This window comes from Podarcis liolepis (assembly GCF_965112155.1).
Source record: "Podarcis liolepis genome assembly, chromosome: 2".
Lineage (NCBI taxonomy): Eukaryota > Metazoa > Chordata > Lepidosauria > Squamata > Lacertidae > Podarcis > Podarcis liolepis.
Genome location: NC_139555.1, coordinates 105,818,926 through 106,264,871, shown reverse-complemented (window position 1 = coordinate 106,264,871; position 445,946 = coordinate 105,818,926). Strand labels below are relative to the sequence as shown.

The 445,946-nt window shown below is 47.4% G+C and overlaps 8 protein-coding genes and 3 long non-coding RNA genes across 26 annotated transcripts in view; 7 read left to right on the top strand and 4 right to left on the bottom strand.

Annotated features, from left to right (window-relative positions):
- Positions 1–34,906: 34,906 nt before the first annotated feature.
- Positions 34,907–192,654, top strand: PLXNB1 (plexin B1). 4 transcript variants are annotated; one of them, XR_014522902.1, is made up of 40 exons: positions 34,923–35,450; positions 68,640–68,689; positions 69,684–69,808; positions 103,759–104,887; positions 116,250–116,432; positions 119,024–119,152; positions 123,625–123,725; positions 127,301–127,433; positions 128,334–128,490; positions 129,773–129,881; positions 129,966–130,074; positions 132,580–133,443; positions 134,401–134,526; positions 135,885–136,007; positions 137,115–137,208; positions 137,993–138,159; positions 140,233–140,384; positions 143,972–144,077; positions 145,923–146,059; positions 147,550–147,726; positions 149,070–149,238; positions 150,159–150,401; positions 152,725–152,901; positions 156,697–156,845; positions 158,376–158,476; positions 159,873–160,090; positions 161,351–161,529; positions 162,648–162,714; positions 164,347–164,493; positions 165,295–165,472; positions 166,084–166,187; positions 166,596–166,680; positions 168,949–169,115; positions 171,093–171,253; positions 172,223–172,370; positions 173,474–173,538; positions 173,638–173,713; positions 177,018–177,092; positions 178,137–179,191; positions 179,228–184,037. XR_014522902.1 is itself a non-coding variant. In XM_083491023.1 (39 exons), the coding sequence occupies exons 4-39, from the start codon at positions 103,760–103,762 to the stop codon at positions 178,239–178,241; spliced, it is 6,609 nt and encodes a 2,202-aa protein (XP_083347149.1). In that variant the 5' UTR covers positions 34,907–35,450; positions 68,640–68,689; positions 69,684–69,808; position 103,759; the 3' UTR covers positions 178,242–184,037. The 4 variants fall into 4 exon arrangements, 3 of the variants coding, with proteins under 3 accessions (XP_083347149.1, XP_083347150.1, XP_083347148.1); XM_083491023.1 differs by having other exon boundaries at positions 34,907–35,450; positions 178,137–184,037; XM_083491022.1 differs by lacking the exon at positions 34,923–35,450 and adding an exon at positions 64,107–64,320 and having other exon boundaries at positions 178,137–184,037.
- Positions 160,139–161,141, bottom strand: LOC310702028 (guanine nucleotide-binding protein G(I)/G(S)/G(O) subunit gamma-5-like; the record flags this gene model as incomplete). Its single annotated transcript, XM_083493637.1, has 2 exons — positions 160,139–160,482; positions 161,000–161,141. 2 exons carry the CDS (start codon positions 161,139–161,141, stop codon positions 160,406–160,408), a joined length of 219 nt encoding a protein of 72 aa, XP_083349763.1. The 3' UTR covers positions 160,139–160,405.
- Positions 186,741–197,364, top strand: LOC310701978 (ankyrin repeat and SOCS box protein 5-like). The gene is made up of 5 exons (XM_083493572.1): positions 186,741–187,113; positions 189,566–189,789; positions 190,813–191,006; positions 192,492–192,620; positions 195,379–197,364. Exons 2-5 carry the CDS (start codon positions 189,579–189,581, stop codon positions 195,598–195,600), a joined length of 756 nt encoding a protein of 251 aa, XP_083349698.1. The 5' UTR covers positions 186,741–187,113; positions 189,566–189,578; the 3' UTR covers positions 195,601–197,364.
- A 16,535-nt stretch (positions 197,365–213,899) lies between these two features.
- Positions 213,900–233,374, top strand: LOC310701753 (SRSF protein kinase 3-like). Of its 2 annotated transcripts, none has more exons than XM_083493082.1 (12): positions 213,900–214,370; positions 218,285–218,391; positions 219,604–219,712; positions 220,052–220,139; positions 220,743–220,832; positions 222,340–222,444; positions 225,022–225,175; positions 226,032–226,117; positions 228,557–228,664; positions 228,908–228,977; positions 229,069–229,161; positions 231,898–233,374. In XM_083493082.1, the coding sequence occupies exons 2-12, from the start codon at positions 218,346–218,348 to the stop codon at positions 232,080–232,082; spliced, it is 1,134 nt and encodes a 377-aa protein (XP_083349208.1). In that variant the 5' UTR covers positions 213,900–214,370; positions 218,285–218,345; the 3' UTR covers positions 232,083–233,374. The 2 variants fall into 2 exon arrangements, with proteins under 2 accessions (XP_083349208.1, XP_083349207.1); XM_083493081.1 differs by having other exon boundaries at positions 225,013–225,175; positions 231,898–233,373.
- A 2,047-nt stretch (positions 233,375–235,421) lies between these two features.
- LOC310699315 lies at positions 235,422–236,344 on the bottom strand. Its single transcript, XR_014522033.1, has 2 exons — positions 236,129–236,344; positions 235,422–235,583 (listed from the first exon to the last, which is right to left on the bottom strand). It is a non-coding gene; the product is annotated as an uncharacterized lncRNA (long non-coding RNA).
- A 3,887-nt stretch (positions 236,345–240,231) lies between these two features.
- On the top strand, positions 240,232–253,372 carry LOC310701966 (putative peptidyl-tRNA hydrolase 2). Of its 2 annotated transcripts, none has more exons than XM_083493546.1 (6): positions 240,232–240,452; positions 240,589–240,663; positions 243,599–243,679; positions 244,554–244,651; positions 245,683–245,797; positions 248,440–253,372. In XM_083493546.1, the coding sequence occupies exons 1-6, from the start codon at positions 240,357–240,359 to the stop codon at positions 248,527–248,529; spliced, it is 555 nt and encodes a 184-aa protein (XP_083349672.1). In that variant the 5' UTR covers positions 240,232–240,356; the 3' UTR covers positions 248,530–253,372. The 2 variants fall into 2 exon arrangements, with proteins under 2 accessions (XP_083349672.1, XP_083349671.1); XM_083493545.1 differs by having other exon boundaries at positions 240,286–240,452; positions 248,413–253,372.
- A 5,482-nt stretch (positions 253,373–258,854) lies between these two features.
- On the top strand, positions 258,855–321,961 carry SETD5 (SET domain containing 5). Of its 8 annotated transcripts, none has more exons than XM_083491127.1 (24): positions 258,861–259,036; positions 285,967–286,141; positions 288,763–288,868; positions 290,567–290,778; positions 291,577–291,635; positions 291,949–292,136; positions 293,344–293,382; positions 293,881–294,123; positions 294,542–294,690; positions 294,880–294,997; positions 295,462–295,571; positions 295,815–296,055; positions 296,245–296,325; positions 298,762–299,025; positions 299,709–300,029; positions 301,676–301,918; positions 304,582–304,711; positions 308,115–308,368; positions 311,965–312,021; positions 314,411–314,866; positions 315,345–315,622; positions 318,197–318,330; positions 319,468–319,553; positions 319,694–321,961. In XM_083491127.1, the coding sequence occupies exons 2-24, from the start codon at positions 286,071–286,073 to the stop codon at positions 320,321–320,323; spliced, it is 4,470 nt and encodes a 1,489-aa protein (XP_083347253.1). In that variant the 5' UTR covers positions 258,861–259,036; positions 285,967–286,070; the 3' UTR covers positions 320,324–321,961. The 8 variants fall into 8 exon arrangements, with proteins under 8 accessions (XP_083347254.1, XP_083347257.1, XP_083347253.1 ...); XM_083491133.1 differs by lacking the exon at positions 311,965–312,021 and adding an exon at positions 286,482–286,526 and having other exon boundaries at positions 258,863–259,036; XM_083491129.1 differs by lacking the exon at positions 258,861–259,036 and adding an exon at positions 286,482–286,526 and having other exon boundaries at positions 285,982–286,141.
- LOC310702278 lies at positions 321,416–322,897 on the bottom strand. The gene is made up of 2 exons (XR_014523430.1): positions 322,710–322,897; positions 321,416–322,190 (listed from the first exon to the last, which is right to left on the bottom strand). It is a non-coding gene; the product is annotated as an uncharacterized lncRNA (long non-coding RNA).
- Positions 322,898–334,260: 11,363 nt separating this feature from the next.
- Positions 334,261–337,810, top strand: LOC310702258. The gene is made up of 2 exons (XR_014523410.1): positions 334,261–334,446; positions 335,107–337,810. It is a non-coding gene; the product is annotated as an uncharacterized lncRNA (long non-coding RNA).
- Positions 336,251–391,061, bottom strand: LHFPL4 (LHFPL tetraspan subfamily member 4). Of its 2 annotated transcripts, XM_083493515.1 has the most exons (4): positions 390,042–391,061; positions 346,911–347,147; positions 341,285–341,301; positions 336,251–339,600 (listed from the first exon to the last, which is right to left on the bottom strand). In XM_083493515.1, the coding sequence occupies exons 1-4, from the start codon at positions 390,445–390,447 to the stop codon at positions 339,592–339,594; spliced, it is 669 nt and encodes a 222-aa protein (XP_083349641.1). In that variant the 5' UTR covers positions 390,448–391,061; the 3' UTR covers positions 336,251–339,591. The 2 variants fall into 2 exon arrangements, with proteins under 2 accessions (XP_083349641.1, XP_083349642.1); XM_083493516.1 differs by lacking the exon at positions 341,285–341,301.
- Positions 391,062–417,499: 26,438 nt separating this feature from the next.
- MTMR14 (myotubularin related protein 14) overlaps positions 417,500–445,946 on the top strand; it is an 87,452-nt gene continuing 59,005 nt past the window's right edge. For 2 of the 3 annotated variants that reach the window (XM_083491938.1, XM_083491937.1), the window contains exons 1-8: positions 417,500–417,877; positions 419,545–419,693; positions 431,052–431,160; positions 431,786–431,861; positions 434,133–434,193; positions 435,413–435,535; positions 437,364–437,437; positions 441,693–441,763. In XM_083491938.1, the coding sequence (XP_083348064.1) occupies positions 417,560–417,877; positions 419,545–419,693; positions 431,052–431,160; positions 431,786–431,861; positions 434,133–434,193; positions 435,413–435,535; positions 437,364–437,437; positions 441,693–441,763 (981 nt within the window). In that variant the 5' untranslated portion in view covers positions 417,500–417,559. The remainder of the gene's footprint in view (positions 417,878–419,544; positions 419,694–431,051; positions 431,161–431,785; positions 431,862–434,132; positions 434,194–435,412; positions 435,536–437,363; positions 437,438–441,692; positions 441,764–445,946) is intronic. The other variant, XM_083491939.1, reaches the window with a different exon arrangement.

The window sequence follows — 445,946 nt, the reverse complement described above, 5'->3', positions numbered from 1 at the left end:
CTTTTGCTTCTGTGCTCACGTTTAATTTATTTTCTTTTCAGGGTTGATACTGGGTTTTTTTTTCTATCTTAGCAGGGCTCCTGCAGCTTGAACCACAATATGACAGGCAGACATTCACAAAGCGATGCTTTCCACCAACCTTGTATTGACATGCCAGGAAAAGCTGCTCCTGGTGAATTTGCAGCCTGCCATTTACCTTCACCTCTTTCTTTTTTTAAATCCCTTGACCAGCTTGCTGTTCCCTTTTAATTATTCTATTTTTATTTTTTTTTTTTTTGGTCACCCACAAACCTTTCAAACTATCTCTCCAAAGGTTGTTTTCGGGAAACCCCACGGTCATAACCACGGAGAAACTCGGATGACAAAGGACCTATTTAGAAACCCAAGGCCGCTATTACAAAGCAGGCAGGCCCACAAAAGTTTTTTAAGGGTTTGGCTTTACTAGCGCTCTGTATGCCAATTTCCTGAACGCTTCCTAGAAAGAAATTTTGACATTCCCCTCAAGGGCTCTAATTATTAATTTAATGGTGGCTTTCTTTCGACGCTTGCGACACTTTGGTCTCGGAGGAAGCTGGAAACAATCCCCTGTAAAACTCGGCCGGAATTGTGGGGGTTTATTTTGGGGGGTTACTGAGCTGTTTCTTTTAGGCTAGCAAAGGTCATAATTGCCTTGTGACTGAGACCGGCGTTGGCCAAGCCCAAAGAATGCCCTGCTTGTTAGCGCTCGGCTCTGCAATCGGGTCGCACTCTGGCCTCATTCTGGCCTTCCAGCAGAAACCAAAGGCCCGAAAAGAATCCCCCATCGAGCTGTGGGAGAGGGCTGTGGACTCGCCTCTTATTCAGCACAGCAGCGGCTTTGCGGGGGAAAAAGAAACTATAGAAACAATGAAAGCCCTCTCTAGTTCCCAGGTGCCTGTAATGAGGGAACTGACTAATTTCCATGTTTAATTTGGGAGAGGGCAAGCTGGGGGAGGTTTTTGTGGCTGCTGGAAGGCTGCCTGGAAGATATTCAGCCATCCTTCTCTTTACCCCCTGATAGAAACCAATCTTCCCGGGGCTCGCCAAGAGTTCCCGCTACCAGACCACATTCATCTTGCAAACCAGCAGGGGGAAGAATTCTCCAGCACAAAAAACAAGTTCTTAAATGAGGGTACTAATTCCCCTTCCCCCAGCCTCAATATGAGTGGTTCTGCAATTCTAATACAGTGGTACCTCGGGTTACATACGCTTCAGGTTACAGACTCCGCTAACCCAGAAATATTACCTCGGGTTAAGAACTTTGCTTCAGGATGAGAACAGAAATCGTGCTCTGGCGGCGCGGCGGCAGCAGGAGGCCCCATTAGCTACAGTGGTGCTTCAGGTTAAGAATAGTTTCAGGTTAAGAACGGACCTCCGGAATGAATTAAGTACTTAACCCGAGGTACCACTGTATCTATCTCGAGAGCAAGCAGATACTCAAGAGGCAAAGCTTTTTCCAAGACTGGGGGCGGGGGAATCATTTAGCATGGGTGCTAGGTTGTGGGGTGGGGGGCACAGAACCTCAGATTTGTATTGATTTTTCCTGATTTTTTTGTGGGGGTAGTTCCCCCCCCCCCCGGCTACACCTATGTCATCTAGGGTTTTAAAATACAGTGGTACCTCGGGTTACAGATGCTTCAGGTTACAGATGCTTCAGGTTACAGACTCTGCTAACCCAGAAATAGTACCTCGGGTTAAGAACTTTGCTTCAGGATGAGAACAGAAATTGTGTGGCGGCGGGGTGGCAGCAGCGGGAGGCCCCATTAGCTAAAGTGGTATTTCAGGTTAAGAACAATTTCAGGTTAAGAAGGCAGGCACCTCCAGAACAAATTAAGCTCTTAACCCGAGGTACCACTGTATATAATCTGTAACCCAGCTGCTATAGACATAGGAGTCCAGGGGCACATCTGCACCATCCTTTTAAAGCAGTTTTAAGCCCACTTTAAACAGTCAAAGCTTCCCCCAAAGAATTATGGGAGCTGTGGTTTGTTACGGGTGCTGAGAGTTGTTAGGAGACACTGCACTCTCCAATTCACAATATTCAGAGTTGAGCCCTCTTTGTAGCTCAGTGAGTGGCAATAGGTGCATAGCTGTCAACTGTCCCTTATTTGGCGGGAAAGTCCCTTATCCCAGCGCTGTGTCCCGCTGCTGTGCCTTATGGATGATGTCCCTTAAATTTCCCGGGTTTCAAAGGAAGCAGCTCCTCTCCCTCCCTCCCTGCCGGCCAGGGAGGAGGGAGGCTCCAACTGTGTTGCTTGGATGCGTCGCTCACCCGATAAGGAATCTAAGAACGGCTGGGGGTGGAGCTTGCATGCTTTGTGCCGATCAAATTGGCTGCATTGTCTGGGGACTCGCCTTTGCTCAGCGCTTCCCAGCGGAGAGGTGTCAGTGGTTTTCCTTGCCGCATCCCCTTTGCCGGGTTGCTGCGCTGTGGGAACCACCGCTTGAGGCTTTGTTTGGCTGCTGGCTGGGCTTTCTGCCTTTGGCTCGGAGGGCCTCAGAAGTCGAACATACCTGTGCTTTGAAAATCCCTTATTTTGGCTGCTGATCCCTTATTTCCGAGGCTGCTGGTCCCTTATTTTCAAATCTGTAAGTTGACAGCTATGGATAGGTGTCTCCTGACAACTCTTTACCAACCTTTACCAACTACATTTCCCAGGTGCCTTTGAGGGAAACCATGATTGTCAAAAGTGGTGTGTCACGGTCCTTTAAAAATATGGTGCGGATGTGTTCGAAGTGTGTGTGCGTTTGTGTTGTGGCAGCAACGATTGCAATCGCAATCAGTACATCATATCTGGAAGTCATGGCATCTGACGTAGAAGAGAGGGGTGCCCCTTTCGCTCTCTGGCAAAAGCGTCATTTCTTGCATTCCCATGTCATAGGGCTGCCATACGGGCATTAGTAGGATTTCAAAGGCAGAATTGACGCCCAATGCTTGGGCAAGTCAATCAAAAAAATTGTGGGTTTTGGGTGTTTTTGTCTTTAAAAAACTCAACAACTTTTGGTGGTTTTTAAGGTGGTCTTCCTAAAAAAAAAAAAAAAAAGCTCCACAACCTTGGGTGGTTTTAGCAACCCTACCATGTCAAGAAAAGCTGCACCTCGTGAACCATGCTTGTGACGGGACGACCCACCCAGATTGCTCACAGACACATGTGGACAGCTTTTAATTGATATTTCTTATTACATTTGCACTTGTCCCACCACCTCCTGGCAAATGGAAGGGGAAGAAATGGAGGCAGTGAGAGATTTTACTGTCTTGGGCTCCATGATCACTGCAGATGGTGACAGCAGTCACGAAATTAAAAGGCGCCTGCTTCTTGGGAGAAAAGCAATGACAAACCTAGACAGCATCTTAAAAAGCAGAGACATCACCTTGCCAACAAAGGTCCATATAGTTAAAGCTATGGTTTTCCCAGTAGTGATGTATGGAAGTGAGAGCTGGGCCATAAAGAAGGCTGATAGCCGAATAATTGATGCTTTTGAATTATGGTGCTGGAGGAGACTCTTGAGAGTCCCATGGACTGCAAGAAGATCAAACCTATCCATTCTGAAGGAAATCAGCCCTGAGTGCTCACTGGAAGGACAGATCCTGAAGCTGAGGCTCCAATACTTTGGCCACCTCATGAGAAGAGAAGACTCCCTCGAAAAGACCCTGATGTTGGGAAAGATGGAGGGCACAAGGAGAAGGGGATGACAGAGGACGAGATGGTTGGACAGTGTTCTCGAAGCTACCAGCATGAGTTTGACCAAACTGTGGGAGGCAGTGGAAGACAGGAGTGCCTGGCGTGCTTTGGTCCAGGGGGTCACGAAGAGTCGGACACGACTAAACAACAACATTACATTTGCATTCCACCTTTCCTTCAAGAGTGCAAGGAGGCTCCCCACAGAGGCAGTTTTAGGTGGACTGGTCACTGCGCTGAGGGGGGCACCACAACGATTCTGCGGAACAGAGTGTGAGAGGTGGGGCTGCCGGATTTTAGCGACACACCAGGCGCCGCAGAAATGTGAGAGCCCGGTGTCGGCCGCTGCTCCCCCACACCTCCATTTTGCCCTCACAACGTGAGGTGGGCTCAGGCCTAGTGGGAGCGACAGGCACCAGACCACCCAGGGAGCTTGAAGGGCCGAGTGCGGATCTGAAGCCGATCTGAACATGACGCTGCACCGAACCCCTTTTGGCGGTTCTTTCACACATGCAAGCAACACCCCATGGCCCGTCCTCCATTTTCGGCCTCTCTCTTCTCCACTCTCTTCCCCACTTCGGCTCCTTTTCTCAGCCTCTCGTGGTTGCCTCCTGAGTTAAGCTGTATTCTGAGCCCGGGCCTGGCAGGCCGTGAATGGCATGCAGTGTTTGGGAATGAATGCCCGAGAGCTGTGACAGACAGGCACTCGCTCTCAGTGAAAGCCCTGTCTTTACGCTGCTCCAAAGACACAGAACATACAAACACAGTTCTCCACTCCAGACTGAGATCGGGACAGGAAGAAAAGACTACTTTTTTCCAACCTTTCCTTTTTAATGTTCTCTCCCCCCCCCTTTCCCTGCCCCTCCCTTCCCTTCCCCGTCCTTTAAATGAAGCTTGCAAGAAAACTCTGTACCCAGTTGAATGGGCTGCAGGCAAGGATTGGCTCCGGAGGAGAGGTACAAAGGGGATTAGTGTTTAAAAGTCATGAATGGATCGTAGCAAGGCAAAAGTGTGTTTTTGGCTCCCGTCTCCTAGTTACCAGTTTGGGATTTGGGTGGGAGAAGGAAGGGGAAAGGGGGAAAAAATAAATAAAAACCCTGCTTGAGTTTTAGAGTGTCTGGGGAGCAGAGAAAATGTTTGCGTGACCGGCGGGCAGGCCCAAAGGCCTTTGCTGTGAGATCAGTATGTATAACTTGGAACCCTTTGGGCTTATGAGAGGATGGAAAGCAAGCGAAGAAAAAGGGCTTGCCTTTCTCCTGCCTTGTTTCGCTGGCATCCCAGTTTGGACACTTCTGAATTAGTAGCCACTCTGACACACACACTACAAACATGAGATGCGGCTGTATTCAAAATCAAGCCGTGTCTGCTTTGTCTAGGCTGTACACACAAAATACATTTGAAGCAAACCTCTGCCCCAATCCCACCTCCACAAGCATACTAGGAACCGTAGCTACAGTTCCCAGCACCCAAACTACAGTTCCCAGGATTCTTGAGGGGTGGGAATGTGTAGTAAATTCATGGTGTGTATGCGGCAGCCATTCTGCAAATTCCTGTTCCGCCCTCATATTTTCAAGGAGGATAGTCTTAGGTTCCCTCAAACCTTCAGGGAACCCTTTTCACACACATTTACTGCTAGTGGCCCCAGGAATCTTCTCAGCCACAAAAATGGTGCACTGAGGTTACAGGGACCTGCAGGTGTTACTGGACTACAACTCCCATAATCTCTGACCCCGTTGGCTGATGGGAATTGTAGTCCAACAATGTCTAGAGAGCCAACGGGGCCCCACCCCACAAGTCAGGTAATTTTAGACTCTTGACAATGTCTTGCTCCCCTCCGCATTTTATATAACAACATGCATTATTTCTCTTACTTCAAAATGTGGGGTAAGCCTATTTACTGTTCTGAGGTGTGGAAACCTGGACTTCCGTCCCTAATAATAATAATAATAATAATTATTATTATTATTATTATTATTATTATTTGTACCCCGCCCATCTGGCTGAGTTTCCCCAGCCACTCTGGGCGGCTTCCATAGAAACAAAAAAAAACACTAAAATATCATACATTAAAAACTTCCCTGAACAGGGCTGCCTTAAGATGTCTTCTGAATGTCAGGTAGTTGTTTATCGTTTTGACATCTGATGGGAGGGCGTTCCACAGGGCGGGGGCCACTACCGAAATGGCCCTCTGCCTGGTTCCCTGCAGCTTTGCTTCTCGCAATGAGGGAACCGCCAGAAGGCCCTCGGCGCTGGACCTCAGCGTCCGGGGAGAACGATGGGGGTGGAGACGCTCCTTCAGGTATACTGGGCCGAGGCCGTTTAGGGCTTTAAAGGTCAACACCAGCACTTTGAATTGTGCTCGGAAACATAGTGGGAGCCAATGTAGGTCTTTCAAGACCGGTGTTATGTGGTCTCGGCGGCCACCCCCAGTCACCAGTCTAGCTGCCGCATTCTGGATTAGCTGTAGTTTCCGAGTCACCTTCAAAGGTAGCCCCACGTAGAGCGCATTGCAGTAGTCCAAGCGGGAGATAACTAGAGCATGCACCACTCTGGCGAGACAGTCCGCGGGCAGGTAGGGTCTCAGCCTGCGTACCAGTCATGCCTTCACACCACCACTGAGCAGCTGCCAGCTGGCAGACATCACTCAACCCAAATCTCCCTCAAAATCTCCCTGGGAAGAGGGATTGGCTGTTAAACCACTCTGGCAATTATAGTTCCCTTGGCACCCTTAACAAACTACTGTTCCCGAGATTCTTGGGTTGGGGAGCCGTGACTGTTCATAGCGCTTCAAGTGTATAATATGGGTGTGGTCGGGGTCTGCAAACTGCAGCTTTAGGCAATTGTGTCCCAAAGGACTGAGAAGCATATCCTCAGGTTACTGAGCACCCACCAAAGGATACCACTTCTTTCCTGTCCCGATGGAATCGGTTGCTGTGATGGCGGTAGTGATTCGATTGCAAAGAGGGATCATGGCATTTCCTGTGCCCTCATTGCACTGCTTATGAACACAGTGTTAAGCATCCAGTTTCTTTAAGATACGAGCTTTGGCACATAAAGGGGCTGAGAGAAGAATGGAACTCCACAAAATGGGATGTTTTTGCTCTCCAAAATGCCAGCAATGTGTGTGGGAATGAGTTCCTGGCTCGGGACATTTTATTTTATCCTCACAATGCCCTCAGCATGCCACCAGCATTCCTGTGTGTGAGCAGGGCATGGTGAGCCACATCAGACTGTGAGGAAGAAGCCAGGCAGCATTACGTTCCCACATTACTTTTGGCTTGGTCCACAGAAGAAGGAGAGGAAGTAGACTTGCCTAGCCTTACAAGAAAGGAGATGAGAACTAACATCAGGAATAACTTTCTGAGGGTAAGGCTATTGGACAGTGGTAGAAACACCCACTGGAGGTGGTGGACTCTCCTTCCTTGGAGGTTTTTAAGCCATCTGTCATGGATGCTTTAGCTGTGATTCCTACATTGCAGGGGGTTGGACTCGATTGTGGTCCCTTCCAACTCTACAATTCTTTGAAATGTGTATATTTGAGGAAAATATTGCAGTGAAATGCTGGTGAATTTTCGTGAGGACTTTTTTTTAAAAAAAGGTTATAAATCGATGTGAAAATGTGGAGAACTAAATTTTAAAAGAATGAAAAAGGTGGGGGGAAGAGCACACATTTTTGCAAACCATGGTTTCTAAGGTGCCAAGGCTACATTGTACACCAGGCCTTATTAAAATGATTTCTTTATTTACCCCCTTTTTTTTTTACCCGTATGAAGCATATGGCAGTGGCATTGTACGAATGTCTCTCTCACACAACTTGATGCAAGACTTCTGAGTTTTGTTACAAAGCAGTTACGTGTAATGCTTGAACCAGGAAACTGTAGCTTAGTTCTTAACTACAAACTCGGGTCGCAAACCAGCATCAAACTGGTTGCTGCCCCAAGAGCATGATTATGTCACACAGGAATATTTCTGGATTCTTAAAGTCTTTAATATGACAAAAGGTAAAGGTAAAGGGACCCCTGACCGTTCGGCCCAGTCGTGGACGACGCTGGGGTTGCGGCACTCATCTCACTTTAATGGCCGAGGGAGCCGGCGTACAGTTTCTGGGTCATGTGGCCAGCATGACTAAGCTGCTTCTGGCGAACCAGAACAGTGCACGGAAACGCCGTTTACCTTCCCACCGGGATGGTATCTATTTATCTACTTGCACTTTGACTTGCTTTCGAACTGCTAGGTTGGCAGGAGCAGGGACCGAGCAACGGGAGCTCACTTGTGGGGATTCGAGCCGCCGACTTTCTGATTGGCAAGCCCTAGGCTCTGTGGTTTAACCCACAGCGCCACCCGCATCCCTTTAATATGACAAAGGGGCCAGTTAAAACAAGACAAATTCAAACTGGAAATAGGAGCCCATTGTTTATTAAAGAGGATGAACTAGGACAGTCTGCCAGGAGAGTGATGGATCTTCCAAAGCCTTGCGGCCTTGGAATCAAGGTTGGACATTTTAGCCAAACACAATGTAATGGGCTTGATAGAGTAAGGAGGAAATAGCAAATGTCTCACATAAGACAGAAGGTCAGGCTCAAAGCTCTTAATGTTGTTCATTTTCAAAGAGGTATGAAGTAGGGTAAAAATCATGTCTTTTATTGGCTAGATAGCGGTCGAAGCAGGCACGCAGCTGAGTCCTGTAGGGCTGGTTTCTAGGTAACTCCCATCTACTAAGCTATTAACAAAGAAGCAGCTAATTCTGAAAGCACATCGTTTCAAATTAAAAGATCAGGGGGCCAGATCAGATGAGGCGCAATTGACGCAGTTAGCTCCAATGGCGGCTTTTCTCCCCAATGCAAATAGAAGGAGCAAGTGGGTGGGAGACAGTCCAGATTGGGATCACGGGGGATTGGGATCAAGGAAAGGTTTCAAGTCCCCTTACCTGTCATGCCAGTAGGCGTTTGTTATTCCCTCTTGGCTCCAGGGAACGCTGGGAACTGTCAGGGTAGAGCCAGGATTTAGATGGCGGCACTTAAATCCGGACCTGGACACAATCTCCAATGAAGGTGAATGAAGCAGTATGCGCCGTTCTGCAGTGATTTAGAGGAGCAGGAGCAGGCAGCACTTGATCACATGTCACAGAAGGGATGGCAATGTACATCTCCTGGGGTGCTATTGGCCGATCCTCTGCATGCTGTTTTTATCTACCCATCTTTGTTGGTTAGAGCATGGTGCTGATGACACTAGGTTGCAGGTTCGATCCCCATATGGGACAGCTGCATATTCCTTCATTGGGCATTCTCATACCCTGCAACATTTCTCTGATGAAAATAGGGATGTCCTATTCTAACAACAACATTTATACCTTGCCCATCTTACTTGGTTGCTCCAGAAACTCTGGGTGGCTTCCAACATATACAAAAACATAATAAAACATTAAAACATATCCTTCTATAGGGCTGCCTTCAGATGTCTTCTAAGGGTTGTATAGTTACATATCTCCTTGGCTCAGAGGCTCACATAACTCCATACTCTCCAACATTTCTCCGATGCAAATAGGGGCATCCTAAGGAAATAAGGGACGCGGGGGGCGCTGTGGTCTAAACCACAGAGCCTAGGGCTTGCCGATTGGAAGGTGGGCGGTTCGAATCCCCGCGACGGGGTGAGCTCCCGTTGCTTGGTCCCTGCTCCTGCCAGCCTAGCAGTTTGAAAGCACATCAAAGTGCAAGTAGATAAATAGGTACTGCTCCGGCGGGAAGGTAAAAGGCGTTTCCGTGCGCTGCTCTGGTTCGCCAGAAGAGGCTTAGTCATGCTGGCTACATGACCCGGAAGCTGTACACCGGCTCCCTCAGCTAGTAAAGCGAGATGAGCGCCGCAACCCCAGAGTCATCCGCGACTGGACTTAACGTCCAGGGGTCCCTTTACCTTTACCTTTATGGAAATGAGGGACATTCCAGAATCAAATCAGGAACCGGGAAGGCTTTCTCTAAATCTGGAACTGTTCCTGGAAAACAGGGGCACTTGGAGGGTCTGCAATCTTCCCCAATCGAAGTCCCTTTCAGATTTTTCTTGACTACAACGCCTCTCAGCCCCAGTTAGCATGGGATGGGGATGATTTGAGTTGTAGTCCACCAGTGCCTGGAGGTCATCAGATTGGGGAAGGTTAGGTTACAGCTCGAGAACAGATAATTCTTAGCACTCCCCAAATTTGTTCGATGCCACAAAAGGTAAACTCGAGTGCAGATGCTAGAACATACCTTTCCTTGATAGTGTGGTAAACCAGGAAGAAATAAGGAAACCAATTAGTCTATGGCAAAGCAATAACATCAATATCCTAGAGAGGCCAGGAGGGGATCCTGAATGGGGTATGGACTGGTATGGTTTTTATGCTGTGGACTGGCTGATAAGTGAGGACAGTTACCATGGATACTCTCAGCTGGGACCAGGAAGGGACATGCCTTGCTACTGCGTCCCTGTGTGACAGCAGCTTGCAGATATGCTCATATAAGACGTAAGTGCCGGAATCATTTGTCGTAATCCCTATGTCTTTGTATGATTTGTCATCTTAATAACAAAAACGTGTTTGCTTTACGGTTATTGCTAGCTTTATGGATACTGTGCTGTACTTGGATTTTTCTTCTTAAGTTGCTGAGATGGTTTATGTATTTCTGTGTTTTGATGCAAACTGTTTGAGATCTACTGACATAAATGCCTTGGGGTGCATCCGGACTGTAAGTATTTTGTGGGAGGGATACAGGCCTTTTGTGTGCATTTAAGTGCTTTGTCGCCCCCAACACAACAAATAATAGAATCATAGAATTGGAAGGGATCCCAAGGGTCATCTAGTCCAACCCCCTGCGATGCAGGAATCTCAACTTAATAAACTTAAAAAAACCCAAAACCACAACACACTGATTTTTTGAATGGTTTGGAAAGTGTTGGGGAAATGCTTTGAAAAGTGTAGGTTGAACAAATGATTAACAGACGTGTAAGCAAATCAGGATGAATGCTCATTGTCATCAAGCTGTCCTCTAAACCAGGCATGGCCAAACTTGGCCCTCCAGATGTTTTGGGACTACAACTCCCATCATCCCTAGCTAACAGGACCAGTGGTCAGGGATGATGGGAATTGTAGTCCCAAAACTATGCCATGCCTGCTCTAAACAGATCAGAACAAATCCTCAATAAAGGTTGAATAAGCTAGCTGTCCAGAGAAATCCCCCACCATGGCAAATGTGTGACTGAGCTATAACACATCAGATGGCAGATGGGGTGTCAGGTGTGTGTGCAGGAGCCAGGCCCTGTGACCAATAGGACTTTGCAGGACTGGGGCGTTCCTAAGTTTGTTCTGAAGAGGCAAGGCGTAGCCTCACAGGTGAGGCCGATTGGTAACTCACAGCACCTGGTGGCAAGAGCTGGGAAGGCATATAAGGTCAGCATTTCCCTTTGGCTCTTTGCCACAGCAACAGACTTCCTGCCTTGCTGTGTTTGGCTTCTTGCTTCCTGATCCTTGAACCTCGGCTTCTTGACTCCTTGCTTCCTGACCCTCGGACCCTCGGCTTCTTGACTCCCAGCTCTCTGACTCCTGGCTACTGGACCCCCATTCCTGCTCCCACCCCGCCATCTTGCCCCTGGTCCTGACCTTCCCTGCTGGGACTTCGATCGCCCATGAACCGGACCATGACATGGGGGCATGTGTGGCTGAACTTTCTTTTGTATAAATAAATAAACAATCCTTGCCCATGGAAAATTAGCGTGTCTGGGACATGCCTCGCCATGCCTTGTTCCTGGTAGGCTAGCTTTCTGTGTATAGGGAATTCTCTTTTGAGGTGCGCTCAGTCAGCTGTCCTCCTACCCTCCCATCTGAAGTGGAATAGATGGGAAATTGAATCACCACCAGGTGGGCTACCTGCAAGAATTAGGCCTAGAATATATTTGGAACCAATGACAGGTACATCTACATCTAACTCTGCCACTCTGGAAGAAGGACTGCCAGTATTTTATTTCAAAGATATTTCCATTCAGATGGAACCAGGAAGTAGAATTTTTGAGTTAGGGTGGAGTATGGAAGAATCTGGCAAGGAGCAGGAGGTACCACAGCAGAGGCCAAGTCAGGTTGAAAGGTGGAAGAATGTGTTGCATTATGGGTAATTTTTAAAAAAAGTTTACTGGCTTTTCTGGCCCCAATACAATACCAGCTCTGGGATTTTATGGGGCTATGGACAGGGCCTACTTACAGTAGGGTAGCTACTTACACATTGCCAAAAGTAAGAAAATGCATGACTGGAAAAGAAGAAGAAGAAGAAGAGTTTGGATTTGATATCCCGCTTTATCACTACCCGAAGGAGTCTCAAAGCGGCTAACATTCTCCTTTCCCTTCCTCCCCCACAACAAACACTCTGTGAGGTGAGTGGGGCTGAGAGACTTCACAGAAGTGTGACTGGCCCAAGGTCACCCAGCAGCTGCATGTGGAGGAGCGGAGACGCGAACCCGGTTCCCCAGATTACGAGACTACCGCTCTTAACCACTACACCACACTGGCTCTCAAGGTCATACTGAATATTTGCATAATTTTATACGCACATATTTACTGTCACCCTAGTATAGGAAGCTGTGATCAGGTGCTTGTATGCGCTACCTCAGTGCGCTCTGCCCGGATGCTCCCTGTTGATGGACAGCCTCAAGGCCCTCCCTCCTTTGAAACCAAGCTTGTACCAGAGAGGCCTACACAGAGAGAGGACTCCTTCAAACACAGGACCGTCCTTTATGAAAGATGATGTGTGGCTATCCAATCTTCGAGTGCCTCTGATCTTGGGCACTCTCTGCAAAGTGCAGGGCGGTGGTTAGAGTGTCGGACAAGGACCTGGGAAACCAGGGTTCGAATCCCCTACTCAGCCCCGAAGATCGCTGGGTGACCTTGGGCCAGTCACTGCCTCTCAGACTGACAGGGATTGCTGTGTGTGGATAAAATGTGCTTGGGGGGGGGGGGACAGCTACTATGAGCTCCTTGGAAGAGAGATGGTATAGAAATGTAATAAATAAAAACGAATATGGCAGAATTTATTTGGGGGTGGGGCTCTTTGCAAATCTTGAAGCCCTGACCTCTCTCCACCACTGTCAGGAAAAAAGTTGTGTCCTGACCGCTTGGCGGCCCTGACTTGGAACCGTAATCTGATTTCTGTCTCTCCAGCGACGTTTGTCCCCCCCACCCCGCCGCCGCCTTCAGTTCTAGGCCTGCATTTGCCAAGGCTGGGGGAGCTGCCTTTGATCTCCATACTCTGAGAGGAGCCAACATTGCACTTCGACCAGGGGAGGGAAAGGAGCCCCAAGTGCAGGCTTTGAACAGGCGTGGAGGTGGAGGAGCTGAGATTGAGCAGAGGGGGCTGGGTACCAGTGCACCTGAAATATGCTCGGAGTTGAGAGTGGATTTCATGCTCTTTATTCAGCTCATGGTGGTGAGGAGGAATGGAAGTTCCCCCAGAATGTCTGCTTTATATACATTATTTACACAATGGGCCCCACGTGATTGGCTATTTCCGGGATTCACCTGTAGGCCAATCAGGTTGCGGATTCACTTCCACCTGGAGCTGGATCCTATTGTTCTAGGACCAATCAGACTGCTGCATTCTGGATCCTATTGTTCTAGCACCACTCAGACTGCTGCATTCTGAATCCTATTGTTCTAGGGCCAATCAGACTGCTGCATTCTGGATCCTATTGTTTTAGGACCAATCAGACTGCTGCATTTTGGATCCTATTCAGCTCAGTACATAACAGCACCCCCTCTAAGTTGCATGGTAACAGCTGCTGCTCGCATGCAACAGCCTCACAGGGTGGAGGAGAATGTCTGTGGGATAGTCGTGGGGTTATTTCCTGACTGAAAAGATTCTACATAAGAAGTGGCAAAATGCATACGCAAGGACTGCATGGGCTGCTGGCCTTTCCTACCAGAAAGCCGGGGGGGGGGGTCTTCTTGGTATGCAGAGTGTGACCATTCCCCTTTCTGTGTGTAATGCCTTCTGGCCACAGCCCTCAGCAGAAACGTTTGCATTGCACACTGGAAGCTGGTACCACTGCAATTCCATATTGGTGGCTCGGTTTGGAGGGAGTCTGTGTACTGCCGCCGGTGGCTGCCGATTGCCTAAATCCTTGCAGTCTCCTTCAGGTACAAGGAAGGAAGAGCTGGCAAGTTTTGGTGGCTGTTTGGTTCAGACTAGTGTGTGGGCGTGCAAGGCACAGATTCTGGCAGAAGGCAGCCTCTCCAGCTTGTATGTGTTTCTGTCCCCATCTCAGAAAGTCCTTCGTACATTTGTCAGCACGAAACGGGGACGCTTGGATTATACAACTGTAATTATTCACTGCGAGGTTGACAGTAAGCAGTATCACACGCGTGCCAGGGTTCGGCTGATAGTGGCCGTGTTTCTGTAATTAATTCTGGGACTAAAACGGCATTTCCCAGCTATACGGAAAACACATATCTGCTGTGCATGATAGGAAAACCGATTATTTATTTATTTGCTTGGAAAACTTACAAACTCTTCTGATAAAAATAAATACACTTCCAGGTGGTGTGCAGATAAAATTATATGTAAGACATGGCCAAAATCATCAAGCAATTAAAAGCAGAGGCATGGTAAAAGGTAAAGGTAAAGGGACCCCTGGCCATTAAGTTCAGTCGCAGACAACTCTGGGGTTGCGGCGCTCATCTCGCTTTACTGGCCAAGGGAGCCGGCGTTTGTCTGCAGACAGCTTCCGGTTCATGTGGCCAGCATGACTAAGCTCTTCTGGCAAAACCAGAGCAGCGCACGGAAACGCCGTTTACCTTCCCCTCAGAGTGGTACCTATTTATCTACTTGCACTTTGACGTGCTTTCGAACTGCGAGGTGGGCAGGAGCAGGGACTGCGCAAGGGGAGCTCATCCCGTCACAGGGATTCGAACCGCCGACCTTCTGATCGGCAAGCCCTAGGCTCTGTGGTTTAGACCACAGCGCTACCCGCATCCTCTCTAGAGTGGGTTATCAGGCAGATTGCAGTCCTTCTAACACCTAAGTGAAAATGTTTTTGTTCATACAGTCCAGAGACTATTGCAGTCTGAATCGTTTCTCCTCTCCTCTGTAATGCTGTGAAATCTGAATTGAGATATCTAGGAACAATATGAGTGGCTCTGCCCACATTCATTTACATTCATAACACACTGTGCTATGCCCTTTTTTGGTTATTATTATTATTATTATTATTATTATTATTATTATTAATCCAGGACGGCTTTGGTCCAAATCTGGCCCCGCGTCTTAAATCGATGAACAACACAAAAAATCATGTTCTAGGCAGGGCCAGTTTCAATTTCAGGGTTGCTTTTGGACAGTGTTGGGGAGGGAAAATAAAGATAAGCGCAATAAAAACTTAGCAGGGCCTATTCTTAGCAATCAGGCGCAGCCTGTTTTCTGTCTTGGGAGCTGCCAGGCCTCCTCTGGAGATAGCGCATTCATATCTCTGACAGAATCAAGTATGTCATATGCAGGGCAAGCCATTTAGATTCTGGCGCCAACTTCCCATGCCTAAGTAGATTTTGTTTCAACAGTCATTAATGTGTTCTGTTTTGGGGGGTTTTTAACTCGTAAAAATGCAAAATCATCTGTAATCATAAGCCAGGGCTAGTTTAAAAAGCAAATAAAGCTTGCGATAATAGAATACGTATACCTACTTTGGGCCAATCCAGACAGATGGTTTTTTTTCTTTGGGGGCGGGGCGGGGGGTGTATTCTGCAACATGTTCCTGTTGCAATGACAGTGCATTTTGTGGTGGGTTTATAGGGAGATGTCCACGCATCAATCTGCTTTATTAGTTGTTCTGTGAAGAAACCGCCAACGTTACTACATTATCACTGTCTGAAAATGCACTCTTGCACCTTAGTGCAACAAAAGTGGGAGTCACACCGTACCCCGAAACATTTCTCGAATGAAAAGTTAAAGGATTTTGGGAGGAAGCTGTGGGACACGCACTGATTGGAAACGAACCAGTGTTTCTGTCCCGAAACTTTTGCAGGTTCAAACTCCTGAAAACAGGATCACCGGCCCAATATCATCACCAGCAAAATTCACAATCAATGTGCAATAAAAAGGACATCAGGCTTGACTAGAAATGGCCAAATTCTGGAAGCCGGCAGTCAGCTTAAACTTTGGAGCAATGGCTCCACAGACATTGGCGTAATGTACTCACGTAAATATAGGTGTTCAGTCTAAAATTGGCCAAAGGAAAGGCAAAACCTTTGACTTTTTGCTACCTGGAGCACACAAAAGGAACACATTAAGGACATATACTAGGGTCTTCCTTATGTTCCTCCTCCTTCACACCGCATTGGATACAGTCCTTTAACTCTGAGCCTCAAATTCTCTCTCTCTTTTTTTGTATGGCTCCTTCACATGTGGTAGGTGGGGAAGATACTCAAACATAAGCTCCCTCCTGCACTTCTCTACTTTGTTCTCAAGTAACATACAAGTTTCCCTCACACATAATTTAAGTTGCTTCCCCAGAGCACCTGCTTTCCCCATCATTCTTTAACTTTACAGACAACACTGCTCCCAGACCGTTGCATGCCAGTGTTGTCGCTCTATCTCCTTTTAAAAAAAGTATTACAGTGGCACCTCAGGTTACATACGCTTCAGGTTACATACACTTCAGGTTACAGACCCACTAACCCAGAAATATTACCTCAGGTTAAGTATTTTGCTTCAGGATAATAACAAAAATAGTGCTCCAGCGGCACAGCAGCAACAGGAGGCCCCATTAGCTAAAGTGGTGCTTCAGGTTAAGAACAGTTTCAGGTTAAGAACAGACCTCCGGAACGAATTAAGTACCGTATTTTTTGCACCATAACACTCACTTTTTTCCTCCTAGAAAGTAAGGGGAAATGTCTGTACATGTTATGGAGGAAATGCCTACGGGTGGCATGCCTACAGATTTTCCTCCTCTAAAAACTTACGTGCGTGTTATGCACAACTAGGATAAATTGCGCATACAAATGCATACATCAGCAAAAATAACATTAAAAATGTGTCATATCAGAGGGTGTTGCAAACACATGTCTGTTAAGCGGAATGGCATACAAGTACAGTGGTACTTTGGGTTACATACGCTTCAGGTTACATACGCTTCAGGTTACACACTCCTCTAACCCAGAAATAGTGCTTCAGGTTAAGAACTTTGCTTCAGGATGAGAACAGAAATCGGGCTCCAGCGGCGCGGCGGCAGCAGGAGGCCCCATTAGCTAAAGTGGTGCTTCAGGTTAAGAACAGTTTCAGGTTAAGAACGGACCTCCGGAATGAATTAAGTACTTAACCCGAGGTACCAGTGTATGTGCATTTGGCGAAAATTCACTGAATATTTTTTCCTGAGGGCTTAAGCAAAAAATACGCAAGGCAGCTCTCCTCTGCTCTTCACATGGAAACCAAATAGGCTGTTAGAAGAGGGGCGAAACCTCCCCCCTTGGCTCTGGCCATTGAAATGCAGTGAGCTGCTTCTGGAGGGTGGCCGAAGCTCTCCATCCTTCCTCTGTCGGCCCCCAGCAGGATAGTAAAAATATTTTGCAAGCCTAGTAACGTAACTCCAGCCTCCAAATGCCATCCCCCATCAAAGGATGTTTTGGAGAGATGCTTAGATTTGGGCTTTTGGAAGGAGCATGACATGCCCTAAGCTGTTGCCTGCCCCAAAATGTTTGTCACTTGTGCTAAACTTTGGAATCACAAATAAATAGATCGATAGGAATGACCATTGTCGATCTATGTAATGGAGTATCGGTGGAAACATATACAGTGGTACCTTGGGTTACGAACTTAATTCGTTCTGGAGGTCCATTCTTAACCTGAAACTGTTCTTAACCTGAGGTACCACTTTAGCTAATGGGGCCTCCCGCTGCCACCGCCGCACGATCTCTGTTCTCATCCTGAAGCAAAGTTCTTAACCTGAGGTACTATTTCTATGTTAGCGGAGTCTGTAACCTGAAGCGTCTGTAACCTGAGGTACCACTGTATATACTGTGTCTGTGTCATAGCTGTCAACTTACAGATTTGAAAATAAGGGACCAGCAGCCTCGAAAATAAGGGATCAGCAGCCAAAATTAGGGATTTTGCTATTGTAAAGAGTTACATACATTGGTAGGATTGACAGATGCTGTCAATCCGGCATGAGGCGGTTGCGGCGGCGCCCTTCTGCGTCCCTCCCCATCCCCTCCTCTTCCTCCTCCCTCAGGCCGCCTCTTCAGCCGCCGCCACCGCTACTGCCTCCGGGCTCGCAGGCGGCGTGGGCAAGAGTCTCTCTCCCTCCCCCCCCTCAGGCAGGGAAGGGCCGATGGAACTCCTTGCGCCAGGATGACAGCGCCAGCACGCGCTCTCTCTTGTGGCGGAGGACCCCAAGCCGCTGCTTCCCTCCCAAGCCGGGTGAGCATGAAACCCAGGAAATTTAAGGGACATCATCAATAAGGGACAGCAGTGGGACACGGCGCTGGGATAAGGTAGTTTCCCGCCAAATAAGGGACAGTTGACAGCTATGGTCTGTGTGTGTGTGTGTGTGTGTGTGTCTAATAAAGCATGCTCATTCTACTTCTTTCACAGATCATTGCTGCAAAATAATATGCAGCCTGAAATTATTTGCCAGCTCACCTGTCATTTGTGGGGATGAGGGCACAGCAGCGTAGGAAGCTACTTTGTTTTTGGTTTATAATTTGATTTTACAACTCCATTCACATTCATAATCACAAATAATAAAAACAACACAAGATTCTTTCGAACCTCCAGACTTCCTGCCTCCCCTCTATGGGTTCTTTTTTTCAATCTGCATATTATACGTTCATCTAATTTACAGTCCCCCATTATATACAAAGTCTGTTTATTTAAAACCTGCCAAAGAGCTCAAGTGTTTACAGTGGTCTTTCAAATATAATATAAATTTGTCGCAATCTTTATTGAAGTTTCGATCCTCCTGGTTTCTGATCTTCCCGGTTAGTCTTGCCATCTCTGCATAGTCCAGTAGTTTCATCTGCCAGTCCACCCTGCTAAGGGTCTTCTCATTTTTGCAACTCTGGGCAAGAAGCATCCTTGCAGCTGTTGTAGCATATGTAAACAGTATTTTCAGTTCCTTCAGAAACTCTGCACCTACAATTCCTAACAAAAAGACTTCTGGTTTTTTAACAGAAGTTATTTTACACATTTTTTTTCAATTCATTGTATATCATTTCCCAGAATTCCACAGGAAGCTACCTTGGTCCATCCAACTCGGTACCTTGGTTCCCAAACTTACTCCGTTCCGGAAGTCTGTTCCAAAACCAAAGCGTTCCAAAACCAAGGTGCGCTTTCCCGTAGAAAGTAATGTAAAATGGATTAATCCATTCCAGACTTTTAAAAACAACCCCTAAAACAGCAATTTAACATGAATTTTACCATCTAACGAGACCATTGATCCATAAAATGAAAGCAATAATCAATGTACTGCGCTATAAAATAAATAAGACAGTATGGTAGATGATTAAAAAAAAATTTCTTACGTGTACTGATAATAGTCATTGTTTGGGAGGCTTTTATCCATTTCCGCAGTCATGCAATCAATCAATCAGTAGTTGAACTGGGTTCCACACAGTCACAAAAACAAGTGATGAAAATGGTCACAAGCCACAGTCACAGTAAAAAAAATGAAAAAGCCACACGCACACACACACAAAATGCAAATAAATAGCAAAAACAAAAGCTCCAAATATCACCTTTGTGTTGCATAGGTGCTTGGGACTCAACGGCCAACAGACTCAACAGGACGCCTCTGATTTGCAGTGTGGGATTCAATTCACAAACAGAACACACTCAACAGGAAGCGGAACAGGTTCAGCTTCCAAGGCAAAGTTCACAAACCGGAACACCTCCTTCCAGGTTTGCAGCGTTCTGTTTCCAAGCTGTTCATAAATTAAGCTGTTCTCAAACCAAGGGGCCACTGTAATCTGATTGACAGCAGCATTCCAGACAGGGGTCTCTCCCCTCTCTACCTGGAGAGGCTGGGTACTGAACCTGCGACTTTCCATGGGCAAAGCAGATCCTCTACCCCCTTTGCCCTTCCCAGGACATAGTGTTCTCCTCTTCTTTTAATGCACTTTTCCCCCCACCACCCGAACGTTAATAATTGAAATGCCAGGGCGTTCCAAATGCAACTGAATGATTGATGCAACTGGCAGGGTAAATCTTCTATACTTTTCCAGTCTGTTCCCCAACTGGCCCACCATATGGTGGATAGTAAAAGGCAATGCTTTTTGCTTCTTCTTTTTTAAAAAACAAAAAGAGGGAGAAGATTGCCCTGCCTTGGATCTTGCAGTCAAAAGCCACATGTTTTATGCAGGGAGGGAGGCTGCTGTTCAAGGACTATTCTCTGGGCTCTGATGTTCCTGCCCGCATTCGGAATGAGCACATCCTGTCATTTTAAAGGCGTGATTTACCAGTGCGAAGTCATGGCAAGGGCACTCCTCCTGAGGCTGTTTGAACAGGTGCTCCTGCTGTCTACTAGCGCAACCAGAGATTTGCTTGAAATGCGGGAAGCCGAAGGATGCTTAGCTCACAGTGGAGGGGAGCCGAGATATAGCGCTTGGAGCAGCTCTGCTTTGCCAGGAGGACCCGAGTGCCAAAATGCAGAAGCCTTCTGGGCAAAGACTTCCATGGTCTTCAATCCATGCATTATCTAGCACAGGGGTCAGCAAACTTTTTCAGCAGGGGGCCAGTCCACTGTCCCTCAGACCTTGTGGGGGGCCAGACTATATTTTGAGGGGGGGGGATGAATGAATTCCTATGCCCCACAAATAACCCAGAGATGCATTTTAAATAAAAGGACACTCTAACATGTAAAACTCCTGCCAACCTAGCAGTTCGAAAGCATGTCAAAGTGCAAGTAGATAAATAGGTACCGCTCTGGCGGGAAGGTAAACAGCGTTTCCATGCGCTGCTCTGGTTTGCCAGAAGCGGCTTAGTCATGCTGGCCACATGACCCGGAAGCTGTACACCAGCTCCCTCGGCCAATAAAGTGAGATGAGCACCGCAACCCCAGAGTTGGTCACGACTGGACCTAATGGTCAGGGGTCCCTTTACCTTTAACATGTAAAAACACCAGGCAGGCCCCACAAATAACCCAGAGATGCATTTTAAATAAAAGGACACATTCTACTCATGTAAAAACACACTGATTCCTGGACCGTCCAGGCGATTGGGCCGGATTCTGCCCCCGGGCCTTAGTTTGCCTACCCATGATCTAGCAGTTTCTCAACACCAAACAGGACTGAGCTGAAAGTGGGTGGGTATTTCACGAACGCTTTTTGCTGCATCGGGAAGCACGCCTCCTTTCAAAGATAGTTTTGCTCATCCTTTTAACAGGTTGCTTCTGTTAACTGAGCAGTCACAAAGCGAGCAGGGAGTTTAGACCCCGGCTGTTTATTACCGTATTTTTCGCCCTATAAGACGCATTTTTCCCCCTCCAAAAATGAAGGGGAAATGTGTGTGCGTCTTATGGGGCGAATGCAGGCTTTCGCTGAAGCCTGGAGAGTGAGGGGGGTCGGTATGCACCGACCCCTCTCGCTCTCCAGACTTCAGGAAGCTATCCGCTAGCTGTGGGAGACCCAGCTCTCCCAGGGCTAGCGGAGAGCTTGCCTGCACCCAGAAGCTTGGGGCGCGCTGAGCTCCGCACGCCCCAAGCTTCGGGATTAGCGCAGCGGTCCGCTAGCCCTGGGAGAGCCGCACGGCTCTCCCACGGCTAGCGAACTGCTTGCCGGCACCCAGAAGCTTGGGGCGCGGTGAGCTCCACACGCCCCAAGCTTTGGGATTAGCGCAGTGCTCCGCTAGCCCTGGGAGAGCCGCGCGGCTCTCCCACGGCTAGCGGAGACCTTGCCGGCACCCAGAAGCTTGGGGCGTGCTGAGCTCCACACGCCCCAAGCTTCGGGATCAGCGCAGCGCACCTGGGGGGGAAATAATTCCCCCCCTTTATTTCCCCCCAAAAAAACTAGTTTCGTCCTATGGGCCGGTGCGTCTTATGGGGCGAAAAATACAGTATTTGCTTGTGGTGAGGTTACGTGACATTGTTTCAAGCAAGCGTCACCCCATACTTTCCAGTGCATTTCCCAAGTCCAATTAGGGGGGCGGGCAGGTGAGGATGCAGGGAAGTGAATTTGTTGCACACGAGTTCCAAATCGAGTTTGATAATGCAGCCTGAATTTGGTGGCATGTGATTAAATTCTGCCTGAAAATATCAGCAGTCTGAAATGCCCACGGATAGGAATCCTTTTGATGTCATGGGATTACGACTCCCACCATTCCCTCTTGGCATTAGGCAGCTGCCCTCACTACACTTTTCTAGATACCTGCTGAAAACTTTTCAGTTTTCGGCAGCAAGAATATTATTGGCACAAAAATGGAAGCAAGAAGAATTACCGACGAAAGAAGAATGGACGAAAGAAGAATGAAATTGATGGACTATGCAGAACTTGATAAATTAACTGGAAGGATTTGAAACCCGCGGGATAAGAGATTCTTAGAAGACTGGAGTACATATACAAACTATTTGGAAAGTAATTGTACTGAACAGATTACGCTAGTAGGACTGCAAGAAGTTTTGTAAGGAGGGTTATTCGAAAGGAAGACTATGAGGAGAATTATTAGTTAATCATAATGATAACGATAACGATATCTTTATTGTCATTGTCCCATGTGGAACAATGAAATTGAAAAACTACATAAAACTACCACAAAACTACATAAAAACTACATAAAATTACTGCCAAACTACATAAAACATTTAAAAACCCCTAAAAACTCTAAAACCCCATTTTAAAATACACTATACTATAGAGACCCCTTATGCTGCATTTAGAAACAGAATTGCATTTGCATAGAAACTGTTTCTAAGGCGGCTAGTCCTGGCCTTTATAACCCTATACCTTCTTCCAGAAGGCAGAAGCTGAAAGAGATCATTTCCAGGGTGCGTACTATCCTGTGCTATCTCTGCCGCTTAATAGTGAAATTAAGCACTGCAGAATAAGTGATAAAGAACGAAAAATCATCAGAGGTGTTGATGGAAGTCTAAAACATTGTATAAGATGAAAAGTTATGTTATATGCCTGTTGGAAATGATATGTTTAAAAAAACCAATAAAAATGTATAAAAGAAAAAAAGAAAACTTTTCAGTTTTCAGACAGGCCTATCCAGACACAAAATCTGGTTGTTTCTGTTTTTCTGAATTCGTTTTAAATGTTATGTTGTGCTTTAATTGCTTTTTGATGTTTTTAAATGTTTTCAACATGTTTTTATATTGGTTTTATCTGCCTTTTCTAATCACAGAAGTGTTTGCCACCCTGGGCCAGCTTGAGAGGAAGGGTGGGATATAAATTTAAAATAAATCTAATAAATAAATACTTGCCCATTGGCCATGGTGGCTGCAGTTGCTGGAATCCAGCATCTGGAGGGCTACAGGTCCCCAATCTCTGTTTTGAAGTATCCATCTAAGAACAGATGTTGGGGAAGAGGGGATAGTAATTTGTCCCTTTTGCCAAGACAAACGGACTAATGTTATCTTCCCAACGACTCTCAATACCTTGAACAAACTAGTTCCCAGGATCCTTTTTTTGGGGGGGGGGGAGCCACAATTGTTTAAAGTGGTATAATAGTGTTCTAAACGTACGATGAGATGTGGCCATTGACAACAAGTGTGGCTTGAGAAATTCCGCTTTGGATTTAAACCATGCCAATATTTTCTGTTCTGTATGGGCTATGTGAGAAGAAGTGTTTGGATTTGATATCCCGCTTTATCACTACCCTAAGGAGTCTCAAAGCGGCTAACATTCTCCTTTCCCTTCCTCCCCCACAGCAAACACCCTGTGAGGTGAGTGAGGCTGAGAGACTTCAGAGAAGTGTGACTGGCCCAAGGTCACCCAGCAGCTGCATGTGGAGGAGCGGAGACGCGAACCCGGTTCACCAGATTACGAGTCCACCACTCTTAACCACTACACCACACTGGCATAAATGGAGCATGGCAGGAGGGGCATAGGACCCTATCAAACAAAATGCTCATCGAAAATAAAAAATGAGGGGCTGACGTATTTTGAGTCTTTGATATCTGCAGTCAAAAATTCAAATGTGAAAATCTGAGGGCGAATTTCCCTCAGATTTGAAAAAACAACAACAACACCCATTGATTTCAGCATCAACCAGATGTGGAAGAGCTGTTTGTGACGGCAAACCTGTACCCTTCTACTTGGGAGTAAGCCCTCTTGTACTCAATGGGACTTATTCTGAGCCGACCTATTTAAGGTTGCACCGTAAAATGTAATTCTATATAGCAGGGTTTGGGGACACCTGTAGCCTCTTGGTGTTGCTGTATTAAAATCCCCATTATCTCTGACCATTGGCCATGCTGACTGGGGCTGACTCCCCACCATAGCTGTCAACGTTTCCCTTTTTTTAAGGGAAATTACCTTATTCCAAATAGGATTCCTCGCAAGAAAGGGGGAAAGTTGACAGCTATGCTCCCCACCTCCACTGCGCACACTTAGACCTGGGAGTAAGTCCCATTAGACACAGTCTAGAATTGCACTACACGTGCGGTTAGCTCAAAGTGGGAATTTAATTAAAAAGCAGCCCACCTGCTGGGATCATACATGATTCCATTTCCTTTTCCTCAAACATGTGAAGAGAATTAGGTTAATAAAGCGATTGACATAGCAATGACTAATACGATTAAAGGTACTAGAATAATTCTTCTGTGGCGGCTGAAGGCCAGTCAGTAAATTAACTCGTTAGATTCCCTCTTTCCCCCATTTCCAGGATGGGAAACTGTGTTGCAGCAAAGGTGACACAGAGACCTTTAATGACTAACAAGTTATTAGGGGGCATAAGCTTTTGCAGTCTAAAGTCAGACCATCAGATGTAATCCTTAGTTGCATATCCATTTAAAGGGATATAAAAGGGAGCCCACAGTTCTTCCTTCATGACAGACAATTTCCTCCTTGACCCATTTTTATTAGATTCCTGGTTTCGCCTTTCAGGGGGCATATTGATATTTCACAGTGTTTCATTTTTAAACTCAGCAGAGTAGGCATCATCACTCCTATATCTCTCTCTATTGTCCCTGAATCTTGAATTATGACCATAATAACATCGATTTATTTTATTTTTATGGTAGATTTATTTGTGGTCAACCAGTGAAACCCCCCGGGTCTGCCCTGCCTTTAGCTCTTATTCTGGTTTGTAACAGACACTAATTATTAATATTAATATCAATACTGTACAGTGGTACCTCGGGTTAAGAACTTAATTCTTTTTTTAAAAAAAATTATTCAAAATTAAAACAAAACATATTATCCAGAAACATATCACCCTTATTTTTCCCCCATTTTTCCTCCCTTCCCCCACCCTCCTACACAAAAGCCACCCCCTCCACCCCGGCTTCCCTCAGTTCCAGCCTTTGATTTCTCTAAGAATGTTGTTTTCTGCATGTTACACAGTTGTACAGATCCTCAAATTATTTAGCTGATTATCACCAATAGAAAAGTTTGTGAATGTTTATTCAAAGCCAGCCAAGGAGTCCAGTTCACTTTGTTGTGTCTTCAAATACTTTGTAAAGGGTTCCCATTCATCTTTAAAGTCACAGTTATCCTTGTCCCATAGCTTATATGTCAATTTTGCCAGTTCTGCATAGTCCATCAATTTTTCTTGCCATGATTCTTTAGTTGGGGTTTCTTCAGTCTTCCACCCTTGTGCTATTAGAACTCTCGTGGCCGTTGTCGCATACGTAAAGATGTACTTCAGTTTTTTGGGCAGATCTTTCCCTACAATCCCTAACAAAAATGCTTCAGGTTTTTTAACAAATGTTACATGGAACATTTTCTTCAATTCATTGTATATCATTCCCAATTTTTTAAAATTACATTACAATCCCACTTAATTCTTAAACTGAGGTACCACTTTAGCTAATGGGGCCTCCTGCGCCGCCGCCGCACAATTTCTGTTCTCATCCTGAAGCAAAGTTCTTAACCCGAGGTACTATTTCTGGGTTAGCGGAGTCTGTAACCTGAAGCGTCTGTAACCCGAGGTACCACTGTATTTCCTTGGAACAGGACTGCTGAAATGTGACTTACCTCTGAGTAGGCTTTCACAGGCTTGGCAGCAAAAGTCTTTTGCAAAGCCGTTTTAATGCTGTGCGATACGTTCTTTAAAGAAAAGTTCAGTGTGGTGTGTGACCTTGGATGGCACAGATGGTTAATAAATTGTTATGTACCAGAGTCTAGCGCTGAGGTTCTGGACCTGTCAGAATTTGACAGATTGCCTCCCCCTCCTCCCCGCACCCGCCTCCTTTCCCTTCTTCCTTTGGGAAACGCTTGGCCCTGCACTGACATCTATCCTTGATTAATAGGAGAGCATCAAAATGCGAGGAAAAGATACTCTTTCAAAGAGGACAGTTTGAGAGGGTGTGCTTTTTTATGCTAAGAAGGAAATCTGTTAATTACCTTGATCAATGCTTAACATGACAGCAATAATAATAAACTATTAACTGGATTGCTGTAAGGCGCTGTACATGGGGCCAGCTTGAAAAACTCTCCAGAAAACTCACTTGCAACCCAAAAAGGAGGAAAAAGTTGCCACCGGAATTTTGATTGGGGCTGGAAGAATGAAACATTATCACTACTCATAGTAGTACTACTAGTTACACTACCTTGCATTGTGGGGGTTCGACTAGATGTCCCTTGGGGTCCCTTCCAACAAGTAATTTACAATATTAAAAACTGCGTTCTTGGCTTAGGGGTAGAATTAGAATAGGTGATAGTAAATATTAAGGATTAAAATATTAATAAAGGAGAGGAGGTTAGTAATTGAATGGAGTCAATATTATTAGAAATATGAATTTGGAGAACTTTTATATAGGTGATATAGTGAAATTCAGTTAGAGGGGATTCGAGGAAGTCAGTTATCAATGTAATGAGAATTAGGTATTTGAAGAATCAATTTTTCTTTGTGTTTAATTTATTGTAGTGTAATGTGTTTTTCTTTGTGTGTTTTGTTATGTCATTTTTGTGATAAATGTGGAAAATCAATAATTTTTTTGGAAAAGAATAAAAAATAATAACTGTGTTCTTATACATTTGTATTAAAACACTGTATTCTTATCTAATGCTGTATTTATAAACCTCTTAACTCATTAACAGTACCAGCAAAATAATGAAAACATCATAAAACCATAAACCATGTCAGTGGCTGACATATAGGATTTGCCTAGGCTACCGGTTTGCTTGCAGGACCAAAATTTGAGCTAATGAGATGCATTTGTTTGGGTGTCAGGCTAGGAGGAGGGAGCCCTGAGTTCAAATCCCCACCTCCTGCAAGTTCATTTAGGCCAGTCACCGACTCTCAACCTGATCTACCTCTCACAAGGTTGTGAGAATAAGGAGGAGAGAAGTGAGGAGAATAAGTGAGGAGATTCACGTGTGGGGCCTTGTGGTCCTTGGAGGAAGGGTGGAACAAATAAGGAGCAAATACATAAATGAAAATAAGGTGCTGGGCCTGCTCTGAGCCTCTCCACTGGCTGAAATTCTTCAGGTAGCTAGGCGGGGCCTTTTGGATGGTGGCACCTCCAAGGAGGCTCCATCGCTGTTGGGTTGTTGTTGTTTTTATCACTTGGTCAAAACATGGCAGCTTTTGCTAGTGGGTAGCTACTGTCCTTTTACTTTTAGGCTCCTGTCATAATTGGTTAGTTTCAGCTAAGGAGGTTGGGTTCGCAGACACTTATTCCCCATTGTTAACTTTATTTCTTCTAACAAAGAGTTTCCATTTTGTTTCTTTCCAGCTCTGTGATCTGCTGGCATCTCTGGGTTTTGCTGTTGTTATTTGGAAGCAGAGATAGATTTTTTAATTTAAAGCATAAATAAGGAAGCTCTGCTCTGCCCTTTTTGTGGGAAAACACAGAGAAACACGCAGGACTGCCTCAGCTCTCCTCAGGGTCCAGAGGTTGTGTGGCTGCTTTGAATTCCAACTGAGCAGACCGCACTTTGTGCTTAGTGACTGGCTGGCTGATTGACAGTGATAGATTGACTGCTCTTTCTCTCTCCCCATCCCCACCAGATCCTCCTTTGGCCTCTCTCACTGTGGAAGCTGAAGTGGAGCTATTAATGTGTACATAGATCAAGATTTGCCAACCGCAGGGAGACAGCGATGTCCTCCCTGGCATAGCTGTTAACTTTCCAGGTCAGCCTTTTTTCTTCTCTGGCATGCTCCTGAGAATCTTCCCTCCTTGCAAAAATAAAAAATAAAAAATCAGTGTGGTGGCAGCAACGGGGAAGAGATGAAGGAAAGGCTGGATCTCTCCAGGCTTGCATGACTACCAGCCAGCTTAATTGCTTTTGTGTGTCCGCGAAATGAAAACTCCTTCCTCAAATGGCATGTAAAAGGTCGCCTTTGTCTCTGCCTTAAAAATCGATACCTGCCTAAAGTGTGCTTGGCTCCCACAAATGTTTTCTAGCATGGCAGGAATGCTTTGAAACACCTGGAGGAAGGTTTGCCCGCGACCAAGGGGCGTGTGGGAAGGGCAGGTATGTGCTGGTGCTGCTGCAGAGAGAAACTTTCAGAATTCTTATAAGCAAAGCTCTTTTCCCTCCCCCTTTCCTGCGGAGGATCCCTCCGTCACATCCCAGTCTGCCTCCTGCTCCCGCCCTCCCATTGAGAGAATAGATTGCTGCCAACACGGTTGGGGAAAGAGGCAATCATGCAGTTGTCTCGCGCAGCCGTGCATAAAACTGGGCCGTCTATTTCTCAGGCAAGGGAGCAGATGGGCAGCTGGCAATGCAGAACTTTTCCCTCGCCTCGGACAGGACTTGCCCAGTTCACTGTGGAGGAAAAAGGGGATGCAACGAATCTCCATCATTTCTTGGTTTGGGAAGCAAGATGATCAAAGAGCCAGTGTGGTGGTGTGGTTAAGAGCAGTAGACTCGTAATTTGGTGAACCAGGTTCGCGTCTCCGCTCCTCCACATGCAGCTGCTGGGTGACCTTGGCTAGTCACACTTCTTTGAAATCTCTCAGCCCCACTCACCTCACAGAGTGTTTGTTGTGGGGGAGGAAGGGAAAGGCGATTGTTAGCCGCTTTGAGACTCCTTCGGGTAGTGATAAAGTGGGATATCAAATCCAAACTCTTCTTCTTCATATCTGCCGCCCTGAATGAGCGCCCCAAAAACAGTGGCATGTATTTTGAAAAGTTACCATAGAACTGGTTAAAGGAACCCAACAACCTGAAATAGCACTGATCCTTGCACAAGATTGTGCACTCTGCACAACGGCAAGCCAGCCAGTGTTTTGACTCGGGAACAAATAATGTTATGAAGGGGTGGGTGGGTGTGTCATTCTGGGTAAAACTCTGGGTCCTCTTCCAGACCTGCGGCCCTGTATCTGTGAAGGTAGAATGTAATAGGGGAAACTCGCCCAGTCAGTTCCTTTGTCAAGGTGATGGCTTTGGCTGGCTAGTAAGCATCACGATTTAGCATATCCAAAGAAGTTGCTCTTTGCCATAGAAGCAAGCAGGGTTGGCCTTGCCCCGCTCCCATGTATGAAGGAGAACAATAGCCAGAATTGGGTGTATTGGCTGGAAACTGGAGGTGGAAAGCTGGAAACTGCATGTCTTGCTCTGTGCCGCTCTTTGGGGTTTCCCTGGAAACCTAATGGAGAGGCAAGATCTGTTGGGGTGTTAATGCCATGAGCCCCTCCACCCTACGCTCGGGTTGTAAGGTAAAGGTAAAGGGACCCCTGACCATTAGGTCCAGTCGTGGCTGACTCTGGGGTTGCAGCGCTCATCTCGCTTTATTGGCTGAGGGAGCCGGCGTACAGCTTCCGGGTCATGTGGCCAGCATGACTAAGCCGCTTCTGGCAAACCAGAGCAATGCACAGAAATGCCGTTTACCTTCCCGCCAGAGTGGTACCTATTTATCTACTTGCACTTTGACATGCAGGAGCTGGGACCGAGCAACGGGAGCTCACCCCATTGCGGGGATTCGAACCGCCGACCTTCTGATCGGCAAGTCCTAGGCTCTGTGGTTTAACCCACAGTGCCACCTGCGTCCCTATGCTCAGGTTGTAAATATGTACAAATAAAACCATATATAGCCTAAAGACACCACAATCTTTGCTGGCCTTCGTTCCAAGGAAACCAAACCTGGATAAGCGCAGGAATTCTGGGAGCCTTTTGCTGCTCTGAGATTGGGGTGGGGCATTGCAATATCATCCCGCCTTTTAGGCTGGCTAGTGTTTGCAATGGGGAACAAGGATTAGTAACCGCCAACCTCCTGTGCGGAAGCAAACAGATCTGCAGTTTAAAATGGGAAGCCATGTGCATTTAGGGCTCCTCCAGACATTCGTTTCATTGTGCATTTATGATGGAATCGGGGCAATTACACACAATCATGTCTTCAATACAGTTTGCATTTGCAAATTTATGGGGCAGTCAAACTGCTTCATTTCCAAAATAACATAATAGAGGGGTTGCTGAATCAGGCCAGCTGCCCATCTAGTCCAGCAACCTGTTGTCACAGTGGCCAACCAGAAGCCAATCAAATTTTCTATTTCTTTATTTATTCTTGTTCCACTTTTGGCATCCTATAGTGCAAGAGTGTCCCTCCGGATGGCAATAATACAGTGGTACCTCGGATTACATATGCTTCAGGTTACATACGCTTCAGGTTACAGACTCCGCTAACTCAGAAATAGTACTTCAGGTTAAGAACTTTGCTTCAGGATGAGAACGGAAATCGTGCTCTGGCAGCACAACGGCAGCAGGTGGCCCCATTAGCTAAAGTGGTGCTTCAGGTTAAGAACAGTTTCAGGTTAAGTACGAACCTCAGGAATGAATTAAGTACTTAACCTGAGGTACAACTGTATAGCAGCACTGGGGAAGCATCTCAGAACAACTAATACAGTGGCGTGATGTGTGGATAGGTAAAGGTAAAGGTACCCCTGGCCATTAGGTCCAGTCGTGACCGACTCTGGGGTTGCGCGCTCATCTCGCTCTATAGGCCGAGGGAGACGGCGTTTGTCCACAGACAGCTTCTGGGTCATGTGGCCAGCATGACTAAGCCACTTCTGGCGAACCAGAGCAGCGCACGGAAACACCGTTTACCTTCCCGCCAGAGCGGTACCTATTTATCTACTTGCACTTTTATGTGCTTTTGAACTGCTAGGTTGGCAGGAGATGTGTGGATGGTTGAGTATAAATAGACCACCAATGCGCTATTACTGTGCCAACCATGTGGTGAAGAACACAGCTGTTGTTTTTTAAAAAAAAATGTTGGGAAAGGGCCATAAACCTCTCCTCTCACCACCCCCAGAACACAATGGATGTGTAACAGATACCTGTGGTTTCTCCATTTCAGGAGCAAAAAACGAAAACAAAAAACACCTTTGCAGCTGTGAATAAATGTCCTGAACATAGCAAGAGGTTTTCGGAAAAAGTGATGACTCCTGGCCTAGGATGTTGTGCAGTCAGCACAGCACCAACCCAGCTTGTGTTCTGACTAAGGAACAAAGTTCAAGAATATCACATATTAATGCAGTTAAGGCGCTCCTTTTCCCACCCCTTGGACACATAGATAAGATGTTTCTCCTTTTTAAAGGAATGGGGAAGAAATGAGCACTGACAGTAGAATCTGAAATGGTCTGCTGTATGAAATAGCATGCATTGCAGTCAATCGAGGGCAAGCGAGCTGGCATGGCAACTTGAAACCCGGCAGGACGGGAAGTCGCCCAGTCAAATAACAACCCTCGGATCTCTACTTCCACTCCTCCTCCTAACCTCCCTTTTTGAGAAAAGTGGCAGGTTCTCAAGTGGTTTTTAAGCAGTGTGCTTAAGGTAATCAGAGGTTTGGTTCTCGGCAGAGCACAATGTACAATGTGAAAGATTAAAGTTAGTATAAGAAAGATAAAATTGTTCTTTGTTGGGGCTGCGGGGGCCAAACAAGACTCGATGCCGTCCTTGCAATTAGTGATGGTACGAAAGGCCTTTTTAAGAGTACATTGCAGGAGTAGGGGCGAGATGACTTGGATCATGGCCATTTTCCTTACATTGATCCAGAGGCCAGCGGCTATGGTGGCCTCGGATTCGGACTCAGATGCTGAACCTGAGGGATCCCAGCCTGCACAGGAGTCCCCGCCTCCAGAACCAGCTTGAGCCTGAAGGGTCCTCACCTGTGCTGGATCCTCAGGTGCAGACATCAGCTGAGTCTGCTCTGGCTCCTGAGGTTTGACTCCTGAGGTTTGGATATTTTACATGCACAAGGATGGAAATATATACCATTACCTACAACGGACGAATGGTTGCTCAAATTACTATTTAGTTAGAGAAAAATCGTTGATCTTTATTAATGATGGAAAAATCCTTATGAACTTTTTGCGTGAAAAAGGTATCTGGGTTCGAAGACTGTAGAAAATGCTGGTTTATAGAACGTAGAATTGTTGCGTGTTACCTTGGAGCGAATGTTTTGAATATTTTTAAATATATCGCTGACATAAGAAGAATTGGAAGCCCTTCCTTTTTCTCTCTCCTTTACCCTTTTTCTTTTCCTCTTTCCTTAATTTTTGTTTGTATTCTGACTCCTTTTTTATCTTTTTGTATTATAAAATATATTTTGTAGTTGATATTAATCTTTGCATTACAGTGGTACCTCGGGTAAGTACTTAATTTGTTCCGGAGGTCCGTTCTTAACCTGAAACCTGAAGCACCACTTTAGCTAACGGGGCCTCCTGCTGCTGCCACGCCGCTGGAGCACAATTTCTGTTCTCATTCTGAAGCAAAGTTCTTAACCTGAAGCACTATTTCTGGGTTAGCGGAGTCTGTAACCTGAAGCGTATGTAACCTGAGGTACCACTGTATCTTCCTTTAAGCTTTAATAAAATCTATTTTTTAAAAAACTCCATTTCAAACTTAGGGATAAGGGATGGTTGCGCAAGAAAGTGATGTAGGTGCCTGATTAGTACAGTAGTTCTTCAGATTACAGGTGCGGGTGGCTCCACATTTGAACACATGTTGAGGCCATGTGCCAGTTCATACACTCATCCATCTCCCAAGACTTTAGCATGGCAGAGTGGGCCTATGACTCCCCTGCAATACACACACACACAAAGACTTTTTGTGGAAAATGTTAGCTGTGTACTTCCCACAGGAAAGCTCACGGTACATTTTCTTTGAATGCCACCTTGACATATTAAACCACGCATTGCCGATTTGCTAGCCCACTCTTCCCTTTTCGATTCATCTTTCTTTTTATGGAAAATGACAACACCTGTCAACATAATGGTATGGATTTGGGGGGGGGGCAGTAGCAAAAAATATATATATAAAGAGTCCTGCGGCACCTTAAAAGACTAGCCTATTTATTATGGCCTAAACTTCCGTGGACTCAAAGCCCACTTTGTCAGATGCATTAAGTGAAATCTTAAATGGCAAGTGTATGAAGGAGAAAATTGTAAAATGTGGGGTGGATGGCAACGAGATGCAAATAACTGCAGCCAGGGATCATTAGAGCATTATGCTAAATGAGCACACCTTTTACAATAGCAAATTGGTGATAATTTACTCAGCGTTGCTGAGATGAATGTGGTTAATGATATAAGTCTACATATCTTTTTATTCATATGCAACATTATGCATTTTTAGAGGTGCTCAGTTTCTCCATGGCACCTTGCATAGGAGACTGGGCCGGCCACTGATATGTACAGTGGTACCTCGGGTTAAGAACTTAATTCATTCCGGAGATCCATTCTTAACCTGAAACTGTTCTTAACCTGAGGTACCACTTCAGCTAATGGGGCCTCCCGCTGCCGCCGGAACATGATTTCTGTTTTCATCCTGAAGCGAAGTTCTTAACCTGAGGTACTATTTCTGGGTTAGCGGAGTCTGTAACCTGAAGTGTATGTAACCTGAAGCGTCTGTAATGCGAGGTACCACTGTACTTAACCTAGTATGAATTCAAGGGATGAGGGGAGCATGGCACACAGTGGGCACCCCCAGGGCAGTTTTTGGGCGCAGATATCCAGGTCCCCAGAATGCAGTAGGGCTGGCTTACCACATTTCAAAGCCTCTTTAATAATACACAGGCACACATGTAACTTGCAACTTATGCACATTTAACATCTTCACCTTTTATGTGCCTGGCAATATTTTTTTAAAGGGGGCGGAAAGGAGCCGTCCATTGGGGGGGGGAGACTTTGGTAATCCCACCAATGTGTTTTGACTATATGTGATGTTGGTGCTTTCCCCAGAACTTAACCCCATGTAAACTGAGAGTGGCCGGTGCATCCAGTTAAGTCTGCATCATTTGCATCCAGCACTTGACCCGATCCTATCCATTGAACGAGGGCCTCATCTTGGGTGGTGATGGGCCTCCTCTTAAACTTGTTGTTGTTTAGTTGTTTAGTTGTGTCCGACTCTTTGTGACCCCATGGACCAGAGCACACCAGGCATGGTCAAACTCATGCTGGTAGCTTCGAGAACACTGTCCAACCATCTCGTCCTCTGTCATCCCCTTCTCCTTGTGCCCTCCATCTTTCCCAACATCAGGGTCTTTTCCAGGGAGTCTTCTCTTCTCACGAGGTGGCCAAAGTATTGGAGCCTCAGCTTCAGGATCTGTCCTTCCAGTGAGAACTCAGGGCTGATTTCCTTCAGAATGGAGAGGTTTGATCTTCTTGCAGTCCATGGGACTCTCAAGAGTCTCCTCCAGCACCATAATTCAAAAGCATCAATTCTTCAGCGATCAGCCTTCTTTATGGTCCAGCTCTCACTTCCATACATCACTACTGGGAAAACCATAGCTTTAACTATACGGACCTTTGTTGGCAAGGTGATGTCTCTTCGCCACGGCAAGGCAGTGATCCATGAAGGGGCCTCTTAAACTTACCTACGAACAAAACTCCTAAGCCTGGCTTGGCTGGAGAGCGGGGCGAACCCATGCGCTCCTGTCTTACCCTTTCTATGGCCCGGGGATTACTAAAGTCCCAGGCAGCGCGGTGGTCTCCTGGGTCCGCCTTATGTTGCCAAAGGGATCTCCCCACTTGGGTTCAGCGCTGTGTACCATTCCAGGCGGAGTTGTGGGGGTTAGAGAGAAGGAGCAGCTCTGGGGGTTTGGCTTGGCTTTTGTCCGCCCTTCATTCACTCTCTCTCTCTTCTTTTTTTCTTTGCAGTAGCCGCTCGCTCTCAGCAGGGGCTCCCTCGCCTTGCCTCCTTGTTTGCTTAGCGGCGGGCCGGCCGCAGAACTACTTTTGCGCACACAGCAGCAGAAGCAGCAGCAGCCGCGTCGCCCTCCCGGGTTTTTGTGCGCGTGTGAGTGTGCGCGCCGCGCTCTCTTGCAAGGAAACTCGACGGATCGCTTGGGGCGCCCCGCGGTAGCGTGCCTGGAGGAGCCGTGCCTTTTCCGCGCAGCCCGATCGCCCAAGGAAGAGGAGGGATAACCGCGGGGGCTTGTTGACACAGGCACGATCCCGGGAGTTGGAATTCCCCCCACATACACACACCACATACACACACACACACCCAGCGCGAAGGTGACGGGGGACCCTGGCGGCTGCAGCTGGTGCGTAAGAGTGCTGTGCGCGGAAGAGACTCTGCTACTTAACTGCTTTCACGTCCCTTATTATTGTCCTGGAGCAAGAAGGGAGAAGACGACTTGATCCAGCACCCCTGCTCTCTTCCGCCTCCTCCCCGGTGCAGTTTCGCCGGAGATGGCATTTTGGGTGAGTTGCTCGCTTGTTTTTCCCCCACCCACCCGCGGCTAAATTTGCGTTCTCTTTTGTTTGCACGCTCCCTCCAAGACCTGGTGGCTTCTGCCCGGGCTGGGAGAAGCAGCAACACCAGAAAAGAAAAGAAGGGAAAGTGAGCTTTTTGTGGTATGTGTGCTTAATATTCTTTGCATTGAGAATGGTGGCAAGGGGGATCGCGCAGAGCCCTCCCCCCCGTCTCCTCCCCCCCCCGTTTCTCATTTTCTGCACCTCGTCTTTCCAAGTTTTCCCCTCCGGCGCCCATTCATTCCCCCTACCCTCCCTTCCCTTTCCCGGCGCAATCGAGGCGGCGCACGCGGCTTTTGAATGGAACTTTTCCACGCCGCGCAAAAGGGCATCGGGTTTGGGCGGCTTCTTTGGCCGGGTCCCTCGGAACTTATTTGGGAGGCCTCCGATCTGGTTTGGGGGGTGGGGTGGGAGGCCGGCATCGCCTCCCTCGCCGGGCACTGAGGAGCGCTTGTCTACACATCTGTGTGTCTGTGTGTGAGTTGGCCGGCCGCTGCGTCCTCGGGAGAGCGAGGTGTGTTTACAAGGACAGCCTCCGGCCTTCCAGAATGACCCTTTTATTCTTGCCTGCCCGCTCGCCTCCCCCATTTCGCTTGCAGCCCCACCCCGGCAGCCTAGCAAGAGGGATGTGTGTGTGGGAATAAGGGCGCATTTCTGCCACTTTTAAGCCTTGCCAAGGGAAGATGGGTTTGGCTGGACTTTTCCCTCCAAAGAGACCAGCAGTGTTCCTTGGGAATCTCTCGGTTTCAGCCATCCTAGCCCTCTAGAGCGGCCCCCATCTCCCTGTCCCATTTGTCTGGAGGAGGAGGGGGGGGGGAGGAAGGAGAGCCATCCAGCAGTGGCAGCAGCAGCAGCAGAGACCCTTCCCCTCCCAGCACTGGAGGGCTGGACTTGGTCCCACCCCCCTCTGCCTCCTTTGTTCAGATGGAGGTGCTTGTTTGTCCCACTGGGAGCTCAGGAAGAAACATGAAACCTGCTTACCAGAAGGAGGGAGAAGTGGGGTGGATGCGGGGAGAGCTCCATGCTCCTCTCTGAAACCTGCCTATATTATGGGGAGTTGGGGGGCACGCAATAGGGAGGGGGAACAGAATAGCTGATGTACTTTTTTGCCCATGTGCGTACTTAGGGGGAGAGGCTGAAGGACTTTAGAGAGGGAAAGTCCTGTTGAAGGGGAGACGGATGATAGCCCTGCAAAGGTTCCAGCAATTTTTGCTCTGTGTTTGGAACAGGGAGTGTCCCACTCTGTGTACATTATTACACACACGCACACCCTTCTTGTGATCTGCTAGCAACAAGATTCACGGAGATGTTCAGTACAAGTGAATAAGATCTCAGTTTGCACTCTCACCTCCCAACTTTTAGGCTAAGCCTTCCCAGATTTGATGGCGTGCAAGAACTTTGTCTGCAGAGTTGGCGGTTTCTGAGTAAAAAAACCCCCAACAACCACTTGCTTAAAATCACTTAATTGTTGGGTTTAGTTCCCCATTTGACCATCCTTTTGTGCTCACCCCAATCAAAGAGGCGAATGGGATGATTCACCCTCTCTCCCCCTCTGTGCATGTTAATAAGGTAGTAAAAATTTTATGTACAGTTTCCTGGGCAAACGGTAGTTATTACATGGCAATTAATTCAGAATCAAGTCTGTGTGTGCTTTGTGAGCATGTTAGAAGTTGTTCATTTAAGACAGATTCATTTATTAACAGAGTTTATAATTCACACAGAGGATCTCCCCTTCTGGATTTTTTTTTGGGGGGGGTCAGGATTGTGGCTTGGGTTAAACCAGTGGCGTAGCGTGGGGGTGCAGGGGGGGCCGGCCGCACCGGGCGCAACATCTGGGGGTTAGGGTTAGGGGGCGCAAATCCATGGGTTAGGGGGCGCAAATCCACGGGTTAGGGGGCGCAAATCCACGGGTTAGGGGGCGCAAATTACTTGCCTTGCCCAGGGTGCTGACAACCCACACTACGCCACTGGGTTAAACCCCTGACTCCTGCAGGCTGTGGTCCCAGTCCGGATCAGGTCCCCCCAGAGGCAGATGTTTATGGCTAAAAAAAGGGAAGGACACTTGCAGCACCAAGCTGAGTGTTAGCATCATGTGTAGTTTGGTCCATGCAAAGCTCAAGCCTTAAGATCACAAGACGAGCCCTGTTGATTCAGGCCAGTGTGACCCATCTACTCCAGCATTCTGTTCTCACAGTGGCCAGCTAGATGCCTGTGGGAAACCTCCAAGCAGGACATGAGTGCAGCAGCACTGCCTACCTGTGATTCCCAACAACTGGAATTCTGTGTCATGCAGCCTCTGACAGAGCATAGCCTTTGTACTCATTCATCAGATGTCAGAATAACAAAGTGACTTTCTTTTTCTTTTTTAGTTTGTTGTTGTAGTATTTGTTCTCTTTTGTTAATTTGTGATGTTTGTTACACTTGCAGAAAACCCAATAAAAATATTATTTTTTAAAAAATAAGAAAATGGTAAAAGCAGGCAGGGTCCTACTTTCCCCTGGGTAAACTGAGGCTGCAATCCAAGGGCCATTTAACCTGGGAGTAAACCCCTTTGGAACATAGGAAGCTGCCTTCTGCTGAGTCAGTCCAGTGGCCAGTTTAGCTCAGTGTTGTCACTACACAAATGGCAGTAGCTCCCCAGCATTTTGGACGCTGGACAGTCCCACTCTGGGGGTTGAACCAGCGAGTTCCTGGAGGCTGAACCTGGGACTTGCTGCTGACAGGGCAGATGCTCTGCCACTCAGCAACAGCCCTTCCTCCCATCTGAATCCAGCAGAACTTCTGGGCTAGATGTGGTTGGGATTTCCCTGTAAAGGAGTCATTATTACCATTAGTGCACCCAGTGGCTATGTAATCTGTCAATACGACATTTCGTTCGGGAACGCTTTCCTTTCAGTTTGGAATAACTGGGCTTGTTTTCGGGGGGGGGGGGTTAAGAAAACCTAGTATCCGCTTGCTGGGAGAGTTAGTGAGAACAGCTAGTGGTATTTTGCCTTTCCCACCGGCCCTCTAGCTACTGAATACAGTGGCACCTCGGGTTACATACGCTTCAGGTTACAGACTCTGCTAACCCAGAAATAGTACCTTGGGTTAAGAACTTTACTTCAGGATGAGAACAGAAATTGCGTGGCGGCACAGCGGCAGCGTGAGGCCCCATTAGCTAAAGTGGTGCTTCAGGTTAAGAACAGTTTCAGGTTAAGAACGGACCTCCGGAACGAATTAAGTACGTAACCAGAGGTACCACTGTAGTACAGAAAACCTGAGACGTGAGACCACCCCCTTTTTAAAAAAACCACTAATTCTTCCCCAAAAGGACCACGCCTCCTTCTGTAGCAATGTAGACTTGGGAATCTATCCTGACAATAAATATTATGAGTTGTGGACTCATAGTACAAAATAATTGCCTTTCTTTGGAAAAGTTGCCAAACTTTGCTGTGGCTGACCTAGAGAGAGGGAATTCGTGCTTTGGGAAGGACAGTGTTATTAGCCGGAGCCTGCGCTGTGGGTGGGTTGCCAGGAGATTTCCTTTGCAAGTGTGTCAGATGCAAATCAAAAGAGAGGAGGGGGAGCTTCAAGACTCTTTTTGCTAACAGCTGTGGCAGACGGCCACTTTCATCACCTTGCGCTGCCTGCAGAGGAGCAAATGTAGCACATTGTGGTGTGACCGTTTGCCAGCAGATGTCACCCCTTGCGCTGGAGAGAAATGGGAAGAGTCCCTGAAGATTTGGGGAGGAGGGGGGAGGCCTTCGCTCCCTCTCCTCCAGGCAGAGGCTGGGCTTGGGGCTTTGTTAAGCCACCGCCTTTTCTTTTAGGCCAAATCCTATTGTCGCCCCATCGGCTGTTGGGGGCATCTGCGCCCCAAGCCACTTAACTGCATTTCCAATCAAGCTGACAACGCGGCTGGGTCAAAAGTCCAAAAATAATGGACCACTTCCATGGGACGCTGTGCCGGGTTGACTTGGGGGAGAGGAAGGGACATTCCTTTAAATGAAGGACATCTGGCAACTCTGCTGCTGGCTGCCGGCTCTTTGATTTACTGGGGTCAAGTGGGTGGTGCCGAGATCTCGTTTCATTCGTTCAGCAGAGGCTAAGTCACCGGGTGCGTGGGTGTGAGAAGAAAAGAGCCCCAATATAACCATGTGTACAAATGAATGCTTTGGAAGACTATATTTGGTGCTGTGGTCTCCCTGCGTATGTTTGCAGTCGCAGAGGGTTGCCATGTTAGTCTCTTGCAGGAAGCAGCAAGGCGTCTGTAAGACTAAGACCAGGTTTTTCTATGCAAGAGCCTTCATAATCTGATGTGCAACATGGACATTGAAGGTTATGGATGCCCCATGCCTCCAGCTGCCCAGCTTCTCAACCGTCCTTCACTGTGACGCTGTGGTCTAAACCACTGAGCCTCTTGGGCTTGCTGATCGGTGGAAGTCGGCGGTTTGAATCCCTGCGACGGGCTGAGCTCCTGTTGCTCTATCCCAGCTCCTGCCAACCTAGCAGTTCAAAAGCACGCCAGTGCAAGTAGATAAATAGGTACCGCAATGGTGGGACGGTAAACAGCATTTCTGTGCACTGAGGGCCTTTTCGGTAGTGGTGCCCACCCTGTGGAATCCCCTCCCATCAGATGTCAAGGAAATAAACAACTATCTGACTTTTAGAAGACATCTGAAGGCAGCCCTGTTTAGGCAGGTTTTTAATGTTTGGTGTTTTATTGTGCTTTTAATTCTGTTTGGAGCCACCCAGAGTGGCTGGGAAAACCCAGTCGGATGGGCGGGGTATAAATAGTAAAATATTATTATTATTATCTGTCACGGTGTCCCGTTGCGCTGGAAGCGGTTTGTCATGCTGGCCACATGACCAGAAAGCTATCTGTGGACAAACGCCACCTCCCTCGGCCTGAAAAGCGAGATGAGCGCCTTTAACTGGACGTAACCATCCAGGGCTCCTTTTACTCTGTAGTGTGATCAGGGAACACCCAGTTGTTGGCTTATGCGTGCTTGCGATTTATTCATTTCTTTAAACAATTTATACGCCACTTAACTACAGTAGCAGTTTACAAAGACACAATACAAAAACAAAACAAAACAATCAGTTAAAACACCTGCTGGAATAATAATAATAATAATAAAGGCGCTGGAAGTTCAGTAGGGAGGGAACCTGTCTGACCTCAGCTGGAAAGACTTCCGTAAAATTGGGCCCACAATACTGAGAGCACGACTCTGGTGCATCCAAGCAATGGGGGACCATTAACAGTGTTACTCCCTTGAAGACCTCAGTGATCAGGGCAGGGATATAAGGGATCAGGCAGTCCTTGAGGTATCCCGGGCCCAAATTGTTAAGAGCTTTGTAAATTGGCCCAGGAACCTTGAACCTGGCCCAGTAACGTATGGGCAGCCAGTGCAAACTTTTGAGCACATGATGGTTCAGCACCCGTTTGAAGATCTCCAGCAAGGGAGAACGCTTTCCCCTCTATTGGCTCCATTGTCATCCTGTTCTTACTGACAGATTGAGAGGGAGACTGTGCATGTCGCTGGACTACAATTCTCATCATGCCTGACCATTGGCCATGCTGACTGGGGCTGATGGGAGTTGGAGTCCAGCGACAACAGGAGGGTCATGAGGTGTGGGGTATACAATGCATCCATAGTAGAGAGGTAGAGAGAAGAATTGTTTCCAAAGTTGAGGTTAAAAAGGTGAAAGCCGGAAGACACATGCATGATGAGCCCGCACGGGTGGTTTACTAGCGCATGAATCCACAAAGGTTTAAAGGTAAAGGGACCCCTGACCATTAGGTCCAGTCGTGGCCGACTCTGGGGTTGCGGCTTTATTGGCCGAGGGAGCCGGCGTACAGCTTCCAGGTCATGTGGCCAGCATGACTAAGCCGCTTCTGGTGAACCACAGCAGCGCACGGAAACGCCGTTTACCTTCCCGCCAGAGCGGTACCTATTTATCTACTTGCACGTTGACATGCTTTGGAACTGCTAGGTTGGCAGGAGCTGGGACCAAGCAACGGGAGCTCACCCCATCGCGGGGATTCGAACCGCCGACCTTCTGATTGGCAAGTCCTAGGCTTTGTGGTTTAACCCACAGCACCACCCACAAAGATTTATTCCTCCGTAAATTTGTTCCTCTTTAAGGTGCTGCAGGGGTCTTACTTTAAACATTTTGGGATACTTGGAGAAAAAGGGTAGCTGAGAGACTGGAGGTATTGGTGTCTGCATTCAAGGCCGACATCTCTGGTTGTCATCCTAAAAAGAAAATTATATAACATCTTTTTTAAAAAAGTATGGACATTAAAGATTCATGGCACTTCTGGAGCCCTGGCACTGGAAGCAGCAAAGCCTTGTTTGTGCTGGAGAACTTTCACCTTCTGCAGGAAACCCAGTCCAGTTTCCCCTTGCATTGTTGGGTGGCCTTGAATGTATTGGTTGCTCTCAACGTTTGTAAAATAGGCTGCAGGCTACCCAAACACACAGCAGGTACCGTACTTGCAGCAGCTATCTGTATTGTTAAAAGTTCTGCGTTGCTTTCAAGGTGTACAAATGGCCTTGCAGAAAAGTAAAGCACATGGCAAGTTTGTGTGGGAAGGTTTGCAGTGGTTCTCAAAGGGTGTGGCAAGTGTCGCGGAAAGATTCATGGACAATTAAAGAAACATTTAAACATGTCAGTGCATTGTAATAGAGTACAGCATAGCATAGTATCAAAATAATTTTTTTGGGGGGAGGGATATACAACCAGTAACAATATCTAAGCCTCTCTTCAAGAATATTGGCTATTCTGCTATGGTTCTCGACAGCATATTGTTGTGAACAGGGATTTTCAACAAATACAAAAGATCAGAAAAGAGAAAGGCTTCTTTGTGTAAGAAGATGAGAGTTTGTCTCAAATTAGGCCTCACCTAAATGAGATTACCCGGCAAGAGCAAGCGCACACCTCTCATGGAGTTTGTATACATGCTTCATATTTAAGAGGCTCGTTTATAATTATATTTTGGGAATGATTCATGTTCTCATGTAGCTGTGTTGTTTTATACTTTTCTGGGTGTCCCATGATAATAATACAAAGTATTTGTGTTCTGTGTTGTAAATCAAGCACGGCTAGGAGTTGCTTCTGTGTGTTTTCCAATGTATTTCTTATCAGTTACAAATTCAGTGAGCAAAGTTTTGTTCTGAAAGTGTGGCCCAGAGGAAAAAAAAGTTTGAGAACCACTGGTCTAAGTACAGTGGTACCTCAGGTTACATACGCTTCAGGTTACATAGGCTTCAGGTTACAGACTCTGCTAACCCAGAAATATCACCTCGGGTTAAGAACTTTGCTTCAGGATGAGAACACAAATTGTGTTCCAGCGGCGCGGCAGCAGCGGGAGGCCCCATTTGCTAAAGTGGTGCTTCAGGTTAAGAACAGTTTCAGGTTAAGAACGGACCTCCAGAACGAATTAAGTACTTAACCTGAGGTACCACTGTAGAGGGGAAAGCTGAAAGTTTAGAAACACCATTGAGGAAGTTAGACCTCAATGGAGCGTTGAGGCAAATGTGATGGGGCACCCACTTGTGTTTTGCTTACCTGTGTGCCTTGTTCACTCATAATAAAGCAGGCAGTGAGGTGGGGGTGTTTATTTATTTATTGTCTGAAATGGGCGAGGCGAGGAAAAGCCCTCCTCAGCCCATGAATGGGCCATTTTGGCCATGACTAATTCATGGGAGGCGGATGCGGGTGGCGCGGTGGTCTAAACCACAGAGCCTAGGGCTTGCCGATCAGAAGGTTGGCGGTTCGAATCCCCGTGACGGGGTGAGCTCCCGTTGCTCGGTCCCTTCTCCTGCCCACCTAGCAGTTCGAAAGCACGTCAAAGTGCAAGTAGATAAATAGGTACTGCTCTGGACGGAAGGTAAACGGCTTTTCCGTGCGCTGCTCTGGTTTGCCAGAAGTGGCTTAGTGATGCTGGCCACATGACCCGGAACCTGTCTGCAGACAAACGCCAGCTCCCTCGGCCTATAGAGCGAGATGAGCGCACAAACCCAGAGTCGTCTGTGACTGGACCTAAAGTTAGGGGTACCTTTACCTTTAATTCATGGGAGCATTAAAATAGTTAGGGTGTGCTCCCAACTGATGCTCTGAGATAGCTCAGGCAGTGGAGCATGAGACTCTTAATCTCAGGGTTGTGAGTTCAAGCCCCGTGTTGGGGAACAGATTCCTGCATTGCAGGGGGTTGGACTAGATGACACTCGTGGTCTCTTCCAATTCTGTGAAAAGTCCACAATACTGTGATATCTTGGGGAGGAGCTTCACATATTTTGCCTGGGGAAGACGAGTGTCTGAGACCCTGGAGAACCACTGCCAATCAGTGTGGACAAAAACAACCTAGACGGACCAAGCATCCGACACTGACAGGTTCCTATGTTCATTCTGGTGCTTTTTGGGAAAGACTGACAATGGGACTTCTCTTCATCTCCCACCTGAAACTCACAAGATGATCTCATTATGGCCGAAATAGCTCTCTGACAGCCAGCAATGTTTCTGATTGAATGCCATTGGTATGACATTCAAATATGCCAACAATCCTCACACTGAGGGTGGAGGATTTCCAGTGGCAAGCAAGGAAGTACTTGTATTTCAGAAATTAAGGGTTGCTTAAGTTTCTGATAGGGACGCTAAACCAAGGAGCCTAGGGCTTTCCGATCAGAAGGTTGGCGGTTCGAATCCCCGCAAAGGGGTGAGCCCCCATTGCTTGGTCCCTGCTCCTGCCAACCTAGCAGTTCAAAAGCACATCAAAGTGCAAGTAGATAAATAGGTACTGCTCCGGTGGGAAGGTAAACGGTGTTTCCGTGCGCTGCTCTGGTTCGCCAGAAGCGGCTTAGTCATGCTGGCCACATGACCCGGAAGCTGTACGCCGGCTCCCTTGGCCATTAAAGTGAGATGAGTGCCGCAACGCCAGCGTCGCCCGCGACTGGACCAACGGTCAGGGGTCCCTTTACCTTTACCTAAGTTTCTGATGTGCCCCAATCACAGGACAAAGAACAGAATCACAGAAGGCAGCAGATGGAAAGCACCTGCCAGTCTGCAGTAGCCAGAGACGTGATGGGAGGCGTTCTGTTGCACAGTTTGCAATATCCTTTGCTAAATTCATCACTCTTATCCCGTAGCTATCATCCTTTATCTCCTTAAGCCTCTGCTGTGGTTCCCTCTCATTTTTCTACATCAGCCACAAGCTCCTGGCACCAGTGACAAAATGAATCACAGTAAGGTGTTTGTGGGAGCTGCTCGTTCCAGGTGAAGGAAGTGTGTCAAAGAAGCCAAATACTTTATATTTGATCTCCAGTACAGATAATGCATGCAGGAGATCTGGGAATGTTTCCTCTTTCTCAGCTTGCAAGGGTCTCCCTGATGACTTTATGTGTGTTATCTGCATTTGCAGCAATTCCTTGTTGCCAGCGTGGACTTGATCAGTAAAATTAGTTTTGTGTTTTGCGAGAAATCTGTATTAAGTTGTTCTCGCTGTTGCACAAACGAACGCGCGCACTCTCTCTCTCTCCATCTGCAAATTAGCCAAGCAGGTTAATAATTTACCAGTCCCCCTCTTCCTTCCCTCTACATCTGTTGTAGTTTTGTAAAATCTCATTTGGGAAACAGCTTTGTTAAAGATCGCCCTCCCCTTTTCGCCATAGCACACTGTTAATCTCCTGGGAGAATGTGCTGGCATGGAAATCTTTGCAGGCTCTTTTCTGCTGCTCATTTTGGCTCCGGCCAGAGTCCCTCCTTCTTTCTCTCTCTTAGTTCTCTAACAATGCCCGGGGTGCCATATTCTGGAGCCAGACTAGGAGAAAGATGGAGCACAGAAAGTCCAGGTTGGAAAGATGGATGGAAGGTTTAGTTAGCCCCTGTGTGGGGGCAGGTAGGAACTAGACTGAAAAGGCAAATGAAGAAGGCGTAAAGGTTATTTATTATCTTAGGAAGCTACCTTATACCTAGTCACAGATAGGTAGCCGTGTTGGTCTGCCATAGTCAAAATAAAAAAGTTCCAGTAGCACCTTAAAGACCAACTAAGTTAGTTCTTGGTATGAGCTTAAGTGTGCATGCACACTTCTTCAGATACACTGCAACAGAAGTTGCCAGATCCTTCTATATAGTGAGAAGGTGGGGAGGGGTATTACTTAGAAGGCCTTTTCCTGCAAGACCTATTGCAGTCGTTAAGAGTCGTCAACAGGCTCATCTCAGCTATCTGCCAATCACCCATTCCCACCACTCTTCTGAGTAATACCCCTCCCCACCTTCTCACTATATAGAAGGATCTGGCAACTTCTGTTTCAGTGTATCTGAAGAAGTGTGCATGCACACGAAAGCTCATACCAAGAACTAACTTAGTTGGTCTTTAAGGTGCTACTGGAAGGAACTTTTTTATTTTACCTTATACCTAGTCCAACTTGTTGGCATCTGTCTGTCTCAGAAGACAATGGATGAGTGTGCCTTTGATGGGGAAGTCAAACCATTGGAGGGTTACAGCGCATTCTGTGGTTGTAGAGACTGATATGGGAGAGACATACAGTGGTACCTTGGGTTACAAACACCTTGGGTTACAAACTCCGCTAACCTGGAAGTAGTACCTCGGGTTAAGAACTTTGCTTCAGGAGGAGAACAGAAATTGCGCGGCGGCGGCAGCAGAAGGCCCCATTAGCTAAAGTGGTACCTCAGGTTAAGAACGGTTTCAGGTTAAGAATGGACTTCCGGAACAAATTAAGTTCGTTACCAGAGGTATTGTCCCTCACAAATACCACTGTATTGTCCCTCACAAATCCTCACATTTCCCCAACTTCCTTTTGGCAAGGAATAACAATAAGACTTTAATGGCGGTTTAAGTTTGTAATGTTAAGTCTGCATTGAACAACAATGAGCATATGATGTTTCCTTTGGGCCTTCCAGAGTAGTACTGCTATCTGAGAGCCTTGGGGGGGGCTAACCTTTGGTCCAGGGTTGTCTTTACCATAGGCGCCAGGGGTGCTGGGCACCCGGGCACCGGGCTCTCTGGGGCGCATGGCTGAGAGTCCGGGGCCCGAGAGTTGGAGTCTGGGGAAGAGCCTGCCCGTCGTGAGCGAGCCAGCTAGGTGCTGAGGCGGCCGGCTGGCTCTGCCCTTCTGTGTGCCTGGGATTGGCATAGGTCCATGGAGAGGCCCACCCAGCGCACGCTGGTTATGCCATGAGGCGCCCGGCTTCACTCAGTCGCTGATGCCTTGGGCTGGTTTGTTGCGCTAGGCTCCTTATGTTTCCTGTTTTCTTTTCCTGAGCTGAGATAATCATGGTGTCAGCTCCCTAAAAAAAGGTTGACAACTCTGGGGAACCTTTCTACAAAAAAGCTATGTTTTCTTCAACTTGTAATGGAGTTGATGTAGCCTTTAAAAAGGACCTTATTTGACACGTATACTGTATGGTGTTTTGGGGTAGGGTTATTTTATTTGTTTTATTGTGTTGTATTGCATTTTTTTATATATAGATATAATTCACCCTGGTACCTTATGGTCAAGGGTGGGTAACAAATATAATAATGATGATGATGATGATCCTAACCCACAGCGCACACTTGGTAACAAGGCACAGATTTACAGATTCTTCTTTCCTTGATGGGCTTGTGTACTTAGAATTCTATGACTTGAAAAGTTCAAGGTGTCTTTCATGCCAGAGCTGAAAGATGTGCTGCTAATGAGACAATTAAAAGAATAAAACACAAACTCAAGGTCAGATAAAACGTGCATTCATAGTCCAATTTTAAATGTCTTATGGAGGGGAAAGCTCTCATGGATTTTTCAGCTAGCCTAGCTAAAGTCAAGTACTTATACAGCACAACCCTGTGCGTGTTTACTCAAAAGTAATTCCCACCTCTTGTTTGGCATCTGGGTAAGGGCCAGCTGAACCTCATGGGCACCAAAAGTGGTCTACCACAAGACCGCAGCAATTTGGGTATTATGATCCCAGGTCATTTAGAGCTTTACCAGTGAGACCTGCAGCAAAATGCAGCATGGAGTTCCCCTGTTTTAAGCCAGCCATGCCCTTTTGCAGGACACTCCATTCCATTCTCCCGCTTTTGCCCCTATCCTTTTGTGAAGCTTAGGGTTCCTCAGGCGTGCTAATTCATAGAATCATAGAGTTGGAAGAGACCACAAGGGCCATCGAGTCCAACCCCCTGCCAAGCAGGAAACACCATCAGAGCACTCCTGACATATGGTTGTCAAGCCTCTGCTTAAAGACCTCCAAAGTAGGAGACTCCACCACACTCCTTGGCAGCAAATTCCACTGTCAAACAGCTCTTACTGTCAGGAAGTTCTTCCTAATGTTTAGGTGGAATCTTCTTTCTTGTAGTTTGGATCCATTGCTCCGTGTCCGCTTCTCTGGAGCAGCAGAAAACAACCTTTCTCCCTCCTCTATGTGACATCCTTTTAATTTCTTCCTCCTGTGCCATTATACATACAACAGGTCAAAATAAGCTCTTTGAATTGTGACTAGAAAACAAACTGGAAGCCAGTCAAGAACTTTTAACACTGTTGAAAAATGTTCAGAAAGGCAGGACCCAGTTAACAACCTGGCTGCTGTTCTGAAGCAGTTGTAGTTTCCAAGTAGTCTTCAAAGAGGCTCAAGTGATTCACAAGTGTTTTCTTGTAAACCTGCCCATTTCCTCAGGCTCTGGTGGGTGAATACATATTTTGAAAGACGTAAAACCAGCACCTTAAAATGCAATAAAACAGATTTTAAAATGCAGTGCTAAAAGCTGCCCTCCACACCAAAGGGCAGCCGGTCGAAGTGCCTTAAGTTGCTTCTGCAAAAGGCTTGGGCCTTGGAAAGACTCCTGAGGAAGATCCCTCATACTTGTTGCATTGGACCATCAAACCCAGCACTCTGCCTCTGATAGCAGCCAGCCTGAAACCCCCTGTAGTTTCCTCTCAGCCTCTGGTGCTCCAGGGATGGGGAACCTGTGGTCCTCCAAATGTTGTTGGACTACAACTCCCATCCTCCTTGACCATTGGCCATAGTGGCTGGGGTTGATGGGAGCTCTGGTCCAATAAAAGCACAAATAAATACAGTGGTGCCTCGTTTTTTAGTGTCTCGGAAGCGTTTCGGTTTTCGAACGCCGCAAACCCGGAAGTAATTGCTTCCGTTTTCAAACGCGCCTCAGAAGTTGAACGGCTTCTGCTGCGTGTATTTCAATTTTTCCAATTGAACTTGCAGCCAGCCCTTTGCGCCTTGGTTTTTGAACGTTTCGGAAGTCGAACGGTCTTCCTGAATGGATTACGTTTGAGAACCGAGGTACCACTGTAGTTAAAACAGAATCAGCGAAGCAATAACCCCCTCTGCCACAAACACATTTAAAAAGCTGTAGAATATTAATCAGCCAAAGGCCTGGTAGCAGAGGAACGGGGGTTTTTTGCCTGGTGCCTAACGATATGTAAGGAAGGCGTCAGGTGAACCTCCCTGTTCACACTTAAACTAAGAGACCTTGGTAGTACTGTCTTCCCTAAGGCCACATTCACACCGAACATTTAAAGTGCTGTGATACCACTTTAAGCAATCATGGCTTCTTCCAGAGAATTCTGGGAAGTGTAGTTTGTTTAGGGTGCTGATTGTTGATAGGAAGCCTCTTATTCCCCTGGCAGAACTACAATTCCCAGAGTTCCCTGTGAAGAGGAATTGACGGTTCAGTCACTCTGGGAATTGTAGTTCTGCCAGGGGTCTCCTGACAACTCCAGGCACCCTTAACAAACTACAGCTGAACTGAAGCCACGACTTTTTAAAAGCAGCTTCAAATATATGGCATGAGTGTGGCCTGCCTTTGTGGAGCGTGCTTGTGTGTCCGCATTTCATTTTCCTTTAAAGCCAAATAGGAACACTTATCGCTTCTGTGCCCCACTCTCAATAGCAGGCAGAAATTATGCTCTTGAGGAGGGAAAGAGGACACAGAACATAGTTTTCCCACCTGCCAGGAGCACCGGCTCGCCATCTGATTCCGGCAATTGGAGGCATTTACAGCTACGGCCTAGTCGCTTTGGCACATGCACCCATGTTAATGTGAGAGGAGAGGTTGCTGGGGCGGAAAGCAAAACAACGCAGGATGCATCATGCGGGAAATTGGTGCCTTGGGGGCCTGGAGGAGAAAAGCTGAAGCAGAATAATGGTTTGAGGGTACTGGTGCTGCTACCTTGTTAAAGCTCAGCAAGTTTTAGCTTGACCTGGATGGGAGATGGCAGCGGAGAGCCCCAGGTAAGTTTCTTTGAGCTTACTGAAGTGCCGTAAAATGTAAGTGTAACCAAGTAGATTAAAAAACTTATTTCTGAGATTCTGAAATTGGGCAAGCAGTCTCTAATCAGTCGTACTTAACTGCTGCTAGTAGTAGTGCAATTTCGTAACCACTAGTAGATGGTGAATTTGGCCTTTTAAAAAAACATTTATGCCATATATTACCCACCCTTCCTCAAAGGAGTTTGTGGTAGCATGCATAGTTCTTCCCTGCCTTGTTTGGCCTCACGGTAACCCTGCAATATAGGCTATGTCTAGTTAGCTTGATAGCTGAGCAGGGTTTTTGAACCCTAGGCATCTTGTATAGGCCCTGACCAGGGGTAGGCAACCTAAGGCCTGGGGGCCAGATGCAGCCCAATCGCCTTCTCAATCCGGCCCGCAGACGGTCCAGGAATCAGCGTGTTTGTACATGAGTAGAATGTGTCCTTTTATTTAAAATGCATCTCTGGTTTATTTGTGGGGCATAGGAATTCATTCACCCCCCCCTCAAAAAAAAATAGAGGCCGGCCCACCACATGGTCTGAGGGACGGTGGACCGGCCCACAGCTGAAAAAGGTTGCTGACCCCTGATCTAGACTGTAAGCTGCGCTTAGCCTCAGTTGGCAGTGTTTGGTCGTCATCTGCATGTGGGCAGGGTTGTGATGGGAACAAACCTATGTGAGCCTTTGACTGGCGACTCCCCTCTCCACTGCAAAGGGAACACTGGAAGCTTTCCTATCCTTTTCACATAAATCACCGCTCACGGTGCTGTCCGAACCCTACGCTATGGTTAATCTGAAGTGTGCTTTGTTGGACATGAGCCAGCTTCAAACTGTGGGTTACAGTGGTACCTCGGGTTAAGAACTTAATTCGATCCGGAGGTCCGTTCTAAACCTGAAACCGTTCTTAACCTGAGGTACTACTTTAGCTAATGGGGCCTCCCGCCGCCGCTGCACGATTTCTGTTCTCATCCTGAAGCAAAGTTCTTAACCCGAGGTACTATTTCTGGTTTAGCGGAGTCTGTAACCTGAAGCGCCTGTACCCTGAGGTACCACTGTACAGTCATACCTCATGTTACGTCCACTTCATGTTACGTTCTTTCAGGTTACGTCCCGCGGCGACCCGGAAAGGGTTACTTCCGGGTTTTGCTGCTCGCGCATGCGCAGACGTGCAAAATGACGTCATGCGCAGAAGCGGCGAATCGCAACCCGCGTGTGCACAGACATACCACTGTGAGTTGCGTTCCTTTCATATTGCGAACGGGCCTCTGGAACGGATCCCTTTCACAACCAGAGGTACCACTGTATAAAGTTTGCTTGATTCACCCAACTCCAGTGTTAAGATTAACCGTGGTTTGTGGTAAAAAACTGCTGTTGGCATCTGTCTGTCTTGAGAGACAGTGGAGTTCGTCTCTGGAGGTGAAGTTGGACCTCTGTGTTAGCAGCACCGAAGTGACCAACCTGGGGCTAAAGCCTGGGCTGTGGGTCTAGAGGTCCTGGGCTGCCCAGATGACAAGACACCCACTATTGGCCTTGCTAATGTGGTCCAAGCAGAGCAATATGTTTGATGCCAGCTTGGCTGCAGGAGTTGCTGGAAGGAGGTATCTAAGGTGTCTTGGAGACTCCACTCCGGATTCATGTAGGGTTTACTCCTCCCAAAGATCTCCCTCAAGGCAGCATAGGATAAGACTTTTCCTTTTTCTAGATGGGCTACCTTCTCAGGTTGGCAAGCCCCACCTGCCCCTTACTTTCCTCTGCAGCATGTGCAGAAAATGCCGTCTTGACCGTTCAACCCACTTTTGGTCTCGTCCGCTTAATCCCCCAGTGCCTGTCTTTGCATACAGGGGAAGTCCATTCATCAAGGGTTTGAGACTCATTGGCTACCCTCACCGGTCGAAGCCATTCCTGGGGCGTGGCCGCTGTCGCATGCTGACAGCTTCTAGGAGCCACAGGTGAGAGCTGAGGGGCAAGGTGTGGACAAAAGGTGAGAAAACTACCCCAGAAGGAGCACAACGTATCTCCCACCAGAGGTACTAAACGGGCTTAGTGAAGCGCTTGGCAAAAGAAAAGGTTATGTATGAAAAAGAAGCAAAACGGCAAGAAGAGAAGATTTGAGAAAATGAAAGCTGAAGATTCTGAAAATTATGCAATTAAAAAACAGATTGAGATCGTGCAAGACTTTTGAATGATGATTCCTGATTGCCAACGCAGATTAGAAGCTGCACGTGCAGATCTTGCCCAGCTATTAGAAAATGGAAAAGAGTTGGGAGAAGCTGAAGAATATAAAGAAGCACTTTCGGTACTTGAGTCAATAAAATTAGAAGCCTAGATAGAGTAGTGAAAAATCAATGTACGCTTTGGGTCCATTGTTACATTTTACTAATGTTTGACCACTTCTGTATTTTTTAAAGTAGTGTTAGGAATGATGATGTGCTCGATAATGAGCTCTCGGATTTGAGTGCTCTGTAAACTGATGTTGTTGTTGTTTAGTCGTTTAGTCGTGTCCGACTCTTCGTGACCCCATGGACCAGAGCACGCCAGGCACTTCTGTCTTCCACTGCCTCCCGCAGTTTGGTCAAACTCATGCTGGTAGCTTCGAGAACACTGTCCCACCATCTCGTCCTCTGTCGTCCCCTTCTCCTTGTGCCCTCCATCTTTCCCAATATTGCGGTCTTTTCCAGGGAGTCTTCTCTTCTCATGAGGTGGCCAAAGTAGACTGATAGCTGTGGTCTTATATATACAGTGGTACCTCGGGTTACATAGGCTTCAGGTTACATACGCTTCAGGTTACAGACTCCGCTAACCCTGAAATTGTATCTCGGGTTAAGAACTTTGCTTCAGGATGAGAACAGAAATCGTGCTCCAGCGGCGCGGTAGCAGCAGGAGGCCCCATTAGCTAAACTGGTGCTTCAGGTTAAGAACAATTTCAGGTTAAGAATGGACCTCCGGAACGAATTAAGTACATAACCAGAGGTACCACTGTACTAGCCTTTTGCACTCTTTAACTTGTCTGATGTTCCTAACCCTTCTTTTAGACTTTCTTAGCTTCTTTTGGATGCTTATGGACACACACACACACATATATATATATATATATATATATATATATATATATATATATATATTTGCTTTCGTAGATTTTCACGGGTACAGGAATGCAGGTTTTGGTGTCTTCGGGTGTCTTCCCGTGTAAGAGTTGGGGTGTCTAGGCGACGTTTCGACGAGGTCTCACTCGTCATCTTCAGGCTGGTGCTTTCGGCTTCTTGTTACTGGAACAGAGCAGGATCTCAGTGTTTGAGTTCCTATAAATACTGTTGAGGGGGTGTGGTGTATAGCCTCCAAACGTTCTGGGCAGAGAGGAAGTTCCCAGGTTAGTGTGCCTTTTCTTCTTTTGTTCCTTAATTACTTGAGGGATATCTTGAGTGATTTCTTGAGTGATATTCTGAGTACCACTTAGGTGGGTCATTAAGTGTGGATTAGTTGCTAAAGCTTTCGTGTCTTGACCTCTTGAGCTTGTGAAGAGTTTTTCTGAGAAGATGGCTGTACTGCACTTAGTTGTGCTCTGGCTTGGCTTCGTGTATAGGGGCGAGCTGTGGTTTTGTGCCCTGTGCCAGCCAGATCTGTGTAGGGATTGCAGGGGGGTGCAGCATCCGGAGGTGCCACTATGGTTTGGCTACTGGATGGTGTCTGTAATTTATCTGTGGAGAGGGTCTGGGTTTGGGTCTGGTGTGGTTGATTGGTGATGGCGTTCTGTGTGCCTCTGGTTCTGGTGTCGGTTTTTGTGGGGAGGGCTAATTTCCAGATGTCTGGCAGGCGGGACGTGTCGTCACGCTTGTTCATGTTGTGAGGGTGTTTCTCTATCTCGATGGCTTCCATGATTATTCTCTTGTGGTGATGTTCCATGTTAAAGAGCAATTTGGAATCTGCAAAATTAATTTCGTGTCCTGTTTCTTTCATGTGTTGGAAAAGAGAGGAAGTTTTTTCTTCTTTTTTGACGGCATTCTTGTGTTCTGCGATACGTGCATTTATTCGTCTGTTTGTTTGTCCAATGTACGTGGCTGGGCAGGCTTTGCAGGGTATTTCATAGACCCCTTGGTTTTCCAACTGGATTTTATCTTTGGGGTTTCTGAGGATATTGGCTATTTTTTGGTTGGTGCAAAAGGCTGTTTTGATATTGTGTTTATGGAGGATTTTGCTAATTTTATCTGTAGTGCCCTTGATATAAGGAAGGAGGGCCATGCCATTGTTTTCTTCTGTGTCTTGGTTTTTGGGGGGTGTTTAAAATCCAGTTGGAAAACCAAGGGGTCTATGAAATACCCTGCAAAGCCTGCCCAGCCACGTACATTGGACAAACAAACAGACGAATAAATGCACGTATCGCAGAACACAAGAATGCCGTCAAAAAAGAAGAAAAAACTTCCTCTCTTTTCCAACACATGAAAGAAACAGGACACGAAATTAATTTTGCAGATTCCAAATTGCTCTTTAACATGGAACATCACCACAAGAGAATAATCATGGAAGCCATCGAGATAGAGAAACACCCTCACAACATGAACAAGCGTGACGACACGTCCCGCCTGCCAGACATCTGGAAATTAGCCCTCCCCACAAAAACCGACACCAGAACCAGAGGCACACAGAACGCCATCACCAATCAACCACACCAGACCCAAACCCAGACCCTCTCCACAGATAAATTACAGACACCATCCAGTAGCCAAACCATAGTGGCACCTCCGGATGCTACACCCCCCTGCAATCCCTACACAGATCTGGCTGGCACAGGGCACAAAACCACAGCTCGCCCCTATACACGAAGCCAAGCCAGAGCACAACTAAGTGCAGTACAGCCATCTTCTCAGAAAAACTCTTCACAAGCTCAAGAGGTCAAGACACGAAAGCTTTAGCAACTAATCCACACTTAATGACCCACCTAAGTGGTACTCAGAATATCACTCAAGAAATCACTCAAGATATCCCTCAAGTAATTAAGGAACAAAAGAAGAAAAGGCACACTAACCTGGGAACTTCCTCTCTGCCCAGAACGTTTGGAGGCTATACACCACACCCCCTCAACAGTATTTATAGGAACTCAAACACTGAGATCCTGCTCTGTTCCAGTAACAAGAAGCCGAAAGCACCAGCCTGAAGATGACGAGTGAGACCTCGTCGAAACGTCGCCTAGACACCCCAACTCTTACACGGGAAGACACCCGAAGACACCAAAACCTGCATATATATATATATATATATATATATACACACACACACACACACACACACACTCTGTTTTAACTCCTTTTAGTTTTTTAAAAAAACAAAATAAAATGTGTTTTTTGTTTAGATTTTAAATGATTTTAAACAATTGTACCCCTCACCTCCTTATGCTGGTCCACGGCTGTAATAAAGATTTGTTGTTGATGTGCTCAAATGATCTGTACCTTTTTTTTGAAAGTTCTATTTTTATTTTGTATTTTGTGGTTTTATATCTTGATTTTATTCTGTGAACCACCTTGAGACCCCCGGGTATACGGCGGTATATAAATTCAATTAATAATAATACCTCTCCCCTAGCACCCCTAATTACAGTGGTACCTCGGGTTAAGTACTTAATTCGTTCCGGAGGTCCGTACTTAACCTGAAACTGTTCTTAACCTGAAGCACCACTTTAGCTAATGGGGCCTCCTGCTGCTGCTGCGCCGCCGGAGCACGATTTCTGTTCTCATCCTGAAGCAAAGTTCTTAACCTGAAGCACTATTTCTGGGTTAGCACAGTCTGTAACCTGAAGCGTATGTAACCTGAAGCGTATGTAACCCGAGGTAGCACTGTAACTAAACTGTAGTTATCAAAAATGGTAGTGAAAGCTTCTGAACTCACGGCCATGCAGGGCGAGGACAGTGGGGATTGTGTGAGCCTGACGCGGCAGCTAAAAAAGCCAATGCAATTCTGGGCTGCATCAATAGGAGTATAGCATCTAGATCAAGGGAAGTTATAGTGCCACTGTATTCTGCTCTGGTCAGACCTCACCTGGAGTACTGTGTCCAGTTCTGGGCACCACAATTCAAGAAGGACACTGACAAACTGGAACGTGTCCAGAGGAGGGCAACCAAAATGGTCAAAGGCCTGGAAACGATGCCTTATGAGGAACGGCTAAGGGAGCTGGGCATGTTTAGCCTGGAGAAGAGGAGGTTAAGGGGTGATATGATAGCCATGTTCAAATATATAAAAGGATGTCACATAGAGGAGGGAGAAAGGTTGTTTTCTGCTGCTCCAGAGAAGCGGACACGGAGCAATGGATGCAAACTACAAGAAAGAAGATTCCACCTAAACATTAGGAAGAACTTCCTGACAGTAAGAGCTGTTTGACAGTGGAATTTGCTGCCAAGGAGTGTGGTGGAGTCTCCTACTTTGGAAGTCTTTAAGCAGAGGCTTGACAACCATATGTCAGGAGTGCTCTGATGGTGTTTCCTGCTTGGCAGGGGGTTGGACTCGATGGCCCTTGTGGTCTCTTCCAACTCTATGATTCTATGATTCTATTCTATGATTCTATGAAACATGCACAGGCTCATTCCCACTACAATAACCCAAGGGTGGGGAACCTGAGACCTGCATCCCAGTCTAGGCCCCTCTTATCAGACTCTCCGTAGGCCACACCCCTGCATCATGCCCTCCTTTCGTACTTTTTCCTGGGGCGGGACATGTCCTTGAATGTTGCAAACACCCTTTTGCTTGCTAGGATTGATGGAATTGTGTGCATGTAGAAACCTCTGGCTTTGGTGTGGCTGGAATGTAGCCTCCTGCGAGGTAAAAGTCGCACCCATCCCTCTTTCCGCTTTTGCCTATGGCCCTACCCATCACTACATCCAGACCCCAGAAGGTCCCCCAGGAAAAAGGTTCCCCAAACCCTGCAAGAAGAAAAAAACATGTTTTATTGTTCTAGTTACAGGTAGGTAGCCATGTCGGTCTGTTGTAGTCGAAACAAAATGAAAAAAATTCCAGTAGCACCTTAGAGACCAACTAAGTGAGTTATTGGTATGAGCTTTCGTGTGCACGCACACTTCTTCAGATATGTTTTATTGTGATGTCTGGAGGCGGCCCGAAGCTGTAATGTCTCACCTCAGAAATGGCATTTCCTTTGGCTTCCTAAGGGCCCTTCACCATGCAAGGCGTTTACGTCCTCAAAATTGTCCCTGCATTGTTTCAGCTCCTGACACAATGGCGCCTTGTCAGCTCGGGCTGTCAGGTGGGGTTTCGCTTGAGTGCGACTTGAGAGGTATACGCCGGGCACTTCCGAGGCTGGAAGGAAGCCTTAATGCATAAAATGGACCGACACGAATGGAAACACCTGCCTCACCCACTGATTGGGTGCTGCATTTAGTGTAAAATGCTGTTGCTGCATTTAGTGTAAAAAAACTAAGGGCAGGAGGGATACCTGTGACAGCAGATGATCTTCCAAGGGCCACCTGGCCAGTGCAGAGCTGCTGTCACTATCTGTCCAGCATATGGCTTAAGGCAATGTACAGCGTATAATTTAAAAAATAGCTAAAGAACAATCAAAAACATAAAAAGTGGCAGAAAGTGAATTTAAGAACAAAGCAAAATGACCACCCATGTGACCAATCCTCATTTGTGACTGATCGCAAGTGCCAGATCATCTTGGGTATATACATATGCCCTGTGTTTGTGATTCTTAAAGCTCCCGTAGCTATTCTTTTTAATCCCTCCTCCTTTCTTGGCTTTGCCTTTAATGTGTGCCTGTACTTGTCCAATCCTCCCTCTCTCCCTCTTCCTCTCTTGTCTCCTTAATGCAGAATTTTGATGTTAAGGAACTCAGGGCACAGAATTTCAAACAGCCCTGAGCCCTCAAGTTTACAGCTGCAAATCCGACTGGCAAAGTGAGCCTCCTTTGCTGGTCCATCACCTATTTTCAGATTGCTGAGGCTTTTTCATTTTTATAATATCTAAAAATACCTTCATTGTCACTAGCACGGGATTGCTTTATTTTTAAAAAATATGCTCCTTTACGTAGCTGTCTTTTTAAATAGAAAGTTAAGAAAAGAAAAATAAGGTGCTTTGGGTGGTTGTGGGGTTTTTTTGAAAAAATGATGGTGGTGGTGGTTTTAAAGTGTTAAGCCAGGTTTGGTGACGTTGCTGGTTTTAATTTAGTTCTGGGTTGTTGTTTAATTTAATGAACGAAAGCTTCCCAGGGGGTGCAAAGATCCCCTCGCGATATAAGCACGATGTGCTGTTAACCATGTTCTTGCCATAACTGCCTGCTGTGCCGCCATGCCAGTCAGTGGGCCTGGGACAGGTGGGGCCTGGGTAATTAAATGTCACGGCACCCCAAGGAACATCCTTACACAGTCCTGTCTCCCGCCTTTCTCAAAAGTTTTACGTAAACAGGGCACAACCCTGCTATTAGCGGGGCTTGTTCTGAGTTGTTCCCGAGGGATGGGTAAGGTGCTCTCTTTTGCACAGGTTTGGGGACAGGGGGCGGCTTCTGTGGGAAGATGCTGACTTGAGCCAAAACGGAGTGGTGTTATTCCACTTGCCGGAAGAAGGGATCTCATCTCCCTGGTGGGGAAAGATGGGGAGGGTGCCGTTTTAAGCGCAGCTGGCCCTGGGTGGGAGTTTGGCTTGCGTTCCCTGCCGTTCTCTCCCTCTCTGGCCTGGGTGCCAGGGAGTGACAGTTTACAGGCAGGCAGCCAAGCCCTGAATGGAGGAATGTGTGAGGCCTTCAGCTTTCACATGCTTTTATCAAGAGCGCAAAGAATAGCCTGGACTCAAGCTGCAATGCTCAGGTCAGAAGGAGAGAGGAATGTTCGCGTTAACCCACGAGGTGCCGGCCAGGAAGTGGCCAGCCAGGCCCTTGGGGAACTGTGTTTGGGGCACCTTGGGCCTAAGGAGTTTGCCAATGAGGGGCATGCGTCTCTGACGTGGCGTTCTGCATTACAGTGGCAACCAAATACAGTAATGAAATTTGGGGGCCCATGACCACCACAGCGCTATAATACCTATTGAACAGTCATGGATTCTTCCTCCCCCCCCTCCCCCAAAGAATCCTAGGAAATGTAGTTTTTTTTTCTCAAGGGAGCTGAGAGCAGTTAAGAGAACTCTATTCCTCCCTGCTCCTGCCAACCTAGCAGTTCTAAAGCACGTCAAAGTGCAAGTACAGTGGTACCTCGGGTTAAGTACTTAATTCGTTCCGGAGGTCCGTTCTTAACCTGAAGCACCACTTTAGCTAATGGGGCCTCCCGCTGCCGCTGCACAATTTCTGTTCTCATCCTGAAGCAAAGTTCTTAACCTGAGGTACTATTTCTGGGTTAGCAGAGTCTGTAACCTGAAGCGTCTGTAACCTGAGGTACCACTGTAGATAAATAGGTACCACTCCGGCGGGAAGGTAAACAGCGTTTCCATGCTCTGCTCTGGTTCGCCAGAAGCGGCTTAGTCATGCTGGCCACGTGACCCGGGAGCTGTACGCCGGCTCCCTCGGCCAATAAAGTGAGATGAGCGCCGCAACCCCAGAGTCGGTCCCTTTACCTTTACCTTTATTCCCTTCAGAGCTGCTCAGGTGGGTTCTTGCTTCCCTCCTCTCTGTCCCCCCCCCCATTTTGTTGCATGGCGAACCATGTTTTGCAACACTTCCCACAAGAACTTGCATGTGTTTTTATTTTCTGTGTGGCTGTTTGCTCACCTTAAGTGCAAGGCAAAAGTTTTTTATAAGGCAGATCATTGCAAGTACCTGCAGTCCATTAGGGTAGCTTGTGGCCTGTTTTTACAAAGATCCACAAGACCGCCCAATGATGCTTGCCTCCCAGCAAAAGGAAACTGCCCGTCTCACCTGGATTTCCTAGAGAAGGTGAAAGTTCTCCAGCACAAACAAAACCTTGCTGCCTCCAAAGCCAGGGCTTTGACTTGCCACACATCTCCAGCAGTGCTATGAATCTTTAATATCCATGCATATATATTTTTTTGGGGTAAAAGATGTTATATAATTTTCTTTTTAGGCCGGCCTCAAACACACACAGCATTACCTCCGGTCTCTCAGTTATCCTCCTCTTTTTCAAATATCCTAAAATGTTTTAACTAAGACCCATGTGGCACCTTAAAGAGGAAGAAAGTTGTGGTGGAAGGAACTTTTGAGGTTTGAGGCCACAACTCATATATTTTTAATGTATGTGCAGCACTTACCAAGTTTTAGGCGCTTGTGTCAGTGTTAAATAACAACAGCAGCATAGGAACTTTCAGAGCATTCATGTGCCAATTAATTCTGCTCCCCCAGCCATAAATTTACCCCCAACAAGCAAAAATGAGAAAGGCAATTTTGCCCTCTTTTATATCCAAGCCCCTTCCTCAGTTTGACCCGAACCCAAGGATTTTTGAATGTTTACTGCAGCACAAACCAAACAGACGTGGCAACTGCATGCACAATATCCCATGGAGAAAAATGTTACGTTGTATGTGTGGATAAGATGATAGGCATCAGAAAATAACAGGTGCAAGTCAGGCGATGTGGGAAGGGGAAAAAACGACAGAATGGTGGAGAATCGATTGGGAGCATGGGATGACATGAGCTCAATTTATATCCCTTCTTCCAAGGAGCTCATATCCAGTTTTCCCCACCAACAGCAACTCTGTGAAGCAGGTTAGGCTGAGAGACAGTGACTGGCCCAGAACTCTTTCCCCTTTATCGTAGACGCACAGTTCAAACAGTAAGAAGATCACCAAATTCCAGCTGCACATTTGAACCTGATTTGAAGCTCTTGTGAAACAAACCCCTTCTTTCCTGAAAAGATTGGACTTTGGGGGATAAGGAGAGTGTGGGTGGGTTGGGGGAAAATGCATTGAAAAGTGTGGGTTGACAAGGGCGTTAAACCCTCCCACTAACAAAAAAGGATGAATGCTCATTAAATAGGCATTGCCATCTAATCTCTTTGCAAATAAGTTGGGATGAATATTTGCTAAACAGGTCATCTGGGTGTGGCTAACTCGCATTTGCCTGCCATCTCACGTACTGGAGTGCTCATTCCTCAAAGAGTTGTTATTTTTAAAAATGTATATATATCAATCAGGTTATGTATTACCTCAGTGTTATCTCCCTGGCACTTTCCATTCGTACAACTGGGTAAATTGAGAGAGAACAAAGTGCCTGGTGTTCAGTGGCATGAATACATTGGCTCCCAGTACGTTTCCGAGCACTATTCAAAGTGTTGGTGCTGACCTTTAAAGCCCTAAATGGCCTCAGCCCAGTATACCTGAAGGAGTGTCTCCACTTCCATCGTTCTGCCCGGACACTGAGGTTCAGCGCTGAGGGCCTCCCTCATTGCAAGAAGCAAAGCTACAGGGAACCAGGCAGAGGGCCTTCTCCGTAGCGGCGCCCGCCCTGTGGAACGCCCTCCCATCAGATGTCAAAGTGATAAACAGCTACCTGACATTTAGAAGACATCTGAAGGCAGCTCTGTTTAGGGAAGTTTTTAATGTGTGACATTTTAATGTATTTTTGGTATTTGTTGAAAGCCACCCAGAGTGGCTGGGGAAACCCGGCTGGATGGGCGGGGTACAAATAGAAAATAATAATAATAATAATAATAATAATAATAATAATAATAATAATAATTAATACCAGCCTGCTGGATCAGGCCAATGGCCCACCTAGTCCAGCGTCCTGTTCTCACAGTGGCTGACCAGTTTCCTGTGGGAAATGTACAAGCAGGACCTGAGCACAAGAGCTCTCACTCCTCCAGCCACTGTGGAGGCAGAGCATATAAACATTATGCGTGTGTGCATGTGTGTGTGTTTGAATGTTGTGTGGTCTGCCTCAGTCTGCCTCATAGAATCCTAGAGTTGGAAGAGACCCCAAGGGCCATCAAGTCCAACCCCCTGCCAAGCAGGAAACACCATCAGAGCACTCCTGACATATGGTTGTCAAGCCTCTGCTTAAAGACCTCCAAAGTAGGAGACTCCACCACACTCCTTGGCAGCAAATTCCACTGTCGAACAGCTCTTACTGTCAGGAAGTTCTTCCTAATGTTTAGGTGGCATCTTCTTTCTTGCGGGTTGGCCCTGGTGTTGGGCAATGTATGGTTTTGATCTATGGGCTACTTTTAAAATGAGGCTGCATTTTAAATTGCATTTTAACCTGTACAGTGGTACCTCAGGTTAAGAACTTTATTCGTTCTGGAGGTCAGTTCTTCACCTGAAACTGTTCTTAACCTGAGGTACCACTTTAACTAATGGGGCCTCCCGCCGCCGCTGCACAATTTCTGTTCTCATCCTGAAGTAAAGTTCTTAACCTGAGGTACTATTTCTGGGTTAGCGGAGTCTGTAACCTGAAGCGTCTGTAACCCGAGGTAACACTGTACCTGCTTGTGCACGTAGCAACCTGTCTGCTTGCCTGGATGCAGCCCTTCAGCCGGAAATGTTGGCCACCTCCGCCCTGCAGGCACAACTACCACCAACAGGAATCTGGTTGGCTGCTGTGTGAAGAGAATGCTGGACTAGATGGCCTTTGGCCTCATCCTGCAGAGCTCTCTTTATTTTCTTAAAATGTTTGTCATGCTGCTGCCAGGTGAAAACTGCCCTCTTTGCCTGGACATTTTAATGTTATTACAAATCCCATCGGTGCTGCAAGTGGAGAACTCAAGTTGCGGCTCGCTGGATATTTTTTAAGGCGTGCTTTATTTTGACCTCCTTTCTGTTGCTTTGGTTTTTATGGTGGCATGGTATTATTATGAACTGCCTTTGGATCATGTGGCAGAGGGCAGGCTAGAGCATCTCTTACAAATAAATAAAACAAAAATAGCTAGTAGTGGTGGTTGATACACTTAACCTTCCCCAATAATTTATCTCCTTTTAAACCTGTCTGAGGCACAGACTGCCAACACATCTTTGTGGAAGTGTATTCCGTAAATCAATGAAATGGGTATGGCGCTACATTCAGAAGAGGCAACAGGAGGCATTTCCTCACATATTGGCCCTATCTACACTATACTTTTAAAAGCAGGATCATACCACTTTAAACAGGCATGGCTTCCCCCACCCCACCGCGATGGAGGTTTTAAATGTTTGATGCTTTATTGTGTTTTTATATTTTGCTGGAAGCCGCCTAGTGTGACTGGGACAACCCATTATCATCATCATCATCATCACCACTTGTCCCAACAACTCTCTGCACCCTTCACAAACCACAGGAGTCTCTGGGGGAAAGCCTTACGGTCTTCAAATTAAAACATATTGGAGATCCTGGGCCACAGGGAGGTTAGACTGGCCTCAACCAGAGCCAGGTCCTTTTCGGCCATGGCCCCGATCTGGTGGAACGCTCTGTCACAAGAAACTAGGGCCCTGCGGGACTTGAAATTTTTCCGTAGGGCCTGCAAGACAGAGCTGTTCCACCAGGCCTTTGGCCAAGGCACAGTCTGACCCCCTCCTTTGGTAATCCTCACAGAACTCTAGCCCAGTGGTTGCCATTAATTTGATTTTGAATTGGTTTTAGAATGCATTTCAATCAATTGATTGTGATTTTATGTAAATTGTGTTACTTTTATAGTTGTTAGCTGCTCTGAGCCTGGCTTTGGCTGGGGAGGGTGGGATATAAATATAAATTTATTATTATTATTATTAGTAGTAGTAGTAGTACAGTACTGCTTTAAACATATAGTGTAGAGAGATGCAATGTTTGAAGACATGTCTGTTCCTAATCGTATGGCCAAACCCAATGAATGGCTCTGATCTCTTAATATTATGATCAGCTGTTTCTGGTTGTGCTCTATTCTAGCCAATGCTTGGTTAGTGTATACGTGTGTGTGTGTGTGAGTAAGGAGTGGAGTTATTCCCACAAATCCCCAAATTTGCAGGCGGGGTGGGTGGGTGGGTGCAGTGGCGTAGCGTGGGTTGTCAGCACCCGGGGCAAGGCAAGTAATTTGCGCCCCCTAACCCGTGGATTTGCGCCCCCTAATCCGTGGATTTGCGCCCCCTAACCCGTGGATTTGCGCCCCCTAACCCTAACCCCCAGATGTTGCGCCCAGTGTGGCCGGCCCCCCCTGCACCCCCCACGCTACGCCACTGGGTGGGTGGATGGGGGTGGGCAGAAGTGCCCAGTGCTGCAGCCTCTTCAGCTCTGCTCACTGGACTGGGAGAAATTTGAGCTAATGGACACTGGGCAGAGCTTGTTAGCCAAGCTTGGTTTGCATCATTGTTCATTCAGCTGCCTCCTTCATTGAGGTGTTTTGTGAGAAGGCCCTTTGTCTCTCTGGAGGAGGGATGGGGGGGGTATAAGCTGCAGAAGAACTTCCTACCCGGATCCGGGCAGGCAGGCGGAGAGCAGGCTTTAGATGCCAGGGTGTGAAATGCCTGCCTGGGCCTATTGGAACGCAACTCCTTCTCCGCTGGAAATAACTTGCCCATGTTGTCAGTTGGGAAGCTGGCATTTTGCGCTAATTGCTCATATCACAGATGGTTTCGAGGGCTCGCCGGCCACCTGCCAGGGAGTCGGCATTGTAAGAGGAACGGTTTGGGAGCTAGATCTGCAAGTCACATTCTTCTGGGCATAAAAAGAAGAGGGGAAAATTCAGGTAACGGATCCTCTCCTGGCTGTTGTCTGATTTTCTTTTTTGCAAAGGTGCCGAGAAAACCACTTTAATTCAATCCAAAGATACTTGCAGCTTTTCTATGCTACAGAAGAGCACAGGTTTCAATAACATTTGCCAGAAGCTCCTTGGAGAAACATTGGGAGATGCCTAACAGAATTCTCAGCACCCTTAACAAATGCCTTATTTTATTTTATTTTATTTATTTTATTTTAAACACTTTGAAATCAGGCCTTTTGGCTTGGCCCTTCAATCAAGTATGCTGGCAATCCAGGTCAGCTTTCCAAATGCTGAGCTTGCTAGATCAAAGCTCTCTCTGTGTGTGTGTTCCCTGCAGCTCAGTTCCTCAGAAGCTAATTTAAACAAGCTTTTACAAAACTTGGCTTTTGAACCATGAATTTCCTTGGAAACGTATCTGAGGAGGAGGAGGAGGAGGGATTCCACAATTTGAAGGTTATTAATGGTTGATACGTTTTGTTGAAAAGCAAGTTGCTTGGTGATTTATTTAGTTATTTCATAACATTTATACGTAGCTTGATCGGAGAAAAAAACCCTCAAGGCGGTTTACGAAAAAGATTGTGATGATGATAAAATTGCTTGCTGCTGCTGCTGCTACTTTCGCCAGATTTTGTAACTGCAATGCTGCTATCTGGAACAGTTTTGCTTGCAGCTGCTGCTGCTAAACTATTTTATTCCCCTTTCCACCTCCCTAACTTCTCCCGGCTTCCCCTACCCCATGCCAATTCTGAGCCCAACACAGATAGCAATGCAGAAGACTGTTGTGTGTATTCTAGGGTACTCTCTCAGTTCCTGCCAGGTGGTTTAATAGGCCTGGCCACAGTGGCCTGCACAGTGCATCCCAGAACATGCCCCCAGAATCCTTTGCAACGTGCTGGAGTCAGTGTGGCCGATGCTTCATCAGACAGAATGGTGTGAAAAGCTTTCCCTGACCTGGAAAACTGTGAACCTTGATGGTTGATCAGCCTTATCACAAATAAGAGTTGAAGAATTAACATGCTTGCTCCACCGCACCCCTTCAACCAGTTGTGTGTCTCAATACCCCCTTGGGCGCTGTGAGGAAACACCTGTCTGTTGTGGGACCCTAGCACAAAGTGGGGTGGGGCAGTGTGAGCCCCAACCTGGGTGAAACTCCCTCCTCAAGAGTATCTAGAGAGGCTCAGGAGAAAAGTGGCTGAGTGGGTCGGACTGGAAACCCCATCCCAGGCTGCCACAGCTTTCTGGGAGATTAACTCGCAGGCAGAGACATTACTCACCAATCAGGAATGCAGCTCTCTTTTTCCTTAATGAGAACAAAACATTTTTATTCCTGTTAGTTAAAAAGGAAGCGAGGACTACTGTCAGTCACCATGCCAACAGAATCTCCCACCCCCTCTGCCCCCAGGGGGTGATGGGTGTCTTCTGTCTCCATCCTTGTTTGGAAAGGTGAAGCAGACGAGCCAAAACTTGACAAACTGGCAAGGGAAGGCGGTTTCCATGCAGCGATTGTCGAGCTGTTGCACAGGCCAGCTAGGCTCACACAGCTTTACAGTGCGACATCCAAGCGTCCCTGCAAAGGACTTCCTCCTGGCTGGCGCCAGAATTGGTGTAAGATCACCAGCATCCTCTTGGGCTATGAGCTTTTGAGCCTTTGCCTGAATGACACGAATGCAAGAAGAGCTCTGCTGGATCAGGGTCAAAGGTCCATCTGGCCCAGTGTCCTGTTTCCTGCAGTGGCCCAGCAGATGTTTCTGGGAAGCTGATGGGAAGCAAAGCACAGGAACATAGGAAGCTTATTCTCAGTCAGACCAACTGGTCAGTCTAGCTCAGTAGTGGCTCTCTGGGGTTCCAACCAAGGGACATTCATAGTCCTACCTGGGACCTTTCATCTGCAAAGCAGGGGCTGTACCACATGCTGCCCAGCCATCCCGATTTAAGCGGGACATCCCGGAATTATAGAAGTCATCCCAGCTTCTGGTTGGATCCCAGAATGTCCTGTTTTTTGGTCTGGCACTCTGGCGTGTTGTCAGCAGAGCATCACCTGGATTTTGTAGGATATGCTGTCGATGAGCTGCACCCCTATAAATACAAACCCAGCATGTCCCCTGCTGTTGATCCCTAGTATGTGCTGCTCAGAGGCATATTGTCCCTGAACTTGGAGGACCCATTGGCGATGATGACAAATCGTCATACTTTTTGCAGCTGTGTATTTAACACCTGGGAAACCAAGGCAACCAGGAATTCAAGGTAGTTGAGTGGGTGGTAGTGGGGGGACCAGTAAGCCTAGCTTCCTCCTCCTCTGTGTCAGCCACAGAGCCCATCATGACCAGCAGAGCTTGTGGAGGAGGGGTGGATCACTCTTTCTCTCCTGGGTGGAAACATTTTTGTCTCCCCTGCCCCTTTCCTCTTTTACAAGCCTGCTAAGGGGCTAGCAGCCTGTATTCTTACTTTGGCTGCTACTCTAACATGGAAATGCAGGCTAGTAAATGTCTTTGCAGGCTAGTAACTTGGGTGAACTTATTTACAAGCCACCAGCAGGCCTGTTCTGCATTACTTTGTCTGGCACATTTTAAAGCTATCTGAGTCATCGCCATAACCTGCGGCCATAAGTTAGTTATATGTTGTGCTCTTCTTCTGTTTTACGGTTAATATTCATGTTCTGGGATCACAACGTTGCTCTGATGTAAGGTGTATGCATGTGTGTGCATGCATGGGGTCCATGGTTGGCCATTCATTAATTCATTATCGCATCACCCTACTATTTGTTCCTAGCATCCAGCAATTCTTAGTGCGCGTCCATTAATAATTTGCAGTAGAGGACTGTGGAGTGGCGTTGCGGCGTTCACCTGAACTCTAGTTGCCTGTGTCACTGCTGTGTAACAAAACAGAGAGGGAAAGGGGTGAGGTTGGTGGAATGCAAATGCACCAAAGGGAACATTAGATTGGTTCTGCTGGTGTGTTTGCACTGTGCCAACCTTCCATTCTCTGCCCTGGCTGCAGTGATGCAGGCAAAGGGAGGTCAGGTCAGTGCCGCTGCCCCATCCGGCCATCCACTGCTGTTCATTTGGTTGATGATTGAGAGGTCCATATTCTGTGAATATGGTTGATCGCTCCTGAAAGCTTATGTTCCTGTTTTGGAGTCAATATTATGCTGCAGTACTGCATTGACGGAAGGTGTGCGGTCCTTCATTTATTTATTACAGTCCCCCCCCCCCCCACCTTTCCAAGGAACTCAGGTTGTGATGAGTGTTGCCACCGCCCCATCATGCCCTAAGCACACATATGGAAAGAATAAGTTCCTACATTTAGGCCCACCGTTTTTAATTTTTTTTTAATCGAATTCTAAATTATATTACAAGTCAAAACTACAAAAGAAAAAACAATCTCTCAAACGACCTGTTGATGGAATTTGCCATTGTACTGTTGAGAGTGTATTAACTTATGGTCTGTGTGTGTGGTTTGGGAGCTGCACGGTCAGGGAAAAAACAATGCTGTCCAAGGTTGTAAAGACTGCGGAGAGAATAATTGGGTGCACACTTCCCACCTTGGATCAAATCTATGCTTCCAGGTGTCATAAGAAAGCTGCAGAGATAGTGCAGGATAGTGCGCACCCCGGAAATGATCTCTTTCAGCTTCTGCCTTCTGGAAGAAGGTACAGGGTTATAAAGACTAGGACTAGCCGCCTGAGAAACAGTTTCTATCCAAATGCAGTTTTGGTTTTAAACGCAGTGTAAGGTAGTCTCTGTGGGTGTATATTGTATTTAATTATGGGGTATCAGAGTTTTTAGGGGTTAACTAGGCTGGGATAGCAGGCTTGTTTATTGAATGTATGATGTAGAATTTTTCAATTTCGTTGTTCTGTATGGGACAATGGCAATAAAGATTATCGTATTAAAAAAACAAAGCGGAAGAGGGTGCAGAATGAATTCAGGAAGAAGACAATATTGCATCATAAACAAGCATCTTTTGATGAGACATAGAGGACAAAAGAATTATTGTAAAGGGAAGGATCAGTCTGGTATTAGATCTAGCTCCAGCTGACCATTTTTTTCTGTTTTGGCAGGGAGCGAGGCAGCTTTCTATTGACACCAGTTGTTGTCATGTGTTGAATAAAAGGATACCAATCAATAATAAAGCAGTCCGTGCTTTTCCGTCCCTGGGCTTTTTTAACACAACTAGTCAACTGTTCAGAGAGTACAGTGGTCCAAACTCTTAATGTCCCATGCATCTAAAGAAATATATAGGCCCAAGGTTACTTGCATTTGCTTTGCTTGGGATGAGACATTCTCGTTGTGTTTTTCTTACAGCTTGAGGTGCATTGACTGAGAAGAGAAATGAAGCCCAGGCAGTCCAGATGGTAAGTAAAAGGGGTCACAATTCCATGCTGTACTACTGAGGAGCAAGCCGTGGACCAGAGGCCAGGGAGGCCGAGAGTCTGGATGATGCTCTTGGCACAGAATGAGAAGCCCCATTTGTAGGCAATCAAAGTGGGTGTTGGGCAGGAGTGGATTGTTCCGTTTGGACTCCTGAGGTGAAATGAGAAGGTACCACCCTCCACTGAAGCCTCACTTACTGGAAGCCACTGAAGCCGCTTCTCTTCTCCCCTTCTGGGAGGTGGGGCGCAGAGTTGCCCCTTGGATTCTGCTTCCTGAGGCGGTTGCCTCAGTCTGCCTCATGGGCGGGTTGGCCCTGGTGTTGGGCAATGTATGCTTTTGATCTATGGGCTACTTTTAAAACGAGGCTGCATTTTAAATTGCATTTTAACCTGTACAGTGGTACCTCAGGTTAAGTACTTAATTTGTTCCAGAGGTCCGTACTTAACCTGAAACTGTTCTTAACCTGAAGCACCACTTTAGCTAATGGGGCCTTCTGCTGCTGCCATGCTGCCGGAACACGATTTCTGTTCTCATCCTGAAGCAAAGTTCTTAACCTGAGGTATTATTTTTGGGTTAGCGGAGTCTGTAACCTGAAGCGTATGTAACCCGAGGTACCACTGTATTTTAAATTGTTTTTTTTTAAAAAAACAACAACACATTATTATGTTTTTACTGTAATTTTAATGGTGTTAGCTGCCCTGAGCCCGGCTCTGGCTGGGGAGGGCGGGGTATAAATACAATTTATTATTATTATTACTATTATTATTATTATTATTATTGGGGGTGGTAGGAGCAGCCACGACTGCATCATGCAAGCTCAGAATTTTTTACATCACTGGAGTGCAACCTAGCAAACCTAGACACGTGTGGTTTGGGCTTTTTTTGTAGGAGGGAGGTTTATGCACGTTGTATACTGACCAGTAGGAGATTAAGTTTACCAACCAACCCTCCCACCCCCTGTTTTCTTTCCTGAAGGTTGCCTGAACCCCAGGTATCCCGCTCATTTCTGGCTGCAGCTCTAAGCTATTTACCAGCAGACTTTCAACTGCTGCCGTTGCATCGATTGTGGACTCCTGCCAGAACTTGCCTATAGGACTCAGGTAAGTTTGTTCTGCGATGTATAACATGCATGCAGCCCACTGTGCAGAGGAGAGCAAAAATTGCATGGCCGCATGTCGAGTTTTTGCAGGTGAAGAAAGTTCCTGCCATTTTGGAGGACAAATCACCACCCTCTCGTAATTCTTGGTGACTAATCGGGCACCCACACTCCTCGTTGTACCTTGAACTCTACTGTCCCCTTCATGGCGACATCATCCGTATTGGAACTCTGTTTGTGACATGGTTGTGCTGCTGTTGGGTAGCAAAAGAAAAGGAATTCTGGTGGCTGCCTCCTGGTTGTCCTGTAAACCATGGTTTGGATGACTGAGAATGAACTCCATGCCTGTACCCCCTGCTTTCTTGTTTTGATCAAACCATAGTTTGCTGTGGTGTTTGAATGTTGCAAACTTTGCTTTGATCAAACCATGGTAGTTTGAGCTAAACAGGAAGTAACACATTAAGCTGTGCATGTGAGGGAGGGAGAAGGGGGCATGTGGGTCATGATAATTGCTCCTGATTCTTTTAAACTATGGTGTGGAGGATCATTTTAATACCACCATTCTGTACAAGTACTGTTAGTAAGAGAAGCTGCACATAGCCTGACCGCCGTAGTTCATGTGGTGGTAACCTCAAAACTGGATTACTGCATTTCACACTATGTACCGTATTTTTCGCTCTACAATACGCACCCAACCATAAGACACACCTAGTTTTTAGACGAGGAAGACAAGAAACAAGAAGGCAACACAAAGCCTCTTGAGTGAAGAGGCAGGAGCGCTCCCGCTGCGCTCAATAGGCTTTGCGTGGCTATCCCTGAAGCCAGGAGAGCAAGAGGGATCGCTGTGCACCGATCCCTCTTGCTCTTCTGGCTTCAGCAATAGCTGCGCAGCCTGCATTCACTCCATAAGATGCACACATAATTTCCCCCTACTTTTTAGCGTCTTATAGAGTGGAAAATACGGTCGATCTGGCCTTGGGCCTGTTTTGGAAGCTCCAGCTGGTGCACAGTGCTATAGCCAGACTGCTGAAGGGGGCATCTGGTCAACAATATGTGACGCCATTAATAAAAGGTCTGCACTGGCTACCCTTCTAGTACTGTAGTCTGCTAAGGGTTGTTAGTGTTGAATGGTTTCTTTAAATGTAAAGGTTCATCATTGTTCCACTCGATGTGTGTGTCTTTAAGGGGCCGGAGCAAGGGCCAGAGCAAACTAACGAGACCCAGCTTTACAGCTGTGAAACATAGCAGGTGCTGCTGAGTTGTATTTGATTAAGGTGTGTCAGCATCTGCGTGTAGTATATAAGGAGCAGCACCTAGCTCTCCCATTACCCTGGGGGATGGGTTGGTGGTTGGGTCATGTTTGTTTGTTAATATATTTAGTGTTAATGGAGTTTTTGTTTTTCTTATTAAAACCTTTAAGTTATTTTTGAGTCCTTTCCTTTTAATGCATGATCTCCCCAGCAAGCTCTCTGCAGCGTCACTATACTGCAAAAAGCCAACATCTTTGGTTATGGGCCCAGCTGCTGAGTGGATGACTGCATATTTTTGGACTCTGAGAAAGGTTTGAAAAACTCCTTCTCCTGTTAGCGTAGTTTTTGTGGGTCTGGAAGAGTTCCAGAATGGTTGACCGGGTTCCTGAAGCTGAGAAGGCTCTGGTCTTCCCACAGCTGACAGATGAGAACTATAGTTTATGGTCTTTTCGGGTGGAGGCGCTTTTGACCTCTAGAGAAGTATGGACCTATGTAACTGATGACCCTCCTGACCCTGTAACTAATGCTTGGTCGAAAGGAGATGCAAAAGCCAGGGCGATAATTAATTTGGCAGTCAGCGACCAGCAAGTAGTCTATATAAGAAATAAGAAAACTGCCAAAGAAATGTGGGACAGACTTGCAGCAGTGCATGTTAGAAAAGAGTCAGAGTCTGCATTGACCTTTTTCAAGCAGTTGTACCAGACGAAGTTGCAGCCTGGTGGAGATTTGGCAGCACACTTGAGACGTCTGGAGGCAATACGCGGCGAGTTAATTCGAAGGGACATGGAGATACCTGATATTCAGTATGTTTTTATCATTCTATGTTCCCTTAATGAGGACTTTGATGGGGTAGCTAGCCAGATATCTGCCGTTCCACCAGCACAATTAACTGTGGAAGGGGTAACGGCAAGATTAATGGGCGAGTTGGATAGAAGGGAGGCTTGTGCCATAAGCACTCCTGTTTCCAGAAAGAATGAGGAACACCATATGCAAACCTGTGGTGATACAACTGCATTTAAAGCTGCAAAGCGTTGTTGGTTCTGCAATAAGCAAGGACATTTTGCAAGGGACTGCAGATCCAAAAGAAAGCAAAGTACTCCCAAGCCTGTTTCTGTTTGTCAATCACGGTCGTCAGCCCAGCAGCCAGCATCGTATAGTAGAGACAGAAACGAGCCGCGAGCTTTTCACGCTCGGACTACAGATCGTAAAAGGATTAAAGGTGCCAAGTGGAATTCTTTTATTGTCGACTCAGGTGCATCCCAGCACGTCTGCAACAATCGAAGCTTGTTTATTTCTTTTGAAGAGGAAATTGGTAATGTACATTTAGCCAATTCACAAGTCTTGCAGTCGCTTGGCAGGGGTACTGTTAAACTTGACTCTTTAAACATTACAATAGCGAACTGTATTTACTGCCCGTCAATGGACAATTTATTATCAGTAAGGTGTTTTGCTCGTCAAGGCATAACTGTGCGTTTCTTAAAGTCAATGTGTGAGTTTTTCGAGGGGAACAAACGTCTATTGTATGCCCGGGAATCTGATGGTTTATATAGACTGTATTTTCGCAACTACTCACAATCGCATATAAATTGCAGAGCAGCACAGTCAAGCCAGGGGTTGAGGAATGTAAGACCACATTCTGGGTGTATCCACGTGGCGCACAGAATTCTGGGACACCTGAATTTTGCTGATGTAATTAAGACAAAGAATATTGTCAATGGCCTCAACTTAAAACCATGTAAATTCTTTATGCAGTGTCTATCCTGTTGCAAGAATAAGATTAAGGTTGCACGCAAGGGTAGGTGCTCAGATAGGAAAGTAACTGAGCCATTTGAGCGTGTACATTGTGATTTAGTTGGGCCACTCCCACCATCATTAGGAGGTTCGAAGTACTGGCTTACCCTGATAGACCAGTATAGTAGATATTGTTGGACTTATGCAATAGCCGAGAAGTCCCAAGCATTTGAGAAGTACAAGGTTTTTTGCAACTGGGTAAAAACGCACTTTAACAAACCAATTAAGAACCTGTTTTCTGACCGGGGCGGGGAATTTGTTTCTGAGGATTTTGAGAAATTCCTGGAAGCGCAGGGGACTACTCATGAGTTATCTTGCCCCCGAAGTCCCTGGCAAAATGGACTTGTTGAAGTTGTGCAGCGTGACCTGCAGGCAGGGGTTAAAACTTATCTGCACGATGCTAATCTGCCCAAAGACTTTTGGGCTGAAGCGCTCCATGCCTTTTGTTATGTTAGAAATCGCAGTTATCATTCTGGTTTAGATGTCACCCCCTATGAGAAGCTGTTTAAAAAACGCCCTAATCTGAAATACCTACGCATTTGGGGTTCAGATGTAATTATGCATTATCCTGCTAAGCAGAAATTGGGTGAACGTAGTGTTCAGGGAAAATTAATGGGCTACCAGCAGGGGGCGTACAGAATTTACATACCAGCAACTGGCAAATTTCATATTACCAGAAGCATGATACAAACTGTAAATTGGAATGGGGTTGCTGTTTTCCAAGATACTGATGGTATAAATGATACTGAGGAAGAAGAGGAAGCAGCAGCAGCAGCAGGAGAAAATGGTGCTTCTGAATTAATGGAAGAAGACAAAAAGCCTGTTGAATCTGATAATTTGTTTGATTTAAAGTCACAGGCACCTGAGGGGAGGTTAGATTCTCTTGAGTTTTCTGACCGTGAGCTTAGCCTACAGGCACCTCTTCAGTCTGACAATGATAATTTACAACCTGAAACTAGTAGTTCACTCAGTTCCATTAAGTCTGAGGAGTCTGACTCTCCTTCCGGACTGAGACGTTCAGATAGAAAGAGGCAGAAGCCACAACGTTTCGCAGATGAACATTTTAATACTATGTATGCCAATAAGGTGGTTTTTGAGCCAAAAAGCTACAATGATGTTCAGAATTTACCTAAGCACCAAGCTGTAAATTGGTATAAAGCTATGAACTCTGAGATAGCTTCTTTAAAAGAGCATAACGCTTGGTCTCTTGTACCACAAACCCCAGATATGAGACTTATTGATTCAAAATGGGTTTATAGAGTTAAAATGAATGACAAAAATGAAGTTGTAAGGTACAAGGCAAGACTAGTTGCTAGGGGCTTTCAACAAATTCCAGGCGAAGATTATGATTTGTGTTATTCACCAAGTGTAAAATATGAAACAGTTAAGCTTTTGTTAAAAGATGCATCACAATGTGGAAAAGCCCACTACACAATGTTTCTCTGCTCTTAAGAGAGTGGTAATGTACCTTAAACATACCAAACATTATAGGTTGCAGTTTACACCCAGTATTGATAAAGGTTTTGAAATTTTCTGCGATGCATCTCATGCAGTAGAACAAAATAATTGCAGGGGTGTGTCTGGTATGGTGTTTTGTTATAACGGTTGTCCATTTGAATGGAAGTCCCAGACACAAACCATTATTTGTCTCTCCACAACAGAGAGTGAATTATGTGCATGCGTTCAGGCCACTCGTGATGTAGAATGGTATCTGCAAGTATTTGCAGACCTACAGATGCAAGTAACACTACCAGTAAAAGTTTACCTTGATTCCCAGAGTGGACTTGCTATCCTGTGTTCAGAGACCAATACGCAGCGCACTAGAGTCTTAAGATTACGTTTAGAATTTGTAAAGAAACTAATTGCTGATGAAATGGTTATATTTAAATATGTTCCAGGTGACAATCAAATTGCGGACATTTTTACTAAAGCACTTCCAAAGGTTACACATGAAAAACATGTACAAAGTATGCTTTATGTTTTTGTTCCACAATGATGAACCGCAGGGGAAATGTTGAATGGTTTCTTTAAATGTAAAGGTTCATCATTGTTCCACTCGATGTGTGTGTCTTTAAGGGGCCGGAGCAAGGGCCAGAGCAAACTAACGAGACCCAGCTTTACAGCTGTGAAACATAGCAGGTGCTGCTGAGTTGTATTTGATTAAGGTGTGTCAGCATCTGCGTGTAGTATATAAGGAGCAGCACCTAGCTCTCCCATTACCCTGGGGGATGGGTTGGTGGTTGGGTCATGTTTGTTTGTTAATATATTTAGTGTTAATGGAGTTTTTGTTTTTCTTATTAAAACCTTTAAGTTATTTTTGAGTCCTTTCCTTTTAATGCATGATCTCCCCAGCAAGCTCTCTCCAGCGTCACTATACTGCAAAAAGCCAACAGTTAGGAGACATTCTCAGAGTGATTTAACCAGGCACCCCCAAACTCTGCCCTCCAGATGTTTTGGGACTACAATTCCCATCATCCCTGACCACTGGTCCTGTTAGCTAGGGATGATGGGAGTTGTAGTCCCAAACCATCTGGAGGGCCGAGTTTGGGGGTGCCTGCATTTAACTGTCAGCTCTTCCTCCCAGGGAACTCTGGGAACTGCATCACTGCAAGGCAGCCAACCCCAAAGTCGGCTCTCCAGATGTTTTGGGACTACAACTCCCATCATCCCTAGCTAACAGAACCTGTGGTCAGGGTTGATGGGAATTGTAGTCCCAAAACAGCTGGAGGGCGAAGTTTGGGGATGCCTGCTGCAAGGGGAATAGGGCTCTCCTAACAATTCTCAGCACCCTTAGCAAACTACAGCTCCCAGAATTCCTTGGAGGACGCCATGACGCTTTGAAGTGGCATCACCGTGCTTAAAACGTATGATATGAACACGGACCAAGATAAACAAAAGAGCAATTTAAGAAACAGGGGCAAGAGCGGAAGCAACTGCTGACCAGCAGCCTCTTCCTACTTCCTTAAGGAGAGCTGATTGGCAGCTGCGCAGGATGCAGCTGGCTCTTAATAGCCGTGACTCGTACCCCACAGCAGGCTGCCACTTTTGTTGGAAGTGTCATTCTGGAGTCCTCAGCTGGGCAGCCTGAATAAGGGCAGAGCTCAGCCGCCCCAGGGCTATGGTCCAAAGACACCTGAGGCAGGAGCCTGGATGGAAAGCCACCTGGAAGCTTCCTGTGGGCTGCTGAGAGGGCCAGTGTGGGAGACAGGCAGGAAGTAAGTGCTTAGCGTGGCTGAAATCGATTGCCTCTATGTGAACTATTCATTTCTTAACCTGCTGGGTTCCGATGTCGGCTATGCTATGTTTTGTATTTTTATTATCAGCATCCTTGAATGCATTTTATGCAAGAAAGCTGCAAGTGCAATAAATGAAATAAAGACAATTACCAGAGGTTAAAACAGGGGTTCCTAAAGTGGTCCGTGGACCAGATGTGGACCATGAGCTTCATTCAAGTGGTCTGTGGCATGCCTGCTCTTGTTGGTTTTTAATAGTATTTTTATTTCTTCTTTTTTTCTTTACCTTGGGTTTTATTGTATCGCAGATCTGTGGGATGCAAATTGTAAGGCGATAGGAAAAATTAAAAAGCAATGCAAATGCAATTACAAATCATACAGCATCTAGCACAGGGAATTAAGGTTGCTACAACAGGCGAAAAAATTGTTAAGTAGTCTACCAAGACCCTCAGCCATTTGGATTAAAGCTTCTGGACCACACAGCACTTACCTGGGACAAAGACCCGCTGAGCATGCAGGAACTTACTTCTGTGTAAACATGTATAGGCTTACACTCTTTAAGTCCCACTAAAGCCAGGGGAGCTTACTTCTGAGTAGATATGCTTTGAATCGTGCTGGGTGTGAACCCTAATAGGTAAAGGTAAAGGGACCCCTGACCGTTAGGTCCAGTTGCAGATGACTCTAGGGTTGCGGCGCTCATCTTGCTTTACTGGCCGAGGGAGCCGGCGTACAGCTTCCAGGTCATGTGGCCAGAATGACTAAGCTGCTTCTGGCAAACCAGAGCAGCGCACAGAAACGCTGTTTACCTTCCCGCCGGAGCGGTACCTGTTTATCTACTTGCACTGTGTGCTTTCGAACTGCTAGGTTGGCAGGAGCAGGGACCGAGCAATGGGAGCTCACCCTGTTGCAGGGATTCGAACTGCCGATCTTCCGATCGGCAAGCCCTAAGCTCTGTGGTTTAACCCACTTCCCTGTGAACCCTAATAGGTGATAGCAATTGCTTTGAATGCCAATTTAGTCTACTCCTTTTGCCTCGTGTTTCATTCTTTTTGAATATCACAAATTGAACCTCGTCTTCGAAAAAAGGCAGGATGCAAATACATTAAATGATAATAATTGATAGTAATTTGTGCTGTTAGTTTTGGGGCAGCAATGGGAGAGGGACATACCTAAGGCCCACACATGTCAAGTGAAGTGAAGTGCATGACTTTGTCTCCTTAGTCTAGGACAAGATTAGGAGGCCCGGGTTCAAAACAGGAGAGGGCTGCTGCACCTTTTTTTGTTGCATGGAAATGGGAATTTCAGCTTGTCATACATTAAACGCAGGGACCCAGCTATTAAAGGTGCAGGAGCACCTGTTCCCATGTGTCCACCTTAGTCAGGCTGCCTCCAGCTATTACCCTCTGCTATGACTGGGCTCTTGGTCAGACAGCTGAGCTTAGATAAAAGAGAGGCCTGGAAACTTTGGTGAAAAGCTTCTGAGTGGGTGTCTGTATAAAGGGGAAGTAAAATATCAAGACTGTTTAGTCTGCAATACAGAAGAGGATGAGATGAGGTAGCAGTGTTGTTTTAATTTTTTTTTCTGTTGTCTAACTATTCACACTTTTGCAGGATACAGGATGTATCCCTGTATCTTTTAAAGATCAGCTGCAGGTTCAGAGGAAGGTGGTGATAATTTTTGAGCATACTTCTGCTAGGGTTTAAGCCTCACCTTTCCCAGTCTTCTATTCACCTCTAGCTACCTGCTTTAGGGGTGAATAGAAGGTAGATCAGTATCTTAAGTACATTGGCAAGGATTTCTTATGCCCATTTGTTCAACAGTAGCAGCAACAAAAGAGCCCCCCTAAATAAGCTGGTGATTGGGGGTGGGAAAACGGGTGTGCTTTTATTTTTGTGGAAGGACTGTGAGTGCAGCTGGGGTTTGGGTACTTGAAACAATTCCTCGGGCTCAGAATTCCTTAATTGTACCTTGTTGTCTTTGGCACCAGTTGGTGGATCTTGGCATTCTGGTAGAAAACAACAACAAAGTAGATCCCACAAGAAGTCCGCCCTCTCTCGTTTCACATGATGAAAGAGAGCCCACAAACTCATTGCAGAACCGTGCCTTAAGTTCCCCCTTTATTCAGATGATCAGACTGGGTATTCCAGAGCATAGAGGCAAGAAAGGAATTGGACTTTGTGGGCCTTTCTAGGCTATGGTTTCCTATGGTTGTTTGGTTGTTTTGGCATTATCTGTACTACTACTTCTTCTTTGGTGATCACTTGTAGCCGAGTAAGATTGTCTTCCATAAACACGGTTTTAACAATGAGTCCGTAAGTGACTGTGGAGGCCAATTTTGGATCCACGCGTCCTTCCACAGTGGGGACATTGGCTTCCTGGTGGATCACGGTGAGGGTTTGCCAAGCGTGCCTTCCTCTTAGCATGTTTCTCCCTTTCGTCTTGCGTTTGAGCGTCTTCAAAGCCCATGACCCCTTTGGCAAAGGCTGTTCTCCAATTGGTGCGCTTGCAGGCCAGCGTTTCCCAGTTGTCGGTGTTTATACTACAAGCACCTGTACTCCTGCCCTCAACTCCAGCATTCCCCAACTCCAGTATTTAGAACCGTTAATGAACTTAGCTACTGTTCCACCAGAGAATGGCATCCATGGTGATGGTGAACGATTTCTGGAATGTGATTTATACAAGTGTTGTGGAGGTCTGTCTCCACTCTTTGGAGTCTGAATACTAGGTGCTGGGATTCACAGGTGGGCAGAGTGCTGTTGTGCTCAGGTCCAGCTTTGCAGGCTTTCTGGCTGGGTCAGCGTTAGGAACCTAGGAAGCTGCCTTTCTACTGAGCCCGTCCATTACTCCATCCACCTCAATATTGTTTACGCAAAACTGGTAGCGTGTCTCCAGGGTTTTAGGCAGAGGTTTCTCCCAGTCCTATCTGGAATGGAACCCAGGACCTTTGAGTGCAAAACAGATGCTCAAGCACTGAGCTGCATCCTTTCCCCCATGCCATGTTGTCATGTCTGCTGTGGACCACATGGGTGGAAAGGGAAGCACAGGGCAAAAATGTCAGGCCTCTTGCAGCTCCTCTTCAAGGCAAAAATGGTCAGAGCAAAAACAGAAGAAGAAGAAGAAGAAGAAGAAGAAGAAGAAGAAGAAGAAGAAGAAGAAGGGCTGTCCCAGGTTGGGTGGGCTAATTAGTACATCAAAAGCCCAAAGACCAAAAGCAAAACACCCCAGTAAAAAGCAGTTTGATGAGAGGGTTAGAAGAAGAAACTCTCAGCCGTTTGCATTTGTTGCGGGACTATAACCCTGCTAAATTAGGCAGTTCTTCATTTCGGTTTGTTGTTGTTTTTCCTTTTCTTTTGCCCTGCCCTGCCAGAGCTCCGCGCAGCTCTTGTTTTAGCACAGAATTCAGTGCAGAGGTGGCGGTGGCAGAATTGCAGCAAACTGTCATTATATCCCCAAGGCATGTGTGGTTGCAAAGCGTGGGGTGGCAGAGAGTTCAAGTCCAGATGAAGGGACCTTTGTGGTTGGAGGAGTTGGCTGCGCAAAAAATAAACATAAGGAGAGGCCTGCTGGATCCGACCAAAGGCTCATCATCTAGCCCAGTGAACCAACTCGATGCCTATGGGAAGCCAGCCAGCCAGCAGGGCCTAAATTCAGCAGCACCCTCCCTGTTTGCAATTCCTAGCAACTAGCCTGCTGCCTCCGACTCAGGAGGTGTAGCAAAGCCACCGTGGCTTGCAGCCATTGAGACCCTTATCCTCCATGAATTTGTCTAGTTCCCTTGTAGCGGCTGTCCAGCTTTGTAGCTGTCTTTTGGAAGAGAGTTCCATAGTTTAAGGCACTGTGTGCCAAAGTAATGACATCGCCGTTTGTTGTGCATGGGGAGCCACTTTTTTTTAAAGCTACATTGAAACCATGGCTCTGGACCAGGCACCCCCAAACGTGGCCCTCCAGCTGTTTTGGGACTGCAACTCCCATCATCCTTAGCTAACAGGACCCTTGTAGTCCCAAAACAGCTGGAGGGCCAAGTTTGGGGATGCCTGCTCTGGACTTGGGAAGAAGGAGGGTGTGAACACAAGGCTAACCTAAACTATGGCTTAGCGTAATGTCTGAATATGAGGGACGTGGGTGGCACTGTGGGTTAAACCACAGAGCCTAGGATTTGCTGATCAGAAGGTTGGCAGTTCGAATCCCCGCGACAGAATGAGCTCCCGTTGCTCGGTCCCTGCTCCTGCCAACCTAGCCGTTCAAAAGCATGTCAGAGTGCAAGTAGATAAATAGGTACCGCTCTGGCGGGAAGGTAAACGGCGTTTCTGTGTGCTGCTCTGGTTCGCCAGAAGCAGCTTAGTCATGCTGGCCACATGACCCGGAAGCTGTACGCCGGCTCCCTCGACCAATAAAGCGAGATGAGCACCACAACCCCAGACTCAGCCACGACTGGACCTAATGGTCAGGGGTCCCTTTACCTTTACCTTTAATGTCTGAACACAGGCTGTGCTTTGTGGATAAAGGAGGGGGAATAAGTATGTATGCTGCCCCAAGTTCCTTGGAGGGGGGGAGAAAAGTGTGTGGTTATTGTATGCGATTGATATTATATGCCACCTGTTCTCCAATGCAACCTTTTGCTTGACAATTGCTGGGCCTGAGATGTACGCCTTTGATTTTTATACTGTACAGCCGTGGCTCATAATGCCAGCCTTCGTTCCCCTCTCTGATTTCCTTCCTTGTATAAAAGTTTCCACTCCAAGCAGCAGCAGCAGCAGCAGGTGGACTGCCTTCCTTCACTTTCCAGGGTCTTTTTCACTGGCAGTGAAAATTCTGCAGGGAGGGCTGGCTGGTTACAAGATTGGCCAAGAAAAAGGTACATGGCCATGGGTTCAATTAAGTTCCACTTCTCCAATTTCTCCTAACCCACACCGCCCGAAATATTGTTTCCCCCTGCTTGAAGCTGAACTTTGTACGTTGGCAGGGGATTTGTCCCAGAGACAAGCAGATGCTCTGTGCTTTCTAGCCTAAATCCTTTAAGACTGGTAGAATTCAAATCCATTAAAAGTTTTTTTTTTTTTTTAATGCACTAGAAAGGCTTCTCTGAAGCCTGCTGAGTATAAGCTTTTGTGTGGCACCAGGCCAGAAATTCAGCCTGCTTCTCCATGTTATTGAGGTCAGGCCTCCTTTTATTTTTTATTTTATGATCCCTGTCCACAGTCTTTACCATCTCCCTCCTCAGTTTCAAACCATTCATGAATCCAGCTAGTGTATTTACCACACAGCCCTTCAAATATCTAATTAAAATGTTGAATACTACTGGACGGCTGCCAGCTCCAGCCAGAGCCTCCTCCCAGTATGTCACTAGACAATTGATCACTGTCGTTTTCCTGTCAATTTATATCCCTCTCGCATAACAGCACTGTCTGGCCGGGAGCTTTCTGTGGTTTCATTATGGCTGTTATTGTGCGCTTGTTATAGCTGAGGATCCAGAGGTCTTGAGCGGCTGCCACTGAGATGGGCACCGCGAATCCTGCCCTTTCACCATTGGCACCTAGGCCTTCAGACTCTTGATTTACATCCATTTCTCTTCCCCCCCGTGATGGAGGGCTGTGGAGAAAAATATGGAAATGCCTGACAAAAAGTACTGGTTGGTGGTGTGTTTCTACGGACCAGAAAGAGAATACGGGAAAGGTTATTAGCTGCCTTATCCTAAGTCAGGCTGTTGGCTCATCTAGGCCTCTGCTGTCCAAAGTTTCCCAACTGTATCAGTGGCACAGTTTGTCTGTGACACATGCCACTCAAATAGACACTCACATTGTTCTTAATTGGCTCCCAGAACAAAGGGCAGGCATCCTGGTTTGTAAATGAAGGATAGGCCTATTGTTATTGTTAAAATTTGTGTACTACACTTCATCTGTAGATCTCAGAGTGGCTCACAAAATAAAAAAATTAAATAAAATAAACACAAAATACATAATAAAAACAAGAACAGGAACAAACCAACAATCCCCTCCTTCCATCCGTTCCCATTTGTCCAGATTTTGCCCAGACTTTGGGGTTTTATTTATGTTGCCATTATATCCTAAGGCACACAAGATGACATATGTCAGTGATGGCCAAACTTGGCCCTCCCAGCTGTTCTGGGACTACAACTCCCATCATCCCTAGCTAACAGGACCAGTGGTCAGGGATGATGGGGATTGTACTCGAAAACATCTGGAGGGCCGGAGTTTGCCTATGCCTGACCCAAATCTTACAGATAGCTCCTCTTTCTGGGCTCAGAGCCCAGCACCCCAAGCCCACAGATAAGGACAACATCAAAGAAAGCCAATTAGCTTAATATCAAAGCAAGTGAATATAAACATATATGAGCTCACTGCTTCAATAGCTGTCCATTAATTGTGGGGTTATCTTGACTACCAAGATGGCGTTTGCAGATTGCAAATTGTAGTCCCAAAACAGCTGGAGGGCCAAGTTTGACCATCACTGACGTATGTGGTTCTCCCTACCTTTTTCTATCCTCCCAACAACCCTTTGAGGTAGCTAAGGCGCTAAGTGTTGGGTGGGGGCGGTGGGCGAGGTTGACCCAAATTTACCCAGTGAGCTTCATGGCTGAGTGGGGATTTAAACCCTGGTCTCTTAACTGTTACACTAAACTGGCTCATAGGCTACCCTGACTAGATTCTGAGCAATGATGATGCTTGGGGAATTCTCTCACCCTTGTCAACTGTAGAAGAAGAAGAAGAAGAGTTTGGATTTGATATCCCACTTTATCACTACCCTAAGGAGTCTCAAAGTGGCTAACAATCTCCTTTTCCCTTCCTCCCCCACAACAAACACTCTGAGGTGAGTGGGGCTGAGAGACTTCACAGAAGTGTGACTAGCCCAAGGTCACCCAGCAGCTGCATGTGGAGGAGCGGGGAAGCGAACCCAGTTCACCAGATTACGAGTCTACTGCTCTTAACCACTACACCAACTGTAGTGCAGGCTGTATCGGGGAATCTCAGGGTGTTCCTCAGGATGATGCAACTGGTCATATACTGGCAGTGAGTGACTGAATGTGGCAGGGAATGGAGGGATTAGCATTGCATGTGGCCTGCCCACTCTTGAGGGGCAGTGAGTGTGGCCAATATAGTAGCTTAATTTTTCAAGGCATGCTTCAACATCTGTCATGGTGCATAATATGCCCCAGCATTCATACTGGGAATAATTTGGGAATCCCTGGCCAACAGCAGCCGTCCAAGGCCTCAGTTTTTGTACTTCAGTGGACAGTTTTTGTACTTCAGTGTGCCGTCACCCACCTGGCCTCAGTTCCTTCTCGTTTGATAAATCTGTCATGGATGCTTCAGCTGAGATTCCTGCATTGCAGGGGGCTGGACTAGATGACCGTTGGGTCCCTTCCAACTGCATGATTCTAAATGCTGACCCCCATCATCAGCTTCATAGAGTGAATCATGGCCCACTAAACAAAAGCAGCATATTATGCAGCTTTTTGGACATCACTGTTTCAGGTCTTAAGCATGATTTGTTTGTTGTTTACAGTGGTGCCCCGCAAGACGAATGCCTCGCAAGACGAAAAACGCGCAAGACGAAAGAGTTTTCCGTTTTTTGAGTGGTTCCGCAAGACGAATTTCCCTATGGGCTTGCTTCGCAAGACGAAACGTCTTGCGAGTTCCTGCAAGTTTGTTTCCTTTTTCTTAAAGCCGCTAAGCCGTTAATAGCCGCTAAGCCGCTAATAGCCGTGCTTCGCAAGACGAAAAAACCGCAAGACGAAGAGACTCGCGGAACGGATTAATTTCGTCTTGCGAGGCACCACTGTATTTAATTTATATCCAACCTTTCTCCCAAATGTGTCTGGTGTGGCAAACACACAAGCGATAAAATGTCTAAAAGCAATTCCAGCACAGATGGTGACTGTGAAAGATCTCTGCTTTTTAAATGGCTGGTGGAAAGAGGAAATTTTCAGACAACAAAGGTGGTGCTAGTATTTAACTGAGGTGAGGTGAGGATCCCAAATTCCTATATAGTGTGGCATGGACTGCCTGATAAGATGGTATTTTCAGGAGGCCCTCTCCTGCAGAGCACAGTGATAGATTGGGTATACAGTCTTACCTCGGAAGTCGAATGGAATCCGTTCTGGAAGTCTGTCCGACTTCCAAAATGTTCGGAAACCAAGGCATGGCTTCAGATTGGCTGCAGGAAGCTCCTGCAGCCAATTGGAAGCCTCATCAGACATTCGGGTTCCAAAAAACATTTGCAAAATGGAACACTCCATTTGGGAGCCAAAACGTTAGACTCGCAAGGCGTTCAGGATCCAAGGAACTACTGTATATTGATTAAAGAGAAAGGACAGTTTCTTGTGGGGAAGTCTGCGTTAGACTCCTTCACCCGACCATAGTTTTTTCTTTGGCCTGGCTATTTTGCTTCTTAAATATAGGGGCTTCCTCTGTCATGTGATCTTTCCTCCCCCCCCCCCACCGCCATCTGGTAGGTACAGTTCAGCAGCCGCTCTCTACCTTGAGCCCTGCTGTTTGCGTAGTTTGGGCTTTAAGCGTCGCTGGGTCATGAATTGCACTCTTAATGAAAAAATAGACTCTTCTCTATATTTAGCCACTGAACGGGGCTTGGCTGTTTTTCTTTTTGGAAAGCATCTTGTAAAAACTTGGCTGCTTCGGAGTAGCCTGAGGTTGTGTGTGTGTGTGTGGAGGTGGGGAGAAATAATTTAAGGCTTTGTCTGTTATGAAAGCTGTTTAAACAATAGCTAAATTACGCACACATCTCGGGAGCAGCTTACTTGAAGCTGCTTTGCTATGAACTAGTCTCCCACATCATGGAGCCCAATCACGCTGTGTTTTGTCTATTTTCAGCACTTATCCCGAGATTTGGTGGTGCACCGGCTGTTTCAGAGACCACCAAGCAGGTGGTAGCTTGAGTGCCATACCTGGGCAAGTGGAGAAACTGGATGAAGTGGGGAGAAAAAAAGAAGTCCTCTTTTTCGTAGGATGATTCGTTATACCAGACATCTTGTACCTTTGTCCGTCTAGACCAGTATTGACTCCAGGGGTCAGCAAACTTTTTCAGCAGGGGGGCCGGTCCACTGTCCCTCAGACCTTGTGGGGGGCCGGACTATATTTTGGAGGGAAAAGTGAACGAATTCCTATGCCCCACAAATAACCCAGAGATGCATTTTAAATAAAAGCACACATTCTATTGATGTAAAAACACCAGGCAGGCCCCACAAATAACCCAGAGATACATTTGAAATAAAAGGACACATTCTACTCATGTAAAAACACTCTGATTCCCAGACCGTCCGTGGACCAGATTTAGATTGGGCCGGATCTGGCCCCCGGGCCTTGGTTTGCCTACCCATGGTCTACTCTGACTGGCAGTAGATCTGCAGAATGTCAGGCAGATGCCCTTCCCATTACCTTCCTCCAGGCTATTTTAACTGGATTGAACCAGGGATCTTCGGAACAAAGAGCATGTGGCTCTGCCACTGAGCTATGCTTCTTCCCCATGACATGCATGTTTGGGTCACAGTTAAGGACTTGCCTTCCCAGTTCCCAGCTGCCCCTTACCCATCCCGTCGTCAAGCTAGGATGGAGGAGTTTCCAGAGCTCGAACCACAGGGACTTCACCACTTGAGGCCAAGACTTTAAAAGAGTCATGACTTCCTCCAGAGAATGCAGGGGGCTGTAGTTTGTTGAGGAAGCCAAAAGAAGTGACAGTTTCCTGGGAAGAGGGACTGATCGTTAAACCATCCTAGGAACGGTTGCTCTGTGAGGGGCATAGGAGTCTCCTAACAACTCTAATAACAACACCAAAGAATTGATGCTTTTGAATTATGGTGCTGGAGGAGACTCTTGAGAGTCCCATGGACTGCAAGAAGATCAAACCTCTCCATTCTGAAGGAAATCAGCCCTGAGTGCTCACTGGAAGGACAGATCCTGAAGCTGAGGCTTTATACTTTGGCCACCTCATGAGAAGAGAAGACTCCCTGGAAAAGACCCTGATGCTGGGAAAGATGGAGGGCACAAGGGGAAGGGGACGACAGAGGACGAGATGGTTGGATAGTGTTCTCGAAGCTACCAGCATGAGTTTGACCAAACTGCGGGAGGCAGTGGAAGACAGGAGTGCCTGGCGTGCTCTGGTCCATGGGGTCACGAAGAGTCGGACACGACTAAATGACTAAACAAGAACGACAACAACTCTCAGCACCCTTGACAAACTACAGCTCCCATGATTCTTTTGGGGAAGCTATGATAGTGCTTTAAATGTGTGGTGTGTATGTGGCCATAGTCTCATGAGCTTCTGTCCACAGTATCGTCTCAATCCTACTAGAGGAGCAGAAAGGAACAGAAGGGCTGTGCCATGTCAGCAGCTTCTGGATCAGCCAGGCCTGGTGTATCTTCCAGGAACCTGGTCCTTCTGCCTTTGCGTACTCAACAGAGCATTTCCTGCAGTGCCGCACCTCAAGCCGCTGAGCTGGAGAACAGCCCCATAGCCCCAGCCTGCTCCTAATTTAGCATGGTTTCACAAACGCGTTGGTGATGGATGGTGCAGGTAAATCGGGACCTAGGAAACAGGCAGTGGTAGCAGGACTGTTTCTGGATGGAAGATGGATACCAACCATAGGCCCTTTTCTGCTGCACCTTCTCAGGAGGCAAAAAAACTGGAGGAGGCTGTGGAGCAGGACTAGTGAGGGGGGATGGCTTTGTGGGTAGGGTGGGTGGTCAAGAGGGCTAGACAGAGAGGCCCCGAGAGCCCATATTTGGCCTCTTGGTATGAAGTTGCACATCATTGTTGGCCATCTTGACACCGGAAAGCCAGATCATCTCCAAGAGGGGTCTGTCCAGCGTCTGCTTGAGAGACCCTCGAGTAAGGGTGTACCCACCACCCTGCTAGGTGATTCAGTTCCATTGTCAAACTGCTCTTACCAAGAAGCAATGGCACTCACGATAAATGATATATAGCTCATAGTTCGTGATAGAATCAAGGGCCTGGTTGCAGAATTTCGGCTTCCTTCATGTAGGCGAGTGATGGATCGCCTTGGTTTATCATAGCTCCCACACCCCACAGCACACCACTTGGCTTGGAGCAGCCGCCTGTTTCACTCGGCGAAACCAACACAATTGATTCCAAATTCCTGTAAAAACATGCACGTATACATAGCAGAGCAAGTATCAACGCAGTAAAAAAAAACTTTTCTCCCCTCCAGGTAATTTTCGTTGTGTATGATCGGGTTGTTTAACCACACAGAGGTCTTTCTCAGGACTGGTTATTAAGATGGTTAAAAATCCATGCAAATATTTTAAAAGCCCGTATGGGGGATCATGGTATCCAAATGACATACGAATCTAAAAAGTCTCTTTCTTTTTTAAAAAATAAAGCCGCCCCTGCAATATTCCTCTATGTGATTCTTTTATTATCTCCTAGTTAAAACCAAACTGGAGCACCCGCAGTGCCATACCTCTGTTGCTTTCTTCTGCCTTTTCTATAATTAGTGATTATAATAAATATTTGCTCCGCTGAGCATTAAAAAGGTATGCGCCGCTCCGACATCTCTCAGACGTATAATGGGTAGGCACCAAACTGGCAGGAAGCACTTTATTTGCCTGCTATTAATAGCTCTTCAGGATTATAAATGGGAAATAGTTACTCATCTCACGAGTTGTTTTCCAAGTGGGTGAAATCTGCCATTTAAATAGATGGCTGCACATTTCGGCATTAGGAGCAGAGCAAGCAGCAGCTGGGGCCTGTCAGATGGATGGGAGTGTGCGAAGAGAGCGGAGCTTCTTCCATCCCTGACAATGTTTTATTTGCAGTCCCTGTTAGTTATTTAATGTAAACATGCACAGTACGGCAAGATGCAGAAATGCAGAACAATCATAAAACGACAAATAAGAGCAGGTAGTTGAAAAGCCAGCAGCCAAATGAAAATCGGCAGTCGCCCCACCCTGCCTAATGCTAGAGCCGGCCCTGAAGTCGTGCCATGGCTAGGAATGGCTCAGTCTCCTTTGGCTATGCCATGCTCTGTGGTAGCACTGGATAAAACACACCCACAACCTCCCCACCACTTTCAGCCTCAGGAATGGAGACGGTTTTATAAATCCTTTTAAAAAATCTCTGTTTAGGGGTTCTCCTGAAACCGGGTTGTTGGCTGCACACTAGAGAAAGCAGCATTTATTAGTGGCTCGGCAACCCCCGCTTTTGTTTACAAAACTCCATCGGGATTATTATTAACTAATAATGTGAAATCTAGCCTGGAAGCGGAAGGCATTATCCTCTATCACTTGACGCATCCAGGAGGGAGCAGGGAATTGTTATTGAGGTGGATAATAAAAGAGGATTGAAATCAATCTCTTGAGTGCAGATATGAGATTAAAATTTGCCACTGGGTGGGTGGAGAATTCAAAAATGTGCGGTCTTGCTTTTTGCCTTTGGAGGAGCTCAAAGACCCATACCCACAGCAGAGGAGGGCGGTTCAATACCAATCAGCGTTCATTTCATTAAAAAAACAAAAAACTCCTAGAAAGTCACAGGTTTCTTTCGCAGTTCCCACGGAACAGGAGACGGAGGCATCTCTTGCAGAAGCAATTAATCCTGTATTGCCTTCTGCTGCGCTCCAGATTAAATACGCTGGACCTGGGACTGTTATTTCAACAGCGAGGAGTGGGAAATTTCCTTGGGGAGGTATATTAAACAATATATACAGCACTGTGACACCTTCCTGATGGAGAATCGAGAAACTACTGGAAACCCTGATTTGTGTTTTTCTAAAAAGGGGATCTCTGTGAGTAGGTAGGAGAGGAGAGGCTCGGGAGCGACGTGCCATGGCTGTACTAGTATCTTTTAGCCAATTCCAACAAAATCTGCAGATGCATATGCAAATTATCCTTCTCCCTTCTGCTAAGGATTATGAAGCTGGGATTACTCAAAGCAGCACTAGGAAGTTACGCAGAGCATCAGTGCAGAGCAGGCAAGGTTTTTTGTGTTGCTGTTTTTTTGCTGCTACAGAAAGCAGGAAGGAAGGAATGGCGCGCGTATATCCTATTTTTCAGAAGCAGTTGGGGCAGAGGGAAGCAGGGAGGTCCTAGCCAAGGATGTGCAACTCAGTGTGCTTAAAAGGTTTGCCAAGAAAAGCTGGATTTTCTGATGTGTTCAAATGACGCAATTTATTTCTTTGCTTCGTTTACTAGGGTTTATAGCTGCATGAGCGATGTTGCGCTTATGCAGTGGAACTGCCTCTTCTTCTCCCTGTGCAACCCCAAATTCTGCTCCGGGGGGGGGGGATGTCCCTCAACCTCTGTGTGATGCTGCTGGAGCATAGCTGTCAACTTACAGATTTGAAAATAAGGGATCAGCAGCCTCAAAAATAAGGAATCAGCAGCCAAAATAAGGGATTTTCCAAGCACAGGTATGTTCAACTTCTGAGCCAAAAGCAGAAAGCCCAGCCAGAAGCCAAACGAAGCCTCAAGCGGTGGTTCCCACAGTGCAGCAACCCGGCAAAGGGGATGCAGCAAGGAAAACCACTGTCACCTCTCCGCTGGGAAGCGCTGAGCAAAGTCGAGTCCCCAGGCAACGCGGCTGATTTGATCGGCACAAGGCATGCAAGCTCCATCCCCCAGTCATTCTTAGACTCCTTATTGGGTGAGCAGCGCAGTCAAGCAACACAGTTGGAGCCTCCTTCCTCCCTGGCTGGCAGGGAGGGAGGGAGAGGAGCTGCTTCCTTTGAAACCTGGGAAATTTAAGGGACAACATCAATAAGGGGCAGCAGCGGGAAACGGCGCTGGGATAAGGGAGTTTCCTGCCAAATAAATGACGGCTGACAGCTATGTGCTGGCAGCCTTGGAGATGACCCATAGACCACTTTTCACACAGCAGCCCTCACAGCACCTATGGAATGTAGAAAAAGATACACGAAAACAGCAGACTTAAAAGCCACGTTGGGCCCAGCAGGGCCTGGCGTTTTTGCCTGCTTCCTTCTCTTGCAACCCACACGGTGGCGCGTGTGCATTTCCTTATTTTCCAGGTTTGTGCTCCCGTTGGAATTGGGCAGGGAGCCATGCAGGACGATGGGATGCTGCTTCCTGGCCCCATAGAAAAGAGCCTAGTAGACCTAGGGTGGAGTGTGGGTGGAGAAGAAGTTGACTTCCTGGGCTTGAGGCTCATGGGGAGACATTGTAGGGAGAGGGCAAGCTAGGGATCCCAGTAGAAGGCTGGCTGGGACAAGGTAGACTGCATGTTTTGCAAACGGAACCTCCCGATTCAGCAGTTGAAGTCCTAAAAAACATGATAGGGATGCATTTGAATTTGAAATTAGGTATAACAGGGACATGGGACATGGGTGGCGCTGTGGGTTAAACCACAGAGCCTAGGACTTGCCGATCAGAAGGTCAGTGGTTCGAATCCCCGCTCCCGTTGCTCGGTCCCTGCTCCTGCCAACCTAGCAGTTCGAAAGCACATCAAAGTGCAAGTAGATAAATAGGTACCGCTCTGGCGGGAAGGTAACCGGCGTTTCCGTGCGCTGCTCTGGTTCTCCAGAAGCGGCTTAGTCATGCTGGCCACATGACCCGGAAGCTGTACACCAGCTCCCTCAGCCAATAAAGCGAGATGAGCGCTGCAACCTCAGAGTCGGCCACGACTGGACCTAACGGTCAGGGGTCCCTTTACCTTTTATAACAGGCACAATACAGATATAGCAACAGTTAAAAAATATATAAATTAAAACTTAGTCACTAGCATATAACCTAAAATTATCATTTAAAACAGTAATCATTATGATACACAGCTTGTTCCCTGTTTTATGGCAATCGCACAGAATTTGGCTACCCTTAACATGATCTCAGGATTCTTGTCCTCTACCAGGGATTTTAGACATTGAAGTTCGGATTCATTTGGAGATTTTTGCATAGCAGGGGTAATAAATACCGAGCGTATATCCCCGTAAAAACGGCAGTGTAACAAGGCATGAGAGACAGTTTCTTCCTCCATCAAGCCGCAGGGGCAGACTCATTCCAAATATGGTTTACCTTCAAATCTGCCCTACAATAAGGCAGATGGCAGCATGTTGAATCTAGCAAGGGTAAATGACCGAATTCAACAGTTGGCATTTCCAGGTAGAAGAAGAGCGGTGCCAGTAGTCTCTGCAGAGTTAGACGGGCCTATAGGCTGACTCGCCACAAGTCAGCCTCGGATGTTGCCGTATTTTTCGTTCTATAGGACGCACATTTCCCCCTCCAAAAATTAAGGGGAAATGTGTGTGCGTCCTATAGAGCGAATGCAGGCTGCGCCGCTAAGCCCAAAGCCAGAATAGGAAGACGGAGCACTCCGGAGCGCTCCGTCTCGCTGCTCTAGCTTGGGGATTGCTGCGCGCAAACCTCTGTTGGGCAGTGGGGTGCCTTCACCCCGCTGTCCTGCAGAAGCTAGCAAGGCTGTTCCCAAGCCAGAACAGCGAGACGGAGGGCTCCATCTCGCTGCTCTAGGTTGGGGACGGCTGCGCGCAAACCTCTGCAGGGCAGCGGGGTGCCTTCACCCCACTGTCCTGCAGAAGCTAGCAAAGCTGTTCCCAAGCCAGAACAGCGAGACGGAGGGCTCCGTCTCGCTGCTCTAGCTTGGGGACGGCTGCGCACAAACCTCTGCAGGGCAGCGGGGTGCCTTCACCCCGCCCTCCTGCAGAAGCTAGCAAGGCTGTTCCCAAGCCAGAACAGCGAGACGGAGGGCTCCATCTCGCTGCTCTAGCTTGGGGACGGCTGCGCGCAAACCTCTGCAGGGCAGCGGGGTGCCTTCACCCCGCTGTCCTGCAGAAGCTAGCAAGGCTGTTCCCAAGCCAGAACAGCGAGACGGAGGGCTCCTTCTCGCTGCTCTAGCTTGGGGACGGCTGCGCGCAAACCTCTGCAGGGCAGCAGGGCGCTGCGCTCCAAAGGCTTCAGGGATCTTTGAGGCTGGCGGTGGGGGAAAGCAGCGATTCCCCCCACCGCCAGCCCCACAAGCTCTGGTGAATGTAGCTTGAACGCACCTTGTTTTAGAGGGGGAGAACAAGAAAAAAAAAAATTTCCCTGTTCTCCCCCTCCTATGGTCCGGTGCGTCCTATGGTCCGGTGCGTCCAATGGAGCGAAAAATACGGTAATTTCTAGTGCATGAGAGAACCTCATAGACAGTCCACACTTAGGAGCAGTCTCGCTTTTCCTTAGGACATCCTTATTTTCATCGGATAAATGTTGGAGGGTATGGAGTTATGCGGCCCCCGAGCCTAAGAAATAAGTAACTGTACAACCTTTATAAGACATCTGAAGGCAGCCCTGTGTATGGAAGTGTTTTAATGTTTTATTATCTTTTTATATATGATGAAAGCTGCCCAGAGTGGCTGGGGCAGGATATAAATAACACAATTGTTATTATGGAATAGGGCGTCCCTGTTTTCATCAGAGAAATGTTGGAGGGTACGGTGCGAGTGCTGCTGTTGCAACCCATCTTAGACCAGATCGTGACCCAGTCGAGCACCGGCCCGACCTGCCAACTGAAGATCAGTGGTTTTAAGCCGCCCAGATCCCCAAGCTTAGCATTTAAAATGAAAAACCCTTATGCTTGTCATTGTGCTCCTAATAATCTGTGGGACGTGCCTGGAGAATGCAAGCTAAATGCCTCCCCGCTACTTCCCCCCGCATTCTTATGGTACTTCCTGATACCTGATCTTAATCTCCTCGGCTGTAAATTGAACTTGATGCTTCTTGTAAGCAGTGAAGCGTTAACAACATGGCGCTGCATCATCCAAAGGCAGGCATGGGAAGGTGTTGTCTAGGCGTATCAACGTGCCCGGCTTAGTTGTAGGAGCTGCAGTGTTGAGTTCTTGCCCAATGCCAGACCAGTCCAGCTGTGCAGATAATACGCTGCAAGTGGGAGAAGCAACTGTCTATGAATGAAGCAAAAGAGGTCACCGAAATATAGAACAGGCATAGGCAAACTCGACCCTCCAGATGTTTTGAGACTACAACTCCCATCATCCCTAGCTGACAGGACCAGTGGTCAGGGGTGATGGGAGTTGTAGTCCCAAAACATCTGGAGGGGCGAGTTTGCCTGATATAGAAGATCCCATGTACAGAAAGCTGATGACAATGTGCCTTTCATGGGTTTTCCATCCAAATACTAAGGATTGTACCTTGTTTCCGGAACACCAGGAATCCATGAACTTCATTCAGGCGGTCTGCAGCTGGTCTGTGGATTTGTGGCTGAAGACAGGAGATAGCACATAACATTGCATTCAATGTTCATATTAACTTCCAATTGTATTTTATTGATTTTTATTTCTTATGTTGCATTATCATTTGAGCTAGGCAGCTTGTGTTCTGCTCACCTGCCATGCAATTGCACTAAACCCACTAAAGCTGCAGTCCTATACTGTGTGCACTTACTTGGGAGTAAACCCCATTGAACTCAGTGGGCCTTCCTGCATGAAGGACTGCATTGTAAGTGTCACATAATAGGGGAGTTTTATTGGAGGGATTTCCCCTTAAAGATGACCTAAAGGCCTTTTAAATAGCAAAGCACATGGTAACACGTTCCTGGACTATATACCATCTCGGATGACAGAGTTAAATGCTGCAATGCTTTCCTGTAAAGATAAAAAATAATAATACTTGAGCCACACACAAAACTTGTCTATTGTGGTGAAAGCCAGGAACCTCCTCCTAAAATCTAGATTTCTGTACACAGAGAGCACTGAAATCATATCGCCCTCACCTGAAGTATCAAGTGGTCTGGTCTAGAAAAAGTATTTCCACATGATCCGCTGTTTTTTAGACCCATCAGATGGTCTCATTCACTTTAAGCGCAGCTATTGTCTTTTTGTCCAGTGTCTTTTGCTGTGATAGATTCTGCAGAGCTCATGGGAAAAAATCCAGCTTCCTGTGGGAATGAGCGCTGACGTTTCTGACCTTTGGGGCTGTATGACCCACCCACCCCTTCCCAATCCTCCTTTCTCCATTTTCCTTCCTGGTCTTTGTCTGTTTCTCTTCTCATCATGTATTTCCTTCTTGGCAACCCTTTGCACCACTCCTTCGATTTTGTTCTGTTTTGCCCTCTGCCAAAGCAAAACCTTTAAGGATCTTCTTCCATTCTGCCAAATGCTGGTGGTAGATTTTATTTCCCTTTTGTCTTCTGTTGGTTGTGTAAACATTTGCAAAAGTGGTTCTGTTCAGCCTTCACGGGCATCCCTAACTGCTGCGAAATTATAAAAGGCAATTGCTTTTTTTAAAAGGTATGGCACGCTGCTCCCGCTCCCCATGTGCCTGGGCTTGTTTAATGCTACTTTGAAATAATTGCTAATAATTAACCCTATTGTAATATTGTGGTCCACGTTTATGGGTGCTGGTGGAGTCAAGGGTTTTAGAAAAACAGAGTGTAAAAAAAAAGATGGGTTGGGGAAGCTGTGCTTGGCTTTACTGCCTTTAACATTTGTTACCAAGACTTTTGAAGATGAATCTAAACTGAATGTTTAGATTGTAAATTACCTTCGAAACCTCAGGTACAGATGTTAAACATTTGTCCAGAGCTGGTGTGTGTGTGTGTGTGTGTGTGTGTACACAGTGGTACCTCGGGTTATGTACTTAATTTGTTCTGGAAGGTCCGTTCTGAACCTGAAACTGTTCTTAACCTGAAGCACCACTTTGGCTAATGGGGCCTCCCGCTGCTGCCATGCCGCCGGAGCACAATTTCTGTTCTCATCCTGAAGCAAAGTTCTTAACCTGAGGTACTATTTCTGAGTTAGCGGAGTCTGTAACCTGAAGTGTATGTAACCCGAGGTACCGATGTGTATACACGTGCGCACATGCACACACACAGATTTTAATTTTAGTTTCTGCACTTTATGCACAAAACCCAGGCAGGTATTTCTTTCAAATGAAAAGTAGTCTCTCCAGAGGTTGCTATTTTGAGCGAAGGAGTGCTCTGTGTGTTGCTGGGGGGGGCGCTGGGAAGAGCGCCTGGTAGCCATCTTAAAAGTAAAAATCACCCCCAATCTGTTCCTCTACCCAGGTTCCAGATGTGTGTGTTTTAAAAGGGCAATTATGCAGCTGGAATCCTGGCACGGGGATTGACTGCTTTTCATTAAAACAACAGCAGGGTTCCATTTTAAGCATTTCATGTAACGTGCAATGTCCCCCTCCGTTTGTACAGTCAATTTAACATTGGAAGAGGCTGCTGGATCAGGCCAGTTGCCCAGCGCATCCAGAATTCTGTTCTCACTGTGGCCAACTAGGTGCCCAATAGAGGCCCCAAAGCAGGACCCGGGTGCAAGAGCTCCTGTGGTTTCCAGCAACTGGTGTTCAGAAACATTACTGCCTCTGTCTGGAGGCAGAACAGGATTTGTTACCCCAGGATTGTTAATCCTCGGATTATAATCCCAGTCTATATGACATTTGAAGGCAGGGTGGGGAGTCAGGGAAAGGTGGGTGGGTGGCCACTCTTGGCCCTCCAGGGAGTCCCATGTGGCCCACAAGGCTATTCCCCCAAACTATGCCCACCCTGTCAATCAGCTGGTGTGATTGGCAGGTGATGTCAGCTGACAGGTGGGGTTCAGTTCTGCACTCAGTGGCGTAGTGTGGGGGTGCAGGGGGGGCCGGCCGCACCGGGCGCAACATCTGGGGGTTAGGATTAGGGGGCGCAAATCCTCGGGTTAGGGGGCGCAAATTACTTGCCTTGCCCCGGGTGCTGACAACCCACGCTACGCCACTGTCTGCACTGGCTGTGCCTTCCAAAGCAGCAGGATTTATCCACACCTGCTCAACAGGTGATGAGCGGAGCGTTCAATCCAGCTGGGTGATGCTACGCCATTGGGGCAGATTTTGGTAATTTTCCGCAATATTGCGCCAGAATTGAGCGACCCCAAATGGATCTTCTCAATTACCGATTTCCTCCTTTTTTGCCCCCCTTGGCTCAGCATCCTGTGCGGGGGAAATCTCCCGCGTCACCCTAAATTCTTTGCTGACGCCAGCATGTTCCCTGCAAGAAAGGTACCGGCAAAGCAGACCCCTCCATGTAGGTTTCTTTTGACAGGTAGGTGGGGCCCCACCCACCTGTCAGACCCCTTAGGTCAAACTTGACCAGTGAGCAGGAGATAAGAATCTGAGCCACTGTGCCAAAAGGATTCCTGACCCCATCTCAAGGTGTTGAACGGCTGTCTTGCGCTATTCAAAGGCCACTCTAGTCGTCTGCAGGTATGTAAGTTCCCATGTATGAAGCAGAGCTGGGATTGCACTAGCCTGTCTATCACTGGCTCCTCCTAGTGCTTCTGCCCATGCGCCCATCAGACACTCACCGTATGCTATGCTCCAACAGGGGCACACATGTGTAGGTGCAATCTGGATAATTGTTCTCTTGTCTCTGAACAAATGGGGGCCTATAAGTGATAAGATCAATGCACATAGGCTACTCTTCAGACATGATACATGCACTGTACTCCATGCTCTGCTAACATCCAGATTGGATTATTGCAATTATCACACCAGGCTCCCCACACCTGGTTTAGAGCGTAGTTTTTCCTAAGAAGGAAGGAAATTGAGTCAGCGCTGTCTGCTTTTGCTCTAGATGTTGTTGAGTCTCGCCTGGATCACATCCACTTGCGATTAACATCCGTGAATATGTATGGATGTTAAGAGACCGAAATGAGAGGGGGGGGTGTTAACTGATCCCAGTCACATTAAAAGGCCTCAAATGACCAGAACCAGGCTTCAGGTGTTACAGCAAGATTTCTTTGCCAGCCTTGGCTTTCAGGTCGTGTTGTGATACTTCTAAGCCTTCATTGACAGCTATAACCATTGTAGCAGATGGGCAGGAATTCATTATGGCTTCCAGACACACTTCTGAATGAGGGTGGGTCTATCCAACAGCTTTTTAGTCACGGAAGCTGCATGAAACTGCCATATTCAGTATACCTCTGAATTTGGTTGGTGAGGAACAGCAGAAAGAGGGGACTATGGCCACCATGCTGTGCTTCAGGCTTCCCCTAAGGACATAAGAATCAGGCCAGTGGCCCATCTGTGTGAAACCCGCAAGCCAGGACCTGGGTGCATGAAGACTGCCTGGAATTCAGAAGCTCTGACCTTGGAGGCAGAACATAGCCGCTGTGGCCAATAGCCTTTCCGGAGGGCTACCCAGGGGCATCTGATTGGCTGCTGCTGTGGGAAGCAGGATGCTGTCGGACTCCACATGGGCTTGATCCAGCAGGGCTTAACATTCTTAAGTTAACCCTATTAACGCCTCTCACATGCACCCAATTTTAATCACTCTCTTCTGGGTCCGCAGAAATACTTCTGATGGTTTATTTGTGTGTTTCTGTGGACATCATTTATTCCCTGCCCTGTAGTGACTTGGAGGGCAGGTGTGTTAGGGGGTCTGTAACCCTTGCCCCAAGCCCCACAAAAGACCATCTATCTAGTTATACTAAATGCACCTCGATCTCTCTCTCTTTCCCATCCCTTAGAAGCCTGAAAAAGGGAGAGGAGAGTGGGAAAGGATGATCTCCGCAGCCCAATGCAGAGTTGCTTGGGAATGCAAGAGAAGCGAGTGTTTCCAGCGGCTTTGTGGGGGGAGGGAATTCTGAGTGCCCATTATCCCCCAGGAACAAAAGCCCCTCTGTCTGTGCCACCTAAACAGCAGCCAGAGCTGGTGTGATGTGAATCGGCGTATGTGAGCTTCGAGGGCAGCGTGCCAAAGTAGCATCAGTGAGCGCGAGTGTCCCGGCCGTCTTGCTTACTTACCTAAAATAAGCATGGAGAACTGGACTTTGGAGCTTAACAAAATGCTGGCTGTTATAATCACAAGAGCCATTGTGCTCAATTGCCCTGGCACGAAGGTTACGCACACGGGTGCCTGTATGTGTACGGACCCCTGTGTTCCACGTAGGGCAAACCCTGGAGAGGGGAACGTCAACCCACAAGGAATTCTAGGTGATCCTTCCGTTCCAACCACTATATTTTGAGAGACGTGGGCAGAAAGGTACCACGAGGATAACATGCAACAGGCTTTACATCCCAGAGAAAGACGATCTGCTCTCCAGACCCACCTTCCAGAGTTTTGGCCCGTTTTGCATAGAATTCCTAAACACTCTTTTAAGAATCTGTGAATGGCATTATCAGACTGAACTAACGTCATATGGTGTGCAGGATCCTGTCTTCCAACTGGCCAGGATCAAAAGGACGGTGGAACTGCTTCTGAGACAGCAGGGAGACTTTGAGAAAACTTTGTCTGAAGGACAGCCCTTTGGGCTTCTGCTCAAACTGCAGATCAACTCTTCCACCAAATAGAGCCCCAGCAGCTCTTGTTGCTTTCGCCATTGCTGTGGCAGTTTTTAGACGGCAGAAATGGCAGCCTAACAGGTCACTTACTGCTATTTCACAATATAGAATTGGAAGGGTCATTTAATTCAACCCTCTGCAATGCAGGAATCTCAGCTAAAGCGTCCATGACATATTGCATTTTGAACATTTTGCTTCTTCGTCTGATCCGATACAGGGGACATAGAGAAGGGGTAAAACAGCTGCTCCGGAATGATTTTTAGGATGCTTAAGATTCTTGTCCCTTTGCCAGGGAATTAAATCAAAACAAAAGCGACACTGATTTCAAAGTGATATTGGCAGAGATCTCAGAAGACTTGAGTAGTAACATCCCTGTCAATAACTCCCCCCGCCCTGTTTTCAACCACTGTCAAGAAACTGCGTGGAAAGCTTCCGGATTGGAAGCTTTAAATTTTTTTCCCCTCCACAAGGTCAAGCAAAACAGCAGCAGCAGCAGCAGCAACAAAGGGAGACTTTGGCCCAGGGGACAGCCTGTTCCTTCCCTCCAACAGGCCCTGAAAGTCGTGGCCAGTCACACTTCGATAACGCTTGTCCTGTCAGGGAATTGGAGTGTGGTGGTGCAAAGTGCACTCCCAGCGTTGGGATTTCACTGGGGAAAGTATCGCCTGGGGCTCTGCTCTCACCACCAAGGCAACTTTGACCTTTCACGCCTTCATGGGCAGTCTCCATAACAACGGATTAAGAACTGGGAGGATCTGTGGTTTTGTCAATAAGACCCGGCTGGTTTTGCACCCCTCCACCGGCCTAGCGCTGTTGTCTGCTGGGCTCTGATTTTTTTGATTTTGCGGAGTCGGACGACTAGCACCCACAAACATCCCTCCTTTCTGGGAATCATCTTGTGCTCGTTGTTACAACTACTTCCTCCATTGAATTTGCACTTCTTGGCTCTGTTGCTGCACCTTGCTTAGAGATGATCCTTTGACACATAACAGAAGGCCCTGATTATAAGAGATAATTCTTCTCTAGCCCTATGGAATCCTCTTCCAGGTTGTAAACACCCTTTCAGCACCCTTGGGGTATGTACATAGTAGATGCATCTGTAAACAGCTGTTGCCATGAAATTTATTTTTCTGATGAGATGAATCTGGTGCGCTCCCATTTTTTTCAATGGTTCTGCAGATTTATTTATTTATTTTTACTGGAGGGTTGGCGGTTTGCAGTGCTGATTGGCTGATGGCTGGCTGTCTACAGTACTAAGTGGCTGGTGGCTGTGAGCCTTCCTTCCTGGAGCAGTTCACGTTTTTACAGAGGAATTGTGCTTCTGAAAAAGCACCAGCTGCAACACGAACACTCATGCATTTATCCTTTAATCTGGCATAGGCAAACTCTGCCCTCCAGATGTTTTGGGACTACAACTCCCATCATCCCTAGCTGACAGGACCAGTGGTCAGGGATGATGGGAGTTGTAGTCCCAAAACACCTGGAGGGACGAGTTTGCCTATGCCTGCTTTAATTCAACACCTTAAAAAACAACAGCACCCTTTTTTGTGTGAAACTACTCTGGAGAAGGGGGTTGAGCGACTAGATGACCCTTATGGCTCCTTCCAGCTCTCTACAATTCTATGATTCTAGGCCCACAACTATTGGTGAGTTCACACTGTGTACATAGTGCAACCCAGTTGCCAGCAAGGAAGCCCTTCTCTAAGCACCATAGAACCAGCTTCCTTCAAGCTCAGTACAGTGGTACCTCAGGTTACATTTGCTTCAGGTTACATACGCTTCAGGTTACAGACTCCGCTAACCCAGAAATAGTGCTTCAGGTTAAGAACTTTGCTTCAGGATGAGAACAGAAATTGTGCCCCGGTGGCGCGGCGGCAGCAGGAGGCCCCATTAGCTAAAGTGGTCCTTCAGATTAAGAACAGTTTCAGGTTAAGTACAGACCTCTGGAATGAATTAAGTACTTAACCTGAGGTACCACTGTACTGAAGGAGGATAACTATGTCCATCATAAACATTGTGAATGTATTTCCACAGTACGGGGGATAGGGGCGGCCTCATATTACATAGTAGACCACACCACTTGCCTGCTTCAGTCCCCAGTATCTTCATTGTAATAGATATTGGGTAGCAGAGCTGGATGAAACTTTGGAGAACTACAACCAATCAGAGGAGGTAATACAGTGATACCTTGGTTCTCGAACATAATCCGTTCCAGAAGACCGTTCGACTTCTGAAACGTTCGAAAACCAAGACGCGAAGGGCTGGCTGCAAGTTCAGTTGGAAAGATTGAAAGACACACAGCGGAAGCTGTTCAAATTCCCAGGCATGTTTGAAAATGAAAGCAATTACTTCCAGGTTTTTGGCATTCAAAAACTGAAGCTTTCAGCTTCTGAGACGCTCGAAAACTGAGGTACCACTGTACTGGGCTAAGCTGGGGGGGGGGGAGATCTTTTTCAGTCTGCAGGTCACATTTTCTTCTGGACAACCTTCTGACAGCCACTGCACAGAGGTGGACAGGGCCAGGGGCAAAACTAGGCAGAGGAACAAATGTAAATTTTAGCTTTTGTAGAGTAGGCTATTTTCTACACACCTGCTCCTCCACCCACTCTACCCTGTGCTATATTCAGGCAAACAAGGGCCATTCATTAGAATTCAAGGATGCAGTCTTCCAGCCAGACCAGAACACCTGAGGCACAAATCAGCACCAGTGAGGTGAAAGTTCCCAGGGCCAGTCATCTAATCCAGGGGTCAGCAAACTTTTTCAGCAGGGGGCCGGTCCACTGTCCCTCAGACCTTGGGGGGGGGGGTGCGGACTATATTTTGAAAAAAATAATGAATGAATTCCTATGCCCCACAAATAACCCAGAGATGCATTTTAAATAAAAGGACACATTCTACTCATGTAAAAACACACTGATTCCTGGATCGTCCGTGGGCCAGATTTAGAAGGCGATTGGGCCGGATGCAGCCCTCGGGCCTTAGTTTGCCTACCCATGATCTAACCCAGGCATGTCCAAAGTCCATTTCAGGGGCCTAATCTGGCCCGCCGGTTGGTTTAAGCCCCTGTGGCAGTTTATTTTCTGGGGTAAAATCCTAAAAAACCTTCGACAACTTCAACCCGAAAATATCTCAACAACTCTTGGGTAAAATCATAAAAAGCTCAACAACTTTGGTCAGCCCTCACGGCCCTTCATTTCATCAAATCTGCCCCCCTTTGAAAAAAGTTTGGACACCTTCTAATCCAACTTCCTGCAATGCAGGAATCTTTTGCCCAATGTGGGGCTTGAACCCACAACCCTGAGATTAAAAGTCTCATGCTCTACCATCTGAGCTATCCCAACAATCAGAGAAAGTCCTGGATGGCTTCAGTCAGACCTTGCGGGCTCTGTGTTCACAGGGGGGCTTCCTATGAACAGAAGGAGTTTGCTGGATGAAGCCAGTGAGCTAAGTTCCTGGTAGGTGGGTTGCTGTTGTTTTCCAGTAGCGGGCAGGGCAGGGCAAGGAGGTCAGTGCAGTGCAAATGCACCAGCAGGAAGAAGATTGGATTGTTTTTTTTCTTTTTTTTCTTTTTATTATCAGAAATGTTTTATGAACGTTGGAAAAATGTTGAAATGAAATTACTTGGCTCTTGTAAAAATGTTTAAAGAATCAGGTAAAAAGGTTATGGTTATGAGAAGCTGGTAAAAATAAGACTTAAGTCTTAAGTTTTAAGGTTTTTTATAAGATAAGATGAAAATAGAGTAAGGTAATGTAAGGACAGAATACTATGAATCATGGAAAGGATTTGCTGTGACAATTATTAATCAAGATACAAGAGATGGGAGGAGGAGGAGGTCATGGAAAGAAGGTAATGAAATTCGAGAATTTGAAAATGATGGTTTTATTTTTTCTTTTTCTTTTTCTGTTTTTATCTTTTGTCTTTTTTCTTTGTAACTTTGTCTTTTTATTTCTTTGTAATTAAAAAAAAATTCTTTTTTCAATAAATATCATTTTTTTAAAAAGCAAATGCACCAGCAGGGGAGTGTTTGCACCACACCATCCTCCCTGCTATCTTTTTTTTTTTTAGAATATTTATTGAGATTATGCAAAAAATTACACATAGAGAAAAAACAAACAAAAACTAACAAACACATGCTAACGAGAAAGTTAACAATAAAGCAACCTAAAAAAAAAAAGGAAATTGATACAAAATACAAAAAACAGATAACTAAGAAATAGGAAAAAGAAGAAGGAAAAAATATTTTTAAAAAGAATAAATCCATTTTTCAGCATCTTTGAGCTCATCCTCCTTGCTATCTTGCCCCTCCCAGCACATGACTGCAACCCACCTGCCAGTTGGCTGCTATGAGATGCAGGATTCTGAATTAAATGAACTTTTAATTTGGTACAGCAGGGCTTTTTATGTCCTTATGAAAAGGTGTAGGCAACATGTAATACAGTTTTTTAATCTGGAGAGGGAATTATCAGATCATTCCAATGTTTCAGATATGAGGAGCTCCTTTCCCTTCTACATTGTCAGCCGAAGCAAATGGAGAATTATGCAAATACATGCAACTTGCATTATTCAACTTTTTTAAATGAAGAATTTGGATTCCCTTGATGTAGGCTGAGGATTTTCTTTGGCACAAAGCTTTTGCAGGGAAAGTGACATTTGCCCACCAACTCTAATTTCAGCAGAAGATATGCTAACGAGGTTAATAACATACAAATTTGTTTCAGCTCTTGTTTCTAAGACTCAGTGCTGGTTTAATACTGGACATGCATAGATGAAGAGTTGGGAATCACTGGAAGAACTAAGCTGATCTTGGCTTTTGTGGGGGGGGGAAATAGGACTGATTTGGTTTGACAATTATTCTCTCCCACTTAATCTGTTGATTATGTTGCTCAGATATCTGCGGACGTGGTTCGATTACGAACATGATGATATTTTTTTGGAATTTAAATAACTGCAGCAAAAAACAGCAATTGTGTTGGAACCGTATGGTCATAATCCTCCAGCATTGAAGAAAATGGGTTTGGGGGACATGGAGTGTAGTCTTAATGGCGAAACTGACTGAATAAGGCCACATGAGAGCTTTTATTTATTACATCCATATCCTGCCTTTCCTCTAAGGATCTCAAGACAGATTACACGATCACCCATTTCCCGAATCCGCCTACCTTTATTAGGAGATGGCAGATAGTCATATACCGAAATTTCCTGATCTCCTTTGTTTGCTTACAAGAATACAGAATATAATTTAGATATATGTGAGACCTTTCCAGTGCTATAACCTCTTTATGCTATGTGGACTTTCTTTATAATGAAAGAGTAAGGGAAAGAGTTGATAATGGCTAGTCTTTTTGAGATGAATTAACCACACTTTCTCTGTGTCTCCCCCTCAACCTTGTCTCTCTTGTAGAATGAGTATGATGCCTCTGGGGGCACTCCTTCTTCCTGCTCTGTGTTTCCTGGGTGCAGTAATTCCGCCGGGACTCCAGTATGCCACCTTTTCGCACAACGCCACCAAATTCCTCCATCTGATCATGGATCCCAACTCGGGGACTCTCTACCTGGGGGCTACAAACTTCCTCTTCCAGCTGACGTCGGGCCTGGCGCTGGAGGAAGCCGTCTCTACCGGGCCATCTTTGGACAGCAAGGATTGCCTCCCGCCCGTCACCAGGCAGGAATGCCCCCAAGCGCAGGAGACGGACAACTACAACAAGCTCTTGCTGGTCAACTCGCCCAAGGAGGAGCTCATCGTTTGCGGCAGCGTGTGGCAGGGCATCTGTGAGAAGAGGAGACTCGGTTTCATCGACCGCGTCCTCTTCCAGCCCCAGACACCGGGGGACACCCAGTACGTGGCAGCTAACGACCCCAACATCTCCACTGTGGGGCTGATCGGATACGCCAAAGACAACATGCCGCTGCTCTTCGTGGGCCGGGGCTACACCAGCCGGGGGGTCGGGGGCAGCATCCCCCCCATTACCACTCGCAATCTTGGGACCCACCCTGGGCAAGACCCGCACTCCATCTTCTCCTACGAGGAAACGGCCAAGCTGGCTGTGGGCCGCCTCTCGGAATACAACCACCACTTTGTCAAGTCGTTCACGCACGGCTCCAGCGTCTACTTCCTGTTCTACCGGCGGGACCTCAAGTCGCACTCTCGCGAGTACCGCACCTACATTTCCCGCATCTGCCTGGACGACGCGCACTATTACTCCTACGTGGAGCTGCCCTTGCTCTGCCGGAGTAAAGGGAAGACGTACAGCCACCTCCAGGCCGCCTACGTCTCCCAGCCGGGCGGAGAAGGCGGCGTCGGTGGCGCAGGCCGGGGAGACGTCCTTTTTGTTGCCTTTTCCGCCTGGCAGGCTTCTTCCGGGAAGCTGAGCGACGAATCTGCGCTCTGCATTTATACGATGGAAGAGGTGGACCGCCTCGCCACGCGGACCAGGGACCTTTGCTACACCAAGGACGGGAAATCGGAGGAAGGTGTCGAGGTGGCTTATATAGAGTACGACGTCAGCTCCAACTGTGTCCAGCTGTCGGCGGTAAGTGTGTGTGTGTGTCCTGCGATGTGCATGTGGGAACCCACACCTTGAAGGGGGCAAGATGGCGTTCATTGTGCCAGAATGTTTTATAGGCAGGAGGTAAAGCGCTGTGGTCTAAACCACTGGACCTCTTGGGCTTGCCGATCAGAAGGTCAGCGGTTTGAATCCCCGTGACGGGGTGAGCGCCCATCGCTCTGTCCCAGCTCCTGCCAACCTAGCAGTTTGAAAGCATGCCAGTGCGAGTAGATAAATAGGTACCGCTGTGGTGGGAAGGTAAATGTTTAGTCCTGCTGGCCACATGACCCGGAAAGCTGTCTGTGGACAAACACTGGAAAGCGAGATGAGCGGCACAACCCCAGAGTCGCCTTTGACTGGATTTAATCGTCCAGTGCTCCTATAGGCAGAAGGAACTCAACTTTGCGAGTTCCACAGATCAGAGGTAGGTAGAAGATGGGTGGGTGGCTTTTCTGGTTGATTTCTGCACGATTTGAACTATTTCAGCGCAAGTTTCTAAATCCCAATTGGTAAAAAAAACAACTTTCCTTCCCCCTGTGAAATTCCCTCTGTGGGTGGGGGTGGATGGGTATGTAACTAGGAATGGACTTCTTTGTGAAAAGAGTGCAGGAGCCATTCAACATGGGATGGACATTTCTGATGGAATGATCCCCCATCTCCTTCCCCCTGCATTCTGTTCTGGGGGTTCTCAAACACTGGCAGGAAACTCCATTGTGCAGGTGGAAGTTCTTGTTCAGGGCTTCTGCTGATGTGGGGCTCACCCTATGGGTTGTAGCCAAGTGAGTTCTACTCAAGAGTATACCCATTGATGAAACCTAAGTTAGTAATGCCTGTTAACTTCAGTGGGCTGCCTCTATCATTAGCTACAACAACCCTATGAGCCGTGTTCAGTCATGGTTTGTTGTTGTTTAGTCGTTTAGTCGTGTCCGACTCTTTGTGACCCCATGGACCAGAGCACGCCAGGCACTTCTGTCTTCCACTGTCTCCTGCAGTTTGGTCAGACTCATGTTGGTAGCTTCGAGAACACTGTCCAACCATCTCGTCCTCTGTCGTCCCCTTCTCCTTGTGCCCTCCATCTTTCCCAGCATCAGGGTCTTTTCCAGGGAGTCTTCTCTTCTCATGAGGAGGCCAAAGTATTGGAGCCTCAGCTTCACGATCTGTCCTTCCAGTGAGCACTCAGGGCTAATTTCCTTAAGAATGGATGTGTTTGATCTTCTTGCAGTCCATGGGACTCTCAAGAGTCTCCTCCAGCACCAGAATTCAAAAGCATCAATTCTTTGGCGATCAGCCTTCTTTATGGTCCAGCTCTCACTTCCATACATCACTACTGGGAAAACCACGGCTTTAACTATGCGGACCTTTGTTGGCAAGGTGATGTTCAGTCATGGTACTCAGTACAAATTCCTGTGTGTGTCTTTTTTATTTTTGCACCAGCCTCTGTTTGATGGATCTTGGGGTTCTAGTAAAAACAAAAAACAAAACCCTAAGTCGATCTTGCGAGCCTGAAGTCTGCCCACCCCTGCCATCAACCACTTTCCAAGAAAGTAAAAAATTGTTAAATCATCGGCCACGTACGGAGGAAAGGTTGCCGATTAACATTTTCAGTTGACTCAGGTAGATATTAGCCTCACTTCAACACCTCTTTGCATCTCAGAGAAATACGATAAAGTATTAAACTAGTAATACTTGAAATGCATATAACAATTAAGTGCGTTATATAATGAGCACTGCAGGAATCAAAATCTCTGCAGGAGCTGTTGTCTTTTGTACTCCGGCATTGAATTTCAAATTACACCTGGTTGTTTAGAGTTCTATAAATGATGATTTATAATTCAGAAATAATAACTCCAGGGCAAGTCTTTTGAATATATGTTTGTACTGTTTTCCTCTTAGAAAAAAGATGGAGACGTCGGAGAGGGAGTGGTCAGGGAGGCAGATTTAATCGCCCATATCCAATGGAATATTAAAATACAATAACCTATTAAACATTAAAAGCTTCCCTAAACAGGGCTGCCTTCAGATGTCTTCTAAAAGTCTGGTAGTTGTTTTTCTCTTTGACATCTGGTGGGAGGGCGTTCCACAGGGTGGGCGCCACTACCAATAAGGCCCTCTGCCTGATTCCCTGTAACTTGGCTTCTTGCAGTGAGGGAACCGCCAGAAGGCCCTCGGCACTGGACCTCAGCGTCTGGGCAGAACAATGGGGGTGGAGACGCTCCTTCAGGTATACTGGACCGAGGCCGTAAGTGACTGTGGAGGCCAATTCTGGATCCACACGTCCTTCCACAGTGGGGACATAGGTTTCCAGGCGGGAGTTGATCACGGTGAGGGTTTGCCAAGCGTGCCTTCCTCTTAGCACGTTTCTCCCTTTCGTCCCGAGTTTGGACCTCAGTGTCCGGGCAGAACGATGGAGATGGAGACATCAGTTGCCAACCTGGCACCCAGAGATCTCCATCCAGTCGCAATTGGAACTGCGCCAGTCACAAAAAATAGGAAATTTCTAGCACTGCATGTGTTGAGGGAGCTTACACCCGTATTCAGCGAAATGTGTGAACTAGTTTAGTTCCGTGGAGAGTGAGAGAGCACCTTCCCTTTGGGAAAAGGACACATCATCTTCTTCTCGTCTTTGGTGATCACTCGTAGACGAGTAAGATTGTTTTCCATAAACACAGTTTTAAAAGTGAGTCCAGAAGTGACTGTGGAGGCCAATTCTGGATCCACAGGTCCTTCCACAGTGGGGACATTGGTTTCCTGGTGGGAGTTGATCATGATGTGGATTTGCCAAGCGTGCTAAGCCTTCCTCTTAGCACGTTTCTCCCTTGCGTCCTGAGTTTGAGTGTCTTCAAAGCCCATGACACCTTTAGTAAAGGCTGTTCTCCAATTGGAGCGCTCCCAGGCCAATGTTTCCCAATTGTTGGTGTTTACACTACATTTTTAAAAAGATTTGCCTTGAGATAGTCTTTAAACCTCTTTTGTTGACCACCAGCATTACGCTTTCCATTTTTAAGTTTGGAATAGAGTACAGTGGTACCTTGGGTTACAGATGCTTCAGGTTGCAGACGCTTTGGGTTACAGACTCCGCTAACCCAGAAATAGTACCTCGGGTTAAGAACTTTGCTTCAGGATGAGAACAGAAATCGTGGCACGGCAGCAGCGGGAGGCCCCATTAGCTAAAGTGGTGCTTCAGGTTAAGAACAGTTTCAGGTTAAGAACGGACCTCTGGAACGAATTAAGCACTTAACCTGAGGTACCTCTGTACCCTAGTTGCTTTGGAAGGTGATAGGACTGCTTAGAAGTTTGTCTTATAATAGTTGTCCCCTGGGGTTGTCAATTGATGGGGCCTGTGGGGCGGACACAGGAGCCTGGCGCTGTGTCTGTTTCAGCGCAACACCCACACTCATGACTCCTCTGGCCCATAAAAAACTTAACCAATCTATTTGTGGCTGTTACTCTTTAAGGGGACACAAGCCTCTCTTTGTTGTTGTGGACCTGCTCTTGTGACTCAGACAGCAGCTTTGGAATGCAGAGTTACCAGCCAACACCTGGTTGAAAGGGACAGAGATAAGGGCACCCAGATAAGCCCAGTCACCTGCTAATTGCTTCAGATCAAAGAGGCGTTAAAAGCCCGGCTCCAGGGGCCAATTCGGAAAGCTGGCAAGCCTTATATCCCTTGTTTTCAAGAGCCTTGTAATCTCTTTCCGCTGCCCAGAGGCATCGATAGGCACCCTTGTAAAGGGAAGGAAGTAAAAAAATACTTAGAGAGAGAGAGATAGCATGCCTGTTGACCTTGGGCATTGCTGTAAGACTCCCCCCCCCAAAAAAAAACACCTAGAGAAGTTTTAATTTGCATAAAAAGATCAGTAACAAAAACTTCAAAATCTTGGCCCAGCTCTGTCTGGAGGGCAACTGGAGTGAGAAGGCCTCTGTCTGTACTTTGTGGTTTCCATTGCAAAGGGGGCACAGAATGTATTTTTATGGGAGACTTGTAGATCATCTACTGGGGGGAAATACAATGGTGCCCCGCAAGACGAATGCCTCGCAAGACGGAGGTGCTTCGCAAAACGAATTTCCTATGGGCTTGCTTCGCAAGACGACAATGTCTTGCGAGTTCCTGCTGGTTCCCCCCCCCTTTTTCTAAGCCGCTAAGCCGCTTATCAGCTGATCCGATCAGCAGATAAGCCGCTAATCCGCTAATCCTTCAATGGGCTTGCTTCGCAGACGAAAAAACCGCTAGACGAAGAGAATCACAGAATGGATTCTTTTCGTCTTGCGAGGCACCACTGTAAAACGGGAAGCTTGTCCTGAATGGCAGCCCTGTAAAAGTGAGGAGCTTTTCAGCATGGCTTGTTTTCTCAGGGTTTGGGGGGGGGGTGTTAATAAGCTTTTTCAGGAGCTTAGGAAGCTCCTTACTATTTGGTTTGGTATACAGCAGCTTCCTATGAATTGGACCCCAGAAGAGAGAGAATGCAGAAGTGCAATACAGTGGTATCTCAGGTTACATACGCTTCAGATTACAGACTCCGCTAACCCAGAAATAGTGCTTCAGGTTAAGAACTTTGCTTCAGGGTGAGAACAGAAATCGTGCTCCGGTGGCGCGGCAGCAGCAGGAGGCCCCATTAGCTAAAGTGGTACCTCAGGTTAAGAACAGTTTCAGGTTAAGTACAGACCTCCGGAACGAATTACCGTATTTTTTGCTCTATAAGACTCACTTTTCCCCTCCCAAAATATAAGGGGAAATGTGTGTGCGTCTTATGGAGCGAATGCAGGCTGCGCAGCTATCCCAGAAGCCAGAACAGCAAGAGGGATTGCTGCTTCCACTGCACAGCGATCCCTCTTGCTGTTCTGGCTTCTGAAATTCAGAATTTTTTTTTTCTTGTTTTCCTCCTCCAAAAACTAGGTGCGTCTTGTGGTCTGGTGCGTCTTATAGAGCGAAAAATACGGTAAGTACTTAACCTGAGGTACCACTGTATGCTTGTGACAGTCTAGCAGCCATATTCAGAACCAGTGGCAGCTTCCAAACCATCCTCAGAATGAACGTAAGCACAGAAGAGGAGCCTCCTGGTCCATCGGGTGCAGCCTCCCATCCTCAGGGCAGCCAACCAGATGCCTATGGGCAGCCTGTAAAAACGGTGTTGTTTGAGACAGGATTTGTGAGGAAGAGACAATGGGGAGGCGTTTCCATTTTTACCATGCAGAGAAAGGATTTGGTCAGTTTAGGAATCAAAATGGTTCCAGGTTGGCTTTCCTGTGTTGATCTATGTATGTGCAGTTATGAACATCACCATATATCTAAGACCATAAAATTCCTATCACAACGGCCAGGGAACAGCAGCGCTTTCCGGTCCTGAGGTTTCCGGCAACTGGTATTCAGAACCATTATGGCCTCTGACAGTGGAGGCAGAACAGATCCACGAGGCTTAGTAGCCACTGATACAGCCTGATCCTCCAAGGATTTTTGTCTAATCCTCCTTTAATGCCGTCCAAGTTGGTGGCCATCCCTGCTCCTTGTGGGAGTGAATTCCATAATTTAAATATACACCGTGCGAAGAAGTACAGTGGTACCTCGGGTTAAGTACTTAATTCGTTCCGGAGGTCCGTTCTTAACCTGAAACTGTTCTTAACCTGAAGCACCACTTTAGCTAATGGGGCCTCCTGCTGCTGTCGCACCGCTGGAGCACGGTTTCTGTTCTCATCCTGAAGCAAAGTTCTTAACCCGAGGTACTATTTCTGGGTTAGCAGAGTCTGTAACCTGAAGCGTATGTAACCTGAAGTGTATGTAACCCGAGGTACCACTGTAGTAATGTTTCCATGACTTTCAGCATCCTCACAAGAACCACATAAAACAGGCGCCTTACTACGAACATGGAAATGTTCCTGAAAGTCTACCCCGTCCGTTTAGCTCAGGCCAAAGTCCCAATTTGTCCTGTGCAACCTGTTGGCTGGGATCTTCTTCAGATTTTTAATTTTACGTGTTTTCCTGGCCCCGCAGACAAATTCAAAGCAGGTTTGTAGTAGCAACACAGTTGGTCCCATTTAAAGCATATTCAGGCCTCCAAGTTGCCTACGTGAATTGTCATTTCCCAGTTCCGTCCTCTCAAACTGGGAAAAAAAGACAAACCAGCAGATAATTCGAACACCCCTTTTTCGTAGCTTTCCCTTCTGTGTGACCCTTGGACCTTCCTTAGCAGAAGCACAAACTCCTCATTTTTTTTGCAAACAGCTTAAATGTGCAACATGCCGGACTGGGAGGAGGGGTGGGGGGGTGAATGCCATTATAAATGGAATTTAATATCAAAATAAATAGCCAAGCAAGGAGGGGAAGAAGGCCTCTGGGACTGGAGGGCAAACCATGAATCTCCAGAGTTTTCTGGCTCTGCGTTCTGTGGCTCCAGCTGCATAGTTTAGAACACCAAGTTGGCATGTGTGGAACACAGACCTTGTTTAATGGCGTGTTTATCCTGTGGCGTGTGAACGTCAACCTTGGCCATTCAGCCCTGGGAAGGGGCTTGCCATTAAAAAGCTTGTATCGGGCTGAGCATGTTTTGTTGTGCCAGCTCCCAAAATGAAATGCTTGTTGGTTTCCCCATACACATACCTCTCCGGACCGGAGGCAGTTTGAGCTTGGCTGGTTTCTCACAGTGGCCCGTTCTGCTTGCATTCTTCCGAGGCATATAATGCTAATTCTGTGCTCGCTTTGCAAGCGAGCCTCTCCTCCCGCACAGGTTAGCTCTGGAAACCGGCTCCCCAGCGAATTCCGCAAGCTCGCTTTTGAGTCTATTTTCAACGTGCGGGGAGGGCCAGAAAATCCAGACACTAGACAGAAAGTTCAGCTCTGTCCCTTCCACTGGAAATCGTTTGGCTTGGCTCACTGTGGAGGGTTGTGGTGTGAGGTTCTGCAGACAGATGTGTGTGTGTAATTTGGGTGACAGGGATTCCTTAATGATGCCTGTACGATACTTTTAAGCATCCTTTTTTTTAAAAAAGAAAAAGCATGCATAGTGTAATGAATATAGGGGTTGCTCGTGCGTAAGACACATAGCTTTAAAAAATCTTTCTGGAACCTGGAAACGGCTGCCACTGCTTGTCCTTACTTCTCCAGCAGTGGTGGGGGCACCCGGGGCAGCACCCCTTGGATTCCGCTGCCTAAGGCAGCTTCCTCAGTCTGCCTCATGGATGGGTCGGCTGGGCCCTGGATATGTGTTTGGGGAGTGGAGAGAATTTTAACCCTGTCCTCCCTGCTGCTGCTTTCTACCGAAATGTTGTCTCTGCAGCTGTTATTTGCCCCTCCCTCCCCCCCCAATTATCTGTGTTTGCCAGCACCTCCAGGAGGGAGAGCTGAAAAGGAATAATTTGCATGGCAATTTCCCCAAGCACTAAGTGAAGTGAAACACACACATCAAAAGTCACACCTGCCTGAACATTGCAATGCAGTTCTCCCACCGGTGTTTGCATAAAAATGCATACCTTAATGAGGTGTGCACAAAAAACGAAGATACTACGTTGGTTTGCGGTTTTTTAATTATCGTATTAAGGAAAATATTGGCTTGCCAAAATGTGTTATACTGCATATAAAATTGTGTTCATTAGGGTAAATTTGCACCCAAATGCTGATGAAGTTTCATAAGGATTCTGTTGGGTTTTTTGTGGGGGGCGGAAAATTGCTGCAAAATGTGGAGGAGTGAATTTAGGATTGGAAAGAGAAGTTGACTGAGAGAGCCCAAATTGACAGATGTGCCCGTTTTTAATCTGGAGGTCCACAGCTTGAAAACTGGTCTCTCTTTATGTGCAAATGATTGGCAATATGGCAGGCATGTCCTGTTCTAAAGGTGGCCGAATCGGAGAAGAGCAGAGCAAGGGTTGGAAGGAGCTGCAAAACAGTTTCCCAAATAGTATTGTTAGCATTAAAGGGTATATTAGTAGAGTGTAAAGTTGTTGGGGGGAGGGACTGCAGCTCAGTGACTCATAGTTTTGCAAGCAGAAGGTTGCAGGTTCAATTCCTGGCATCTCTCCCCCCCCCCCCTTTTTAAAAAGGTTTTCTTAGCAAGTGATGTGATAGATCTCTGCCTGAGATCCCCAGAGAGCTGCCGCCAGTCGTAATTTACAATGCTCAGCTAGTTGCCAAAGAGCCCCATCTGGTCTTAGGAAGCTTCCTATTAACCTTAGTGCTTGAAGCCCAGAGGTAGAATATCTGTCAGAGCAGGACATAATGTTGGGCACAAACTGTACTTCTGACATCATGTTGTTGGGTTCCTTGTGGTACAAGCTGGCTTCTCGTCGGAAGAATTAGCTTCTGCCAGGTTGCAGGAGGAAACCCAATGCAGCAGCAACAAACTGAGTCCCCTTGTTGCCCGGAGACCGAGGAACAAAAACCTGAACTGGAAATATCACTTTCTCTTTTTCTTTGCAATACAGTCATACCTTGCGTTGAAGTAGCTTCGGGTTGAGCGTTTTCTGGTTGCGCTCCGCGGCAACCCAGAAGTAACGGAGTGCATTACTTCCGGGTTTCGCCGCTCGCACATGCGCAGACGCTCAAAATGACGTCACGTGCGGAAGCAGCGAATCGTGACCCGCAGACGCGGGTTGCATTCGCTTCAGGATGCGAACGGGGCTCCGGAACGGATCCCGTTCGCATCCAGAGGTACCACTGTATCTGCTTCCGTCTATTGATGTCGAAGAAGAAGAAGAAGAAGAAGAAGAAGAAGAAGAAGAGGAGGAGTTTGGATTTGATATCCCGCTTTATCACTACCCTAAGGAGTCTCAAAGCGGCTAACATTCTCCTTTCCCTCCCTCCCCCACAACAAACACTCTGTGAGGTGAGTGGGGCTGAGAGACTTCGGAGAAGTGTAACTGGCCTAAGATCACCCAGCAGCTGCATGTGGAGGAGTGGGGAAGCGAACCTGGTTCCCCAGATTACGAGTCTCCCGCTCTTAACCACTACATCACACTGGCTCCCAGAAGAGGCTCCTTTGCTGGCCAGGCTTGTTCTCTTGTCATTCTTTCCCTTGGCCAGAGCTTGAAGATGGCAAACTGGCTGGTTCCTTCCTGCAGGCTCGCCCTTAAGCCCTGGAACAGCCTTCCCAAACCTAGTGCAATCCAGACGTCTTAGACAGCAGCACTGGGCTGATGGGAAATGTAGTCGCAAACATCTGGAGGGTACCAGTTTGGGAAAGCCAGGTCTAGATTTAGGAACTGGTCTGGGTTTGAATTCTGACACCATCAATATTGGGGTGGATAGAGCATGTGTGTGCATGCAAGGAGGAAATGTGCTCGTGGACACCCGGTGAAGCTGAACGTTAGAAGATTCAGGAGGGACAAAATAAAGTATTTATTTATGCAGCGCTTGGTTAAACTATGGAACTCTCTCCCACTGGAGACAGTGTTGGCCATCAACTTGGATGGATGGCTTTAAAAGAGGATTAGGCAAATTCGTGAAGGATAGCAGGCTATCAGTGGCTATTGCCACAAGGGCTATGCTCTGCCTCCATGGTTGCAGTAATTTTCCCAGAAGCGGCAAGAGAATACAGTGCTCTTCCACTCGGAGCAATGGATCCAAACTACAAGAAAGAAGATTCCACCTAAACATTAGGAAGAACTTCCTGACAGTAAGAGCTGTTTGACAGTGGAATTTGCTGCCAAGGAGTGTGGTGGAGTCTCCTTCTTTGGAGGTCTTTAAGCAGAGGCTTGACAACCATATGTCAGGAGTGCTCTGATGGTGTTTCCTGCTTGGCAGGGGGTTGGACTCGATGGCCCTTGGGGTCTCTTCCAACTCTATGATTCTATGGTTCCTGCATCTGGTTGGCTACGGTGAGAAGAGGATGCTGGACTAGAGGGGTCCTTGACATGATCCGGCTGCCCTCTTCCTATGTTCTTACATTCCACCATGCAAATTGTTTCGCCACCTTTCTGAGTTTCATAAAGTCCTGTTTTCCTAGCACCATATTCAATAATGGCAGATTCTGGGCTCATGGGATCGGTTTTCCTTTTTTTTACTGGAGCTCCACGGTCAAAGAACCAGAGCTAGGGACAAAGCAGTGACCCTCCTGGGTTGGAGCCACTTAACCTTATCAACCCTATACAGTGGATGCTCGGGTTGTGAACATGATCTGTGCGGGAGGCACGTTCACAGCCCGCAGTGTTCGCAACTCGCAGCTGCACCTCTGTGCACGCGCGGGTTGCGATTCGGCACTTCTGCGCATGCACAAAGCACGATTTAGCACGTCTGCGCATGCGCGACTGCCGAAACCCGGAAGTAACCCGTTCCGGTACTTCCGGGTTTCGTTGGTCCATAACCCAAAAAAACGCAACCTGAAGCGTTTGTAACCCAAGGTATGACTGTACTCACCTGGGCTGAATCTGAAAGGACAAATCTACACCTGAGTTACTGCGCACCAGGAATTGTACTAGGCTTTTTGTTATTGCTTTTGTTAAACCATTAGGATTCTACCGTTTGCAAATCTCTCTCTCTCTCTCTCTCTTCAATTTTCTGTTTTACAATTTAAAATGCTCATTTCACATCCTTAAGATATCACTGACTTCCCTTCTTCTCTTTCCATGGTTCATTTTACATATCATAAATCTCTGCATATTTTACAAAAACTATGCCATTCGGTATTCCATTATTGCATCCTTCAAAACTTGTTCACAGTGTTTAATTTATCTTAATGCTGCCAGAGTTTTCAGCAGTACACAATTATTTCCCATACATATTCAATCAACGTTTTCCAATCTTCTCTAAAGTAGGTTCTTCTTATTCTCTTATTCTATATGTTAAGTCTGCAAGTTGTGCATAGGTAAAGGTAAAGGGACCCCTGACCATTAGGTCCAGTCGTGACCGACTCTGGGGTTGCGGCGCTTATCTCGCTTTATTGGCCGAGGGAGCCGGGGTACAGCTTCCGGGTCATGTGGCCAGCATAACTAAGCCGCTTCTGGCGAACCAGAGCAGCACACGGAAACGCCGTTTACCTTCCCGCCGGAGTGGTACCTGTTTATCTACTTGCACTTTGACGTGCTTTCGAACTGCTAGGTTGGCAGGAGCAGGGACTGAGCAACTGGAGCTCACCCCGTCACGGGGATTTGAACCACCGACCTTCTGATCGGCAAGTCCTAGGCTCTGTGGTTTAACCCACAGCCCCACCCACGTCCCTTGCAAGTTGTGCATATTCTAGTGCAAATCTTCAGTCGATCTACCAGTAGATCCCAGCAGACCCTCTGCTGTTCCCAACTTCTGCTGTTCCAACACTTTACGTGTTTGTGGTTTATATCAGATTATTGCAACCAACCTCCCAAATGTTGGCTGGCTTGGAATAGCTTTATTCTCATCTTCTTCTTTCTCCCCCTCTTCCCAAAAAAGGATACTTTGGATGCCTACCCTTGTGGCTCAGACCACACCCCTAGTCCAATGGCCAGCCGTGTGCCGCTTGAAGCAGAGCCCATCTTGGAAAAGCCGGACGCCCGTCTGACCGCCGTCGCCGTCAGCATTGAAGATGGGCACACTGTCATCTTCCTGGGAGACAGCAAAGGCTGCCTGCACAAGGTAGGAGCGAGGTGGGCCTGGCCTGGGAAGGAGGGGTGGCGCCTTATGGGGCCGTCACTAATGCTGGGTGTCCCATTATTATTAAGCGCAGTTGTGTGGTGTGCTTGAAACGAGCAAGGCAAGGTTTACAACGCATATCTTGTCTCAACAAAGATTGATCCGCAGATCAGGAAAAGTGTTTATTGCGTAATGTGTGCATGCAGGGCTATGCATGCTCAGATGCTCTGCAAATTGGATCGGGGCGGAGGGGAGATGAATTTTGCAACCTCTGCAAATTGTGGAAAGCGCACCAGTATGTGGGAATATTATTTGGTTCTTTTATATAGTTGATTGGATGGGTCCTAGCAGGAGGGATGCAGACTCAGGTTTTATATAGGGATGCAAGTGTTGCTGTGGTCTAAACTACTGAGCCTCTTGGGCTTGCCAATCCGCAAGGTCGGCTGTTCGAATCCCCGCGATGGAGTGAGCTTCCATTGCTCTGTCCCAGCTCCTGCCAACCTAGCAGTTCGAAAGCACACCAGTGCAAGTAGATAAATAGGTACCACTGTGGCGGGAAGGTAATCCCCATATTAACAGATTTCAGTCCTTAATTTGAAGGCTTTGGTGTCCTCTTTTTTGTGGGGTGGGACACCTAGCCCTGCCTTTTTCTTTAGCCTTTAGGTGTTTATTGTTGTCTCCCAAAGTTTTTAATTTAAGCTGCTTTGAGTTGTAAGAAAAGCAACTGAGAAATAAAGCAAACCATCACCGTCACTCCTGACCTCTGGCTGTCTGGGGCTGATGCATGTCCTGGCTTGCCCTTCTCTTAAACCAGGGGTCAGCAAACTTTTTCAGCAGGGGGCCGGTCCACTGTCCCTCAGACCTTGTGGGGGACCGGACAATATTTTTTTTGGGAGGGGATGGGAATGACCAAATTCCTATGCCCCACAAATAATCCAGAGATGCATTTTAAATAAAAGGACACTTTCTACTCATGTAAAAACATACTGATTCCCTGACTGTCCGTGGGCCGGATTTAGAAGGCGATTGGGCCGGATCCGGCCCCCGGGCCTTAGTTTGCCTACCCACCATGTCTTAAATCAACACTCTACCAGTCTCTTCCCCTTTTCCCACTTAGCCTGACCTATCAACCCAATGGGCATTGGGGAGCTGCCCTTCAAAAAAGGCAATGTTCGGTGCTCACAACTTTTCCCTGTCAACTCTTGGGCCTCAGTGCCACCTAGTGGCCTTCTTCCAGAGTCAGCGCAGGTGGCAGCTGTCCCCACAATGTGCCCCAGCTCCCGCCAGAAGCAATTGCTGCCTTTTGCACTTTTGCTGGGTGGTGGCTCCTTGTCTTGGTTTTGTGGCAGTTGCCACAACCAGGAGCTGCTAACTTTCCAGGCAATGTTCCTTCCAGTGTGTGACTGAGCGAGATAACCTGAGGGACACTGTCCCCTCTTACTTCCCTGCCAACCAGCAACTTCCCTGGGTTTTTCAATTTGCATTGCCATCATATTTTGGAGACAGTTGCCCAACTCCATTGTGGAACACTCAGCCTTATTCATTTAATGCAGGGCTTCCGAAAATTGGGCATCTAGCTGTTTTTGGACTACACTGGTTCTGTATTCTAGGGGTGATTGAAGTTGTAGCCCAAAGGCAGCTGGAGACCCAAGTTTGGGAAACCCTGATTTAATGGGAACGCCAGCAAGGCAATCCCTTCCCTTTTCCCTTGAGAGATGCAATGGCCTGATACTTTAGAAGCGCCCCTGTTTTCATTCCCTTTCTTTGCAAGCTGTGCACTCCCGTCTTCTGCTTGAATATGCTTTTAGAGCATTGTTGTTGTTTAGTCGTTTAGTCGTGTCCGACTCTTCGTGACCCCATGGACCAGAGCACGCCAGGCACTCCTGTCTTCCACTGCCTCCCGCAGTTTGGTCAAACTCATGCTGGTAGCTCCGAGAACACCATCCAACCATCTCGTCCTCGGTCGTCCCCTTCTCCTTGTGCCCTCCATCTTTCCCAACACCAGGGTATTTTCCAGGGAGTCTTCTCTTCCTAATGCTTTAGAGCATTAGGAGGAGGCAAACAGCAGTCATTTCCCTCCACACAAGATGTCAAGCTTTCTCTCTCCCTCATCCCAATACTTCATGGAGAAAATACTGTGCTTTGGGTCTTTGCTTAGAAGTAAAAATGGCGTTTGGTCCTTGGTTTGGCTTGCAATGCAGAAAGGCCTTAAGAGACAGCAAAGGCACTCAGTTTGCCTTGGTTTATTCTGGACACATTAAATGAGGGTTTCTGCTCACTGAGCGCAATGAGTAGATTTACAGTGGTTCCTCAGGTTACAAACGCTTCAGGTTACAGACTCCGCGAACCCAGAAATATTACCTCGGATTAAGAACTTTGCTTCAGGATGAGAACAGAAATCGTGTGGCGGCAGCGGGAGGCCCCATTAGCTAAAGTGGTTCTTCAGGTTAAGAACAGACCTCCAGAACGAATTAAGTTCTTAACCCGAGGTACCACTGTATTACTGAAAGAGTCTTAGGCTGGCAACAATGGCGTCCTTCTCTCCCTCCCCCTGAATTTGATACCTTTCCCCATTTTCATTTGCCGCCTTGCAGGTGTACTTGGGACCAATGGGAGACGCCAACCTGTACGCTTCTCTAGTGATCCAGCCGAACAGTGCCGTGAGTGGAGACCTCCTCTTCGACCTGCCCAAGAAGCACCTGTATGTCATGACTCAGTCTATGGTGAGAGCAAGTGAAAGTCCCTGCTGTGTATGGCTGCTGTCAGCCATTTTGGACAAGGCACAGAACACCTGGGGGTGGGGGGTGGGATTTTGTTTGGCGATTTTCTCTTCCTGAGCCAAGAGGCAGACACATATACTTTTAAAATCCTCTAATTTTTCTGATGCTGAGAATACCCTGCGGGAAAGGCGCTGCTGTTCTAGTTGGCCGCAGTGATCAAAGATATCTCTCCCCTCTGGGCCTTTCTCATGTGGCCTTGTAATAATAATAATAATAATAATAATAATAATAATAATAATAATAATAATATATTATTTGTATCCTGCCCATCTGGCTGGGTTTCCCCAGCCACTCTGGGCGGCTTCCAACAAAGATTAAAAATACATTAAAATGTCACACATTAAAAAATTCCCTGAACAGGGCTGCCTTCAGATGTCTTCTAAATGTCAGGTAGTTGTTTATCTCTTTGACATCTGATGGGAGGGCATTCCACAGGCTGGTGCCACTACCGAGAAGGCCCTCTGCCTGGTTCTCTGTAGCTTTGCTTCTTGCAATAAGCAAAGGCCTCAGCGCTGGACCTCAGCGTCTGGGCAGAACGATGGGGGTGAAGACTGGTTAGTCTTCTTGCCTCCTCCCACTCTGCCTGCCCTACAGCTGTGGGGGAGGCTGTGTGCAATCTGTTTTTTCTGTGCGGCATCTTTGCACAGCTCCATTTGTGCACGGGCGGCGCAACGTTACACAGGAGGAGCACAAGGCGCGATGTTTCGCTGATGTTAAAGGCATGGGGGGTATTACTTCAATCGCCGCGCTCCTCCTGCATAACATTGCGCCGCCCACGCACAAATGGAGCCGTGTGAAGGCCCGCACAGCAAAAACAGACTGCCTACAGCCTCCCTCCCAGCTGTAGGGCGGGCAGAGTGGGAGGAGGCAAGCAAAATACGGAGGCCCTGCGGGAAAGGCGAAAAGTGCCAAGAGTAATTAAAAAAAATAACTTCACCACTCTTCCCCCCCAACTCTGCACCCCCAAAAGTTCAGCGATTGTCGGTGAGGGAACAGCTGATAGGCGGCCTGTTAGACGCCTGCAGCTGTTAGCCTCTGGGCAATCCTCCCACCCCCCAAAAAAATTCAACAAGTCAGGGCAATTTCCCCCCATTTTCAATGTACAGTCATACCTCGGGTTGAATGTGCTTTGGGTTGAGCGCGTTCGAGTTGCGCTCCACGGCAACCTGGAAGTAATGGAGCTCATTACTTCTGGGTTTTGCCGCATGCGCAGACGCTCAAAATGACGTCATGCGCGGAAGCGGCAAAACGCGACACGCGCATGCGCAGACGTGCCGTCGTGGCTTATGTTGCGTTCAGGATGCGAACTGGGCTCCAGAATGGATCCCGTTTGCATCCCGAGGTACCACTATATTATTCCTCCAACAAGTGTATTCTTTCACCTGGAAACCTGATAATATAAACAAACAAACAAATAAATCAGTCAATCAATCAATCAATCAATCAGTCAATCAATCAATCAATCTCCAAATGGATTCCTTGAGAGGCTGGGTAAAAAATCTGATGGTCAAAAAAAGCATCCTGCCAAAATAATACAGTCATGCAGAACAACTTGGAATTGCTGAGATCCTCACGATACCGCAGCGGTTCTTGTTGGGCTTTCAAGAACGTTGATGGATTTCTCTCCCTGTGTCCCGCCGAGAATAATTGGGGAGAGCCTTCTGACACTCTTAGAATGTTGTGACCTCCTTTGAACTCGCAGCGCAGAGGAGGATGAAAATCCATATCTATTTATAGATAACAAAAGCTCCGGCAGTCATGCTAATATCCCAGAGGGATCATGAACATCTGAAGGCCGTTGAGTAATGGAAGAGGAAGGCCTTCATTCATTCATTAACAGTTGTAAAATGGTTATGAGGCTTGAGAAGGGGACCCGGTTCCTAAGCGTGCTTTCATTTAATTTATTTTACCTTGTTTGAGGCCTACCCTATTGTATCCCGAGGGTGCAAGGTCAGTAGCAATACTTAAGCCCAATCAGGCCCATAAGATGGGTGCGTTTTTATTTATTATTTTATTATTTATAAATTAATTGGATTTATATATACCGTCCTTCATCATACAATCTCAGGGTGACTCACAGAGCCGGGTATAGGCCAGCCTTTCCCAACCTGCTGAGCATAGCTGCCAACTTACAGATTTGAAAATAAGGGACCAGCAGCCTCGAAAATAAGGGATCAGCAGCCAAAATAAGGGATTTTGCTATTGTAAAGAGTTACATACGTTGGTAGGATTGACAGATGCTGTCAATCCAGCATGAGGCGGTTGCGGCGGCGCCCTTCTGCGTCCCTCCCCATCCCCACCTCTTCCTCCTCCCTTAGGCCGCCTCCTCAGCCACCGCTACCGCCTCCGGGCCCGCGGGCAGGGTGGGCAAGAGTCTCTCTCCCTCCCCCCGCTTCTGGCGGGGAAGGACCGATGGAACTCCTTGCGCCAGGACGACGGCGCCAGCGCGCTCGCTCTCTCTCACGGCGGAGGACCCCAAGCCGCTGCTTCCCTCCCGAGCCAGGCAAGCATGAAACCCGGGAAATTTAAGGGATATCATCAGTAAGGGACAGCAGCAGGACACGGCGCTGGGATAAGGGAGTTTCCCGCCAAATAAGGGACGGTTGACAGCTATGCTGCTGAGTGCTCTTCAGATGTTTTGGACTACAACTCCCATCAGCACCAGGTTGGAGGAGGCCGGCGTAAGCAGCAACATTCCAAACGTTGCATCCTGCAGCGCAGGGATAGGCGACGTGGTGCCCTCAGGATGTTGCCCGACTATGACTCCCATCAGCCCCAGCCAGCGTGGGATGATAGGAGTTGTAGTCCGGCAACACTTAGAGGGCACCGTGTTGTACATTTGCGTGCCGCCATATCAAAGCATCTCAGTTCCTTCCCTTCGTGTGTGTTTCACTCAACCGCATCTTTCTAATCGTAAAAGTGCTTTGGACAAATAAGAAGGGCTTCCTGACAAAAGGCAGACAGCGCAGCGGGGAAAAGAAAAACCGAGCAGATGGGAAGTGTCCGTTAAGACAAAGAGGCTGGGCTGGCTGCTCTGCAGCCCAGGCTATCTTATGCATCTCCCCCAGCCGCGTGTCATTTATCACTGTCTTATTCTTTATGCGCCTTCCACCAGGTTCCTGCTCACGTGACCGTGCCCTGTCCAAGTCGATTGGGAATTTCAAACCTTGAGAGGCTCCCTTGGCTGTTGCAAGCCAGAGCTGCCCGCTCCCCTCCATCTCCAACCCCAGAGGCAGCATAATCATCCCTTCCGGGCTTGTCGTCTGTTAACTCTTTTGGTAATTTTGCCATCAGAGGCAGGCAGCCTTGGAGGGGCGTATGTTCCATATAATTAAAACCAGAAATGCAGTAAATGAAATTTCAGGTTATTTATTACTGATGAAACCTGAAATGCTGCTTCTGAGTTATTTTTAAAGCACCCAGTTCCAGAAATAGAAGCGTTGGCTACTTTTCCTTACCGCAGCAAAAAAAAAAAAAATGTTTTGCAAAATGAAAGGGAAACAAAAAGTAAAGTTCCAACATTGCTAAGAATGGTATGGGTTTTTTTCTTTAGTGGGATAAAATGGGGTATCGTAATAATGACAGAATTAGCACACGGCATAAGATGGGAACAACCACCAGGTAAGTTCTTCGAATGTTGGGCTTTATTGGTTAAGTTTCGAAACAATTAAGTACCAAGACGCAATACGGCCCTGTAATGTTTTTGCTTTTCTGTCATTCTAAAACGTGGTGCACAGGAACCTTTCTAATATATTGTGCCGGACAAAGGTTTTAATGTAAGATGGCAACAAGCAGAGCTGCAATGTTTGGGGAGTGAAAAATAATTTTTAAAAACTGCTCCCCTGGAACACATGACGATTTATGGAAGGCTGCTTCTATTTAATGCTTTTAGCGCTGGAGTAATGTTCTGATTTTCTTTCCTTCAAAGAGTGTGGCTCTCTTCCTTGGTTCTTGATGTTACTTTCTTGTATCTCAGTTTTATCTGGGAAAACAATGAGATGGAAACACTGAGCGACTAAAAAGGTGTCGTGTTTCTTAACAAGGTGGTGGTGCTGGTGGTGGTGGTGGGGTTTAGTGGTTGTGTATAAACTTCCAAATCCAAAGCCTTGTTGTATTAACACAAAGAAGGGGGGGCTGCCTCCCCTCCCCTTTGGGAGTTTTTCCCCCTTTTTTAAAAAATAGGGAAATCTGTATGCCAGCTTGAGAGCTCATGTACTTACCCCCTCCACACACAAATCTGGGAGGGTTTGGGAAGTCTCCCTGACTCAGTCCCAACCTGTTGTCTTCTCTGCTATGGGAGTACCAGCAGTGGGGAGGATGGAAGCCCCAGAGATTTACACAGCTGCAACAAAGAGGCAGACTTCCCAATCTGCGGATGCCAGTTGACAGGCCGCTCTGTGGCTCTGCCTTTTCAGGTGACCAAGATCCCCATATTTGAGTGTTCCCAGTACCCCGACTGCGAGTCATGCTTGGCTCTGAGGGACCCTTATTGTGGCTGGTGCGTCCTCCAAGGAAGGTAAGACTCGGTTTTAAAACACAGTGGCTGCTTGCAGGCAAGATGCTTCCTGCGGCAGCAAGAGGGCTGGTGCGGTGGCAGAGGGGGAGGGCAATGGCTGATTTAGCTATTATTATTATTATTATTATTATTATTATTATTATTATTATTATTATTATTATTACTACTACTACTACTACCACCCATTTTCCTTAATAGAACTCAAGCAGTTTACAGATAAAAATAAAAACTGCTGAAAACATGGGGTGGGGGTGATTAAAGAACAGACATGGATAGAATTAAAACTATAGACATATATAATCCCAGGGTTGTGGGTTCAAGCCGCACATCAGGTTAAGATCCCTGCATTGCAGGGGGTTGGGCTAGATGACCCTTGTGGACCCTTCCAGCTCTACAGTTCTATGATAAAATCGATGAAAACCTTGCAAGTAATTGCAATAAAAACAGTATGGCACCAGCCCTTTCATTAGAAGCAGTCTGTTCCTGGAAGACTGTTTCCCCCTGCAAATCATGTGTCCTCCACTGTTTCTACCGCTTTGCCTTTAAATTGTCCCAGTACTGTAATGTATATGAACGCAATCCGTTCTGGAAGTCCATTTGATTTCAGAAAACATTCGAAAACCAAGGCACGGCTTCCGATTGGCTGCAGGAGCTTCTTGCACTCGATTGGAAACCGCGTTGGATGTTCGGCTTCCAAAAAACATTCACAAACCGGAACACTCACTTCCGGGTTTGCGGCCCAAACATTTTGTTCGGGAGCCAAAATATTAGAGTCACAAGGCGTTCCAGAACCAAGGTACGAATGTGTACACACACAAACACACAAACACACGTATGTATGTATGTTAACAGAGCTCTTTCACGTATGCAGTAATTTTGTTAGGAAATGCATTTTATTAAGAGTTTTCAACATACAATACAATACAATACAATACAATACAATACAATACAATACAAGCCAACGTATTTTTTTAAAAAATGTAACATTAGCAAATGTCTGGCCCAAGACAGGAGAGCACACGTGATTCCTATTCTGTTCTAGCCTCTGCCTCATTGAAACACAGTGCTATACTCAGGCCTTGCTGATGGGTTTCACACAGGCCTCTAGTTCAGCCTTTCTCAACCTGTGGTCCCCAGATGTTGTTGAACTACAACTCCCATCACGCCTAGCTAGCAAGGCAGAGCTCAGGGATGATGGGAGTTGTAGTCCAACAACATCTGGAAACCCACAGATTGAGAACCAGTGCTCTAGTTGGTCCTCATGAGAACAGGATACTGGACTAGATGGGTTCATTTGATAGAACTAGATGGGCCTTTGACCTGACTCAACTGGGCTCTCTTACGTTCTCAATTCGAAACTGATCACTCCATCAAGAGTTGCTCGCAGTCACTGAAAGAGGACTGCAACTTGCACAAATTCCAGGGAGAGACATGCTTGTTTGGGGAGTTAAACGTTTCCTTGTTTGCTTCAAACTGGCTAAACCTGCCTCCGAAACCCTCGTTTTTTACGCTTGGGGCGAAGGAGAGAGGAGTTGTTTCGGCTGGCCACAGGGGTTAAAAAGGATGTGGGGAACACAATGACTTCTTCTGCAGGGAAGGAAGGGAATTATTTCCTGTCCCTTGGAGGAGGATCACAGCAGAAGCAGCCACCCTGGGGAGTGCAGGCCGGGGGCTCGGATTTCTGCCAGCTGGTGGCTGAGGCTGGGCCAACTGGCCAGGGGGCAGAGAGGGCACTGGAGGAGCAGAGATTGACACTTGGGATTGAACGAGATTTATTATTTAATTTTTTTAAACACGTGCTAGTTGGGTGGATTATACTTTTCCGAGCCACAGGGTTGCATTTTGCCCACTAACTTGGACAGAAAATTGCAAGAATGTCCACGCAAAGCGTGCAATCACCCCCACAGAGCAGTCATAGGTGTGCAGTTTATGGCGAAGGAACAACAAATGAATTGTGTTGGGAGCTGTCAGTCTGCAAACACCTTAGGCCAGGGATGGGGAACCTGTGGCCCGCAAGATGCTGTTGGCCTACAGTTCCCATCAGCCCTGGCCACTGGACATGCTTGCTGGGGCTGATGGGAGTTGGAGTCCAACACCATCTGGAGAGCCACAGAGACTCCATCCAGGAGTCTCCATCAGAGGAGATTGGGGGGCTACCGGCCAGTTGGGGATGGAGATAACTGTTCTGTGTGACTTGTTTTGGAACAGAAGAGCTTAGTGGGAGTGGTGGCAGTTGTAAGGTTTTACAGTTGTCATGGACCATCCTCGCAACGCACGCACACAGTGTGCCACAGTTGAGGCCACCATCCGTTTTGCAAGCAGTGCTTGTGGAACGACTCAGTGCCACAACATAACAGGGCATTGGCCGAACCACAGTTAAAGCAAGCCAACAGCAAACCATGACATCACACCATGGTTTGTTATCAGGAGCCAAACCATAGCTTTTTTTGTTTTTAAAGAACAGTTTAATCGAACAAAATGAAAAGGCCTGTTGTAGAATTATAAAAGGTAACAATTAAGTTTCCATATGCAGTCGTACCTTGGTTCTCGAACGTAATCCGTTCCAGAAGTCCATTCGACTTCCGAAACGTTCGAAAACCAAAGCGCAGCTTCCGATTGGCTGCAGGAGCTTCCTGCACTCAAGCGGAAGCCGCGTCGGACATTCGGCTTCTGAAAAATGTTCGGAAACTGGAACACTTACTTTCAGCGTTCGGGAGCCAAAATGTACGAGTACGAAGGCGTTCGAAAACCAAGATACGACTGTATACTTATTTAACGTTTAAGTAATCTTATCCAAAAATAATAATAAAGGAACCAAACCATAGCTAGTCTTCTAGACTGGGCTCGGACGTTCAAGCAAGCTGCGCCTAGGCCAGGCAAACCATGGCTTAGCATTATGCGGACGTCATTTGGATCATGTTCAGCAAATTCATAATAGCTGTGTTCTTTCTGGGCGGGGAGAACCTTGCCTCACATTCTGGACGCATCCACTTTTGTGCCAGGTAATCTTCTCTGTCTGTTTGCTTATGGGCGAGCGCTTGACTGGAGAGAAAAAAGGTCCTCTTGTCAGGAAATCTTGCCTCTCAGGAGAAACTGGCCACTCTCCAGGTACCCGGCTTGATCTCCTGTTGACCTCCCTGTCTGCATTCCCAAGCAGGATCCAGGCTAGGTCACGATCGGCGATCCTCCTCAAGCGTGAGAAGAACACACCACTCTTCCCTGCCCCCCCAGGCAGGGGAAAGAGATAGACAGAAATGTATTTACATGCCTTTATTTCTGTCTTTGCAGCATTTCAGAGAAACACGTCTGCTCTCTTCAAACTTCAACAGCAGAGAGACAAACTCCACCTCCTGTACTTCCTGTACAGGTCAAATTACACTCTGAGCTAAATCCGGTGCTCAGCACTGTGAATAGACTGTCCCTTTGTTCCCACGGTACAGTCTCAACATTCCCACCATGTTTTGCTTTCCAGCTAGCTGCAGCTCGCTGCCGCATTGCTCCTTTTCCGTAACACCTCTCCCTTTTAGGGCAGTCCAAGGTCTCCATTCTGTTTTCCTGTATACGTATCTCTGCAGGTGCAGCCGTCGCTCTGAGTGCTCCAGGTTCAAAGTGAGTGAGCAGTGGCTGTGGGGTTTTGAGTCCACCCAGCAATGTCTTTCCGTCCAGTCCCTAAGCCCGGCCAACATCAGCAGAGAAGAACAGAAAAACGTGAGCTATTAGGATGAGTAAAATGTCTCTCTCTGCCCTAGCCCCGCCGTGCCCCCATTTTTGAAGGCTGTGAAGTCATTTGTGAAGGGGTTGGGAAGTTGTTTGTGCTTTTCCCTGCAGTAGCTGTTTAATAAATATTTTGAATAAACATTCACAAACTTTTTATTGATAATAATCAGCTAAATCGTTTGAGGACCTATACAACTGTGTAACATGCAGAAAACATGCATTACAAAACATGTGTAACATGCATTTTTAGAGAAATCAAAGACTGGAACTGAGGGAAGTCGGGGGATGGAGGTGGGTGGGTTCTGTGGGGGGAGGGAGGGAGGGGAGGAAAAATGGGGGGGAGAAATAAGGATGATATGTTTCTGGATAATATGTTTTGTTTTAATTTTGAAATAAAAAGTTATTTAAAAGAATAGTCTGGGAGCCTGTGTGGCTGATGCACCATAGCATCTCGTGTGCAAGAGCATGTTCATCTCGTGCATTTATGAGGTTCCCCAAGCAAGCGCAGAATCTGGCGTCTGGGAGAACAATGTATTCCTTTTATTTTGTATTAAACAAAGTATGTCGTCCTCACAGTTCCAGAAAACACGCCTTGGAAACAAAGCCTTTGGTGTTTGCGTGATACTTTTAAGTTTGAATATTTTGAGGAGGATTTTTTTTTTAAAAAAAAAATAATAATCTGCAGATAAAAAAAGTTAGTCGAAAGATGTTGCGAGCTCTCGAGAACCGGTACTTAATGTGTTCTACTCACCTGTTTTTTCATGCCCTTGTTCTTTCCATCACGGACCCCCCCCATTCTCCTCCAGTTTCAGAAGGTGAGATAATGCCAATTAGAGGAGAATCTTCCTTAGGACGGCAAGGTATTGATCTGTCCGTTCTCTTGATTGGCAGGTGTTCCTCACTCTTTCGGATTTGCCAGCCCTGCGGGACGGAGAGTCCTACACGTGTTTCTTTGAAGAGTATGAGAGCCCCGCAGTGCCAATGGGGTCCGGCATCATGTGTCTTTCACCAGATCCCAGCCATGCGCCAGTTTTGAAAGCAGGGACAGGTGAGTGCCAGGATAGATAGATTAGATAGATAGATAAAGGTAAAGGGACCCCTGACCATTAGGTCCAGTCGTGGATGACTCTGGGGTTGCGGTGCTCATCTCTCTTTCTTGGCCGAGGGAGCCGGCGTACAGCTTCCGGGTCATGTGGCCAGCATGACTAAGCCGCTTCTGGTGAACCAGAGCAGCGCACGGAAACGCCGTTTACCTTCCCGCCGGAGCGGTACCTATTTATCTACTTGCACTTTGACATGCTTTCGAACTGCTAGGTTGGCAGGAGCAGGGACCGAGCAACGGGAGCTCACCCCGTCGCGGGGATTTGAACCGCCAACCTTCTGATCGGCACGTCCTAGGCCCTGGTTAACCCACAGTGCCACCCGCATCCCAGAGATAGATAGATAGATAGATAGATAGATAGATAGATAGATAGATAGATATAAAAGCCACAGTGTGTGCATGGTGTGAGTATTTCATGAAGGGCAAGTGGGCCATTTCTCAGGGCCTGAAGCTGCCTGGAGTTGATTATTGAATTTATATTCCTCCCCAAGGAGTCCAGGGTGACACACAGATGCACCGTTTAAAGCAAAGGCATAGCAGACATTCTAAAACAGATTAGAACATTGACACAACAGATTAAGACATTTGATTAAACACGGCATTTTTATAGGGGGAGTCACTTGTGAAGCGATCCGAACCTTGGTGCTCTTATCAGTTTGTTGCTTTTTCGAATGTCTTTTCCCATCTGGCCACTTGTTGCTTCGTTAGTCTTTTCCCACTTTCTTTTCCCTTCATCCACGCCGGGAGAGAGACTGCTTTTCTCTTCCCAGCCGTCTCTCCCTCTCCGTTGACCCCAGTCGCTGCTCCCTTGCCAAGATCCCATGTGATCCCTGCCAAAAAATCTCATGAGCCTTGACCCCCCCTCCTTCTCCTCCTCTGCCAATGCACTATTTTGCGACCGAGTCATGAATAAACACCCCCTGCGTCAGATGAAGCTGAGAGACATTTGTTCCTGCAATCTGATCAATCACGCGTCCTTATTTTAGGAAGACGTGCAGGTTGTTTTCTTACTTAAAAAGAAGATCTGAAGAAAACGACAACATTTATTCTTCAAGTGGTGGATTTGCAGAATGTGTCTTCCTTGCTTAAAAAAAAAATCTGTTATCAACTAGAATCTTTGACTATGTTCCATTAGAGTAGATACATATTTTTCTCTCTTTTCCCATCATCTGAATAGGATGCTGCCGAACTGTGTTTTGAGGGTTGCCTTTTTTCTTTCCATTTCCAGACCACGTAACCATTCAGCTGATGGTGCGCTTCAACGACGTCTTTATTACCTCAACGCCTTTCTCCTTCTACGACTGCAGGGCGGTGGCTCTTCTGAGGAAATCGGCGCCGTGAGTCCTGCCTGTTTCCACATTATCGCAGCAGGCATCAGATTTGATGGGGCCTCCTCAACCTTGTTCTTGTGTCGTTTTCAGGTGCCAGGGATGCGTGAGCAGCCACTGGGGATGCAATTGGTGTGTCCACCAGCACCTCTGTACACATAAAGATGCCTGTGAAAAAGGAACCGTTATCTACAACGAGAGGGTGTGTGTCTTTCGTAGCTCTCGTCTGCTGATTGGTTCCTGTCAGATATGCGTCCCAGTAGCCAGAGGGCGGCCATTTTGAAGCCCTAGTATTCAGGGTACCAAGAGAGTGGGCCTCTAGAACTTTCCGTGCTCTAGAGAACGTGCTGGGCAACCTGTGGTGCTCTAGATGTTGCTGAACTACGACTTCCATTGTCCCTGGACATTGACCATGGTGACCGGGGCTGATGGGAGTTGATGTTCAGCGGCATCTGGAGGACCAGACGTTCCTCACATGTGCTCTAGAGAGTATGTGGGTGGCTCCAACAGAAGGTGCTCATCTAGGATGAAGGTAGCTGCCCCAGGACCATGAAAATGAGTAACCCAAGTTCCCTTTGCTCAAGTGAACAATTTATTCCCTGTAGAAAAGGGGCGGGGAACCTGCCCTGTATAGGGAAGCTGCTGCTGCTTCTACTTTATTTTTTATTTTGACAAAGTAATAATAAAAATAAATAGAAATAAAAATGTGCACCCCAAACCCTGAGACAATTCCATTGTAACTATCCAACCTCCCAAAATTGCGGTGGTTTGACCCCTTTCCATTTTTAACATTACAAATTCTCCAAACAGCTTCCAGATCTCCTCAAAATCATTTCTCCTACATATTCCCCGTCTTACCTTAATGGCACATGATAGTCTTTAATAACTATATCCCACACCTCTATATACCATTCTTTCATTTTATATTAACCTTGCCCCTTCCACTTCCTAGCTATAATAACTCGTGCAGCTGTCAATAAATTAGTGAGCAATTCCTTCATAGCCTGAGAATACAGTGGTACCTTAGGTTAAGTACTTAATTCGTTCCGGAGGTCCGTTCTTAACCTGAAACTGTTCTTAACCTGAAGCACCACTTTAGCTAATGGGGCCTCCTGCTGCCGCCGCGCTGCCAGAGCACGATTTCTGTTCTTATCCTGAATTAAAGTTCGTAACCTGAAGCACTATTTCTGGGTTAGCGGAGTCTGTAACCTGAAGCGTATGTAACCTGAAGCGTCTGTAACCCGAGGTACCACTGTCTAGGAAAGCTTCTAATGTTTTATGGTGTTTTTTATATTTTGTTGGAAGCCACCCAAGTGGCTGGGGCAATCCAATCAGATGGGTGGCTAATAATAAGAATAATCCCTAACCGTTAGGCATGATGGCTGGGGCTGATGGGAGTTCAGCAACACTTGAGGAGCCACAAGTTCCTTGTGCCAACCACATATCCTTTGCCTTAGCTCCTGTTTTGAATTCCTCTGAAAGCGGGGCAATCTGCCAGAGATTGGGCTTTGGGAGGAAAACGTGAGTGTCTGCAGCATGGGAAGCAGCGCTGTGTGAAAATTCAGCCTGCTGAATTAGCTGTTGGTAGCAGACCTGCTCTGAATTTAATCAGATGTGTTCTGACCCACGGAAGCTTAAGCCACAATATACCGTATTTTTCGCTCCATAAGGCGCACCGGAACATAAGGCGCACCTAGTTTTTAGAGGGGGAAATCAAGAAAAAAAATATGATTTCCCCCCTCCCTCCCAGAGCTTCTCGAGGCTGCCGGGAAAGCCTGGGTCCCCCCCCCCAGCCCCAAAGAGCAAAGAAGCTTCTGCCATAGCCACTCGCAACCTCTCCGGCCGGGAGAGGCTGCACGTGGCTAAAGAAGCCCCACCTCCCGCAAAAACCCACAGGAGCCGTGCACCCTTTAAGGAGCGTGTGGCTCCTGCGGGCTCTTCTACGAGGAGGAAGAAGCGACTGACTGGCCGCGTCAGTCCCTTCTCCCTCCTGGGGAAAAGCCCGCAAGAGCCTCGCAGAGCTTGTGTGCAGCTCTTGGGGGCTTTTCCTGCCTGCCTCCCCCCTGCATTCGCTCCATAAGACGCACACAAATTTCCCCTTCTTAGGAGGGAAAAGGTGCATCTTATGGAGCGAAAAATACGGTATTTGTTAAATCTGCAGTGTGCAGAGTTGAACGGTAGAGTTGGAAGGGACCACGAGGATCATCTGGTTGAAGGCCCCTGCAACGCAGGAATCTTTTGCCCAACAGGGGACTCGAACCCACAACCCTGAGGTTAAGAGTCTCATGCTCTACTGACTGAGCTACAGGAGACTGTCCTTCTGGAAGCTCTTGCGCGATGGAGAAACCAGAGGAGCTTTGCAGCATAGGGATAAGAAATAGGCAGATATGCAGTGGGGGAAGGACTGGGCGGTGGAGCATGTGCTTTTGTGTACAGAAGGCCCTAGGTTCAATATTCAGCAATTATAGAGACACTCTGGGGAGCCTCTGCCAGCCAGTGTAGGTAGAACAATTGTCTGACTCACCACAAGAGGCCTTCACTCAGACCAGGAAACTCGTAAGGCCTGTTGAGGAAAAGTTGGAAGGGATGCCTGCTTGGCGAGGAGCCACTTAGTTCTCTTCCCACCCACAAAAGTCCAAAAACGGTATCCTTCTGTTGTTGTCTTCCTCTGGCCCTGACTGGCTGCCTCTTCTCTCCCCCCCTCCAGGCTCAAATACCAGCCTTCACCCCATGGCCTTCTGCGGCCACCCCAGACGCAGCAGTGTCCCCTTCGTCTCCTCCGACCACGGCCACCGAACCTGCCGTTCTCCCGGCCACGCCTGTGGCCACCTCCACTCCCAGTCCCACCACCATACCTGCCGTCCCTCTCACCACCCCGCTGGCAACTCCTGCCACAACCCCTCTGCCGCCGGAAACCCCCAGCCCCACGCATGCGCCAGCCCCGACCACGGATGGCCTCACTTCGCTGGGGACAGACGCTCCGACGCAGCCTCCGACCGACGTGCCTGCCACGGCCAGCCCTACCTCCGAGGCTGTCTCCAGCGCCCAGCCGGAAACGGAGGGCTCCGTGACGCACTCTACCTCTGAACCTGTCCTTGGCCCCGAAGACTGGTCCACGTCCCCTCCTGCCACTGTGGCTGATGGCACCCTGTGGCCTCATGTGAAGGCCCAGACGCCTTCCCCCGATGCCGAAAACTCGACATCGGCTCCATCAGCTGCCCCTGAGGCCCTCACCTCTCCCGTTCCAACCTCCCTCGCCCCCAACCAGACAGGAAGCGCCCCCAACTCTTCGGTTGACTTGCGTCCGGAAGATCTGGAGACGGAGCTCGCGACTTCTGAGGTGCCGCCTGCTACGGGCTTTCCTGACTGGCCTCCGGGGGACAGCTCTGAACTCGAGGACAGTGTGGAATGGGTAGATTCTCTGCCGCCCGAGAACGACACGTCCTCCTTCTCCGCCTCCATCCTCCTCTCGGGCGACGGGGACTCCTCAGAGAGCGACGTCTCTGATATCCCCAGAATCCTCAACCCGGGCCTGGACTACCAGTACGACGCGCCTGGGTTTCTCGACTTGGTGAGTCTCGAGAACCTCAGGCATGAGGACTAGGAACTTGAGAACGGGAACTTTGCGAGGCAGGGAGCAACCTTTTGTTGTTGTTGAGGGGCATGTTCCCCTGGGGGGTCATCTGCCATGGGCCCCATGTGCAATGGTGGGCAGGCATGGTTGGAGGCAAAACCAAAGGTGCATGAAATTAGGCCAAGGGCTGCGCATGGTCTTAGGGCCACAGGTTGCCCAATCCTGACTTAGAAGTATGCTGCGTTCAGACTATTTTTATTGCGGCCTTCACCAGCCGGTGGCCCTCCCCTGTTGGCTGATGGGAGCACTTGGAGGCCCCCACGTTGGTGAAGGATTATTTAAGGCCTGACAGACCCAACTGCAGTACACATCTGCAGTCTGCCATGGAAACATATTGTATTTTTCGCCCCATAAGACGCACCTGACCATAAGACGCACCTAGTTTTTAGAGGGGGGGTGCAAGAAAAAAAGTATTCCTTAAAGGGAGTGCTAAGCAGAGCCTGTAAGCATCCCAGGCTCTGCTCAGAACTTCCTTTCACGAGCCGCGTGGAGCGTGTGTGCGGCGCTTGCAGGCTTTTCCCCGAGGACGGAGAAGGGCAGCCCGCCACTGCATTCGCTCTGTAAGACGCACACACATTTCCCCTTACTTTTTAGGAGGGAAAAAGTGCGTCTTACAGAGCGAAAAATACGGTGTTATAATGGTTCCCTAATCCACAGCCTTTCCAGCATGGTTGAAAGAGTCGGCCTCCCGTTTCGTAGAGTCATGGAACTGTAAAGTTGGAAGGGACCCAAAGGGTCATCTCATTGAAGCCCCTTCAATTTTCCAACAGCGCCGTAACATTTCTGATCCGCTGTCTTTCTTTTTCGGGCTGGAGGTTTTTTGGAGCAGCAGCAACAAAGCTGTGCGGGCAAATCTCTTCCTGACTTCTTTCTGCCTCGCTTGTGTGTTTTCAGAACGAGGAGCTGAGCCAGGGACCGGAAGCCTGTCCCTGTGTGCGGGGCATTCAGGGGTCCTCGCTGATGCCCGTCAATGTGCAGAGAAAGATCACACTGATAGGGAGCAACTTCCACCTCTACCAGGTAAACCTAGAGACTGAGCTCAGGCACTCGGGGGGTTGGGGAGGCGGTGCAAAACCCTGCTTATGAAGATGCTTAGCAAAAGCTTTCAAAGGGAAGGATTGCTGTTTCGTTGCTTTTCTTATTAACTATTGTGCTTTTTTGTTGTGTTTTTAATCTTGCGAACTGCCCTGAGATCTTTTGATAAAGGGTGGTATATAAATCCTATTATTATTATTATTATTATTATTATTATTATTATTATTAATCCTATTATTATTATTATTATTAATCCTATTATTATTATAAATCCTATTATTATTATTATTATTATACCACTCTCTACCCACAGGTGGTATTATTATTATTATTATTATTATTATTATTATTATTATTATTATATTAATAATAGGAAACAAAAAACAATGTGTAACAGAAAAAGAAGCAGAGAATTGGTTTAAAAGTGTGTGAAAGAAAGTAATAGAAGTGGAAAGAAATTGCAAATGAGTAGATTGGAAGTTCAACACAAGGGTGGGGTGAGGGGTAAGGGATGGTGGTGGGAAAAATAAATATATGTGGGATTAAGTGTGAGTATGTATGAACATTTTAAAGGATTGTATGAATTGTATGTTTGTATATCCGTAACGCCTGGCGTGCTCTGGTCCATGGGGTCACGAAGAGTCGGCTCAGTATTGCCAACACTGACTGGCAGCAGCTCTCTAGGGTTTCCGGCAGCGGACACACACCCAGGCTTACCTGGAGAGGCCAGGAACTGAACTTGGGACCTTCTGTGTGCAAAATATCATTCATTTATTTAATTAATTTATATACCACCCTATACCCGGGGGGTATTTCCTCTGCCACTGATCTGTCCTTAAGAGCTGATCCAATGCTGGCACTGATTTTTAACCCTTGGATCCAAGATAGAGACGCAATGGCGGCAAATCTCTCTTGTTAAATGCAACTGTGAGCTGCTGCCTGGAGGGATATTTGATAGGTTCCGTCATCTAGAGAGACATGGCCCCGCCTGCTTTTGGCTTTGGCCCCACCCACTCCTGGCATGCAGACTCCCTCCCCCAACAAATTATCCTCAGCAATAATAAAAGGAGCCCACCTGTGTCCTGAACACCTGTGTGGATGAACAGGAACAGCCCATCCCATTAAAAGATGCTAGAAGTGGGCCGAGGAGTTCGTGATCTGCGAATGCCTCTCTCCCAGAAGCTGCTTGCCCTGTCACAGGACCGAGCGTAGAGACACTGACATGGGGAATTAGCCGTAGATGATGAAAGTGAACAGGGGACATCCACAGTGTTGTATGGAGCTTAGCACCGCAGCGAGGGTTCGTAGGATTCAGCCCCTGTGCTTCTTCCATCTTTTAAAAGGATAATCTATGGGAATATGAATGCGTGTTGGTCCTGGAAGGGAAGACCTTGAGTGTGGAGGCGTATATCGTACAGGACGAAACCAATCCATCCCTTTGCTACATCACATGCCAGCTGCACCAGGTAAGGCCTTCACGGAAGAGGAGCCTGTGCTCGAGTTTCCGCGAGTGCTGACCTCAGAATCTTCAAAAAGGGGAGTAGTTACCGTATTTTTCGCTCCATTGGACGCACTTTTTCCCCTCCAAAAATTGAGGGGAAATGTGTGCGTGTCCTATAGAGCGAATGCAGGCTTTTGCCATAGCCGCGCGCAACCCCTCTGGCAGGGAGAGGCTGCATGGGGCTATGGCTTCTTTAGCTCTACGCAGCCTCTCCCGGCAGGGAGGGATTGCGCGGGGCTAAAGAGGAAGCCAAAACAGCCAGCGCGATCCATCCCGCTCGCTGCCTTGGCTTGTGCCATAGCCGCGCACAACCCCTCCGGCAGGGAGAGGTTGGTGCGCAGCCTGTATGCTGCTCTTTGGGGCGGGGGGGAGATTTTTTAAATTGATTTCCCCGTCTAAAAACTATGGTCCGGTGCGCCATATGGTGCGAAAAATACGGTATCACCTCACTTACACATAAAAAAACCAAGAATAAACCCCAAATACCTGCACCTCCCCTCCTCAGAAGGAGGATGGGGAATCCCCAACATAGAACTACAGTGGTGCCTCGCAAGACGAAATTAATCCGTTCCGTGAGTCTCTTCGTCTAGCGGTTTTTTCGTCTTGCGAAGCAACCCTATTAGCGGCTTAGCGGATTAGCGCTATTAGCGGTTTAGCGGCTATTAAAGGTTTAGCGGATTAGCGGCTAAAAGGCTATCAGCGGCTTAGAAAAAGGGGGGGAGCGGAAAAAAATCAGAACACTCGCAAGACGTTTTCGTCTTGCAAAGCAAGCCCATAGGGAAAATCGTCTAGCGGGTTTTCCGTCTTGCGAGGCATTCGTCTTGCGGGGCACCACTGTATACTACATCGCCACATAATCCCATACATTCTAGAAAACGAGACGAAGCAATGTATACACACACACACATATATACATATATATTTGTCCAGTAGCACCTTAGAGACCAACTTAAGTTTGTTCTTGTTCTTGGTATGAGCTTTTGTGTGCATGCACACTTCTTCAGATACGGTGACTCTCCAGCTCTATGTAATACCGATTTATTTATTTGTTTGCCTTTGGTCTCTCTTTCAGTACAGCTACTCAGCCCCCCAGCTGGAATTCAGTGCCGTGATTTTCGTGCAGCGGAAGAGGCGCCTGCGTGTGGACAGCGTCGATGATCTCCACGGTACAGGAAAAGGGGCACAGGGAGAATCGTGGGGGTTCTGGAGCTGGTAAAAGGGGGAGACAGGGAATCACTGCAACTTTAGGTCAGTCTTCCCCAACCTGGTGCCCGCCAGATGTTTTGAGCTGCAGCTGCAATCATCTCCACCTAGCACAGCAGCCATGGCCGATGGGAGTTGCAGATCCAGTTGCATACAGCTCCGCGGTTAGGCAAACTGGGGCGGCCGTCTCAGGTGGCAGAAAGCCCCCCCCCAGTGGCACCCCTGTGTAGAAGCAGCGCCGGTATCTCATGCGATCCTGCCCGAAATTGGCACCCGTGCCAATGCTGCTTCTCCACCAGGGGCTGAGGCTGCAAGGAGCGTGGAGAAGCTGTGCTGGCAGTCATAGGTACGGCAGCGGGAGTGGCAGCCAGGACAAGGTGAAACGGGACATGTTTCCCCTGCCCTACAATGCAGGAATCGCAGCTAAAGCATCCCTGGCAGACGGCCACCCATTCTCTGCTTTAAAATCCCCAAGGAAGGAGAGCCCACCACATCCCGAGGGAGCCCATTCCACTTTCAGAAGAGTCTTCCTGGTGTTTAGCCAGAATCTCTTGTCATTTGAATCCATTGAGTCCTACCATCTGGGGTGAGCAAAGAGGGAGGGAAGGAATGTGATACCCCTATACCCGGGCCTCTTATGCCGCTTTGTCTGCATTGCCTAATTTCCGCATCCAGAGGACTGTGCTAGCAGGGACTCACCCATACCTCTCTCCCTCCCTCCCTCCCTCTCTCTCTCATTTTCCGCAGTGACCCTGTACAATTGTTCTGTGGGGCACTTGGACTGCAGCCGCTGCCAGACGGCTGATGCCAAGTACGGCTGCGTGTGGTGCAGTGGGGAGCAGCCCAGCTGCCTGTTCCGCGACTCCTGCAAAGAAGATGTGGCGGACACATGCCCGGCTCCCCTGATTCACGCCGTGAGTAACAGTTTGGTGGGGCGGGAGCCAGGCGTTCGGCGGAGAAACCCAGGAGGGATCCAGGATGGTCCCAAGTGGCCCGATGAGGGTAGCCAAGGTTGCGATTGAAGTGGTGGGCGGCTACTTTCAACGTGGCGAATTTGATGTGCGGGAAAGAAAGCAGCTGGCATTCTCCGCAGAGGGAGAATGGCATGGATCCCCACCCGTTTTGTGCAGCCTGGCATTGAGGAGCGTAGGCAGCTGCCTTGTTTCAGTCAAACTCTGTCCCCCCTAGGTGTTATGGACTGGCTGGATGCAGAGGAGAGGTGGGAGGCAACAGCTGGGGAAACCCTAGGAGAGGAAGGCTCTGAGTCCGGGGAATGGTGGTGCGATGATGATGATGAGTGGTCAGAGGGAGAAGAGGGAGCAGACTAGGAGGAGGAGGTGTCAGAAGCTGAAGGGGCGACAGGGTTTAGTGAGCAGGAAGAGGCTGTGGTAGAGAGCAGTCCAGAAGCAGAGGCAGAAGCAGAGGCTGGGGAGGAAGAGGACCAAGAGGCAGAGATGAGTCAGGCTGGTGAAGAAGCCAGGGTCTCCCCGCCTCCTGCTGTGACCAGCTCCCCTCCACCCGGTCTCCCAGAACCCACAGGGGTATGAAGAGGGTGGAGTAGAAACAGACAAGGCACCAGAGTCTCAGATTGCTTGGGAAGGACCTGGGGGAGGAGGTGATTTAAGAGAGCTGTGGGAAGGCAAGGACCTTCCATCCTCGCAACTGCCTCATCAGGGCATGACATAGTGGGAAGAGCTGCTGGGCTCACTAGGCCTGAGGTGTTTAGTTTCTTTGAATAATCCTCATTGACACCTTGCGAGTTATTGCTGACCTGCTTTATAGCGTCCTGGGAATAGTGACTTTTGTGATTCCAACCAATCAGGGATCATGGAGTGAATGAGACAACATCGCAACAGCACTACATAGGGAATCAGATTGGGAGGCATCGCTCTCACTTAGGGCTAACAAAGTTAATTGTGCGTGACGGCGATGCTTCCTTTCAGAGGGGTGATCCCAGCCAATCAGGGATCACATGCCGAATGGAATTTCATCACAATAGCCAGTCAAATTTGGGTACTACCTGATTATGTCGCAAGGGGCAAAGGATGCCAAGTTAGAATGGGGGCAGTGTTGGCTGAATTAGCAAGCACTTTCAAGTCTTGCCTCATTGGTCACCAAAAGAATTGCTGTTTTAGGAAGCTGCGGAAAACGTTCACAAAAGTTCACCCTCCTTTCAGCTCAGCCCAATGCACTGTTTTATGAAGGGCGGTGCTAATTCTTGGGTTCAGGAAGCTGAGTCCGGTGTACAAAGCGCATGTGCAAAATATAATTTATGAAGAGCAGCCACATAGGTATTTTTATTTCATTTTTTGCCTGCAGAATGAATGTGGGGCAGGATAAGAGACCTGCTCGTGTGGATTTATCATGAGAAGCATCTCTGAGACCCCGTAATCAGGGAATGGTTTCCCCAGCTCCCTTGTGTGTTTGCAAGGGATTATAGGAGAAGTAACCTTGAAGAGAGGAATCAATACCATTTAAATTTTAAAAGAAGGGCAATCTTTGCAGAGGAAGTAGGTCTTGGAAGATGAACTTCGGCAGAGGCTTAATGAATAGAGGGCAGAGTGGAGGTGAAGGCTCCGGAGAGCAGCGCAGAGACAAAACACGGAGAGCGTGGGAGAGGAAGATGAAAGGCAGAGGCGCCTATGTTGGAGATAAGCTCAAGCCGATAGCAAGAGATGAGAAGAGCAATCTAGGGCAGAGAAGTGGAGAATTTTAAGCATTAACGTTTGAGTCCTGAAAAGCTGGCGATAGAAATGTTAACATGCGAGCCTGGTATCATTTCCCAAGGTCTTGTTATGCGCCGCACCACCAAAAGAGGTTTAATTAGTGGGAACACAAGGCACGGCCTTTTGGTCTGAAAGCTCCCTAGTTTTAAGATTCCCTTCCCTATGGAGGTTAATTTTTTTTTTTTAACCTGGCACCAAAAACAGCTGCATCCTCCCTGGCTCTTAATTTGACATGGATGGTTTTCACTCTGTCCTTCTCAGGTTTATCCCTTAACTGGGCTGGTTGAAGGGGGTACCAGAATCACCATCACCGGCTCAAACCTTGGTCAGAAGCACCAGGACATTGCTGGGAGAGTCACCGTGGCCGGAATCCCCTGCGAGGTCGATGCTCTGGTGTACGAGATCTCCAGCAGGTAAGTGGCTTTCCCAGGGGTTCACAGGAGGGAGCTGATACTTGGCTCTCCATCATGACCTAGGCAGCAACAGGTGGAAATTTAATAATATAATAATATTAATTTATTATTTATACCCCGCCCATCTGGCTGGGTTTCCCCAGCCACTCTGGGCGGCTTCCAAAAGAATATTAAAATACTGTGATACATCAAACATTAAAAGCTTCCCTAAACAGGGCTGCCTTCAGATGTCTTCTAAAAGTCTGGTAGTTGTTGTTCTCTTTGACATCTGGTGGGAGGGCGTTCCACAGGGAGGGCGCCACTACCGACAAGGCCCTCTGCCTGGTTCCCTGTAACTTGGCTTCTCGCAGTGAGGGAACCGCCAGAAGGCCCTCGGCGCTGGACCTCAGTGTCCTGGCTGAACGATGGGGGTGGAGACGCTCCTTCAGGTATACTGGACCGAGGCCGTTTAGGGCTTTAAAGGTCAGCACCAACACTTTGAATTGTGCTCGGAAACATACTGGGAGCCAATGTAGGTCTTTCAAGACCGGTGTTATATGGTCTTGGCGGCCGCTCCCAGTCACCAGTCTGGCTGCTGCATTCTGGATTAGTTGTAGTTTCCGGGTCACCTTCAAAGGTAGCCCCACGTAGAGCGCATTGCAGTAGTCCAAGCGGGAGATAACCAGAGCATGCACCACTCTGGCAAGACAGTCCGCGGGCAGATAGGGTCTCAGCCTACGTACCAGATGGAGCTGGTACACAGCTGCCCTCGACACGGATTTAACCTGTGCCTCCATGGACAGCTGTGAGAAATTTCCATTCTCCCCCCTCTTTAAAAAAAGATAGCAGTGCTTTGGGAAAGAAAATGCTCTCTCTTCAAGCCAGATCCTTCTAATTCCACTGCATTGGCATCGAATGGTAGCTTTGGCACAAGCGGCTTCTTCCGAGGATCAGTCCCAGAGAGGAAAGGCAGGCTAAAAGACTGCAGGACAGGTGTTGGGTGGGAAGGAAACAGGAACTGACAGGTTCAAGGAAGTGTAAGATATATACCGTCAAGAAACCCCAAACCCCAACTTAGGGCAAGCTTTCGGGCAGCCTTCTAATGCCTTCTGGCCAATAAGGGACAGAAATGCCAAATTACTCTCAGCGCTCTTGGTTGGGTTGTTTTAAGTTGCTTCGGGTTGCCTTGGGCAAGATAAAACGACTAAGAAATTCAATTTTTATTATGATTATTGTTAGTAATAGTAGTGCTGCCTTGCGCCATGTTAATTGGGCAAGGTTGACACCCAATTATCCTGCGATTCACGCCCCGTTGATTTGCCTGCCTCCTAATCTCCTGTTCCTGAAGTTGCATTTCGGAGAAAGAAAAAAAAACTTAGCGGAGAAACCTTGATAGTTGACGCTGTTAGCTACTAAAGGGACAAAGAGGGAGAGAGGTTTAGCAGGGGTGACCAAACTTTTCTCAAAGAGGGCCAGATTTGATGAAGTGGACATCCGTGAGGGCCGACCAAAGTTGTTCAGCTTTTTTTAGGTCCCCCCCCCATGTTGTTCACCTTTTTTAGGATTGAAGATGTTCAGCTTTTTTTTAGAGTTTAAATTGTTGAGCATTTTACGATTTTACCCCAATGAATAAACTGCCGGGGGGCCGAGTTAGGCCCCCAAAACGGACTTTGGACATGCCTGGTTTATAGGGTTAACAAAACAACAACAAACAAACTTGTGGTCACGTAAAGCATCCTCAATAAACACACAAGACGTAACCAGCTGTGTTCTTAGATAAATAAGGTATACTATTCATTGTATCAAATTTCAACAGAAGTAATTCATGAAGTTCAATAAACGAACAAAGCAGAAGACCCAGTGGATCAGATCATTCTCTAGACAGTTCATGCAGAAGGTCCATCCGTGTAATGGTGTCTATTCCATCTGTCTGTTCATAAAGTCCAAACAATCCACATGAAAGGTTGTTACAGTTCCACAAAATCCTTTCACAGAGTCTTAACGGGACTGTAACAACCTTTCATGTCCTTCACAACCTTTATTTTATTTTTTTTATAAAATATTTATTAATTTTTTTTGAAATATAACAGTAAAAATGAAAAAGAAAAATACAAAATAAAAACAGTTAAAAACATACATTTTTTCTTTTACTTATTTTCTTTTAGCTTATTTCCCGGATCTCCTCATACCTCCCTTTTTTGTATTCCACTTCAATTTATTGGTAAATCCTTACCATTAGATTTTAACCCATTTATAACCCTTTTTTCATATTCTCTTAAATCATTACAGCTGGAAACCCCTTAGTTGCTATCCAACATCATTCTATCATCCATTAATTTTACAATATTTCTGTAGATAGTCTTTAAATTTCTTCCAGTCTTCTTCCAGTCTTCTTCCACCGACTCTTCTCCCAGGTCTCGGATCCTGCCAGTCATTTCTGCCAATTCCATATAGTCCATCGCCTTCATCTGCCATCCTTCACAACCTTTAGCCCCATTAGATAAAGTGGTGCTTCAGGTTAATAACAGTTTCAGGTTAAGTATGGACCTCCAAAACGAATTAAGTGCTTAACCTGAGGTACCACTGTACTTCTGTTGGAATTTGATGCACTGGGTTGGCAGGTGTGTCTTATTGAACATTAACAGTGTGGCGTGGTTCTGGTCCGTTCTGATCTTGACGCAGTGGAGACATCAGCTCTGATCACGCCCATCTGCCATGCAGAGTGCAAGAATTCTGTTCTGTGTTGACTCTGAGCCGTCTCCTAAGCTGGTGTCTGTCTGAGGGGCCCAAGAGGAAAGGGATAATAAAGGAACTTGCCTGAAGTGCTTCCTCTAGACCGAAAATGAGGTTGATGAAAAGCAGTACATAGAATGACGGAACTGGTAGGTGCCAGAGACAAGTCACTGTGCACCAGGAATGCCACCCCCCCCCCAAAATCCCCATAACCAAACAGCAACCTTGTGCGATCTGTACCACCGTCTGTTAGGTAAAGGTAAAGGGACCCCTGACCACTAGGTCCAGTCGTGACCGACTCTGGGGTTGGGGCGCTCATCTCACTTTATTGGCCGAGGGAGCCGGCTTACAGCTTCCGGGTCATGTGGCCAGCATGACTAAGCCGCTTCTGGCGAACCAGAGCAGCACATGGAAACACCATTTACCTTCCCGCCGGAGCGGTACCTATTTATCTACTTGCACTTTGACGTGCTTTCGAACTGCTAGGTTGGCAGGAGCAGGGACTGAGCAACGGGAGCTCACCCCGTTGCAGGGATTTGAACCGCCGTCCTTCTGATCAGCAAGTCCTAGGCTCTGTGGTTTAACCCACAGCGCCACCTGCGTCCCTTACCACCGTCTGTTGGCGCTGCAGAAAAGTGCTTTGCACAGCTCACTCTCTCCCATGCAGCTCATGCGAGCGGGCCAAGCCACGTAGGGCAGAGGAAGCGGGGGAAATCATTTGGCGCCGCGACTGTTCAGGCGGGTGACGTCTCCTCCTTGGCCAGGCCGAGAGCTAAAAGTGCCCCCCCTCTCATTAACTCAGGTTTAGAGCAGCCCATGTGGTGCACCTTGGTGGGGGATTCTTCTCCATCCTCTCTTCTGCCCTTGTCCTGCAGTATCGTGTGCACCACGGGCGGAAGCGGCGTGGAGAGGTCTGGGCACGTGGTCGTGGAGGTTCCCGGAGGAGGACAGGGAGTTTCTGGACATGTGTTTACTTACCAGGTAAGGGGGCCCCTGTCTCTGGACAGCAACTCCCAGGCTAGAGCTGTCTGGGTGCAAGAACGCACGTGGCCTGCCAGATAAAAAGAGGAAGTCTCTCCTCCCCATAATAGCAAAGGAATATATACCGTATTTTTCTGACTGTAAGACGCCCCCATGTATAAGACGCCTCCTATTTTGGGGGGACTCCGATTTAAGAAAATGGGGGGGGGAGATGTATCCGTGTATAAGACGCCCCCAAATTTTTGACATTATTTTTTAGGGGGGAAACCTAGTCTTATACACGGAAAAATCCGGTATGTTGTGATGCCGACATACTGCACGTTTCCCCAGTACTGCTTGCAGGAACCAGGAAACCCACGATGCAGTGAGACATCGTGGTCCTATTCATGCATGCTCCACACATACAGTAAACATGATTAGGGAGAGGGACCCTGCCCTGCTAGCCCTGGTGTCAGCAACACATTGAGTGGGGCATGTAATAATAATGGTGATGGTGATGGTAATTTATTTATACCCTGCCCATCTGGCTGGGTTTTGGTTTTTTTAAAATATTTATTAGAGTTTCCAATTTTTTACAAACAAAAATAAAAAAGCAAACATAAAAAACAAAAACACATAAATTTCACAACTTATTTTCTCATAACATGTTTCCCCACCTCCTCATACCTCCCCTTCTTGTATATCCAGTTCAAATTATTTATACAGCAAATCCTTATCTCAGAGCATTACAGCTTAAAAAAAAAGAAAACACCTTATTTTCTCTCCAACATCTTCGATTATTATAACTTTAAATAAAAGAAAACCATTTTATCAAATTCCTTTTACCATTACAGCTAGAAACCACTTAGTTTCAATCCAACATCATTCAACATTCCTTAATTTTGCAGTATTTTTGTAGATAGTCCTTAATTTTTTTCCAATCTTCTGCTGACTCTTCTCCCTGGTCACGGATTCTGCCAGTCATTTCTGCCAGTCCCATACAGTCAATCAGCTTCATCTGCCACCATCTGGCTGGGTTTCACCAGCCACTCTGGGCAGCTCCCAACAGAATATTAAAAACACAATAAAACATGCCAGCGGTGGGTGGGGCCAGAAGCAAAAGTGAGTGGATCAGTAAATATTGGTTTACTCATGTGCTCTGTCCAGGCAAGCAAGGGACCATCAAGGGTAGATTTTAGGCAGACAAGAGACACTCGAGGAGGGTGCAGAGCAAAGGCTGGCTAGGCAGTTGTCTTGGGGGAGAGTCCTGAGTGCTGAGTCCTGGAGGACCACACGAGGCCCATGGCCTGAGATTCCCCAGGGCTTCTTTTTCCCACCCGTGGCCCTTACAAATGGACAGCTTTGCCACCAGCCCCTGAGAACCTGCTGCTCCGTATTTTCCCAGAAATGGTTGCCAGAAAAGTTTTTGTTTCCTGAGCAGCAAGTTGCATAAGCAGCTAAGGAGCTGCAAGCACAGCATATGCCCGAAGTCATCCTTTTTCGGCAGTGTTAAAAAATGCCGCTGGTCTGAAGCGGACACAGCCTCATCCAGCCGGGCTCCTCTTCACATTTCTATAGGAGAAGGCTCTCCGTGGCTGCTAGAAACAATGGCCATGTTCTGCCTCCGCTGTCAGAGGCCTCTGAAAACCCGTTTCTGGGAATCTCTGGTGGGGAGAACTGCTTTTGTGATCGGGTCTTGCTTGCTGGCTTCCCAGAGGCGCCAACAGGACACTGGACAAGATGGCCCATTGGGCCTCCTCCTTGCACTCTCCTGCGATGTGCAGCCCAAGCCAGGAGTGTTGTTCCCTGTCTCTTGAATTCCTTTGGCTGAATGTTCCTTCTTTCCTTCCTCTCCCTTTTGCTCAGAACCCAGAGCTGAAGTCCATTTACCCAACACGAGGCCCCAAGGCTGGAGGAACCTGCCTCACACTGACGGGATCCAAGCTGCTGACTGGCAACCCCAGCAAAATCAGCATTCTGGTTGGACGCTTTCCCTGCTATATGTAAGAAATGGCGCTGGGCAGCAGGTGGCTGCTCCAACACCCTCCCCCCAGGCTATTGGCTCAGGGTGGTCATTGATTTGGATTATTGGGACATAGCCCCCAACAAGTTTTTCTAGGTTGTAGGGGCATTGTAAGCCATGGCATAGCTGTCAAGCGTCCCTTATTTGGCGGGACAGTCCCTTATCCCAGCACTGTGTCCCGCTGCTGTTCCGGATTGATGATGTCCCTTAAATTTCCCGGGTTTCAAAGGAAGCAGCTCCTCTCCCTCCCTCCCTGCCGGCCAGGGAGGAGGGAGGCTCCAACTGTGTTGCTTGGATGCGTTGATCACCCACTAAGAAGTCTAAGAATGACTGGGGGGTGGAGCTTGCATGCCTTGTGCTGATCAAATCGGCTGTGTTGCCTGGGGACTCGCCTTTGCTCAGCGCTTCCCAGCGGAGAGGTGACGGTGGTTTTCCTTGAGGCTTCAGGCTTCGTTTGGCTGCTGGCTGGGCTTTCTGCCTTTGGCTCGGAGGGGCTCAGAAGTTGAACACACCTGTGCCTGGAAAATCCCTTATTTTGGCTGCTGATCCCTTGTTTTTGAGACTGCTGGTCCCTTATTTTCAAATCTGTAAGTTGACAGCTATGAGCCATGGGGACTCTGTCATAAGCCAGAGTTTGCTTTGGGTCAGCAGTTTCAGAATAGTTCCAAGGTAGAATTGAGGAACCTGCGGCCTCCTTAGATGTTGGTTTCCATTGGCCGTATGGGCTGCTTCTGCTGGGAAATCCAACAGGTTCTGGAAGGGTCACAAGTTCTCCATCCCTGTTTTAAGGTAACATTGCCCTCTTAACAAGGAAAAACAGGTATACAGTGGTACCTCAGGTTACATATGCTTCAGGTTACATACACTTCAGGTTACAGACTCCGCTAACCCAGAAATAGTGCTTTAGGCTAAGAACTTTGCTTCAGGATGAGAACAGAAATCGGGCTCCGGCGGCACGGCAGCAGCAGGAGGCCCCATTAGCTAAAGTGGTGCTTCAGGTTAAGAACAGTTTCAGGTTAAGTATGGACCTCCGGAACGAATTAAGTACTTAACCTGAGGTACCACTGTACTTCTACCTGCTCAGGAATGAGGAAGAAAGCAGCAATTTTCCTGTTGTTACTAGCCAGATAGCAACATATTTCTGGAGAAATAAGGAAGAGGCCTTTCACCAGGTCAGATCATCGGATGCCCTCCTCACCTCCTTTGGGTGGGGCCTGATAGTTTGGAGGCTGAGGCCTAGGCAAAACAGCAACAACAACTAGCAAGGGACTACAACTCCCATCATCCCCAACCATAGCTTAGCCCAATGCGGTCAGGAACAATGGCAACTGTAGTCCAGCAATTCTTGGGAACCCAAGGTTGAAGGGCACTAGTTTAGAACAGATTTTCTAGGCGAGTGGCTGAATATATTTATACGATATTTAAATTGAAACCAGCCCCTTTTCTCTTTCTCTCTCTCGCCCCCACAAGTCATTCTGAAGTACAAGAGAAGGAGCTTCAGTGCCTGACTAGCGCCAGTAACGCATCTGTGGAACTCAACGTCACAATCAAGTACGGGGATCAGGAACGGAGTTTGGAGCACCCCCGCTTCAAATACACCCTGGACCCCAACATCACGTATGCAGAACCAGCCAAGAGTTTCCAGAGGTAAATGACTTGTCTGTCCCCGTCCCCACCAAGACAAGTTTGTAAGGCGATTTTTAAAAAGTTATTTTTTAAAAAAAATTATTGAGTTTTGACCGCTTGGTTTCTCGCTCCACCTACTTGGAATGGTCCTCCATCACTTCGGTATTATCAGACCACCCTTCCTACCCCCACCTTGTGGGAGCGGGGAGGAGGAAGAGGAAAATGAGACAAATAAATGCAAAAACAGTTGAATCAATGCAATCACAGTTTAAAAGACCAGCAAGCTTTGGAATTTGTTTGCCTCTAAGGCAGTGGTTCTCAAAGGGTGTGGTGTGCCATAGGCAGGAGAGGGAGGCAAGATTCAAGGGTGATCAATATTATATTTTGGGAATGATTCGTGCTCTTATGTAGTTGTGTTATTTTATACTTCCTGGATGCCCCGTGATCATATTACAAAGCAGTTGTGTTATACATTATAAATCAAACACGGCTCGGAGTCGTTTCTTTTTGTTTTCCAATGTATTTCTTACCAATGCACATATTCAGAGCAAATTCTTATTCAGAAAGTGTGGCCCAGAGAAAAAAGTTTGAGAACGACTGCTTAAAGAAGTCACCTGACTCTGTTGTTTTGGCTGTAGTGCAGGCTTAACATGGCTGCTGCTCTGGAAATCTGTATTTAGAAAGGATAACTTACAAGGGACGTGGGTGGCGCTGTGGTCCAAACCACTGAGCTTCTTGTGTTTGCTGATCGGAAGGGTGCGGTTCGAATACACGCAATGGGGGTGAGCTCCCGTTGCTCTATCCCAGCTCCTGCCAACCTAGCAGTTTGAAATCACACTGGTGCAAGTAGATAAATAGGTACCGCTGTGGTGGGAAGGTGTTTCCGTGTGCTCTGGTTTCCCGTCACGGTGTCCCATTGCGTCAGAAGTGGTTTAGTCCTGCCGGCCACATGACCCGGAAAGCTGTCTGTGGACAAACACCGGAAAGCGAGATTAGCGCCACAACCCCAGAGTCGCCTTTGACTGGACTTAACCATCCAGGGGTCCTTTACCTTTTACCTTACAAGGCCTGTCAGCTTCCCAAAGTTGCAGGAAGCTGGTGGGTTTGTAGAGAGAGGTAAGACCAATGGGCCATACAGCTCAGTATTTCCTACTCTGGCCAGCAGTGGCTCTCCAGCTTTTCAGGCAGGAATCTTCCTTTGCCCTACCTGGAGATGCCAGATGTTGAAACTGGGACCTTCTGAATGAAAAGCAGGGGCTTTTCCACTGAGCCACAGCATTTGCCTCAAAGGGCAAATCCTGAAGCTGCAGGCCCTCAGATCTGCACTGGTTGTAGTCACTAACGTGTGTGTTTGTGTATTTCAGTGGTGGTAGAGAGATTCGAGTTCGTGGGCACAACCTCGATGTCGTGCAGTGGCCCAAAATCCGCGTCACGGTTTCTCCGCTGGAGCGCCGGCGCCGGGGTTTGGGCAGGTGGCGCAGGATTATTCCGGATACTGAATGCCCTGAGAATGCCCTCTGCAGCGTCCAGCAAGTAGGTTTACCAGTGCAATGCTCGGCAGTGTGTTGTTCTGTTCAAAGCTACCGGTGTGAGGGATCTGCGGCTGCCTCAGGTTGCAAATTAAAGGGTAGTGAAAACGGGTCCATTTAGTATTATTGCAATACATTTCTCATTTCAGGCCCTAGTGGTGTTTTGGATTTCCCCCTTTTTAATACCAAAGCGTTTTGGGGACAGGGCTTATTCATTTCCTTTGGATTCTACCCTTCTTCTAAGGACCTCGGGGTGGTGAACATGTTTTCTTTTTCTTTTTTTCAAATAATATTTATTATTTTCAGTAGATAAACATAGTAAAAAGAGAAAAGATTAACAATAATAAAGACAAACAAAAAATAAGAGAAAAAGATAAAAAAGAAAAAAGATACACACAACGTATTTCCACTTAATTAATTAAAATTAAGTACCATCCATCTTCAAAAACATAGTGGTGAACATGTTTTCTCCCCGCACCCAGGAAAAAAAATATTGTTTATTCTTACAACAGCCCTGTGAAGAGAGAGAACTTGACTGGCCCAAGTTCACCCAGTGAACTTGAAAGCTGAACACAAACACACACACACACACACACATACATACACACACACACAGACACAAAACCTGGATCAAGCCAAAGACCTGTCTAGTCCCACATCCTGTTCTGAAAGTGACCAGTCAGATGATCGAAGGGGGATTTGCAGTTGGGTTTCCCGAAAAGTAGACTGGCTTTCAGCTTTGGTCTTGAGGAACTGGACAAGGGATGCGCCCCAGGTCTTCCGCAGAGAGTGTCCTGCAGATGTTTTTTTAGCAAGCTCCACTCCAGGGATTCCCTGTGCTCTGGGGTGTCCTTGTGAATGGGAGTGGGGTGTCTAGGAGAGAGGGGGGCCCAACCGTTCACTCTTCTTTATTTCCCATCCTAGTTTGAAGAGCCCTGCGAGGTCAACTCCTCCAGCCTCATCCTGTGCAAAACGCCTGCCATTAAGCAGCTTTCTCCCTCCGTGCAAGTGAAGCTGGAGTTTGTCCTCGATAACCTCAGTTTCGACTTCAACACTGTGCATCCGAGGGGCTTCTCCTACGAGGTGGATCCCGTCCTTCACCCCCTCAATATGGATGACCACACCAAGCCCTATCGTCACAAGCCTGGAAGCGTCATCTCTGTGGAGGTAATGGGGCAGCCCCACCATGCCGGGAGCAGATACACCTGTCCCTAGCTTGTAGATTTTGGGTACTCCATAGACCAGAACTTGTCTTCCAAGGTCCCTCCTAAGAAAGGTCTCATTCTGCATCCGTCTCTGCATACAAAAACGTTGTTATACGAAACCTCATGGAATATGCAGAAATGGGCGAAACTTACCGGAAGAATAAGAAATCAAGATAACAAACTTTTTATAAAAGAATGGAAATGGTTTATTGAATAGTTACAGATAAATTGTAAACAGATTAAAAGCATTGGCAGGATTATTGTAATAACCTGCAGTTACACAAGAGTATATATTTGCAGTAGATAATTAAATGAGCGAGTGAAATGAATTTGGATACGCAGAAGGTATTAAAATAAAATGTTTAAGGAACCGCAGAAAAGGGGAGAAGGAAGTCAAATTTTGAAATGCTAAATTGATTGTAAAACTAAGGAAATGTATAAACATGAAAAGCATAAATAAAAACTTTAAAAATAGTAATAATTCTGCATCCATCTAATCCCCCTATGCAATCTATCCATGACAGCAGCCGCCTCCGTGTCTTGTGGCGGTGAGTTCCATAAGATCATTAGGCATTGTGCAAAGGCAGCAGGTAGAAAGCGACAGGTGTGGTGTATGAATTCCTTCCTCTGTAATGCCATACCTAATGTATGCTACCCAAAGGCCCTACCCAGTTATGCCAACAGAAGTCATAATCTCTAGACTGTTTTTGGTGGGGAAGGGTCATAGCTAGTGGTAGAGTAGTTGCTTAGCATGTAGAAGGTTTAATAATAATAATAATAATTTATTTATACCCCGCCCATCTGGCTGGGTTTCCCCAGCCACTCTGGGCAGCTTCCAACAAAAGATTAAAAATACATTAAAATGTCACACATTGAAAACTTCCCTGAACAGGGCTGCCTTCAGATGTCTTGTAAATGCCGGGTAGTTGTTTATCTCTTTGACATCTGATGGGAGGGCGTTCCACAGGGTGGGCACCACTACCGAGAAGGCCCCTCTGCCTGGATCCCTGTAGCTTTGCTTCTTGCAGTGAGGGAACCGCCAGAAGGCCCTCGGCGCTGGACCTCAGCGTCCGGTGGAGACGCTCCTTCAGGTATACTGGGCCGAGACTGTTTAGGGCTTTAAAGGTTAAAACCAACACTTTGAATTGTGCTTGGAAACGTACTGGGAGCCAATGTTCTAGGTTCAATCCCCAGCATATCCAGGTAGGATTGTGGGAGCCCCCCTGCTTGAAACCCTGGAGAACTGCTGCCAGTTAGTGTAGACAATACTGTGTGACCAATGGACCAGTGTCACGAAATATAAAGCTCTGTCCTTTGTAAGTTACAAGACCTTTAAAGTTACATCTGTGCCTGTAACAACCCTTAACAATAGCACTATTTAATTTGGAAAGTGTTATGGGATGCACTGATATAAAATAAATTGGCTCGGTTTGCATGCAGTGCCAAAACATGTTATAATGCAACTGTGGGGGTTCCTGGGGTTGTGAGCTAAACCATGGTTTGGCATAGCGTGTTGTCCAAACCTGGGCTCATAGTTTGTCTCCCCTCGTAGTTAGCTGACTTCAGCTTTTTCGTATAGCTTTTACCGTATGCTTTTGTGTACAATTGTTGTAAACCACTCTGGTATTTTTTTATGAATGGGGTATAGGGACGCGGGTGGCACTGTGGGTTAAACCACAGAGCCTAGGGCTTGCCGATCAGGAGGTCGGTGGTTCGAATCCCTGTGACGGGGTGAGCTCCCGTTGCTCAGTCCCTGCTCTTGCCAACCTAGCAGTTCGAAAGCACGCCAAAGTGCAAGTAGATAAATAGGTACCGCTCGGGCGAGAAGGTAAACGGCGTTTCCATGCGCTGCTCTGGTTCACCAGAAGCGGCTTAGTCCTGCTGGCCACATGACCCGAACGCTGTACGCCGGCTCCCTTGGCCAATAAAGAGAGATGAGCGCTGCAACCCCAGAGTCGGCCACAACTGGACCTAATGGTCAGAGGTCCCTTTACCTTTACCTTTACCTTTATATAAATAATAAACAGCCACAAGCTATAAATGAAGAACAAACCTTAGTTACAGGCTACGGTTTATCTGGAGCGAGACAAACCACAAGTCTGCGTTCAGACAACACCCTAAGCCAAACCATCACTTCACTTCTCCAGTCCTGCCGCTGTTGTCAGCTAAACGGCGATATATATCAACACAAAACCGTGGCTTGGCTTAGCGTTGCGTACAAACTGGGCTGCTGTGCGACAAAAACAGCTTGCCCTCACCTGACTGCCTTGGTTTCTTTCCTCCAGGGGGAAAACCTGGACCTGGCCATCTCCAAAGAGGAGGTGAAAGCCATGATCGGAGTTGGCGTCTGCTCGGTCAAGACCCTGACGAAGAACCACCTCTATTGCGAACCCCCCGCCGAGCAACCGGCCCCTCTGCACCGGGCCAAGCGGGAAGGCACAGACTCTTTGCCAGAGTTCACAGTAAGGGGTGGATATTGGCAACGGGAAGAACTCGAACCGGGATGGGGAGTGGGGTGGACTGTGAGGGAAAGGGAAGAGTTGGATAAGATGGCCGGGGTGGGGGTGGGGCACAGGGAACCTGGTGGGCGAAGGAAGGAATGCCTGATGGAAGAATTGCAGGGCTGGGAATTAGAACACAATAGGCCAGGACTGAGGAAAGGAAGGGAAAATAATTTTCTTCAGAGTTCCATCTGTAAGGAACTCTTGTGGGCCTAAAAAAGGGTGCATTAGAAAAAAGTTGTGTTGTGTTTTTTTTTTTAAATGTAGTTATTAATAGTCTGTTTTGGGGCGTTGTGGGAAATTGTTGGGGGTGGAGAAAGCGGGTATAAATGGTGCTCTTTTGTTCCCTCGTGGAATTAAAAGCAATTGAGGTGGGTGGGTGGGATTTACTTCTGACAGAGGCTGTGGGAAGGAAGGGTGAAACAGGCCGTCTGAGAACAACAGCTCCCTTATCTTCAAAGTGGGCCTTGTGGAGCCGCCAATTAGCACAACTGGAAGGAAAAAAAACCACAGCAGACACCCTTTTCGCCTGCTTCACATCTTGTAGCCAAATTTGTTTAAAACCTTTTGTTCGCTTGGATAGATAAAGTTGACATGCCTCTTAATATATTATTTTATTTTATAAATGTATATCATTTTATTTTAAATGCAGGTTTTATTTATATTTTGCCTTTGAATTATTTTTTTAGGTCAGCTTGTTCTTTTTTCAAGCTTCTAGCGTTTCCATATCATTTTAATGTGTGCATTTTATGTAAACCGCTTCGAGCTGCTGCTGCTGCTGCTGCTGCTGCTGCTTCTTCTTCTTCTTCTTCTTCTTCTTCTTCTTCTTCTTCTTCTCCTTCTCCTCCTCCTCCTCCTCCTCCTCCTCCTCCTCCTCCTCCTCCTCCTCCTCCTCCTCCTGCTTCTTCTATACAATTAGTGGTACGCACATTCCGTAGAATAAAATAAAATAAAATCATGGTGGCAGACCCTAGCAAGAATAGTACTCTATCGCTTTGTGGGCTGCTTCTTCAATTGCAGTTGGAAGCAAAATTTGACAAAGGTTTAATACCAAGAGGTTAAAAAGCAGCACAGCTTCTGAGCAGGAACGGCTATTTTTATCCAGCTCTCCTTTGCCAGTCACTCCCCTAATATACTGTGGTGGACTGAGGATCCCGTCAGTAAAAAGCAGTTTGCAGGGATATCGCGTAAAACAGTGGCTGCCAAACATTTTTGGGTCACTGCCCCCCTTGGTTCCATAAACCCATCCCTTGTTCCCCTGCCCCTATCCTATAAAATGCATTATTCAGGTTCGCACAACCCACTAAGGACGATAACAGCACAATAGAATTCAAAACAGTAACAATCAATTGCACATTGACTCGAAATCCAATTGAAATTATTTAGCTTAATTAATTCAGCAAAAATGGATGGGCTTGATCCAGTGACTTTTCAAAGTCGGAGACCCACTTACAACTCCAGGGGCCCCCTGCCACCCCCTCGCCTCTTGGCAGTACCATCCTTTTTGGAAACAGGTCCTCTTGGGGATGCGGGTGGCGCTGTGGTCCAAACCACTGAGCCTCTTGGGCTTGCCGATCAGAAGGTCAACTGTTCAAATCCCTGCAACGGGGTGAGCTCCCATTGCTCCATCCCAGCTCCTGCCAACCTAGCAGTTAGAAAGCACACCAGTGCAAGTAGATAAATAGGTACCGCTCCGGCGGGAAGGTAAACGCCGTTTCCATACGCTTTGGTTTCCGTCACGGTATCCCGTTGCGCCAGAAGCGGTTTAGTTCTGCTGGCCACATGACCCAGAAACCTGTCTGTGGACAAACGCCGGCTCCCTTGGCCGGAAAGCGAGATGAGCGCCGCAACCCCATAGTCGCCTTTGACTGGACTTAACTGTCCAGGGGTCCTTGACCTTTTACCTTTACCTCTTTGGAAACCACTGGCATAAAGTAACAGAGATAGAGCTGATGGGGACCTTCTTGGGATAGTCACGAGAGAACGTCCTCACTGACGCCGCTAATCATTCTGATTTGTGCAGAGCCCTATCCAGCTGTTTGCAATCGCATGAGAGGGAGCTGGCGGGGAGCATCTTGGCAGTCCCGCCTTCTTCCGGCGCCTTAACTTTATTCTGTTTACGGCCCTCCAGGAGCTTGAGGGTCGAAGGTCTGAAGTGAGGAGCCGCCTCTCCACTTTCCTCTTGCACTGCAGCGGGTTGGACTACATGACCCTTAGGGTCCCTTCTAACTCTATGATTCCTGCTGCGCAGTCAGGTTTCTGTAATTGCACAGGAATCATGGAGGCTCCCCACTTCGGACCTTTGCCCTTAAGTTTGTGTGGAGGGTGGTGAACTGGGTGAAAAACAATAATACCAGAGGGGGCAGGATTCAGCAATGCACCCTCACGTCCCCTTGCATGCTTGCTTACATGCACGGAGACTGTGCCAGAATAGGGTCAAACTAGCAACACCACACCATGGTTTCTCCTTTGCCACCGGCACTAAGTTTTGGAGATATTTGGTCGTCTGAGACACTGGGTCCATCTGGTGGGGAAAAGCAGGAAATACAGTGGTGCCTCGCAAGACGAAAAGAATCCGTTCTGTGATTCTCTTCGTCTAGCGGTTTTTTCGTCTTGCGAAGCAAGCCCATTGATGGATTAGCGGATTAGCGCTATTAGCGCTTTTAGCGGCTTATCTGCTGATCGGATCAGCTGATAAGCGGCTTAGCGGCTTAGAAAAAGGGGGGGAAAGGGGGAAAAACCAGCAGGAACTCGCAAGACATTGTCGTCTTGCGAAGCAAGCCCATAGGAGATTCGTTTTGCGAAGCACCTCCAAAACGGAAAACTCTTTCGTCTAGCGAGTTTTCCGTCTTGCGAGGCATTCGTTTTACGGGGCACCACTGTAGTTAGAAACTGCCACTTTATAATACAGTTGTACCTCGTGTTGCATTAGGTTCATGCTTTGTCTTTTCGGCTTGCAAACGCGACAAACCTGGAAGTGTATACTTCCGGGTTTCATTGTGTGTGTGTGTGTGTGTGTGTGTGCGCGCGCACACGCAGAAGCGTTCTGCATGCTTCATGCATGATCAGAAGCTCTCTATTGCGCCCTGCACTTGTGCAGAAGCGCCGCTCTAGTTGCGGACTTTTCAGGGTGCGAATGGCACCCTGGATGGAACAGATCGTGTCCACAACTAGAGGTACCACTGTATTGGTATAATAGGGTCTGGGGTTGTTTTTTCCGCTCTATCTGAAAAGCTAGCCCACAAGGTACGCTTATCTGAAGGCATAACAACAAGCATTTTATTTGTCATGGGATGATTTTTTTTTTTTAATGCATTAACGAAGGAACTGAGGTTTCAGAAACGGCAGCTAGGTAAAGCACAAAAAAGTAAAAATTATTATAGCAGTAATATACAGCCCATATCTTAAGCATCTCCAACAGCATCGTTTGCTGAACCCCGTGAAAATATAAAATGGTCAGTGATGAGAAATCCTTTTGTTTAGTTTTTTCTTCCATTTGTTTTCCTTGTTCAGACTGAACTATGTGCGATATTGAAAGATTGTGTCAACCCACTATTATAATCCTTCCCAAATTTAGTAAATATATTCGTGTAGATAGATGATAGACGATAGATAGATAATTAGATAGCTAGATAGATAATGATTGGGACATACATCATGGAAATAGTAGTAGTAATAGTAATAATAATAGTATTAATAATGGAGGCTCCTCACCTTCACGTGAAATCAGTTTTCCATCCTCTTGTCCTCCTGCAGGTTCAAATGGGCAACAACCAATTCCGCCTGGGCCGCGTGCAGTATGACACAGAGAGTCAGCTGACCTTCCCCGTGGAGGCCCAGATTGGCTTGGGGGTTGTCGCCTCCTTTGTTGCTCTGATCGTCCTCATCATCGTCTTCATCTACAGGTGAGGAGGAGGGAGGGTGCTTGCCGGCCTGTTTGCAGGACCATATTCCATAGGCCAGGGGTCTGCAACCCGCTGCTCCGGAGCCACATGTGGCTCTTTTACACCTTTGCCGCGGCTCCAGGGCGGATACTAGCGAGGGGAGGAGGCGCATTGTGAGCCCCGACACTCCCCACTGTGGTGGGCGCTGTACTGGCTGTGACGTCGCATGGGGGCGGTGTGTGCATTAGTCACACACCGTCCCGACGTCACCTTCCCGCCCACCCACCCGCTACATTGTAAGGGGCATGTACTCTGGTCACTGCATTGAAAGGGGGCATGTACACTGGTCACTGTTTTGAAGGGGAGTGAAGAACACACACACACAAAAAGGTAACTTGTTAATTTAACGTTTATTTCTATGAGGAGGAGTAATTCTGAGGGGTCAAACAAAGAAATAATAATTAAAAGTGACAAAAATGTTATTTTTATAATGACGAGTTTTGCGGCTCCCAGTTTTTTTTCCCTTCAGAAACAGGTCCAAGTGGCTCTTTTTGTCTTAAAGGTTGCAGACCCCTGCCATAGGCCTAGCCAGGCACTGCAGTCTACATGAGAGAAAAGCCAGTTAGGTTGTGTGACCTGTTCTGTTTGTGGAAAAACAGCAACAGATTTGCTTTTTGGGAACAGAGTACATTGGCACTGAAGCAGGAACTGCTCAGAGTTGCTTAGAGCAGTGGGAACTTTGTAGGTTTCTTTCTTCCTGTTTCCACACCAGAGATCATACTTGGCAGGGGCTGATGGGAGTTGTGGTCCAAAATATCTGAAGGGCACCAGGTTCGGGCAAGCTAGTGATGAAGCTTTCAAAGTGCATCCCATGCATTATCTCGTTGCATCCCTTACAGCAACCCTGTAAGACAGGAGCGAGGAAGCTTTTCTGTCTGCCAGGTCCTTATCTCCCCGACTCCTGGCAGACAAATTTAGACAGGTGATCAGGGTCAGTCACCTGACATCACTATGACAACAGGTGATGCTGCACTTTGAAGCCTCGATTGTTGGGACGTCAAAGTGCAGCATGGGGGGGTAGGGTTGCCATACGCCCAGGAAACCCCGGACGTGTCTTCTTTTGGGGGACCAACATGCCCATCTGAGCGGATTTTTCATTTTAAAGGAAATATCTGGGTTTTTGGGCTTGAGCTGCTCTGCACACTGCAACAGCTGCCAGCCCAAGCCAGGGAAACAGGCCTATGTGCCTTTTCCCCCGGCTCAGGCTGGCAGCGGCTCAGGCTGTCTGCTTTTTTGCTCTTCAAGATATAGCAACCCTAGCACAGGGGATATTTGAAAGCCTTCTTGCTGCTGCGTCTGAGAATGTCCCCAAAAAAAGGCTTGGATGAAAATATCAGCCTAGCTGTACAGCTCGCTGTTTCCTTTTTGCACGGTTCATTTGGTTTTGTGGCTGCAAAACCTGGGGTGATTCTCTTGCACAGAAATAAAGAGCTACGCTGTGAGTAGAAGGGATCGACTTTGGCATATGATGGTGATGGTTTTTCTTTCCAGGAGGAAGAGCAAACAGGCCCTGAGGGATTACAAAAAAGTTCAGATCCAGCTGGAAAACCTGGAGACGAGTGTCCGGGACCGGTGCAAAAAAGAATTCACTGGTAAGAGGAGAGGAAGGAGCTTCCCCCTTGATCTGTCCCTGGGAATTCAAGTTTCCTTCTTCTTCTTTCTATAATTTTTATTAAATTTTCTGTTTTACAATTTAGGACATTCATTTAAACAACCTTAAAATATCGATGACTTCCCTTCTTCTCTTTCCATGGTTCATTTTACAAAATATAAATCCCTGCATATTTTATATAAACTTAGCTATTCAGTATTCCATTATTACGTGCATCAAAAGTTGTTTACACTGTTGAATTTATCTTAATGCTGCCCACATTTTCAAATAAACACAATTTTCCTCCATATCTTCAATAGACATTTTCCAATCTTCTTTAAACGTATGTTCTTCTTGTTCTCTTATTCTATACGTTAGGTCCGCAAGCTGTGCTTATTCCATCAGTTTAAGTTGCCATTCTTCTTTGGTTGGGACTTTGCTCAATTTCCATTTTTGGGCTAACAAAACACAGGCCGCAGTAGTGGCAAGCATTAATAACCTTTTTTGACACCTGGGAATTTCCGGTTTTTGGTGGTTGTTTTTTAAAAAGTACTTTTAAACATTTTTTTCCAATTCATTATGGATTATTTCCCAATGCTCTTTTACCCTTTTACAGGTCCACCACATATGATAGAACGTTCCTTCAGTCTCAAAATGCAGGTTTCTTTCAAGGCCGATGCTGTGAATTGCCTCTTTTGCTGCATCAGGATTGCTGATCTATTCATTATGGTGCTGTTATGTTAGGCAGCCAAACCCATGAAATAGAGAAGAATCCCTTCTGCGTAGGCTGCTCTGCTTTTTGAACTTTTAAGGCTGTGGGGGAATCTCACAGGGCCTTCCCAAAGCGAGAAAAATAGCTGGAGCTCCATTAAAATAAAAACAAAGGGGGCATTTTTAGTAGTAGAGGAAGCTTAGTGGTAGAGCAGGGGTCAGCAAACTTTTTCAGCAGGGGGCCTTTTTTGGGGGAAATGAACGAATTCCTATGCCCCACAAATAACCCAGAGATGCATTTTAAATAAAAGGACACACTCTACTCATGTAAAATGCTGATTCTACTCATGTAAAAAGCTGATTCCCGGACCGTCCGCGGGCCAGATTTAGAAGGCGATTGAGCCTTGGCAGGGGGTTGGACTATGATTCTATGAGCCGCATCCGGCCCCCGGGCCTTAGTTTGCCTACCCATGTGTTAGCATCTATGCAGAATTTCCTGGCATCTCCTGGGAGGGCTTGAAAAGACTCCTGTCTGATACCCTGGAGAGCAGCTGCCAACCAGAATAGATAATACTGGGCTGGACGGACCAATAGTCTGAGATTATATAAGGAAGCTTCCTTTCATTTCCTGTTTCCCACACTCTCGTCCTCTTCCTCATCACCTGGGGTTTTTTCTTTCGTTGCAGACCTCATGACGGAGATGATGGATCTCACCAGCGACTTAGTTGGCACCGGGATCCCCTTCTTGGACTACAAGTCCTACGCAGAGCGTGTCTTCTTCCCAGGCCACCGCGAGTCGCCGCTGCAAAGGGACCTGGACGTGCCAGAATGCCGGAGGCAGACGGTCGAACAAGGCTTGGTGCAACTCTCCAACCTCCTCAACAGTAAGCTCTTTCTCACCAAGGTATGTTTTCAGGAACAGGTGCTTTCGTATTGAAGTAAAGCAAAAATCACGCCTCTTTTGTTTTTTTTAATCAACTCTTTATTGCTTGAATATAAAATTGATTCCATCATGATAACAGAAGTTATTGCAACTAGCATACAAGTTTAGAGAGGTAGATTGTAAGAAGTTTGACAACAGTGGCAGTATTACTAGTTCGAAGTTGGCACATTTAACACAAAGTTTCTGTGCAGGTTCCAGGTTACTCACTTTCGCTTCCATATTCACCAGACTGAAAGGTTTTTAGATCACTAAAAGAGTCCATGTAGGGCACACAAGTTAGAGAAATGAACACACTTTCTGCAGCCTAAAAGGATTTGTACTTGAGGAAACTCCTGTTAGTAGGGGGTCACGGGGTCACAATGTGCATTCTGCAGGCATAGAATCATAGAATCATAGAGTTGGAAGAGACCACAAGGGCCATCGAGTCCAACCCCCTGCCAAGCAGGTAACACCATCAGAGCACTCCTGACATATGGTTGTCAAGCCTCTGCTTAAAGACCTCCAAAGTAGGAGACTCCACCACACTCCTTGGCAGCAAATTCCACTGCCGAACAGCTCTTACTGTCAGGAAGTTCTTCCTAATGTTTAGGTAGAATCTTCTTTCTTGTAGTTTGGATCCATTGCTCCGTGTCCGCTTCTCTGGAGCAGCAGAAAACAACCTTTCTCCCTCCTCTATGTGACATCCTTTTATATATTTGAACATGGCTATCATATCACCCCTTAACCTCCTCTTCTCCAGGCTAAACATGCCCAGCTCCCTTAGCCGTTCCTCATAAGGCATCGTTTCCAGGCCTTTGACCATTTTGGTTGCCCTCCTCTGGACACGTTCCAGTTTGTCAGTGTCCTTCTTGAACTGTGGTGCCACAGTACTCCAGGTGAGGTCTGACCAGAGCAGGCAAAACGGCTTCAAGTCAGCTGCAGCTTGTGGAACCTTCACGTGGCTCACACTGGCCTCGAGGCGCAGCCGCTGCATGACCTTCTTCATGGCTGCCACGTTGGAGGAGCCGGACATGGTTCCAAAAATCACGCCTCTTGTAAATCTTCAAGGCAGGGGCCTTTCTAAATTTAACCCCTTCCAGCTGCTAATCTCCATGGTTGTTTTTTTTATGGGAAAGCAACCTCTAAAGGACGACCCATCAACCAATACCTCGTCCCCAACCAACCAATTGTTTCCTAACGACAGTTCTGTGTTTTTGTCCCCCCCCCCCTCGATGTGCCCAGTTTATACACACTTTGGAGATCCAGCGCACCTTCTCCCCGAGGGACCGGGCCTACGTCGCGTCTCTTCTCACGGTCTCGCTGCACGGGAAGCTTGAGTACTTCACGGACATCCTCAAGACCCTCCTGAACGACCTGGTGGAGCAGTACGTCGCCAAGAACCCCAAACTGATGCTGCGAAGGTGGGCAGGAGAGAGAGAGAGAGAGAGAGAGAGAGAGAGAGAGAGAGAGAGAGCGCCCACCACTCTTTCTGGTGTTGACATCCTCACCTCCCAACTTCATGATGTTTTAGAAAAAACTGAGTGCCCAGTATATCCCTGTGGGGAGCACAGGCATGTCCAAAATCCGTTCCAGGGGCATAATCTGGCCTGTCGGTCGATTTAATTCAGCTCCCGTGGCAGTATATGTCCTGGGGTAAAATCCATTTAAAGAAGCTCAACAACGTCTGGGTTAAATCCTAAAAAAAGGTGAACAACTTTTGGGTAAACTTCAATCCTAAGAGAAGCTCAACAACTTTCATCGGCCCTCACGCATGTTCAATTCATCAGATCTGGCCCTCTTTGAAAAAAAGTTTGGGCACCTCTGTGTTACTGTCTTTTTTGAGCTGTGAGATAGAAGCAGGGTGGATTTGATTTGATTTAAATCAAATCGATTTAAATCACTAGTCAGTAAGACGATTTAAATAATATTTTTTTACAGAAAGACTCATTCTTGCTGGTTTAATCTTAATATTTACAACCAGATGAAGGTTTCGTTTTTGGAAGAATGAATTTTCAGAGTAGTTTTTACAGCTCTATCAGAAGTTACTGATTTGGTTGCACATAGAAGAATAATTTTGAAATTATGGTGGCATTTAATAAGTTAACTCTACATTTGGACAACTTTTCTTCTGTACTTTATTGGAAGGAGAAAAATAATCATTTCCTCAATAAAAATTTAAGCAATTTATTTAACTAAAACAATAACATTGTAGCATATGTTATCCATGTTTGTTAACTGATGTGGTCAAACAATTTTTTTAAAACTAACTTAGACTTGAGTTTTAGCACACATGAAAAACTTAAAACAAATCCTTATTTCCTGATGAATAGCCTTTGGGCTATAATGTAACTGAAATAGAAAACTATGTTTAGAAAGATTTTTCCTCCAAAAGCATTTTATTTTAAAAATCCAATTTAAATTAAAAAGAATCCGATTTAAATTTTAAAAAATCCAATTTAAATGTTAAAAATCCATTTTAAAAATCACTGATTTTTATCCACCCTGGACAGAAGCCTAACAAATTTGGGTTCTCTTTCAGGACAGAGACGGTGGTGGAGAAGCTGCTGACAAACTGGATGTCCATCTGCCTATACGCGTTTGTGAGAGTAAGACATACTCCTAGTTGTCCATTGAGAGAGGAGGTCAAGGTGGAGCTTGCATGTGCTGCTGGAATAGAGCTAGCCAAAATGGCCCCCTCCAGTTGGTGTCAGACTACAATTCCCATCAGCCCTAGCTAGCATGGCCAACGGTCGGGGGATGATGGGAATATGAGGCCAACTGTGTCAGGAGAGCACCATGCTGCCAACTTCCTATGTGGCTGGCCTGCTGTTGTTATCTGAGTAACTCAATCTTGCCCATTCCCATGAAGCTGGGGACAGCTGTCAGGATCTCTTGGCCTGCAGGGAGAAGCAAAAGCTCCAAGAACCCGTTGTCACTTTCTCCCAAGATAAAGGTGGCAAGAGCAGGGGAACAGGAGTCAGAGGTGACCCTGGAACCCAACACATTAAAGCCCAGGCCATGAAAAGGTTGTCCATGTTAACACACCAGGAACATTTGTCCTTCAGAACAGGGAAATGTGGATCGACACAACCCCTCCTTTGAAGGCACTAGCATCTAGTCCAGGGGTCTGCAACCTTTAAGACAAAAAGAGCCACTTGGACCCATTTCCGAAGGGGGAAAAAAGGGGAGCCGCAAAACCATTGCGACATTTAAAACAAATATATCTCCAGAGCCGCGATCTGACAGCGGGTGGGAAGGTGACGTTGGGACGGTGCGTGACTAATGCACGCACCGCCCCCATGCGACGTCACAGCCAGTACAGCGCCCGCCACAGTGGGGAGTGTCGGGGCGCACAATGCGCCTCCTCCCCTTGCTAGTATCCGCCCCGGAGCCGCGGCAAAGGTGTAAAAGAGCCACATGCGGCTCCGGACCCCTGCAGTCTGAAACCAAGATGCTTTCAAGGCAGCTGCTGGCTAAATCGGCTTTTACTCAGACCTGCGAGCCCACCATGATTATTATTTATTACATTTGTATAACGTCCTATACCTGCAGGTCTCAGGGCAGTGATGGCATAAAATCACAATATAGTGGTACCTCAGGTTAAGAACTTAATTCGTTCCGGAGGTCCGTTCTTAACCTGAAACTATTCTTAACCTGAGGTACCACTTTAGCTAATGGGGCCTCCTGCTGCTGCCACGCCACTGCCGCTCGATTTCTGTTCTCGTCCTGAAGCAAAGTTCTTAACCCGAGGTACTATTTCTGGGTTAGTAGAGTCTGTAACCTGAAGCGTCTGTAACCCGAGGCACCACTGTATAAAAAACACAAAATACATAATAAACAAGAACAAAAACCACCTCCCCAACACATTTTGAAAGGACATTGGATGTCAAATCAGCAAAAAGCCTGGTTATTTTTAACGTTTTGAAGAGGAACCGTGGCTCAGTGGTAACACTAATCAACTTTTTCAGACCTATCAGCGCAAACGTGCATTTTGGGATTAATTCCTTATTTTTTTTTCACCCTGTATTTCAGCGGTGTAATGCTGCTGATGTGACCCACTTTAGGTGAAGCTGGGCCCCACTGGTTGGTCTCAGCCCACCAGTTGACCCACTCAGCCTGGCTTGGTTAGATGTTTCCACCTGACCTGCTTCTGCAGTGAGATGGTCCAGAATGGCAGGTAGAAGCTCCCAGAGCTGCTGTGTTGTATCTGATGAGGCCTTTCTCCATTTCTCCGCTAGGACTCTGTTGGAGAGCCTCTCTACATGCTCTTCCGGGGCATAAAGCACCAGGTGGATAAGGGGCCAGTGGACTGGGTGACGGGAAAGGCAAAGTACACCCTGAATGACAACCGCCTTCTCAGAGAAGACCTGGAATACCGCACACTGGTGAGAGCAACCGAAGTCCTGCTGGGGAGAGAGGCCCACCTAAAACCAGTCTCTCGTTCAGCTAAACACTGGCTTCTCTGGCCACCCAAATGCATACCTCATCTTCTGGCCCTCTGTCCTTTTCCTTCACAGAGCTAATAGTTCCAGCAGTTCCCTGGGAAGAGGGATGGACTGTTAAATCAATCAGAAAATTGTAGCTCTGGGAGTAATGTAGGGGGGTCTCCTTGTTAGTTTCTGTTTGCCACTGAGCAGTTGCTTAGAGTCACAAGGCTCTGTTTACATTCCAGAGACCTTCCAGACTGTTGGAAGTCTCGTGGGAGAAGGGAGACGGATGTGACGTCCTGGTTTCTCTGTTCCTTTGTTTCAGTTGCTCTCTGCTTTCATAGAGAATGGATGTATATTTCTTTGCTCTCTGCGTAGCTTAGTAATAAAGCATAGCATGTAGCCATGAATCTCATCACTTCTGCTGCTTTGGAAACTCTGCTGAATGGGGGAACGTGCCTGAGGCCTTATCAAAGGCTCAGGTCCTTAATTATTCATCGGGAGGGTGATTCCGAAGGACTCGGCCGGAAGATGAGCTTTATCAGCTTGGCCGAGTGGAGATTCCAACACTCCGAACAGCTCTCAGCACCCTTAACAAACTACAGCTCCCAGAATTCTTTTCGGTGTGTTCCTTTGCACCACAGCAGCACCGCCACTCATCTTTATAGTGTTTAGTCAGCGTTTGGGAACTCGAGAAACAGGTGGGCGAGTGGAGCGCTGCTGAGTCAGCTCATCTTTGCCCACCTTGTTTTTTTGCAGACCTTGACAGCCGTGGCGCAAACTGGAAGCACGGTGGGAGGACCAGAGGGCTCCCAGGGGGTGTTGGTGAAGGGGCTGGATTGCGACACCATCACCCAAGTGAAGGAGAAGATTCTCGACCAGGTCTACAAAGGGACACCTTACTGCCACAGGCCAGACCCAGACACGCTTGACTTGGGTGAGTAAAATTCCAGGCAGTGGAAGAAAGAGCGATTATGGTGGGACGGTACCCCAAAGTACCAAGGAGATGGACTATCTGGCTGTAGGACCAGGGATGGAGGAAGCCTGTGGCCACCCAACTGATGCTGGACTTCAGTTCCCATCATCCCTGACCATTGGCCGTGCCGACTGAGGCTGATGGGAGTTGGAGTCCACAGGTTTTCCTGCCCCTGCTGTGGGGAACATAATACATAGAGGAAGTGTCTCCCACCCCCTGCCCCGTGCTCATTATGGGTTTGTAGCTGCTGCAGTGAAATCTGGTCCATTAGGGCAAAGGAGGCACTGTCAGATCAACCTTAGTCTCCCTTCTTCCAGCTTCCACCTGCCTGCATTCTTACTAGGGTGGTTCTGCTTGCCAGCTTCCTCCTCTTCAGTCCCAGTGTTGTTCTTGTAAAACTAAGCAGGGAAGAGAAGGTTGGGGACAAAACTGGATCGGGCTGCACCTACTGTCGATCTCCCTGCCTTCCTCTCTCCCCATCTGGGCACGAACCACCTCTAAGCTGCTTGCCTCTGCTCTGTGCTGTTCTCCAACCTGGTTATTGATTTTTGTTCCCCCTTTGTTTCTGCTAGAGTGGAGATCAGGTCTGGCTGGGCACCTCATCCTCTCCGATGAGGACGTGACTTCTGTTGTCCAGGGCAACTGGAAGCGTCTCAACACACTGCAACACTACAAGGTGAGGGAAAATTATTGCTGGCCTTTGGCTTTCCTCTACAGTGGGTGGCTTGGCTCAGTGCATGGGTTGCCTTGAGCTTTTTTTCTCCCCAAGGACCTTTTTTGGAGTGCCCTTGTTCTCCAGATTCAGCCTCTTCTTGACCTCTGGGATCTGGTGAAAAAAAGGTCCTACTCTGCTGCAGGGGTTTGGGCTTCCTGGCCTTTTGGTCCTTTCCCACTTAAGATTCTGTGTTGTGCATTACTTTTGCTTCCCTATCCCACGCTGACTTTATACAAATCCAAGATTGTGATGAGCCACTACAAGATCCTCCAGTAGGGCCTGCATGATGACATGATGACATTTTTATTCTATAGAGAGAAAAGAGGAATGCATGATGCTGCCCAACTCAATTTCCCCCTTCATTCTCAGGTGCCCGATGGAGCCACTGTTGCTCTTGTTCCTCGTATGACCAAGCATCTTCCCAGGGAGAATCAGGACTATATCCCTGGAGAGAGTAAGTCGCTCTAAAACTCTTGTTTAAATGTTGGAGGAAAATCTGGAGAAGTAATCAGTGCCAGCTTGGGTGGGCAGAAGGTAAATCTCTAAATGCTTGTCAGTAGATCAGAAAATATTCTGACTGCCGGTTGTTTTAACAATAGCAACAACAGAAAGCCTCCAGCTTCCCCCTGTAAATTAGGCTGATGAAATGAAGAAAGCTTCTGGAGGAAACTAGGACTGGGTTTTTGTAAGGCAGGACTGTGAGCTCAGCTCTGATATAAGTGGAGCGGCCTCCCTCAGAAGGTGTTTACATATTATTTACAGTGGTACCTCAGGTTACATACGCTTCAGGTTACATACGCTTCAGGTTACAGACTCCGCTAACCCAGAAATAGTGCTTCAGGTTAATAACTTTGCTTCAGGATGAGAACAGAAATCGTGCTCCGGTGGCGCAGCAGCAGCAGGAGGCCTCATTAGCTAAAGTGGTGCTTCAGGTTAAGAACAGTTTCAGGTTAAGAACGGACCTCCAGTACTTAACCCGAGGTACCACTGTATACACAAAGTAGCACACGTCATTTTGGATAGAACTTCCCATCACTTCGCCTGACCAGATGAGGGCATAGGTGGGAAATACCCAAATCAGGCATAGGCAAACATCCCTAGCGAACAGGACCAGTGGTCAGGGATGATGGGAATTGTAGTCCCAAACATCTGGAGGGCCGGAGTTTGCCTATGCCTGCCCCAAATCTTACAGACAGCTCCTCTTTCTGGGCTCAGAGCCCAGCACCCCAAGCCCACAGATAAGGACAACATCAAAGAAAGCCAATTAGCTTAATATCAAAGCACGGGAATATAAACATATATGAGCTCACTGCTGCAATAACTGCCCATTAATTGTGGGGTTATCTTGACTACCAAGATGGTGTTTGCAGAGCTTCCTGAACGGTTCACCTTTGGTTCAACACAATTCTGTAAGCTTGGAAGTCTGCATGCCCCTGGATCAGAGAGGCGAAAGAAGAAAAGGTCTGTCATTCGCTTGCAAGGATCTACAGTATGTGGTGTGGTAGTCAGCGCATTGAGCACACCTGCATTCAAATCCCTGTTTGACCATGAAGCTTTTGGGAGTGACCACTTAACACCGGTCTTGAAAGACCTACATTGGCTCCCAGTACATTTCCGAGCACAATTCAAAGTGTTGGTGCTGATCTTTAAAGCCCTAAACGGCCTCGGCCCACTATACCTGAAGAAGCATCTCCACCCCCAACGTTCACCCCGGACCCTGAGGTCCACCTCCAAGGGCCCTCTGGCGGTTCCCTCACTGCAAGAAGCGAGATTACAGGGAACCAGGCAGAGGGCCTTCTCGGTAGTGGCACCCGCCCTATGGAACGTCCTCCCATCAGATGTCAAAGAAATAAACAACTATCTGACGTTTAGAAGACACCTGAAGGCAGCCCTGTTCAGGGAAGTTTTTAATGTCTGATGTTTTAATGTATTTTTAATCTTTTGTTGGAAGCCGCCCAGAGTGCCTGGGGAAACCCAGCCAGATGGGCGGGGTATAAATAAGTTGTTGTTGTCAGTTTTTGTCTGTCTCTTTCTCACATACAGAGAGGGATCTACCTCACAGGACTGTTGTGAGAATGAATGGCAGGCAGGAGCCATCTATTGCCATCTTGGTCCCTTTGGAGAAAAGGCAGAATGAAAATATTTAAGAAGACAGACAATACCCAGTTCCAAATTCTTTTTTTTTTTTAAATAATGTTTATTAAAGTTTCACGAGCAATGAAAAGTTTCAAAATTTAAACATAAGAAAAACTACAAAAATAGAAAAATACAAAGACAAAACACATAAAAAATACACAATAGAAAACAGTTAACAAAAGAAGGGAAGGAAAAAAGGAAAGAAAAGAAAAACCAAAAAGCAAAACAAAACATAGATTAGTATTTCCATATCTTATACTTCATTCACTAGTTTCTTGACCTCCTCACACCTCCCTTTTTGTATTCCAGTTCAGATATTTAATTCAGCAAGTCCTTACCCTCTAGCATTTATCCTCACTCAAGATATTAACCTATTATAAATATCAATTTTCCAATTGTCAATCCCTATTTACATTTTCCTAGAAATCTTTTTACCAATACCACATCAGACATCGTTTTAACATTCCTTAATTTTGCAGTACTTCTGCAAGTAGTCTTTAAATTTCTTCCAGTCTTCTTCCACCGACTCTTCTCCCAGTTCCAAATTCTAAACATTTGTTGGTGTTTACCGCTTTGTGCATTATAGAGACCCCAATGCTGGAGGATGCTGATGAGGGTGGGATGAAGCTCTGGCACCTGGTGAAGCCGACAGAGGAGCCCGAACTGCCTAAACATCGGCGAGGGAGCGTCCGGGAGAGAGAGAGGGCCAAGGCTATTCCTGAGATCTATCTCACCCGCCTCCTCTCCATGAAGGTAAGAAGGAGCTCTCTGCTCGCCTCCTCCCATTCCTGGTATCCTTTCAGGCTGCAACCCGAGGCACGCTTTCCTGGGCATAAGTCTCAGTGAAAAAGCAGAGAAACTTTACCTCTGAGTAAGTATGCACAGAATTGCAGCGCTAGGCCTGTGCATTGTGACTTGGCGTCACTGGCACTGTTGCATCCTGGGACCTTGTCCCACGATGCCCTTGCTGAACCTTCGTGGGGGAAAGGCAGTACAGTGGTACCTCGGGTTACACACGCTTCAGGTTACAGACGCTTCAGGTTACAGACTCCGCTAACCCAGAAATATTACCTCAGGTTAAGAACTTTGCTTCAGGATGAGAACAGAAATTGTGCTCCGGCGGCGCGGCAGCAGAGGGAGGCCCCATTAGCTAAAGTGGTGCTTCAGGTTAAGAACAGTTTCAGGTTAAGAACGGACCTCCGGAACAAATTAAGTACTTAACCCGAGGTACCACTGTAATCTGGAAATGAAAAGCACTGCTTTTCATACACATCTTACATGGCTGCACCTGTCAATTCTGACGCATTTCACAATTTAGCGTTTGTTTTTCCATGATGCGTTGATAATTTATGTATTATATATATTATTTATCAATAATTGCTATTGTTTATTGATAATTGCTTCTGTCGCTGCTTATGGCATGTACATAAAAGCTCTGTCGCTCATAGGCAAAGACTTGGAGGATGGGTACATTTTCCACAGAGGGTGCAAGAGGGAAAGGTTAAAGGACCCTTACCCCCACTCCAGCTGTCTTCAGTTTCCGATTACAGTGGTACCTTGGTTGTCAAATGCCTTGGTACTCAAACAACTTGGAACCCAAACACTGCAAACCCAGAAGTGAGGGTTCCAGTTTGCAAACTTTTTTCGGAAGCCGAACGTGCTCCGTTTTGAGTGTTACACTTCCGTTTTGAGTGTTACACTGAGGTGTGTCTGTTTTTGCTATTTATTTTGTGTTTTCGTTTTTGCGGCTCTTTTTGTTTTGTTTTTGTGTGGAACCCAGTTCAGCTACTGATGGATTGATCATGTGACTGTAGTACATCATTTATTGCTTTCATTTTATGGAGCCACGGTGTCGTTAGATAGCAAAATTCAAGTTAAATTGCTGTTTTAGGGGTTGTTTTTAAAAGTCTGTAACGGAGTAATCCCTTTTGCATTACTTTCTATGGGAAAGCGTGCCTTGGTTTTGGAACATTTTGGTTTTGGAACGGACTTCCGGAACGGATTAATTTGAAAACCAAGGTTCCACTGTACAGTCTCAGAAGCCTTTTATTTAAAGAAAAGGAGACCAAAGTACCACCCCAAACAACGATGGAAATCCATGTAGCTTGGCAGTTCTTCCTCGCTGGCTCCGTGCTGGAAAAACACCACTGTAGATGTTTCTTGATGGCTTGTCTCTTTCTACCTGGGTTAAAATAAAAAAGTTCCTTCCAGTAGCACCTTAAAGACCAACTAAGTTAGTTCTTGGTATGAGCTTTCGTGTGCATGCACACTTCTTCAGATACACTGAAACAGAAGTTGCCAGATCCTTCTATATAGTGAGAAGGTGGGGAGGGGTATTACTCAGAAGGGTGGTGGGAATGGGAGATTGGCAGATAGCTGAGATGAGCCTGTTGACGACTCTTAACGACTGCAATAGGTCTTGCAGGAAAAGGCAAGGGGTGAGAAGGTGAAAAATGGCTTAGTCATGTATAATGAGATAAGAATCCAATGTCTTTGGTCAGACCAGGTCTCTCCATGTAATAATACCCCTCCCCACCTTCTCACTATATAGAAGGATCTGGCAACTTCTGTTTCAGTGTATCTGAAGAAGTGTGCATGCACACGAAAGCTCATACCAAGAACTAACTTAGTTGGTCTTTAAGGTGCTACTGGAAGGAACTTTTTTATTTTGACTATGGCAGACCAACACGGCTACCTATCTGTAACTCTACCTGGGTTGTTTGCCTGCAGGGGACGATGCAGAAGTTTGTAGACGACCTGTTCCAGGTGATCCTCAGTACCTCCCGCCCCGTCCCGCTGGCTGTGAAGTACTTCTTTGACCTGTTGGATGATCAAGCGCTGAGCCATGGGATCACGGACCCAGAGACCATCCACATCTGGAAGACAAACAGGTGTGCAGCCCAAGCCGCTGCCTATAGCAGAATACCCCACTGGGATATTGCCGTGCTCTCCACTTCCCTGTGACGGAGAATACTCTAGCACATGTTAAAAATTAGAAATTACTTGAAAGTACCAAAATAGGCCTAGGATTAAATTGAGAGTTAATTAAATAAATAAATAAGATTTAGAACTTTTAAGGAAAGTTAAGAAATTTTATTTTAATTGGAATATTGTGTTTTTAAAAAATGATATCAGAAAACTGCTACATTTTAATTACAAGGAAATTCAGATGGGAGGACTCAGAGGAAGCCCAAAATATGTTTATGAGGTTAGAAGTTTAAATAATTAATTAATTTGTGGTGTTTAGGTGTTTACCGGTATTTTGTTTTTACTCTCTTTTTTGTTTATATTTGTGATCTTGTCTTTTTTCATTTGTTTTTTTTCTTCCTGTTTTTCTTTTGTTGTGATATATGTTACATCAGTAAATAACTTAATAAAAATTATTTTTTTAAAAAAGAGAATACTCTAGCACAGGGGTCATCAAACTTTTTCAGCAGGGGGCCGGTCCACTGTCCCTCAGACCTTGTGGGGGGGGCGGACTGTATTTTGGGGGGCAAATTGAACGAATTCCTATGCCCCACAAATAACCCAGAGATGCATTTTGAATAAAAGGACACATTCTACTCATGTAAAAACACACTGATTCCCGGACCATCTGTGGGCCAGATTTAGAAGGCGATTGGGCCGGATCCGGCCCCTGGGCCTTAGTTTGCCTACCCATGCTCTAACAGAACTTTGACAGCACCCATCTCTGCTGCCCCTAATGGGGCGTGGAGTTGTCGCTATGTGCCAGGATTGCAATTGGGTTGTGCATTTTGGCCCCTGGTCCCTGGGCTACCCTAGTTCAGCTCCCGAAGCACTTAGCCCATGGGATTCCCATCGCATGCCAGTGTGTTGACCGTTTCCTCTTCTCTCCGCAGCCTTCCCCTGAGGTTCTGGATCAACATAATCAAGAACCCTCAGTTCGTATTTGATGTGCAGACGTCGGACAATGTGGATGCTGTGCTCCTGGTCATCGCTCAGACCTTCATGGACTCCTGCACTCTTGCTGACCACAAGCTGGGTCGGGTGAGCTTGGAGAAGGCCTGGGCGGGTGCCTTGAGTTTATGCGTTGACATCAGTTGGGGGAAAATATGGTAGCCGTATGCTCTCCACGCCATCTTTTCCTGACGCAAGTCAAGTGGGGCTGTTCCCTTTTGCTGCAGAGGACCCAGGCATATTCCTCTGCTGTGGGCGTGTTGCCTTTCTCCTGAGCGCAACCCACAGTGCTTTCTTGCTCGGAAAATGAGCTTCTCTCCAGCACTGACGCAACCTGTCAGAGAGCCAGTGTGGTGTAGTGGTTAAGAGCGATAGACTCATAATCTGGTGAACCGGGTTCGCGTCTCCACTCCTCCACATGCAGCTGCTGGGTGACCTTGGGCCAGTCACACTTCTTTGAAGTCTCTCAGCCCCACTCACCTCACAGAGTGTTTGTTGTGGGGGAGGAAGGGAAAGGAGATTGTTAGCCGCTTTGAGACTCCCTAGGGTAGTGATAAAGCGGGATATCAAATCCAAACTCTTCTCTTCTTCTTCTGTCAGAGAATTGTGGGGAGAGGGCCCAAAGGGCCCCATCTCCCTTGCAAATGCAGGAATCATTCAGTTGCACGACTCTTAGCTAGTACCTACTATGCGAAGGACGCCTAGGGACATGACTCCAGCCCATTTTTGTTGTTGCTGCAATGTCTCCGTTGTCATTCATTGTAATGTGCATGCAGAGCTCCTGCCCGCAATTACTGTTTTAAAAAAATGGGTGACGATAGAACACGAGGCTTCCTTTCTGCAGCCAGAGTGGCTGCCCAAGCCAATTTTTTGCTTTCCATTCAGCAGGGCAGTTGTCAGTCACTGTGTGCACATTAGGACACTCAGAACAGGCCTTCCGAACCCGGTGCACTCCAGAACTTCTGGGCTATGATTTCTGTCATTCCTGATCATTTGGCTATGCTGGCAGAGACGGAAGGGAGTTGGGAGTGCTAACAACATTCTAAACTTAACCCAGCTCTTTCAATTTTTCCTCTTTCAAACTTTCCTTGTCCTATTCATCGCTGCTGCCATTTAGATAACTGTTATCATGACACCTAAAATTTTTGCTGGGTGTCGTTCCTAATGTCTTGCTCCCTTTGTGGCATTTCCAGGATTCTCCGATTAACAAGCTTCTCTATGCCCGCGACATTCCACGTTACAAGCAGATGGTGGAAAGGTAAGGAGGAGGGCCAGGGAGCCGGCTGGATGTGCTTAGAAAGAAAAGGAAGGAAACAGGGTACATAAATGAAGGGTTATCGTTCTGTATCTCCTGCAGGTACTATGCAGATATCCGCCAAACCATCTCTGCAAGTGACCAGGAAATGAATTCCGCCCTGGCTGAACTCTCACGAGTAAGTCGGCTGCAAGCTACATCACAGTCTTTTTTCCTTTCTCTGTTTTCCTCCTGCTGAGCCAAGACCTCTGTTGTTGTTGTTGTTTAGTCGTTTAGTCGTGTCCGACTCTTCGTGACCCCATGTACCAGAGCACGCCAGGCACTCCAGTCTTCCACTGCCTCCCGCAGTTTGGTCAAACTCATGCTGGTAGCTTCGAGAACACTGTCCAACCATCTTGTCCTCTGTCGTCCCCTTCTCCTTGTGCCCTCCATCTTTCCCAACATCAGGCTCTTTTCCAGGGAGTCTTCTCTTCTCATGAGGTGGCGAAAGTCTTGGAGCCTCAGCTTCACGATCTGTCCTTCCAGTGAGCACTCAGGGCTGATTTCCTTCAGAATGGAGAGGTTTGATCTTCTTGCAGTCCATGGGACTCTCAAGAGTCTCCTCCAGCACCAGAATCCAAAAGCATCAATACTTCGGCGATCAGCCTTCTTTATGGTCCAGCTCTCACTTCCATACATCACTACTGGGGAAACTGTAGGAGCCTTCTTTTGGAACAGAAGAAGAGTTATGCTGGATCAAGGCAATCATACAATTGTGGAGTTGGAAGGGACCACGAGGGCTGTGTCGTCCAGCCCCCCTGCAATGCAGGAAACTTGTGCCCAATGTGGGGCTCAAACCCACGACCCTGAGATTAAGAGTCTCATGCTCTTCCTATCAGCTGAGCTATCCCAGGGGAAAGAATGCTGGCCCATCTGATCCAGCATCCTATTCTCACAGACGTCACCCAGATGCCTGTAGGATCTGAGCACAAGAGGCCTCTCCCTTCCTGCAGTTTCCAGCAACTAGTATTCAGAAGCATTGCTGCCTCTGGGCATAGCCCAGGCTTCCTCAGCCTCGGCCCTCCAGATGTTTTTGGCCTACAACTCCCATGATCCCTAGCTAGCAGGACCAGTGGTCAGGGATGATGGGAATTGTAGTCTTGAAACATCTGGAGGGCCGAGGTTGAGGAAGCCTGGCATACCCTTGTGGCTAGTAGCCCAAAATAGCCTTCTCTTTCATGAATTTGTCCCCTCCTCTAGAGTTACTAGGTCAGGTTTCATAATGGGCACAGAAGCAGCATTGGCATTGGCGTTGCTCTCTGCCACCCTTGTCTTCCATTGCAGAGATGCATACTTGACATAATTGTACTTGTACGCCACCTTTCCGTAGTTGAAACCATGCTCAAGGTGGCTGGCAATGCTAAAAACAACAACGCGTAATTACAACATAACAAAAGCAGTCATAAACAATAAATGAAGCATCAAAAAATACGCGTAAGATCGAAAATAAAGATGCAAAAAAAATTAACATTGATAACAGGAAACTCTCCCCCCCCCAAAAAAAAGAACAACAATACCCCGGACCAAGAGTCTGTTCAGCAGCCTCTGCTTTTGCAGCTGGAGTCAGTCAGGGCCCCACCCTCCCAGGACAGGTGGGAAAGGTCTGCAAAAGTAGGGAGCAGACAAGATGGAGCCGAGGTAACATCATGACCTTCCATCCCAACTTCCTTGCATCTGGGGCTTCCAACTCCCCTGAAGCAACTCTGTTAGAGCAGAGGTTATTGCAAGGAAAATAAGTCTTAGCTTGGGGCTGGGGCTGTGTGCCTTAATGACAGAGCACAAGTATAATAATAATAATAATAATAATAATAATAATAATAATAATAATAATAATAATTAATTTATACCCCGCCCTCCCTGGACAAGAGCGGGCTCAGGGTGGCTAACACTGAATATAAATACAGTAAAAACATTAAAAACAAAACACACAGAGAAACCCCAAACAAACAGTTGATTAGAATATGTTAGAATACAGCTTAAAATGCAGCCTCGTTTTAGTGGTAGCCTATAGATCAAAGCCATAAGGGGAGAATACGTCAAATACTCACCGGGGCCAACTATCCATGCTGGTCCTACATGCGCAAGCAAAAAAAGCCGAGGGAAAATTTATATACAAAATCCCATATAAGGGGTTCCATCAAAAAATAAACAAATGGGGGGGGGTTAGATTGAGTCCAGCCCAAAGGCCAGGCGGAAGTTTGGATGCAGAAGGTTCCCAGGTTCAGACCCTGGCATCTTCCAGTTAAAACTATCAAGATAACAGGTGATGGTGGGAAGGACCTCTGCGCGAGGCCTTGGAGAACCATTTTCCATCAGAGCAGAGAGAACTGGGCTAGGTGGACAAGTCGTCTGTCCTAGTCCTATTTAAGGCATGTTCCATAGATCCATTGAGAGCTTCCCACCATGAAGTCATAGAATCATAGAATCATAGAGTTGGAAGAGACCACAAGGGCCATCGAGTCCAACCCCCTGCCAAGCAGGAAACACCATCAGAGCACTCCTGACATATGGTTGTCAAGCCTCTGCTTAAAGACCTCCAAAGTAGGAGACTCCACCACACTCCTTGGCAGCAAATTCCACTGTCAAACAGCTCTTACTGTCAGGAAGTTCTTCCTAATGTTTAGGTGGAATCTTCTTTCTTGTAGTTTGGATCCATTGCTCCGTGTCCGCTTCTCTGGAGCAGCAGAAAACAACCTTTCTCCCTCCTCTATGTGACATCCTTTTATATATTTGAACATGGCTATCATATCACCCCTTAACCTCCTCTTCTCCAGGCTAAACATGCCCAGCTCCCTTAGCCGTTCCTCATAAGGCATCGTTTCCAGGCCTTTGACCATTTTGGTTGCCCTCCTCTGGACACATTGCAGTTGTCAGTGTCCTTCTTGAACTGTGGTGCCCAGAACTGGACACAGTACTCCAGGTGAGGTCTGACCAGAGCAGAATACAGTGGCACTATTACTTCCCTTGATCTAGATGCTATACTCCTATTGATGAGGCCCAGAATTGCATTGGCTTTTTTAGCTGCCGCGTCACACTGTTGGCTCATGTCAAGTTTGTGGTCAACCAAGACTCCTAGATCCTTTTCACATGTACTGCTCTCAAGCCAGGTGTCCCCCATCTTGTATTTGTGCCTCTCATTTTTTTTGCCCAAGTGCAATACTTTACATTTCTCCCTGTTAAAATTCATCTTGTTTGCTTTTGCCCAGTTCTCTAATCTGTCAAGGTCGTTTTGAAGTGTGATCCTGTCCTCTGGGGTGTTAGCCACCCCTCCCAGTTTGGTGTCATCTGCAAATTTGATCAGGATGCCCTGACTTCACCTTATTATTCCCATCTCTGTTTGCAACTTGGGCCACCAGAAAACTATTGAAAGTGACTCAGTAGGGGGAGGGGGGACAGCATGTTACTCTCTTGGTGACAATTAACCTGTCCTTTCTCGGTTACAGAACTACTCAGGTGACCTCAATTCCTTGGTGGCGCTGCATGAGCTCTACAAGTACATCAACAAGTACTATGACCAGGTAAATATGGCTCATATTTTAATGTGGTCCCAAAAACTTCCTTTTAGGGGAAAGGAACATTTTTTCAGGCTGGGGGGGCGCATGTCCCTGGTGGGTGGGGCCAGAGGCAAAGGTGGGCGGGGCAGTGGGTGCAAATTTCATCTTTGTACCACATTTAGCCCACAGGGGTTAATGGTTCATAAGACTCTGTTTCTCAGTTGGTTTTGCTGGTGCCGTTACTACTAACTCAGTGGCACAAGGAACACGCAATGGGGGAAATTGCAGACTGGGTGTAAATGAGCCCACTGCCTCCACAGAAACTCTGTGGCTCTCCTGGAACTCGAAACTGCTCCCTCCACCAAAGGATTTGTTTTGGTGCTTGTCCCTTGGCCGCTGAGCGAAGGTGGAAGTGGGGAGATAATTCAGAGCAGGAGGGCGAATGAATCAAGCTCACCCCAGACCCCAAAGAGGAAAGCATTCCTTAATCAGGGTGCCTCTACCAAAAAGGCCCTGCTCCTCCTGGATGCCAACAAGGAAGGCGCCAAGAGCAGAGGCCCTCCTAAAGATCATCATCATCATCATCCAGTGGTACCTCGGGTTACATGCGCTTCAGGTTACAGACTCCGCTAACCCAGAAATAGTACCTCGGGTAAAGAACTTTGCTTCAGGATGAGAACAGAAATCCCGCGGCGCAGCAGCAGCAGCTGGAGGCCCCATTAGCTAAAGTGGTGCTTCAGATTAAGAACAGTTTCAGGTTAAGAACGGACCTCCGGAACGAATTAAGTACGTAACCAGAGGTACTACTGTATATTATTTATACCCCGCCCATCTGGCTGGGTTTCCCCAGCCATTCTGGGCAGCTTCCAGCAGAATATTAAACTACAACGTAGGTTCGCATTGTATCTTATTGACGGCGATTCTGGCCTCTAGCAATCCATGCACTGAGCCTCAGAGGCCTCCCTAGGATGCAGAACATCTGCTGCCCCACCACCAAACAAAACCAAAAATCTGGCTCTAGAAGGCGATCACTACCAGATAACAACCCCAGGTCTCCTCTCCCCGCAGATCATCACCGCCTTGGAGGAAGATCCGACCGCGCAGAAGATGCAGCTGGGCTACCGCCTGCAGCAGATCGCCGCCGCCGTAGAGAACAAAGTCACGGACTTGTGATGTGCACAAGGGGACAGTCAGCCAGGCGGGGGGAGGGGGCAGAGGGCACCTGCTGCAGCCGGGACCAGGCACGCCACACCGACGACGTGGAAGGAGGAGGAGCAGCAGCAGACCAGGAAATGCCAAGCGCCCTGGAGGGCCAAGGGTGCCAGAGAACTTTATTCTTCTTTTTTCCTTTGTTTTTTTGCAACAATAATGATGATGATAATGGACTTTAGGGGAATGTCTCCCTCCTCAGAAGCTGTGGGCTCCTCCCGTTCAGCTTGAGCCAGGAGGCCGGGAGTTACGAATGTGCCAAGAGGGTTAGAGACTAGTGTAGCCACGCGGGCGGTGATTTTTTTTTGCCTCGGTGCCAGAAGCCAAGGCTCGGACAGCAGCCTCTGGATTTTGCCGGGCTCCCTTTCGCCCTGAGAAGAGAAAGCATCCCACTGCCTAAGCAATCAGAGAAGGAGGGGAGCATCTCTTCAGCAGTGCCCTTCCCTGGCGCATCAAAACAGACTGGGACCAAGCGAAAGGGAAGAGGCTGAGGATGGAGGACACAGGAGCCACCGCCGGGCTGGGAAAGGCCTGCCACTAGCTGGGACCCCTCCGAGATTCCTGGAACAGCACAGAGGAGCCTGCGCCTTCCTTGCTCACCCACACCTGGTTCGGGGGTCCTTGCCCCCCGCAATCCCAGCATGCCTTTCTGCAGCTGCTGCTCCAAGCACAGAGCCCGTCCCCAGAAAGCACAAAGGAGACCTTGCTCCCCTCCGACTGCCTCACCCCCTCTTGTTTGCTGCTGTTTGGGAAATAACGGACCTCTGTATCGCACTGTAGAGCTGCGGAGAGGGGAAGCCTTTCCTCCCCTCTCCCGCTCCTCTTTTGAGTTAGCACTTCTTCTCAAGCAAACACCCTCTTTCCTCGTGTTCCTGTCTCTCACACTGTGGCTTTGCTTTGTCCAACGCCGCCCCGCTTCCCCACGGGGGTCTTTCCTGGGTCTGCCAGAGGCAACTCAGAATTTTTGCAGAACCAATTGGCCATGCCTCTGGCTTCCTCCAGTGCCCATTGTGGTGGCTTTTGCTGTTTCTCTGCCTGCAGTTCGGTTGCCAATATTTCACCAGCTACTCATTCTGTGTCTTTGAGAGCTGCTTGATCTACAGCAGCAACGGCTACCCCTTCGCCCCTCCAAAAGTTGCTAGACGACAACTCCTGTCATTGTCCCTGACCACTGGCTCGGGCTGATGGGAGTTGGGTCACTTCCAGACGTTCTGTTTATTTACTTCGGATTTCTTTGCACAAAAATTGTGGGGAAGCTAGACAGCCTCAGCTGTTTATTTAGCATTCTGGTTTTTATTCTGATTCGCAATATTATACCACACTTCCCAGTGTGTTTTCCTGTCACTTCCCCTATTATAAAAAAAAATAAGATTTGGGGGTGGGAATGAGGTTCTCCAGCAAGAGCCCCAAATCAGATTTCTTTACCCAACATGAATTTGTCCATATGTCATTGAATCTCACCCAGAGGTGTTAGTGGTCTGGGATGGTGTGTGGAGACAAAGGCCTGTGACGATATCTGCAGCAGGGTCTCTGTCTCCAGGGTCCTGAAGCCACAGGAAAGGGAAGCCTTTTAGCTACTTGGAAGAAGTCTTCTCACCCTTTTTGCTGATTGGAGCAAATCAGAGGGAAAGGAAGTGAGTCAGCCATGGAGGATTGGCTCCCGGGGTCGTTCTACAGAAGGCACACTGGAAGAGCTCTGATGAGTTGCTCCAAAGCTAAGCCTTTTAGCACTGAAAACACAAGCTGCTTCGGTTTCGGGAGAATTGCGTGCGTGTTCTGTAACGTACAAATACAACTTAAGTCGCTCCAGATATTGGAGCACTCCAAATGATTTGCCCGTGTACGAGCACAGTAAAAAGTAGATCTAGCTCACAGGAAACACATGTAGGTCTGCACTTATTGTTGCAATGAATCCCTGATTATTAGTAGTATTGTACAATTATAAGGTTATGCAGCCTTCTTAGAAGGGGGCGTGGCAGTGCCTATGGTGAAGGGGCCCTACACTTCTGAATTTGCCACTGCTCTGCTTATCCCATCCCAAAATAGCAATCTGGAAGCGCCCTTGAACTCCAGCAACATCTGGAAGGTCGCAGGTACCCATCCCTGACCTACCGGCATCCGCAGGAGGCAATATTTATCCCTTGCTGATTTAACCTGTTTTAACAGACACAGGTGCAAGCCCAGGTGGGGAGTTATTTTCCATCAATTGACAACTCTACCTAACTTAGGTTAGCCGAAAAGGAACTATCACTTGAAGCGCTGTTGAATCATTCCATGTCATTCCTCACAGGGGGGGAAGAAACCCTGTATTGTGATGGTTCCCCCCCCCTTGCACCTTATTGCCTCTGCAGTTTTAGTTCTGCTTCTCCTTGTATGTTTGCAGCCCACGTAAAACAGCATTAATGCCACAGTTTCAGGCGAGATCCAGCCACAGCAAACCGTTCCAATCTGCCGCTTTGCATCGTAGGCTCTGGCCCGCTTCCTTGCGAGCCGTGGGGTAAGGATTTCTCTCTCTTTATTTTGGCAGGGCTCCTGCTCCTTCAACAGCTGCACAGTCAGGCAACAAAACAGAAGAGGTGGCATGTTTTCCTTGGATTAGGCTCTGTTGCAGATAGATGCCCGGCTTTTTTTAGTCCGGCTTCCTAGAACACTCCAGTGAGCTTTTACGGAGAGTTCTGTGCAATTTTAAAAGAATGCCTGTGCCTGCATCAAAGTAGGTCAACAAGAGCCATATGAGGCATGTTGTGGGGCATCCGTGAATAGCATATATCTTCAACCCTTGTAATTTAAAACCAGGCGCAGAGTGGGAAGAGGATTCAGCTTAGAGTCGCAGCGCTTGTTTGCCTTTCTCAACTGTGCCATTTTCCTGATTTTAAAAACCCCCCTCCCCCAAAGCTGCTACTTGCCCTGTGGCTGGTAGACTTCCAGGTACCCATAGAGGTGGCTTGCATATTTTAAACTGCAGGACAAATTGAACACCAGCCTCGGAGAGGGGGATTTGAATTGAGGAAATGGCACAAGCACGAAAGGGCTACCTCCCTCCCATCTGTTAGCACCAGGGTCTGAATTTTTCTCCTCCCTGGCTTTTTAAAATGCAGGCGAGTCTGTTCACGGATCTCCTTGCATCATGCCTTAAGAGATTCAAAGGCTGGTGCCACCTTGGTAGCACAGATTTTAGGAAGAGCACCTGTTGCCAGCTCCGGCACCGCTGGTTCAAATCTCAGCCTAGCCATAAGACTCCCCAGGTGCCTTAAGCCAGCCACTTGAACTCCAGCCCTCCACCTCCTGTTTACAATGTGGGGAACGCCGATAATTACACTGGTACGCCTTGCATAGCTGTTGTAAGGATTACTGAGATTACGTGTGTCACACATTTCAGGAAAAGGCCGCCTCGGCCTTCTCCAGTCGGATGCCCTCCAGATCCGGCCAACATGGCCGTCCAGCCAGACATATTCCCACCTGTTATCTCAGTCTAGTTATTAATAACTCAGGTGAGAGCACAACCCTGCTTGGAAGCCATGCCCTTTGACCTGGAACAACCTCCCCCCAAATTTCAGGTAGCTCAGAGCGGGGCTGGTTTTACTTGGGGGTAGGGGGCACATTCTACATGCTTAGCAGGCCTCTTGCTCCTTTTATTATTCCCCTGCTCCATAGTTAAAACCAGGCTGTGAGACAAAACTCGTAACTTGGAGCCTTAGTCTTGAGCTCCGAATTTGTCCCGTAAAGATTTGTACCACGAAAAGGGTATATCGCGCACAGACAGATATTGGGCACCCATTTCCTTTCCCAGAATGGGGTGTCCTCTTGTCACCGCATTACGAGACAAAATTGCGGTTACCTTCCAGTCAACTCTCGTCAGCCTACAGCAACTTACAAGAATGTAAGGAAGAGCCAAAGGTTTGTTTACTCCCGCATACTTCTCTCCCCCCAGCCCCAAAGTGCCCCGCCAAGTGTCTCTGGAAGGCCACAAGCGAGACGCAAAGGGCAATATCCATTTCCCGTTGTTGCTCCCTAGCAGTTGCTACTGAGACGCCTCTGAATCTGAAAGCTCCGTATTATAATCCCTCCTAGTGGTGCCCCGATAAAACTGCAAAGCTAAGCAGGGTCTGGTATGGTTTCAAATTGGATAGGGGGACGACCACCCAATTGAGATTCCTGCATTGCAGGGCGTTGGAGTGAAGGACCTTTTCCAACCCTATAATCATGCCTAGGAGCTTGCGGTTCTTGAGAGAGGAAGGCAACAGAGTAGGTTCTGCGATGCAGAGGTTGAGACTTTGCCTTGCTTTGTGGGGATATGTTCTTAAACGCCTAAGAAGAAACCTCCTGGTCCTATCTAGTCTGTTCTGAGTGCCTGCGGACATGAATACACAAGCATTCTTCATGAACGGTGTCCCAAGCATGAAGAAGCACCTCATTTTGTCCCGGATTGTCCAGGTTCTAGTACTTCAATGCTATCTTTCCAGGTTCTAGTATTAAGAGATGCTTTTCCCCACACCCTGTCCCCTCTTGCGTACCTCAGTCCTTTCTTTGCCTCAGGACGCCTCCGATTCTGGGGGGTGCTCTGTGCACAGTGAGAGGGGAGCATTGTTTGAGGTGGTGAGCCCTCTGGCGGGGTCCCAGCACCCACTGCCTTCTGCGGGTGCTAAAAAGGTGTTTGGGTCCAGCAGTGGTAAGTCTGGTGCTTACTCAAACCCCAGGAGTCCTCCTCTAGTGGCAATGGCCATTCCGAGACTGAAAAGCGGCAGCTGTGCGTTGTAGAAAGTGGTCCCTGCACAATTCGCCTTGCCCAGAGGACTATGTTGTATCTTTAGCACTACCTTAAGAAAAGTGGAGCTCCTCTGCCTTGGTTCCTTGACACATCTCGTGTCCTGTAGCTCACCCTTCCTGTCCCACGCACCAGAGTCACCTGTGCTCTTGCAACAAGCAGAAGGAAAACAGAATGCCAACTTCTTCCTTTTTTAACTTGTCTCAGTTGTGGTGTGTTTTTGACACCAGCCCGGTCTGCAAGCACCGGTAGGTGACCATGCTTCTTGGAAAAGCAGACAGAGGACAGTTCCTCAGGTTATATGTCTTGGCAGCTCGGTCCCCCAACAGATTTCCATTGCAGCGTAAATGGCGGCAGGAACTTCTACAATGGGGGAATAAATTCTGTAGGAAGAAACTGCTCTTGGCACATGCCACAGCTCAGTGACGGAGCACCCGCTTTGCATGCAGAAGGGGTTCGATCCCCAGAATCTCCAGGTAGGCCTGAGAAAATGCCTGCCTGAAATCCTGGACAGCCACTGCCAGTCAATGTAGAGTCTATTGCCTGCACTGTAGACAATACTGAGCTAGATGGAGCAATGGCCTGACTCACTGTAAGGTAGCTTCTTATTTTGGGGAGAGGGCTGCCTGAGGTGGGTGGGTGGGACTCTGCTTGTGTTTCTTTCCTAGTTTCTTGCTTCCCTGGTGCTCAGCATCTCACTTTCCCTTTTTTCCCCATTCTGGCCCAGCTCCGTAAATGCACTCTCTCAACTGATTAATAATAATAATAAATTCTCCAATCTGGAAAGCTTGATGGACAAACCAGCCAGCCTGATTTTGTTGTTGTTCCATAGTATAATAATGTTATTGTAGATACTGTTCTGAGCAAAGTAGGAGTTTTATCATCAAATGAGAAGTTTTGTCTGTAAATAATCAGTTTAGATCCCAGATGACTTTATTACAGAGCAAAATTCTTACACGGTAATTCAATAAACTTTAATATACAACACAGAAGAAGGCTCGAGCTTCCAGTTCCTTAATGATGTGGGAGGTCTGATTGCCTTTTTTTTTAAAAAAAAAAAACTGGCTCTGCTCCTGTGCTTTTAACAGGATACATAAATTTAGAAACTGCAATTTTCCTAGCCTGTGTATTCTGCTGTGGAAAACCTCACCAGCTTAATTTCTGTGCCACAATGCTGTTAAAAAGCAGAGGATCAAAGCTAGTGGTGTGTGTGTGTGTGTGTGTGTGTGTGAGAGAGAGAGAGAGAGAGAGAGAGAGAGAGAGAGAGAGATTGTGGGAGGTCACCAGCCAAGTTGTGGGCCTGGAAAAACTCTTGCTTTCACTTAACCGGTCCTATTAAGAACAGAAAAGCCCTGCTTAGCCTCCTGTTCTCTTAGCAAAGAGAGCCAGTGTGGTGTAGTGGTTAAGTGCGGTAGACTTGTAGTCTGGTGAACCGGGTTCGCTTCCCCACTCCTCCACATGCAGCTGCTGGGTGACCTTGGGCCAGTCACCCTTCTCTGAAGTCTCTCAGCCCCACTCACCTCACAGAGTGTTTGTTGTGGGGGAGGAAGGGAAAGGAGAATGTTAGCCGCTTGGAGACTCCTTCGGGTAGTGATAAAGCGGGATATCAAATCCAAACTCCACTTAGCAGCTAACCGGATGCCTGTGAGAAGCCAGCAAGCAGGACTCGAACTCACAACCACCACTCTTCCCACCTGCGATTCCCAGCAATTGGTATTGAGAGGACGACCATCTCCCGGCAGTGTCAGCATGGCCAACTTGGATGGCTTTTAAGAGAGGGTTACTCACATGTATTGAGGATAAGACTATCAAGGACTACTAGCCATGTAATTACTACCTACACTGGTGAAAGCAGATGAGCTTCAGCTGCTGGGAATCACGTGGGGAAGGTGGTGGTGTGTTGAGGTCCTCCTAGGGATCTGGCAGGCCTATGTGAGAAGAGGCTGCTGGACTTTAGAAGGGCCATTTGGCTCATCCAGCAGGGCTTTTATGATGTTCTCACATGCGGTGACGTGGTCAGTGGGCTGGCCAAGGGGCTGGGAGACCAGGGGTCAAATCCCCACTCGGCAGTGAGGTTGACTGGGTGACCTTGGGCCTGTCGTCGCCTCACAGGGTGGTTGTGGGGGATTAAATGAGGAGAACTCTGAAAAACCACATTGGGCTCCTTGGAGAAACAATGGAATAAGAATTAAATAAATGTTAGCCTCCTCCACAAATTTGGCTAATCCTCTTTTAAAGCCATTCTGTAGTGGCGCCTTCCCTGTGGAACATCCTCCCACCAGATGTCAAAGAGAACAACAACTACCAGGCTTTCAGAAGACATCTGAAGGCAGCCCTGTTTAGGAAAGCTTTTAATATTTGATGTATTATAGTATTTTAATATTCTTTTGGAAGCCGCCCAGAGTGGCTGGGGAAGCCCAGCCAGATGGACGGGGTATAAATAATAAATTATTATTATTATTATTATTATTATTATTATTATTATTAATGGACCAATGGCCTGACTTTATATTAAGGCACCTTCCTGTGTAACCTCTGATGTGACCATCTATTATTATTATTATTATTATTATTATTATTATTATTATTATTATTACATCTATTATTATTACCATCCAAACCACTGTCCTGTGTGGTTTCTAGTCAGGCGTCTGAGAGGGGGTTTTTTCTTTTACGCTTTCCCTGGGATAACCCACTCTTTACTGCTGAATTGGAACCAAGATCAATTGGGTTTTCAGCAAATGGACGTTTGTTCCGATTCAGCAGCAAACCGTGGGTTTCCCCGAAAAAAGCAGGGGGACCAAAAAGCCCAAAAAAACCTCTCCAACCCCTGACTAGAAATCACGGGACAAAGGGAAGTGTGGGTGGTCCCTTAGGTCCCAGGGCAGGGTCCAGAAAATGGAAACACAACCTGAACACCATGGGCATAGCTTTTTCTGGGAGATGCCCCCCCCCCCAAGTTATGGAGCTCAGCTTGGGGGGGGGGAGAGATCACAGGTCAAATTCCTGTCCAAAAAGAGGACATCACGGGAGACAGGCTTTTGTCACACTCAGTTAATTGAGTATTTTTTAAATTTTTACTTTTTAAATAAACTTTATTACATTTTCAGAATTTACAAAGAACAAATAAAAAGAATAATTTGATCCTCAACTACATATTCTAAGGTAAAAACAGGGGGTTACAAAATACATGATAGAAGATGTAAGACAAACAGAGTAACATTAAAAAAGAAAAAAGGAAGGGGGGGAAACCAAAACAAAACGACAAAAACTAGGAAAAAATATTTTTCTAAGACAAATATTATTTAGGAAGTTCAAATCAATATTTGAATATTCTGTACACAAAGTCCTTCCAACTGGTTTGAGTCCCTCATGTTGACTTCCGTCTATCTCTTCGCAGTTTCAATTCGACTGTTACAATTAAATAATCTGTGTTTTATTGTTTATCCAAACAATAGGAAGAATTCCCCCCCCCCTTTTCTGTGAATCTAAACACAGCCAAGTGTTATTATTGGCACCGTATTTATTCAGATAATTTTGGAAGCATCCCCATTCTTTTTTGACCTTATCTACCGAGTGGTAATTGAGTATTTTTAATACTTTTCAATGATTTTTGAGGATGCAGTTGCCCACCCCACCCCTTGACTACGCCCACGATTAAGACGGTGTTACACGGCATTAAAAACGAATTTAAAATGAAGGCGTGTGGATTGAAGAGTCCGCTTCCCGCGCGCCGACACACCCCGGGGTTTCCCGCGCGTTTTACAAAGGCTCCTCGAGGCCCCGCTCGGCTCTGGCTGCGGCTTCGCACTGCAGAGAAAGCGGCGCCCGGGAGGGCGGCTCCCTTCTCGCCGCGCGGCAGCCATTGCAGGCGGCGCCTCCTCCCTCGGGGCGGGAGCGGCGCGGAGGAAGGAGGCTCGGCCGCCTTTCCCCCGGGGCCTTGAGGAAAGCCCTGGGAAGCGGCCTCCCCGGGGCGGAGCGGCGCCGCCGACGGGACTCGCAACGCCCGCCTCTCGCTCCGAGATGGCCGGCCGCGTCTCTCCGAGCCGGTGCCGGGCGTAGCGCGGGCGGGTAAGCGGCCCAAACGGGGAAGGAGGGAGGGTTTTCGGGGAGATGCCGGGCGGCCACGACCCATCTTGGCAATGCATGGCGCAGGGTAGGGGTCGAAGCGGGTTTTAATCCGGATCCGCTCGCCGCGCCGGATGCAGCGGGGAGGGAATGTTGCAGCTGCGAATCGGTCCAGGCGTCGGTGCAGCGGGAGCCTCTCGTTCTGCATCGCGGACAGAGACGTCTCTTGCCGGCCCCAGATCAGCTTCCCCCTTGCCCTCCCTGCGAAAGTTTGGGACTGAGCTAGAGTGGTGACGGGGGGCGGCCGCCGAGACCACAAAACACCGGTCTTGAAAGACCTACATTGGCTCCCAGTACGTTTCCGAGCACAATTCAAAGTGCTGGTGTTGACCTTTAAAGCCCTAAACGGCCTCAGTCCAGTATACCTGAAGGAGCGTCTCCACCCCCATCATTCTGCCCGGACGCTGAGGTCCAACACCGAGGGCCTTCTGGCGGTTCCCTCATTGCGAGAAGCAAAGCTACAGGGAACCAGGCAGAGGGCCTTCTCGGTGGTGGCGCCCGCCCTGTGGAACACCCTTCCAGCAGATGTCAAAGCGATAAACAACTACCTGACATTCAGAAGACATCTTAAGGCAGCCCTGTTCAGGGAAGTTTTTAACGTGTGATATTTTACTGTATTTTTGGTTTTTATGGAAGCCGCCCAGAGTGGCTGGGGAGGCCCAGCCAGATGGGCGGGGTATAAATAAATTATTATTATTATTATTATTATTATTATTATTATTATTATTATTATGAATCCATTTCGAAGGTCCTTCCCCTGAGCTCCGGTGGGTGCGTGGTCTGGTAGTAGTAATGGGCCGGTTAGGGCCGCTGCACTCTGCACATGTTCAGAAGTGCGCTCGACACCCAGGGCTGAGCGCGGGTCTTAAGCTCCAGCACCCCTGAGCTTGTTTCACTGACTCTTTGGAGCCCTGTGCTTCTGGTTCAGGCGGCTTGAGCTGAGTTAAGGTATAGGTGCCAATTCCCTGGGTGCCCAAGCTCCACTGCCAGATTTACGTATAAGTTAAACAAGCTATAGCTTAGGGTCCCACTCTCTTGGGGCCCCGCAAAAAAATTTCACTATTCATATACTTCTTAATTGTATTTCAGTTCAACAATTACTTTGATAAAATACATATTTTTTATGCGCAAATGGCTTTAGATACCTATCAGGTCCATAAATTTCCATATAGCATATATTCAACACAAAAACCAGTGACAATATGTTGTTGACAAAGGACAGCTGGGCATATAAAGGGCCCCATTACCTTCAGTAGCTTAGGGCCTCATCAAACCTAAATCCGGCCTTGCCAAGCACCCACAAAATTTCCCATGAAGGGGCCAGGCACCCACAAATTTTGACGCCAGGGCCATGCACACTGCATGGCACCCACAGTCATTGGGCCAAGCTGGCACTCCTGGGTATGGGGCAGGGCCGTGTTCCTAGTGGGGTTGACAGATGACCACAGGGGTACCAACTTGAATAAAATAGGGGGGGGGGAGGTAAGCCCCACCCTGCATAATCGATCGCATGATGGGGCACACCCACACTATTTGAACGGCAATGCCCATCAACTTGGGGAAGGCAAATTTTATTGGGATGGGAAGAAGGATGGTGATCTGTCAGGGATGCTTTAGCTGAGATTCCTGCATTGCAAGGGAATGCAGTGACTCTTGGGGTCCCTTCAAACTCTTATGATTCTATGGAGGGACCTCGGCCCCTTGGAGTTGGCTCCTATGGATGACCGTGTTTGCCCCCCTCCGTCCCTGAGAAGCCGTGGTATGGCTGAAGTGGGGAAAGAGAGAGAAGGGGGAACATAGCAGGGAGGAACTCTGTACATGGCTAGGAGCACTTTGACCAATTGCTACAACTGGCAGAAAAATCATAAAGTGGCCCACCAAGACCCTCAGCAGTTTTAAAGAGGTCCTGGGAAACCACTGTGGTAGAGAGAATCTGGTCAGTGGGTCTCGCGCGACACATAAGGGTGCTTAACCTCTCCCCTGTTCTCTTATCACCAACCTGAACCTCAATGCACCCCCCAGTTCATACAGGGGATGCAGGTGGTGTTGTGGTTTAAACCACCGCCGATCAGAAGGTTGGCGGTTCGAATCCCCGTGACGGGGTGAGCTCCTGTTGCTCTGTCCCAGCTTCTGCCAACCTAGCACTTCGAAAGCACACCAGTGCAAGTAGATAAATAGGTACCACTGTGACGGGAAGATAAACAGCGTTTCTGTGTGCTCTGGCACTCGTCACGGTGTCCCATTGCGCCAGAAGCAGTTTAGTCATGCTGGCCACGTGACCTGGAAAGCTGTCTGTGGACAAACACCGGAAAGCGAGATGAGTGCCGCAACCCCAGAGTCACCTTTGACTGGACTTAACCGTCCAGGGGTCCTTTACCTTTACCTTACCATACAGGGGAAGCCTTTGCATGTGGACAGAGGGAGGACGGACGGAGATGGGCTTCTACATCAGCTCCCTCTCCCGAGCGCCCTACGGCAATGGGGCACCGCCAGAGTCCTCGCGCCCCGCTGCCAAGCGCTACCAGGCGGCGCCCAGCTACAACTACAGGTGGACGGAGCTGCACTACGAGGCCAGCCGTGGCAACGTGGAGAAGCTGAAACAACTCCTGCTGACCTCAAGTGTGTGTCCTATGTAATGTTTCCAGGTTGCACACAGGGCTAAAAATGGAGCAAACCAGACTTTGGGAAGGAGAGGGGTCTGGGCGGTGTTTATTCCCCGCACTTAAAACCCCATAACAATATTGTGCACAGGCAATCCAAATGCTGTACCATACCAAAAAAGAGGGACCGGGGGGGCAAGGGGGGGCTGTAGTCCACTCCTAATCCATAGTCCATTATGTATGGCATAGAGAAAGCCAGAGAAAAGTTGTCCTTCCTCTCTCCTAACCCTGGGAACTTGTGAAGCTGAATGTTGGAAGATTTGGGATGAATGAAAGAATGCCCTTCCACAGTTATACTGTGGAACTCACTGCACCATGAAGCAGCATGGCCACCGACTTGGGTGGCTTTAAAAGAGGATTAGACGAAAGTCACGGAGGGGAGGGCTATCGAGGGCAACTGGCCGCAATGGCTAGACCAGGGGTCAGCAACCTTTTCCAGCCGTGGGCCGGTCCAGCATCCCTCAGACCATGTGGGGGGCCGGACTATATTTTTTTTGGGGGGGGGAATGAACGAATTCCTATACCCCACAAATAACCCAGAGATGCATTTTAAATAAAAGGACACATCCTACTCGTGTAAAAACACGCTGATTCCTGGACTGTCCATGGGCTGGATTGTGAAGGCGATTGGGCCGCATCCAGCCCACGAGCCTTATTATTTATTTGTTTGTTTGTTTGTTTGTTTGTTTATGCCCCGCCCATCTGGCTGGGCTTCCCCAGCCACTCTGGGCGGCTTCCAACAAAACACTAAAATAGTGGGCTAGACTCTACCTCCCCAGTGATGCTTCCGGGTACCAGTTGCTGGAAACCACAGGTGGTGGGATGCTCTTGTGCTTGGGTCCTGCTGGGGGGCATCTGTGAGAACAAGATGCTGGACTAGTTGGGCCACTGGCCCGATCCGGCCGGCTTTTCTTAAGTCCTCAGCTTGTTTCCCTGTTGCACTGTTTTTTTTGGAAGGTGCTCATCTCCCCTTTGGTTTCAGGCAGGGAGCTGGTGGACAGGAAAGATTATTACGGCAAGACGGCCCTCTACTGGGCGGCCTACAAGGGGCAGAGGCATTCGGTGGAGCTGCTCTTGCAGCACGGCGCCAACGTCAACACCTGCTGCAAACACGGGGGGACCCCTCTCCACGCGGCCGTCGGCCTCTTCCCTGACTGCACCCTGCTGCTGATCCAGGTAACGTTGTCAAAGGTGTTGCTCCTTATCATCCTGTCCTGCAGCAAGTGGTGTTTGCTTCCTTCCATGGAAGTGGACGCGGGTGGAGCTGTGGGTTAAATAACAGAGCCTAGGACTTGCCGATCAGAAGGTCGGCGGTTCGAATCCCCGTGACGGGATAAGCTCCCGTTGTTCGGTCCCAGCTCCTGCCAACCTAGCAGTTCAAAAGCACGTCAAAGCGCAAGTAGATAAATAGGTGGGAAGGTAAATGGCGTTTCCGTGCGCTGCTCTGGTTCACCATAAGCATGCTGGCCACATGACCTGGAAGCTCCCTTGGCCAATAAAGCGAGATGAGCGCCGCAACCCCAGAGTCGGCCATGACTGGACCTAATGGTCAGGGGTCCCTTTACCTTTATGGAAGCCTTAGGGAAAGGGCCATCGCCCAGGGGTTAAGCCCCTGCCTTGCATGCAGAAGGCCCCACGTTTAATCCTGGCATCTCTTAAGGCGGGACGGGAAAACCTTGTCCGGAGAGCTGTTGCTGCCAGTCAGTGCTGGTGACACTGAGGTAGGTGGGCCAGTGGTGTAAGGCAGATTTATCTGCTCCTAATCCACATCCCTGCTGCTAGGATCCAGAGGGGCATGGTGGCCTGTTGACAGGTATTATTATTGTTGTTGTTGTTGTTGTTAATTATTTGTGTATTGATTGTGGTCTGACTTCATTTACTTATTCAGAGGTTTCTCTGTACAGTACAAGGCATTTCATTATTATTATTTTTTTAAAAAAATTATTAGTTTTACATTTTAATTTTACATTCAAACATAAAATACCACCATAAAAAAATAATTCTCTGACTTCCTTCCTCCCCTCCGTGGAGTCCGCAGATAGTCACTTTCCGCTGTGTATCATATCGTCATCTGTCTCTCCAATATACTCAATATTAACTGAAGTTATTTTTCACATTGCAAGTGTTATTGCAGTTCCTAATATTTTTAACTGTTTACAGTTTTCTCTCAGATAAGCTACAAATTTTCCCCAGTCTTTATTGACATTTTTATCATCCTGGTTTCTGATTTCCCCAGTCGTTTTAGCCATTTCGGCGTAGTCCATCAGTTTTGTAACCATTCCTCTCTTGTATAGGGATCTTCTCTTCCTAAGAGTATCTGGGCTGCCATTGTTGCGTACATAAACAGCTTTCTTTTGCTCCCTTGGTATTTTTTGCTCCACGAGGCATTTCAAGGCAGCTTCCTCCATTCCTAGCTGCCATTCCTGAGAGTGGCAGGAGGAAGGGAGGGCAAATTCAATCACTGCAGGAAATTATTTACACAGAAGCTGCTCTGTTTGGCCTGTGGTGGGTGGAGGGGGAATCAGGAACCTGTTGCATCCGATTTGGCCCTAAAGATGCCCAGGATGGACTTCTGGGCTTTGCTCACACCATATGGCTTCAGCAAGCCAGGACATGGGGTGGTGAGGCCAGTGGTGCTAATGACTTGTTGTTTCTCCTCAGCACGGTGCAGATGTGAATCTGAAGGACAACTGGGGAGTGACCCCTATGTACCTGGCCGCTTGCAGTGGACAGACAGAGTGCATCCGGTTGCTGGTGCAGGCAGGGGCCAGCATCTGCTACAGAAACAAGGTAGCCCATTACTAAAGACCAGGGGTCAGCAAACTTTTTCAGCAGGGGGCCAGTCCACTGTTCCTCAGACCTTGTGGGGGGCCGGACTATATTTTGGAAGAAAAAAATCTGAATTCCCATGCCCCACAAATAACCCAGAGATGCATTTTAAATAAAAGCACGCATTCTACTCATGTAATCCATTCCAGTCCGGCTTCCGTGCTGGTCATGGGACCGAGACGGCTCTGGTCGCCCTAACAGATGATCTCCGCAGGCAGCTGGATCGAGGCGGGTCGGGGCTGCTGATTCTTCTAGATCTGTCAGCAGCCTTTGACATGGTCGATCACGAACTTCTGGACCACCGCCTTGCCGACGTGGGGATCCAGGGCACAGTCCTTCAATGGCTGCGCTCGTTTCTCTCTGATCGGGGACAGAGGGTGGCGCTTGGGGGGGAATTGTCATCGCGTCACTCCTTGGTGTGTGGAGTGCCTCAGGGTGCGATTCTCTCCCCGATGCTTTTTAACATCTTTATGCGCCCCCTCGCCCAGCTTGTCCGGAGTTTTGGGCTGGGTTGCCATCAGTATGCTGATGACACCCAACTCTATCTGTTGATGGATGGCCATCCTAACTCGGCCCCAGACACACTGACCAGATGACTGGAAGCTGTGGCTGGATGGTTACGTGGGAGCCGGTTGAAGTTAAATCCTTCGAAGACAGAGGTCCTCTGGCTGGGGCGGGACGATATGGGATCGAGGGGGCAACTCCCATCTCTTGCGGGGGTGCAATTAGTGCCAGCACCGTCCGTTAAGAGTTTGGGTGTAATCTTCGATACCTCCCTTTCTATGGAGGCGCAGATTACAGCTATAACAAAGGCGGCATTTTTCCATCTCCGCCAAGCTAAGCAGTTGGCCCCTTATCTCTCTCGCCCTGACCTAGCCACTGTGATCCATGCGACGGTCACCTCCAGACTGGATTATTGTAACTCGCTCTACGTGGGGCTGCCCTTGAGACTGACCCAGAAACTCCAGCGGGTGCAGAATGCCGCAGCGAGACTCCTTACGGGGTCTTCGCTGCGGGATCACATTCACCCGGTGCTATACCAGCTGCACTGGCTCCCGGTGGAGTACAGGATCAGGTTTAAGGTGCTGGTTTTAACCTTTAAAGCCCTATACGGCCTAGGACCCTCGTACCTACGGGACCGCCTCTCCTGGTATGCCCCACAGAGAAACCTACGGTCTACAAATAATAACACCCTCAAGGTCCCAGGCCTCAGAGAGGTTAGGCTGGCCTCAACTAGAGCCAGGGCCTTCTCGGCTGCAGCTCCAACCTGGTGGAATGCTCTGTCACAAGAGACTAGGGCCCTGCGGGATCTGACATCTTTCCGCAGGGCCTGCAAGACAGAGTTGTTCCGCCAAGCTTTTGGTCAGGGCGCAGCCTGACTCCCTCCTCTGGCAACCTGCACAGAATTTTGTTTAATCGGTTGCCATCAATTTGATTTTAACTAATTTTTATAATGAAATATTTTTAGAATGTGTTATTATTTGATTGTTATTTGATTGTTGTTAGCCGCCCTGAGCCCGGCTCAGCTGGGAAGGGCGGGATATAAATAAAATTTATTATTATTATTAAAAACACCAGGCAGGCCCCACAAATAACCCAGAGTTGCATTTTAAATAAAAGGACACATTCTACTCATATAAAAACACGCAGATTCCCGGACCATCCGTGGGCCGGATTTAGAAGGCGATTGGGCCGGATCTGGCCCCCGGGCCTTAGTTTGCCTACCCATACTAAACACTGTGGGAATGTCCAGGGAGGCAGGAGAGGATATATTGTTTATTACTATCCTTCCTAACTTGCGCTAGCAAGTTCCTTTACTTAGCAGAGTTTCACATTCCCCTTTTAAACACACAGCGGGTAGCTAGTTGCAGGCTTGTGTAAGCCTCTCACTACAGTGGTACCTCTGCATACGAACAGGATCTGTTCTGGAGCCCCGTTCGCATCCTGAAACGAACGCAAACCCGCGTGATTCGCCTCTTCTGCACAAGTGCGAGCGGCGAAACCCAGAAGTAACGAGTTCCATTACTTCTGGGTCGCTGCGGAGCGCAACCCGAAAACGATCAACCTGAAGCAACTTCAGCCCGAGGTATGACTGTATTGGGTTATTGGTAAGTTCCCTTATATCCCTCTTAAAAGAATGAACATGCCACAATCTTGTGTAAAGTATATAAACGTAGTTTACTCACATTCTGTTCACAGTTGGATCCCTGAAGGGCAGACTTAGTTACAAAGTATATACATGTGGAGCTATCCCATATGGGGATAATCCCAGTGTTCTCTGTTGGCTGGAAGCTTCAGGATGAGAACAGAAATTGGGCGGCGGCGGCAGGAGCCCCCATTAGCTAAAGTGGTATCTCAGGTTAAGAACAGTTTCAGGTTAAGAACGGACCTCCAAACAAATTAAGTACGTAACCCGAACTTCCCAACAACAATAAGTATTATAATTATAATAGATGTTAGCAAATAATAATAATAAGTAATAATAATAATAATAATAATATCTAATTCCAAGGTGGCAAAGTTCCTCTGTGTCCAAGGTTAGCTTTCTCTCGCCACCCAAACCGAAGAATTGCCTCGAGTGCCAGCCCAACTCAGAGTAGACCCTTTGGCGTTAAGGAACAGGGCTAACTCACGTACACTAATTTCAGTGCACCTCCTCCAAGTAGGACTTTGGGAACGTAACCTGAAACACTGTTTTTTCTCTCTTTTCCGGCTGCAGAAAACGGGAGCCCCTCCCAAGCGCCTCGTCTCGCAGCCGGCGTTGATGTCCTGGATGGATTCCTGCCGCCAGCAGCCCCTTTCCCTCAAGCACCTCAGCCGCCTCTCCATCCGGACTGCCCTGGGCCACAGGAGACTCCAAGCCATCAGGGACTTCAACCTCCCTCCGCTGCTGAAGCAATACCTTATGTTTGATGACCTGGCTCTGCTCGATGGGTTGTAGCCTCGCGAGGCGCACAATCAGCTCCTCCAGCTGGCGCTGTTTCTCTGCCGTGGGAGGGCCTGCCGGCGCCTTTTCCTTGCCTGGTGTATGTCGCCTTTGTCTTTTGACTGGGGTGCTGGTGTCGCCATCACACACGGAAGTTGGGCTCTCCATGAAGGAGACGAGGGGCCAAGATTACAACTTTTTTAGTTTAGGAGGGAAAGGTGAGCGAAGGGAACATGCTAGAAAGGCACATAAAGCGATGTGTAGCACATATAAAGAGAACAAAGACGTTTTTCCTCCCACAAGGACCCGGTCGTACAAGGAAGCTCAGTGCTGGGAGACTCCTTTGCACGGCGCATTGTTAAAACAATGGGGTTTGCTGCCAGAAGATGCTGCGACGATCACCAAACTGGGTGGCTATGAGAGGGGTTTCGGTCACTTCGCGGAGGGTAAGGTGGTCAATGATCACATGGGATCAGAGGCACGATTCCTCCGACTAGTGGGAGGACGTGTGTTGTGTTCATGTCCTACTTGCAATTCCCAGGGGCAACTAGATGGTCACTTTCTGAAAGCAGTTGTTAGCCTAGATGGGTTTGATCTGGGAGGGTGGGTGTCTTATGGTCTTGCGAGTCACTTCTTTCCTTATTGACATCCCTTCGTCTGTTCTGCTTGTCACCTGGATGTCTTGGCATTTGGATGGCCAAATTGCCTTCCTGGATCAGACCTCTTGTTCCTGACCAAACCTGATATTGCTGGGAAGCTTGTAAACTGGGGGGCAGGGTTGGAGGAGAAGAAGAAGAAGAAGAGGAGGAGGAGTTTGGATTTGATATCCCGCTTTATCACTACCCGAAAGAGTCTCAAAGTGGCTAACAATCTCCTTTCCCTTTCTCCCCCACAACACTCTGTGAGGTGAGTGGGGCCAAGAGACTTCAGAGAAGTGTGACTGGCCCAAGGTCACCCAGCAGCTGCATGTGGAGGAGCGGAGACGCGAACCCGGTTCCCCAGATTACGAGTCCACTGCTCTTAACCACTACACCACACTGGCTCTCGCCACCACACTGGAGCCTTTTTTGGCACAGTAAGTAGGCCAGATCTTTTATCTCTCCATATCCTGACGTTGACAAGTAGACGAGGTCGGCTGCCTGTCAACCATCTGACATCGTGATGGTCCCACCCATCTGTCAAATGTTGGCCTACCTGCAGTGGTGATGGAGTAATCCAAGTCACCAGGGTGTTCCCCCGCAAGGAACATGCTGGCAAAGCAGCACCAAGAAGGATTGAACTCTCTGCTCACCAGCTGATGAGCAGGGGGTCCAATCCTGCTCTCTGCAGGGATCACACTAGTGAAACGGCACCCAGTAGGACTCAACCCTACTCCCCTGCCTATCAGGTGATGTCATCCGGTGACATCAGCTGATGGACAGGTGGACATGGTTGTGGTGAAATGGCCTTGTGGGGCTACTTGAACCCTTGGCTGGGTGTCCAGGGGGGTGGAGGTTCCTTACCCCTTTTGTAAGCAGTGCTTGAAGGTGATGCCTTACCTTCTCCTGCTGCTTGCCCCTGTTATCTCTAGCTGACTCCACGTGCATTTTGGATCAAGGGAAAAGCAGGCCTCAAGCATGCAGGCCCTACTTTAAGAACAAAACAAACCAGATCCACAAACCAAAGCCAGGTGCGAAAAGACACACTGTTAGTATTAGAGAATTCCAAGCCTAGGAATTTGTTTCATGTACCACAGAACTGAAATGGGCTCATTGTTCTTCCATACAAAAAAAACCCACACCCAATAAAGCAAAGCTACTCCTGTTAATCAGTGGGGAGTAAGAAATTCTTGTAAGAAATCACCCAGAGATCTTTGGTCCAGGATAGTAAGAAGTGTTAGCCTGGAAATTGTCCAGCCATTTCCATAGGATAACTTAACCCAATAAGCTAAAATCTAACATGGGTGGATTAGCTTTGGCTCGTAACCAAGAGGAAGGCATACCATATGGTATCTGTAATGTCCTCTGATCTGTACTTGAATTTAGACACTACTTCTCTATTACCCCTAAGATGAGAAGGTGTAAGTTGATGGGCTTTCTTCAGTTCATCTTCTCCAGTGTGCAGTTTTCGGAAGAAGGGTTGGTGGTCACGTCCCAGTTCTGGAAGAACTTGAGAAACTCTTCCACTTATGCCACCAGAGAAGGAGCAATATAATCCATTACATTTGCTCCTTTGTAAGAAAAGTGAATTCTCCCCTCTCATCCCCTCTTGTTTTTTGTTTTCAAAAATTTTATTTGTTTTCACAATATTATAAACAAACAAACACACAAGACAAACAAACATAAATCATAGCCTTATTGAAAATTACACTTATTAACTTTGTTAAGTGACTTCCTCGCTTCCCCTTGGTTGAATTTCATTGCATGTCCTTTTAACGGTTTTCCAAATCCCAATTCTTATGAAATTTAACTTAAACATTAACATCCTTAAATCTTCACCTTATGGAATTAAACATATTCTCTCATCCCCTCTTGTACAACCATTCAACATACGAAGTTTATCTTTGACTAATAAAGTGACCAGAACCTCTCAGGACTGCTCTGATGGTGTTTCCTGCTTGGCAGGGGGTTGAACTCGATGGCCCTTGTGGTCTCTTCGAACTCTATGATTCTATGATTCTAGGACTTGATTTGGGAGTCCCTGGAATTCCTGATCACTCCAGTTTAAATGTTCACTTCTTTTCCCACCAATTCTGGCATTAAAATCCTCTGCAAAGCACTAGGGTTTCTAGGAACTTCTTGCCCCAATTGCTACAAAAAATTCTCCACGTTCGGCCATATGTCCCAGTCGGCAAAGGGTGATGAAGTTAGGTTGGATATGCGCCCTGATTACAAGAAAAGCTATAATTTGATACCTTAGCTGTCCAAATATTGCATAACTATCCACTTTCTCAAGCTGCCAGATTCTTCTTCTAATTGATGTTGAGATTAATAAAGCTAATTGATCCCTGGGATGACCTCTCTCTTTTTTCTTTCTTGACCCTGCCAGCATTGAAACGGTCTTGTATCTGGAGAAATCAGTTTGTATCTCAGCAGCTTGGACCTCCTCTTTCTCTTCACCTGTTCCTTTTGCTTGTATGTTGGCATCTGTCTGTTTCGGGAGACAATGGAGGAATGCGCCTTGGGGGGGTGAGGTCATGCTGTTGGAAAGTTGCAGCGCCTGTTGTGGTTGTAGAGACCGAAGCGGGAGAGACATGTTTTGTTGCAGCTGGGGCTGATGAAGGCGTCCAGTTTTCCTGTTGTTACAGGTACGCCAGGGCGTTTCTTCTCTCTGTGCTCCTCCCAGAGGTCATTTCTCTTCTTGTCACTGCTGACATGACTTAACTGTTTGTCTCCATGACAATACCTTAATTTGATCTTCTCTTAGCCTCATCTGCTGCTGAAGGTGAGAATGTAATGCACATTGTAGTTCCCTATGGAAAATGCAGTTTAAAAAACTTTTATATCAAAGGCTTACCACAACTGTTGTTGGGGGTTTTTTGTATTTGCTTTTTCCCGTAGCTGAGTAAGATTGTCTCCCATAAACACGGTCTTAACAGTGAGTCCGTAAGTGACAGTGGAGACATTGGTTTCCAGGCGGGAGTTGATCACGGTGAGGGTTTGCCAAGCGTGCCTTCCTCTTAGCATGTTTCTCCCTGGCGTCCCAAATTTGAGCATCTTCAAAGCCCATGACACCTTTGGTAAAGGCTGTTCTCCGACTGGAGTGCTCACAGGCCGGTGTTTCCCAGTTGTCGATGTTTATGTTCCTTTTTTTTTATATTTGCCTTGGGAGAGTCTTTAAACCTCTTTTGTTGACCACCAGCATTACTACGCTACTATCAAGCTACAATAACCAAAGCTTTTGGGGCTATTAACCTTTAAACTAGCCTGGGAAAATGAAAAGGTCAGAAAGGCCACAATGTGATGGATTGGCAGGTGAGCCTTTCTCAAGAAGGCATTCCACAAGCAGGGGACCACAATGAAATCTAGTGGCTAAGAGACTGTGCTACAAATCAGGAAGACTCTCATTTGAATCGTGCCTTTTCCATGCTAGTTGGGCTTAGATAATCTGTCACAGAAGACAAGCATGCTGCCGCTCCCCTTGTCTGGAGCAAGGTTTCATTAAACAACACAATGGAGTAGCCCTTTTTTTGATGGGATTAGTAATTGTCAGGGGTTTAGGAGCAGAGGCACGGGCAAGGGAGGAAACAGAGAGCGAAGGGGAGGAGGCAGAAGAAAAGATGAGTGATGACGACGACCCGAGATCTCCTAGTCTTTCCAGTGAATCAGAGGATTCACAGAAAGGAGCACCAGTGGCCAGGGCAAGGGGGGAGTCTAGGGGGGCACCCCAGGAAGATAGAGCCAGAGGGGACTCAGGGGGGAGCAGCTGGAAATCGGGACCAGCGTCACCGCCAGGAAGCAGGGAAGAGGAAGGGAGCCAGGGGGGAAGCGCTGGCAGCTCACCACAGGAGGGAGGGCATGAGTCAGGAGTGGCCACACCTCCATCGGGGAGCGAAGAAACGGTTAAGAGGAAAGTGGAAGGTTGGGCGCGCGCGCCAAGTTCAAATGCAGAGGAAGGCGGCGCAGTAAGCAGCCCCGAAAGGGAACCAGGTCCTAAAGCCCGGCGCAAGGAGGCAGGAGGGTCCGGGTCAGCGTCAGAAGAATCCCGGAAGGAAGAAGCCCCGGGGGGTAGAGGGACCCAGAGGAGGACAGTCAGGCGGAAAAGGTGGAGCAAGGCTAGGATATTAAGTTGGTGCACACGGGGCGGAGACTCAGACGGAGCTTCGCCGATCTAGCTACTAGACGTAGAGTTGCGCGCAGCAGCGTGAGAATGGAAACTGTAACTCAATAAAGACTTTTACTTAATGATCGCTGGCTAGCGTGATCCTCTGTGAGCTAGGATCTTCGAGCAGCTCTGACAGTAAGCTCCGTCTCCCAATTGTGGGCATCTACAGCCTCGAGGAGGGGAGAGAAACAGGTGCCTACTAGCGAGCTCACGAACGGCAGACGACATGACGGCTGAGCAGCAGATAGAGGAACTCAGAAAAGCAGTGGCACAACTGAATGCCGAGGCTCTCGCATCCAGGAAGAGAGAGGAGGAGGCAGCTGCCGCCTGCAGGGATCTCCAGGTCAGGTTAGACGTGCTGACAAAGCAGACACCCCGGCAGGAGGGAATTGGGTTGGCGAGACGGACAGGCGGGCTGGTCTCTCACTTCGATGGGAACCTGCAACAGTATCCCAACTTTAGAGCCGACGTACTGTGCGCACTGCAACTGCTGCATAAAGACTTTAGAGATGAGCAAGAGAGAGTGGGATTCATCATGTCCCATTTGCATGGGGATGCTAAAGCATGGCTACGCAATTTATGGAGAGATAAGGATCCGGCGCTCCAGAATGCAGATGCCTTTATTAAAGCGATGGATGGGTGTTTTTTATCAAGTATTGACGTGGATCTTGCACGGAAGGAGGTGCATGGGCTGAGACAAGGGAGGGCCAGCGTCAGGCAGTATCATGCCCGCTTTTTCGCCTTGGTCAGTGCCCTGGAATGGGACAGAGATTCGGCTCCTGTAAGAGACCTCTTTTGGGAGGGGCTGCACAACTCGATTAAAGATGAGATCGCGAGGGGGGAGAGACCCCGAACCACCCAGGAGGTCGTTCAGAGGGCACTGGCAGTGGGGGTGAGGCTGGAAGAACGTCCGTGGAGCAGGGACGAAGGGCGTGGAGGGCGCGAACCAGCCAGGGGCCCCTCCTTCCTTCCCAGAGAAGCAGCGCGGGCGCAATCCACGCCTCCGCCAGGAGGAGGAGCCGAACCTATGGAGGTTGGAGGTGCAAGGGCTCAGTCAGCAACCAGAGCCCTAGCACCGGCAGCAGTGAAAGCGAAGCCTCCTAGAGGGAACAGGAAGTGTTACGTCTGTGAGGAGCCAGGGCATATGGCAAAAGAGTGTCCCCAGAGGCTCCACAAGCTTACTGCAGCCTCGGCAATGGTGACTGCAGCAACGCAGCAAGGGGGACCACAGCAGGGAAACGACGCAGTCTGGCTGGAGGAAGAGGCCCTGGGGCCCAGCCAGACGTGTTAGTGACGCAGTCCCCAGAGGTTTTACAGCCCGTGAACCCCCTCCCGCCCAAACCAGTGGTGAGGCTCACCGCATCTCTCCAGCTGCCCAATGGAATCACCACTGACGTGCCCATCACAGTTGACTCGGGCAGCAACGCGGACTTTATAGGGCAGGACTTTGTCGACAAGCACGCTATACAGTTGCTGCCGGCCACACTGCCCCTGCAGGTTGTCACGGTGGATGGCAGGGAGTTGCTAGGGGGGCAAGTGGTGAAGCAGACGCCGCCCATGGCGATGCGACTTGGAAATCACAAAGAAATCATCAGCTTCAATGTCACTCAACTATCGGATACGCCCATTGTATTGGGAATGAGTTGGCTAGACAAGCACAGCCCAACGCTGGCTTGGTACCAGAGGCAGCTGATCTTCGGCTCTTCCTTTTGTGCTGAACACTGCATCGTGCCCCGGCAGGAAGGAGAGGAAGAGGAGTCACAGCTGCTGCTAGGCACGCTGCAAGCGATTCCCCACAAGTACGCAGAATTTTTGGAAGTTTTCTGCGAGAAGGAGGCAGACAGGCTACCCCCTCACAGACCATATGACTGCAAGATTGACCTGCTGCCGGGGGTGGCGCTGCCTAAGGGGAAACTGTATTCCATGTCAGAGGACGAGCTGCAGGAACTCAAACAGTTCATAGATCATAATTTGGAGCGCGGTTTCATCCGAGAGTCCAAGGCAGCGGGGGGCAGTCCAGTATTCTTTGTTAAAAAGCGAGACACGCCCCAAAAAAGACTGGTCGTGGACTATCGCATTTTAAACAATGGGACCAAGCCGTCGGACTTCCCCATGCCTCGAATCGACGACCTCCTGGCGAAGGTGCGGAAGGGGAAAGTGTTCACCAAGTTAGACCTGCGAGGGGCGTACAACCTCATTCGTATGCGGGAGGGAGATGAGTGGAAGACGGCCATGTTCACGCCACTGGGTACCTACGAATACAGAGTTATGCCCTTTGGATTGCAAAATGGCTCCCACGTTTTTCAAGCTTTCATGCATCACGTGTTGGCGGGACTTCTCTACAAGACGTGCGTCTGTTTCTTAGATGACATCCTGATCTTTTCGGAATCGCAGCAGGAGCATGACAGACACGTCAAGGAAGTGCTGACCAGACTAAAGCAACATAGGCTCTACGCCAAGCTGGAGAAGTGCCAATTTGACGTGACGGAGGTGGATTTTCTGGGCTACAAGTTGTCTGACAAGGGGCTCGCCATGGACATCGCCAAGGTTCGCGCAGTATTGGATTGGAAGAGTCCACGCAACCGGAAGGAGGTCCAGAGGTTTGTCGGCTTTGCGAACTTCTATCGCAAGTTTATCAAGGGCTTCGCTATGCAGACAGCGGCCATCACAGACACGCTTAGCTCCAAGAAAAAGAAGTTCGTTTGGACAGAGGAGGCGGAGCAGTCCTTTCAGGCACTCAAGCGTCTCTTCGCGTCGGAAGAGCAGCTGCTTCACGTCAACCCCAGCAGGCCGATGAGGGTGGAGACAGACGCCTCGGACAGAGCCGTGGGGGCGGTCCTGCTGCAAAAGGACCAGCAGGGGGTGTGGCGACCGGCAGCGTTTTACTCCAGGAAGCTCAGCAAGTCCGAGCAGAACTACACCATCTGGGACAGGGAGTTGCTGGCCATTCATGCAGCGTTCAAAGCGTGGAGGCACTTCCTGATCGGCGCCAAGCACACGGTGCAGGTTTGCACGGACCACAAGAATCTGGAGCACTGGCGCACGGCACAGTTCCTAAACCAGAGGCAGATACGTTGGGCTGAGTTTTTTGCGAACTTCGACTTCCGCATAGAGTATGTCCCGGGGGACACTAACATCATGGCGGACGCCCTCTCCCGTAAGCCACAGTATCTGGAGGACGCAACGCCAGCGGCCGCCATGCACATCTTCGCACCAACAGTATGGGCGTGCGCCGCGGCCACCGTGGACCTGGAGGCGGTGCGACGAGCGTTGCAGGATGACTCCTTCGCGCAAGCAAAGATGGCAGAGGTGCAAAGGGGCACGGCTGCGGCCGACGGTTTCCAGCTACGAGATGGATTGCTCATCCGTAAAGGGGCCATCTACGTGCCGGGAGACGACCTTCGCGCCAAGGTGCTGCAGCAGCTGCACGACGCGCCCACGGCCGGGCACTTTGGCAAGGAGAAGACGGTGGAATTAGTAGCCAGGGATTTCTGGTGGCCTGGAATGAGAGGGGAGGTCGCGGACTACGTGGCGAGGTGTGACACCTGCCAGAGGGCCAAACCAGTACACAAACCGCCGGCCGGACTGTTGGAACCGCTGCAAACTCCGGTCGAACCTTGGGAAAGGGTGGCCCTGGACTTTGTCACGGATCTGCCCAGCTCGAGGGGCAAGACGGCAGTGCTGGTGGTGGTGGACCTGTTTTCCAAGATGGCGCATTTCATTCCGTGTGCTAAGGTGGCCACGGCGGAGCAAACCGCCAAACTGTTCATAGACCACGTGTTCAAGGTTCACGGTCTGCCACGGTCTATTCTGTCCGACCGGGGGCGGCAGTTCATCTCGAATTTCTGGCAGAAGCTGATGGGCTTCCTGAACGTCAAGATCAACCTGGCGTCGGCGAGACACCCGCAGACCAACGGGCAAGCGGAGCGGGTCAATGCCATCATGCAGCAGTACCTGAGATGTTATGCAAATCAACAGCCTGCGACGTGGGTGGATTACCTGCCGCTTGCCGAGTTCGCCTACAACAACACGAAGCACGTGTCCACGGGGGTCACGCCGTTCTTCGCCAACAACGGGAGGCACCCCAGAACCTTCCCGGGACTGGAAAGAATGGGGGAGGGGGAGCCGCAGACAGCAGATGCGTTCGCGTCGGAGCTGCAGGAAGTCCACGATCAGCTGAGGCGCCACCTGGAGCTGGCCAAGCACGCATACAAGGTACAAGCGGACAAGCACAGAAGGGTTGGCGAAGAGCTCCACGTGGGAGACTGGGTTTGGTTAGCAGCCCACGCAGTGCCGGCCAGGTCGTTGGCCAAGAAGAAACTAGGGCATAAACAACTGGGGCCCTACCAAGTCGAAGAGCAGGTCAACCCGGTAGCTTTCAGACTGGCACTTCCGGAGGGTTCCAGAATGCATCCGGTATTCCACAGATCGGTGCTCACTCCCTACAAGGCACCGCACAGGTTCCAGGAACCCGGAACGGCGCCGAGTCCGGTCAGAGACAGAACAGGGCACGCGGGAGTGGCACAGAAGGAGCGCATCAACGAAGTCACGGAGATTTTGGACTCCAGATGGGGGGAAGAGGGGGTAGAATACTTTCTCGCCAAGGAGGGCACCCCGGCCAGTGCGAACAGCTGGGTGCCGGGCTACGCCTTGGACGAACCTCTCCTCAAAGACGAGTTTCATGCCCTCTTCCCCCATAGACCTATGCCAGCAGACTTTTTCGACGACTGGCTTTTCACGCCCACGCTTTCGGCCAGCACTTTCGGGGGCTTCGACTCGGACGAGGACCCGACACAAGACGTCCGTTCCCCGGAGGGGTCACCCTCGGGATCTGCATCAGAACCCTCGTATTGGTGGGACGATAGACCAGAGGAGCAGTTCCGCAGACGGTGGCTGGAAGGCCCAGGACGAGCAACACCGCCAGGAGGAAGTGAGGGAGAGACGGACATGGACGTTTTCGGGGACGACCCTGGTTTCGAGCACGGCGGCACAGAGATGGAAGCGGAGGTGACCGTTGTCGACGAGAGCAGGGAGGAAGACCCGCGAGACTTCAGATGGAGGCCCGCCACGGGAAGCGACCGATATCCGACGTTCGTCCCTTTGCAACAGCAGCCCCCAGCTCCAGCACCGGAAGGAGGGGAGGGGGGAATGGGGGGCTTCGAGGGGGGGATGGATGTCAGGGGTTTAGGAGCAGAGGCACGGGCAAGGGAGGAAACAGAGAGCGAAGGGGAGGAGGCAGAAGAAAAGATGAGTGATGACGACGACCCGAGATCTCCTAGTCTTTCCAGTGAATCAGAGGATTCACAGAAAGGAGCACCAGTGGCCAGGGCAAGGGGGGAGTCTAGGGGGGCACCCCAGGAAGATAGAGCCAGAGGGGACTCAGGGGGGAGCAGCTGGAAATCGGGACCAGCGTCACCGCCAGGAAGCAGGGAAAAGGAAGGGAGCCAGGGGGGAAGCGCTGGCAGCTCACCACAGGAGGGAGGGCATGAGTCAGGAGTGGCCACACCTCCATCGGGGAGCGAAGAAACGGTTAAGAGGAAAGTGGAAGGTTGGGCGCGCGCGCCAAGTTCAAATGCAGAGGAAGGCGGCGCAGTAAGCAGCCCCGAAAGGGAACCAGGTCCTAAAGCCCGGCGCAAGGAGGCAGGAGGGTCCGGGTCAGCGTCAGAAGAATCCCGGAAGGAAGAAGCCCCGGGGGGTAGAGGGACCCAGAGGAGGACAGTCAGGCGGAAAAGGTGGAGCAAGGCTAGGATATTAAGTTGGTGCACACGGGGCGGAGACTCAGACGGAGCTTCGCCGATCTAGCTACTAGACGTAGAGTTGCGCGCAGCAGCGTGAGAATGGAAACTGTAACTCAATAAAGACTTTTACTTAATGATCGCTGGCTAGCGTGATCCTCTGTGAGCTAGGATCTTCGAGCAGCTCTGACAGTAATCATTTGACTAGACTGGGGTGGGGAATTATTTTCAGTCTCAGGGCCACATTCCTACCTCTGAACGTGATGAACATGCTAACCACCTGAATTTTTTAAATAAATATTTTTTAATTATTATTTTTTAAATCAAATTTTAAAAAAATGAAAATCAGCATTGGATTTTAAGCCAGGTTTTGGGTTTTGTCATTAGAAGAATGAAAGTAAGAGGAAGCAAGAGTTCTCCCTGCAGCAGGGAAAAACATGGAGCGGCTTCTTTTAGTAGGCATGTCTGAATGCACTCCGAGAGTTCACAAGCGCAGTTGCTGAGGCCGTTTCTTTAAAAAACAACACTGCCTTGACATCACTGTTTTGCCATCAGAGTTAATGGTTGTCTTGGTTCTTAATTTTCAAGGCAGAAGCGTCCTGGGTCTGGCACAATGTAGGACCCTTTGCTAGAGGACGGTTTGTATGTATATTTCAAACAATGGAGAGTCTTGTGAAGAGTTTGGATTTGATATCCCGCTTTATCACTACCCAAAGGAGTCTCAAAGCGGCTAACATTCTCCTTTTTTTTTTTTTTATAAAATTTTTATTGGTTTTACAACGTTTTAAACAGACAAACAAACAATGAAAATGACAAACAAACACGCATAGTTTCATACATATTTTCTTATAAACCTCTTTTCTTGGACTTCCCCATACCCCCCCTCTCTGCATCCCAATGTCCATACTTCAACTAGCAACTCCCAATTATTACTTTCAAATCTCTGTCAACTTAGTCCTTTTCTATCTTCTAACCATATATCCCTGTACCCCCTTGTTTCTGAAAACCACGACATTTTTAACATTCATTAAGTTTGTAATAGTCCTTCAGATAACTTTTAAACTTTCTCCAGTCTTCTTCCACCGTCTCTTTTCGTTGGTCACGGATTCTGCCTGTCATCTCGGCCAATGTCATATAGTCCATCACTTTCATCTGCCATTCTTCCAGAGTGGGTAAATCTTGTGTCTTCCAATACTTTGCGATGAGTATTCTTGCCGCTGTTGTAGCATACATAAAAAAAGTTCTATCCTTCTTTGTCACCAATTGGCCGACAATGCCCAGAAGAAAGGCCTCTGGCTTTTTGGGAAAGGTACATTTAAGTACCTTTTTCATTTCATTATAGATCATTTCCCAGAAGGCCTTAATCTTCGGGCAAGTCCACCAAAGGTGATAAAAGGTACCTTCAGTCTCTTTACACTTCCAACATTTATTGTCAGGCAAATGATAGATTTTTGCCAGCTTGACTGGGGTCATGTACCACCTGTATACCATTTTCATAATGTTTTCCTTTAAGGCATTACATGCCGTAAATTTAATACCGGTGTTCCATAACCATTCCCAGTCAGCTGACATGATGTTATGTCCAACATCCTGAGCCCACTTAATCATAGCAGATTTTACTGTTTCATCCTGTGTGTTCCATTTCAACAGCAAGTTAACATTCTAGATAAAATCTTAGTATTGGGTTCTAACAGTTCAGTTTCTAATTTTGATTTTTCCACCTGGAAACCAATTTTCCTGTCCTGTTTAAAAAATTCCATTATTTGACGATATTGAAACCAGTTTCCAACTTTATGCTTCAATTTCTCCTGACTTTGTAGTCTGAACTTGTCTCCATCCTGTTCTAAGATTTCCCAATACTTCGGCCATCCGGCCTCCGTATTGAGTCTCTTCACTGCTTTGGCCTCCACTGGTGACACCCATCTAGGGGTTTTATTTTCCAATAGATCTTTGTATCTTATCCAAACATTAATCAATGCTTTCCTAACAATGTGATTTTTAAAAGCGCTGTTTACTTTATCATACCAAAGGTATGCATGCCAACCAAAAGCATTGTTAAAACCTTCCAGATCCAAGATATCAGTGTTCTCGAGGAGCATCCATTCTTTCAGCCAGCAGAAAGCTGCTGCCTCGTAGTACAATTTTAAGTCCGGCAGGGCAAAACCCCCTCTTTCTTTGGCATCTGTTAATATTTTGAATTTAATTCTGGGCTTTTTGCCCTGCCAGACAAATTTCGAAATATCTTTCTGCCACCTCTTGAAACATTCCATCTTATCGAGAATCTGCAAGGTCTGAAACAGAAAAAGCATTCTAGGCAATACATTCATTTTAATCACAGCGATTCGGCCTAGCATTGACAGTTTCAAATTTGACCATATTTCTAGATCTTTTTTAATTTCTGACCAACATTTTTCATAATTGTCCTTGTACAAATTCAGATTTTTAGATGTTAAATAAACCCCTAGATATTTCACCTTCTTTACCACAATCAAACCTGTTTCCTCTTGGAATTTCTCCTTTTCCATATCTGTTAAGTTTTTCCCTAAAACTTTAGTTTTTTGCTTGTTCAACTTGAATCCAGCTACCTGGCCAAACTGTTGTATTATTTCTAATACCTTTTTTGTACTAGTGTTTGGCTCTTGCAAAGTCAATACCAGGTCATCTGCAAACGCTCTTAACTTGTAATGTTTAGCTCCGACCTGCACACCTTTAACCTGCTGGTCATTTCTTATCATGTTCAGCAACACCTCCAGAACTGAAATAAAAAGTAATGGGGAAATCGGGCACCCCTGTCGTGTTCCTTTTTCTATCTTAAGTTCCTCCGTCATAACATTATTTACAATCAGTTTAGCTTTTTGTTCAGAATATATTGCAGCCATACCATTCTCAAAACCCTGGCCTACCCCCATCCCATGAAGATTCTTTCTCATAAAACTCCAAGAAATGTTGTCAAAGGCCTTCTCCGCGTCCACAAAAATCAGTACTGCTTTAGTGTTTATATTCACCTCTAGCTTTTCCAGAATGTCTATTACATTCCTTACATTGTCTGCCAGGTGTCTTTTGGGGAGAAAACCTGCTTGGTCCTTATGAATCTTCTCCATCAATACTCTTTTAAATCTTTTTGCCAAAATGTCTGCAAAAATTTTGTAATCCACATTGAGGAGTGATATTGGGCGGTAGTTCTTAAGTTGGGTCTTTTCAGTCTCTGACTTTGGTATGAGTGAAATATATGCCTCTTGCCACGATTCAGGGGCCCTTTTTCCCTCAAGGATCTCGTTGCACACTTCTCTTAGTGGTTGAGTTAGCCATTCCTTCAACGATTTGTAGTATCTGGAAGTCAATCCATCTGGTCCCGGAGATTTTCCCAATTGCATGTTCTGAATAGCAGCCTCTATCTCTTGTTCTGAGATTCTCTGGTTCAAGTCCATCTTACTTTGATGAGAAATGTTTTGTAATCCATATTTTCCAAGGAATTTGTCTATATCTTCTTCATTTTGGGGGCCTTGAGTGTAAAGCTTTTTAAAATAACTTACGAAGCAATTTCTAATTTCATTAGGTTTAGATATATTCTTTCCATCCACCTCTAGGCTTGTAACTGTATTTAGTTTCTGCCTTTTCTTCAATTGCCATGCCAAAAGTTTACCACATTTATTTGCTGATTCAAAAGTCTTTTGCTTCATTTGCTTTATCTTCCATTCAATCTCTTGGTTCATCAATTCCATATATTGTGTTTGATATAACTTGATCTCTCTTAAGATGTCCTGAGATTTTGGTTTTGTTCTTAATTTTCTCTCTCCTTCCTTTATCATTTCCAATAGCTTCTCTTTTTTCTCATTTTGTTTTTTCCTCTTTATTGAATTTTGTTGAATCAGGAATCCTCTCATGACCGCTTTACTTGCATCCCAGATCACTCTTTTCTCCACGTCGGTCCTCATATTTATTTCGAAATAATCTTTTAAAGTCTTTTGGGCCTTCATAAGAATCTCCTTGTCCCGAAAGAGGGTGTCATTCATTCTCCATCTGAATTGACCAGTTGTTGTAAGTTTCATCTCCATCTTCACGGCGTTATGGTCGGAGCAAGTTTTTGGGCAGATTTCCACTTTCTTAATCTTTGGAGCCATTCCACTAGTAACCCAAATTTGATCAATTCTGGTCCAGGTCATCATTGCTTGGGAGAAGAAGGTTCCCTCTCTCTCCAGAGGGTTCCTTGTTCTCCATATGTCTATCAAGTCCATATTTTCTGTCATTTCAAAAAAAGTCTTAGGGAGTCTCCCTTCTTTACTAACTGTTAGTCTTTGTGCCTTGTCCATATTGGTGGAGACCACACCATTCATGTCTCCCATGATTATCATATTGTAATCCAAATAGTCAGAAAGAGTTTCATGAAGTCTCTTAAAGAAGTCAGATTTGCCTTCATTTGGCGCATAAATTCCAACCACTAAAAATTTTTCTCCTTGAATTTGTATTTCCACTGCCAGATATCTCCCTTGTTCATCCTTAAATATCATTTTTGGAGCCCATTTTTCCTTAACATATATTACAACTCCTCTCTTCTTGACTTTGTCTGATGAGATAAATTCTTGTCCTAGCCTTTTATTTATAAGTAGTCTCCTGTGGGCTCTGGTTATGTGAGTTTCTTGTAGACATATCAAGTCCAATTGTTCTCTATTCAGTATGTGAAATACTTGTCTTCTCCTCAAAGGCACATTGAGTCCATTACAATTCCAACTAAGGAATTGCAGAGCCATCTTGTTATTCTCCTAAGGCTCCTCCAACAGCTCCAAGTTGTTGCTCTTCTTCTGATGGTGGTGGTTTTTGTCCAGTCGAGAGATTCAGGATCTCCAGTGCTCTCCTCTGTTCTCCAAGTACGTCCACAATCCCCTTCTGTAGCTCCTCCTGATATCTTGCCAAAAATTTTTCTTTATCTTGAATTGTCTTTATTTTTACCTTCTTTAACTTGTAGTCAAATGACAGTCCTTGTGGGAACTCCCACCTGAAACGGATGGAATTTTTCTTTAGCAGAAGAGCTAAGTCCTTGTAGAAGTTTCTTAAATCCAAAATATATTTTGGGATGTCTTTGAAAAACTGTGCAGTTGAATTTCCAATTTGCAAGGCCTTTTCAAAGTGTAGTCTTAATATTTTGTCTCTTTCCTCCTTGGATCTAAATGTAATCAAACAGTCTCTCGGGGTCTTTCTGTCTTGCTTTTTTCCCAGTCTAAAAGCAGTCGTAATTTTGAATTCGTCTTCCTCAAGGTCCCAGCAGTCCACAAACTCCCGTGTCAGATATTCCACAAGGTTGTCTCTTTCGTTCTCCGGGATCAGTCTTAATTTTAAGTTTCTCTCTTTCCTCTGTAAGTCCCACAAGGCCAAAGTTGAATCATGCTCATGGACCTTCTTGGCAATCGGCTCTAATTTCTCCTGTGTCTCTCCCGCCGTAGCCTTGGCATCTTCCGCAATTTGACGCGTAGTGGCGTTTTCCTCGACCAGTTTATTTATAGATTCTGTATTCTGGTTTAATCTTACTGAAATTTCTGTTAATTTTAGTGTGTTCTCTGAAGTCTGTTTTGTTAAAGACTCCAAGGTTTGGTTGATCTTAAGCAGCGCATCTGTTACAGCTTCCATAGAGACGGCTGTCCCTTTATCTTGTCCTGTTGTTCCTGCTGCTCCAGTTGTTGGGCCTGAAATTGATCCTCTTTTCTTTGCCTGTTGTTGCTGCAGCTGTTGTTGTTGCTGATGGTGCTTGGTCTTAGCTCTTGTGACTATCTCTTCTTGTGGGCCACTCATGTCAAGGTCACTTCCCACGGGAATTATTCTCCCTTGGAAAGTTCCACTGTCTAGCTGTGGCAAACTTTACTTTATCCTCTAGAGGGAGCAAATCAAAATGGCCATAGAACAATGTTCCAAGTACAAAAAACAGGGGAGATTGTCCAGAATACAAAACAGGAGCTTAACACAGTCCAAATCAATATTGCTAGAAAGCTTGTAACTTTAAGCTGCCACAGTTATCCAGTTTGTATTATTTCTTCTTATACTACAGAGTAGCCAGACACTGTGGGAACTTTGTATCAAGCTATCACTTTACAGGGAAAAGTCAGTTCAGTGTGCTAAAAAAGGCAGACCGTTTCATACTTTCAGATGGGTGAGACGGCAGAGATTTTTAACTTCCAATAGATCATGCAATTATTAGTCCAATTCACCTCCCCTCTGCCCTGCTAGCTGGAGGGGAGATCAAAGGTCCAGATGTCCGGTTTAGCTGATTAAAGAGCTGGTTTAAACGGATGCAAGTTTAGAGCTCCGTTGCTTTCACTTTCATGCAGTCGGGGGGAGGCAGACTTCCTTTGTTTAGATCTCCCCCGTTTTTAGTTCAAATTTTAAAGTTTAGAGGGTCCCAGTTATTTTTCAAGTCTTACTCACGGGAATTCAGTCCGAATTTTCTTTTCAGGAAGGAATCGGCGCTCTCCGCTAATGGCGACGCGGCTTCACTTCGCAGGCTGGGTAGCGACTCTCAGCACCGCGCTCGCTCCCGATGTCGCTTTCACGGTACCGGGGGGCGCAAAGGTGCCCACCGAGTCTCCTTGTTCTCAGGCTTCAGCGCCTGGGATTTTAAGGGTCCCCCGCTTGCCGTAGCAGGTAAGACCCGAACTTGCGAAGCAGTCCTTCCCCGGAGCTCAGGGCTAGGACCGCCATTAAGCGCTGGCACCGACCGGAAGTCCGGCTAACATTCTCCTTTCCCTCCCTCCCCCACAAGAAACACTCTGTGAGGTGAGTGGGGCTGAGAGACTTCAGAGAAGTGTGACTGGCCCAAGGTCACCCAGCAGCTGCATGTGGAGGAGCGGAGACGCGAACCCGGTTCACCAGATTACGAATTTGCTGCTCTTAACCACTACACTGCACTGGCAAATGTATTGTGTGATCATCAGATGCAGCAGGCATGTATACACATAGCTTGGGAATGGGCTGGAGTAAAGTGAGGCTGGAGGGAAACAAAATGCAAAAAGGACACTGGCAAATTGCATAAAAGCAACGGCAAGTGACTAGGCCGTGTTGGTGACAGCGCAAGTATCATGGCACTGGTAAGCCTAGGAATTCAGGCGCAAGTTCTTCTGAGTTCATGAGGGCTTACTCCCAAGGTTGATCTTGGCTGAATTGCTGAGATCGTCCGCAGGAGCCTTGTTTTTCATTCCCCGAGTTGGCGAGGCTCATTTAACAACAACAAGAAACTGAGACTTTCGTGGCATTGGCCCAGTCCTGTGGAACACCCTGCCAATTGAGATTCAGCAGGCTCCTTCTGTGCTAACTTCTAAGTGCCTCCTGGAAACATTTCTATTCTGCCAGGTCTAGGCAGGCAATTAAGAACACATCTTTCCATAACAGCTGATTTCTGTTATTAAATGTTTTTTTATTATATGGTTTCTGTTGCTGTAAGCCTTTTTTTTGTGTGTGACAGCGCTATATGAATACTCTTATAAATAAACAAGGTAGCATGTAATGGTAATCTATAATTTCATTCATATACAGTGGTATCTTGGGTTACATACGCTTCAGCTTACAGACGCTTCAGGTTACAGACTCCGCTAACCCAGAAATAGTACCTCGGGTTAAGAACTTTGCTTCAGGATGAGAATAGAAATCGTGCTCCGGCAGGAGGCCCCATTAGCTAAAGTGGTGCTTCAGGTTAAGAACAGTTTCAGGTTAAGAACAGACCTCCAGAACGAATTAAGTTCTTAGCTCGAGGTACCACTGTAATCTGGAAATGAAAAGCACTGCTCTTCTAGGTATAGGTCTGCATTTTGCACAATGCAAAAGTTTGCGTTTCCATCTCGGCAATCGGTCACTGCTGATCTATAAATATACACCCTGGAGATTCCGGGTTTTGCTGGGCAGAGATGGAGCCAGGAAAGTATTAGAGAGCATAGCAGGAAGCTATTCCAACAGGTGTAGGGTTGAAAAGGGATGGTAAAATGAGACCCTCCCAGCTGTCTCGGGGCCCGTGAACTGTTTCGAAGCACCGTGTGTTTCCACAGACTTCAGTGTGATCCAATCCCGACCCTCTATCCTCACCACAACTATGCTGGGGGACTTGGGACGCCCCCCTCCCCCCGCCTCCTTTCCAGCAACAGGGACTAAAAAGGGAAGCAGTGGGAGCTGGTTGGTCGAGTCTTCCCAGAGCTCAGAAGCCTGCAAGCTGCCTTTCCCCGGGCGAGTCCGGAACGATTTGGGCTGCTTAAGTCCTGAACCACAACGAAGGTAAGTTTCATGCATTTTTAGGTAGGGATTATATACACAAGTCACTGTTGTTTGGCTCTGTAATTTTACAAAGGGCACAGAAAGTAGGGGGAGGAAGTCCTGTGAGTGTGTTCAGAAACTCCCAGCTTGGGCACTGCTCTTGATCTCCAGACTTATATCGCTAGCCAATGAAACTTTTAGATTGAATTGTAGAGTTGGAAGGGACCCTGAGAGTCATCTAGTCCAACCCCCGGGGATGCAGGAATCTCACCTAAAGCCTCCATGATGGCCATCCAACCGCTGCTTAAAAACCTCCAAGGAAGGAGAGTCCACAGACCTCCCACTGTCGAACAGCTCTTACTGTCAGAAAGTTCTTCCTGATGTTTGAATACACTGGTACCTCGGGTTACAGACGCTTCAGGTTACAGACTCCGCTAACCCAGAAACAGTACCTCGGGTTAAGAACTTTGCTTCAGGATGAGAACAGAAATCGTGCTCCGGCGGTGCGGCAGCAGTGGGAGGCTCCATTAGCTAAAGTGGTACCTCAGGTTAAGAACAGTTTCAGGTTAAGAACAGACCTCTGGAACGAATTAAGTACTTAACCCAAGGTACCACTGTACTAGGGACACGGGTGGCGCTGTGGGTTAAACCACAGAGCCTAGGACTTGCCGATCAAAAGGTCGGCAGTTCGAATCCCCACAACGGGGTGAGCTCCCATTGCTCGGTCTCAGCTCCTGCCAACCTAGCAGTTTGAAATCACATCAAAGTGCAAATAGATAAATAGATACCACTCCGGCGGGAAGGTAAACAGTGTTTCCGTGCGCTGCTCTGGTTCGCCAGAAGCGGCTTAGTCATGCTGGCCACATGACCTGGAAGCTGGACGCCGGCTCCCTCGGCCAATAAAGTGAGATGAGTGCCACAACCCCAGAGTCGGCCATGACTGGACCTAATGGTCAGGGGTCCCTTTACCTTTACCTTTACCACTGTACCTGTCTTGAAAGAAAGGAGCATCCACAAACAAGCAGTGTTGGAAGGGTCAACACTTCCAACAGGTTGGTTTTTTGCTGGGGGGGAAATGCCCACATGACTATTAATGGGCAAGCTTTTTAGTTCTGCAGAGCTCTTCATCAAGCTAGATTGTAAGTAAAGCGGGAAAGGGGAGGAGAGGAGGAAGAAAGCTGACCGGTGGTGTCGGTTATGAACACGAGGTTGATTTGATTGCTGTGCTACCAGACAGGCTGAACTGGAATAATTCTAACATTCACCTTGGACCAGATCTGTGCTAACACTGCAACTGCTAAAAAGGGTTTTCTACATGACGGACGCGCAAGGCTTCATCCTCCCAAAGGCTCTTGAACCATTTGAACTGTGCAACGTCAACGTGCGAAACTGTGAACGTGCGAGAACAGCCTCTCCTTTCTGCTCGCCTGGGGAAGGTGATCTGAGACCTCCCAGCAGAAGGCCAGGCTAGCCTTTCAGCAGGGAAGCCTCTCTGGGCCTTTCCTTCCAATCCTCACTAATCCCATCTGAAAATCCAAGGAAGGGCAGCCAGGAAGCTGAGCGCTCAGTCTGGCCTTGGTCCAGCTCAGTGGAGTGCAGAAAGCAGAAGGGGCATAGCTGCCAAGCCCCCCTGAAATAATCTCCGCCATGACCCTATCAGAAATGCTAGGAATTCTCCTGCCATGCCAACTCTCAGAATTCAAGGAGGCAGGAGCCCAGGAGGATTGGGAAGTCGTAACAGCTGGGGAAGAGAGAGGGAAGGATGAGGCTCAGTAGTCAGGGACTGCGGAGAGCAACTGCCAGTCAGTGTAGGTAGCAGCTCTGGGCTAGATGGGCCAATGATATAAGGCGACAGGTACTCCCATCTCCTGCCTTCCTTCCACTTCCAGGTTCTGAACCAGCAAGCTCCTGCTCAGAGCCAACCAAATATTCATCCTCCTCTTGTCCAATACAACCAGTATTTCTATTACGATTACCCAATAAGGTAAAGGTAAAGGGACCCCTGACCATTAGGTCCAGTCGTGACCGACTGGGGTTGCAGCGCTCATCTTGCTTTATTGCCTGAGGGAGCCGGCGTACAGCTTCCGGGTCATGTGGCCAGCATGACTAAGCCGCTTCTGGCAAACCAGAGCAGCGCACGGAAACGCCGTTTACCTTCCTGCCAGAGCAGTACCTATTTATCTACTTGCACTTTGACGTGCTTTCGAACTGCTAGGTTGGCAGGAGCAGGGACCGAGCAACGGGAGCTCACCCTGTTGCGGGGATTCGAACCACCGACCTTCTAATCGGCAAGTCCTAGGCTCTGTGGTTTAACCCACAGCGCCACCTGCGTCCCCTACGATTACCCAGTAGGCTTGTGTTGTTTCTGCCAAATCGTTTTTATTGATTTTTCCAAATGTTAATGAATCAACCGCAAATTGAAAGAAATTTAATACCATTTTTCCAAAAATCGGCTTCCCGCAATCCGTTCTCAATGTGCCCATAATCTCCTCTTGTTGCTGCATTGTTTTCCCAGTTATTTCTAATTCGCATTCCATTCCCTATAATTAACCTTGTATTCCATTTTCTGTTATTTTTAACTTAAGCACCAGCTATTATTTATTTATTTATTTCATTTCATTTCTGTACCGCTTTATATTTTTAAGAAAAAACTCGAAGCAGTCTACCGCATATTAAAACATCAATAAAACAATCCAGAATCAAACATTTCTGAAGAAAGTCAAATATAGTGTATACAGTCAAAGCAACATAATTAACAGAAAACTAAAATATCATCTTCAAGATTTCAAAATAAAACATTACAAAGAAGGTCAACTACAGAATACATATTTAACATAAAGTTAACCCCCCAAAATATTAAACATTCCCCCCCCCCAAAAAATGCTAAGTGAAGTCAAATATAGAATGCACATTTAAAACAGCATAATTAACAAGAGAAAAGGGACGCGGGTGGCGCTGTGGGTTAAACCACAGAGCCCAGGACTTGCCGATCAGAAGGTCGACAGTTCGAATCCCCGCGACAGGGTGAGCTCCCGTTGCTCGGTCCCTGCTCCTGCCAACCCAGCAGTTCGAAAGCACGTCAAAGTGCAAGTAGATAAATAGGTACCACTCCGGCGGGAAGGTAAACGGCATTTCCGTGCACTGCTCTGGTTCACCAGAAGCGGCTTAGTCATGCTGGCCACATGACCTGGAAGCTGTACGCCGGCTCCCTCGGCCAATAAAGCGAGATGAGCGCCGCAACCCCAGAGTCCGCCACGACTGGACCTGATGGTCAGGGGTCCCTTTACCTTTACCTAAGGAGTCTCCAAGCGGCTAACAATCTCCTTTTCCCTTCCTGCCCCACAACAAACACTCTGTGAGCTGAGTGAGGCTGAGAAACCTCAGAGAAGTGTGACTAGCCCAAGGTCACCCAGCAGCTGCATGTGGAGGAGCGGGGAAGCGAACCTGGTTCACCAGATTACGAGTCCATTGCTCCTAACCACTACACCACACTGGCTCTCTTCCCCAAATGCACTGTTTAATCAGATGAGCTGCAGCAACAACACAGACCAAGTTAATTGTGTGGGTTCTTTCAGGCCTCTCCTAAACAGATCAAAACTGGCACGTGCATTTCTCAGGACAACACATCTATTGACTTCAGGTTTTCCTCATGCAATTGGTCCAGATCTTTAAAGCAGGGACAGGGAATCTGTGGTCCTCCAGATGTTATTGAGCGCCAATTCCCATCATCCCTGATCATTGGCCTTGTTGGGCATCGGAGTCCTACGACTTCTGCAGATTCCCCCTCTCTGTGCTGTGGAACTGCAGAATTCCTCTGAATTATCACCTGACAAAAGTGGTCTTTGCAGTGATGGCTTAAGGCAGAGTTCTGTTCAGTTAGCTTGCAGCTTGAGGAGTAACAGTTGACTCCGGAATAAAAATGTTTCTGCCCTTAGATGTGAAGCCTCCTCAACCCCGGAGAATTCTGAGCATCCTTGAGAGAGCTGCACACCTGCTATGGATGGGTGTGAGTGGCAGGAGGAGGCCTTGGCCTCCTGCGCAGGTGAGTTGGGTGGCAGGCACGCGTCTTGCACCAAGCTGCCTCATTTAATTTCTTTGTGACATTTAGCAACCCTCAAAGGAGGCTGTGGTCCCCACCCTCAAGAAACAGCATCCAGCAAAAGGTTATCCAGAAAGCTTTATAGATGAAGGAAGATTTCTGGCTGCTAGTCAGATGGGCAAATGGATCCCAAAAAGTCAGGGAACACAGACTGCGTGGAAGGGACCCCAATGGTCATCCAGTCCACCCCCCTGTGAATTGTAGCTGAAGAATGCAGGTTGGTCTCCTTTGGGGGTAGCTATCCTGTGGCCCTCCCAGATGTTGTTCAACTCCAACCCCATTATCCCTTGGCACTGGCCGGGCTGGCTGTGGCTGACGGGAGAGGAAGTCCAGCAATAACAAGAGGGTCACAGGTGAGCCACTCCACAATGTCCAAATTGGCCTTCCCCACAGCTCCTATCAGTCCCAGACACATGACTGCACACCAGCTATTGCCATAGCTGTCAACTTTCAGATTTGAAAATAAGGGATTGGCAGCCTCAAAAATAAGGGATCAGCAGCCTCACCTGTCCCGGGGACAGTCTATGGGATATCTAACAATCTGGGATAGCAGTGGGAAGCAGTGTGAAACGGCGCTGGAATAAGGGAACTTCCCGCAAAAAAGGGTAGGTTGACCGCTATGGCTATTGCTCCTAGCAGGGAGAAAAGAAGCTGGTCACAATATTATAAAAACCAGCTTTTCCACCAGCAAAGGAGCCAGCATTACCAAACAGCTGTTGCAAGTATTCTTCTTGAATTTTCCCCACCCCAAGTTGAACTATTAATTAAAAACTAATCTGTTGCCAGAAAAGTAATTTTCCTTTGGCGCCATGCATATCTGGGCTGCTGCTCTATCGGCACCCTATTTTCTCTATTTTTCTTTGGGGGGGGATACAGAAATAGCTGTTTCTTTGTCTTTCCATAAATCATACCCTGCTTACTGGAATGGGAGAATATAGGTGTAATATATAAGATAGGGATGTTTTCGCCAGATTGCATAGTCCGCTATGCCTCTATGAACAGAATTGCAGGGAATCTCTCAAATACTTACCATCAGAGGCTTCACACCTTCCACTGTTCAGCCTTGGAAGATTTATACTATTGGTGTGACCTGCAAAGCCTAAGTCTCTTGGTGTCTTTCATTAACGCCTGTTCATCCTCCCTCCCTTTATGCAGAAGGTTACTATCCCGTGAGGAAAGGAGAGGTGTTCAATGGAAGGTACCACGTAGCGCAGAATCTCGGGTGCGGCTACTTCTCGACAGTCTGGCTTTGCCAAGACTTGGGGTGAGTAAACAAAAACGGCCTGCTCCTAACTGCAGAAGCCAGTCATGTGGTAGGAACACATTCTGTTGGCTGAGGAAGGGCTGTGTTTTCACCCGGCCTTTCCTGAAAGGATCTCAGGGCAGTAAACACAAGGCCCCTCCTGTCATTTACTCCTCACAACAACCTTGCAAAGTAGGCCGCTATATCGTGGGGGGTTGGGAAAGGAGTACCTGGTCAATGATCTTCTGCCAACCAGGTGGAGAGGTTTGAACCCATCTTTGAAACAGCTGGAAGAGGGCTGCAAAACAGTTCGGAGCCCAGAGATTTGTTCTCGCTCTCAATCTATGCATCTTCTTTCAGGAAGAAGAGGTGTGTGGCTGTCAAAGTGCCCAAGGGCGGGGAAGATTTTGCTGAGGCAGCCTTGGATGAAGTCATGCTCCTTCGCTGCGTAGGTAACAAACCGCCAGTTGGGGGACTGGTGGCCCATTGGGGTGTAAGGCAGGAGGCCAACAGTAGGTGGCGACAGAGCCAACGGCAGACAGAGCCAACCCGAACCAACTGTGTTTCATCCTCTCCCCTGCTGAGTGCTACAAGGGGCAACGCTGAGACGAGAGAGAGGGAAGCCGTTAGCTGGTACCACCCTCTGGACTGATAAACTAAGAAGGCTGGTAGGTAGAGGCTGGAAGAGGACTCAGCTTGGTGCCCTGTTCGCCCTCCTGGACCAGCCTCCACTGCAAATCACCTCTTTTATTCGAAAGCCCCTGAAGGTTATGACCCTTGAGATGCATATTTTTAGGGCACACCTAAAAAAATATTGCCAGCTGTATTAAACTGTTTTTAATACTGTGTTTTCAATCATGGTAACCAGCCCTGGGAGCTCAAGATGAAAGGTGTATAATTAATACTAGTACTACTAATGATGCCATTCCTACGTTAATGGCCCATTTCAAACACAGTTGGTACCTCCTCTAATCGAAAGCCATCCGGAGACTGTCAAAGGCCTCATAAAAGTAATTTGTGCACGTTTATTGATTTATTTATATTTCTGCAGGTGAACAGCAAGAGGAGGAAAGACCAAGGCAGCGACCGTGTCATCCACTTCCTGGACGATTTCAAAATGATTGGAGACAATGGCTTCCATATCCTTTGGTTGGTAGATAATGCACCACAAGGGCACAAAAAACTGGGCAGGGCATTGCTATTAAACAAAGTTGGACATTTCCACTGATATTGTACTAAGCTGCTGTCCTGACACACCCAGCTGTCCTTAACGGAATTCGCTATCATCATCATCATCATCATTACAGTCAAACCTCGGTTCCCAAACGCCTCTGTTTTGGAACGTTTTGGCTCCCAAACGCCGAAAACCCAGAAGTAAGTGTTCCGGTTTTCAAACATTTTTAGGAAGCCAAACGTCCGACGTAGCTTCCGCTTTAGTACAGGAAGCTCCTGCAGCCAATAGGAAGCCGTGCCTCGGTTGTCAAACATTTCGGAAGCCGAAAAGCCTTCTGGAATAGATTACGTTCAACAACCGAGGTTTGACTGTATTTTACTTTACTGTATATGGTGCCCATCTGACTGGGTTGCCTCAGACACTCTGGGTGGCTTCCACCAAATTAAAAACATTAAGCACAGTGAAACATCAAACATGAAAAAATTCCCTATACAGAGCTGCCTTCAGTTGTCTTCTAAAAGTCAGGTAGTTGTTTATTTCCTTGAAATCTGCTGGGAGGGCGTTCCACAGGGTGGGTGCCACTACCAAGAAGACCCTCTGCCTGGTTCCCTGTAACCTCATTTCTCACATTGAGGGAACCGCCAGAAGGCCCTCAAAGCTGGACCTCAGTGTCCAGGCCGAAGGATGGGGGTGGAGACGCTCCTTCTGGTATACTGAGCCGAAAGTGTTTAGGGCTCTAGGTCAGCACCAACACTTTGATTTGTGCTCAGAAACATACTGGGAGCCAATGAAGATCTTTTAGGACTAGTCTTATATTGTTCCTGGCAGCTGCTTCTGAATTAGTTGTAGTTTCCGAGTCAGCTTCGAAGGTAGCCCCATGCAGAGCGCATTGCAGTAGTCCAAGTGGGAGATAACTAGAGCATGCACCACTCTGGCGAGACAGTCTGCGGGCAGGTAGGGTCTTAGCCTGCGTACCAGATGGAGCTGGTAGACAGCTGCCCTGGACATAGAATTGACCTGTGCCTCCATGGACAGCTGAGTCCAAAATGACTCCCAGGCTGCACACCTGGTCCTTCAGGGGCACAGTTACCCCATTCAGGACCAGGGAGTCCCCCACACCTGCCTGCCCTCTGTCCACCCCAAAACAGTTCTTCTGTTTTGTCAGGATTCAACCTCAGTCTGCCATCCATCTTCTAACTGCCTCCAGACACTCACACAGGACCTTCACCGCCTTCACTGATTCTGATTTAAAGGAGAGGTAGAGCTGGGTATCATCTGCACACTGGTGAACACCCAGCCCAATCCCCCTGATGATCTCTCCCAGTTAACTGTCCTTGTGGGACACAGTTCTCAGGAAGCTATTTCTCACATCCTCCACTCCCTCTGCATGAGACTTTGGGGAGCTGCCAATGGAGTGAACCGAATTCCAGCAGTTTCCCAGTTACTGGATCCCTGACAATATCTCCTCCCACATGTGTGCTTAGTGTTTGAGCTGCTGGGGCCTTCTCTGCAGTCTCTGCTGAGCAGCCAAGGAGTCCAGGGCCTCCCGTTACCCTTTGTGAAGAAAGTCACGCAACAGGTAAGTAAGTACAGGGTTACATGGAGAGCTGAGCCAGGCAGAATCAGGGCTTGCCAAGATGCACCAAGGCAGTTGCTGTGGGGATGTTTTTCAGGTGACAGTAGCAGCAAAGGATGCACTGGGTGGGGAACTCTTTGTGGCCCTGGCCTCACCAAAATCCACGCATGCTCAATATAAATCCATGCATCTTCCCATTCAGATGTATGGGCAGCGTCGGCTGGTTCTCATTGGGATTGGTAGGGCGGAAGGCAGGGAGCCTGACAGCAGGTGGCGCCACAGCCAACAACAGCTCCAGTCATAAAAAGGTAAAGGTAAAGGACCCCTGATAGTTAAGTCCAGTTGCGGACGACTCTGGGTTTGTGGTGCTCATCTCGCTTTACAGGCTGAGGGAGCCAGTGTTTGTCCGCAGACAGTTTTTCCAGGTCATGTGGCCAGCATGCCTAAGCCACTTGTGGCGCAACGGAACACTAAAACCAGAGCAGTGCACGGAAATGCCATTTACCTTCCCGTTGGAGTGGTACCTATTTATCTACTTGCACTTTTTGGCGTGCTTTCGAACTGCTATCCTCCCTGCTAAGTCATACAAGGGCAACACTGAAAATGAGGAAGGTGACAGGCAGCGCGGAGGGAAGGATGACACAGGTGGGACTGTGACCCCAATGTCCCCATGGAGCAGCCTCCACGGATGCTGGGCAAATTTCTCCCTTTGCATAAAACCCTGGAGGCCTGCAGAAGAGGCCCTGGCACATCCCCCTCCCGGGTCATGTGCAACATTGGTAAGCAACCCTGGCACCTAAGTGTTTCTGCGCATGTGCAGAATTTTCTTCCGGAATAAGAGACTTCACAAGGCCAATCCGGAGGTCTCCCATACAGTGGTGCCCCGCAAGACAAATGCCTCTCAAGACGGAAAACCCGCTAGACGAAAGGGTTTTCCGTTTTGGAGGTGCTTTGCAAAACGAATTTCCTATGGGCTTGCTTCGCAAGACGACAATGTCTTGCGAGTTCCTGCGGGGTTTCCCCCCCCCTTTTTCTAAGCCGCTAAGCCGCTTATCAGCTGATCTGATCAGCAGATAAGCCAATAAAAGCAGCTAATAGCGCTAATCCGCTAATCCGTCAATGGGCTTGCTTCGCAAGACAAGAAAACCGCTAGACGAAGAGAATCACAGAACGGATTATTTTCGTCTTGCGAGGCACCACTGTACTTCCTGCCAATCACAGGCGGTCAATGCTATACCCTCCTTTTCCTTCCTGAGGTGTGAGCACATCCAGTCCATGACAGATTTTTCTTAAGGCTAAGACCTACCTGTACTGTAGTGGCAAATTCAGAAGTGCAGGGCCTCTTCATGACAGCCACAGCCACACACCCTTCTAAGATGATACAATACAGTCATACCTCTTGTTACGTTTGCTTCAGGTTAAGTCTTTTCAGGTTGCGTCCCGCGGCGACCCAGAAGTACCAGAAAGGGTTACTTCTGGGTTTCGCTGCTTGCGCATGCACGGATGCTCAAAATGATGTCGCGCGCATGCGCAGAAGTGGTGAATCGCAACCCGTCAGACGCACAGATGCGGATTGCGTTCTGCTCATGTTGCGAACCGGGCTCTGGAATGGATCCCGTTTGCAACCAGAGGTACGGATGTAATCTTTTAATTATACAATAATAATACTCACGGATGCATTGCAGCGACCAATGCAAATCTCAAGGTGTTGCCTTTTAGCTACTTCTGTTTATTTTCTGTGCACATACATGGCAACTGATTTGGAGATACTCTTTCGGAGTGACTCGCGTTTTGTACATTACGGAGTTTGCACAGCATTCCCTTGAAACAGAAGCCCCTTGTGTTCCTTGTAGTTGTTTGTTGTCGTTTAGTCGTGTCCAACTCTTCGTGACCCCATGGACCAGAGCACGCCAGGCACTCCTGTCTTCCACTGCCTCCCGCAGTTTGGTCAAACTCATGCTGGTAGCTTCGAGAACACTGTCCAACCATCTTGTCCTCTGTCGTCCCCTTCTCCTTGTGCCCTCCAACTTTCCCAACATCAGGCTCTTTTCCAGGGAGTCTTCTCTTCTCATGAGGTGGCCAAAGTATTGGAGCCTCAGCTTCACAATCTGTCCTTCCAGTGAGCACTCATGGCTGATTTCCTTAAGAGTGGATAGGTTTGATCTTCTTGCAGTCCATGGGACTCTCAAGAGTCTCCTCCAGCACCAGAATTCAAAAGCATCAATTCTTCGGCAACCAGCCTTCTTTATGGTCCAGTTTTGGAGCATACAAAGCAACTCCAATCCATGTTCTTTCCACATGCCTTCTCCAGAGTGACCCCAGAAGCCGATCCTCCTTGGCTGACTCACCTTCCCTTTGACTCTGATCAGCCCGAGTCAGATCGGACGGCTCTAGGGTGCTGGAGACAGGGACCCTGCTGCAGAAATAGATAGGGGTCTTCAATCTCCATACCCCCATGCCTCTGAGCCCAACTCTGGACTTTCTCCTTTATGCTCTTCAATACCGCAAAAATATCAAGCACAGTACACATTGAGCAGCTTTGGGCCACTGATTGCCTCTGCTTTGCGGCAGGTTCTCCAGGGCTTGCATTTCTTGCACAAGGAGTGTCGCATCATCCATGCAGACATCAAACCGGAGAACATCCTGCTCTGCGTGGCGGAAGGGAGCCTGCAGGCACTTCTCCACCAGGTGGCTTTCCAGGAACACGGCGCAGGAGCCGAGCCCAAGAGGCCAGGTACGCCGTGCAGGAGAAAAGGCCGCAGAGTTTGTTTGGAAGGGGAGAGCACGTCCACCCAGGAACTCGGAGGAATCCCTCTTTGGGCACTTCAGGCCAGGGGTGGGGAACAATTTTTCTTAGATCAAGGGCTGCAGCCACTTGTGGGATAACTTCTGGAGCCACACGCTGGCGGTGGGCAGGACCTAGGGTTGCCAACTCAGGAGACGGAGGTTAATTGGGAGAGGGTGGCAATGCCTATGCCATACCCTCCAGCATTTCTCTAATGAAACTAGGGACATCCTATTCAATAATAATAATAATAATAATAATAATAATAATAATAATAATAATAATAATAATTTTATTACTTATACCCTGTCCACCTGATTGTGTTGTTTCAGCCACTCTGGGCAGCTTCCAACCTATACAAAAACATAGCAAAACATTAAACATTTTTAAAAAATCTTCCCTATACAGGGCTGCCTTCTAAAGGTTGTATAGTTACTTATCTCCTTGGCTCAGGGGTCACATGACTCCATACCCTCCAACGTTTCTCTGATGAAAACAGGGACGTCCTAAGGAAAAGCAAGACTTTCTGGGATCAAATCAGAAACCAGGACAGCTTCTGTAAATCTGAGACTGTCTCTGGAAAATAGGGACACTTGGAGGGTCTGCTGTGCTATAATTTGCAGCAGACTCCTGCCGGGCTGAAGCTTGCAAGATACATATACAGTCTTCTTTCGGAATTGGTTTCCGTCGGGATGAGATCTCACACTGCTGCTGTTGGATCAGGGCTGGTGTGAAATACAGGTGCAACAAGGGATATATAACCTATCGCCTCCAGAGCTTGTTTCCTTGTGTTTGTTCCGTCCAGAGGAGGACGTGGCTGCTGTTCTGGATTGCTGCAACCTCATGAAATTGGGAGTGAAAATTGCGGACCTGGGAAGCGCATGCTGGACGGTGAGTCTATGACAGCACACCCACCCATCCCTTTTCTGCCATCGTTGCTTGTTAGTACATTGCTCTCCCTTGAAGTTCACCAGGGAGGGCATCACCCCATGACTGGCTAGTTAATCTTTTTGACAAGACTGCCACAGGTAGTAGAGATGGAGGGGAAATCCGTCAGTTCACACTTAAAGGTGAACACACCCAATTTGCACGTTCCGCAACAACGCTCAAACTGAAGCGCTTCTCCGAATCTTGTGCAGTTTTCCAGCCAAGTCATGTGTACCCCCGCCCAAAAAAAATGCATATATTAGTGTCAAGCGTGCATAAAAGTTCATAGAGACAATAATGTACAAAACTGCATTGTATTTCAGGAAATTGCTTGCAAAAAAAATAATGTATATTGGGGAATAACTTCACATGAATGTGTGTGTAGGAGAAATGCGTATAAAAATGCTGAGGACTTTTTAATGAGGAGCTTCCTTTAAAAAAAAAATCGCAAACTACTATGGAAGCTGGAAAAAAATAATACATTTTTATTCAATCTTCAATTTAAAAAATCCAATTACAATTTGAAAAATGAGAAACTAAAATTTGGCAGAGGTACCTGTCCCCTTGCCACAAGCCACAAGAACAAAACACAAGAGCTTTCTGCCCTAGGCTGTGCTGTGGGTGGTTTTCCCCTGGTCTTTTAAGCTGGGGGAAAGGCAGCAGTGAATATAGGGACAGGTGTGAATATGTAATAAAAGCCCTGCTGGCTCTGTCTAAATACCCCTCTAGTCCACCATTCCCTTTCGCCCAGTGGACTATCAGATGCCACCAAGTCAAGCAGGAAGGCAGCGCCATAGCTCAGTCAATAGAGCATAAAACTCTTAATCTCAGGGCTGTGGGTTTGAGTCCCACATGGGGCCAAAGATTCCTACATCACAGGGGGTTGGACGAGATGACCCCCATGTTCCCTTCCAACCCCACAATTCTATTATTATGATTCTAAGCAGTGCTTTTTGGGGGGGATGCGGGGGGGGGTTACACATACCCCCTAAACATTTTGTGAATCTAAGTTTGGCCTCATTGAGAGACAGTACAGTGGTACCTCGAGTTAGACACTTCAGGTTACATACGCTTCAGGTTACAGACTCCGCTAACCCAGAAATAGTACCTCAGGTTAAGAACTTTGCTTCAGGATGAGAACAGAAATCACGAGGCGGCAGCGGGAGGCCCCATTAGCTAAAGTGTTACCTCAGGTTAAGAACAGTTTCAGGTTTAGAACGGACCTCCAGAACGAATCAAGTTCTTAATCCGAGGTACCACTGTATTTCAACATGAGTAGGAAAATGAGAGTACCCCTAAATATTTTTTTAAGAAAAAAAGCACTGATTCTAAGGCAAAAGACCTCTCCACCTGTTGTTGCCCCCCCCCCCACCAGCTGCTATATTTGGAGGTATATCTCCTCTGAACAGTACAAACCTAACCATGTCCTATTGATTGCAGTGGGGCTTACTCCCAGATCTGCATCAATAATAATAATAATAATAATAATAATAATAATAATAATAATAATAATAATAATAATTTATTTATATCCCGCCCTCCCCAGCCGAAGCCGGGCTCAGGGCGGCTAACAACAATAAAATAATACAACATTCTAAAATCAGTTCATTATAAAAATAATTCAAATCAAATTAATGGTAACCATTGGGCTAGAGTTCTGTGAAGATTGCCAAAGGAGGGAGTCAGGCTGATAATAATAAATTTTTATTTTTACTTATATTTATATATAAATATTTTATTTATATATATTATTTATATTTATATATAATATATTTATATGTAATATATTTATATTTATATATAATAAAAATTCTCTTAAACCAAAAAGGCCCCGACACTTCAGTTTTTCAAAGCCTCGCAGGGAAGATTCTATGAGCCCCTTTGACTCTCCCATGGCCATGCTTGCAGGCATTCCTTATGCGCCCGCTTGACTGCTTCGATTGGCGGAAATGGCACTGCCGCAGCTCCCACAGAATACCCACCCCACATTTGTAAGAACCCATTAGCTTAGAGTGGCCCTTTGGAACTCCCTGCCTGTTGATAATCAAGCAGGCACCTTCGCTGGATTATTTCCGGCACCTGCTAAAAACGTTCTTCTTTTGGTGCTTAGAAAAGCTGGTGTGAATTTTAATCTGCTTTAGTCTTTTAACCTCTTGTGTCTTTTAACACATTGCAATCCTTTCCTGGTCTTACGGTTTTATCTGTTTGTAAATCAAGGGTGGTTTTGTTTTTCTTTTTTTGCTATCAAGCAGTGTTTAAATCTTATGAAATGAATAAACAAATAAAATAATCCTGCCCAGTGTTATTCCCTTAGGGATCTGCCGCTGTTTTACGCTGCCTGCCTACCCAAAAGTACATTTGGGCCATCTACTCTCACTCAGCCCATTGTCCCTTCTGTTCCAGTACAAGCCCTTCTCCAAGAAGATCCAGACCCAGCCCTACAGAGCCCTGGAGGTCCTCCTCGGATTAGATTACGGCACCCCAGCGGATATCTGGAGCACAGCGTGCCTGGTAAGGAATTGTTATGTACTGAAGTCATAAGAACTTTGCTTCAGGATGAGAACAGAAATCGTGCTCCGGCAGCAGCAGGAGGCCCCATTAGCTAAAGTGGTGCTTCAGGTTAAGAACAGTTTCAGATTAAGAACAGACCTCCGGAATGAATTAAGTACTTAACCCGAGGTACCACTGTACTGACTATACGAATTGGCTCGAAGTGGACTTATTCGGGTTGTGTGTGTGTGTGTCATCCTGCAGGCTTTTGAACTGGCCACCGGAGACCGTCTCTTTGATCCCCAGGCTGGGCAGTATTTTTCCAGAGATGATGGTAGGTCAGAGTCCAGCCTGTCTTCTTAAACTCCATTTGCTAGGAGAAACTGTACAGTAAAGCATCTAACTTTGCTTCCCCCCCATTTCAGATCACGTGGTTCGAATCATCGAGCTCCTGGGCAGAATCCCACCTAAAGTTGCTTTGTTCTGGAAGCGGGCGACAACATTCTTCAACAGGCAAGGTGAGACTGCGGGAGTTGGAGATGAACCAGGGCGCTGATTGGAGATAGCGTCAGGAAGCGCCGAACCCACCGAGGGCTGATGCCAAATGTCCTACACCCCCTTCTTTCGAATCCGGGGGTGCATTGTGGACGTCGCTGGCAAGGCTGTCCCCCCCCCCCATATCCTTGGGAGGGTAGGAAGGCTGCATACTTCCCATAGCAGCCTCTTTATTACCTCGTGTGGGTCGGAGAGATGTTATTGTCGGCCATCTTCCAATGCGCCACCTGGTGGCCCCCCGAAAAGGAGAGAATTAAGTTTAGACTTGTCTGAAAGATCGGTGAGCCTCTTCAGCAAAGGATCGATGGTGTCTCTACGCATCTCAGCATAAAAAGGACATATAAAAAATATATGTTCGAGGCTTCCTATTTCCCCTAATGGGCAGGCGCAAAGTCTCGAAGGAGTAGTTATTTATCCTCCAAAGCTAGGAATTTAGAAGCACTCAAAACACAAGGTGCTTCAATTTTCAAGTGAAAAAGTGTGAAAGTTAATGTTAAGTACAGTGGAACTTCCAAGTAAAAAAACAACCTAAGTAACTCCTAAAGAAGATACTGCAGCACTCCATATCATTTGCCCATGGACGGGCAAAGTGTTGGTGCCGACCTCTAAAGCTTTAAACAGCCTCAGCTCAGTATACCTGAAGGAGCGTCTCCACCCCCATCGTTTGGCCTGGACCCTGAGGTCCAGCTATGAGGCCCTTCTGGTGGTTCCCTCACTGCGAGAAGTAAAGCTACAGGGAACCAGGCAGATGGCCTTCTCGGTAGTGGCGCCTGCCCTGTGGAACGCCCTCCCACCAGATGTCAGGGAAATAAACAACTATCTGACTTTTAGAAGACATCTGAAGGCAGCCCTGTTTAGGGAAGCTTTTAATGTTTGTTCTGCTTGTAATGTTCTGTTGAAAGCCACCCAGAGTGGCTGGGGAAACCCAGCCCGATGGGTAGGGTAGAAATGGTAAAATTATTTAATTGTTATTATCATTATTATACACAGAAAATAGTAGATCTAGCTGAAAGGCAACACATAGCGATCTGCCGTGAAGTTTGCAATGCGTGCCTAATTTTAAGATGATTGTATTATCCTGGAGGGACGCGGGGGGCGCTGTGGGTAAAACCTCAGCGCCTAGGACTTGCCGATCGTATGGTCGGTGGTTCGAATCCCCATGGTGGGGTGAGCTCCCGTTGCTCGGTCCCTGCTCCTGCCCACCTAGCAGTTTGAAAGCACCCTTAAGTGCAAGTAGATAAATAGGTACCGCTTTATAGCGGGAAGGTAAACGGCGTTTCTGTGTGCTGTGCTGGTGCTGGCTCGCCAGAGCAGCTTCGTCACGCTGGCCACATGACCCGGAAGTGTCTCCAGACAGCGCTGGCCCCCGGCCTCTTAAGCGAGATGAGCGCGCAACCCCAGAGTCGGTCACGACTGGCCCGTACGGGCAGGGGTACCTTTACCTTTACCTATTATCCTGGAAGGTTGTATCATTTTAGAAGGGGTTGTGGCTGTGAGGGGAAGTGGCTGTGGCTGTCATGAAGGGACTTTTCGCTTCTGAATTTGGCCCTACGCTGTTGCATAGGAAGCAGTGCAAATGCAGAGGATTGCCTTTGCACAGCCGGGCCCAAGTCTGGTGTGAAATTCTGCACTTGCCTGGTGCAATTGCCAAAGATAAGTTTGTAAAGGAAAAATGCAAGAGCCTCATCCACAGGTGCCAGCTCCAGGGCACCCACAACGCAGGAGTCCAATGCAACTTCCGGTTTTTTGCGAGGCCTCAGAAGCGGCGCTGCACCACTGATGCAACATGACGTCATGGGCACCCATAATCTTGGCCTGACGGAAGCCAGCCGTCACAAATGGAGCAGTTTAGCATAAAATAAAGAAACAGAGAGCCAGCAGTATTTTCAGGATGGTATGAGCAGCTCCTTTCGAACTTCTCCCCTCTCCGGTATCTTTTATTATCCTTTTTTCTCTCCTGTCGCATGGCCGTTTGCCAATGTCTCACGTTACCTACATCCGGTCATGGCTTTAACCCACCCATCGCCATATAAGGTTATGCACTTAATACACTGCAAGGCACGGACATGCAGGTCACCGAGGTCAGCGAGGCACCAGGTGGCGCTACAAGCCTTTGCCATGACTTCATGGCTCCCACATTGGCCCAAGTCAGTGTCCCTTTGTGGCGATCACACAGGGCCCCCGGACGTTTGACGGTCTATTGACCCTGTGCCACCACTGTGATTGCCTCTTCGCTGCCACCAACCCGTTTCTCTCGGGTACATACGGAGTCCAGACAGTTGTTAACATTAACAAATAATCAAGTTTATTTTTAAATGCAGGAACAAGCTTATGGTTTCAGTTAATTTTTCTTGTCAGTTTCTTAAATCTTAGTTCCTAACAACTTCAGACTGATTATTCCCAACTATCTATCTGACTCCACCTGACAATTTCTCTCACAATACAACTCTACCAACCCACTGCCTATTCCTCCCTCTTCCTTCTTCAACTCCCAAACCTCAACTGACTTTCAAAACCTCCCACTCTAACTTTTACTCCTCCCTTGCATTCCCACTGGCCAATCACATCTCACTCATTTAACCCTTTCCTTATGACCCATCCTAGGAGGCAAACGCCACACTCTGTCCTTGTCCGCAGGAGGAATCCAACAGGCTTCCAGAACATGACTGCGGCTACTTTTTTCCTCTCTCTTTTGGCAGGTGCTCTCCTGAGGATGTCCTGGCTGTCTCCCTACGACCTCTACCATATCCTCACGGATAAATACAGCTGGCCCAAGCATCAGGCATCTCCGCTTGCCAGTTTTCTCCTGCCTATGCTGGAATATGCCCCAGAAAGGAGGGCAGCAGCTGACAAATGCCTTCAGCATCCTTGGCTCAATACCTAGTGCAGACTTGGTCTGATCCTGCTGCTCTCTCCGCCAGGATGGTTTAGAAATAGGACATGCTCACAAAGGAATCTTAGGGGCAGACTAGGCATGAATTAAATTAAAGTGCATGGGTTTTTCTGTTATGTAAGCAAGCAGGGGTCTCACGGACAAGGGAGTACAGCTCTGGGATTTTTCTCGGAGTGGGAGCGATGACCTCATTTACAGGAGAGGCAGGGTAACTGACAGGCTCTCCTTGCTCTGGAAAGTGAATGAGGTGATAACGAGGCTTTCAAGTTTCACTAGAGCACAGAGGGAGTCAGAAGTTGAGAGCAGCTTATGTAATAGATTGACACCTGCTTAAAACAACAGCAACTCCTTGGGGGTGTGGCTATCTAGGGGCTGTCACAATGAGGTACTGAACTTCAACAGCCCCGGCCTCTAAACACCCCGGGACCACACAATAGTTCAACTATTTCACTCCCTGCCAAATCGAACACAAAAAACTCTCCAAAGCTGCTATTTGCATCCCTTGGAATGCAAGTGGATCCTTTGGAGGGGCAAATTTAGCTGGGAGAGAGAATTTAATTCTCCCCACCCTCACGAGTCCCAGATCTGCTTATGTAACCAAACACATGCACATTAATTGTATTGATGAAGTCAACATCATGCCTAGTCTGGCTGCCCTTCGTCTCGGATGGATGAGGCTCTTGAAGCCTGTCTCACAAGAGCAAATGGTCATGGTTTAACTCTGGATACGTCTCCTCTTAATCCACCTTGGCAAACCAGTTCTACAGGGTGAAGACCGGGGTAACGTAAGACAAAAGGTGCGTCCCTCCTCTGCCATGGGGCGAGCCTGGCTTCCTCCTGGCTTCACAATGGAAATGACAGGTGTGTATGCCTGGATATTGGCCACACGCATCTCAGACAAGCTGCTCACCTTAATTTCTCCACATTTCCATTTATGCATTTGTGACTTTTGCTGCCATGGTTTTAGAAGAGCAGATTTTTCTCTGGGGATTGGAATCGGCTTCGGAGTGACATCATGGATGGGCAAGCCAATCAGCATCAGGTACAGGTTAGGAGACCTTCTGCTCCAAACTTGCAGATATATATATATATATATATATATATATATATATATATATATATATATATATACAGTGGTGCCCTGCAAGACGAAATTAATTCGTTCCGCGAGTTTTGTCGTCTTGCGATTTTTTTCGTCTTGCGAAGCACGGTGTCGGGAAAGTTTTAGAAAAGCTTCAAAAATCACCAAAGTCTTTAAAAACCTCAAAAAGGCTACCACACCGTGTTCTATGAGTTGCTCCTCGAAGTCAAGTCGCAACTGTATTTGTATTCTTAACTGTGTTAAGAAAAAGGAAACAAATTTGCAAGACGTTTCCATCTTGCGAAGCAAGCCCATAGGGAAAATCGTCTTGCGAAGCAGCTCAAAAAACAAAAAACCCTTTCGTCTAGCGAATTTTTTTGTCTTGCGAGGCATTCGTCTTGCGAGGTACCACAGTATTGCAGAACTGCAGCAGAGAGAGGAAGGAGACGCTTGTGAGGATGATTCCTAGGGTGGCCGCATATACATCACCCAAAAAGAGACAGCAGAGATTTGCATTAGATCGGCATGTGCCAATTTGTATGTATAGATGCACATTTAGAAAATACCGTATTTTTTGCTCTATAAGACTTACTTTTTCCCTCCTAAAAAGTAAGGGGGAATGTGTGTGCGTCTTATGGAGCGAATGCAGGCTGCGCAGCTATCCCAGAAGCCAGAACAGCAAGAGGGATTGCTGCTTTCACTACGCAGCAATCCCTCTTGCCGTTCTGGCTTCTGAGATTCAGAAATTTTTTTTTCTTGTTTTCCTCCTCCAAAAACTAGGTGCGTCTTGTGGTCTGGTGCGTCTTATAGAGCGAAAAATACGGTAATTACTATCATTTAAATAGAACTGCAATACACCTCCCCGGCAGAGGAAAAGACTGTGACGAGGTTACCTGTGTACCTGCTCAGTCTGTTATCTAGCTGGTGGAGAAACGTCAAGGCCTTTGCTCCCTTTTACTGTTCTTTATCACTGAGCCAGACCTGGACTAGACCTTCATATAGAAGACTCCTTCAAATAGAGGATTGTCCTCTGTAAAGTAAGGAGGCACAGTTGCCACTGGAGTGCTTCGGAAACGGAGGTTTCTCTGCTTTAGAAACATCACCTGGGTTCACCCAGTCCTTTCTGTGCCTGATGGTTTTGCAGGATTTTAAGCAGAAATATTGAGAGTCTTGCACACTTCATACCTCATCCTGAGTTGGTTGGTGCGCCAATTCCACCCTCTTAATGTGAAATTGATTGTCTAATAAGAACAAGCAGTAGTAACCTTTTCATGATGTTCCATCTATTTATCTAGATCAGTGTTTCCCAACCGGTGTGCCGCGGCACACTACTGTGCCGTGAGACACCGGCTGGTGTGCCGTGGGAGGGAGGCGGGCGAGTCGGGCGGCGAGAGGTGGCGGCGGCGGCGGCGAGGATCCGCGTCGAGCCGGGGGCGGCTCCGCGGTGGTGGTGCCGAGCGGCGGGGCAGCTCGCGCAAAAGGGAGGAGCGCGAGACAGCGGAGGAGGAGGAGGCCGGCATGTCCGGGCAGCAGCAGCAACAGCAGCAGCAGCAACTCCCGGCGACGGCTCCTCCTCCGCCCGCTATCGCCGCCACCACCACAACAGCCGCCGCCGCCTCAGCTGCCGCCGTCCCTCAGTCCCTCGCTCTGCTGCCTCCTCCCACCCCGGCAAGGGGAAGGGAAAAAACGTTCACTTTTGTGCGTCCCCCCCCCCCCCCGCGTGACGCTGCGCGCTGACGTCACGGGGCGGGGCTTTAATGGTGGTGTGCCGCGAGATTTTTTTCCGGTAAGCAGGTGTGCCGTTGCCCAAAAACGTTTGGGAAACACTGATCTAGATGAATGTTTCAGCCCATCCATTTCCTCATGTTACAAAATTCAAAGCTGTTTCCCCCTCACCCACTTGTAAGAATTTTGTGAGCATGTGCACACCCATTCATCACCCACCCCCTCCACTAGACACCTTTGTTGGTTTTTGAATTTTGAGGGATCTGTACCGCTTGATCTCACAGAGATGTCTTAAGGTCCTCCTACGCCACCTTTGATGTTGACACACCTCATCAGCAAAATTATTGTTTGCCTGTGTTCATAGGGGCCCATGTATAACTTGATTTTTCATTAAAATGCAATTTTAAAAAAATACCGCAACCACAATGAATGGCCTGCTAATCTGAAGAAGACAGAACTGTGTGTATTCATGCAGGAAACAAGCAAAGAACAGAATGCAAACATACAGAAAAGATCATGACTGGTTTAAACAAAATAAAATTTAATGGAATTGTAGCAAAGGATGCATTGGTGTAAATATATGTAACTCTGGTTCCATACTTTCATTTTTTGCAAAATTGGCCAAAATTCTTAAACCGAACGGTTACATGCACAAAACTCCTCATGGTGGAAAGTCAAGAGTCCTCCTTAGAATAGAATCATAGAATCATAGAGTTGGAAGAGACCACAAGGGCCATCGAGTCCAACCCTCTGCCAAGCAGGAAACACCATCAGAGCACTCTTGACATATGGTTGTCAAGCCTCTGCTTAAAGACCTCCAAAAAAGGAGACTCCACCACACTCCTTGGCAGCAAATTCCACTGTCAAACAGCTCTTACTGTCAGGAAGTTCTTCCTAATGTTTAGGTGGAATCTTCTTTCTTGTAGTTTGGATCCATTGCTCCGTGTCCGCTTCTCTGGAGCAGCAGAAAACAACCTTTCTCCCTCCTCTATGTGACATCCTTTTATATATTTGAACATGGCTATCATATCACCCCTTAACCTCCTCTTCTCCAGGCTAAACATGCCCAGCTCCCTTAGCCGTTCCTCATAAGGCATCGTTTCCAGGCCTTTGACCATTTTGGTTGCCCTCCTCTGGACACGTTGCAGTTTGTCAGTGTCCTTCTTGAACTGTGGTGCCCAGAACTGGACACAGTACTCCAGGTGAGGTCTGACCAGAGCAGAGGTCTGACCTTGTTGCTGCTGCTGCAGCAGCATGTGGAAATGAGCCTAGGAAGCTGCCTTCTACTGAGTCAAACCCATCTTGTCATCCAGCTCAGGACTGTTGACACCAGTGTTCTTCAGCCTCATGTCTCCATATGTGGTTGGACTCCAACTCCCATCATTCCTGGCTCGTTTGGGAGTGATGGGAGTTGTAGTCCTACAACATCTGGAGACATGAGGTTGAAGAACACTGGTCTACGCTACTAGACTCTCTCCAGGATCTGAGAGATGAGTATTTCTTAGTATCTTCCTTGAAAAGCCAGGGATTCAACCTGAGATCTTCTACATGAAAGGCAGATGCTCTGCCATTGAGCTACCACAGCCCCCTCCCTTCCCACCTCAACAATTCTCCATAGCTCCAAGCATAAGCACTTCTCTCTCCCCTCCCCACAACCTCCATCACGGTGTCCTTCAATGGCATTGCCTTCTTCCTTGTCCACCCCCAATCACCCCTTGAATGCTAGTGGCAACACAGTGGAAATTCTAGACCAGCCTTTCTCAACCTTGGGTCTCCAGGCATTGGACTATAACTCCCTTGATCCCTAGCTAGCAGGACCAAAGGCGGCAGGGATGACGGGGGTTGTAGTCCAACAATATATGGGGACCCAACATTGAGAAAGGCTGTTCTATCTAGACTGTGGACTTGTTGGCCTTATGGTAGTGGTGGTGGGCTCTTCGGATGACAATGTTTATGGTTTCACTTACTTCAAAATGTAGTAAGCTGGCTATCTCTGGGAGCCCCCCAGCCACGGAAGGTTGGCCCATTAGGGCGAATGGACATTGCGCCACGGACCTCAAGTCTGCCCTTACTGGCCCAACTCCTCCCTGCCTTCTTTCTTACAACTAGTCTAGGAGGTGGTTTCCTAGACTTCCTCCTCTGTGGTCTCAGTGTTGCCCTGTAGGGAGGGGAATAGGGGACAAAATGAGGATTGATTGGTTCTGCCTGTTGTTGGCTCTGGCTCCCCCTGCTGTTGACCTCCCTGCCTTCTGCCCTCTCATTTTCAATAGGCAGCAGCAACGACTGCAGAGCTTTCCAAACTTTTCATGTTGGTGGCACGCTTTTTAGACATGCATCATTTCGTGACACAGGAATTCAGCTAGCAAACGAGGTTAAACGAACCTCTTTCCAACCCCAGGAGGAGCACAGGGAGCGTTAATGCAACACACCTACACTGCAACCGACACACTAACGTGTCTGGACGCAGTTTGGAAAGCTCTGCACTATTGCCTCATAATGCTGAGCAGAGCCCTGGACAGTTGTCACAGGGACATAGATATTCATAACTCCCCTTGGAAAACTACAATTAACCTCAAACTCCGCTCTCTTCTCAATTTGAATTGTAAAACTGTTCTTAACTCAGAGTATATCAGCCCGGCGGCCCTACCTCCAATTAAAAAGAAACTACAGCAACTTGACTTCTCTAATACAGCTTCCTATGCAAGAGGGCCGTGTTCAGGCCTAGCCCTAGCTATTCCACCCCCTGAAGGGATCCCTCTATATTGCTTCAAAATTTCTTCGGAGGCTAAGCGAAGGGCCTTTACCTGTGCCCGTCTCAACTGTTTTCCTACAGCAGTTCTGTCGGGTCGTTATTCCAGAGTTCCCATCGCAAATAGAACATGCACCTGTAATGACACGGCCCTGGAGACTATGGAACATGTAATGCTCTTCTGTCCTAATTGGACAGATGAAAGATCTCGGTTTTTAACCCCTCTCGTGAACAAGCTTCATCTCCCAATCCAGCCTTGGATAGTGTCCCTTTTTTTGAAGGATTCTGATTGTTGGATTACCGAGATGACAGCTAATTTCCTGCTTAGTGTGATGAAGAGGAAAGCGGCACTAACTTCTTCTTCGACAGCTGCAGTCGATACGCCGCACAATCGAACGAAGTTCCAAGTAGCCTTATTGTACAAGGACAATGGAGTTAGGACAAATCTGAGGAGCTGAAGGACCCTTTAACGGTCCTCCTCCAGCCTCAGCAGTTTTTTTTTGTGTGTGTGTTTTTTTTCTTCTCTTTAAGTATTTGCCCAGGACGATATCTACCTTTACCTCCCCACCCCCATTTTATGTTGTTATTTTAATGTATATCATGCTATGGCCACACGGCTAATGCAATAAAATTTATATGATGACACACGGGGGACGCGGGTGGCGCTGGGGTCTAAACCACTGAGCCTCTTGGATTTGCTGATCAGAAGGTCGGTGGTTCAAATCCGCACGAGGGGGTGAGCTCCCGTTGCTCGGTCCCTGCTCCTGCCAACCTAGCAGTTCGAAAGCATACCAGTGCAATAGATAAATAGGTACCGCTGTGGCGAGAAGGTAAACAGTGTTTCCGTGCGCTCTGGTTTCCGTCACGGTGTCCTGTTGTGCCAGAAGCGGTTTAGTCCTGCTGGCCACACAACCCAGAAAGCTGTCTGTGGACAAACACCGGCTCCCTTGGCCTGAAAAGCGAGATGAGTGCCACACCTCAGTCGCCTTTGACTGGACTTAACCATCCAGGCGTCTTTTATACACATGGGTGTAAAAGAAGCAAGTAATGTAAAGAGTGGGGCATAAACAGTAATGCAAAAAGCACAGTCTGTCACAATTTAATTCAAAGTGCACTCTGTCACAATTTAATTCAGGGTTTTCAGACAATCCTATATTTGCCCACCCAGAAGTACCGGTAAGTCTTCTCTCTCGTAGCTTGTCTTCCATAAACACGGTCTTAACAGTGAGTCCGTAAGTGGCTGTGGAGGCCAGTTCTGGATCCACATGTCCTTCCACAGTGGGGACATTGGTTTCTGGGCGGGAGTTGATCATGGTGTGGATTTGCCAAGCGTGCCTTCCTCTCAGCACGTTTCTCCCTTGCGTCCCGAGTTCGAGCATCTTCAAAGCCCATGGCACCTTTGGGAAAGGCTGTTCTCCAACTGGAGTGCTCGCAGGCCAGTGTTTCCCAGTTGTCAGTGTCATAGGCGCCGACTCCATGGGGCCTGAGGGGGCCCGAGCCCCCTCAAAAATTCGTTTGGGGGGGCTCTGCCCCCCAATAATCTTGGGCGCCCCTCCAGCAGAGCGCCACCGCTGCCCCTCCCCCAGCCCAAAATGCACAGGGTCGGGCTGCATGCCTCCTGCCCTCCCTCCCGAGCAAAAGCTCCACCCAATTTCCTTCGGAGCTGATTAATAGGCGCAGCACGCTCTCCCCTATTCGCTCACGAGGAGGCGGCGCCACTTTATCTGCATATTCATGAGCTTATTTATTATTCATGAGCTTTCGCGGGCCCCCCCAATATTTTTTATAAGTCGGCGCCCCTGGTCAGTGTCCAGAAGTAAGTCCTACTGTGTTGAATCCGGCCCTTAAGCGTGTATAGGATTGTGGCTTGAATGTGTGCAAGGCCAAGGGGACCCTCCGCTCCACAAAATTGCTCTCTTCACCGTGCACTGCCAATATTCATAGGCGACGTTTTGGGCCTCCCCCCCCCCCATTGGCGGTTTGTTTGTTTTTTGCGTGACCTTGTACATTCAAACACCCATTCCGCACATTGAAATCATACTTGGTGGTGGGGCGCAGATTTTTATTCTTATTTACGGTATGTGTGATTATAAATAAAATAATAAAAATATTTTATAAATAATTATTTATAAAATAATTATAAATGAAATAATATAGTACCTAACATATATATATATATATATATATATATATATATATATATATATATATATATATGTTATATATGTGTATATATATATATATATATGTGTGTATATATATATATATATATATACACACACATACACACACACACACATATATACATATATATATACATATATACATATAAACACACACACACACACATATATTTATGTTTTTTATATATAAACATATGCAAGGCCATCTCTTGCGGCTGCTCCTGCACGGGAAAGCCCGCCTCCTCCCGCGCCTGCCCACCTCGCAGGGAGGCTGGAACGCGGCCGCGTCACGTGCGGATGAAGCGACCAAAGGCGCGCGCGAGTTCACGAACCTGGACGGGCCGCGGCGGTCACGAGGGGGGAAAGCGCCGCTCGGCGGGCGCCGGCCACTGGCCGCAGCCTCGGGGAGCCGGCGCGGCGATTGGCCGAGAGGCGGCGGCGGCGACGGTGGGCGGCTCCCATTGGCCGGGAGGCGGCAGGGGAGGCCAATCGGAGGGCAGAGCGCCGGCAGCAGCAGCTGTAAAAGAATGGAGTCGCAAGCGCTGGACTCGGACTCGGGCGTGGACGAGTCTCTCGTCGCGCCGCTGCTGGAGCTCGGCATCCCCGAGGTGGCGGCACGGCGGGTGGGTCGGCCGGTGGATCTCTTTCTCTTGCGGGTGGGGGCCGCTTGCTCCTTGTGGCGCTGGCGGCGCCGGGTGTGGGCCGGGATCCACCCCCTGCAGCCGATCCTCACGGCCGTCTCCCTTTCCCTTCCCGCAGGCTCTAGCGCTCACCGGGGGCCGCTCGGCCGAGGCGGCGGCACAGCTCTACTTCAGCAGCGGCCTCGATTCCCAGGTAATCCCGTCCCGATCTCCCCCGCCCGAACTCGTTTTCCTGCCTCCTGATCCCGCCGGGGATCATTTTCCGGCCTAACCCAACGCACTCCTTTGTTTCATCGACCCTGCCCTACGCTTTTTTCAATCCTTGACCCGCAAACCTTTCTTTTTGCTGACGCGGTTTCTGAGCATGTGAAGAGCGCCTCTTTCTTGCGGCCCGGCACGCTCTGGAATTGGGTACCGGGGACTCTCGCGTCGGAGGGTGTGGCGCCCCGAGGTGATATTCAAGAGGCGACTGAGCAGCTCTGAGATTTTTTTTGACCCCGTGCTGCGACGGTACACACGTACCCAGCAACCGCGTGCACGCATTCTTACTCCCCATCCCTTGAAAGAAGGGTTTTTACTTCCTCCCCGCACCCACTCGCCAATCTGCGCGTGTGGTTTTCCTGGAAAGCGCAGATGAGGATTAACCTCCCCAGTCCTAATTTTAGTGGAAATAATAGGAACCTGTGGGTGTCAGGGAAGGCCTCTTGCGTGTATATGTATGTCTGTGGGTTCCACCTTGGTGACCTGTGACAATAGAAACTAATCGCTGCTGCCTGTTTCACAGCCAATATTCTTTAGCCTGTCTCTGTGAGTAACTGTGTCTGAAACACCTACGTATAAGCATGTTAAATACTTATAACTGAAGCTCTTCCCCTCATTCTCCATTTTGCTCTGTTAACCTACTTAATGAAAGATCCCATCCACCACACCTGTCTCTGGTTGTTAGGATGCAACTTGGTACAGTGCCGTTTAACTGGTTCATACTGAATGGTTATGGATGACTAGCAACGAGAGTATTTAGTGCCTAGATTTTTGTGATATGAAGAAGAAGAAGAAGAGGAGTTTGGATTTGATACCCCGCCTTTCACTCCCCTTCAGGAGTCTCAAAGCGGCTAACATTCTCCTTTCCCTTCCTCCCCCACAACAAACACTCTGTGAGGTGAGTGGGGCTGAGAGACTTCACAGAAGTGTGACTAGCCCAAGGTCACCCAGCAGCTGCATGTGGAGGAGCGGAGACGCGAACCCGGTTCCCCAGATTACGAGACTACCGCTCTTAACCACTACACCACACCACACTGAAGGCCGTAATGCTGGATTTGCATTAAATCACTAGAAGGGGGAGAGTGTTTACAGAAAGCCTACTGATCTTTGGGGGCTACTGGCACATGCAGAAAGACCTGCTTTATGTAAAAAGCAAGTCCACTTGTGATTTACAATATGCATAATCTACGTGTTGGTAACCTCAAGATTTGATGAGTGCAAAGCCCTTGGGTCTGGAAGCTTTGGTTAGTGCAGAATGCTATGGCCAGACAGGAAAGAGACTACCAGCAACACACGACATCGTAGCTAAGACCTGCATTGACTTCCCATTTGCTACTGGACCAAGTTCAAGGTTTTTGTACCAGAAAGGACTGAGACCACCCAATCTGTCATGGCGCCAACCTCCAGCTGCCTGCCAGTACTCCGGGTTTCTACAGTCGGACTTTGTGTGTTGTGCCGCCTCTAAGTAATGCCTTCAGCATCTCCTTTTCCCACACTTCCATGAAGTTTTTAAGCAGAGGTTGGACGTGTGGGTCTGTCATGTGTGATCTAGTTGAGATTCCTGCACTGCAGGGGGTTGGACTAGATGACCCTGGGTTTCCCTTCTAACTCTACATTTCTATCCTTCTATGTACAACGCCCTGAATAACTTAGGCCCAGGACTGCTTGAGGATTGCCTTCCTCTGTACAGCCCAAATCAGTAACTCAGACAATCCTGTTAGCGGTTTCCTATCGGCCAGAAGCATGACTGGCTTTAAGAAACTAAGCCAATTGTTGCCCCAACTGAGACAATGATATTCTCTGGGCAAGGGGAAACAGAAAGCTTATAGATGCCCTGCTCTGAAAGCACTGTTAGATCAGGAAAATACCTTTCTTCTTTCCCCAGCCTTGTGCTGATTAAAACTCCTTGGGGAAGAATCTGTCCTTTTAATAAAAAATATTGGAAAAAGGAAAAATCTGCCCTTTATCTTAGTGGTAGGAAATTATTACAGTGGTACCTCGGGTTACATATGCTTCAGGTTACATACGCTTCAGGTTACAGACTCTGCTAACCCAGAAATAGTACCTCGGGTTAAGAACTTTGCTTCAGGATGAGAAAAGAAATCGTGCGCGGCAGCAGCGGGAGGCCCCATTAGCTAAAGTGGTGCTTCAGGTTAAGAACAGTTTCAGGTTAAGTACGGACCTCCGGAATGAATTAAGGACTTAACCCGAGGTACCACTGTATTAGTAATAGTAGTAAAAAAAATATATTAAAAAATTAGTAGTATATCTCCCTTTATCCGAAGATCACAGGCCAGTTCACAACATAAAACATAACCTTTGTCCTTGGCCCTTCGGAGTCCTAGTCTACACATTCAGAATAATCATATAGTTCATTCAGCTCTGCTGCAGGAAGAAGGTTGCAGCGGGCCGGCCGAAGGACTATCATGTGTAAATAACATAGCTGAGATTTGTGGTCCTGCAACTGTCTCACCCTGTTATTCTGGTGAAATGATTGCAATACACTAGACCCTCATAAGCCTCTTTCCATGGTGAAGTAGAACGGACCTAATTCCACAGGTACTAAACAGCTGTATTTGAGTGTGGGCAGGACCTGGGTGTCAGACCAGGCTTGTGGTAAATGGCGACGGGCTGTAGGGCAGCGGCTTTGCATGTACGAGGTCCCAGGTTCCAGAGACAAGCCTAGGCGAGACCTTTGGCTGAAACTCTGGAGGACCATTGCTGGCCAAGTGTGGACAATATGCAGATGGCTGGACCGGTGGCCTAACTCAGTATAACGCAACTATCTGTGATCCTGAGCCGTAAACAAGAGAGGCGGGTGACTACGCTATGGCGAAAGGGACTTGATCATCACCATCTCTTTCCAGGAAGAAGAGGATGCACAAGGCAGCGGTTACTACAAGATGGTCTTTGTGGTGAACATGGAGCTCTCCATGGGGACTGGAAAGGTAAAGCTACTCATGGGTTGTGTTTCGGCCTTTTTAAGTGGCCTTTGGCTTTGCTTGCTGATATGCTTACATGTGGGCAGGATGAGGGCCTTGCAGGAGGCTGGACTAGATGGTTCTCAGGTTCTCCATCCTTGGCTTACACCATCGAGGGCATTTATCCAAGGCTGAAAAGTGAAAGCGAGCAAGAGCCCTTGAGTAATGAGGGGCTCCTGGTTTTCCAATAAATTTGTGGATGGAGGCCCAGTAACAATACTGACGCAGCTGCTACTGAAATAAGTCAACCTGCTATTGTTGAGCCCTGTCTAGAAGATGATTTGGGTTATGATTCCTAACTTGTTGCCAGCCTGCGCCTTGCAGGTGATGGCAAGGTATCTCAGCAGCAGGCTGTCATCTTCTGTCTTTGTAGTGATGCTTTGGCGCAAGCCGTGCGAGGGAAGTGGGTTTCTTGTTTCTCTCTCCCCCCTCCAATTTTGAATTCATTTTTATTTGATTTTACAAATACAAAGGTATAAAAATCCAAATCCATGTGCAGAGGTTACTCCGAATCTCACGACTCCCCCCCCCCCTCTATGGGCGCCCATTTTGAACATTTACAACTGCATATTATTCCATACTCCTGACTTCTATATCAGTCCATATTGTCCATGGTATTTGTTAAACTGCAATTGAAATTGAAATCCTGCCAATGTTTCCATCTGCTTACAGTGGTCTCCTAAATAACTTATAATTTTCTTCCATTCTTTTATGAAGTTTTTGTCCTCTTGGTTTCTGAGTTTCCCAGTCGGTTTTGCCATTTTGGCTTGGTTTGCCATTCCTCTCTGGTAGGGACCTTGTCTTCTTTCCGTTTCTTGATTCTTGGTGCTTATTGTTGCAGATCGCCGCTCAAGTGGGGCATGCTGCAGTTGGCCTGTTCCAGTTGTTGCAAGAGAAGTCGTCTCACAGGGACATCATCAACCAATGGGATGAACAAGGGTAAGGAAGCAAAAGGGGAATCAGGCCTGCGGAGGACACCAGCCTCCTAAGACAGGGGTCCGCAAACTTTTTCAGCAGGGGGGCCGGTCCACTGTCCCTCAGACCTTGTTGGGGGCCAGACTATATTTTGGAGAAAAATATATGAACGAATTCCTATGCCCCACAAATAACCCAGAGATGCATTTTAAATAAAAGGGCACATTCTACTCATGTAAAAACACGCTGATTCCTGGACCGTTCGCGGGCCGGATTTAGAAGGCGATTGGGCCGGATCCGGCCCCCGGGCCTTAGTTCGCCTACCCATGTCCTAAGACCTTGCAGAAGGGGCACCGTGTGTCTGTGTTGAAGCTGAGCCAGAGCAAATTCCTCCCAAGTCTCTCCCAGATGAACTGAAGAAGGTGCATCAAAGACGCTGGCTTGGGTTCAAAGTCGGTTCCCAACTTAGCATGTTGGCATTGGCAAGATGGAGGAGCTTAAAGGTGGTTGTTTATAGTCTGTTGATTCAGGCCAGAAGCCTTGATCATAGTACTTCCTCTTGGATCCAGCAGATGACATGGTCAAGGGGCTTTTTGATATTTTAACTGGCTTGCTGAGCACCTTATGAATCCATCAGTCCAGCACATCTAGCTTGGCACCCCTGCAGAGCATGTTTTAGCGTCACATGCGCTGATTTTTTTATTGGGGTGTGTGTGTGTGAGGCGGTCACACAGGCAGTCCTGGGTGCATGGCTGTGGATCCCTCCACATCAGTTGAAGAAAGGTTCTAAGTCCTCTAAACAAAATAGACCTGATCTTTGTGCCAGTCCTGCACGGACGTCTGAGAGCTTTCCAGGTACGCAGGTGAGCATGTTCCTGGTCCCCAGCACACAATGCTGTTTGTTGTCTCTGAAATAGGCTTGTAGGTCCTAATTCCTGGGCTGCTGATCTCTGTAGCTGCCTTAGGGCAGACTCTTGGGCTGGAGGTGCAAGATTCTGCGCCGGGGTGGAGTGGGAGCTGGTGTTACACTCAAGGTTGCTTTGCCTTTCTCTCAGCGCAAAGAAAGTCGTACTGCAGGGTTCCAACACTGACCAGTTGCTGGAGCTGCACGCCTTGGCCCTGAGCCTGGAACTGCCAACATACCTAGTGCAAGACGCAGGGAGGACCCAGGTAATTGGCCAAAGACTCTGAAAGTCGGTTCGCGCTTCCTAGGTATGTTGCCTTGAACAAAGCGAATGTACCTGGTTCTTGTGTTCTGCAGGGATGCTAGCTGGTAGGTATGTAAGAAAAGAGGACTTTAATTTCTGCACATGGGGGGGGGGTTGACTTCGTTGTTCGGCAGATTGGGTATGTTTGCAAATACCTAATTCTGGTTTCAGAACTTGAAGGGGAGCAAAAGGATGTTTTTATTTTCTAGTTAGGCTCTCTTTTTCTAGGGCAGGATCACTAAAGGCAGTAGGTTTTGAAATGATGAAAATTTCTACCGAATGCTGGAAAACCCTGGTTGTGGGAGGACTTAGAGATAAAATAAACGAAGCTTCTGCCTTTTAAGCACTGGAATGCTGTTTCTAAGCCTGTAGTTGAAACTGGTGTCTATTAAGGTTCCCCCCCTACAATATTGAGCAGAGTTGCAAACCTACGCAACTTTTATTTTTGAAAGGTTCCTTCCAGGTGATAACAAAAGCTGTGTTCTGCGGCTAGCTGTAAAATTGCCACTTTGGGAGATCCTTTGCTACCAAGGGGCAAGCTACAAACCTGAAAAATTCAGCCTGACATTCAAAATTCACATCCACTTTTTTTAAATAAAAAAAAATGCAATTTAGATGAGGCTATCTTGCTGACCTCAGCAGTTTCTTCTTTCAAATCCCCTCCTACCCCCCCCCAAAAAACCTACGTTCAACAGCACATACAGCAAGAATGCCATTTATTTACAAAGATCTGGTTTAAACTAGTAGCCCAGCAAAATAATCTCCCGATATCTTGAGTGTGGGAATGTTGAGCATAGCAGGAGAGGATATATCTATAAATAATATCCTTCCTCACTCACGCTAATGAGCTAGTAGCAGAGCACATTCCCTTGTACATTACAGGAAGCTAGTTGATAGATTCATTAGACCCATTTGAGTTAAGCAATCCAGTCTGGCTTGTCCAGATCAGATTGTTCCTGGTAAATCCCCTTTAGTTCCCTCTTAAAAACAAGAATGACACAACAGTCTTCTTTTAAAAGTAATGGCGAAGTTTACTTACATTCAGTTCACAGTACGGTCCTGAAAGCAGGCTTTAGCTTGTAGTAAATCAGTGGCGGATTTACGTATAAGCTAAACAAGCTATAGCTTAGGGCCCCACTCTCTTGGGGGCCCCAAAAAAATTTAAAGGGAAAGAAACCTGGATGTACATTTCCAAAATATAAGATAAAAGCAAATAAAATAAAACCTACATACAGCAAATGGCTTTAGATACCTATTAGGTCCATAAATTACCTTATACCATATATTCAACACAAAAAAACCAGCGACAATTTGTTGTTGACAAAGGACAGCTGGACATATAAAGGGCTCCATTACCTTCAGTAGCTTTGGGCTTCATCAAACCTAATCCAGCCCTGGTTACAGTTACAGAGAAATGTGTGGGTTCGTTCTCAGTGAGGGATGAGTCCATTTGCTGCTGGCTGAGAGCTAGCAGAGAGCAAAAGGCATAATGGAGAGAAGGGATCAAGAGAGTAAGAGGAAGATGAGAATGAAGAAACCCCGACAAAAGACTAGTGGTAAGAGAAATGGACGAACTATGCAGAACTGGCCAAATTGACATACAAATTGTGAGACAAGGAGAACTGTGACTTCACGGAGGAATGGGAACTTTATACAAATTATTTAAAAACACAACAAAATGAAGTGGACTCCTTGGCAGGTTTTGAATAAACGTACACAACTTTATTGTTGATAACGTGATGGACAGATATATATGGACAGATACCATTTTATAATATGCAGAGAAAATATGTGCAGCGAAATCAGGGAGAGGAGCTGAGGGAAGTCTTTGGTGGCAGGGGAATAAAAAAAGGGATTATTAATTATGTAGGTGATTATATGGTTTGATAATTTGTTATGTGGAAATTGAGCAATATTTTTTTTTTTTTAAAGAGAGAGTAAGAGAAAGATTGGACGCGGGTGGCGCTGTGGGTTAAACCACAGAGCCTAGGACTTGCCGATCAGAAGGTTGGCGGTTCGAATCCCCGCGACGGGGTGAGCTCCCGTTGTGCAGTCCCTGCTCCTGCCAACCTAGCAGTTCAAAAGCATGTCAAAGTGCAAGTAGATAAATAGGTACCGCTCCGGCGGGAAGGTAAACGGCATTTCCGTGCGCCGCTCTGGTTCGCCACATGCTGGCCACATGACCCGGAAGCTGTACGCTGGCTCCCTCAGCCAATAAAGCAAGATGAGCGCCGCAACCCCAGAGTCGGCCATGACTGGACCTAATGGTCAGGGGTCCCTTTACCTTTAAGAGAAAGATGGCTGCATGACTAGCCCCTTTATATGGTCTGCCAGGGTCACGCCCATCACACGCAGGGGGAGGATGCTCCAGACCTGGTGTGACAGGAAGTACTCCTGGCTGGAGCAACATTCCCCTGTGTGTCCACTCTGGGCAAACAGGAAACACTGTACTTGACTGCTTCAGTGATGTCACATCCCACATTGGGAGCAAGTATACAGCAGGGGTGAGAGCCCGGTAGATCGAGGGGCGGCCCCAGCGCTCTGGCAGCTCCCTCCTCAGTGCTTTGCTTGCCCCAGCTGTGGGGTGTCCTCTCTATGTTCCAGGTTCCGACGGGCTCCCACACAGTCCTCGCCATCATGGGGGAGGAAGAGATGGTGAACCAGGTGACCGGGCAGCTGAAACTGCTGAACTGAGAAGTGCTTCAGAGCGTGGCTCTGTCCGCCCCACGTGGAGTCCGCGGGGCCGCCGCCCCTGTGTGTGCGCACACGCTTTTCTCGTGGGAAGAGGAAGCTCCTGCCGACAGCAGCTCTCGAGGCCCGTCAGGGCAGCATGCCGAACGGAGGGGTGGCTCTCCTTTACGATAAGAGGAGCGCTCCTTTTCTCCCCCCCCCTTTTTCTTTTTCTTTCCAGTCAGGCGGAGGCTTTAAAGCTCTCTCTCTCTCTCCCAGTTGGATTGTTAGGGTTCTCTCCCCAGTGGCTCTGTCATGGATATAGGTCTGCATTTCCCATACCGCCCTCAAACCAGGTGAGATGATGTACAGGTGTGGACCAAGCTTCCGTGTGGAGGGAAACCATGAAAGGAATGCCGGGGTCACCTGGCGACTGGAAGGCTGACCTTGTACCTAACGCATCGCCGCCACTTGTCAGTCTCGTTCTGGGCATTATTACTATTATTGAAGGAATGAAGATGCCGCAACCCCTCCGGACCGCTTATTCTGTCGCTGAACTGCTCTTAGGAAGCTGTCGTTATCTCTGTTTTAGCCAAAAGTAGTTGAAATCCCTTGTCTTTGTATTCCTGCTTGTGGACTGTTTTCCTATCTTTGCGGCATTCTTCCTGTTACCCTTTTCAGATGACTTCAGGGGGTGGGGGGGGGTGGAAAAGGATTTTGAAAATAGAGTTCGCAATGTACTATCACGTCTCCAGCCAACGGATGGGGGGTGGAATAAGGAATGGCTGTGCTGGACAAATCCAGGAATAGGTCATAGCTGACACAGGAGGGTTAAATCAAACATGGAGAACTTTTTTCTCCTGCTGGGGGGCTGTATTCCTGGGTGGGGGTAACCATTAGGGCTGCATGCTAGCAGTGGGTAGGATCCGAGTCCAAAGTGGGTGGGATACCGTCCTTTCCCCCCCTGCCTTCTCATCTCCACCCCCCCCCCTCATTTTGCTCCTTTCCCGGCCACCCACCCACATGAAATTAGGCTGTGACATTTGTCTGCCCACCCTTGGTTTAAAGCAGCAGAGAGAGGCAGCCAAAGCAGGGGTAGTCAACATGGTGCCCTCCAGACGTTGTCGGAATCCCAACTCTCATTGGCCTCAGCCAGCATGACCAATAATCTGGGGTGTGTTGGGAGTTGGCCGTTCAGCAAAAACCCGGAAGGCCCAATGTTTGCTACCTAGCCTAGAGCTAAGGACCATTGTACAAGAGAATGCAGCTTTGCCGGTGTTCGGCGGTGTGCGATCCTTTCCTTCCCCTTCTGTCCAATTAAAAACCCAATGTGAGTGTTCCTGTTTCGGTAGAACAACAGTATTCAACGAATAAATGAAAAACAAGCCTCTTGAGAAGGGATTCATGAGAAAGGAAGCGGGGGGACGGGACGGGACTTGAGAGCTCTGCTGCGCAGGTACTTGCCGCGTGGTGGGGCATTTTCCCAAGTGGCAAAACAGATGTCCGCTCGCCTTGGTGTCGTTCCCAGAACATCTCCCTAAGGCATGTTTTAGTGTTCGTTCCAGATTCTCACACATTCAGAACAAGAGGCCCACACACCAGGTCTGTGACGGAGGCTTGGTGTGAACGTGGGTCTCTTGTTGTAGCGGTTTTTCTACCTGCTAGACATTGATATTTCCAGGACACTCCCCTATACCAAACTGCAACCTGCAATCCATTTTTGGACTTTGCGTCCTTTCTCACCGGCGTCTTCTGCTGTGAAAGGGATGAATGGCGGCCATTTTGAATTTTTCTGATAGCAGAAACTTGGGGGTACAGTCAGTAGGGGAGCCTGGGATTGCATAGCTCGGCTTAGCTTTTATATAGGGTTGTATTCACTCAAGTCTTGGGTCATAAAATTGGGGTCAGTGGCTGTAGCCAGGATTTTGGGGGGGGCAGGCCTTTTGTTGGGGGAGGGCAGGACCTCAGTTAGCTATGTGTTTTTATTGATTTTGGGGGGGGGAGTTGCCCCCCCCCGGCTACACCCATGTCAGTGGCCCTGCCAGTTGAAGGCCAAAACTGTTAGCTTGTCTAGATGAAAGAAGGTAAACCTGGTGTGTGGTTTCCTCGACCAAAGTTACCAGCTGTTTTCCGACAGGGCTCTCTGCCGGTTGAAACAGATATTCCCTAGGTGTCGTTTTCCCCAGCATGCAGATGACGTGATGAGAAAAGCTGTCTGCTTTAATTTTTTAAGCGTTTTGTTTTTTTAAAAAATACATAGGTAACTCTAGATGCCACCTGTAACATCTGTATTGCCGCTTGTCCAGTTCAGTTTTCAGTACACATTGACAGCTGTGGAAATGGGTGCCAATTCTATGTCAAAAGTTGGAACAAAAGATGTAATATCACCCCCTAATTTTGTTTTCAGGTGGAACTCTAGTTGAAGGTCTTTTTCTAGCTGTAGCTTCAATTAATATAAAAAAACTCTCTGCTGGTTGGTTTGCATAGCTCTATGTCCATGGGAATTACGATGGTTTTGTTATAGTAAATTTGGAAAAGAAAAGAAAAAGCTTATGAGTGTTGCAAATAGGCCATTCACCCAGAGGCCCAGGATATTGCAGTCCAGATAAGATTTGCCGTCAAACTCCCCCCCCTTTAAAACACGGCACAGTATTGTGGTGTGGCCCAATATTTGACTTCAAAAAAGGAAACTTTCCCCAAGTGAGGAGATTGATAAAAAAGGAAAATGAAGCCCAGAGGATTGAGTCACTCCAAAATGCTTAGGAGTTGTTAAAAAATGCAATATTGGAAGCTCAGCAGGAATGTTTGTGGCAGACCAGGAACGATGTCATGAGGGCCAAGAGGATGCCAGCATGATTAAAGAGCAGAGTCGAGGAAGTTATTAAGGAGGCCCTTTTCAAAATACGGAAGCCTTATCTAAATGAAAAGAACAAGAAGGAAGCAAAAGCTTTGGTGCTTGCACACAGTAAGGGATGCGTAAAGGAATTTGAGGTGCGCATTGCTAAAAGCATTAAGACTAACAACAAAGAAGTTATTTGATTACATTAGTAGCAGGAGACCATGTAGGGATATGGTTGGACCTGTATGACAAGGAGGTCAAAGGAGGATGAGGAGATGGAGAAGATTCAGGAAGATTCTTGGAAGATTCAGGACAGATGGAAGAACGGCACTTCACACATTGTGTAGTTAAGCTGTGGCACTCGCTCCAACGGCCACCAACTTGGATGGCTTTAGAAGAGGATTAGGCAAAGTCATGAAGGATAGGCCTAGCCGGTGCTACCAGCCATGGTGGCAAGGCTTGTATACACTTGGAGGCCTCTGAATCTCAGTTGCTGGATTCCACCGGAGAGGGGAAGGGCTCTTGTGCTGGGGTCTCGCTTGAGGGTTTCCCATGGCCATCCAGTTGGCCACTGTGAGAACAGGATGCTGGACTAGACAGGCCATTGGCCTGATCCTGCAGGCTCATCTTACTTGCTTAAAAGGAGAGTTCTGCACGAACCAGCAGGTTTAATAGCCTGGCCCCGTTTTAACAGGTCATGAGGAGCGTTTCTGGGTAAGGACAGTTGAGTGGGGGGTCCTTTTTTGTGTGTGTCATCCAATAAAAGCATTTTGTTAGCCTGCCTCTCTCACCCTGCCATTTAGGTCAAGTATTTCGCCACACAATGAGACAAATTGCTGGCAGAAGCCCATGTTGCAGGCGGATTGGGGGGGGCGGGGGCTGGGGGTAGGAAAAGACAAAAAAGCTTGCAACTAGGTTAAGAGCCTCTTGGAATAAAGACAACGTGATGTTTACAGCCGAGTCATAAACCCCCCGATGGTTTGGAGTGACTCGTAATACAGGGTCCTGCTGGTAGGTGTGCAATTTGCTAAGTTTATGTACCGGCAAAGTAAAGAAACAAATTGCCTGGCGTATTTAGCGCTGGCAAGCCTGGAGGGTTGGAACAGTGGCAGAGAGAGCCAGCTGCCTCCCATCTCCTCGCTTCTCCATGGCGGCAAGCACAGAGGGTTTAGAAAAGTGGAAGCAGGCGGGCAAAAAGAGAGGGGCAAAGAGTCACGTTGGGAGCTGCCTGGTATTCCCATCTGTGCTCCGGGTTCCACTTAGGAGCTGGGTTAAAGCAGTGTGCAGCCTGATCCCTGTTCTCAAGGCCCGAAGGCCAATCCCGCCTCTTGCAAGAGAACTCGTTCCCATATATGAGCGTTCGTCGGGTGGTTGCGTGTGCTTCCGCACTTGTTTCTACAGGAGGCATTCAGCTTGCTAGTTTTGCCTCGCCCCCCTTCTAGGGTAGCTCCTGTGCCTTTTTTAAAAACACCTGTATGGTAAGTAAAAAAATGTGGCATTCCTGCTGCCGCCACCGGTTCCTCCCATTGCCCCTCCTAGCTCCAGATTTGGGGAGCAGACTTGGCCCCTTGGTCTCCCCTTCGTGACAACTAAGGGAGACTGTGCTATGGTGAGCAGGGCTTTGTGTGGCAGTGCAGGCACCACCCTGTGGCCACAGCTCTCCGCAATGCAGGTGGGTGGCACTGCAATCCATTGGTCTGGTTTATACATCAGTGTGAATACCCATGTGAAACGACCATGTTTTCTCTCGACATTTGCTGGGTTTTTCTCGTTGAAGCCTTTGGCCCTGTCCTATCATTACTAGCCATGTGGATGAGGACTAAAAGACTCCTCTAAGTATATTTAACGGCATTTGCTCACATTCCTCTCCTCTCTCCCCCTTTCTAACTAATACTGTCAAAATTTAGATTGCTGCTTCATGGGGGCAGGTACCTGCCTCCTTTTTCTTCTTCTTAAATCAGCGCCGTAAGGGTTCCATGTACAATGATAGTGCTGTATAAATGATTAAAAATGTATGCAAGCTTCCAAGCGCGTCGTGTTTTTAATTAAACGTTAAATTTGCATATACCTGACATCCTACATCGCATTTAAATGACTTGCATTATAGTAATATACTAGTCTGGGTAAATCTTACTTTGCGTCATCAGATTGCAGATGTTATTCAGCTCAGTTTCACTCAGGGTAGACCCACTGAAATTAATGAGCACGACTAGGTTAGGTCTGTTAATGTCAGTAGGTCTACTCTGACTAAAGTTTGTTTGAATACCGCTCAATATCAGTATTTACAAGTACTGTGGATCAACAAACATGAAAAAAAGGAAATTCTGCCTTAGTAGCATCATAAAAATGCACGCTATACTTCTGCTTCATTTAGAGCATAATTGGAGATGTTATTTTGATAGGCAATGAGGGCTAGAAACTTAAAAGCCAGCTGAGTTGAGGCATAGCTTCCAGCAAGCTCCAACACCAACTTGGGATCCTAAGCATACGGTGGTACCTCAGGTTAAGAACTTAATTCGTTCTGGAGGTTCGTTCTTAACCTGAAACTGTTCTTAACCTAAAACTGTTCTTAACCTGAGGTACCACTTTAGCTAATGGGGCCTCCCGCTGCTGCTGCGTGATTTCAGTTCTCATCCTGAGGTAAAGTTCTTAACCCAAAATACTATTTCTGGGTTAGCAGAGCCTGTAACCTGAAGCATCTGTAACGTGAGAAACCACTGTACAAATCTGCCACGAGGTTCCATGTTTTGAGCACGAAGCTCTTTGTGAGAAGAGAAACTCTTGAGATAAGCAAGGCCAAAAAAGTACACTGAGTCTGGTTCATAGCAGGATTGAGAACCAATAGGCTCTTAACCACAGATGTCAAGGGAGAAGGATTGTTCCTCTGTTGTGTGTGGGAGGTTAAAATTCTGTTGAATACATTTATATTTACAGTGGTACCTCAGGTTTCATACGCTTCAGGTTACAGACTCCACTAACCCAGAAATAGTGCTTCAGGTTAAGAACTTTGCTTCAGGATGAGAACAGAAATCGGGCTCCGGCGGCGTGGCAGCAGCGGGAGGCCCCATTAGCTAAAGTGGTGCTTCAGGTTAAGAACAGTTTCAGGTTAAGTACGGACCTCCAGAATGAATTAAGTGCTTAACCTGAGGTACCACTGTATTTTCCTTTCCCCCACAGCACATCCTTTGCATGCAGAAGGTTCCAGTTCCAGTCTCTGGCATCTGAACAAAGAGCAGGGAACATTGGATAGTGGAGACCTCAGCCTGAGACCCTCAAGGACCACTGCCAGTCAGGGCAGACTGTGACTTGACTTGGATACTTGAGATTCCTGCATTGCAGGGGGTTGGACTGGATGACCTTGGGTCCCCTTCCAACACTTTATCATTTTGTGAAATAACAGCAGAGGGCTACAGCATTGGGGTCCTACTTGGGACTCCCCAGTGGCATTGGGTTTGCTGTTGCTGGATACAGGATGGTGGAGAAAATGAGTTTTAGTCTGATTTGGCGGGACCTGGGGAACCTGGTGTCGGGAGCTCATCCTACACTCAAGTAGGACTGTTGCAGAGACACATGCCCAACTGGCATGTTCTGTCTCTCCTGGTCGATCGTTCAGGAGCTTCATTAGCTTTCTTCAGCCCAAACGTCATAGCAACCGATGCCAACAGACACTGGCACACTTGGGGATCTGCAGAGTCTTCGCAGCTTGGGTGACAGACCTCAGCAACTCAGCATTTTGGCTAATCTACTTTATCAACCTATAAACACACACGGAGCACTGCAACGCGGCTCCCTCTCTCTCTAGCATTCGACAGCAAAGAGAGAAAAAAGCACAAAGGACAATTGTCCCACTTCATGGAACACAGTAACACAAACATCTTGTCTCTGTCACTTCTCACTCTGTGGAGTCAAAACATATACCGTCATGTGATAGACAAAAATCCCATGACTGCAATCATGGAGCAGGAATTCTAACACCTGGGTGGTGGGCCCCAGTCCCCTTCAGACCCACCCAGCAGTCTGGGATGAGGGCAGTTGTAGTCCAGAAACATTTCATAGGCCTCAGATGTTCCCACACCACCCATCCCAGACGTTGGCAATAGACTAGACGGACAAATACTTTGTGAGGCAGTTTCTGGGTTCATATGACCAGGCGGTGAAGACTGCTGTCTATCACCTCCCCGTCCCCCAATATGCATTTAAGTTGTTGATGGAAGACCCAACATGCCTGATGACAGTGAGCAAGGGTATTTTTCACAGTGGTCAGCCCAGCGCTCTCAAAATAACCTAATTGTCCAGCATGTACAATGCCTTTTCGGCCACCAGGTGCCGCTGTCTGTCCCCTGCTTTGCCACAGACATGGGGAGCAGCTGTGCCAGTTTCCTGTTCTCCACATCCTGGTGGAGGAGGGAGGCTGGACTGTTGCATTATGGGGCCTGATATAGAAACAGGGCTGTGGCGGCTGCTTCTCCTTTTTTTCTTTTTAAAGTGGGGGATGGGACTTCCAAAATCTCAGCCTACCGGAAGGCAGCCTCATGTCCCATTGCGCCGATGTTAAGTGTTACTACATCCTGCAAACGCAGACAGGGAATACCGAGATGGGAAGGGAGTTTTGGAGGGCCTAAGAACTAAAAATACAAGACTCTGGATTTGTGGATCTTGAGTTTAGACGTAACACAGCCAGGACTTGCCGCTGGGTGACAAAGCAGATATTTAGTAGGTAAATTACACACACACACAAACATGCAGATGGTAAAAATCATCTGCTGGTTTTCTGTGAGTCACGTAGCTCTGAAAAACAGCAGCCCTCTAGAAAACAAAAAAGGTGGATTGCTATCGTGGATGCAATATGGAACACCATATATGTGCATCTACACACCCTACTGGCAAACTGGAGTTCTCCACATTGCAACATATCCCTCCAGTTCCCACTTTTTTCTCCCTGTCCTTGATTGTTACAGGATCTCCTTTCCTTAGTGGCAGCAACTGGAGAAGGAAGGTTGAGGCCCTCTCTCAGTGCCCACCGAACCCAGAGCTGCCGGATAGCTACGCCACCTCTGTCCCAGCACAATCTACAGCAAAAGGGAATCGGCCTTGGCTAGAGCCCCATGGCATTGCCAAACAGATCTTCTCTCCTCCTCTGCCACCAGCGCCTTCTCCATACGTGCCTTTTAATTTGCGAGCCTCTACCATTTTTGTTTGGCACCCATCGCTGGCGCTGTGTACTGAGTTTTAATTGCTCTGACCCATTTCGGGGAAGCAGTCCCGGTCTGAAAAGAGGGACGAAAATACAACTATGCAGCCAGGGGCACGCTCATTAATTTCGCCAGGCTTAGGTGAACGCAGCTCGGCTGTGCAGTTTCCTGCTCTGCAGCAGACACAGGTCTGTGTTTAGCTGGCTCCCATAGTGGGGGAAGGTGGGAGGGGTGGCAAACTAATCTACGCAGACATAGGAGAGACGGTGGCTGAGAAAAAACTTCCTGGAACTGCATCCTGCAAATGTATCTAGGAAAGACACTTCATATGACCAGAGAGCCACACTTGGCTTCTCTTCAAATGCAAGCAGACTACCAACCCATCTAGATCAAGAATAGATAAGAGAGTATGACCCACATAAGGTACAGAGAGTCTAGGGTACCAGACCAGGACTCCTCACGGACAGAGATGGGTGCTGCTTATATTAACACACCTGTGGCCTTGCAGATGTTGTAGGCAGGATTCTCATCAGCCTCACCCAGGTCACAGACAAGGTGTGCTGTTGTCCCACAGCACCTGAAAGTCCACAGATTCTCCATCTCTGCCCATGTGGAGTCCTGGTCTTGTACCCCAGCCTCTAAACCTTGTACCTCTTATATCACTCTAACTGATGTTGTTTTTAGTGGCTGGCAAGTCCTCCAGAGCTGCCAAAGCTATCTTGACTTTCCAGAGGCGTAGCCCTTTTAGCCTAATGCGGCGAAAACAATGGAGACTTGTGTGGCACCTTAATGATTAACACATTTACTGCAGCATATGTTTTAATGCACTGCTAAATTTGATACTAGGCTTTCTCTGAATTCTGCGATAACATATTGTCAACAGGCAAAAGGGCCTATTCGGGACGGAGCACTTGAAATGAGCACCTAAGGCCATCGCACCCAGGAGGAGGGAGCCCTCCGACCATCACTTTTTACTCCATTGTTGGTACAGAACTGGTCTCGATCTCTCCCCAGACGCGTTCCCTCCCTTCTTTAAAAAGTGCTGCTACTCATTTTTAACACGAAGCTTTGTGAGAAAGGGCGGGCGGGCGTTAGAAAAGCATGTACGCCCAAATTCAGGCTGCGCAAGGAGAGCGGCAGATGAAATTACTATGTGCACAGCACCGCCGATGTTTATAGAGAAGAAAACCGGCCCTTCCCTCAGAGGATTTCCTACTCTCAGGGAAGGCAACCTGTGCAAAGGGGGGGGGGGATTTTTTTGGGCATGTGTGTGGACAGGGTAAGCTACAAATTATTAGGGCCGCCGGATCTTGTGCACGCTTACTTGGGAACAAATCCCGGCTAATTCGGCAGGGCCCCGAGTAAATACGTGCATTATAGGCTTCGGCTACAAGATCACGGGGGGGACGGGGGACGTGAGGCGAGGCAGAGCAGGCAAAGACAGTCGATCCTGGCGTGGGGAGGGCAGCAGGCGGACGGTGGAAAGACGAGAGGGCCGCCGCCGCCGCCACAATAGGGCTTATTGGCAAAGCCCGCATTACATCCTGCAGCAGTGCGAGCCCTAACCTGCCCTAAGTAACGAGAGCGCTTCCAGCCTAGCACACACCCCCTTTCCTGGCGCGAATCTCCCCTGCAGTCACCCCCGCCCGCCTGCAGCCCAGCCACCCAGGAGGAGGGTGCATGCGCCGTGTTGCAGCCAGCTCTTCCTCCCAGACCGGTTCTTCGGCGCGCATGCACAGAAGCGCCCTCCGGAGCCAGAGCTGAGCCCGGCCCCTCCCACCCCCAACCCCGCTCCCATGCCACGTGTCCCCAAGCAGCACTTAACCCCACGTGGGACTGGCTAAAGACGAGCCAATCGGAAGATTGCCTCGCCCTTGAGCACGTAGAGCAGCAGACCCACGTGCGCAGAGGCGCGGGCAGCAGCCGAACTGGCCCGAACAGCTTCTCTCTCTCTCTCTTCTCCCTATTATAGAACCCATCCACCCACCGCACCCGCACTGCTCTGAGCCGGGGAAAGCTGCCGCGCTTGCTTTTATAGCCTTTGCCGAGGCTGACGCGAAGCTGAGTGGCGTTTCCAACAACCAATAGAGCAGCGCCTCTGCGAAGCTGGCGGCGGCTGGGGCCGCTGGGGCTTACAGGGGGACGGGATGGGGGTGACCGCCAGCCCTAAGAGAAGGGGCCCAATAGGAGTCGGGAGAGGCGGGGGCGGGAGGAAGAGCGGAGGGGGTGGAGATCGCGCGGAAAAGCCGGCCAATGAGTGGGGCCGGTGGGCGTGGCTGGGGCGCCCCTGGCGCCAGCGCTGGGAATCCCCGTGCGCTCAGTGCCGTTTCCGCCCGGCCTGCTGAGGAGGAGCTGTTGGCTGTTCGCTGGTGCCGCGGAGGGGGAGGGGCCGCGGCCGCTGCTCTGTGGAGCTTGAGCTCTCGGTCCCGCCTGCCGCCTAGGAAACACCGTGGCGCCCAGCAGGGCCTAGTGCCGGGGGCCCGGGCAACGGGCCGGACAGGTCAGCCAAGGCAAATGAAGAGCAGGAAAAAGGGGGCGTGTGGGGTGAAGAGGGGACACCCGTTCAAAAGGCGGGAGGCGGGTGGGAAAGAGACCCATGGAGGGGGAGGGGCGGGAAACTTATGGTGGTGGTGAGGGGTTGTTTCTCGGTGGTCCTTCCTCTGCTCCAGCCCCTTCTCTCACCGCCTCCTTTCAAGCTCCCGCATCTTTCCAGCTGCCCCGGAACTCCCTCCACGCATTCTCTGCCCTGCTGTGGGGGGTTTAGGGGTGTGGGGGGCGGGGAGGGCGAGGGAGAGAGGAAAGTACCTCAGCCTGGCTCTTCCAGGGGAAGTGGAGCCTCTCCCGCATGTCGGAGGGGAAAGAAAGAGGTCACACTCCCTGGCCTGCGTTGGACACCCCGGTTTCCCTGCACCTTTGGACGCATCTGGATGTGAAGAGAGGGGTGCGTGTGACTGTATATACATATGCATATACATATACGTGTGTGCATATATATCTACATACATTCACACGCGCTCCTCTCTTTACATCCAGATACCTCCAAACGTGCATAGGTGTGTGTATATATATTTCTATATACCTCCCTTTTTTGTGTGTCTGTGTGTCTGTGTGTGTGTGTATGTGAGAGACTGGGGGTGCGTCCATGAGTGGGAATCCCCGCCGAGGTCTTCCCGCAGGGAGGGAAGGTGGTGGGACTGTTTTCCATTTCGCTCCCACCCATCCCCCACCTTCCTCGCCGTGGGGGGTGCGGGTGAGCTTGCCTGGTGCCAGGCGCTGGCGGAGAGCGGGGGCGTCATGGCGAACCTGCGTGTCTGGTCCTGGAGGGGGTGGGAGGGAGAGTGGCCTCTGTGTGTGTGTTATGAGAGGGAGAGAATGGGTGGTGGGGGAGGGGTGGTGGTTTGAAGGAACCTCTGAATTCATTCCTCTTTCGGGTTCCCAGGCAGGATTCTCTCGGTGCAGTGTGTATGTGTGCGTGTGTGGAGCAGGGTCGTGCTGGAGGTGGGGAAGTAGCCGCTCCAATCTTCTGTGGAAAGCCTACTGTGAGAATGTGGGAAAATCCCTTTCTGGGACGATGGCTTCCACTTCAAAGCAGCTGTTTGCCAGGAAAGTGTGTGTGTATATGTGTGTGTGTGCGTGCGACCGCCCGTCTGTGCTCCTCTGTGAGTTCACCATTGCCTCCCCTCTGCTTCCACCCCTCCTCCTCCATGTGCTGAAGCAGCTTCCCCTGAGCTGCTGCTGCTCCTTCCCTTCCCGCCCCCTCCCTTTCCTCGGCTGTCTGCTTCTGACTTGCTGGCTCCTTCAGGCAACGGGGGAGGAGGTGTTTGACCTGCATTTTCTGCTTTCTCATGGTGCTTGTGTGGCGATGGTGGTGCACTTTAATAATCCTCTTCTCCTTTTCCCTTGCCTGCTGCTGGAGGCTGCAGTATGGACCCCCTCCCCCAACTTTTTCATTGTCTGACGTGTGTGCTCTATCAGGGTACTTTTTTCGGTTTTCTTGCATTGATCTCTGCGTCTTAAGTGGTAACACAGCCCCTTGTAAACACAATAATAGTGCTGTGGGCAAGGTCGTCATAGTCTCCCCCCACTCTTCCCTTTAGCAGCTTGTCCTTGGGGTGCCAGTGGCCAGCTACTTGAAACAGAGCTGCCTTGAACTGAGACAAAAATCCTTTTTACAGTTTTGGGGAATGGTTTGTTTAGCAATCTGGGAAGTGGTTGGTGAGGTTAGAGAATGTCAGGAGCTTCTTCCTTGCGAAGTACCTAGCTGAGAGAGGTTTTGGTCTCTGCAGTTAACCAGTGGGGTCTCCTGTACTGTACTTCAGGCAGCAGCCCCTATGCTCAGGGAGATTTTTGCAGAATGGAACAAAATATGCTATTGGGATTCCTTTTGCTGAGGTTGGTGTTACTTTAAGGAGATAATGGCCCTTGCAGTGTGGCCTCCTGCAGTTTCTCTCCCTGGCCCATTATGTAATTGGAGTATTTAAGGCTCACTCAGGCAGAGGCTGTGGGCAGCACAATGAATTGGTTTTGTATTGTAGGGGGATGGGGCCATGGCCTCAAAACCCATGATTTTTGGCAGTGAAGACATAGGCCTGATTGCAGAAATGTTTTCCAAATGAGCTGTCGACACCTGAGGATATGGGTTACAGACTAGACAAAGACGTACTACTTCCTTAATGGCGTTCAGGACTCTCCCTTTTCACCTATGAAGGTGACATCAGGCAGTCTGCCCCATCCCCCCCTCCAGCTGGCCCAGGAAGTCGGTTTTGCTAGCTATGTCTTGCAGCGCAGAGGTGACCGAGGTTGTTGCTTTGCTTTGGATCCTGTGGGTGAACGTTCAGAGCGTTGACAAGCAGCTAATGTTGGCTCTGGAGCTCTGGTTGCTACGTGAGAAGCTTCAGTAGTGTTGGCTGCTGTCTCCAGGGAAGGACAGCAGCACAACCTCCATTAGTGCAGCACTTAGGAGATGGCTGGTTCATGCACTGAGAGGGGACTCTTCTTTGTGGGGCATGCAAGCTTTCAACTAGGATGATGCAAATTGAGTTTTCACCCATCGCTGTCACAGTCTTTGGGACTGCTTTTAGGATTTGGCCTGAATATCCAGGGATGTCTGTCTCCTTTATAGCCTTTGCAATTGCAAGAATTGATCTGATCTTTCTGAAGTGGGAGATGCAGCACTGTGATTACAGTTTGTCTGACTTTAGCTTCCCTTCCAGTAAATCAGAGAGCCAGATGCTTTGCTTATTGTTTGTAGGTCTCTTTCCTCCCCTTACATTGCCTGGGCCCCATTTGCCTTATTGACAGGAATTTCTGCTTTGTGCAATGGGTGTGTACAGCAGACACTAGCCTCCTAGCGCTGAGAGGATTTTCCATTCAGAGAGTGCAGTCAAAATATGACACATTTTGCAAGTGGCAGCAGAGCCCATTTGAAAGAATGGCCCCTTCCAGCTAGGTACCTGGGCAAAGCATACATGGAACTGCTTGAGGCAGGTTTACAACAAGTACACTGTTCCCCGTATAATACAACAGTGGTCTATTTCTGGTGCCTATAAATATCTGCTCCTGCTCAAGTATTGTGGTGCTTTAATATACTTGTTTCTTGAAGTCTTACAGTCACCATAGTCTAATCCCATGGTTAAACACTGTGATGCAGGCTTTCTTAAGGAGACACTGGCAGTTGTAAGGGGAAGACAGAGCTCCTCCTTGACATTGTCTTGTGTGCTGGATCTGTCAGGGAGCAGAGTGCTGAGGTGCCCTCCTCTGGTTGGTAAGACATGGGCAGTTGCCTAATATCCATAACTGACAATATGGAGGAGGAGGGGAGTTTTCCTTGCAAGTGCTGTTATATGTTTACACATTATGTGTGCCCCTCAACCATGATTTGATCCATTTGTCTAGGACTTAAGTGATTATGCTTGCTAAATCTCTGATTTGGTTGGTTTTGGTGGAGGCTGTTAAGATTGTGGTTTTGAGAACCCCTGGAATAGATGTTCAACACCATTGAAAATGTTCTTTAAACACCGGAAGAATCTGGCATGATTTGCCTACATTAAAGGGTGGCATTTGTGATGGTTTATACTGAAAACGATGACACTTTAAAATTGTATCCTGGTTTCATAATATGACATTAATGCAAAAACAAGCTGCAGGGTTTTTCATATTAAAAAGTGTTTTTTTTTAAACCTGCAGAGCTGCTTTAACACATAAGTCTAGGCTGCAACTCATTTTGGCAGATTTCTCTCATGAAGAAAGATATTTGTATTGCTGTGCTAGGCAGTGTTATCCTACAGTGACTGAGTACAAATGATTCTCATATTGAAAATGATCCCAAACAGTATGGTATATTTGAAATATTTCAAATATACCATACTGTTCAGGATCATTTTCAATATGGGAATTTGTAAAACTGAAAAAATAACTCGTATTCCTGAGACCCAAAATGTTAGGAGCCCTAATATCTGTACATGCTGGTTTTTGCCCCTCACACAGTTGGAGGAATCCTGATAAAATTCTTGATGTTTCTGCGCCTTGAGTGTCAAGGGTATTAGCTGGTTCTAGGAAAATGAACGTTTTTGCTAGAAAATGCTTGACTCAGATGCTACAATTTTTAAAAAACAACGACTTTACAGTGCTTTCCTATTAATTTTAGCTATGATACTGAAGACCACTGTAAACCTTGAAGTGGCTTTTAGAGTGATTCTGTTGAGCTCATTTGAAAATAATACTTCAGAGTAAGCAGTTTGATGATAGCTTCCTAACTGGTTGTAGAAACAGAAGTAAAGCAATACAAAGAACAGCAGATAAAGGCAAAAATGTGTGCCACCTGTTCCCTGCTCCAAAGCAACTGCAGTAGACCCTTGAGCTTGTCAGTGAGCAGTGCCCAAAGATCTTTAGTATTCACTTGGATTTCATTTCTGAATACCACTGAAATTGAGCTAATGGCTGCATGTTTCATTCAGGACACAAACAGAATTAATTGTAGTGAGAACCTTCATTGGTCTTCAACGTGGCCTGGAGCTCCTCTTCTGTATTCCACAGAAAATATTAAACTGTTTTCAAGGCTGGGATAGCCTGTTATCAGTCAACTCTGTCCTCCCTTCCCTCTAAATTAGAAGCTTAAGTATATTAAGGAACATGCCAGGGAGCATGTGGCTTCTGAGTATTCACTGGGCCTTTCAACCAACTTGTGTTTGATGCCCCTTTCGTAGGGCCATTCCTTTTCTCATTCAGAACATTATTTTTTCACATCAGAATTGTTGTTAGAAACTCAGATTTATAAGCTAGGGGGCAAATGGCTCATTAAACCAATGTTGCAGTCGCCAAAATGGAATGTCTAGTTCTATTTTGGGATAAGATGGCTCTAAAGTCTTGTTTTTCAAATGATGGACTGACCGTGATTGATTATTAGTTAAATATCTGGCTTAAGCTACAACCTTAAGCTAGGTTAAGAACTTTGAGAACTTTATCCAGGAACAGTCCACATATATATTGACCTATTTCTACTTCTTTTTCTTAATGGTGACATGGACCATTCATGATGTAAGAATACTGTAGTCTTCACAACTGTGAGCAGGGCAGGGGGTGGGGTAGGTGAAGACAAGCTACAACAATTAACTTTAACATTGTTCACTGTTCTTGTTCCACAGAAAATCATTTTGGTTCCTGAAATTCATTATGATTGTGCAGTTAAAATATTACTGATAGAATTCTACAGGATGTGGTATTAGTGTGTGAAAACAGTCAAGATCCATGGAATTGCACTTTTGTCCCCAATTTCACATCTTTTATCAAATGGAATTTCAGTTTGTAAGCCACACTGGTGTGGTTGCCTACATTAAGATGCTTGGTGCCCTTTGTATGTTAGGTAGCACACATTTTGGGTACCTTAAGCCAGACTGCAATAACACTACAACAATGCAGTTTTGTGGGGATGTTGACTTGTAGAAAACATAAGGGCAATAGAAACCGGTATTGAACAAATGGCTTTAATTGGAATGGTGTTAGCAAAGAGCTTATCCTATAAGGTGGAGGAACTGAATGAAATTGATAAAGGTTGGCTACTCAGGTTGAATAATGGCTAACAGATAAGGAACTGGCTTTCAAGTATTGACAATTGAAAATAAATACATCGAGTTTGAGAAATTGAAAAGTTAGTCATTGCCCTGGCAAATTTTATTCATATTATGGAGCAATTTTCTCTGATGGACATTGAGACTACACTAGTGCAGAAGAGGCACTTGAATGGATTCCTTGAGCAGAAGTTCTGGAATTCATTTATTTTGGGAGCATCCCTGCTGAAGACAAAAACAGTTGCTTATAGTCTCACTTCCTGTACATCTTAATTTGTGTGACTTTTAAAAATAGAAAGTTAGGCAATATAAGTTTTTACAGTCTTGCTATGTCCTTCACTCTTCTTTGTGAGCCTGGATTATCAGGGTTCTTGCTGCAGTGATGTCTTATCCCAGATAAATGATAAGGGGTAGCCTAAATGTTGTGCTTGAATCTTTTAAAATTAAGAACCCGGTCTTGAATACTTTAATTAGCAAATATCAGGCTTTTCAGTCATTCTAACAGCTGGTTTAACAAATCTCTTTCAGAGAACAAAATGGGACTTATGTGATGGTAGTGCATTTTCAAAGAAGAATATTTTTCATCTATCTATCCATCTATATCTCCTTCTGCTTTACTGCTTGTTCATTAGAATCATAGTAGAGTAGGGATTTCTCTGTTTCTGAGGTATTTCAGTATCCCAAAGGAATGGCAGTCTCTGGCAGTTGCTTCTAGCACATGGATTGCAAACGGTTAGTGAGTGCTTACAAGCCATCATAGCAGAGGAAAATTTGGAAAAAAACTTTAATGACATTTCACTAGGCCTGATCCTTTTTATCTGGAAGAACTGAGAAAAGTGTACTTCTGTACATACAGATGGATTGAAAACCACAGCTCGCTCTTTCTTTTTTACCTTCTGGCTAAACAAAACCAGGGGTGGAAGTTTGACACTATTCTAACTATGGAAGGATTCCTTCCCTTTTCCACACTGACAGTATTCAACAGTTACTTTTGTCCTACTGGACTCTGCTTAGGGGATAGGACTTGAGTACGTTGCTGGGAATCTTAGTCAGTGCTTTTATAGCATGCTCAATCAGTTTACAATGCTCAGATTAACTTGTTTACCACTAAAAGAGTTTCTTTTGGCATGTATTATATAGTGGAGGCTTTTGTGCATTCATACTATAGCCCCAGATATGAAATTTGCTGAAGAGCATGGAAAGCCATGTGAAAGCTGCTGAAGCATTTCTTATTCTGAAATGTTTTAAAAATCTTAATGCCTTTCTCACTCTGGATCGAAAGAGTGAAATGAAGCACTGACAAGTTGCTAGTTGAATGCGACTTTAGGAAATTATGCAAGTGTGACTAAAAGCAACACCTCATGTTTAAAGCTGTAGTGGCTGTTGTTGTTTGATGCAGACAAGTTTACTCTTGTTAGTCCTTCAGGGCCCATGGACCTCAAGGTGTGTCAGTTAGATTCTATTGCATCCTATGCCATGACAAAATTGTCAGCTAAACCTGGGCTAGAAAATGGATGTTTTGAGCCATATAACACAGAAAGTGTGGCATGAAGAGTGCTCCTAGCCATATAGACCACTCCTGAGATGGAGGTCACAAGAACGTTTCTGAAATTTCATAGCATGAGTTCCTCATTACTGGGAAACAAAATTCATTTCTAGGTTACCTAATCTGATAACATTCAAAAAGTCATATGTTATCTAGATTTGTGTCCTATGCTGTAGACCTATGGCAGGCTATAAGATTGTCCGGAAAGTAGGTCGTTTTCAGAGGGGTGGGAGAAGGAAACTACACCCTTAACCTCCATTGTCAGTTTTATTCTTATTTATACTTCCTGCAAACTATAGTCCAGGGCTAATTTACTAATACTATTAGTACTTTTGCTGATTAGTACTAATAATACTAATGCTATAGACCAGTGTATAACTTCCTTTACTATGTATAAATCAAGTGTGGAGAGGGGGCGGAGTCAAGAGAATATACGTACCTGCACCAGGTATTAAATTATTGTTTTTGAGACACAAGTGGATGAGTGGTATCACATTTCAGTTAGTTTCACTTTGTTCCTTGTCACAAATTGTCACATCTGTGTTACTTGTGCTCTTCCCCTAGATGCCTGATGTACTTGAATGATCCCTATCATCATTGCTTTGTTTTACATAGCCCTTCAACCCTATGGCATAGTTCATGAATCTCACGTTGTTTGGGATATAAAGTAGAGAGGTTGTGGCTTACTGAAGGTAACTGGGGTCTAAGTTCTTGTTGCATCAGTTGAACTGCAATGTATATTGCTGTAGGCACTTGCTTTTAATAAGTGCTGTAGAACAGGCATCGACCCTCCAGATGTTTTGGGACTACAATTCCCATCATCCCTGACCACTGGTCCTGTTAGCAAGGGATGATGGGAGTTGTAGTCCCAAAACATCTGGAGGGCCGAGTTTGCCTATGCCTGCTGTAGAATAAATGCTGCTTCCCCTGATTGTTTGTGGGCTAAATTACATAGTTAGTTTTGAAACATTTTCATGGAGTGAAGTGGAGAGTTGTGAGAACCCTCCAGTAGTTTGAATGTATCTTCCATTTTTTAAAATATATTTTTTGGGACTCCTAGGGTGCCCTGTGACCTGTCTGTCGTTGTGTGTTATAGCCTAGGTCAGGCTTGCATCTGGAGATAAACTTGAGTTGTGTTCCCAAGTCTGTTTGAATGCATGTTGAAAGTCTGTAAACTGTGTCGTCATGGGAGTTGCCATAGGCCTTCCTGATATTTTCACATCAAATGTGTTTCAGCGGCAGTTATGATTGTTAAGAGGACAGTTGGAGATGGGGCAGCAGTGATGGGCCTCATTTCTTGATACTGTACTTAGTACCTTACAGCCCAATTCTAACTATATCAGAAGTAAATCCTATTGAGTTCAAGGAGCTTATTCCCACCCAGGTAAGTTGGGTTGGAATTGGAACCTAAAATTCACAATATTACTTGTCCTGGTTTTAAGTGGTGCCAACCTTGACTGGACACTTACTTTGGTGTTAAGAGTAGCTTATTTCGGATTAGCTTCAATCTGTTCTTAATTGACTTAACCTATGACTGAAATAGGTTTGATAAAATAGAAATAATCTTTTGTGCACAGATTTGTACTAGTTGAACTACATCAGTTGATAGTAGTTTTAAAAACTAGAATTATCTTGTGTGCTGAAAACTTCTGTTGTTGTTTTTTTAGGTAGGTTTTTCTGTTGATCTTTTAGTAAATTTGGGTCACTTTCCAGCTTTGTTAGCTTCACCTTTCTGGAAAAGTCTTATTTCTGTGAAATGAGGATAGTATTTTCTTCCTTTTGCGATTTTGTTGTGTCAGACCTTACTTTGGGTGGGCTTAGTATCTCATGCTATGTGTGTCCAGTACTACTAAAGTGAAAGTAAAATACTGTTTGGAATTTGTTTACCACAAAACTGCCCCTTATTCTAATTAAATACGGACTATGAATAGTATTTTTGTGGTGTATTCAGTGGCTTGCTAACAAATTCTGAACATAAGTCACTCTTCAATGACTTGCTAATGGTGATCTGACAGTACATCTCTATATGTGGGGGGAAATCTGTGAAACTGGAGAGAACTTGAGGCTAGAACACCTGTCCTATATCAAGAATGGGGAACCTTCCACATGTTGGACATGAGCCGGAATGGCTAATGGTCAGGAATTATGAGACCCGTGGTCCCCAGAACAGCTGGAGGGCCATAGGCTTCCCACGTAGACATTAAAAAAATAATGTAATATATCTATAGCCTGGTAAATTTTAGCAAAGTCCAGTCAGAGGGGTGGTTGCACTGAAAACCTGTCAGAGGCGGATCTGCAGTAGCTTGTTTTAAGTATGCATTGCTGGCTAGTATACACTACAAATCCCAACATGCTGCACTCCACCTTAACGCTTATAGCATGCTGGGGCATGAAGGTTTCGCCAGTAAAGTCAGGAAAGTCAGGCGTTTAACAGCTCTGTACCATATTCAATCCATCCCTAGTCTTGAGTTATAACCTGTAATATCTTAAAAGTGCTTTCCCTCCTTTTAAATGCTAGTTGAATGGTTAACCAGACTGCATCTTTCAGAACAGTAGTTCATAACAGAAAAGAAGATAGTCCTCTGGCACCTTTATTGGAACATGAGAATTTGGGCACAGGGGTCTATTTCACTGGGAACATTGGCTTTTGAAGGATAGTTACATCTATCTACACACATTCAGAGGGAGGAAAACCCTATTTTGCAGTCCTATTACCTTTATATTTAATTAGTGTCTGTTCTGCTTAACTCCAAATTTCTTAAAGTTAGTTTTCTTGGTTCACTGACACATGTCGGCAGCAAGAAACCATAAGGACCAGGCCTGAGGACTTCTATTGCACATTCAGTGCAGACTTGTTAGGGTGAATCTGATCTACATCTATTGTCCATTTACTTTCAGGAATGGGATTTTGAAGTGTTGCATTTACTAGCTTGGTTTATATCTCTTGGGTTTGTTTCCTTCACCCCATAAATGCTGGAATCCTGCTCTTGGTCAAAAATCACTCTTAAAGTTTTCTGAGCATTTTGAAAGGGCCTCTGCACTGATATGGTTGTAAGTGAACCAGCCTGCTAATTGTGTTGATGTTGCAGACCACTAGAAAGAACCGTTGCGAGTTCCAGACAGGGCAGGTAGTTTGTAGCACAAAACTACCAGGATATCTGTAAGAGCTTCATAATTTCCCACGACATGATCGTTGAAAACCTGTCTGACTCTCCCAACATTGTGTAAACCCTTGCTCCAGGAAAAATCGTGTAAGCTTAGGTGTTAAGAATCCTTCAGTTTTCTGCAATGGCTAAGCTGAAGTGGGACATTTGACTTCTAGGTAAGCTACAGATGTTGATTATTGCAGATTGGAGATCCTCTTGCATATTGCGACTGGCTGAGGAAACAGTTAATGAGACTATGTCTGAGAATGTAGGGAAGTAGATTAGTAGTAGAATCTGCTGGTTTTGGAGGCATGAGAGGAAATCCGTAGCCTTTTCTACAAGTAGCAGCTGCGTTGCAGCAGCTGAACTCTGTCTAGCAGTGTTGCAGCTCCCTTTCTCCCCTGGAAGAAAGCACTGATTCTAGGCAGCAAAATGTCTCCCTTTAGAATACAGCAAAAAACTGTGGTAGAATCTGCTTACCTGAGACTCTAGAAAGTTAGGTTTTCTTCTTAGGTCTTTTCTCCCTTTCTTGCTTTAGCCTTAAGGAGAAAGAGGGAAGCAGATGAGTCAGAGCTTTAAAAACTGACAGAGCAGATGACTCTTGTTTTAATGTAGGGATTTTGCTGTGTTGGGGATGTGTGTGATAGGTATGGAACATGTCAGTGGAGGCAGTGTGTTTGGGGCCCCAGTTGCAGGAGTTGCAGAATGGAAGCAGTTCCTGATGCGATGGAAGCAGCTTCCTAATACCAAATATAGTTAAGAATGAATGTTGGATAGCCAGGCAGGTCTTCATTAAAAGCAAGTTCAGAAACCTTTTCTCTGGCTTAGCTTTTCCTCAGTACATTTGTTTCCACACACACACACACACACACACACACACACACACAAACACACACAAACACACACGGTATATCTCCTTGAATATGAATATGTTGACACTAAACTAGAAAAATTCAGAGACGCAGTACAGTATGTGAAAACTCCAAGACTTGGGAGTTGCTTTGGAATGATTTGCATAAGGATGAAGAGTTGTGAAGAATAAGCCTTTGGTCAAGATCTTCAGAAATCAATAACTCAGGAGTGTAAATGAAGAATCTGCCCTTTTTTTGGTGGGAGTCTCCAGGAAGGGGCAGCAGCACTGCCCTAGCCCTTCATTATGATATGGTCACCATGGTTGAAGATGATAAAAGCAGTGGGTCATTACTATGATTAACACAGAGTTAGCATGCAGAACAAGTACTTCGATCAGTGTTGTAGTAATAATAATAATAATAATTTATTATTAATAATTGTTTATACCCTGCCCATCTGGCAGGGTTTCCCCAGCCACGTTGGGCGGCTCCCAAGCAAATGTTAAAAACACAATACATCATTAAACATTAAACTTCCCTAAACAGGGCTGCCTTCAGATGTCTTTTAAAAGTAAGAGAGTTGTTTATTTCCTTGACATCTGCTGGGAGGGCGCTCCACAGGGCAGGCACCACTACCGAGAAGGCCCTCTGCCTGGTTCTCTGCAACCTCACTTCTCGCAGTGAGGGAATCACCAGAAGGCCCTCAGCGCTGGGCCTCAGTGTCCGGCAGAATGATGGGGGAGGAGACGCTCCTTCAGGTATACAGAACCTCAGATATATAAGCTAGGCACCAAATGGCTCCTTAAAACAGGGTTACAGTAACCAAAACAGAAAACCTAGTTGCCATTTTGGGGCCAGACAACTCGAGAGTTGTATTTTTCAATACAACTTTTAGTTCCTGAAATTCGTTCTGGTTGTGCAGATAAAATACAGTGGATAGAATTCATTGTTGACATCTGAAGGCAGGCCTGTATCAGGAAATTTTTAATGTCTGATGTTTTAAAAAAATTATATATGCTGTAAGATGCTCAGAGTGGCTGGGGAAATTGTGAGAACAGTCACGATCCAAGGATCCCCAGGCATATACCTCAGATGGTGGAGACATCAGTTGCCATCCTGGTGCCAGGGCTTCTTCACTTGGTCGCATGTGGCTGATAGCCAGCTGCAAAATATGCCTGGCGATTTTCTAATTCTGACTGCAGTCTGTCGTGCCCATGACCTGTGAAGCACATGCTACTTTAACGAGGGAGTGTTGTTAATGTTGCTGTGATTTTCGGAAAGCCTCTCTAAGATAGGATAATTATGCTGAAATCAGCAGCAGCACAAAATGTAGATTCTGGATGTCTGATAGCCTTGATCTTCGTGTTGAATAAGGGGTACATCCCAAAATTATGCTTTGAAGAGCGGGAAGTATCAACATTATATTTCTGCGCTATAAATTTAGAGCTTTTAAGTTAAGCTCCCTGCTCAGACCATTGTTGAGGTGAGAGGTGGTAGTATACCAGTCAAGAACAGTCCCTTTAGCAGTTGTCTGTGCACTTCTCCTGCACTGCAAGTTAATAGTCATAGGTGTCCCCTTATTCCAGAGTGCAAACTGAGACAGAGAAATAGTAAACTGCCATATCTTTGCAGTACTGAAGTCAAAATGATTGCCTTGGGTTCCCTTATTTGTTTGGATTAAGGCTGTTGCCACTTGTTCATTACAGTCCTGTGCACGTTGACTCAGAAGCAAGTCCCAGGGTCGTCAGTGGAGCTTAATCCCTAGTAGACGTGAATCTGCTGCACTTCTCTCAGGCCACTGGTGAACAAACAGGTAGCCATGCTCAGATCACCACAGAATGGGCAGAAAGGCACTTCTTGTCATGCCACAATGTCTGCTAGAACCAGCCTTTTTAGGGGTACACACAAACTCCCAACTCACACATTTTCTTTGCTTTCTACTCTCATCATCTAGTGATAGTTCTGATAGACCTGCAACTCTGCTCTGTATTCCTTCTCCTTGTTCACAGGATTGACTGGTCACACTTGCATGTGATCTGTCATTGCTGGCAAATCTCTTCAGACAAATCACCTGCCTCTCTCTTGCTATCCAGATCACATATCCCCTTTCTTGAAACGTGCCAGTTTATGCAGTGTCTGCTGTGACCTTAAGAATGTAGTTCCTGACATGTAAGAATAGACCTGGCTTCACTTGGTTGATAGATGGAAGCCAAAAGTCCTTTTGTTCATTGTTCCTTTAGCCTCCCTTGAATGGTTGTTGCCGTGTCCCCAAAGTCGTCATAGAATTCTCAAGCAAGTTATGTTGCAATTAAGGAACTTCACAAATTAAGTGTCACATGCAACCAGGCCTATCCCTCTCCCTCTTTTTTTACATTGTAGTTCGGACATTGGTCTCTGCTCAGTTGGCATTCTGCTTTGGTTGGCTTCTCTATGCTTCCTCAGAAGTCAGCAAATGCTAAAAAACCGTAATCAGATCTCACGTTCCTGGGCCTTGCTTTTCTCTGTTTTAACCACCGAGTGTTTTTTCCTGTTCTGTAGTGATATGTTTTGTGCAGCTCCTGTACTAGTAAGCAGAATAAAGAGGTAATTCAGACATTCTTTTGAAGGCATAGCTATTTTTAAAAATGCTTACAGTTCCAGCCTTGCAATTGCAAGTATATAATAGCTAAACACAGAGCCTTTGCTCTGATCATAGAAGTCTGAGCCTCGGAACATTTTTAGAAATTAGGAGAAATAACAAAAGTGACGTTGGTGATCCTAGTGTTAGTGGAAATTTCCAGGGTCATGGGATGTAGATAACACTGTTTACTAACTCTTGTATTTGCTTGTCTTTAGTTGTATGCATGTACAGAAATATGATTGACAAGGAGGAAAATGTATAAAGTGGGTGTGTGGACTAGAGGGAGTGGTGTAGAATGTTGCCCTTTAACCTAAGACTGGGCAGAGATGATTATTTTTGTGTAGCAATATCTGCTCTCCCCCCCAACTGCTACTCCCTTAATACAGCTTTTGGCCTACAGTGGTGCCTTGCAAGACGAAATTAATTCGTTCCGCGAGTTTTTTCGTCTATCGAATTTTTTGTCTTGCGAAGCACAGTGTCGGAAAAGTTTTGGAAAAGCTTCAAAAATCGCCAAAAACCTCAAAAAAGGCTACCACACCGCGTTCTATGAGTTGCTCCTCGAAGTCAAGTCGCAACTGTATTAAGGGTGTTAAGAAAAAGGAAACAAACTTGCAAAAAACGCAAGACGTTTTCATCTTGCAAAGCAAGCCATAGGGAAATTCGTCTTGCGAAGCAGCTCAAAAACCGCAAAACCCTTTCGTCTAGCAAGTTTTTCGTCTTGCGAGGCATTCGTCTTGCGGGGCACCACTGTAGTCACTTTCATTCCAGGGCGGAAGGGTATCTTCTTGGGCGACGGAGCCACTGAGAGGAGCAGGAAGCTTTGCATTTTTAAGACACATTTTTTCTCATGTGAATATCTGGCTGGGTGTTTATCCTTTCATGATCTCCAAAGCTTTTTTAAAAAGGTTCCTGAATTGTTCTAGCCATGGCAATGGTGTTGTGTGGGGATGGTTTTTTACACTATACAATTATGTACTTGCAACAGTTGCACCACCCTTATACTGTATACAGTGGTACCTCCGATTACGAACTTAATTCGTTCTGGAGGTCCGCTCTTAACCCGAATCCATTCTTAACTTGAGGCGCACTTTCACTAATGGGGCCTCTCACTGCCACCGCACCGCCGGCGCACAACTTCCGCATCCCGGGGCGAAGTTCGCTACCAGGAGCATCTACTTTCGGGTTATTGGAGCTCGTTACCCGAAGCGTTCGTAAGGAGGACGGTACGTCACCTGAGGTTCCACTGTATGCCTATTTCAGCTTCTCTGATTCAGCTTAGGGAATCTAGTTCTGGCTTTTTCAGGGCACATCTCAATGAAAATACCAAATCTGATTTTAGTGAAGCCTGTAGGCAGTGACTCTTCTTGACCATATAGCTCTGTGAAAAACTGACACTAATAAACACCTGAAGAGGCCAATGGCACCTGGCACCATAGGAATCGCTTTTGTGGCCAGCAGCTCATAGGAGTGTTTGTTACTTGTGGAACACGCACTGTGCTTTCAAGGAGGCTTTCACATCTTCTCCTTTTGGTGCCCACTGCAGCTTTGGCTTGTAAAGTTTTTGTTGGCATGATTTTGAGCCTACTAAATAGCCAAAAAGACTTCATTGCTTCTTTGGCCTTGGAAACGTTCAGTAGTCTGCATAGTGCTGCTACAGTGGAGGTCTATGTCTGACTCCAGAGACATAATTTTTGGGCAGGTCTCTGCTTGTTACTGCTTTACATTAAACCAGTTTAAGGACCCAGCCTTTTGCATTCCCACACACGGCTTGTACCACTCCCTGGAGTTCCTTACCTGTATATGCATGGCCTTGTTGATCAGTGGTGGGTGGATTTTATCCTTGTTATTTTACAAGAACCCCAAGATCTACCAGCCAGAGCCAGGTGCAAAAGACATAGAATTAGAAGTAGAAAACGGACTGCCTGTGAGCATATTTTGAGTCTAGGAATTGATTTTCCGTATGAGAGCTGAACTGAGTTCACAGTCCTTTCACACAAAAGCCCTGCTTAGCTTTCTTCATTTTAGCAGCCTAATTTATGTGGGAACAGTTGTTTTGTTCTTTAAGAACAAAAATTGGGAGTCATTTAAATGATTCTGATCTATCTTCTGCCCACTCACATTGTATGTAGATTGTGTGAGAAACCTGGGTTCCAATTAAGGAGGATTTGGAATACTTGGACTTCAGTGCCTCTTAGCATTCGTGTGTGGGAGGGGCTAGGCAACTTTAAAATGGAGCCTCATTTAGGCTTAATTTGACCCCAGAAACAGTTAATTTCTCCCAAAGATACTGCAGTAAGCTGGGTGCAAGGCCTATACAGATGTGCACAAGCCATTAACAAAGCTTTACAGCAGAGTAACTCACCAACATGCAGTCCTAACCTCTCTGTAGTGAATATGGCTACCCATTCACCTCCCAGTTGTGCTGTTACATGGTACTTACTGCGTTGATGGTTCTTAGAACGTTGACCCCCCAAAATCATGTGAGTGATGATGTAATCCTGTTCAGGAGTGCCCAGAAAAGGCTTAAATGTCCATTTGGCAGCCTATGGACTGATTCTGTGGCTCCTGAATCATACCAGCACCATCAAGCTTACATTTTGTTATGAGTGCTTCTAACAACATGTCAGACCCTGCAAGATGATGAGAGAGAGTTTGTGTTAAGTAGCTGATCCCACTTCTCTGTACTGAAATTTTCCAAACTGTTTCTAGTTTACTGTTCCACCCTCCCTGCCCTCTCCCCACCCCCATGGCAGCATCCTGCAAAACATATACGATCAATTTGATCGGTCTGAAGGATCATTTGCTGGTAACTTTTAAGGGGAGGGAGGAATAAAATCAGGTTTATAATGGAGGTAGGGGCTGAACCTTAAGTATAGAGTAGCTGCCACGGCTCCATAATTGCTGCACTGTGTCGTGTTGCCATGGTTCCCAGTGCTGTGTCTCTGCATGGTTTCTGAGAGTAGGGCCAAGGCAGCCAGTCACAGCAGAGCTGCTGTGTACGTGTTTGGGGAGTTTAGACTTGTACCGACAAGGAAGTGATGGGAGAGAGCCCTGTGCTTATAGTTAGGGTGTTAGGAAAGGATCTGGGTATTTCCCACCCCATACTGTGTGCGTTTTTATTCCTTCCCTTCCTCCTCAGACAGACTGAGGTGGGAAACATTCTAAGGCAGCATAAATGCTTAGTTCCTCCCTCCATCGGTCTTCAGTCACGGGGGCAATGACACGAAATGTGGGATTCCTTCCTCTACCAAATGGTGGGGTGGGGTAGCTGTGGGGAAGGGAGGCTGCTGCCTCTGGATTGGCTCGGGCGTGTTTTCATCAGAGATCCCTTGGCTGACTTGCCATCTGCATAGGCTGTGAATACTTCTCTCTGGCGCAGACCTTGTTCCTTGGGATTGCATCATCTCTGGGAGAGCAGCCAGGTCCGGAGCACTAGTACAAAGACTTTGTGAAGCAGATGCGGCCTGTTCTGTCTCTGAAGCATTTCTCCTCCTTCCTGCTCATCCTTCCCACAGGATTCCAGAAAGAGAGCTTGCTCTGAGAGCCTCTCAGTAGGTCAGCTGCCCTTTGGACTCTGAATCCCAGCTGCTTCCTGTACACCTGGCTGATGCAATGTCTGCCTTTGAAATCCCTGCTGGAATTCACTCTGGAGTGGTTTTGTTTGCCTTTTCTGGGAGTGGCCAAGCAGGCAGAGTAGGCCTGTCACATGACGTCCTTGAATATAAGAAGCCTGTCGCCAGATTTGCAGATGCAGAGCTCTCGCCTTTCCAATCTAGCAACCGGTTCCTGGCAAATTTTGTCAGGCATTGCCTTCTCTTGGTGGCAGATATATATCATGCGCACATTACAGTTGCTAGCATTGTAATCGGTAATTTGCTGTGGCCTGTGTGATTGTCCTGGGAATTCTGAAGGGGTTGATCTGAATTTGAGTTCCAGTCCAGCTGAGTCTGTTTACTGCACCGTTTTTTTATGATTCAGCTGTTTGCATTATTTTTCTCCCAAATGCCATCTACGTAAAATAATTTAGGGAGTGATACTTTACTTGACAGGTTTGTAAGGATTCATATTTTAAAAAGCAAAGGCCTGCTTTAACTATTGCCAATAAGGTATTTTACTTTCACATATCCACCACTACCACCTCCCGCACACTTTGGATTGAAAAGCAAGGTATTTATGGGTGCTCATCTTGATGCTTTGGCCCCCTTTACCTGTGAATCTCAGAAGACATGTGGTGTCACTACCTTTTCATGTGGTGCTTATGATAGAGCATGGACCTTCCTTGTGGTCATCCCAGGTTTTTTCACTGTTACAGTGGTGCCTCGCAAGACGAAAAGAATCCGTTCTGTGATTCTCTTCGTCTAGCGGTTTTTTCGTCTTGCGAAGCAAGCCCATTGAAGGATAAGCGGATTAGCGCTATTAGCGGCTTTTAGCGGCTTATCTGCTGATTGGATCAGCTGATAAGCGGCTTAGCGGCTTAGAAAAAGGGGGGGGGGAGGAAAAGAAACCAGCAGGAACTCGCAAGACATTGTCGTCTTGCGAAGCAAGCCCATAGGAAATTCCTTTTGCGAAGCACTTCCAAAACGGAAAACTATTTCGTCTAGCGAGTTTTCCGTCTTGTGAGGCATTCGTCTTGTGGGGCACCACTGTATATCCTGAATTAGAATTCTAATATCAAGGCTTCCAGACAGTTTGGAGTGATAAATTGTGGCCGGATGCTAATTGGGGTTGACTGCTAGACTAGATGATCCATTAGTCTGACTCACTATGAAAGTATTTCATATTGGTCCCTGAACCATCCTTTTGTGTCAGAGGAGGACTGGGGAAGGCTTTCCCAATTTAGAGAACCCTCGTTTTCATTTTGTAAATGTAGCTTTTTGTCCTGTGGCTGAAAAATCGTGCAGTGCAACGTTTGAATAATAGAAATAGGAAGCAAAGCAGCAAAAAATTGATTGCCCAACTAACAAATATCAATCTGGATGTTGAATTTATAATTTAAGGGATAACTCAGGTTTTTCACATCTGAGACAATCGATCACAGTACTGAGGATCCAGTGTAGAGTAAATGCAGTATGCCTGGCAACATGCAACTAAAATATGTAAATCAACTGCAGCCCTCTAGCTTGTAATCTATTTCCAGCCCAGCCTTCAGTGCTGAAATGGCTCACCCCCCCTCCTGCTTTTTCATATGCTTCATCTACCAGCTTCTATTTTATTCAGGCCTTATACCCTGTGTCCTATGATTTACAAATAGAAAGCTATTAAGCACAACCCCGCCTTATCCACCAACAAGGCAACTAGCATAAAAACAAAATTAAAGTGGCTACACTTTGTGGAATGGCTGTCTTAACAAGAAAAGTGTAGAACAAGCTGAATGCCCAAATGAGAACAAAAATGAGCAGTAATTTGAGCAAAAGAAATGTAAGGGATGCAAAAGAAGAATTAGACAGTGCATCAGAAAAAAACACTTAAGATCAACTTTTTTAAGAACCCTCTTCAAAATACATTAGAAGCAGCAAACCAGCTGGGGAGATGGCTGGATTTTTGGATGATAAAGGAGTTAAATGTGAGCGATTGGAGTAAAAGAGTGAGTGCAGAGAAGCTGAATGAATTCTTTGCATCTATCCTCAATGCAGAAGATGTAGTTCAGATTCCTGTGCCTGTACCAACTTTCTTAGGAAGAATCTAAGGTATAGAAGCTTTCCTGGGTGACATGCGCAAGGAACTGTGCCAGGAGAGAGATCTTGGTGCTTTTCAGTAGTATTTATTGTAGCATCTTTATGGAGAGATTGCCTGAGTTGGGGAGGGGTATACTGCTTTACAGTGGTTCCAGGCTGTTACTCCCACACATTTAATGGGATGTGATTGGCTGATTTTTAAATATCAGCATAATGTTAATTAACTATTCCTGATTATTTTTCATTCTTGGGGGGAGAGAGTGTTGTCTCATTTTATTATACACATTTATGTTACAGTTCTAAAAAAATACTTTGTATATTTTAATTGCTGTAAGAATCCAAGTTTTTTTAAATAAAGCTTTTCTAATAAATTTAACAAACTTACAATTTAAATAGTGGTTGGAGACAAATTCTAGGCCTTGTCAAAAGCTTAACAAGTCCCTGGATCCAGATGGCACCCACCCAATTGTGAAATTGCTGTTCTTGTAATTATGTAACTTGTCCCTAATAACAGTCTCCATACCTGAGGATTGTGAAGTGGCCAGTGCAATACCATTTTTAAAAAAAAAATCAGGGGAGTAGGGAGAGATTCAGGAAATTACAGACCACTTAGCTGTTCTGGGAAAACTAATATGAAAAGCATTATTAAACACAAAATCATCAAGCACTGTTGTTGTTGTTTGCGCCTGTCTTTCTCAAGAGGCAATGGAGTGAACCTCCGGGGGTGAAGTCAAACCACTGTGTTAGCCGCACTGAAGTGACCTCGCCAGGACGCAAGCCTGGGCATTGTGTCTGGAGGTCCTGGGCTGCCCAGACGACAAGACCCTGCTCTCAGCCTCGCTGGTGTGGTCTAAAGAACAGCAGAGCAATACATCTGGCACCAGCTTGGCTGCAAGAGTTGCCAGAAGGAGGTGTACAGGGCGCCATCCAACCGCCTTAGGGATTCCACTCTGGATTTGTGTTGGGTTTACTCCTTAGCTTTTTCTTCTCCTGAAGATATCTCACAAGGCAGCAGAGGTTTAGGACCAGAGTTTTCCTTCTCTTAGGACAGAGGTTTCCTTCTCCTAGATGGGCTACCATCCCAGGTTGACGAGCCTCATCCGCCCCTCACTTTCCTCTACAGCACATGCAGAAAACGCTTTCTTGACCATTGGACCCACAGTTGGTCTCATCTGTTCAATCTGCCAAAGCCTGTCTTCACATTCAGGTGAAGTCCCTAACTCGCTGAGAGTTTGAGACCCATTGGCTACCCTCATCTGGTTTTGCCAGCCAGTCAAAGCTATATCTGGGGTGTGGCCACTGTCGCAGGCTGGCAGCTTCTAGGAGCCACAGTTGAGAGCTCAGCTCTCATTAACAAGCATATTGAAGAACAAATGGTGCTGAAGAAGAATCAGCATGGCTCCTGCAAATATAAGTGCTGCCTGACTAACCTATTAGAGTTCTTTGAGAGTATCAGTATGGATAGAGTTGAATCCAGTAGATATGTACTTGGACTTTCGGAAAACTTTTTGATGTGGTGTTAGGAGTGAGCAGTGGTGTTTGTCCAAGTTTACTCATCCCACCAAATTGTTCAGGGAAGCTACCAAAAAATCAGGGGATGCAACTGCAGCATTTGATACTGGGCCCCTTCCTCTCATTTGCTTTGTCAGATGCGCTATTCCATATGCTATAAGTGAATGCAGGGGCCTCTTCTGTGACATAATGCCTGTCTTTGTGCTGTTCCAAAACCACCCCAGCTGCTTCGCTCCTATAGTTGATATCAAACTAAGATCTAATGTGCCTTGTGCTGGCCTCCTCCTTAGCTGTTTCCCCTCCCTCTGAATGTGGTCTGGGGAAAATGAATCCAGAAGTGTTGGCTTGCATTTTTGTTGTTTGGTGTGTTTCTGAAATTACTTGTTCCTCTGATTTTCATTCTCATTAATTCTACTTTAGTATCAGCTGCACATGTGTTTCCCCTCTAGATCATTGACTCAATAATGCTAGTTCTTCCTGATTTTCGCTGTTTGACTCTTTCTTAGTTTCTGTTAATATTTGTGTGCTTTCAGCCAGTTTTCAGGACCATCTCAGAATGACATTTTCAGGGCTGGCGTGACAAAGAACTGCAGTCCTCTAAAATTGTGTGTAGTTGCTACTTTGCTGATTTTACAGAGCTATCAGCATGGCTGAAGAACCCAGTGGATTTGGAAACAAGAATATGAAGGGAAAGCATATGCGGAGGATGCACAGATCTGAGGGGGAAAGAAATTGAGGAAGAAGTGTTGGGAGAAGTGGTTGCACAAGGCCTAGAGACTTGGGCAGATAAGGAAGGTTTGAAATATGGAGGCTGTGACCCAGAAGCCAAGGAGGCAGTGGCCCAGTTTGCAAACAATATTAAGAGATAGTTTTAACACATGCAGGTGTTTTGCTCCTCGCTCAGCTCTTTCCTGTGCTTTGTGGTCAGAGGAAACAAGCTAGTGTTGGGCCTCATGTGCAAACCCAAGCTTTTGTGGGCTCGGGGTTTGTTTCTCTCCAAACAACGATAGGCTGGCCAAGAACAAACCTTGGCCCCTCTTCGTGGTTTGTTTGGAGAGAAACAAAACCAGGGGCCTGCTCCTCATGACATGGCCCACCAGACTCTGCCTTGTTTATAGCTTGTTTCTCCCACACGCAGTGCATCCAGGAGCTGGAGAGGAGCAAAGAATTTGCACATGCTAAACACAAGTTCACAGAATCATAGATTTGTAGAGTTGGAAGGGACCACGAGGGTCAACTAGTTCGACGCTCTGCAGTGCAGAAATCTCTCAACCGACTTGGGGCTCAAACCCACAACTCTGAGATTAAGAGTCTCATGCTCTACACCAAACTGAGCTATCACTCAACCTGTTCAGTTTAATGTTATGTGTCAACCATCTTGATCACTGTGTTAGTATGTTAAAAGTGAAAACTGACTGCAGTTTTCTTGCAAGCATAATTCTCCCAACTTTTTTTGTTAAGATGACAGTATATTTTGTAAATATGTGGCAGTTTATAACTGTATCCAAATGTGAAGAAACTTGGAAAAATATAATTAAGGTTTTTTCTTCTTCACCTTGGCTATTATATATGCTAGGAACACCCACCCACCCACCCACCCACACCTACACCCCTGCATAATGCAAACTGCTACAGGCCTTAAAGCAGGTTCAACATCCAACACAGACTTTGTCACTACCCCTATTTTATGCATTATTGCACTTGACTTTCACACCCAACCAGGTATACAGGGCCTGAATACAGTACTATGCTTCCTTGATAATTTTCAGAATGTGACACCCAGATTGAAGGGTGACCAGCAGATCACTGCTGATCACATCACATCATTGTTTTGGATAGATACACAGAACTCCCAAGTTTTGATATTCACCAGTTTTGATATTGGATGTTATGTGGCTCTGTCTAGGATACAAGTTAATGCTGTATCATAACCTGTCTTAAATCTTCAGAGGCCATTGAAATTTGGTTGATTGGCATTTTAAGCTTGCAGTTAATCAAATGACTATTTTATTTGTAAACTGCTTTGAATTTGATTTCATCATAGGGTGGAATATGAATACCTTAATAAATAAAGAGTTGTCTGTAGCTTCATAAGTTACCATTAATTACCTGATTACAGCTGCAAATCTATGTGTTTGTTTGTTTGTTTGGAACCATATTCTCTGTATAGAGGCTATTTATTCTCTCCTGCCAACCTAGCAGTTTGAAAGCACATCAAAGTGCAAGTAGATTAATAGGTACCGCTCTGGCGGTAAGGTAAACGGCATTTCCATGCACTGCTCTGGTTCACCAGAAGCGGCTTAGTCATGCTGGCCACATGACCCGGAAGCTGTACGCCGGCTCCCTCGGCCAATAGAGCGAGATGAGCGCTGCAACCCCAGAGTCGGTCACGACTGGACCTAATGGTCAGGGGTCCCTTTACTTTACCTTTAAGAACTGTGTGTTGAGGATGACAGTAAAAGTTGCACATGGGTCACTCAGAGTTCCTCTCCTCAATCTCACTGGTGGTATAGCTTTTTCTTCACTGTCATATGAGTCTTGAAGTCACCTGAATCTACCCTATGCAATGTAGAAAGTAAGATCAGTGTGGGAGACTTGTATAGACTGATGAAACCTTTCAGGAGAGTTCTAATTCTGATTCCTGTCCAGCTCCCCCCCTCTTGATTTACAATGCGGTTTTCAAAAGATGCATGCCCTTTTTGGTCTTTAGAAGAAAGGTGGACATTATCACCATTATTGGGTGTTAGAAATGTTTAAGATTGTTTGGTGCTTTGTATTGGCTGCATTATGTAGGCCAGAGAGAATTCTAATGACTGGGCATCCTTCTGCCCCGTCTGGGGCTCAAACCAGACTGGGAGCCCTGCCCCCTTCTTTTTCGGAATTCAGAGACACAGCTCATGAGATTCAGCAGAAAAGGATTAAGCCCCCACAGAGCAGCCCCTTTGGTTTGAACCCAGCCTAGTCCAGAGGAGGGGGCACTGAGCTTCATTGTCTTATTGTTTTTATAGACAAAACGTTCCAGCCGGCTCTTCATCTTGCCTCCAAAGTCTCAGCCACATCGGTCAGATGGGAGTGAAGGATAAAGGGAGATGGCTGAAACAAAGATTGCACTATTCTGTTGCTCTTGCATCCTGAATGTTGAGGCAGTTTCAGATTTGATAGTCATGGAGTTGATTTATAGATGGCATATTTAGTCTATTCTGGCCATTTCCATATAACACTACCAGGAAAAAATCGATACTGCCCTCCCTCCCTTGAACAGATCCCCAGATCAAGGCATCAGGTAATTTCAATTCCTGTACGACAGCCTGGTTGTACACCTGCCCTGGTGTTGTTGTTGTTACTAGAGAACCTCGTTGTGTAGTATGGGTGAGACCTTCTCCTTAATGTTTGTAGGGCTGCATGAATCAGCCTAGTGGCTTCTTCCAGTCTCTGCATAATCCTCACTTGTAAGGTCCAAAACATGTCCCTGCTCTTCCATTTATCAAGCCTTGTTGGCTCCCATTTTCTTTGTTATTTCTGTTGTACTTAGTTTTGTGAGCTCTTTGTTCAGGGGTCATGTCGCATTGGTATTGGGTTCCACTATTGTTGGTGCTCCACTATTAAGTAGCGATAAGTGTTGTGGGTGAAAGCAGCTAAATTCTCCTGTCCTTTTCCATTACTGAAGTTCCTCCTACAAGATACTGTCCATAATTAAGCTGTTGTTGTTTTTTCTTAAATTAAGGATGAGCCTTGATGTTCTTCCTAATTCCTTGCGAATCTGGCTTAGGGCTGTTGGACTAGAAACAGCAGGCCTTTCTTTCATTGCGTGGCCAGCTCTCAGAAGGAACCAGAATGGTGCTTGCCATTCAGTTCAAGCAAACCCATATTTGGACTGTTTGGCAAACCTTAAAGGAACCCCTGGGATTCCCATGCTCTTGCCTGTGAATAAGTGGGGCAAAACCTTGTTTGAGTACCAGTGCAGCCCACATTCACTGCTTTACACAGTAGTGAGCATTCCTGGACAGAATGGAAGACTCCAAAGACAATCTGCAATTGCATATTCTCTTACCTCGTGTGTGTGTGTGTGTGTGTGTGTGTGTGTGTGTGTGTGTGTATTCAGGCACACGTTCACACACAGGTTCTAATGTGCCAGGTAAATACTTCCTCTGTAGAAATGTGCATGTGATGTAGCTCCTTTTATGGCTGCAGATAATGCTATTAACTGCAGAAACATTCTGAAGAAATTTTCCAGCCCCTCCTAGCAAGATGTGATCCATATTTCTACACCCTCTTTCAGAGGGGAACAATTACTAGCCTTTTCTCGGCTTCCCTATCGGTGAAGTGATTTGATACCTGATGGTGCCTTGCTCATAGGGAGCGATGCACGTTAAGTTCTGTGCCTTCTGCATTTGGCCCAACCTGTACTAGTAATTATTACAAAGCTTGAATGCTTGTTTCCCACACAAAGAGCTGCCCTGATGGCATGGCTAGCCCTGAAGAATGGGAAGAAAGTGCAAAGGAACTAGGTCAGAAAGAAAGTGCAACATTTATTTGCTTCTCCCACATTCCACCACGCTCACATCACAGACCTCATCCTTGTATATGGGTGATTTGTGGAGGTAGGAAAGATCTTGAAAGGCTACAGTGGGCAGCAGCTGTTCCAAGTTCTCTGTAATAGGAATGAACAGATTGTTAATTAGTAATATGTCTACCATGGGCAAAGACCCATTGGTTTCACAAAAGCAGTTTGTGGCAAGGCAAGGTGGATGGTCGCTCATTGAACCCTTTAGAGCCAGCAGCACCTGCTGGTGAGCTTTCCCCACCTGCTTTAATCCACAAGTTCCTGCTGCCCTCCAAGAGCTTGGGAGTAAACACCTCCCACAAGTGATCTGCTCTGCAGATACAAATCTATTCCCAAAGGATAGAGCCCCCCTGCACAGCCTGGATACACCTGCAAGGCACAAACTAAATATCCTCTTACTTACTGGAAGGCCTCGAGCTCTGTTGAGGCAGGTACAGACAGGTTGCATGTAGGCCGAACCATCCACTGCAACTCTCACTTCATGCTCCCTTCCTTACTTAAGTCCTCCCCCCCCCCCTCAAGTTGGCCTTTGTATCAGGGCTGCTTCTCATTCTGTACTTAGTTGCAGTTGAGTGTAGATGCCGGATTACATAGCATACCAAATCTGAATGGTGGATCTGTGTCTGTTTAGTTACTTGTCTCTGCAAAATATATGAAAGAGTAGGACCCATTCCCTTCCTGGTAGCTGCTTCTCTGTATATTTCCAAGTAACACAGTGGTTTAAATGTCCATGTTGTGTTCAGGTCTGAAGAGAGGCACATGTACTGTATGTTGTACTTTAGTATCAGAGTACAAAACAGAGAGAGGCATGGCCTTTGGGCTCATTATTTCCTTCATTGTGCAGCCATCTGCCTTCGACTGTTCCCCCTTTCACCACCATTTCAGATATGCCCCTTTCCCCCTGTTCCTCTTGTGCTAAACCTTGTCCCAAGTGAGCATGAGGGATTTGGGAGATGACTTTGCATCTCATGCACATCTGTGAAGCTCAGGAACTGGGTTTTGGCACTAGGGTTGTCATGAGGATCATTCTGAAATAAATCATTACAGAAATGAATAAATGCCTTCCGTGCTGCTTTCTTTTCTCATTGGCTGCTGTGGGATTCTATCTCAAAACACACACACACACACACGTTGTGCTCTGCCTCCCCTACTGGCAGTTTTACCCATGTGACCGTCTTTTGCAAGACAGGCCTGCGGGCCTCTTGCCTGTGCTTGGCGTTCTCTTTTATGGCACGAGGAAATATCTGCATGTGAACCAGGTGGCCATATTTGAGAGGAGATTATGTAAAAGTAATGCAGAGGCAAGAGACAACACGCACCCTCTGAAGTTTCTCATTCCTTCAGCCTGCACTGTCCTCAACTTTAGGATGGTTTTGCAGGCAGGGTGAACCATATGTCTGTGGCAATGATACACAAAAATGCAGTGCATTGTTTCTTTTCCCCTTGGCAGGTTTCCCCATGTCCGTGACGTGTTGGCCGAGGCTCTGCGGCTGCTCCCCGCCCTTGGAGCCGCCAGTCGCTACCCTTTGGACTCCGTGATCCCTGACAAACGTCATGAGCATTGCAATCCCTCTGGGAGTCACCACACCAGATACATCTTATTCAGATATGGCTGCTGGATCTGAGTAAGTTCTGCCTTGCCTGCTGGCGTGTGAAGGGCATGGAATCAGGCCTCGGTGTTCAGACTTGAGCTGTCCTGCTGAGCCCGGGATAGCAGGGAGTAAGCTAGCTTTGCAACAGATAAACCAGAAAGCAGAGATGGTATCTGGTGCACACATTTGATCGCGACGGAACACCAAACAGAAGCACTTCCCCCTTTCCCTCAAATTGCGTCCAAGAAGAGGCACTGTCTAGAATACTGCTTTCCCAGTGATCTTTAATTCACACCTGTTGTATCATACCTTGGTTGATAGGTATCTTGCAAGACATGAGCCCTGACGGTACTCTTCTTTTCCTCTCCTGTAGCCTAAGTTGCATGGTGCTGCTGATACAGATGGCTGTGTGATGTGGGTAAGGAGGATCTTTCAGGCATCGGGCCTCTTGCCTATCTCAAACTGTTAAGTAGATTTTTCACCCCTTTAGTGTGGCTCTTTTCCCGAGGGAGGCTTGTAAGGTAGCTTGTGGGAAACTTCCTGCGCCAAAACCCAAATGAAGTGTCTACACTACAGGAAGGAAGATGCCTGGAGTTGAATTGATCGTTGAGCTTAGTCAGGCACGGAAAGAGGGTCATGCCTTGCTGATGCTGTTCTGTGCTCCTGCACTTGTCTTCAGCAGTTTCTCCCAAGAATGGAGCACTGTGAAGGGCCAGACACACTGTTTGAACCACCTGCTTGACAGACTGTACTCAGGAGACACTGAAAGCTCTGTGTATCTGGCCTCTGTTTGGTGGGCTTTTGTGAGGCGCTAGCATTCATGAAACACTCCTTTTTCCTGCATCTTTTTGTGTATCTGGATACACGGTGTAGTATATCGTGTCTGGTTTTGTTTCATACCACGGACCTGATCAGGCTTTGTTGAGCACCTGTCCAGCTCAGCTTCAATCATACTGCATCTGGAGTATTCTCGGCAAATAAGCGCACTACAAAATAAATGTCCTTTACTTTGTTTCCTGTCTAATGTTAGATCTGTTCTGAATACACGTCTCACTTCATAGCTATTTCTGTCAGGTCTTCTTGTTTTGATGACAGTTTTTTGTGTTTTGTTTTACTGGGAATGTTTAGGATCACATTCCATGATACTGTCAGGTTGCAGTGGCCTTGCGTTCTGTCTTCTTATATATAGAGCCCTGAAAAGGCTGTAGCTGTTACCCGTCCTGTCCTTGCCCTCCTTGGGAGCGTGGAGGTAGAAGCAGCTATGTTAAGATTGTTTCATAGCACTAGACTTCAGATGCGTGTAGGTAAAGGGTCTGCCAGTCAACGTTTGCTCTGCTGTCACGTGCCACCAAACCTTCATGGCCAAAGAGTAGCCACAATTTGAAGAAGGGTCTCTCCTTGAGTTTTATTAATTTTCAAGAGCAAGCTCCAGGGACTTGGGATGCAAAAGTAGAAATGGGCATGGAAAAGCTACTTTTGTTAGTAGGGTATCAAGAAAGGAACACATTGATTCAAGATTAAGCTTCTATAGGTAGAGGAGTTGCTGGTTTTACCAGTCCCACTGTTTTGAAGATCTCTGTAATTTAATTTAGCACAACAGAGCAGTAGTTAGGAATGAGGAGTTTGCGGTCATCTTGGAGAGACAGGAGTTCCAATAAGCAAGTGCCGTGTGGCCACCCGTCCTCTTCCTGGCTGTAGCTTTTGAAAGTTGACTGCAGTTGCAGAAAGGACATTTCCTGAACCATATCCCTAATGCGTGCTTGCAGCGGCAGCTCCTCCTCCTCTTAGTCCTCCCCCCTCCTTCCAAAGAGAGCAATTTCTCCTTCTGGCATCAAGGCTTTGGCTTCATCACCTACGCTTTTCCTGTTTCCTTTTCTATAACAAGGACTCCCACAGCCTTTCACTAATTGCCCATTTTGTACAGTACCGTATTCTGAGTTGATTTTTTTCTGCCACCTTGTGGTGGAAAGTTGCAATTTTCGGTCAGTAATTAGTTGGGAATTCACCGCATCATCCCATAAGAAAGCAGGGTATCCTGAATATTTTAGTTTGTCCGGAGTTCCTTCCGATCCAGGTCATAGATATTCCTGTAGCTCTTGGCCTATTTTTGTCAAGTACTCTCAAGAGCTCCCATCACTAGAAAATTGTGTCTCGGCTCCTATCTGTATTGAGTAACTCATTGCATTTGAAGCAGCAGTATGTAGACGTTGTGGCCTGAAAGGTATTGCCCTTTAAAGTCTGAGGCTGTGGCGGGGTGATCTCAAATTGCATAGAGTTGAGTGGGGATCAGGAGGAGGAGCAAATCCACGAAGGGTTTAAAGTGAAATGAACAGCTAGCAGAATAATCCAGCGAGCAGCATTGTCAGCAGCTTTTTCCTTCCTGTTGCCTCTTGCTGAAGCAGGGTTGCTCGTATTGCTTATCCGGGATGCCTCATTTTGAGGCAGCTGCCAGTCACTCGCCCTTCCCTAGCCCCTGCTTTATGCAGAATCCGGCCTTCATGGATTCCATACCTCACTTGCCCCTCAGAAAAGGTATGTCCATTCTCGGCCGGATATCTGTGTGGCATGAGAGAAACTGCTAAGACCTGGCTAATTTTTTTCTTCAAAGAACCACTTCCTCTACTGATTGGTTCTGCTCTTGGCCCTTTCTGCAGCCCAGAGTCTGTGGAAGCTAGCCCAGCTGTTGGTGAGAAAAATGTGTATGCAAGTCATGGCTACGGGGCCTCCCAGAGGCACAGCTACCGAGGGCTGCCTTATGCAGTGAGTACCGTCTCTCTTATCTGCAGCCGACTCATCTATTTTACCCATCCCCTCTCCCTGGCTTGTGCATGATTGAGCTGTATATCTTCTTTGAGGACGGCAGCATTGCCAAGTAACACATGGGCACTGAATTTCTAGCCCCGCGTTTGTGTTTGTTTAGTGCTTGCAGACAACTTACTGCGAAAGGGAAGCATGGAACTAGAACAGCCTAGTAAACAAGCCCACAAAGTTACTGCATTTCCAGAAAATCAGCCGGCATGAGAACATAGGCTACCCGCCTCTTAGCAAGACAGTGTTAAAAGAAAGCCTTCTGCCGAGGGAGCTGGCAAGAGGAGGAGTGGTCTACCGCTCTTCCGCCGTGTGCCAGTCACAGAGGAAGGGCTGCCTTTCCACTGTGACCAGCACAGAAGGCAAACTGGCTGGTGGAGGAGGAGGAGGACGACAGAGTGATGGGCCTGTTCGTTCACCTGCATTGAATACCTGGCCTCCTTTGCCTGCCGAGTGAGTTGTTAAATGCAGGCTTGGACTAGAAGGTGAGGGGGGCATCTCTTTTCCCCTTTTTGGTCTTTAGCACTGACTGCTCATAGAAACTACTACCTAGGGTAGACCTACCGATTGCAGGTAGATTTTTCTAATGAAGTTCCCCTCGCCCCTCCCCCAAAAGTGTATTGATAAGCCCCAGTATTTTGAAAGTTGAAAGCATAGGTTTCAGAATCAAGCCAGTTTGAAAGACAGCTTGCAGTTTTTCTGTGCTTAACAGTGCAGAATGCTTGCATACACATGCAGGTCTCCGCCTTAAGAAAAGCAAGAGGGACCTGCAAGGAAATGTTATGGTGTGGAGTGTGCTGGCTCAGGTTTTCAGCTGTCCCATTCCATCGTTTTTCATTCTCCATCACTGCCACCCTGTCTACACCTGTCAGCCAGCCAGTATTTCATGCCCATCGAGAATGCTCAGTCCTCACTGGATGGTTTGGGGGCATTTTTTTCCATTTTGGGGGTTTGAGGAGGTGGAGTGGGTATACTTATGCTGAACCCCAAACACATTAAATTATTGAATTTCTCTGTCAATATCTGTGAGCAGCTCTCATTCCAAACTTGGGGACAGTTTAAAATAACTTCTTTGAACCAGAAAATGACGTATCCAGACATTGAGATGCTTATTTCTACCCTATACATATGCATACATGTTTCTCTGTCTTCTGGTTCCAGACACTCCATTCTCCCCCTGCATCCCACCCGGTTGCCATTTTCTCCACATTTTGTGCCTTGAAGAGATAGCATAGAGCTGTTTGAGGCGTTTTCCCTGCAGATTTTTTTGGTACTTGTTGCAAGCCCCTGATTTCCTCTGAGACTGCTGGTACTTCTTTCTTGTGTGTGGGTAGTGTGGTTTTGTTTCCATTAGCACAAGCATAGGTAGTTCAAATCAGTGTTAGTACATTTTGTTAAGACGCCTGGATATCAGGGCTTTCTTTATCTGTGGTTGGACTGAGAAAACAATTGCTCCGCCCAGTTTTAGAGAGAGTCCAAAGTTGTAGGTCCTTGCTCTGTTAGCCAGAGTTCCTGTCGCTCCTCAAATCTGTGCATGTGGTGGTGGGTAGGTTTTGGAAGTGTCTTAGGGCTCACATCTTGTGTAAAGTCATGCCTCTTGCTCTCCTCCCCCGCATTCAAAATAGAACTGATGCAAATGTTTGTTTTCAGGATCATAATTACGGAGCCCCTCCTCCTCCGACCCCTCCTGCTTCTCCCCCTGTCCAGACCATCATCCCTCGTGCAGAACTGAATGGCCTACACTCTCACGATGAGGAGAATTCTGGGGACACTGAGAGTTCTTCAGAAGCAGAGTCTATTCCTAGCTGGTGTCACTGTAGTCTCTCCCAAGATGGTTTCCTCATCAAATGTGAGAAGTGCAGGTAAGTTCTTTCCTGTAGGCAGCTTTATACATGGGAAAACGAGGGGGGTGGGGAGAATGTTTAAAGAGGCTTCCTGATTGCTCAGTGGACCATTTTCTTTACCTTCAATTGGTCACTGCAGCAAAGGAGCTGACTTACACAAAATCAACACGCACATTTTCACAAGGCAGGAGCCAAATCCTGCAAGTTCATCAGATCAAATAAATAGTACCAATGACAGATTGTCTAAAAGTGATTTGTTTGAGCTGACCAAATGCAGTTGGTTAAATAATCATACCTTATGCTCAGTGGAGTGTGTCTGAAACTCTCCATGAAGTTAGGTGCTTCTAATGCAATGGTGAAAGAGTAATAGCGAAGGAAAGGTGGAACTTCTTCAGAGATTGGCAAGCAGCAGAAGGGGGCTTGGGGGGTCATAAGGAACATGAGATCTGATGTCTTTCCACTTTCCTGTCCTTCCAGGCCATCATTGGTCCAGGGCATTTCAGTGGCTCTGCTTTCACCCACTGTAGGCTTATTTCCACACATACGAGAGCTAAGAATGTGGTCTTTCTGAAACTTGAAAGATGGGGCTCTTGAGAACATGAATATTGCACTGGGCACACAGCCCATTATTTGCTGAAGCGATGGCCTTGGACGTGAATGTGTGAAGCCGAGACGTGGCCATTAAATTCATTTTAACTTTATATAACACTTTGATGTCAGGTGACCTGGTGTTCCGCTGAAGACCCGAGGTTAATTTATTTTAAGCAATATAACCCTTAATAATGCCTACTTTGGGTTTCTGTTGCCCTTTTGCAGGGGGCTTAGCCGAGGGAAAGTGATCAGACTTCGTCGGAGGAAGCAAGACAACGTGTCAGGTGAGTTAGTGCCCCCAGGCTTGCGGGATTTGAATGAGCGGGTGCCCTGATGCAGTGAGAGTGCTCTGTGTCTCATTGCCTCTCTTTGTCATCTTTCCCAGTTTACCTGAGATCTCAAGAGTATAGGGTAGGTACATTGGAAGAGCTGAAGGGGGCAAGCGCAAAGCAAGTTGCCATTGTGAGTGGAAGATGATGGTTCCGTGCAGCCTTTTGGGGAGAAGAGTGCAATGTTAACTCACCAGGGTGGGACAGGGCAGGCACAAGTTTTTTCAGAACAAAGAGGAAGTTGCCAACAAGACATTTTTCACGGCAGGTGGGGACAGCAGTGCAACTGAGAGCTGGGACGAGGAGCTCTCTCCCTCCACAGTGTTGTACACTGCTACACAACACACCCCTACGAGCATCACTCTGACCGTCAATCGGGTCTGCAGAACCAAACCCAAAAAGAGGAAAAGAAATACAGAGAGAACTCGTACGGCACCAAAAGCCAAAAAAATCAAGGTATGTCAATAGATACGGTTGTCGGTGAGTCCAGCCAGTTACTAAGTAAGCGTTTGGGAGGATGTCTGGTCGTTTTCCTCTAATCTCCTCCTTATTGGTATGCAGCCTTCCATATCCTGATGATGATCTCCTTCTGGTTTTGGGGGGGGGGTAGTGGGGGGACAGATGCTGTGGACAAAACGAACACGAACAGTGACAATGTGTTCCACCGATGCCTGAAGTGGAATTGTGTCACCATGCCCACAGCTCAGGCAGGGCTGCAACTGTGGGGGAAGAGAGGGCTTTTCTGATTGCTTAAGCAGTTGTTTGAACAACAACAACAAAACCACACCAACAACCCCAAAGGACTCTACATGCATCTTACTTACGGAGATACAAAACTAATATTACTGAATTGGTAAGAACTAAACTGACTTCCAGCATTCTAGCCAATCAGCATCAAGTAAAAAAATGAATGCTAAGCATCTGCCACTAAATAAGAACAACAATAGTATTTTAATCATACAACATCAAGAAATGACTTGCATTTAATTTTTTCCATTTCAAATTGACACCCCACCCTCCCAATGCATAAATGATCTTTGGTTCCTTTACCACCCAATGTTCAGACTTTGGATATAGAGACCCATGGGTGGAAAACTGTGGGTTTGGATGCAGCAAAATCTGGCTGATGTATATTGTGCATATACAGAAGAATTGTTCCTACAAAGCAAATTTGTTTATAAAAGTTACTTTTTGGTTAATATTCTACACATTTTACATGATTCTTTGCTGCATAAGCTAACAAAAATAATGCATATTAAAGTAATTCTTAAGCAGCAACTCTCTTCTTACTTAGATACTTGGAAGGGGTTTTTTTTTGGGGAACTTCATTTTGCTGTTTGATACCCACAGAAAGATTTTAGGGTGCATAACTGTGTATACTCTGCTGTGGTTCCTTTGCTCTTCTTTCAGAGCCTGTTCTTTGCTTTGTGGAAGTGCTACTTGGCCAAAGCTGCGACAATCCGTGCTTGTCGTCTAGGGAGGTTCTGGAAAAGGCAGCCAACCCTTTAGGGAGGTGGGGGAGTCTACCATTGAAAGTACACTGGGATCAGTTTTTCTTCTAGTCCTTGTTGCAGTTTTGCATCTGTGCCCCTTATTTAGCATGAATGAGCACAGATATATAGGGCAAAAATACTGATGGTCATTTGTCTTACTCTTTCAACAGGCTTTTAGAGAAGGTTCACGGAAGTCTTTGCGGATGAAGGTGAGTTAAGCCACATACCTGATCCCAGAATACAGTTTCATGCCTGTAACACAATTAATGACTCCTGGTTTTGTTCTCGAGGACTACTGAGCCCAGCTTATTGGTCATCAGCATGTATGAAACTTCATGGTTATCCTTTGACCCGGTCCAAGATGGTTGTGGCATTATTGTTGAGACAGGTGCACATTTAAAGGACTTTGGTGTGCAAGGCAGGGATGTTGAAGAGCAGAGACGTTGAAGGGCTCATTAGTTTTCTAAGCGATGTGGTTGGAATGGGCTCAAGTACTGTTGTGCTGGTTACCTGAGGCTACTTGAGTAGAGACCAGGATGGGGAGAACTTTGAAAATGCCACAAAAAAGCTGGCTGAGAACAAGGACCACACAGAGTTAGGTGGTTATTTTCCTAGTTATAGGCTGCTCTGTCACCACAAGCAGCCCCGGTGCTTTTCACAGAGCCCTTATGCCGTATAGACATTGAACTGACTCCCTTTTGTTGCAGAACTCTCCTTCAGAAGCCCATGCCCTGGATGAGAATACGGCAGAGGGGTGGGAAAACCGCATAAGGCTCTGGACCGATCAGTATGAAGAAGCCTTCACTAACCAATACAGCGCAGATGTACAGAACCTCCTGGAGCACCATCTAAATGCCAATAAAGAGTTTGTGGGCAAGGCGGCTGTGCTGGACACAATCAATAAGACAGAGCTGTTCTGTAACAACACTGTCATTGGCTCTCAGATGCAGGTAAACAAGTAGACCCCAAAGTGGCGGTAGGCCAGTTGGCTGCATGCTAGGGTGGTGGGTCATTGATAAGGCCCAGGTTTGAAAGATGCTCTTTTGCCTCTAGATGCAAGCAAGCTTATACATAGGGGAGAGCAGATAAGGTGAAGCTCGGGGAGGTATGAAACGACAGTCCTTCTCTCCCCGTCCTCCTTTCCTGGCTCATTAGATAAGATTCTTTTCAGGTATAAAATATTCCTGGTCTGGCCAGCAATGCTACCTTGAGCATGTCTGCTACTTCAGTTCATGCATTCTGGTAGACAATTAAATATGGCCAGTGATCTCAGACCCTGGTTGCTCAGCTGCTTTTAACAAATGCAGCCATACACATGGACCTTCCCCCTGCCGAGTGGGTCCTAAAATCTCTCTTTTAACTTGGCAGCTGCAGCTAGGGAGAGTGACCCGGGTTCAGAAGCACCGGAAGATCCTGAGGGCGGCCAGAGATCTGGCTGTGGACACTCTTATAATTGAGTATCGTGGGAAAGTGATGCTGCGGCAACAGTTCGAGGTCAATGGGCACTTCTTCAAAAAGTAAGAATGCTGAGCGGTCTGAAAAGTGGAACCGTTTTGGGGGCTGGTGTGGGTGGGAGGTTCCCCACAATCGATTGGTTTTAGAAATGAATATGCGTTATGCGGTGGTACGTCCAGATCTCCACGGGTGCCTTGTAGGCTTGGCTGTATTTGCCATTAAGGTTACAAGTGCTGTTCTTTCTTTTTTAGGCCGTATCCCTTTGTGCTGTTCTACTCCAAGTTTAACAGTGTTGAGATGTGTGTGGATGCTCGGACTTTTGGTAATGATGCTAGATTCATCAGGCGCTCCTGTACACCAAATGCAGAGGTAAGTGGTTGCTGTGGTGTTTGGCATTTTGATAGGTGTGAAAATTTGGCTTGTATTGGTTGAGTTTGTGGTCGGCCACGACTTCAAACAAAGATCGCCCTACCAGCCCAAAAGTGCTGGAACCTCAGATCCTTTATACAATATTGATCCTGCAGAATATTTTACCAGTAGCCCCAGAAGGACAAACACTTTGACATTGTGGTCTTCAGCAGGTGGAATTATGGTCCATCTGTCCTGCATTCTCCATCAAGTATCCCAGTCCTCGACAGAATTCAGAATTCCCTACCTAGCAAAGCAAATCCTTCCAGTCTCAAATGTACACATCACGTTTCACAACTTGGTTGTTCTAAACTAACAGATGCTTAAAGAGACTGGCTTTGTTGCTACTTCATTGAAACTCAGCTTTTGCAATGTGGCACATGCTTGACTTTTGGAATTGTAACGTTTCTGTTTGTGTGTTGAAGGTTCGCCATGTGATAGCAGGTGGGATGATTCACCTGTGCATATATGCTGTTACATCCATTGCCAAGGATGCAGAGGTCACCATTGCCTTTGACTATGAGTACAACAACTGGTGAGTGTTTGTTACTTGCTTATTGGAGACTTGCCCTTCTTCCCTCAGGACTGACCTTTTCATTTGTGCCCCTGCTTTTTGTTGTCAAATTACATTCTCAGCCTCTCGGGTGGTAAAGGTCATAATGGGAGCAGTTCCCCTATCTCTTTCCTAGACATTTAGCTCAACGGTATACTTACATATTGTTTCTCAAGACATTGTGAAGCGATACTAATATATTCTGTGTCTTTTGTGATGGGGCAGCAACTATAAAGTGGATTGTGCCTGTCACAAGGGAAACCGGAGTTGCCCTGTGCAGAAACGGAGCCCAAACACTGTAGAACAGCTGCCTCCACCTGTTCTAGACACTCTGATTGGAGCAGAGACCAGGCGTCGGAAAGCTCGTCGGAAGGAGCTGGAGCAGCGGGAAGCTGCATCAGATGAGAACAGCAATCCACAGCCAGAGGAAGTCCCTGAGGGACTTGCTGCAGCCAGTGATAATGAGGTAAAGTCTCCACTATCCTATAGCATTGAGTGTTGGTCACTAACTCTGGAGGAACTTGTTCCCAGAGGGAGTGACTTCCCTGGGCACAGAGCAGCCCCAGCCCCAGTGAAATGCTGGACGTTCACGGTAATTGTCCCATATCTTTTTGCAGCTGTGACTGCTGCTGAGGTCCATTCTCTCACATTTCAGGTTGCAGACAAAGAAGAGAAGCAAGAAGAGGAGAAAGAAGCCACTGCGGATGACCAGGGAGGTCTCACTCAGAACAGACGGGCAAGTATCTTTTCCTCTCTTTTTTGTAATGGGTACAGTCCCTCCCATAGGTAGTGAGTTTTTATCCTGCCTTCTCACACAGTGTGGTCTGGTTAACTAGTCTGATCTGCCTCCCTCATGCCAGCATTATTGTTCTGCTCCTGTTCTTCAGGGTTGCTGCTGTTTTCACTAGCCCAGGTGCTGTGTTGGCTATGGATTCTGATTATGTGGTTTAAAATAGTGGTTTTCAAAGTGTCTGCGTTCAGGGAATCTTTTCCATGTTGGCTTGTCTGCAGCAGAACCCTGCACACTGCAAAGGATTCTGGGACATAGTGTCCATGTTCTGTTCAAGCAGGACACTGGCCAGATCTGTTGGGCCTCACCAGTGCCCTGTTTGAACTAAGTCTTAGCCTGTGGCTTTGATTTGTAGGGAAGATCAAGAGTAGTGGCCGTGCTGTCTTCAATGACGCTTGTCCACTACAGTGTCTATCTTCTTACTAAGGAGAGCTTTGTTAAGCTTCTGAGAAACAGCAGGATGCCTGCAAAACAAAGATGCAAAAGCAAGATTACTTGTGGAAGGGAGTCAGAGTCAGGGGCTCAGCAGGCTTGATTCAGGAACCTGTTAAGAAATCTTAACAACCATCTAGGCCTCCTCATGGCAGTTTTAGAAACAGATATTAATATGGCACCATTTAACCTAGTCTTCAGTTGCCGCTACGGAATGCCTCAGCGCCCTGCTGATCAGCTGATCTATGCAGCAGCATAACACCGAAAGATGTGCCTCTTTTGGTGCTGTGCTGCTCTGCGAATCAGCTGCTCTGCGGGGCAGCGCAGCACCAAAAGAGGCATTTCTTTTGCTGCCGTGCTGCCCCACCAGCCAGCTGACTGGCCCAGGATGGCAGCAGTGCCAGCCAGCCAGATGGAGATGTTATTCAGCAAACCTGGCGACCAGGTATCTCCACTTCCTCACAAAAGGCTGGTTGCCTATTGTGAAATGTGGCTGGCGCTCTGATATTTTCAAGCACTACCCCATGGCTTAGGGACGCGGGTGGCGCTGTGGGTAAAACCTCAGCACCTAGGACTTGCCGATCACATGGTCGGCGGTTCGAATCCCCGCGGCGGGGTGCGCTCCCACAGTTTGGTCCCAGCGCCTGCCAACCTAGCAGTTCGAAAGCACCCCCGGGTGCAAGTAGATAAATAGGGACCGCTTACCAGCGGGAAGGTAAACGGCGTTCCGTGTGCTGCGCTGGCAGATGCAGCTTCGTCACGCTGGCCACGTGACCCGGAAGTGTCTGTGGACAGCGCTGGCTCCCGGCCTATAGAGTGAGATGAGCGCACAACCCTAGAGTCTGGCAAGACTGGCCCGTACGGGCAGGGGTACCTTTACCTTTTACCTTTACCCCATGGCTGTTGAAAGTGAAGTAAAATGGCAGCAGCTCAGATAACAGCAGTTCCTTTTCATCCTTGAACCTAAGAATAGACAGACAAGAAAAGAAGAGAGGTTAGTCAACATGAGGAAGCTTCAAAGGAAGCCTACAGACATAGGAAATGGAAGGTAAACGGCAATAGTCCCCCCCCCCCCGAATCTTAGCACTGCCTATCCGTGCCAAACAAAAAAATATAACTTGGTCCAGTTAGCCTTACCAGTGTATGTATATGAGGGATAGGATTGAATAGGGTAGGAGGTGAGGAAAAGCTGGCATTTTCCCTAGCAGCAACACTAGCTTGTTGCTTGTATCACTGTTTCGAATCCCCTGGAGCGTATATTGCCTGAACAGCCATCTTTTTATGTTATTCTAATGGCTACTGCTACTGCTTCTTTCTTATTTCCTGCTAAAACCGATATGAGCGGCACACACTTTCATCAGTTGGGCTTCTGTAGCCTTGGAAACAAGGTGCTTTCTTGTCACGGCCTTTAAAAACAAAACAGTGTCCTTTAAACGGTTATACAGAGAAGTGGAATATTCATTATCAATTTAAAAACAGCAACAACCAAAGTTTGATTCAAAAGGCAGAATCCAAAGCACAGAATATCCTGAGAGGAAGGTACAGTTGAGGAAGGCCTAAAGTTGGGGGGGGGGTTAGGAAGAAGCAAGTGAGAGATGACTTAGCAAGCAGTTTAATGACTTAAGTATAAATGTGGGGGGGGGGGGGTAGGCAGGGGTAACACGCATTTTAATCCTAGGCACCTAATATTTTCACATGACCATGCTGTTCTGAATTGCAATTGCTTTGAGATCAGTGTATTCTGAGTTGACAGAACTAGCATCCTGTGTTCTGTGTGGTCAGTGCTCAGGCAAGTTGATCCACGAGGAATGGAGAACAGGACATTATTAGGATGTCTACTGGTTTGCCACTGTTGATCTGTTGTGTCTTCCCTTCTTGTCTGGTCTGCCGGTTTTTTTAACCCATTTGTACCTGTTCTGCTGACTTTGATTTGTGCTTTGGTTGGGCTAGACCCGAGAAGATCGGAAGGTAGAAGCCATCATGCACGTGTTTGAGAACCTGGAAAAAAGAAAGAGGAGGCGAGATCTCCCATCGGACCGAAGCAGCACAGACGCAGAAGTGGTGGTCACGGCAGAGACTCCAGAACCGGAGGAGGTAAAAGCTGAGCCAAATGAAACTGAGGAGAGCAGTTTGGCTTCAAGTGTTTCTGTGCCAAGTGCCCCTTCCAGTGCCAGCAGCGTTGGAGTGAACACACGGAGGTCTTCACAGGCCGGGGTAAGAAGAAGGGTAGAACTGCCAAGGGTTTGGCCCCAGTAACTTTGGGAATTACAGTGGAATTGCTGTATGCAACTCCATGTTCAGAAAGGATGTCCTTCCAGCTACCAGATGCTGGAAGTGTAATTCAACCTTCCTGTTGTATTAAAACGTCCACTGGAATGTAATTATATATTATATAATTAGACCATTGGCTTGATCCAACATGACAATTGGTTGTGAGCCCCTGACTGGTAGCATTTTCAGTGTTACCAGACATGTGCTGGATTTGAAAGAAGTCACGTTTCATTGGGTGTGCTGAGAGCACAAGGGAAGGTGGGGGCCATATTTTGGCACGGACTTGCTGTCTACAAATCAGCACAGTTACTTTCACAGACCACGTTGTACTGGCACCCTTGGGCACTTCTTATTGGACTCAGAATATGCCAGCTGGCACCTGTTTGGCAAATGCTTCAAGGGGTGAAAACAGTATTCTAGAGGGAGCATTGCATTAAGATGCAAGTAAAACTCCCCCACCCCCCAAAGAATACTAGCGTCCCAGATTTTCCCTTGACTCTCCCTTTACACTCCAGGAATTAAACCTTTACAAATATATTTCGCCAGGCTGCTCCTGTTTGAGAGCAAATGTGTAGAGGCGCAGGTTCTCAATAATTCCATACCTTACACTGGGCTTTGCTCTGCAGGAAACGGCAGCAGAGAAACCAGTCTCTAAAACAGCACCGTCAAAACCAGCTAGGCCGCGACCCAAAAGCCGGTTTTCCCGTTATCGGAGTAGTTCCGCACAGCGGCTGAGAAGGCAAAAGCAAGCCAGCTCCCAACAGGCTGAGCTCTCTCAAGCAGCTCCAGAGGAGGGAAACGCCGTGAGCACAGTAATGGCGGCGGAAGTCAGCAGCGTGGAGGGTCCTGGAGAAGGGAAGCAGTTGATGGGTTCTGACCCAGCTGTGGCTGCAGTTGCAGGAACACAGGCCAGCCGGGCTGCACTCAAGTATCCCAAAACGAAAAAGGTAAATCAACTGAGGGATGGGCAGGATGTATCTTAAAGGTAAAGGTACCCCGACCATTAGCTCCAGTCGCGGATGATTCTGGGGTTGCGGTGCTCATCTCGCTCTATAGGCCGAGGGAGCCGGCGTTTGTCCGCAGACAGCTTCCGGGTCATGTGGCCAGCATGACTAAGCCGCTTCTGGCGAACCAGAGCAGCGCACGGAAACACCGTTTACTTTCCCGCCAGAGCGGTACCTATTTATCTACTTGCACTTGTGCTTTCGAACTGCTAGGTGGGTAGGAGCTGGGACTGAACAACGGGAGCTCACCCCGTCGTGGGGATTCGAACTGCCAACCTTCTGATCAGCAAGCCCTAGGCTCTGTGGTTTAGACAAACATAAGCATATTGCAGGATGTATCTTAGGACCCTGCAATATGTTTATGTTTGGGTAACAAACACAGTGTGTGGCAGGTTTATAAATTACAACAGGAGCTGTACAGAGACTTCAGTGGTACTATCTGAGTCAAGAAGACAAGATTTGACAATCCTGATTTTCCAAAGCCTCCTCCACTGGTTTCCCAACCCTATCAACATTCTCCAGTGAATTACTATCCATTTTCAAAAGGGTGAAAATAATTTTAGCCCAGTGAAAAGAAATGGAGGAAAATGGCTTTTTATGAGATTCCAGTGAGACAGAAATTCTCAAACTGTGTGAGCTTCAGGCAGGTTGACTGTGGAAAGGTTGCAGAACATTTGAGAATATCTGTGCTTGGACCTGCACTTGCCTTATTTTCTCTCTCTGAGTAATGGAGATGGGAGGCCATTTTGACCCAGGGACAGATTTATCGAACAGACAAACAAGTCATTTCCTAGGGCCTGTGATTTTCGTAATAGTGCACTGATTTTGATAATGGTGCCAGAACCATCAAAAAGGTTTATTAAGTGGACTGCTAAGACCTCCAGCAATTTACAAGTGGTCTGCCAAGAAAATAAATAAAATAAAAATTGAAAACTGCTGCAGTAGAAGCTTAACATTGTTAGAACCATTTGAGGAAAAGCAATCAAGCTGAACTTAATTTTCTATGGTGTAACCCATCATAAGCCAAGATCTGTTTTTTAATGGACACTTCTTCAACTCAGTTTTTAATAAGAGGTTCAGAACATGATTTCTAGACCTTTAAAATGATACAAGTGGCACTCTCGCAGCCCAACAATGGGGCAGGTTTTGGCACCTTCCAGATCACAGGGATTTCTTCCAGGAGGAGGTGATTGATGAGAACAGCAGTTCTCATTGTAAGACCTTATGAATTACACCAATGAGACCTTTCCAAAGATGTCATCGCCAGGCCACTTGTATATATCTTACGCACCAGATTTAAGAATGCATTTGAGGGTTTTCATTGGGGGGGATATTGTTGTTGGCCCATAACCCAATGGTAGGGCATATACTCTGCCTCAGGTTTCATCTCTGCTACTTCCAACTTTAATAAAGAGATGTTTGGTAGCAGGGCTGGGGAAGTTCCCTGCTTGAAACCATGGACAACCAGGGCCCAGGCAGAGTAGACAGTTCTGGGCCCACCTATTCCCACCTCTCCCTATTGACTATTTTGTCTTATCTTTACAAGTTCCTTGCATAGTAAGACACATTTCTGTTATTTCTGCTTTCAGTATCTAGTTACAGAATGGCTGAATGACAAGGCAGAGAAACAGGAGTGCCCCATTGAGTGCCCTTTACGTATCACCACTGACCCAACCGTGCTGGCCACCACCCTCAATATGTTGCCAGGCCTTGTCCACTCCCCCCTCATTTGCACCACGCCCAAACACTACATCCGTTTTGGTTCTCCCTTCACCCCAGAAAGGCGAAGGCGGCCGGTTCAGCTGGATGGGAACTACAGCTCATGCAAAAAGGTATGTCTGCTTTTGGTTGTGGTCCGTGCACTTGGCCCAATATTTCTTTTTTTAAAAAAGAAAATGTCTAATGAACATGCATGACTTTACTTAAAGCACCCCAAAATATGCTTGTCCAGGTTTGGTTTACTGAATCTCTTCCTGGAAAAGAAACATACAACTAAAATTGTTTTAACTGGTTCTTATATTTTCAGTGGATGTAGGGAACAGTTTCTCCCTGCTTACAACACTGCCTCATGACACTTTAAAAATTACAGAAAAGGCATGGTCTTCTTCCATAGGCTCACTAGCTGTTCCTAGATGTGAATAGATTATGCACTGCATGCATTGTTAGAAAGACAAGACTGTGGTGTGCTTGAACTCCTCTACAGTGGTACCTCAGGTTAAGAACTTAATTCGTTCTGGAGGTCTGTTCTTAACCTAAAATTGTTTCTTAACCCGAGGTACCAATTTAGCTAATGGGGCCTCACGCCACCGCCACACAATTTCTGTTCTCATCCTGAAGCAAAGTTCTTAACCTGAGGTACTATTTCTGGGTTAGCGGAGTCTGTAACCTGAAGCGTCTGTAACCCGAGGTACCACTGTATTTAAATACAGGCTCTTGCAGGATTTCTTAAAACGCTTTATTGTATGGGTTTAAAAAACTGCAGTAGCTGAAACATCTAAGTAGTAATTGATGCACCTTGCCTACTGGGACTAAGATTCTAAATTAGGTGCACTGTACACATCTTGAATTTTGTGGTTGCCAAGATATTGCTGATTGAGATCTCTTGAATAGAGATAACCTGTGATGATTCTCGGTTAGGTGAGCAGAAAGGAAAGTGCGTTTCCCACCTGTTTTCTCTCTGCACCGCAAGCTGTAGCTAGATTAGGGAGACTAGGAAAGTCAAGAGTATCTGTTTCAAGAAGGGCTTTGCATAGCCCAGGACCGGGTGTGAGACATTCACCATGATGCACACATTGTGATGCCAGCTCTAGATTTTCCGTAGACCTTGGCAAAGTCAAGTTTTCATTTTAATCTTTTGCTTTATTTTTCTAGGCTACTAGTTACGTTGTGTGTCTAATGCTTTCTTTAAATGTATTTTTTGCCTTGAGAGGCAATACCTACTCAGAGTCTGCCTAAAGCAGCTTGTTTTTCATGCCTTACAAAGGCAGGATTAATAGCTGGGTTTCCAGAGGGCTCTAAGCTGCAAAGGAATGGCCCATGGACACAGGAATGCCCTGTATGCAGTTTCCTGGGCCTCACGAGTTACCTGGTATAAAACAACAAAACAATCCCCCACCCACAAAATTGTGTCAACATAACCCCTCAGGCAGATAAGCAGATTGGGAGTCTATTCTGGTTTAGGCTGCTTAAGTAATGAAAGTAGTTCTCATAATACAGGACAGCTTTTTAATAAAGCTAATATTTGGGTATCTTGCTTGTATTTTGGCAAGTTGCCTGTCAAGGGCAAGGTGCAAGAAAGGGGATAGCCAGCAACAGGACTATGAGGAAGTGGCTTCTGTCTACTTGAGTCTTGAGTGGGCTAATGCATTTCCACAACTATCTTGAACACCCACAAGGGCTTTGAAACTTGTTTTCCAACGAAATTGTGGGATGGCCTATGTGCACATTTGCGTGGTGAGTCTAGAGCAGCATAGGATGGCCATACTACTGGTCGTCTCTATTTCTTTGCCTGCTTTTGTTGAATGTATATTCTATGCTGCAACCAGGCCAGAAATGGGCTCCCAGCATTTCCTTTTAGACTGGTAAGCATATCTTTGCCATATCTTGCTCTGACACAGCGGGATAAGCCGTATTTAGAATGCACCTTCTGCTAATTGGGTCCTGAATCTGGTTCATTTCTCCGTGTGAATGTCCTGGCCAGCTAACCCCAGTGTGCTTTTGGGCAAAAAGCAAAGAATTCAATTTTACTTTCCTAATTTCAGTTTAGAGCATTAATAACATAATCCTGTGTGCTTAATTAGAATCACTAATTTCCAGATCTGGTTTTACCGTGTGCATGTTCAACATATGAGAGTCTTGGACTAGGTAGGAGTGGCAATCTGTTGTTTTTATGTTTCCATATGCTAAAATAGTGGTACCTCCCTAGTAAAAAAAAAAAGCAAAGCAAAAAAGCCGGATGCTGGTGTTCAAATCTTTTCATATAAAGATACTGTTCTAGTTGTCATGGCTTGTGGAGATGCATTTGAAAATGGGCTATAATAGATGAATGGCTCAGAGTCCAAGGGGATGAAACTTTTGGCCTGCACTGGCTCCCTCTCTCTCCTTTAAGGCTCCTAGCTAAGTTTCCCTAGACACAAGCCCCTGCTGCCCTCCCTGCCTTAGGCCATTTCCTTCTCCTACTGCACCATCATTTGCCAGTTAAAAATATGGGCTCAGCCTAAAACATGTATATTGAGTGACCTCATGGAAAATAAAAACTATTTGCATAGAGGCATCACTTATTTTCAGTAAAAACAACAACTTTGAGTTGGGGTACAGGTTGTAAACGACCCCACCCATAAAGCGATTGAGGTGAAAACAGATCCTCCCCATCCCCTGGGGCATTGACCAATAACAGATGGAAATTGCTGAAAGTGGTCTGTTGCAAGTCGGGGGCGGGGGGAGAAACACTTTAAGTGGGAGCCTGTGCATTATTAAGCAAGGTTTGTTTTTGCAGCGTTGGATGAAGCAGGCTCTGGAAGAAGGGATGACTCAGACCTCAGCTGCTTCCCAAGAGAACAGAACTCAGTGTCTATACCAAAGCAACGAGAGCGGTAGCACTTCTGGCATCTGCAAGGAAAACGCAGGTTGGTTGAGAGGCCTCCATGTTTCAGTGGTGCACCGTGGACGTCGTTTCAGTTTTCCACTCCTTGAAGGGCCACTTAGAAAGCAAGCAAGCATAACTGCAGTCAGTAACTCTACATAACTCTGGCCTCCCTGTACTAACCAGTTTATTTATTCGTTTGTTTACGGCATTTGTATCTCGCCTCGTTCTCCAAGGAACTTGAGGTGGAGTGCATAGTTATTCCCCTCCTCAATTAGTCTTCAGAATAACCCCGTGAGGTAGGTTAGGCTGAGAAGCAGTGACTGGTTCAAGGTCACTCAGTGAGCTAGTGAGCAATAATAGGTACAGTGCACATAGAGTTGCGTAGTGTTTTGCTACCTGTTGATACAGGCGGCTTCTTCTTCTTCTTCTTCTTCTTCTTCTTCTTCTTCTTCTTCCCTTCTTGTTATTTCCCAACAACTCAGGAGCTACAGTCTTTGGCCCAGGGTTTGTGATGGATTAGAGCTCAGAAATGCCACCCTCCTCATTGTATAACATCCTGTCCTTCACAGCTCCTCAGGTTGCTACGGTGGTTAGAGCGTGGTGCTAACACCAAGGTTGTGGGCTCAAACCCCGTATGGGCCACCTCCATATTCCTGCATTGCAGGGGGTTGGACTGTGAATCTCGGGGTCCCTTCCAGTTCTACAATTCTGTGACTGTGGCACGGGCCTGTTGCCATTCTGCAGATATCAACCCACCTGTTAGCCTGCTCCTGAGGGGAATGCAAGGGGGAACAAGCAGAAAAACCGTACAAGCTGTGTGAATGGTGTTTCTTTTGCCGGGTGACTACTCATTCTGACATTTCCCTTGCAGAGGGGGGCAGGGAGGAGTGTAAGAAGGGGACCCGCCTTTCCCAAGATCAAGAGAACCCATTCCCCTTTGGGCTTCATCTAGAAACAGAGACCTTATTCCCAGGGAGGAAGTGCACTGCACCAAACCCAGTGCCACCGCCTTCCTCCACTTGCTGGGGAAATAACTGGTTAAAAGAGCAGGCACCTGGTTGCAGAACAGCCACTCTCCAGCACCGGAGCATACATCTGTGAGCAAAGCAAAAAGACAAGTTTTAAAAACAGTAACTTTGCATCTGTCTTTGCAGAGGAAGAGGGTGGCGATCTATCCAAGTCAGGGATCAGTTTTCCAAGGACGCGAGACGAGGCCCTAGGCAGTGTACAGATAACTGTGTGTTACACAAAGGTTAGAGGCATCGAAAGCAGAAAAAGCACTAGTTCTGGGCAAATTGCAATTTTGAGCGAGAGGTGGGTGGGGGGGAGCAGAAAAGGCTCTCTGGTGATCTTTCTAAGAGGCTTCTATGGGTTGGATTCTTTGAGTTAAAAGTTGTCCAGTGGCATTTCTTAGGACCACGAAATCATTTGGCTTTTGAGGGGTTTCCTTCAAGTCAGATTAAGTTCTGTCACAGGACGTAAAGAAGTGCTGGGAAGGGCAGGCCTATGCAACTCCCTTGTTAATAGGGTGGCGGGAGAGAAGAGAGGTGCTGTTGTGGCTTGAGAAGGAAGGGAAATTGGGGGGAGGACTGTGTACAAGATTCTTATGCAAGGGACAGCTCACATATGCAAGTCAGCATCTTGGGGGAACAACTCAAGAGTGCTTGCAGCAGCTAGTGAAATCAATAGTTGTGGGGTTGGGGATCTAACCTACCAGCAAAAACTTGGCAAATGACCTCCCACTATCCACTTACAACTATGCCGGGGCTGCTGTTAGGCAAAGGTTTGCATTGTGTGTTGAAGGGTAGAGCATAATCTTATCAGCAGATGGATGGAAACACTGGAGCAGCCCTAGTTCCCTTGGAATAGTTGACTCTCACTGGATAGAAGGCAACTGTGGTTTTTTTGGCCAACAGGATTGATGTCTGTCGATGGAATATGGGCTAATAGAGGTTCCCTTTGGGATGCAGGTGGGCAGCTTGCAGCTCTGAGCCAGATTCCATTTGGCCTGATTCCTTTTGTGTGGCAAGGAAGGAAAGAGGAGAAGGTATTGGAGAGCAGAGTGGACACCTTGACCTCTGACCCCACTCTCACTTTTGGCTCAGGCTCCACCCACCACCAATACAGTCGTACCTCGGGTTAAGAACTTAATTCGTTCTGGAGGTCCATTCTTAACCTGAAACTGTTCTTAAACTGAGGTACCACACTAGCTAATCGGGCCTCCCACTGCCACCGCACAATTTCTGTTCTCATCCTGAAGTAAAGTTCTTAACCAGAGGTACTAGTTCTGAGTCTGCAACCTGAAGCGTCTGTAACCCGAGGTACCACTGTATGTGACTCCAGCAGATTACCCTCCAGGGCATGTGACCCCCAGCAGAAAAAAGGCTGCCTGCCCTGCTTTAGGCGTTCTACTGATAGTGTGAGGGGTGGCTTACTGATGAGCAGCTACTTTGCAGCTGGGAAAAAGTGTTTCAAGTTATCCAACTGTATGAGTGGGCGAAAGAAGCCTTGGTCTATTGAGAAAGAGAGATTAGCTTGTGTGTGCAGATGCAAAACACTCCAGTTGAAGGAAAGTGGGGGCTTCAAAGTTCTCTTTTGGTCTTGCCATCAGTAGCTGGTCTCTACCCTAGCAGGAGACTTGCTGCTGCAAGGGTAGTGGAATTTGACAAAATAAAATTAACAAGGCCTCATCGATGAAGATTGCTTGGTGCCTGAGGATAGAGATAATAGAGCAGAACAACCCTTTTACTGTACTTTGAGGATTGATTTGAAAGCATTGGGGGCAGTAAAGAGTGCAGAGAGGAAGGCCTGGATGTTGTCAACAGAAAACGTAACAGGGGGACTTGTGGGCATTCCTGCAGGACCTGCTGGATGTTTCCTGCAAGGACTAGTTCTTGTTCCGCCTTGTTTTGAATCCTTGCCAGATTACCCATCAGCCTAATGAGTGCAAGGAAGATTCACCATTCCTAGCTCAGGAAGACTGCAGGTAAATGAAAGGAAGCTTCACAAGGAAGTGATGCGGCTGAGTGGCAGAGGGAGAGGCTTGGGCTATCACTTTCTGGGCCATGACCCTGTCTTTTGGCAAGATACATACTGCTGTGTTGGTGGAGATAATATGGAGATGATGTAGAGAGGCTTAGATTTTGGACAACCTAGACCTTATTAGCTTGTTGATTGCTTTTGGTTTGGACCCTTTTTTAATCTCAGCGAGTTCCCTTGAGCCCTGAAATTGCCCCCCTTTCTTACCTTCCCCTGTTTTGGTAGTGCTCCTCTTTGGAGAAAAGAAGGGTTCTTTTAGAGAGAGAGAGAGAGCGCTGAAGAGTTCTCAGTATGGCAAGAACCAGTCAAAAATTTAAAGATTCGTGTAGGGGGAGTAGATGATGAGCGTGGATTGGGGCTTTGTAATGGTAGAGTCACTACCTGGATTCTGTGTTGCCTTTCAGATTTCCTGAGCCCCCTGAAGAAGTGGAAGTCTCGCTATCTAATGGAGCAGAGTGTTACCAAGTTATTGAGACCGCTTTCTCCAGTCACTCCCCCACTTCCTGACCCCTCGGTTCCAGATGCGCTGAGCCCACACCTCACCACGTCCTCCTCATCCATGCCAGGAGAGGAGGAATGTCGAAGTAGCTGCGGTGTGATCTTCTCACCAATTCCCTCCTTGGCTGCTAGTCGTTGTAATACTCCACTACAGTTTGAGGTAAGTTGGGGGGCAGGATGGCAGCTTTCCCTGCAGACCTAGGATGTATGCATCAAAACTCCTTGGAAAGACAGGTAGACCTAAGAAATGAGAAGATAGGTTTTTTTAAGAATCCTGTGTATTCCGAGAATTTGGCACCTGCAGATTATAAAGTCCCTATTCTTCTTTATTGTTATGCACAGTATATGGATACTAGAGTGTGCAAAGAGTTACAGGTTACCAGAAACACTATTCCCTGCCCTCTGATTCACTTAATCTTAGCTTCCCTACCCCAGTAGTATCCAGAGATGCTGTCAGCTTCTGGGCTACTGCTCTCCTGCATTCACCTCTTAGCAAACTCTAAGCTTTGGAGAACATTAGCTGTATTGCATCCCAAGATTTCCCCATCTGCATGATGTGTTTCCTGTTCTTCTTACAGCCATTTGCCTCCCCCTTTCAAAACTTCTGTAAACCTTTGTAGTGCAGTGCAGGTGTGAGTCATGCAGGTAGCCTCTGTTTTGTAGTTTCCCTCATGACAAGCACGTGCCAGTGCTTTCATTCTGAAGCATCCCGTTTTCTAACTTTTTATTGTGTCCCATATTTGTGCTTGGGGTGGAGTTGGCGCTTCCCATTCCCATTTTTCAATATTGGGCCACTAAACTCTTTAGGTCTGCTGCTGCCCCTTAGCAAAACTCCATGGAAATGTCTATTCTTATGAAAGTTGAGATGACCACAATTTGGGATTCTGGACTCTCTGCTATTCTCAACTTTCTGCATAATTGTATGGGCTTTGAGTCTGGGCTGTGCATTTCTGTACACATAAGAAAACGCTATTGCACCGAGACAACACAGACTGTTGGAATCCAGATTCTGCAGCTTCTAAAACGGTGCAAATCAGAAGCCTTTGCATGATTTCTCGTTCTTTGAAGAACTCTACTTCTGTTTATTTTTTATTTAACGAAATGTATGTACCGCTTGATTGTAACATAACCTCTAAGTGGTTTACAAGGAGGATTTATTCTGCTGACTGGGATGGCAGCTCTTAAGCCGCTTTAAATCCTGCTCACCAGCAGTCCTGGCTCCTAAGATTCCATCAGGCGTTGCCCACATATTCTCAAGTGTAGCTTCGCAACCATAGTTGCTCCATTGAAAAAAAAAAGAGGGGAAAAAATTCTTAAGCTGAATTCTGTGGCTGGTGTCCTGTGGCTTTTCTATACTTCCATATAATTGTAGCATTTCCACCACCGCGATTATGGCCCTGCTGCTTGAGCGCAAGTAGGTTGGTCATTATACAGTGCCTGATCATTAATTTTGCTTACTATCCAAATGGCAAGATCCCCAATCACTTTCCCAGTGCCTTTGGATTCAGGTCTCGTGGGCTCTTGCACAGTTAGGCCACTTCCAGTTTTGCACGGAAACAGAGACAGGACTCGTTGGGCTGGGGGAAATGCAGAATCGTGGTGTTGCCAGAAGCCACAGAAACTTGAGTGGCCTTAGCTGCACCAGTCTTAGTGAGACAGTGGCATGGGATGTCACTAGGACTTTGTATCTTGAGACTGGACGTTGGTCCCAATTTGCACTCCTGATTTGAAGCAGCACTTAAGGAGTGTTGGTCATAGCAAACTTCAGTCGGACTTCAAAGGTTTCTGCCCCGTGTAAGAAAGTGAGCGGCTTCTGCTGCTGTATGACTGAGTTTTCTGCCCACCTGCCCCTCTTTATGTGTGTTGCAGGGAAGGAGCCTTTCAATGTGTTAAAGTTTCTACCACCCATTCTCCCCAGTTTCCCTGTGTTGAGGCTTCCCCTTTTCACACCATTCCACTCATTCATGACACGTTATTTATGTTTCCTTTAAATTATTTCCTGCTGCATTTCTGCCCGATCCATAATTGTCTTTTTAAAAAAGGAAGAAGCAAGTTAAATAATAGTGCATTGCTATACAGCAGATAGAAATAGTTCAAAGCAGTTTGAGCAGCCATCAAGTTGAGCCTACCTCCCATAAAATCAACAGTGAATCTATAAAAAGTTACAAAAAACCCTCAACCACACAAAAACAAACACAATAAAAAAATAGCCCAAAGTGCTGAGGGCCTTCTGGAGGTTCCCCCACTGCGAGAAGTGAGGTTACAGGGAACAAGGCAGAGGGCCTTCTCGGTAGTGGCACCTGCCCTATGGAACACCCTCCCAGCAGATGTCGAGGAAGTAAGCAACTAAATTACTTTTAAAGGACATCTGAAGGCAGCCCTGTTTAGGGAAGTTTTTAATGCTGTATTGTGTTTTTAACATTCACTTGGGAGCCGCCCAGAGTGGCTGGGGAAACCCAGCCAGATGGGCAGGGTATTAATAACATCATCATCATCATCATTATTATTATTATTATTATTATTATTATTATTATTATTATTTCCCAAGCTTGGGAATTCAGCTGTTGTTGAACTGCAACTCCCAACATCCCTAGCTAGCAGGACCATTGGTCAGGGATGATGGGAACTGTAGTCCAAAAACAGCTGGAGACCCAAGTTTGGGAACCCCTGCTCAAGAACATATTTCACTGTGCTTATGTGGTTTAGAGTTTAACCAGTCTTTCTCAATTCCATGTGTTCTCGATGTTTGAACTACATATGCCATCAGCCTAGGAGTTATTGTCCAAAGCAATTGAGGAGCCCCGGGATGGGGAAGGGTAGTTTAGATAAAAGTACTTGTTGTGGGTCTGTGTCTCATGGGCTTCTGCGCTTAGGGATCTGAAGCTGTCTTACCTTGGAAGTGTTCAGAAGCTCAATATTTAATCAGTTATTAGTGGGGGGGGGGTTAGAGAGAGAGAGAGAGAGAGAGAGACCCAAAGTGACTTTCTTGGTAAAAGGATTTATGACATGGCGACATCAGCTTAATAAAGGGGTTCTGCCATGTGTCGCTGCTCTTTTTGCCCCAACCAAATGTGGCTCTCCGGCCAGCATAACCCAGCAGATTCTGAGGGGGGCGGGTCTCCTCCTGCAGCTCGTGCTTTCCAGCACTGCATGCCTCAGGAAGGGACCCTAGGTTTATGGAGGAAGAGAAAGATGCTTTCATGCAACGTTGCAGTTCCAGGTATGGAAGCATCTCCCATGCTTCATGCCCACCTTCCCTCAAGGAGCTAGTACCATAATTTCATATCCACTGTATCTCAAGGAGCGGCCAGCTGAGGATTTTCTACATAATGCCTTCACCTTTTAGTCCAGTCTGAAAGCAAGGCATTGTGGGTAGAGAGTGATACGCCAGCTCTCATCCGAGTGATGGGCTTCGTGAGGTGTTGCTGGTTGGCCAGGCATCCTCAGAACGCAAGGCAATGGAATGATCTCCGGTTTCTGCGCTGTCCTTTCATCCGGATACTAAAGTTGTAGCATGAGACACAGTAACTCCATCCTGTTTTTTTCCCCTACTCTGAAATCCATGTAATGTGTTTACTTCCCCCCCCCCTAAGTGATGAGGCCACCCCTTTGATAGTCTCTTATCCTGCCCCCCACCCCCCGCAAATAGTTGTGGCTAACCTCTATGCTTGTTTCTTTTCTTTTTTTTTTACTTCATTTTACTTTGCTTCTTGACTTGTAAAATTAGATGAATAACAAGATGCTTTTCCCTCCTAGAACGTATCCTCCCCTGAGAGTTCCCCTGCGCATAGGCCCGAGTCCCTGTCGCCCGAGGTAGTTATCACACCATCTCAATTGGAGGCGGAGAGAGTGTGTAGTTTGCGTGGTGAGCGTGTGTGTGTGTGTGTATACACACTTGGAGGGAGGAGGGATAGGGGAAGCAGTGGGTGGGGAAGAAGGGGCTAGTCAAGTCAGATTCTTTTGTTGTTGAAGTTGAGCATTGAGTGGTGAACGAAGGGAAAATGCCCACCACTTTCCAGTTAATTCTTCTGAAGTAGCATTTCCTGGGGAGTGGGGGAGAGAGAGAGAGAGAGAAGGGAAGTGAGAGGAGAAAATGAATCAGACTCTTTTAATTTTTGGTGGCTGGCCCTGGGCCTTGCAACCACTGTGCTGTATGTTTTATTGAACCCATCTTCTTAATCCATTGCAGCATAGACAGTCTTGCTCCTGCTCTGTGCCAAAAGCCCACATTCTTCAAGATACAAACTCTGCGGTCAGATTCAATTGTGCAACTCGATAAGCATAATGCAAAGTTAATTGTTTTGTCTGGTGGAGTTTGGAGTCTGAGGCCAGGGAGCGATATGGCTCCTAAGAGGGCAAGGATGGCTATGTGGTTGTACAGACCTAGAGATAATTTTCCGGCCGGATTTGTTCTGTTATTGTTTTGAGGCCATGGTTGTTTTATAACAAACTGTTTTGATGCATGGCATCCATCGAAAAGCAATGTAACACACTTTTATAAAACAAATGCATGAGTAGCGGAACATAGAGCCCAAGAGGAGAAGGGAGGGACAGGTTCTGAAAGAGGACAGAAACTTAGGTCTAGCTTACCAGAAATCTAGTTAAAACAGTGTGCCGGGTGCCACAGTCAGTCTGGAACTGCAAAAGGCCAACGGCCCTCAACCTGAATGTCTCAAACAAGTACCAAACTGGGAAGTTGATCACTGACGGCTGCCCTCCTGGATAGCCAAAAAGTGCCTGGACTTTCCAAAGTATTAGACACAGCATGATGAGAACTCCCATTTAGCACACTGGCAACGTGAAGTTTTACCGGGCCAATAGGGTCTGGTTGCATCCCTCCAGTCTGTCCTCCATCGTGAAGAGCAAAATGGATTGAAGACTGCAGGTCATAGGATTCCGGCAGAGGCTTACGGGTACCTTCATGCCTTTATGCATTTGTACTCCCCCCCCAGTGCCCTAAATCTGCCACACACATCTTGTCTGATGTATGTATTTGCACCCACACGGCATTTTGTGCATTACAGTACACACAAGCACGGACACCTTTCCTTGCCTAGAGATTGATCTTTGTGAAGGAAAGGGGTGCGACGCATCTCTTAGGTTTGTCTGCTTTCACTCCAAGGCAGCGGGACAATAGAGCTTTGTTTTGTAACCCTCCCACCTCCAGCCTATCAAAAGGAGAAGCAGCACTTTGTGGAGCGGGGTTATACCCCCCCCTTTCAGTTTAGGTGGTCAGCCTGCAAGCATAATGTTGGGGTGCTGTATATAAACACCACCATGCCAAAAATTCAAGATAACAGCAAAAGGGATAGAAGCTAATAATGGACATAGCTGCAAAGCTTGAGGCAGGCAGTTCACTGTCAACAGTTTTCTAAGTTGCAGAGCAGGAATGAGCTATGCAGTATGGTTTATGTTCGTTGGTCTTATTTTGATCAGAATACAGAGGCTTTTGTAAATCCTTGACAGCTTGGACAGGGATGGGAGTTATTGGGAGCAGAGGAAAGTTTGGGAGCAGTGCAGGGTGCCAAAAGATTCATCCCCATTGAATGGGCAGCTCCCCTCCCAATTGCTTTTTAATATAGCCACCACCCACACTTTTTTTAAGGGCCTTTTAATAATTGGAAACCTGTTAACCCAGGATTCTGCCCGTGGCTTGCATGCCATCCCGCGAAGCTTAGATTCTGTCCCGTGTGCTTGTCAGTTCTCTTCTTAAGAGATTTCTGAATGCCGTGAAGCGTGCTTGCAAAGTGTGCTTGTGACTAGCTTTACAACAAAGAGGTTGGTGGATACGAGTACCTGGTGTGTGGTGCCTTGAAGTTTTCCTTGATTCTTCACCTTTTATTGAAATGGTTGTGACGTTATATGTTAAATAGTGACCTTGAAAACACACCGAGGCTCATTTGAGCCGCCAACATCTCCATCCACGAGGGGGAGGGACCCTGCAAATTTAATTTGCCTCCAGAAATTCTGCAGAGGAAGAGAGCGACTATGCAGCTAGGGGGGAGAAAAAACCCAGGCAGAGCGGAGAGCAAAAGACTGGGAACAAAGAGTGAGAAAGCCGTATATGTGCTGTCCATGGGAAAGGGGGTCTTTCCTGAATTAAAAGTGTTTTTCTCTTGTCTGCCCCTTTCACCTGCTTCTCTATCCTGTCTGATATCCTCTCCCTTGCCCGCCCCCACACCCCCTTTGTTGGTCCTTCCAGCTCTGCCTCAGGACGGACCTTGACCTACAGAAGGCAGGATTCCTGGATGCCAGCGCTAACAACTGTCCAGAGAAACCCTCCTTGCTCACTCCGGGGCATTCTGACCTGGCATCCCAGCCCTTGGAGACCAGCTTCCCGGGAAAGAGTGGAGAAGCCCAGGCGCTGCTACGAAGTTCCGACCAGGCTTTTCGGACAGAGTTTAACTTGATGTATGCCTTCTCCCCTCTGAATGCTATGCCTCGGGCAGACGGATTGTTACGAGAGTCTCCGCAGATGGCCGACGGGAAGCTTCTGAATCCAGACAGGGGCTGCTGCAGCTCCCCTGCCGAGGGATACTTTGGCAGGCACGAGCAGGCGCTTCTGAAAGAAGCCGCACACGGACCCTTGCCCCCCTGCGGCGAGAAAACCTGCGAAGGCGTTAAATCCACACCCCAGAACCCTCCGCAGAGGAAAAAGGCAAGTAACATGAATAACACGAGCACAGTCACTCCAGGGAGAAAGGAAGGCCTGCCCGGGATGTGTGTGTGTGCGCGCGCTGGGAAATCATACAAGAGGAGGCAGCCTGGAGCCTGCTGAGAGACATGTAGACTCTCCATTTCTTGGTAGGGTGAGCAGCTGAGGAATCTTTCTTTGGTGGGAACAGGATGAAAGCACACATCACGTTCCCTGGAGGCTCAGAAGTCCTTGCAACAGGGTGCGGAGTCTGTTCTTAGAGGCTGGTTCTGATCTCCGCTTTCTGTTGCGCTCGGGTCTGTGTGACCCGGAGATCTGGCTTTAGGTTTCCTCCTGGCCATAGGCTGGAGAGCAGCTTCCTTGCACCAGCACAAAAATGTAGCCCACAGGGCATTGCAGCAGGTGCCTTTGAAGCGCACGCACACATGAGTGTTGAGTAACGTCACCTGCCTGAAGCTGACGATAGCCTTTTCTCTCCTAGGTATCCCTTCTGGAGTACCGCAAACGAAAGCAAGAAGCCAAGGAGGGAGGGGATTCTTCTCGCTGCACAGGGACACCCACCCGGCTGAGTGTCAGCTGCTCGGGGGCGGATGTGGATGCTGCTGGCCTTGTGCAGGGCTCGGGGGCCCACACCCTGTCTTCTCCACAGCATGGCTTCTCCCCTTCTCATTCTTCTTCCTCTCACCTGGAGGAAGTCAGCCCACCGGAACCACGGGGGACCACGCACAGCAAATCCCAGGACAGCATCAGCAGTAGATGGTGAGTCTCAGGAAGCAAACTGTGGCAGAGACACGTGTTGTTTCTAGGAGTTCCTCCCTGACAAGATGAGAAGAGGTAAAAATGTTTATGCCCTGTGCCGCGTCTTGCCTCACTTTGGTCTTAAAGGGCAGGATGATAACCTCGATAGCGAACTTTCAGCACAGAGGGAGCACTTTTCACGGCTCTCCCTTACTGTGGGCTGCAGTCCGCAAAGAGCCACCCTGCTGGATTCGACCAAAGGCCTGTCCAGCATTGTTTCCAGCAATGGCCCGCCAGGTAATTTCAGGAAACTTACAAGGAGATCAGAAAACAACAGCCCTTTTCTCTTACTCGTCCCAAGCATCTGGTATTCAGAGTCCAGTTGCCTCTGAACTCAGAGGTTCTGTTAAGTTATCATAGCTAATTGCCATTATTCTGCTGTCAGTGAACTTACAGAATTGGGCTTCCCAAATTTTTGTTTTTACCTTGTCACATATTGATACTGCTTCTATAAGCAAGTTGCAGCACTACAGTGGTACCTCTGGTTACGTACTTAATTCGCTCCGGAGGTCCATTCTTAACCTGAAACTGTTCTTAACCTGAAGCACCACTTTAGCTAATGGGGCCTCCCGCTTCTGCCGTGCCATTTCTGTTCTCATCCTGAAGCAATGTTCTTAACCGGAAGCACTATTTCTGGGTTAGCGGAGTCTGTAACCTGAAGCATCTGTAACCTGAAGCGTATGTAACCTGAGGTACTACTGTAGTAGCATCTGAGTTCAGTGGTTCCAAAGACTGTGGTCTTTGTTAGATCTGCAGCGTTACATGCACTCCGGAGCTCCAACTTTTCTGCCCTTCGTAACTAGCGGGCAGTGGTGGGGCAGAGCTGTTTCAGAGTGGGGGGGGGCGCGGTTAGAGTCCTGTACACTCAAGCTTGTTACGTTTCCTCCTAAGGACCTTCCTCTACCTTTGCGTACAGATAACTGACCTTTTCTGCTGCGCCAGCTATACTGGGGACAGGCGGTGACTTCGAATCACAAGCCATATTTACACAAGAGCCTCCACAGATTTGCTGTGCTTTGCAATATTGGCACACAGGTTTCATTTTAAAACAAATGAAGTTTCCATCTCTCTCAGCTGCCAAGGAACTGCCTTTGCAATCTAAACAGATGGGCTCCTCCTCCTATTAACCCTGCCCTGCAGGAAGATCTTGCTAGTCAAAGAAAAGCAGCAGTAAATATGTACATTTCTTCCTTCCACATCCCCACCCATATATATCCCCTCATTGAAATGTGACCACCTGTCTAACGCATTTTTGCAAATTAACTATAAAGACATAAAATATGCAGATTCAATGGGAGGGAGGGACCTAGCGCGTAAGCTTTTTGATTTCAATACTTACAATACAGTGGTACCTCAGGTTACATACGCTTCAGGTTACAGACTCCACTAACCCTGAAATAGTGTTTCAGGTTAAGAACTTTGCTTCAGGATGAGAAAAGAAATCGTGCTCTGGTGGTGCGGCAGCAGCAGGAGGCCCCATTAGCTAAAGTGGTGCTTCAGGTTAAGAACAGTTTCAGGTTAAGAACGGACCTCCGGAACGAATTAAGTACTTAACCCGAAGTACCACTGTACCAGCATTGATTGTACTGTAAAAGTTGGAGCGGAAGTACCCGTTGGAGTTAAGCCAGGAATGGGGGGGGGGGGTTGCAAGCATATTTATGAAACTCATAAGGGTTTTCCAAAAGGGTAAAATTCTGGCTGCTGTGCTTCAGCATAGAACATGCTGTACATGCCTTCTTTCACATTCCTTGCAACTGCCTTGTGAAGGAGGCTGGGCACCATTGTTCCGATTTTACTTATAGTAAAAAGTTGAGAGTCGAATGACCTACCCAAAGCCACTTCAGCGAGTCCAGTTCTCACTGAAATGGTCCTAAGCAGAGGAAAATCCATACCAGCTGTGTAAAATGAGCATTTTAACATTTCAAATTACCTTGGTGATCAGAGCATGGTGAAATAGAGCTTTGTTTTCTGCATTACAACTCGACTGGAGACCTCTCTTTGTACGATCCTAAAGCACAAAGTAAAATCTCTGGCTATATTTTTACTTCCCCAGAGCAAACCATCCTAATATACACTGCAGCCGTGGCAGCATTCCAGCAGTAGTTGTGTTGCTCGTACAATATCCTGTGTATGCCTCGGACTCCTATCCCAGGGTAACTGCCTTCTGTTTCCCCCAACGGAACTGTAGAAATAGGCTGCAGTGTTAACATTTGATTAAAATGGTTATTCGTCTCTAATGAATATTTTCTAGCCATCATTGTGAGGCAAGCTCCACTCTGCCCTAGAATTAAACATCACTTGCCTCAACAACTAAGGTGCACAAGCCTTAAGCTGCAGGTTGCGCATAATGTAGAAATACACATGAACAAGACCCCTTCAGACTGCAGGGGAACCTTTGAATATAATAAACTACAGTTGTTGTTGTTGTTTAAAAAACCCAACCAAACATTGCCATGAGATGCTTGAAATTGTTTAGACCTCTTGAAGGGTCCAGAGGTGTCATTCCCATTCTGGCTCTTTTGTGCCCTGCTATAGGATGGTTCCCACCTCGGTGGAGCGGCTGCGAGAAGGCCGTGGGATTCTGGAGAAGGTTTTACGCAGCAGCGCCAAGTTGTGTCAGAGAGGAGAGCCCTCGCCCACTCGGGAGAGCCTAGGGGAGAGAGAAGCAGGTAAAAGGGAATGCCCTGGGGGGGGGGGAGCTGCCTTTGGAGCTCGAGCAGGTGGGGCTGAATCTACAGGCAGGGCTCTGATCTTGTGGAATGACGGAGTCCAAGACCGTCTGTGAATTATGGGACTTCTTCTCTTCCACGTGGCGCAGGCTCACATCATTCCAAACAAAGCAGTTAAGATGCATTCGCTAGCTTTGTCTTGGGGATGCAGATAGAAGTCTCTCTCTCTCTCTCTCTCTCTCTCTCTCTCTCTCTCTATATATATATATATATCTATCTCTATCTCTCTACTGATTGACGTACACAAGTGTTTACAATTCTGCAGTGAGGTATTCAAGAAGAGGCTAGGCAGGCACAGAATTGAAGAGTTCAAAGAGACCCCAAGGGTCATCTAGTCCAACCCCCTGCAATGCAGGAATCTCAGCAGAAGCATCCATGACAGATGCCCATCCGACCTCTGCTTAAAAACCTCCAAGGAAAGGAGAGTCTATCACCTCCTGAATGAGTCTGTTGATCCACTGTCAAACAGCTCTTTCCACCAGAAATGTCTTCCCGATGTTTAGTTGGAGTCTCCTTTCTTTGTGATTTGAATCCCTTGGTCTGGGTCCTAGCCTCCAGAGCAGAAGAAAACAAGCTTGCTCTGTCCTCCATGTGTAAGCCCTTGAGATATTTGAAGGTGGCAATCGTATCTCCTCTCAGTCTCCTCTTTATCTCAACTGTTCCTCGTAAGGCTTGGTTTCCAGACCCTTGATCATCTTGGTTGCCTTCCTCTGCACACATTCCAGCTTGTCAGTGTCCTTCTTAAATTGGGACACCCAGAACTGGACACAGTACTCTAGGTGTGGTCTGACCAAGGCAGAAGAGAGGAAAGAGGATTGACTAGATAAGGCCATGATTCTGTCAAAGAGAGTCTTTCTCTCTCCCCCCCCCCCCCGCCTTCAGTGTTGCTCCTCTAGCTATTGAGGTTTTATTAGTTTTATTCTAATCCTTGCCTACATTTCAGTTTTTCTAGAGCTGGGGCTCTTCAGGGGGTCTCTCTCTCACCTGTCCCTGCTACAGGGGCTCACCTGTAGCTGGTTCCTCCTAATCCAGCAACCTGTCTTTCTGCTGCTAGACCCTCTCTGCTCTGCCTTCCAGATGCTGCGGAAGGAGATTCGACAGACCCCTTCAACCCTTCCCTCAAGGGACCAGCCGTTTATAGTCCTTCACGTTACAGCTACCAGGTACGTGAGGCGATGCCCGCCTTGTGCCGTTCACGGTACCTGTGCAGTTGGCTCTCGGGCGCAGTCCAGCTTCTCTTGCCGGGGTTGCAGAGCCGGATACTGAAGGGCGGTTTTGTGATGCCTGCTTCTTTCCCTTGCAGCTCTTGCAGTCGGACAGCCCGCGGGCGGAGTCGCAGACCGTCCTCCAGAGCGCCTCCCCGTACCGAGGACACCCCATGCCATCCCCTGGCTACAGCTACAGGTCCCAGTCCCAGAGAGCAGGGCACCTTCCGCCCCTCGGCTCCTCGGAACCCTCCCTCTCCTCTGTCCCCCCGGTCGCCACAGACTCCTCGGCTCTGTTTGCAGGGAACTCTGGGTATTATAGCAGCCAGCAGCCGTCTGGCAGTGGCGTCTTGAAGAAGAGCTGCCCCGCAGCCACTGCTCCCAGCCCTGCCCAAACGGCGGCAGCCGTAGACTGTTTGCCCCCCTCTGAAACAGGGTCTCATCCCTGCGTGGGAACCGCCGGCTGCCCTCCTTCCTCCTCCTCCTCCTCCACCACCACTTCCTCGTCGTCTTCTTCCTCATCGTCCTCCAGGCCCTCGCAGTCAGACTTGCGGACTATCAACCCTCCCACCTCTGGGCAGCCTGCTCTGTACCAGAGCTCCAGAGCCGCAGCACTTTCCAGCTCGCAGCAGCACTACTCCCACCGAGGGGGAGGAGGCAGCATCAATCAATACAGACTGCAGCAGCTTGCAGGGTCAGGCGTAAAGACTCAGACCGGCCTTTCTTAGGGCAGGACAGACTAGAGCCCACCGTTCCTTCTGGCAGTGGCTGACGGGGGAGCCATGCCGGGACAGCAAAGGGCCCAGAGGCTGGGGCTCTGGGGTGTCCTGGGCAAGAGAGAGCACTGCCGGCCACCCCCTGGCTTTGGAAGGAGGAGAAGGCAGTGGCGGCGGCAGAATTGGCAGAAAAGCATCTCCCTGGTGTCCGGGTACGTTGTAGAAAGCAAACGGTGCTGAGTGGCATGGCCTCTGTCTCCTACCGGTGCCCTTAGCTGTAGTCACCTGGGCAGGTAGGGAAAGCTTGAATATGAAACCAGTGCAAATCAGAAGAAAATAAATAAATAGGGGAGATGGGGATATGTGGGGGGAGGGGGGCGTTAATCTAAATCCCAAAGTGCTCTCTGCAAGGTTGGGTTCCCAGAGTATTCTGGTCGGGGAGGGTTGGGGGCTTAGTCCATTCTGATCATTCCAGTTGCAAATAAAGAGCATTTGTGGGAGAGAAGCAAGAGCCGTGGGGTGGGGCTGGTAGCAGTGTGAGTGCGTGCGTGTGCGTGTGTGTGTGTGTGAGAGAGAGAGAGAGAGAGAGAGAGGGCGAGATAGGGCAAGGTGTGCATGCAGGCATTGCTGCAAAAAGTGACTCTAGGAAGTCCATACTATGCCTCTGAAGTTGGCATCTCGCTGCCAGTGAGGGGGTGGCCTAGGGGTGTGGTCAGTTTGTTCCAAGAGGCCAGTGCTGCGGCAGTGGGAATATGGACGGTGGCTTGCTTTATGCCCTAATTCTAGGTGGGGGTGATGAGCGAGATGCCCAGTCTGGTGGCATTGCTGCTGCTGTGGTCAGGAGTATCATGGAGTGCATGAGAAACACGCCTGCTACCTCCCCCTGAGGCCCAAGAGCAACAACACCAGGCCCGCCAAATGCTCTGTCAAATTCCATACAGTTGCCAGCTTTTCTCACTTGTTTACCTGTCAAGCGTGCGTTTTTATTTATCTAATTTTATATTCAGTTATAACCATAGTAGGTTAGCAAAAATATCAGGCAGGTCTAACCCTGGTCCTGCCAAGGACCTTCTCGTTTCCTCTCGGACAAGATATTGCTGTGAGCATGTCTTCCCTCATTTCTCAGATGCACAGTCTTTCCCCCCCTCCCATTTCTTTCTTTTTTTAAAAAAATAAATAATTAGGACTGTTACAAGTTTCTCTAATCCACAACTGAAATCAGGTGTTCATTCGACTTAGAGGAAACTTTTAAAATTGATCAGAGCAGAGCAGAAGAAATAAACGAACCCTTTCCTTCAAAAGTGTCTGGCTGTTAGCGTGTTGGGGATAGAACTTGTCAGCCACAAGACAAGTCCTATATACTGTATAAAAAAAGGGTGTCAGCTTCACTGGGCTTTGCAGCCTCCCTTTCCGACATGCTGAGCATGCCTCGTGGGGGTGAGCATTGCAAGCGATGATTCTGGAGATCAGCAGGCAAAAGGCGATGCGCCCGTTCTGTGTGCAGTCGCTGGGAAGGAGCCACCAGGAAGTTTGGGGGGCAGGCGGGCGAGCTGTAGCGCTGCCCTCAAGTGGAGTTGTACACTGTGCTGTAACATTTGAACTTTCACAAGAGATGTAATAATTTTGATAATAAAATACTTAACTTGAAAACCAGCCTGTGATGCTCTCTCACTGGGTTCTTGGGCGATGAAGTGTGGTTTTGTTTGCGCAAAATTCAGGTGAAGCCGAAGGGACACAGGGTGCCTTGTTGCACACAGCCCAAGATTTCAGCCCTCCTTTCAACATACAGCCCTCAAGATCTGGAGATCGTTCAGGGAAAGAGAACCCCAAAGTTAAGGGGCAGTTGCTGAAAGTGCCCCTTTTCTCATCCTTGTTGGACCTGGTTTGCTGCTGTACATGGTATTCCTTATCTATCTAAAATGATATAATGGAGCGATGAGTAAAAGCGGGCTTTAAGGTTTGGTAGGACCAGGACCTTAAACAGAGATTGGAAGGCAATCTGGAGCTATTTCTGGCACTGGTGTAATTTGGTCCTGATTACCTTGCACAAAACAAGCTACAGCATTTTGTACCAGTTTAAAGTATCTGAGCTGTTATCAAGGGCAGCCCTGCGTGAAGTGCATTACTGTAGTCAAGGCTCAGCGTTCTGAATGCATGAATGCTGCCGTATCTGCTGCTGTTGCTGTTACAAAGAATCACAGCCTTCTCTCCAAGTACAGCTTGAAAGGGCACGCTCCAGATCCCTAGTGTAACCTGTCCATCCCAGCTTGGACATGAATACAAGAGTAGCCCCAGGTCTGTGCCTGAACAGCTACAGACTGCTTAACATCATTAACTTCTCCAAAGATGCTGAACACAATGTCATGGTGAGTTATCCTGCCCTCTTCCTGCCAAAGACTGGAAAGGCAGAGTGGTCTTTGTACGTCAGGTACGCCCCCATCAACCCAGTCAACTTGAATGGCAAGCTGCGGGAAGAGGCTAATACAAATCTGAACTTGTATGAGGAAATCATGCTTGAAAACAGTAAGAACCACTAACCAACTATAGTGGTACCTCGGGTTAAGAACTTAATTCGTTCCGGAGGTCCGTTCTCTTCTTAACCTGAAGCACCACTTTAGCTAATGGGGCCTCCCTCCCGCTGTTGCTGTGCCGCTGGAGCGCAATTTCTGTTCTCATCCTGAAGCAAAGTTTTTAACCTGAGGTACTATTTCTGGGTTAGAGTCTGTAACCTGAAGCGTCTGTAACCCGAGGTACCACTGTAGTCAGGTAAGAACCAACGGATCCTTCTTTAGAGGTGGTGAACCTCAGTCATTGTGGGTTGTACTAGCTAAAGCTATTTAAAAATCCCATCAGGTGGGGAAAGTTGTCTGCCAGTGAATAACTTCTTGTCCAAAGGCTGCCTCTGCTGAGGTGTATCGATTTTATAAGCATATTTTTATTACGGAATGCTCTCCCCCAAGAGATTCACCTGTCGCCTACCTTAACTGTCTCAAGCTTTTTCACATAACCTTTTTAATCTTGCTGACTCCTGTGTTGTTTTTATGATTGTGTAGCTTTTAGTTCATTATGTTTTCCACATTTTTGTTCTTTTTGCTGGGGCTGTGGTTGAAGTGTGGTATGAAAATACTCGCAGCCAAATAAATATGGCCACCATGCTTAGACACGGGGAGAGCACTGACTTAGACACTGCTAAGATGTGGGTGGCGCTGTGGTCTAAACCACTGAGCCTCTTGCCAATCAGAAGGTCAGTGGTTCAAATCCCCGCGACGGACTGAGCTCCCATTGCTCTGCCCCAGCTTCTGCTAACCTAGCAGTTGGAAATCACGCCAGTGCGAGTAGATAAATAGGTACCGCTGCAGTGGGAAGGTAAATGGCGTTTCTGTGTGCTCTGGTTTCCATCACTGTGTTCTGTTGCACCAGAAGTCATGCTGGCCACATGACCCGGAAAGCTGTCAGTGGACAAACGCCAGCTCCCTCGGCCTGAAAGCAAGATGAGCACCACAACTCCATAGTCACCTTTGACTGGACTTAACTGTCCAGGGGTCCTTTAGCTTTTTACTGAAACCAAATGAGAAGGGGGTGTCTCGGAACTTACTGATGAACAGGTGTGGAGGCAGTATGGCAACCTGTGAAATCTCTTGGGGAAACATTTTGTGGTATTGACAAGCAACTGACATCATCCTCTGGGACTTGTGAGTGCTGAGAAGGTGCCAGAAGGTTTGTAAAATTCACATTAGGTTTGCTGCTGCTTTGATTGGAACTCAGAACAATAACAGAACAGTACGTTTTTGTTTTTCAAATGCCCAGAGTTGACACTTGACCTCACCTCATGAATTTATAAAAGTAAACTGAAGATCCAATACACAAAACTCGAAATGCTTTATACGTACTGGGCTGTACTGAACTTTTTGTTCTAGCGGAGAAGCCAATTTTACCACACCTAATGGTCCCAGTGGTCTAAACCGCAGAGCCTAGGGCTTGCCAATCGGAAGGTCGGCGGTTCGAATCCCCATGATGGGATGAGGCCCTGTTGCTTGGTCCTTGCTCCTGCCAACCTAGCAGTTCGAAAGCACACCAGTGCAAGTAGATAAATAGGTACCGCTCTGGCAGGAAGGTAAACGGCGTTTCCGTGTGCTGCTCTTGTTCGCCAGAAGCAACTTAGTCATGCTGGCCACATGACCTGGAAGCTGTCTGCTGGCTCCCTCGGCCCATAAAGCAAGATGAGCGCCACAACCCCAGAGTCGTCCGCGACTGGACTTAACGGTCAGGGGTTCCTTTACCTAACGGTCCCAAATATTGGACTTCAAAGCTGTTTGTCTCACATAACCTTCGCAATGGGATGGAATACCAAGCATGGTGGAATATAGTAGACTGAATATCCATCACTGAGAAATGGTATATGTCCCACTTTACCTCCAATGAGCTCAGTGTTACGTATATGGTCCTCTTCCTACATTCATACAGTGGTACCTCGCAAGACGAATGCCTTGCAAGACGAAAAACGCGCAAGACGAAAGAGTTTTCCGTTTTTTGAGTCGTTCCGCAAGACGAATTTCCCTATGGGCTTGCTTCGCAAGACGAAACGTCTTGCGAGTTTGTTTCCTTTTTCTTAAAGCCGCTAAGCCGTTAATAGCCGCTAAGCCGCTAATAGCCGTGCTTCGCAAGACGAAAAAACCGCAAGACGAAGAGACTCGCGGAACGGATTAATTTCGTCTTGCGAGGCACCACTGTATTTTTATCCTCAACAACTCTATGAGGTAGGTTAGGCCGAGAGTGAGCGGCTGGCCCAAGGGCACCCAGTGAGAGTCAGGGCTGAGTGGGGGATTTGATCTCTCGGGTCCTCATGCCGTACTCTAACCACTACACCACACTGGCTCCCTTTTCACATGTTCCAGCAGGACAGTGGTTGATTGGACTAATGATATGAATGGGTAGATCCACAGTCTTAACTAAAGTATTATCCTGAACAATAAGGTGCTGTGGTTGATGGTTGGGCTATATTCCCACTAAGGTCCTATTCTCTCTGCACATGGGCAGGCACCCTCTTTGCAGCTGCAGTTTAACCCAGTTAAAAATCGGTTGCCTCCTGGAATCTGGCCCTCCCCTTTGCCTCATTGCTCAGGGCTCAAAGGTGGGAATCACTTTTTCTGGGCTACCCTTTTTTTACTGCTGCATCACACAGTTGTCTCATGTTAAGCTTGTGGGTCTACTAAGACCCCTAGGTCCTTTTCCTACAGACTACTTGCAAGTCAGGTGCCCCTCCCCCCTATATTTGTGCTGTTGGTTCTTCCTGCCTAAGTACAGGACAATAATAATAATAATAATAATAATAATAATAATAATAATAATAATAATTAATAATAATAATAATAATAATAATAATTTATTTATACCCCGCCCATCTGGCTGGGTTTCCCCAGCCACTCTGGGCGGCTTCCAAAAGAATATTAAAATACTGTGATACATCAAAAATTAAAAGCTTCCCTAAACAGGGCTGTCTTCAGATGTCTTCTAAAAGTCTGGTAGTTGTTGTTCTCTTTGACATCTGGTGGGAGGGCGTTCCACAGGGAGGGCGCCACTACCGAGAAGGCCCTCTGCCTGGTTCCCTGTAACTTGGCTTCTCGCAGTGAGGGAACCGCCAGAAGGCCCTCGGTGCTGGACCTCAGTGTTTGGGCAGAACGATGGGGGTGGAGACCAGACATTTGTCCCTATTGAAATTTGTTTTGTTAGTTTGGGCCAACCTGTTAAGGTCATCTTGAGTCCTGATTCATACTGGGTCTTCGTAATCACAGCATCCTTTTCTAAGTGCTCACAGACTGACTGTTCTAGGACCTTTCCTGGTATCAATGTCAAGCTCACCGGTCAGTAGGTATCATAGGTGCATCTCATCAGCCCCTGGAGATTTGAGTTTGTTTAAAGTGGCTATGTGTTCCCTTACCACCTCTTTCGCCATCTTGGACTGCAGCATCCTTGCATCATTTATTCTGTTATCACCGGATGGGTGATAGCTTTCCCTTTGGATGAAGACAGAGGCAAAGTAGGTGTTGAGTATTTCCGCCTTTTCTCTGTCATCCAATAGCATTTCTCCATCCTCTACATGCAAGGGACCTACCACTCTTGCTTTTAAACATAGCCAAAGAAACCTTTTAAAATTATTTTTAACCTCTTGCAAGCCTGAGCTCATTCTGGGATATGGTCCACCTGGCCTCCTCCCTACAAATGTTGGCTGCTTGTGTATGCTCTTCCTTTGTGATTCCCCATTTTCCCATTTCTTATACATCTCAGCACATCTGCAAGCTCCTTATGCAGCCACACCAGTTTCTTCAGGTGTCTCCCACTTTCCTTTCTTGTTGGAATTGTCTGCCTTTGTGCCTTCAGTGTTTCCCCTTTAAGAAACTCGCATCCATCTTGGACTGCTTCCCCCCAGGATGATGAGGACAAGAGGGGAAATAATTAATTCTAGGCAGGGTCTCCTTGCTCTGCGTGCAGAGTGGTGGGTTGCATTGAACGCGCGGCAGCTTCATTGAAGAAGAAGAGTTTGGATTTGATATCCCGCCTTTCACTCCCTTTAAGGAGTCTCAAAGCGGCTAACATTCTCCTTTCCCTTCCTCCCCCACAACAAACACTCTGTGAGGTGAGTGGGGCTGAGAGACTTCAAAGAAGTGTGACTACTGGCCCAAGGTCACCCAGCAGCTGCATGTGGAGGAGCGGGGAAGCGAACCCGGTTCCCCAGATTACGAGACTACCGCTCTTAACCACTACACCACACTGGCTCTCCAGTATAGAAACCATTGGGGCTAGAAGTTGGGTTTTTTTAGCACATCAGAAGGGAGGTGCAGCAGCTACTGATACAGCAGTCTTGATATAAGCACAATAAAATTTGTTATAAGCCCATAATTTTCTCCAGGCCCTACTGCTGAGTTACGACCTTTCCCCATGTCTTGCAGGACTAGCGGAATTATTATTAAAAGTTATACGCTGCCCTTCATTAAGAGATCATGGGGCACTTTACAACAAAACGCACAAAATACATAATATAATAACATGGCAACCATAGTAAAGGTAAAGGGACCCCTGACCATTAGGTCCAGTCGTGGCCGACTCTGGGGTTGTGGCGCTCATTTCGCTTTATTGGCCGAGGGAGCCGGCGTACAGCTTCCGGGTCATGTGGCCAGCATGACTAAGCCGCTTCTGGCGAATCAGAGCAGCGCACGGAAACGCCGTTTACCTTCCCGCCGGAGCGGTACCTATTTATCTACTTGCACTTTGATGTGCTTTCGAACTGCTAGGTTGGCAGGAGCTGGGACCGAGCAACGGGAGCTCACCCCATCGCGGGGATTTGAACTGCCGACCTTCTGATCGGCAAGCCCTAGGCTCTGTGGTTTAACCCACAGCGCCACCCGCGTCCCATGGCAATCATACCCTAATGTAAATCTAGAAAACTTAGCTGCGTATGATCACTGCATGGTTAGCATTCTGTTGCAGACGTGCATTCCAACCTTGCAGCTATTGCTTCAGCCTTTGCTGCAGTTTCATAATCCACAGGCCCACCACTCCCTCTCACAGTGAACTCAGGTGGTCGAGCCCCAACACAACTGGAACCAAAACAGCCGCTGAGAAACTGGGAGGAGGCATACTTGGGAGTAAGCCTCAGGTTTGCAGAAGAAAACCTGGGTGACAAACGGAACGGAGTATTCCTAAAGAATACTCTGGCCTGCTGGCTGGAACTCAAAACCAGGAGCTCTCCTGTGAGGAGGGGACGGTGCTCTGCAACATTTTGTAGTGGAGGCTGCTTGCTCAGTCCTGGAGCTGAGCTCTTAACGTGCGCACCTGCCACTGTCTACATGCAGCCTCTCTGGTCCTTGCTGCCCCTACTGTTTAAGCGGATCCTCTCCCTTGATTCGGGAGTGCATAAACACCTTAATTTTTACCCATTTGCCCCACAGCGAGGGAGCAAAGAACCTGATCACACAGCCATGCCCGGAATATTCTCCTACCTACACCTGCTGCCCCAGCGCTTGCCACCAGTGTGCCCTTGGCACCGGCAGCATCGTGATCAACAGTCTCCATAGTTACGCAGGCCAGGTTGCCATGGAGACGACTGGAGAAAGGCAGGTAGGCACCAGCTCAAGGTGTAGAAATGAGTCACTGTGGGGAGCAGAGGCAGGAGAACAGGACGTGTGTTCAGTAGATGAACCGGGCGAATTATTGATGCTGATTTGAAAAACTAATATAAACATAGGGTTTCCCCCTTCACCTTCTTAGAGCAGAAGGGGCTACAGTGGTACCTCAGGTTAAGAACTTAATTCGTTCTGGAGGTCCGTTCTTAACCTGAAACTGTTCTTAACCTGAAGCACCGCTTTAGCTAATGGGGCCTCACGCTGCAGCCGCCACACCATTTCTGTTCTCATCCTGAAGCAAAGTTCTTAACCCGAGGTACTATTTCTGGGTTAGCAGAGTCTGTAACCTGAAGCGTATGTAACCCGAGGTACCACTGTATATCCAAGGAACTGCCTTCTATGATCAGATCACATTGTAAAGATAGGACCAGAGGGAAATCTCTCATGGGAGCTTTTGGTAATCAAGTGGGTTCTCATTTTCTCTCTGCCCTGGCCCCTTTCCTTCCAGGGACTGCAGACAAAGCAGTGTTGCTTGTGGATACTATACATGAAGAAATAAAAAAGATGTTAAGGAGTCCCATAGAAAAGAAACCAGGGGCCTACCTACTGGGTATTTTGGGAAAAGGTATTCCACAAGAAAAGAAAGTAATCTTCCTGTATGCTACAGCGGCGGCCAGAACAATACTAGCCAGCAAATGGAAAAGTGAATCGATTCCCTCCAAAGAGGAGTGGATATGTAAAATGAGTGACTATATACATTTGGCAAAATTAACAGCAGCCATAAGGTCACAGTCAAATCGAAAGTTATGATTACAATGGAAATGCTTTGAAGATTATATAAACACTGTTCACAAAATAGTATGTTGATATGTATAGATTAAGACTGTAGAATATATAAGAATAATGATGGGTAAATGAGATATGAAATTCAGGTAAGAAATGCAATGTAAGGATTTTAACATAATAGAAAACAGAAATCGGGGTGTGGTGGAGGGGAGCCAAGGGTGGGTGGTAGGAATGTAATTTTATCTATATCATTTTTTGTGGTTGTCTTTCACCAAGTGTCTCTTTTATATCTTTGTATTTCATATTTTTTTGTATTTTTGTATTGTGTGTATCGGATATTAAAAATAAAAAATCATTTTTTATTTTTTTTAAGGCAGATTGCCTGTGCTGGCCCAGTTCAAGAGCCAGAAGCACAGTGAATATATTTTCCAGAAATGGGTTCTGAGCTGCAACACTTCAGGCTACAGCTGGAGAAAGTGGTGGGGTGTGCTGTTTTGAAGGCCAGTAGAGGCTGATGTCCATTGGGACTGGTAGGGCGTAAGGCAGGAGGCCAACAGTAGATGGAGCCAGAGCCAATGACAGGCAGAACCCACTAATTCTAGTGTCCTCATGCTCTGCCCTGCAGAGTTCTACAAGGGGCAACGTTGAGACCAGGGAGGAGGAACCTGGCAGCCAGTTACAACCAGTGACAACTGGTTGTAAGAAGGCAGAGTAGATGAGGGCTTGGTGAGGTCATTTATTTCATGTATAGTGGAACAGCGCTCCATTTGCTCCAACAGACCAGCCTGTACTGGATATGTATACATGAAATAGTCCTCTCCACACCTAGGAAAGTACCACATCAAGGAGCAAGTACTATGTTTAAGCTTTCTCCCTGGTGTGCTAGTTCACTGCATATAGGGAGCGTGCTTTTTTCTTTTATGCTCCTGAAAGACCTACATTGGCTCCCAGTATGTTTCCAAGTACGATTCAAAGTGTTGGTGCTGACCTTTAAAGCCCTAAACAGCCTCAGCCCAGTATACTGAAGGAGCGTCTCCACCCGTATCGTTCTGCCCAGACACTGAGGTCCAGCGCCGAGGGCCTTCTGGCGGTTCCCTCACTGCAAGAAGCAAAGCTACAGGGAACCAGGCACAGGGCCTTCTTGGTGGTGGCATCTACCCTGTGGAACGTCCTCCCATCAGATGTCAAGGAAATAAACAATTATTTGACTTTTATAAGACATCTGAAGGCAGCCCTGTTTAAGGAAGTTTTTAATGTTTGATGTTTTTAATATGCTGGTGGGAGCTGCCCAGAGTGGCTGGGGAAACCCAGCCAGATGGGTGAGGTATGAATTAATTATGATGATGATGATGATGACAGGATTCTTTTTAAAAAACATTAAAGAATAATGCATCCCTCTGCAATCTGAAGTGGCCCATTCTTTCTCCCCTCAGTCTCTCACCTAACTCTGCTGAATGAGTTAAACTGGCTTTTAAGCTGACACTTCAGACGGTGTGTGTGTGTGTGTGTGTGTGTGTTGGCTGTCGCACTCAACTCTTCACCCCCAGGATCCTCTTAAGAACATAAGAAGAGCCTGTTGGATCAGGCCAGTCGCATCCTGTTCTCACAGCGGCCAACCGGATGCCTGTGGGAAACAAGCAGTCAGGATTCGAACACAAGAGGTCTCTCCCTTCCTGCTGCGGTTTCCAGCAACTGGTATTCAGAAGCACTGTTGCCTCCAACTGAGCACAGAGCACAGCCATCGTGGCTATAGTAGCCCTCGATAGCCCTCCTCCTCCATGAATTTTGTCTAATCCTCTTTTAAAGCCGTCCAACTCGGCTGCCCTCACTGCCTCCTGTGGGAGGGAGTTCCATAGTTTAACCATCGGCAGCCAGTGTGGTGTAGTGGTTAAGAGCGGTAGTCTCGTAATCTGGTGAACCGGGTTCGCTTCCCCGCTCCTCCACATGCAGCTGCTGGGTGACCTTGAGCCAGTCACACTTCTCTGAAGTCTCTCAGCCCCACTCACCTCACAGAGTGTTTGTTGTGGGGGAGGAAGGGAAAGGAGATTGTTAGCTGTTTTGAGACTTCTTAAAGGTAAAGGGACCCCTGACCAGTTGCGAGTGGCTCTGGGGTTGCAGCGCTCATCTAGCTCTATAGGCTGAGGGAGCTGGCGTTTGTCCACAGACAGCTTCCAGATCATGTGTCCAGCATGACTAAGCCGCTTCTGGCAAACCAGAGCAGCTCACAGAAACACCGTTTACCTTCCCGCCGGAGCGGTTCCTATTTATCTACTTGCACCTTGATGTGCTTTTGATCTGCTAGGTTGGCAGGAGCAGGGACCGAGCAACGGGAGCTCACCCCGCCGCGGGGCTTCGAACAGCCGACCTTCTGATCGGCAAGTCCTAGGCTCTGTGGTTTAACCCACAGCGCCACCCTTGTCCCTTGAGACTCCTTAGGTAGTGATAAAGCGGGATATCAAATCCAAACTTTTCTTCAACTATCCCTGAGGGCAGCAGGGGAGCAGTGCTCTGTTCTTCCCCCAAGAAGGTGCTTTCTGGGCCTGTCCCCCCCCCCCAGCACTTGCCATTTGAAGCAGCTGCCTTGCTCTGCCCTTATTTTATACTAAAGCAGGTTTGAGGAACTGTTAGCTCCCCTGACATTGCCCAACTCCCAAGTCCCTCCCATTGGTCTCAGCAGGCACAGTCAGATGCCAAGGATGATGGGGGTTAGAATTATCTGGTCCAGCCCTCAGCAATGTGGGAATTTTTAGATCAGCAACGCCTGGGAAGGGGCCCAAAGTCCCCCAGACCTCTACTAAAGCATGCAGTGGCAGTGATTCCACTTCCCCACCCGTTCTTCCCTTATTCCCATTAACCGTTCTCTCCACGTGTGCTGACTAAAGTTTATAAGAAGAGGCCTTGCTCTGTCCATTTATGCAGCTGGGAAAAGACAGAGAGGTTGTGATGGACCCCAGAGTTCTTGAAAGAGTCTCGTCTCTGTAGTAGGGCTTTCAATAATATTCCTGGTTTGTTATATTGTGTGGTTTGGGATACTAGGGATTTGCCGCTTGCTTTTGTGCTGCTTGCTTATGATTGTATTTTTTTAAAAAATAAAATTTACGTTTTCCGTTTCCTCACTTAACACCAAATGGGGGAATCTCAGAATAGGTTTGCGTTGCATGGAACCAGGTCGACAAGAGTGGAAATGCCTAAATAAATGTGTGCTGTTTCAATGACAAGGCTTACAACTGTGTCTCCATGCTTCTTTGCAATGCCTTCTCAGTCACTCTTGCGACAACTCCATAAAGTATGTATTATACCCATTTTGCAGTTAGGAGCTGAGGTCTGCCTGAGTCCAACTGGTTTCTTCACGGCTGATGGGACAATTTGAACCAAAGACTCAGCTAGCTTTTCTGCATGGAACCGCAAGAGCAGAACTGGAATGCCATTATGGCAATTGTGCGAATTTAATGGCAGATTGATAAATGTGAAATAAAAATGCCTGAGGGATTACAACTGCACAGTGGTGAGCTCTCCAGATTTCTTCCCAAGGCAGCAGATAACTGGCCATTTGCTGGCATTCACCAAGAACCTACCTGGGTGTGGAAGGTGTAGCTCCAATTCTGCTCCAAGCCAAGTGAAGCAAACATTTATGGCTTCATCTGATTTTTCAGTCTGAAGTTTCTGTCAAAGGCTTAGTGCAATGAGAGCCCTTTGGTTTAACATGCCTGTTTGGCGTCCTTTGTCACATCGTGACGCCTCCCTTAAAGCCTGAGATATAGGAATGACATTTAGTATGATTTTCAGGGCACAAATCTCTGCTTCAGGTTTTGAACAGCTACAGTGGTGCCTCGCAAGACGAAAAGAATCCGTTCTGTGATTCTCTTCGTCTAGCGGTTTTTTCGTCTTGCGAAGCAAGCCCATTGACGGATTAGCGGATTAACGCTATTAGCGACTTTTAGCGGCTTATCGGATCAGCTGATAAGCGGCTTAGCGGCTTAGAAAGGGGGGGAGGGGAAAAAAGCCCGCAGGAACTCGCAATACATTTTCGTCTTGCGAAGGAAGCCCATAGGAGATTCGTTTTGCGAAGCACCTCCAAAACGGAACACTCTTTCTTCTAGCGAGTTTTCCGTCTTGGGAGGCATTCGTCTTGCGGGGCACCACTGTATTTTCAACCAAAGGGGAAGAAGGTCTAGCAAGTGAGAGAGGAGATTTGCAAAGTACCTCGTAAGTAATGTCTCCCTTGAGCAAGGACTAATCTCAGTGATACTTGGGTGAGGGCAAGAATTCTCCAAACTGCAGCTCAAAATTTTGTTGCTGTTGTTGTTAAGGGGCAAGGCAAGGTAAGAGACAAAATACACTGAATTGTGATATCTGAAGTGCTACTTCTACAATGCTGATCTGTGTTCCCCATGCCATTTCTCTCTCACGTGCACCTACCTACTACCTTCCTTCAGGAAAATAAAAATCTATAAGCAAGTCTACCCATCCTTCCCAAATCAGTGGCATGCATATCCCATCTCCTTGCCTAGCCCTGTGTGGCTTATACTCAGCACTTGGGACAAACTAATTCAGATAAATTCAAAAACCCATGAATTAAACCCAAAAAGAGTTTCTATAATTTCTGGGTGAGCTTTATATTGATTCGTGTTGCGCCGTTTTATCACCTGTCCACCCAGATCTTCTGGGAGCTCTTAGCAAGTTGCCGTCACCATCCTGAATAATTTGTCAGTACCTGCAAACTTGACTGCCTCTCTGTTCACCTGTTCAGATGACTTATGAACAATGTAAATAAAGCCCCAATACACATTGGAGGCCCTGGTCTGACTCCTCTGGGCTGGGTAAGGAGTTCCCAGCAGAAGCTGAGCTAAGCCCAACTCTTTTACTACAGACTGGCTGCTGGAGCCTACGCCTGCACTGGAAAAGGAGGAGACTTCATCACTGCTTATAAATCAACAGGGCTACTGCTGACAGTGGGAGTATGTACAAAGTATGGACAGAGGTTTTGATTGACAGGCTGACAGGAGATGTGGTATTTCCCCACCCACCCCTCAAACATTACTGGCAAGAATATAAAGAAAGCCCTACTTGAAATGACCAAAGGCCCATCTAGTCCACTTTCCTGTTCTCACAGGGAGCAAGATGCCTATGGGAAGCCCATAAGCAGGGCAGAAGTACAATAACTTGCTCATGGTTCCTGTAAGTGGTATTCAGAGATACACTACCTCTGATATGGGACGTAGTACAGTGGTGCCTCGCAAGACGAAAAGAATCCGTTCTGTGATTCTCTTCGTCTAGCGGTTTTTTCGTCTTGCAAAGCAAGCCCATTGACGGATTAGCGGATTAGCGCTATTAGCGGCTTTTAGCGGCTTATCTGCTGATCGGATCAGCTGATAAGCGGCTTAGCGGCTTAGAAAAGGGGGGGGGGGAAACCAGCAGGAACTCGCAAGACATTTTCGTCTTGCGAAGCAAGCCCATAGGAGATTCGTTTTGCGAAGCACCTCCAAAACGGAAAACTCTTTCGTCTAGCGAGTTTTCCGTCTTGGAAGGCATTCGTCTTGCGGGGCACCACTGTAGTACAGTGGTGCCTTGCAAGACGAAATTAATTCGTTCCGCGAGTTTTTTCGTCTAGCGAATTTTTCGTCTTGCGAAGCACAGTGTCAGAAAAGTTTTGGAAAAGCTTCAAAAATCACCAAAAACCTCAAAAAAGGCTACCACACCGCGTTCTATGAGTTGCTCCTCGAAGTCAAGTCGCAACTGTATTAAGGGTGTTAAGAAAAAGGAAACAAACTTGCAAAAACCCCAAGACGTTTTCGTCTTGCGAAGCAGCTCAAAAACCGCAAAACCCTTTTGTCTAGCAAGTTTTTCGTCTTGCGAGGCATTCGTCTTGCGGGGCACCACTGTACACAGCCATCATGACTAAGCCATCGTGGATGTGTTTTAAAGTTACTGATCCGTAAGAGGGCCTGGCCTCTTATTCTACAATGACAAAGTGTGCTCCAGGAACCTTTGCTGAGGGCCTTTGTCAAAAACATTTTGGGAGTCCAAATATACAATGTTAACTTCGACCCAAATGTTTGGACACATTAACACTCTTTTAGTGCCAGTTTAAACATACCTTTTCTCCTAGGGCATTTGAGGGAATGTGGTCACCATGCTTATTGCTGTGTCAGATGTATGTGTGTCATATTTTACTGTGAAACTTGATGGCTGTTTTTAGTTGTATGTGGAAGCAGCCTAGAGATGTTCTGTATTAGCAATAAATAAATCAAATTATTATTATAATCAATATAACAATAGACAATCTCAAATAATTCTAATAGGTTGATGATGCAGAAACTTCCCTCTGCAGAAGCCATGCCTATTCTTCATAGGCAACGCTTATTCTTCCATAATATCCTTGATCATTTTATCTTTAAAAGCTACAGTGTGTAGCATGTGGGCAGATGTACCACACCTCCAGGATTCCCTTCAATGTACAGCCTTCCCTTATTCACTCATCATGATTTTGTTAGGATCGTAACACCTACAGATACAAAGAAAACCCTTATGTATGTATACTTTTTCTTGCAGTCCCTGCCTCAGTGCCAATTCATACAATCTAACTGCCATGACAAGAAAGGCTAAGTGGATCCATGCAGAATTCTGTGCATGGTGACGAAGCCAGTTCATTAAGTGGCTAATTGATTCCCATTGAGTGTGTTGCTGCTGAAATCAGGCTGAGTGGCGACAGCTGGTAAATGTAAATTAAAAATGGTGAACTGGGAGCTATACACACTCACATAACCTGCCCGTGTACCAATTGTTTCACCTTGTATAATGCCCGAGTGGTGATGGTGAGCTTTTCTCAGCTAGCTTCTTTCAAAGACATTACAAGACTGGCTTTGATCACCCATTCTTACACATTCCTAAGTGTTTCCTTGCAAATCCGTAGTCTGCAACTGGCAAAGGCCAGGGGGTGGTCAGAGCCCCCTCCTCCCCACCTCCAAATCCCAAGGCAAAAAAAGAGAATAAATCTGTTGCTCCCCAGTGACGTGACAGGGTTCTGATCCGATCCAATCCATCTTGAATTTTTATGTTTTCCGGTTAAGGTTTTGTGAAACACTGTATCAAACTTTTTTTTTTTGTACTAAAATACAGATATATATTACAGCTACTGTATTCCCTTCTCCACCAATCTTGCCATTTCCGTCGATCCCATTCCTCCCGCGCATGTCACGTAATGGGCGCAAGGGCACATCTCGCCCTCCCTGTCGCCCCCCAACGTAGGGTAAACGTCCTCTGGTGGCTGACAATATGCTCACGAACCCTAGTGGCTTGGGGAGTTGCAGGCTAACGCCGCTCCTTCAGTCCAAGCTACCAGATAACCTTTACCGATTATATTTTGGACTTTCCTAGAACGACCGATGGGAAAGTTGGGCTGAGAATATTAAGGGTGTATGTGTCTGGGACTACATGGCTGGGCAAGCCTTTAATCTAGTTTAGCTCTGTCCCTCTCTCTCGCTGAGATTCCCTAATGTTGCGGAGAGCTGAGATTTAAAGGCTGATCGTGTCAGTGTATACTCAGAAGTTAGTTCCACAGAGTTTGGTGAAGTTTACTCCCCAATACATTGAGGCCTGTTGCTTTAAAGAGTGGCTTCTGAAGGGCTAAACTCACATATATATATTTATGTCATTCCTCCCCTCATAATTTGGCTGCGGTTTTTTTTGAGGTCATGGAAGGGAGGTTTGCTCTCCACAGAGGCTTGTCAAATGTCCTTTGGCACTTCTGCATAAACCACGATACTTGATGGCTGGTTATCGTTGCATTTGAGCATAATTGGATGTAACCACACAATCCTTTTGGTTCCCGTGTTGGCAATGTTTGAGTGGCCTCTTAAGTGTTAATTATTTGGCAAACATAGTGACATGGCCATGCTACGTCGTGCGCTACGTCTCCCACACTGCTGAATCTTCCCTCGGTTTCTTACCGTGTTTCCCACAGTGATTTGTTTAAAACTCTTTGTTTTAATTTTAATTTTTAGCGGCTGGGTGGGGCGCATCCAGCTGGGCTCATGGGTGCTGGGGTGATTAACCCTTTCCTCCGGTGACGTTTTTCTGATGAATATCAACACACACACACCCCAAAAGCTGCAATTTACCTATAGGAAAGGTAAATTTCCCTCAGCGGGACAAAAAACACCTTTGGAGGGAGGAATTGTCACCAGGAAAATAGTATTGGGGAAAGAGTTAGCCGTCCACTGGAGCCACAGTCCCAACTGCTTTCGATCCTGGGTGCTATTAAATAGCTGGAGATCCATTCACAGGCCTCCTGCTGTCCTTTCCTCACCCTCACCCCCAATCCTTGGCCCTTCATGGCCCACCAGCTTTTTGAGCCCATGCACTCCTTTCCCACATGCTCTTTTCGCTTGTTTCCAACCGGGTCCTTCATGCCACTAATTCAGGCCCGGCCCTGCCATTAGGCAAGGTGATGCAGCCTTCCCCAAGCAACAGATCTTGGGAGCACCGTTACAGGGCGGGCAAATAGTCAATTGTTTTATCTTTTTTACTACTATGCAGGATGCCATTTGGATTTTCTTAGGCCCTCCCTCTAGGTTTTTTCTTTGATTTTTTTTTTTTTTAAACCCAGCCTCCTTTTCTTCTCGCCTTCCTCTGGCTCTGGCCAGAGCAGATTCTTTCTGCTTCTTCAGGCCCTTGGTTCTTTGTGAAGCTGCTCTAAGATCGCTTCACGGTCCTACAGGCTCCTTATAATGTCAATAGCTGCTGCTGGTGGGCTGTGTGAAAGGAAGGGGGGGCTTTTGCACAGGCTGAAATGGCATGTCCGTCCGTGTTGCTACCCGGGGACCCCTCTTTGGCGCGAGGCAAGGTTTCGCTTCGCCCTGTTCTCTGCAGGTCCCTCTTCCTGGTAGATTTGAGGCCTAGCTCTGCCCTGAAGCCTGCTTCCGCTTCAGCTAGCGAGAGGCATGGATGTGTGTTTTATAGTTCTTCAACGGCTACGCTGGACAGGGCAAAAATAGCTGCACTCTATTCAGCTCAAACCACGGGGACTGGGTTAGCTGCTACACTGCTGTCGGAATGGTGGGGGCACAGTTGTCCGAACGTCTAAGAAGACCCCTTTCTGTCCTAGTCTTCAGCTGCCACCAAGAGCAGGGGAGATTGTGAATGGAGGATCACAATTCTGGTGGGGAGGGCGTTGTGAGGTTGTTTGCTCTCTCGCAATTACAACACAGGATACCATCCCAGAGCGGGGTGGGTGGGGTATTTGGGCACTAATTCCTGCAGCCAGAAATTCCTCCTGCCTATGGGATTATATCCCGAGTTAGGGGAGCTGCTCTGACCCACTTCCTTCTTTGCCTCGCCCTCCTCCCGAGTTGTAATATTGGTTCCAGCCAGGGAAGTAAAGCATGGACCCCACCCCAAGCAGACACCAGGTTCGAGGAAAATGCTATTTGGCACGAACCCCGGAACTCAACTGGCAAGGTTTTGCTTCCCACCTTTGCTGTGACCCCCTTCTGCTGCTCGCTCTCCAGGCCCAAGGGTTACATTCAGTGTTTAGAGGAGTCACCCTACAGGCGGAGATGTTGTCGCACCCCACGGCGGAGGCTGGAGAGAGAAGCCAGCTAGCCAATCCCGATCTTCCCACCCCACCCCGGTCCCCCCTTCGTAGTACAGCTGCATTACCTGGGCAGGATGAGTGGAGAATGCAAAAGTTTTCTGGTGGCTGAAATCCCCAAAGGGAACTGGGTGGGGATTCGGGCTCACCTTATACCCTGTTCAGAGACAATTTAAATTTACATGTAAAAGTATCAAATGGGCCAGTCTCAGGCGCCGGGTGGCCCCCCGTGGGCCGGAGGGCGGGCAAAGTTGCTGAAAGGTTAAAAATGGAGAAAGACTTGGCAAGGAGGTGGCCCTGGCAGAGTCTGTTGCAGCGGTAGCGTCTTGGCACCAGTTCTTGGTTGGTTCTTGGGAAGGAGGGTACTGGGAAACGCCCTGGAAGCTTTTCCCGGAAAGGCTGCGATCCCTTTGAAAAGAATGTGATAAAAAGTCCCAGGGGCGTCACTTCCTTGAAACACCAGGTCGGAGTGTGCGCATCGCCTCGTCCCCCAATGTGGTAGGTTTGGGGTAAGGGTAGGGGTACCGGCGTCACACTCTCCTCCATCGGCAGCCAATCAGCAGAGGGGCCAGAGGCCAAAGCTGGCAAATCATGAGGGATGGACGTGTCTCCGGAAGTGGCACGCAGGTGAGGTCTGCAGATTCTGAGGCTTCGAGTTGGACGTTTCCCCCCCATTGGCAGCAGCGAAGGAAAGGCAGTGAGGGAGGTGGGGAGGGAGGAGGAAGGATGAGAGAGTTCAATCCAGATACCAAGGAGAGAAGGGCCCTCCTGCCTCTTCTACATTATATCCTCTGCGGAGGAGAAAACACAAGAGCGTCACCAATATAAACAAGACTGCACAAAAGCCGGCAATAGGAGCGCTATATGTACTCTTGCTTGGGGCGGGCAGTGGTGGCAGCGGTGGAGAGAACAGCTAAAATTCTGCATTCAACATAAGCCCAAGCCCTGCATCGAGGAATGCTGAATTCTGTGGATAGTACCTTATGCGAATTGGCAACTGCTAGATTTCCTGCCATTTGCATGGAGGGGTTAGGAGGTATGTGTGACCCTGGCTGTTGTCCCTGGACGCCCTCCCCACTCCAAAAGCTTCTGAGATGTCATTTTCACTAGGCACTTTCAAGCTTATCTTCACAGCCATAGTGGCTAGAGCAGGCTTCCTCAAACTCAGCCCTCCAGGTGTTTTGAGACTACAATTCCCATTATCCTTAACCACTGATCCTGCTAGCTAGGGATCATGGGAGTCGTAGGCCAAAAACATCTGGAGGGCCGAGGTTGAGGAAGCCTGGGCTAGAATCTTAGTGGTGATCTTTTCTTTTTTTTAATGAAATTGAGAATGTTTAGTTCTGTGCCCCAATACTCAGTTGAATTGTTATACAGAATTGTGATGTACACAAATGCTAACAAAGGAGTTCTGTTTATCCCCACCAAGCCCTCAGCTCAAGTTGCTATGCTTCGTCTTAACCCCAGGCTGATGGACCATTCCAGGCCCTGATAATCAAGATGTCAATTTAGCCCCACTTCCTCAATTAAAGTCACTCTGAACTGTTCTCTAACACAGTGATGTAGTTGAAGGAACAAGAAGCATTTGCCTGTGTACAAGACTGCATGTGTGCACTCAATCTGCATCCGAATCTAATTTCTGTCCGCATATGAGACTGGGCAAATGACCCGATGACCAATTTTTTAAAAATGGCACCAACTTCCTTATATATTAGTAGCAGATATGCCTGGCAGGTCTGTGCTTCAGAACCTGCCATAGTTAAAGGACGGGCTCTGCTCCGTGAGGCAGGATTGACAACAAAGGGTGTTCGGTTTCCCTTTAGGTTGTTCCTTCAGGGAGATATGGGGCACCCCGCCAAGTCAGGATACAGAATCATCGGCCCAGCACTGTAGGCGACAGGCCTGTGACCAGGGTGATAGCCTGGAAGAAGGGAAGTTTGGTTTGGTGGTGAGTGAGAGACGGCAGGGAGGGTTGTTGAAGTGCCATCACGATCTTCCACCTGCCCATGTGGAGTGTGCCTAGATCCTAATCTCACAGCTGTATATAGTGAGACCAGATGTTGGTGCTGCAATGACTGGAGATGTCTGAGTTTGAAGTGTTGGTGGCTATACACTGCAGCGATGCTGCGCCATGACCCCCCTGGGCTGGTTCACATCCTGAGCACTGTATGTGCACAGATAGTCAGGGGAACATGGGCTTGTAGCAACACAAAGAGCCCGCAAATCTGCCTACTTGCAGCTCCCATTTCCCCAGACAAAGAGGAGAGGGGTAGACGGGTGAGACAGCATGGAACATAAATGTGCGTCCGTACACTCAACTCTCGCACTCTCACTCTCTTAAGACAAAAAGTGAGGTAGTCTCCTCCTAACACAGTACAGATATGTGGACAGGGACATGACAGAACTAGGCTAGGCCTCCACTAACAGGTGTAGCACAGACCAGGCCGCGAGGCCACACCAACACAAAGAACTTACCGCAGTGCCAACAAAATCTGTTGAAAATATAAAAAGAGAAGGTTAGGGTTGAGTTCTGGCTTCCATGGGTTCCCTAGCAGACTTATTTCCTCACTCAAAAGCTTCCTTGGCTGCTCTCATTGCCTCGTGGGGTGTGGTGGTGGAAATGTCACAAGAAGCACCCCTTGGGCACTCTGCGACTTTTAGCCTAATCATGGGCTATAAATGTTCAGAAATGGGCACCATTAAGTTCAATGGGATTTTCAGTTTATTATTACTACTGCTACTACCACTCTGTTTTAAACAATTCTGCAGTTTGTGTTTCAGTGTTGCGGCTTTCTGTTTTTGTTTTATTACTTAAGATTAATTTCATTTTTCATTGGGGAATACTTTCCGGTGGAGACTATATTTTGCTCTACAACTCCAGCACGGAAGTGTGCAGCTATTCCTTTAAAAACACACACAAAAAAGCAGAGGGACAGCAGAAAGGACATCACCTGTCTTCCTGCTGCTGCTGCCGCTGTTGCTGCTGCAGCAGCAATATTTATTTTTCTTTTCTCCCTTGCCCCATGGCATGTGAGGCTGGACAAAGTCTGCCAACTCTTCCAACCAGCTCTTGCAAGCTCTGCCTTTAAAATCCACTTGATCTGCAGGAGAAGCAGCTCTGCAAATTATTGCCGACTTATTGCTGAAAAATGCACGGGAATAAGGAATTGCTGCAAAGCTAGCAAACAAAGGAAAGGATACAAGGCTGCTTAATTTGGGTTGGGAAAGGGTTAATGTGACTTATTCATCCCTTGATTGAAAAAAGACCTGGGGAAGGTACCGTATTTTTTGCACCATAACACTCACTTTTTTCCTCCTAGAAAGTAAGGGGAAATTTCTGTGCGTGTTATGGAGCGAATGCCTGCGGGTGGCGGAGGGGATCTGCTGCAGTCGTGAACAGAGGATCTGTGGTTCCCCTTCCTTCCCTCCTCCGTGAAACAGCAAAGAGGGAGAAGAGCCGCTGAGTGGGGAAGAGAGAGGGACAGAGAGCCTGCTTCTTTAAAGGAGCAAAGCGGGAGAGGAGAGGAGCCTTCTCCCCTTATATCCCTCTTCTTCATTATTAGCAGCATCCTTCTCCACACACCCCACGCGTGTTCCTTGTCCCTTGAGTGCTTTTCCTTCCTTCCCCAATTAAAACGTGGTTACAAAGCACAGATCCACATGGATCCTCAGGATTTTTGCACTGGGTCACCCCAAATTCACCACCAGATCACATAGCATGTCCATGACTACATCTTGCACCAAAAAAATCACGCACCCACTGTTGCCTGGGGCCGCAGTGGTGCAAAAACGTGGTTACAAAGCATGGATCCACATGGATCCTCAGGATTTTTGCATTGGGCTACTCCAAACTCACTGTCAGATCACATGTCTGTGGCCACAGCATGAACCACAAAAATCATATATCCACTGTTTCGTTTAGAATATTTTTTTTCCTTGTTTTTCTCCTCTAAAAACTACGTGCGTGTTATGGTCTGGTGCGTGTTATAGAGCAAAAAATACGGTAATTGTTTTCGGAGGCAGTCACTGTAGGGTCCGCAGACGAGTGGGTTGCTGCAGGATCTACTGACCTCAGGACAAGCGTGCACAAGGAATATTTTGTTTTACTCTCTGTGCATCGACAAAAAGCAGGGATTTGCTTGGCTCGCGGTTCCCTCCCAGCAGCAGTGACTGCTGCTCAAGCACTTGGGTTCCGGCTGGCGAGACTGCCTTGTCTTGATTCGAACAGATGGACCAAGCCCGGAGGCCAGGAGATTTATTATGATTAATTACATTTCCAATTAGGCACCTTCGGTTTCCCTGGCTCCCACCCAAGCCTCGGCAAGGCCAGGGGAAGCAGAAGTAGAAACAGAAGGTGGCCGCTGTTTTCCCTCCATGGCCTAAAGGACTCAGAGTGGCAGCAGCAGAAGCCTGGAGTTTGAATGCACCTTGGTCCAAAAGTGGAGGGCTGGGAGGCCGATTTAAAGAGCACAAATGGTCTCTGTGTGTGAGAGAGATCCTAAGTCTGTATATAGGGATGGGAAAGTCCGTCAATTTCAGTTTCTCAATTTTCTCTAGTCTTAATTCAGATCTCACATTTCCACATCAGTTTGTTATATATATAAATCAGAGCCGGATTTAGGCTTGATGAGGCCCCAAGCTACTGAAGGTAATGGGGCCCTTTATATGTCCAGCTGTCCTTTGTCAACAACAAATTGTCACTGGTTTTTTTTTTTAGTTGAATATATGCTATATGGGAATTTATGGACCTAATAGGTATCTAAAGACATTTGCCACTGTGGCTGTACAGTCATACCTCGGGATGAATACGCTTCATGTTGAGCATTTTCGGGTTGCGCTCCGCGGCAACCCGGAAGTAACGGAACGTGTTACTTCCAGGTTTCACCGCTCGCGCATGCACAGACGCTCAAAGTGACGTCACACACATGCGCAGAAACGGCAAAACGTGACCTGCGCACATGCAGTTGAGTGTTACATTCGCTTCAGGATGCGAACGGGGCTCCGGAATGGATCCCGTTTGCATCCAGAGGTACCACTGTATGTAGGTTTTATTTAATTTGCTTTTTATCTTATATTTTGGAAATGTACATCCAGTTTTTTTCCCCCTTTAATTTTTTGGGGGGCCTCCAAGAGAGTGGGCCCCTAAGCTATAGCTTGTTTAGCATATATGTAAATCCGGCACTGATACAAATACAGTCATACCTTGGATCCCGAACGCCTTGCGACTCGAACGTTTAGGCTCCTGAACGCTGCAAACCTGGAAGTGAGTGTTCTGGTTTGCAAACGTTCTTTGAAGCCGAACGTCCGATGCAGCTTCCGATGGAGTGCAAGGAGCTCCTGCAGCCGATCGGAAGCCGCACTCCTTGGTTGTCGAACCGTTTTCGGAAGTTGAACGGACTTCCGGAACGGATCCCATTTGGCAACCGAGGTACAACTGCAACGAAAACTCAAAAGCATTTTACAGGGGTTTCTCCTAATACAGTGGTGCCTCGCAAGACGAAAAGAATCTGTTCTGTGATTCTCTTCGTCTAGCGGTTTTTTCGTCTTGCGAAGCAAGCCCATTGACGGATTAGCGGATTAGCGGATTAGCGCTATTAGCGGCTTTTAGCGGCTTATCTGCTGATCGGATCAGCTGATAAGCGGCTTAGCGGCTTAGAAAAAGGGGGGGAGGGGAAAAAACCCGCAGGAACTCGCAAGGCATTGTCGTCTTGCAAAGCAAGCCCATAGGAGATTCGTTTTGCGAAGCACCTCCAAAACGGAAAACCCTTTCGTCTAGCGGGTTTTCCGTCTTGCGAGGCATTCGTCTTGCGGGGCACCACTGTACAGACATTTGTACACCATTTTACAACCGTGAACACATTTTTTAAAAGCGCTTTCGCCTTGTAATGCATTTCTAAAAGGTTATTTTCAGGAATGTGTGCATTTTATGCATGCTTCACATTTTTGTAAACGTAATGGTGACCTTCTCTTGCCTTTTCCAGCCCTTGCAGCAACTACTTCCTTGGGTGGGAGCAGTATTGGATGAAAATGAAAGTTAGTCTGGCCTTCATCATGAAGGAGTGTGTGTGTGTGTGTGTGTGTGTGTGTGTGTATGTGTGTATATATGTGTGTGTGTGTGTGCGTGTGTATATATATATATATATATATATATATATATATATATGGCATAGGCAAACTTGGCCCTCCAGATGTTTTGGGACTACAACTCCCATCATCCCTAGCTAACAGGACCAGTGGTCAGGGGTGATGGGAGTTGTAGTCCCAAAACATCTGGAGGCCCGAGTTTGCCTATCCCTGGTGTATATAATCAGGTGTGGGGAGCCTTTGATACTCCACATGTCACTGAACTGCAGCTCCCAACATCCCCGAACACTGGCCATATTTGCTGCGGCTCAGCAATATTTGGAGGGCCAAAGGTTTCCTAAATTTGGTATATATAATGAACTGCTTCTGTTTTGTATAAGACGTATTTCACTTATTGAAGGCACAGCTTTAATCTGCTATATGCATGCACGCTGCACCCAATAAAAACCTGCAACACAGTTCTCTGATCTGAACAGATCACACATACAGTGGTGCCTCGCAAGACGAAAAGAATCCGTTCCGCGAGTCTCTTCGTCTTTCGGTTTTTTCATCTTGCGAAGCAAGCCCATTAGCGGCTTAGCGCTATTAGCAGTTTAGCGGGCTTAGCGGATCAGCTGATAAGCGGCTTAGCGGATCAGCTGATAAGCAGCTTAGCGGCTTAGCGGATCAGCTGTTAAGCCGCTTAGCGGATCAGCTGTTAAGCGGCTTAGCGGCTTAGGATCAGCTGATAAGCGGCTTAGCGGCTTGGGAAAAGGGGGGGGGGAACATCGCAGGAACTCGCAAGACATTTTCGTCTTGCGAAGCAAGCCCATAGGAAATTCGTTTTGCGAAGCACCTCCAAAACGGAAAACCCTTTCGTCTAGCGGGTTTTCCGTCTTGCGAGGCATTCGTCTTGCGGGGCACCACTGTACTAAACAAACACACCTCTGGTTTCCTCCATGCAGGTCTCCTTCTGCTTATGGGGAGGGGCAAATAATGAGGGGTGCAACACCTGAAGCCCACCCCCTTGCTAGTGTGTATTGGGTGGTTTCTCTTCAGACACCCCGCTGGCTTTTGAGATTCCGCAAACTGCCCCTGGCTGTCTTTAAAATTATCTATAGCCATGGGAGGCAGGAAAATTAGCAAAATTCTCGGCATGCTGAATTCCGTGTTAGCTATCAATTTGCAAACTTGCAAAGAAAACGACACAAGACAACTTCTGCCAGCCTGTTTAGGTGGATAGGGAACCCTTGAAAGCACTGGTTTTTTGCAAGATTGGTCATGTGGCAGGGTGAGGATGATGCCCTTCTTGGAGCAGGGATGGAGAAGGTTTGTGCCCTTCCTCACCTTTTTGGACTCTGCTTCACCAGAGCATAAAGGTGAACCTAGAAGTTATTTCTCAGGAAAGGTAAAGGTAAAGGGACCCCTGAACGACTCTGGGGTTGTGACGCTCATCTAGCTCTATAAGCCAAGGAGCTGGCATTTGTCTGCAGTTTTTCCAGGTCATGTGGCCAGCATGACTAAGGCGCTTCTGGCTAACCAGAGCAGCGCATGGAAATGCCGTTTACCTTCCCGCCGGAGCGGTACCTATTTATCTACTTACACTTTGACGTGCTTTTGAACTGCTAGGTTGGCAGGAGCTGGGACCGAGCAACGTGAGCTCACCCCGTTGCGGGGATTCGAACCGCCGACCTTCTGATCAGCAAGCCCTAAGCTCTGTGGTTTAACCCACAGCGCCAGGAAAGGTAGGCTCCCTCTATCTAAGGGCTGCCCAACTGTTCATAGCAAGTGGGCCGCAAGAGTACTTCTACACACAACCCGTGGGCCGCACTTTGGCTTGTCACCCTCCCACCTCCTCCTAAAAGCTGGGGAAGGGCTAACTATGCTTTGGGAAGGAGGCGGGAGGACTCTGGGACCTTGTCAGAGCCCTCACACCTCCTTTCCAAAGCTCTACCTTATGCACTCCCAATATCTGCTTCAGGGCTTGAGGAAGCTCTGCTGCGTCACAGAGGGGCACGGGGAAGGCAGCGACACTCACCTTTGTTCTCTGTTTTGAGCTCCTCGTGAAGCAGGTCATTCTGCCGGTTGCCGAGGACAAAGGCCAGGAAGGAGAGGATGAGGGCATTCAAGATGCCAATGATGGCTAGGATGTAAGCCCAGCGCACGGAGCAGTCGCCCAGCGAGTACTTGCCCGTCTTCTCCCCACACATGTCCCTGACGGTCTCTGAATCCCAGCCATCTGGGAATATCATGCAGCCCAGCACCAGGCAGAGAGCTGGATGGAACAAAGAAATAAACAGGGGTGGGGGTGGGGAAGGCATGTGGTTAACGCAACAGGGCTGAAATCAATTGCTCTGCTTTGCAGTCTGGAAAGGAGTAGGGACCTCTGCAAGATGTATAACGAGCACCGTATTTTTCGCTCTATAAGACGCACCAGACCACAAGACGCACCTAGTTTTTGGAGGAGGAAAACAAGAAAAAAAATATATCTGAATCTCAGAAGCCAGAACAGCAAGATGGATCGTTGCACAGTGAAAGAAGCAATCCCTCTTGCTGTTCTGGCTTCTGGGATAGCTGCGCAGCCTGCATTCACTCCATAAGATGCACACACATTTCCCCTTACTTTTTAGGAGGGAAAAAGTGAGTCTTATAGAGCAAAAAATACAGTATATACTGGTAGGCTTCCCCCACAAACCATGTGCCAAAGGGTTTGGCTCTTACCCAGGTTTGGTTCCCTATATACAAGGAGGTCACTAGAGGCTTTTTCAGCATTTTGTGACATTTGTGTTTGTTTGCAAATATACAGGCTGCACATAGGTGGAGGTGCAGCTGAAACACTCCCGACAGGCAGACGCAGTTCACAGCTTCCACATCCGATCTCTAGCAGTTGGGCGACGTAGCGTCCTAGGATACTCACAGAGCCCAGAGGCAGATATCTGCTCCTCTCTTTCTCAAAATCATCCCTTGCCCTTGGTTTCCTATGTAGGTGCAAGGAAGGCATCCTTCTCAGTTCTGAGGGTTGCACAGATAGAGGCCTTTTGGACCATTTGCCGTATTTTTTGCTCTATAAGACTCACTTTTTCCCTCCTGAAAAGTAAGGGGAAATGTGTGTGTGTCTTATGGAGCGAATGCAGGCTGCACAGCTATCCTAGAAGCCAGAACAGCAAGAGGGATTGCTGCTTTCGCTGCACAGCAATCCCTCTTGTTGTTCTGGCTTCTGAGATTCAGAATATTTTTTTTCTTGTTTTCCTCCTCCAAAAAGTAGGCGCATCTTATGGTCTGGTGCATCTTATAGAGCGAAAAATACAGTACCTGTTGTTTTCACGACGAAGGAGGGACCTGGCAGCTTTGCCAAGGGACTATTAAGACAGGCTCTGGTCCAGCCGTTCAGCCTCCGACTCTCACAACAATACTTAGTTCTATGCAAATTCTCAAGCTCGCTTACATAACCCAAATTCTGCACCAAACAGAGACTGTATCTGCAACTTGCACTACTATATTATGCACTTTTAAGTTTGTCATGCATGTATGCATCTATTCTGCCCAGTGCTGGGGGGCGGGGGCGGTACCAGGAGCTTGTCAAAGAATTCACATCCTGCCCTCTGACCACTGAAAGCCTTACTCAGCTGCTCCACATGCAGCTGCTGGGTGACCGTGGGCCAGTCACGCTTCTCTGAAGTCTCTCAGCCCCACTCACCTCACAGAGTGTTGATTGTGGGGGAGGAAGGGAAAGGAGATTGTTAGCCGCTTTGAGACTCCTTTGGGTAGTGGTAAAGCGGGATATCAAATCCAAACTCTTCTTCTTCTCTTCTTCAGCAGCTTCTCTTAATCTCCTAGTCCAGCCTTTGCTAACATAGCACCCTCCAGAAGTGTTTGACTGCAACTCCCAGCAGTCCATGTCACACCCTCTAAATTCTAAATATGCCCGATGTACCCCAAAAGTTCAGAGACACCCCCCGCTCTATTGCATACCTCCCTCCTTGCTGCCCCTGCTCCCCAGAGCTCCCCTTCTCCTGATGGAAATCAGCTCTCCTAATATCTCCTAATATTTTAAAGGGTCCCGGAAATGAGATGTGGCTTTGACCTTTTCCACCAAGACCAGCCCAAGAAGAAAATCCTTTTTAAATATAGAAAGGCATGTTTAGACTAAACACCAAGGGAAAGGGGCTGGCGACAAGATAAATTCTCCTCCCTTGGATTGCTGCTTCATTTCTGAAGAACGAGGAGCTGGAGCTGAATCTATGCTCGAAGCAGACCCCACTTTCCCCATAGAAACCCTCTTGTATGGCGATGAACCACGGTTACTCATTTGCAAAGGAAATGTGCTCTCTGTGTGCTTAGGGGCGCTTAGTTTTTAATTACTTCTGCAGATTGCTGCCAGCAGCCCCGATCTTGGTGGATTGCAAGAGAAAAGGTGGGGTGATTTGCATAGGCATCCGTCAAGAGATGCTGCAGGTATAGAATATTCTGTCTCCCGGACCACGCTTTTGTCTGGATAATCTGCTTTGCCTGTTTCCGCTGTGTGGGATCCTACAGCCAGAGGCTTTTTCCCCTGCATGACAGCAGCCCAAGAGTTCCTTTTTGTTCATTCATATCGAGGTGCTTGATTGACTCCAACTCGTTTTCAGCAGTCGGTCGGACTGCGTCACGGGGTTGAGGATAAAGAAGAGAGGAGGCTGCAGGTTCCCCATCGCCACCCCACTCCGCCAGAGGCTCAGGCCTTGTTCACCAGATTGTGTGCTGCTGATACAGTGTGGGGCGTTGTGTTTACACCTTCCCCTCTGCTTTTGCAGCACAACCTCAGTTGTGGGACCTCTGCCTGGGCTGAATGTGGAGGGAGGAACAAGCCTGGATGGAGACATATGAAACCCGCACTGGGTGTGCGGAAGGATGCTCATCAGCTAGAACCAGACAGGAATATGAGTCATCATCCCAGCTATTCTTACCTTGACAAGATGCTTATATATACATACACACTCACACACACACTCTCAGGTACAACACAGAGCAATGGGAGGAGGGGAATTCTTTTAAAATCTCGGCTAAGGAGGTTCGGGCGGAGGCTGGGGTGGGAGAGGATGGGAGAGGTTTAAAAACCTATAACTAAAGAAGACACTGTATTTCCCACCTTTTAAAATAATCAAGTCGACCTAAATGGCTCTATCCCGCCCACCTGGCTGGGTTTCCCCAGCCACTCTGGGCAGCTTACAGCATATATAAAAACACAACTACTCTATGCTGGTGGTCAACAAAAGAGGTTCAAAGACTCTCTCAAGGCAAATCTTTAAAAAATGTACTATTAACACCGACAACTGGGAAACAATGGCCTGCGAACGTACCAATTGGAGAACAGCCTTTACCAATGGTGTCATGGGCTTTGAAGACACTCGAACTCAGGACAAAAGGGAGAAATGTGATAAGAGGAAGCCACACTTGGCAAACCCTCACCATGATCAACTTCCGCCCGGAAACCTATGTCCCCACTGTGGAAGGACATGTGGATCCAGAATTGGCCTCCACAGTCACTGTTAAGGCCGTGTTCATGGAAGACAATCTTACTTGGCTACGAGTGATTGCCAAAGAAGAAGAATATAAAAACACAACAAAACATCAGACATTAAGAAACAGAATACAGTGGTACCTCGGGTTACATATGCTTCAGGTTACATACGCTTCAGGTTACAGACTCCGCTAACCCAGAAATAGTACCTCGGGTTAAGAACTTTGCTTCAGGATAAGAACAGAAATCGTGCTCTAGCAGCGCGACAGCAGCAGGTGGCCCCATTTGCTAAAGTGGTGCTTCAGGTTAAGAACAGTTTCAGGTTAAGAACGGACCTCCGGAACAAATCAAGTACTTAACCTGAGGTACCACTGTATCCTTTTAGGCATCAAACAAACCAACAAAAAATAGAAACCAATAAAATAATAATAATAATAATAATAATAATAATAATAATAATAATAATAAAAAACAAACAAACCAATATGAATGTTAGACTGTTTTAGGGCACTTCCAGAGTGCTGCTATTTTGGGGTGTGATTCCACTGCATCCTGGCAAATTCAGGTTGTGCAATGGTAGCTGACTTGGGAGGTCTAGTGTAACAAAACCTCGTTCTCAAAGGTTGGACGTTTTGCAAAAGGGAAAGTGAGAGGAAAACACACTAAAAAGCGTGGAAAGGCACTCGCCGTGACTTAGAATCGCTTGAATTTTCCACAAACCCATTAGGATGAATGCTCAGCAAACAGTTTGTCTACTAGAAGCCATACCATTTCATCCAAGTCCACTGTTGTACAGCATCCACTGTTGTGAAATAAATGTGTATGTTCAAAGCAGGAGACAGCACATTCAAATTTTTGTAAGGACATTTTGGTTAGGAGAAGGGAAGAACTTGTTTCCTTCTCTTCTATTCACTTAGCTGTTCTCTGACAGATTGCTACATTTTACAGATGCGGATGACTCTGAAATCCAGCCGCAACTACATGCCTATCCTAAGTCCAACTGCTAAGAGCGAACCGACCCAACCTACAGCCAGACCGCCAACCCACCCACCCACCCCCTTACGAAAATCCAGCCTCTGCCCTTTCATTTCTCATTTCTCACATCCCTGCAGGTGCCGAGATCTTGTTGGGACCAACCGCCCGAGTTCATCTCCTTAATCGTATTATGTGCAGCTCAGCTGAGCCATAATATCAATCTCAGGGCTTATCCGGAGAGAGGGTCTTAGAGTCCTCCTAGTCCGTCCTGACGGTATGTTCCAGGCCTGTGCTGCTACAGCTGAACATTACATGCTGGCCTCGAGGTGACACTAGGACTTATAAATCAACAAGATTTATGAACGCTCAAGATCTGAAAATAAAAAGGAACAAACAACAGAAAGGGAAACAACTAAAACAAGCCACCTGCTTATCACCAGCCATTATATGTGTGTAGGGTTGTCGACGCCTTTCCGGGGCCCCACCCTGCACCTTTAAAATTGGTAGGGCATGTAGAAACCCAGGCAGTGACCTGTGGTGATTGGAGAAGCTCACCAGGTGAATTACTGTTCTTGAGGAACAGGCAGCAGGTGGGTGTGGGGGTCTTCCTGGTCCTGAATGGGGTAACTGTTCCCCTAAAAGACCAGATGCACAGCCCTGGGAGCCATTTTGGACTCACAGCTGTCCATGGAGGCACGGGTCAATTCTGTGTCCAGGGCAGTTGTTTACCGGCTGAGACCCTACCTGCCTGTCTCGCCAGAGTGGTGCATGCTCTAGTTATCTCCCGCTTGGACCACTACAATGTGCTCTACGTGGGGCTACCTTTGAAGGTGACTCAGAAACTATAATTAATCCAAAATGCGGCAGCTACACTGGTGACCAGGAGTGGCCGCTGGGACCATATAACACTGGTCCCAAAGGATCTTTACTGGCTCCCAGTATGTTTCTGAGCACAACGTGTTGGTGCTGACATTTAAAGTCCTAAACGGCCTTGGCCCAGTATACCTGAAGGAGCGTCTCCACCCCCATCGTTCAGCCAGGACACTGAGGTCCAACTCCAAGGGCCTTCTGGCGGTTCCCTCACTGTGAGAAGTGAAGTTACAGGAAACCAAGCGCCCTCCTTGTGGAACGCCTTCCCTTCAGATGTCAAGGAAATAAACGACTATCTGACTTTTGGAAGACATCTGAAGGCAGCCCTGTTTAGGGAAGTTTTTAAGGATTGGTGTTTTTATTACCGGTATGTTTTTAGATACAGTGGTACCTCGGGTTAAGTTCTTAATTCGTTCTGGAGGTCCGTTCTTAACCTGAAACTGTTCTTAACCTGAAGCACCACTTTAGCTAATGGGGCCTCCTGCTGCCGCCGCGCTGCCAGAGCACGATTTCTGTTCTCATCCTGAAGCAAAGTTCTTAACCCGAGGTACTATTTCTGGGTTAGCGGAGTCTGTAACCTGAAGCGTATGTAACCTGAAGCATATGTAACCTGAGGTACCACTGCATATTGTAAGCCGCCCAGAGTGGCTGGGGAAACCCAGCCAGATGGGAGGCGTATAAATAATAAAATTATGGTGATGTTAATGACTATATTGCAAGCAGGGATCTTCTCCTGTTCTCCTGCTACCAGGGGTGCCTGTCGTATATGATCAGCCATCTCTTCAAGCGAAGCGGGCAAACCGAGAACATTTGAGCAAAACAAAAATGTGAGTTCTTTTTACGGGCAAGGCTTCTCCTTCTCCTCCCCTTCAAGAGAAAGGAACTGAGCAGATACTGCACGCGCCTGTCCGTCTGTCAAAGGTGTCCTTCCACCAGCCCTCCTCTCTGCGAGGTGTTGTGAAAGATGCAGTGACACCTTTGGCTCCACTTCTTGATGATTCAGCACATTCCGCTGCGTGCAAATGACTAAATAGATTTCCCCCTCCTCTTTCTCTCTCTCTCTTCAGCGGCAGCAGCCGATTTAGAATCCAGAGCGGTGTGCAAGCGTCACGGGGGTTCGTTTCCCCATCCGCATCCATCCTTTCCGGATTCCCTATATTCCATCCACCCCCACTTCTTTCTCAAGCTTGGTTTTCTCACTGGGGAGAATTGAGAGAGATGTGCTGGGAGAGAGAACGCTGAGGTCTCTGGTTGGCTGTAGCCAGCACTGTGTCCTGGAAAACACTCTCCCAGCTCCCTGCAGGAAGGAGTGACATTTACACAAACGCAGAGTAGAAGTGATGTGGAACTCTTGCCCGGCCTTGGCCTAGGTGGCAGAGAGAGGGAGGCAGCAGCTGGGCTAAAGGAGGAGGGGAGCATGGAGATGGAGGGATGTTGTGCCTGGAGGCCTCAACGCTCTCCCCCCCCCCCTCACCTCCTTCCACTCCTTCAATGAGCATATGGGTGGCTAAAAATTCACCAACAGCATCCACAGAGCCTGGCACTATGGACACAAACCAGCACCCGGCAATTGAGGATCTGGGGTTTGAATCCTAATGCAGAATGGTTGCCAGGTTAAGAAAAGCAAAGCTCTCTCTCCCTTTTTCTTTTAAAGAGCCATTTAAAATGTTCAACCTGTAAAATGACAAGCTATTCCTGTCCCATCATGCTATTCCGTCCCTGCCCTATCATCATCATCATTATTGCTACTCCTACTACTCCTACTAATTTATTTATATGCCACCAATAATGACTGGGTTGCCCCAGCCACTCTGGGCAGCTTGGAACAAATTATAAAACCATAGTAGTAATAGTAATAGTATTATTATTATTATTATTATTATTATTATTATTATTATTATTATTAACTTCCGGGTTAGCGCCATCGGCTAATGGCGGATTCCCTCTGAGCTCCGGAGGGAATCGGCTCCGCAGGAGTTGGGTCTAGCTGCTGCGGTGACGCAGGGACCCTTAAAAATCACAGGCGGTGCAGCCTGTGAACCTGGTGACTCGGCGGGCACCATTTGCGCCCCCCCGACCCGCGAAGGAGCCTTTTTAAAGGCTTCAGAACGGGGGACGGGGTGAGTGGCGCGGTGCTGAGAGTCGACTGCTTCTCCTGCAGAGTGAAGCCACATGCCATGGTCGGAGAGCGCTGACTTCTTCTTGTGAACAATTGGATTTTAAAGCAGCAACCCGTGAGTAGTACGGAAATTGGATTTGTAAAGGAAATTTTTTTTTTGAATTAGGTACGATCGGGGAAGGCGCAAACAGGAAGTCCGTCTCCCCGTCTTGTATATAATCTAAAGCAAGGACCAGCTAACTAAGGTCGAGAGGATTTTTTCTTTTTTATTGGGTAAAGACATTAATTTCACGATTTGGCAGTTTAAGTAATCTTACTGGAGGATAAGAGCTAATTTTGGGAGCTGAAGTGCCACCCCCCCCCCCGGACCCGGGAGTGATCCGTGAGAGAGCCTGTTGAAGAGATATTGAAGAGTTTGACAGCTGTCAAATTAGCTGTCAAGACGGGAAAAGAGAACTTGGTTTTTTATTGTCTCTGCTGGTTATATTTGTTACAATTTGGCTATATTTTGTCGAAAAGAAGGAAAAACTGATACAAACTAACTTGATTTTTGGATTTGAACTGGAAGGAATACTAAGTAACCAAAATCCCTCTAGAGGGGGTTTTGGGACATTACAAGAATAACTGAAGGAGGGAAAATTCAAGCTAAATTGGACAGAGGTTTTTTTCTAGAATCAGAGTAGTAGTGGTAGTAGTAGTAGTAATAGTAACAGTATTATTATTATTATTATTATTATTATTATTATTATTATTACCCTGCCCACCTGGGTGGCTCCCAACAGAATATTAAAAACACAATAAAACATCAAACATTTAAAACTTCCCTAAATAGGTCTGCTTTCAGATGTCTTCTAAAAGTCAAATAGTTGTTTATTGCCTTGACATCTGATGGGAGAGCATTCCACAGGGCGGGCACCACCACCGAGAAGGCCCTCTGCCTGGTTCCCTGTAACTTTTCGCAGTGAGGGAACCGCCAGGCTGAACGATGGAGAGGCTATTTCAAGTAAACTGGGCCAAAATCGTTTAGGGTTTTGAAGGTCAGCACTAACACTTTGAATTGTGCTCAAAATCGTACCGGCCCTCCCAGAACTCTCCTTGTCTGCCTGCCTTATTTAGGTTGTGTATGCCTGCGGGCAGGAATTGTCTTGTTTTATTTTTGTACATTAGCAAATAGATTTTAGGTGCTGTAGAACAGAGATAGGAATCCTGCCTCCCCAGGTGTTTGAAACTCACATCAGCTCCAGCCAGAATTGCCAATGGTCAGGGATGATGGGAGTCCAATGGCATCTAGGAGGGCCAATGCTTGCCCATCAAGAATTATAGATTTATTAATTGATTTAAACTAGTGAAAAGGCTCATTGATGAAAAATGTGGGCCTTGAGGCAAGATTCTGTGTTGATAGACATGGTGCATCTGTGTTCAAGACCACCAAGGGGTCAGGGCCTTCAGCATGGTGGCCCCTGCCTTTGGGAATTAGCCCAAATGAACACCCCTGCACTATTGGCAAAGAACCATTGCTGCCTTCAACTTTAGAATCAGAGTGCAACTATCATGGCTGGTGACCATCATGCAGTCTCTTTCTCCCTCCTCAGACTTAGGGAGGCTGGAAATGGTTCCTGAGCCCTATGCTACAACCTGAAGTCCAGCTGAGGTTTTATGCATGCAAACCACATGCTCCATGACTGAGCTATTATGCCCTTCCTGCCCTCCCCCCAAAAAACACCCCCCCTGCTCCTCTCTATAAAGCAGAGATGCTGAGCAAAGGCAGGCTATTATCATACTCTGCACGGCTGCTCTTATTCTGGAACATATTGTCAAACTCCTCCCCCCCCCCCCCGTACAGATGCAGGATCGCCTTCAGGAAGAGATACGTAGCAAACGGGGCGAAAGAGAGAAGGATCACAACGCAACCCTCTTCTTTAGTTAATCTCCACTGTCTGGTCATTCCTAACTCATCCCTAACCCCCTACAAAGGCACACACCTTTCTTCCGCCCCTTATCAGTCTCTCTCAGGATTCTGTTCCGCTCTTGAAGCTGCCCCTCCCCACCAAAAGACCAAATTCATTTGCATTCAAATTGCCTGATACACCAAGGTTGAGGAGTCCCTGTTGCAGGTGGAGACCTCTCTGCTCAGGAATGTCTGGAATGGTTAATGATATGATATGGAGAGCGGAAGGCCTGAGATGAAAGGTCTTCTCTTTCATTCTCTCCCCAATTCTCTCTCTCTCTCTCTCTCTCTCACACACACACACACACACACACACTTTCTCCAGAACAAACCAGAATGGAGATAAAATATAATTGACTGTGCACCAGAAGCAAAGAAAACAGACCACAAAGGTCAAGGTAAAAAAAAAAAAGGGGGGGGGGAGCTTAGATGAAAAATATATTGCATTTTTCACCATCTTATAAAGTCAACTGAACAGCTGTATTGCAAAAGAAGAAGAACTGCATTTGCAATGTTTATATAAGCATGTGACGAGAGCGGAATTTAAATTGCTCATAAATGCAAGACTTAAAAACGGGGCTAAATTCAACTAACGGGTCCTGCTAGGAGAAGCCCACACGGGGATTTCTGCTAGCACCATGGAGCTTTCCCTCCTCTCTCATCACATTGGCTTGGGGGAGGGGGTTCAGGAGAACCCCCAGAACAGTGCATGGTGGGGAGCACATCAATGTACAGTGGTACCTCAGGTTATGTACTTAATTCGTTCTGGGGGTCTGTTCTTAACCTCAAACTGTACTTAACCTGAAGCACCACTTTAGCTAATGGGGCCTCCTGCTGCTGCCGCGCCACCAGAGCACAATTTCTGTTCTCATGCTGAAGCAAAGTTCTTAACCTGAAGCACTATTTCTGGATTAGTGGAGTGTGTAACCTGAAGCGTATGTAACCTGAAGTGTTTGTAACCCAAGGTACCGCTGTATGTGGAACTAAGCAAGAGGAGAATAACTAGGCTGCTGATCTATGCTGTAGTATTATCTACTTGGGGCAATTATGCCTTTTGCTTGTAGAGCTTTGATTGGAAGCCGCCCAGAGTGGCTGGGGAGTCAGATAGCCACCCAGAGTGGCTGGGGTATAAATAAATTATTATTATTATTATTATTATTATTATTATTATTATTATGACTAGCCAGTTCCAGCTTCAGTGGTTCTGCCAGGTTATTGGTGACCTTCTTTTGGGAGTTCTCGCCAGCTTCATATTGGAGTCTATCTCAAGTTTCAATTTAATGGCACAGAGAGGGAAGACACAGGTTAAGGGAACAGCTACTAAGAAGTCATTCAGCCCAGAAAGTATGCAGACAAAGAGCAGGAGGATCAGAGGAGTTGAACAAGCTTGTTTAAATAAAGTTCTTGTTTGATAATACTCCTGCCTGACCCTTAACGATAATTAAGGGAGGAGAGGGGAGATTGGGCTGTTTGCACCGACAACATGTTGAGTTCCTCCCTTAGGTACAAAAATCTAAAACTTAGAAGACACAACCTTGCACAAAACCAGCACAATTCAGAAACTTTGGCTTGTTGAATCCAGGAACTGAAAGATTATCATAATAGCCATGTATCAACAACATGTATACAAACATAAAGAAAGTGAAGTCAAATATAATCCAGCTTCTTCAGTGAAGGTCTATGAACCTCTCACATGCCGGACGTAGAATGATCACCTTTCCTCATTGGTCATCCCTTCTTCTGCAGAACTCTCTGATTCATGAGTTCTAAATGCCCAAAATTTCAAAAATAGTTCTCAGCAGGTGATTTTGCAACCCTCGGAAGATGGACGACATTGCTCTTTCACCTTGCTTTCAGCAAGAGCAATAGTTTGAGACATTGGCTGATGAGCATAATATCATTTGAAGTCACAGAAACGGAAGATGCATCAATGATTAAAACTTTTGTTTAGAAAAGAACATTGACGAATACTGACATATACGCTACCCTGAACTCCTTGGTAGAATGAAAGTGAAATCATAGGTTACATGTAAGACTCCAAAGCACACCTAGTTCAAAGGATGGTTGGAAGAAGAGAACACCTGTATGTCCTTTTTGTGCAAATTTACTTCGGAGTGGGACAGAGCAACCAGGCATTTCTGAGATTGTGATGTGCACAAGCAGTGTGCCTCAAGAGCCGGTTACAAGACCTTGGAATATGGTGCTGGAAATAAAGCAATCAGGGGGAGTGCTTGATTTGCATATGTTAAATCATTTGTGTAGATTGCCCTGCTGCTGAGCTAAATACGCATAAACCCAAAAGTCAGGTTTAAAACAACACACACACACACACACACACAGAAACAAGGGTGGCCAAAACCTAATAATAATAATAATATCGTTTCCGAGCATAATTCAAAGTGTTGGTGCTGACCTTTAAAGCCCTAAATGGCCTCGGTCCTGTATACCTGAAGGAGCATTTCCACCCCCATCGTTCAGCCCGGACACTGAGGTCCAGCGGCGAGGGCCTTCTGGCGGTTCCCTCATTACGAGAAGTGAGGTCACAGGAAACCAGACAGAGGGCCTTCTCGGTAGTGGCGCCCATCCTGTGGAACACCCTCCCTTCAGATGCGAAGGAAATAAGCAGCTCTCCTATCTTTAAAAGACATCTGAAGGCAGCCCTGAAGGCAGGGTTATTCCCCCAAATAACCCTGATAACTAAGGTAACTGGCTTCCTAAGGGGGCTGAGAGTTGTGATGAAACCCTCTGGCTCCCCTTGCAGAGTTACAATTCCCAGAGCGGAATCCTCTTCATAGGGAACTCTGGGAATTGTGGCTCCCGAAATCATAATAGCAGAGGTGGGCATGGGGGCCAATGGGGTGCCTACCTAGTAAGTGCTGGGCTTTGGGAAGGAGGTGTGGAGGCTCCAACGGGGTCCTAGAGTCCTCCTTCTTACTTCCCAAAGCCTAGCTAGCACTTGCCCATCTTTGGGAAAGCTGGAGGGAGGGGGGCAGCGTCAGATTTTGGCCTTGCACAGGGCACATGACAAAGGTCTGCCCTTGGTTATAGGGGGTCTCCTAACAACTCACAGCACACTTGCAATTCTCAGGATTCTTTGGAGGAAGCCATGACTGTTTAAAGTGGTCACGGAATCACAGTACAGTGGTGCCTTGGTTCTCAAACGCCTTGGTACTCAAACAACTTTGAACCCAAACACTGCAAACCCTCAAGTAAGTGTTCTGGTTTGCGAATGTTTCTTGGAAGCCAAATATGCTCTGTTTTGAGTGCCACACTTCCATTTTGAATGTTATGCTGCCAATGTGAGTGCCACACTTCAGTTTTGAGTTATACTGAAGTCTGTCTGTTTTTGCTATTTATTTTGCTATTTTGTTTTTGCAGCTTTTTTGTTTTGTTTTGGTGACTGTGTGGAACCCAGTTCAGCTACTGATTGACTGTGTGACTGCAGCACATTGTTTATTGCTTACATTTTATGGATCAATGGTCTCGTTAGATAGCAAAATTCCTGTTAAATTGCTGCTTTAGGGGTTGTTTTTAAAAGTCTGGAATGGATTAATCCATTTCGCATTATAGTAGTACCTCGGGTTAAGTACTTAATTCGTTCTGGAGGTCTGCTCTTAACCTGAAACTGTTCTTAACCTGAAGCACCACTTTAGCTAATGGGGCCTCCTGCTGCCGCTGCGCCACCGGAGCACAATTTCTGTTCTCATCCTGAAGCAAAGTTCTTAACCCGAGGTACTATTTCTGGGTTAGCGGAGTCTGTAACCTGAAGCGTCTGTAACCCAAGGTACCAGTGTACTTTCTATGGGAAAGCACGCCTTGGTTTTAGAGCACTTTGGTTTTGGAACAGACTGAGAACCAAGGTTATCACAGAATCATAGAGTTGGAAGGGATCACAAGGGTCATCTAGTCCAACCCCCTGCAATGCCAGGAACCCTGCCCAAAGCCATCCCTTTTTTTCATAAAATATTTATTAAGGTTTTTTAAAATAATACAGTAAAAAAAAGAAAAATACAAAATAAAGACAGTTAAAAAAAAAAGACCCATATTTTCTATCACTTATGTTCCTTTAACTTATTTCCCGGACCTCCTCATACCTCCCTTTTTTGTATTCCACTTCAAATTATTGGTTCAGCAAATCCTTACTATTAAATTTTAACCCATTTATAACCCTTTTTTCATATTCTCTTAAAGCATTACAGCTGGAAACCCCTTAATTACTATCCAACATCATTCTATCCTTCATTAATTTTACAATATTTCTGTAAATAGCCTTTAAATTTCTTCCAATCTTCTTCCACCGACTCTTCTCCCTGGTCTTGGATTCTGCCGGTCATTTCTGCCAATTCCATGTAGTCCATCCAATTCCATGTAGTCCATGCCCAAAGCCATCCTTGGGTGGGCTTGAACCACCAACCTTCTGGCTAACATCCAGACGCACCGATCCATCGCGCCACAGGAGGGCTGATAAGATTTTGCTTCGAATGCAGATGGGGCCAGAATCCGACTGTGCTGGGATGTGAGATCAAACCCAAAGTATCTCTGTCTGTTCCAAGGATTGAGCAAAGCCAGCTGAGCCAGGACAGGGTGAAAATTCACAGCATGAAATTCCCCCTCCCCCTTCATCCCTTTAGGGTTCTTTTCTTTGATGCACCATTGCTCAGCCCACAATCGGATCTCTCCGATGTCCCTTCTGTGACACAGGGCGGCAGCTGCCTCTTAATGAACGCAGGGCTAACCACGCGGTTGGCTTTGGGCAGCTGTGGGCAATGGCTGGGAAAGCGCAGAGTCCTCATCTGCACCTGGCCACCTAATAGAGACAGCAGCCATGTGAAATTCTCCCTGTGAAAATGAAGAGGGCCTTAGCTAATCCCGAAAGCTTGCTCATGGCTTGACAATGCTTCCCCCCGCCCTCCCAGTTCGTCCTAAGAAAAGTGTTGCTTTGATGTGCATTTTGAAATAAACAAATAATATTAATCTGGACTGTGTGGAACATGCAGCAAGAATCCTTTTTTTTAAAAGCCCCAAAACTAGATGTATTATTATTTTTATTTATTGTCAAGCCATTTTGAGACTTTTCCTTTTGTATAAAGCAACGTTTTCCAAACACGGGTCTCTAGCTGTTTTGGGACTACAACTCCCATCATCCCTAGCTGGCACGACCAGTGGTCAGGGATGATGGGAGTTGTAGTCCAAAAACAGCTGGAGACCCAAACAGTGGTATAAAGTGACTAATAAATAGCATTGATTAATAATTATTATTGAAGAGTGTGTGTGTGTGTGTGTGTGTGTGTGTGTAATATTTATTTATTGATCTATTTAAATTTGTATACCACCCTTCATCCAAAGATCACATGGTGGTTCGCAACATAAACATACAAAATGAACACACATTTACATTCTCATAGCTTATGCTGTAAACCGCCCTGAGGTCTGCAGATGAAGGGGTGTGTGTGTTTGCATACAAATTAAATAAATAAATAAACAATAGGGGCTTACAATCACATAAAACAGCCAATAACAAGAAACCTCGAAAAGGATGGCGCAAGAAGAAGCAGACTTTTGTGTTTAAACGACATGCACCCAAAGCCGGCAAAATTAAAAACGAACGTGTTGTAACGACAGCTCAAAAGACAGAGCAGATAAAAGATCTTCACCCGGCACCACAAAGGTAACAGGTAGAGTGGACAAAGGGAGGAAAGAGAAAGGGGCTTCTGCAACTCAAACAGGTACATACAAGAGAGAATTTCAGCAGGTATAGCTTGTCATGTGTTCAATGCATGCAAAAAACACACGCTTCTTCTCTGGCGATCACTCGTAGCCAAGTAATATTGTCTTCCATAAACACGGTTTTAACAGTGAGTCCGTAAGTGACTGTAGAGGCCAATTCTGGATCCACACGTCCTTCCACAGTGGGGACACAGGTTTCCAGATGAGAGTTGATCACGGTGAGGGTTTGCCAAGCGTGCCTTCCTCTTAGCACGTTTCTCCCTTGCGTCCTGAGTTCGAGTGTCTTCAAAGCCCATGACACCTTTGGTAAAGGCTGTTCTCCAATTGGAGCGCTCGCAGGCCAGTGTTTCCCAATTGTTGGTGTTTATACTACATTTTTAAAAAGATTTGCCTTGAGACAGTCTTTAAACCTCTTTTGTTGACCACCAGCATTAAGCTTTCCATTTTTAAGTTCGGAATAGAGTAGTTGCTTTGGAAGATGATAATCAGGCATCCGAACAACAGGACCAGTCCAACGAGGTTGATGTAGAAGAATCATTGCATCAACACTGGTGATCTTTGCTTCTTCCAGGACACTGGTATTAGTTCGCCTGTCTTCCCAAGTGATGTGTAAAGTTTTTCGGAGACACCGTTGATGGAATCTTTCGAGGAGCTGGAGATGGTGTTTCTAAGTGGTCCATGTTTCACAAGCATACAGTAAGGTTGGCAGAACAATAGCTTTGTAAGCAAGCATTTTGGTTTCACTGCTTGGAGTGCTGGGGGGCAGGTGGGGCCGGGTGAGACATCCATGATGGGCCCTGCTCCGTCGTTGCTGGAGCTGTCCAAGAATGTTGGGTGCTGACGCCAACCCTGATCACTTGCCCCGCATCAATCCCCTCTCGGTGCAAGTGAAAACCAAGCGTGCCACTCCTATAGCATTGACTTCTATATATTGGGAACGTAGTCAGGATATGGTTCAGTATACCTGAAGGAGTTTCTCCACCTCCATCATCCAGCCTGGACACTGAGGTCCAGCTCCGAGGGCCTCCTGGCAGTTCCCTTGCTGCGAGAAGCCAAGTTACAGGGAACCAGGCAAAGGGCCTTCTCGGTAATGGTTCCTGCCCTGTGGAACACCTTCGCAGCAGATGTCAAGGCAATAAACAACTACAGTGGTACCTCAGGTTACCTACGCTTCAGGTTACAGATTCCGCTAACCCAGAAATAGTGCTTCAGGTTAAGAACTTTGCTTCAGGATGAGAACAGAAATCATGCTCTGGCGGCGTGGCAGCAGCAGGCGGCCCCATTTGCTAAAGTGGTGCTTCAGGTTAAGAACAGTTTCAGGTTAAGAATGGACCTCTGGAACAAATTAAGTACTTAACCTGAGGTACCACTGCATTTTATTTTTAAAAGACAACTGAAGGCGGCCCTGTTTAGGGAACTTTTTAATGTCTGACGCTGTATTCTTTTTAATATTCAGTTGGAAGCTGCCCAGAGTGGCTGGCGAAACCCAGCCAGACGGGCGGGGTATAAATAATAAATAATAATAATTATTGTTGTTGTTGTTGTTGTTGTTGTTGTTATTATTATTATTATTATTATTATTATTATTATTATTATTATTATTATTATTATCTGAGCCTGGCTTTCCTACTTCCGAAACCTGAGTCTACATCCCTGCTCTTGAGCTAAAAGTGCTCTCCCACAGCAAGCTTGCAGAAATCACTAGTAAGACCATCTCTGCCCTGTGGCTGACAATCAAGCAGGAGGAAGAAGGGAAGGGGAGGGAGGAGGAAGAAAGCAAGCTCAACTTCGTAAGGTGACCATCCTTGTCATGCAGCCGTGTAGCCCCGTCCACGCAGATTCACCCACCAGCTCCCACACCAAGCAGCAGAGAGGTGGCCAGCAAAAGGCAAAGCTTGTCCCAGAAAGGTTTTGAAGGAGGCAGTGGGCTTTAAGGCCCGGGAGGCAAAGGCAGGGACAGGATTATCTGTGTCAGGCCCCGTGGGCTGCGGCTTTTCCTGCCGGAGTCTCTCAAGGCTGCTTTGGTGTGGGAAGAAGCTCAGTCTCGGCTGTCTTCCCTGCCTCCCTCGCCACCTTCTCAGAGTCCCCTCGCAAGGAGGCCAGCACACCTCCCTTGAGGGCTAATCTTTCCCTTCCTCGGCAAAAACAAATTAATAGGAGGGGGTTGCGTTGTATGAGTCAGGCGCAAACAATGGGGGACCACAAATTAGAAGCAGGGAGGTTCTCCGCGACAAGGCACCAATCCCCTATGATGGAAGGGGTACTTTGCTAATTTGGAGCATCTGAGATGTGTTTGGAGCATAGAATCATAGAATCATAGAATCATAGAGTTGGAAGAGACCACAAGGGCCATCGAGTCCAACCCCCTGCCAAGCAGGAAACACCATCAGAGCACTCCTGACATATGGTTGTCAAGCCTCTGCTTAAAGACCTCCAAAGTAGGAGACTCCACCACACTCCTTGGCAGCAAATTCCACTGTTGAACAGCTCTTACTGTCAGGAAGTTCTTCCTAATGTTTAGGTGGAATCTTCTTTCTTGTAGTTTGGATCCATTGCTCCGTGTCCGCTTCTCTGGAGCAGCAGAAAACAACCTTTCTCCCTCCTCTATGTGACATCCTTTTATATATTTGAACATGGCTATCATATCACCCCTTAACCTCCTCTTCTCCAGGCTAAACATGCCCAGCTCCCTTAGCCGTTCCTCATAAGGCATCGTTTCCAGGCCTTTGACCATTTTGGTTGCCCTCCTCTGGACACGTTCCAGTTTGTCAGTGTCCTTCTTGAATTGTGGTGCCCAGAACTGGACAACGCAGCAGGAGGCCAGAACTGAGGAGGAGCAGCTGCACAGAGTGCAGGGAATGAAGGAAGATTCCCTGCCTTGAGACAGAGGACACAAGGGGATGAGGAAAGCCTTGATGGATCAGGCCGAAGTCCAGCATCCTGTTCTGACAGCAGCCGACAAGGTGGCTGCGTGGGAAGTCCGCAAGCAGGAGGACCCGGGTGCAAGAGCCACTCTCTCCACCTGTGATTCCCGATGACTGGTGCGCAGAGACATGCTCCCGCCGACATCATGGCTAGCAGCGAGGGCCAGATAGCCTGGTCCTCTCTGAATGTGGCGCTAAGGATGGTCTACACAAGATCCCCTGAAATCCTACGAAACCATCGCAGAGTAGCACACCTGCCTTCAAAGCCCCCATCTGCACTCAAAGCAGTATCATAGCTCTTTAAAACAATCATGGCTTTCCCCAGAGAATCCAGGGAGCTGCAGTTTGTTATGGGTTTGCTGGGAGACCTCGCTACAGTGGTACCTCAGGTTACAGACGCTTCAGGTTACAGACGCTTCAGGTTACAGACTCCGCTAACCCAGAAATAGTACCTCAGGTTAAGAACTTTACCTCAGGATGAGAACAGAAATCGTGCGGAGGCAGCTGGAGGCCCCATTAGCTAAAGCGGTACCTCAGGTTAAGAACAGTTAACTGTTTACGCATTCACCACGGGAGTAAGTCCCATGAAAACGTGACAGGATTTACTTCTGAGTAGGCATGCATAGAATCATACTGCTAACCTCAGTCTGGAGCATGAGGAGACCTAACTCCTAGGAATAATAATAATTACCATCATTAATAATAATAATAATAATAATAATAATAATATCTTTATTGTCATTGCCCCCTCTCGGGGACAACGAAATTACTTGGCTGCTCCATCCACCCAGGTAGGGCACTCCACACAAAATCAAATCAACTATAAAAACACTAGTAGATAGGTAGCCGTGTTGGTCTGCCATAGTCAAAATAAAAAAATTCCTTCCAATAGCACCTTAAAGACCAACTAAGTTAGTTCTTGGTATGAGCTTTCGTGTGCATGCACACTTCTTCAGATACCTACAGGTATTCTACAGGTATCTGAAGAAGTGTGCATGCACACGAAAGCTCATACCAAGAACTAACTTAGTTGGTCTTTAAGGTGCTATTGGAAGGAATTTTTTTATTTTGACTATAAAAACACTAATTAAAACAATACAGTATAAAACAGCAAGGAAGATTAGATGGCTTTCAAAGTCCAGGCTTCCCATTCAGGGCCGAGATCGCTCTGGGGAAGAAGCTGTTCTTAAGACGGCTCGTTCTTGTCTTCATCGTCCTGTATCTCTGTCCCGACGGCAGGAGCTCGAAGAGACAGTGACCAGGATGCGATGGATCTTTTACTATGTCCAGTGCCTTCCTATGGCACCTTGTGGCATAAATCTGCTCTAAGGTGGAGAGTGGGCAGCCAACAATGCTCTCTGCTGCCTTAACAACTCTGCACAACCCCAACCTGTCCCGGGTAGTACAGCTTCCGTACCACACACATAAGCCATAAGTGAGCACGCTCTCAATGGCACAGTGATAGAAGGCAAGCAGCAGTTTCTGCGGAAGATGGTTTTTCCTTAGAATTCTCAAAAAGTACAGTCTCTGCTGCGCCTTCTTCACAAGCCCCCTTGTGTTGACACTCCAGGACAGATCCTCTTGTAATTCAATGCCTAAAAATCTGAACGTTGTTACCCTCTCCACACAGACCCCATCAAGCAAAAGTGGCTGGACATTGCTCTTCTGTCTCCTGAAGTCCACCACAAGCTCCTTTGTCTTCCTTGTATTTATGAGCAAGTTGTTAGCTCTGCACCACTCTGTCAGCCGCTCCACCTCATCTCTATAGTCCGTTTCACCCTCCCTTTCAGAGATGAGCCCAATCACGGTTGTGTCATCTGCAAATTTGACAACCCTATTACTAGGGTAAGCAGCGACACAATCGTACGTGTAGAGAATATAAAGGAGCGGACTGAGTACGCATCCCTGTGGTGTTCCTGTGTTAGTCCTAAGCATACTAGAGGTATAAGGGCCCAACCGAACCCTCTGGGGGCGGTCTGACAAAAAGTCCAATATCCACGCACAAAGTGATAACGGAAGCCCCAGATCTTCCAGTTTAGACATCAGACGTTGTGGTAGAATGGTATTAAATGCCGAGCTGAAATCTAAAAAAAGCAGTCTGGCATAACCCCCCCGCTGCTCCAAATGTGCAAGAACGGCATGGAGGGCAATCGCCACAGCGTCCTCTGTCGATCTTTTCGTTTTATAAGCAAATTGGAATGTGTCCAGTCCCTCTGGTAGGCAGGCAATGACATAATTTCGTACCAGCTTTTCAAAGCACTTCATGATTATAGGTGTGAGTGCTACTGGACGAAAGTCATTCAGATCTTCCGGGTTATCTGAAGATTTGTAGGATGAAATTGCTACCTATATAGGTTGAGTAATACAATATTTTAGGTAATGCTATAACAAGGATAGGAAACGAAGCGAATTGAAAAGATGTAAAGTTTAATTTTGTAAACCATCAGACGGGAGGAAGGGAAGTCATTAGGCTCAGTTGAGCCAAAGAGACAAAATAAGAGGGTACGATGTTACGTAATGTGATATATATATATATATATATATATATATATATATATATGAATAATAATGCTAATAATTTTATTACTTATACCCCGCCCATCTGGCTGGGTTTCTCCAGCCACTCTGGGTGACTTCCAGCAAAATATAAAAACGTAATAAAACGCCGAACATTAAAAACGTCCTTAGAGTAGTCTGTATTTGTTTGGGATCAGAACTGTTTTGGATAAGGATTGTGCTGTAAACCCAGTACAGCTTTCGCCAGCTTCATGCTCTCCCCAATTGTTTTGAACTACAAGTCCCATCAACCCAAGCTGGCTGGCCCCCACTTGCGACAGCTGGAGGATGATGGGAACTGTAGTCCACAAACACCTGAAGAAAGCACGAAGTTGTTGAAGGCTGGTCCAGTATGCTACGTGTGCTTGTTTCTGCACCTCCAAAATCTCTGCTCCAGCTGAACATTTGTGAAGGGGCAGATTATCACGACGACACCGCAGATATTTGTTCTCTGAAGGAACCTTCTCTTGAACTCTCCACGCACCTTTCCCTTGGCGAAAGAGAGAGCAGAAAACAGCAAACGGATGCAGCCGTTTTTTGCCTGGGGGCACGAGTGCCATTTGGGGGAGGGGGAGACGACCCCACACACAAGCACAACTGTGCCTTTCCCTGTATGTTCAGACCGCAAGCCCTTATACCTCAGGAGAACCCATGTCTCTGTTTGTTAGGCAACCTGAAACGTTTACATTTAATTGCGAAATTTATTTCAAAGAGGTTTGCGCTGTCAATCTTCTCTCCTCCCCCCCCGCCCCCCCTGTCCAAGAAATCTCTTTCTCGCTGGAATGACAATCCTGGCAAAAGGGCCAGCCGTCTCCTGAAGTAAAAGAAGGGAAGGGAGAGTTCTGTGTGTGGGCGACAGGAGCTCCGGGAGAGGGACTAAGCTGTAGGGAAATGACATTCCGTGGGAGAAAGTGACTTTAGGTTCCAGATGTTGCCAGGCTGCCGAATTAACAGATGTGTCATTAAAAAGGACTAAAGCCTCTGTGTGACGCATTTTAACCCCGTCCTAATAGGGCGAGGATTAAAAGCCCAGTTTGGCAGAAAGGGCAGAGGAAAGGCGGCGGCGGCGGGGGGGGGGGGGAGACAATATGGGAAGTGATGGGGAGGAAGAGCCCAGCTCACTAAGACTCGGGGGGGGGGGGACCTTGGATTGGAGAGTGCCCTGATGTGACCTTCCTTCAGTAAGAATCACAGCAGGTCTTTCTTGGCTAGCTTGAGCCCAGCACTGCCAAGGAGGACACAGATCAGCTGGGTAGAGCCTGGTGCTGATTGTGCCAAGTCCGCAGGTTCGATCCCTCTATGGGACATTCCAGGGGGGGTTGGACTAGATGACCCTCAGGGTCCCTTCCAACTCTACAATGCTATGAACTCCATCAAAAACAGTGCTTATTTAATAGCAGTGGTATCATCTCTCCCCACCCCCCGTTCGTTTTATTTGTGCACAGGCTGTTGATCTTAGAATCACAGAATTATACAATTGGAAGGGACCCTGAGATTCATTTAGTCCAACAGTCTGCAATGCAGGAATAATAATAATAATAATAATAATAATAATACCCCACCCATCTGGCTGGGTTTCCCCAGCCACTCTGGACGACCCCCAAAAGAATATTAAAAACACAATAAAATATCAAACATTAAAAACTTCCCTAAACAGGGCTGCCTTCAGATGTCTTCTCAAAGTCAGGTAGTTGTTTATCTCCTTGACATCTGATGGGAGGGAGTTCCACAGGCGGGCACCACTACTGAGAAGGCCCTCTGCCTGGTTCCCTGTAACCTCACTTCTCACAGTGAGGGAACTGCCAGAAGGCCCTCGGAGCTGGACCTCAGCGTCCAGGTCGAACGACGGGGGTGGAGACGCTCCTTCAGGTATACTGGACCGAGGCCATTTAGGGCTTTAAAGGTCAGCACCAACACTTTGAATTGTGCTCGGAACATACTGGGAGCCAATGTATGCAGCTGTACCTTACAGGGATCAAACCTGCAACCTTGGCGTTGTCAGTACCGTGCTCTAACCAACTGAGCTATCCGGCTGATGAGGCATAGGATTCCTATGAAGCATACTGGGCGACCTCCAAGCCAGCCCCAACCTCGCAGGGTTGTTGTGAGGGTAAGCACAGGGTGCTTGAGAACCATGGGCATCCCTCTGCATTCCTTACAGGAAAGATCGGAACATGGGAAGCTGCTTTATCCTGAGTCAAACCACTGATCCATTTCACAGAATCACAGAGTTGGAAGGGACCACGAGTGGCAGAAGGGGGGAGCATTTCCAAGCCTACCCAGAGATGCCAGGGATTAAACCTGGAACCTTAGGCATGCAAAGCAAATGCTCTACCACGGACCTATGGCCCTTTCCCAGAAATAAATAAGACAACAAATGGGTATAGAGACAGGGATGTAGGAGCTTGGTACCTCTCCAGATGTTTATCACTGGACTCTAACCCCCGTCTGTGGAGAAGAGGGACCACTCAGAAGTCTCTCTCACACCCCTTTGTTGCGCAACTGCTGTACAACAGCCCTGCAGTGCTGCCAGCTGAGTCTTACCATGTGGCAGCGGGGAAACTGGGGACATCCAAAGAATTGGTAAATCCTGGGATCCCAGATGAGCACACCTCCTGCTTCCAGTCAACCCCTTGCCATTTACACAGAGCCCTCTGCTTCTCCCCAAGGACAGGTTAATTCCTGGCTTTACCCACTGTAGCCGTGGCCTTAAGACTCCCGATAGCGTGAAACTCAAAAGTGATGTGGATGCCTAGGGATTCTTGAATGTGGCAAACACACACACCGACTCCACAAGTCTAATTGGAAAACTTTACTAGGGACATGTTAGGAAGAGGGCAATTTGGTCCAACAGAAACTTTCAAAGCAAAAAGAGCCCAATTACTACAAAACCCGACTACAGTGGTACCTTGGGTTAAGTACTTAATTCGTTCCGGAGGTCCGTTCTTAACCTGAAACTGTTCTTAACCTGAAGCACCACTTTAGCTAATGGGGCCTCCCGCTGCTGCCGTGCGATTTCTGTTCTCATCCTGAAGCAAAGTTATTAACCTGGGGTACTATTTCTGGGTTAGCGGAGTCTGTAACCTGAAGCGTATGTAACCTGAAGCGTATGCAACCCGAGGTACCACTGTACTTAAAATCATAAAATTGTAGAGCTGGAAGGGACGCTGAGGGTCACCTGGTCCAACCCCTTGAAATTCAGGAATCTCAACTAGATCATCCATGACAGGTGGCCAAACAACCTCTGCCTAAACCCCCCCCCCAAAGAAGAATAATCCACCACCTCTCGTGGGAGTCTGTTCTACTGTCCAGCATCTTTCTGACGGTTAGTGTGAACCTCCTTTCTTGTAACTTGAAGCCATTGGTTTTGGGTTTCTGGAGGAAAAAAACAAGCTTGCTCCATCCTCCAAGCGACAGCCCTTCAGATACTTGACAATGGCTACCATATCTCCTCTCAGTCTCTAGCTTACTTACTTCTAGGCTACTTACTAGCAACACAATGGTCTTTGCAGATGGTGACAGGAGTCACGAAATTAAAAGACGCCTGCTCCTTGGGAGAAAGGCGATGGCAAACCTAGACAGCATCTTAAAAAGCAGAGACATCACCTTGCCAACAAAGGTCCGTATAGTAAAAGCCATGGTTTTCCCAGCAGTGATGTATGGAAGTGAGAGCTGGACCATAAAGAAGGCTGATCGCCGAAGATTTGATGCTTTTGAATTATGGTGCTGGAGGAGACTCTTGAGAGTCCCATGGACTGCAAGAAGATCAAACCTATCCATTCTGAAGGAAATCAGCCCTGAGTGCTCACTGGAAGGACAGATCCTGAAGCTGAAACTCCAATACTTTGGCCACCTCATGAGAAGAGAAGACTCCCTGGAAAAGACCCTGATGTTGGGAAAGATGGAGGGCACAAGAAGAAGGGGACGACAGAGGACAAGATGGTTAGACAGCGTTCTCGAAGCTACAAACATGAGTTTGACCAAACTGCAGGAGGCAGTGGAAGACAGGAGTGCCTGGTGTGCTATGGGCCATGGGGTCACGAAGAGTCGGACACTACTAAATGACTAAACAACAACAACAACAATGGTCTTGTGAGTAGGCAGCAAAAGTGGCCAGCCTCCATCCAGTTGGTCTAGAAGATCTGGCCCAGGTTCCTGATGATGATTTTATTTTATTTATTAAATTTGTATACCGTCCTATACCCATAGATCTCAGGGCAGATCACAACATTCATGATGACAGAGAGAGTTAAAGCTTCAAGAGCATCGCACCTTTTAAAGGCTATCTCCCCTTTCCTAGAGCGAGAGACCCCTGGCTCTTTCTGACCAATGAGAGCCATGGTCTGGGTGCCAGGTAGTATCTCAGGTGGGCACTTAGATACCCCTTTCACATTTTAATAGAACAAGAGGGAGATGGTCTGGCTTGGAGAAATGGTGGCGATTAAGAAACCAGGGTCTTGCGTGACCCGGTCAGACCCAGCATGCATCACCAGCTGCAAGGGATTATGGGAGCTGTAGTCCAGCCACATCTGGAGGGGCACACATTTCCCATTGGGGATGAGTAAAGGCAGTGTGATTGACCCAGGGACCGGCAGCTTAAAGGCAAAGAGAGAAGCAGGCAGCACGGTTCCTAGAAGTGAATCTGTGCGTCAGCTGCAGCACCAGGACATGAAGGGAGCAATTAAGGGGAGAGGCAGACTTATTTGGAGAATGATTGCTTTGCCTTGAGCCACCAAGGACACAGGAGCAAAATGCTGTGCTTTTGTTTTCATTCTCTCCCTGCTTCTCTTCTCCCCCTCCGGTGTTAAAGATGAGGTGCTGTCATAGAACGAAGCGTCAAAGCCGATGCTGAACAAATGAGGAATAAGCAAGCAATAAGCCACAAGGGCCGGGGCGGAGGGGAGGCACAAAAGCAGGGCAGTCTGGAGGAATGCAAGAACGTGGCAGGCAGCCATGCTGCTGGCAGCCGTGTGCGGCCTTCTGATTACTGTTCCCGGCTGCTGACCCCTAAACAGGCTCCTGTGGCTTTAGCGGCCACATGACAGGATGAGGTTCAGCAGGTAAGGCCTGGCTTCTACTGCCCTGGTGCAATACCAAGAGGGGAAAGCAGTTATTGCCATTTGGGCTTCCTCAACCTTTCTGATTAGGAGCTCCCTTGGAGGCCAAGCAGTGCCCATCGCCTAGGATGTTCCACCTCCTCTGTTGGAGGAAGGAGGCCTCTGAACGCCAGTTGCTGGGGGAATCACAAACAGGGAGAGTGGCTGCTGCACCCTGGTCCTTCTGGTGGCTTCCCATTGGCCTCTGGCTGGCCACTGTAATGTCAGGGACTGGTTGGACGCAGAGGAATGGTCCAGCTGGGTAACCCCCAAGGGAAGAAGGAGACTGCTGGAGACTGGTTGGGGGATGGTGATGAGGGGTCAGGGGGAGAAGACTGGGAGGAGGAGGTGTCAAAAGATGAGAGATAACAGGGCTTAGCGAGCAGGGGGACTCTGCGGCAGAGAGGAGTCCAGAACCAGAGGCAGAAGCAGGTGAGGAGGGAGATTGCCAAGAGGCAAGAGATGAGTCTGGCTAGAGAAGAGTCACAGGTATCTGTCTCTCCATCCTGCTGCAACAAGCTCTCCTCCCTGCCTCATCTCACAGAACCAGGAGAGGCATGAAGAGGGCAGAGGAGAAACTAACACCATGCAGGCACAGTCTCAGATTGCTTGGGGAAAACCCTGGATTGGAGGGGAGAGGCAACTGTGGGGAGGAGGGGACCTTCAGTCGCAGCATGGGGGCAAGATCTGCCGGAGATGAGTTGTTGTGCTCATTAGGCCCAACAATCCTGTGCAGATCCTATGGTGGTACAGCCCAGTCTGACACCTCAGGACTATACCAGCTCATTTCTGCTGCATGTGGGAACCAGGGCTTGCAGTCAAAACTTTTACTCAGAGGAGTCCTATTAAAATTAATGGCTCTGACTAGCTTGGCTATTTTAGTGGGCCAATTATTATTATTATTATTATTATTATTATTATTATTATTATTTATACTCCGCCCTCCCCAGGCAAGGCCAGGCTCAGGGTGGCTAGCAACCAATAATAAAAACGAGTTGAATGAATACAACTTAAAAACAAGATTAAAATACAACATTAAAACATTAAAACAATAAAAATGCAGCATCATCACAGGAGGAGAAAGGAAAAAGAAAGAGAGGGAGGGAATCAAATTGGCTCCAAGCCAAAGGCCAGGCGGAACAACTCTGTCTTACAGGCCCTGCGGAAAGAAATCAGATCCTGCAGGGCCCTGGTCTCATGAGACAGAGCGTTCCACCAGGCCAGAGCCAGTGATGAGAAGGCCCTGGCTCTGGTTGAGGCTAATCTAACTTCCTTAGGGCCCGGGACCACTAGGGTGTTGCTATTTATGGACCTTGAGGCTCTCCATGGGGCATACCAGGAGAGGCGGTCCCGTAGGTACGAGGGTCCTAGGCCGTGAGTAAAAGTTAGCTGACTACCACCCCAGGTCTTATGTTCCCCCACTAAAAGGATAAGATCAGATGGAAAGGAAGACAGAGAACCTGGGGAAGAGGAGAATACAGCGTAGGTTACAGTTTTTCTCACTAAAGGTGCCAACTGATTTGGGGGCGCATGACCAGCCTAGCCTGCTCCCAGAGGCTTCAGCCTGATGCGCAGACAGCAGTAGTGCAACATGGGGATAAATGCCACCGCCTCCTAGAAGAAGAAGAAGAAGAAGAGGAGGAGGAGGAGGAGTTTGGATTTGATATCCTGCTTTATTACTACCCGAAGGAGTCTCAAAGCGGCTAACATTCTCCTTTCCCTTCCTTCTCCACAACAAACACTCTGTGAGGTGAGTGAGGCTGAGAGACTTCAGAGAAGTGTGACTGGCCCAAGGTCACCCAGCAGCTGCATGTGGAGGAGCGGAGACGCGAACCCGGTTCCCCAGATTACAAGTCTACCGCTCTTAACCACTACACCACACTGGCTCCTAAAATCTGCACGCACCTCTGATGGCTATTGGTGGCACAGCTGCAGAGGCTGCCAGGAAAGCTGACAGCCCTGTATTGTTCCCCAGAGACACACGATGAGCTGCACCTGTTGAAATTGCTGCTTTTGCACAACTAAGAAGAAAAAGAGCTTTGTCCTTTTTCTTATCAGGGCATCCAGTCCGGCCGTCCTTGCTAGGACATTTCCCTCCCGAAAGTAAAACCTCCAAATAACATCCTGTAGGGCAGTATAAATGGCGGCTATTAAGGTATTCCAAGCGTAGACCTCAGCTTTTCCCAGCGTACAGAATATAGATCCACCCACCCACAAAGCTACCTGGCAGGCGAGCACAGTATATACAGCAGCAATGTGTAATGATCTGGAGCCCCTCCAGGGTAGAATAACCTAGAAGCAAGGGACTGCTGCCTTGCAAGCAAGTCAGGCTGCTCTAAATCGGTTCCTGACTCTCCGTCCTGCACACCTGATAATCTTCCTCTGTTTGTGTTCAGCCCAGCTTTCCCCATAACCAACGGGCATCACCGACTATGTGTGAGTGTGTTTGCATGCTGGGAACCTTTAATACTTAGGACTCTCACCAAACAACAATTCCCAGGATTCTTTGGGGCAAGCCATGATAAGTTAAACATGGAAGTGAAAGCAACAATACGTTTATTATGAAGATATGCCCTCCCTTGGGGCCAAACTAGGAGACTGGCAGGGCACGTGGCCCCGAGATGTCACTTCAGTGCTGCTAACACAGTGGTCTGACTTCACCCCTGAAGGCACACTCCATTGTCTCTTGAGACAGACATCGCCAACCCCTGAAGGCACACTCCATTGTCTCTTGAGACAGACATCGCCAACCCCTGAAGGCACACTCCATTGTCTCTTGAGACAGACATCGCCAACCCCTGAAGGCACACTCCATTGTCTCTTGAGACAGACAGACGCCAACAATTCTAACAGTGACTTAATGTTCACAAAGGTAAGCCAGAGATGGGGAACCTTTCTGAGCCTTCTGGGCAACTTTCCAGGGGCCAAATGCCAGCGGTGGGTGAGGCCAGAGGCCAGGAAAATTAGGAAGGTGTGAAGCAAGGCTGCTGAGTGGCTGTGGCCAGGTAGGGGTGTGTGGCAGGGGGAGAGACCTCAGGGTCCAGACAGAGAGGCCTGGAGGGATGCGTTTGGGCCCAAGTTCTCCCTGCCTATGTCACTGGTGCACTGGATAGAGCAGGCCTGTACAATCCATGACCTGTTAAGGCAGGCATGGCTAAACTTGGCCCTCCAGCTGTTTTGGGACTACAATTCCCATCATCCATGACAACTGGTCCTGTTAGCTAGAGGTGATGGGAGTTGTAGTCCCAAAACCGCTGGAGGGCCAAGTTTGGCCATGCCTGTGCTAAGGTAACTGCAGCTCACAAGCCACAAACGGGGGTCCACCCAGGGCTTGAGGAGCTCCCTGTTTTCGTCACCCATCTGGAACTGCCAAAGAAACCAAAGGGCAGGGGAGAGTTGTTAAGCATCTGGCAGGGAAGCCTGCATAGCTGGTGGGGCTGCATTCAGCTCGGTGCATCACCAGCTATGTCAGCCTAAGATGCCCAGGTTTCAAATGAATAACTGGGTAGAGATGTTGCCTCGCTTGCATTTTTCTGGATGCACCTGGTGTTTTATTCTTAGGATGTGTTCAAGGTTTCGTTAGGAGGGAAGATCACGACCTTGGTTCAATTTATCCGGTAGCTTCGAAAATCTCCACGGCAAATATTTGCAAGGACACAAATCTACCTAACGTGACGGAGTGGGTGCATAGATTTGAGTAATGTAGCTGCAATGGACGAAATATCTAGTCATGTGAAGGGAAGCTAATATACCTTAGATGCAGTCATTTTGGAAGTAAACGCATTTATTTATGGCTTGGATTTTTTTAAATGGAAAATTCGGAGCAAGTATATATTGCATCTTAACAACGCAGCTGCTGCTGTTGAGAAAATACTTGGTTTGTTGTAATTATGATGAATGGTTTATTTAGTCTTTGGATCATTTTGGCTTTGTCTTTTTTATATAATGCTGTTTTGTTTTTTTAACATAACAAGAGCCATCGTCAATAAAAATGACATCAGAAATAAAAAGGCATGGGGTTTGGCATTGGGAAGCAATAGTGATGGGTGGAAAGCCCGGAGGCCAACAGTAGGTGGCACTAGATAGGCAGATTCAACTAATGTTGTCCCTGCTGGCTTCTACAAGGGGCAACAAGATGACAAAGGAAGAGGAAGCTGACATCCAGTGGGCTGGATGCAAGTAAGAAGGCAAGCAAATAGAGGCTGGCTGAGGGCAGACGGTGAGCTGTTGCACCCAATGGAACATCCACCACCGGGAAGAAGTGTTTTTATACCATCTTCTGCCACAGGCCCATGATGTGAGCTCGGCTGTCAACAAGGATAAAGCACAATGCACATTGAAAAGCACTTTGGGTGTGGGTGGGGGGAGACAATCTAAAATGCTATACAGTGGTACCTCACGTTAAGTACTTAATTCGTTCCAGAGGTCCATACTTAACCTGAAACTGTTCTTAACCTGAAGCACCACTTTAGCTAATGGGGCCTCCTGCTGCTGCCGCACCGCCGGAGCACGATTTCTGTTCTCATCCTGAAGCAAAGTTCTTAACCTGAAGCACTATTTCTGGGTTAGCGGAGTCTGTAACCTGAAGTGTATGTAACCCGAGGTACCACTGTATAAAAAAGCAGCTTTTATCAGTGCAATTTGTTGTATACTAGCCCTGTATACCTGAAGGAGCATCTCCACCCCCATAGTTCAACCTGGACACGGAAGTCCACCTCTGAGAACCTTCTGGCAGTTCCCTCATTGTGAGAAGTGAGTTTACAAGGGAACCAGGCAAAGGGCCTTCTCGGTAGTGGCACCCGCCCTGTGAAACGCACCCTCCCATCTGATGTCAAGGAAATAAACAACTCTCTGACTTTTAGAAGACATCTGAAGGCAGGCCTGTATAGGAAATTCTTAACGGTTGATGTTTTACTGTTTGATGTATAAATTTGTTGGAAGTGGCCCAAAGTGACTGAGGCAACCCAGTCAGATGGGAGGCAGATAAATATAAATTATTGTTAGTAGCAGTACAGTGGTACCTTGGGTTAAGAACTTAATTCGTTCTGGAGGTCCGTTCTTAACCTGAAACTGTTCTTAACCTGAGGTACCACTTTAGCTAATGAGGCCTCCCGCTGCTGCCGTGCGATTTCTCTTCTCATCCTGAGGTAAAGTTCTTAACCTGAGGTACTATTTCTGGGTTAGCGGAGTCTGTAACCTGAAGTGTCTGTAACCTGAAGGGTCTGTAACCCGAGGTTCCATTGTACTGCTATAACTGCCACCAGAAAGCCACTTGCTGTCAACAAAACCTGAGCTGAGCTCTGAACAGAAATCTGGCACTCCTTGCTTTATGGGGGAGAATTAAATATCTCTTTGTTGGTTGAGACACCTTCCTAGAAAAAGTATCGGTTTTAACTCAGGGCAGGTGGAGGGGTTGGGACCGTGGAATCTGCAACACAGCAATTCCAGGCAATAATCCTCCCCCCCCCAAAAAAAAACACTCCTCCTCCTTCTCTCTCCCCTCCTGTTCTTGCTGCAGCTGCCCTGCTCTGCCAGTTTCCCTGCTGGATCCCCAGGGAGAATCTCCATCTATCGCCTCCCCCCCCCCCTTCCCACATCCGCCACCAACCTTCTTGTCAGGCCTGCTACTGAGAAGAAAACACAGGCAAGGGGCTCCTGGAGGCTTTGTTTTGCTTTGCTTTTTTTGCTGAGCCAGTGTTCCTGCGTTGGGCTGTGGTGCCAGTTCCCGTAAGCTGCCGATTCCCCTTCCCAGATCCCTTCTCCAAAAGGTATGATCGACCACCGCCTGCCTAAAGGTAAAGCGCACAGAAACGCCATTTACCTTCCCGCCGGAGTGGTACCTATTTATCTACTTGCACTTTGACGAGCTCTCGAACTGCTAGGAGGGCAGGAGCAGGGACCGAGCAACGGAAGCTCACCCCGTCGCGGGGATTCGAACCGCCGACCTTCTGATTGGCAAGTCCTAGGCTCTGTGGTTTAACCCACAGCGCCACCCGCGTCCTACCACCGCCTGCCTACCTGCCTGAAATTGGGCATGCAGCGCTCTGACACAGGGGCCAGTGAAACGCTGCCCGCTTGAGCACAGCGTTGCAGAACCAAAGCCAACTACCAGAAAGCTACGCTAGAAGAGTTTTGCTCAGGCTCTCATCCCTCTCTCTTCCACCCGTCCTCTGAGGTCCACCTGCTGGCTGTGTTCATCGAAGTCTTTCAGGCTTCTGCTGCAGAGGAGGCTGCCTGACCTCCCTGCATACCTGCAATGAAGCAGTCCTCTTAGGAAAAAATGCAACAAAGGAAACCCCTTTGCTGATATGACTCACCGGCTGCTCCTAATCTGCTCTGAAGCAGCACACTCCTTTGATTACCAAGTGCTGGGAACAAGGGACTGAGGCGGAGGCAGAGAAGGTGCCTGGCATGCAGAAGGTCCCTACTTTGAGCCCTAGCATTCCAGGGAAAGGCCCTTGTCTGAAACTCTTTGCTTTCAGCTCTACCTCTCTTTCAAATCAGAACCAGTGAAGGCGGTGAAGGTCCTGTGCGAGTGCCTGGACGCGGTTGGAGGATGGATGGCGGCTAATGGATTGAAGTTGAATCCTGGCAAGACAGAAGTACTGTTTTTGGGGGACAGGGGGCGGGTTGGTGTGGGGGATTCCCTGGTCTTGAATGGGGTAACTGTGCCCCTGAAGGACCAGGTGTGCAGCCTGGGAGTCATTTTGGACTCACAGCTGTCCATGGAGGCATAGGTCAAATCTGTGTCCAGGGCAGCTGTTTACCAGCTCCATCTGGTACATAGGCTGAGACCCTACCTGCCCACAGACTGTCTTGCCAGAGTGGTGCATACGCTAGTTATCTCCCGCTTGGACTACTGCAATGCGCTCTACGTGGGGCTACCTTTGAAGGTGACTCGGAAACTACAACTAATCCAGAATGCGGCAGCTAGACTGGTGACTGGGGGCGGCCGCCGAGACCACATAACACCGGTCTTGAAAGACCTACATTGGCTCCCAGTATGTTTCCGAGCACAATTCAAAGTGCTGGTGTTGACCTTTAAAGCCCTAAACGGCCTCGGCCCAGTATACCTGAAGGAGCGTCTCCACCCCCACCGTTCTGCCCGGACGCTGAGGTCCAGCGCCGAGGGCCTTCTGGCGGTTCCCTCATTGCGAGAAGCAAAGCTACAGGGAACCAGGCAGAGGGCCTTCTCGGTAGTGGCGCCCGCCCTGTGGAACGCCCTTCCAGCAGATGTCAAAACGATAAACAACTACCTGACATTTAGAAGACATCTGAAGGCAGCCCTGTTCAGGGAAGTTTTTAATTTGTGATATTTTACTGTATTTTTGGTTTCTATGGAAGCCGCCCAGAGTGGCTGGGGAAACCCAGCCAGATGGGCGGGGTACAAATAAATTATTATTATTATTATTATTATTATTATTATTATTATTATTATTATTTCAGTCTACTTAGATGAAAGGGCTTTCCATCTGTTCGATATATGATTTCTTCCCCAGTGGGGAGTTTCCCTTCGACAATCTTCACAGAAGCTTATGGAAAACTTGGCCTATCGCTCAATACACAAAAAACCAAAGTGCTGCACCAACAAGCACAAAACAACCCCTCTGCGGTGCCACAAATCCAACTTAATGGTGTAAAACTGGAAAGTGTTGATCAGTTTTCCTACCTGGGAAACTCTTTCCTACCTCTTTCCACAAGAGCCAACGTCCAGCATTGCCTGAGCTCTGCAAGTGCAGCTTTCTCCCAACTGAAGTGCAAAGTGTCTGAGACATTTGAAGGGGAACCAAAATGCTTGTTTACAAAGCTATTGTACGACCAACTTTACTCTACGCTTATGAAACATGGACCACTTATAAACGCCATCTCCAACTCCTCGAAAGATTCCATCAGCGGTGTCTCCGAAAAATGTTACACGTCATTTGGGAAGACAGGCAAACGAATGCCAGTGTACTGGAAGAAGCAAAGATCACCAGTGTCAAAGCAACGGTTCTTCAACATCAACTTCGTTGGACTGGTCATGTTGTTCGGATGCCTGATTATTGTCTTCCAAAGCAACTACTCTATTCCGAACTTAAAAATGGAAAGCGTATTGCTGGTGGTCAACAAAAAAGGTTTAAAGTCTGTCTCAAGGCAAATCTTTTAAAAAAGACTCTCTTAATGAAAATCTAAAAAATGTAGTATAAACACTGACAGCTGGGAAACAGTGGCCTGCGAGCGCTCCAACTGGAGAACAACCTTTACCAAAGGTGTCGTGGACTTTGAAGATGCTCAAACTTAGGACGAAAGGGAGGAATGTGCTAAGAGGAAGGCACACTTGGTAAATCCACACCGTGGTCAACTCCTGCCTAGAAACCTATGGCCCCACTGTGGAAGGATGTATGGATCCAGAATTGGCCTCCACAGTCACTTACAGACTCACTGTTAAAACCGTGTTCATGGAAGGCAATCTTACTCGGCTACGTGTGATCGTCAAAGAAGAAGAAGAAGACGAGGCAAAAGGCTTCCCAAATGACAAGGGTGTTGTATGTTCATTGCATTTATATCCCACCTTTTCTTCCAAGGAGCTGAAGGTGCCATACATGGTTCGCTCCCTCCTCATTCAACCCCTACAACAACCTTGTGAGGTAGCTTAGGCTGAGAGGCAGCGACTGGCCCAAGGTCACCTAGAGAGCCAATGAACAATAACAGGTCACCCAGCAAGTGGCCGAGCGGGGATTTGAACCCTGGTCTCCCAGGTCATAGTCCAGCACTCTAACCAATACACCACACTGGCTCTGAGCAAGCTGGAGCCTCAGCACCTGAGTAGCTTCCCAGCTATCTAAATGCATCGGCCACATTTCACCCTGCCAAGGTGTATGATGCTGCTGTGCATTTGCCTGCGGTTTACACCCAGCTCCTCCTTCAGCCCCTCTGGCTGCTTCCTCTGCCAACACCTGCTACGCCGATGCATTTGTCCCAAATGGCTCACAATTAAAGATGACAAGCACCATCTGCGGAGGAAGAGGCAGGGGGAAGGAAGATTCAAGCGTGCACAGCCTCCTGGAAGACTCTCGCCTTGGGTTCCCCGACTGATTACTCTGGGGAGACTCAGGAAGCAGAGGCTGGTTCCTCCTGGGGCTGGTAGGGCGGAAGGCCGGGAGGCCAACAGTAGGGGGAGCCATAGCCAATGACTACTACTGAGGCTGGGGGTGAGCCTCCAAAGAATAACACTGAGAGGCAGGCCAGCCCATACAAACTGGAGTCCTCATAAGGGAGCTGTTCCTGAAGGAAGAACTGTGAGGGGAGAGACTTCATCAGGCAAGGCCTCCTTCCACCTGCCTTGCCCCATCCTCCAGTCTCTGCTTCTCATTTTGTATTGTACAGTGGTACCTCGGGTTAAGTACTTAATTTGTTCCGGAGGTCTGTTTTTAACCTGAAGCTGTTCTTAACCTGAAGCACCACTTTAGCTAATGGGGCCTCCCACTGCTGCCGCACCGCCGGAGCACGATTTCTGTTCTCATCCTGAAGCAAAGTTCTTAACCCGAGATACTATTTCTGGGTTAGCGGAGTCTGTAACCTGAAGCGTATGTAACTCGAGGTACCACTGTATTATTTTATGTACTGTGGCTTGCTGTTTTCTATTGACTATAGTTTAGAAATTATTTATTGTAACTGTTGAGTGGATTTCTGTTTGACTTTTATATGTTATTATTATTATTTAATACTATTCTAATGATCGTTGAATGTTTTTTGATGTAGGTTGCCTATTTTAAAGTTATGTTTTCTTAACACATTTTTGTATTGCATTAGATTGTTTATAAGATGTACATTTTTTGTTTCTTCGGCTTGTAAACCACCTTGAGTGTTGTAAGATAGAAAGACAGTATACAAATTACCGTAAAAATGATTATTATGATGATGATGAACTAATCCTGCATTTGACTCCATTTCCCTCCTTGCTGAGTTCTACAAAGGCAAGACCAAGGAGGCGGTTGACAGCCCACAAAGCTGGTCATCTGTAAGGAGGGCTGGTCAGGGGCAAACTGAGCTTATTGCCTCACTTGCCCTAATGGGCCAGCCAGCACTGGACTCAGAACTTTGAAGTGAGCGTGGAGCACAGTCATCCACCCACCTGATTATTATGATTATTTTTCCTCCTTCCTGGAGCACGTCACAGTGGCTGGTTTTAGAATAGGGAGAATTTTGTAAAGAAGAAGAAGAAGGGAAAAACCCACATTCTGTGGTTCTGAGTTACTGGGGTTTCCAGCAGGGCAGATGGCTGGTCTTTTTCTGTTTGGAATAACAGGAGCATCTTTTTCTCCTAATTAGATCCCACTTCCTGGGGGGTGCAGGGGGGGGAGGCAGTGCCTCTTAAGCTGGAGTTTTCTGGGAAGCCCTAATTAGAGCCTTCGCTGATTTGTTAGCCACTAATTAGACGGCGAAGACTTAAAATGTTTCCAAACAGAGACGTTGTCTTCTCGGGCTGAGACTGCACTCAACCCTGGGATGCCTGTTCTTTGGCTCTAGTGTGAAATGGCCTTGAACTCGCTCGAAACTGCTTCTAGCTCTCCTTTGCTAGAGCTAGGCTTCGAAGCATACTCCTTTATTTCTCTTTTCCATCTAAGGACAGGCTTTGTTTACAACACAAACCCTCTTGCCTATCCTAGGAAAGGAAGGGGAGAAACGGAAGCCTTGCTTTAACCTAAATACGCCAACTCTTTGCGCTCTCCATATTCACAGTGCCCAGATCTCTCCTGGGGGGGGGGGGTTGCCTCTTTGTTTTCAACCCCCTGCAAGGCAGGAGTCACTGCTAAAGTATCCATGACAGATAGCCATCCAACCTCTGTTTAAAAAACGAAGGAGAGTCCACCACCTTCCGGGGTAGTCTGTTCCACTGCCAAACAGCTCCTAGCATCAGAATGGCCTTCCTGGTGTTTAGTCAGAATCTCCTGTCTGCAATTTGAATCCATTGGTTTGGGTCCTACCCTCCAGAGCAGGTGAAAACAAGCTTGTTCCACCTTCCAGGCAACAGCCCTTTAGACATTTGAAGATGGCTAAAAAGCAGAGACATCACCTTGCCAACAAAGGTCCGTATAGTTGAAGCTATGGTTTTCCCAGTAGTGATGTATGGAAGTGAGAGCTGGACCATCAAGAAGGCTGATCGCCAAAGAATTGATGCTTTTGAACTTTGGTGCTGGAGGAGACTCTTGAGAGTCCCATGGACTGCAAGAAGATCAAACCTATCCATTCTTAAGGAAATCAGCCCTGAGTGCTCACTGGAACAACAGATCGTGAAGCTGAGGCTCCAATACTTGGAGCCACCTCATGAGAAGAGAAGACTCCCTGGAAAAGACCCTGATGTTGGGAAAGATGGAGGGCACAAGGAGAAGGGGACGACAGAGGACAAGATGGTTGGACAGTGTTCTCGAAGCTACCAGCATGAGTTTGACCAAACTGCGGGAGGCAGTGGAAGACAGGAGTGCCTGGCGTGCTCTGGTCCATGGGGTCACGAAGAGTCGGACATGACTAACCAACAAAAATCATATCTCCTCTGGCAGTGCATAGCTAGCCAAAGTGGCTACTAATCACTGATAGCCTTGTTCCCTGTGAATTTGTCTGGTTGTGGGGTTTTTTTAAGCCATCCAAATTGATGGCCATCACTACATCTTCAGGGAGCAGATTCCATACTTCAACTATGCACAGCGTGATAGCTCAGTCAGTAGAGCGTGAGACTCTTGATTTAAGGGTCGTGGGTTTGAGCCCCACGTTGAACAAAAAGATTCCTGCATTGCAGGGAGCTGGACTAAATGACCCCCGTGGTTCCTTCCAACTCCACAATTCTATGAAGAAGTGCTTTCTTTTGTCTGTCTTGACTTTTCCAACATTCAGCTTCATTGAAGCAAGCCTTTCTCACTGGGCTGGGACACTGCAGGGCCCAGCAGCCACTAGTGACTGGGAAGCCGGGGAGCAGGTGAGATAGGAGACTTAACATCTAAGACAATTCCTCTGCCCTCCACCATCTCTCATGCAGCCGACACACTCAGTTCCCAGGCCCCAACTGATGCTGAGCTATATGGTAGAAGTCCTTTCATTGCGGAGAAGAAAACAGAGCTAACCATCTCTCTGCCCCTCTCAATATACTGACTGTAGAGCTTTTGTGTTGCGAAGGTTCAGCAGTTGGATTTAGTTACAATGCAGGAAGGAACTAGCCAGGGGAGGCTGTGGCAAGAACAACACAACAATGGAACGAAGAAGAATGAAATGCCAGAATAGTAAAGGTAAAGTTAAAGGGACCCCTGGCTGATAAGTCCAGTTGCGAACAACTCTGGGGTTGCGGCGCTCATCTAGCTCTATAGGCCGAGGAGCCGGCATTTGTCCGCAGACAGTTTTTCCGGGTCATGTGGCCAGCAGGACTAAGCCGCTTCTGGCAAACCAGAGCAGTGCACGGAAATGCCGTTTACCTTCCCACCAGAGTGGTACCTATTTATCTACTTGCACTTTGACGTGCTTTCAAACTGCTAGGTGGGCAGGAGCAGGGACTGAGCAACAGGAGGTCACCCCGTCGCGGGGATTCGAACCGCCGAACTTCTGATCGGCAAGCCCTAGGCTCAGTGGTTTAGACCACAGCGCCACCCACATCTCTAAGCTACCCATTTATGCAGGGCTTACGTTCCAAGGCACCAGGCACATACGTGGAATCACGTATCATTGAAGCACCCATTGGAAAATCCTGCAGACACCCTTTAAACCTCTGGAAAACCTTTAAAAGACCACCAGCACTTACCTGATGCCCAACTCTCTCACACAACCTCCTTCCTCAAACTCCAACACACCACAGGCCTCAACGGTCAGTGCAAAGACTCTTGGGATTGCAATGGCAAAGGCTATGGCAGGGGTAGGCAAACTAAGGCCCGGGGGCCAGATGCGGCCCAATTGCCTTCTCAATCCGGCCAGCGGACGGTTTGGGAATCAGCATGTTTTTACATGAGTAGAATGTGTCCTTTTATTTAAAATGGATCTCTGGGTTATTTGTGGGGCCTGCCTGGTGTTTTTATATGAGTAGACTGTGTGCTTTTATTTAAAATGCATCTCTGGGTTATTTGTGGGGCACAGGAATTCATTCATCCCCCCCCCCAAATACAGTCCGGTCCACCACATGGTCTGAGAGACGGTGGACCGGCCCACGGCTGAAAAAGGTTGCTGACCCCTGGGCTATGGGATTGCTAGGCGCTGTTTTCATGCCTTTTCAGACTTTTCTGTGCTCTTCTGGGGATGTTCTGGCAATTTTTAAATTTCACTTCCGGGCTTAGTGTGATGCACATGTACAAGTTGTGCACATATTTAACATGTGTAAATGGGCAATTGCCTGTATACCTCTCTTCCTATTATTTGTTGGATGGGGTGGGTGGGTGGAGGAATCATTCCAGTTTCTGTAGTTTCTCAAATACTGACCTCAGAATAAAAATAAACACAACACACTGGTGAGCCACTTTTCTTGAAGGTCTGCTTTTAGAATAAAGCAAGTGGTCAGGCGATCTTCAACCCCATCTGTCCATTTCCCCCCTGGGTAACCAGAGGGCAGGGGGGGGAATCGTTAACTTTATTTTGGGGAAAACTTTATTTTTTGACCACAAACCAGTTATTCTTGCAGGTTCACCCACATACAGTGGTACCTCAGGTTACATACGCTTCAGGTTACATACGCTTCAGGTTACAGACACCGCTAACCCATAAATAGTGCTTCAGGTTAAGAACTTTGCTTCAGGATGAGAACAGAAATTGCGCTCTGGCGGCGCGGCGGCAGCAGGAGGCCCCATTAGCTAAAGTGGTGCTTCAGGTTAAGAACAGTTTCAGGTTAAGTACGGACCTCCAGAATGAATTAAGTACTTAACCCAAGGTACTACTGCATATTAATTTGTTTATGACACCTGGGCAGCCTTATACTGGAATGCATACAATTGGTGCAGAATTCGAAAAGGATCAACATTTTGTCTCCGCTGTCCACCAACTTGATCTGTCCCATTCCTTAACCTAATGTGCGCTGATGTTTGTGCTTTGTGTGGTCATTTCCGCAGCCAGATTACCCTGCCCTGGCCGTGTCTCCATTTATGCATCAGCTTGAATGGGCTTCACAAATTCTCAACCACCACCACGCTCAGGCTGTGCTTGCTTCCTGTTTTAGCTAGATGGTGAACTGATAAATCAATTAAATCAGCTCTGTTTAGTTGACTAATTCATTGTAAATAGAACAAAGCTTTGTGAAACGGTTGTTTGGAGCCTCTGGCATTATTGCAAACAATCTGGGCTCGGGCATTTCCCAGTTCAGATTAAGGCACTCGGGTCAGGTAACGTGCTCAAGAGAACATCCCGCCACCTTTCAATACACAAATAAATAAATAAATCGGCTGTGTTACCTATCCAAGATAAAATGCTACCTTTGATAAATAAAGCCTCTGTTGTAAAACTGTTTTATGAACCACCACTGGCTCATTAGTCCATCAATTAGTTAGAACAAGACAGCTAATGGGCCGAAAACAGCTTTTATCTGCTGAAAATTCCACTCCTGCCACTGCCATCCTTACACCACCTCAGTGGCTCTCCAAGCTGCAGCCTCTTCTGCTCCTTCTGTGCTCTGCTAATTCTTTGGCAGCTGAATCAAGCAGTTTCCACTCAGTAGTGTCTTATTCTTGACTCTCCACTACAATGGCTAGGGAACGGTGCTGTTGGTTTGTGGGTAGAATCTACTGAAGGAATCTGGCAAGGATCCATGGAGGTGGGGAAGGGTTACACACGATCTGCTATGCCAAGCGCTGCTTGGGAGTGGAATGCCCTTATCTGGAAACTTGGCCGGGCTGTAACCCTTTCCTGCCCACCAAGGACAAGGCATCTAGGTATGCCATGTTGAGAGCACCAACCTGGGGTCACCTCTCTTCTCGGGGCCTCCAGTCTCATTGCCAGACCAAGCCTCTCATTGCATGATCACAGAATAGCAGAGTTGGAAGGGTCCCCCAAGGGTCATCTAGTCCGACCCACGACAGTGCAGGACAATGGTGATATTGCCTTAAGAAGGGTTTGCAGGAACTGCATTGTGGGCTTTTCGCTACATCAGGGATGGAGAACATGGACAGCCCTCCAGATGCTGCTGACTTCCAATCCCCTGTTAGCCCCAGACAGCACAGCCGGTGGTCAGGCCTGATGGGAATTGTAGTCCGAAAACATCTGGAGGGCCACAGAACTTCCCCCATATCTGAGCTATACAAAACAGCAGCCAAGGGAGGAGACAGGGAGGGACAATGTTCTAGAGCCTTTGATATCCATGGAAGTGGTGGATATGTTCCATCAATACCCTTAGATACTTTTATTTATTTATATTTATAAGAATATTTATGAACCACCAGCTCATTAAATAAAATATCAAGATAAATACATTAAAAACATCTAAACATAATAATGCCATATCTTCAAATGTTGTCCCCCCTCCCCCGGCCATATCTAGTGCAGAGGCAAAGGCAGCTGGTCAATTGCTTCCCCGCATGTGTACAGATTGAGGAGCCTTCTCCAACCTGGTGCCCTCCAGATGTTGTGGACTACATCTCCCATCAGCCCCAGCCAGAAAGGCAAGTGGTTAGGGATGATGGGAGTTGTAGTCCAGCAACATCCGGAGGGGGTGGCATTGGGTTGGGAAAGCCTGAAGCAGAGCAGAGGGTGGACCTCTGTGGGTCTCCAGTAGCCCACCTGATTGACCCATAACCACCTTTGCTTCTCTGCCAACCCTCACCTCCTTCATAGCAGTGCAATTGAAACTTTGTGCTTTGCTGGGGAGACCACAGCATATCCTGACCCCCATCATTTCAAATGTGGTCTATCACGAGGAAAAGGCACCCTGACCACCTTTGCCCTCACTCCCATCCTTAACAAAAAAAAAAACACCTTATTACTGACCCAACCAGGCCTACCTAGTTGCACTTTTTAGACGGAGATCTTTCCTGCTAATCAGATATTCATTCATCACCTCTTCCTTCAGTGCTGAGCTAGGCATCCTGGCTCATTTAAAATTCAGGTCTTCCATCCTTAGGCTGGCCCCTGCAACTTAGTCCAGAGCTTAAAATGCTTTTACAATGGAGGGGGCAGCCTTCTTGCACCTATTTGTAAAAGAGATGTCCACCCTTCTTGACCCTTTTTGTTATACACCTGCCGAGATCCCCCCCCTTAATTCAGGATAGTGATTTTCAGATCCTACTCAATCAGTCCTTACATGTTCATTTACACCTGTCTCCAGGTCTGCATTATCTGACCTAAAGTCCAGAAATCTGGGCCTGTGCCTTTTGGTTATGATCCTGGTCTCCTAGCCTTCCTGGCCATTGCAACCAAACGAACAACATTCTGCACAGTGCAGTCAGTTCCTCCTGTGATGCCTTCAGCACCCTGGACAGAGCCACGGAGGCAGCAAGATGCTTGACCAATCCTCAGGATTATTTCTCCAGCTCCCTGTGGTGAGGATTTAGTCTCTGAGCTGGTTTTAAATCAATACATCTTTGGATACATTTAAAATTAAAGATGAAGGAATTTCCTGTTTAAGCTTTAAAAGAGCTCCCAGTAATTTATCTGAACGCCGAGAAAAGGGAAAGGCATGTCAGAGCGTTGTCCTTTATTTCAGCCTAACCCCAGAGGAAATTACATCAAAATTCACATATCACACTTTGTTGAGAAGCACCGACAGGCAGATTACTATACATACTGTGGTGTGTATATACACACACACACATACACCCAACCTCACAAGAGCCAGAGACATTCCACAAGCTTAGTGAAACACTTATGTTCCAGTACTTACCAGGGAACTCTGGAGCCTATCTAGGCTAGCAAGTCTTTCTAGGCCCTAGAGTTTCCATTCCAATATGGCACCCTGCAAATGTTGTTAGACTACAACTCTCACTCATGCCTGACCCAACGGCCATGCTGACTGGGGCTGATGGGAGTCCCAAAATGTGTGGAGGTCACCACATTGGCTTAATGTGAGTCTCATCAAACCTTCAGAAGAGCATCTTTTATGTTGATCCCATTGTAAAGAAGCTGTCAAGCCTGGTTCTGTTGGCCTCCTCCTGCCCCGGGAAAATGGGTATCCCTTTACGACACAAGACTGCAACAACTAATTGTTCCAAAATAGCCTAAGTCACCGTGTGTCTTCCTCCCATGAAGCCCACTTAAAATCAGGTTCATCCCCAATTAGCAAAACGACCCGGTCACCCAAACTTCTGGTTATCCCAGTTCTGCCCACTGTTCCATCCTAGTTGGGGGGCAAGTGCCCCACTCTTCCCCATCTCGACACTTTCCCCTCCCTCCTTTGGAATTTGGGTTGGCTTGCGTGTGGGGCAAGGAAGGTCCTTTGGGGAGGGTTGTGTGCAGGGTGGGGGCAGAGAGAGTTGTGTATGGGTGGGGAGGGGTCCCCCGAGGCCTCGCTTCCCCCCTTACCTGCCAGCAGCTGCATCCAGGCGCAGATCTTGTAGACCGTGGCCGTGTTGCAGAAGAAGAAGAGCGAAAAGCAGGTGATGCAGCCCAGGATCAGCACCATGGAGAGCAGCACGAAGAAGGAGGCGGCCTTGAAGGCGCGCGAGGGGATGCTGCGGAAGTCGGCGAAGGAGCCGTGGCAGGTGAGCTCGCGGTTGTTGCCCTCGTTGCCCACGCAGTAGTGGAAGAGGCCGAAGTAGCCCGGCTTGGGCGTGCTGACGCTGTCGCCGATCCAGTAGGGCTGGATGAAGACCACCACGTTGATGATGGCGAAGCAGATGGTGAAGATGGCCCACAGCACGCCGATGGCCCGCGAGTTCCGCATGTAGTTGTCATGGTACAGCTTCGAGGCCTCCTGCGACGGCAGCATCCTGCGGCCGGGAGGCTCAGAGCGCGGGGCCCCGGCGGCGGCGGCGACACGCGGGGACGACGAGGAGGAGGAGGAGGAGAGGGGCGCACCGGCGCGCGCGCGCGCGCGGACGGCGGCACCAGCAGCAGCAGCACCACCTCACTGGCCGAGGCGGAGTGGCCCCGGGAGCCCCGCCGAGGGGAGACCCGAGGGGGCGCCGGAGGGAGGCCAGGCCATGGGGCGGCAGGAAGGGCTCGCGAGGCTGCGGCAGGCAGGCAGGGAGGGAGCCCTAGGCGCGCCCGCTCGCTCCCTGCAGCGCCAGCCGCGCCAGCCGCGACTCCATCTTGGCTGCGGCGGCGGCGGCGCCGGCTGGGTCGTTGCTCCTGCTCGGTCGCCTGCCTGCCTGCTCGCCTCCCTCCCTCCCTCCCTCCTCGCCTGCCTGCCTTGCCTTGCCTTGCCTGCCCGCCCGCCCGCCTGCTTGCTTACTTGCCCGGCCGGAGCTTGCCCGCGCGCGCGCGCACGAGCTCGGTGGCGCGAGCGCGAGGGGAGGGCAGAGCGGGAGGAAATCAGGTAGAGAGAAGGAAGCGCCCAGGCAGCTTCCTAAAAAGGGGAGGGGGAGGAGGAGGAGAAAAAGGGATCGCAGCGCACATGCGCCCAGGCAAGCAGGTCAAGGGAGGAGCTGAGCGGGACGGCTTCCTTTTCTACGCATGCGCCGGGGGATTGGAACCCGGAGCCGGGCTGCGGGCACGTGGGCTGTGGAGCAAGAGGCCGGGATCTGGGCACGCCGTAGCCAAGTCAGCGTAATGTCATAGCCATCCTGAGCGAGGCGGCATATAAGGCATCCTCCTATGGGCCAGCGGCTTGGAAGACTCCATTCCGTTTTGCGGTGTTGAGGTTTCCTCTCTCTCTCTCCTTCTCTCTCTCTCTCTCTCTCCTTCTCTCACCTCCCAGAAAAGAGCAGCAGAGCCCATTCCTACAGTGGGGCTCAGCTCTAGTGTTATGCTATATAACTTAAGGTGCTTTTAAGCCGCCCTTGTCTATATTGCAATACAGTGGTACCTCGGGTTACATACGCTTCAGGTTACATACGCTTCAGGTTACAGACTCCGCTAACCCAGAAATAGTGCCTCAGGTTAAGAACTTTGCTTCAGGATGAGAACAGAAATCGCGCAGCAGCAGGAGGCCCCATTAGCTAATGTGCTGCTTCAGGTTAAGAACAGTTTCAGGTTGAGAACAGACCTCGGGAACGAATTAAGTATGTAACCAGAGGTACCACTGTATTGGCATCCCCTTATATGCAGAGGTACTGGGGTCAAGTCTACAACAGTAAACCTAAGTGGGGGGAAATCAGCTGACCTTCAGTCTAGGCCAGGGCAGGTCCAAATTTCATACCAAGTGGGCCACAAATGTACTTCGACACATAACCCATAGGCTGCACACTACCTTGTCACACTGGTGGGTGGGGAGTGAGGCCAAAATCTGGTGCCCCCGCAGCCCTCATGTTGCTTTCCCAACTATTGGGTTGGGGCTTGATTTAAGTCTGTTTCTCTCTATTGGAATAATTTCCAGGTGCTTTAATTCACAGAATCAAAGAATCGCAGAGTTGGAAGGAACCCCCGGGGTCATCTAGTCCAGTGTTTCCCAAACTTGGGTCTTGCTTTTGGACTACAATTCCCATCATCCCTGACCGCTGGTCCTACTAGCTATGGATGATGGGAGTTGTAGTCCAAAAACAGCTGGAGATGCAAGTTTGGGAAAAGCTAATTTAGTCCAGTGCCCTGCAATGCAGGAATCCCGACCATGTCAGATGGCCACCTGACCTCTTCTTAAAAACCTCCAGTTGTTGTATTGCTTGTGTGTTTGCTGCCCTGGGCTCTATTTGGGGATGGAGGGCGGGGTATAAATAAAATAAATAGACAGCAACATGCAAATACCTTGTTTTAAGAAAAGAAAAATAACTGAGTCCCCAAATGCATGGTTGGGTTAAAGGTGGTTCCCATATTTGACAAAACTGAAGGAGGTCTGCCGTGACTAGTAGTAGCTTTCTGGAGTCATTTCGCATTCATGCTAGTGGCTCTTTTTAATTGAGAGATACTGGGGATTGAACTTCTGTATGCCTAGGAAGCATTCCTCCAGTGAGCTGCCGCCCCTGCTCTAAGCTTCAGTGCACATAACTTTGATGATTTCTGCAAAGTGAACATTCACAGGTTGCACTGTCAGCAGACCCTGGGCCAGACTCCACAAAAACAGTTCATGTTCTTGAGCCCTAAAATATATCCTTTGGGGGGCGAGGAGGAGTGGAGGAGGGAGACCAATTTTAAATTGGCCATTTCCTTCTTCTTTTTTGTTTGTTAAAGATTTTATTGATTTTCCATTTTCAAAACAAATATCCAATATCAATACTAAACATTAGTTTTTCATTCCACACCCCCCCACACCCCCGGTTGACTTCCCTCAGCTTCCATTTCTGGTTTATTACATCAAATGATACGTTCTGCTGCTTTAGCCATTTCCATCTTCTATTCTGAATGAAAAAGGTAAGATGGGTCAGGATTATTATTTATTAAATTTGTACAGTGGTGCCCCGCAAGACGAATGCCTCACAAGACGGAAAACCCGCTAGACGAAAGGGTTTTCCGTTTTTGAGCTGCTTCGCAAGATGAATTTCCCTATGGGCTTGCTTCGCAAGATGAAAACGTCTTGCGAGTGTTCCGATTTTTTTCCGCTTTCCCCCCCTTTTTCTAAGCCGCTAAGCCGCTAATAGCCTTTTAGCCGCTAAGCCGCTAAGCCTTTAATAGCCGCTAATCCGCTAAGCCGCTAATAGGGTTGCTTCGCAAGACGAAAAAACCGCTAGACGAAGAGACTCGCGGAACGGATTATTTTCGTCTTGCGAGGCACCACTGTACAGTGGTACCTCGGGTTAAGAACTTAATTTGTTCTGGAGGTCCGTTCTCAACCTGAAACTGTTCTTAACCTGAGGTACCACTTTAGCTAATGGGGCCTCCCGCTGCTGCCACACGATTTCTGTTCTCATCCTGAAGCAAAGTTCTTAACCCGAGGTACTATTTCTGAGTTAGCGGAGTCTGTAACCTGAAGCGTCTGTAACCTGAGATATCACAGTATACCACCCTTCCCCTTCATGGATCACTGCCTTATCGTGGCCAAGGGGCTTGAATAACACCCAAGAAGCTATGAGCTATGCCATGCAGGGCCACCCAAGATGGACAGGTCATAGCCGAGAGTTTAGACTAAATGTGATCCACCTGGAGAAGGATCTGGCAAACCATGCCAGTATTTTGCCAAGAAAACTCCATGGACATAAATAAAGGAGAAGCTTTGAGAAGAAAGTGAGAGTTTCCAAGGCATGCTCTGGTTCACGGAGAGTCGAACACGACCAAGACGACTAAACAACAACATACCGCCCTTCATCTGAAGACCACAGGGCAGTTCACAACATAAAATTACAAACTGAGAACACAAAATGCACAATAAAGCAAAAGCAAACTGAGAACACCCCACCAAAGACCATTTACAAGGCCATAGAATGTTAATCGGCCAAAGGCCTGGTCACAAAGAAATGCTTTTACCTGCTGCCTAAAGATAGGCAATGAAGGTGTCCGGTGAGCCTCCCTGGGGAGAGCGTTCCACAAGCAGGGTGCCACCACAGAAAAGGCCTGTTCTCGTGTTGCTGCCCTCCTGGACTCCCATGGAAGAGGCACGTGAAGGATGACGATCACAGGGTCAGTTCATATGGGGAGAGGTGGTCTCCCCATAGGAAAGTGTGTACATAGGAAAGCAACGGAAGGCTATTTCATTTATTGATCTGTTACGCTTTTCAACCTGCTTTCTAGAGGAATGCCTCCCAAAGTAGCTTACAGCGATTAAAATTCAGGACGCAGTGCTTGTGGCAGACACTGCCTGTAATTGAAAATGAGACACAGGCGCTGCCCTCAGGCTTACAGAATAAATGACAAGGCATACAAGGGAAGAGGAGTGGTGGGTAAAAGGCAGAAGGAGGGAGATCAGTCCCACAAAGCTAGAGGTGGGTGGTTAACAGATATTTATTACATTTCCTCCCTCTCCCATCCTCCCTCTAAGGAACTCAGATGTTTTAAAGCAGTGATGGCCAAACTCAGCCCTCCAGCTGTTTTGGGACTACAACTCCCATCATCCCTAGCTAACAGGACCAGTGGTCAGGAATGATGGGAATTGCAGTCCCAAAACAGCTAGAGGGCCAAGTTTGGCCATCACTGGTTTAAAGCGTTCTCCTGCACCATTTTGCCTCCACAACCACCCTGTGAGGTAGGTTAGGCTAAGCCCACATTCGCACCGTACATTTAAAGTGGTATGATACTGCTTGGAACAGGCATGGCTCCCCCCAAGAATTCTGGGAGCAGTGTTAGAAACTGAGTTATGAAAGCTAGGAGCTAAATGGCACCTTAAGCCTAGGTTATAGGCGCAACAACAAAATGTCTAGGGGTGTTTTTATAATAACAAGAATACAAGGCTGAAAGTGAATAAGCAGCAGCTAAGATACTATGTTCATTTTTCACATGGTCTATTCCTTCCCCTGACTGCCCCCCCCCCAGTACAGTGGTACCTCAGGTTAAGTACTTAATTCGTTCCAGAGGTCCGTTCTTAACCTGAAACTGTTCTTAACCTGAAGCACCACTTTAGCTAATTGGGTCTCCTGCTGCTGCCGCGCCGCCGGAGCACGATTTCTGTTCTCATCCTGAAGCAAAGTTCTTAACCCGAGGTACTATTTCTGGGTTAGCGGAGTCTGTAACCTGAAGCATCTGTAACCTGAAGCGTATGTAACCCGAGGTACCACTGTATTCTTAAGAGGGTCTCTTCTCCAGTCTGCAGAGAGTAGCTGGAAGTGGGGAGGCAGAAAAAGGTTCTCCTTTCCTTCCCCTCTGCAGTTTTAATCTGAAATCTTCGGCGCGGCACCCAGAGCTCAGAAACCGCCCGCGCTAAATGAAATTCCCTGTCGCAAAATGTGCCTGGAACAATGGGAGTTCCCAACACTGTCTGGGAGCTGTAGTTTGTTGGGGGTGCTAAGGGTTGTTAGGAGACCCCTATTCCCTTCCCAGAGCTACAATTCCCAGAGTGGTTTAACCGGTCCTTCACAGTTCCCTAGGACAGGCAACCAGATATTTGGGTGTCCTGCATCGGTATTTGGGTGTCGTAAGTGGAGCTTTTCCATAAGGTGAGGCGATCAGCATGCTTTGCCAGAAACTGTACACACACACACACACACACACACACACACACACACACACACATTCTCTCCCCTTCTCCCCTTCATAATCGCATGACCCTGTAATTACAGTGTTATTATTGTCTGACTGTCCCTGGTTTATTTATTTAGCTCCTCTTGTAATCTTCTAAAATGAAAATCAATTTTTAAAAGTATGTCTTTACGCATATATGCAGGTGGGAGTTCTTGATCAAGGGCTTTGGAAACCACAGATAACTTCAGAAAGGATCAACAAGGTGAGCGCAACCCCTATCAGTCTGTAAACAGAGATATGTCCCGGGTGTGATTTCAGTGCTCTGAAAACCAAAACTGGCATGGTTCCAGAAACAGGATGGATGGCCAGGTGTACCTGAAGCTTGTGTATGCCTGATCACAAATCCTGTTCTCCCTAAAAGTAGCAATGGATATACCTCGTAGCCCTCAAGATGTTGCTGACACCATCTCCCATCAGCCCCAGCTAGGCCGGCCAATGGTCAAGGTAGATGGAAGTGGTAGTTCAGTGCTTCATGGATGGCCACAGATTCCTCAGAAAAAGGTATGGAATAGCTAGGGAATCAGCATCCAGGTTGATTTTCCTTTTTCCTTTCCTTTTTTAGCAGGAGCTGAATGACTACTGATTTAAACCCATCAGGCACTCCTCCACCCTGGAGTGTTGGGTAAGAACCCCAGCTATTGAAATGCTCAGACCTTCCCAATTAATTTTTATCAGCCCAGATGTGCACAGATGTTTGCTCACAAGGGAGCTGCCTCCCTAGCGCCACCAAGCATACCCACTGCATTGGGGGACAAGAATAATCCTGTTTCTCCTGTGCTGTTGTCTGGAGGCACATGATGCATACAGAACTCTTGCTGAAGCTAAGGAGGTCTGGAGTTTTGGTTCTGCCTGGGTGGTAGACCTTCTAGGACCCCTGTGTAACATGATAACGGTAAAGGTAAAGGACCCCTGGATGGTTAAGTTCAGGCAAAGGCGACTCTGGGGTTGTGGCGCTCATCTCGCTTTCAGGCCGAGGGAGCCAGTGTTTGTCCACAGACAGCTTTCCAGATCATGTGGCCAGGAGGACTAAACCGCTTCTGGTGCAACTGGACACCGTGACGGAAACTAGAGTGCATGGAAATGCTGTTTACCTTCCTGCCACAGCGGTACCTGTTTATCTACTTGCACTGGTGTCCTTTCGAACTGCTAGGTGGCAGGAGCTGGGACAGAGCAACGGGAGCTCATCCCATGACGGACATTCGAACCGCCAACCTTCTGATCGGCAAGCCCAAGAGGCTCCGGGGCTTAGACCACAGCGCCACCCGCTCCCAGGACCCCTGTGTACCCCAGGTTCAGTGGTGGAAATGTAATTGATCAATCATAGAATCACAGAATTGTAGAGTTGGAAGGGATCATGAGGGTCATCTAGTCCAGCAGGAATCTTTTGCCCAACACAGGGCTTGAACCCACAACCCTGAAATTAACAGTCTCATGTTCTACTGACTGAGCTATCCCAGGAAGCTTCAGACTCTCACAGAATAAACAGCCCTGAAATTTGATCTATGGATTTCGGAGCACCCACATTTTTTGAAACAGGAAATTTTGTTCCTCTTCAGGAACAAATCTAGGTGTTAATACCAGGCTACACTTCGCCTCCCAAGTGCTGGCCCACCCATGAGATGGGCTGAAGCATCTGCTGGCGGGGTCACATGATGGCAACGGTGGCTTCCAACGAGATCTCGCGAGAGTTTCATGAGATCTCACTGGAAGCCACCCCCCTACTGCAGCTGTGTGACCCCAGTAAGGTAGGCGTTGGTAGGGGAGGGTGCAATTTCTCTCTTTGCCTCAGGTGGCGAAACATGACAGACCGCCCTAGAATAGATTAGCATGGCAGTACACGGTAAGTCCATTCTTAAGGAAATCAGCCATTCTGAAGGAAATCAGCCCTGAGTGCTCACTGGGAGGACAGATCCTGAAGCTGAGGCTCCAAGACTTTGGCCATCTCATGAGAAGAGAAGACTCGCTGGAAAAGACCCTGATGTTGGGAAAGATGGAGGGCACAAGGAGAAGGGGACGACAGAGGACGAGATGGTTGGGCAGTGTTCTCGAAGCTACCAGCATGAGTTTGACCAAACTGCGGGAGGCAGTGGAAGACAGGAGTGCCTGGTGTGTTATGGTCCATGGGGTCACGAAGAGTTGAACACGGCTAAACGACTAAACAACAACAACCAAATAAGTCCAGTGCATATTGGGGGTCGGGGTGGGGTAGTGAAATCACCACTTAGGAGCATATTAGGGTCAAGAGCTTTCACTGTTTTTTTATTATTATTATTAATTTATATACCACTTAATGCTAAAATAGGCTCCCCAACCATTTATAACTGTGAAAACCAACTACATACACAAGCAGTGAAATATAAACATCCATAATTAGAATATGCAATGAAACCATCCCATTAAAACAACACGGTAATCAAAACGGGAGACTTGGGCTGAGAGATCAAGAGAATGCTTGTGCTAACAGGTGCATCTTCAAAAGCTGGTGGGATGCCAGTAAAGATCCCATCAACCAATTTTTTTTGTCCATTAATTAGTAGGCACCAATTTTAATCAGTGTGATTATGAGTGAAGAGCATATTTGTTTATTTTTCAGACTGTGTTGGTCCTGATGTCAAGGTGGCCTTTTCTTCTAACAGCGAATACAGGTACAGTGGTACCTCGGATTAAGTACTTAATTTGTTCCGGAGGTCCGTTCTTAAGCTGAAATTGTTCTTAACCTGAAGCACCACTTTAGCTCATGGGGCCTCCCGCTGCTGCCACGCTGCCGGAGCACAATTTCTGTTCTCATCCTGAAGCAGAGTTCTTAACCCGAGGTGCTTTTTCTGGGATAGCGGAGTCTGTAACCTGAAGCGAATGTAACCCGAGGTGCCACTGTAGTTGCTCTTGCTTACTGTCATGGTACAGTTCTTTCAGTATCTCGGAAAGGCACCAGCCCTGAGGCTTGGGTAACAGCAGATTTCTTTGGAGTAATCATTCTGTGATATTATGGCTGTGAACAAAGCTGTATTGTAACTTCTGAATAATTTTTTTGGGGGGGGAATATTTGTTTTAAATTTAATTAACATCAATTCATCCATTTCAAAAGTAGGATTGCAATGTTTGATCTGCTAGATTATAAAATGCTTTGAATCTATAATCAAACAGTGGTAGTTTTCTTTTTTCACACCAACCATGCATTATCTTTCCTACAAGTGCTTATACAAGCTGCAGATAGCAAGCACCATCTTAAAGAGGTATTCTCCCTTTTTTCTCACGAAGAAAAGAAGGCCTTACTTAAGATGCTACCAGCTGCAGCACATGTAAGGTAAAGGTAAAGGGACCCCTGACCATTAGGTCCAGTCGTGGCTGGGATTGCGGCGCTCATCTCGCTTTATTGGCTGAGGGAGCCGGCGTACAGCTTCTGGGTCATGTGGCCAGCATGACTAAGCTGCTTCTGGCGAACCAGAGCAGCGCACGGAAACACCGTTTACCTTCCCGCCGGAGCGGTACCTATTTATCTACTTGCACTTTGATGTGCTTTCGAACTGCTAGGTTGGCAGGAGCAGGGACTGAGCAACGGGAGCTTACCCCGTCGCGGGGATATGAACCGCCGACCTTCTGATCGGCAAGTCCTAGGCTCTGTGGTTTAACCCACAGCGCCACTCGCATCCCTGCAGCACATGTACACATCATCTAAAAAGAAAGGGGGAAAGCATGATGCTTCATTTGTATTATTTGTATCAATATACAAATCTGTACACAGTTAAAAAGTTCATTAAGAAAAAAATAAACCATTGGTCAGCTTTAAATATATATATATATATATATATATATATATATATATATATATATATATATATGCTTTCGTAGATTTTCACGGGTACAGGAATGCAGGTTTTGGTGTCTTCGGGTGTCTTCCCGTGTAAGAGTTGGGGTGTCTAGGCGACGTTTCGACGAGGTCTCACTCGTCATCTTCAGGCTGGTGCTTTCGGCTTCTTGTTACTGGAACAGAGCAGGATCTCAGTGTTTGAGTTCCTATAAATACTGTTGAGGGGGTGTGGTGTATAGCCTCCAACGTTCTGGGCAGAGAGGAAGTTCCCAGGTTAGTGTGCCTTTTCTTCTTTTGTTCCTTAATTACTTGAGGGATATCTTGAGTGATTTCTTGAGTGATATTCTGAGTACCACTTAGGTGGGTCATTAAGTGTGGATTAGTTGCTAAAGCTTTCGTGTCTTGACCTCTTGAGCTTGTGAAGAGTTTTTCTGAGAAGATGGCTGTACTGCACTTAGTTGTGCTCTGGCTTGGCTTCGTGTATAGGGGCGAGCTGTGGTTTTGTGTCCGGATGCTGCACCCCCCTGCAATCCCTACACAGATCTGGCTGGCACAGGGCACAAAACCACAGCTCGCCCCTATACACGAAGCCAAGCCAGAGCACAACTAAGTGCAGTACAGCCATCTTCTCAGAAAAACTCTTCACAAGCTCAAGAGGTCAAGACACGAAAGCTTTAGCAACTAATCCACACTTAATGACCCACCTAAGTGGTACTCAGAATATCACTCAAGAAATCACTCAAGATATCCCTCAAGTAATTAAGGAACAAAAGAAGAAAAGGCACACTAACCTGGGAACTTCCTCTCTGCCCAGAACGTTGGAGGCTATACACCACACCCCCTCAACAGTATTTATAGGAACTCAAACACTGAGATCCTGCTCTGTTCCAGTAACAAGAAGCCGAAAGCACCAGCCTGAAGATGACGAGTGAGACCTCGTCGAAACGTCGCCTAGACACCCCAACTCTTACACGGGAAGACACCCGAAGACACCAAAACCTGCATATATATATATATATATATATCAGGTGATAGGCCTAGTTGAAAGGCCTTTGGCACCTCAAGTTGAAAAATCCCAGGTATCAGGTGGTACGAAAAATATCTGGCAGAGATTCTAGACAGTCACTGCCTGTCAGAATAGACAACCGTAAATGGACAAATGGTCTGATTCAGTATCACTGCATGTATTCATCTTCATGAGAGTCAGGCAATTAGTCAAGTCAGATTTATTTATGTATCCACTTCCTGCAATTAGTGCACTCCAAGTAGGCTTGCACCAGATATAAATGCATCATCATTCATTCTCTCTAACAGAGAACTCAGGTGGTGAGGGCTGACAGTTTTGCAACCAAAATGGGGCCAAGTGAGAAATGAGAGAGAGAGAGAGAGAGAAATTGGCATCCTTCGAGTAACTACAAGGTTTCTAGTACACTTTTAAAAACATCATTATCATCATATATTATTAATTATACCCCACCCATCTGGCTGGGTTTCCCCAGCCACTCTGGGCAGCACCCAACAGAATATTAAAAACACAACAAAACATCAAACATTAAAAACTTCCCTAAACAGGGCTGCCTTCAAATGTCTTCTAAAAGTCATATAGTTACTTATCTCCTTGACATCTGATGGGAGGCATTCCACAGGGTGGGTGCCACCACTGAGAAGACCCTCTGCCTGGTTCCCTGTAACCTCACTTATTGCAATGAGGGAACTGCCAGAAGGCCCTCGGAGCTGGACCTCAGCGTCTGGGCAGAACGATGGGGGTGGAGACGCTCCTTCAGGTATACAGGGCTGAGGCCGTTTAGGGCTTTAACTGGTAGTGTGGTAAGTAGGGAGACAAACAGTAGGTGGCGCTACAGCCAATGACAGACGGAGCCAATTGATTCCAAATTTGCCCCCATCCTTCTCCCTGCTGAGTTCTATAAGGACAACACCAAAGCTAAAGAGGAAGATTATTTCAGGCAGTGCCACCTCCTGGACTGGTTGTAAGTAAAAAGTCAAGGGTTTGGCTGAGGTTGGTGGAGCTGTGACCCATATACCCTGTTAGACCAGCCTCCACTGACTAAATCCCAACAGACCAACGAGAACAGAATAAGGGCGAAAGATGGAATATGGAAGGCCATAGCTAGCTAGTTGGCTGAAACCATATCAGACTATCTCTAGCATTTTCTTTCTGGCCACACTCGTTTCCTCTAAGAGCAAACTCAGGTGGTTGAACGCCGATAGAATTGGAGCCCAAAACTGGGCCACTGAGAAACAAGAGGAAGACTTGTTTGGATGAGCACAGATGGAAATATCAATGCTATTCTTTTGAAGGCAACCCAAACAGAGAAACCCCTAATGACGCCCTGAGCATGTTCAGTTGCTTCAGAAGGTTGAGTGTCATTTGGAAAACTAGGGTGTGGGAGAGCGAATTGGTGTGTTTGAACGCCTTGCAACCTAACAGCATCCTAGAGGAAGGTAAGATGAGGCAGCTGGAATCCTGACCAGGAACACTCCTGTTGGGTGTGAGGCAAGGGCGTAATCAGGATTTATGGTGCTGGAGGAGACTCTTGAGAGTCCCATGGACTGCAAGAAGATCAAACCGATCCATTCTGAAGGAAATCAGCCCTGAGTGGTCACTGGAAGGACAGATCGTGAAGCTGAGGCTCCAATACTTTGGCCGCCTCATGAGAAGAGAAGACTCCCTGGAAAAGCCCCTGATGTTGGGAAAGATGGAGGGCACAAAGAGAAGGGGACGACAGAGGACGAGATGTTTGGACAGTGTTCTCAAAGCTACCACCATGAGTTTGACCAAACTGCGGGAGGCAGTGGAAGACAGGAGCGCCTGGCGTGCTCTTGTCCATGGGGTCACGAAGAATTGGACACAACTAAATAACTAAACAACAACAGTGCCAGATTTACATATTAGCTAAACAAGCTATAGCTTAGGGCCCCACACTCTTGGGGGCACCCAAAAAAAATTAAAGGGGAAAAAAACCATGTACATTTCCAAAATGTAAGATAAAAAACTAATAAAATAAAATCTACATACAACAACAGTATTTTGTGTTGTGTAGGCTCCTATGGTGTAGGTAATATATACCTATTAGGTCCATAAATTACCATATAGCATATATTCAACACAAAAAACAGCGACAATTTGTTGTTGACAAAGGACAGCTGGACATATATAGGGCCCCATTACCTTCAGTAGTTTAGGGCCTCGTCAAACCTAAATCCGGCCCTGTGTTAGAGGGGCAAGGCTTCATTAAGTAGTTTTATTGATTTACTTGATGGGGGGCAGCTGCCCCCCTTGGCTATGCCCATGGTGTGAGCCTGCAAACCTACCACACTCACATTCCATAATAATAAAATTTCCTTCAAAACACAAATAACCAAAAAAACACAGAACAAGCAATGCTAGCAATCAATACAGTCACAGTACATTTGCCCAAACTAGCATTTTAAATGTTATTTAATTGACTTGACACATTCAAAATCCCTTTATAAGTATTAGTAGCTGCTTAATGCTTGAAACACTCTCCTACAGAATGAGGTTTTGCGCATCGTTCAACATTAAGAGTTCACGAGCTACAATAATCCAACACTATTTTGGCCCCAGCGAGCATTCGGATCTAACGAGCGCCTGTTCAAATTGCAAGCAAAATATGTTGGCTACTGGGATGCACATGAATACCTCGAAAAGAGTCACCTGGGATATGTGGTGGTGATGGGGGAACCTAAACAGCTCTGCTAATCCGCTCTCAGTAATATTCACGGGTGATTTTTCCTTAACTGTTTGCTGAACTTAGCAGTTGCAGGTATCTCTCACTTGCTTCAAACAGAATATTCCAAGGCGATGCTAAAGGTGTCTTAAGATGCACGAAAATAGAACATGATGGGGCTAACACATTTATTCCTGACTGAGAGGTGCGTAGGACAAAGTACTGGAGGAAAGTCTGGAGGCTACATGCTTTTGCAGGGAATCAAAGTGTATTTTACTCCTTCCCACGCAAATCAAACTTTATTTTTAGTTCAATCAGCGTTTTATTAATCGCTGCAGCAAAATTAATTGCTACTACTCAGTTTTAAGGTGGTGGGATGCAGTTTTAATTAGCACCCCCCCCCCAATCTTTATGTTTTTAATGGAATTTTTTGCATCACTTGGAATGGTAGTTGTGTCTTGAATTGATGATTTATTTAACAAATAAGTATTGCATTTTCTTGGCTGGGTGATCTCAGCTGTGATCTCTGCTGTCTGGTTTTTAAAAGGCAAGGTTTCTAGTCCTTAAAGCTGTGTTTGAAAGTATAAAGCATCACACTGCGAAATCTCGGAAACCCGAAGAGAGAGCCGAGTAGGATTTTTGGAAGACAGTGGGTAGAACCTCAGATGAAACTATGAAAATATAGACAGATTTTCTTAAGGGGCATGGTTTATTCTTTTGTCCCTCCCCATGTCCTATTTCTGGGCTTCCCAGGGACACCTGGTTGGCCATTGCGTAGGAAAGAGGATGCCAGACTAGATTGACTCTGTGGTCTGATGGTGCAAAGAGGGCCCTGCTCATGTTCTCTTTCAACTGTGCAGCTCAAAGCCAAATGTGCAGAAGACGCTGCTGATGCAGAAAGGTACAATATGGCTTGGGATTGTCGTGATCCCCTGGACTGAACCATTGTTGTGCATCCCCTGGACTGAACCATTTAGGGAACGCAGTGCATGTAGCCTACCTTGATTTCAGCAAGGCATTCAACAAGGTGCCCCATGATATTCTTGTAAAGAAACCGGTAAAATGCGGTCTTGACTCTGCTACCACTCAGTGGATTTGTAACTGGCTGACTGACCGAACCCAAAGGGTGCTCATCAGTGGTTCCTCTTCATCCTGGAGAAGAGTGACTAGTGGGGTGCCACAGGGTTCTGTCTTGGGCCCGGTCTTATTCAACATCTTTATCAACGACTTGGATGATGGACTCAAGAGCATCCTGATCAAATTTGCAGATGACACCAAACTGGGAGCGGTGGCTAACACCCCAGAGGACAGGATCACACTTCAAAACGACCTTGACAGAATAGAGAACTGGGCAAAAACAAACAAGATGAATTTTAACAGGGAGAAATGTAAAGTATTGCACTTGGGCAAAAAAAATGAGAGGCACAAATACAAGATGGGGGACAACTGGCTTGAGAGCAGTACATGTGAAAAGGATCTAGGAGTCTTGGTTGACCACAAACTTGACATGAGCCAACAGTGTGACGCAGCAGCTAAAAAAGCCAATGCAATTCTGGGCTGCATCAATAGGAGTATAGCATCTAGATCAAGGGAAGTAATAGTGCCACTGTATTCTGCTCTGGTCAGACCTCACCTGGAGTACTGTGGCACCACAATTCAAGAAGGACACTGACAAACTGGAATGTGTCCAGAGGAGGGCAACCAAAATGGTCAAAGGCCTGGAAACGATGCCTTATGAGGAACAGTTAAGGGAGCTGGGCATGTTTAGCCTGGAGAAGAGGAAGTTAAGGGGTGATATGATAGCCATGTTCAAATATATAAAAGGATGTCACATAGAGGAGGGAGAAAGGTTGTTTTCTGCTGCTCCAGAGAAGCGGACACGGAGCAATGGATCCAAACTACAAGAAAGAAGATTCCACCTAAACATTAGGAAGAACTTCCTGACAGTAAGAGCTGTTTGACAGTGGAATTTGCTGCCAAGGAGTGTGGTGAAGTCTCCTACTTTGGAGGTCTTTAAGCAGAGGCTTGACAACCATATGTCAGGAGTGCTCTGATGGTGTTTCCTGCTTGGCAGGGGGTTGGACTCGATGGCCCTTGTGGTCTATTCCAACTCTATGATTCTATGATCTGCAGATATAGATGTCAGATCTCTTGCCTGTGCAAGATGCCTGGTCCCCTTCAGCAGATACATCACGACCCAAGTCATGATGTGCCACAGGTAGGCCTATATGTCTGACCTAAAGCCTGCTCTGCTTCCATTTTCACCAAGGCTACATCAGACTGGAAATCACAATTCCCTATGCAGGTCTAATCAGAAGAAGGCTTCCTTATATTCTCAAACAAGTATACAGTGGTACCTCGGGTTACAGACGCTTCAGGTTACAGACGCTTCAGGTTACAGACTCAGCTAACCCAGAAAAAGTACCTTGGGTTCAGAACTTTGCTTCAGGATGAGAACAGAAATCGTGCTCCGGCGGCAGCAGGAGGCCCCATTAGCTAAAGTGGTGCTTCAGGTTAAGAACAGTTTCAGGTTAAGAACGGACCTCCGGAACAAATTAAGTTCTTAACCCGAGGTACCACTGTACAGAATTTTTTTTTTTAATTTTTAAAAGTACAATGGACCAATACCGTTACAGTTCTGGAAAGCAAGGGAAAGCAATTGTAATAAAAAGTTATAATTTGTTTCTGATTTTTGTGTGTGTGAACACTCCCCTCTCTCCAACCACACATATACACAAAGAAAGGCTATGGCGGAAGACTACCAATTTGTACTCAGATAGCTGGCGTGTGTGTGTGTAAGTGTGTGTGTGTCTTATTTTCCAGCAACTCATACAGCGGAGGATGGGGGTGAAGTGGAGGAATCAAATTTTTAAAAATCAATTCATTAAGATGGCCCCTTGCCATTTCCACACCCTATACAACTACATAGACTCAGGACAAATTGCAAGAAGCATTTAATCAGCGAGAGAAAGAGAGGGGGAATCAAGGAGGGTAACAAACTGGAAAGCACTGTTGTGAGATAGAAGAATGTGTTTGGGGAACGCTTTGGGAAGCATCTGAGGCTGCGTCCGATAAAGGATCGTGTGGGGAGGGGGTGGTTTAAGCCCAAATGACCTCCTCCAAGCCCCGCTAAGACGCTGCGATTGCCACCTTTTGAGCAATTCACTCCAGGCATCATTCAGAAACCCGTCGCGTTCTCCTAGCCTCTTGGAAACGAATCAACGCGCCTTGCATTGCTCATTGGCTCTGGCAAGGCCCCAGGCAAGCGAGGAGGCCTTTTACTACTCGCTTGCGGGAGAGCCGCTCTGTAACAGGGAATCCGCATCGCGCGCACGGTTCCCAGGCGGGCGGCGGCGCCCTTCCTCCCATCCTCCTTGCGCAGGGATGCCAAAAAAAGCAGCAGCCCGGGTCCTCCCTAGCATATTAACCAATCGCCGCAGCAGAGGCGTCTCGGAGGATGCTCTGCAGCCAATCCGGCTGCGTCATGATACTTCTGGTACCTGCGGTGCTCGGGGCGGGGGGGGGGGGAGAGGAGGGAGCCCACCTCGGTTGTGCCAAAAGCTGGTGATGGAAGCTGCAGGCAGGCAGGGAGAAGGCAAAGCGGAGCATTGGTGGGAAGAGGAGCGGCTGCCCTGCTTCCCGGGCTCCCTTTCACACCGTTTGGCTCAGATCACGGCTCTTTCCAGCGGCTCCTGCAGCCAAGCTGGTGCCAAAGGTATTACTCTGCTGTCCTTTGGGCACAGGACTGCCATACACAGGGCCTTGCAGAGAGAGGCAGAGGCCCAGGCCAGGTAGAAAATGTGGCCCTCCCCTTTTTTAAAGCCATGGGATAACTGAAGTCTTATAAATAAGTAAGTAAAGGTAAAGGGACCCCTGACCATTAGGTCCAGTCATGGCCGACTCTGGGGTTGCAGCGCTCATTTCGCTTTATTGGCCGAGGGAGCCGGCGTACAGCTTCTGGGTCATGTGGCCAGCATGACTAAGCCACTTCTGGCGAACCACAGCAGCACATGGAAACGCCGTTTACCTTCCCACTGGAGCGGTACCTATTTATCTACTTGCACTTTAACGTGCTTTCGAACTGCTAGGTTGGCAGGAGCAGGGACTGAGCAACGGGAGCTCACCCCGTCGCAGGGATTCGAACCAACAACCTTCTTATTGGCAAGTCCTAGGCTCTGTGGTTTAACCCACAGCGCCACCCGCGTCCCTATTCCAGTGGCAGTACCATTGATTTTTTCTCACCCTCCTTTATCCAAGGCTGTAAGAGCAGCAGTAACTGTGTTGAAGCTTAGGGAAATGGGTGGTGCTGTGGTCTAAACCACTGAGCCTCTTGAGCTTGCCAATCAGAAGGTCGGCGGTTCGAATCCCCGCAATAGGGTGAGCTCCCATTGCTCTGTCCCAGCTCCTGCCAACCTAGCAGTTAGAAAGCACGCCAGTGCAAGTAGATAAATAGGTACCGCTGGGGCATAAACGGTGTTTCTGTGCACTCTGGTTTCCATCACAGTGTCACATTGCGCCAGAAGCGGTTTAGTCCTGCTGGCCACATGACCCGGAAAGCTGTCTGTGGATGAATGCTGGCTCCCTTGGCCTAAAAGTGAGATGAGCGCCACAACCCCATAGTCGCCTTTGACTGGACTTAACTACCCAGGGGTCCTTTACCTTCACCTTTTATCTTATTCAGAGGCTTGATGCTTCTGACGGTGAAGGTAGTACACTCATCATACGATCAAGTGTCTTGTGATGAACAGCTTACACAAGTTGTGTTTTTTTTTAAGGGCGTTTTGCAAAACCTGCCGAACCTATTTCCAAATTTCAGGTTAATATATGCCACTTTTCAGTGAACAGAAGCTCGCAAGGGGCAGTTTACAATGCGAAAACAATGTCAAACCCCATTTGTAGCCCCCCACCCCAATAAAACTATAGTGGCGAGAGATGGCAGAAAGCAGGAGAAAAGCAAAGCAGACATACCCCAGAGGGAATGGTGTGGCTATCCTACAACACTCTTTATCACCCTCTACCTCTAGCTATAGAAGGTCAGCAAACTTTTTCAGCAGAAGGCCGGTCCACTGTCCCTCAGACCTTGTGGGGGGCCGGACTATATTTTGGAGAAAAATATATGAACGAATTCCTATGCCCCACAAATAACCCAGAGATGCATTTTAAATAAAAGCACACATTCTACTCATGTAAAAACACGCTGATTCCCGGACCATCCGCCGGCCTGATTTAGAAGGCGATTGGACCAGATCTGGCCCCCAGGCCTTAGTGAGCCTACCCATGAGCTAGATTTATGAATAGCAGGAGTCTCATTGCAATCAAAGCAGAGACATCACCTTGCCAACAAAGGTCCGTATAGTTAAAGCTATGGTTTTCCCAGTAGTGATGTATGGAAGTGAGAGCTGGACCATAAAGAAGGCTGATTGCTGAAGAATTGATGCTTTTGAATTACGGTGCTGGAGGAGACTCTTGAGAGTCCCATGGACTGCAAGAAGATCAAACCTCTCCATTCTGAAGGAAATCAGCCCTGAGTGCTCACTGGAAGGACAGATCCTGAAGCTGAGGCTCCAATACTTTGGCCACCTCATGAGAAGAGAAGACTCCCTGGAAAAGACCCTGATGTTGGGAAAGATGGAGGGCACAAGGAGAAGGGGATGACAGAGGACGAGATGGTTGGACAGTGTTCTGGAAGCTACCAGCATGAGTTTGACCAAGCTGTGGGAGGCAGTGGAAGACAGGAGTGCCTGGCGTGCTCTGGTCCATGGGGTCACGAAGAGTCAGACACAACTAAACGACTAAACAACAACAACAACATTGCAATCAGGTAGCTCCGGGAGCCCTCCCTAAATGCAAACACTTCATTTTCGGCGGGCGACGGGGGTGGTAATAATACCACTGCTGAGCATTTAAGTACCGTAGCATATTTCCAGCATTCAGGGCCCTTCCTATAAATTGCATCGATGCCCCTCACGACAGCCTTGCAAAGCAGGCCAGTGTCATCATTCTCCCTGTTGCGGGTGAGGGCGAATGGAATCTGAGCAAATAGTGCCTTCCCCAGGGAGGCTGAGCCCAGGGATTCCCCAACTCGCACTGTATGCGCTGTGTCAGCTCTCCTGCAGCTGCTGCTCCATGGAAATCTATTAGTAGCAAGGGGGACTACGGAGAGAGTTGCATCTGGTAATAATCCAAGCTGTGCTTTCCAAAAGTGGCAAGGGAGACAGGAAAACAGAGCGAGAAGAAAACAGAGCTCTAGCACCACCTGGTGGTTGCAATCCAAAGCTCGTCATGTCTTTTAAAAAAATATATATATTTTTGGCTTTGTTTTCCTTGGGGCTAGTTAACAAACCTACTTCCAGCTCGGTTCATTTCCACAACAGGGTCCTGTTATCCAGAATTGCAACCTAATTCTTACATCACCGTGTCACATGGAAACCCAATCTCCATTCCCTCTGCTACCCTAATCAGTCTACCCAGAGCCGGCCTTATCCCGAGACAGAATGAGGCCAATGCCTTGGCTGGTGGATGCAGGAGGGCAGCAGCAACAGCCTCCTGTTTCTCTTCATGTGGCCTGTCCTGTACCTCAGAACCTCTCCATGTGGCCTGTCCTGTACCTCAGAACTACCTTGCTGCCCTCAGGTGAGATGGAAGACACTGCCCCATTGCCGGTATAGGAATAGGTAAAGGTAAAGGGAGCCCTGCCCATTAGGTCAGGTCGTGGCCGACTCTGGGGTTGCGGCGCTCATCTCGCTTTATTGGCCTTTATTGGTCATGTGGCCAGCATGACAAAGCCACTTCTGGCGAACCAGAGCAGCGCACGGAAACACCATTTACCATCCCACCGGAGCAGTACCTATTTATCTACTTGCACATTGATGTGCTTTCGAACTGCTAGGTCGGCAGGAGCTGGAACTGAGCAACGGGAGCTCACACCTTCACGGGGATTCGAACCTCTGACCTACTGATTGGCAAGTCCTAGGCTCTGTGGTTTAACCCACAGCGCCACCCGTGTCCCGGTATAGGAATAATAAGATTCAATTGCCCACCCGGTTGGCTTCTGTATGTGTCCTGTTGTGAGGCAGCAAAATATATTAGGCTGGCCCCTGTCAGCCATCCGTTGTTCTGAAGGGCCACTTCAAGAAAGGAGTGATGTGAGATGGGCCTCAACCTTTATCTCCTAACATTTAAAAAACACGTTGCCACAAATTTCTGCTTTTTATGGTTGGCAATTGGGGAAAGAGGAGGTATGGTCTTTCTGAAGAGCCGGATTTGTCCATGGGATGCTGTTTCTGATTCCTATCGTGCTGCCTAAGTCCTTGCTGGGAAGAATTAATGTCTGAAACTCTGGATAGTTCCTTCCAGTCAGTGCTAACAACCCTGAAGTAGATGGAACCATGGTCTGACTCAGTATAAGGCCTCTTCCAACATAAAATTACAAGCCTCCATTTCAGCCTTTCGAGGGCTGTGTGTGGATATAGCCCTATTTGTTTGACATGAATTATTTTTTTCTGCGTGCGAGATCTGAATCTTCTCAGATCACAATCTGAATTATTTCAGCACACTGGGGACGTGTACACGCCATACATTTAAAGCAAAATACTTTCACCGAAGAATCCTGGGGTCTTTACTTTGTTAAAAGTGCTGGGAATTATAGTTCTGGGAGGGGTATGCGACAGTTCCCAGCATTCTTTGGGTCTTTTGCTCTAAAAGAATGGTGTATACAGCTATCTGCTCAGTGCTGGCCCTACCATTGGGTAGCAAACGGTTCATATTGTTTTTTCGTTATTAAATTTTATTTATACTTTTCAGATATATACATTTCACTGATTTTACAATCATATTGACATTTTAAAACTCGACTTCCTTCCCTTAAATTTATTTTTAATACCTTCTGCATATCCAAATTAACACAACTTAGTCATTTATTTATCACACACGCACACTTATGTAGCTGCAGCTTATTACAATAATCCTGCCAGTGTTTTTATCTGTTTACAATTTATCTGTAAATATTCAATAAACCATTTCCATTCTTTTATAAAAAGATCGTTATCTTGATTTCTTATTCTTCCGGTAAGTTTCGCCATGTCTTCCTTTCCTAGGACTTTCCATTTGGGGGGCAAGTAACGTTCTTGTTCAGACAGTTCATAATTCAATGTATTTTTATTTATTTTTACAGCAGTGAGGTGGGGGGGGGGAGAGATAAGGGTGGGATTTTCCTGCTTCAGGTGCCACAATAACTTGGCTCGCTTTGGATACAAGGCGCTTTGACTTACTGGGCATGTGTGTGGCATTTGCTTCTCCACCTCAGAAAATATCTTCCGCCTGCTGAAGGCTATGGAAAGGAGAAATGGGGAAGAGTTCACAGAGATCTTGTTATTCCTTGCAGAGACTGAGCTCCACCTCCGTTATGAACCCGCTCGCTGGAACTGGAAGCCTGCTGAGGCATGAAAAGGCCTGGCAAAACGGCCTGTCTGGTTTCCACCACCCTGCGGTACCCTCTGCTGAGCCTTGTTACTGGCTAGCACTTCAGCACGTAGCTCAGAGGGGAAACAGCTGACCCTGTCAGGTCTCTGAAAGGGAAGCTGCTCCACAATGCAATGTGACAAAAGCGGGTGGCAGCCGCTAGGATAGCTCCGAGAGCAGCGGTGGTGGTGGTGGTGGCAACAGCGGCTGCAGCAGCGTAAGTACCAGAGATCAGGAAGTGGGTTGCTTGCAAGCACTGCCCTTGCTGACTGGCCTTTCATGTATAAACCAGCACTGTATTAAAGGATGAGGAGAGCCTAGACGAAGCTATATTCCTTTGCCATTCCCCCAGAAAAAGCAGGGCGGTCAGTTACTGCAGGTTAGCTTCCTAAGGAGAATTCAGGGAAAGTAAGAAGAGAGAGAGAGAGGCCTACTGGATTGGGCAGTGGCTCATCTAGTCCAGTGAAATATACTCAGAGTTGAGAGTGGATTTCATGCTCTTTATTCAGCTCATAGTGGTGAGGAGGAATGAATGTCCCCTCAAAGTATCTGCTTTATATACATTATTTACACAATGGGCTGCACGTGATTGGCTAATTCCGGAATTCTCCTGTAGGCCAATCAGGTTGTGGATTCACTTCCATCTGGAGCCGGATTGGGTGTCTCCTGCAGGCCAATCATACTGCTGCATTGTTCTAGGACCAATCAGACTGCTGCATTCTGAATCCTATTGTTCTAGGACCAATCAGACTGCTGCATTTTGGATCCTATTGTTCTAGGACCAATCAGACTGCTGCATTTTGGATCCTATTCAACTCAGTACATAACATCCAGTATCTATTTCTCACAGCAGCAGCCAACTAGATGCCTATGGGAAACCCATAAGCTCAGCAGCGCTCTCCCCTGCTTGCAACTGGTATTTAGAGACATATAGCCTCCGGCAGTGGAGTCTCTCCCAGCCCTACCTGAAAATGCTGCCTGCAGCTTTCTGTGTGCAAAGCAGATGAACTATTACTGAACTATGGGCCCTGCTCCTGTTATTTAGAGGCATACTGCATGCGAATGCAGATGACCATGCGCATAAACTGCAGCTCTTGATCAGACCCTGAACGGCTGGACCCCTGCATCAGTTTCTCAATTTCTAATCCTGTAAATGCAGACCACCAGAGGGCTCAATAAATCCTATTATTTGCTGCCTGCCATAGACAGCAGGAATTGTCAAGCATAAACAGCGGTTAGGCTATGTCCGGTTTGGCACATCACAGCACCCCCATCCATGGTACATCCAACTTTAAAACTAGCCAAATGTGCAGGCATTCGGAGGTTCTCTCTCCATGTTGCTAAACAGTTTCAGCTGCTGATTTCTGCAGTTTGAGGTGCAATTAAAGACACAGGAGCTGATCAGTTGGCAATCTTGGCACTTGATATCACGGACTCTTGTTTTTCTGTTGCCATAGAGCTATGCTGATTAAGATTTATTCCCCCCTCCCCAACACCTGTGTATTTGTAAGTTGTGGTCAGAGTGCCTAGGAGTAAAGGTAAAGAGACCCCTGACCATTAGGTCCAGTCGTGGCCGACTCTGGGGTTGTGGCGCTCATTTCACTTTATTGGCCAAGGGAGCCGGCGTACAGCTTCCGGGTCATGTGGCCAGCATGACTAAGCTGCTTCTGGCGAACCAGAGCAGCGCACGGAAATGCCATTTACTTTCCCGCCGGAGTGGTACCTATTTATCTACTTGCACTTTGACATGCTTTCGAAATGCTAGGTTGGCAGGAGCAGGGACCGAGCAATGGGAGCTCACCCCGTTGCGGGGATTCGAACCGCCGGCCTTCTGATCGGCAAGTCCTAGGCTCTGTGGTTTAACCCACAGCGCCACACGTGTATTTGTAAGTTGTGGTCAGAGTGCCTGAGAGACCAGCATTCAAATCCCCACTCAGCCAGACTTCCGGGGTGGCACCATCGGCAATGGCGGACTCCCTCTGATCCGGAGGGACTAGCTCCGCATGAAACAGGTCTTTTCTGCTATGGCAAAGTGGGGACCCTTTGAAAAATCACAGGCGGATGAAGCCTATGACCATGGGACTCGGCGGGCACCCTTAGCGCCCCCCCAACCCGCAAAGGAACCCACTAACGGGCTCCGAAGCGAAGAGGGGGAAGTGGCGCAGTGCTGAGAGTCAACCGCTTTTTCTGTGGAGCGAAGCCGCATAGCCGTTGCCGGAGAGCGCTGCCTTTTTCCCGGGACAATTTGGCTTCTAAAATAATCACCCGTGAGTATTTAAATTTCGGACAATTGGACTTTAAATAAGGATTTGCGAGTAGAAAGAAATTGGACTAAAAAAAATTATTTCAATTTGGCACTGAAACGGGAAGGTCTAAACAGGAAGTCAGCCTTCCGTTTTTTTGTAGATAGAATAAAGCAAAGACAACGTAAACTAGAGCTCAGAAAATCGCTTCTAAAAGATTAACTTTCATCATTTAAAATTGTTGAACCCCCCCCCCCTTCGGAAGCAGGAGAAGAAGGGGGATCCTTTTTTTTTGGACTGTTTAAACCTGCAGAAGTGAGTTTAAAGTAAAGTAACTTTCCACCGTCCTGATCCTGGAGCGGGGTGTCAGGACTGATGTTTGAAGCTCATTGACCAGAGACAAATGCTTTTGACAGATAGTTAAGAAGAGAAACATAGTGACTCCACTGTTCCCTTTCACATTTTAAAGGAACAAATATTGACATAATATCTCAAAAAGGAAACTTTGTTGCTAGATTTGTCCTTAAAAGAAAGAACAAATAGAAGTTTTACCCCTAGAGGGAGACTGTGAAACTGTAACTAATTTCAGGGAGCTTGCAGCTGTTACAGATTACAATCATGGGAATAGACTTGTGACCTTGTAGGACAATGTATTCAGAGGCTCTGTTGTGTGCTCTCTGTATAATAAATGCCCTACTGGAACAGTTAAATGAGAATACGGATTTGATGACTAATGCGGTCAGAATTTTTGAACAGGCAGTGGGAAACTATGTGGAGCCTACCCAGGAATTGGATCAGGAGTGTGCCCTGACAGAACAGAGAAAAGAGGATGTTGCTGAATCTTGGGCGCCAGAGATGGAGGGAGCTGTGGCCCTGCAGGAACATGAACTTTTGGATTTGACAAATGAACTTGGAAAAAGCCAGATTTGGAAGGATAAAGTTTGGACTGGTTTTGAAATGGGGGGTTGGATAGACCCCCCTATGCAGGAATGTTTGGACTTCCCAAGTCTGGCAATGGGCCGTGAGATGTTCGGGGCTGTGGAGGCTCTTAATCTTGGAGGGATTCTGAAACATGTTTTTAAATACTACATGGAGTTTAGTCTGGACTTTGGAAAAGGGGCTGATTTGTTGAAAAGGGTCAAAAACATTACTAAGCTGGAGTTCCCACGAGTGAAAGGAGAATATGAAGAAGAGCCGCGGAAGGGACATGGAACTGACTTAAGGGCCTCGGATATAAGGTTACCAGGTTAATGCGCTAGATCAAGGGATAAAAAGGACTGACAAAACCCGGGACCAGGAGGAAGGGACGCTGGATGAAGATTGGATTGTTTTTATCTCTCTTTTTTTTACTAGGATTGGTTTATAAAATTGATGAATGTTAGAAAAATGTTGGAACGTAATTATTTGGCTTTAGCAAAAATGTCTAATGATAGGCAAGAATATTATGGTTATGAGAAGTTGGTAAAAATAAGATTTAAGTTTTAAGGTTTTCTATAAGATAAGATGAAAATAGATTAAGGTAATGTAATGATAGAATATTATGAAATATGGAAAGGATTTGCTGCGATAATTAATAACTAGGATACAAAAAAAGGGAGGAGGAGGAGGTCAAAGAATGAAGGTAATGAAAGTTGAAGATTCAAGAATGATGGATTTATTTTTATCTGTTTGTGGTGTATTTTTGTTTGTTTGTTTGTTTGTTTGTTTTTGAACCTACATTGAGCGATGGGTTTGTTTTCTTGTGTTCTCTTTTTCTCTCTTTTTTTTTGCTGTGTTTTTCCCCCTGTAATTTAAAAAAAAATTCAATAAATATCATTTAAAAAACAACAACAAATCCCCACTCAGCCAGGAAGCCCACTGGGTGACACACACATACAACACTCACATCATGAATCTGATTAAGACAAAGGTGGGGAACCTTTTTCAACCCACTTAACCCTCCAAGTGTAACTTAAAGTGGAGAATCACCACCAGCTTCTCCAAACATCCTTGTCCCCAAAGCGGATTTTCGCTACTGGGCAATCCAGGGAGGTCTTGTTAAGGAGGACATGCACCATGGCTTCATTCAAGGCAGATGGTACTTCCCCTCTTCCCTGGACCCATCCAGTCAGTTCCCTACAGCCAGGCCTAAGGAACCACATTGCTTCAAGCAGCTTAGCCACATCCTCAGGTCACAAGAACTGAAACGGATCCAGCATGGATGGAACAGGGAACAGGCAGTGCTCTGCATGCCTCCATCAGACTTGCTCTAGGCGTGGCATCCAACACTATCCAAACCTGTAGCCTGGGGAGTTTGGGGAGAATCGCCAAGCATGGGTAGAGACAACCACACTCATCCACTGGGCCTGAAATCCTGGTCCTTAAGTGGAATCCTGCTCACTTGAGAAATCCACAAGGCGTTGCACGTTTCTTTCTCTCATTTTTTGCTGCAACAGACCAAGGTGTTAGCCTGTTGCATTAACTGGTGGTAAGCCAGGGCTACAACCAAATTACCTGAAATCCAATCTTCGTGTTGTTGTTTTTTACGGTAATAATCAGTGCTTTTTTCTATTAAAAAAAATGTTTAGAGGTACTCTCATTTTGACTCGAGAAAATCACTATTTTATAGTTCAAATCGGGGGGGGGGGATACACTAAATGAGACAGAAGTACAAGGATTCAAGACATGTTTAGGGGTATGTGTCCCCCTGCGTCCCCCCCCCAGAAAAAAGCATTGGTAATAATATACATCAGAGTGCAGAAACCGATATTCTTCTTGGCAAAGCATTACTGGGTATTAATAATATTGTTTGTTGTTGTTTAGTCGTGTCCGACTCTTCGTGACCCCATGGACCAGAGCACGCCAGGCACTCCTGTCTTCCACTTCCTCCTGCAGTTTGGTCAAACTCATGCTAGTAGCTTCGAGAACACTATCCAACCATCTCGTCCGCTGTCGTCCCCTTCTCCTTGTGCCCTCCATCTTTCCCAACATCAGGGTCTTTTCCATGGAGTCTTCTCTTCTCATGACGTGGCCAAAGTACTGGAGCCTCAGCTTCAGGATCTGCTCTTCCAGTGAGCACTCAGGGCTGCTTTTCTTCAGAATGGAGAGGTTTGATCTTCTTGCAGTCCATGGGACTCTCAAGAGTCTCCTCCAGCACCATAATTCAAAAGCACCAATTCTTCGGCGATCGGCCTTCTTTATGGTCCAGCTCTCACTTCCATACATCACTCTATATTGTTAGTAGTATCAATAATAACTGATCCACTTGCACGTGCACGCGAGTGGCCAGAGTTTCCATCCTGCAGTCTCTTTTCGCTTTGGGCGCGCGCGCCACAGGAAACACACACAAAAAACCCCTCGCCGCTGCCACCAAAGTTCCACACGCAGCCATTGGCTCGCAGCCCCGCAATTCCCAGAGCCAGAGTCCGGCCCCGCCCACATAGCCCCGCCCACGGACCCGCCCCCTCACATCTCCTCCTCCTTAAGCCCTGCCCTTCCGCTTCTTCCTTTTCTTCCCCTGGAAGAGGCAGAGAGGGAGGGAGGGGGGTGTTTTCGCGCTCTCTTCGGGCCAATAGGGAAGGGGTATCCTTTCCGGGCGGCCGGTGGTGGTGTTGGTGTTCGCTCTTGTGTCGCGCTGTAATGACGGCATCGCTCTCCTTTCCCGGAAGCGGAAGGCGGTTGGGATGGAGAAGGCGCTGGCGCTGCAGGGGCGGCGAGTCCGGGGCTCGGGCCCGTGAGTGCGGGGCGGGGATGGCAGGAGCCCCGGGCGACCCTACCTCCGCCCTTCAAGGGCCCGGTGCCGGGGAGCGCGCTTTGGCGGAGCTGCTGCTGGAGTTCTCGAGGGCGCAGTACCGGGCCCGGGATGGAGGGGGCGGTAGCGGGGGAGGCGGCGGCGGCGGAGGAGGCACCTCTGCAGGTGGAGGCAGCGGCAGCGGCGGGGCCGGCAGCAGCGCCAAGGTGAGCCTGAGGGGTGGGCTGGGCCTGCCTCGTTCAGCGCCGCTCTGCACGGCCCTTGCCTTAAACTGTACCCCCAGGTTGCTACTGATCCCTCTCCTCTGAGAAGTGTATGACTGGCACAAAAACAAAAACCTCCCACTGGTGAACAGTTTCTTCCAGCTTGGAGATGCCTTTTCATTATTATTCCCCACCGACCATCAAAGGCATAAGCAGGACGGCAGCCGGACATTCCTCTGCCGTGCCTGCAACCCAGACGCAGTTGAGAATTGTTTTGTTTTATTATTTGTACCCAGCCCACCACGCTGGGTTTTATAGTCTTGCCTTTCCTCCACCCAGCGGGATCAAGGCACTCGCTTACAGATAAAAATAAGAACTGCTAAAAGCATTGGGGGGGGAAACCACAACAAGAAGAAAGATAAAAAAATCTGAGAAGTGTTTTTGTGTTGCATTTTAATTGCCTTCCAGAGAGGAGGCCGTATTAGCAGCAAAAGAGGGCATATCTATAAAGATGTGTCAAATCCATTACAGCGTAAGCTTCTGTTGCTCTGCAGTCCACTCCGTCTGATACGTGAAGTGTTAGCTGTAGTTGGGTCAATTTGTAATTTACTGTGAACCAATTTTGGAGCCATGCTTTGGCTGAAAAGAGTGGATAGGTGAATCAACATCTGTTCTCTGCAGCGTAAAATCCCTGTCCATTAAAAGAGATCCTTACACAATCCCTGTTAATACTGCAAACCTTCTCCCTTATTTTAGTGCAGTTGTTTTAAAACGAATCCTTATATGGGGATTTCCTGGGTTTCTTGTATGGTGCTTCATTGCAAAATAAACCCTAGGAAAAACAAATTAGTAAAGGAAGGTGGGGTGGAGAGAGAAGGTACTGTGTTGCATGAAGTCATAACTTCCCTAACACAAGTAGATAATACTAGCATCCCTGGTTACTTCATGTCTATACTCCCAAGTGCACAATCGGATTCTGCAAGGCCTTTGTCGGTTGGATGTGCTTCATTGATGCACCTTGTCCTCGTTTATAGAGTAACCTAATGCTCACGTGGTGAACATTGCGAGTCTTGTGTTTCCTCTGTCCAAAGGTTGCCAGATAACCAGAATTCTAATGATAAGCATTTTAAATGCTGCAACTTCATGGGATAGATGCCAGCTATACAGAGGGTCTCATTATTGGATTTTTGGGGCAGCAAAGTTTTCCTTAAGATCAAATGTTTTGCTCCATACTTGCATTTATTTAACCCATATACAGTGGTGCCCTGCAAGACGAATGCCTCGCAAGACGGAAAACTCGCTAGACGAAAGAGTTTTCCGTTTTGGAGGTGCTTCGCAAAACGAATCTCCTATGGGCTTGCTTCGCAAGACGAAAAAACCGCTAGACGAAGAGAATCACAGAACGGATTCTTTTTGTCTTGCGAGGCACCACTGTATACATTGTTTGTACAATGTACCAGGCCTTGGTTTGGATCACAGTACAGGCAACTCCCTACTTGTGCGCAATCAGCACATGTGCGGCTGCTGACATGCGTGCCATTAGGAGGTGGGGCAGGGGCGGAGCGGACTGGAAGGGACATCAGTCCTGCTGATGTCCCGAGAACGTTACCCCCATGTATAAATAACAATAATTCTGTAATAACTGTTGGTTTGTTCTTTGACTTGACTAGATAGAGCGCATTGAGAAATGCTGCCTTGAGTTGTTCGGCAAGGACTACTGCTTCAGCGTGATCCACAATGGGAATGGTGAAATCTGCAGCCATTACCCCCGCCTGATTGTCTTCTTGGAGTATGAGAGCACAGATCAAGAGAGGCACACGTAAGTCGTGACTGCTTTTGGGAGGACTGTGTCTTACCCAAATTAACCTGAGCACGTTTGTGGCCTGCAGAGTGCATCACTGTTTTTTTGGGAGATGTACTACAGTACTAGCAAGTTACTAATCAGTCTTTTCGTTCCATTTACTTGGCTCTAAAATTGGCTGTTCACATAAATATGCACAATTATTGGGTGCTGCCCTGGTGTTTTTTCTAATGAATGAGAGGCTACTGTGGTGTGTGAGTTAAGTAGCAACCAGTGAACATAAAAAACCCTGCTGGATTAGACCCATCTAAGTACGACTTCCTGTTATCACAGTGGCTAACCAGATGCTTGTGGACAGCCTGCAAGGCAGGACCTGATTATAACAACACTCTCCCCTCTTGAGGTTTCCAGAAAACGGTATTTGAAATGGTACTGCCTCCGACAGCGGAGGTGGAACATAGCCATCAGAGTTAGTAGCCATTGATAGCCTTATCCTCTGTGAATTTGTCTAATTCTCTTTTAAACTTCCATGCTGGTGCAACAAGATGGCCTAGATCGGTGGTGTTGCCATCACAAGTGACATTGGGGCTGGCTCAGGATTCAGCAGATCCTACAGTGGGCCCTCCTGATGCTGCTTCAGGTGTTTCCGCTGATGGGAATGCCACTGTAGGTAACTTCCGTTTACCCTGCTGTTCAGGCAGTGCATTGAGGTGCCCCGTGCCAGTGGGATTCCTGTACACCCGCAGCGCTGGGCAGAGGGACACACCTGTGCTATTCAAACCCTCTTCAGCACAGTGCATCAGTGGCTTGAATTGTTCTGCCTCTTAGATACATGTTGCATGTCATGGGGTCCATGCAGTGATAGCCGAGTAGAAATTCAAGCATATGACAGATCTGCACAGTTGGAGAAGGGTGGGGTGGACTTCCGCTTTTGTTTTCACTTTTCCCACTGCTGTTCTTTGAAACACTTTAGAGTTGCTTCATACAGAACTCGATTCCCACGCAGAACTTGAATCTGCATGCAGATTTTGTCGTGTTGCATGTTCCTTGATAAATTTACCACTATTTTCTTATACTGGCGAGCTCTGTAAGCTTGTTTATAATCCTTTGCTTGCAGTGAGGCCTAACTGCACTTGTTGTTGTTGTTTAGTCGTTTAGTCGTGTCCGACTCTTCGAGACCCCATGGACCAGAGCACGCCAGGCACTCCTGTCTTCCACTGCCTCCCGCAGTTTGGTCAAACTCATGCTGGTAGCTTCGAGAACACTGTCCAACCATCTCATCCTCTGTCATCCCCTTCTCCTTGTGTCTTCCATCTTTCACAACACCAGGGTCTTTTCCAGGGAGTCTTCTCTTCTCATGAGGTGGCCAAAGTATTGGAGCCTCAGCTTCACAATCTGTCCTTCCAGTGAGCACTCAGGGCTGATTTCCTTCAGAATGGAGAGGTTTGATCTTCTTGCAGTCCATGGGACTCTCAAGAGTCCCCTCCAGCACCATAATTCAAAAGCATCAATTCTTTGGCAATCAGCCTTCTATATGGTCCAGCTCTCACTTCCATATGTCACTACTGGGAAAACCATAGCTTTAACTATATGGACCTTTGTCGGCAAGATGATGTCTCTGCTTTTTTAACTGTGCTTACCTTCTAACAACCCTCAGTGTAGCCATAACCATGAGGCAGGTTGCTGATATTTCCAAGGTATGTTGATATCACTAGATGTCACAGACTACCTCTCCCCAGATAAACCAACCCGGACTTTGCAATCATCATCCCAGGCCCTTCTCTTTGCGTGCCTCTTCTATGTGAGGTCCAGAGAGTGGCAACTTGGGAACAGGCCTTTTCAGCAGTGGCTCCCCGTCTGTGGAATGCTCACCCCAGGGAGGTTCACATGGCGCCTTCATTATACACTTTGAGGCACTAGGCGAAAACGTTCCCCTTTAACCATGCCTTTGGCTGACTGATATCCAATGTTCTTTTAAAATGGGTGGGTAGGAGTTATTGTTTTGTTATTTGTCTTGTTTAGTTTTTGGTCTGTTATTATGTACTTGGTGGTTTTATTCTGTATCTTAAAGTGTCTTTATTCTGTGAACTTCCCTGAGATCTTTGGATGAAGGACGGTATACAAATTCAGTAAACAACAACAACAACAAGGTATCCAGGAGATACGCACTTGTTCCTTCATAGGGAGTTCATCCCCATCCAGAAGCCCTGCCCTGAAGTGTCAAACGCCATCAATATAGGTGGACTTCTCTTTTTCCATCTTTAATGGCTAAGCCATTAAAGTTATTACCATTTGCAAATTTGACTCATGCACAGCAGCGCTTAGCTGTGCTGCTTCTTAATGTGCCCACCAGCTGCAGGGTGTACCCATGTGATGTTTTTCATGCCTGAGTAGCTTTCGTTGCCCTTTTGGTTCCTCTTAATTTTTTTCACTTCAGCTTTCTTGCTGCTTGGAAAACCAAAACGATGGCTTGGATGTAATCTGTACAGTTTGATAATACTGTCTAGATCAGAAGGTAGAAAGCGGCTTCTGACCCTGAAGATGGAATCTGAGGATTTTGCAAAAGCAGTTGAAAAATTCCGAGTTTAGTTTCAGTCCCCTCATATTTGTAGTGAGAACTCAGAAAGATGTGGCAAGTTGCAAAATTCAGTGAGTTGGAAAGGAGGTCTGTCTTGTCCAGGAGTTGGACTGAATCAATGCACCATCTTTTCCCTTCAGCTACCAAACCTTTGCCTGCTCTTTCTGAGGTTGCACTGAGAGAGGAGAGGTGGAGACTGCAGCAGCGTCAATTGAATGACGCTTCGTTTTTATTCGAACTTCCCATTGGAGATTTAATTCAAGTTTGGATTGGTGTTTCATGAGGTTGCCAAACTGTGATGCATCCTGCCTGGTTAACCAAACCACTAAAACGCTGCTCTGCAAGGATTCGGGGAGGGAATACTACTTTCCTGTATTGCAGCTTTGTGCTTCGCTTCTCCTCCTGTGTTACACACCTCACCTGCTTTGCCCCAGCACCAACTCCAGTATCATAAACATGTTTCCCAGCATTGCTTATTGTGCTCCATTTGCCCTGGTCTGTTTGACAGCTGAGGGAGCAGAGCTTACTAACGGTGAAGTGGCTTTTCCAGAAAATTATTGTTGGAAGATCTTCCTATGCATTAGATACTTCTTCTCTATATATGCTAGAGTTGTGCTTGAGAATCTCTAGCCCACGGGCCCAATTGGTCCTGCCAGACTTCCGAGGCTGGCTGGCCTGCCAAGCCATTTTTGGCAGGCCAAGCTCCATAGGGAATATGGCAAAATGCTGTTGATATGATCTTCAGACATTAGCATTTTCACCCACAGCATTGAGTTCTTGACACGTTTCCAGGGCTTAGATAAATGCAGCCATGGAGCTCTTTGTTTCCTGATACCTCTTGGGGCCATTCTTGCACTTGGTGGTTGCTTGTTTTCTGTATAGTGCAGTATCTGCCCTCTTTGGTTTGAGTCTTGGAGCCCTTTCCCCCCACTTTGCAGCCATAAAACATTGAGGCCTTTTACACGAGAGGAGCCTAGTGATGATGGTAGCCCACTGGGCACCACAGCTCCCACTTCTTGCCCCTCTGGTCTAGTTAGGTGTCCAGGGTCAGTGTGTCCTCCACTCAAATCCCACCTCCTCCTAGTATGCAAGACGCAACTTTAGAACAAAAAGTGGCTGATGGAAATTACCAGGACAGTGACTGACCTCTGCTCGAAGGATTTGTGCAAGATTCTGTACTGCGTAGGGAACCAGCCACGCTGCCGCCTCTTGTCAGAATGAGCAAGCTTCCAACCTACAAAAACATTACTTATGTGGTGCAATAGGAAAGTAACCAAGTATGAGCTGCACAATGTAAGGGTGGTGTGGGGTTGTGTGCCCCCCCCCATGTGTATACCCATTTCCTCCTGAAGGGTGCATCATTCTGAATCTGTTCAATTCCGTCTTTGAGACTGGAAAAGGATTTCCCTTCCAAGTTCTGACCAGTTATAGTTCTGACCAGTTATAGTTAACCGCTCTGTGTACTGAAGACAGGAGGACCAGCGGAATATGGAATAGGTTACACAGCAAATCAAAACTACAGGGGTACCTCGGGTTACAGACACTTCAGGTTACAGACGCTTCAGGTTACAGACTCCGCTAACCCAGAAATAGTACCTCGGGTTAAGAACTTTGTTTCAGGATGAGAACAGAAATTGTGCGGCGGCAGGCCCCATTAGCTAAAGTGGTACCTCAGGTTAAGCAGTGGCGTAGCGTGGGGGGTGCCAGGGGTGCCGGGCGCAACATCTGGAGGGGCGCGAGTCCAGAGGGAAGGGACAAGTTCCTTCCTCCGCCGGGCTCCCCGCCGCCACCGCCAGCCTTGCGCCCTAGCGCGCGCGCCCCCCGCCGCCACTGCGGCTGCGCTCCACTCACTGCTCGCAGGAGGAGCAGCCGCTGCAGCAGCGCCGCCACCGATGCCGGGCACGGGCAGCCTCCGCACCCCGCCGCCGCCGCCATCCCCTCGTCCCAGCCACAGGCAGCGGCTGCTTCTGCCGACTGGGAGGGAGGAGAGCTCCGAGGGGCCTCGCCGCGCCCTGCGCTCCCCAAAACCCTCCGAGAGGAAGCCGGCGGGCGGGCGAGGGTCTCCCGGCAGAAGGGGCGCCGCTGGCTCCGGCTCTCAGTGCAAGTCTCAGTGGGGGGGGGCGAGGACGGAGCACGGCTGGAAGCCCCCGGACCCAGCCGGGAGGAGGAGAGGCGCTCGCCAAGCCCAGATCTGGAGCTCCACCTACAGCCCAAGGAGAGGAGGGGGCGGGGAGGCGCCCGAGGGGAGGGGGCTTCGGCTGCCTCGGCCCGCGGGGGCTCCGCAAATAATAAATTTAATAAATTCTTGCTGAGCCTTTGGGGGGGGGTCCTTGGCTCCTTCGCTCGCCCCCAGCCCCAGTGGCGTAGCGTGGGGGGGTCAGGGGGGCCGGGTGCAACATCGGGGGGGGCGCGCTCGCACTCGAGTGCTAAAATCCACGTGTTAGGGGGCGCAAATTACTTGCCTTGCCCCGGGTGCTGACAACCCACGCTACGCCACTGAGGTTAAGAACAGTTTCAGGTTAAGAACGGACCTCCAGAACAAATTAAGTTCTTAACCCGAGGTACCACTGTACAGCTGCCACTTCTAATTTACACTTGATTCCGGGTTTTAAATACATAGTGTGTGCCTGCCCCCCTGCTGTGTTTACAGCAACCCTGTGAGGCGGGTAAGGATGAAGGCGTTTGCCCAGTTCCTCTTCCGACGCCAGTGAGGGATTAGTAGCTCTGTTCAGATACTTTGCGCACGCCAGCAAGCTGTTCACCAATGAATGCTTGCAAGGTTCTCTGCAAGCAGAACATGAGTGCTTGTTTTGTGGTGGGGGAGGCAGAAGGCTCCTTTAAAAGCACTCCCTTCTTCCCCATCCCAAATACCTGAGAACTGCCTCAGCCCTTCATTCTGTGACCAAATCATACAGTCCTTTCCCTCCTTGCTTGGGAAATTCTTCTTCAATCCAGACTCCACCCTACTTACATTTGCAGATTACTTAGCTGGCAGAAGAACTGAATCATCCCAGCTGCTAGTGGGCTGGGCGGTGTGGGTGTGGGTGTGGGTGTGAGTGAGTGAGAGAATCTATTGCTGATAAATATCTTGGTTTTTTTTATATAAATATTTATTAAAGTTTTCACAGTATTACGTAATGAAAAAGAAAAAAAGCAAAAATACAAAATAAAAAACAGTTAAAAATAATTCCATCTTTTCGTCACTTATCTTTCATTTACTTGTTTTCCCGGACCTCCTCATACCTCCCTTTTTTGTATTCCAGTTCAATTTATTAGTTCAGCAATTCCTTTCCCTCCTTATTATCCTGATCTTTAATCTTAATATATTGTAACATTAAATTTTTACCTATTAAAAATCCCATTTTTCCATATTCTTTTAAACCATTACAGCTAGAAACCACTTAACTTCAATCAAACATCATTCTAACATTCAGTTTTATTTATTGCTGATAACTATCTTGGAGGGACCAAACAGCTCATGTAGAACCAGATCTGTAGTGCAGAGACTCGTGAAACGGCAGAGCAAATGAACTGCAATTCTGTTGTCAACTATTTTTTTTTTAAGAGTTCCTGTTTTAAATGAGGAAGGGCTGAGGGGACACGGAATAACCACCCTGCCCAATGATGCATTCTTGCCCAAATTAGAATTAGCTCCTTTCCTCAAAACCTACCTTCCTCCTTCCCAGAAAGCAAAAGCAGACATGGCCAGGGCGATTGCTTGGAAACCAGAGGAAGGATAGGGTCATAGGAAGCTGCTTTTGTGCCAGTACTTCAGAGCTTTGCGGCTACTGAGTGGGCCCTTGCCATTCTTCGCTTCATAAGTAACAGGAAGCTGCCCTGGACAGAGTCAGGCCATTGATCCATTTCGCTCAGCATTGTCTACACCAGAGGTTGCCAAATAACTAAATACAGTAGTACCTCTGGTTACATACTTAATTCATTCCGGAGATCCATTCTTAACCTGAAACTGTTCTTAACCTGAGGTACCACTTTTAGCTAATGGGGCCTCCCGCTGCCGCCGTGCGATTTCAAATCCACTCTGATTTTGAGCATTCCACTGTTCCTTTGCACATACATGCCCCCTGTGTTCAGGGAATTGGCCACCATTGCCCTCTTTGCCCGTCCAACTGAATGGGGCAGGGCGGAGGTGGTTCTGTGAACCCCCCTAGAGGAGTTACTGCTTTGCCCCTTACCCCTTAATGGCGGGGGGGGGTGTGTGTGCTGCGGCAGCAGCAGCTACGTGACCAGCTAAAGCAGACTGTTTTAGGGGCTGGATGTGTGAACTGCACAGGGTAATAGAATATTCTATGGGACTTTAAGCTCGCGCTACTTGCTTCCTCGCTCGTCCTTAAAAGAGTTTTTTTTAAAAAAAAAAAAAAACCACAACTGGAAATGTTGTACTTTATGTATTTTTCATAAGCAGGGGTCTGGGTTGCCATAGCAACCTCTTTGGCTTACAGAGGCTTTTAAGAGGGCTTGGGAAGTTTAATGGAGTTGGCATAAAATCATTGCGCTTTGGGCACGGTTCTCGGCTGGGCACCGGCTCCTGCCTGGCATAACCGCAGCGTTCTCCTGTGTGTCGGAGGGAACTGCAGCCGCGAGTTCAAAAGCGTCCAGTTCCCTGGCACCAATGGGTGGCCGGATGTGTGTTCCTGGCACCCTCCGGCTGGGCAGGTGGCAGGGCTTTTCTCCTGTCCCCGAGGTCGGCGTACATAGACAAGATGCCCAAACGGCAGCTGTGCCACACAAAATGTTCCATGCTTCTTCTTCTTCTTTTTTTACTAACGCTACGCCGACATCCGTGGAGAAAGAGAAAGCCACTTGCTCCCCCCTAATAAGCAAGAGCTACAGTTCAGGGATCGTCTGTAATGGGGTCATATTATACAACTCATTGGCTGCTGGTGCAAAATAGAAGGATTCTTTCCAGGCGCAATTCAAAGTCCTGGTTATTTCGTTTTGGGAAGCCCCAAAGCAGCTTGGGTTCAGGGTACTTGAAGGAGGATGGGGCAGTTGCCTTGGATGATCACCAACTGGGATGGTTTTGAAAGAGGACCATCACACAAATTCGGGGAGGATAAGACTAGCAGTGGCTGGTAGCCACAATGGTTGTGCTCTGCCTCCATGTTCAGGGGCAGCAAAACGTCTGCATACCAGTTGCTGTAAAACCTGCTTCGATCCTTAATATTGTCAACTTCCCCCATCCTGCTAAAAACAAGAACAGTTCTCATATTGTTACGTCCCTTATTGCTTGCACACAGCCGGGTTTCCTGAAGTGCCAAGCACCAATTATAAGTTTATGTTATAATGCATAAAATATGTTATAACACTGGAGAAAAATACATACAGTGGTACCTCAGGTTACATACGCTTCAGATTACGGACTCTGCTAATCCAGAAATAGTACCTCACGTTAAGAATTTTGCTTCAGGATGAGAACAGAAATCGTGCTCTGGCAGCGCGGCAACAGCAGGAGGCCCCATTAGCTAAAGTGGTGCTTCAGGTTAAGAACAGTTTCAGGTTAAGAACGGACGTCCGGAACAAATTAAGTACAGTGGTGCCTCGCAAGACGAAAAGAATCCGTTCTGTGATTCTCTTCGTCTAGCGGTTTTTTCATCTTGCGAAGCAAGCCCATTGACGGATTCGTGGATTAGTGCTTTTAGCGGCTTTTAGCGGCTTATCGTCTTATTGCATCAGCTGATAAGCGGCTTAGCGGCTTAGGAAAAGGGGGGGGGGAGGAAAGAAAACCCACAGGAACTCGCAAGACATTTTCGTCTTGCGAAGCAAGCCCATAGGAGATTCGTTTTGCGAAGCACCTCCAAAACGGAAAACTCTTTCGTCTAGCGAGTTTTCCGTCTTGCAAGGCATTCGTCTTGCGGGGCACCACTGTACTTAACCCGAGGTACCACTGTATGTGCTATTAGCATATATATAAAATTATATGATGCAGAAATAACGTACCACATGCGGCTCGTCACTTTTGCATTTCTGTTTCTAAAAAAAAAGCCAAACTGTATGCAAAATTAGATGAAAAAAAATAATCTTACACAATACATATAACCTGCTTCTTCTTCTTCTTTTGCAAAAACAGCAATGCAAAAGGGGCTTAAAATCAGGCGTCTGATGCAGGAGGTGGTCCAGTGTGAGGAAAGCAACACATCTGATATTTCTAGTATTTGGTCTAACTTGTAGATGAGTTCCTCTCCCCACCCCACCCCGGCATTTTTTTGGGGTAGCAAAACATTGAGAGGTGGATTGTTAAAGGTGATCATTTCAAGGAAGCCAGTGTGGTGTAGTGGTTAAGAGCGGTAGTCTCGTAATCTGGGGAACCGGGTTCGCGTCTCCGCTCCTCCACATGCAGCTGCTGGGTGACCTTGGGCTAGTCACACTTCTCTGAAGTCTCTCAGCCCCACTCACCTCACAGAGTGTTTGTTGTGGGGGAGGAAGGGAAAGGAGAATGTTTGCCGCTTTGAGACTCCTTCGGGTAGTGATAAAGCGGGATATCAAATCCAAACTCTTCTTTGCCAGTCTGGTGCCCTCTAGACATTTTGGACTACAAGTCTCAATCATCTGGAGGGCACCAGGTTGGCAAAGGAGCTATCTGGAATATTGTGGAGTTGCAGTGTATCTGTCAGAAAGCTTCGTTTTGCCGCTGTGAGGCATTCGAGCGAACCAGAGTAGCTCTTGAGAGACAGGTTTATTGGAGAGTGCTTGGCACTAAGGCGAAGCTTTGAGCCAGATGCTGTTCCAGGGAACCTCATCCAATGCAGTGTCTTAGTGATGGAGGGTGTGTGTGTGGTTTGGGGTAGATCACAGCTTAATTTGTGGCGCTTCATATATCCCAGTTGCTTACCCAGGCTGAACCTTTGAATTAAATACAGAGGGACCTGGAGCCAACTTAAGCCTCATTAAGGTAATAGAAAGAGTGAGGGGAGGGGCCAGATCTTTTGATCTGACTACTGGAATAAATTTGAAACCATCAAGTGCTAATTGGCATCCCTTGGGAACTGGCTGCAGTTGACCCTACCTCTCACATGCTCCTTCCCCGGACCTTGGGAGAGTCTCTCAGTCAAGCCACTGTTTCTCCAGTGTCTCTCAAGAATTGTGTAGTCAGCAAAGCCTTTCATGGGCAAAGCTACCTTATTTCTCCTCAACTGCTCCTCTTTCACTCTTCTTTTCATCTCCCATCTTTGAATTCATTTAGCAAATACAGACCTCTCTGTGGGGGAAAAGACATTTTTAGCCCTTGTGTTCTCTTATGCAGGCTATATCCAGGTGATCACGCCACAGCTTATTACTCACCATCTGACTGTATGTGCCGCTCCTTTCCTCCTTGGTGTGCCACAATTAAACCTGGAATTCTTCAACTAACCACAGTTTCCTGTTTCGTCTGGACCAGGAAACAATGGTTATCAGATTGGAACAAGCCAGGATCTTAAACCACAGGCCTAAATAGGTTTAACATCCCAGCTTGTGAAAGATTTCACTGAAATGGGAAACTAGGCTTAATTTGAAGACTTACTGTCTTATTGTGGGGCATTATGGGGTGGGGAAGAAGTGATATGAGGCTGGAGCAGTTAGGCAAAAGGTTTAGGCATATCTCTGTTTATGAAGCCAAGATATGATGATCCAGAGGTGGCCAATTGGTGCCTATTAAATCCTGCATTTGTTTTTATCCAGAAATAAAGCAGCAGGTACTCAGACCAAAGTGGAAATGGAGGTGTGTTAGATCCCTTCCCAGATTTTTGGTAATCACCTGATCCTGCCTCGTCCCCCCTTCCCATGAAATGCCCACTTTGTTGAGAAGGGATCCAGGCTCACTCATTTTCCATTCTTGGGCAGTGTGTTTGAGCATAAGGACACATCTCTGCTCCAGATGTTACTGGATAGTCAAAAAAGATGGCATTCAAGGCCTGGTTGTGGGGCAGACGACTTTGGTAGATCCATATTGGGAAGGTGCAGTATGTCCTAGTTGGTTCTGCTGTACCTCTTTCTTGGAAGCTTTCAGTACTATTGACCATTTGTTCTAGACCACCTGACTGGGGTGGAACTTTTATCATTTTTTTCATGGTGGCCCCAGTACTTCTTTGAGGGACAGTTCAAGAATGTGGCGCTGGGAGTCTTCTGGGGTGTCCTCCCATCTTGTCTCCCATGCTGTTCAACATCTACATGAAAACACCGAGAGAGGTCATCCAGGGATTTGGAGTTCAGTCTCATCAGTATGCTCGTGACACCCTGTATCTCCTTTCCATCCAACTCCAAGGAATCCATTATCAGTTCTGAATCAGTGTCTGATATTAGTGGCAGTGAACAAATGGAAACCTGATCATTCTAGACAGTGGAGCTCTGCGTTTGGGTCTCTCCTCGGCGATGACCATCAACCTTGTAGCCATTGCCATCTCTCTGCTTACTTACGTATGCTATTCTGGTGGGGAGAACAGGATTAAAATTTCCTTCTGTTTGTTAGCTAATCTGAGTCTGGATCCAGGATCTGTTAAATTTGTGGCCACTAAGCCTTTTAAACAAGAAGACAGTGAACGGTGAGGTGCACATCCTTCGTGGCTGTGGAGTTAACAAAACCAAGCCTTTGGTTAGTGGAAGTCTCTCCCCCCCCGTCCCATTCCCCCTGAGCTGTTGGCTTCAAAACAAGGTGACAGAAGCTGCCAGGCTTTACACTGAATGTATGCCAAGATGAGATTTTGCAGTCACTCGTAGCCTGAGAAGCACATCAAGGCAACACCTGTCCCCTCCAATCTGCAGTTGGTGCCTGTGCAGGTAATGGCCTGTTTTGCCTCCAATAGATTTGAGAGCACCGTCCAAGTTGGCAAGCTGCAAGACCTCATCCACCGCAGTAAAATGGCCAGGTGTAGAGGGCGGTTTGTCTGCCCCGTCATCCTCTACAAGGGCAAGGTAAAGCTCTCTCTGTCTCTGTGTCTTGTGACTTTCATGGTTTTCTTATGTGAATGTCTCATTGTAGCTTTTGCACGATTTACTGGAGGGTGCCTTCAGCCATGAGCAGAAGGGTCTAGAAAGCGGGTGCAACAATCTCTTGACAACCTTTCTTCGATGCTCCCAAGTCAAGCGGGCATGCACCCGTGCAGACTGAGGCCGGGCTGGCGCCTTTGATAAGCTGCTCCATAACTTGCAGACTTGTTTCAGCTCTGCTACCGATAGGTGAACTTAAAGAGGATCCTGCAGGGACCAGCCTAATCCCGTTCATTAACGGTTTGAGGGAGAGACGGTTCAAAGAGCATGTTAATGAAGCGCACAAGGCTGATATTAGTTAAAAAGGAATTGCAAATAGTGGTGCAAAGTAGAATCATGGGGAAATGTAGCTTAGCAGAGGGTTGGGAAGTAATTAAGCCTGACCTGTGAGCCATGCAGACCTCCATCTGGAAGGCGCAGTGCAGACCACGAGTGCAAAGCCAGACTCTCTTGAATTGGGAATGGGAAAAGGCTGGGAGAGGAGGAGAAGGAGGGCCCATTGCTTCTCTGTGCTTTGATGGTCATGTGTTGCATCTCTCTCTTTCCTCAGCATATATGCCGATCGGCCACCCTGGCGGGGTGGGGGGAACTTTATGGGCGCACAGGATACAACTACATTTTCTCAGGTAAGGGAGGTGTAGGTTTGGTAATAGTTGCCATGTGTTACCTCTGTTTTATGAGCATCCTTGAAAATTGGTGTGAGCAGCAGGCTTGAGCTGCCATTGAGGACAGTGGCTTAGTTCAAAACGGAAACCAAACTCATGTTCCCTAGAAAGCCAAAGCTGGCAAGTTCTGCAAGGAGAGAAAGATGCATAGGGTACTGTCAGGTGGTGGTAGCCATTTGTGGCCTTGTCTTGTGGGTCTGCAAGCTCCTCTGTAAGCTTCCTGTTTCAGTATTGGAGTCTGCTCCCAAGGGCATCTTTGTTGCATGTCTTCAGTGATGAAGCAATTGCGGGAATCCCTGGTTGCGCAAGAGAACTGTGACCAGGGTGGCTTTTTTTGTTCTTCAGACACTGCTGCATAGATTCTGCATTTCTGGAACAAAGCAAAACCTATGGGCCAAGGGAGCTACCCTGTTGCACAAAGAAAATCTGATTTCCAACTTTCAAGTTATGCAATATATGACATTTAGACAGTTGTCCTCTTAATTATGGGGACACGGGTGGTGCTGTGGGTTAAACCACAGACCCTAGGACTTGCCGATCAGAAGGTCGGCGGTTCGAATCCCTGCGACGGGGTGAGTTCCCGTTGCTCGGTCCCTGCTCCTGCCAACCTAGCAGTTCGAAAGCACATCAAGTGCAAATAGATAAATAGGTACCGCTCCGGCGGAAAGGTAAACGGTGTTTCTGTGCGCTGCTCTGGTTCGCCAGAAGCGGCTTAGTCATGCTGGCCACATGACCCAGAAGCTGTACGCTGGCTCCCTCGGCCAATAAAGCGAGATGAGCGCCGCAACCCCAGAGTCGGCCACGACTGCACCTAATGGTCCGGGGTCCCTTTACCTTTACCTCTTAATTATGGGGAGCTGCACTCAATGCTAAGACTCCCCTCCCCTATTTTCTGATTGGCCATACACCTTCAGGAGGTCATAGCAGCATTAAGGTCTTTAACTTGAGTGGGAAACCTCTGGCCATATTTGGTCCAGCACAGGTCTCAATCTGGCTGGTGAGGCTGTGTCCCCCAAACCACACCCAGCTGCTCCATAGCTGACGTCACATATGAGGAGTCAATTGTACGGCAGGTACAAGTGCAACTGGATAGGCTGCGTGACAGACTTCCTTGTGGGGCAGCCTGATCACACAGCCTATCGCTGCAGAAAGCAGTATTGAAGTCCCCACCCATCAGCTAAATGGGTGGCGAGGTCACGCCTATTGTGATTGGCTGTGTGCCCGAGTTGTGCTGATGGCCGGTGACTGCAGCCCTGCTTTCTGCAAAGGATCCTCTGCATGACTCAGTTTCCTGAAGGCATCTCTGTTGCATTGCTGATCTCTGCAGAAAGTGGCTGAGCCAGAGCCCTGTCCCTGGTGTCTGGGAAGCGCTGAGCAGGACGCTTGAGCAGGTGAGCTGGGCAGGCCATATGTCAATCATCTGACATCATTGTGATGTCAGGTGGTTGTCAAGTAAGCTGTCCCATGGGGTGGAGGCAAATAAGGATCTGGCCCACCGGGCCAAAAAAGTTCCCCAATCCTGTTTTTTGTTTTGTTTCTTTGAAGAAAGAGTTGAAACTGTTAGTGTTACCATGCATCAATTTCTTCACTTAGACTAAATGAACAGTCTTGATTTATGGCCAGCACCACTTGCTTTACCATGCAGGAAGTAGGCACCCGTTCCTTATCCACTCAATAAGTTTCATGTCAAAAAACGCTTTTAATATAATATTTAATGTTATGCATAGCACTGAAAAGTGAAAAGATAGGTGTAGTGTCAAATATTCCTGGGTGGTCCAGGAGAATATACGAGCGTGGGACTCTGATCTCTTCAGAGCCATGAAGTCATTGAGTGCCAGTATGGTGTAACTTGTGTCATCTTAGCTGCTATATCTCAGCCTCGCCTACCTCTCGGGGTTGTTTTCAGGGTCTATATCACCTTGGAGCAATTCCCCGTCAATGAAACGAGGGGTGGGACTGAAGGCAAAAGCTCTGTAATAAAACTGGTCCTGTTGGTAGTATCCTTCCAGTTTGTGAGGCGGCAAGCGGGGTCGCTTACATGGGACGAGCCTGGTGATTTTAGGACTCGTTCATCATCACAAACGGCATCTTACATTATTGGAACACGTGGGAAGTCCAGAACCATGCTTTGTGGGAGAAGTGCTGAGATTCTTATACCAGCTGATCCAGTCTGTTTAGGGCAGAAGTTGTGACTACTAATATATTGAACGTCTCTTGGTGTCTTCTCTGCAGGGGGCACAGACGATGCCTGGGCAGATACAGAGGACATGTCAGAAGAAGACTCTGCTTTCAGGTCTGTTGGACCCAACCACTTCCTACAAATGTGTCAGACAAAGTTTTGACTCCTTTTTCTTCATGGATCTGCTTTACGCTGGCATGGCAGGGAGAAAATGTAAGAGGGACCTTTCCTGCCACCATGGAGCTGCAGTAACGGAAAAACTTGCACTTCCATAATTTCATCTCTCCCAAGGCAGGGAAATACTTGGCTGTTGTGGGTCACAAAGCAATGGCTGGTGTTCTGTGAGTACAGGCCAGTCCAATGATGCTTTTTCTGGACTGCAGTAGAGTTTGTGGGGGGAAGTAAGGATCGTATGAGAGGTGGACTGAGAGCAAGTCCCACACACTTGCTGCCAATATTTCTTCTTGGGTTTGCTTGTTTTTTTAATTCCACGAACCTATAGCCTGCTGTACTATATTAAGGCACTTGGAAGTGCTTCACAGTAGAATTTAAAACAAAACCGGAGAACAACTCATAAAAAGCAGTCCTGAAATCTCAGCATAGAAATATCAATAATAAAATACTTTCAGACTTCGGCGAGATCAAAAGAACAGTTTGAAGCAAAACTTTAAGAACCTATTGGCAGAATGGGCTCCATTGTTAATGCATAGCTTGCAGTTTTAAGATTATTCCTTCTGGTAATTTTAGGCCAATTAAAATCCTCTCTCAAGGACTTGCTTGTTTGCCACTCACAGGGCAGTGTTGGACGTGTGTGACTTCTAAATTTGATTGTTTAACTGGTTTGGCTTTGCTTTCCCCCCTCTCCCAAAGTGAATTCTGGAGGCCTTAATTCTGGAGGTTGTTGGGAACCTCTTTGGAGTTCTCAGCAACTCCTACAGAACCACCCACAGAATATGGGGTGAGGTCAGGACACCTCAATCAATGTACGTTTGCATAGTAGATGTGCTCCCTTACAAGAACCTCCAGAGATTTGGATAAAAAATGAAACCCGTTTTCCTAAAGAGGTTCTTCAGATGCTTTTACTACCGAGCTGGGGCACCATCCATCAGGGAAGCTCTCCTGCAAAAGCCACGTTGAAATCAACAGGTCTTGCACAGGAGAATCGCCCGGCTTACCATGTCCTTGGTCTTGGCCATTGTAGAGCATTAGCACTGTTGTGTGAAGCATTTTGTGTTGGCTTGTAGGACTTGCTTATGCCTCGATTGTGCTAATCTGAGCCTTCTGCATTTCCTCCTCCGGGCGGAAAACCTCACCCCCTTGTCCTGTATTTCAGAAATGCAGACTCGCAGCTGTTCGACAAGGTCCGAGGTCATGACATCAAGCTCTTGAGGTACCTGTCGGTTGCGTACATCTGTGACTTGATGGTGGAGAACAAGAAAGTGAAGTTTGGCTTGAAGTAAGTACGGGTGCCATTTGTGTGTTGTGCGTCCCAATTGGCTGCTGGCAAATTTTGAGAAGCACTGCAGGTGAAGGATGCTCCTGAGAGCAGGAGAAGGACAGCAGTCAGATTTGTTGTTGTTGCTTAGTCGTTTAGTCGTTTCCGGCTCTTCGTGACCCCATGGACCAGAGCACGCCAGGCACTGTTGCCTAAAGCTTCCTGAGTAACTAACTTTGAGCAGGTCCCTATCACTCAGCCTCAGCTGCCTTCAAGGGGGTATTGCGAGGATAAAAGGCAGGCGGGTAGAGTTGGGACGGGGAAGCTGTAGCGCTCCAGATATTGAACTGCATCTCCCATCATCCCTGACTATTGGCCATGCTGGCTGGGGCTGATGGGAGTTGGAGTTCAGTAACATATCAAGGTTTCTCCATTCCTGCTGCAGAGAAAAGGGTGGGATAAAAATATATTGAAATGAGTTTAAAAAAGTAAAGGAAGCCAATTTATTGCTGCTATCTGGATATCGCAACCAGGTTTCATTTTCAGCAGACGTTCCTAGAGTCGTTCTCTCTCTTCTGACTTCTCTTCTCCTGCCCTGCTAGAAAGAGCCCCCAAATGGAGGAATGTGCCGAGTGCCTCCCTGTGTTTTTGGCCTAGGTTTGTTTTTCCTCTAGCGTAGAACACCCTGAAGTGTGGTTGCAGATAGTTGTTCTGCACATAATGCAAGGATAGAATCCTAGGTAGCAGCACTTCAGAATGCAAATGGGTGAGGAAGTTTATTTTTTATTATTATGGTCCCATACATTAAAATGCAAGGACACGGGTGGCGCTGTGGGTTAAACCACAGAGCCTAGGACTTGCCGATCAGAAAGTCGGCGGTTCGAATCCCCACGACGGGGTGAGCTCCCGTTGTTCGGTCCCTGCTCCTGCCAACCTAGCAGTTCGAAAACACGTCAAAGTGCAAGTAGATAAATAGGTTACCGCTCCAGCGGGAAGGTAAACGGCGTTTCCGTGTGCTGCTCTGGTTCGCCAGAAGCAGCTTAGTCATGCTGGCCACATGACCTGGAAGCTGTACGCCGGCTCCCTCGGCCAATAAAGCGAGATGAGCGCCGCAACCCCAGAGTCAGTCACGACTGGACCTAATGGTCAGGGGTCCCTTTACCTTTACCTTACATTAAAATGCTCTTTGAGTGTAGCAAAATAGAGATGTCAGGGAGAAGACTACACTGAACTTTTCTCTTATGAGTTTGCTCGCTATGTGCAGGAATAATGTTTTATAGTGCGTTGATCAGCTCAAAGTCTCTGCCATAAGATGCTTGCTTAATTAGGCAGGGTGTTTTTGTTTTTGTTGTTGTTGTTGTTGCTGCTGCAGGGAGCTCTTCCAGGTCTTGGCAGGATGCCTGCCACTTGGTAGCCATGAGCTTAAAAAACTTGGCTTGCTTCATAAATGAAATTGGTTTGTGGCGTTCTGCATTCAGCGTGATGCCATTTCTAATTCCCCACCCCAGACTCATCAAAATTAAAAACAAACAAGCTTCTGTTGGAGAGTAGGCGTGAAGGGTAATCCAGCCAGGTACTTCTTTGTAATCTTCAAGAAAAGGAAAAGAAAAAGAATGCCAGATGGGATAATTTAAGCACAAAGACTAGCTCATGCCTTAATTGGAAAGAGATCCTGAATGTGCAGTTATTCTCTGTAAACTTTGTTGGGGGAAAGCTGAGATTATTCGGGGTGGGGGCGGGGAGCAGCAAGGGAAATTGGGCTGACTTTGTTGAGGTTGGCCCACAATTGCCACACCACGCTAGCCAGCTTCACACACATGTAGTGCATTTCTCTGTTTTCCTTCCTTAGCGTGACGTCTTCCGAGAAGGTGGATAAAGCACAGCGCTATGCAGACTTCACCCTCCTCTCCATCCCGTACCCAGGTAGGAAGGAAGCGTTCTGAGGGACGAGCAGCAATTCCTCACAGCTGTCTAGTGCAGCTTTCCTCAGCCTGGTTCCTTCCAGATGTTTTGGCCTACAACTCTCAACAGCCCCAGCCAGTGCAGTACAGTGGTACCTCAGGTTACAAACACCTCGGGTTACAAACACTTGGGTTACAGACTCCGCTAACCCGGAAGTAGTAACTTGGGTTAAGAACTTTACCTCAGGATGAGAACAGAAATTGCACGCCAGCAGGAGGCCCCATTTGCTAAAGTGGTACCTCAGGTTAAGAACTGTTTCAGGTTAAGAACGGACCGCTGGAACGAATTAAGTACGTAACCAGAGGTACCACTGTATGTCTGGCCCTGGGGCTGATGGGAGTTGTGGTTCAAAACACCCTGAGGACCATTAGGTTGGGGAAAGCTTTCATACTGGGAAGAGGGCAGAATGGCTATGAGTTTCTCCCACAGTAAAATAGGAGCACCTCCAATATCCAAGGAGACAAAACTCTTAAGGGGTGCGGAATAAAACCACCTCTTTCATTTACAAAATTGTTCTACTTTCTTTATCGCATCCAAGATATTTCAAGAATTGCACGGTCTCTTATCAGAGTCCCTGCTTGTCTCGTGATGGAGGAGTTCCTTTGTCTTTTGGGAGAAAACTCTGGAAATACAAGACTCCTCAGTCGGAGTCTAGCAGTCTCTGCCCATGGCTTTTAAACCGGGTCTGTGTTGCCCTTCCATGCTCTCACTCCCACAAACCCCCACGGGAACATAGTCAGTAGCACATTGAAAGTGGATGTTGCTGCAAATGGATGTCGCATGCCGGGATAATGGGTGACTGCAGGAAGGATGCGTCCTTGAATTTGGCATCGCCGCTCACCCGCCATGCTGGAACTCAGGCTTTCCCCTCCCTGCTATTTCCAAGCCTGGGATTCTGCTGCTAGGAAACAGCGAGGAAACTCACGGCAAGCAGCTGCTGACCTGGAAACTCTGCAAAGTCTTGAAATGCTGCGGGATGTTCCTCGAGAGGCATTACGTGGGGGGAATGAGCACATGCTTAGGTGCTCGACATCTTCTAATGGATGGGAGACCCACACTGGGAGTGTTCCAATTAAGGTCGCATCAAGCCTTGGGTGAATTGTCACCACCAGAACATGGCTCTGTAATTGCCAAGGTTTTTTTTTTATTATTAAAGTTTGTGAAGGCTTCTCAAACCAATCTAGGAAGTGCCTTTATGTGTGTGTGTACATATATATTTATATGTATGAGAATCCATTTTGAATTCAAGCGGCACGATGCTCTAATCGCAACTGGCCCAAACCTTGTCCCAGTTTGGCATGACCACTATGCTTCAGATAGCCTAGCTTAAGGTCACAGCCGCTCCAAACATTTAAAGCACTATTAAACCACTTTCATCAGCCCTGGAGGATCTTGGGCACTGCAGTTTGTTCAAGAGTGCCGGGAACTGTAACCCTGCAAAGTTAGCACCCTTAAGAACCTACAGTTGTCGGGATCTCCGCTCAGCCAAGCTGATAAAGCTCATTTTCTTCCCCCGAGTCCTTCGGAATCGCCTTCCGACGTGTTTAACGACCTGAGCCTTTGATAAGGCTCCAGGGCACGTTCCATTCAACAGAGTTTCCAGCACAGGAAAGAGACGAGAGGTTTGGGCTACATGGTTAAAGAGTTTTATTTCTTAACCATGCAGACAAAAAACACATCCCCTCTCTATGAAAGCAGAGAGCAACTGAACAAAGGAAACAGGAAACCAGTAACATCACATCCGTCTCTAGTCTCCCGTGAGACTTCCAATAGCCTGGACTGTCTCTGGAATGTAAACAGAGTCCTGTGACTCCAAGCAGCTGCTCAGTGGCAAAACAGAAACTAACACAGTTCCCAGGGTTATTTGGAGGAAGGCATGACTGTTAAAGTGGGAAATAATTCTTTAGATGTATGGCCTGAGGAACTGCACTCTCATTCTGAGAGAATGTTTTAAAAATCGGCCAGCCAGTGTGGTGTTGTGGTTAAAAACCCGCGTTCAGATGCCCACTGGTCATGACACTCACTGGGTGAGCTTGGGCCCAGTCATTACCTCTCAGCCTAAGCTACCTGAACCTACCTCACAGGGTGGTTGTGGGAATTAAATGGAGAGGAGAACCCTGTACATCACCTTCAGCTCCTTGGGAGAAAAAGGTGGGGCATAAGTCAAACAAACAAACAAATCTGTGTCTCTGAAGAAGCGTGCATGCACACGAAAGCTCATGCCAATAACAAACTTAGTTGGTCTCTAAGGTGCTACTGGAGGGACGCGGGTGGCACTGTGGGTTAAGCCACAGAGCCTAGGGCTTGCCAATCAGAAGGTCGGCGGTTCGAATACCCACGACGGGGTGAGCTCCCATTGCTCGATCCCTGCTCCAACCTAGCAGTTCAAAAGCACGTCAAAGTGCAAGTAGATAAATGGGTACCGCTCTGGCGGGAAGGTAAATGGTGTTTCTGTGTGCTGCTCTGGTTCGCCAGAAGCGGCTTAGTCATGCTGGCCACATGACCCAGAAGCTGTACGCCGGCTCCCTCGGCCAGTAAAGCGAGATGAGCGCCGCAACCCCAGAGTCGGCCACGACTGGACCTAATGGTCAGGGGTCCCTTTACCTTTAAAGTGCTACTGGAAGGAATTTATAAATTTATTACGATGATGATAATTAAAAAAAGACACCCGGTCCTTCTTCCCAAAGGAACCTGGGGACATTTTCATATGGCTCCGTGCAAATAACCCCTGAGCATGCATATCGCTTTGCAGGCATGTTGTGGAATAAAACTGTTCAGGAGCAAACGCTTTAAAACATGGTTTGAAGAACCAATGTGTCGCGAACTGTGTTCCCCGCCCTGTGGCCTCTTCTTCACTGCCAGCTATTCCAAGCGAGGGGATTTCAGGCTTCTCCCCTGCCAGCAAACACCATTTCAAGAGTCTCTTCCTTTTCCAAACCAGCTTTGGGGGGTGGGGAAGCGGGTAGCTGAGTGCCATGTGCCAATGCATGAAGTGCACTCGCTGGGGCAGAGTTTGAGAGCGCGGTCCCTTGGCTGGTTTCAGCTTCTGGCAACAAGCCTTGCCTGCTGCCTGGTGAGGACTGCCAGTCCCTGCTTCCTTGCTTGCCAGCGAGCCTCCTGTGACCCCTTGGTGCCGGGCTGGTGGTGGTGATGACAGTGGTTTTAGCCTGGTTGCTGCAGACCAGGCTGACTGCTTGTCTGACGTCTTGTGACCCAGCAACCGGCTCTAGCCCTTAACACACTGTTTGTCCTGGACTCTTGATTCTGGAGGAGAGACACAGACTGTCAGTGGCGTAGCGTGGGTTGTCAGCACCCGGGGCAAGGCAAGTAATTTGCGTCCCCTAACCCGTGGATTTGCGCCCCCTAAACCGTGGATTTGCGCCCCCTAACCCCCAGATGTTGCGCCCGGTGCAGCCGGCCCCTCCTGCACCCCCCATGCTACGCCACTGCAGACTGTATCCTCCCTCTATCTCAGAAGCGGCTGAGTGGCAGGGTGGATAGAAATCAATGGTTTTTAAAAATAAAAAACGGGTATTTAAAATGTAAATCAGATTTTTATTATTTAAATTGGGTTTTTAAAATAAAATGCTTCTGGAGGAAAAATCTTCTTAAAGATAGTTTTCTATTTAGGTTACATTATAGTCCAAAGGCTATTTATCAGAAAATAAGGATTTGTTTTAAGTTTTTCATGTGTGCTAAAACTGAGTCTATTTAAAAAATAAAAAAAAAGTTTAACCACACCACTTAACAAACATGGATGCATATGCTATAATGTTATTGCTTTAGTTAAATAAATTGTTTAAATTGTTATTAAGAACATGATTGTTTTTCTCCTCCCAATAAAGTACAGCAGAAAAGTTGTCCAAATATAAACAGTTAACCTCACAATCATTTCATCATTATCTGTCTGTGTGTTTCTAATAGCACAACCAAATCAGTAATTTTTGATGTAACTGTAAAAGCTACTCTGAAAATTTATTATTCCAAAAATGAAACCTTCATCTGGTTGTAAATATTAAGATTATACCAGCAAGAATTAGTCTTTCTGTTAAAAAAAATGATTTAAATCAAGTCTTACTGACTAGTGATTTAAGTCGGGATTTAAATCGATTTGATTTAAATCCACCCTACTGAGTGGGAAGTCAAGTCTGGATACTACCCTGTGCACGTTCATTCACGGATTCCCTCTCACCCTCTCCTTTTTCTCTTCACGCAGGCTGTGAATTTTTCAAGGAGTACAAAGAGCGGGGCTACCGGGCGGAAGGGCTTGTTTTTAACTGGAAGCAGGTACGGGGGCAGGCCGTGAAGCAGAGTTGCCGCGAAACTGTTCCAAGATAAACTTTTTCGTTTTTGCCGATGGCCCAAGCTGTTTGCGAACCAACTCTGGGAGCAGAGACCTGGCGTTTGTTTCTCTGTAGTCACTGGAATGTCTTCGCAGGCTTAATTTTGCGCCAGAGTCCATGTTCCCAGTGCTAGGACTCAATCCTGGAATGTGAAACAAGTGGGGTTTACAGCCAGCCGGCTGTGTCCTTTCCCAGACTCCTCTGTTTCCTTTTTCTGCCTGCGCTTTTCCACTTCTGAGCGCCCCAAACACTTGATTTCTCTGGCCACTGAGCACTGGGTTCTTTTGGGGTCTCCTTTTTGGGAGTGGGGCTCAGTTTTTTGCACACATATGCAACGCCCAGGGTTTCCCCCCCCCCAAGCCCTCTTGTGTGTTGATAGATATGCTTTGGCATAACTATCAACACACAACTATTACAATTATTAAGGATTGTAACTTGGCGAAGGAGTTTCCCATTAGTATGTACAAGTAGGGGTCACTGCAACATTGACTTGTTTCTCTTCAGGTTTCCATCGTCCCTATTCCATCCCTTCTTTCCCAGGTTCCTCTGCTCAACAAGCAGATAATTCAACAGATTACCGTATTTTTCGCTCTGTAGGACGCACCCGACCATAGGATGCACCTAGTTTTAGAGGGGGAGAACAAGGAAAAAATATTCTCTCCCCCTCTGCGCAGCGCCCCTTCAGTGAAGCGGCAGGAGAAACGGGGCCCCTTCCATTTCTCCTCCCGCTTTGCTGAAGGGGTGCTGCGCAGAGAGGGAAAGCTGAGCAGCACCTCTCCAGCGAAGTGAAGCCGGGAGAGCAAGAGGGATCGGTGCGCACCGATCCCTCTTGCTCTCTAGGCTTCAGCGGCTATCACTGAAGCAAGGAGAGTCTTCAGGCGGCTATCCCTGAAACCTGGAGGCTTCAGGCTTCAGGGAAAGCAACGCAAAGCCTCCAGATCATGGCGGGAGCGCTCCTGCTGCGTTTCGGAGGCTTCGCATTGCTTTCGCTGAAGCTATGGAGCCCGCATTCACTTCATAAGATGCACACACATTTCCCCTTAATTTTTGGAGGGGGAAAAGTGTGTCTTATAGAGCGAAAAATACGGTAATCGGCATGCTGTGCCTGTTGAACATGCTCAGTGGGCTGTTTTGTGCCCCTTCTTCTTAAAAATAAAATGGTGAGGGGTAGTCCACTGTGAAGCTATCCAGACAGCAAGATGGTTCATGTGACCCTTTGCATATGTCTTTGTTCTCCCCCTTCTAGTTATCACCTCCCACCTCAGCATTCGACGCTACTTGAGCTATTAAGGGATTATTGGGGTTTTTAGGATTTTCCTTGCTGATTTTGTGCATCCGTTTTGGCTACACAAACCTGAGAAGGCTCAGATTGGTGTACAGGTTGCCCCTGAGCAGTTAAAGGGATTCATTTCGTTCACCAGGGAATGGGCGGGAGGAGGTGTTGGGTCAGAGGGCGGTGTTTCAGGGCAAATGAACCTTGGTGCTATTTTCCTGAAAGTCAGAGAGTGTCTGCTTAGGTGATAGCCGGTCTTGGCAGCACCGTCACAGACAGCCCCACCTTCGCACTTGCAGCCACAAGAGGGCCTAGAATCTGCAGCAGTTTTGGGAGTTGCTGCTTCTGTCCTTCCCCTTCCCCACTGCTGCTCAGGCGGTCCTCTCTGAGAAATCCTTTTGAAAGCATTCAGCCGAGAGGCTTGTTCCTCCCATAGAAAAGGACGCCACAGTAACGCGCTTCACAACGGGGAGACGTAACTCAGGTGGAATACGGTTGCTGTGAAATCTAGCAGGCGTGCAATGCCACACTCCACGGTGTCTTCTTCAGCACTTACGAACTGCCGTAAATCAGGATTCGGAGCTCAGGAGGAAGGCTTTGAAAGCCACTTAATTGTAGAGAAACGGGGCCATTCATTTAGGTAGGGATTGCCAGCTTCTGTATTCCAGGCAGCCAGTGATGTTTCGCTCCCAGGCTGGTCTTGGGAGGGGCAGAAAGGCTTATTTTGCTCCACAAACTGGCTTTTTCAGAGATGTGTGGAGCTGAGAGCGACCTTGGGGGTTGTCTCATTCATATATATATGTGTGTGTGTGTGTATATATACACAGTGGTGCCTCGCAAGACGAAAATAATCTGTTCCGCGAGTCTCTTCGTCTAGCAGTTTTTTCGTCTTGCGAAGCAGCCCTATTAGTGGCTTAGCGCTATTAGCGGTTTAGCAGATTAGCGGCTATTAAAGGCTTAGCAGCTAAAAGGCTATTAGAGGCTTAGTGGCTTAGAAAAAGGGGGGGAGCGGGGAAAAATCGGAACACTCACAAGACGTTTTCGTCTTGCGAAGCAACCCCATAGGGAAATTCATCTTGCGAAGCAGCTCAAAAACGGAAAACCCTTTCGTCTAGCGGGTTTTCCGTCTTGCGAGGCATTCGTCTTGCGGGGCACCACTGTATATATATGTATGTGTGTGTGTGTGTGTGTGTGTGTGTGTGTATATACACACACACACACACACACACACACACACACACACCATATTTTTCGCTCTATAAGACACACCAGACCACAAGACGCACCTAGTTTTTGGAGGAGGAAAACAAGAAAAAAAATATTCTTAATCTCAGAAGCCAGAACAGCAAGAGGGATCACTGCGCAGTCAAAGCAGCAATCCCTCTTGCTGTTCTGGCTTCTGGGATAGCTGCGCAGCCTTCATTCGCTCCATAAGACGCACATACATTTCCCTTTACTTTTTAGGAGGGAAAAAATGAGTCTTATAGAGCAAAAAATACGGTGTAGATAGATAGATAGATAGATAGATAGTCTATTGAAGGAAAAGCTAGACACTTCCTAAGCCAGCCCCTGTCTCACTGTCAAACAGCTTTTACCAGGAGGAAGCTTCTAGCGCTTAGCCGAAATCTCCTTCCCTGCAGACTCCACCCATTTGTTCTAGCCCTGCTCTCTGGAGCAACGGGAAAACAAATTGGCACCGTTTTCTGGGGACGGAGCATGCTCAGTGGACACAGAATGCTGACTGGGGCAGAGACCCAGAAAAAGACAGAATGAAATAGAAAAGATGGAAGCCTGAAGACAGCCCTTCAGATATTTGAATACGAACATGTCTCCCCTTAATCTTAACATACCCAGATATTTCAAATGTTTCTTATAAGACCTTGTTTCTAGACATCCTGGTCTCCCTTCTCCGGGCGTGCTTCAGTTTGTCAGTGTCTTCCTTAAAATATGCCCAGAACAGGATAGATTACTGCCGATGATTAGCCAGAATAGTGCAGTACAGAGCAGAACTCCTGCTTCTCATGATCAGAGCACTATATGTCTATTAATGCACGAGTAGTGCAGGCACCATAATAAAGCCTGTGCCATCTAGTCATAGGGGCTTCTAATGAATGAAATACATGTTAGGCTTGGCGCTGTACACTTAAAAATGTTTGCCACGTGTAAACAAACGAGGGACAGGAAGGCTATGTTAACGTGTGGAATATTTTTTTAAAATCTGAAAACACTGCCTTCGTATATGTGGAACCGAGTTGAACTTTTGACCCTACCTCATTTTAAATTACGTAGGACTGTCAAAACGGGAGTGGGGGGGGGGCAACTGGCCGTTCCCAATTTAGGTGATGAGAAAATTCAGTGCCTGGAAGAGTTGTTGAGATGCATAGAGATGTCATTGGGGGAAATGGCTTACAATGACAACTGGCGTGAGACAGCCAGCATAGTGTATTGGCTGTAACGTCATACTAGGACTGGGAAGACCTGAGTTCAACTCCTACCCAGGCATGAATCTTCAGGAGGTACCTGGAGCCACCCACTGTCTCTCAACCTCACCTTATCTTAACAGGGTTTTTCTGAAGATAAAATGGGAAGTCCCGTTTGTATCAGGCGAGAGATATAAATGAAATAAGCAAATGATACACCAGGATACAACTAAGGCTGCAAGTGGCCTTGGGAGCAAACTCCCCCTGAACTCATAGGGACTTAATCACGAGCAAATCTGCATGGGCTCTGGCTGAAAGTCTTGGACCCAAAGCTAAGCTTTAGTTGAGAGGAATAGAGGAGTCAAATACACAGACCTGTTTGTAGTACAGGATTTCTAGTACATCCTTCATTACATCATCCTACCCCTGATGGA

What these genes read in the sequence shown, in the direction of transcription:
- PLXNB1 (XM_083491023.1), top strand. Translation starts at nt 103,760, where the DNA reads ATGAGTATGATGCCTCTGGGGGCACTCCTTCTTCCTGCTCTGTGTTTC. An exon ending in ACTCTTTGCCAGAGTTCACA is followed by an intron (nt 152,902 to 156,696) that starts GTAAGGGGTGGA and finishes GTCCTCCTGCAG; the next exon opens with GTTCAAATGGGCAACAACCA. An exon ending in GGACTATATCCCTGGAGAGA is followed by an intron (nt 166,681 to 168,948) that starts GTAAGTCGCTCT and finishes TGTGCATTATAG; the next exon opens with AGACCCCAATGCTGGAGGAT.
- LOC310701966 (XM_083493545.1), top strand. Translation starts at nt 240,357, where the DNA reads ATGGAGTCGCAAGCGCTGGACTCGGACTCGGGCGTGGACGAGTCTCTC. An exon ending in GCAGCGGCCTCGATTCCCAG is followed by an intron (nt 240,664 to 243,598) that starts GTAATCCCGTCC and finishes ATCTCTTTCCAG; the next exon opens with GAAGAAGAGGATGCACAAGG. An exon ending in AAGACGCAGGGAGGACCCAG is followed by an intron (nt 245,798 to 248,412) that starts GTAATTGGCCAA and finishes TGCTTGCCCCAG; the next exon opens with CTGTGGGGTGTCCTCTCTAT.
- LOC310701978 (XM_083493572.1), top strand. Translation starts at nt 189,579, where the DNA reads ATGTGGACAGAGGGAGGACGGACGGAGATGGGCTTCTACATCAGCTCC. An exon ending in GCACCCTGCTGCTGATCCAG is followed by an intron (nt 191,007 to 192,491) that starts GTAACGTTGTCA and finishes GTTTCTCCTCAG; the next exon opens with CACGGTGCAGATGTGAATCT. An exon ending in GCATCTGCTACAGAAACAAG is followed by an intron (nt 192,621 to 195,378) that starts GTAGCCCATTAC and finishes TTCCGGCTGCAG; the next exon opens with AAAACGGGAGCCCCTCCCAA.
- LHFPL4 (XM_083493515.1), bottom strand. Translation starts at nt 390,447, where the DNA reads ATGCTGCCGTCGCAGGAGGCCTCGAAGCTGTACCATGACAACTACATG. An exon ending in CTGGATGCAGCTGCTGGCAG is followed by an intron (nt 347,148 to 390,041) that starts GTAAGGGGGGAA and finishes TGTTCCATCCAG; the next exon opens with CTCTCTGCCTGGTGCTGGGC.
- SETD5 (XM_083491127.1), top strand. Translation starts at nt 286,071, where the DNA reads ATGAGCATTGCAATCCCTCTGGGAGTCACCACACCAGATACATCTTAT. An exon ending in CTGCAGCCAGTGATAATGAG is followed by an intron (nt 296,056 to 296,244) that starts GTAAAGTCTCCA and finishes CTCACATTTCAG; the next exon opens with GTTGCAGACAAAGAAGAGAA. An exon ending in GGAGGTCTTCACAGGCCGGG is followed by an intron (nt 299,026 to 299,708) that starts GTAAGAAGAAGG and finishes TTTGCTCTGCAG; the next exon opens with GAAACGGCAGCAGAGAAACC.
- LOC310701753 (XM_083493081.1), top strand. Translation starts at nt 218,346, where the DNA reads ATGGATGGGTGTGAGTGGCAGGAGGAGGCCTTGGCCTCCTGCGCAG. An exon ending in GGCCTTGGCCTCCTGCGCAG is followed by an intron (nt 218,392 to 219,603) that starts GTGAGTTGGGTG and finishes CCCTTTATGCAG; the next exon opens with AAGGTTACTATCCCGTGAGG. An exon ending in AAGTCATGCTCCTTCGCTGC is followed by an intron (nt 220,140 to 220,742) that starts GTAGGTAACAAA and finishes ATATTTCTGCAG; the next exon opens with GTGAACAGCAAGAGGAGGAA.